The sequence below is a fragment of the Drosophila erecta genome, unplaced genomic scaffold (genome assembly GCF_003286155.1).
Source record: "Drosophila erecta strain 14021-0224.00,06,07 unplaced genomic scaffold, DereRS2 tig00000126-arrow-pilon, whole genome shotgun sequence".
Taxonomy (NCBI): Eukaryota; Metazoa; Arthropoda; class Insecta; order Diptera; family Drosophilidae; genus Drosophila; species Drosophila erecta.
Window position 1 is genome coordinate 814060 of NW_020825209.1, and position 539896 is coordinate 1353955.

Sequence of the window (539896 nt, forward strand, 5' to 3'; positions counted from 1 at the left end):
CTTTTTCATTAATATTTATTTAATAGTTTACAAATTTAAGCAATGTTAGTTGTTACAAACTGTTTTTTTTTTTAAATGCACACAAATTTAAACTTATATTTTTTTAAATAATTTATAGGTAATGATCGGCTCGAGTCCACGCTAAGCCTAGCAAAGTTTCTGACCCGAGAGCGACAGCTGTGCTGCCTACATCAAGTTTCCTACCTAAAATGCGACCGCACTACCGAAGATCCAAACCACCAGCATGCCGTGTAAAATAATGTAAAATATGATCAGATGTTAGTTCTTAACGTTGACCGCTTTAATCAAAGTAAATAAAGTGGCTGATTTGCAGATTCTGAACACCAGGCGAACAGAACTTTCAGTAGGGATCGAGCTGTCGCTCTCTGCCAGCTGACTGGAGAGATGCATAGGGCAGCCATCATGAAAATCAACAGCTGTTCTTGCTAACTTCTGAGCTAAACTAACGGTTTCCCTCCATCAACTGGCTTCCTATTGGTCAAATGATGACGAAACGCGTAGGAGGGCGGCCATGTTGAAAACTGTCAGCTGTTTTGATCTTCTTTCAGTTACCAGCTGACGCCTACTATGTTTTCTGTTCGCCTGGTGTCAGAGATCCGAAAACCATCGATTTTGACTGACAAAATGGCATGACGGCGGCCGAAAAAGTTGGGAAAACGGGTTTATTTTCCGATGTGAAATACTAGGCGACCAGAATTCCTAGTAAGTGGCAAGCTTATAAATTTTTGATTCACCCAAAGATGGGCGCGTGCAGGTGTTTCTTGTCACGCGCCAAGCAAATACATAGGGCGTTCATAGTAAGTTCGTGCCTCGCGTGACAAATTCGTGACACAGCCAAAGAATCAAATGGTTTCCCCATCCTTAGATTGATCTTGGCACAGTCTAACGGTTGTTTTGCGCTTACTTTGCTTTGCTTACTTCTGATTGGTCAATCGGGGAATGGGGAAATATCAGCTGTTTGATATACTTTCAGTTACCAGCTGACGCCTACTATGTCTTCTGTTCGCCTGGTATCGCAGATCGAAAAATCGTTGGATTTGGCTCGGATTTTGTGGCTGCACTTGGAGCTGCGCACAAGGGTATGCAATGCGAAACATGAGCAGGTTCGTGATGCCTCGCGGCTGAGATATAATTCAGGGTATACTTTTAGGCTTAGTTGTCAGCTAACCAAGAAACTACGAAGATTTGCCAGGCAAATTTGAAGGAGCAATGGAGTAATTATGTTCGATAATTTATTACGATTGATTTCTTAGGGCTATGAAAAAAATTCACTTACGAGTTAGACACTAATGGCTAGCTAGGACTTCTACAACTAGAGATGATTCCATTGATAGTTAACTGGTGAGATTGCGAGATGCACTTACAGCTAATACATTTTCCAAATATAACGTATACTCCAAGGACTTAAAGTACTTAAATGCGAGTGTGTAAAAAAAAGAAAGTTGAGCCCCCTAAACTATTCACAGATAAGCTGACCCAAAAAACAGGACATACGATTCGGATCCTCGCGTTCAACGCATCAAGAGAGGAGTGGACCTTTAGGCGGTGGTTACTTTGGCGGAGGTGAAGGCGGCCAGCTGGGCCTTGAGGGCGTCAATCTGGCACAAGAGCTCGATGTTCTGGCGCTCCAGATAAGCGGCCCGGATGGCGATCTCATCCTCCTTGATGCGGCGGCGGTCGCGGGACTTCTTGGCGGCGGCGTTGTTCTTGCGACGCCTCTCGTAGTAGGCGGCATCCTTGACCTGGCTGCCCGAGCTGATTCCCGCATTTGCTGCAGTAGCGTTGGCCAAGTTGCTGGAGCTGCTGGTGGCGGACTTGCCCTCGAAGTTGCCCGCCTGCGAATCGCAGTCGCTGGACTCCTCGGCGGCAGCGCGATCCTCGCTTTCGCTGTTGTTGTTTGAGGAGCTGCCTTCGTTGACGGATCCACTTCTCGAGTTCGTCCTCCGCATCTTGGGGTTGGTTACGGTGCGCGATCCTCCATTGGAGCTGCGGATTTGCTCAAGCACCCGCTTCCGGTATTCCGTGTAGCGCTCCACTCGCGGATTGTCCAGAAGGACGTCTGTGGCTGCGAAATTGGCAGCGATTACCAAGGGATCCCGGGGAAAGGCCTTGAAGGGGCGTGTGTTCTTTCCCGCCTCGCCGCTGCTGGAGGTGGTGGGCGTGGTGGCCTCAACAGCCGGGGACTGCGGATTGTCCAGGACATCTATCTGCATGGTGCTGGCGTTGCTGGCGGGCCTTGGTGAGTTGGTCGAGGAGGCGGCAGCAGCAGCGGCGGCCGCAGCAGAGGCGGCAGCGAAGGTTTGCAGAAGGTTGGCGGTTGGTGTGACCTTGGGCGGAGCAGCAGTGGGCGTGGCTTGCTCCTGCTTGATGTTACTGTAGTAAAAAGCGGGATACAGGGAGGCCAATTGTTGGTGCTGCTGCTGCTGGTGTTGCTGCTGCTGCTGCTGCATCTGGGCGGCATACAGCAGATTGCTGGTGGGCGAGGCTGAGGGGGAACCACTGCCATAGCTGTAGCTCGTTTGATAGGGCGAGGGAGTCTTCCTGGGCGTCTCCACGCTGTCGCATCGACGGGAAAGGTCCAGCACCTCAGCAGAGGAGCTCTGCTGCTGCTGCTGCAACTGCTGATGTTGCTGCTGCTGCTGCTGCTGCTGCTGACTGAGGGCAGCTCCCAGCAACTGCTGCTGGTAGGCGTAGGCCGTGTACAGATCCATCTTGGGCAGGCCCAAGGATCCCTGAACCGGCAATTGGCTGTGCGGCAAGTGATGCAGTGGTTGCTGCTGGTGGTGCTGGTACTGGTGGTGGTGCATCAGGGGCTTGCGATCTGCGCAGATGGAAAGAGAGAGAGAGAGAGAGGGGGTATTCGTTAGTTTGCGGATCGAGGAGCGTGTAGGAGCGAGGGGCGTGGCCACTTACCAGTCTTGAGATCGAAGAACTGCCCGGCCATGAGTTTCTCGTGCATTAGCATGGTGTGCGGAGTGTGGTCGGTCGATGGGTTTAATCCAACTGATGGGCGCTATGTAGACTATATAGACTGGTGATCTGGCTGAGCTGTTGCTATGTCTTCACGCTGACGATGTCGAACGCAAACTGATTTCCTCTCGTCGGAACCCCCTGCATTTATACCCAAAATGCGGAGGCTGCGCCGACGCCTCATTCACGTCGAAATGGCGGACACGAGCGGCCAGCCGAGGCGGTACGAAGCAGGTAGGCGGTACAGAGGCCAAAGTCCAAAGGGCAAAGGGGTGATTCTGGCTCTGTCCCGTTCTCGCTGTTGCCCTCTCTGTCTCGCCGCCTTCGAAAGGGTTTTACAAGGGTGCGGCTGCCCTTTCCCTCATTTGGTTTTCGCAGTTTTCGCAAAAATCATAGTTCTTTGTGCTATTGTTACTTCGCCATTTAGCGTAATTTAAAAAAGAAGTATAAAGAGTTTTCGAACTTTACGTTTCATCAGTTTCCGCGAAAGGATATGGTTTTTTCTGGGTTTTAATGTTCAATGAGAAAAAACAGGGAAATTCGTAGCACTTCTGCAGTGCCTTACATTTCGTTTTCAAAGAATTGCTTAAAAATATGTATAATTTATTGGAGTTCTAGAACTCGGCTTTGTTTTCATGGGCGGCGTTTTATAAGTCTAAGCTTACTTAAATCCCATTTCTACATAAACCAGCATTGTGCAATTGTATCTAACTTACTTGCTTTGAAAACCAAGCGACAAAAAATCATTAAACTGCGGCGTAGTTACAAAAAACCAATTTCAAACATTTAGTGGGTTCTGATTTAAGTAACTACAGGATAACTTCAAGTATACAGAATAAATCCCATGTTACCATTGTATGCTCTTCTTTTCAGCATTCAAGTATAAACCCACTTCTGAATCTTCCAGAACAGTTCGCAAATCAAAGCCCCATGCCTGTAGTCCATTATGATTAGGGCCAAATCATACTTTCTGGCCAGAAAGAGAGGCATCTGGCCAACGAAAGAGATAGAACCTGGTTTGTTGATTATGGATGCATAACGTCCAAGGGTTGTGATGGCTAAATCCGTTTGTTTTGCGCTTTTGTCCCGAAATCCTTTTGCTGACCAGCCCATCCAGAATCTTTGTATCTATGCGATGGCGAATTCGTTGGATTGTGCGTGACAAATTATGGAAATTAGGGCGAGTTCTGGCTTTCTTGCTGTTTTCAGCCCTTTTCGGCTGGCGTAATTCGCATCCTTTTCCTATTTCGGCAATGCAAACTCGGCTGCTTCCCGGAATCCCGGCAAGGACACTCGCCAGTCTGCCCATTTGATTCATGACGCCGCCACCTCGAGGATCGGGCATCGAGCGTCGAGAATCGAGAGTCCAGGATCATTGCGACAAGTGTCCGTCATGTTGACTGCTCGTGTTTGCCCTCCTCCTTAAACATCCTTGATGCTACGTCCTTTATCCCTTGGGCTTCCGCTGCGGCAGGGGTTGTGGGATCCTCGACAAGTTGTTTCACTTTGCTAACTGTTTGTCCTAACGGTCGCCTCGGCGGCCAACGGAAGTGGGTAGCGGTACAAAGTTGGCCGTCATCCATGGGAAGAAACCCGCTCGATACTACTGCAGCTACTTTCGGCACATACTTAGTCCATACTCGCAGTTTGATACCAAATCCTATCAGTACCTATCAGTAAGTTTCATTCATTCTCTTTTTACAACTGCCCATTCAGTGGGTCAGTGGAAGATTGCAAATAAAAAGAGGGATCGATATGGTAATCAGTAAAAAACCGCGAACTTATCCACTAATCCGTGCGCTAATCCAACCGTAAAAATGGTGGATTAACTAAAACTCGGACCGCCACGTCGCCGTCATTGAGTCGATCCTTTACCTGCGATCCGCGATCCGCGAGCTCGAGCCCGAGCAGATCCTGGCCATATAACCCAACCCAATCGATCCCGAGCAGATGCCATAAAAAGTCGCGGCCGAAGTCGAAGCCAAAGAGTTGCCAAGTTCGCCGTAAAAACCAGATTCAGCGAAAAAAGAAGAAAAACTTAAAAAACAGAAGGCCATAAAACCATATATTCCCTTGCGCGGACTGCTGTTGCTTCGCCATAATGAGCTCCGCACCAAAGATGCAATATTTGTGCAATCCTTTGAGTGGCGACCTTGGGCGCGTTTTTTACGGAATCACCTACCTGATGCCCGAACGGGTTGCTGCCGCCCACTGGATGTGCACTTATGCACCTAAGTTGTTATGCTGTTGCCTAAAAAACATGCAGAGTTTTATTGCATAATGGACGCTTCGTGCGAAAGGCCTCATTCCGGGGACCCTAAACCGCTGCTGTTTTTTAGCAGCTATAAACTGACATTTCGGACGTCGGCGGTCCTGAGAAGAAAAGGGTTCTGCCTCGCCCATTGTGGCTGCGATTTTTACGTTGGTCCGCTGCTAGGTGACAAAGAAAATCAGCGACTAATTGACTGAAAGGGGTTTGCCTCTATGACCCTTCTACGTCCAAAAAAGGGTGAGCAGTGGCTTGGACTTGGATTCGCGGAATTGCCGTTAACTCCTTTCGCGGCCCTTTGTCCTAATGGGCCAACAGTCGCATATTGGCATCCATAACTTCGAATGCCCTGTCGTAAACGCAAGTTGGCAGCAACTTATCGCATGTCAGTACGGCCATTTTGTTTCTGGGAAACTGCATGCCGCTTGTTGCCCCTAAAAAACCCTAGTTTGGGATTGGGTGGTATATCATCTTTTTGATATCATCAGTTGTTGCCATACTCGAGTGGTGCCGCGCTATTCTGCCAACTTCCTCCGCAGAAACCCCTTGAAGGGCCCTTCCTCAGCACAATTGATGAAATGAGATTACTTCAGATGCATGATTAGTTTGGCCGTCATTCAGTTGATTCTCGGCTGGCCACGCTGGCCACGCTGGCCGCCTAAGCCCATCAGCAAAGGCACTTGGGCCCGTCTATATCCCAATATCCTGCGATGCTAATGAGGAAGTAAGTAGTCGGGCGGCGAGGAAGTGAGCGGGATTACACGTGCTCCTCGGGCGCACAAAGGCCCTCTTCTCCCGCTGCCGAGTGTTTGGTGTTTGGGCTAAGCGAAAAAGACCAACCAGGATCGGGGATCGGGGATCGAGGAACAAGGATCCTTATTTGTTTTCCTTGGCATATGCAAAGTGCACACTTGCAAGGGATAATGGGAACAGGTATTGCTCGGCTCGACGTGTCCGGGGATTTGCCTCAGCCACTTCCGCAAACGGAAGTGCACAGCTCGGCAAAAAGAAGCCCGACTAAAAAAGACACAAGTTAAGTACTGGAAAGGAACCACAATGGCCGTAGCTTCCGTCGTCAAATCCTTTGGCTAATTGTTATCCTATGGCTCCTAATCCCACGTCCAGCGCAGGCTGCTCAATTATGGCATCTCTGTAATTGAGAGACGTCGAGCCGCTCCAAATAGAGCCCTCATTCATTTCCATTCATTGACCAGCCGAGCGAAAAGATCTCGAGCAGATCTCCAGTCCGGCATGCGGAATCCGCATCCCGAATCCTGGATGCCACGGCAGTATTGCATTACTATGCCAATTAGTGCGGTTTTGATTACCCAAATGACATTTGCCCCGCAGACCCCGATTGCTTTTGAGTCCCATATCCCCTTATCTGCTCCAGCCGCATCTTCCGAGTGGAGGCGACAGCGCGTCTACTATCTGTCTTACTATCTGAAGTTTGCGCCGGCCAAACAAGCCAGCAACTCAGTGAACTTTCCACGCTCGCATGCCCAATATTGAAACTGTGTGTGGGTTCAAGGTCCTGACCCCAGATTGGGCGATCGGTCGATCGATCACAGATCCATCCAGGGGGAGACCCCACACGGGAAGAGCCATTTGATGCTCGTCAAATTGCCGCACAAAGAGCTCGGTGTTGCGAGTGCCATTTGAATGGGCAAAACTAACTTGCTACTTCCTTACGCCACCATTGTGGCTGTTGTCCTGCTGTCAGGAGCCCAGGAAGATGGCCAGGACACAGAAACGGGGGATCGAGGGGTGTGTCCGGGTCCACGCCCATCGCCATCGCCATCGTCATAGGAAAATGAGAATGCTCGGGTTGGGAAAACACTCGCACACACCAGACGAGCGAAGAAAGAAGCCCAAGGAAAGCAACATTTCACGCATGATCGAGGCACTGCAGCTACACTGCGAAGATTTAGGAGGCACATAGTATTGTCCAGAAGTCGGTAGGGCCGATGGAACGACCGAGGAGCAAGTCTGGCAAGACCGCAGTTTCCAGTGCACTGTGCGCAGCGATTGCAGGGTATTCGCCACCGATGGCACATTCATTTTGCACGCATCATCCGCCTTGATGAACTGTCAACGCTCGGCCATTGTTCCAGTCCCGGAATCCCAGCTCTGGGATCGGTATCTGTTTGGGTGGGAACCGCTCGCGGTACAGTTATGTGCGGCACAGTTAAGTGTGAAACGATTCTAATAGCCTAATAGCCGGCGCACAGACCCTTATTCCCATAATGCCCTTTCACATCTCGCTTAATTTTATGCATTTTACTGTTGATTAGCTGCCATCAGACAGCAGCCATCAGCCATCAGCCACGACGCCCATTGTCAGTGGCCGAGCACCGTTAGGGGTTTTCCGGAGTTTTCCGGAGTTAATCAAGCCGCCAGGCGAAGAGCCCACATAAAAAGAGTTGCGCCCCGACCATCGGCGGTTCGGGCCCACTCCATCTATCAAGGCCCTTGAAATTTTCACACCTTTTTGCGGGAGTGTCTGTCCTTCTGCTGCACTCCTTTTGGTCCCTTTGTTCGGCTGCTGGGCAAAGCCGCCTACGAAACCCCGTTAGAAAGGCTACTGTTAGCCCCCATCCTCTCCAGATTCAGAATTTGGATTCCAAATTGCAGATCCGAGATCTCTGTGCGCATTGTTGGCCAGGACAATTGCTGTCAAAATGGCATTGCAGCGGTTTGCGGATTTGGCCGTCCTGGTAATTGTGTCAATTGTCAGTTCGCACCATCTAACTGCCATCCTGACTGCCATCAGCATATAAAGCCTATCCAGCCAACACGATCTCCAGCGGAACGGATGCTGCCCAGATACAATCGGGTCGGCAGATCGGGGAAATCCTGGAACAGAGAACGGAACTGCACTGGGCTGCACGGAACGGAACTAAATGGTCCTAAGCCTCATTCCGCATAACTCTTTCATAGAGTGACTCCTGGCCAGCTCGTAATATGAGCATTTGACCCTGTGAAGTCTCGACCCGGCCACACCCATTGTATCCGAGTTCCGTTCCGTTCAGTTCTGTTTGGTTCTGATCGGTTCCCATCTCCTTCGAGAGCCACAATTGCCTTTTGCCTCGACTTTTTTCACATGAAACTAAAAACGACTGAAATCCAAGAGATTAAACGGTCTTTAAGCGGTTTAAGCCCTTTGTGCACGCAGTTTTGTAGGTGGCAAAATGTGCCATTGTCCCGAGTTCTGCCAAAAATATGAACTAGCATATCATTTCATAATTTCCAGATTCCTCGTTATTCGTGCATTTTTTGCTTCTCGGAAGGAGAGGACAAATATTTTTGGGAAGCTCAGTGGGCCGACGTGATCCGACGTCCGGGTGATCCGACAGGTGACCAGGTACAGCTTCTCTCGATCCTCCATGCTAATCCTGACTATCTGGCTGCCTCAAGTTAATCTCGCATAATATTGCGTGTTCCGAACCGCGTAATCCCCCGAAGACAAGTGTCCAGATCCGCCAGATCCTCACTTTTAAGCCGGCAATGGATTCCCGATGACTTGACTAACTGTCGAGCCAAGCTCAACGCACAGATTTGTCTAAGCCCGAGTCCACACAGTAAAGCATTTGACGCAACGCAGCGGAATCAAAAAGCAGATACATTGTTGCCTAAACTTGCAGATAGGGAGTTAAGTAGGTGGGTAAGTACTCTGGCTGCAGCACTTTCGCAAAACAAGGTTCCCATCCTCATAAAACCAAATCAAATGCATGAAAAGAAGCTGCTGCATCTCGAACTTTCCCCACTGGTTTCCGAGCAAGAACGTGCCTCCAGTTGCTCGCGGCCCAATTACATAATCCCAAGTTCGAACCTGGGCCCAGTTGCATCGCCATGTCACGTTACATCCTCCATTGCCGGGATTGCGCCATTTTGGCGCTGTTAATCGAGGTCCTGCTACGAAATCGAAGACTGCAATAAAGCAGAGCTGGCAGGGCTCAGCCAATCAGAGGCACAAACCACAGCTGGAGGGGATTTCGAAGAAAAACCACCACCGCAGCGACTTCATTTTGTCCGTCTGGTGGGAAACGGGTTCTCTGGGCAATGAATCCCCGCAACTTCATTAGAGCCAGGAGATATCCGATGGAATGGAGATGCTGGGGGTGGAGATGGCGGTGGAGGTGGAGGTGGAGGTGGAGATGGACGTGCGGGAGTGGGTGACGAGGCCAGAGATCCAGGGCTTAGGGAAAATGCGACAGCTGTGCCAGCTGACCCAGTCCATTGTCCGATGTCCATTGTGTCCATCCGGAGGCGAGGGAGTCTCCTGCATTTAATAAATAAATAGCAGACGACAGACAGACAGCATCGGGGGCATTTTCATTAACGCAAATGAAAGGGTTTTGGTTCGGTGCGGTTCGGTTCGGCTTGGAAAAGCCTTTTCCGACTTTCCCGGGCGGTTGCTTAATGATAACAAAGCGGATGGCGCTGGGTTGATTACAAGTGGTTGCTCGCTGGCAATTTTGCGGGCAATTCTTGCCCGGACTGCTGACCGCCGCTGTGGTCACTTTTGGCAATTTCCCACAACTGTTGGCTCAACCCTGTTCTGTTCCAGTTTTTTCTGGGGCGCAGCAGGGTGGACTTGGATGTCACCCCATCAATTTGACACATTTGTGGGGAGTCTGCGGAGTTGGCTTCTGGCTCGAAATTAGGTTTTACGCCCCCACTCCTGGCTGAATCGATGTGGTGACCACCTGCCCCTCGCCGTGGCTGGAAACCCTGTCATTGATACCAAAACTGTTTTGTCAATACAATCGGGGGAAACTCGAGAAGAGTTTGGCGAGGAGCAGCAACATTATAAGATTATCTGGCCGGGCAACCTCAAATTTGTGGCCAGACAAGTGGAAACGATGCGAAGAAAGCAGATCACTTCCTGTCTTACCCTTCGCCGATTATCTTTTTGTCGTGATCGAGGTCCTGGTCTGTTTGCCAAACAGACAAATAGTGGGATCAGCGGAGCGTGCAGAAGAGTTCCTCTCCCTGGGAACTGACCCCGGAATCCTTTCCTCGACCAGACCATATATAAATATATATCGCGCTTATTGTCTCGACTGTCAGCGGAGACCATTAGCCAGGGTTTCCCAACCGTTCGCCGGACACAAAGGAGGCTCTCTCACATATGCCACGCCATCTTGGCACTCTGGACTCCTAATGATCTACGGTTCCGGTCGGCCCTTGGATGCCCCTGCATACAATTTGCCACAAGTTGCCGTGATTAATTAACTTGCATGGCAATGGCAATGGCATTTGCATTTCCATTTCCAATACCATCACCATTACCAAGTCTCATGTTGCGTTCTTGCTCGGATTGCAGGAGTAATTTGAGGCGCTCAATTTTTCGACGCATAATTAGGAGCGGACTGGGCACTGAGGACCGCTGGCTGCGGAATTGTTTCGGTGCACGAGCCACACGACTTTCTTCACTAATTGTTCGCTGGAACGCTTCAAAGGAACTGCGGGAAAGAAAGTTCCTCGACAGCCTCCTGCCTCCTGCCGCCTGCCGCCTGCCTGACTTGATCCTTTCCCTCGGAGTGTGGCAATCGAATCGATTCAGGATGTGCTCTAGCAATAGCTAGGGAGCTAGCTAGGGATCATGGGCTCCATTCGGAGTGATGCAGCTGCAGCTCCAGCTGCCCACTCGTGGGTGGAGCTTCGAGCGGCTTGAATGGGAGCTCGAATAGAACTCGAGCCTCACTGCTTCTGGCTGCGAAAGGAACGCTGTTCAGCTGGCTGCTGGCCACATCCCGAAGGAAATGCTGCCAGAATCCGAGCACTGAAGGGCCACACGAGCCAAGCGACTGGACCTCAGTTTGCCTCCCATTGTTGGTTAATTTATGAAAGACGCAAAAAGAGCCAACTCACGCTTAAGTGGAAGGCTGCCTAATGAGCGGTGTTTGGTGCCCAATGCTCAATGACCAAAGTCCAATGTCCAATGTCCGATGTACAGTGCCCAGTGTGGTCAGCAGCTGGAAAACGAACACATGTGGCTCATGCCCCTGGCCAGTGAAAGGATTCGACTTCGGGCGCTGGATGCTGACGACTCTGCATTCTGCATTCTGGATTGTGGATTGCGGATTGCGGACTGAAAACGTAGCGGAGTAAACACACGACGCACATCCTCATTAATCTCGAGGGGGCGTAGCCCGAATGGAATCGGAGTTCGGACTGCGGCCAGAGGATCGCAATTGCTCCGGCTCTAATCCCGCACACAACATATTGCAACTTTATGTCGGGGAAACGCGACTCGAAATCCATTCCGATGGCTTGACTTGCGCGCCTTGTTTTTCCAGCGTCAATGGCCAGTCAGTTGACCTTACAGCCCCGGACTGGAATCCAACGAAAATATAATAAGTGGGCACGTGTTTCTCGCCTGGCTGGTCCACAGGGCATACAAACGATTTGTTTTTCCACGGCCAACAGGCCCCTGGGCCCTCGTCTGGGGTTTGTTTTTACGCATAAATATTTGTTTTCATTTGCCCAAGCACCGGGTTTGCGTCCTCTTCGAGGGAACGCTCGCACAGCACAGGAGGCGCAGGATCCCTGCCCAGGCGCCAATCGAGGACTCTTAAGCCTTTCCAGCTGCCCAACGGAAGTGAGGCCGCAGTTACTCAAAGTAGCCTCACGTTCGCCGAGGTCACTTGGGCATATCACTCTTTTGGTTGAAAAAAAACATTCGGGAAGTCTATTCTTAGTTCTCCTGGGCACTGGCACTAGATACATAAGTAAGCCTGGTGAATTATGGACTGATTTCGCCCCTTCCTGCAACTCGGAACCCCTTAGCTGCAGTCGCATAAAAGTGTGTGGCTAAGTTTGGCTCACTCGTTACGAGTTGCATAAGGCCCATAATTGGTTGGTAAACGGCCGACGAGCTGGTGGAACTGGTTGCCCATAGAGCAGGCTCCTCGCTCTGGATTAGAGCGATTTTTAAAGGGAATTGCAGTGCGCTCGGTTCACACATAGCGGATCTGCCCTGATCGGCTCCGAATTGCACGACGTTAGACTCTGGCTGGGAACTCTGAGCCGTGGGCGTGTGCGGGCCATGGATTTCACACACCGATCGCAGGAGGATCCTGGAACAGTCCCTTGCAGCATGACGAAAGGTAAATTTGTAAACAATTGTGCTAATTAAGCCAGCCCAATAAAAATCGGCTCACGGAGGCTTGAGAGGCTTGAGAGGCCTGTGTAGCCTGAGTGTCCCGAGTGTCCTGAGTGGCCTGAGGTCTCCCGGGGAGATCCAGGCGAGCACTTGAACTAAATCCGGTAGCTTAAACGAGTTAAAGGAACTTGAACGGAACTTAATCCCATAAATTTGGGAAAAATACAATTTTAATCAGGTTAATTCGTGTGTAGCGCGACTGTTGCATGGCTTCGGGATCTGGGCTCTGGGCTCTGGGATCTGGGCCACGGGATCAGTCGGCCAGGTAGTCGCTCGAGCGAAAGGATTAGGCCTCTGGATCTCGGGGATTTAGCGCAAACAGAGGTGAGTCCTGCACAGGCCCACCTCCGCCGCCCGTCGCCCGCCGTCGCTCCTGCCTTCCTGCGACATTTTAATTTAATCTGAGATTACGAGCGAGCGAGGAGATCAGAGATCGCGGACCGCGGATCGCGGATCGGCATCGGGATCAGTCCACAGTGCACCAGATTAGGCCACTCCGCTCGTATATTGCCAAATAATGGTCGAGTTCCAGGGGCCAGTTCGATTGCAAAAGTTTCACGTAAATCCATAAGATTAGATGCCTAGATCCCCAGATTTTCAGATTTCGTAGCGCGCCTAGCCCAATTGTTAGGTCAATTGCCAAATCACTTGAGCGGGGAGTGGAAAACTGGGTCATCGCGAGCTAATCCTAGTCGCACTAGATCTAGGTAGATCCTTGAAAGCCACTGGTCATGCCCACTAAAGCTAGCAGTGCCTCCGTGATCTCATTCCCCTGATCCCCACAGAAGTCCAAACTGGTCTGTGGTCTGTGGTCTGCTGGACTAGATGCGTTGACTTTCGAACCCCTGGGAATACTGGTACTCCAGCTACAAGCAATAATACCGCAAAACTTGTGGCTGAAAGCTGCAGTTAATTACATTTTCAGAAACCTTCGTAGTTTGGAGAAACAAACGTCCAGATTCTGCGGATGCGCATTGTACAGCAAGAGTGTGAAGGAATAAATCAGAGATCAAAATCAACTGTCGTTTCTGTTTCTTCCCGACCAAATTCAACAGAAAAAGTGCGAAAACTATTTGCCTGAATAATAAATAAATCAGCTAACGATCCTAGTCGCCACGTGCCGATCGTGCGTCGGCCGCAAAGGATTGCCATTCGATCGTGACGCCCCAAAGGGAAGGGAAGGGATTTGGGCCATGAGTAAACACATTTTGATCGCCAGGATCTCTTCGAATGTCAACGCAGATCGAATAGGAGTCGTGGGCTGCGATCGTGGCGAATCAGATGCGATTTGCGATTTGGGATCGCTTGGGGTTGAAATGCAGCAATCACGAGGGGATCGCGAGTCCTGATTGACACTTGGCCGCTCACCTGGCGGCCAAAGTGTGTCCCTTTTCTCGCCTGTGATTGGAGTGATTGGAGTGTGCTCTGCACGTGGCCAAAGGACACACATTCCTGGATCGCAGCGGAGCGAGATCGACGATCGTCCTTTGTGTGGTTTGGCCCGCCCGTCGTTTGTTGCTGTTTCTTCATCTTTTTTCTGGTTTTCCGTTTTCTGTTTTCCCGTTTTTTGCCAGTTCTGATCCTTTTGAGGAAGATGTGTTCGGTGCTCGCCTCCTTCTGCAATCGATTACAGGAAAATGATGATGTTTCCGAAGGATAATCTCGTTGCAACATCTAGAAACGGGTCTGGACGGGCGTTATGCATCATTATTTGACTCGCACTTGACATTTCGATTGTGGCCAAAGAAAGGGAACAAGGGCCAAGACAACAGGACAACAAGATGCCAATTAGGGACCTCATTCTTGTGCGATCGAAAGAAGATCAGAGCAGAAGTTAAGCATCACAGGTCCCCGCGGAATGCGGCTTAGCCGAAACCATAGTTATTGCGAATCGAGCACGGATTCTGGCCGGGATTCAGCCATTTGGCAGCGCCATTTTGGATGCGGAGTTGCGAGACTCGCATCACGCAAGGGTTGCACAAGGGTTGAACATTTGGGAGTCATCTTCTCGGGGTGATCCCACCACCATCCACCGTCAACCCCTGGCCACCCAACCCCCTATAGGTCGCACAACACGTGTCCATGATTAAATAAAATGTTTGGCAATTCGCACAGTCAAACTCCAGTGACTCTGCCACCCTTTCTCCACTGCTTTCCCATTTCGTGTCTGCGGCAAAGAGTGAAGCTAAACGGGCAAGTGACAGCATCGATTGGTTGTGGGTGTGCAAGCCCATCTGATGCCGCAAAAGATGATTAGAAGGGGTGCAGGCGCAATTAAAGCCACAACTAAGGCCACAGAGCAGACCAGAAGCTCACAGATGAGCAAAAATACATGCTGCGAATACATGAAAATCAATAATTTACGCCTGATATTGTGGTAAGCATAGAACAATGAAACAAAGGCAATAACTCAGGGTCAGTTCGAATTAAAATGTGTTGTCTATGTGATCATTCTAGATATACGACCAGATCAAGATGTAGGCCGTGTTCCTTAAGTTTCGCACACTCAATCATTCCCCGAAAAATTGCGATTCGAGTCGCACAATTCGTTTGAGATAAAAACTTTTGAATGTCCTTTTTCCCAGATGTTTTGCCAATTCATTCTGGCCAAGCCACAGACGTGTGAACGCCTCGATGATTGGCCAGTAATGCCCGAGTCCGAGTTCGAATCCGAGTCCGGGAGTCATTTTTCATTTGGCAAATTTTACAGTTAACACGATGGACAAAGAGAAAGAGCTGAGGAAAAAGCAGCTAATATCCTTCGGCGATTACACGGAAGCAGGACTCGTATGTGTTTTTTCTTCCCTAACGCTGGACAATGGCGTTTTTATTGATAAAAATTATGCACGCCGGCAAACAAAGGCGGGTCCCAAAAATGTTGGACAACTTGACTCAGCAGAAAGGCAGAAGAAGCGGCGAAGACGAACGATCCTGCGACAAAGGACCTGCTGTCATAATGGCTCAATCAGGCAGCAGGACTAAGGACTTTCGGCCGGGACTAACGGTACACCCATGGCTCTGTCTTTCTGACTGTCTGTCTTCCTGGTTTTCTGGCCCTCTGTTGACACAATGTCTGGAGGACAGAGGAAACGGCATTGCTGCGGTCACCGAAATGTCATCCATCCGAGGATGTGGACACAAAGACGTCCCCACGGCGACAGCTTCGACGTCGGCTTACTTGAAAGGATCTTCGCATGTATTTGCTTAACTGTCTCTACTTGCGGATGGGTTAACGGTGAATCCTGCCCAGGACACTCCCGAAACGACTTTGATTCGGACCGACAATCGGATTGAGGTATGTCACAAAGGACCCAGTTTTATTACAGCGAAATTAGATAGTTTGCAGTCAAAGACAGTTCATTTGCGTCCTATTTAAACCCATCCTCTTAAACGAATGGGCAATTTTGGCAGCCAATCCCTAACTACCAAGCTCGTAGTTGATCAATCTGTGTTAAAATTCCGGCTGAAGTGATTGTAATAATCCAGGAATCACAGATGCTTCCCCTTGTCGAAAGACTCAATTTCCTTGGCTAATTTTCGGCAGTCACCCAGCAGGATTCCCAAAAAGCAACCAACTACTGCATCGATTTTCTATTGAACTTCCTAACTGTGAAGAGTGGGCGTATGGGAGTGACGCCCATTTCAGCTAACGATTATGTGGCAGAAAATTTGCAATTCTGTTAAAAAGCAAACAGGATTCATGCAAAAGGATTTGCCAGCTAAAGCGTAAAATGCCGTTTAAGACCATTTTCCCCTGAGAGCCTGAGAGTTCTGCCTGGGTATTCATAGGTAAGGATGATGCGACAGCCTATTGACTTAAGATTACGAGAATGCAGCCAGACAACCGGAGGGTCGCTGGACGTAAGGAGATCCTGAGCCCGTTCACTTGTCACTACTTACTCACTTACCTCTTAATCCGACTGAGCTGCATAATTTTCCGTAAAAAACAAACAATAATAAGAACGAGGCATCTTTATCCGTCTGTTGATTGTAGAGTTATGCATTTGAACAACGTGGTAAAGCAAGCGGTTGGTTAATAACTATTGGCTCTTCTTGATGACGTGCGCCAAGTCGTAGACGCCACGCACAGCCTTCAGCTTCACGCCGGGCACATCCTGCAGACGCCCCACGCGGCACAGTACGATGTTGTGCTCCTGCAGGTTGTGCCCGATGCCGGGTATGTAGGCCACCATCTCCTTGCCGGTGGAGAGGCGCACCAGCACGCACTTTCGGTTGGCCGAGTTCGGCTTCTTGGGCTTCTTGATCAGCGTCTTCAGGACGACGCCCTTGGCGAAGGGCTTTCCATCCAGCGGCTGGCGCGGCGGGCGCGTCTTTACGTGCGGTCCGCTGCGGTGCATCTGCTGCAGCGATGCCATTCCGCGGATGGCGGTCTCATAGCTGCTCTGGATGGCTGGCAAAAGAAAGGGCAGAGTTAGATATGTGCAACAAAATGAACTTTTGGGGGCATCTCCGAAGGGGTTTCACTTTAAACTACTTTTCACTACGCCACAGTCAAACTAGTGGGTTCCTAGTTGAAGCCCCTTGATAATGGGAAAGTGAGAATGGCCATTCTAAGATATGAACACAGGGGTGAGGATGCAATGATGGGAGCGAAAGAAACCGATTGCAATCAATAAAGCACGACTGTACCCGGCTTCAGAATGCGGACAAAGGGTCACTTCCACGGACAGTTGGTCAGTGATTGACAATGCCCGCTGGTTCTGTGCTGGCTGGCTCCTTTGTCATGCGGCTGGCTAATCTCTGTGGAAATCGAACATTGTGGAATGGAGTTGGCGGCTGGGCGACAATAATTGCAGCCAAATGACGCGCAAGCATGGGAGCATTCGCTCCGAATCCTGTCAAGCCTTTTGGCCAGAAACAAAGCGACGCAGCAGTTGAGCCAGCGTTTTCAATTATAAATATGCCAAAATGCCACACACACACACGCGCACAAGCGGCAGGTAATAATTTCCATATGCAGGATTGCCGGACAAACAAATCCGGCACCTTTTGTCCTCCAAACTGCGACCTTTTTTTGCGGTTGAACATTGCCATTGTTTCCGCGCTTTTCCTTCTTTTTTCGGGCTGACAGGTTTTCAATTATTTTTGCTATCTAAAGCGGGGGAGCTGCGGAATGTGCATAAGCATGTGCATGAGAAACTGGCAATGAAAATATTCGCAGGCGAAAAGTGAGCCCGCCACGCGCTCATCAAAAAGAGTTGGGAAAACTAGGGAAATGCATGAAAGTCTAGGGGAAAACAAACACTAATGCGCTCCCGGTTTATTTGATGTTCGCTTTCCAGCGGAAGGGTTGCAAAATGCGCCAAGTCACGCACTCCTGAGCGGCAGTGCCTGCGTAGGAGCAGCTCATGCCCACAAAATCAGTTGAAACCTAAAACTCTCGTTTTTAACTTTAAAAGTTTGGTTGAACTTACCTTGGGAAGCCAACTGTTTCGTAATGCCAAAGGATTGCCGCAGAAAATTCATGTTTCGGAGTTCCACTCAGCCTCTTTGTGTTGCCAGATGTGCCTCGAGTTGGGGGTGCTTGTTCGGAAGCTAGTTAGTCGATCTTTTGTGTTATAAAAGCGATAAAATAATTCATAATCTAATTCCAATTCAATTCTAATGTGACAATCAGCTGTTGGCTGTCTTAGAGGTGGCACCGGGTTCGATAGTCAAGTAAGGTAGCCCTCGCTAGATATGGTGGGTGCACTCGCTAATGACAAGGCTGCCAGACTATCAATTTTAAAACAGCAATCAAAGCAAGATAGAATGCTATAGAATTTATAAATTTAAATGCAGATTTTTAGAGAATTGTGCCAGAAACATTTAGAGGTATGCCACTTAAAATCCGCTTAAAATAAGTTGAGTTATGGAGTGACAAAACTATTTTTTGCACATCGATAGAAATTTACAAGACTAATAAGAAAATGAGAAAATATCCAAACATTGAGTCGGCTATTTATCCTGATCAAGAATATATGGTCGGAAACGATTCCTTCTGCCTGTTACATACTCGTAATCTAGTATACATAATCTAGTATACAATAGTATTCTACGAGTAACGGGTATAATTAGCAAAATCACATTATTTTTAATAGCAGCATTTAAGATTCCAATTATGAAAAGACAAAAACGTTGACATGTTTAAATTGAAGATTCACTTTTTTATTTCAAGACTCGCATATCCGTTTAAAACTGCCGCCTACGAACTTAAATCTAGTTTAGGATGCTTTTCATTTGGGTTTTGTGTATTAGTCACATCTTGAAATGTATTGCCCTTATGCTAGATAGTTGGTTTGCCTTAAACGTAAATTAGTTCCTAATTGAACTAATCAATTCGAGTTGCTGGCGCTTACAATGCAATAAATAAATAACGCTATGCTACAGGGCTTAGTCGAGTTGAAATTTGGCCCCCAGTGGGATGCGCAAACCGAAATAGTAAAAAAAAAACTTAACATTAGTAATTCTACTGACTATCTGGCCGGCAGCAACGAGAAAAGTGTTACATTACCAATTACTTATACTACAGTTTGTAAATTTTTAAGAATCAATCTCTACCTAAAACAAAATCAAGCAGCATTAGCGTTTAACGACTTAGCTGCTTAGGTGTTTATTTTTTGTTTAATTATGAATTCAGACCAATTTAAACGTTCTTCTTAAACGAAATACATTTAAATGAGCTCAAAAGAACAACTTCACTAGATTTTTTCTCGTTTGCAAAGTTATATTGAGTATATTGAACTGTAGAAACCTCATTTAATGGCAAATATCCTAGTTTTAAGCTTAATGATTGGCCAAATTGATTGGTTTTTGGAAAACTAAACAGTACCGGGTGCCTGGTGCCTTAAAGCTAATATTCGAGGGTTTCAAACTGCTCTGCCGGCCTGTTCTACGTTTACCTCAATAATACACATCTAGTTTCGGATCCTTAAGTCTACATGAAACTGTCTGCTTTTTTGGGGAACTACTTTCGCTTGCGGCTTAGGTATATTTCTCCTCGTTGTGCTGCTCCGCCCGGTCGTTCTGCTGCTCCTCTGCGAGCCATCACACCTCAATACTGTTCAGACTGCCCGATGAGATGTTGTCCGTGTGGCTGCCCAGTCGCGTCCTTTTGATCATCGCCCTGCTCGGCATCGGCGATCTCTGGACTCTGGGACTGCCGGGCACAATGGGTATGCCCACCAGGCCACCCGGATGGCCGGGATGGTGATGCAGATGCTGGTGGTGCGGCGGCAGGTTGTTATTGTTGTTGTGGTGGTGACTCAGGCTAATATTGAGATTGCTGTGGCTATTGTGCACCTGCTGGTTGCCCGAGGTGCGGCGCTGTCGCCGCAGTGATGGGATCCTGGTTGGCGTGGGTGTGCCCTCTTCGAGATGGTAGCCTCCTGGCTGCTGGTGACCCCTGACGCTGCGCTCCATCATCGGCGAGGGTTGGTGAGTGGGTGCCTGCTGGTAGTAGGCCGAGTGTGGCGGCACCGGCGGCGGTTGCTGGTGGTAGTCCAGTCGCTTGTGCATTAAGGTGGGAGTGCCAGGCGGATGGTACGGCTGTGCATGGTGAAGGCCATTCTGATGCAGGCCAGTGTTGTTCTGTGGAGCATTATGAAACAACAATTAGCAGGATAGGGAACTGAGGCAATCGTTTCTTCATGAGTGAATGAATGACAATGTTGACAAAACAATATCGGCTGGGGGTTGGCTACTCCTGGTTGCGGAGGAGGAAAAGCAATAGCACATGGGCGGTATATGCACAAACTAACAGCAAGGTGATGACTTTAACTGGCATACAGTATTGGTGCTGGTATTGGTATTAGTATTGCTATACCCGTGTGCTATTGTTTTCGATCTCAATTGCAGGCTTACTTGGCCAGCGCCGTTTGCTGGTTTCTTTGGCAGCGGCGGTAGCGGCTTGCTGGGCGCCTCCAGCACAGCATTTTGAGCATCCTGCTGCTCCTGGTCAGGTTTCTGGTGGAGATTCAGTTTAATTGCAGCGTCGCAGGCCTCCAACGTTTCGCACGAGGACGAGGCAACCACCGGAAGCCCCCTATCGCCTTCGTTTCCATCCTCATCCTGCTGCTCTTCCGCATTCGGACGCTCCAGGGCTAGATCCCTGGCAATGCAGTTGCCATTTCCATTTCCGTTCGCCAGCGGCGGCAGGAAACGCAGCTCCATCACGTTGCGGTTCTGGAACATTGGACGCTCAATTGGCGGGCGAATCTCGACGAGATTTTGGCAGAGTAACCAAGCGAAAGAGACAGAGACAGCGAGAGAGAGGGCAAGCGAGACAGAGATACCACGTTTGAAGGGGTGTTTACAATTTGAATTTGAATTTGAATTTTGACCAACCAACCAGCGAAAAGTTTTGGATGAAGCTGTGTGAAAATTGGGCTCGAGTTTAGACCCAGAAGTACGTGGTTTACCTTATCGGACGCCGTTTCCTGGGCCAACGGATTGGGCGTAATGTTCATCCTCGGAATCACTCCGTTGAGGCGCCTCACATCGCCACTCTTGTGGTGACCACCAACTCCCAGGACGGCGGAGGTAACAAAGTCCGCTTGGATGTGCTCCAATTGCGGTTTGTTCTCATCTGTGGGTGCAGAGAATTAATTAGATAAGTACGTTGATATCAGAAGTTGCAGATCCCGCTCTTTTTAGCTCAACTTACCCTCCGGTTGAGAGTTTTCCCGCCTTTTTAGGCAAAGACAGACTACCAACGACGCAATGAGGAGTAGTATGCCTCCGCCGGCAGCTCCTGCAATCACTGGATATACGGAGTTCTGATGCTGATCCACTGTCTTATTGGCTGGCCCTGGTGTGGACGAAGATGAAGCAGGTTGCTCATGGGCTTCTAAAAATAGACACACAAGTTAAAACAGATTTTTTATGGCCATCATAGCATACCTAGGATGAACTCACTTCCGGTACTTGCTTGACGAATAGCACTAAATTCAGAGGCTGCGTTGGAGTTAAACGATTGCAATTTGAACTCATAGCGCGTTCCTGGACGAAGGAGGTCTATTTTGAAGCTCCTGCTGTTTCCGCCATCCACCGTGGCCTTCAAATATTCCGCTGCTGAGTCCGCTGGCCTATAGTAGACATAGTACCCGTCTATTTCCTCATTTTGAGTCGAGGATATCAGGGACCAATGAAGCACCATGGCGGACTCGCGGAGGATCTCCACCACGCGCAGTTCCGGCACTGGCAGATTCGACTTGGCGGTTCCATTCTGCAGGAAGAACTTGAGAGAGGTGTTGCCCTCCTTGTTGTCGTTATTGGAGTACACCGCCACGATCCGGAAGCGGTAGTACTTGCCGGCAGTCAGTCCCGTAACGGAGGAGGTGAAATTCTTGGGCGGATTGCCCATCTCATACTCCCTGTCCCTATTCCGCGCCCGCCAGTGGCTGTTTCCCTGGCCAGGACCGGATCCGTGGGCGTTTCCGTACGGAATATTCTCGCTGGTCGTCTGCCAGTTTTCTCGCCGATTTTTCCCATCGCCCAACTTGCGATACTGCACCTTAAAGAAGGTGATCTGGAGTCCAGAGTTTTGTGGCACACTCCAGCGCAGCATTACGGACTCGTCCGACAGCCGGGTGACATTGGGTCGCGATGGAGGCACCATGCTCGCTATAAGAAGCATTTTTATTACGTTAAAATAAACGTAATTAAATAAACTTAATTATGTTGCTGATGTTTCTATTTACAATTCTTAACATTTGAATCTCTGGCGTTGCCAGATCAACTACCATCGATGTACATTTTTATACGAAATCGATGGTAAGGAAAAAAATCGGATAATTTCCTTTCAGAACGCTCATAAAAACTAAAATATTGATGGAACGAACAATAAATTGTAGCTTATTTAGAAACTAATTGTAAATTGTTAACTAATACGGAAGTTAACTTGTTAAAGCGAAATATAGATGGGAAGACAAAAATAATCGATAATTAATACTGAACAGTATTTTCAGCAAACGCGATAGCGATTACTATTGAAACTAAGGTATCGATACCGATTCTCGAAAATCGATAGCATCGTGAGTGCTTACCCCAGCTCTAACATTCGAGTGAAAATGTGTGCGTGTAAGAGATTTATTTATTGAGCGGCGACTCTCGGGCGTCCCGTTAATCGGACAAACTATATAATTTATTTAAGTTAACAAACGCGAGCCGAATCAAGTGCAATATAGAATTAGCGGCTATATGTCAAGTGCAAAGAATACCATGATGGCAATCAAAAAGACTCACACTGACGCACACTAACACACGGGCGCGCGCGCTGCTGCGTCTGTGTGTGTATGTGAGCCTGCGACTACTGTGTGTGTATAAGTGTATACAGCGAAGAAGAAGCAAGAACTCAAACTCAAGTGAAAAACTCAAAACAAACTCAAATGTCGGCGCAGGGAGAAGGGGGCGGTGCTGGCGGAAGCGGTGGCGGTGGTGCTGGTTCGGATGGCGGCGGCAATGCTGGGCAAAGTTCCACTGGGAGTGGCACAGTGGTTGTCACCAACGGAGGCAACTCGTCCGCCAAAAACCAGCTGCCTCTCACGCCGCGCTTCACCGCCGAGGAAAAGGAGGTCCTGTACTCCCTGTTCCATCTACACGAGGAGGTCATCGACATAAAGCATCGCAAGAAGCAGCGCAACAAGTACTCCGTCCGAGAAACATGGGATAAGATCGTCAAGGACTTCAACTCGCACTCGCAAGTGAGCGCACTGCGAAACATCAAGCAGATCCAGAAATTTTGGCTGAACTCCAGGTGCGGAACGGTGATTATGTGGGACACCAATTTGGCCGGAACATGTTGCTAGAGTGGTCTCCCTTCCAATCGATCGGCTGACACTCAAATTCCACATCTCCAGCTCTACTCTTCCAAGCTATTAACTCCCTATCTCGTGTTATTTTTTTAGACTCCGCAAACAGTATCCGTACAGAGATGGCAGCTCCTCAAATCTCAGCTCTGGTAGCGCCAAGATCAGCTCTGTATCCGTGTCCGTCGCATCGGCGGTGCCCCAACAGCAGCAGCAACAGCATCACCAGCAGCACGACAGCGTGAAAGTGGAACCCGAGTACCAGATTAGTCCCGATGCCTCCGAGCACAATCCCCAGGCGGACACATTCGACGAGATCGAGATGGATGCCAACGATGTGAGCGAGATCGACGAGGACCCAATGGAGCAGCAGCAGCAGCAGCAGCAGGAGGCTCAAGCCCAAGCCCAAGCCCAAGCCCAGGCTCAAGTGCAATCCGCCGCCGCCGAGATGCAGAAGATGCAACAGGTGAACGCGGTGGCAGTGGCTGCGGCGGCGGCGGCCAACGCCACCATGATCAACACCCACCAGATAAACGTGGACCAGATCAGTGCTGAGAAACTGACTCTGAATGATCTACTGCACTTTAAGACAGCTCGCCCGCGCGAGGATATTATATTGCAGATTAAACACCCATCAGAAGCTACCGGTGAGATTGGACACCTTTTTTTCAACTTCATAAACTAAATTGTTCCTTTCCGTTCAGCCACCCAGATCCACACCATACCCACACAGGCGCAGCAGCATCCAATGGCCACAATCACCGCCGGCGGCTACAATCAGCAGATCATTAGCGAGATCAAGCCGCAGCAGATCACCTTGGCCCAGTACCAGGCTCAGCAGCAACAGCAGGCTCAAGCGCAGGCTCAGGCGCAAGCTCAGGCACAGGCTCAAGCGCAGGCTCAGGCGCAAGCTCAGGCACAGGCCCAGGCCCAGGTGCAGGCCCAACAGCTTGCCCAGCAGCAACTTGCTGCCGCTCAACATCAGCAACTGGCAGCCGCCGTCCAAGTGCATCACCAGCAGCAGCAGCAACAACAGGCGGCCGTTGTCGTCCAGCAGCAACAACAGGCAGCAGCGGCGGCGGCGGTTAAGATGCAACTAACCGCCGCCACGCCCACGTTCACCTTCAGCGCCCTGCCCACAGTTACGGCTGCCGCGACGGTGCCCACGGCGGTGCCAGTGCCCGTGGCCACTGCACCATCGACTTCTGGGAACTCAGGGGCGGTCAACACATCAACAGCCTCCTCCGTGAGTATCAACAACACCAGCCTGGGCGGAGGAGGGGGCAACGGAGCCACCAGTTTGTCTGCTGCCGCTGCGGAGAGCTTCGAAGAGCGAATGAACTACTTCAAAATCCGCGAGGCCGAATTGCGCTGCAAAGAGCAGCAGCTGTCCACGGAGGCCAAGCGCATTGAGCTCAACAAGGCGCAGGATGAACTTAAATACATGAGGGAGGTGCATCGACTTCGAGTCGAGGAGCTCAAGATGAAGATACGCATCCTGCAGAAAGAGGAGGAACAGCTGCGGAAGTGCTCCAATTCATGAGGTCTGGAGGACATCAGCGACGCCGACGGTGACGACGATGAGGAGGACGCCGATGCCTACTTGGATCGCTTCAACCCTGGGGGCTTTTAGTTCTATAGTCTTAGGTCTACAACTAGCATCCACTCCTATCCCAAATCCCCAATTCCCCTTTCCACATACATTTTTTGTTAAGATTTTTTTTCTAGTTGTCGCAGGGCGGGGGACAACGGTGCGACTTTAGTCCATCGCTGGCCAGGATTACCGACTAAGCCATCACTAATTGTAAATCGCAATCAATCAATTATACAGACACGCAAAATACAGTGGGCGTGGCCAGCTAATCCACGATGTAAACTTAGGCAAGTGAAAAGTTACTAAAACAATGCCTTTTTTTTTCTTATGAAAGCCGAAACGAATCGAAAACTGATTTACGAATATTTTCAACTGATTCGAATGCATTTTACACTTTAAACCATATTTCTACTGTTTAGGTAGTTTCTATAAAATTTGTGGAATGCTATCCAGACTTGCACTCACCTTTAAACTTTCGCCTGCCGCCCTTGTTTTTGGAGCCACCAGATGGAGTTGACGAGGACCCCATTCCACTGTTCGATTCATAGACTGACCACACGGGAACTCCTCCGAGTGGTTCCTCATCCTCGCCAGTGATATCCAGGGGATTCACTCGCAGTATGTTTCCCTGGCTTGTCTGCAGAGGGTCAGGAAAGTGGATTAGATCTGCCTATCTATTACTCCACAACCACTAGCTTACCTCTCCCAAAATGTTCTTTGCGAAGCACTGAACCACGCCAGCATGACGCTTTTGAACTCGCTTCAGCTGCAGACTCCGATTATCCACCACGGCCTCCGGATCTTTGGTGGCATCCTCCCCGTTTATGAGCCAGTAAATATCGGGTTGGGGATTTCCCGAGGCGGAGCAGTCCAGTAACAAAGCATTGCTCTCGTTCGTCAGAGTGGCGGCAGGTCCTCTTAAGATTGTGGGGCGCTGCAGAACACTTAACTTGATGGTGTGATCGATGGGTGGTGCAATGCCATTGTCCAGCATGCAGATATAGGAACCCTGATCCTCGGGCCTCACATCGGTGATCTGCAAACCGTAGGGCAGGATGTTGCTTCTGTTATTGTAGATCCCAACCACGTTGGGACTGCTCCAAATGACTCTGGGTCGTGGGGATCCCACGCCGGGACACTCCAGCACCACTGTTTCCCCGGGACGAGCTGAGTATTCGGTGGGTGGACGTTGTAGAAAGTACGGCGGTGTCCTGTCCGTGTAGTCCACTCTTAATTCAATGGTTTGGGGGAGCCAAAGCTCATCGCCCGTTATGGAATTCGTCGCAACGCATGAGTAGTTACCCGCATCTTTGGCGGTGACCGTATCCAAAACCAGAGCCCCCGCAGCGCCGGGAAGCAATTCCGATTGTGGTAGCTTCTTTCCGTTCCTGTAGAAGCTCCAAATAGCCGGCGGATTGGATATTACGCTGCCGCAACGAATGAGCAGGCAGTTTTTGGGCGCCACACTCCAGCGGATGGAACTTATGGCTGCCAAGGATCCCTGGCCGCCGTCCAAAGCAATCGAGACCAAGGCCAAGCGGGCTGGCGTAGAAGCCAGTGCTCCTGGGCCATACCAAGCCACACACTGGTAGTCTCCTGCCGTTTGGGCACTCACATAGATGCGCAGTCTCCAAGCAAGGCCATCGCTACCGCTGGTCACGTTGTAGCCAGCCGAGGGTCTCAGGTATCGATAGGGTTCCGAGGAATCACTGTGTCTGAATCGCCACTCCAGGCGATCAGGTTTGAGATTCAGTTCGCACTCGAAGACCACCTCATCTCCTTTGGGGGCTACCGCTGATTCGGGTGCCCTCTCAAACAAAACGCCTAAGGTGGTTCCCGCGGACGAATTAGTGTCGCTGGCTTGCAGTGTGCAGATGCAGGTGGTCAGGATAACCAAAACTAGCCTGATTCCAGCCATTGCAAAGCAGATCCCACTCTGGAATAGACAGACAAGTGTTTCGAAGCGTTAGAAAGATAGTTTCGTAACAAATACGTTTTGGATGGAGTAACCAACGCAGTAAGATACATCTATTACTCCATTCCCAATCCCAATCCCATTTTGAATCCCATTCCCATATAAACTCTTGAGAGATCTCTAACCATTTGACAGGCGAGGAATGCGACGAAGTGTGTCTTGAGCCCTACTGTACCATTCAACCTGCTCCTTTCTCTGCCTCTACTGCTGCTGCTGGTGCTGCGTCTGCTACTGCCCCAACTGCCACAAAAGGGGGCGTGGCAACGGAAGCAGTCGGGCCAGGCAATGTGCCATTTAAACTGGAGCTCCAACTCCGCGCACCCAAGGACTCGTCGTCCCGGACCCAGATTGTTAATGGCGTGTCATTATTATGAGCTGCCCTGCCCTGTTTCTCTGAACGGGTAGCAAAGGAGGAGGACGGATGGGGATCCAGAACGGGTTGGTCGAGCGTCTGGCCTGCGACAGTTTGGGGGCCCTCGATTTGAAATTTAAACGATGCCACAACACAAAAGCGCGCGCGGAATTCCAGGAAAACGGCCGCCCTGTCGTTAGGCATCCACCTCGGTCCTGCCCCCGGCTACTCCCCCAGCTGCCCCCTGCATCCTCGATCCTGTACAGATAAAAAAAATGCAATTTTAATGTAGCATTAGCATTGACCACATTACTCGAATCTGCGTTTACAGAATGACTTGACGATTTAGAGCCTTTTTGTTTGACTTGGGGAATAGTTAAAAAGAGCCATAATGTCGTAGGAAAATCTATTAAATTGGTGTCCACACCACATGGAATTTGTTCCCTGTGTAGCGGAGTCCCTGCAGGGAAACTCCTGATGCACATAAATCGCAAAGCGGCTCCCATTTGATAGTCATTATTGGTCCGAAGGCGCGTGCAGCTGCCGATGTTGCTGTTGTGCTCCTGATGTTGCTGTTGCTGTTGCTGTGCCTGTTGCAGATGTTGCTGCTGGTGGTGGCCACTTGTTAACCCAAGGAGCAAACCGGACTGCCTACACACGAGCAATCCAACAGCAACACGGAGTCGCAAACCAGCTCGCCCCGCTGATTTAAAACATCTGACAACAAAAGTAAAGCGCGAAATTGACGCAGGTTTCTGTGCCTGCCCCTTCAGCAATCCGCATCCACTTGTTGCCGCTGCTCGCTGGTTGCGTGTGTTGGAAATTAATGCGCATTCCTGGGCCAAGAGCAACACAGGCTAAGGAAAAAAAACCCCACCAAGACTGAAAACTGAAGCAAAGGAAATGAATGGGGAGCGCTGCAGGAATCCATAAAAAAGTTGAAAAAGAGTCAACAAACCACCAGCAGAACGAAGAAGTCTGGAACAGATGCGCTGCATTGGGCCACACAGAAAGAAAAATGCATTTCGTATGTTGTCCAATGGTTTCCATCCCATGCGAAAGTGGAAAAATAGATTATTTGAGCACATTTGTATTACTCACTATATAACTACTTATTGTTTATCCAGCCAGCGTGTCTGCATAATAGACGCCACTGTTAACTGCCCAACTTTTGTGGCTAAAATGGCTTAGGCATTTTACTTATGTTGCTAGTTTCTAACATGACGTCTATTGTTGTTCGTCTGGCAACATGCCGCTGCCGTGTATTACCAACTATTACCCACTGCAATCAAACATTGATTGCCTCCATTGACAACATGCAATTTGTGTTGGCCACAGAGCTGCAACTAGCTGCAACTAGCAATAAACACCTATTAGTTGGCTCTTAATGGGCAACATGTTGCTGCTGTGAAAATTGCAAGTCAAATCACATGTGGCTAACAATTAAGCGATTGTTTCTGGTCACAAAGAACACTGTGTTCGAACTTCAAACTGCGATGAGTAGTGGGATTATGAAACGGCAGCAACATGCTGCTGGCTGCTACTTGCAACGGGCAACAGTTGCTAGACGATAGTTGCCGCAAGCAGATGTTGCTGCCGTGCATTATTCACCAGCCAACCAAATATGGCCAATGATCTTGGATCGCTGTTTATGGTTGTTGCTGCTGCTGCTGTTGCAGCTGTTGGCAGCACAATTAATTGGTTGTTTGTTTTCGGGCCAGAAGTTAATTTGATTAGCCGCGGACAACGACAGCCTCCTTTTGTTGACTCATTCGGCGGTCTATTCACGGACATCATAAGGCGCGACTAAGAAGGGTTATAAATCAAAGCGGTATGCCAAATTAAAAGGCATTAATTAATGGCAAATAAATATGTTGATCGACGTCATCTTCATCATGAGAGCGGCCACCAGCGATACACTGTGCAAAAGGAAGTATACGCTCCCTTGGCAATATGATTTATGGTTTGGGATAATCACTCCTAGAAAGGCCAAGTTGTTCCCCTTCTCTAATGGCCCAAAGTATTTTGCTATACTTAAATTAAATGACAAACACTTTAGACAGTGCGAGTGTTTGTATGTATGTATATACATACTCGTATTAATCTAAAGCTGATCTCTTCTGAATCAGCAAGGCTGATTAAGTCGTTCGCCTGCTTGCCTCCAGTTTTGTAATATGGGATGATTATGAATTCCATTGGACCTATTTTTCAATGTGTACTATCTTAGTGACTGTCTGTTTGTTTGCCTGTCAGAAATTAGCATAAAACTGTTAGAAAACCCAAACCCATTCAGAGATGGCCTGGGCGTGGCGCCCGGGGTTTGAGACAATTGAATTGAGAAGCGGAAGAGTGGAGGGTCTTCACATCTGGGGAGGGTCTCAAGTCTTAAGTCTCAGGTCTCGGTTCTCAGATCTCAGATCTCGGGCCTAAGACCGTGTTTAAGTTCATTAAATAAGTGCGAGGCGTAACGAAGGAACATCAACGATGGTGGTTTAATTTATCCATATGAGTGCTGTTGTCATAAGAGATACCCCTTTCCCTTTCCCGAGTCCCATTCCCCTGATCCCCTGCTGCACTTGGCCATTAGCTGCGGCAGTTAACAGCTTGTAAAACACTAACACCTGCTACAAGTTGTCGTTGTTTTGTGGTCGCTGCTACACCGGGTTCAATAAAACCTGAGAGCCAGTTCATCATCATCATTGCGATCATCAGAAACAGTTGCTGGCAGAAAAGGAGCAATAGAAAAATCACGAACTACGAAATCCCCAATCACAGTGGCAGATGATTAAGGCAAACCCATAAAACCATCAAGGGGGTTATTAAATTCCGCAAGAGAAAATTATGGTCTACTTATTGGAACAGTAGTTTTCGCATTGTCACCCTTTAAAGTCATCTTCACGTTGGTGAGCTTAACAAATCATTAACGTTGAATTATCTTGGGTGAATTTTAAACTCCACTTTGCTGAAGAAAAGCCGATCATATTATTATTAAGGCTTATTAAAATCACATGTCATGACATTAATTCAATTTGCAGCCTGGCCATTATGTGACCGTAATTTTCTCCAGAACTCCACTGTCCACTGTGTACGGTCTCCACTGTACCCTCTCTCACGCACACAAGCACACACAGGGGAAAGATATCGGCGAAAATTCTTTAGCAATGGAACCTGTTTTGCCAGCCGGAGAAGAAGCAGCAGCTGAAATCTTTTTTTAAGCGCGACCGGAACCGGAGCCCAAAAACAAGATGCCAAGCCACACACACACACACCAGTATCCATCAAGACCAATACACACGCACACGGAGAGAGAGAGACAACAGGAGCGCTGTGGCGCCCAAAGTGGGGCCTTTAAGTCAGGCTCATGGGTGCAGAAGTGGCGCCCAACGGGGACCTAACGATAAGGAGTTCGAGCGCATTGTATGCATTTTTGTGCACATTGGAGCCGATTATATTTCCAGAAATGATTGCAATAGTTAAATTGTAAATATTGTAAATTTTCTCTCAGTGCGTAGCCTTTTTCCAGGGCACGGTAAGCGCCAGGGCGGTGGCGTAGAAGGTGAAGAAACTCGCATGTAAACGAGTTCGAAATCTGCATTCCACCGACAGCCAACAGGATTTTCTACTGCGGCTAAAACGAGGATGATCACCACATCATGATGGTCTTCGAGGTCATAATGATCCCGATGAAGAAGCTGGATGGGCTTGCCCCACCTGTTGCTGTTGCAATTCTGGCTTGAAATGAAAAGGAATGGTGTGGTATAGAATGGAATGAGTTGGGATGGAATGGAATGGGATGGGATGAGTTGGTATAGGATGGGGGACAACCCCACAACCCCTTTTCATCTGATGGGTCTCATATATATTTTTCACAAGGTGCGTGGGCTCCCAAAACGAATTGTATGGGCTATGAGCCAGAACCGAGAGTCAGTCTGAAGTTCAGTACTGGAGTGCGGGTTATGGGTTTATGGGTGCGGAATCGAAGCTGCACGCCCACTAACTAAAGTTTCGAGGACCTGGAGAAAATGGGGATGCGATCATATTTTGTATTCTTCTCTCTAATTGCGTGGGCGCCGCGGTCAGGATTGAGATTAGCAGTAAGTTACCTTTTGTACCCTTTGTCACTTGCTTATCCCTTCGTCTCTTTTTACTGCTGTCTCGCTGTCTCTTTCCAGGCGTAGTTGCTGCTTCAGAGCTGCATTCTGCAAATAAGAGGAAAAGGTAGAATCAAAACACACATAAATATTGAAAATAGACGACACTTTTAATGAATTTCAAAATAATTGAGGCCTAAAGTGGCACAAAAATGCTTGGCGACAGGCAAATAAATGCGAAGCCTATAAATAACCACAAAACTGGGAGAGTGAATGGGTATATAAAGAGCTGACACGTGCGTGTGAAGAACACTAGAAGATGTTGGGGTTACTCAGCAACTTTTGCATACATATACTTTTTAAAGAAATCATATGAACTAAAAAATGCAAGTGAAGTAAAGTTAGTAGGACCAAGAAAGTAGCTTGGTTGAGTCAATAAAACTCGCAGATACTAGTAGTTTAAACTAGCACATAATACTTTTATAGATCCTAGGATACAAAAATGTCTCGAACGATGTAATCGCACTCCATAAGACTAATTCCCGCTGCTGAATACCCATCGTACCTGGGGCTAAATAGAAAACTCCCCTTTGGTGTTTGCCTGTCCATTTAAAAAGACATAAAACTAAGACAACGACTGAGAACCGAAAATTCCTAAACGAACAAATGTCATAAATATCCCGGGAATACAAATTTCCAAGCGAGTGAGTGGCTAAAAATTATGCCAAAAAGCACATAAATAATAACGAAAGGGGCACGAGAGAGGAGGTGAAGTCTTTCGATATCCATCCAATACTCTTAATAAATTTATGCGATTCTCTCACTTTTCTCTGGAACTTCGCCCACCCACCCACACACACAGTTGTTGGGCCATAATTTTTCTAGAATTTTTGAAAAGTCGCCAAGTCGAACAGGGCCCCAAAAACAAAATATAAAAAACAAAAAAGTTAACAAACGTACAAAAGAAAAACGTGAAAGAGAACAATAAAAATAAAACGAGCGCCACCCCAAAAGCGTCTCTTGCATTTGTATTGGTGTTTTTGGTGTATTGGTGTGTGACAGTTGTCATTTTTCATAAATATTTTCCAATTTCCCCAAAGCCAAGTGAGAAATTAACGACGAAAACAGACACAAAACAGAGAAATAAACATGGAATGTCATTTGCAGATCCGTAGAATTGGGGAATAGTACGGCAGGTCTTCAGGTGGTGATCTCCAGATTTCTTCATAAATAATTTCATAACTTTTATGGCGCTTGTCAGTCATCATGAGGCGATAATGGCAGCAAATAGAATCGAGTTTGAGTCGTGATAAATAAATTTGGAATTTTATGTGTGCCGACTTAAGTGAATTCCATGAAATGACTGCTTTTAATTTAATAACTTTATCGCTCAATATTTCAAATAAGAACTCAATAAAGGCCACTTAATTTGAATATTCGCACAAGCACGCGTCGCAACTGAATTTCAAATCGATATTCTATGCCGGAACAATAGAATCCGCCCCCAATTCATTAGTGGCCACAATAAACAGGGGCTTTTCACTGGCGGTTCACTGTGTTTTATACTCTCGACGTACAGACGCAAATATCATGTTTCGCAGAGGGCTTTTTGCAGAATTGGCGGCACTTCGGCAAGACAGCAACATGTTGTTGTGGGGCCGGCGCATGTTGCATGTTGCTGATGTTGCCGATGTTGCCGATGTTGCCGATGTCGCTGATGGCGCTGCTGTCGCTGCAGCTGATGACTCACTTTCGGCTTTTTGTCGGTCAGCGAATTAGAAATCGGCGCAACCCAATCGGTGCAACCGAATAAGTGACAGCGAAGCTTTTTTACTCGACACCGGCGTTTCGAGTATCTCGCAGATGTGCCACTGCCGCAGTGCCTCTGCCTCTTACTTTAGCCATAATTATTGTGCAGTTTCCTCGGGCTGCCTTGTCCCTCTCCCTTTTCCACATCTCTTGTTATTATTATTATTATTATTGGCCACTATTAGTCGCCCTGCAGCGAACGACATTTGAGCCAATTTTCCCGCTGCTCGCATTCCGCGGGTGAAAGCCATCGACATCGACATCGACATCCACATTCCCATTTAAATTTACGTCCACATGCACATTCACATTTCACATTTCACAGCAATACGCGCCATTCTGCCAAATGCAAAATGCAGAAAAAGAGACTCATATAAAAATAAGAAACGACAGTCTGAGAGGAAGAGGGCTACGTTTGGGTGGCGAAGAGGCGAATACCCTGCGAGCATTAATAAATACCAAGTCATACCATTATTTGCAGTTTTCTCGCCCCTTGGCACACTAAAGTGGGCCAAAAACCGTGATTCCCATGCCCATTCTAGGTTTGAAAGCAACTATGGATTGGTTACTTGCACCAGCTATTCTCTAACAGGGTACTAGTATTCCGAGCATGCTTGCAAAGCATGCTTCAAAGTGTATGCGTTGCCTGATTTGAGGGGTATGTTCAGGGGAATTGGGATTGGGATCTGGGATGGGGAACTGGGGCTTCAGATGGCTCGAATGGGTGGCTCGAGTCCAGTTTTGAATATCGTTCAATTTGCGATCCCTCCCTCTCGTTCTCCCTCTCCCTCTCGCACTTGCTCTCTCCGTCTTGCTCCGTGCGGTCGCATTCCTGGTTTTCCATTCCTGCTTTTTGGCTCATGGCAAGTCTTATCCATTTTCGATTGCCCCCAAAAGTCCCGCGGTGTCCCTCATTTGCATGCCTATTATAAATTTTTCAAATACTTGTCTTGGGCTGCCCTCGTTGTTGTTTTTTATTTGTTTTTATTTTTTTTATGGCCCACCATGTTTAGTGATTGCTATCTTTGTCATTGTTGCTTTTGGATTCGTTTTTGCTGGTGGGGCCGGGCTTTTCGCTGCAATTTATTTGATTTTCATTGCATTAAATTTTGCGCCGTCTCACTCTTTGCTTTTGTTTCCTGGCGGTGCGTTGCCATAATTTGTTGTCTCTTTTTTGCCTTGCCTCGATTCTGATCTTGGAATTTCAATTTGCGTTTCGTTTCTTGGCTTTTGCGCAATTCTGCTGTCTGCATTGTGGTCTTCAGGTCTTTTGGGCTCTTGGTCTTCTGGTTTTTCACCTAACAAGCTTGTCGAGCCATTTATCATAAACATTCGTCAGCTGTCCCACGCCCCTTGGGGAAATTCCTGCCCCGTCATTAAGATATTTTTGTTTTTGGGCTTTCCATCTCTATTTTCATGTCGCCCTGCAGCTAGTCTAAAATGCTGGCCTCTGAGGTTACCAGCCAAACGATCTCCTCTAGTATTCCCCTTTACACGTACAGTGTGAGGAAAGTCTCCCCCAAAAGCATCTTAACCTCGCATGTTATGTGTTTTTTATTAAATACCAAGAAGCTTGCATATGAGCTATCGTTTTTTGTCAGTGCATCGCCGTCAGTTTAATATTTCAAGCTTCTGCGACCGCTTTCCAAGCGCTTTTCATCGGAGTTGAGTACATGTGGGCGCCCTAATGGTCAAAGATTAGATTTCCCCGCTTTTCCACCGCTTTCCCAGCCTGCTCGCCCCGCCCCACCTCCTCCCATTCGACTAATGGGTCTCTTAAGCCACTTAGGCCTCTCTGCCCACACAAAAAAAAAGTCTGGCAAATTGCGCAAATTAATATGAAATTCATCAACGGCAAAATATCAACTAATTTGGCAGCAAACAGGAAATGCAAGTCTCTCAACTCGCATGTGGGGCAGACGAATAAAAAATTATCTATTTTTTCGCACGACAAGAACGCCCAGGCGCATGAAAAGAAAAATGAAAAAAATAAAAAAATAAGGCAGCAGCAAGCAGCACACCTAAAGCTTCCCCTCCTCACTCATGGTAATTTTTGATCATACAGCCGCCGCGTTTCGCCTTCACTTCCCATTTTCATTTTGCCACTAGCCGGGTGGCATCCAAATTGCCCCACTTTCTGCTGCCTTTTGGATTTGGCTTTTTCTGTCGCTTGTTGCTCGGTTTCCCGGGCACAGTGATCGCCAGCGAAAAGGATTGATGGGGGGTCAAGCCATAGTGATATTAAGTAGGCTTGCACAAATTTATGAAATTATTGTTATATTTTCTGTTAAAACTGAACAAGAATAGGGGTTAAGCACATAATTTATACACCGGGTTGGGCCAACTCAACTCCATTCGTCAGTTGTGGACGCCTCAATTTGCGTCACAATTTTCGACTCACTTTTTTGTAGCCCTGTTCCTCGTTTTTGTTCGGGGTAATTCAAAACGCGCGCCAAGTTCTTCGATTACCTGCGGGTTAGACAATGGTCACCATTTCCCATTGTTGGTCTTCCCCGCGCCTTGTTGCTCTTGACCCCTCAACATGTGAAGCTCCCTTAATACGTTCATTAATTTTAATTATGCATAAATAGTCGGTGTCAAAAGAACAAGGAAACAACAATGAAAATCGAGAATAAAATTACCAAAAATGTTGAGAAAAAAGCATGGCGCATAAAACTTGATACGAGCAATATTGAAATATATTGGGAGTGGCAGGTTTGGGGTCCGCTGTAAGGCACGCGATTCAGCCAGAGGCGAAAATGGCCGGGGAAAGAAGCCGGCCAAGTGTCAGAGGCACTAGACGACTATCAGATACCCTCTACTTTTCACGGCACCAAACTATTGGACGATGATGAAAGCAATGTGCTATCGATAATTCTAAGTACCGATCTACACACCCCACATATTTCATATGGGAAACCCGCCATGGCGGGCCTGCAACCCAATTACCCGAATCATACCCCTTAAAACTGAAACTGCAACTGAAGTCTGAATCTGCCCACTCACTCACTTGGAAAAAAGGAACGTGCGGCGGTGTCGGCTTACAATTCCATTCCGTAAATTCGCGAGGCTCGAGGCTTTTTGCCCACTTTTCCCTTGGGCAGACGTCGCAATATAGTGGGTATATATTGGCGAGTGAAATCTGAACTTAAGGCTCCTCGGGCGGCGATTTCGTCATCGATGGCCAGTCGAAAATATATGCTGGCAAAATAAACTCGGAGATCACAACAACTCAATTGGACTGGCCACAAATAAACAAAACGTGCAATCAACAAAAAGAGATGCAAATTAATTATGCAATTAAGCACGCGTCATTACTGCTTTTGCTTTGCTGCTTTTGCTTTGCTCTTGCTTTTGCTTTGCTGCTTTTTGTCGCATTAATGACCATTTCCAAAAAGTCTTACATTAAATTGAAGGGGTAATTGGTTAAGTGGTATTTTGTGGTGTTATTTTAGAAATAATAAAACCTTACTTAATTTGAGACTATGATGTTATATGGAAAATCGCAAAGTGATCAGAAAGTTTCCGCCTTCCAGATGGTATGGCATACATGTATCACCAAAAGATGGTTCATCGTAATGCGCGCGATGCAATGGCAATAAGAAGTGAAGATTTCCTTTCTGTCTCGAGTTGGTTTCCCATGAAAAATGCAATTGATGCAGAAATTCAGACACGTAGGCGCAATGGGGCGTGGCAGACAGAAATAACACAAGCAGAAAGTGGGGGAGAGGAAGGAGGAGAACAAAGCGGAACGGAAGAAGAGCAGGGTTACGAAATCGGTGGGGAGCAAGCAAATAGTTTCAGATTCTACAATGTTCAATCTACATCACATGTGATACATTTGATACATTTGAGACCGCCCATCTATGGACCACCGCCCGCCCCGCCCCCTTCCACCTGAGGCGGCTCCGCCTTTGTATCGCTCTTTTTTATTGTTGTGCGACCGACCGACCGCTCTTTCAGTTTTATTAGATCATATTATCTATTTTCGGGTACGACAAATTTGTAATTTAGATCAACCGGCAGTGGCGTCGCTCGAGTGGGGACTGTACGCTCGGCGGTCTGCCTACCGTTATGGGCTTTTAATTAATTGGCATTTTGGCATTTAATTGAAGGCAAACGCAGCTTAGCGGTGCGTTAAAGGGGTACGAGTGCTAGAAAGGCGTTTCCTCGGCGTTTAATGGGCGGGCTGGCCCACATTTGTGGCCTAACTGCTTGATTGAATGATGGAATGATTGAACATTGTTGGGCGCTTTTGATTTGACGCACAAGTTTGTACTGTACTGTACTGTACTGTGTGGATCGTTTTCGGTTTAGTTTTCAGCTTCTTCTGTTTGGTTTGCCTTTCACATGAAATGCAATAAACCCAATTTAATTTTCGTTTTTATTTGTTTCGCCTATTTACTCAAACGGACGGACGGATGTGTGTGTGCGTGTGTGTGTGTGTGTCCCCACTCCCCCAAGTAAGCCGCAGGGTCCAAGGGATTTCTTATCAGGCCCCGGAATCAATGGACAACAATGTTTTTATCACGTAACAACGAGAAGTCAAAACAAAAAATAACTAAGCGTACGGGTGGAAGTATAATTTTAAAGTACAAACAGAAATTCTCACTTTTTGGGGTTGAATGCTCTCGATTTCTTTCATCAGCTTCATTCGTCCATTCCTACTCCCCCATCCCCCATTCCGTTTTGGGGACAGTACAATGGGGTCCTTTGAACGATGTTGCTACCCTTTTAGTGTGGTTTATCATTCATTCAATACTGTGATATTATTTATAACTGCCAAACACTTCTGGCACTTGGAACACGGCTTTGAGCTCCGCAACTCCTGTCTGTGCTCACCAATTAAATATTTATTCAGCTCAGCGTAAGCTATGTTAAGTTATGTTTCTTGGGATGGTGTGTGTGTGCGACTTCTATTAATTGGCCAAATTCGCTTTGAACTGCTCATGTCCGGAAATGGGTTTTTATTTAGCGCAAAGGAGTCCATTCGCAAACCAGTTCGACAGAATGTTTCCCCTGCCTGAAACGAGGTGATGGCAATGGCAGAAAATGGCCAAAAGTCGGAAACAATTAGCTGGGCGAGGAGGGGAGTTCGGGGAAGTGGGGGCATTGGGAACTTCTGATGCCCAATGATCGCGGTAAGCGATGCCTTGGAATGCAGTTCGGATTTCCAGTGAAACGAGACGGGAGGAAAGAACGCGGTGGGGGGAGGCAGGGGATTCAAACAGAGACACAATCGATGAAAAGGTTACCCTGGGTCTGGACCCCTTCCTACTCCTCCTCCTCCTTCTCCTTCTTCTTCTTCGTTGGTATGCGCTTCAAGGTGAACCGAACCGAAGACCAGGGACAAACTACTAAGTTCGAAAGAGGGGGGCTAAAAATGACAAACGTGACCGTGGGTCGCCTCTCTATCTGTATCTCTGCCTCTCGCTCTGTCTGGCCCTTATGCAAATGCGGATGCAGCAGCCACTGTTTGGAGCCCCTTTTCATCTCCGCCTGAACGCCTACCTTTCTTCTCCTCATCCACGGTTGAACCTGGATACGGTGAACTGTTTCTCGTCAGCGCCCAGTTGCTTATTCTTGATTTTGAATCCATTGCCAAGACCTCTTGTTGATCGAGAAAGTCGATTGGGATCTGACTCCTGTGTGTGCTACATAAATCCCAGTGGAGTCCGAGTTTCTTAGTCAATGCTCACTGTGTTACATTGTTTGTAATGAAGCAGTTAAGAATGCAGCCTCTATTTCGGCCTCTTCCTTTTACCTCTTGTTGCCAGGTAGCTAGTTCAAGACACCACCTCTCCCCCCTTCTGGTTTTCCAACGTGGGCGACGGATACCCCTTTACCCATTCCCCACTGCCGGGTTTTGAACTTTGTGCGGCGTCTGTTTTGTTTATGAATGAAATCCGTTTGAGCCTCATCCAAAAGTCTGCTACCATTTTCCCGATTTCCATGAATGAACGTGCCAGTGTTGCCCTGCGCTTTGTGCAGATTGGAGCAGCTGGCGGGAATCGCCGTAGTTCAGGGTTCACGGTTCAATGCACATTGCAGATGCCAAATTTGCTCACTCCCCACCACACCACCACCACACCAACCCACAACTTCACCCATTTCGTTTCGATTGAGTGAGCAAATTGATCCTCCAATTAGGGAAAATGGGGAGCAGAGGAATAGACTTCGGGCGAACGACATTATTAGCTCGGGGGCTCCCCTTTGGAGCGTGTTGGTACTTCTCCACTCGAAATGGGTGCAAAAGGTTAAGCTGGCGGGTTAAATGTGTATCGGTACCGTTACGGAGTTACTGTTACAGATTTTGCCAACACATTCGCTCTTTGGCTAATCACTTCTCTAAACCGGTGCAAGACTTTCAAAAAATCAAATGAAAGAAAACCGAGAGAAAGACAAGAAAATACCAGGCTGGCGCAGTCTCCCTCCTCTCCGTCCTCAAAAAGCTTGCTTTCTACTCACGCAGCAGCAAATGTAGTACCCTGTTAGTTTGATCGGCTGAAGGGTATGCCAAACATACCTTCCATTTGATCGAAGGTCTCGAGGCTTAACATAACTTACTTCCTTTTGGTGCCTAAGCTCTATGTTTCACCCTCTATAAGAAGCTGACTTCCCGCAAGGTCTCTGGTGTGACTTCAATCAACTCATTTTTGGGCAAGGTCGGCCCTACAGTTTTAATGGCAAAACATGGAGTAGAGTCGAAGATTAGTGAGCATTACTGGGTGTAAGCAAGGTTATGAGCCTGCCCAAACCTTTCAATACGACTACAAGCCTCATAAATTACCAATTTTCGAACTATCGAACTATTTAACAAGTATCCCCAAGTATCTATTATCCTAAACACCCGAGGTGGAGGTAGCTATGCCCTCGTAGGTATCACATAGTTCGCATATGGCGTCTTCGAGAGCCTTAACTTATTTCCACATCTGGCTTATCATGAACGCTGATCTATGACTCGAGCTGGCCTGCGAATGGAGCTCCGCTCCGTCGTTGGATCTCGAGACTCGGATCTCGGATCTCGGATCTTGGAATGGAACGCTAACGTTCGCTGTCTTGGCTTCGAACTCATTTTCTAATTGCCCCACGGTGGCCGAGGAATGTCTGTCTATTCATTCGCGGTCTCATACTCTTCATCTTACTGCTCACTCTGGTATGTTTATTTCGTTTCGTTTTCCTGTTTCCACGCAGGTTTAATTACCACATGGCAGGGAGCTGTGCGAGACGTGCAAAGTTCGAATCGGCAATGGAATCTCGGTTTCCAGCATTTGCATGGATCCCCCGAGATCGAAAACCGAATAATCGGAGGTTGGGGGGAGGGGGGCTAGCGGCTGAAATACCGATCGTCTGCTATTTTAATTGAGTTCACAAATGCTCTGAACCGAACCCCATTCACAGCTGGCGATCGCCCCTTTCTATCCCCACCTAATGCCGACAACTACATGCTGAGCCATGGCCCCTCTGACCCCCCCCCCCCCCCTGGCCACCCTGTACCCCCCGTACCCCTGACCCTGAGAATAGAGGTGCTTTGATGGCTAGTTAGTCGGAAACCGAAGCAGTTCGATTACTCAATATTTTCACAGTGCTGGTGGGAAATTAATACATCATCGTGGCCCCAGGCCTCCCATCCGCGGACTCCCTCCCCAAAAGCCCCTCACGTTTGCTCCCCCCCCTCGACAGAGGGCTCTAATTAAAAACTGCTCGAAGCAGGTGTGCGCAGGAAAAAAGGGGAAAGCGTTGCTCTAATCCATCAAACAGTTTTGGCTTCACAGAGTTCATTGATCAACCGAAAGCGTTATGTGATAGCGAGCCATTCGCACGGTTTTGTAATGTACATAAATGTACATACCTAATAATGTCTATTCAGCAGACGAGAAATGTTAGAAGCGCGCATTTAGTCGACAATTACAGTTTGGACCAAAAAGTGTCAGTTTGGCCCAAATTGCTGCATGACTCTCAGGCCATCTCTATCTGCAATTCATTCACAACATTCCCTAATCCGATATTCCTAGATTTTCATTGTCAGTCCCCTGGCGATCTGAAGTGAAGCGTTTAAAATCGGTTTTATAGGCCAGACGACGACTCATTCCAGCCGATCACCGGCGAAGATATCAACATCCGCACATCCCTCGCACGTTTTTTCTCGGAGCACACTTGCCGGAGTTCCTGAATCACACTGGGCACCGTGAGCGAAGGCAGGGTAAAGAAGTGTGAGGGGAGGCAGGGGTGGCTACCTGGGCATTGTTACTGCGATTCTCCTCTACCTGTGTCAATGTCAGACTTCAGCGCTAAATTGTCGCTTATTAAATGCCTCTCGTCCCGCCGACGAGCCACTTTATCAAAACTCCTGAGGGCGGAGATACATGAGATACATGAGATAAAGGAGGAAATGGCGGAGGTAGCCGAATTCCACGTAACCGTAGTGTCGTCTGCGGCCCATTGTCGAAAATTATGACTTGTTTTGGGATTGGAGTGCAAATAGCCCACTTCCTGTCTGTCTCAGTCTGTCTCACTCTCCCGTCTGCTGTCTCCGTCCTTCTTCCCAGACCATCTCCCCCTGCCCACTGCCGCCGCTCCAACGTGGCGGTTGTCATTGTCACGGACCGTCGATGTCGCCGCTGATAAGAAGTGCTCCGGTTGGAGGGGAAAACATTTGTTTATGCACTACCGTCTTTGTCTCTGTTCAAACTACTGCGGTTAGTTTGGGATTGCTGGTGATACTAGTCGCCACAAGCTCGTTGGATGCAAGCTCGTTCGATCGTCACTGTTCTAGCCGTTTTGCCGTCCAGAACTCCAACTTGCATTAGGTAGGACCTTTCACTCAAGCGTTTGGTAGCAGACCAGGTAGAATACACATTCCTTTAAAACCGCATAAGCAGAGCAGTTGATGTGAGGTCAATCCCAATCTCAATCCCAATCCCGATGTATTTAGTGCGATAAGCTGAAGATCTACGTGAACTCACTGCACCGCCATTAAAGACAGCATTTCGGAATCTGTGGGAGTGGCACCACTCACAAGAACATACATATGTGATCACATTACGTTGGCGGCTTGTAATGCGCTTCCGTTTTGTGCTCCCCGCATCACCGTGCTTCACTGGTACCCACTGGTACTCTTTGTTGCCCTCATTTGTCTTCTTGAGGGCTAATTTACCCAGTGGATGCAAAGGCGCCGCATAAAAAGAGCCAAGATGGGCTAAGATGACTCCCAATCCGAATCGGAATCCCGGCCAAATCAGCCTGCAATTACACTTCCGCTGGTGAGGAGGAAGGGGAGGGGGAGCGAAGATCACAAAAAAGACAGGGGCAGAAACATAGCCCCTTCGCCCGAAACGAATATCGTCTACCCATTCATGCCGTCGCCGCGTCTCAGGCTCATTCACAAGATTCAAAGTCGAGACGAGTGTTCGACCATTCATTCATTCATTCACGTTGATTGCCACCTTTCCCGATCTTTTTTCTCCTGCCCCACGGCAGCCTCTTGTGCTCCAATGATTAGTCTGTGCTAATGAACAGGCGGCGGCTACCTAGCAAAAAAAAAAAAAAACTACAACAAAATAACAATGGTGGTGAGGGGGGAAGGTATCCATGAAGGTATTCAACACCAAAAAACCCAAAGACACAAAAACACCGAAAAAAGAGCGAGAAAAAGCGAGACAAAGCTGCAAGAAAGCGGCAAACAAACAGAAATCAAATCCAATTTATGTTTTCAGCATTAATCATAATTTCTTGGGGGCCCATTTCGGTGTGGCGTGAAATAATTTTTATGCGCCGTTTTTACGGAACCCAAAATCCGTTTCGGCATCCCCCCAATCGAAATCGAAATCGGAATCGAAATCCCAAAGGGGAAAAGGTGTCAATGTCTAATTTTGTGGCGAATGCACTCCCCGAGCATTCTGTTTTCCTCATTATAGCCCGAATGTGTGGGCTGGTTGGAAACTGGATCAGTGGATCAGTACTAATGGGGTGTGAGAACCGATCGCGATCGTTTTGGCCATGAAATTCGAGCGCAGGGAATGCGAAATAGTGCCCGAGATCGTTGGAAATGCGTACGAGTGATGAGTAAAAACTCTTCATTTGCGGAATGTACGAGTATAGTATGAACCTCTGAGTCGCATGCCTGGGTGGGCTGTTTGATGGGACTTGGATGCTTGCAAGACCAAGACCTTTTACTGTCCAATCCAATTATCCCGTTTTATGCTAAGCCATTTCCTATTGATTCATTACAGCCCGTTCATTCCCCCGTGCAAAAGGACCTGGCTAGACCTGGCTAGATTTGGCTAGACCTGGCCAGGTCTCGGATCGGTAGCTGGGCAGACTGGTCTGTTGGAGTGGACCCCACATCGTTTGGCTGGGCCACTTGAAAAGCAATTTTTTCGAAATTTATTTTCCATTTATCGCTTTATTTATTTTCTACCTTCTTTCAGTGTGGCCCTGTCGCTCTGCGCCCCTTGCCATCAGTTCACCTGGTCTATCTGCTTATGCGATTAGAGTTGCAGCAAAGGAGCCCAGGAAGATGACGACGTGGATGGTATAAGATTGGGATTGCGACTGGGACTGGGACTGAAACTGGGAATGGGAATGGGAACGATGACGGCGATGATGGTGATGGTGATGATGCTGCTCGGTGTGTTTATTTTTGTTTGGACCGAGAGACCTTTTTGTTTGTCTGCATTTTCGACGACGAACAAGACGGAGCAAAGGAACTGTGTCTCAATGGGCCACAATCGAAAGTAATAATGAAATCCCATCAACAACAAGACAAAGGCTCTCTGACCATTCCCATTCCTATTCCCTTGCCCCTTCTCTGCCCTGTCCTGCCCTTCCCTTCCCTTGCCCTACCATCCCTTTTTTGGCCTGCAGAATGAGACGACGACACTTGGCTTGATTTTTATTGTTGGACTTTTCCCCCAGCCCTTTGATTTATTGTTAGCGGGAACGGGCTGGAAAATGGGAATGCTCTCCGGTTTCAGGTTTGGCATTGGTATTGGTTTTTGGTTTTGGCCAAGTGTCCGGTTCCCTGAATGCATCTATGTATCTCTCTTCTCCCAGATGATCTTGTTCTGCGACCAGCTGCCTGTTGCATTCCGCTCGCTCACCTCTTGCCAATGGCAACAGAAATGTGCGTGCTCAAGCTACAGGTGGGCTTGGCTAAGACGCACTGTGAAGGAGGTGCTCATTCTTAGCAAAACATTACTCTAAACAGAATCTGATGGCTACGCAGTGTACATTCAACCAGTAAGCTCCTTATATTTAAGAACAGTTAAGAGGACAATAGTTAGATAGATGTTAGAATGGTTAGGTAATTTTCCAAATTTTGACCGACGAATTGCAACGTTACAGAGGGCCCACTGTAGTTGTGCAACCTCTAGCGATCCCCCATCCCCGCCCTGCCTAACTTGGGGTTCTATTCTGGTGCACGGCACATAGACAGTTCATTAATGTTATCAACGAGCAAAAAGGGGAATGAAGGATGGTCTTGGGACCCCTGCCCACCTCAGATGACAGGTTTGGTTGTGCACTTTTCTGGTTTATGTGTACGCGCTGGATTTGATGTGCAACACTTGTTGTTATTTTGTTACTTTGTTGGGGGGGCCCGCTGACACATAAGAGTAACGGCAATTGGCAATTGGCCATTGGCCATCGCCTGTTGGCCAAAAAAGGACATGGCCGCATGGCCATCGCGAAAAACTTGTCAACTGGAATCGATCGATATGGCAGTGGTAATTCCGCGGGGAAGGGGGTTTTTGTCTGATTTACCGACATTTACGGACTGCACTGACCAGATGAACTACTTTCGAGTCACTGGCCATTGGCCATTTACCGTTGAAAAACTCACCTGTTTTGCTGATGAACCGCGAAGGGCAGCTAAATCCTCTATCCAAATCCACAAATCTCCACCACTTGTCGCACGCTAAACGAACGGTAAATATTTTGATTAGATTTTGATCACTGGTCGCGGCATTCTTGCGATTTTCCCATTCACACACGGAAGAAGCATGCAGTAAAAGAACAATAAGAGCCGAGAGGAAAGGCAGTCCAAATAACAGAAACCCATTAAAATGTTATGGCATTTTCAAAGCCTTTCGAACGCACACATACACACTCAAGAATATGGCGATTGGCATCGGCTTAAATTGAATTTCGTGGCTCTTATGTAGGACACTCGATATCTGGGGATATGGAGATCACTACTCGACGGACATTCGAAAAAAGTATTGATGTTCCGCCACAGCATAATTTATAGTTATTAGGTGTTTCCTACGCGACGCCGCTGCCTTTTTAGCCGGTTGCCGTTATAAAAATAAAAACAAACTTGGCACACGCACTTTTCTTGCTCTCGCTCTTTCTCTCTCCTTCTTTCTTTGCACTTCCTAATTTGAATGCACTTGGAAGGGCGGCCAAACGGCACTCACAGGGATTTAAAACAGCAAAAAAAATAAAGGTAAACAAATAACAGTTATTAGCACGACGCGGGCGCCGGGAGCTCAAATATATATCTCTGTTATATTTTCACGCAGCCTCAGCACTCTCCGCACACACGTCTGTCTTGCTCGGCGGCGCGAAGCGAAGTGAGCTGAATCGCTGAGGCGAAGGCGAAGACAAGGCGAGATAACTCAGCTGAGCGGGGATGCAGAGAGAGTGAGAGTAGGAGACCGAGAGAACGAGAGCACGGGAGCACGGAAGAGCGGGAGAGGGCCACTCTTCAACTCGAAATCAGGTGCCAAATAAATGCAAGTTTGATAAAACAAATTAATTATGGCAAGAAATATAACTAATGTTAGAACTTATGATTATTTTGGGAATACTTTCTCAGTGTATATAATAAGTACAAGTAAAAGTAATATATAACATATATGTATATAAAATACCTTTCTCCTGGAGACTCCTCAGTTGAGATGAAGATGATTTATGGAAATGATGATCTATGTACATATGTATGTATGTATGTATGAACTGTACTTGAATGAAGAACTCCTCCCCGCAATTAAACACCATCCAAACTGTTGTTGATTTCATTTTAATATATCTTCTGCAATTGCTTTTATCCACTCAACGGTTTTCGCCCGTTCACAATAGTTGCATTCTTAGTAATTCATTTATCATTATATGCATGTTTATTATCAATTGGGTTTTTAATCAATAACGTGGTCTTGTGTGTGTGTGTAGGGCCAATTTTCGATCTCCAACTTTTTACACTGGGTTGGCAAAAAAAGAGTCGTAGTCATAGGTCATAAGCTAGAGACTAAAATTATATTTAAAATGCCTTCACTATTGTGTTTTTTTTTGTGGTTGCAGTTGGCTAGTATGCGTTGTTGTTGCTCGAGTTAGTTAGTAAGTTCTTAGGGTTCTAGGCTTTAACTGTATCTGTATTTTCTGTATTATTTGCATAAATTGCATTATTGTATCTGTTTCATTTCACTTCTTGCATGGCGTTTTTGTTAAATAAATGTTTGTGATATTCGCGTTTTTCCTTGCTACAATCTTTAACTTGGACTTAAGGATCGAAGAAGCAATTGTAGTTGAAGTGATCGTTTCTCTTTTCTTTTTTTTTTTTGCTTTTATATTATGTGTAAGTGATATAATATTCAATTTTTTGTGGATTTTCTTGGGCTTATTCATATGTTGTATATATAAAAATTGTTGTTCGTTTTGTTTCATTTGTTAATGTTTAATTAAAAAGCTAGTTTCGGTTGTTGGTTGTGTCCTCAGACGACTGGCGGTTCGGTTCCTCCCAGTGGATCATCGTCACTAATCAAATAAAATGAAGAAACGAAAGAAATTATAAATAAATTAGGAAAATAAAAACTCTTAATTAAAAGTTCGAAATATTAACCAAAAGAAATATGAAACATACGAAAACGGAAAATAAAAACTCTTAATTAAAAGTTCGAAATAGCAACCAAAACAAATATGAAACACATGAAATAAAATTTGTGAGCTCTAACTTCAATAAATATATTACTTATATTTAAAATTTAATACAAGCCTCGCCAAACTCAATTTTCAGACTTTGCCTCAATGCGAAGAAGAACTTTGGTTTTCTTCGTACTCCATGTCAATAGATATTTTAATATAACTTCTTTCATGACATTTATATAATAATAATTGGGCAACTACGCATCTCAGAACTATTCATCTTTATAAGAACACCTAGCTAATAAACTTGGATAATACACAGCTACATTAAATAATAACGTAGTCAGCTTTTTGAGATCTGGTAAAATAAAATGTAATTATATTGTATCATATAGTATATTGGGGGAGTCTCCCTCTGCCAAACTGAAACAAACTGTTCCTTTAATCTTATTGGTAACAATAATAATAGAGTTTATAGATATGGTCACAAAGCAGAATACGTTTCGAGTACATTGAGAGCTACCGTATTTCAGGATAGATTGCACAGATATTTGTTTTAAGGGTTTTTCCTATAGGATATGTTTACGTTGAACTACCTATCTATGCAAGAGTTTTCTACCTATAGATAACTGGGGTTTAGATGTGATCAAATATATATGTATGTAGCTTTAGAGTTGTGTGACCTGAGCTTGGCTTCGAAACGAGTACCATTCAGGTAGAATTGGCTAATACGAGATAGGATCTGTAACAATAACATATGTGTGAATTCCGCATATGTCTGATTCGGTGCTAACTATTTGACTAGGAAAAAAAAACGCCTATGTATTTAATATCCTTTATGATAGCTTAATATATAGTCGATTATCTATTTTCCTTTATCCGGCTGCCGTTCCAATATACTTTGTATAATATAACATGATATTCTGCAATGATATGGCACGATAATTCCAATGGTAACACTTTCGAATGTATTGACTATATTGTAAATTGATTAGGATATGCAGCTATGACACTTGTTCTATATTTTCAAAAAGAAAAAACTTACAAAATGTAAGAGATATTCGAACGGTTTTAAATATTGTACTGCTTGTTTTTAAACACTTTCAATAAGCAGATACATTTCTACAAAGATTTAATTGAAATTTAAAACATTATAAGTTAAATTCCATTTTATTCTTAAAAATAGGCGGTAAAAGCCTTTTTTTGGGCTTTAAATAATCTAGCTAAAACAGCTCAAATATTATATTGCCACATGGACTTGAGAATTGTCATAGCCGCCCTTCTTATGGGTTAACAAAAATGGAACAAAATTCCTTCTATGTTTAAGTAAGGGATACAGTTGCCACAGGCAACTGATGGCGACTAACGATTTCGCCTCATTATTCGATGTCGTTTCCGTTACAACCCTGGCAAGACTAGCTTAGCTGGGAGCGGGCAATAGACACAGGGATATCACCGATAACCGACAACTCAGGAGAAGTATCGATAAGACCAGTGATAGCGGTAGTACCACTCGAGGGGCCTTGTTGGTGGGAGAATCGTTGATTTTGGGACGCGGATATAGGATATGCACCGGTGGTGGTTGATCCAGCTCGTCGAAGAAACTGAGATCCCTGCCAGTCACGTGGCTGTCCATAACTACATCATTGCCGATCTCCTGGTGCACAAGGCTAGAAGGACTCCACAGACTAATCGCAGATATAGGATGGATAAGTGGCGAAACCTAGGATTTTTTTTTCTGAGACTTAACTTAGATTTAGGTTTACTTACGCGGGACAGACGTTGGCATTCACTCCGTTAACGGCAGCGGAACTAAGATTAATTTGGCCCACAGTTTCGCCCTCGACGACCACTATGCAGCCGTTCAAATTGTGCTTGTATCGGAAACCCGTAAACACCTCGATGTCAGCAGCGCCACCTGAAAAATGAATGAAGGGAAGTGATTAACCCTGAAATGCTATGCTTCAAATGTAGGGACACCTACCGACAAAAACATTGCCCGGCAGCTTCATCGCCTTTTTGCTGGTAGGTCGGGTTTCACCCGAATGCAGCATGCGATCGACCTCTAAAATGGCGGTGTTTTCGTCCCTCTTAGCGATCACAATGTGTCGCTCCCCGTTGTCCACGCGAATATCACTGTTCCGGATCACCGCCTCCTCGCCATCGAGTCTCATGGAGTACTCTACATAGCCATCAACCACTGCGGCAGCTATGAAGTCCTGTCCGGTATATTCCTCTCCAGCCTCTTGGCCCCACCAGAACAGCAGACCGTTCGGCTTGTTGGTGGTGAAGACGATGCCCATAGAGGTGTAGGATTGCTCCAAAGCGGGTTGGAAGTAGCTTCGATTTAGCTCGACGTACCCATCGCCCCGGAACGAGGCATTGAAGCCCAATTGGAGGTCTGCAATTAGATTGAGATGACGTTTAGATGGCCTTGTCTGCCTCCCCATTTGTATTTGACTTACGCTCCTGGCATTGCTTGCCACTGAATCCGAAAGGACAGGAGCATACGGCCATGCCCTGCTGTTCGCTGCAGCTTCCTCCGTTTTCACATGGATCGCTTGCACACGGTGCCATCGCATATGGTTGAAGTTCGTTCTCGTGAACATCTGGCGTTGGAGGCGGAACTGGCGGCTCGTTGTCGGTATCCTCGTCGCCTTCAATCATATTTGTCTCCCCACAACTCTGGATATTTGCCGCATCCTTGATGTCCGCTAGGAGATTAACAGGTTTTTGGAAGTTGTATAGCCTGGAGATGCAGCCATCGAAGCCCTTGGTGATGTTCACGTCCCGGTTGACCTTGACCGTGGAGCGATCGTAGCCGCCCACATAGAGATGGGTTTTAAGGGACAAAATTCGATCGGAGCCTGGAGCCTTGGCCTTTCGCTCTGGTCCGTCGCCCACCCGTAGGATTCCTTCGCCCAGGCGACGTCTGATCTCAATTCTTGTCCAGCGGTTCAGGGGCAGTGGCTCCGCAGATCGCACCACCACAGGGTCCAAACGCGCCGCCGTATTTATTAAGAGCTCCGCGTGGCCACCACGTAGTACCAGTGCCAGGTAATCGCCGCTGGGCAAAGTAGATTCTGCCGTATACAAAATCACGGAGTCCTCCAAGCTTGACGGACGTACGAAGAGCGTGATGTTGACTTTGGTGACTTTGGGAGTTCTGCGGAAAGAAGACATGGTCAGTATTTAATTAAGATATTATTTTACTCTTGAGGTGATGATAACTCACCCATAGGCAGCAAAGCTGTTGTCCTTAAAGTTGAGACTTTGTTCATTTAAAATCTCATTGTATTGGCATCGATCTCCGGATCGGTTCAGTGGGCACAGGCACTCCATGTCGTTATCCGTATTCTCGCAGCGTCCGGCGCCACAGACTCCGGGCGTACACTGGGTGCCCTCAATGGCACAGTCCCTACCAGTCCATCCCGGCTGGCAAATGCAGGTGTAGGCCTGCTCGGTCTGGCTCTCCAAACAGACTCCCTTATTTTGGCATGGTCCTTGCGAACATGGCCGGCAGTCGGTGATGCCCTCTTTGTACTTGGCCTCCCGGATCAGTTCCACGGTGCGTCCTTGCAGGGTTAAGCGACTGATGCAGCCGACAAAGCCAACCTGCTGGCTAACAGCATCGGCGGGCAGGAGCTCCCAGTTGGGCACTCCGCCAATATACAGATCTTCGATCAAATCAAGTTGGGGTATCTGCTGCAGGGTGGGGAAGGCCACCGGATGTTGTTCGTCCACCTGGATGTATCCATCCCTCTTGAAGCGACTAACGCGTACCGTGTGCCACTCATTCAGCGCCAGTGGTTCCTCAGCTCGCACCAGCATCGGCTTGCCACCAAAATCAAATCGGAACTCCGCATAGCGATCCTTGAGCGATAGTGCGATATAGTCACCACTTCCGCGGGTTTGTCCGTTGAACAGCAGGAGACCGTCGCTGTTTTCCGGCCGGAAGGTCAGCTCGAAGTTGAACTTAAACGATGAGTTTGGCAGCGTGGGGAAGCTCATGTAGCTGCGGGGTTCTTGCCGGAACTGGGGAATCGCCCCGGTCACAACCAGGATGTTGGGGAAGTCCACCGTCTCGCCATCGCCATATGCGGCGGTGCAGATGTACGTACCGGCATCGTTTGCCTGCACACTGTTCAGGGACAGTTTCTCCTGAAATGGACAAAATGTTAATCAAGGATTGTATTTTCTCTTTCCTTACATGTAGGACTTACGTTCAGGAGATCGCGTCCCGCTTGAAGTTGGCCGTATTGGCGGGACCATCGGTAGGTGGGTCGTCGACCTTCATCGGCTCCACACTGCAAATCGGCATTGCCGCCCACCTTGGCGTAGACAATCTTGGAACTCTTGAGTTCATGGGGCTGATCCTCGACCTCAAGCTTGTAGCTGGTGGTGTACAGATCTCCTTCGTCCGTCTTGCACTTGCACACATAGCTGCCGGCATCGCTTGGCGCCACATTACTGATCACCAGGCGATTTCCCACTTGCTGCAGTTCAAAAAAATTATAAAGTCAGCAAATGATGCAAGTTGAAGTACCGAAATAGAAGGCAGTGGTAGGGACAGGAAAGCTAAGAGATACTCACCCGGACGTTATTGCTCAGTGGAGTGCCGTCAGATCGCTCCCACACCACGTCGGTGTAGGTGTCATCGTAGGAGTAGCACTCGACATTGGTGGAGTCACCAGCGCGCAGGTTCGAGGACTGCTCATCCAGTTTGAGGCTGTAGTCGCGGCTCTTTCCTGGCAACTGCGGCGGCGGGAGGTAGATGGGGCTGTTGGGTGGCGGGGTAGCCGCTGATACCGCCAACCGTCAACAGGACACCAGTTACACACGCACATTGAAAGAAGGCGACAAGTGGAGGACAAGGATGGTCGGCGGAACGATCACAATTCAGCGACAATTCACAAGTGCATGGGTGCATGTGTGTTCGTGTGTGTTTATGTGTGTATTTGTGTGGGTGGTTTATCCGTGTTTGTGTGGTAGTGAGCGATGGAAATGGGAGTAAGATAGTAAAAAATACACAGAGAGAGAAAACAGTTAGCAAAATTACACGTCTAAATAGGTCGTTCAAACAGAAGGAGAGCGATATTCATCGAACGATACTTTCTTGTTTCTCCAGCATTGATATATAAAACGTACTTGACACGGAACGGATTTCAATCCAACTAAAGAATTATCATTCGAATTCTATCGCTCTCGTCGTTGTTTTAGTTGTTTCGGTTTTGGAATTTGGTTTCCTAGTTAGACAATACATAGATATACGATATACATTTAGAGAGGCGACAGAGAGGGACTTTGTGGATTGGTGAGGTGAACTACATTTTATGGAGCTACTATTACTCAATACTGCTACGGATCGAATCACACAAAATACGAATACATGGGGTGTTACATATGGGATCTTTTAGGTGGTTTTGGTTGGTTTGTACTGTTTCTTTTTTTTTTTCATCTTGAGCTTTGAATTCTACAGATCTAATTTGGACTCGGGTTACCACTAAAATCACAGATGATTGATTTCGTTTGTTTGAGTGACAAATATACACATAAGGTAGATACAGTTAAAGGTACACTTTACAAAATTTCAGGTACTTAGCTATCGTTTATCATGTGGCTTAGAGTGCTGCGCGCTCATATGTGTAGCTGTGTTGTAGGCAGTGTTTTGTATTATTTACACAAACTGTATCGTTCTTAAGTCTAGATTGGGTTATAAAGTTAGTAACTCAGTAGCCGCAGCTTGCCGCATGCAAATTCACAAACATCCAAGGTTAGAACCTGTTAAATTGCCAACCCGCTCAGCGCTGTAAGAGTATCGATCGATTGGCTATCGCTTATCGTTATTTGTTACATGTTAACCCCTCTAGGTGCGTGTGCGGCGACCTTTCTCCATTTTTGCTTCTCGTTTTAAGTCTTTTGGTGCAGTTGGTCGTTCATCGATGGACGTTGTCGGCTGTCGATAATCGCCTCCATCGCCTCCATTGCAGTGCCCATTGCAATTGTTTCAACTCTACGATTTTGTGCGCCCAGGAGCATTACGGAAGTGGACAGCAAAAGGAGTAAGAAGAGATAGTGGGGGGTGGGGATAGTAGTATATAGGGTGGTATGGGATGGGATAGAGTTGGAGCTGGGGGCCTAAAAGGTCTGGGACACAAATAGGTACAGTTCAGTATTAGACAGCGATACCAGGGTAGAAAGTGAGAGAAAGCTTTTGCAGGTGAGGAGAATGAGAAAACTTTGGGACCAACCGAAGCTGCGCTTCCTCAGCTTCCGATCCTCAAGGGCCTTCATCAGGCTCCTGCTTCTTGGCTCTGGACTCTTCTTCCAGCGCTTAAAGTTCACCGATCCCGAGTTGGATCCCGATTTGCCGCTTCCCTTGCCGGCGATGCAGTTGAATTCGTCCGAGTGATCCGTGCAGTCGTATATCCCATCGCACACCATGTTGGCTCTGACGCAAGTGTGCGGATGCGAAACGCACTTGAAGTCGTTGGGTTGGCAGATGTACGAGATAGCTGGAGGTCGAGTCGTGGCTGGTCCGGAAATGATGGGCTTCGTGGGGGAGAGTTTGCTGCTCTTGAAGTCTGTGGCGTTTTTGTTTTGTTTTTTGAATTTGCGGTAATTTTGCGGTTCAAAATTTTCGGTACATTTAAAAAAATTTTTTTTTTTTTTCGTTTGAAAGGGCACAAAGTAAAATATTAGCAAGAGTTTACAGCCTCCGCAGCACCAAAACCCTTGGTTAGTATTGGTCCCTAAACCCTATGTATAGAACTGAAAACCCGGGGGTCTTATGCATGTGACTAAGGTCTTATGTATGCTATACTTTAGACAAGGTAGTGTTACTAATAGTTTGTGTATCCACACATGCTGGAACGGTTGCGATGGTGCTCTACTAATCGAAGCGAAACTTGTGGGACTATGTGCATTAGTGGGCGTATTGGGCTGGGGGAGGGGTTTCATTAAAGCAACTTCTTACAGGTTTTTGGTATTATGTTTGATTCATTTTTTTATAAAACTTATTTTGATCTAGGGTTAGGCAGTACATAATACAGATATAAAGATCATTAGAATAATAATACAAAACAAATGCAAAATAAACGAAAACGAAAGGGTCAAAACAAAAAAAATCAAGGGAATTCAATAAAATTACAAAAAATATAAAAATCGTATAATGGAGGATCGCTGCGATTAGATTTGGTTAGGCGGCAGTGGCTGTAACACACCTGCACAAATATACAGAACCATGCAGGGCGTGTCCTTCAGGGAGACACCGCCCTTGAACCGATTGTAAGGATACTGGGCAGTAACTCCTGGGCAGTTGTAGTCGCGTCGCGTCGTTCGATTCGATCGATCATTGATTGATTGCAGTTGCATGCCATACCATTAAATTTGTTTGTGTTTTGTGTGTGTGTGTTTTTTTTTTGCAGTTTTACGTTTTTTTTTTTTTTTTTGTTTCGACATGGGAACAGCAAAAGCGCACACAGTGTACCATATCATATCATATATCATATTATAGCATTTGCCAATTAAACAGTTTAAGTCAAGTCAAATCAAAGGGTAATTAAAAATATTTCAACAAGCGCACATGTAAGAAAGTGGGAGAGAGAGAGAGAAGAGCGTGAGAGAGGAAGAAATAAATATCAAAAAATATCAAATTAATTAATGTGTTCCATTTGCATAAAAAAGTAGGTGGAACTGTAAAACCTACAACTCAGCGGATTCTTTAAACTGATTCATTTGTATCTGACTGTTTGACTGATTTTAACTGATTCAGGACCAAAGCTAAGTTTATTATTTACAATTTAATTGGTGCTGGATTCCTTTGTAATAGTTTTTCCTGTGCTTACGGTGCGAATTCAGTGAAGTTGTAGAAACTCCAGAATGGAGTGGTGGCAGAATGGCAGTGGATTGTGTGCAGTGCTTAAATTATAGATAATTAGCTTGTCGTTGATTTACACATATTAATTCACAAAAAAACACAAACAAACAGTTGACAACCAATAACCACGATAATAAATTCAATATTATAATATAGTTAACTTAACATCTAATGGGCCTGATATAGACGAACACCAAGGGTCAGTAGCGATAAAGAAGGAGAGGAGCCGACACCACAATGGTTTCATATCGTATGTTAATAAAAACGTAACGGAAAATGGCCAGAATCGGTCAACCGATGCTCTGAATACCCGTGCAGATCCACAAGTGGTAATGCCATCTTATTTTCACATTGATTTCGGAATTCATAATATTTGAGTTTTTAATTTGTTATAAAATGTATAGAGATTGCTCTTCTACTCTCGGACAAAGGATATAAAATAATAAATATACAATTTTTATAATCGACAAATGGACTCTGCAGGAGTTTGGAATGTAAATAAAAAGAATATGTTACAATTTGCTTTACACATTGCGCTGTGCAAGTTTTTAATGTTAATAATATGTTTATTTCTCACTTTAAGTGGGGTTTGCTTAAATGTATCGTATTAGAAATGTTTTTGGCAGCCATTTAGGTAAGCTTAAGATTTATCAAGTTTTAAGAATGTTCGTTTATATATATATATACATATATATAAGTGTGCGTGTGGTGTATAATTTCGATTTTTCAGAGCTTAGATTGCTAGAATTTCAATTGGTTAACAAAATAATGGAACAACATTCGGAAAATCTTGGATTCGGACTTCGTTTGCATGCAATGGACTTTTACTAAAAATTACTACATGATTGGTAATTGTCCCTTTCGTTTGTCACTCCACCACCAAAGTTCGTTCAATGATTTCGATATCTTTTGCTGGTCATTTGTTATATACAGAGTGTGTTCGTAATAACCCTGGAACCGCCTATGGCCAATAGTGCTAGACATATATATACATAGAGATATTGCTCGTTTTTAGTTGTTGGGGACTGACAATTTCCGTTTGCGTATATACAGGGTGTTTATCTGGCATCGACTTCGTGCCATTTTGTGTTTAGGCTAACAGATACGAGTACATTGATGTGTTTATATATGTATATAGGAGTATTATATATATAGGTATAATATATATATCATTCAATTGAGTGGGGAATTAGTAAAATCAGCGAACGATCAAACCTGCTTAACAAAGCCTAATCCTTGAAAATTCTTCCTTTTCTTATACATTTATGCATTATTAATCTTTTCGCAGTTTCTTTCTTAATTATTTGGTTTGGTTTTCGGGCTGGCCTAACAAGCTTTTGTTCAAAATTGATTTCTCTTGAGTAAACCCATTTTTTTTTTTTGGGTGGGGTCACTTATGCGTTTTCTTTTCAGGGGCGAAATGGAAGTAAGGTTGCTTGTCGGACACGACATCTTTGGACTGCGGACCGGCGGACTCCACCGACTCCACCTCTGAGCCGGAGTCGGAGATTCCGCAGGGGTCTCACAAAACCTAACGCGTAGCGATTACTCACTTAGTACTTGCAAGTCGATGGAGACTTCGGACAGTTGCTGCCTTCGGTCCACGTCGTACGAGTCGCAGATGTATCGGCCCGCATCCTCGGGTCGCAAATTGGACAGCACCAGCACCTGGCTATCCGGACGGGCGTTGTTCGGCAGGACACTTCCGTCGTAGCGGTACCACTTGAACTGTAACGAACATAAAATCATTGGTGGTCATTGGTGATTTTGCCTGGGAGGTAGTCAAGGGACGCTCACCTGAACATTGCCGCCGTACTGAGTGGTCAAACTGCATTGCAGTTTGATGCTTTCACCTTCGCGCTGCTGTTGCACCTGCGACTGCGGAACCAGCTGGAAGCCGGTGGGCTTCTTTACCACCACCCTTGCGATCTCCGATCGGTTTCCATATTTATTGAAGGCGGAGCAGCGGTATTCACCGGCAGCCGCCGGTGTGATGGACACGAAGCGCAGGACGCTGCCCTCGATGCGAACCGAACTGGAGTGAAGTCAGATGGGGGGCAAGAGGTTAGTTAGGTCACATGTTTACTGTTTACACTTTCCCTCCTATGTGTAAGCATTTTCCTACCTGGGCAGTGGTCGATTGTTGTCGGTACTCCAATAGACGTCCTCCGGACGCACGTTCTCCACCTGGCAGTGCACGTCCAAGTTCTGGCCCGCGTCCACGGTCAGCGGTATATTCGGGTAGAACCTGATTCTGGGCAGGGGCAGAAGGACCAGCTCCCTAACCACATAGGACTCAGGCTTGCCATCGCGACCGATTCCAATGCAGCGGTACTGACCCAAATTCTGCTGTTCTATGTGCACAATTTCCAGCCTGTTTTTAAACGCGTAGGCATTGTGTGGCAGTGGTGACCCGTCGACGCGTTCCCACTTTGTGTTCACGTTTTGGTATATGTCGCAGGTCAGGGTCACATTTTCACCAAAGTCGGTGGGCAGGAGTTGGTTGCTCGGCTGATCGATGCCAGGGAGTCGGGGTGGTTCCGGATCGTAGTGTACGGGTTCCAGGTCGGTATCATCATCAACTGTAAAATGCATATAAGCTAGGCGTTAATGTCCATTCTTGCTTGAATTAACAACAATGGGAATAAATTTCTATTTAAGAGTGCTAGCTAAGAAAGCTAAATTCCGTTGTCTTCAGCATTTTTCAATTACATGCCAACATACCTTCTCCGATATCTCCGCGCCTTGCATGGACATCCACGCGAATGTGAACTTCATCGGTGCCGGCTTCGTTGCTTCCACGGCAAGTGTATATGCCTGCATCCTTCAGGGAAACTCGGTAGATGTTGAGGACTGCTGTATTGCTCGGGCGGTTGACTTTGAGAGCATTCCGATTCGATCCCGATTCATAAAGCCAATAGACTTCCGGGTTAGGAACGCCGCTGCCCACGCAAGTCACTGAGAGTTCATCGCCCTCCGTGAGCTTGATGTCCCGGTTGTTGGGCATTAAATGGACATTAGTTGGCTCCTGGACGTTAATAGTGGCCACGCCGGACGCCTCGCCGACAATGTTCCTTGCGCGACACTCGTAGTCGCCGCTGTCTTCGATCTGAATATCGTCGATCCTGCAGAGAATTATTAAATTGATATAAATTGATTGAAGCCTCAGACACTGGGAGTTCCACTACTTACACCATGTAGCCGGGTGCCTGGATCTTGTGACGCGGCGACAGCGGTTGACCGTCCACACGAACCCACTCGATGGTCGGATCGGGAATGCCCTCTACCGTGCAGTAGAGGGAAGCCTGTGCGCTAACCGAAAATGTTTGCAGCGGCGCCGATGCAATCTTTACACTCGGCCGCTCCCGGGCTGCAAGCAAGTAAACCACAGTGGTGGCACCAATTAGTATTAGGATCAGAGTGTGCGGACCTGTCTTATTACCAACTCCACTCTTGTGCACTTGCATGGCAAAGTTATGGGTTTTAGTTAGATCAAGGATCGGATTGGATGTGGCAAAGGGTTATACAAATTAAAATTTAAAAGAAAGGGGGCAGGTAATCAGTGTTTGTGTTGGAAGAGAGACAACAGTATGAAATAGAGCAAAGGCATCGTTAGTGGGGTAACTTTTTTCGTATTCTTTGTTGTGTTTCAAAAGAGTTGCGAGAAGATGTGGTCTTCATCACAAGCCTAAGCTCGCCCGCTCTTAGACCGCAACTTATGTAGGTTATATACTCGTACAGGGTCATGGACTCCTGAAAACTTACGTTCAATGTCGATACTTGTGCTGGACAAATCGGATCCGTGGACATTTTCGGCAACGCAGGAGTAGACACCACGATTGTCGAATCGTGCGCCATAGATGGTCAGCACGTTGCCACTAATGTGGACGTTTTCGGGCATAAGATCGTGCACCTTGGCCCACTTGATCGAGGGATATGGCGATCCACTGGCCTTGCAAGTGATGCTGTAGTCCTCGCCCTGGATGATCAGGATATTCTGCTCCAAGCTCTCGATGATCGGTTTGTTGCTGTGACACATAAATGAATTGCTCCATCAAGATCATCATTCCCTCAAACACTATGAACTTTGTACTCACCCAAGTGGTAGTTCCTCACGTTGCTCGATGTTAACACGGGCGATCTCGGTGAAGTTGCGGCGGGTGCGGACGTCATAGGCTATACAGGTGTAGATGCCGGAGTCGCGTTCGCTGGCATCGCGAACTTCCAGGACATTGCCTCGGATCTGAACATTTCGGGCGGGCGAAGAGGATAAGGAGCGCCCTTCGTGGGTCCAATCGTAGCGCAGTGAGGCAACACTTGTGAATTGACAGTTCAACTGGAAGGAATCGCCGGCCAGGGTATTAATCTCCTCCGGTGTGATGTACAAGCGATCCTGCGGCGGCGGAGGCTGTGGTGCATTGCTCTCAACATAGACGATCACGTACTGCTCATCCCGGTTCTGTTCATTTTCCGCCTGGCAGCGATAGCGACCTTCGTCCGATTTCCTTGGCGAATCGAAGATCAAGCGATTGTCGTATGTCCGGGTACTTTGCGCATCCGCATGGCCGTCCACTCGCGCCCAGGTGACTCTGGGTGCTGGGTTGCCACGCACCTCGCAGACGATCTCATTGGTAACGTACTCCTCAAATGTAACGTGGCTCGGCAAATTCACAATCTCAGCCGGTGAAAGCTGGTCTTTCTCTGCGGGGTACATTTTGGGTTAAAGCAAAGGATACTGTGCGTCAATATGGGTTTACATAGATTATGCATAGATGTGCTTTATGTGGAAAAATCGTAATACAAATTCATATAATTTGTTTAAAAATGTTAAATACCGTAGCGTGCCAGCATTTCCTGGGCATATCCTTTGATAAATGCCGCAATTTGTATAAGGTTAAGCGATTGGTTAGCGATATAGGTATTGGCAAACATTTGCGGACAGATATAGGCATTACTTACTGGATATGGTAATGGATACAGAGTCCGTATACACTCTGGCCGTTTCGTTGTTGACGGCCTGGCAGATGTAGATTCCAGAATCGCTGATCTGTAGGTCGTACAGATACAGATTACCGCCTTGGACTTCAACATTCTCGGGCAGGCGACTGTTCTCCTTGTACCAGTTCACAATGACTGGACTCTGGACGATACAAAATGCAATAGGTTAACAATCACATAATAATTGATCAAGTTTGCTTTGATAATATTCAGGAATCACCTATTCCTGGACAAAATATACATTACGAAGCTAATCAAATCCCTGTCAACTCACATTGTTCCATCGCATTCGACCGCTACAGCTGAGGGTCATAGAACCGCCGACTGGCACAATGGTGATCTCTGGCTTCTGAATGGACACGATTATCTGGGAGAGCACGGGATCGGCAGTACCGGTGTGCGTTGGATCGTTGGTGTCTAGGGTGGCGAGGAACATCGATTAGACAAATACCTTAATTACCCTGGTGGTTTCCCACAAACTGAGTTTCTTGCGGTGTGAGTAAGGCCCTCTTTAAACGAGACGGTACCTCATTTGAGTTCTTAACATTGCTTTCGCTTTCACAATATTTGGATCAAAATCATTGTACATTTTTATATAAGAAACTCGTATGAGAACGCAAATCATCTAAAGTGGTCCTTAGAGTGTGTTAGTGACATGTGGTTGCGGCTTAATGACTCCTAGTTGGGCACGAAGTCAGGTGGTTGAATTAGGGGTTTAATTTTGGTTTCTTAAAGTATGCATCCTCTAAATTGGGATGACTCCAGCTAACCTATAGATTCGAGGGTTAGGTGACAGATTGGTTAACAAACACGAATATAGTGCCTTGCAAGATTATCGAAGTTATTTTTAATGGTTAGTTTTAATGTTTGAAGTAACGTAACCACTACTTTATGGCTTAGTTTTTATAATGCTAATAATAGATACTCATAATCCATCCTAGCAGTATGTTGGGAATCCGTTCCTCAATAGTTTAGTCAGTAAGTTTGAATCAGTCATTAAGTCACCTAATTGTTAGTCATTATTCTATCGATATCACCTGATTCATGTCCCGAATTCAGAAGTCAGTTTTAAACTTAGGGTTAGTGGCTATGAGTATCTATGGCAAAGTCTTAAGCTACTTCAACGCGTTTCGGGGCCAATATTTGTTGGCTTTGTGGTCGCTGACGTTATAGACTATGGTAGCTAAGATACACATTATATATATGAAACACACAGAGACAGAGACAAGAGCGTTATGGTTGGGCTTGTCGAAGGAGGTTCGAAAGGTTCGAAGGAGCAGAGGCACTAGGCTGGCATCTGTACATAGAGAACAAAAACTACTTTTGGGGTAAGACAAGTACTAAGACACATAGACTAGCTAAGTGGTTTTTAAGTCACCGAAAGGTCAGATACAGAGTCGGAGAAAGAGAGGCGGAGAGGCGGTATACAGGAGCTAACTCAATTACAAGAGCTTGGGAGACTTCCCACTTGGACTACTTGGGTTTTAGGTCACAGATATACGAGTTAGTTTCGCTCTACACACAGATCTACAGATCTTTACACATATCTAAGCTGGGAAGATTCTTTATATAGGGTGTAGAGTGGAGGGTTTTTAGGAGTGCCGGTGTGAGATATAAAGGAACGAGTATTAGGAATGCAACAGTTGTGGTGTTTTGTAGACGCCTGAGTGGTTTTCAGTGGTTCAATTCGGTGGATCGGAGAGTTTGGAGCGAACCTCGCGATGGACAGCCGTAGCGCAGCTTGGTCATATTTCCTATGATTCTGTTGCCCTTATATATCTGAAGGGTGTCATTGAACGAGATTGTCTCATTCGGTGCGATATCGAACTGAAAGCCGCTGCAACAGAATCCCCTGCTTAAATCACATATCTGGGGCGGTTCTTCGATAATGGGCGATGTGTCTAGAATGTGGATGGATGGGATTTTGTTGGTTTTGATGATTGCAAAATTGAAATTTGGTATTTTTTTTTTTTTTTTTTTTTTTTTTTAATATTGGCATTGAAATTCGATTGGGTTCAGATTTGATGACGAAGCAAGAATGGAAAACAAGGTCCGAGAGAAAGGAGAAATTGAATCAAACAGATAAGATTTCATTAATCGGGTATCCGATCGTGTAATACCTACAACTTAGATTACGCAACTTCCAAAGGTCGAAAAATGTTTAAGGGTTACACAAAATCGTATTGCTTTAAAACGTACTATATAGTCTTATCGGGGTTCTGGCACTAGTTTTTAAAGTTACGAAGCTCTATTTTATAAACGGACAGCTCTACTTTCGACCTAGTGTTCCTTTGACATAATCTAAGAGGGTACTTAAAATTCATAAAGACTACAAATGGAAGTGGCTTTCTTCTGCTAGAACATTTACGCGAATAACGCGGTACAACCTAGAACTTGAATTGGACACGGGCCTAAAGCACGAGCATATTGTATGAGAGTATTTCATGTAGTTTGGTATGCAGAAGATTGGCTAAAAGGCCAGTGATTTATAAATAGGAAGAGCGGCAAAAGGACAAATGTCATTTGATGAGTAACGATACATTAAATTCATCACTCACCGATCTCGCGACACCGATCGCCCTTCCAACGTGCCTTGCAACGACATTCAACGTATCCGCCACTGACCAGGTCACAGAACTCCGTGTTGGAAGCCTCGCAAGGACACAGGCTGCAGGATCCGCTGGCATCGCGGTAGTAGAGAGGTGCGCAGGATTCACAGGAAGTGCCCGTGTATCCGGTGGGGCACTGGCACAACTCGATGTCGGAAGCATGCGTAGCTCCCGGCATCCTTGTGGTCACCGCACTCTCCAGAATGACATTGCCGATCGAAGTGCTCTGTGTGGGCACCTTGGGTGTGGCTCGGATTAGGATGTGCTGTAGATCCGACAGCACAGTCATGAAATCGGAACGAGAAGCCGGTTGTGCTGATTCACGATCCTGGCGGGTCCATTGCTCGTCCTCGTGCAGTCGAACATTGTACTCCTCCTGATCCTCAGTTCCTTCGGGTCGAGACCAGATGAGCTTCAATCCATTGCCAATGAGCACCACATCATGGCCACGCTCATAGTTGCCATAGGACTGCACTATTAGACTGTACGACAGGCGGCCGCCGTACGAGTATAGCTGGTTGCCCAGCACGCTTCCCCTAAGACTCCAGTATTTGGGTAGGTAGGAGATATACTCGTAGGTAAACATATTCCTAGATATGTCGGGAATCAGGTTCTCTGTGTCCTGGACAACTCCGTTTTCGTCCGTAATCAACGGTGCGTTAAGAATAAAGTCCACCGGTATTAGCTGGCGGTACAGAGGCGCCGACCGACATTGGCTGGCCAATCCAGAGCAGTAGCACTCTTTGCAGCCGTCCTGATTTTGAGCAGACAGTCCATAGGTTCCGGGGCGGCACTGATCGCATCGATCACCAATCACATTCCTCTTGCACTGACACTCGTTGCCGCGGCATTCATAGGTGCCCTCAGTCGAGCAATAGGATGTGCATTTAAAAGTTTGGTTGTCGTATGGCGGAGGTCCGGAGTCATCGGGTTGGCAGTCGTAAATTGTTCCACGGGTGGCATCACCCACATATCCAGGAGCGCATCGCTCACAGCTTGGTCCTTCGGTGTTGTCAGAACATTCCTGGAAATATGATAAAGTAATGGTTAGTTGCCGTCATCGTCTTGGTACTCTTAGTGGTGGGTACTCACTTCGCAGTCGCCGGTATCGCTGTTGCAATATTTGGAATGTCCATTGCACTCACAAGGCTTGCAGATTCCCAGATAAATGCCGGCCTCCGGTTCGCGGGCATAGCCAGGAGCGCACTGCTCACAAGATAGACCCAAGTAGCCCTCGGGACAGCGGCACTGTTCAACTTCGACGGCACGGGCAGTGCCCAGATTCGTGGGAGTGGCCACATCCAGAGACACCTGTCGCAGCGCGACCTCCTTGGTGCTAGTGGTATACGTGGCCTTTATGTAGATGGCCTTAATATCGCTAAGGGCCATCAGAACGTGCTCACGGTTGGCCACAACTTCGTCGTCGCGCTGCCAGGCACTTTCCTTGATTTCCACGGAATAGGTGTTGGCCACACCGGGTACAAACTGTGATTTCCTATAATGGATGAGCCTTACATCCTCGCCACTCTTGATTACCACATCTGGGGCACTGTTCCGGGACATAATTCCGTTGGGCGGGGGACTGTAGCTTAAGGTGTATGTCAGCTTGCCTCCATATGCAGAAAGCTTGTTTCCCAAAAAGGCGGCTGGCAGACTCCAGTAGAGCGTATTTCCAGCATGGCTAGCCGATCCTACAAACCTCAACTCCTTGAGATCTGTGGAAATAGATACAGGTATGGTGCTTGGAATAAATTCCATATAGTTTGTAACCAAAGCGAATCCATGATCGGCGAGCGATCGTCCAAATGTGCTTGTCACTTGATCGCGATACCACGTGCTACTATCGCAGTCCGTGGCCACTCCGCTGCAGAAGCACTCAATGCAACCGGTGTAGGTAAACGAGTTGAGGTGGAAGCTCGATGGCTTGCAAGTGTCGCACTGTTCGCCAATTACGCTATCCTTGCACTGGCAGGTTCCATTGCTATAGGTGGAATAGGTGCCATACGCGTTGCAGGAAGTTTCGGGTATTCTGCGGCAAACTCCTCCCGCAGCCATTGGATTACCCTGGTATCCAGCGGCGCACTGTTCGCACCGCCTGCCCGTGTAGCCCTCATTACATCGGCAAGTTACTTCGCCATCCGGACCTTGTTGACAGCCGCTGGCAAAGTTATTGATGCCGGTTAGCGGACAAGGACACTCCTTGCAGGGCACACCACGACGGGGATCTCCAAAGGTGCCGGATGGACAAGGTTCAGGGATGAACGGCACACAGTGACCCAACCAAGGTCCACCGGGCTGCCTCACATAGCCGGAGGCGCACGACTCACACGAATCACCAACATAACCAGTTGGGCACGTGCACTTCTCCACGAGAGAGGCACTGCCCAGTCCCTTGTCGGCAGTGCCTGCCGAGTCCAGGGCAATATTTATAAGATCTACTTCGCGAGCGGTGCTATCCAGGTATCCGAGTCGAATCAGGATATTGTCCACATTGGCCAGAATCATCATGATCTCCTCACGCGAGGCCTTGCGACCATCGGGCTTTTGCCATCCACCAGGCACAAATGGAATGCTCACCCTGTTGTTTTGACCCGGCTGAGTGCGAACTCGATAAGTTAGCGTAAAGCGATTGCCAGTGATTATTACATCTGGGCCGTTGACGGGCCTTCCACTGCCGCTGTAGTTAACCTCGTAGCGCAAGTTTCCACCATACGACTTCAACTGGTTGCCCATGTACTCCGTGGGCAAGGCCAAATAGGGCGTCTCCCGGCCACTGAATTGAACATTGGTGGCCCTGAACTGAACGCCATGGAGCAGTGTAAGCAGATCCTGACCTGGGGCTGCCTCATTGATCACAATCTGGCGAATTGGACTCAGTTCAACACTGACAACGCGGTGCGACATGATCGGCGGATGGATGGCATACGTAAATAGGTTGGCGCTGTCGCAGGCTCTAGCCACACCGAAACAGAAGCACTTGACGCACTCCTCCGATTTGCGGGCTAACATATTGAAGAATCCAGCTTCGCATACATCTGTACGCACGGGGGTCACGGTAACAATGGTGTCCGGGTTCACAAAGTGGGTGCCGCGTGTGTTAATAATTTCGCACGAGTAAGCTCCACTGTCCTGCGGCCTCATGTCCGGACAACGGAGTGTTCCAGTTCCACCGTAGCTCTTTGATACGCACTTATCGGGCACATGACCCCAGTTCAAACGCCACACGATTGTGGGAGTTGGTGTTCCGGTTGCCACGCAAGTAAGCTCGAGCTTCTCTCCCTCCAACAGGGCCACAGATTGCGGTGGAGGACGGATTGGCAGGGGTGCCACTGCGAGTAAGAGAGAGAGATTGGCATATATAGTAACCATAAATCTGAAGGAACATTTTGGGGAAATGTTGGCATTGCAATCGACTGATCAGCCTCTATCTAACCCACGAATACTTACTGCAACCAACTTCATCGGTACCATCCATGCAATCAGGAACATAGTCGCACTGGAAGCTCTTGGGTATACAATGACCACTGCGGCACTGGAATTCACTGTATCGGCACGGAGCGCCATTTGGCTCCGGATCGCAGGAGGCCTCATCGGAATTATCTCCGCAGTCATTCTCTCCATCGCATCGCCAGGTGCGATCCACACACTTGGAATTTGAGCACATGAACTGGTTGGGCTGGCACTTGAGACCCAAACTGCAGCTTTGCTCATCGGAGCCGTCCGTGCAGTCCGGATTTCCATCGCAGATGGACGTCTTGTCAATACATTCGCCGTTCATGCAGGTGGCCTGATACTCCGTACACGCTGATTCCGGACGGAATGCAGCATCGTTATCTGGTAGGAGCAGAGTTGGGGATGCGAAAAAATGTTATTTTTTTTGAGAACTCTGACGAGGTTTAATGGCTGGCCCAGCTTACCAATAACAAAGCCAAGCGGCAATAGGGGAATAAAAGAGTTATTTAAGATTCTTGCAAAATTCGATTCGGTCGGGAAAGTAACCAACACTTATGCTATATTGAGTGTTTTCTTCAAGGTTCGGTTTTTGAAGTGCTGGTTACCTCGTGGAGGCCCGAGCCAACTTTCAATGACAAATACTGGTATAACCCTACCTAGTCCGAAGAACTCTAGATCGATGTGCGGCACGGTTCCATATCGTATGCGATTAGAACGTAGCTCCTCGTACTTGTTTTCGCCCCAGGCTGCATTCACGGATGGAACAATATCTATTACCCTTAGCAAACCCAAGCCCAGCTCTCAGTCAAATTCGGCCTTCATACTCACAGCGTTCGACGTTGAGGTTTACGGTGACCTGCTGGCCGGGAATATAGCTGGCATAGCCCACAGCCTCGCAAACATAAATGCCGGCATCCTCGACCTGATAACGAGTATGAGTATGTTATACAACGTGATTTAAGCCAACGTGCAACGTGATTGAGTCTGATTAGAAAGAGACTTACCCTAATGTTGGGAATCTCCAGGCGGCCGTTGCGATCGGTGAAACCAGGTGGCAGAGGTCGTCCGCCGGGGCGGGTCCACCTGACCCTGGCGCGAGCGGGTCCTTCGTCGCGGCAACGGAAGGTGACCTCACGACCTGTGGTGCACAAGGGCTAATTAATTGGGTTCAAGTATGCATCGAACAGCAAAGACAAGCAAATAAAAAAGGAATACCAGGTTTGCGGAGGGCTAAATGCAGTATGCTTACGAGACTCAAAAGTTGATCGTAGTGGGATTTACGAATATGAAACTAGTGTACATTAAAGCAATTACTTTTAACTGATAACTGATATATCATATAGAGGGCCGTTGAAGGCGCTTATAGAACAATAAAAATAAAGAGAGGTATCAAATTTTGACAAGAACAAACTTTTCATACAGAAATTCCCACTCGTATCACACTGAAAAAGAATAATATTCATCTTAACAATAATCATTGCTATAAAGGGGTTGTCTAAGGAGATTGTGTTTGGAAAATTTCGACTCAATGTACAACTCCACTTGTGGCCAAATTGTTTTTCGTGCAATTTCGTAGTGCTGGTAGTGCTGGGATCCATGTGCTCATCGACATGTCTACTACATATGCATACAGTGATTGTAGTTAGGCCAACTTACCCTCCCTAATATATCCTGAGGTTTTTATATATTATTTGGTTTATAGAATTGGATTGGGTTAAGCATTAACGAGAACAGAGAACGGCAATTAGGGTTTTCCAAACGATTTTAGGTATCAGAATAACGAGATATAAGATTAAACAACGTCTCCCGGAACATTTAACAGACTCTCTTTTTTTTTGTTTTTTGTTAAATATTTGCAATAATAGGAGAAACAATGTGGCTGGTAATACTTACTCTCCTTGATGATCTGGCTGTCGGGATAGGTCTTGAGATTCAGTTGGTTCGATTTACGTCCATTGCTGCTCTCGACGGCTGTTTTGAAAGGATTGAAGATTGGTCAAAGTTAATCCGGTATAAAGTAGTTTATTTTATTGGTAATGACAGGGGTGCTCGGGGGATAAATAGTTTGAGAGACAGATGTGTGGTAGCCTAAGCCCTTGATCGCAGTTAGTAGCTACTTTGGGGAAAGTCAGATAGTTAATCATAAAACTTTGGTTCAGTGCCATCTTGGTGGGGTCAGTGGGTCACCCACTTACGATCAATATCGTTGCTAATTTGACCACAATCCGCCTCATCGCTACCATCATATGGACAATCAACGCGTCCATTGCATTGGAGAGCCAGCAAAATGCAGGGACCATTTTCGCATTTAAATGAGGTTGGCGGGCAGATGATTCTCAGCGGTGTCATGGCAGTGGTGCTAGTCGAGGAGGTGGTGAAAACTCCAGTCGTTCCCAGGCCTTGACTGACCTCTACATGGCGATGACCTTTTGGCATATACATATAAGCGAGCAAATGAAGCAGTGTTCGGCGGTGATGATGATGCTGGTTTCGTTGTCTATCATTTGGCGACCATCTAATGCTCCTACTTACCGCAATTTTGCTCATCGGAGCTATCCTGGCAATCGGTACGTCCATTGCATCGCACTGAGGAGCTCACACACTGGCCACTATTGCAGCGGAATTGGTTGGGCAGACACTCATGGTTTGCACCACAGTTGAGCTCATCGGAATGGTCACTACACTCGGGATAGCCGTTGCACGGAGCTGTATCCGCAACGCAGTCACCATTATTGCAACGGAATTGGTTTGCGTAGCAGCCTGTGGGTTAAGGTGAAAATACAGGTCAAGTTCATGGCACTCGCATCATTTTTGCTACTTCTGAAAGGTTAAGATCTATATCGGATTTTAAGAAACTTAAAGTATCAAAAATAGTGCGGAGCATGCAGTCGGACTTACAGCAAACTTAAATACCTATGTACTAACAATTATATTGGAAATCAACAATCTATTGTACTAGTACTTCTAAAAAAAATGTCTACAAAATAATAATGCTGAATAAATCCAATTATGATAATTGTTTATAGCTGTACAACTGCTTGGGCAAACTTAAAAAATATAATTAAATCAACTCGATGTTGTGTTCTTTATTAACCAATGCAGTTCTGCTCATCGGAAAAATCACGGCAGTCGTAGTAGCCATCACATTGCTGCGTTGCATTTATGCAAAACTGACGATCGAAGCAGAGGAACTCGTTATCCTTGCACAAGATGGCAGTACCTGTATAGGATATTTGGTTGGTGGTGTGGAGTTTTGGTGTTTGGTGTGATATTGTAATATTGGTATAGGTGTTGGTGCAGTTCAGTTCAGTGAAAGTGGAATATATAATACACGCAAAATCAAGAATATATAGTCACACGATCAAAAGCAGAGTGGAGAAAGCGTGAGAGATAGAGAAACGAGGTGAGAGACGAATAATAGAGAAAGAGAGAGAGAGATATTAGCAACTGAAAAAGCACACAAGTTATATGGATGCAATATTGGATACAATGTTTTTTGGGGTGCAACAAATGTACCCCTTGCAAAATCCTTATACTTAAAGTCAATTCAAAATGAAATCGGGAACATGTTAGCTCATATTCCGTACTCTGGCCAAAGCCCAAGACTGGATTCGTACAAAACACAATGACTGAACTCTGCATCTAACAAATCAAACTTCGATATATGCACGTTCTTGCAAAATGGCAACAGTGCTAATATTTACTGACATTGGTGCTGCTCAAAAATAGGCGCTGTGCTTATATGTATGTACGGATACAAAGATAAGGTGCTTAGAAAATGAAGAGACCTATAAACATATTGACTGCGGTCTGAAGATGAGGATTAACCAATTATTATCTCTTGCAGATCTCCACGGATCTGAGCCCACTACAATTTTGAAATTTTACGATCGCAAGCCCTGATCTCCAAATCAAAGGATCATCAAAGGAGGTGGGCGGTTTTGAAGGCGGAGACTTACAGTTGGCCTCATCGGAGCCGTCCTCGCAGTGCCTGTGGCGGTCGCATCGTTCACTTTCCGAATAACACCTGCCACTGGGGCACTGGTGTTGCGGACATGGCAGTGACTTCATGGAACACCCCACCTCATCACTGCCATCAGAGCATTCGGCGTGGTCATTGCATCGAACGGAGCGATTGTAGCACGACTCATCGCAGTAGAACTGATCCGGACTGCAGTCGCTGGGCTTAAGTCGGGTGGTGGCTATATGTTTAGATGGCATCGGATCGGAAACATCATGCAGGGTGCGTTTTTTGTGTGGTTTAATGGATGTGTGGATGGCGCGGCAAGAAAGAGAGACAAGAAAGCGTTGTGATTAAGCTCATGTCTTAGCTTGGCCAGCTAAGTCTAAGTCTAAGTCTAAGTCTATGGGCACATACAAACCTGATTCCGTTTGGAGAGACTTACGTTACTAGGGATATATCGCTGTTGCCGAGTGGTCAACTTGATCTCATTTTAATGCTTACGGATTATGATATTTTTAAGGAGTTAAGAAATGAGTGAGCTCGAAAACAAGACAAAAGGTGAAATAAATCGCCAGTATATCTTGTTTATGCAATGTGTAACCTAAAGAAAGAGGGTCAGTGGAAGACTTGTCTCGTTTACCAGTGCCAAAGCAAACGCTGAGGTCCTCATCGGATCCATCGGAGCAATCCTTATAGTTATTGCAATGCAACCTGTGATCGATGCACTCGAGATTCGCACATTGCCATTCATGGGGGCGGCAGGATTTTGGTATGGGATTGGGGCCCAATTTTGGTCGAATAACATTCACATTTTGTGTGGGATAATGGTTGTTGGTCTCTGTGGTGTTGAATGGTGTGTGTCGTGGATGTTTGGCGGTGATGTTGGTGTGTGGGTTAGCGAAAAGAATGGAACGACAAAACAAGACAAAACAATAAACGAATGCTAGAATGCTGCGTTGCAGGCCAAGTATAGCTTAAGATGTGGATAAGGCATTGATAGTTAAAAGAAAAGCAGTTAAATTGTAGCAATAGAAATTTGAAATTTGAAATTTGGATATTTTACTAATTTAAAGGGGAACGCCTCATTTAAGAAATGAAGCCAGAAGAGGCAAAGTCTCAGGCTTTAGTCTCAAGGAAGCACAGTCAAAGAGGAGTAAACTGGGAGGATAACAGGCTACAGGTTGGATTCTTTACCGGCGCAGTACATCTCGTCATAGCCATCGAGGCAATCGCGCTTGCCATCACACTTTATTCTCCGACTGACGCAAGTGCCGTTGCAGGCCAGTTTGTTAGGTGGACAATGTATCCTTGCTTGAATTTGGAAAGATAATTTCACCATGAGAACTCACATTCAAAGGACCAATACGGGTTTCTACTCGAGTCGAAGCCAATCGAATAAAAGTACAATCTTAGACCAAATCAAGCGTACCAAAAGCGAAGCGGAGTACTAACTATCTACATTCTTGGGTGGTGGTGGTGCATTCGGGTATTTGGGACTAGGTTCGAATCAGTGATTCCGGTGGCCCAGTTTGATGGACTTCTTACCGCAGTGACGCTCGTCGCTGCCGTCGCCACAATCGGCGATGCCGTTGCATCTCTGATTATCGGCCACACACTCGCCGGTGTTGCAACTTGAAGACGATGGGCGGGCGTTGAGTTTCGGTTAGCGATGTTCGACGATGAGTGATGGTCATGTAGTTCGAGTAGTATAGTGGATGATGTGGTTTATGTGTTGTGTCGTGTGTTGTAGAAGGAGCCATGAGACATGAAAAAGCAAAGAAATGATTATGATATGGAAGGAGAAGAACGGAGTGGATAGGGAGGGATGCGTAGGACCTATATATCATCGATATATCATCAATATTCTTTGATCAATTTTGACCTCGGTTTCGTAAGTATCAAATAAAAATTAATAGGGGCAAACTGTTTTCGCGACACAAGATACTAAGATACATTTACGTCGATTAATATACTTTCGGTTATTTCAAACTTGGTAATCGAATGGTATGTGTATGTGTATATGAATGGGAAGCTTTGGGTAGATGGGTAGTTTGTGGTCTTACAGGTAGGCGTCTTCCCGGCAGAAGGTGCAGTTGCGCTCGTCGCTGCCATCTTGGCAATTGGGAATTCCGTTGCACAACTGATCGAGGGGCAGGCAGTAGCTATCGCATTCGAACTCAGACTCTAGACAATGGTCTGCGAATGATGAGGTGAATGTGAGTTTGGGCGGGGTAATGGGTGTATGATATTGAGAGCAAGTGGGTGATTGGTTGATTGGTTGGTTAGATGGTTAGACTTAGCGGAAATAGCACCTGGAGCCATTTGGTTAGCCCCGATTCGGGGGACTTTACCTGTGTTAGGCTGACATTCGAACTCGTCGCTCATGTCATCACAGTCTGCATAGCCATCGCACTTCTTCTCTATCGGCAAACACTGACTGTCTTCACATTCAAACTCAAGGATATCACATGAATTCAATGGATTGTTGCCCGGTTCGGTGTCTGATTTTTTTTGTTTACATGTGAATGTGTTTTTTTTTTGTATATATGAAAAGTTGGAAAGATAAAAGATAAATGATAAAGATAAATGATCACTGGTGGGTCGCGCAGACAAGTCGATAGATTCGTAGTCAGGCGGATAGATGCAATTGCGACTAAAATTGTAGCACTTTGGGTTCTTGAAAAATGCCATTAAAGTATTACATCTTAAAGCAATAACACAGGTTTTATCTTTATGTAGACAGTAATTTTTCGTTGACATTTTTCGGGTTTCCCGGCCATTTTAGCCGCAACTGCAGATAGCTTTGGATGGTGAGTAGATGGAAGGAAGGATCAATGGATCTATGGGCTACCGTAGGTGTCAACGTAGATGCAGTTGTATTCGTCGGAGGCATCGGCGCAATCGTGGATGCCATTGCAGTATTTGTAGCCGGAGATGCAGCTTCCATCGCCACATTGAAACTGGCTCTCCAGGCACTGGACCCCCAAACGAGGCTTATTCAATCCTCCATTTGCTGGAGATCGGAGTTTTCAGAGGCGGGCGCGGTGTGTGGTGCGATAGCGGGGATAGCAGAGTATTACGTTTCAGGGTGTCAAAGTACGGGATAGATTTTTACACAGGATATTTTTTGTTTCGAACGAAGAGAGAACAAAAGAAAAAGTACAGTTAGCAACAAAAGTCGATACGTGGAGGGCGAGTTGTGAAATGGAGTAAGTACGGCGGGCTTGGCACTAGCAGTTAGCATTTAAGCCAATTGGAATTGCTTTCTAATCTATGTTAGCTTCGAACTCAGTCGTAATCATCTAGAGTGATATATGTATTAATTGAACCAAAAGCTTGTTAGAGGGCAGGAGAACTTAACGAGGATCGATGATGAGGAAGATAGCGATGAAAACAAATGGCGGGGCTCATGCTTTTAATAACTATTAATTTAAAATATACCCAATTGAAGTTATATGAAGTGAACTTTTTTTTTTTACGAGCCCTGAGTGATAAAGAATGCGATAGAGATGGTACTTACAACATGCACTCTCATCGCTGCGGTCGCGGCATTGAGGTTTGCCATCGCACACCTGGGATTTCGGAATGCAGCCTCCGCCGCGCTGGCATTTGTACTGAAGAAATCATGAGAATGGGTGTGTATTTCTACTGGCTTCAGAGATGGGTCGTTGTTTCTCGATCCCACCTGTGACAGCTGAGTATGTGTGGGGATGTGGGAGGTAGTGTTTATATCTACAAAGTGCTTATTTTGCTATCTTTCATAGTACTTAATTTGCTCAATTTAATGTCAAAGTATCAAATCGTTTTTAATTTGTTGAATAAAACCGCTTTCATTGAATCTTTTGGATCACATCAACTGTTCGCCTAACAAGCACTAAGTATATATATATTTTACAAGGGGCATGTGTGGTGGGTAGCTTGTATGAGCGGCCGGTGGGTGGTTGGCTCACCTTGTCGCCGCTGCACTTGCACAGAGCGTCGTCCTCGTCTTCATTGCTTACACAGTCGCTGGTGCCATCGCAGACGCTCTCAATCGAAATGCAATCGCGATTTTGGCACGCGAATTCGATGTTTTCGAGGCATGTCTGGGGTAGTTTGTCTATATGTGCGGCATTGTTTTTTTTTTTTTTGTTGGTTGGGGGTGTTGATGATGGGTGACACACAACAGGGCATATGTATAATCCCAATGATAATAAAACAAGGCATAACGAGAATGGAAAGAAAGAGAGGAAGCGTGAGCGTATGCATGGTTATGTACAGGTATGAGCTATATGAGGCATATCAATTAAAAGAGTTTATAACTTAAATGCTTAACTAACTAAATTGTAATTTGTGTGTGTGTGTGTGTGCGTGTGTGGTGCGCCTGGGATGGTTATAGCTAAAGTAGGTTTCTATGTTTCAAACGTGGCATGCTCTTTTACTTAACCCAACGCTTCCTAAACCATCAACGTGACTTAGATTTTTTAGGGTAATGTTACCAATTATCCTATACCAGTTATTAATCCATTTATGCGCGGTATATTATTGCAACAAAAGGTGGGGAAACGAAATTTTTTTTGGGGAATGTAATGGGCTTCTCTTTTTTTTCATTACTTATTTCTGTTACTCCCCAAGTATTTTGTTTCAACCAGTTTTTGTTGCAAAAGAATTTTCTCCAACCGTTACCCACTTAAGTATGCTACACTTTTCAACGATTTTTCAAGGACACCTACTCGCTACGCCAACTGTTGTTATTGGGTTAGAAGTCGTGGTCGTGGTGGTTGTCTGTTTCGTTGCCCATGGCCATCGCGTTGCTTCGGTGGCTCTGGTGGTATTTCGACGCTCCAGAAGATCTGGGCCCTGGGTGGTGAATATGGTGGAGATTGTGGCCAAGGTCAAAGGGCGTCGGGTGGTGGGGTGCCGCTGATACTGCTCGCAGGACTGCTCGTCGCTCATATCATTGCAGTGATAGAAACCATCGCACCGCAAATGCAACGGGATGCAAACATTTGAGGTGGTGCAGCGGAATTGGTTGCTAGCACACGGATTTTGTGAATTGGCCTTCTCATAGACATTACTTGGCTGGTACACATGGTACTCGTTGGTGTCCATTTCGTGCAGCCAGTCTTCGTGCTTGGGCGGTGGCCTCCGCGGTTGGTGGCCAATGGGTATGCCCACACTATCCTCCTCTTCGCCTTCGGCTGTTATCGTCCGGTTATTAATTTTGGATGGAGGTTTTACGATTTACGATACACGGCACATGAGACAACCGCATGCAGACCACGGATTTTGGGTTAGGGGTAGTATTGATAACACATGCATTTATGAAGTTTTGAAAAAGTCGTTGAGCCAATTCGTAGATCGTCGCATTTGCGGGTATTTTTCCAGAGTGGGTTGACGTGCAGTTAATCGATTAATTTTTGGGTATTCGGTAACCAAAACCAGGGGTTTCAATACACATTTTATCGTTTGGGAGGGGGAAAAGAAAAATAAAATGTTTAGAGTTAAAATCAAAATCAAACAAATATTGATTGACACAGACACTTCGATAAATGACTATCGCACAGATAGCGATAAAAGCGATATCAACGGAAGGGGCACACAGAAGACAGCTGACAAGAAGATGGTAAGTTGGAGATAGATACACAGAGAGAGAGAGAGAGAGAGAGAGAGAGCGAGGGAGAGAGAGACCAACACCAGTAATCGATTTTAGTTACCCACGAAGAGGCATAAAAGCAAAGCAGAACAGTAGTAAAATTTTCGATAACACGAAACGCTTACCGCAGTTAACCTCATCGGAATAATCGTTGCAATCGTAGATGTTATCGCACACCTGTCGCATTGGTATGCACTCCCCAGTCCCGCAACGGAACTCATCAAACCGACATTCCTCGCTATCATAGCCACCTGGCGACGACGATCGATATTTATCGATAGCACGCATTTGTTAGTGTTCGTTTTGAATTGTGAATGTGTTCGTTTCGGTGAGATGATGATGTGCGGTGGATAGGGATAGGGAAAAGGATAAACTTACCGCTTCTCCGCGGAGAATTCTTATAAACCAGAAGTAACGCTTTGTATTTTACTCACCCTCGCAGTAGCGCTCATCGGAAATGTCCTCGGGACAATCGATGTTGCCATTGCAAAGCAGTTCCTTAGTTATGCAGGTGCCATCGTCACACTGCCACTTGTCGTACAGACAGGCTGCATTCCCATAAGAGAAGCGAAACAGGGTAAAAAAACAACAAAGATACATCGATATTTATCGTGGATAATTTGTCCATTTAACCGAACACCTACGACAGCCCTCCTCGTCCGATCGATCGTTCGGACAGTCGGCCCGACCATCGCAGCGATGGACAATCGATATGCAGCTCAAGTCCCGGCACGTAAATTTGCCCTTGGGGCAGGTGTATCGCAGCTTGGGCACAACTGTACCGCGGGAGCATTAAAGGGAGATTCAAATGGAAATTGAAAGTGATGAGCAAATGGAGAGATGGTGAGGAAAAACGATGTGTTGTGTATGAGGAGTTGCCTTCCCGTTTGGGATTACTTAAGCCATTTCTACCGGCAACACTTCATAAAAACAGAAATATTAGGTGGTGGTGGTTGGATAGATGGTGTGCAGATGGGTGACTGATGGGCGAGTAACTCACTTCCGTCGCAATGCTCCTCGTCGTCGCCGTCGCTGCAATCGGAGTGACCGTCGCATTGCTGACTCACACTGATGCAGCGTGTGCCGTCGCGACATTGGTACTCCATTCCGCTGCAGGCGGCGGCTGTTAGTAGGTTGGGTTAGTGGTAGCGGTTAGCATGTTGTTGGGGTTAAAGGAGAAAAGAGAGATGGGGTTAGTAGAGCTCTTGGCTGGCGGACGGTTTTTGAGGGGTATCTTATTCTAAGTCTTAGACACTTTATACTTAGGTACTACAAATAGTTCTAGTTATCAAAGCGAAAGTTAATCTAAAGAGCGGGGTAGACAAAGAGAGAGAGCGCATCGCTCTAACTCAATTTGTTTAGATACTATAAGCTTAGGTACTTCAATTAGGTAACGGAGAATGTCCGAGGAATTGTTTGTTCTACATCTTAGACACTATAATGGCACAGTTAACTGATAGTTACGGGTTGAGGTGTATTACAGGTTACACCCATAAGTTTCTTGATTAGCACTTAGTACTTACGGCATTCCTCGTTCTCGTCCTCGCCTTCGCTACAATCTGAAACGTTGTCGCAACGCTTTCTGGCATCGATGCAATCTCCGTTATTGCATCTAAACTCGTTGGATTGGCACTCTGAAAAATTCATAAAAAAAAGTGGTGGAATTTTATATTTAGGAACGCCAGATGGATTTGACAGCCTGCAATTAGATGACAACCGGATGCAGTTTAACAAGGACTTCCGCCGGCCGATGGAAATACTTCTGCTTCTCTGACACCCCCGTCATCAACTTGAAAGCAAAAGTTTGTTAGGTGTTTGTTGTGTGACAGGACTGAAATCCCCGCCCTCGTTAGCCACAGTTTCCTGTGCATGTCTGTTGGCCTTTTGAACCCTTTTTTCCGCCGGACTCCGCTTAATATTTCATACAGGAGAATCAGCAGAAGAAGACTCTTAAGCAATTTCACAAATATTTTTGGATAATTTTTTTTTTCAGCCCCATTCAAAGTGACACAACGCGGATTTGATTACAAGCAGCCGGAAAATTCGCGTAGAGGGGGTATAGATAACAAAGAGAGCTGGGGCAAAAAGCAGAAGAGCCGCGAGCAGCGGCTAATTAAAAGTAAAGAAAAGTTAAGTGAACATTTAAGGGAGTGGGTGTCGTAATCAGAGGAGCTTAAAGTAAAGGCCAATTCAGGAGCAAACAATAAGCGATGATTTCACTTTGTGCTGCACAATGTTTAGCCATTTAGCTGAATGGTAACGACTTAATTTAAACAAATTCTTATAGTCATTAAAAGCCCGCGAAATAATTATTTATATGGTATGTCATACATATGCATTTATAAACAACATTTAAACCGGGATTTAGTTTTGTATTTTTTTGGGACTGGGGTTATTGGCCACCGCAAGTCAACAATTTGTCATCGCAAATGTGGCAGTTAATGTGGAACTGCAGTGGCGAAAACTTAAGCAACTTTTGGGCCGCACACAAATCGCCAAAGTTTTCCATTCGGCAATTTTCAACACGAAGGCGAGCAAAATTCCGGGCAACAATTTGACAATTTCATTGCGGACAGGCAGACAGGCAGACAGAAAGAAAGACAGGCGAAAAAGTGAGGAAAAGGCGCCTCAAGTCAATTTGCAAAGGGAGGCAAATATGATTTTTCGCTGATGTTTCTTGGCCTCTGTTTGTTTTTATTTGCCAACTGCCGCTTATTGACATTAAAGATTCAAATAGTGGGGCACACAAAACAGAAGGGGGCACACAAAGGATTTTGGCTGCCAAAGGTTGTTGGGCTCCAATTATTTGGCCAGACGTGTGATCCTAATCCTTTTGACGGCCCCATACAAGCAACAAATTATAATCCGCAGTCGAAAAACAAGTTTTTCTTGCCATCTTTCCTGCACTTTCTTGATAAAGGTGAATTTTGAATGGAATGGGTTTATGGTCCAGCTGGGGATTTTCGCCTTTCACTTTTTTCTTCTTTTTTCCAGTCGTTGTTATTTCCATAATTTAAAGGTATTATACCCGTTACTCGTAGAGTAAAAGGGTAAGCTAGATTCGTTGAAGAGTATGTAACAGGCAGAAGAAAACGTTTCCGACCATATAAAGTATATATGTATATTCTTGATCAAGATCAATAGCGGAGTCGATCTGGCCATGTCCGTCTAGAGGTAATGCAAATTTTCGCTTTTGTATTACAGCAACTCATTAGGCACCGATTTTGAAGTGGAATACCTCTAAATGTTTCTGGCGCAATTCTCTATAAATCTGCATTCAAATTTAGAAATTTATTTTTTTTCAACTTTTTTTGTAATTTTTATGGGGTATGATGATGTAGAAATTCAAAAAAAATTAAAAAATGTCCCAAGGCTGAAGTTCTAAACTCCATAACTCAACTTATCTTAATCGGATTTTGAAGTGGCATACCTCTAAATGTTTCTGGCGCAATTCTCTATAAATCTGCATTCAAATTTAGAAATTTATTTTTTTTCAACTTTTTTTGTAATTTTTATGGGGTATGATGATGTAGAAATTCAAAAAAATTAAAAAATGTCCTATGGCTGAAGTTCTAAACTCCATAACTCAACTTATCTTCATCGGATTTTGAAGTGGCATACCTCTAAATGTTTCTGGCGCAATTCTCTATAAATCTGCATTCAAATTTAGAAATTTATTTTTTTTCAATTTTTTTTTTAATTTTTTTGGTGTGATGATGTAGAAATTTAAAAAAAATGAAGAAATGTCCCAAGGCATTCGCTTTGTGCCAAATTGGCTTCTCTAAATATTGGTTATATCAATTACTTCCTCCAATATTCTCCGTGCCCATAAATTTGTCCCTAATGACTGTTACCTGCCACTCATTCCCGGATTGCACCATTTTGCAGCTCCATTGGCTTCACTCAGCGTCACTGTTGCATTGCGTCCTCCTCGCTGAGTGTCAAATAGATTTTCTCAACCGAAGGAAAGCTTTTACATTCTTTTCTTTTCTCCCTTGAAATGGGATCAGTTTGGATGGCTGACTGTGTTTTTCTTTTATTTTTTTTTGTTGCCTTTTCCCAGCTGGCTTGCACTTGAACTTAAAGCGGCGCCAGAAAGTATGCAACATACATATACAAATGGGGCAGAAAAAATAGCACTGTGTGATTTTTGCACTCTCATTTGCATGCAAAGGATGCAATAGTTAATAGTCAATATGCTGGTGTATTGATTGCTCGATTTGGCCTTTGGATTACGATATATTGTTGAAATCTCAATGGTATTGAGAAGCGCTATTATTCCATCCGCAGCTGTGCGTATCTCCGAACGAAAAAATGGTCGTGAATGCGGTGGGGAAAAGCCGGGAAAAGCTGGGAAAAGGAGGGCTAAATTCGAGTCGATAATTGATACGCGCGGGCGCATGGAAAACTCAAAAGAGCGCCAACAGGCCAAAAGCCGCAAACAAACAAGTTAAGAGGTGTGTGTGTTCGGGTTTTCGATGGGGACCAAGATAGTCTTCCCCTCCTCCTCCCCCACCGCCCCTTGTAATGTGGGGTTAAGCAAACAAAAAAAAAAAGAAAATAATAAAAATTGTTCACTCTGCTGCCACGAAAATTGTATAAAAATTCAGATGAGATTGAGCGCGAGGAAAAGCTGTTTAGCAGCAATTTGTAAAAAGTATTTTTGATTTGATTATTGCTCGTTAGCGCTTAGCGTTCCATCGAATCATTAACTCGCTTTTATGAACAGCCAAAGTGCTTTGGCGGGGGTCGGAAAAACAGCATTAGAGTTGGCTTTAAAGCTGCGACAGCAGTGGTAAAAAGTGCGAGCAAACATCCACGGAAATTGGTGAAGCGTCTGGTCTGGCATGCAAAAGTGTTATTACCTTAACCCTTAACCTTGCAACCTTAGCCACCCCCGCCCCCCAACCCCAAACAGAAACCTCTCTTAATTACGGTCCCAAAAAAAAACTATCAGCGATAAACATTCATTTCGGTTTTAGGCGGATGACTAATCGATTTCCGTTTTGGCTTTTCGATGTGCTAGACGGAAGTTAGCCAAGCAGGAAGAGAGGGCCATGTCCTGATGCAAATCTGGCATATGTGGCGTATGTGTGATGCCTCATAATATTAATGGCCAATTGTGAGGTGGCAAGGGGTGACTGAGGATGGGAAATGGCCCAGACAGCATTGTCGGTTCGTTTAATTATGGTTTTCCTTTTTGGAAATTAAACTATCTTGATTGTGACTACTCTGGAACTTTTGGTAAGTAACAAGTTCCGTATTTCATTCGAAAATTGGAGAGATATCTCAGCATATCTAGTGTATTATTGCTTGTAATGTATAAACAGAGCTTATGTTTTGTGATCCAATGATTCATTTGCGATTTATGATCTAAGCGGCTCAGTCGAATCCATCTCCGTCAATCAAAACACTCAAATGCCGCCTGGCCCCATCATTTATGATCGTATTCATTCAGCAATTTGGGCAATTTTGCGCAAGCCAAAACCGCAATATCCTTAACCCCCTGCTGCCGGCAGGGGCTGGAATGCATGTCAAGTGGCAGCAGGGCGACGCACTCGAATGACACAGAGACAGGGACACACTCTGATTGATGGCTTGATTCATATTCATATTCATATACTCAAACTGCTGTGTGCACTCGCTGTTCTTCGCTTGGCTTTTTCGGCCATGTAAACACTGCCAACAGTCGACGTCAAAATGGCAGCTTAACACGAAGCTCATGAATATGCACACATCCCTCATCCTGCTCCTCTCCCCCCCACCACGGGCCTTAACCCATTGGTGCAGCGCGTTATTTAATGAGTCATTAGCTGGGGGCTGAGGGCTAAGGGTTAGCGGCTCAGGGGGTCAGGGGTTTCGGAGGTCGTAAAGGTTGCCCCCGAGTGTTTAGCTTTTGGTTGCAGTTAGCTTAACCAAGGAGAGGGAATCCGTGTCAAAAACCAGTGACAGTTGTCAGTGCAGCGATGCACTGGCAGAAACACTTTCTACTCTTGAAAAATTTCATTGCCTGCACAGAACCTTAGGCAAACAAATCTAAGAGTTATACGATTATAAATACCAAAAACAAAAAAAGGGAAGTGTTTTCGAATGCGTGGTTTATGGGAGAAGACAACTGGAGGCTGAAACGGGGGGGCGAAAGGGGGCGGGTTCTCCATGCAGCAGCTGCCGAGGGGGGCGACAATTATGTGGCGTCTGCAGTTTTAAGTGCGCCTTTGCATGTGACTCTGTTTGTTCAGGCCCAAGCAGCGGTTCCTTCTCCCATCGCCCATCGCCCACCTCGTGACCCCCCAACCCCAAACCCACTTTCCACTTGCCTCTCGCCTCTTGCCACTTGCCACCCCATTCAAGCGCCCGTCCACGCGGGCGCTTCTTCAATCTATTGCACATTTCACTTATTCATTTCGGAACCGTAAACACACAATGAAAATGTCGCATAAATAAGCTCAAAACAAAAACAAGAATCCAGCGGAAAACGAGCGGCGGCAACAACTTGTTGGCCCAAACTCCAGCGTTTTGTTTTTTTCTTCTTTTTTTCTTTGTTTTTGTGAAAAGAACTGGTAAATCGATGAGATTGTTTGACGTTGGCATGTGTGCCTGCCACGCCCCCTCCTCGTTCCGAAAAAAATACCTGTCTGCGGGTTAAAGTTTAGCCACTGATTTGTCGCATTCCATGCGCAATGTGACAAACGTTAATTTTTGTGGCTTGTTTTGCATAAACTTTTGCTGTAAGACATGCTCCTCAGGGGTGGAGCGGGGGGTTGGGGAGCGGCTTCGGCGGTAGTGGGTTAAGGGTTAAGGGTTCAGAGTTCGGGGGTTGCGTTGTCATTGCGTGCGTCGTCTTAGTTACTCTGCCAATTTATGGCAAATTAAATAAATTTATCATTTGCGGCCACAGTTGCAGCCGCAACCCTACAAAGCGCCTGTATATTCACGACCTACACTTTGCAACAAAACTCAAAAGTAGATAAACCACTTTTTGTGTTGGCAAAAATATTATTTTCATGTGTAAGCTTAAGAAAAAACATTTCCACACAGGAAACTATACTCCTAATCAGCACAAAAGTATGCAATGATAGTATTAGAAGAAAAAAAATGTTGCAATTATATTCAAATGGTATTAGAAGAAATTATATAGTTGATGACTTGGAGCCACTGAAGTCACTGATTTAAGGCAAAATAGGACAAGAAATTATAGCCGGCGACTGAAGGATTATGTCAAACTGGATCCCAGATGACATCAGGCTAGAACTTGATCAATGTGAACTGAGTTGTTGCCGTACGGCTGCCGGTCGCATGCTCATGCCTCCCGGTTGCAAGTTGCTGGTTGCTGGTTGCCGGTTGCCAGTTGCTGGTTGCCGCCCTGCGAGGTCCGTGGACAAAGTAAAAGTGTCAGCGCGTGCCAGGCACCAGCGACAAAGGGAAACGGAAGGCGGCGAACAGCAAACGGAAACCGAAAACCGTGGGAGGAGTTTTCCAACTCCAACGAGGAGTTTTCCAAGGTGCAGGAGCAGGAGCATCTGGATGGCAAAGAAACCCAACCTGAGAGTGGGAGACAAACCCAAAAACGAATCGTGAGTTTTTTTTGTTTTTTTGTTTTTACCCATTTCTTTGCGTTTGTTTGCAAGTTTTTAAATACTTTTGTGGCGGGCAAGAGTGGGGAAGGGGGAAGAGCGGAAAGTCAAACGGATAAAACCGCAACATGAGCCACAAAACGGCGGTGGCAACAAAACCAAACAAAAGTCATCGGGCAGCAATTAATGTCGTTAGGCTGGGAAACTGGTCAAACAGCCACACCAATACGGTTACTTTAAAACTTAAGCATAAGTTAGGCATATGCAAAAACCTAATAAGTTGGTCCTTGGCAACGCACTTTTCGGTTGGCCTACAGAAAATTGATAATAAATTTCAGGTTGGCGCCTATCATCCCAATTATGAATTGAAAAAATGCATCTTTACACCCATTAGAACTGCACTTCAAATTCAAGCACCCGGAAATTTGCCCCTTCTATTTGCCATAATTTGCACCGCAACTGTCTGGAAAATATCCATTTGTTTGCACAACATGTCGTATGCGTGATTTGGCTGGCCTCTCTCGCTGCCTTTTGTTTTTGGTTTGAGTTGACTTTGGACTGCATTCGTGGAACGGCGGCATAAAATGCAATGCAAATATGTATATATATATATGCACATATGCATCAGCAGCAAGTGGATATGTAAATATTTTATACAATTTATTTATTTAATTTTCAAGTCTTGAGAGGGGACAGGAGTGCCCGCTTTCGCTATCTTCTGATATATCGCTGAGCAATTAAATGCTATCGGCCAGAGAGACGTCAAAAACATATACATACATACATATATACGGACATGGGTCTGTTCAGATGCATACGGATATACGAGTATATATGCGATATATATAAATATATGTGCGTTTGGGGAAAGGAGCAGGCTATAAGTAGGGAAATTGGAGAGACACGTTCAATCCAGCGATTGTCATTAATCATTGCGGGCAGGCAGACATAACCATAATAACCATTTTGTGGCCAAATATTTGTTGGCCGCGGCCAGCGGAAACAATTTCTATGATTGTGCCACGACACGCTTCAGTTTCAGTTTCAGTTTGGGCTTGGGCTTGGGGCCTCCCCTTAAATTTGCCCTTAATTCCCCAAATACCCCGCTCAATCATTGAAGTTCATTGCCAAATGCAGTCCAACATGGATATGCAAATTCAGAATGTGCAACTGATCGATGGCCGTGGAACAACAAATGACGCAAATGGTAGGGAGTCACGAAGTTAGAGATGCGGATATTCCCCAGATAGATAGAAAATGTTGGGGAACATACGTGCATGATGATAAGTCACATTTCAAGAGATATCAGCAAAAGCTTGAAAACATCTGGTAACATCTAAATATGATTTAAATTAAATTCGTTAATATGATTAATATGATTTCGACGGGCTTTTGAAGCTCATATACAGTTTTGGCTAGGGTCATTTTCCGATATTATCTATTCACCCACTCCGTCATCGATTGGGTAATGATTCATTCAGTGAATAACTTGTGAAATTAGCTCGTGGCATATTCATATTCCTTGACAATCATTCGATTGGAATGCACTTTGCCCATAGAAGAAATAGAAGAATCGTATCGTATGCGATCTCTATATATTGTGGATTCCCCAGCCCAATATTAATGGTGCAACATTTTTGTACGCTATTCATTCGGAGTTCTTTCGGTGCGGCGGCGCTTTGTGAGTTTCTATCTCTTTCTGCACCACTCCGCACCGCCTGTCTCGCTCTTCTAATGGTGCTCGATCTCTTTCTAAACATCATCATCGTATTGCCGCAGCTTCAGCTGTCGGCCGATGATGTCAAGCTGCCTGTAATAGCAATTACAAATCGTTCAAATGCATTTATGTATGTTTTCATGCCTGCATTCTTACACTCAACAAAAAAAACCTACAAATGGTGGTACATAGTTATTGAATACTTTTTTTCTTTAAGAAAATACTACATAGAATGGAAAAAGGCTTCAATATGCTTCTCAAATGCAAGTGACAGAGTGCTTTTTATTTATTTTCAGTGTACCAGCAATCGTGAGTGTGATCTATACTGCCACCCCCCGCTTCGCCACTCAATATTTCTAATTTTTGCTATTTTCACTGACGTTTCGCCGACATCGTTTATCTTTTGGGATGCTCGATTAAAATTCTTTACGTCATTTCGATAACGAGCACTCTAGGCCATTATATTGCTGTTTTGCAGCTTTTCGCCTTGCTGATAAAATATTAAAAAAAAATAAACACAAACGCAGGCGCTCATGCCCAGTAACCCAGTAAAAATCCCCCCCTCGTGGCGCCATTCCCTCGCCATGAATTCCGCATCTTCGAGTCAAGTGGGTGCAGCCACAATTGAAGTACATTATTATCGACGATTTTAATACCCCGCAAATTGCCAAGAATTGCAGCTGAGCTCATTAGGCAGGTGTGATCGCGCACTCATGAATTATTCATACGATTTTGTGCGTGTATGAAGTGCAAGGATTGAGTCAAAGTCATTGAAATGGATTATTATGGGGCTTACATTTGCCAAGGCCTGCCATTATCATTATCTCTCATGCCAAAAATATGTGTGGAAATCATTTCTGCGGAGCACAATTTCATTTTTCCAATACTTCCTAAAGCCATAACTTATTCTGTTGGGGCTGCAGTTTCAGTTTCAGTTTCAGTTTCAGTTCCATATCCGAATCTTGCAGTTTGCCCCTTGGTTTCCCCTTTTTCGTTTTGCAAATTGATTTCCTTTTCGCAATTCAAATGCCGCCGCAGTTTCCCTTTTCGATAGATGAATCTGAGGGCCTATCGCTGGGAAATCACGGAATGTATCTGCTAGATGCATTATGCGGTATCTGACCGCATCTGCAGTGCGCTCGTAAATTCACTTTTGCTGTCCCGTTGTCGGTCGTTCGTTGTTCGCCGTTCGCCGAACAACAGTTCGCTGTTCCAGTTGTCATGCAAGTCTGTCAGCATTTCTGCCATTTGCATAGAGTTGGACAAATAAACTACATAAATAAAAATAAAATAGTCTAAAAGTCTGGCAAGCGATGCTGGGAACACAAATTAATAAATAAGCTACATTTGTGCAGTGCACGTGCCAAACACTTCAGCTGTCTTAGTTACGAACTGAAATGCATTGGCAATTAATAGCATGCATTAGATGCACTACACTGAGAAAATAAGGCGAAATAAGGCAAGTGCGAAGCCTATTACTAATCCATTGACTAAAATGCTTTAATGCTTTAATCACTGTAGCATATTCTCCAAGAAATTAGGGAGTATTTGGTCGAACTTAAATACAACAACATAAACTTGCACCTGTTCTCCCCAAATTCTTCTAATTGTATTTCAATACTGCACCCTTGTCTCATAGCTTTGGCATAATTCGATATCAAGATGCAGAAAAGCTGCATTTCAGCAGTGCATATGAAGGAGGGGGTAATGTATCGAATCGCAGGAATTAAGATCTTCGGATATTCAATATCTGAATGGCGAGCGAGGCCAAGTTGAGTTGCAGTCGTCATTCGCCTGTCAATTGAACCAATCAAATGTTAATTCTAATTGCATTGCCACTGCATAAATTTTGAATAAATCAAGTATCTTTAAGATACGGCGAATTAAGTCACGTATTTAATCAGCTAAACAGATTTTCCTCTTTTCCGCATACGCAACAATGTCTGGCCATTTCCCATTTTCTCGCCCCTCTTCTAACAATCCAGATCCCATTTCGATTTCGTCTCGAGTTTTCAGTTCAGTTCAGTGTTAGTCCCGGGTTCAGGCGCAAATATCAAATCTCATTGCGAAAAACTTTTCTTTTCGTATAATCTGCAAGGCGACTTTTCTCTAGGTTCTCTTGACATTTCGCACGCGCCTTCAACAAGCAAATTACGTGCCTGGAAAACGCTGGTGGGTGGGTGGAAAACTGTGAAAAGCTTGTGTATATAGTCATATGCCCAATGGCATTTAGACGTTTTGACATTTTTGTTAATGGCATAAGCATCAAATTACATACAAGTCATACAAGCAAAGAATCAGTGAAGGGTTTTCCACACACACACAAGCACACACACACACACTAGCATATAACAACAATGGAGGAAAATCTCGGTAAGCATGAACAACTTTAATCCAGAAGGCAACAAGGCAAACAATTCTGGCCAAGCGGTAAACAAGCGTTAAGTTAACCCTGAAATAAAATAGAATTAAACAGAATAAACACACTGCAAATGGGAAATGCACTCCGAAGCGTTTTCTAATTGTTCTCGCAGAAGGCGCTTACATCAGCGCATGAGCATTCAGCTCGACGCCATCCTATTCTTCAGTTGTGCACATATCTATATATCCGCCCCCCTTCCTTTTATTTATTCAAGAGCCTCTGCAGATCTCATTTCATTTACTCGGGCTTTCAGGAAGCGCTCTAAGCCGGCGACCAGAAAAGAAAACTTGCTACAAATGGATGGAGCCAGAGGGTTAAGAGGGTTGAGGTGGGGGTGGGGGTGGGGGGTTTAAACAGCAGCCAGTGTGTGTGGCACATTGTACTAAAAATAAACATCTTTCAATTCATTCTTCCAGCAATTGCAAGCAGCGAAGTAAATAAGAGTCCCGAATTGAAAAGTTGATTTCAGGACACGAGAAAAGGAGTCAACAGCGAAGTCTGAATACTCTGTATTCTCTCGGGATAGTTTGGATGTGCATACCCTGCTTTATGCCCTCGTTCTACTACTCACTGCTCCAAATTCCTGGTGCGTACAAATATTTAGCAAATGCCTCAGACCCAAAGCATTTGAGTGGACAATATTCTTGCTCTCTAGCTGCATAGCTTTATGTGCTCGTGATCTTAATCGGTATCTGTATCTGTATCTTTATCTCCATCTGCATCTGAATCTTTATCTGTGCCTTAGTCAGGCGATGACTTCAGAGTGCAATTCAGCAGTGCAAAATAATAGTTTCGCTTTATCTTGAGGGCTTGGCTTCGTTTATTTGTTGGCTAGCTGGTATACTGGTTTACTGGTTTGATGCCTGCTTACTTGTTTATTTGTTTGTTGGTTGGTTGGTTGGTTCGTTTGTTTGTTTGTTTGTTAGCTGTTTGCTTGCTGTTTGCTAGCTGCTCCCGCTGAGGTTTTAACTTCAATGCGATCGGGTTACGGTTAATGAAGTCAAGGATGACATTGTTGTAATGGCCGCAGTTGCAGTTTAGATTCAGCTTAGATGCAGTTAACCGTTTTTAATTTCTCTCTGACGACCGACGGTTCCTGGAGTATCCGATGACCATTCTGTTTGTCTCTAATGCCTCAAGCCTCAAATCTCAAATCTTTCTCCCACTGACCGTGACCAAAGGCCTAGAAAACAGTTAGCGATCTTACAAAGGCGCCCAAGTCACTAAAGGCCACACAATGCCAATGAAAGGTGGCTACTCTTGTTACCGCGTGCCACCATGCCACCTAAACTGCATCTCTAAGTGGCAAGTTTTTCCCTCAGAAAGTTCCTAATTCAAATCACAGTACACAATTAGTCAGCCCAGCTAATCACGGTTTCATTCGCAAAACTATTACTATAAATGAATTGATTAGCCATTCCGCTAAATAATTCACTTTGTTTTTCTTATCGCATGAATAATGCACTGAGTAATGCTCCCAAGCAAGTAACCTTGCTTGCCTACTGCACAAAATCCATTAGGTCATCCATGGAAAAGAGAAAACTACCTTTGTGAGTCACCTGACATGTGATCTCTTGATAAGTACCCCTTTATCCTGGCCTTTGGGCCTTGTAACACTGCTTTTCTGCGCCTATTGCGGTGGGGGAAATTCTTTGGGGCTTATCAAGATAATTATTCTATTCTTAGACCCCGGGCAGCTTAGCTTATCAAGTGTTGCCAGTTGTCGAGTGCGCTCTCTTTGCGGCTTCCTAAATTAAGATGTTTGTGCAAATTAATTGGTCGCTGGCATCATTATTACAACAGCGACAAACAATTAGCCTAGATTTGCGCAATGCTATGCAGCGCAACTTGACTCAACTCGATTCAACTTAACTCAACTCAACTCAACTCAAATCAACCCAACGCAACGCAACGCAACCCAAACTCATCCAAATGAACTGGCACTTCCAATCTCTGCATCATCGCCAACTGCAGCTGCATTCCTCAATTCCTCAATTCGATATCAAGACGGGCAATTGTTGTCACTTGAGGGGCAATTAAATGGGGATGGGTATGGGGATGGGGCCGATTGAAATGAATTGCCATCGAGTGGCAGGGCACAGCCACATCCATATATCCATTCATATATCCCTGGCCCACCAGCGAGGGCCGTTCGATTGTTTCTGCGGCACACACAGATCACTTAACAGCCTCAAACCATTTAATTCTGCCCAGGTGGTCGCAGTAGTATATGACATATTAAAGCTGTAGATATAGCTAAGTAATATAGCTATTGCATGTGCTGCATGCAACATTCTTAAGCTGTTGCTAATCCAAATTCGCAGTCTTGTGAACTTACCGCCGTAGCTGAGATAGGTGCCGCGAGCTACGCTTTTTTGGGGCTTTTCGATGACGATCAGGACTGCCAGCAGCCAAAAAGCCGCCCTCAGGCGCCGTCCCATCGCGGATGCGAGTTGCGGATGCGGATGTGGATGCGGATGCGGAAGCGCGAGCTAGGGAAAATACTATAAAGAAAAGGGCACGAATGGCGTTGTTTTTTCTTTTTATTTTTTAAGCTCAATCTTGGCTTTGACTTGTTTTCTCTGCTTTTATTCTCGAGCAGCCGCTCTTTGGAATGTGCGAAAATTTCTGTTTCTGTTTTGGCGCATAAAAATCACAGCATGGGGTCAGAGGTCAGATAAGGGGGAGGGGAGGGGAGGCGTGACCGCACCCGGCGAGCGGCGACACTTCCGGTGGCAAACTGAACGCATTAACAACAACAACAACAAAACGAAGGATACTTTAACAAACACTTCCGTTACAAATGAAAGCAATGAAGGACCCAAACAACCCGCCCACTGGTGACCCACTGGTGACCCACACACTGCCACCCAATGCAAACCCACACACCCACTTGCCAAGTCCACTCCGGACTTCCGCCTTTGTCTATGCAGCCAAAAGCGGAGAAGTGCTGGCCTACACTCAAAACAATGATTTGCAATCACTTTTGCCATCTTTTGCCATGTCCACCATTTCTCTCTATATCTTATGTGCGATAATAACATCAAGTTTTTCGAGTTTCCCAAGAAAGTTGAGTTTCTCCCGACTTGAGATGCAAATATTCTCGCGGTGCAAGTTGAAAAGAGCAAATGCGAACCTAGTGCCAAGTGCCATTAAGTGTTTGCTTAATTTTAAATAAAGCAACGCCCGGCGAATCCTTATTGAAGGATGTAGGTCCCCCGCCAGGAGCAGGCCTCATCAGCATTCAATTGTCTGGCCTTCATATCTCAGATATATATACATATATATATATTTCCATGCATTAAAGGGATGCGTTTCCCATTTCTTTTTGTGTGCGCCCCTGGCAGGGATGTTAAATGAAAATTGAAGCAGAAATTACAATAATAAACCTTTTATATCAGCTAGCTGGAAAATATATTGTAGCGCTCGCGTTTTGCAAAGTAGAAAAATGTATGCGTATGACAAACAACCCAGTAACCTTTCGAGAGATTCAAACGATATTTAATATAAATATCATTTTATATATTCCTTATAAGAATTTTATAATTTTCAACACTTGTTTCGATCATTCCAACACGAATTTCCCTTGAATTACGTAATCGCCATAGCGCTTTTCAATGTACATATCGATTTCGATCTGAAATTGAATCACTGCATACACATGGTGAATTATTACGTAGCAAACATAGCCAATAGCAAACGTGACCAATTAATGCCCATCTAGCCACTATATCCACTATATAATCCACTTCCCGAGGAATCAGCGATTTCTTGGCCGCCCCGCTGTGCAAATTTTCGCAAAATAGGCGCGGGGGGAAATGAAAATTTCGCGAATAAATTACAACAAATTGCTTGCGTTTTTGTTGCCTGTTTTCCCTAATGAACTTGAACTTGAGTTGTCTTATATGTGTGTGTGCGTGCCATATATTTATATATAAAGCATATATATAATATATAGAGCAAACCGGCGGACATATGACATCTGAGTGCAAAGTCGAGTGGCGATTGTGAAAGGTTTTCATTTCGTTTCAGTTACAGTTTCTTTGGTTTTTCCTTTTTTTTTGTTTTAGGGGGCAGATAAACGTATCTGTGAGATACGCGCCTAAAAGCTTTGTTGTTTATGCGGTTTTGGCAAGATGCCTGCATTTTTCAATTATTATATCGCAAAAAGTTGCTCGCCAGCGGCCCGGAGAGTATGTTTCAATTAACCGAGCATTAAAGGAATGCTTTTAGTTTGTCCAAACGGTAAGTGGTCTTCAGCCTCCAGCCGGCAGCGTTTTGGCCAAGTTTCAAGTTACCCAACATGTTACGCATAATAAATTGGCGAATTGCACCGCCACCAACACACCGCACACAATGAAGGCTTTTCGTTAATGAGATGCTCCGGCAGATTCCATTCACCCAAGATGCATTCATCCCAAAATCCACGAGTCCATGCAACCCACGCCTCGATTTCCACGACTCTAAGAGTCCACGGGAGTACGGGAGTAGATTACCAGGAGCCGCGAGATGTTAATGATGAGTTTTTGGAGTCATTAGAAACTCAAATTGCGGCCAAGTTTTTAGCCAAACTCCCGCATCGCCTTCATATTAACAGTCATTAAAATTAATGACGCATGTGCTTTATCTAATGTCCGTTTAAGACCGCCAAGCGGTGAGTGCATTCATGGCGAAAAGCTGCCTTAAATCAAAGTGCTTATCCTTTGAATTAGAGGGGATTTCTTTGAGGATGCCCAACCTTCAATGAATCATCATTGCTCCACGAATCTGATTATTTAGAATGATCTTTGGGATCATTTTGGGAAAATACTTTCAAAGAATCATGTTCTAAATGTTATTTAAACGCTCCCTTTCGAAACTGCCAACGATTTATATAATATTTCGATTCACATATCGCAAAACCGTAGAATACCATTTAATGTTGAGACAAGGCTCTCAAATAAATTCTCTGAAAGTCGAAAATCCTTCTCGAAAGTCAAGTTTTTCAGAAACAACAAATACTTCTCTCTAACAACAAATAATGGTCGAATTGCCACTGGAAAAAGTGCATACTTTGCATAAGCTTTGCACACTTCTTTTCCCATAAGCACAGCAAGACGATCCGCGTCGATCCTGACATTATAATATTGGAATTAGCATTGTGCCGAGCTAAGCAAAATGCATTTGACAGACAGAAAAACAGACAAACAGGCAGACAGTGAACAGGGCTGAAGAGCCGAACCGAAGAATTCAGATTCAGATTTAAAAATTCGAAAAAAAAAAATCGGATCGCATTCCGAAAATAGCTTTGCTTCATCCATATTTGGGCGCTTATTTTTGTCAGTCGCCGTCGGAAAATTTGTCAGCGCCCTGCTCCCGCATTTTCTCGATTTTCCCAGCTATTTTTGGGGGCATGGCTAATCGAAGTTGTGGAGTTTCGGGGGTGGGCGGTGGGCGGTGGGCGGTGCTATCCGTCGAGCAATCAGTGTCAGAAATATTTAACATTTTTCCCTCGACTGTTTGTTTTTTGTATCCACCGAACGAGATTTATTTGCCCAATCTCCACTCTCGGCTCCTTCGAACTTCTTTGATTGAGATTTACGACCTGGCAACAGGCGACGGCAATGTGCAATCGCATCACAATCACAATCACAACATTGATGGCATTAATGGCATTAATAGCAGTCACCTCAAATGCAACCGCAAGAGCAACAATAACATGGGGAACCACAAGATGTCAGCTCGCTAAATTAATAACCGAACCGAACCGAACCGATGGCAAATATTTGCTTTCATTCATTCACAATGAGTGAGCTGAGCAAACATTGTTTGGTATAAATGAGCAGTTAGTTCGATTTTAACTGATCTTGTTCGATGGTCTGATTTGTTGGCTTCAACGAATTTCGGGGACCATGAAGTTTTGGGGATACACCAGAATGTAAACTACTTCTTAGTTAATAAAAGTAAAGAAAAGAAATCTAGAACTATAGAAGTAAGAGCTATAGATTTGTTGCTTTCACAAGATACACTTTTTTTCTATTGTACCAAAAAGCCTTTTTGGAAAATGCTAATTTACAGGAACTCAGCCAGAGTTTGCAGGCTATCAAAACTATACGAAAAGGTAATCGGTAATCTGTTTAAAGGAAATCGAGGCAGGCGCCCAAGAAAAGGATCAGCTAATAATATATAATAATCACTGGAGAGAGATAACTTCTCACAAAGCTGAGATCACACGCACCGAACAGAATTTTCAGAGGATTTCGCACACCAAAGGCTGTTTTTTTTTTTTTTTTTTTTTTTTTTTTGGTTTCTCTCATAGAAACACAACACAATTGAAAAAAAAATAGTAACAAAAAATGAGATTACACGTTTATTCGAATTACAACTGGGCCGACTTCTGGGAGAATTGAGTCGAGAGGAAAGGATGCTTCTGATACTATTGAGCTGGAGCCAAAGACGCGCCAACGTAACGCACACGCAAACGCTTCACGTTGAACTGAACTAACTGAAAATGCAAAAGCCTCGCAAGCGTTCGTTGAGCAGGCGTAGCGGAATGTTGCCGAGCTGCGCCGACAATGTTGCCCGTGTTGCCAAGCATCTCAATGGAACAGCAAACACAACTGACAACTTTGGAAGATGGGCAAGGGATGTTGCGAAATATGCATACTGAGTATTTGATAACATGTAGTCAAAGAGGATAAAGCACGCTGCCTGTACATTTACATTTACATTTACATTACACTAAGCTATCTGTTAATTATTGTTTAAGCACTTCTTATACCTTATATTTTATACAGCTGCCTAATTAAGTATGCTTAACATTTTCGAAAAATAACACCTAATTCAGTGGGCAAATGTGCTATATTGGCAACATTGATGCGGCCGTAAATGTTGATGGGCGCACAGCGAACACGAATACAAAAGCCGAAGGCCGAAGATGACGACATCGGGCGCAAACACGTATAAAACCCGAACAGAGCGAAGACCGAGCATTTGCCAAGCAGCCAACCAGGTGAAAGCAACATGTTGCCGAAGGTTCGCCTTTCGCTGGCCGCAGCATGTTGCTGCCGTTTGGAAATTCTTGAAAATGCTGCGCTTGCGCCAAAGATTTAAATGAATTCTTATTTTATACATTCGAAGCCAATTTCACACATTTGGCTTGATACATTTTAATTAGCTTTATTTCTGGCACTCTATGTTGTTCATGGAAGCGAGCATGCAGTGCCAAAGAAAGCAACATCGGCGCGCCAAGCTTTTCACTTTTCCTTCGCAACACAATTAACGTTTATACGCATGCCTTGAACTCGAACAAAATAAACTCGAATAAAATGTTTCGCTGGCTAATACATTGCCGTATAGCTCATACAAATAGGTTTGCACCTTTTTAGTTCAACAATGCAAAAACAAAAGTAAGCTACATTTTGAAAATAATAGAAATGGAGTACGAGGTATTGCAAACAGCAGACGTGTAAACGCAACCAAGGGCACACACTCAAGCAAAGCTCATCAGACATGCACGACTCCCCGAGGGGCGGGGGCGTGGCAGGGGGAGTGGCATTGTTTGCTGTTATGCTTTTTTATGATTTCAGCACATTTTCCGCAGCTCTTTGATTCGCTGGGTAGCTGCACACTACAGTGGCTCTTGCCACTTGCCACTGCCACTTCCTTGTACATTGAAAGGTGGCTAATTTCAAACTTGAAAACGCAAACATATGTACCTATTTCACTGATTACGCAACGTACGAAGAACAGTTTGTTAGTAAACTTGGCTTTGTGTATGTATTTTATATATTTTTTTGTAGGGTATTCCCTTGGTATTTGATATATTTGTACAGGGTATCACTGAGTCCGCTTTCTGTTTTCCTATACCAAGCATTCTATATATTTTGTCTGTCCCCCCTTGGTTTAGCTGTTTGCTGGTTTTGTGTACTTCTTTCTTGGCTTAATTTTCGCCCTTTTTGGCGCTCGGAGAGAAAAGAAAAGCGTTGGCTGGCAAATTCAATTTGCATATGTGTGGCCACCTAGATGTTGCCCACTTTCCTTGTCCATTTGAGCATTGTGCATTGTTGTTTTGCACTGATTTTTTTGCATTTTCTGCCACTCGTGTGTGGTTGCTGGGCGAGCACATTGAAATCTGCAGCCATTTAACACAGTTCAGGCAACTGAAGCCGCTAATTGAGTAGCGCGCAAAAAATATAAAAAAAAAAAAAACGGGGGGGGAAAAGTGCAAGTTGTCTTTGGCCAAATTTAATCAACAACAAAGCCAATGCAGCCGCAAAAGCGTACAACAAATATATGTGCTACATAAATTCAACTTTGAATACCAAATTACAACATTTTCTGGGCGAGAAGAGGACGAAGGGCGGTAATTACCCAACTACATGCATATTGTATATACATATATATGTACGTTGCACAATCATAAAAGCGAAGGCAACCAGCACACAATTCAAGCTTCAAGTGCAAGCTGTGCACAGCTTCCATTGACGCACTTTCGAAACCATCCGAAAATCCCGAGATGTTTCGGATTTCAGAACAGAGACAACAAAAAAATGACTTAAATGTGGAAAGTGTAGAAATACGTAAGTTATTTCTGCATTCAAATCAACGAATATTGCCTTCATTAACCCAAAAGCCAAAGGGGAGCCTCATGAGAAAGAGTCAAATTCAAGGGTTCTTGGCGGATATCCAAGAAATGAGTTATGTATAAATACAGCAGTGTAGGAATCAAATATCAAACATCATATGTGTGTGAGTGCGTATCTGTGTGGCTTGTTAGTACATTTAATAATTACTAAAAAGATGTATGTGCGCGTATCTATGTGTCCTATTAGTAATTATTAAATGCATTTTGATAATTTTCTCAATTGCCAAAAGCGAACTTCAAAGAAGTCACGCTGGACGACATCCGAAAAACAATCCCAACTAATTCCAGCGTATCCCATTTCCCACCCATTTTGCAGCTACAGCTTCTTTCCCCTTTTCCCTTTGGATGCCACCGAAGTGGAGTGTTGAAAATTCATTAAATTTCCAAGGACACAACTTTTTTCGCCGTTCTTTTTGGGTGCGTGTGTGCCATTTGGTGTTTGGTGTTTGGCGTTTGGCCTTTGGTTTTTGGTGGGTGGCGACCTCCGGCATTGCATTTAATCTCGTTGACAGCACTTAACACGCCCCCAAAAAGTAGTAAAAGCGAGCTGGGAATCTGCGAGCTGGATGTAAGGATGTAAGGAGTCAGGATTTGGGATTTGGGACCTCGGGGGTGGTTCTCGCTGTACTTGCACTGCAAGAGGTTTATTTAAGTTTATAATACGCTTAGGGGTAATTTTAATCTGTTGCAAATTGTTTTTGCTGTTAGCTGTCGACCTCACCGCAGTGCAGCGGTACCCCCACCAAAAATGAAAATATTAGAAAACAAAAAAAGAAAACACTCACACACACACACACACACACACACTCTCCACGGACACACACTGCCTGTCAGACCTCAAATCACCATCTATATAACATATTTTTTCTCCCGACTTTTGTGGCATATTTCATGGATATTGTAATCTGGTTTTTTGGCTTGCTACAATTGCGTTTCGTGCTGGGCGGTTGGTGGGTGGTGGCGGGCGAAGTTGGTTTGTAATTTCACTTTTTGGTAGAACGCTTGTTTCGCCTTGTTTTTGTCTCCGCTGCTATTTACATTTATGTATGTTGGGTTTTGTGCACAGCATGAGTTTGTTTGGAGGGCCAAGGAAGCGGTATGGAGTTGGTAAGCTGGATACAAAGTGTTCAGGGTCAAAGGTTCAAGTAGCAGAGAGGTTTCTAGAAGTGAAACCTCGTCCACATAAAATGTTTGACTTATGGCAGAGATGAGTAAATGCACAATTCCAGGAATCCGTTCCCGCTTATAGCAAATTATCCAAATTTGCAGCAACTTTTTTGACCCAAATGCCTTTGCATTGACTGGATTGGAACGTATTCGATTACGTGCCAAAAGACGCCGCCTTTAAAGGGGACCAATAAATTCCGATGCATTGGAAATCCATTAGAAAACAGCAAATATTTAACCCAATTGACTGCCAGCGAAAAGGAACTTTATTCAAGTTGAAAGAACACAACAATGAGCAAACGAGTCCATAAATAAAATACAAAAGATATTACAAAGAACGAAATGAACTGGCCATGGCATGAGTGGCACTCGGTGGAAATATTTGCTTATCGGGCCAATTAATAAGCGGAATTTATTTGGCCATTACAGCGAGCATAGTTCTGGTTGCGAACTAATGAACGATCGCCGAACGCGGATCTTTGGCCAATGAGATCACCCAAAGTAGGCGAATGTGAACGAACAGAGATGCCAGCAGACACACTTAAAGGATAACCAAAGAAAACTATGGCATAATACGTAAATTCCCGTATTATATCTAACCTAATCTGACAGTTTTCAACCCAAACCCAAAGTGGGGCTCTTAAGGTACAAAAATAAAATCACATACAAAATAATCGATAAAAATTATGCAAAATAATCGATAAAACTTACCATTATTTTCCGGTACTGGGAGTTCAGCTTCTTGATCAGGCTCCGGTTCCGGCTCTGGTTCAGGTTCAGGTTCAGGTTCAGGTTCCGGCTCTGGTTCAGGTTCAGGTTCGGGCTGCGGTTCAGGTTGTGATTCTACATAAACACAGCCAGCCTCGTCGGTCTGATCCAGACAATCGACATGTTTATCACAGTGCTTTTCGAGGGGCAGACACTTCTCGTCGCACTTAAACTGATCTTCAGTGCAAACTGAGGCGCGTCAAATTAAAATGAGATACGAAACAAAATCAAAATGTAATAAATAAAAGCAATGCAAAAAAGCCAAATCAAATGTAAATGAACGATCACTAAATACTAGAGTGAAAATTCTCATACTTTTGAATAGGTTAGATGGGTTGAAGAGCTCATACTTTTGAATAGGTTAGATGGGTTATAGAGCTGCAAAGCATCAACGACATGAATTTATCTCGATTCTACGGAAAACCAGGTATCCCTAAACCAAGATTTTCCAAATATATATTTAGAAGAATCATCGAAATTGTATCAACTGTTTTGCAGCTCTATTGACGATGTGAAGAATTAGAAGAAATATTCGACTATTTGATGAGGCCACTTTGGAATAGTTTTTAGTATGGATGGAGGTGTGGCGATCTGACAATGCCAAACGATCGGTGATGAGTTAAAGAGATCTCGATATGATCTGTTATTAAGCTGCCGCGACATTTACCAATTGGATAGTTGCAGTACTCTTCGTCCTCGCCGTCGGGACATTGGATCTCCCTATCGCATCGCATTTCATCGCAAATGAGTTTTCCGCTCCGGTGACAGGTGAAGGTGGCGTCTCCGCGACAGCTGAAGGGATCGCTACCAGAGCCCTCTACCTCGTCCGTGGGCAATGTAACATCGATTACCTCATCATCGAAATCTGTGAGGTCACAAAGTGGATTAGCTATGGGACATTGAAGTTCTGGGTAGTTTCCCAATGACATAAATACAGGATTTCAGACAGAGATCACAGAAATGGATATAGAGTGGAGCGGATGGCATGAAGCGGCACAACTTTTGATTATGAGGGACGTTCACGGAGGTCGAGAGGTCACAAGAGGTCACACAAACACATACAGGTCATCATCCAAAAGCACAATTACATACAGGTCCACTCCGGATATCATTTCAATTCTCATATTAACTAAATTATTAAAATTGTTCACACTTTTGCTAGATATACTACATATACTCGCAGATGAGAATCCTACAATATATAAGAATCTAAAACGTTGTTCTTCAGGCATGTAAGCCAATTACAGTATTTACTGCGAACAAAAACCAGAGCAGACCCACACTCGTGTTAGCAATATAAGATCTATTTTCGCGCTGCGAGGTTTGCCGGGTTAATCAAACATGTGGCAATCTCGTAATTTTCGAATTATTGGTATCCGTCGGTGGGGTGGACAAACCTTGGACTTCGTCGTTTAATGTTGGCGGATAAACTGATTTAATTGGCGGTATAATGAAAATGTTAGGCGTCGTTTCCTCCAAGCCCGGATCGCCACGTTGAAATGCTTCTTCATTCACTTTTGGGTTTGAACATTGGTTGATTTTCAAGGGTTTTCGGGTAGAGAAAGAGTTTGGGTATCATGATTTGGATAAAGGGCGAGGGATGCAAACCGATAAAAGAATCATGCTTATACGAGTATATAAGGTTGATTCTCCCATACCCAAAGTGGGTTTTACCAGTTTGCATCCGCTGCTCGGGAATTTAAAAGTTAAGATTGCTACAAGCTGCGTCTTACACCAAACCTACGTGGAAAGTCGCAGAGAAATATAGCAATGGATTCATAGGAACTTACCACTGGATTCTGTGAAGGAGAAGACGCCATCTGTGACGGCACCCAAGTGATCGATACGATTGTATTTAATCAGTTGCTGCTGCAATTTACTTCCGAAGTCGGTGGTAGAAGTGGGCAGCTCTATTCTGAGTTGTACGCGAATTTTGAAGTGATCTTTGGTGGGTCTGGATCAGGTAAGTGATTTGATCAGAATAAGCAAAACGAACGAGATTCTAAGAAATGTGTTTGCACTCACTCAACGCGCTCCAGGGTGCTGCGAATTTCCAGCTCCTCGTCATCGTTACCTTCGTAGTTGCTGTGGAAAAAGCTGCGCAAATCATCGTCCAGTAGTTTTTGCAGGTTCTGGAACTGTTCGCTTTCGCGATCTCTGTATTCGTTGGTATAGGGTTCGTTGACGACGAAGAAGGTACGATCTAATTGGAACAGGATAAACGCACAGTTTTCATGAATAGGCTTAAACTTTGAGCATTACATGATTAAGCTTACAGATGGTGGTTTCCTCCTCATGATAGCCGGATGCCTCGTTCTCGTCGTAAAGGTCCGATGCCCGCTTGCGAGGATTGGTGGCGCTGTTGAAGGCAACATGATTGGCCCGTCTGGCCAGGCGCTGTTTCTCCAGCTGGTGCTCCTTTCGCATTTGCTTCATTTGGTTCTGGTTCTCCTTTTGTTTGCGGCGCAATTCTTTTTGCCGATTAATCGCATCGCGATTCCTTTGTGCCCGTTCACGTTGTCGTCGTTGTTCCAGTTCCCGTTCTCGTCGTTGTTCCAGTTCCCGTTCTCGTTCCCTTTCCCGTTCCCGTTCCCGCTCCTGATCGTCATTGTTACCAAAGAAACGATTTATGGAACGGCGAACGCGATGAACACTCTGGCTGAACCAGTTGCCAGTGGGCAAGTCCTTCTCCTCGAACTTGTCCTCCATGGGCTTCAGTGCCTCATAGAAGTCGTCCAGAGGGACGTCGTCAACACTTGGGGCCTGCCACTCGGAATCGTTGATGCCCTGAAGCGACGCATCATCCGCCAGCATAAAATCTTGGTCATCGCTAAGTTGTGAAACTTGCTAAAAGAGCAGAAATCATTTAAGCATATTAGTACAGATATTAGGAAATACCAACAAGATCGTCAGTCGTAAAAAGGCGACAAATCACAACATGTAGATGTTATCACCCAGCACAAGCTTATTTTTAAATGCGAATCCCTGCACTTATTTCTAATCAAGGGTGCATAGTTTTCCCATTTTCCCCACTTCCGCTTTTGGAGCAGCTTTTGTTGATTATTTTCCAGATAATGCAAGGGAACTTTTCCTTGGGTTGTTGTCCACGCTAAGCAATGCAAGTGACGACTAAAGTTTGAGAGCAATTGTGTCTCGGCTAAGGTTTCACCACAGTTACTGTTATAGCAGCACTGTTAGCCTAACATTCATGTGAGCTCGAAAACTGTTATTTTATCGCTAGTTATTATTTTATCTAAATTGAAAACTTTTTGGGCTTCAAAATAAAATCAAAACGTTTGTTGTCAGCGCTTACATGTCCAGCAAACGCATCAAGCTTAAGACTTTCAGCCGGTGAGCTCTCCATTAATTTGTTCACTTTTAAAACCCTTTTTAAGGCAACACATGCCCTTTCCCCCCTGATTTTTTCACCCACTTCCGATCTATTTTCGTCGACTTTTTAATTGAGCATTGATTTCAAGTGTCAATTCCTCTTCATTCCCACTTCGGTAATCGGTGCTGGCTCTATTTTCGTGCTGCCTCCATCCAGACTCTAATGTTCAACTCCCCCACTCCTATATTGTATTCCTCTGTTGAGTGGAAGTGTCAGGGAAAACGCGTGCTACGTCATATTTATTGTTGCCTTCGCTGATAAAAAGCACTTGCCCTGCATGTTCAGCATGTTGAACACACACACACACACAATACTGCCCCGCCCCTGATCACACCACCTCCGCCCACCAAGAGAAAGATCATATCTGGCCACGAAATCGATGTTCGATGCTTTTTCATGCTCCAGGAAAACTTTTGTACCTATTCTTTTTTGCAGTGTGATACTGGGAATGTGGGCCAAATGTGCATGGCCCGTGCACCTCCTATCCTCTTATCGAAATACTTCGATAAACTAAAAAGATAATGGAAAGACATGGGAATGGCAGATAGCATTTATGGATGGGAAAGTAGGAGTTGAAAACATACATATGAAAGGGTGTACTTTCGTTTTAACTTGTCAGCACACAATACCGGGAAATCGTTAAAAGTAACTCAATTATGCACATTAGGTATCAATTTATAGTACTCATACAGAAGTAGTAGTAATGTTTCATTAAAACCTTGAACCTTAGCTCACTGAAAATTAGATTTCATAAATCGAGCAGCAAATTTGTGAAAACCTACTAAGCGGCACTTGCTTAAAATCAAAGTTGAATCAACTTCCAGTGACAAATCACGTCGGATTGTTTTGGTTTCATTGTTGTTTTCAGTTTTAAGTGTTGTCTGCGCTGTGTCTGCTTTTCTGGTTTTCGGTGGTCTGGATGGCTGAGGGTGAAAACTGTGTTGCTTTGTGTTTTTTTTTTTTTGCGGCCAAACGGCTGCCTTATGAAGCTGCATAGTCACGTGCCACGACTTTGGAGTTGGCCATGTTTTTTCCGGCAAGTTTGGGCTTGCTTGGTGTGTGTTACACATAATAATGCTGCTGAAATCAGGTCTAAGCTATCGACTCACGATAAAGAGCGCCTCCCATCGATTTGCTGGCTCATAAATTAACTTGAATGATTAGCTTAATTGCCCGATTCCCACCAACGCAGAAAACTACTCTCAGCTTTAAGTCAGCTTTACAATTTGATGGCCCTACTATTCCGATCGCGATTCCCAAACGATTCCTGCCACATTTGTGGGATGAGGTGGCATCTGCTGCTCGTTTATAGCCCCTATTTTCAGTTCAGGGCGGACGGCCAGTCGTCCGCATGCTTGACACAGATTCCTGGCGTTTATTGTGATTACTCGAGCTGTTCGCTAATGCAAAAACCAGCATGGCCTGATCACTACAGTGGCTACCAAACTGTGCGGCCCACCAAATGACCATCAAATGAACAGTGAAGCCTGAATATTCCACATTGAGCTGTAATCAGCATAGATATTCTTTGCTAAATCTATTTAATACAACTATTGCGTTTCTTGGAATACTTTTGTTAGCTTAATGTGATACCCTCAATCGCAAGGCTTCAGCTTTAATTGTTTCGGCACAGAATATAGTTATAAATGCAACATTCAGTGATTGCTGCCACCACTGTAAATGACATATGCAATCCCAAATGAGTGTCGAAATGAATTATTACGCATACGCAACGTGCGAACGGCGAACATAAATAAATACGCTGGCGTGGAAACAATGAGAAATGTTATTTATGTGCCCGCCCAATTAGATGACAACGCAGTGTCCTTGAACCCATTTTCGCGAAATGTATCTGCATCTGCAACTGCAACTGCATCTAGATTTATGCAAGTGAGAAGAAAAGCAGAGGAGAAAAATAAGCAGACAGAATGCCTGGCTACTGTCAATTGTCTCAACTTGTTGCTATCGCGAGTGTGTTTGTGGGCAGCCACCAGCAACCAAGTGGGTCAGTTTTGGGGCGGAAGGTCGCGATTTGCACCACCCACAACCCGCAACCGACAAACCCCCATCCCACACCCACCATGAAATCAGTGTGCGTGCATTGAACCCTCAAATGGACAAGGCATTTTGAACCTTTTTTTGTTTTCTGTTTTTTGGTTTTTTTAGTTTTGCCTGCCGGGCCTCATTTCCTGCAAGACAAATTACACATCGAGACTATGGCCACTCCCCCTTTTTGGCCAGTCATAAATTTGGCGCACATATGTGTGCCGGCAATTTATTTTCATCATGCTCAAAAATCGCAGCAGACAACCAGCCAATTCTCGTTAAATCGATCGCACCACACATCGAGAAATATTTCCCTCCGCCTTCGGCAAAAGACGAAAGAAAAAGTTATTGACTAACTGACTGACTGACTGACTGACTGCGCACATTTTGTGGCCAAAAGGCACGCCAGCCGATGGGCGGTTGTCCTGAGGGCGTGGCAGGCAATAGACCCCAAAAATGAAAAACAAACAGGATGGATGCGCTGCAGGCCATTCTCCTTCTGTAAGCCCTTAAAACCTGTTCAAGTGGTTCTGAAAGTGTCAAGCTCCTAGTTCGAGCATTAAAAACAAATATAAAAAGCAAAAAACATATCATTTAGTAGCCAGAAATAGTATTATTGCATAATACTACCAATAGTAGACATAATTCGGCCGCAAAGAGTATCTCAAATTAGACAGAATGAGACACTGTCTGCTAGGAACACATGTGTGCCAGAAGCCAGAAGCCAGAACTTTGTGTTTTTGGCCACAATTATCGCAGAAAAGCGAGGCGGAGTGGAAAGCGGTGAGTCGAAAAAAGGAAAAGCAGGGGCAATGGAAATGGAACTGGAACTCGAATAGGGGGGGAAGGTGGGGAAGGAAATTGGGGGTAGAAACATGTGAAAATTTGATTAAAAACTAGCGTCAAGGTAATTGCCCGGCGAACACAGGCAGACTTTCCTGTCCTGTTCCTTCCTCCAAGAAGTAACCAGTAAATTGCGCATACGCCGTGTGTGGTTGCAGCGAAATGGAAGTGGCTATGGATATGGAAGTGAAGGCTGTGACTGTGGCTGTGACTGTGGCTGTGGAGGTGGAAAGTGCATCGAGTGACATCAAGCCAAAGAATCTAGGTATGTGGAGCAAGTGCAAAGCAATTGACGCCGTAATCCTCCGCGTAGAGAAGATTGCGCCGTCAATCATCATTCCAAGATTGCCAGCCAGAGATTCCGCTGGGAATCCGCGACCTGGTTGCCCCCGGGACTTGGGTACCCACATTTATATGCAGCTAAAGATTCCGATTCCGATCCCGAGTTGCCCGAGTTGCCCGAGTTGCTCAGCAGGAAATATTTAGCGCTGCGCTCTTGTGTCTCATGTGCTTAATTAAACTGTACGCTGCAGCAATTGCTTTGATTTAATTAGTTTTTCCCCATATCTTTCGTTCTCCGTGGGCGTCAATGGAACTCGGGCGATGGATGATCGTCATCATCATCATCATTGTCATCAGCCACATAATCTCAAATCACATCAAAGTCTGATTTAAATGCAAGCTGCAGATCCCACAGTCTTTCCTTAGCGCTCTTATTAATGGAAAAGTATAAATATCTCATCAGTTTAAACTAGGTTCTATTTGTGGCCTTTATGTTTAAGCCTTTTGGGAAACGGAGGGTAAAGCTGTGCAGATTTCCCGGACCCACTGACTTGCTCTTTCTGCTAATTCTCCCATGGAAAGCCTTTCATTTTGCTGACATAAACAAATAATTCAATTCAGCTGCCGCCGCGCTGATTGCCACTAGGAACTGACCCGTTGTTTTATTCCTATTGTTGTTATTTACTCTGGGCAAAGATCTCGGACTGAACCCATGACACCACCTGCTCGTCCAGAGATTCATGTGGAATGCACTCGCAACAATGGGGAGGAAATGAAATGTCGCAAAACAATGGGTATGTGCGAGGATTATGGAAGTCGGGGAATATCGAATGCTGTCGCATAACAGGTACTATTCAGGTGCTGAGCATACCCATTGCAGGGTATCTGCAGAGCTGCTGCACTGACACCTGCTCGAGCTTTGATTTGTGGCCCGAGGTGGCAAAAAGCAGGCTAAAGTTCAGCGCAGCTCGACGATGTTGTTGACGACGCTAATATTTATGTTTTGTTTTCCATTTTATTATGTTGCACAAACTCATTTAAATGTTGAAGCCACTCCAAGGTTGTCACGTCGCTCGGCCACAAAAAAAAAGTAAGTAAGGCAAAGAAAAACACAGAGGAGCATAAAGCAAAAAAAGAAAAAACATCGACGAGCACGCCTGGCGACTGTTGATCCTGGGCGCTTTGATGTCTCTGTGGCTCGGTGTGATTCCGCCCATCCTCGCCAGAAAGGGCCAACCGACTCTGGGATGCCGCTCACGTTTTGGCAATTTCTCATAAAACAAACGACCATTAACGCCTTTAAGTTGTCGGCAGCATTTCGCCAGCATTTCTCCCCCTCCGCGCCACTATCATTCCCCTAGATTTTTTTTTCTTTTTTGACATCAGGCTTGAGAGTTGAGGCTTCTTGGCCGGCTTGGTTGACTTGGTTCGTGCCTCATATTAAGTTGTCAGCCAGCTTGAGCCACTCCCCCTACCCCTTCCCTTCCCTTCCCCACCCACTGACGATATATATGTATATGTATATATCGCTCAGGAAGTGCACTTACTTTGTTGCTGCTGGTCCTAAGCCCCGTTTAATGGGCGAATTTGGTGCTTTCCTCAGCGCTGCATACACGCAGAGAAACGATTTGAACTGCTTGCTACATCGGAGTACTATGAGTATATTATACACTAACTAATAAACACTTTTTTTACACTAATTCGGAGTGGAATTCTCATTACAAGCTGTACAAGCTGTTTCTTTGCGGTGCGTGAAACGCACTCATTATTTCTCCCTGTTGATTGCAGGGAAACTATCGATGCTGCAGCGCCTCCCAACCACCCAACCACCACCCCAACTAGCCAAAAACCACCCAACCACCCACAGAGCAACCACCCAGTCCGCCACCGAACCGCTGACACAACAAAGCCAATTTGCGTGCGTAATTTGCGGCACTTAGAAGCTACGTGACAATGATGCGAACGCCTCTTCGGATGTCCTCATCCTGCCACATTCAGGTGCCTTTGGCTGTCATTTGTCTGCATTAGTGGGCGCCAAAACACGAAAAAAATAACCAAAAACCAGAAAACAGTTCAACGAGGGTGTGTAGCAGTCCATCAATTTGCATTAGTTGCATTACCCACCTGAACTCTGAACCCACGCCGACAATTGCGCCTAATTAATGTGTCTAATTAGGTTACAAATTTGTTAGAAAACGTGTAATAAAGAAGGCCAGCGAAATGCAAACAATATGCCAATATCAAGCCAATATTGCAGGCATTAATTGCGATCATTACGAAATTGTTTACCAAATTGGGCAGTAGCGTAAAATATTAATTAAATATTCAATGTATTTTCAAATGATTTCGAATAATATATTGCTGCTTTTGTACTCCTCGATTTTCAGTTCAGCTCTCACGGAAGAAAAGACTTCGGGTATTTTGTACGCATTTTGATGGCTGTTACGATTGTTGCCAACTTTTATGAGCCATGTTCTTGGCACTTTCGTGGTGCCTTACACTTTGTTCTTGATTTGTTTTTATTTCAATGCTTTTTTTTTATAGCCCCCCCTTGTTTTGCCATTCGCGCATATATTTTGTAATAATCTGAAACTGAGCCATAACCCCTTGTGGTATTTCAGCATTTTATGGTGCCACGTGTGTTGTGCGGCACTCTTATCCAACACAATTATAGTGATCTATTCAGCTAAATGTGTTGCATGTTCATTAAATTCATTTTATTTGACAGCCCCAATGGCTATAGCTTATACACATATGTATATTTTCCACATCTTGTGCTTCCAATTTGCTTACATGTGTTCTTCATCTATTTTCAGCTGGCTTCCTTTGGTGACCCCGCACCAAAAAAAAAGATCCAAATAATTTGTCAGATCGTTTGTTGTGTTGCCTTTTGATTGCCAGTTATTTATTCAAATAAAATGGAATTTCTTTATTGGCGGCCAGGCACACTCGTCGAAAAACTTCTTATCTTTTAGTTTAAAGTCCCAATGGCCTCAATTTCACGCTTGTATGTTTTGGTTAATACACTTCTGGCTGATTATGAAAGCCAAAGACGACTTGCACATAACATATAGCGTCATATATATTTTTACAAAAATGCGAGCGCCTGCTCTGTGTGTGTGTGTGTGAATTGTGGCTCGGTCGCATTCGATTTGAGGAAGTGAATTTGAATTTCAATGACTTGAACTTCTATAAAAAGCATTTACGCAATTTACTCTTCAGCTGTTCAGCCCGGGCTGCTGGCTGAATCAATTTGTTGTTGGGCCGCTCGGTGTGTTTTATTACACACATTTTGTTTGCCTTATTTATAGGCGCACGTTAGCTGATAACAAGCACTTGGCCCACAGCGATAATACGAGTCCAAAAGTGGCAGTAAAAGGCACACAGCCTCTGATTATTGATTGCGCTTTATTGAATGAATATTAATTAATGGCAATAAATGGGGAATGCCTGGGACACTGGCAAAAAACAAAAGCAATTATAAAGAGATTAAACTCAATTCAAAATGAAAACTTAACTGAAAAAAAAAACAAAACTTTCACCGTACTTTTGGTAATAGATTTGCATTTAGGTATCCCATATTTTTGGACAGTTTGGAGGTGTCATCATTTCCACAAGTGCAGTGGATATCTTGGGCGGGCTAATGAGGCCTAGGCCAAAAAATGCCGCCCTGTTTAACCCTTTTTGGCCACTGCTCGAGCTTCTCTGCATTGCACGGCGCTTGCCGGCTGAAACCCGAGCTCAATTAGAAGAGGAAAGTTCAGAGACTAGATGCTATACCCATCACCATATCTCCAGCTCCATCTCCATCAGCACTTCCATACCCACTCCCATTACCAAGCCGTTTTCTAGCCCGAATTTGCCGGGGTACAATACTCTGGCTTCCTTTTCCTGTTTTTGGTTGTTGGAGTGCTTCTGCTACAATTTCATTTGACCGACAACAAAAACATCGGGCGGAACAGACAACAGGCAACAGACAACAAACGGTGAGTGAGTATCAGTTAAAGTTTTGTGTTGGCAGAAACATTTCTGTGGCCACGTGTGTATTCAGTTTTAATTTATCTAAACTTTTGCAAGTTTTAACTGACTGGCGTCTCCGCCAGCCGCTTGCCGCTTGCCGCCATTCAACCCCTCAACCGCAATTTGCAATCTGACCTTTTAACCCCTTGGCACACGGACCTCGCCGGAAAAACCGGGAAAACCAGACGGAGCGACCTTGTAACCACAGCAACAGCATGGATCAGTAAAGACGGGGAATCCCTGCAAGAAAAACAAAAAAAAAACCAAAAACGGGATGCCGAATTTGCAATTCAGAGATTGCAGCTTATCATCCGTGGATTTGATGGCTTTTAAATGTCACTATACACGTTGGATTACTGTAATGATAATGTTTACCAGTAGTAAACATTTATTTCGGTAATTTTAAAGTTAATTGCGAGAGTTGGGAGAAACCCGATGAATGCAACAGGTGTTTAAGGCAGCAACCTACATAGGTAAACATAGGGTAAGCTAAGGTAACTAAAGACATTCCCCTAGGTAATTGCAAATGCAGACGAATATTAAAGTGCAATGGAAGTTGTGTTATTCATCTTTACTTTTGAGGCAGGACCCTGCATTCTGTAAATATTGGCTTGTATATAACGTTCGCCCAGTTGCCAAAGATAAGAAAATATACATATAACATATAACATTTATTATTCATCACGAAGACAGCCCAAGGAGTTGAGTTGTCCATTATTCTCGGTAGCTTATCTGCGCAAAAGGTGACTGCACGACTGCCAGTATGGCTGCACTGTACTTGGCCACATTTCACGATAACAATAATACACATCAGCGATCACATCGGAGATTGATTTATGCAAACTGCAGGCGACCGATTCGCGAATCTGTGTCATTGGCATGCCACCCAGTTAAAAGAAAGAAAAGCTGTGTGAAAAGGGTGTAACCGACTGTGTATCGTCTATAAAGTAATTTTCCAATTTCAAGCCAAAATACCGCGCGAATTCAAACAGCACCGCATCGAGCCAGTCATAAGTGCCAAAAATATCTAAAAAAATAAAAAAAAAATCTAAAAGGCAAAAACCGCAGAGTTCCCAATCGGATGATGTCATAGGCTCGCGGAGCAGAATGATTTGGCGTTCCGCTTAACTATTTGCCACATAAATCAGATTGCCAGTGGCGCAAAGTGCACTGTGCAGCAACCATTATCATCGGGCCTCGACTTCCAAAGACTCCCCCCCGAGGCCATTAATCAAAGTTCGGCCATCAAGATGTTAACATCGAAATTACAGAGTCATAAAACCGAAGAGTCGAACAAGCGGCCACTTTTTATACCCGTTAATCGTAGACTAAAATGGTATTCTAGATTCGTTGAAGAGTATGTAACAGGCAGAAGGAGCGTTTCCAACCATATAAAGTATATATATTCTTAATCAGGATCAACAGGCGAGTCGATCTGGCCATGTCCGTCCGTCCGTCCGTCTGTCCGTATGCAAACCTCGATCTCAGGAACTGCCCAGAACTGACACCCACACTTTGAAAACGGTGGTATTTTTTCACTTTTTTATATATCTTGTAAATTTCTATAGATTGGCAAAATTTTTGTCACGCCCACACTTTTAAAACATTTTAAAGTTGTTCTTCATTTTATTATTTTTTGCCTAATTTCTACCGATCTTCCAGAAAAGGTTGAAATTTCTCGTGTGCACTTCTACTAGCTGAGTAACGGGTATCTGATAGTCGGGGAACTCGACTATAGCATTCTATCATGATTTTTTTTTTTTTTTTTGGGCTTTTTGGAGAGCGGCTGAGCCACCAAAATCATCATCATCCAGCATCTTGGTGGGCGATGCAAATCGCAAATGGTGGAGCCGCCGGCATGATGATGTAGTATACAGATGAACCACCAGCTAAACCACCAGCGAATTCTGCACCACCGAGTGGGGCAAGATTCAGTTGGCATGGAGCGTGTTTAATTGCGTGCAATTTGTTTTCAACACTACGCGGCTACCTAAGCCACACACTTGCCACAGTGGGCACTCGCATGTATTGAACTCGCATGCACAAAATGTGGACCCACGTTAGGAAACAATCAATTATGCTGCAGCATAATATATGGGGGTCCCACTGTGGCCGGCGATCTGTGTCTATGTGGGCCAGGCTATATGTTACAGCCACTCACAATGGGCAGACGGTCGGATGAAAATTTTCGGTTTTGCATTACAGCAACTCATTAGGCACGCACAGACGCCAAGAGACGAGTGACGAACGACAAAAGGGGCGGCGCTGGTGACGAAGGCGCCTCGTTGTAGGTCAGCTCGGCGACGACTGAGCTGCACTGCACAGAGCAAAAAACGGATGACTTGGTGCATTTCGCATCAAAGGCGATTGCGAACAAAGTTACGTATGAATTTAAAATTGATATTGACCCTTTTTTCTTTCCGTGTTCCTTGCAATTGCGACGCCGGGAGTGCTTCACAGTTCAGTCGCTTTTTGCCGGTTTTTCAACTTGATTTCCTTTTATTTTTGTTTGGGTTTTCAGCTTTTTTAGCTGAATGCTTTTTGTGCCTCAACTTTAAACTTAATTACCTGAGTGAGTGTGTGCAAATAAATGTATATGAAGGCGGTCGGCACTACGCATAGTCCGCAGATTGTTTAATAGCCACATCACTCTTTACTTTATTATATTGCAATTTCAATTTCGTGTTGCCAACTTCCTTATGGGCCGAGTCGCCAGCACGTGTACCATAAGTGCTCAAGTAAGCATATTTATGGTGACTCAAATGTTGGGGAACCTAACTCGGTTTCGGGAAACGAGATATGGAATTAGCTTCCAAGAATCCTGACGCACAACTAACTTGAAATCGCAAAATAGAAAAGTACATAAAAAGCAGAAGTGAATAGCTTTAAATTGTAATTGTAGCTAGAGCCTAACTAGCAACTATTCAATCTTCTTGTTACGCATTTGAATACTAGATCAAGTTGTTAGTGATGCAAAAGAGTCAACATTTTTTTTCGGTGCAGAGAAAAGCTTTAAAGGAGTTTGGACCACGATGCCAGGGCCATATCTATAAATTAAATATTGACGTAGCCGGCAGTTAACTTATCGTGCCGGCGGACTTATCGTCTTATAACCGCTGACGATACCGACCTCGGATTGGGCTTATCAAAATACCCAGATATTACCTCATCACCGTCTTATCGTAAAAAACCAGGCGAAAAATCAATCAAATGGCCCAAACAAAAAAAAAGAAACATTTTTACGGCCAACCATTTTTCTACAAATTGTCCTGCCACTCCAGGCTCTGTTTTTCGATATATTTTTTTTTCATACCTATATTTATATATATCATACTCTTTTTCATCAGTTACGTATGCCGTATGCAAAAGACGTCGCCGAATGAGCAGAGGAACTGTCTTGGAAGCGGCATAAATTATCCGGCTTAGGCCACTCCAATCTAAGTTTGAAGACTGTCTGCCGGTTGCTTTTTATGCTTAATTTTTTCGTTTATTTATTTCTTATTTCTTTTTTTTTAGGTTTTTTAGCTTTTTGTCTGGGCTCAGCGATTGCGACGTGTTTGGCGCACCAAGTGGGCGCGGCCATATGCAAAGCACGTTTCCCGATCCAATCTGATCCGATTCCCGCCGATGGGCCTATATGCTCCTGCTCCCGATGCCCAAAAACAGGGGATTCACTCTGCATTTGGGGGGGAGGTGGGATCATGGATCATAATGACACTAATGTGGATCAGATTTGGAGTGATTGTTATGCTTTGCATGACTTAAATATACCTCACAGAGCTTTTGGCCAGGGTATAGTCTGGTATGCCATCGATACAATCATTCTGGCTCGCATGCCAGCTTTTTTAGTTTTAAAGATTCTCCACAATGTCGCAGTGCGTAAACCCTCGACTGTTGTTGTTGTTGTTGTTTTGACGGTGCTAACCAAACTAGCCAAAGCAACCAAACTAACCTCAAAAAGGCCAAAAAGAATCTCGGGAGTGGAGAATGGGTGGCATTGTGTGGAGGTGGGTATAACTGGGAGACTAGATGGAGGTGACCTCAAGTGCGGCACCCAGAACAAAGCCCGCCAGCTGCAACAAAGGTAGCCTCCTTCTGCAACCCACATGCTCTCCCGCTCGCACCGTGCACTGCCATCTCGCTTGCTCCTGCCTGGCTGCTGCAGTTGTTGTCAAGTGCAACGTCATCCTGCTTATTAAAGGTATTACAATGCGAGAGGGAAGAATACAAAATAAAGAGTGCAACCTCAGACAAGTAAACGTAATTACAGACTCTGTTACTTTTACTGCCTGAAAATCTGCTAAGATTTACACTTGCAGAAACTGTGGCTATCCAGCTGAGCGTTCTCAACTTCTTTTCTAGCAAATCAAAAAGTAAGGGGGGGAATTGTATATCAACTTTCTGTCAATCAGGTTGTTGCCCTGGGAAAATGGCTCTCACTTTTTCCCTGTTCGATGACCCCCTAATTTCTCCCAGTGCTCCTTGTCGGCTGTAGACCTCCTTCTCATTGTCACACACACACACACACACACCCACAAGAAGATATAGTAGTGTGGCGGCGGGGTCTTGAGAGGGGACAACCTCTTGACTTGCGGCTTGTTGATTTCTTCTCTTCTCGGCGGGGGAGATGAAGGGGCACTATTTCGAGGAGGGGAGGGCGTGCGGGATGGGTGACTGTGTGCGGACTCGACGCGCATTGCTGCACATTTTCCGCGGCAGCAAAACAGAAAAGTTATTTCTTCTATGATTCCAACACTTGAACTGCATTAGCGTAAGCTGCACCTACATGGGCATAGCCCCCAAAGACATCTATCCATCATAACTGGGTCTCCGTCTCCGTCTCAGTCTCAGGCTGAACAACAGCCTCAGTCCTCGGACGACGGCCTCCCAAGCTCCACGGCTCCCCAGCTCCCAATCTCCCCAGCTGATAACACATCAATGGCTGTCAAACTGTCGATGGAGGTCCAAGGCGGTGCGGCTTTTACACAACTTGAGAGCCCTGCCCTGTCACACAATGTAATGTACCAACCTAGAGCATTAACATTAGCCATTTGGCAGGTTCTATGAGCCAGAGAAAAACAATTTGCCAGTCTTTAAAAGCAGCAAGTTATGGCCAAATACATAGTACGTAATATAATCTCTGCTTTTTATGCACATTTCTGAGAAAATGTTCGGTTGTAATGAGGTAGTTGCTCTAAACATCTGGAATTGACTGTAACTTGAGGTTAGATGTCACCAACCGACTGGTGATTAGTCTTACTTTTTACTGAGCTTTTGTTAATACATCTACACGGTCCACCCGTCTATTCTACTAGTTCAGCAAGTGTCTACAGTTCGTTTGGCCATCTTGCAGTTGGCCAACCTAACCACAAGCTGCCCATTTTGGTGCCCCTAAATTGTGACCAATGTTTGTGGGATGGCAGCTTGGAACTTCAAGGTCAAGTTGCTGCTGTTTCACGCCAACAAAAAAAAAGGAAAAATAGAAATACTTGTTTTTTGTTTTCTTTGCAGCTATTTCTATGTTTTCTATCTTTTTTGTCCACTTTTGGCGGCACGTTTCATTTCAATAAGAGCAACACGCACACACAGAAACAGGAAATAAATCAAGTTTGGCTTTTGGTCAAGAGTCAACGTTGTTGCTGTGCCCCGGTGACAGCGACAAATATTTGTCTTTTGACAGCTAATGGGTCTCATTTAGAGATCGCCAGAAAACGCTGGATCGATTCGGGGTATACGTATAGGGGTTTTAAGGGGCGGCTCCCCAGCGTCAAGCTGTCTGTTGTTTGAGTCGTCGCTTAAAGATCTCGAACCGAATCGAACCGAATCGATTCGATTCGAATCGAATGGAAATTGATTTCGGCTTTGCGAAATTCGTCGAAATCTTCACATACTCGACATACCTGTAAAAGAGACAGCGAAGGCGGTTTCTTAATTGAATTATTAATGCATAAATCAATAATAGCGGATAATCGCGGTAAAGATGCCGCTTACGGAACTCGTTTTGGCTTTGAAACAAAAGGGTTAGCTGCTGCACCAAAGTGGTGTGTCATAAAGACGAATATGTGCTAAAATGTAATCCAATCTAAAGTGTATACGCTAGTTCTTTTTTCTAGCAGTGATATCATTCATTCACAAGCAACTTGAGTTCCGATCCCTCATTATCAGTTGCCCGAATTCGGGCGAACTTGGTGGCCAGCAGATTGCTGAAATCTGATTTGTGTCGCCTGGGAAAAGGGTAAGTATAGCAGCAGATCACCTAGACATTCAACACGCTTCACAGAAGCTAATGAACTTGCGCTTATGAAAACGCTGATCGGGCCAAAAAACATTCCTCAACATGGGACGGCTTTTTGCTGGGCACGGAAAAACCGAATTGGCTGGTAATGGAATCGGATCGGCTGATAGAAAAATGCGCATATGTGTTCGATAAACAGGTGAAACAGTACAACTCCGAATATTTGTGGTATTAGTCAGACATAATGTTTCGATGTTGGAGCCGAAAAAAAAGGTCTTGCTAATGGCATTGATAAGGCAACTAGTTCTGGCCACAAATAAAATAATCATAAACTGTGGCAGCTTCTGAGGACACAGCCAGCGAGCAAACCGAAAGAAAAAATACAACAAAAAAACACCGAAAAACCAGTTTGCTTATAGTGACGATCTCACACGAATTTGGTCATGCAAATGTCAGCCGTATATGCATTAAATTAAGATTCATCAGCGCACGAGTGCCGGCAGTTTGACAGCCACTACAGATACAGCATTTATGGCTGTATATACAGTCCCAGTCTGGGATGTATTGCCATGTATTCCATGCCCGGCCCGATCCCGTACGATCCGATCCCTTAACCTGCTCCCGCTATCAGTCAGTTGACACCTTATCAACTTGGCTAGAACCTGAGCATCGAAAACTATGCCACATATGTACGGGTATGTACATATGTATGTATGAGGGCCTCTATATCTTATCTGGCCGGTCTGGGGTTTCTTCCAGATACTCTGTGTAAGCCGTACACAGCCGACTTTGTGTGGGTAACATTTTCTTTAATTGACTGCTCCATTCGCCCCTTTTGGCGGCAATTAGCTGAATACCCCCGCGCGCCTTTGTTCTCCAATGGAGTATCAATAGAGGAGCTGCCAGGTCGAAATATATAAATATTTTATGTGGCCCAGTAGTTGGCACCTCGAAGTGCGAACACGCTTTAATTGCTTATGGTGTGGTGTGCTGATCAAATGAGTTTGCTATCGAAACAGCTCAGCCAGCATTCTGCTAGCCAAAACTATCTTTGAATTCGATTTCATTCATCTGCTATCTATTAGGCTAAAGACTGGTCCTCTAGATTGTTATTAGGCTTGTTTAAATTATTAACGTGTTTTTCCATCGATCTGTTTTAATTTGATGATTTAATCTATAATTTGGTTAATTACCGTAATGTACTTTATTTAATTGCTGTCTGCGAATGATTAATCAATGCTGGCTTCGTATTATATTTATTTATGTCAAATCTGTTATTAATTAGGTAGCTTATTGCTGATATTGAATTATTTTGTTTGCCCAAGTCTAAGTCGAACCTCTGATAGTCACAAAAAGCTGCTCATACTCGTCGCAGAAACCATGAAAAACGTATCCAAAACGACAGAGATTCAAATGGATCCCAAAATCGAACCGCATCGAGTTGAAAAATCAAAGTGTTTGCGGGCTTATTAAAGCATAAATATATGCAAGTCGCGTAAGGCAATAGCAAATTAACGAATTTGCATAATTATGCATCATTTTTTGGCTTGTTTGATTGCTGCTCTTATGCTTTGTTTACTAATTAATTGGTGTGGCGCGGACTTCGGCGCAGTTTGGCAGCCACTGGGCAGTTCGTTTGGCAGCCACGATACCGAATTGATTTTTTAATTTATTTCGCCATTTGGGCCTGAGCAGCAGCAATTAATACGAATTGAAATGATGTGGATTTCCATTGAAATGGGAGCCTTCTTTTTAATTTATCTTCGTTTTCCCTCGACTTCGTCATGCTCCGAATCAAGTCGACGATGATGCAACTTCGTTCTTAATGCATCAAAATTGGGGAGACGCCTCATGGATATCTCGACCGCGATCTGCGCCAATGCTGTGAGGCATTTTTTAATTTCCCCCGAAATAAAAAAGCGTTTAAGATTAATGGAGCCGATTGCTGAACAGTAGCTGATGTCACCCGCATCGTCAATATATTCATGTTTTAATATTTTTATTTTCCACAGACCATAGCAATTTCCGCGCGCACTGATTGTGATTAACGATTAGGACGCAAAGAAGTCGCCTCTCAATCGATCTGTAATTGGCACTCAATTCAGTCAATTGAAAAATCGCCCCCTTAGCTTTTCGGCCGATTAAACTCATCCATCGTTTGACTTTGAATTCAAAAAAGTTTCACCCATTAGGTTTCACCCTTTGGTTTAAACCCGTTTTGTACCATCTTCGAAAATGTGTATATAGTTTTGACTATCAATCAGAGACTTTCAAATGGCATAAGATTACTACAACATAAAGATCGATTTTTAGAGTTGTACGGGGAGTTTCAAAACATTTGACAATTTGCAAAAGATGCGTGATGCGTTCTGAAAGTATAAATATATATAGGCTGTGCAAAATAAAATGGAATTTTAACTCGATCAGTTTATTTCAATCTCTTTCCTGCATTTGCAACATCAAAGTCGAACAATCTAAGAATATCTATGACTTAAATCACCTTTATCGATGGGCCCATCGATGCCTTGAATTTGGAATGAGACCTACCCAAAAAAAATTGAAGTCGATTGGCTTGCATACTAAGTTTTGCGATGGGATCATCATCTTCGATTCTTGGCGACAATATTGTAAGCCATATAATCGCTTTTCGCTTAAATGGAACATTTAAATGCAGTTTTCAAACACATTTTATGGCGTGATTTGCGTGAACAATGTTTCATTACTCTTTTTGTATGTCTTGTGTTCAGTGGGATCGGGATGATGACACGATATATAAATCTACATATTTATGTATGCATATACATATGTATGTCCACCCACACGGCCTCCTGCATTTTGCAATAACTCAGAAGGCAAATTGCGACAGTTTAGGAATTTCCCCCATTTGTTAATGGGTGTTGGGTGAATTTTTTTGTATTTTCTTGCTGCTTTTTTTCTATTTTCAAAATTTACGCAATGCAATAGTCAAACAATAATTGCTCATATGCCGGGGAACTCATATATGTACGATATGTATATGTAGCCAAATATATACATACGTGTATGTATATATATATAATACTTGTGTCCCACAGACGCGCCATGCAAATATTAAATTACAATAGTTGGTTGGGGACTGCGAAGTGAGAAATGAATAGTCAGGCTGAGAAATTGGTTTACCCTACACTTTGGAGTTGTTTTACAATGTTTAGTCTATGGAGCAAATACCTCAATGGATCCCTGTTCACATTTTTTGTGGCCCGCAATATAGCGAAATATTCGAGGGTGGAATGAACTCTAGAGAACACGTGTACCAGGTGTAGCAGAAAATGGTTTTGATTTTGAGTTATTAATCATCAACGTACTTTAGTTGCAAATATGCAATGAAACACACTCGAATTGCATGCCTTGATGATCAAAATTCGCATAATCCACATTTCGTTGCATCCATTTTGTCGCGTTGCAGTCTTGCAGGGTATTAACCGATTTAGCCACTCCGGATCTCCCAACTTTAATGCTCAGCCGCGAATCGAAAACTTTCGTCTCTGGTATCTTGCTGCCATCTATTTTTAAATGCTTGCCTCATAGCCAGCAGCTACCCATTGACTCCAACAGATTCCGCCAGTTCTTTCCTTACAGAAATGCATACGTCAGCCAGGGAAAATAGATTCCGGAACCGCATTAAATGAATCGCCGGCATCTGAAGCTGGGCATCTAAGAATCCCGACCAGGTCAAATGCGGCTGCCCCCGGTGACTAATGGTAATGGAAGCCCAGCCCTCTGGCAATGCCAATTTGACAAAGCTAACACACGGCGATATCGCCAATCAGTATTTCAGATACAGTAACACCACACAAATAGGAAACTGAAAAGCGAGCCAGACACTTCACTTGCACCTCGCACCTAGCACCTCGCACATCTCGTATACACAGTTTTAAGTGTGCCAGTTGTCCCTGCCGGCGACCCCGCCCCCTTATCGAGTCGCCGCCCCTTGGTCAATGTCTGAACTTGAGCTCAAGTGGTGGTTGGGGAAGGGAAAGGGGTGGGAAAAGGGGCAGAATGCGTTAGGCAGCCCCAGTGTATTATTTAAACAAATGCGCGCATGACTCTTCCCATGAAACTGCATGTGATCGCTATGCGAATGTTTTCGGTACACAGGAATAGTGGGTGGGGTGTATAGAAATGTTACATATCTTCCACGGAAAACCATTTAATATGGCAAATGGAACTTAATTGAAATTATTAGTTCATATTCAAATCGAGTGATCGCACCATTTTTCACCTAAAAGCCAATTTCGCAGTGATTCAATAGGGCAGATTCCAGCTTGGCAGATACACAAGCAAGCAGCCGGTCACATGTGTGATCGGGGGTACAACATCTTGTGTCCACATGTTGCACAAACAAACAATCGAAACAGAAACAGAAACCGTGAAGCCACGAAAACAAGAAAGCCAGAAAGCAAGAAAACCAGAAAACTGAATACAAGGAGAACGAACTGAACCGAAGGGAATGTGCCAACGAACGCATCTTCAGACCAATGAAAAAACGAAAAGAAAAACAAAAAAACATTAAAAAAAAAACACAAAGAAAACATAATCCCAAAAGCTGAAAGAGAAACCAAAACGATGCGGCCAAGTCAAAAAAGCTGCGAAATGATATTTTCTCATCTGTTGGCTGCCGTTTTGGTCGGATCTTGGATGCTTTAATTTTTTCATCTTATTTGCTTCGCAGTTGTTGTTGATGATGCAAATATTTTGACAGTTTGTTTGACAGATATCGGGGCACACATCGGCGCGAAGTGTTGAGCGATACAAGCCAACGGGCCACGGAAGGGGGATCGGGTACCCTTGTAAAGCCGGAAAAGGGCCATCTTATGGGGGACCCATCTGTCGATGCAAACACAAGAGCTCAATTCGGTTGCCAGGCGAATATCATTTTAAGCAGATTCCATATGGCATGGAAGGAATTGTGACGAGTTGCACATTTGCCAAAAGTTAGCCATTTATAGACTTAATGGTTGCAATTGTGACGAGTTGCACATTTGCAAAGAAATGAGCCATTTAAAGGCTTAAAATGGCCCACAGAATGATGACATAACGTATGGACTGCAAAATTTGTATTGATAAGTGATATTTGTGCTTCCCTCAAGTTCAGCTATCAATGTGAAACGGATAAAACCCATGATAAACGAGACCGGTGCCACCTGATCGTATGCGCAATGTCCGATGACCGGCAATACGCATACGCCGGATGGGCAAAAGCGCAGGATGGAGCTATCGAGCTGCAGCAGTGACCTCGTTTGCAGTCCGATTTGCAGTGGTTCCTTCTTCAGACTGCGGCTCCCATTCCCACTTTCATTTCCACTTCCATTCCCATCCCAGTCCCAGTCCACCGATAAGCCCTGAGCAGGCGACATAGACGTATGTATGTGTACATGTGTTCAAATTTGGCCTCATTTACGCAACTTCCGATGTGATAAAAAGTGTGCGCGCTGCAGCAAAACAATTCGAAGGCAAACGACAGTCGATGAAATGGAGCACCAGAGCACCAAAGCACCAGGGCACCAGAGCACCAGAAATGTCCAGCAGGTACTGTTGTCCACAAAGCCACCGAGATCGGAAATGGGACCTCTTGATTCACAAGCAAACGTTCAGCGATTTGAAATGTTAATTAAAGAAATTATTTCATTGCAAACAAACGTCTGTGGGCAACATGTCATTAACACGCTGATAACGCGTTATCATCGCCGCTCATTATGTTGGAAAATACACACACAGAAACACGCACACACACGGACCCCTCCTCCATAGACAAAGATAGAATTTGGAACTGGAACAATCGACTTCTCATAATAATTGGCAAAGACGTCCGAACACAATCGCATCATTCAAAAGTCGCAGCTGAACTCGATCCGAATTTGGAAAAAGAAATTAATACAGCGTCTGTTTTTCAAGAGAATGATAACCCCCGTTGATGACCCCGGCCCAATGGACTTGATGATCTATTTTTTTGGCCTCAGCTCAACTCAAAATCCGGTCCTTAACATTGTCTTAACAGAGGGGCTCAAAGGCGGTTCACTTCCTAATTTAATGGCGGATGGAGGAAAACTAATTTCAAAACCACTTAATATAAATACCCTCGGGGGAATCTATATGAACATTTTTATGCTAATCACTGGGCGCTCGAAAACAATATGTGTGTCATGCTAAATAGTTCAAGTTCGTCGCTGGACCGAGTTGGGTCATTGGAAATAAGAGATCATTGGGTTACCCAAATCCCAAATTGATTGTGGATGAGCTGCTGGCAATGGTAATGGTCATGTGAATGGGATAATGTCACCCAATAATACCAATTACGTTCACCGCATTCCTGGGCCTCAATTAGTATAATATAATGAAATGCAAGAGGATCGAATGAACTCACCTTGGCACTTGTCAGCGGCGCGTGGCAGGCGGCAAGGACGAAGGACACGGCAAGGAGGCGCAGGAGCAGCGACCCCGCTTGACCTCTCCGTCCGCTTTTGATTCCGACCGAGGTCGCGATCGCGGACGCTTGGGATCCCGGCGATCCCATCATCTCTTTTCCGGGGAAACGGCGGTTTTGGTTCCTTTTGGCAGCTATTTAAGTTTGGTTTAGGTACTTTGTGAAGGCAGTTTCGGTTCGTTTTTTTTTTTGGTTTGGCTTTAAACGGTCGGCAGGTTGTGGTTACGGCTATGGCACTGCACGGAGAAAAAAAGCCCCGACATTAATTCGCAATTAAGCAACAATTTGCCGTGAGACAGAGACAGGGAGACAGAGAGCATCCTGATATTAGGTTTCTGGGGATTTTTTTCTCAGCGCACGGAAAAAGGGGAAACAAATCGGTGAACACATCAGCAAAAAAGTGTTGGCTTTTGGTGAAACCAAATCCAAAAAAAAACACCCGAAACCGTTATGTTTCAGAAGTTTCCTCGAAAAATCCGAACGATCCCCTTTGATCATCTATTCACTCCTGGCCGAGCCGTTTTGTTTGTTTCCCCTCTTTCTGTTCGCTTTTCCGCCTCTTCGCTTTGTTTTATTCATTTTCTTGTTTCTTTCTTTAGTTTCGTTTCACACGCGAGGGACAGGACACAATTTATTGCGAGTGTGGGTTCCTTTTTGGGATCACACTAGTTAATTCAAGGAAAAAAAAAAGGAGCGCAGGGCTTGGGTTTTTGTTTAAACGTTGAACGGATATCACCAGGATATCTTCTCGGGGATTTTCAAAATTTTCGGCACTTCGAGGATGTGAGAGCACTCAAAAAAAAAAAAGGCAAACGCTCCACAAGAGAGTCAGAGTCACACAGAAAACAAAGGGACAGCACACCGTGGAATGTGCGACCGCCTGGGACGATGGCGCGCAACCTAATGTCTAAGAACCGTTGCTGCGATTCCCATCGCTGCCTCTGCTCTGCCGGCGTCGCCCGAAGACGCACGAAGGCCGAATGCGCGACGAAGCCGAAGCGATTTGCGTGCTCTTGTTATTGTTTAACGGCACTTAATGGCCAGGCCATTGCAAGCCTGTTGCGCCGATACACGCTCTTTCACTCTCTCTCCCTCTCAATCTCCCACTGTCCCTCTCGCTCACATGCGTGGGTGTCCGCTTACGCAGAGTTAGCCGCGCCTGCTCTCTCTCTCTCCCCTCCCCCCTCTCTCCCTTCGCTCTGATCATCCTTATGCGCGGAGCGTAGTCTCAATTTAAAGATAAAAGTGAGTAACTATCACACTACTGGAATAGTAAACCCCCCAAATTTGCACTCAGCATCCGCCCCTGGGCCTCTCGCACTCTGGGTCAACTGATAAGCAAGTGAAAACCGTTGCTCCTTGCTCTCTTTTCATCTTCCATTGTAGTTGCATCAGCCGGTTTGCAAATTATCCCATTCCACTCACTCCCACGAAAAGCAGCGCTCTGCTCGCACTTTTTCCTGGAAGTTCTTTGAATTTGGCACTCGAAGAAAAGAGAGTAAAATGAAATGAGTTTTGCGGAATTTCAAAACGAACACTTTAAAAACACATGTGATTAATCCTGAATACCAAGTAAGAAAATATAACAGAAATTACAGACTTTATAGCTTCTACTTTCTGTTTATCAGAATACTTTTTTTACGAGCAATTCTTGGTGCATTATTCAGCGCATATGAGCAAATCATCTGAATGGGCATATTTGGGCTAAAATTGAACAAAGCACTATTTTGATATTCAACGCAATGAAAGTCGGTTAAGTCGGTTGTGAACTGGCCATAGGTCATGGCCTGCACCTGTCACAATCCGTGACCTTCAGCCCACATCTCCCCCCACCGCCACCCCCAAAAAAGCCGGCTTCCCATTGGCGCCTGACCCAATGACATCCGAAAATGACGCATGCGTAAGAATAATTTACCGGACTTGGATGCCGACGCCCCACATGGAGGACCAATGGACACGTTGCGATTTTGTACGGCCCCATCTCCCGGAATAATTGGCCCATTCCCTCCTCCCCACCAGGTTCGTTTCCCCATTTAGCCCCTCTTTTTGCCTTGGCTAATTCTTAATGTAAATTATTAAAATAGTGTACCCTTGCAAATGTCACCAGCTTCCGTTCGCAGATAAGAAAAGGAACTAAAAATACAAGCACAATATTTTTGAATACACCGTTCAGTATAATGGCAATGGTCTGGATACACTTGAAGAATTTAGCTGCATTGGCACATAAATATGCGCAAAATAAAGACCTTTGTTTACGTTTACAATTTATGGATTACGTCCAAAGATATGAGAATATTACACAATTGATTAAGAAAGTGCACGAGTTTTATTTTAATTTCTTTAAACACATGGATATTCTTCAATTTAAATATAATGGTTTCTGTACGACTTTCGTAACACTTGTTTTTTCGAGTGCTGCCAATCATTTAATGTTTAGACATGTGTGGCTTTTTGGAGCATTTCATACAATTTTGGGAGTCAAATGTTATCACATCGAAATTGGAACAAGTGCTGAAACAATTTGAATTATCAAATTAAGTCCGTAACCTATAAAGGTTATCAACGGTGAGAAAAAAAAACTAAAAAAAAAATATTTTTAACTTAGCGAACACACCACAGTCGAGTGGTGAGTACACAATTCTGTTAGCCACATTTCGAATCGAAAGCTAGCTACAGTTTGAGAATCATTGCACGGAAGCTTTTAGCCAAGTCAACAAAGGTCGTTTTTAAAAGCTTTCATAAAGCGTTGGCCACCAAAAGTATACGATTTCTAAATAATATACGAATAGTCACAAAACTGAATCTGAAATGCGATTAGAAAACAGCAAGCCGTCCTTATTTAATCACAGATAAAGTGGCGACTCTAATATCCGAAAGGAAATAATGAAATAGTTGTCTTCCAGGATCTCAACAACTTGTTGCATTGGTTGTTAGTACTCAAAAAAAAAAAAAAAAAAAAAAAAAAGAGATATGGCCATAAGGAAAAATCATTGCTTTTGAAGAGCTTAATAATGAACTGAAGGGTCAGTTTGCATTTATCCCTTTGCAAAGGATGATGATTTCTCAGTCCCATTTACATTCCGCCCTCGTTTTTGCACTCACTTTTCCATTTTCCAAGCACATTTTTGGTTTCCGTTACCGACTTTTACGCTAAATACTCGCCTTCCCCATTTTCCGGCCCAGTCACGTGTTTCGCAATGGCAACTTGTTGGCTTTTGCATACGCAAATGGGTGGCTAAAATGTGGCAGTGAATTACACTAGGACGACATTTTGTAATTGAAAACTAATTGTTGTCGTGAATACTTTCAAGCCACAGCGCTGCTTTCTATTCTTATGCCGGGTAAAAATAGCCACCACGGCTGTTTAATTATTTTCTATGATAGAAGGGAAGCAAACCAAACATCAATGAAACAGTAAAAGCGCAAATAACTATGGAAATAGCCTATTGGGCAGCAAACTAAGAGTAATGTTTGCAAATATAACTCATACGCCCAGTGTGGCTGGTGATGTATCATCGCGTATATGCGATATTCCAAGGATTTCTTTGTTCACATAGAGAACGCTGTCATTCAGTAACATTAAACATCTAGTGACTGGCGAATGATTGCCAGTAAAAACTATGTAACCATAGGTGTGCATAGTTTATTTGCTGTGTTCTTCTGGCCAGTGGGAGCACCTGCAACTGACATACAGCCGAAGTTCGAGAGCATTGTGAAGCTATCTTTTCCATTCAACAAGCTAACCCCACCCACTCGCCAAATCGACAGACGTAGATGCGTTTAAGCCAATTTCAAGGAAAGTCGGTTACGCGAAAACCCCACGAACAGTTTCCACCACCCCACCGCACCGGAAAGCCCAACAAGTGGCAGGTAACAACAGTTGAAAACTGCAGCTTGCATAAGAAGGAGCCAACCTTCGGTGTTAGACTGGGGAACTGGGCATAAAAGGCAGCTGGCACACACAGCCCCCATAATGTGAACCCGATTGTTGTGTAATTGTCGGGTAGACGGTGTGTGTTCTGCTGCAGAAAGGGTCTCACATCTCGTCAGCTGTGTTACCAAGGAGGCATTTGTTGCTAATTGTTTGGCCGGCTTTCACAAAGTTTTTGGCAATACCTTTGACTGGAGCTTTTAGCTTAATTGCGCCAGGCGCTTATCAATACGCATGCGAAGATACTTTTTGTGGCACTGAAATGTAATTTCGTTTCAATCCGCCTTACGCATTTCACATTAATTAAATTGACCTCCTTCTGTGCGACTTTTCAGGGGGGAGGGGGGCGGTAAAGGCGCAAGGCTGCCAAAAGGACGGCGGCGAAAGTTAAAAGCCCAGGGAGGATTTGCAGATAACACAAAGAGTCTATTCTGTGAGGGGCACGGTCTATTCAGCAATTAAACGTCGTCTGGAAATGATTTGGCTCCTTCAGGCCTTCAGGTGGTAATAATCCCGATCCCTGATCCGCTGAGCACCGTTCACCTGGCCAGCTCGTCGTGGTCCCGATCTATTAATAAACCATAAACCAAACGTCGGATTTGCCATCAAAGGCGTTCACCAGTTGGTAGCACAACTTTAATGATTAATTTATCAGCCCGGCTTGTATTTTTTATTTTGAGGGGCTTTTGGAATTTAGCAGCAAACATTCCAGCTGCCAACTGGCGACTTTCGATTTACAAAGGCATTGCCAATGAATTGGATTCAATTAGTGTCCCAACTTCGCAGCGATTTTCAAAGATAAAAGATGGAAAAGATAAAAAGATAGAAAACGAGAAAAACAAAGACAAGGCAGGCTGTTGCTCATTTTTTTTCCCGATTGCTGGTCTAGAGTTTAATCATTAATATTTTTGGGTCTGTTTTCGTTTCGTTTTATATGCATGTGCTCTTCGCCATCTAAATACGGATCTTCCATTTTTCGCCAAACGCCATTGTTTATGTTTATTTGCTGCTCAGTAATTAAAAGGCAATCAAAAGGCAAATAGATTCCTTCACTGGGCACCTGGGCCACGCCCACAGCCCATCTTCTGAATTGTTCCATCCACTGAAAACATTTGGAGTTACCTAGCACACTAAATCATATTTCCAAATCATGTTATTATTGCTGCTTTTAAGCACTGAGATATTTTCTATTTCACAACATTCTTGATATTTAATCAACATTTTTTCGTTGAAATTTCCGGTATTAGACACCGATTTTTTTCTGTGTGCAAACTGCGGCACTTGTCAACTTAGCTTGAGCCAACCAGCAGTAATAAAACGCTGAGAAAAAAGCGCTGCTTTTGCTGCCTGCTAATAAATCTGAAGAAAAATCTAAACAAAACCAGCGCAGCGGCCAACTGAAGCAACAGGGCAATAAAAAATTGATTTTTCTCCCTGTCGGCGCTTCGTTTATACAAATTTTGTTGCCAAACGCGGCACAACTGACAGTCATAAAAAAAAATATATATGGCCTGCAAGTCTGAACGGCAAAGACTTTCACGCTAAATCGAAGCACTTTGCATACCCCTTAGATGTCATTCGCAAAGTTGCTTGGACCCACAATCGATATTTACAAAAATAAGTTTTCAATAAAGTGCCAAGATAACCTAAGAATGCATCAATATCAAACTGAAACTGTCCAGCAAATCAAGTGGAGAAGTCCAGATACCCCTTCAAAAAAGCCCAAATGATGGGTACCTCAAAGAACTGAGCCACTCGTTAAGCATAAAAATTGCGAAAAATGCCCTGGAACTGCGAAATGGAAAAGGTGCTGAGAAAGTTCCGCATGAATGTTCCGTTGAATAAGATACAATTTTCGGAAACTAAAATGCCCAGATGGCCCTGACAGATGTAAGAACACACAAAGATGAAATGAAATGAAATTTTTTTTGGCCGATGTCAAATAGGTAAATATTCGCGATGGCCGAGACAATAAAGTAATTGCATTCAGCGCATTCGAGTTCATGGGCAGTCGGCGTGTTTCGATCAATTAGAGACGTCAATGGCAATGCTGTGCAGCAACCTACTTGTATTTTGTTGCAGGACGAATTTTCCCATTTTCCTCGCCTCGCCTTCAGTACTCCAGTCAATTTAACGCTTCATTTGCACAAGTTTTTCTCCGTATTTTCGTTATTCCTTCCTTTTATTCTCCTTTCAAATGGACAAAAAGGGAAGCATTCAAGGCAAACAAAACGTGGAATAGGGCCATTCTGCCACCTGCGGCACTCCTGCCCGGAAAATCCCCCCTGCACCCCCCCACCACACCTGAAAATTCCACTCGTCCAGGTGACGACGAGTGGCACTTAAAATTTAAAATCAGCATAAAGCTGTGCGAAAAACGGTCGAAATAAAAAAGAGCGCAACAAAATAATGCCATCTTGAACTTGCATAAGTTGCAAGAGTATATATTTGCAAAGAAATCTGCGACATCTGCTGAAATCTATTAGATATACATGCACATATTGAGTATATATATTGAGAGTGTAACATAGCAATTAATTTCTGCCAGTGTGCGATGAAGATGATAGCTGCGTTGACAGGCCAGAGGAAGAAGACAAGAGATTCTGATTATTATAATGCACGCAAGCGTTTTGCTCCATTCAAAATAACAACAACGTTACTTTAGTTTTCCAGTCGACTGGTGGGGGGGGGTATTTTGGGTGGGGGGCGGATGTCATCAGCTGCGCTTTTGCCTTTTGTTTTTCCACCCAGCACCACCCACCTCACCGTACTTGCATTTCCTTCGTCTTGGCGGCGAAATCCATCATCAAGATTGCGAAAATTAAATGTCAAATCAAGTCGCCCTCAATTTTTTTTGTCCTCCAATACACTTTTTACCAAATCAAGATCACGGATTTATTACAATCTTGCTGATCTTCAAAGTGAAACGCGGTACTAGGTATTTTCCACTTCTAGGGTATTTTCCAGTTCTGTTTTCCATCGCGTAGAGAGATCGCGGCAATTTTCCTTTTCCTTTGACATTTTCGCATTTCTCCTCATGCTGATTTAATTTTTACGTTTCGCTCTTCGCATTGCCTTAATTTATGCCTCCGCATACTGCGAAATTCCGTGGAACACAAGTTGCAGTGGCAATTCTGCTTTATTCCCCCCTAGGTACATATACCTAGTATATATATATATATATATATATATATATGCTCGCATATTCTATAATTTGATACAGTGTTGTTGCGGTGGCTTTGTGTCGGTTTATATACATACAAGTACATTTTGTTGCGGCTTTTGTTTTCGCTTCGAATTGGTTGCTCATAAAACCAATGGCAGTTGTCGTTACTTTCGCCGTTGCAAGTGGTTTAACATTTTTGCCGTTGTGGCGGCCCTTTGTGCCTGTACTTGCCACCTGTTGCAAGTCGGAGGCCCCTGCCACATGCTCCAATTAGTTGCATCCCTAACTATTGCCGTTAATGGTGCTCTTCCTGGTGCTGGCATTCCTATTCTACCGGCTACTCTTGTGCCACTTAGGCGCTAGGAGGCATCATATGCCTCAATTTGTGGCAGAATGGGGAGGGGCTTTCTCCAGGTGTTGCTGCCGCACATTTAAATTTATATTGCACTCGCAGGTGTGGCCGCTGTGTTTTAAATTCCGCATTTGTTGCATCTTTTGTGCTCATTAGCATTGTTCACCCCTCTCCTTCCCTTTCACTGGCTTGCCCCACCGCCTGGCCCCTCTACATCTTGCCACCTGTTTTCTGTTGTTGTGCATTTCCTTATGATCCCCACCTTTGAAAGCCGCTTTAGCCGCTCATTATGAGACTGCATGTACGGAGCAAAGAGCCTATAGCTCATTTAATATAGTAAGTAAATAGCTGCGGCTGATACTCGAGACAAGTTGCAGTTCCGATTTCGCCCCCAGTCGCCGGTCGCCTGTCAACGCCGCTTGATCGTCGGACGTGCCAAGTTCAAATCCCAGTCCGCAAATCCCATTCCGTAAGATTACAGAGTTTGGCGGGCAAGCGGGAAACAGATTAGACGCCTAATCGGAATTATAGGTGCCGAAGTTCAGGGACAGTTGTGCGCCAGTAATTGTAGTCTAGTAATACTCGCCACGATTTCGCCTTCTAAAACTGGCTGCCCAAAACATTTAATTGCATTTAACAAGTGCTGCCTCAGACTCGTACATATGTATATCGATTTGCCATACTTTGTCCCATTTACGATCTCGCAGAATAAACTTCATCTGAGCTGGGTAAACATCTGCTGGCCCTTCGAGTGCTTTTGCCTGATTTATGAATTCTGCACACTTTTTGTTTGGCCCAAACAAACACCAGTGTCCATATGCGAGTGTCTGTGTGGGGCGGCATTTGATTTATGAACGTTGCATTTGACCGCATTACATGCGAAGTGGGTTAGCCAGTCAGTCAGTCAGTCAGCCAGTCAGTCAGTCAGTCAGTCAGTCAGTCAGTCAGTCAGCCAGTCGGTCAGTGAGCTAGTCAGTAGTCATTCATCCCGCTAGTCAGTGACTATAATTAAACACAGCCGGCCGATGCTGGCACAGTATTGCCACAATTTTTCTCCAGCTTTTTTGTGCATCTTTCGTTTGTCGAGTGCAAATTGAAAAGCAAGTACTAGGGCTGCAACTGCAGCGACAAGGAGTCGCAGCCAGATTACCCTGTACACAACAGAATACCATTCGTATGAATACTTTGGCGGTCCGGTGAACACAAGGCAACTCATGCCAAATGAAGCGAAACCAAAGGAGCAAAAATATAAACGAATGCGAAAGCAAATCAAAACGTGACTAGGCCAAAGTTGTCGACGTCTTTGCTGCTGCTGTTGTTGCTGCTGTGCAGCCAAATGTTGCTGCGTGCCTGCAACAGTTGCTGCCGCGGTGCGTCAACGTGGGCGAATCGCATTTCTTTTTGCTGTTGCCAGCGATTCGGGGCGCACATATGTCTATATATAGCCGCATTCATATGGGCCGCTTTTGCCGACCTGGTCACGTGCTTCGCCAGCAGTTGCATCAGTTGCACCGGTGCATCATGCAGCAAGCAGCATGCTGCATGTAGCAGTTGCAGCTGCAGCCACAGTCGGCGCCACACCAGTCCCCTGAATGAAGCGGCTCAAGTTCTTGGTCAAACTGCATGTCGAGTATTTTGATGGGCAACGCACTTGGTGCCACTATTTTGAGCGCCGCTGTATGCCGGCGCCAAGTGTTGCCTACTTCTCAGCGCCACAGGCATGAGTGGCCTACACTGTGGCGCCTAATAAATCCGTTCGGCTGGCGTGTCACGACGCGTGTCAGTGCCATAAATCCCTTTCAGAGCATCCATCATTCGGTGTCACACTCTCCTCTCAACTCGTTTGCCACGTCAATCATCATTACGTTGGAGATTGTCATGGGAATTCGAAATTCAGACAACCTGGCCAAAACGGTTGGAAATCCGCGACAACTGCGACTAAAGTGCTTATTGCTCTTAAAAGATTTTACATAATTAGGTAACGCCTAGCAATGTGCTGCTAACTTTTTTTAGGATTTGGGAATGCGTGTTGCAGAAGCGGAAGTGTCGCTTTCTTCGGTTTGTTGTCTTATTTGGTGTAAATAGCTGTTACTTTGGGCGTGTTTCTTGCCGCCAGCGGAGATTTAGTTTCACTCTTTTTTCACGGCCAGGCAAAGCGGAAAAAGCGGGAAAGGCGGCAAAAGCGGGAAAAGCGACAGAGGCAGCAGTAACAGTAAACAGTAAACAAACCGAAACAGAAACAGGCAAACAAACAACAGTGAAACTTGCAGTGCAAAAAGAGAGGAGGAAAGAGCGAAAGATTTTCCCGATTTTCCCTGCACTTGCACACACTGAGAAAAAGTGACCGAAAGCCGAAGCCGAGTGGCGTTCGGGCATTGGCTTTTCCGCTCGGCATTTTCCGCTTTTCCGTTAAGGATAAGTTGCTCGGCTGCTAGCCAGATTCTGTCATAACGGCTTCGGCACTCGTGGCGTTCGTTTCGCTTTTCCAGCAAAAAATTAGCAGAGGCAATTTCCCAATTAATTTCAATCCGCTTTCGAAAACGTTTTTCAAGTTCATACTCCCACATATTTTTTTTGCTGTGCTTTCAACGCGTGTTTGAAAATCAATAAATAATACAAAAAATTAAAACAACACAACACAATGTTTAAGCGCTAAAAACACTCGAAAACTGCAAGAAAATACAACACACATTTGAATCGAGTCCGGAACCCAAAAATAATACCAACAGCAGTAGCAGCAGCGAAACCGGCGGGTGAGTGTTAATTGGTTAACAAACAAGCTTTCAACTTTCAGCGGGTTAAATGCCATTTGATGATAAAAAAAAAACACTTCTATTTGTGCGCTGGTTGCCGGCCTTTTTTATATTCATTCATTATTTGGCCGGATTGTTTGCTTTAATCTTGGCCGAAACGGCTTCATTACGAACTCATAAAGCCCAATGATATAATTGTGGAAAATTATCATATCAGTTGGCGGTGTGAGATCCTATTATTTACTTAATTATTACCAATATTTGCAGAGTCTATATATTCAAAAGTAAATGCGAATTATAAACAAAACACTTTGTCACTATATTTAGGTCCAAATGAAAAGCAGTAACCTTACAATGTTACATACTCAAATTTTGCAAGCTCAGCGATATTTTGTGCAAAACTGAAAATAACTCTTGCTTTAATTAGCTCTATTCTTTTCGCAAGCATTTGTTGAAGAGTTAAAGTGCCATTCACTTGATCTCAAACTGTAAAGTTTATTAGGTTGAATTATGTGATGAAGCATATATAGAGCTCAAATGAACCCAATTATATTCCCACATATTCGGATATTTTCGAGCTTGTTGCGCATTCTGCAAATGGGTTGCGCAAATGGAAGCTGTGCACCTGCCACAATCTGGGATAAATATTTATGAACCCAAGCGGAACAGATCCCACTACTCCTACTGACATATCTATCTATCTATATCAAATCGCACGCGGTCGAAGTGTTTACACTTGTCATATCTTTGAAATAACTTCGTTATTGTGTGCTAAACAAGCTGTCCGCCACTCCATTTTCACGTTTTCTCCGAAACTTGGCGATGCATTCTCTGCATCTCCGCATCTTTGCATCTTTGCATCTTTGTATCTTGCACATGAACCGAAGCAAACTACATTTAGTATTTATATTTGAAGAGTGTGCACTGCTACATATACGAGTATAGTACTCGTATATAGGACCCACAGCATGTACATCTATATGAGGACGAGAGGTGGGAGCTCGTTAGCATTGTCCAAAGTGCCGCGTGAAGTGTTTTTGTGTGCCGTGGAGGAGACTTTAAATGTCCTTGACTCGCTCTCTAATGAACTGGTAAAACTGAGGTGGGAGGTAGAGATTGGGCTTGGGGGTTGGGGGTTGGGTTGTTGGGGATTCCCGACGGGAGCACCTGTCCGTGTGCAACCTCATGCCCACCTCATTATCGGTACCGGCATCCTGTGGCCAACTTAAACGTTCTTGTAATCAAATTGTGCCACTTGCGGCACAGCCAACCCATCTCGACCACATCTGTCCACTTCACCAGTTTGTTGCACTACGAGAAAGGCGGGGCCGAAAGTTACCAAATTGTTGAGTCAATTAAATTGCAAGTTTGCAAGGCCTTCAGACTGCTTCCAACTTATAAGCCGCAGGTAAAGTTTTGTGGTGCACCTTGAGCGCACGGCGAAATTAAATCGCTAATGCAACTATTTTTGAAAGTTTAAATAAGTTTTGAGCGAATAAGAAGATTACGTTATGTAATTTTCATTTCATTACCTTGCAGTTCGGAATCATGACAAACCCCAGTCTTAAGCACAGCAATCAGTTGAACGCTTAAATGACGCGATTTATTGTGAGAAGATGGACTTTTCCAGGAATTTTCGCAGTGCTACAACCCTTTTCCTCGACTGTCAAGTGCTTCGCCCATTTCCCATTTCCCGCCGCCATTTTCGCATGACAATAGTTCCTTCTTTCCCTGGAACTGTGTCAATTGTTTGTCTTTTTTTTTTGTATTCGGGAGACAAGTGCGGAATGTGTCGAGGCACAGTGAAATGTTTGAACGCGGATGCGAAGGCGATTTTCGGTGGGATTTGTGTTTTTGGGCTATGGAGCTCGGATGCGCTCGGTGTCGTATGCGTAATGTGCAAATAGTGGCAGCGTCGAAAATTTGTTTATCAGCTGCGAGTTTGCCAGCGCAAGTGTCTAAACAAAAGAGGCAAGCGTAAACAAATGGGTCTATTTCGGCTAGCGATTCCCGACCGCCGTCCACGGGCGGTACAGTAATACCCCAGCGGGGTGGACGATGGCCCAGAAAAGCGGTAAAGGGCGGCACTATGCTAAGCGCTCTTCATCTAATTTTAAGTCCTTGCCTTGGTACCCTAGCCCATAAGCCACTTACACGCCAACGTTCAATATAATCGCAGAGCGAGGAGAGATTGGGTCATTAACAAAACAATTCCTGTATTTTCTGCCCATCTTTGCGGTCATAGATAACACTGGAAAAAATACTATTTTTAGTAAGAAAAAAAACCTATTATAATTGATATTCAGATCAGATAACAAAAAGTCTGAGACTTATTTATTTAGTATTAATTTATTTAGATATATTTCCATGATCACCATAGTGCAATTTAATTTCTTGCTCAAATCATTTTGAAATACGTATTTCTTCACTTTGCATTTACTATGACTACGGAAATCGAACATACCGTAGTGTAGTATTTCACTGAACTCGACTGAAGCAGCGTGTTGAAATTATATTGAAGAAGCCACGAGATTTTGGAAAAGGAGTTGAGAGCTGAGCAGTTCAAAGGTATCAATTAGCCTTTCAGGGCCTGCAAGATTGATTGAATAAGTCCGCTTCAAGTGGCAAGTTTTCGTAGAATCACAGCTTTCTGGAGCAGATACTTTCACACTTTCACTTTTGCGCACTTGTCACAATGCCAACCAAACCAGTCAGTTTCCGAGTCATAATTGTCGCGTGTGTCAATTGTCAATTGTTACATAAATGCAAGTGAATCCGTTTCCAGGCCAACTAATTAATCACTCTTGGCTTCGCGTTTAGCTCAGCTGAGCTTTCTGATGTTACGGGCTTATGGGGCGCCAAGTGAAAAAAATGGGGGGGCTGGGGGCGTGGCAGATTGTGGAAAATTCCACGCTTTGTTGGCGAAAAAAAAATGTGATTGAAATGTAACCCTGAAAAACAGGGGGAAACCAATTAATATCTGCCCTTCATTGCATTGCAGGAACAAAAAGCGATGCATCTAAAAATGCACATTTATTAATTACTTTATTGTGTAATTCTTATTTATGTGCACCCCTTATTTTCCCCTGACCTTCAATTAAAATCAAATTGTATTCGCTTTTGCACCATGTGAAAATCGTGAAAATTTGAGGCTCTCGGCGTTCAGAAAGCGAACCAAATACCGTCTCGAAATCATACAACACATTCAAATTTTCAAATTAGCTACATTCATTTCGATTTTTATAATAATAGATGTAAACATAGGCTGCTTTTATAGTTGCACTCATGCATTTAGATTAATCAGGCAATTTCACTTTGGGGAAAAGAATTACCATTTTCGAATATTTTGAAACAGAGTAGTAAAAGATTACTATCACCAATAAGCCCATGAAAATCGTGTTTCGGCCGTTGATCCCAAGGAAAAACAAGTGGTTTTCCCTTCTTGCGTGCATTTAACGCTGAATTGAATACATGTGAAAAACAATTTATTGGCATCAGCGAACGAAATCGCATAAAAACAGCCGGCGGGGAATTACGGGGCACATAAGGGATGTTGCTGAAACAATAAATCAATTATATAGTTTGTTTTTGGCATTTTTTATACAAAAAAAAAAAAAGAAAACAAAAAAAAACTTTGAAAGTAAGTGTGCACCGAGACCGACCCATGCAAAGTTTATTTATAATCAGCCGAAAGTGAAGGGAATCCACCGATTGACGTCAGTGGGGAAATGTTTCAAATGTTTGACGACCATGCAGTCTGATAATCGGCAAGCGGCATGAAAAACGCTTTACAAAAATGTACAAAAAAAAACTGTGGAACCGGAAGTGATTTTCCAACGGAAGCCTCTAGCCATAAAATATTAACTAGACATCTACCTTGGACATTTCGCTGTGACAGTCGTGGAAGTCAATAACAAAAACATGTTTAATTAAAGGTATAAAATCGAAATAAATCAACGAATCTGTGTACGCTTTAAAATGATGTAAGACGGCTGAAGAAGAATGGCATCTATTTGTGTGTGCTTTAAAGTTTATTTATGTTCAAAACGTAATAAATCAATATTATGCAGAAGCTCAAAGGTTACACAATTGTTTATTCTTGGGCTACTCGGCGTCTGCAAAACACTTAAATATGTGTTTATGAGCATGCCTTTCCAATTGATTTACTTGCATGTTTGGGCATCGCTGAAATATGTGAAAATAAAAAAATAAAATTTGGCCATGCTTGCGCGAATAGTTTGGGAGCTTAGCTGCCACTAAAAGCATTTGCTGGAATGATGTCCTTCGGATTAAGGACCTTGTGTGCGGAGATCGCACGACAAAACGCGACTTCGTCCTGCCGAAATCCCGAAATCCTTCAAGTGCGAATTGTAAGAGTTAACCGTCAATGGGCTGTAAACCATACACCCATACAGCTAAATCGGCTTAGTGGAAGGCACACAGACACAGCGATGATAAAGTGGGCGTGGCAATGGAGCATCACCTCTTAAATTTATTTGCGCATTTGAGCGCATTTAAAACGGAATTCAACGCCCTAGGCAATTGTGTGTGGGACTGAGTGCACGAGTATGTGTGTGATCCTTGCACCTACGACTAGTCTACGTGACTTTTATAATCCTTGCACTTGCACTTGCACTGAGAACATCACACAGCCGAATAAACAATACTTAAAGCAACTAGAGCACATTTATCACACAAAACAGCTGCAATTGTTGTATTTTACTTTATCTACATCCAGTTTTGTTCCACCAATTTCAAAATAATAACCATTGATTTAAGAGTTTGAATGGCAACCACAACTCTTGGTGTAACGAAATGCATGTCCGTCCGACCGCAAACCGCAAATGCTTTTCATTAGCAATATCAATTTCTGTCACTGCCAATTAGGGCAGCATGCCTTATACACCTAATCAAAGTGCAATTAGATGAAGGAATCACATGTCATTTGGAGTAAGGTTTACACATTTCGGCCAGTGCATGCCAAACTGTGATAGAGTCTCTCACGTTACGCGCCATTTTAGCCCCCTTTCGAAGATTTTGCTATTGATTTTCGCCCACGTACATCCACACGACATGTAACACATTATTATGGCATACTTTTTTCAATTCATTTTTTTTTTTTTGGGCCAGCAACTGCATTTGCCTTAGGCCAACAATGAGAGGAAGAAGCAGAGCAAGATGCAGTGAAAACAGAAGAAGAAGGAAAAAGCCAAGGGACCGCTTCTTCTTCCTCATGTGACATTACATTGCTTGGCTTTGTGTACGCCTGTGGGCATATAAATACAGTCAACATTGGTGTGGCTGCACAGCGAGAAGTTGCGGGTAATGGCGCAGTGTGACCATGCTCACGATAACGTGTCGAAAAGTGGGGCAATCCAATTGCATTGTAACTTAGGAACTTAAGTAATGTAAATACGCATTTTCTGTCTGTGTACTCTAATTTGGTTAAAACAAAGCCAAGTCAGGATTAAGGGAACCTGAAAACCGATCGAACAGAAATGTAATCAAGCAACTAACACAGTCCGGACTGTTGCCGTATGTGTGTGTCTAACAGCTCCAGCGTTGACTTGTTGTCAATTTCATTTGGCTGCCATGGCAATTATACCCCGAGACTTTCTAATTGAATCGACGCCATTAGAGCAGCGACTGTCCCCCACTTTCACCCACTTACAACCCCATTTGTGATCCTTAATTTATGCACATCTCAGTTGGCCTTGCCCATGTCAGGCAGCACATAATTGGCAAATTGCAATTCCCAGGACCGCAAAGACGGCGACCGAGTAATGTCAAATGAAAGTTGCTGCCACTACCACTAGTCCTGCACCGGGTGCAAAACATCCATCCCTCCTTATGCTTTTCCCAGAAATTTCACTCTGTAAAATTAGCTAAGAAGGCAATTAGTCTTGCAATGCATTGACAGCAAAATTGAAAGAGTTTCAGATTCTAGAAATCAACAATTTACGAACCCCGCGAACACATAGGACAATCCCGACTGCTACACAGGAAAAATAATGATAAAGGAAAAACAATTACACACGGATTTGAATGAAGATTGTGAGCAAATTCCGGGTGGAATTTGAGAGCTTTTGGCCCACAAAACAGACGTGGAAGGACATAACTTCTGGGCGGCCCAAGCCGCTAATTTCACTTAACTCGGTGCAAATTTGCATACGGCAGGTGCCGCATGAAACACTCCCGTAACTGTAAGGCACTTTAGCCCACTCATAACCAATTCCCTTTGGGCCACAACTATAAGCTGACTCTTCAACTTAATTTGGCAACATATTTAAGGGCCAAAGCCAGCAGAGCCAGAGCCAACGGCAGAATGCCAAAAATTTGCTATTTAGCAGGATTTTTGTGGAGTTCAACTTATGTACTCAACACTCTTGTAAGCCACTTGACCTTCTCTTACTTTGAGCTCAAAATTAAACAAAAGTTGCAACAATTGCTTAGGAAATGGAGCCCACAAATCGTTTGTAATTTTTCATAACTTCTTTACAACTTATGTTACGAAAACGATTTCTGTGGTCGCGCCAAGGGTTCAACGAACTAAAGAATAACTAATGCTGAAATCAGAAAAATAATAATCAGAAAATATTATAAAATTGTGAATGGACAGTCCTTAAAAATTGCATCTTCCCATTCATTCACACATAATTGTGATGGGAGGTAAAGAGCTTGCAAAGAATTATCCTTAATTTATTCTTACATTATACGGGATGTACTCTGTAAATATACATAGCCTGGAATAAGGGGATAGGCGGAAAAGGGGGGAGAAATCTCCGCAAACCGAGAAAGTTAATTAAATGCCAAAAGGCGAATGGCTTAAAGGACACACACACCATTACATGACGCGGTCAGCTGTCTTTGTGCGTCCACATCTGGGTGAGCAGGCAGCATTTATAGTTTTTTTGCTTTTACCAAACAAGTGGCAAGGTCAGCCGTGAATTTTGATGGCAGGCCTAGTCGTCGTCGTCTGTTGCAAAATGAGAGGAGATGGCCTCAAAAGGGGTGAAATAGAAAAATAGGAGAGGAAAAAAAAGCCAAAATCATAGCAAGGACAACAAGGAAACTCGGCCAGCGCCATTGGTCATTTTGGCGGCCATTTCGCCGGCGTTGGAAAAAATACAAACAATAATTAAAAACTTTCCTAGAGAAAAATAGAGGAAAATATCTCAGAATAGCTCCTAAGAGAATGCCCCTTTTAGAGTTCAGCTCGCCAAACTTTCCCCACTTCTGGCAAACTTTTGAATTGGTCGAGATTCACAGCTGAATTCCCATCGATGCCCAAGTGTACTTGGAAATAAGGTATATTTGAAAATAAATGGCAAAGTAATAGGATCCAATAAAAGCGATTCAATTATTGGCAACGATTTCAGACTAACCACGAAAAGAGAAAAGGTAGTGGAAAGATAGAAATGGCAACGGGCAAACCGAATGCAAATAACTAGGAATCTGCAGAATGCAATTATTAGTCAGATTACATTTTTTTCAAAGCCATACTTAAGGCTATTTACTTAACCTTTAAATGCTGGAAAATGGAAAAATTGATAAATTCATTTCCTTTGTAAGGAAAAAAGATGCCACATCAAGATCAAGGTCACACTGCTTCTTGCCACACTCAAACGCACACATGGCCACACTCAAACACATATGCTACATTTTTTGCAACAACTCATTTATAAGTAGAACAAGTGATGCATGGCAGTCGCCGCAGCTTTATATGCAAATCCTTGCTAGCCCCACCATCCCTACCACCCTCCTCCCTTAGCCGCCCATCTCTTTACCGGGGCAAGTGGAACATTTTAAGCATGTGCAAACACACACAAACCCATCGTATCGTGTTTGAGCCCATCTGCCCCCGCTTTCTGTCCTGCTCTGTTGATTAACATAAATGGCAGGCCCAACTGCGGGGACAAAACTCAAAACTAGGGGAAAAATCACAGTGAATCGTAATCAATTAAAGTATATTTCAATGTTTAGCGAGTAAATGTAAATCCCTTTTACTTAAGCCAAAGTATTTGTGGACTTTTATTTCTTGCATTCTGTAACATTTAAGCTATTAATTTGTTTAATAATTTACTACTGATTTGACAATCTCAATCAAAATTTGTATGCATTCAAAGGATATTTTTTGTCGTAATGTTTCAAGTACCAAGTCTACACTCGTTTCTGAACTTGGTATTGCTCCAAAGCATTTCAAAGTTCTAATGTGGTTTTTTCATCCACTGTTGCGCAAGAAGACTTGAGATATTGCGATTACAGTGGTCTCTGGGTATAACATTTCATTGCCGCATTGTCTTGCCTCTCTCCTGCCACGCCCAATCCGCCCCTTTTGCCGCCGGCTCGCGAACTGTGGGCAGTAAAAAAACGTGGCATGTGCCCCAGCTTTTGTTTTGCGTTTTGTGTGTGTATATTTTTCCCTTTTTCTCGCAGCGTGTTTTGTGTGGATTGCGTAGCCGGAACAATGCAACAGTTTTCGGCCTGGCCAACCGAGTCTGGCAAACAAAGCCAGCCATAATAAAAATAACAACAATAATACACATAATACATAATAAGAAGAAAGCCTCCGTTCTCCCACCGCCCGCCAGGCACATAGAACAACCTCTTAGCGTTGTCTGATATTTCGGGCTCTTTTGTCTTTTGTCTTTTGCGAAAGTATGTAGAATGTAGAATGTGCAAAGTGCAGAGCGCAGCAGAAAACTAAAGATTTAAGCATTCAACCTCCTCGTGGGCGGGGCCACGCCCAGTGCGAAGAAAGTTCGTTGATTTTGGTGATTAGCGAAGGAAAAGTCAATCGACAGCTCAGCTCGATGGAGGGACACAAATTAGGACTGGAAATTAGGAAAATTTTGTGTAAACTTATTTACGCTGATAAATATGGTGACTTGGCTGTATGCTGAGCTTTATTCGCTTGAAGCAAGGCCGAATAAAAAGTGATACACGAAAATGGGTATAAATTTACAAACATCAGAGAGCAATTCCACAAAGTTAACCATGTAGAAACTAAAGTGAAATAAATTGAATACCAGAAAAACATCCCAAACAAATCAAAATTAAGGGTCAGTCATGCAATCAATAAACACGTAGCATTACGCAATTGAAATCAATTAACCGAAAAAGAGGCGAAAATCTAGTTTAATAGGAGCAGAGCAGAGCACCGATTTCCCATCGAAGATATTCGAAATTCGTTCGTAATTGATAATCTAATTGCTGAAAGCGATATGGCATCTCATTTGGGTCCTTTTTCAATGACAACGTAGAGCGATATAAATTATTTGATTAACTGATATGTTATTCCGGCTTATATAATTGTTTTTCATTTGATTTCATGCATGTGTATGTGTGTGTGCGTGTGTATGCGTGTGTGTTCGAGAGCAATCGATTGGTTGTGGCACCCGCATTGTTTTGCGGTCGCCGTTGCGTATGCGTAATGAATTTTACGACCCAAATTAATCATACGCCATGTGTACGGGCGTTTTGACGTTGTAGTTTTTGTTCTTGTTGCTGTCACTGCTCACTAACTGCAGTCGATTCAATTAGTATGCGAAATTAATGGAAGCGCGAATTACTGGACTCCAGCCAAGTCCAATTAGCCGGCGAGTCCGACAATTCGTCATCCCAATCCCAATCCCAATCGCAATCCCAATCCCTTTGACATTCTTGCCAACGAACGGGCTTATTATCTAATACGTGCAGCGAGTTTTGCTGTCCCAGTTTTCAGGGACATCCTTGCCAGCATTTATCGCCCTGGTAACCGCGCTTTCCAAGGACTTCCGGCAAAGTCCGTTTAGGATTCTGCTTAACACTACGGATTCTTCTCAAATAATTGCACAATTAAGAAAACATGAAGCAAACGAGGGGCCATTTTTGGGAATTCATAGCCTAACTTGCGCGATAGCGATTTAAATACCATTTAATTGATTTAATTATACACAGAGAGAGCTATTATGATCCCATGAAATTATCACCGCTGATGATGCAATGAGCCAAGCTACCAGAGTTCTGCACTTTAATCCGGGGATATTTTTCTTGCACCGTTTTACCATATTTTCGGTAAAAAAAAAAAAAAAAGTAAAGAAAAAAAAAACAGTGTTTCCATCTTGTCTGTGGTTTTGGCAAAATCCAACCAGCTCCAAAGTTATGCTAATCCAAAGTACACTTGGAAAAATAATCTTGTAAAATACCCTTGTGCAGATTAGTTTTGCATTGCTTGAAAATGAAGAGGCACATTTTCGTGCCATTTCACAACCAATGTCCGTGCTATTTCTATAAAAACAAGGCCAACGAAAACTTTTGAGGGCTTTTTTTTTAAGTGTGAAACACAGAAAGCGTGGGGCGAAAAACTGGGCATCCAAACGGAAACGCAGGACCCCGAAAAACAGAACGCAGGAAACACAACTGCACAGCGCAGCAAAGTACGCTACATAATTTTTTGCAGCAGGATACGCTGGATATATGGCGTAAATGGTGAATGCGGGGCATCTAGTGGATCTAGTGGGGCAGTAAGCTGCTTGGCCGACTCACAGCTCACAAAGGGAATGCCCAAGAAGGCGATGGCGGTTAAGTGAGGGCGTAGCCACTTAGTGAATGCCACATGTATATATGTGAATGGTGAAATGCGAAATGCAAAATGCAGAATGGAAAATGCGAAACATGAGCGCAAAAATGTTGGCAAAAAAAAAAAAAAAACGCCTTCGGTAAGTGGGCGGGCAATTAGCCAACCGCAGTCAGCTGTTAGCGGATGACACTTGACCTTGATGCCTCATCAACGACCCTCAATTAAGAGCCAGCCAGCCTGGACACTCCACTCGATGGGCTTAGTACCCACCTGACAGCAAAGTCGAGTCTTTTTGATCCGTTATAAGTAATCCGGATTCCGGATTTCGTATTCCAGATTCCATTACAATTTCACATGGTAATCCTGGGCGGCAGTGAATGGGTTAACCTCGCTGCGCACTTTGACAGCGGCTGTCAGTGGGTTAAGTCCACCGAAAAAGTTAAACAATATCCAGCTCTCGACTGTGAGTTGGCCTTCACTTCCTGCCTTGCTCGCTCGGCTTTCTCCTTTCGCCTCTTCCGGTTATTGACGGCAGCTCAGCTCTGACTTGGCCATTAACATTCAGCTGCAGTTATTTCGTATGCCATCTGCACTGATTGAATTCGAACCGTCCACGGGAATCACTGGAGAAAAACGGCAGTTGTTACGGAGCTAACTCACTACCCTCAATCAATGTTGACCCAGTTCAGGTGTTTCAGCCAGCACCTCAGCCATCGCAGGTTTCAAAGGTTTTCAGAGAAGAACTGAACCCGTTCATACCTACATTTATTATAAAAAAAAAAAAAAAAAAACCTATTATTCGAAATGTTTTCTATTTGAACAGCCTGTTATTAACGGCAAAAAAAACGGCGCGCAGCTTTGTATGCTTATTGGAATTAAAAAGCATGTGGTTCACAATGAATATCCACTTTAAAACGAAAAGCACAGGCAGCTGCAGCATTGTGGTTACGCAAAAAAAAAAATGAATTTCCAATGCATGCGGTTTTTGCTCAAGGATAGCCTTTCCAAAAACACATCTCGAAATCACTTCACTCACCTAAAACCATTACCGCAAAAGTCTGCAGGAATTTGATGAACATTTCCGCCTGCCTTCGTTGCACCAAAATGGGAAAATATCGTACGAATCCGAAGAAAAGAAATGAGAACGTGTGGTGATGTAAGGGAAAATGGAACATTTCCTCACACATTATTTCACGGGCTTTACATCTGCGAGCCATCCCATTCAGCACATAACAAATCGAAGCCCTTGAAGCCGCCATCCCCCTTTTATTTCTGGACACCGATAGATGAAAATGCCACGGCCATCTAACGACATTCAATGACAATCAGGGGGACAAAATTTTGGATTGGTTTGGTGGGAGCAACAGCGACATAATTATGCGTAATTGTATTGCGAACAATTATCGAGGGGGAGCGGCGAATCATTATTTTCATGACATTCGAAACGCAAATCAAAGCCGCCGAGGCAGATAAACGAGCCGAGAGAACGGTAAAGATACATCTGCGGACGCCGCAAGTATATAGATTCAGATTCGCGGATAGTCGGCGGGCGCAGGAAAGCCAAAAAAAAAGGAGGAGCAGGAAAACGGCGACCACAACAATCAGCCAACGAACCAAAACGAGAGTTACGCGAATTATTCTGGCAGTCTGCCAAATATATAAAAATACAACAAAGCGGCACTGTAAACAAAACAACTAATAGGGGGAATAAACCTTCGGCAATTGAAATAATCAGAGGCAGTAATTTGGAGTAAGAAACACTGTTTCGTTCGGTGCTCGCGGGTAATCAAGGGCTCATTAAATGTGAATACTGAGCCCAGACCAGCCCCCAATTTCTCCGAGTGTGCATACCTATGTGTGTGTGTGTGTGTGTGTGGCTGTGGGTGGGCAGAAAAGCGCCAGAGCAGCGCAGATCCTGTTGCCTCGTTGTCAAGGTCTGGCTGCGACTTGTGCCGGGCTAACGAGTAAAGAATTTCCTTGGTGGCCAAAGCTTACAGTGGTGATTCGACCGGGAGTGGGTGGTTTAGTGGGTCGGTGGGTCGGTGGGTCGCTGGTTCGGTGGGGGGGTGGTGGGATGGCAGGCAGCCAATTTGGGGCCACTGCCAGTACCCTGGGCCACAAAACGCCGAGGTGAGCGAGAGCAAACAAGCAACGAACCTTGGTCGCCCTACGAACCTACACTCATCCAAATATACGAGTGTATATTTACCTAATTCGGGTTGCGTTTGTAACCAAATGACTGGGCGACACAGCCAATTGTGTTCATAGTCTAGGCAAATTTCTGTGAGTGTACGATGGGGACTGGCGTGTTTTCAGTAGGGATGCTGGCGTTCTGGGGTCGGCGCATCAACAGGTGCCCGTTAAAGCCCTGCAAATTTGAATAAACATTATGTAACTGACTTATTACGAGTATTGTGCAACGGTGTAACGAATATTTTGCGCTCGTGTTTTATGCAAACTGTTTGCGTAAGTCCCACACCGAATTAGGTTGGTCACTGAACTCCTGCGGATGCTGAAAAACATGATAATGTGACGGAAGATGTGGGTGGTATTGGTTAGCTAGTTCCCATTTCAGAGTTCCCATTTCAGTTTGTTCAAAACCAATCTTGGATTTCTAACAACACTTAGAGCGATGCGATTGGGCAAGACAACTGGGCGAAAAATGGGTTGGATAGCGATTTCGAAACGCACAATTAAAATGACCCCCATACAATTTGATGGAATTCATTTGGTGCGTAAAAGACGTTCGTGGACCGACAGCCACTTAAATTCAATTGACATTTAATAGTATTACGACGAAACACAATCGAAACAAAATGGAGCAGCGATTAAACAAAGCAGTAAACTCTTTTGTGGCCTCGATGAAAAGCCTCTGCAAAATTGCAACGCACGGCTGCCCGTTTTGAAGACAGTAATCCATTGAGAATATTTAATTCATTGATAGCCATTCAAGCGTTTTTATCTCTGACAATATGCCTGTGGCGTCTCGCCGTGTTGCATTGACACTGAACCTGACGCCGGACGTCACAGTGAACACTCTGGCCCGGTGCGGGCAGTCACTGTCCTGGCTCCACTGTGGTCTATTATTGCGACTGTAACTGGCAATGCCAATAAACAGCAGTAAGTGCTACTAGGCCAGCACGTTCTGGCCCGATGATATTGATTTATAGAGTGTCAATCTGGCAAATTGCACAGCAATAGCGTAATCAGTAATGCAACAGTTGCACACACTCATCCATCCCCCGCACACTTTGCAATATTTCAGAATTTTCCACAGGCGGGGAAAATCGGTGGAAAGCTCTGTGGCATTCAATATGAGATGCATGAGGCATGGGGCATGGAGCTCACAAAACAACTTGACGAGCTGTCAAAATCTGTTCGCTCTGTCAAACGGATTTCAATACAAAATATCAACATGGAAATCGGCGGCGCGTAATCGTGAGGCCCATTCATTAGAATTTCGCCCCCAGAATTTTAACCCTCTTCGGTGGGTTTTCTTCGCTTATTCAATTACAAGCTCGAGACCAAGACACTTCCATCGATCCAAGATGCGAAGCGTAATAAAACTGTGGAGAACAAAAACTGCTCCAGCAGCCAGGTGCACTGAGCAAAATGGGTGTGCATGGAACTAACGAACGATTGGGTTTCGTTGTGGCATGCCTCTTAAGTATTTCCATTCAGCGATTTGAACATAGGGCAGAACACTTCGCCAAATTGTGTGGAGTTGATGCTGCAAGCAGCCAGCTATTTTCTGCCAGTGTAGCCAACTGCAAACAGTGGCTGTTTCAATGCCAAATTATATAAGCAGCTGCAGTGGCTCAGCCAAGCGGCAAATGTCCTGCGGTGACAAAAGCAAAGCACCACCCACTCGGGTTAGCAAGTATGCCACAAGATTGTGGCCAAAAGGTGATGTAACAGTGGGACCCGCCCCCGCCTCGCACCTGCCACCGCCCACATCCCGATACACCGGCCCTTTTTTCTGCCCCAGAATAGGCTTTTAATGTGGCCACTTGTCTGGCCTCAATCTTCCTGGGAAATCCCTAAAATTTAAGATTCATTTGGCTGCTGCTTAAACATTTGCCCATACTCTCAATTGGAAAACCCTTTGTTGCGACTTAATTGGCCCGGATCCACCAACTACAGTGCGTTTCGCAAACGAAAGGATGCAAATAAAGCCCACGCTGCCAGATAAGTAATTCAGATTGGTTGCACTTGCAATTAGAAAATCCTTTGTGGCACTTTAATTGACACAAACAAATGCAAGCCAACATTAATGAGCTGCCGACGCGAAGTATGACGAAAATATGTAGGTTAAGGTGCACACTTTATCTGAGTGTAGTATTACTTACAAAAACACTTACTTTTTAATAAGTGACCACCATTGCAAGCAAGGGCTTAATGATTTAAACAATTTCAGTTCATAATTGGCAAGGAGTAATTGAAATAGGCTTGTGGAAAGCACTTTAAGGGACTGGAAGTTGCTTTCGTTACAATTAAAACTTAATTAAGTCTAATTTAATTAGGCTTACACTCCTGAAACGCACTGTACTTGCTATGGCAACTCTGGGCTAAAGAAACCCCGCAGTGAAAAGTCTTTTGGCTTGTCAAATAGCGCGAAAACTTTTCAAATAGCGTCGCTAGCCGCCAGTTTTTCGTGCACTTCCACCCGTTTTCCGCCCGCTTTCCACCCGCTTTCCACACGCTCTTCCGCCCCCACTTCACCACCTTTTCCACTAGCCTTTTGTTAGCGAGCATTGGCCCATTCAATGCATTTCGTCTCTCTGAATGGAGGCTCTTGAGATTCATTTTCTTTCATTTTCCCCATAATTATGGCAAAGAAATATACGAAAAACACGCCCCAACGCCTGCAGATGAGTTTCTTCGCGTTCCTAGGGATTTTACCCGGCCTACCGAAAAGAAAAACACCAAGTCTTGGAACATGAAAACAAAAAAAAACTTCGACTGCACTTTGGGCAATGAAAATGTTAAAACAATCGATCGGCGAAAGGGCACGCCCATTATTAAGGGCTAAATCAACCCAATTTTCAAGTCGGACGATGTCAGGTGAAATTACTTTATAATCTTGTTGATTGCTGATTGCACTTTTAAAGCTCCGTCGAATAACGAATTTAAATCCCCATAAATCCTGATTGCTTGTCACTATCCAATGGAATTGACAACCTATTTGGGGCATTGCAATGCGTGTTAAATAATTGAATTGCTGAGTGTTCAATAAGAAAGTTGTTTAATTATTCAAACGGCCCAACATGTTGGGTTCTCGAAATTGTAAACAATCGTATCTAGCACGGGCTGAAAGTGCATTGCTTGAGGAAAAAACAAGATGGAATGCTATAGTCGAGTTCCCCGACTATCAGATACCCGTTTTTCAGCTAGTGGAAGTGCAAACGAAAAATTTCAACATTTTGTGGAATATCGGTAAGATGAGTTGAGTTATGGACTTTAGAACTTCAGTCTTGGGACAGTTTTGAGGTTCTACATCAGAGGTTCTACAATTACAAAAAAAATATACAAAAAAAAATTTTAAAAATTAAATTTTAAATTTGAGTGCAGATTTTTAGAGAATTGCGCCAGAAATATTAAGAGGTATACCACTTCAAAATCCGATTACTACAAGTTGAGATATGAAGCTTTGAACTTTCGCCTTAGGACGTTTCTTAATTTTTGAATTTCTACAACATCATCACATCAAAAAAATTACAAAAAAATTAAAAAAAAAAAATTTCTAAATTTGAATGCAGATTTTTAGAGGATTTCACCAGAAACATTTAGAGGTATGCCACTTCAAAATCCGATTAATACAAGTTGAGTTATGGACTTTAGAACTTCAGTCATGGGACAGTTTTGAGGTTCTACAGCATCATCACATCAGAAAAATTACAAAAAAAAATACAAAAAAAATTTTAAAAAATTAAATTTTAAATTTGAATGCAGATTTTTAGAGAATTGCGCCAGAAACATTTAGAGGTATGCCACTTCAAAATCCGATTAATACAAGTTGAGATATGAAGCTTTGAACTTTCGCCTTAGGACGTTTCTTAATTTTTGAATTTCTACAACATCATCACATCAAAAAAATTACAAAAAAATTAAAAAAAAAAAATTTCTAAATTTGAATGCAGATTTTTAGAGAATTGCGCCAGAAACATTTAGAGGTATGCCACTTCAAAATCCGATTAATACAAGTTGAGATATGAAGCTTTGAACTTTCGCCTTAGGACGTTTCTTAATTTTTGAATTTCTACAACATCATCACATCAAAAAAATTACAAAAAAATTAAAAAAAAAAAAAATTTCTAAATTTGAATGCAGATTTTTAGAGGATTTCACCAGAAACATTTAGAGGTATGCCACTTCAAAATCCGATTAATACAAGTTGAGTTATGGACTTTAGAACTTCAGTCATGGGACAGTTTTGAGGTTCTACAGCATCATCACATCAGAAAAATTACAAAAAAAAATACAAAAAAAATTTTAAAAAATTAAATTTTAAATTTGAATGCAGATTTTTAGAGAATTGCGCCAGAAACATTTAGAGGTATGCCACTTCAAAATCCGATTAATACAAGTTGAGATATGAAGCTTTGAACTTTCGCCTTAGGACGTTTCTTAATTTTTGAATTTCTACAACATCATCACATCAAAAAAATTACAAAAAAATTTAAAAAAAAAAATTTCTAAATTTGAATGCAGATTTTTAGAGGATTTCACCACAAACATTTAGAGGTATGCCACTTCAAAATCCGATTAATACAAGTTGAGTTATGGACTTTAGAACTTCAGTCATGGGACAGTTTTGAGGTTCTACAGCATCATCACATCAGAAAAATTACAAACAAAAATACAAAAAAAAATACAAAAAAAATTTTTAAAAATTAAATTTTAAATTTGAATGCAGATTTTTAGATAATTGCGCCAGAAGCATTTAGAGGTATGCCACTTTAAAATCCGATTAAGATAAGTTGAGTTATGGAGTTTACGACTTCAGCCTTGGGACTATTTTTTGAATTTTTTTTCAGACGGACATGGCCAGATCGACTCGGCTATTGATCCTGATCAAGAATATATACTTTATATAGTCGGAAACGCTTCCTTCTACCTGTTACATACTTTTCAACGAATATAGTATACCCTTTTACTCTACGAGTAATGGGTATAAATATGCCAAGGGCGTAATATAAAGATGTGTTTATTTGATGCAAGAACGTTTTGATTACCAACTCTATTGATTTCGGCGCAATAATGTTTGTGAGCTCTACGCTGCTACACACTGCAAACTGAAACTTGGGAAGCCACTTTCCTGACTGTAATTAAATTTGAGTTACTTTCTGAGGCGCTTCGGACTGATGCTAACTTTAAATTGCACAAGTATTTAATCAGGTCCCTGAGGCCCTAGCCCTTAACCCCTAACCCCTAACCCCTAACCCCTTAACCCCTGGCCACCGCATTTTAACCCGCACGCTGCAACTGCTGCCAAGTGACCCAAATCAGGGTCTGCCATCTGCAGTGCTCCTCTGCTTGGAGACGCAGAGGAGCGGGATCCAGCATCCAGCATCCAGCCATCAGCCAGTTGGTTATCCAATCCACTTCAAACCCAAACCAAACCAAACCCATCCAATCCAAAACCAAACCATTCCCAATCCTTTGCTCCTCCACCGGCTTCTCAGTCGACTTTTGGAGGGGCTTTTGCGCTTAGTTAGCTTAATTACGAGCGCGAGCTGAGAATCGCATCGCTGCGGCGATAAGCATCGATTGGGATCGCCAAAACGAGTACTTTGCAAATAAGCAGTGAATTCAAGGCCCTCAAATGGGCCACAATAGTGTGTCTGCAGTCTGAAATATCTTAATTACTTGATAATATATTCCACATATATATATCTATCGTTGGTTTTTTTGCGCTTTGCAACTGCTTAGTCGCAAACTTTTCGCTTATGGGGCACTTTGTCTGAAGCTGGCGCTTATGCAACCAAAATATTGAGCAGTACCAAGCCAAAGGAATGCCCCTAGGGATGAAGAAATGCAGAGATGGATAGCTGGGAAGTGTGGGCTGAAGTACATCCTGCATGCATATGTGTGCAGCGACTACTGGCGAAATTGAAATTCTTATGAAATTATATAAAATGCACTCAAAGGCATTTTTGGGGCAGCTTAGCAACACAAGCAACATGAACAACATGAGCTACATGAGCAACTTTTGGGACACTTTTGGGGGTTTGCGGGCTTGTTTACGCAATTCCGGAACGGGGAAAAATAAAACTTGTGAAAAAATAGCGAATGACAACATGGAATGCGCCATTTGCAATGCAACCAAGACAGGAAGAAATCATAATTTGTGGTGTCATTGTCATTGAAGTAATTTACATTCCGTTTGGCCTTGGCGACAAATGGCGCAGAAGGAAAAGCTGTGATTCCGCCATTAAAATATGCAGCTCTAGTTTTGGCCGGAAAGCTTGTTTTCCACGAAACGCGCCACTAATTATTATTATTTTTTTTTTTTTGGGAATTACTCCATCGCTCCATGTGCCATAAGAAAAGCAAAATCGTGGTCCATTCATGAGTACTCAGCAGAACCCTTAGTCTTTCATAAAAGGTGTTAGCTGCGCACTTTTAATCTCTTCCTTGTGCAGAGATTACAATTCTCCGAAAGGAACCGACACGTAAATTGGAAAAGGGCCAGTGCAACTCTGGGAATTGGAATTCATCACACTACCCGTAATTCCGCTTACACAAGAAGAAAAGGTGTGCCAGCCACTTCAATGCGTTATTGAAATCATGGGGCGGTGCAAATCGACAGTATTTGAAATATGGTAACAAATCACTGTTCTCTTTTTCTGCGTGTATGTGGTGCTCCTGGCCATTTTGCCATTTCGCCAGACATAATCCCGACAATCGGTGCGATGTACGAGTGCGATTGCGAATGTGAATGTGAATGCGAATGCGAGTACAAATACGAATGCGAATGCGAATGCCAATGATGATGTGTGTACATATGGCGGCATAGAGCACTGCAAGTGCAGCGTGTGGGCGTGATGTTTGCACTCCGGTGCAGCGGGGCTATAAATAAGCCGGGTATTTATTAGGGGCAATCATAAACTGCGTTAACGAAGGCCACTCTGCCAACGTGAATAAGATCCGGTAAACAAAGGAGCCACTCGATATGTCTTATTGTGCGATAAGCTTTCAATTAAATCTGACCCGGATAACGGGGCGTATGGGTGCTGGAAATCGGAAACGGAAACGGAAACGCAAACGTAAACGGAAGCGGAAATGCAAATGGAAAGGGATCAATTTCTAATTGCAGCCAGGGCAACCATATCCATGGCTCCAATGCTAATATCCGAAGACAAAGCTCCGTGTGCCCTTGCAAACCAATTTGTTGTGTATTAGAAGTAAGACGAGAAAGGTTAATCTGGTTGGGTCTTTAAAAACGTTAATACTGAATAAATCTTTCGATTGCAGCACATTTACTATGTGGTCGATGGCAAAATGACCCTCCTGTCGAACATTCTCGACTGCGGAGGCTGTATTTCCGCCCAGCGCTTCACCCGTCTGCTGCGCCAGTCCGGCTCATCGGTACCATCCCCATCTGCACCGGCGCCCGGAACATTTGAATCCATATCCATGCTGGAGCCGACATCCTTGCACAGTTTGCCGACCGGACGAGTGCCGCTGCTGCACGATTTCGATGCCTCGACAACGGAATCGCCGGGAACCTATGTCCTCGATGGGGTCGCCCGGGTGGCCCAATTGGCCCTGGAGCCCACCGTCATGGACGGCCTGCCGGATCCGGACACGGAACAAGTACTCAGTAATCTCAACAGCAGCGCGCCCTGGAATCTAACGCTTTCATCGGCGGCGGCCACCAATTTTGAGAACTGCTCGGCTCTTTTTGTCAATTATACCCTACCACAAACAGGTACATAATCTTACGAAAATCAAAAAAAATATATCATATATCAAATTTGTAATGCCCGGACAGGACTCTACTGCAATTGGACCTGGGATACATTGCTCTGCTGGCCACCCACTCCGGCCGGAGTCCTGGCACGGATGAATTGTCCGGGCGGCTTTCATGGCGTTGATACGCGCAGTAAGTAATTGCAAAGCAGTGTTAGGGAATCACTATTTGGCACCCAAAATGCTCGAGTGGGATTTGACATAATTCATTTTCCAAGGTATTTTGAAACTGTTTAGCTGGCAGCCACACAGAAGCGATTATCTGTTTGCCAGATTTATGACTTTTGCGGGCTTATTAAGATGGTTAGCACCATCCACATAACATCTCTGGCGGTCACAATCATACGGATCATTAGCTGGGAATCAGTTCAAGTGCTGCACAGCAAACAATTACTTGATTCCGTATTCATCGAAAGGATGTCAATATTTACATGCATGACTGGGGCGTCCATTCAACCGCACGCCCATTCGGCGTCGCCTTACCCCAACCTCCTTGCACCAGATAACCTATATATCCCCACGAGGTCACTACGAAACTGGGCCGAAAGTGGGCGTGGACATCGCCAACGGCTGACCAGGTGTTTCATATTCACCCGAGCTTCGTCATTTTAATAGGGTTTAAAACACCAGCCAATCGATGGCTTAATTACGATCCTAAATGGTTGCGACCCCTTCGATAAATTAAACGTTCTGCAAAAGGGAATTGCTATTTAATAACCATGGGCGAAATGCACTGAGGAAATAGATTTTGAGTAGCTGATTTACCACTAAAATGTTCTGGACTTTAAATGCTTTTCCTTCAGCACTACTGAATATATTCCTAGCCTTTGTAGTGTAAAATATGGGTATATCAAAACATATATTTGGAAAACTGTCAAAGACATGTAGAGATGAACGGATTCTTCCAGTGCATTATTGCAATGGCCTCATTTCTCCGGGCCGTGTCTAGATTTTTAGCCCCGAGGTCGCCCATTCGATTGGCATAATTGCACTTGTCAGCCAGAGTATCATAGCTCGATTGCTGTCATTAATCCGAGCTCAACCCCTCTTTTTTGATTTCGCAGAATTCGCCATCCGAAAGTGCGAGCTGGATGGCCGATGGGGCAGCAGGCCAAATGCCACGGAGGTGAGTCCGCCGGGATGGACGGACTACGGACCGTGTTACAAGCCGGAGATTATCCGCCTCATGCAGCAGATGGGCAGCAAGGACTTCGATGTGAGTTGAATTCCAACCAAACTACATATTGCAGGAATCATAACCGCTGTGCCTGTTGTAGTTAAAAGTATTGTATAAATCCCAAAAGTTGTTTGCCAAACGAAACACAAATATCAACCGCAGGCTTTTGAAATGACCTACTTAGTATGTTAAAGATATAATTCACAGCACACTTTTAGGCACTGTTAAAGGTGATTTCAAATGCCCGGTTACTTTAGTGTATATGTAATCATTGATGATTTTAATTCCACTTCTATCAATTGGTTAGGCATACATAGACATAGCCAGGAGGACTAGGACCCTGGAGATCGTGGGCCTCTGCATCTCCCTGTTCGCCCTGATAGTTTCACTGCTGATCTTCTGCACATTTCGCTCCCTGCGAAACAATCGCACCAAGATCCACAAGAACCTCTTCGTCGCCATGGTGCTGCAGGTGATCATCCGCCTGACCCTGTATCTCGATCAGTTCCGGCGGGGAAACAAGGAGGCGGCGACCAACACCAGTCTCTCCGCCATTGAGAACACGGTAGGCTTAACACGAGTGTAGACTTAACCTATATATAGACACTTTGCAAGGAGATTCCCAAACAGAGTACTCAAGTTTGATATTGTGTGTTCTACAGCCGTATTTGTGCGAGGCATCCTATGTACTTCTGGAGTACGCTCGTACCGCCATGTTCATGTGGATGTTCATCGAGGGCCTTTATCTGCACAACATGGTCACGGTAGCCGTGTTCCAGGGCAGCTTTCCCCTCAAGTTCTTCTCGCGACTTGGCTGGTGTGTGCCCATTCTGATGACCACCGTGTGGGCGAGATGCACGGTTATGTATATGGACACCTCGCTGGGCGAATGCTTGTGGAACTATAATCTCACGCCCTACTACTGGATCCTCGAGGGACCACGACTAGCGGTTATACTGGTGGGTATTATCAACTGCCTAATCGACTTAATTGGCTCAATCCCTTATTCACCCAACTAAAACCATTCACATGCAGCTTAACTTCTGTTTCCTGGTGAACATTATCCGAGTGCTGGTGATGAAGCTACGTCAATCGCAGGCCAGCGACATTGAACAGACTCGCAAAGCCGTTAGAGCGGCTATAGTCCTACTACCACTTTTGGGTATAACCAATATCCTGCACCAGCTGGCTCCTCTGAAAACGGCCACGAATTTCGCTGTGTGGTCGTATGGCACCCACTTTCTCACCTCGTTTCAGGGATTTTTTATAGCGCTAATTTACTGCTTTCTAAATGGCGAGGTAAGTCAATCTATATCCGCGTAATCAATTACGCTTTAATATCCCTAAAACCCTCACTTTGGAATCCTGTAACTCCAAATATTGCATATATATATTTGTAAGGTTCGTGCCGTGCTCCTCAAGAGTCTGGCCACCCAGCTGTCGGTGCGAGGCCATCCGGAGTGGGCGCCAAAAAGGGCATCTATGTACTCGGGGGCTTATAACACGGCGCCGGATACGGATGCAGTGCAGCCTGCTGGAGATCCATCGGCCACTGGGAAGCGGTAAGCATTTCGGCTTCGTGGACAAACCAATTTGGAACCTTTTAAATCATTTGCAAAAACACCCAGAATATCACCGCCGAACAAGAGGCTGAATGGAAGGAAGCCGAGCAGCGCCAGCATTGTGATGATCCACGAGCCTCAACAGCGCCAGCGACTGATGCCCCGGCTCCAAAACAAGGCGCGGGAAAAGGGCAAGGAGCGGGTGGAGAAGACGGATAAGGAAGCGGAGCCAGAGCCGGATCCGGCCATCTCTCGAATTCACAGCAAGGAAGCGGACAGAGCGAGATCGCGGACTCGCGGCTCCAAGTGGATAATGGGCATCTGCTTCCGGGGTCAAAAGGTACTGAGAGTACCGTCAGCGTCATCCGTGCCACCCGAGTCAGTTGTATTTGAGTTGTCAGAGCAGTAGACCAAAAACCTAGCCTAAACTAGTAGATGTAGCCAATAGCCATAGCCGTAGCCAAAATAGCCGTAGAAGTAGCCAACGCCATGTAGCCACCACCACAGTAGCCAGCAAGCACCAACCTTACATCGGACTGGAAATGCCCCCCAAAAAAGATAACCCAAAACCCGATTAATCCTGCATCTCCCATCGACTCACAAAGAAAGCAAGCTGGAGACAGCGCATACATATGTACATATATGTAAATTTCCCCCAACAAAATATTGCAGATATCTAATTCCTAAGATCATTTCGAACCGAAAGTAAGCTCATGGTTTTATTTCAATAGTTATTTTCGCTTTTCTTCCTTGCTCCCCAGTAATTATGTACATAAACGTTATGCCTCCTACAAGCCAGTTCCAATCCATCCAAACACTATAAACCACCTGTCCTATTGAAATTGGCGAATGCTGCGTAAATTCAAATTTCCTTACCAGTTTAACAAAATACTTTTGATGACAATAAATTTCCACTAGCGTCACCTTCTGTTCTGGACACGCAAATACACTCAAAAAAACACTCGCACACGGTTATTACTCGATGAATTTTCCAGCAAAACTTCAGCGGCATGTTCTTTCTACTTCTATTCATATTTAAATATTAGATTGAAATATTCAAGTGAATTAACACAAACTTGCGGTAACTGTGCAGTGTGGCCAGACATGATGGCCCATTCAAACTTATTGTTTATATTTATATTTTGCCCAATTTGACATTGTATAAAGAAACTCACCTTTGATCAACTGTTGAATTTGCCGTCTTTCTCATTGGCTTATGTATTCCCTTATTTAGTTTTAAGCTTGGTTAACGGCTTTCCTAATGGTTTTAACCATATTTATTACATTGTTTATTATTACTCCTCCTCCTGTTTACACTTCTGTTTACACTTTCTGTTTCGCAGCTGGTCACACTGCCAGTTGCGATCGAACACGTGCATTGCCATGCCTTGAATTTTGCTAGCTGCGCTTTGTTTTGCAACGAAAACTTTGCCACGATCAATATTAAACTAATGGGGTCCGCAATCGGAGACACATAAATGCAATAAATATCTTTTCGGCTATTCTCTCGTCCTCGTTTCCCACACAAATGCGGCACTTTTGGCGGACTTTCGATTTCCTCTTTCTCGCCTTTCGTTTGCAGGACAAATGTGTGATGCCGGGCTCGCAAAAGACGCAGCAAATATTCATGACGTCACAAATGCCGCCGACATCGACGCTGGCAGTGGTAGCAACGACAATGGCCACAACAGCGACCACAACAACAAGTGCAGCGGCAGCCAAAACAACAATAGCATCCATTGCAACCATCGCCACAATAACAAAGTCGAAGGCAAAAGCTAAAGCGATTTCAAAGAGCCATTAAATGTTAATGCCGAAAGCAGGATAGTGCATCTCGCTCTCTTTCCCGCAGACACACACCGAAACACAAATCACAAAACACACGGCCATCCGCAGGCGTAACTGTTCTTAAACTAACTAAAATGCTGCGCAGTACGCTCTCCGTTTTGCAAGCCGCGGCGTTCACTGCACGGCGATAGGTTCGATAAATCGATATCGATCGACATGCATACACACACATATGTATATCCTATATTTTTGTATATTCACCAACAACAAACAGTTGGGTCACCGTTTTTTTTTGCACATGTGTAAGGAGTGTGCTGATGAATGTAAGTGTTAATCGTTTTTTTTGTCTAAATAAGCTCAATATACATACATAAATGTAACGGTATTTACAAGAGCATAGATAAAGCATACATATTTACATACCTGTTATTTACACGGACGCAAGCAGAGGAGAAATGTCGGAGTAGTTCGTATATACACATACATATATATGTATATATGAATATACATATGCACATAAGTACATAGTACGTGCGCATGCATGTACATTATGCACACACATAACGAGAGTACAAAGCACTTGGAATGGTAACGAGGAACAAACAGAAACAAACGGAAATTTAAATTGAAATTTAACGTATCACGATGTCAGATCATCTGATCTGCGATCAGTGGGAATGTTGCATATTCACCCTAGCTTTAAGCTTACCGTGCATTTTGATGTGGTATATCTTGTGTGGAATCGTGTTATTGTCTTTTTTTTTAGAAATTACATAGTTTTTGGTTTCCTACTCGCTTTACGCAATTTTCGAAACTAAGAATTCAAGCCGAATTTAAGAGAGAGTGTACCTAAGGAACTAGTACACCCCAATGGTCAATGGCAAACTATTATGTGTATAAGGCTAGATGGAAAATGAATAAACATGATTTTATATGCATACATCTAAACTACAATCGGTTGTCTACTTTCTTAATCTGGATCCCAAGATCTGAATACGAGATCCATTAGATTTGCCGTTTCGGACAGGCATGTGCCGCTCGTGAATCCCCCAATTGGGATGGCTAAATTGGCAATTTCAGCCCATAAGTAGCTCAATCCGATGCTTTGATGGACCATCAAATGAATACTATGGCGCAGATAGTGTGGCTATGTATTCAAGACACGAAGATTGGAATACCCTACATTTGGTTCGCCGTTCTCAATCGGATGTGATGTCCTCTAATTGCTATCCGACTGGCATATTGACAGTCTACTTACAACCTATTGAATACTTTATACTTGTACCGTATACTTGATATTTCTGCGTGACTTTCTGCGTATACTCGATTTCACACAAACACAACAGTTGACTGACTGACAATAGAAACCACAAGCATAGCGTTCACAAAGGTTACGATTACGGATTGTATTTCCAAGAACGACAAGTGGTACAACATCCGGATCACAACGAACGACAACAATAACGAGAGGTGATCTTTTCGAGGGAAGTGAGGTAGCAAAGTTGAGTGATGGGCGGTGATTGGTATTAGGTGGATGCAGTGGGTACAGTGGGATTGGGAGTGGGAGTGGCGTCTAGAAGAGCAGATCCTCGTCGCCGTCCTCGTCGAGGATATTCTGCACCTCCTTCGTTTCGGCCACTTGGCCCAGGCGACGCTGCTCCTCCCGAATCTTATCGGATGCCTTGCGAGCCTCGCGCTTCTTGTCCTGAATCTTCTTCAGTCGATAGAACTCCTCGCGCTCCAACTCGTCCAGCTCGCTGATGATGTACTCAATGGTGCGATTGATGCGGGGTATGATCACTGGAGAGCAGGGAAGCATTGGTATCATATCAGTGATGTATCGTTTAAGGGACCATTTTGAAACCCACCATGCTCGATGGCGTTGACCCGCCGATTGGTGACCTTGATGACATCGTCGAGGGTCACAAAGGAGGTCTGCAATGAGGCCAATTCGACGAGCAGACGGACGGCGCTCTGGTAGTTCTTCTTGAGCTTGGCCAACTGCTGGCCACCACGGGCCAGGCCGGCCAACTCATAGGTATCCACGCCATCCGTGTACGGTTCGAATACGGGCAGCGTAACCCCGGCCACATTGTCCTTCTTGGTGCGTATCTTGATCTGGGCCTTGGTCACGTTCTGCAGCACAATCTGGTTGATGTCGCCGGTGGTGAACTTGACCTCGGCCAAGGAGAAGGCGGCCTCCTTCATCACCTGACCCATGAGGGTTTTGGTCTGGAAAATGCGTAAGGTAGCAGGCAGGATCTTTGCTCCACATGGTTGCACGCTCACTCACCTCGATGATCTTGCCCAGAATCAGACGGAAGCGCATCTGCAGGGCGTCTGCCTTCTTCTTCAGCAGGCCATGCCCCTTGGTGGCGCCCGCCAAACGCGACTTCATCAGCGTTTGGGCACTACAATGGATGATTCAAAAGGAATGGCTTTTGGGATTTCAGGATTTCCGGATTTCAGGATCAACTACTCACCCGCGCGATGGGAATATGGGCAGGCGATCTTTGGCTGCCATTTGAATCAAACAAAAAATATGCCACCCAAAAAATAACAAGAGTACAACACGCACCACGCCAACCAAGTCCGAACTATAAATAACAACAACAAAATATTTACTAAATATACGCGACGACACTACGAAAATAAAATAGACGACAAAAAGCGCTGCTACAGCGGACAGAACAGCACGACAACCAACTGGGCCAGCGAATGAAGACTCATCGGGCGACCTGGCGAGAGAACAGCGATCTTGGGATGGCATCGCATCGGATCGGATCGGATCGGATTGGCTGGGGTGTGGGGACAATTTTGGGGGCTCGGGACTCGACTCGGGCCCCACTCAGCTGTTCAGTTCCGGAACAGCTGACGTTGATGAGCGATGATGAGAGGTATGTCCGCACCGCAAACACCTGTAACTCGGTGGTTCGTGGGTTTCGGGATATGAAACTTGGTATGTGCTCTGTAGACATTAAAATATAATGAAATATATCACAATACATGAAGAGTATCACAAATATAATGGCAATGAGTATGTACTGGTCGAAGGGGTTGAGCAACAATTGAAAACTGTCAGTAGTAACAATTAGTTAAGGCATTACGTGAACGAATTAATTAATTGGCATTCATAAAAGAATATTAAAGAACAATGAAAAGCAATAGTACCGAAAATATGCTGTTTGCATGGCTGGGCGAAATGATCGTTTTCAATTCCCAACATGTCACTGATTTGTCGGGCACTTGGTAAACTTTTCAAATCAAATTGCGCTCCCCATTATTACGAGTTTTCATACAATCCATACCTACCAAGTTTGCACCAACACCAAAATGGATTTGAAGAGCTGAACTCAACCCCATCCTGAAACGACAGGAATTTCGTCGTAGAACCACAGGGAATCCCAACTTCAAGGCCAGTTAGTGATGCCTTCTCACTTCGATAGTCACTCGATATTGACCGTTGGGGCACATTGCCTTCAATTGAGTCTGATTGCCGTCAATGGCGGCCAAGTAAAAGTAATAGCTGCCACACGCAGCTAAACGCACCGCGTCACTGCCACTGAAATACCTTTGTACTCCGGCAACGTCTCCGGGTCTCCAAGCTACGTACGTCCATCCGGAGCGGAGTCCCACTACTTGAATATGAGTCTTGTGCGGCTCATGCGGCTCGATTTCAATGTACACACGTCGTCTTTGCAGTGAAAGAAAAATCAAGAACGAGCAACTGCTAACTAGACTACTTTATGTCAGTTAGGAAATGAAGAGATACATATTCAGATAGAGATACGTACATAGTGAGCCCATGAGGCATGACAGCAGCGGAAAGATTTATTTCCAGTGCACTCCACCCAATTGGGCGGCAATACGTGTCCGCCCCAATTTGGCGCATCCATTAACCTTTTGCATATGCCCATCAGGGAGCAAAGTCAAAGTGTGTGGCCCTCTTGGTCAAAGCAACAGTTGTGCGGTGGGCGTGGTGCAGCCCCCGCTACTTAGATCCAAAATTCGACCTTATATCGTTTGCAAACTAGATAGTAGCTAAGTTATATCCAATACATGTGTCAATGGAAGACATTTCCCATCGCTTTTGAGTGCTTTTATGTCGATAGCGACACGAACTTTTCATCCTGCCTCCCATATATTGCGCGCCATAAAGCCGTTTGCATATGAGGAGGATTACACAGGATTTGCCACGTACTTAATGTGCCCACGTCCTGGTCGTTGAAAGTCAAAATCTGTGTATGTAGCGCGGGTGCGTCGGAGGTCGAGTCGAATCAACAGTTGGCACGTACATGCATACATATTTTCCGGGGCATCTGGGGCGGGGAAAACTCTCGATTTTGCTTCTGCTCCGGCCGGAGTCACGACCAGGCAATCGCTCCTGTTGCTCCAGTGTGTGTATGTTGCGTATACGCATGGCTGTCACTCGAAGGATGCCCCCGCCCCGCCTCCGACGCCACTTTCATCCCATCCCAGAGGACCACATTTTTCTCATGCTTCGGCAATGAGGCAAACACGAGGGCGTACACAGCGCCAAATGCGCGAGTAACTTTTGAATAACCATGGATACTGAGGAGAAGCGCTAGATTTTCAAGCACACTGACGTGTGTGTGTTTCAATTGGTTTTCGTACAAGGGGTGCAGCGCATTTTCTCGCAGTGCACCAACGGGATGCTGTCGCTGGCGCTTCGCTTGGTCGGCTGCTCCAGCTGCTCCAGTCGCAATTCGCATCCGAAAGCGCCCGCAAGTAGGTTACACATTTTTTTCGCAGCCTAGCCAACGCACCGCGGAACACAAACAACACCCGTCGTCCAGTTCATCCGATCCCAGTGGCCACAAAGGAACCGAGTAAGTGCAACCTAACTGCCAAATCCAACACGAAAACGGCTTAGCAGAGGTGACGCCGCCTGGGCTTCGGTGTCCAGCTGCAGTGGAGCTCCTGCTCCTCCTCCGCGCGGGTGGAGGGGATTGGGGCGGCTGTCGATGGGGGTGTGTCACTGGGGCATCGCCGTAAAAAACGAGTGAAAGTGCCGTGGGTGCGAGCGAGAGACAAGAGGTCGGGAGTTGAAAGGGCAGCCGGAGAGTGGCGACTAATTGAGTTATGGGGGCAAATTCGAGTACCAGCTACATACATATATGCGTGTACATAGACTTTGGCCAACGAAAATTGTACAAAATAGTGCTTAAATTTAGAGTGCTACCATACGGCATCTATATACGAATTAAGTTAATATCAGATCATTTAAATGGGCTCTTCCTTCAGAACTTCGTTACCATCCGCAGATCGAGCGATTCCAGCGGCTGTGCGAGCATGGAGTACAAAATGATTGGACCGGAACACTGTGACCAGGTGCTGGAGCACCTGCGTCGCAACTTCTTCGCCGACGAGCCGCTGAACAAGGCCGCCGGCCTGTGCCAAAACGGAAGCAGCTGCCCCGCCCTGGAGGCCCACTGCGCGGAGGCCATCATGGACCGGATGAGCGTGATGGCTGTGGATGCCAGAGATGCGAAGGAGAAGGGCAGCTGCAAAATAGTCGGCGTGGTCCTCAACGGCATCTTGAAGCCGGGCGACACGGCCAAAGCGCTGAGCAAACTGGATACCAATGGCGATGCCGATTTCCGCAAGATCTTCGACTTGCTGCACCGGCACAATCTCCAGCACAATCTCTTCGAGCACTTCGACGTGGAGTGCATGTTCGATGTGCGCATCCTGTCGGTGGACTCGTCTTACCGTGGCCAGGGCATTGCCAACGAGCTGGTCAAGCGATCAGTGGCGGTGGCCAGAAAGAATGGCTTCCGCCTGCTGAAGGCCGATGCCACCGGCATCTTTTCCCAGAAGATTTTCCGTTCCCATGGCTTCGTCGTCTTCTCGGAGCAACCCTATAGCAAGTACACCGATGGCGATGGCCAGGTGATCTTGCCCGTTGAGGCGCCACACATCAAGATGCAACAGCTCTACAAGGCGATCTGCGGCACGGACCAGGAGGAGAAGGAGCAGGCTCGTTAGGGCGACGACGGCGGCTGCCTGAGAACAATAATTTTGGAACAATAATCTTATTTATTTTCTACATGCATGCATCAACTTATTGGAATGTATTCGTACTACACAAATATGGAAATTGCTTTGGGGCGCGCCAAACGGAAAGTAAGCTAGGCATACAATTGTTATTGTTCTGCGTAAGCATAACTAAGATACATAAGTTTACTTTCCCTTGACAGTTTGTTTTTTTTTTCTGGAGCGCCAATGGATCGCCCCTATAAAGCAGACGCTGCCTGGCAAGTTTACATAGACGTGTGTAATTGTTTTTGGTTTTTTTTATGGGGACCAACTGCTAACAATACCTAAATAAAGTACACTGTTGTGCCAAAGTTAACCAAGCAGCGTTGTCATTTTACCACCCACACGCTCTCCTCCTAAAGACCTAATATCACAAGCGCAGATTGCAATCATGCCTTCTCATCACCTGGCAACCTGGCGACGGCAGGTACTCCAGTTCCTGTTCCTCTGGTTAATCCTCTGGTTGATCCTCTGGTCAATCCCCCATCTACTCGCTAGTTGCCTTCTGCTCGTATATGAAAATGATGTCCTCGTCGGTGCCGTAAGCGCGACGGGCTGTGTCCATGGACTCGATGAGGCAGCGACAAATGTCTGTGGAACGCAGCCAAGAACAAAAATCAATGAAATTTCCACGCCACAAGGGTGGGCCAATACTTACGGCCATCGTGAACTTCGGGATTGTGATAGAAGAGCTTCTGGGCGGCCATGTCGTAGCCGCAGAGCACCACATAGTGTCCGGCATACCTTTTGGATCCACGAAGGCGTGTATTTTGTACAATGCAGGGTATGTGAAAACAGCTTTTCAATGTGGCATCGGCAGGGGAATGGGTATGGGGATTTAGGGTGATTTTCGGGGTCACCCGTGGGTGCAAGAGCAACTCACCCGAACTTCTCCAGGACATTGCGTTTGCACACCTCGCACGTGAGCAGTGAGGCGTTGGTCAGCAGGATGACGGGTCCGTGGCGGGCCAAATGTCGCAGTATGACCTCCATGTCCACGGTGCGCTGCTCCACGCGCAGTCCGTGCGCCCGTGCGTCCTTGAACTTGCGCGTCACCCGCCGTTCGTCCTTGTCAATGATCTTGGAGTAGTACGTGTGCTGTGCGTAGTTGGGATCGATGCCGAGTGTTTGGGTGAAGTACTCGTGGCGCACCTGCTCGCCATGCAAATGCGAGTGTCGAAAAAAAAGAAATGAGCATATGCACATTTACATCGCGATATCCACGCTACCCACCTGGTAGCGCATCAGCAGATAGCACAGGTCGATGGTCCAGGTGCTGGAGCCGAATCCCTCCTCGCCGCACACGGCCTCGAAGTTCCCAAGGAGCTGTTCCCGCTGCTGCGCCGACAGGATCATGATGATGCAGGACAGTCCGCAGTCCCAATTGTAGCGCTGCTGGTAGTGCGTCAAGTTGTAGTGCTTGCTCGGCGGCAGTCCGTTCATCCTGGCCAGCAGCTGCTTGGGTCCTCGTGGCTTCTAGTGCTCCTTGGGTCCTTGGCTCCGTGTGCTCCGTATGCTTCGTGTGCCCGGGGCTGTGCTCCTTTGATCCTGGCGTCCAACTGGAAACTGAGTGGGGAATGTTTTGGTTGGACAGCCAATTGTAACGCTGAGCAGTGTGGCCAGGTGCAGCGTAGCGCGAAATTCCAACTGTAAGGCCCGTCCAAATGGAAACCACTCCAACTGGAGTTTTTAAACGAGTGCCGGTTATTTTGGAATTATAGTATTATATATTTTGTATATAAAGTGTAGATTGTAGATACTCTATTGCTGAAAACGATTCCGGGCTTAAAATCGCAAAGGCGTATTTAATGTGCCAAAAATATGCAAATACAAATTAAACCGTTCACAGTTGCAAGTTCAAATACAATTACCTCCAACGGGTCTCAAAATAGCTAACTAGCGCAAGAAATACATGTCAAATTATTTAAATTTGAAAACAACTGTACGCAAAACTCCGTAGTTGACTCAACGATCTGGCAACGTCGAACGAGCTGCTTGCAATTTGGCACTGATGTGCCGACGCACTTTCCTTGCATTGTTTCAGCGGTAAACTAAAAGCACCAGTCCAAAATCATCCCCCAATTTCAAAGACCGTGGTAATCTCCCTAAAAAGTGTTTAGAAACCAATAAACACGTTCCACCACCGCTGTGGCAATCCGTTGCTTGTGCGCAACGGGCACACTGACGCTGCTGACTTTGTATTTATTAGTGTGACCGTAATCATTATTATTTTCACGTGTGACAGGCAAACGAGTCAAAAGAACCAAGCGGCTACTTAAATAAACAAATCGCACGCCACAGCAGAGAGCACCCGGTGACCACCGGGAACGGGAGAAGCTGCAGATAATTCGACAGCCCCACCAAACTCACCCGCTAATTGGCAGCGTTCCCTTAGCCGGAACAACAAGAAGAAGAAGCACGTGTGCGGCGTGCCGCAAAAAAAAAAAAATAAAGAAAAGGAAAGGAAAATAAACAAAAAGGAGACCAGACCTAGGAGAATAAGCAGAAACCGCATCCGGAGGACATGGTGCCCATCGGAGCCGTGCACGGCGGCCATCCCGGCGTAGTGCATCCACCACCGCAACCCCTGCCGACGGCGCCCAGTGGCCCAAATTCGCTGCAACCGAACTCGGTGGGCCAGCCCGGTGCCACCACGTCCTCGAACAGCAGCGCGTCCAACAAGAGCTCGCTCTCCGTCAAGCCCAATTACACGCTCAAGTTCACCCTGGCCGGACACACCAAGGCGGTATCGGCGGTCAAGTTCAGTCCGAACGGCGAGTGGCTGGCTAGCTCATGTAAGTACATCCTTGGCAACGCGTCCGGTGCGAGCAATGTCCAAGAATCTCTGGCTTGAAGAGAAGGCTGTAATACATACGTATCGCATTGCCACTGGACAGCTGCTTGCTCAGTTAATGGGAATTGTGTTGTATATGCTTAAGTGAGCTGGCTGGAAGAAAGGGTCTTTCATTTATTTAGCTTTGTTGTCCATATAGCGCACATGACTATTCAATTTCCACTTGCTTCCCACAGCCGCTGATAAACTCATCAAAATCTGGGGAGCCTACGATGGCAAGTTCGAGAAGACCATTTCGGGCCACAAGTTGGGCATCAGCGATGTGGCCTGGAGCTCAGATTCGCGACTCCTTGTGAGCGGCAGCGATGACAAGACCCTCAAGGTCTGGGAACTGAGCACCGGGAAGAGTTTGAAAACTTTGAAGGGCCACAGCAACTATGTGTTCTGCTGCAACTTCAATCCGCAGTCCAATCTGATCGTCTCCGGCAGCTTCGATGAGAGCGTTCGCATTTGGGATGTGCGCACTGGCAAGTGTCTGAAGACGCTACCAGCCCATTCCGATCCCGTATCGGCGGTCCATTTCAATCGAGATGGCTCGCTGATTGTGAGCAGCAGTTACGATGGTCTCTGCCGCATTTGGGACACGGCCAGTGGGCAGTGCTTGAAGACCCTGATCGATGACGACAATCCGCCCGTCAGCTTTGTCAAATTCTCGCCCAACGGCAAGTACATCTTGGCCGCCACGCTGGACAATACACTAAAGTTGTGGGACTACTCAAAGGGCAAGTGCCTGAAGACGTATACGGGTCACAAGAATGAGAAGTACTGCATATTCGCCAACTTCTCGGTGACGGGAGGCAAGGTGAGTTCATATTTATCCAGTGACTATATGCCATTTTAGTGCTATATCGCAAAGTTCATCATGAATGTGTAATCACAAACGTTCTGTGTTCCATTGCAGTGGATCGTGAGTGGCAGCGAGGACAACATGGTCTACATATGGAATCTGCAGAGCAAGGAGGTGGTGCAAAAGCTGCAGGGACACACCGACACCGTTCTGTGCACCGCCTGCCATCCCACGGAGAACATCATTGCGTCAGCGGCGCTCGAGAACGATAAGACCATCAAGCTGTGGAAGTCGGACACATAGAGTGGCTGGTATCCAGCTGGAGGACGGGCGATCGGAGGGCGCAGCAGCTTGGGCTGCCAACACCACACATACATTTCTTGGATAAATATTATTTTCTGAAGCGATCCGCCTAATCGTAATTGTAACACCCCCTCCCTCCACACACTTTTTTTTTTGTACGCATAATTTAAGAAAAAAAATTCAAAAATTCTACGTTTAAATCACACTTCAAACCGCACATTCTACGGCAAAACGGAAAAATCACAAACAAAAAAAAAGAGAAAACGAAAAAATTTAATGTATAAATATTTATTAGCCTATTTGTATTGGCCACTATGCAAGCGAGAAAATTCCCCCCAAAAAATGTTTGTAACCTTTGACACAGCCACACAAACCCACAAAAACTTATGATGATCTTTCGGTGACGAGAAAACTAAATTTAAGCAAACAAAAACATACAGGTGCCTGGGCCAAAATCCCAGCGCCAGAAAGAATATATATAAAATACGAAATGTAAATTTTGAATAAAAGAAAACACGTACTCAGCGGCGCCCAAGTGTCCTTTCAACTTGAGCGCTTTTCGAGGCGAGTCACTTAATTGTAATAATTGCTTTTTCTTTGTTTACTATTTGTACTTTTTGGTAGTATTGAATCAGTGGACATGGGAATAAACTTAATGTAGGAGTTGTCCTAAAATGATTTGCTTTCAAATTCTTGCGCCCATTGGAGTGTGACCCTGCGTTAAGTTAGCCTGAAGACGGTCACACTGGCTGTTCAGTTTGACCGTTTGCCACGGGATTTCGACAGCGGCGAGAGACGGTCACTTCGCAAAACGAAAATCGAAAAAAAACCGACGAATCGAAAATCGGAGATCGCGGATTCGATTCACTTGATTCAGAACCAAACCGAATCCGAGTCCTCTGCGATGCGCGCGCCAATACGCTGAACAGTCGCCCAGTGAAGTTTGCAATTAATTTGCAAATCAATTTCGCTCCGCCGCCGTCGCGCACATACACACATACACAACACACAAACACCCGCACCGCGCACACATGCACACACACACACCGCGACACGCATAGTGACAAAAAAAAAATAAAAAGTGGCAATAAAACAAAAAGAAAAGAAAATAAAACGCCGTGCCCGTGGGAAAATCGATTTTCCTTTAAACAAATCGCTGCTACTTTTGGGCTTTTCCAAGCGCCTTTGCTGCAATTACTTGTTTTTTTTTTTGCTGTGCACAGTACGCCGAGAGAGCGGCGTGAACCGGTGCAGAGAGAGCGAGAGAGTGAGAAGGAAAGGAAGAGGAAGAGGGGGCGAGGTGTTTCATTGGCAGAAAATTAGCAAGGCAACAAAAACGTTTATAAATATATATATACATATATTCCAATATAAATATCGCAAATATTAATGACGAGCCAACAGCGCCAGCAGCAACTGCAACAACAGAAACCCAGCAACCAGAGGTTCTAATACGAAAATAACCCAAACAAATCGCCGCGGCAGCAACAACAAAGAGAGTGCAAAAGAGAGGCGCCAAATAAAAAAAAAGGGAATAAAAAGTGTATCATTTTGCGGCACACCCAAGAACGCGGAAAACTCCCGCCACCCTTGCCACGCCCCTCGCCACCCTGCCGCACCAATAGCCAATACCAATAACAGCCATAACAATAACAACAACAGGCTGCAGGCGCAGAGAATCGAAGAAACGCGGAGGAAAAGGCAGAAAAGAAACCCAAACATTCGGACACTCGCTCTTCTTCTTATTCTACCCAATCCGTTTTGGCATGGAAAACATGGTGAGTAAAGAAAAGCAAGTTAACTTTGCAGGGGCGTAGCATGATGTACAATGTACATGTGTATGTAAATCGGCAGGGGGATTCTCCTAGTATCGAGCATCGAATAAATGCACGCTTCACAAACTAGTGAAATGAACCTAACTACCCAATTATTAAACCCATTAAACTGCGCCCTTGATGGGCCGCCCCACCTCCACCGCGCCCCTTTTCGCCGCCCCTGGACCGCCCATTAGCACATTTCGGTAGGTCGTCGCTGTCGCCGTGCGGTGTGTATGTGCACAGCGGCGGGCAAGACATTAGGATTACATGCAGAAATTGGGAGTAATTACACAGTCGTCGCTACAGTGTCATAACTATGCATGTCCCCATATCCCCACTTAATTGCACTTACGATGGGCATTTCCACTAAATCAGGCATCTAGATACGCTCTGGGTTGGCAAGAGAAAGTCCTAGTATTTGCAGCACAGTTGTGTCTGTTTGCGCAGAGCTCGCGTGTTTTTGTGTAATTTCGTTCCCATGTGGCAATGTGACCTGTTAACGTGGAAAGTTACTCGGCATCTCGTGACTCCCGTCTGCATCCAATATTCCAATGTTCATAGCCAGCGGGAGCATGTCCTTGAGCACGGGCTTGCCCATCCCCATACCCAACCCCCACTTTTAACCCACCGACGGGCGCAGCAGGGTGTGCACCCAACCCTTATGCCAGCAATCCCTCGACGTACAGTCATCACAGCCAGCTAAAGAACGGCAAGTTATTGTTACAGTGCAGAATGTTTACATATGGTGCATGCATTTGGTTGCACAAACATGCATAGCGTACACATATGTCCAATGAATGGTGTTTTTTTGTAGCAGAATTGACGACACGGCGATGTACAAGCAATGTTAGTTTTGTATTTCGAGCGGAAGAACTGTTTCCGATTCGGTGTTGCAGATCCAAAAGGAGGCACATAATAGCGCGGTTTTGGCCAATTCACTTGCCACTAAAGCTACATACTTCTTCCCTAGTTAGTTGATACTTTCGGTACACAAGTAAGGAGCAACGACCATATAATTTCCTCCTAAGTCATCGTTTGCAGTAACCTGATCCGCTGCACTTTCTGTGCAGATAAGGGGAAATGTAGGCTTTAGATTGTAAACAACTTGCAGTATAGCGTATCACACCTTTCCAATGCAGGTGCATTCCGTTTAAATTGGGTTACTATTTATCATTGCTCATCATTGTGGCTCACTGTTCAGTTGCTGTAAACGCCAACCTTGGACCTAAAGGCATGGACCCACATGCAGTGTGAGTGGCGGCGACTTGCACCCGAAGAAGGCCGCCTGCTGCTCGCTCAATTCAATTGTGGCCACAATTAACGAGTGCTGATTGTGTGCTCTGCCGGCGCTTATCTACGCACAGATACAGACGCATGTTTGTGGCTGTTTGCTCAGTCCACGGTGATAAGCGATTTCGCTCTCTGTCTCTTGGTCTCTTGTTACCCAGCCCTCGATTTGTGGCCCCGAAAACTGGCAGTGCCTGCTACCGTCCAGTGGGCGCTCCTCCTGGCTGCCATCCTGCCACACTCCCTGATCTCAGCATGATGTCATGTCGGCGGAAGCACCTGCCTGCTGCCGACCTACTGCTAATGTGCCCTCATCGTTTTCGACATGCAATTATCCTATCCATCCATCTGCGCCCGTTCCAGTGACGCCAATGAACTGGGCCTACAGCAAATTGCCATCTGATATGGAGTCCATTTGCATGTCCATGCACACTTGCCCGACCCCAAATGATGTCATATCGGGGCAAAAGCTAATGCTCCACCATCCCAAATTCACTGGATATTATAGTCTGCGAAAGCTAATCAACTCAATAGATGCCCTTGGCCTGGCATTGTCCGTTTGAGTTCTCCAAATGTCCTCATCTGCTTATCTACTCATAGTACTTGGGTGCATTTCAAATGTATGCGTCTTTCGGAATTCCCATTTTGACTGGCCCATGACGACATTTTTGACAGACCTGTTTCCCTAGCGAAACCGAGTGCAAATGCTCTGGAATTAGTCACCCACTGTGCAGACACTCATCGCACCCATTATCTGAACTAGTTGGGTGATTCAAATGATTCAATGGGTTGGTGGACGACAAGCGGCCCAAACGAGTGCTACACATGGAGAAATCGGTACTTCCTCAAAGGTAATAAATATGCAATAAATATGCTTGTCTGCAGGAAGTGGGACATACGTGATTTATGTAGGTCACAATTGTTTGCGAAGTGTGCAAATCGTTAAATAGATATGAGCACGCCCCTGATAGCTCACCATGGCAAACATTAAGATCAATTTGTACCTAAACAAATCGGGCTAAAAGCGGCTAGTGTGAATCATGAATACACGGGAATCACCGAAACGGCGTCCAATGCACCAACGATGAGTTCGCTCAGATCAGCGCATATAGCTTTTGGCCAAAAGCCGAGGAAGCCGAGTGATCCCAGTGAGTGCTGGTGGCGATTCTTCTATGTGTACCAACCAAGTACATACCGCCAACATTGGTTAGCGGTGCTCTGCCCTCCGCTGATTGTGTTCTGCGCTTGATAACGTATTTAATTTATTATTATGACTGCGCACACACCTCAGCCATTCTCATGTGCCGTATGCCGTATGCCGTATGCCGTTTGCCGTTTGGCGTATGGCGTATGGCGTATGAGCAGGTGTACCTGACCGATTTCCATGGAGCTTAGTGTACCGGCGACCGTCTGCGGAGCTCCAAGCGCGAAGCACGAGAGGAATAGTCAGAATAGTCAGTAATCGCGCGTACAATACGAATCGCATCGTATTTCCGAGTCGGAAACGTGCAGCGAATCAAACGACAAAACTACGAACTATAGTCACATAGGAAACCAAACCGACATCGAAATCGGAATATACAGATATACAAATATATAGAATACGACAACGCGCGATTATGGACTGGTGAGCGGGGCGGTTCAGATGGGAGGTGGTGGCGGGGGTGGTTGGTGGTTGGTGGGTGGTGACCTGTAATTCATGGCACCTGGAACGATCCCCTGCGAACCGGGGATTTCCCATTCATGGAGCACGCCGATGGACTTTGACATTGACTGCAGTGCGGTGCACAGGGAGAAATGTTGCCAGTGACGGCAAATCGATATTAAGCTACCGATTTGGATAACCACAGCGTATTGTCAATTATCTGAAACATCGATTTGTGGCCCCCAAAAAGGAGGCAGTGCAAAGGGCGAGGTTATATAAGGTAGTTGGATAATGCAAGGTTTTGTGCGAGTGCCTGGCGTAGTTAGAGCCGTTTAATTGACTTCTGGGCCGGTCGAGAGAGACGTGCTAATTCATGGGCCTCGGCGCCAGGAGGGTCGCGGGGATGGAGTAGGAGGGGCTGTGGAAAGTAGCTGGAAGGTGAACTATTAACTTGGCTAATGGCAAAGCCACTCGAGTGCCGCCAAGTGCCGAGTGCCAAGTGCCAAGTGCGACGATGTGACTCAGGGCAGGTGCTCACGATTAGATTTCCCTCAACTGGCTAGCTCCAAGTGGGAGCTGCTCGTCGCCACTTTCAATTGGAACTGTGGCCGGGAACAATGTGCCGCGGCAATTAACCAGTATATCAGCAATGGCATCGCGCACTACAGTGGTTATCGCTTTGTTCGTAAATAAATGTTATGCATTAGGTTAGACAATCTATTGCCACTTACAGAGATAAACCGATAACATGGCCCAGAACATGGCCCATAGCATGTACATCATCTTGGAAACTGCATATACGGTGATCACTTAAGTTCACCCTACTGCTGATGTTGATGTTAAACGCCTTGCACTTTCGATTTTTCACCTCAACCCATACATATGTGCCCACTGTATGCGATTTTGTGCACTGCCCTGCAATCGTTGGAGCGTTGCATTCATTTTCGTTTTCTCGCAGTTAGTTGCGAAAAACGAAAACAAACAAAGCCCGCAAATGAGAGGCACCCATATAGTATTATACTATTGTTGAAATTATTGCACCCAGCCAGTCGGACAGTCAGACAGCCAGTTAGACAGTGTGATTTTGTTGTTTATATAAGTGCAGACCGGTTATCGCGAGCGATCCAAGTTCATTACGCCCCCAACAACAATGGGTCCGGTCCAGGTTATCTGAGGCTGGGTCTCTCCGTAGCTGCTTCTCCGGCCGAATGATTCATGCGGAATCTCGATGATAAGCGCACTGGAGTCATTGGCATCGGCTTGGTTTCGGAATCGCAATCGGAATTGGATTTGGATTTGGATTTGGTTGTGGTTCTCCCTCATTTGGGCGGCGGCAAGCAATTCCGCAAGCAATCGGATTTCGCAATTGTCGAAGGCCGTCGCTTATCGTCAACGGATTGTAAACTGTGTACTCGTACGTGGATCCAAGTGCCAGCGGCAAAAGAGTTTCTTATCAGCGTGTCACCATAGCCGGCCAAGTACGGTGGTAACCGCTTAAGGTGGAAAGTAAGCAAAGATACCATAATCAGAGAGCAAAGTGATACCTTAGGTACGCAATAATACGCAAATATGATGCCTTACAACAATTTCTGCGAACCAGATCACAAAAGCTTGAATTTCAAGTGCCATACAAAAGGGTTTCACTGATAAGCACTGTTTAAAAAAAAAACTGAAATTGCTCTTCCACTTCAAATCGGGGCACTGTTCAATTTTAGAACAGCTCACATGAGCCTTTTCGCGAAGCAGAAATCAAGAAGAACTGGGCGGAATCATAAAGATTGGATTGTTATAGCCAGCCCTCGATATTGTGTTATCACAGCCAAACCGCTGAACCGGCCAACTTTGCAAGTTTGTGGGTTCTTGTGCTCCTGGGTGGTGCCTCCAATGAAAGCGCTGCGAGTGGATAAATCGATATGGGGCGTGTGTAATCTTTATGTGCCCATCCTAGCATTGGAAAACGCCGCAGACTGGAGTTTTACACTCCCGTAAAACTCGTAAAATCGATGGAAAATTTCACTGGCACTTGGTCAACTGTTTTCTTTCGTTTTTCCTTGGTCTCCGTCGCTCGCAATCCCAACTGCATGAATCACCCGCCCATCATTATCGTATCAAATGTGTTCCGACTTATTGTGACTTGCCTTTTGTTCAACTTCCTTTTTTCCATTCATTATTATGGGGCGTTGATTGCGGTACCTCTATACGAAGTGTATTCCCTATGCGAGATTTTGGGAATTAATATTTTCCTAATTGCCAGTGAAAGTCAGCCAGTAGAATCCTATATGGATTCACAAGTATTTAGATTCGATTATGATTAAATTCATTTCAATTGGAGTTAATTGGACCCACATGAGATTGTCCAGTTCATAAATTGTCGTTAATTGCTGCTATAGCTTGTAGATGCGATAATTTCATTAGCTGTTTCTGTTTAAAAAAAGCTGTTTCAAAATATAAAAAAAGGGCCTGTGGCAGAAAATCAAGTCCACGAATGTATAACTATGGAACTATTTATTGATAAATGATCGATGATTAGTGGAAACGAGTGTTCTTATCGCTGTCCATTCGATTTTGCAGCTTTCCCAAATTCACGCGATAGTGCCAATAAAATGCTGCTTTAATCTTAGCACTTCCTGGTTTCCCCCAAGTTGAAAAACATACATACTTATTGCTCATATGCTCGTGGGCCACATTTTCTTTTTTTAAATACTTCTAATCACATCGCGCTTAGTCACTACGATATAAACAAGCAGGCAGCGACAAATGGAAACATTTGCAAATACAATATATAATTCGGATATCGATGGGCCTCCTATGCTACACACACTTATGGTGATATAAATACAGATGGTCAGACGTTATCCGCATGGCAGCCCGAATTCCAAGGCAACAACGTTGAACATTCGAAGTGTGAGCCAATTGTAATCAAATCGTTGGCATTTGAACTCGCTCAATTGGTGCCCAAGTTATGCGGGCTTAATGGAGAATAAAATATGGAGAAGCTGCCTCTGGCTGCTGGTTATGTGATCAATAGTTAGTTGGTTGGTTGGTGATTAACAAGTTTCCATGTCGGTGGCAGGGAACGCCCATGCACTCGGTACTAATTCAATAAAAATAAAAATACGAGTATAGCAACGAAAAAAAATGCGGCCGATGTGAAAGGTTAAAAAAATTAAGTATACTAACTGCTGGGCTGGCACTAATTCACTTTTAAATGCCAGATTACGAGTCACAGCAGCGAGAGTTTGGCATAATTTATGTGATTTAAGGGCTACCAAAATTGCATCGATGCGCTTTTAGATTTTAACCCATTTTCCCCAACACACCAAAGCTAATGAAAATCTCTTGTTTCTTGCTTCCATTCCCCAAATCGCAGAAATGTCTGACCAGGAAACAGAGCTGAGAGTCTCAAATGCAAGCAAGCCCACGCCAGCGGCAGCATCCAAGTCCAAGTTCACCAACAGCTGAAGAGGAAGCGGCGGTTACGAGTTAGCGGATACGAGACGCGCACAGCCGGCAGCTGATAGAGGATACGGAGCACCACTTATTGACTTGGGGGGTGCCTGGACCAACTTCCGTTCCGCTCGGCACGAATCGCTGAGCTTCAGGCACAAACAACTTACAACACATCTTTAGTCATTTTAATGCGGCGAGTCGCTGATTCATGCACATTCATTTGAGTCAGGATCGAACAAACAAGGCAGAGATAAGGATTACGAATCACGGAATTGTCAGAGCACAAGTCTACTTAAGGCTGGAGGACGATAGCCACTTAAGATACTTTACAACACACAATAACTAAAACAAAAAAAAAGAAAAAGAAAAAGAAAAAAAAAGACACAATCCGCAACCCGCAAATCAAGATGAACTCCACCACAAAGCATCTGCTGCACTGCACACTGCTCATCACTGTGATAGTTACCTTCGAAGTATTCTCCGGCGGTATTAAGATTGACGAGAACTCGTTCACGCTCGTGGATCCATGGACTGAATACGGCCAATTGGCCACGGTTCTGCTGTACTTACTGCGCTTTCTTACGCTGCTCACGCTGCCCCAGGTGCTGTTCAACTTTTGCGGCCTGGTATTTTACAATGCCTTCCCCGAGAAGGTTGTCCTCAAGGGCAGTCCCCTGCTGGCGCCCTTCATCTGCATCCGCGTGGTCACGCGCGGCGACTTCCCGGACCTGGTGAAGACGAATGTGCTGCGCAATATGAACACCTGCCTGGACACCGGACTGGAGAACTTCCTCATCGAGGTGGTCACGGATAAGGCGGTGAATCTATCGCAGCATCGTCGCATCCGGGAGATTGTGGTGCCCAAGGAGTACAAGACGAGAACCGGTGCGCTCTTCAAGTCCCGGGCACTGCAGTATTGCCTGGAGGACAATGTCAATGTGCTGAACGACAGCGATTGGATCGTCCATCTGGATGAGGAGACGCTGCTAACGGAGAATTCAGTGCGTGGCATCATTAACTTTGTGCTGGATGGCAAGCATCCGTTCGGCCAGGGCCTGATCACGTATGCCAACGAGAACGTGGTCAATTGGCTGACCACCTTGGCGGACAGCTTTCGGGTCTCCGATGACATGGGCAAGCTGCGTCTGCAGTTCAAGCTCTTCCACAAGCCGCTGTTCAGCTGGAAGGGCAGCTATGTGGTCACCCAGGTGGGTAATTCCCTTCATTCGAATCGAATGGGCAATCGATTTGTGGGCTAATGAGTGTGCTTTTCGGGAATTCCACGAACTTCCCCAAAAGGTCTTTTATCAACTGTGACAGCTCAGTAAGCTCTAAACAAAAAGCAATCTAATTCTTGCGCTTACGGTATGAATGAGAAATCGTAGGCATTTCAAAGGGGCTAGCTACTACCTTAGCCTCCTTGATATTTCTCCATTTGTTTGTTCTTGTAGCACAAGTATGAAATCACATTTGCAATTACCTATACAAGGTCACAAGGTTTCTTTTAACAACAGCCCATGCCCACAAATCGACCTACATTTTTTATATGCATACTAATTATCCTTCATTTTGCTAGGTGAGTGCGGAGCGTTCAGTGTCCTTTGACAACGGAATCGATGGCTCGGTGGCCGAGGATTGCTTCTTTGCGATGCGTGCCTTCAGCCAGGGATACACGTTCAACTTCATCGAGGGCGAGATGTACGAGAAGTCGCCGTTCACGCTGCTGGACTTCTTGCAGCAGAGGAAACGTTGGCTGCAGGGCATCCTGCTGGTGGTGCACTCCAAGATGATCCCGTTCAAGCACAAGCTGCTGCTGGGCATCAGTGTCTATTCGTGGGTCACCATGCCACTGTCCACGTCGAACATCATCTTTGCGGCACTGTATCCCATACCCTGCCCAAATCTCGTCGATTTCGTGTGCGCCTTCATCGCGGCCATTAATATCTATATGTACGTCTTTGGCGTAATCAAGTCCTTTTCGCTATACCGCTTCGGATTGCTGAGATTCCTGGCCTGTGTGCTGGGAGCGGTGTGCACGATACCCGTGAATGTGGTCATCGAGAATGTGGCCGTCATTTGGGGCCTGGTTGGCAAGAAGCACAAGTTCTATGTGGTGCAGAAGGATGTGCGCGTACTGGAGACTGTCTAGGATATTATGGAACTGGAGGAGTTGGGAGGAGGAGTCATCAAGTGCAGCCATGGTCATCATATCGCCCCCCTCCCAAAAAATGAAAACCAAAAAACCAAATTAAGCAAGGCAAAAACAAACGAAATTTCGCACAATTTGGCCAGGCTCATTGCGTTGTCCTGGCACTATCTGATTGATTTACTTTATTTGTACATTTTCCTTTAAGCATAAGTCACTCAACCACAAGACACAGCCACATACAACACCTGCACAAGACACACACGCATATAATTGTTGTTTCGTTCTAATGTCATGGTCATTCACAATTTTGCCAAAAAGAAACGAAATCAGATCATCATAGAAATCGGCTCAGCACAAGAGAATACATGGGTATCAAATGACCCAAAGACAACAATTGGGGCAATAGGAATGCAGTAGAGCACACACGAAAACTCTCCATTAAGTGTAATTTCATTATATATATATATATGGTTTTTTTTGTATAGTCTGTAGTGAAGAGTGCGCTATATTTATATAAACATAAATATTGTATGTACATTGTAGATTTATTATTACAAATACGATAATTTAAAAATGTGTACATTGAAGTATTGTAAATTGATTATCTGTTAAATATCATTCACACCGAAAACCAAGGTTAAAAAAGCAAAGTAAACTTGAATGTTTAGACTTATGTACTTACGCAAATTTGAATGTACTTTGAGAACTGTTTGGCCTGTCTAAATGTGTCATTCACTCCAGCACGAATGCCCCGAGAGCCCAGAGGATCAGGATCCACCATTTTCCGCATTCTCTGGAAGATCTTCAGTCCAGAGAACGCTTGGTGTGAATGATATGATCGTGATTTGCGAAGAGGAGAGCCCCTTCGAATTTCTTTGTTCTTTCGTTTTTTTTTTTGAGTACTCTGTTTTAGTCACATTTTCCTTGTTTGCCTTTGTCTTTCTGTTAATCTGTTATCGGTGCTTTGAAACCCACGCCCAAATCACACCGCTCGAAAGAAAAAAAAAAATGGAACACGTGAGTTGCAGTCACCTCGTAAATCCCAAAAATAAAGCGAAAAAGGATGTCGCGTCCACTCACATACACACACCCAACACACACAAAAAACTGTTATGAAAAAAGAACCAAATACAAAAACAATAATAAAATGTCAAAATATAAATGCATGTATTTCGAAATTCGGGGCTTGGTTGAAAATACGAAACTTATTTGAAAAACGCCAGAATCAATGTGGGTTGACCTCTTTTTCTGCCCATCCTCTGTAGTCGAAACATACATGGCAAGGTGTTAGTTTCACTCCTTTCCGATAAAGTCTCTAGTCCTTGGAAAATAAATGCTTACGAATGTAAGAAATCCTGGCCCTTAGAATATTCCCATCTCTCTCGTAATCATGCATTTGGGCCATGTACTTTAAATCTGATAAAAAGCAAATAAATAGGTCTGGGCTATTGCCTGTCAAAGGCACTGGATTCTGTAGTTGATCGAATTTAAAATTAGTTTGGATGACCTAGAGGCGAATTAGTGCAGATCATCCGATGCTACATTGGTGCATTCTAAAACATGGATGGGTAAAACAGTCTTGGTTGATATGAGTTCCCTAACGAAAATTTCCTAAAAGAATTTAACAAACATATTATTAAAACGAGCCTAACCAATCTAGCCATCTAGCCCAAGTCTAGTCTAATCGTGCTGACAGGTATCTGGAGAACTCGCTCCTGCTCCACTTCTGCTCTCATTTTGCTCCGCTTCTGCTCCTCCTCTACTGCTGCTCCGTTCTCCACATGTATGAGGTCCGCTCCAACGTTAAAAGAATTTGCGCTTGGGCGTGTCAAACGCCAGTCCCGACATTCTGCGAATAGAAAACGAAGTCTTGCATTGCGAACAAATATAATTCAGAATTCGTGCCCACTTAGCCAACTTGGGTCCATTGATATCTTCCGCACTGGATGTATTGCTCAGCGGTGTGGCTACGGCCTTTGGTGGTTCCCGCAGTGTACGCTTTGGTGATTGCTCCACTTTGCCGGGCGCTTCTGGAGCGACGAACTTATCCATGTTCTCCTTGGTCTGCGGCTCCTCGTCGCCGGTCTCGGACGTGATGTCCTCCTTGATGTCTTCGGCAGTGTAACCATCGCCCGCCCCGCAATGCGGAGACGGACTATGGCCATTCATTGGGTTGTGGCAATTCGTCTTGCAAACGCAGATCTCGGAGCATGCATGGTTGGCCACAAGGCAACCGCATCGCTTGGTGTTGCACTTCGTTCGACACTTGCAACCTTTGCAGCGTTTGCCGTCCTCTGTGGCGGTTGTGGAATTCAGCGATTGGATGGATGCATTGTCCAATGACGTCACGTTGGCATCCGGCTTCTGTAAAGGAGTTGATCCCGAAATCTGCGGCTTCACATTGCGGCTAACATCGGCCTGACCCCTCTGCGGCGAAGTCAAGAAAATTGTTGAACTGTTAGTTTCAAGAGGTCAAGAGAAAACCTATACTTGTCTGGTCAAGCCAAACAAGCACAATGCAAACTCACCTTGAATTTCGATGTGGCGGGCACCCAGTCGGGATCGTCGCTGACATCGCTTAGCTCTACTGTTTCGTTAAAATCCACTATCTGGACACTATCATCTAAATTCTGAGAAGTAGCCGGAACTGGCTTGGCTTTTGACTTGGTCTTGGCTTTTAGTTCGTCCAGCTCATGCTGCAGTGCCTCTCGGCTGCTGAGCAGTTCTTCGAGGATTTCATTGTGATGCTTCAGCTCCTCCGCCGGTGACTGTACTTCAGTCGATCGCTGGTTGGCAGTCCTGATCAAAATGGCGACCTTTTCCTCGTAGGCGCGCTGTTGGGCCAGCATTTGTTCTTCATGCTCGGATTGGAGCAGACGGATGCGTTTGCTCAAAGTCTCCTCTTGCTGCTGAGCATCCAGGAGCTGTGCGCGCTGCTCATCCAACGCTGTGCGCTGCTCATTCATGCTGGCCGCCTGTATACGCCGCTGCTGCACCAAAGTCTTCAAGAGTTGCTTACTTACAGCCCTGGATTCGCCAAGACTTTGGACGCCCTCCGCCAAGGAGTGAATGCGGCTACCCAGATCGGCGGGGCAGACTTTCTGCTGAATATCAGAGATCTGCGCATTGCGCATTTCCAGCTCCTCCTCGAGATTCGCCAGAATGGCGGCCTGCTCCTTGGCTTCGGCAAGATCATCGATCTTCTGTTTCTTGAGCAGATTATAGTGATTGTTGATTACCGCCCGGTCCTCCATCAGTTGCTCCAAACTGTGCTCGGCATCTATAAGCGAGAGTATGATCTCCAATTCACGATCCACCCAGGAATCTGTCTTTGCGGAGCCTGAGCCAGAGCCGCCGTGTTCCTTGGCGTACTTCTGACGCTGGGCCTGCGCATGTGCCTGGCGCTCGAGGGCATCCTTCAGCCTCTTGTTGGCAGCCACAGCCTCCTCGCACTTGCGCTTTAAGACCTGCCGCTGCTTGGTGTGCAGCATCTGCTGGCGCACAATCTCCGACTGCATTTTGCGGTCCTTGCTCCTAAGTTGGGTGAGCTCCTTTTCGCGAACCGTCATCCAATGGCGGAACTTCTCGGATTCACTACGCATTGCCCGGATGAGCTTCACCTTGGACTCCTTCATGGTGCCTATTTCGCTAGATAGATTTTTAATCTTTTCACGCTCCTTCTCTCGCATTTTTAGCATGTTGGCCTGGGTGATCAGCTTGCGGCGCAGTTCGGAGATCTCATGCTCCAAAACCTGCAGGCGTTTGCGTCGCTCCTCCGCCAACTTGGCAGAAGTATCCTTGCTTTTAATACTGCGCAGCTGATCCATCAGGTCTCGTCGCTCCGCCTCGAGGTCATCGATCTTTTGGTTGCACTGACGCAACTTGTCATCCTCGTTACCCGCCTCCAACTTGTCCAAGTTGCGAATAATACGACTTTGCAGCTCCTCTTTGAGATCCAGCTGGCGATTGATGTTGCGCAGTTCGCCCGCGAAGTTCAATTGCTTGTTAGTGAACTCCTCCGAGTGGGAATCCAGCTGGTCGTGGGCTTCATCGATGCTCTTTTCCATCCCATCTGATTGCGAACAAGTGCTGAGCAGCTGGCGTGTCTCATTGCTCTGGATCTCCAGCTCATTCTGAGTGTGTTGCAATTCCTTGTTCACTAGATCCACTAGCAATGAGATTTCGCGCAGTTCTGGGTCCATAAGACCATTTTCGGAGTTCACCTTTTCCTTTTGATCCAGTTTGCATTTTATCTCAATCATATAACCTCGGAGTTTATCACGGCCCTGATCAGTAATATGGGAACGCATTTCTTTCTCGGCCAGTTCGGTCAACGACTGTTGAAGCTCTTGCTGTAGTTTTTTAATCCTGTCCTGCAGGGTGCGCACTTCTTCCTTGTGGCGCTTATACTCGGCTTCATTGGCTACTGAACCAGCTAGTGAATCCCCACAGGGAATCTCACCCAAGCCAGCTATTTCAACAGCTCTACTTATAGAGCTGGTCATCTTGCCGGTGGCCAGCAGCTCTACACGCAGTTTTTGGATGATGTCCCTCAGCATATTTATCTCCGCCGCATGCGGATCGAGATTGACCACTGGCTTGTTTTTGATTTGCAGGGCCCGATCCGCGTAGCGTAGGGTGCTCAATGTCTCTGCCACATTGTAGTCAGCGGGGCTGACGCAAGCAATCATCAACGTAATGGAGTTACCGCCTAGGGAGTCCTGCAGCAGACGCGTCAGCTTGGACTGCCGGTAGGGTATATAGGCAGTGGATTGGTGAGCTGCAATGTTTGTGGAATAAACCAATTTACAATCAAGTGGCTAAATGGCAAATACTCACATCCCAGGGCATTAATCACGCTGCCCAGGGCAAGAAGGCCCTTATTGATGTTCACGCCCTCTTTAAAGCGATCGCCGCTGGCCATAGTCTTTGAGCAGCGTTCAGAGCCAGCCAGATCAACCAGGTTAAACTTCGATGTTGTGGCGGTTTTACTGACGGGTTTTGAGGGAAAAAAGTGATTAAGAGTGCTAAACGAAGAGATGGCACCACATACTTGCCGTCCAGTTTGGTGGCTACCAGCGTCAACGTAAATATCGCATGGGATCTTGAGGAGGTTTCATTCATGGCCGTGGCGCCCACAGCCCGTCCGGCGGAGCCGCGTATCAGATGATCGGTCACTTCCTGGGCGGAATTGACAACTATCTCAGTGAGGCCCGGCATAACCACACGGTTCTGCACTTCCCTGATGTCTATGGTGGCTCTTTCCCGTTTTTCCGAAAAGAGGTCATATAACTGCTCCTGGTAGAGCTCCACATAAGAGCATGTGACAGAGAAACGGAATTCCTCCCGCAATTCTAAAATGGCTTTGAATATCTCATGAACGGCTCGTGGTATAACACCAGCATGATCATCGAGCACTCCATCGAAGGCTGTGCCCATAGTGTAGGTCTTGCCAGAACCTGTTTGGCCATATGCCAAGATCGTGACATTATAGCCGCGCAACAGCTTCGACATTTTGCCCTGCACACAGGTCTCGAAGACATCCTTTTGCGTGTCGTCAATGTCAAAGACGTAATTGTACGTATAAGACTCATTCCTGTTGACTGTGACCTGTGGAACTCCTTCCGCAGAGCGTTCCACGGCAATACGGCAGCCGCGATCCAACTCGGACTGCACCAATGGGCGCACGCGCAAGGCGACAGTCACCGAGCTGGAATCCTCGCTGGACATCTAAGAGTTTCGAAGGGACAATCATCATATACTACTTTACCGCCGGCCGTCTCCACCAACCACTTACCTTGAGCAGGGCAGCAGATCCGAATCGAGATGCAGAAGACCCCGGGAAAACTGAACAATCGGGTCACAGCAACAGCAACTTACAATTTTGATTTGGTCTAGGTCACGGTGTAACGTGGGTTCTTCACGGGCAACCCCGTACACTCAAGAAATTCGATTTTCCGATCCTTGCCTAAGCTAATTCAATACGACGCTAAAATACGAACACATTTCTGCCAGTACTTTCAAAAATGGCGTTGTTATCGGTGCACACCGCGGTTCTCGATAAGTGGGGCCAGCAGAGGTGCCGTTGTAGGCAGATGTCGATTGTATTCGTGTGTGATACTGAAAAGAAATCTCCTAGATATCAAATGTATGACTGATCTGAAGACTTGAAGTTATTGGACAGGCAGACTTGATAGAAAATCGCATTTAAGAAAATACAATCTACCTATGTGTATAGATTTATAACGATTTTCGCTGCTTCCAATGAAAAATGTCCAACTACAAGAATGTAGCGGTTTTTTAGCCGATTCGCCGATATCCGCACATATGTATCGATTTAGCTATGTAGCTATCGATTTTTTGAACAATCGGTAGCATCAACATTGAATTGAAGAAACCAGTTGGATTGCATTTCGCAATAAATTGGCAAAGGAGGATCTGGTCAGACAGCAGGACATGGAGGGAGTGACGCCGCGGTTAAAAGTGGTGAAAGAGGCGTTGCACGCCAATGGGAACAGTTGCACCAACGTGGAGGCCACCAATTCGGCCATTTTAAAAGTGCTGACGCGCGTGAATCGCTTTCAATTGCGCGTCCGCAAGCACATCGATGACAATTACACGGAGTTTATGCCCAACCACACGTCGCCGGACATTTTCCTGGAGGAGTCGGCGTCCTTAAATCGAGAGATTCAGGAACTCCTCAAGACGGTGGACTCTGAGGGCTTGGGCGCCTTGAACGACGCGAATGCCAAGTTGGCGGATAGCGGCAGGCAGCTGCGAGAGATCCTTTTGGGTCTCGGTGTCAGCGAGCATGTCCTTAGGATCGACGATCTGTTCCAGTGCGTGGAGGATGCTAAGGCGAACAAGGATTATTCGGTTATTCTAGATCTTGTTGGCCGTTTGCGGGCATTCATCTATGGCGATGATTCCGTTAACGAGAACGCACAGGTGGCCACGCCAGAGGTTCGACGCATCTTTCAGACCCTCGAGTGCTACGAGACCATCAAGGTGAAGTACCATGTGCAGGCACATCTGCTGCAGCAGAGCCTTCAGGAGCGCTTCGATCGACTGGTGCAACTGCAGTGTAAATCCTTTCCCACATCGCGATGCGTCACCTTGCAGGTGAGCCGGGATCAATCGCAGCTGCAGGATATTGTGCAGGCCCTCTTCCATGAACCCTACAATCCGGTACGCCTCTGCGAATTCCTGCTGGACAACTGCATCGAACCGCTGATCATGCGGCCAGTGATGACCGAGTATAGCGAAGAAGCCAATGATGGCACCTACATCCGATTGTCGCTTTCGTACGCCACCAAGGAGTCAAGCTCATCGCAACTCCGTCCGAATTACAAGCAAGTTTTGGAGAACCTGAAGCTGCTGTGGCAGACGCTGGCTGGGATCAACTGTAGTGTATTCAGCGAGCAACATGTTTTTGCCATTATTGGCGATCATGTGAAGGATAAAATGCTGCAATTACTGGTGGATGAGTGCCTGATGCCAGCTGTACCCGAAACCATGGAGGAGTATCAGGCTTCTACGCTGTGTGAGGATGCTATGCAGCTGGAGCAGCTGCTGGTAGACTCATTCATCATCAATCCAGAGCACGATCGAGCTCTAAGTCAGTTTGTCGAGCAGTATGAGACCTCCTACCGCAATCGGCTGTTTTGTCGGGTTCTGGAAACGGCGCGCGAGATCATCCAGCGAGATTTGCAGGACATGGTGCTGGTCGCGCCCAACAATAACCCTGCCGAAGTGACAAACGATCCTTTCCTCTTCCCACGCTGCATGATCTCAAAAAGTGTTCAGGTAAGTCGCTTCCTAAAACAAACCGGTTGATTTAACTACAGCATTCATTGTAACTGACAGGATTATGTCAAACTGATGGACCGCATTCTCCGGCAGCCCACGGACAAGTCGGGCGATAAAGAAGTCGAACCCACAGCCGGCATCATTCCTGTCATGCTACACACGTACATCGATGAGGTGCCCAAGGTGCACCGCAAACTGCTCGAGAGCATACCACAGCAGGCCGTGCTGTTCCACAACAATTGCATCTTCCTCACGCACTGGGTGGCTCAGCATGCCAACAAGGGCATCGAAAGTTTGGCGGCGCTATCCAAGACACTGCAGGCCACCGGTCAGCAGCAATTCCGTGTACAGGTTGACTACCAATCCTCAATCTTAAAGGGCATCATGCAGGACTTTGAGTTCGAGAGTCCGCACACATTGGGCTCTGGCCCACTGAAGCTGGTGCGCCAGTGCCTTCGCCAGCTGGAGCTGCTAAAGCACGTGTGGTTGAACGTGCTCCCTGAGACTGTGTATAATGCAACCTTCTGCGAGCTGATCAACACATTTGTCACCCATCTAATCCGACGAGTGCTCACGCTGCGCGACATTTCCGCACCGATGGCCAGTGAGCTGAGCGACCTCATTGACGTGGTGCTGCAGCGGGCGCCCACGCTCTTCCGCGAGCCAAACGAGGTGGCCCAAGTTCACTCTTGGCTTAAGCTGCAGCAGCTGAAGGCGATGATGAACGCGTCGCTCATGGAGGTCACAGAGCTGTGGGGCAACGGCGTCGGCCCGCTGACCGCCAGCTACAAGTCAGAGGAGATAAAGCATCTAATCCGAGCGTTGTTCCAGGATACCGATTGGCGAGCTAAGGCCATTACGCAGATTGTATAGGCTCCATACCAGGTTGTATGCGGGTTTTTTCGAACTGCGAATTCGAGAATTATGGTGGCTATGCTTATATTTCGGTTAGAAAACGGAGTCTGAATTTGAAGATTACCATGATGTGTCCTTACTGAGTAATATTTGAATTATTGTTTGAAAAATTTACTACAAATGCCAAAAGAAATACATTTGGATAATCTTTAATTCTCCGAATGGTTTCTATTGTAATTAGAGAAGTAATAATATCAGATTTACTACTTCACTTTCCTATCCACAAAAAGTCGGTCCATTATTTCCGCTACGCAACACATTGTTTAACTTTAGACTTACATATTTAAATAAATAAAAACAACTGAATTCGATTAATGTGCCTGTTGCCGCGCTTGGAGAATGAGGAGGTACAGCTGCTCAGTGAGCAGTCTGTGATCCCGGCCGTGGGTGACGGTTAGGATGCGTTGGGCCTCCTCCAAATGGTGCAGTGCCTCCTTGCACTGGCCCGTGTAGAGCTGGATCTTGCCCAGCTTCATGTGGACCAGGCCCAACAGCGGATTCCACGGGCCGTGGTATTTTCGGAAGCCTGGCAACAAGCGTTGGCCATAATCCAGGGCGTCGCTCCACTTGCCCACTTCGATGGCCGCTTCAAAGGCCGCATCGAGCGTCTTGACGTACCACACGTTCAGGGGATGGAATACGCCAGTCTGTTTGTCCAGGCACACCTTGCACACATCGAGATCTGCGAGGAAATCAAAAAGCTGCTATAGTGAGGCGCAAGCACAAGGAATTTTTGGCGCGGCTACTCACAGGCCACGTCCTTCATGTTCTCCAGGTTGTGGAGGGTCAGAGCCATCGCGTCGTTGAAGGCATTTCTCAACTTGGGACTGATGCCTGCGTCGCAGCGCGGGCAGTTAGTTCGGTCCACACTGATGCCCACGCCACAGTTGCGATTGGGACACAGAGCCGCCAGCATTTCCTTCGACTCCTTGGCATCCGTGCACTTGCTGCACACACAGAGGAAGTAGTAGTGCTCCTTGAGGTCCAGACGCCTCTGCTCTGGCGTATTGAGCAGATCGATGTAGCTGATGAAGATTTTCGACCAGTCCAGGCATTCCATGTCCTCAATCGCATGGACATGCAGCTCGTTGCCCTCGAAGGTGGCCACCGCATTCGGCTGGCAACTGTGGTCCGTAATCGATACGCCCAAATAAATGGCCGTGGCAATCGAGTTCATGTCGGTGTCCAAGACATTGAAGCCGTTGGTGATGAGCTGCAAGAGCAGAGGAGAAAGAGCATGAGCTCTCTCGTATCTTTTGCGCCGGGGAATGTGAACCGAAGCCCTTCCTAGATCATCAATCGACTGGCAGAGCGCCAGGCATACATCATTGATTGCTATCTAATTTGGGCGACCAGGAGCGGCTGCAGAGCCAAGCGTCTTGCTTTCTATCATTTTAGCATCAGCGTGCCAAGTCTTCCAATCCGCACCTGCTTACGCGCACAGGTGCCTGCACACTTACACGACCGTAGATGCTCATCAGTTCCGTCTTGTTTGGCACCGTGCTGGGACTGTCGGCCATCATATCGGTGAGGACGGCGTGCAGCGAGTCCAAGTGCTCCAGCCGCATGGGATCGTTCTTGATTTCAGCGTAGTCTGGAGTGGGGTTAACTGGGATTAGCAAGGATTTTCCGGACTATGCCGGACATACTCACGGGACATGAGATCGCGAAACTTGCGGGAACCATGCTCGGTGTAATAGCCACGGATCAGGTCTCCACCATGCTCCAGGCGCAGGATCAGTCGGCAGAGCATTCTGGCAGCATCGGGCACTACTCTGGGATGCACCTTCTTGAGGAAAGGACACTCGTGCTTGTGCTGCGCCCAAGCTTGCATTTGGCAGGCGCGATTGCAGTAGGACACATACCGGCAGTTGGAGCACTTCAGCACCTTGGTCCTGCAACAGCGAATCCGAATCAGAGAGTACACACCTTTGCGGCGTCACATGGCAAAACTTACGCCTCCAGGCAGTTATCGCAGCGCTCCAGGCGGTACTGGGACTTCAAGACGAAGGCGAAGGGCTTCTCCGTGAGAATTCGCTGGCCCCTTTTGATTTGCGGCGTCGAATGCTTTGCGTTCTTGGATTTGGAAAGGTGTGCGGATGTGGATGTGGGTGCGGATGCGCATCTGGATGAACTAACGGTGGTGGTGGCCATTTCGCGCGAACGGAGCAACAACAAAGACTTTCGCCTGGGGGCCCGTCTCACTGACGACTGAAAATGAGCGCACACCTGAAGATTAAAAATATTGTTTCGAATGCTTTTTGAATATTTTGCGGCATCGGATTTCTATTTTTGGCCACAAAAACAAACACAATTTACGCAAATCGCTGGCAAACACAGAAACAACAACATCGAGGTGTTTTTTCGTATGCAGACGATGGCGTTGCCAGATCGCCTGGAATCCCATGCTCTTTACAGTGCGCACCGCGTATAGTTAACGAAGCATGGTAACTGCATTTTCATAAGAAATACACTTAACAAATAATGTTCAAATTTGTTAAGTAAGAAATACAAAATATTTTCTTTATTTGTTTTTCCTAGCATTTACGTTTTGTGGACAAGGAGGCAATCTTTGGAAACGAGAGAGAAAGCTATATGGAGCCGAATTCGAAAGCATTTGTGGGTGGACCGCAAAAGGGCGTGTAAAGCTATACCCAAGATTACGAAATATAGAATATATACGATTCCAGACACCAATGCCTCCTTGCAGTGCACAGCGATGTGGTTTCCGGTGCCCCTGGGGGCTGTTTTAAGATTTATTTGTAGCAAACTTAGCATAGCATAGGGACAAATTGTGTGATCGACTCGAACGAACTCCTATGAGCAGTAAACGCGGGTAGTGGGAACGGGACTAACTAATTGTTCTGGGGCTTGGACCATTCCACGCTGAGGATCAAGTGGTCGTAGCCGTGTCCATTGAGGATCTCGATGGCGGCGGCCGCATCCTTGCGCTGCTTGAAATGCACGTATGCGAATCCCTTGCAGAGTCCGGTGTTCTTGTCACGCGCCAAATACATCTTGCTCTGCGGCCCAATCTTCTTCACCAGCTCCTCGAGATCCGCCTCGGTCATTGATTCCGACAGATTCGATATCCTGATGGCGGCCGTATCGTCGCGTCCGCGCATACCCAGCGCACCTTTTTGGCTGTCCTTCAGGAAGGGGGGCACATACTTGCCGGACTTGGGTGCATCCACGGCAGCAGCGGCGGCGGCCGAGGCCTTCTTCTCCATCAGGTTGGTGTCCATCGCTGTGCCCTTGTACGGGCAGTTGACCGACCAATGCTCGCCGTTGCAGATGCGGCACTTGGCAATGTTCTTGGTGGGGTCCAGCAGCGGATCGTTGGCCTTCTCGTCCTCCTTGGAGTTGAGGAACTGCATGATGATCTCCTCGGACACCATGGTTGTCTGCGAGTTGGGGCCCGGCTTGTCGTTCTTCGACTCGCCGAATTTCGTCCAGGTGCGTCGCTTGGCCACCGTCTTGGGCACCACCTGTTTGGATATCTTGTACGTCCGCACCACCTTCGTCTTCTTGTCGTCCTTGTTGTACTTGTACTCGGTCACGTACTTGTGCCCATTCTCCACCGTCTCCGTCGTCGGAGGAAGTCCACCATAGTCGAGCTCCACCTCGTCGGCCCAGGAGGATTTGATCGTTTCAACGCCCGGCATCTGAAAGGGATTGAAGGCGCAGTGAGTGGGGGTGCACTGGCTGGTTGCTTGGGGGCACTCACTCTGTTTTCCAACACGATTTGTCTGCGAAATGGTAAATGCAAATTTCGCCACGAGTTAAGCGGATTTTTAATCAGCAACAAAAGAGTGTTACCCTTCCGCGGTCACAAAAACATACCGTGAGTCCGGAAAATGTACCTTTATATACCATTTTGCTTCTTGTAAATATACCATACAAATTACGTTAGTTTCGATATTTTATTAAAATTGAAATTAATACGTTGCGGCGAAATGTAAACTTTAATACCTTAAATGGCAAAATACAAAATAAAATACCGAAAGAACTTATTTGCAGTTTTGATTTGACTACGCTGCTTATATACAAATTCTGCCCCAAATATACCAAAAGGTATGTAAAATACCAACCAAATACCAACCGCGTGTTTTTAAATTGTATCATTCACTTTAATTGTAGACTTTGTTGAATGAAGTTTTATTTCTTGAATTACTTTGTGTTTTATTTTCATAGATCTACAGTACTAGGGCTCTAGATTAATAATACATTCAGAAATTGTTTGATTAATAGATATACAAGATTTGTGCGTCTTGTTGGTTGCTCTTCCCTACAAATAACGTACATATAAATAAATGCATCGAGATTTTTAGCAACTAATGCACTAGCTAAACATAATGTACATATGGCGGTGTGAGATGGGAAAAATTATTTGCTTTGAGATGAGTTTACAAATCTATGTACGAGTATATACAGCCAGTCAGTGGATTGCAACAAAAGTGGAAGAAAGGAAAATAATACTTTGGGTTCAAAAATAAAGCTTCCGCAAAATATTGGAAGAATATAGGCAATGAAGCACTTAAATCGTGTCCTAGGCTTTTAAAAAAGGGACTCAAAAAGAAGTATTGCACCGTGAAAAATGCTTCAGTAAGTCTTACGGGTTTTTGTATCTCAGTCAAATAGGGGGAATGGGAAAAAATAAGTCTCACACTTACATTAAGACTATCATATAACTATTCGAGCTTACGTCTACATATTTATAATATTCTGCTTACTACTGGGTTTAAGTTCCATTACGTTCTCTGACTTTTCATTTCTACCAGCCCGTCCGCTCCGTCCGAGTGACGTGCAAACCGAGGGATTCTGAGTGTGTGGTTGCGGTTCAGGTGTGGTTGTAGGGCCCGTAGAACTCGGGCTGTCCCGGATCTCACGCCAGCCAACGCGACTTTTGCAGCTCGATTTGTCCCTCCAGCGTCTTGGCCAAGTAGATGACCAGCAGTTGGATGAGAGCGATGCCCAGTGCGTTGCCGGCAATTACGTACAGATTGTGCTCGGCCCAAACTCTAACGATCTCTATGCAGCCGCTGGTCCAAATGCGTTTCCTGGCCTCCGGAACCGGCGCCTCTTGGACGCTGTAGCCGCACATGATGTTCACCAGGCCGGAGGATATATCGGTGGCATTGATGCAGCAACTGTAGGGCACTCCACACTTCTCCACGGACGGCGAGCTGCAGTTGAAGTACTCGTTTTTGCCTGCAATGAGGAGGCTTGTTAATACGAATTTCTGTATGAATTCCACTCAAGTTCCGGGAGGCCTTGGATGAGATCTAGGATTTACAACCAGTTCATGTTTTTTTTCTGATAAAAATGTAACGATTGGTACTCCCTGCTTCAAGATATGCCTGCTGCATGAGTTTACACACAATAGTGCACACGACTTGTTACATTTTTATGAGGGATCGTGTATTAACTCACTCCAGTCCTGGTAGCCCGAATTACTGAGGCCACAGCACTTGAACTCCTGTTGGGCAAAGTCAATGAAGTTCTGCAAGTCGGGATCGTCGCGGTACGAGTGGATAATCTTGTCCGTGAACTGCTTTTCCAGGAAGGTGTTCATGTACTGCGGGCAAACGAAGCAGATGATGGCTGTTTGGCAGATGGAGATATGGAGGGAGAAAGTTGATGGCATTACTGTAGCGTATGACAAGTTAAGCAGTGACTCACCGATGGCCATCTCCAGCAAGAAGAAGAGCAGCAGGCACATGGAGTAGAACTTCAGCAGGAAGGTGTTCTCACGCAAGGCGCCCAAGCAGCCAGAGAAGCTGACCAGAAAGATGACCATGCCGGCCAGTATCATTACCAGTGAGATGTTGAGGATTACATCGTAGAAATTCTCCAGCCGCACCGACCCATTGGCCTCCTCCCACTTGTCCTTGAAGGCGTAGACACCAATGCCCAGGAGGAGACCGCCAAATAGCCAGAACACGAAGTTCAGCAGGAAGATCATGTACTTGACGCACTGGCTCACGTATGTGAAGTGGTGCGGATGCATCACCTCGTGCACCTCGATGCCGCTGTAGCCACGCCCACCGGCAACGCCAACGCCCCCGATGCCACCACCCTGATAACGGTAGTTGCTCATCCTTGGCCTCTATCTGTATCTGTATCTTCAGCTGCACTCTATGTGCAATTGATTTCACTTGATTTCACCCGAGTCTCCTTCTCCCCCTCTCGCTTATCCAATCCCCAGTGGCAGTGGCAATGGCAATGGCTGTGCTAATGGCAGTTCGCCTTAATAATCTCACGGTATTTAACTAATATGCGTTTAATCCTACGCTAATGCTAATACTGCAAAGTGTACAAACAATGAACGCAATCGGATGGATTTGTATCGGTCGTGTTTATCGATAGACGATAGCGGCGCACAGCGGTTCGATAAGTGCACCCGCTACACTGAGCAGCAAAACTGCGCAACAAGTTGACCAAAGTTTCTGCAACTGACAGTGGCTCACAACAGCAGATTGCTCTCTGCCCAAATCGAAGACTGGCGTCGCTGTGTTGGCCAGTGTGGTTGGCACTCTATCACTATCACTTCCCCGCAAACGAAACCTTAAAATTGGAAACAAAATCGTTTCGGCACTGACCTTTGAGCCGGTACAACGTCTGGGATCGTCGTGGATGGATGGATCACAGCCATTGCGCCATATATGAATCAGTCGATAGAGCCCATGCAAATCTCGGGGAGAGTGGTGACCACTATCGGCATTTGGAAATTGGGAATCGTGGAGAATCGTGGAGAATCGGAAATCGCGGGCCATCGGGAAACGATAAGCAATCGCTGCTGATAGCACCGAATACAAAATACTTGGCCTGGCTAATTTCAGTCCCAGTTGCAGCTAGTGCTCCACTGCCGCCATGAACATCCTGCTGCGCTTCATCGTCTTCTGCCTGGATCCACTGGGTCTGGGCCGTCGCTTTCTCATCCGGCCGGTCGTGAATCTGACCTGGAATGTCTACGATCGCGTCCGCAGCAAGGCGGACGAGAAGGTGGGCACGGTGCGGGAGCTGGTACTCCGACTGGGCCTGATCGCCTTCGCCGTGGTGCTCATCATCTGGCTGGCGGTCTTCATGTACGCCGCCTTCTACTATATGTACATGCCGGCCATGTCGCACACCCGACCCGTCCACATGCAGTTCAAGTGAGTTGCAAAGACTACAGATATATCCTGTTACTGCCCATCGGCAGTAACCACTGGCTATCTAAATGGTGGCCGCTAAGTCCATAAATACACACCTAATCTGCCCATTTGGTGCGATTGGTGGCTATTGCAGCGTAGTACATTTGTTATCGCGCCGTTGTCAAGTTGTTTGATTCATAGTTAGCCGCTGTAGACTTAGTACCCACTGCCATAAAGGTGAATTGATGCACATATGTCGCTGAATTCCCACAGAACCTGCTTGGAGACCAGCACGCCCTGCACGTTTCCGCACGCCCACGTCTCGCTGACGAAGAAGCAACAGCTCCTGATGGTTGGCCAGGCGTACAAGGTGATCGTGAACATCGATATGCCGGAATCGCCGCAGAATCTGGAGCTGGGCATGTTCATGGTGTGCGCCGAGATGAGGGACTACGATTCGATGCTGAGGGGCCACTCCTGTCGATCGGCCATGATGCGCTATCGCTCGCCCCTGATCCGCATGATCTCCACATGGGCATTGAGTCCGCTCTATGTGCTCGGCTGGAAGGAGGAGTTCCAGCAGGTGCCGGTTGAGATATTCTCGCGCTACCTGGAGGAGCGACAGCATCCCATTACCGATGTCTATGTGGAGATACACTCGCAGAAGATTCAGTTCTACACGGTGACGCTGCACATAGTCGCCGATTTTACCGGTCTGCGGTACATCATGTTCAACTGGCCAGTGCTGTCGGCCATAGTGGGTATGTTGGCGCTTGAGCTTCCCGAATCGCCCACAGCGAACCCCCGCTAATCCTATTTCTTTCCATTTCCTTTCCAGCCATTAGCACCAATCTGTTCTTTATACTGGTCGTCTTTCTGCTCAGCTGGTACCACTGGTCCGACGCCAAGTGGCTGCACAGCATGCAAATCAAGTACGCCCGTCTCACGAAGTCGCTCGAACCCGGCGTAATCCTCACCAAAGCGAGCAGCCTACGGGATGACGACGATCTGGTCGCCTACAGTGATAAGTCCGACATTGCGGACGTGGGCGGAGACACACTGAGCGATGTGGAAGCCGATGATTTGGTGTTGGTCAAAAAGTCCGCCAGTGGCAAGCGGGAATCGCCCGATGCACTGCGCAAGCGTCCTTCAAAGAAGACCACCGCGGACCATTGAAAAGCGAGCGGGATGAGATGAGATGCGATGCGATGCGATGACACGAAAAAGGGACCACCATTTACCACCGAAGGCTAGACCACCGCCCATGCGACGCTTGAGCCAAAGACTAAATAGATTTAGACTAAGTTAGTGAACACAGCTGCCAGCTGAAGTATTCCGGCGGATTAGCCCACAGAGCTCTGCTTGTGCTTCAAGCAGCCCAACTAGTTCGACATTAGTTTACTTAAGTGGTGGATGTATAGGTATTATTGCCCCAGTTATACTTTAATTGTGTAAAGCTTTGTACATTGATGAACTTGCCAGCCTTGAGCCGATGCAGTTGCTCATTCCCTGTAACTTATGCAATCCACTGAACCATGTTAGCATTGCATTATGCTAAGACACAGGAAGCTAATTAAGCTTGAAAAGAGTGCATTCCATTTGTGATGAGATTTTGTATATGAAATTTATTTGACCAGCGAAGCGAGTCAAAGCCAATGAATTTTCAAACGAACCTTAATTAAACTGCAACAGTTGAGATCTTACAAGCAACACAATCATCTCTAGGCTTCGGCTTCATCCTGGCGCTTATTCTTCGATGGCGAACTGCCTGGGTCTGCACCTGGCGCTTCCGGCTGTGCCCGCTGTCCCTGCCATCCATCAGCGTCGTCGTCGAAGAGGATCATGCGGAGCAAGGTGAGCTGGGCGCTGAGGACATTGCCCACGTTGACTATCTTCTCACCGCGATCCGTGTACGCCAGCAGGGCGTCCTGGGCCGATTCTTGGCCAGCTACTTGGTAGTAGCCCTGCCGCTGCCTCTGCCTCATCGAGCGCTTCCTGTCCATGGAATCCAGTTCCCAGCTCACATTCTCCGCCACCGTACGCCCCTTACGGTCGTAACTCCTGTGAAAGCAGGGCAACTTGTGGAAAGAGCCACACCAGCCCGATAACTCAACTCGCAGAAACTCAAAGAAACTGATCCCATTCTCTTGTTCAGAGTCCCTAATGGTCTTGGCCACGGCGAAGTAGTCGTTGATCAGGGACACAAAGACGTTTATCAGGAGCACAATGATGACGAAGGCCAGCACGCCGTACAGCAGAATGCCCAGCCACTTGCCGCCATGGAACAGCTCCGATGGCTTCACCTGGGCACTGAAGCCGAAGGAGAAGCACATGCACATCACCATGCTCTTGACAAAGTTGTTGAAATTGCTGCTGTTGTTCCCATTGATGGTGACCACGGCAAAGCAGAAGCCAATGAGGAATATAACGATGGCTATCGCGGTGCTGGCCACCGCAGACCAGGCCAAATAGAGCGTCCGGGTGAACAGCTTGAAGACACTGGAGAACTGCAGGACACGCCACAAACGCAGCGTGGTTATGCAAATCAATATGCCGATCGTGACCGTGGTGAACTGATGCAGGCGCGACGGACGCCGGAAATCGATGAACTCCATCTTGCTGGCGCCCTCGACCTTCTTCATCATGCTGGCCACCATGGACTCGCGGATCACCACCAGCACCATCACCATCACGTTCACCAGAAAGATGAACAGGTCCAGCTTGTTCCAAATGCTCTTCAGCAGATGCGGCTCGTACCACAACTTGACCGCCAAGGTCTGCGAGAACTGAATGAAGACCAGCACGTAGATGAGCAGGGCCGCCAGCCCCGTGTAGGGCATCTGGTCGACGTTCTCCAGCAGCTTGGCGCTGTCCACCTGCACGTCGGGCACTATGCCGCCAAAGGGGGTCTTCTCCACGCGCAGCGTGCAAACGCTGAACAGATTCACGTCCGCGTTGTACAGCGTAAAGTCGATGAACACCGCCGAGGTGTTCAGGGTCAGCCAGTGGTACTCGATGAGGTAGTCTATGACCTGGCGGAAATATACCACATACCACATTAATATGCCAATGGATGAGCTGGTTAGCTGAGCGTAACTGACCTTCTGGCTATTCGCCGCGCTCCTGGCCAGCAGGCTGACGTAGCCCGCCAGCTCCGGATAGCTGTTGAGGGAGCCCACGTGGTCGAAGTTCATGAGCACGGCGTCCAGGAACTCTAGGCTCAGCCTGACGGGTATCCAGGGCTCGTAGATGCGCCAGTACTTGTCGGAGTAGTGGAGCTTCCGGTAGGGCAGCTGCCAGTCGGGCATGTAGTGCATTTCGGTGAACTTTGGTGCGTCCAGGCCGATTTCCGGATTGCTGACGCGCAGCTGGCGCAGCCGGATCACGCCCAGGAGCACCGACTGCTCGGCATGCACCCAGCCGGGTGCGCTGCCATCGGTGGCATTCGAGTTGAAGGCAATCACCAGGGTGGACTCGATGAAGTCGAAGAGCTGGTTGAGGAAGTACACCTCCTGCAGGCCCGTGTAGTCCGTGTGGTTGAACATGAACAGCTCCGTGATGCTGCGCGTGTTGTGGTACAGAGTTTGATCCCGCGTCACCAGCACCAAACACATCAGGCAGAGGAAGTACTTGCCGTAGGTGAACACATCCAGGGCGATCATCTTGTACTGCTCGTTGAGCGCGTAGTTCCGGTAGCGCGAGGATAGCACCAGATTGGAGCGCTGGCTGCGCAGGCGCTGCCTCAGGAAATCCATGCGGTACTGCTTCTCATCCGTCTCCTCGCCCACATCCTTGTCATTTCGCGGTGGTATGTAGATGCGCGGCGGCCATAGTGCCCGGTCAAGCGAGAGGATGACGAACTTGATTGGGTCAGCGATCAGGTACTGGAAGATCAGCACTATCACCATGCTGACCAGCATGGTCTTGAACTTGACGTCCTCGTGCTTGAATCCGGCGAACACCGTGATGGCGATCATGCAGCATATTATGATGGCCACCGTAATCGCGAACATGGCCCAGTGGGCCTTTTTCACTTTCATTTTCAAGCGCTTTGCCCCTTAGCCCTTAGATATATTCAAACTGGCGTGAGATAAAAGGATTGCTTTTGGATGAAAAACTTTTCGAATGTGTAACGTACTTTGGTGTGCGCAGGGGTTAATTTGAAATTTTGCAACACCACAGGGGTTAAAGGGCTCATTTTCGCGCTTTTCGCAGCGCACGCCACATTTGCTGGCAAGCGCGCGCCGGTCACACTGGCAAAAGTAAAATAAAAAATAGTTTTATTTAATTTCTTGCGAGCGAGCCACGATTATGACGAACGCCTAGCGCGATTGCCCCAGACGACCGAGCAACTGAACCAAAACGAATCAAAGCGAAACGCAACGAACGAACGCACGGAGGAGCAGGTGGCCGCCAGTTAGAGCAGCACCGAGCAGCGGCAACGGAAGCGGGCGCCATGACGATGACCGCCTCGGATAAATACACCTACCAGCGCACCGTGCTCTGCCTGGCCCGCGTTCTGGCGGGGATTCAGCCCACTCCCTGGGATAAGGTACATGTCCGCGCGGCCACACAGCCTCGCAATGCCCCACACTGCCAGCCAGCAGTGTGCGCCCCCCTGGCAATCGACTTTTCGCACTGACCTTGAGCGGCGGCCATAAAACAGACATGCGTGGGCGCTCAGGGGGTGGTGTGATGGTGGGTTGCTGGGGCAGCTTTGCCACTCGCAGGAGCCCCACTTAAGCCAACTTCGCGAAAGTGCCACTCGAATGTCGAAACAGTAGCGCCGCAGACATATCAACAGTGCAGCATATCTCCAGCTGTTGCTCACATGAGAGCCATGACGATTCGGACAGTCATGAGAGGAGTGCTGTAAGATCTAGACATCTGCTAGTCGCCAGTGACCAACTCTCAGTTGAGCAGAACCTATTAGTTAGCAACTGCTGGAGCAGGAGTACATATACACATAAGCTCTAAGATGATTAAGTGTAGGACACCGAGACATTTGATACTCCTGACTAATCTATGGCTTCTTCTTGCTAACCGCCCGCAGGTGCAGACCCTGTTCCGGTATTGTCCGCAGGAGAACGCCGCCGGAGTGTTTTGCCTGGACACACGGGCCCAGGATGCCGTAATTGCGCTGGGCATCTACTTTCTGGAGGGCGGCTGCCAGCACGAGGGCCAGATTGTGCCCTATCTACTGCGCCTGGCCAAGTGCCTGCCCAAGGCCGTCTGGATTGACGATGCCCGGAGCAACAAAGTCGAACGTAAGTCCTTGCTAGCCACGCTTGCTAGTCACCTGAGTGCCACACAGATGGGTAATGCTGGTTTTCCCATCGCCGTTCTTGCAGGCCTTCGCATACCGTCGGCGGAGAAGTTTAGCTTCTGCTTGAACACCCTGCTGTCGGACATAGCGGCCAAATGTCCGGAGTCCCGCGAGGAGATCATCCTCAACCAGGTGGAAACGCTGAGCGCGCTGGCCAACATAGTCAAGTCCAGCAGGGACAGTAGCTCGGCGCCGCCGCCCATTATCCTGTGCAAGGCCACGGTGCCGCTGTTGTTCGGCCTGGCCCGATCGATGGGTCGCTATGCCAGCAACGATCCTCCCCTGCTGTGCCGCATTTTCCCGCCCGAGCTGCTGCCCATCCAGAAGAGCGGTGGCCGCGACGGCACCGGCTCGAGCAGCAGTGCCAGCGGCACCTGCGGCGGCTCCTTCAGCAGCAGCGAGCGGCTGGCTGCCACCCATCACTTCCGACCCATCATACCGCGCTCCATGTCCGGCAGTCTGGCGCAGGCCCAGAACGCCAGCTACGACGATGGACGGCAGCGGACCGCGGGCGGCAAGCCCAGCAAGCCCTTGCTGCATAGCTACTTTTCGGTGCCGTACGATCCACGGACGCACTTCTTCACGCGTTACGGCTCCAGCTTCAACCAATTCCCCAACATGCGCGTCTGCGAATCGCCGACGAAAGGCGGCCCACGACCCCTGTATCGAGTGCCTCCGTTTCCCATCCAGCATCTGCAGACCATATTCGCGGTGTCCAAGAAGCTGCTAACCAAGGACACGCTGGAACATCTCGACGAACAGGCTAGCGATATATTTTCGCTGCACCAAATCAAGGGCTATTGCTACAAGAGCTTCTCGGAAACGCTGAACCTGGTACTGGTTACCTTGCTCAGGGAGTTGCTGCAGCATCAGGTGGATCTGCCCACCCCGTTCACCAAGGACGTGCAGGAGTTTGTGAAACGGCTCTTCCTCAACGGACAGACGGAGCTGCAGAACAAGCAGCAGGATCAGGAGCGGGAGCGACGCGAGGAGAACGGCATCGCTGTGGTCAACAAGTACAAGGTCAATGTGATGGCCAATGCGGCGTGTGTCGACCTGCTGGTTTGGGCCATACGCGACGAAACGGGTAAGCGCACATCCTCTCCGTGGAGCAAACCGATCTTCAATTTCCAGCTCAACGCTACGGCATTAAAGCAAATGCAAATGCAAATGCAATTGGCAATCTAAGCAGTAACTCATTGGCAAAACAGATCGAAAGAGAGAGGGAGGGAAGTAGCTTGAATGCCAGAATAGACGGAGAAAGTTAGACGCCCAAGTGCCATGCTTCATAGCTCACCATTCCGATCATAGCGATCATTCCATTCACTCCAGCCATCCACTGAGATGCACATCGTTCTGTTGCAAATGAGACTATTTACGAGGGTACAGGAGCAGGAGCAACTTGCTCCTGGCGTTGAACATCCATTTTATTGTCCATCGAATGTATTTGTTGTTTTGGCCATTTTGGGTTGGGCATTTATGTTTGACATGCTATTGTTTCTCGGTGCAGATTCGGCCCCTCTCTCTCTTTCCTCAGTAAGTTTTAGTTATTTGCCTTAATTTCTTTTAGTTTCTTATAGTTTTTTTGTATTAATTTTGATTTTTGGTGGCCGGAACCCGGAATATGGTTCAGTTGACGTCGACTATAATGTGCCATCCCTGCAGAATGGCTTGCAATTTTTATTGAAGAAAGGTCAAGAGCAGTGTAATCCCCAATAGTTTCGATTCTTGCACCCACAAAACTGATCGTTAAGGGGGGAAACCATTCGAAAGAGCTTGATACTAATACTCCAATTGAGAACAACACTTTCGTTTCGGTACAATTTGATTAATTGGCTTTTGTTATCGTGGCTTCCCTCTTAACTGGACTACTACTCAATACGTCGGTTTTGTGGTTTATTGTTAATTGCCTGGCCAACGTTCGCTGCATGCTGCAACAGATCCACCACCACTTTCTCCCGATCCTCTTTCTGTTCCTCGTTCCCTCGTTCCCTTGTTTGCAAACTGCCAAACGCTGCCATCGCTGTGTAGTAATTCAAACTTGCAACTGATCCCAAACAGAGGCGGACAAGCTGTGCGGTCGACTGTCGCAGAAGCTGAACCTGGAGCTCAGCCACAAGATCGTGATGGACCACATGCCGCTGCTGATGGTTTGCCTGGAGGGTCTGGGCAAGCTGGCCCACAAGTTTCCCAACATTGCTGGCACCTCGATCTCGTATCTGCGCGACTTCCTTGTGGCGCCCAGTCCCATTCTGGGCAAGCTTCACGACCACGCCATGCAATCGCTGGCCCAGCAGAAGAAGGAGAAGGAACTGACGCCCTTCAAGATCGCCGTCCAGCACTCGGACTCGCGGACGGCGGTCGTCATCTACGGGGATAATCAAAAGCTGCCGGGCAGCGGCACCGGGCGAAGTGGTCACGCTGCATTCGAGTCACTACGCGATGCGGCCATCGAGAATCTGTCGATCGCCCTGAGGGCTGCCCACACCCTGGACCAGTTCTGTGTGCCCGCCCTGGTGGCCAACGTGTCCAATCGGCTCTTCACGGCCGAAAAGTCCGGCAGGTGGGTGCGAATGCATATCCAGCATAATATATGTATATACATCGAAGTAATTGATTCATCCGCTGTCTATTTCAGTGAATCCCAAGGCGAGTGCCACAAATCCAATCTGGTCAGCCTGAACATCATTGTGATGCTGGGCCACGTGGCCGTCGCGCTCAAGGACACTTCGAAGACCACACAGAACATCCTACAGTTCTTCATCCAGCGCTTCTGCAAGGTGCCGTCGGAGCAGAATGCCCTCATAGTGGATCAGCTGGGCTGCATGATCATTTCGCAGTGCGAAACGCATGTCTTCGACGAGATCATGAAGATGTTCTCGCGCGTCACAGTGCAATCGGCCTCGTTGGCGTACACCTCGGATCCGGAGCATAGGAAGCAATTCCATCACGTTTCGGATGCGGTGGTCAATGCGCTGGGCAATATTGCGGCCAATATCCAAGGGGATGCGGAGATGCTGGAGCTGCTGGGCAAGCTGCTGGAGCTGTTCGTCCAGATCGGCTTGGATGGCGAGCGCAGCTACGACAATACACCGGGCGCCCAGAAGGCCAGCTCACGTGCTGGTAATCTGGGCATGCTGATACCGGTGATTGCGGTACTGGTGCGCCGCCTGCCGCCGATCAAGAATCCCCGCCAGCGTCTGCACAAGCTATTCAAGGACTTCTGGGCCTACTGCGTCGTAATGGGCTTCACCAACGCCCGCCTTTGGCCAGCGGATTGGTACCAGGGTGTGCAGCAGATAGCGGCCAAGTCGCCGCTGCTCATCTCGCAGACCGCCCACAAGTCCGACATGCGGGAGCTCAACTACACGCTGGCCATCAAGAGTGACTCGGTGAACGAGCTGCGCAGTCAGATTCTGGTGCTTCTGGAGCACTCGTCCGACAATGTGGCCACCGCCATCAATAAGCTCTCCTTTGCGCAGTGCACGTACCTGCTAAGTGTTTACTGGCTGGAGATGCTGCGCGTGGAGAATGCGGATGAGCCGAGCCTGGAGCCGATCATGAGCTACCTCTGTGACACGGCTCTTCAGCGGGACAAGACGGGCATCTGGCAGTGCGTCAAGTGGTAGGCTTGCTGCGTTTAATGCTGCAGTGTGTGCGTGTGTCTAACTATGCCTTTATTACAGCGTTGCCGACCAGGTCTTCGAGAAGTTCCGTAATGTGCTGTACGCCCACGACGAGATCCGTGAGAAGGTGCTGGAGTCGCAGGCCACCCTGCTGCTGGTCTACTTCAACCACATCCACAAGCCCATTCAGGTGGTGGCCGATCAGTACCTATCCTTTCTGGTTGATCGTTTCCCGCATTTGCTGTGGAATCGCCGGGTGCTGTGGTGCATGCTGGACATCCTCCAATTGCTGGCGTACTCTCTGAGCCTGGATCCCAACGAGGAGACGCCCACCTTGCGTGTGGTCTCCACGCCCTACACACTGCAGTTGATGGACTCGCTGCCGGCGCGAGAGCTGCGCCTCAAGGACTTCGCCGATCGCTGCCAGGGCATTGTGAATGAAGCCATGAAGTGGGCGCCGCGATCCACGCGGTCGCACCTACAGGAGTATCCCAACCAGATACCCACGCCCGTGCTGGCTCACCACAGTGGACTGGCGCTGGCATTCGATTCGGTGGTCAGCAGCAGCGCCCTGCTCACGGGAAACATGAGCAAGCGGCCGAGCTGCGTGAACTCCGACACGCCGAGATTCGTATCGGTCCTGTGCCTGCGAAGCAAATACGCCGGCGAGATCAGTGGCTTGTTATCCGTACTCAGTGAGAAGGACAAGGCCGGCTTGGCCGACCGGCTGGTCAGCGATGTGTGGGAGGCGTGTGCCGAGAAGAGCGATGCTCGTCATCGCGGCGCCCTTTGGCGGGCCACTGCCTACCTGATCATATGCTCGGAGATAAGCAGAAAGCTGCTGCATGCGGTGGCCAGTTCGCAGCTGGAGCTGTTCACCGAATCGGCGATGGAGACCGCCGTGGAGTGCTGGCAATGGGTACTGACCGCCCGCCAGGATCTGGAGCTGTGCTTCATCCAGGAGATGGTCAGCGCCTGGCAGACGACATTCGAGAAGCGCATGGGCTTGTTTGCGTGGGAAACGGAGGTCACCAATCCACTGGCCGCCTATGAGGGCTGCAAGCTGGTCAGCAAGCCCATACTGATCGCTCCGCATCTGATTTGGCTGCAGTTGCTCTCCGAAATGGTGGACACAGCCAAGTATTGCAACAGGGACAAGGTGGAGATGTTCTGTCTTCTGCTGCACCGATGTCTTCCCATTCTCAAAAATAGCAAACAGAATCGCCAGGTGTCCACCGTTGGCTGTCGCTTCAAGCTGCTGCAGTGTGGCTTATCGCTGCTGCAGGGCAATACCATTCCCAAATCCCTCTCCCGAAATATTCTCCGCGAGCGGATATACACGAACGCACTGGACTACTTCTGCGGACCACCCACATGTCCGAATCAAAGCAGGGAGCAGCTGCTGGAGGACATAATGATATTGTTGAAGTTTTGGCAGACGATGCGCAGCGAGAAGAAGCATCTGGTGACCTCCGAAGTGGGTGACTACGATTTGACAAATGCCTCGGTGAGCTCCACCCAAATGCTGGCCGTGCGAAATAATCCGGAAACGGCTTCCTTGATCAGTGGCAGTGGCCTGGTCAACGACTACACGCGCTCCATGAGTGCCAGTGGCAATGCGGTGGGCATGGGTGCTGCAGGCGGTGGGAGCAGCAGTGGCTGGTACAACACCATTCCGCACTCCACGTCCACCCTGTCGAAGCGATCGAATCGCTCCAAACGGCTGCAGTATCAGAAGGATTCGTACGACAAGGACTACATGAAGAAGCGCAGCCTGATCCTTGAGCTGCTGGCCGTCGAGCTCGAGTTCCTTATTACCTGGTACAATCCCAACAGTCTGCCGGATCTTACAGTGCCAGGTGAGTTGGGTTTGCTGCCACCTCTAGTCCACATCCTAATCGCTTGCCCCATTCCCTTTCCAGGCGAGGAACAGATCACAGAATGGCGCAATCGGCCGTACAAGCCGAACGTTTGGCGCGACTATGCCCGTCTCGCCTGGTGCTACAACCCGGCGCTGGCTGTCTTCCTACCGCAGCGGATCAAGAACGCGGAGATCATTGATGAGGAGGTGTCGCGGCTGGTCTGCTCCGATCCCATAGCGGTGTGCCACATACCCGAGGCGCTCAAGTACCTGTGCACCACCAAGAACCTGCTGCTGGAGAGCCCGGATCTGGTGTACATACTGTCCTGGTCGCCAGTGACGCCCATCCAAGCGCTCGCCTACTTCTCGCGCCAATACCCATCGCATCCACTCACAGCTCAGTACGCTGTAAAGACACTTTCCTCGTATCCGGCGGAATCGGTGCTGCCGTACATCCCGCAACTGGTCCAAGCACTGCGCCACGACACCATGGGCTATGTGGTGGAGTTCATCAAGAATATCTCGCGACGATCGCAGATTGTGGCACACCAGCTGATCTGGAACATGCAGACGAACATGTACATGGACGAGGATCAGCAGCACAGGGATCCCAATCTGTACGAGGCACTGGATCAGCTGTCGCAAAGTATTATCGCATCGTTCTCGGGCGCCGCCAAGAGATTCTACGAGCGCGAATTCGACTTCTTTGGCAAGATAACGGCCGTCTCTGGTGAGATTCGCTCGTTTGCCAAGGGCATTGAGCGGAAGAACGCATGCCTGGCGGCGCTCAGCAGGATCAAGGTGCAGAGCGGCTGCTACCTGCCCTCCAATCCGGAGGCTATGGTGCTGGACATCGACTACAGCAGCGGCACGCCCATGCAAAGTGCGGCCAAGGCGCCGTATTTGGCCAGATTCCGGGTGTATCGTTGCGGCATCACCGAGTTGGAGACGCGCGCCATGGAGGTGTCCAATAATCCGGTACGGCTGATCCTTCCCAAATGCCTTCAACACCATTCTTAGGCTTCTTTCGGTTTGGTTACAGAACTCGCAGGAGGATGCCAAGATGACGCTGGGCGTGGAGTCCTGGCAGGCAGCCATTTTCAAGGTGGGCGACGATGTGCGCCAGGACATGCTGGCCCTCCAGGTGATCACCATCTTCAAGAACATCTTCCAGCAGGTGGGACTCGACCTCTTCCTGTTCCCCTACCGCGTTGTGGCCACCGCTCCAGGGGTAAGTCCTCCACACTACCCATGACCGGATCCCTAATCCTTTTTGCCCGATTCCAGTGTGGCGTAATCGAGTGCGTGCCGAATGCCAAGTCGCGGGATCAGCTCGGCCGGCAGACCGACAGTGGACTGTCCGAGTATTTCCAGCATCAGTACGGCGACGAGAGCTCCAAGGAGTTCCAGGCGGCGCGCGCCAACTTTGTCAAGTCCATGGCGGCCTACTCGCTGATCGGCTATCTGCTCCAGATCAAGGATCGCCACAACGGCAACATCATGATCGACAAGGATGGCCACATCATACACATAGGTGAGCCGCACGCGAGCTGGCATATTTAAGGCCTAACATCGATTCACTTGCAGATTTCGGCTTTATGTTCGAGTCCTCGCCAGGTGGTAACATCGGCTTCGAGCCGGACATGAAGCTCACCGACGAAATGGTCATGATCATGGGCGGCAAGATGGACTCGCCGGCCTTCAAATGGTTCTGCGAGCTGTGCGTGCAGGCCTTCCTCGCCGTTCGTCCGTACCAGAACGCGATCGTGTCGCTGGTATCCCTGATGCTGGACACTGGACTGCCGTGCTTCCGCGGCCAGACGATCAATCTGCTGCGGCAGCGATTCGTGGCCACCAAGAACAACAAGGAGGCAGCCGCCCACATGCTGGCTGTCATCCGAAACTCGTATCAGAACTTCCGCACGCGTACCTACGACATGATTCAGTACTACCAGAATCAGATACCCTATTAAACCACAATTGCAGGCGCCTTGTGTTCGTTGTTGTTGGCCAAAAGACACTTAAAAAGATACACTCCCAATAACAGAAAGTAAACCATAATCCTATCCTTTTATCCGTATTAGAAATGTCTCGATACCGCACCCGTTTTCGTTTTGGTATTCGTATTCGTAATCCTTAAGCCGTATTTTCCGAGTGTGTGTTTTTTTTTAATTTCGCGTACTTATAAGATGTTGAACTTTTTCCAAGATTTTACGACGCATATATACGTTATACAATATTTATAAATATTAAATGAATTATAGGGCAATATGTTATATAATGGTAAAACAAAAAAAAACCTATTATTAAAGGGAAGTGGATGTCGTTTTTGCTGGTTCCAATAAAAGAAAAAGGTTTTCCTCGAAAAAATTTGTATTGAAATTGATACGGTTTTTCTATTTTATTTCGGTTTTAAATGGAAATTATGTGTATGCATTTTAATGAAATTTTAAGAAGATAAATATTAAATGTTATATCACATTTGGATATAAAATACAATACATGCTTTGCAATTAAACAAAATTCAATCTTTAGTGATACTGAAACCATTTTCAACGGTCGAAACACTTGCATTCGATTACACTCGATAACAGCGTGGTAGATTTCAGTATTAAATGGCATTTCTGGTATTTGTGACCGTATTGCGCTTGTCTCTTGTTGGTAGTTTTTTGCGATTCCTCCGCACGGTAACACTTTACAGTCGGACTAAAAAAATATACAGATCTTTTGTTGTAAGTAAAAAACTCGAAAAGTAAAATAGAAGCCATTTGGCGAAACTCGCAGCTACTAAATAGTGCCAAAAATTAACAAACAAGTGACCCAGCGCATACGGGAGTTCTCCCACTATTCGCCCCACACTTTTTTTTGTGCGAAGCGAGTGTGAAAGGTACATATATATATATACATATATACGGAAGCAAGGTGTAGCAAAAGACGAAAAAAAGCAGCAGAGCGTGTTTGTGTGTGTGTTGAGTAAAAGAAAGCAGTCGAAAAATGAAACGCATGAAAATGTCACGAAAAGCGAGGAAGCCAAGAGAAACGTATACATGAAAGCGCAAAAACACAAAAGGCGAACATAATATTAATAATTTTTCGAAATAAGTGCTCATGAGCACCGCTCTCTCGACGTGTGCCTGCGTTGAATGTGACTGTGTGTGTGTGTATGTATGTGAGCGTGCGTTCCGTTCCTATTTTTTTTCACCCCATGCGTGTTCTTTTTTTTTGTTGTGTGTGCGTTTGATTTGCTGAGGAAATGGTGGAAATTCTAGAGAAATGAATACTGGAAAATTGCGATTTATTTTTTGTAGTACATTGCACACACGCACACACCGAAAGGCAAGGAAATTGCGTTACACAAGCACACCCGCTGCCGTCGCTGCTAGCGTCTCTGCCCAGAACCTCCGCTGTGGTGAACAAGTGTACGTGTGTGTGTGTGTGTGTCGCGTGTCTCTCTCTGCGCGGGTATGTGTGTGCCTGTGTGGGTGTGCGTGCTTCAATAATCTAATAAATTTTTTTTCGAGTGTTGCAAGCCAGCGAATTGAATTGATACAAAATAACAAATGAAACCAAAGTAACAAGAAAGTAAATAAAGAAATTGTTGCAGAAAGCAAACAAACACACACGCGAAAAACGAATCGAAACGAAAACGAATCGAAACTGCAGCCGAACTGCGCCTCTACGCCTGCGTCGACGTCGACTGCGCAGCCGGCGCACAGTGGAACTGAATTGCAAGTAAGTAGACAACAAGTACATCCATCTCCATTCCATTCTAACATAGTTTCGTTTCAAAAAACATAAAAACTCAGTAGTACTAGTGCTTTGCCATTCGCTTATAAATATAACCACAAAGCCATGATCCCTAAACAGTAGATAGTTCAACTTCAAATTACCCACTACATATGTATATTTTAGACTTATGCTTAGACTGTTGGGTCTGCAATATTAGATTAGCTAGCTTAGAGTACATATGTTTCATTACTAAGTCAAGTGATAAGTGATAAGGGTAGCTATGCACTGCGAGATATCGGTGCACTTAGTGCGTCAATTGGTTTTTCCGATCGGTGTTACATTACTCATGCGGATGATAATTGATTGAGCAGTGACAGATATGCACGTAACAGCTCGCTACATTTGCCACATCTCCAGGTAACCCATGCTCCACACTACTGAAATATTCTATCTGTAATCCTGCCACTGACAGTCGACGCATTACGCAGTGCATCTGAAGGTGTCCCCACTGTGTTTACTTCTGACGCACTGTGCCAGAGAGTTGCGGCGTCTATGGCGACGTTTCCATGAAATTAGCAACAGCAGTCTGCCCTGCCTGCCGGTCAAAGGAATTTAAATTAAATAAGACGAAATTGGTGCAAAAACCTCTTTGTGTTGCTGTTTGCTGTTTCTGTTGTTGTTGTGAGCTCGCTGCTGCTTGTATCATCGGATCGTATATCATTAATTTGACTGCAAAGTGCAACGTTTGCACTGAAAGTGACATTGAAAATGACGACAGCAAATAAACATTTAAAAAAAAAAAAAAAAAAAACATGCGTGTGATCGGGTACTTGTGGCTGTTCTGGCCTGTTGTTCGTTCTATTTTATTTTCAGTGTGCAAGCGTGGCTAAGTCGCCTGAGTTGGCAACAAAGACCGATAGTCAACACTTTGCAGTTCAAAACAAGTGTAGAATATCAATGAATTCTTTGCTGCTGGTATCATTTACATTGTGGATTGCCAATTTTAATACAAAAACTAAACTGTCATAACCATCCTCAATAGTGAGGACTGTTTTTATTTTTCAGTTTCTGGTTGCGCAGTGTTTTTGAGGTTTCCCCCTCTTGGGGGAAAATGCTTTCGCAATAAATGTCAGCCTGCACGGTGCAAGGGTGGGCCTAGAAAGAGAGAGTGAGAGATACAGAGAGAGAGAGTGGAAGACAGTGAGTAGGAGAGCGAGGGCGAGAGACGCTGCACGCTGTGCGAGGGCAGAAGATCCGCCCACCCGCACCCCACACCGCCCCTCTTGCGTGACCAGGCACATGCACACCAACGCCCACGAACCCTGCAGAAGGGGCACGCTCACATGTGCAATTCCATGCCAGAGTTGTCAACTTCCTGTGCACGTGCCGCAACACGCTCACCTGGCAACTGAACTCCTCCCACGTGAGCGAATCCAGATTGCGGAAAAATTGCAGGGCCGATATAAACACACGGAGCGACAAATGAAGGACTTTTCAAGTAGCACATTTCTGGCCCAGCTGTTTCCCTGTCACACACACTTGCGCGTGGTCTTGTGTTGCGGTGGCAACACTTGTGCAGTGTGTGTTTGCGTGTACGTGACGATGTCCTTCGCCTGCGCGTGACATTCCGATACTTTGTACACAGCATGCACGCGGCCAACGTCTTATCGATTATTCGTTATTCGTCATCGTTTTTTTGTTCCTTTTTTTTTTCTGCAGAGTTATAAAGACGTCGCATTTGTAGGATCGGCACTTAAGATGTGAGCACTATTAAGATTCGCTTTCCATTTGAAATGATCGCTTTTGATTAGAATGTCAGAATTGGCCGCGAAACGGCGAGCTGAATAATAAGTTCATGTGCATATAAACCTGTATTTGGTGTTGGCTTTGCGGTCATTTAGCCAACTGCTTGCCAAGAAGCCTAGTTCGTTACAGGATAAGTATGGACCGTATCTGCTGCTTAGCCAACTTAGTTGATTTCGGCTATAGTTGGCCACTGAGCTTTTTGGCGCGAAGGTGGAAGGGCTGACATCATTTTGCAGTCGGCTATCGATTGCAGTGGCAGTTTTTGGCTTTGACAAGCAGTGTTGCAAAGCGGTGGGGGAGCAGCACTAGTTGCGTAGCGTCTCAGTCGCTGCGCCGTCGACGGCGACGTCCTTGCTGCGCTCCTGTAACTGCTCTCTCTCCGTCTCTCGCTCTCTCTGAAACTCTATCACGCTCTCTTTTCGCCAGTTTCTGGGCATTTTCCCCGGACTCTCTCTCTCTCAGTTTTCCTCTGCTTTTCTCGTTTGGTTCGTCAGTCGAATTCTGCCAGCAGCGGGCTCAAAATCAATGCAAATTTTCGCGCCGCCGTTTTCCACGCTTTTCACAATTATGCTCGCTTCTCAGTCGAGCGGTTTGACTTACTTTATTTTCAAATACCTATTTTAGTTGCAGAAACTGGTTTATAGTGGTAAAAATCAGCTGATTAGCATTACGTAATTGTGTGTGTGTGTCACGTGCGTTGCTCTCCCAAGCGTGTGTGTGTGCGTGGGTGCTGCATTTTCTTCTTTTCATTGAGCCGGCAGCCGAATACCTGGAAACCACTTCCAATCTGAAAACCCCCCACTTTTTTTTTTTTTTTTGAGTGCGTTATAATTTTCCTACTACGTCATAGAAAATGTCACTTAACAACCGAAAGAAAGTAAGTTGGGTAGCGGAATATTTACTCTATTAGAAGGACTTTCCAAAAGCCCTTTCAGTTCATTTGTTTATATATAGGTGGTAAAGGCGTAGAGCTACAACTAATGGAGCCCTAATGAAAAATCGCCTTCAAAGTAATCTATAAACAATTTTCGCTATCTGCTGATACCATCGAAGTGGAAATGCCTCAGTGTTCTTGTTATTGTTTTCAAATTATTTCGAAACAATGGAATAAAGTAAAAAAAACCAAAAAGATTTTAAACTCCCCATACAAACACATCACATACTAGGGCGTTGAAACGATAAGATTGTGATTGGGTTCTTTGTTGCTTGAATCTATATGAAAGTACAATGTGTATATCATTATTTGATATTGTTACTGGGTTCGTCCATTGATACTGGCTAAAGAGAGGCAATATATAGAAATGACTGCGAAATAATTGAGCCGACAGGTATTACAAATGCGAATAGGTAGATCCGTCCATCAGTAGATAGACGTACCAGAAATACTCTTTAACAACTATGTATGTTTGAAGTGGTCAGTTCTCAAAGTGAACAAACATTTCCTAACACAAGTTTCTTAAAGCAAGTATGTTTATAGTTTAGAAGTGCTCAAAAACAAGTGCTTATCACACAAACCTAGCAATATTCATCAAAATTTTCCCTCAAAGGCTTGAGAGCATATTATTTTAGCTTGAACTACTGTTTCGAACTAAATAAGTAAAATAAAATCGATTTTGCGTGTTCCGAAAATGGGGCTTTCCCCTTGAACTGAAAAACAATAACTTAACCTGTATTCGGGTGGCTAAAAAATGTGACAAAACCAACTGAGGAAAATAGAAAGAAGCCGCCAACCAATGGCAGTTTATACGCTCAATTCGAACGTTTCTTTGGTTGTGTGTGGCGCGTGTATCAATAAATAAAATCAACTAAAAATACGTGTGAAAAGCACGCGAAAATAGCCGGCAATCAGCAAATGAAAATGAAAAGGAAAAGGCGGAGAAAAGCGGTAGGCAGTGGGAAAATTATGACGCGTTCGCGACTTTTGTGCGAAGGCGGCGTTTGGACCCAGCGAATCCCGCCCCTTTTGCCAAAAATAATCACCATCGGCGACACTTTCTGCGAAACTCACGAATGCAGGCGAAAATCAATCACACAGCATTTGCGAAAGGGTAAGAAAAAGTCGTCTACACGGCAGAGCTTCATTTTAAATTCAATTAAGGGACATCAAGGCAGTTATTGAACTGCCAACAGTTAAACGGCTTTGGTAAATCGAATCCGGCCGAAAAACATCAAATGTCTGAGAAAAGCACTGTCAGAAAAAGTGTGCACAATTTGTGGCAATTTTATATCATCAGCGCTGTACAATATTAATTTGATGTTCTGACTCAGTTTCCAGCTTGGCATGAGAAAAGTAAAAAAATTCGAAGAGGTGGCCTTCGTCACCAGCTCGTTCCGCCCCCGCTTTCCCCCCTTTGCCGCTCGTCTTCTGGTGCTGCCAAAATGTTTGCCTTGACGCTTTTAACCTTGATGGATTCGCTTTTGTAGGCGGTGGGTGGGTGTGTGTGTGGGTGTGTGGTGCAGAAGTGTTTGCTGCTAGAATGCCATAGCATACTTTCTAGAGTGCGGCCACACACACACACAGGCACACACACCCGCAAACATCACACCCCTTGGGTGTGCATTGATTTTTCTGTTCTCCTTACTTTCCTTATATTTCCTTGATTTTGTTTGTGTATTTAGTCATCTTTTTTGGGTTGCCAGGCAGCCGCAATGCTCACAAAAGGGTCCTCTTCTGCCCTCTGACCCCTCGGATCGATAATTTATAAAGGCCCCTCGCCCCTCTCCCCCCCTTGGCATCATTGTGTCAAATACAGATGGCGATGACGCTGTGTAGTTGCTTTGATATTTATGTACATGCCCCACAGTCACTAGTTTGTTGCATCTATGCGATCAGCTGAGCAATTTGTGTTCGTTTTATTGGGCTTATTAAATATATGATTGTCCACTTTGAGCCCTTTTCATTATTGTCCATTGAAGTTCTGGTTCTTGGTCCTTGGTCCAACATCAATTACGCGAATTGCGATGGCTGGCGCGAATTTACTTTGGCCGAACACGCAATTCGCAGGGGACAGGTCCAGTGACCTTCGCCCCTCTGTGGCGCGACTAAATAAAGTTTTTGGTACGATTTTGGCCAAGTAAGTCGAGCGAGCTAATTGAATGAATGGAAATGAGATGGCGACTTACCACAAATGTGGAAAACCTGGGGAGGTGGGAAATTGGAAAACCTCTTCGACGCTGCGGCGTTTGGTTTTGTGGGTCAAATGGCGCGGCAGTCGCATGACGACAGCCACGAAAATGAAACCTACGAAGCGTCCTCGTTGTCATCGTCGGTGTGTCGCCACTAATTCCCTCTCTCTTCCTCGTCTCATTCTCTCTCTCTCGCTCTCTCATACACTCTGCGCTGCCCTTTGACCCCTTTCCATAGCCACAACCCCGCACTGCAATTTGGCTCTTTCTATTTACACTCTGCGCCTATTATTTATGCCCTTTTGCAGCGGGCCACTTGCATTTTTAACAACGACCTTTGCGGCCCATACTCTATTTTCTACTCTATTGTCTATTTCCAATGGAAATCGTTTGGAAAATTCATTTTCATCCTTACACAGAAGAATCCCTCCTTTGGCTGCCCCGAAGTCTACTTACTCGCTTGTCCTTTGTTGTATGTACTTGAATTTGTTGTACTTGAATTTATTGCATGCAGCTTGGACGCTCGCGTGGCGGAAAGTCATAAATTGGTGGCTCCAACCACCCCCCTCCCCCTCCGCCACGCCCTTTCTCGCCGCCCCTCGCCGGCGCCCTTGCCGTTGATCTATTTCAAATTAAATGGTGTCATTGTCAGGCGGGCAGTCTCACTCTCTCGCTCTCTCTCCCTCGTTCTCTCGCTTTCTCCCTCGTTCTCTTTTGTCCAGCTGCAGGACACTTTGTCGAAGGTCTCGAGGGAGAGGAGGAGGAGGGTGGTGGAGGGGTGGTAATGGATTTGTGCCGCTCAGACCTGCAGCTATACCATGCCATACTATTGTGGCTTATTTGTGCGACAGGATTACATTAGGGATGCCCATCTGGGAAATGCCGGAAAAAGGGTTTTCCACTTGTTGGTGCAGAGTTTTCAATCAGATCAGTTGCCGTGTGTGTGGTACGGATATTGGTCACTGCAAGTGGGTCACTGCAACCCACGGGTTGGCCACGCCCTAACCTTTGCCCACCAGGCTGACCACCCCAGTTTGTTTGGCTTTCAGAGGTTTTCTCGGTTCTCTTGGCTGAAACGGACTTTTGACCAGCCGGCTGTTGCAGCTTTGATTAACATCTGTTTGCAAATTGCGGGGCAATTTATTTGGTTGACACCGTGGGTTAGGTGGGTGGGGGTGCAGAAAGGGGAGGGGGAAGGGGGCCATTTGTTAGCCCATTTACTTGTAATTTACAACACAACTAACTGCCAATTTCTCTTTCTCCCTCTTGTTTCAGACTGCAGTTGCGGCCGTCTCTTTCGCACCTCTCTGAAGAGCTGCCAATGGGAAAAGGAGCCGATTTTTCAAGTGGACTGAGAACTTTGTGTATTTAAAAACATACAAAATAAACTCGAGCAAATAAACAAAAGAACAAAAGCCGTTGTGCAACTATGAAAAAGTCTAACAAAATTAAACAAAAAACCGCGAATTCGAACAAAATGCATGTGTGTGTGTGTGAATGAATCGGTAAAATACACTAACAATTCCCCACAAAAAACATTCGAAAACAAAACGGAAAACGCAAAAGCAACGTTTTTAATATAAAGATAAAGATTAGGATAATTAAGCCATTAACCCATACAAATAAATTGAGATTTTAAATTCCTGGCAATAAGTTTTTGTTGTGTGATTTTTTTGTTTTTTTTTCGTTGGTTATTCTGATGCATTGTAAAATACCTTGCTAATTAAATAATAATTTGAATAATTGCAGCCAATGAACAGTTACAATTACAATTGTTAAGCCCTTGAGGAGTTTGTGCGATTGGATAGAAAACCGGAAATAAAGAACTAAAGTTGATTTCTCGCAAAAAATACTCAAACAACACTGCTGCATGCCAATGGCCTTGCAGTGTAGTAAAAAAACGCAGCAGCCGATGAAGAAGCTGTAAACGTGATTTTTTTGACATTCTCGTTTTTTTGTAGTGGCAATAATAAAACAAAAAAACAAATAACATAAAACTGAAATACCGAAATCGCAGCAATATCGGCAACCACGCCAATCGAAGCCAGCCAGCTGACAATTAATTAGTTGACATTATCAATTCAGCATCAAGCACAAGCCAGGCCAAAGGAAAGGGTTAAGTGCAAACGAGGAGCACCTGAAGCAAAGCACCAGCAGCAGAGGCATCACAGTCGTTACGATGAGCGGTCGTCCGAGAACTTCCTCCTTCGCCGAGGGCAACAAACAGTCGCCAAGTATGGTGCTGGGCGGCGTCAAAACATGCAGTAAGTATAAAGTCCCCCTTTAACGAACCGCCAAGGATCCCAATTCCTGGTATGTCCATCCAATCTGGCAGATGAAGCGTTTCGGGTACCAAAATTAGATGTAACTACTGTGTAGGACTAGCGCTTGTACCGCTTGGCAATTATAAGTGCAGACAACAGTATAACAGTGGCACATTGATACTGCTACACTATTATCACTGCCCAAGCGCATTTGGGGTTCAATTTGAGAGATATATATATAAACTATTAAATCGATCAGCTTATGATTCACTAATGTAGATGTTTTTATCCTTTTTTTAATTTCGTTCTGGTTAGAAAGTACTTCTTGTGCTGCTGTTTCAGAAAACAGAGCAACATGTTTATTTCAGCAAATTAATTAGCCGTGCAGTAAGTGTAAAGTGAAATGAAAGCTTAATTGAGTTGCTTTATTTGTTAGATTTTGTGTTCTTGGGTAATTGAATTTTATTACTCAGCTGTTTTGGGCACACGGCTGTTTTTAGCCCTCGATACGCGAAAAATGCCATCGTATTATCAGTGCTTACCCCGCCCGCCGCCCCTTCACCGCTCTCACTACCACCTGTGTTAAATGTTAAAAGCTTAATTCTTAACAGCGGCTGCTTAGCAGAATCTCATTCTCTCTCTGGTTCCATTTGCTCGCGCTTGCACTACTCATTTACTCTGCCGCTCTCTTGTGCTCTTCTTCTTCGTCAGTCAATCGATAAATACATATGTCCAAGTATTCGCTGTCACCGTATTAACTTCGCCGCTCTCTCTCTTGCTCTCTCTCTCGCTCGCTGCCTTTGCCTCTTTTTCGCCGCATTTGCTGCGCTCAACTTTTGCGCTGGTCTGCGTGTCTGCTGTTTTCTGTTTAATTCTCCTTTTTTTTGCTCGGATTCCGCAGCGAAAATGGCAAATTTTTAGTAGCACGAAATTCGTGGCGAGAAGAACGCTGAAGTCGAAAAAACGCGCGCCACAATTTAAAGTTAAAAGTTTAAAACATTAAGAAGTAAAACCTTTGAATTTGCCGCTCTCTCGCTGTCGCCGCGCTGCCTGCGTCGCTGCCCCCCGCTGCGCTGACGCTGCTGCGAATTTAGTTTCAATCGAGATTCACTCGCTGCGAGTTCGAGTTCTCTGCTCTGCTCATCGCTTCGCATTTGATACCCGAGTTTGCACTAAATAAAGCAGGAAAAAGCGCTGAAAAAACACACGTAAAACGCGGAGAAAGAAGCAGATGTAAAGCAACTCGAAAACACCGCAGAAAACGCGAAAAGGCGACGAAACTAAGCTAAGAAAGCAAAAACAGAATCAAACGAAACGTCACTTTAATTTTGTTCTGTGCCCCCGTGTGTTTGTGCGCGCACGAGTGTGTGTATGTGTGTCAGTGCCCGTGCGTGTGTGTATCGGTAGCTGCTGCGCTGCAGTCGACAGCGCGGCGACGGCTACGCCGATAGCGCTGCAGAAGTTTTCGCCAGCAGAAAACAGAAATAACAAAAGGAAGTGGCTGCGGAAAAGAAGGTCAACAGTTGAGAACTTCAATCCAAAATCCACCGACCGACCTACCGACCACCACCCAGCCACCCACACTCTCTTCGCTGCTCTCGGCGAGCGCGGCAGCGATAGCGGCGTCGACGTCGACGTCCAGCGCTTTTCGCTTCTCACGTTGTTTGCCTCGCATCGCATCGCATCGCTTTTCTTTTCTTCACCTCGATTCAACAGCGCTTTTCCGCTCGCCAACCTCATCGAGCATGTTGATCAACCGCGGCTCCCTACTCGAAGGTAAATACCCGAAAATAATAATAATAACAACAACAGCAGCAGTAGCAGCAGCAGCAGCAGAAATAACACGTAAAATAAACAACAAATTGTGCGGAAAATATAGAACAAAATCGGGGGAAATCAAACATTTTTACGGTGCACTTTGACCCTAATTACCTTAGCAATCTCCCAATTTGCCAGAAGTTTGTGTAGAAAACTAAGCTAACAGATTAAAAATCCAATAGCATCCAATGGTTCGCTGTTTGTGATGATTGAACCAAATCGCAATGGTTGGGCTTTCAAAGGTGAATCATATTTTACGAATTAATCAAGGTGAAAGCCATCATCTCATCAGCGCTTGGCATTGCAATTTGCAAACGAAGTGAAATGATTGCGCGCTATTCCGAATCCGTATTTCCATTTCCACACCGCTTTTCCGACTACTTGGGATGCATTTCCAGCTGTTTCGCGTCACTCCGCATCACCCAACCACCCACTCTACCACCCACTCATCCACTCAATTAATTTTGATTCATAATTCGATTCAGCATTTTCGTGCACCTGCAGCTGCACCTGCCCCTAAGTTTATGCGGCCTATCACGTTTATGCGGCGGGCAGTTCGCGTATTTTGGCATTCAGCAAGCTATTCAAACTGCAATCCTTGCCCTTGCCGCACAAAAGGAGTAGCCCTTCTCCCGATTCGTTTTTCATTTCGATTTGTGCGTCGAAAACGCAGCAGTAGTCGCCGCTCATCGTGTCAGCGCTGCGTCATCGACGTCACTCCACGTAACGTAAACAAGATAATGACCTACATAGGGGGTGGTGTGGGTTTGAGGTGCGGGTGGTTGTGTTTGTGTTTGTGGGGGTGGTGCACCCTGCATACCAAGCGCCAACGCAGCGATCTGTGTTGCTGTTCGTGTTCGCTCATAAATATTTATGCCTTTCCGAAGGAACTGCAATTTTAGCCACCATCTCTTTTTGAAATTTGTATTTTCTTCAATTTGTTAATTTCAATTTTTCTTTGTTTTCGATTGTGCTTGTGTCCTGCGATCGGCGACCCCCAAAATGCGTTTTTCTGTTTGTATATTGCGTGCACTTGGCGCTGCTCCAAATCCGCCATCCATAATTTATCAATGTTGTTTATAATTGCAGAAAGCGAATTAAATTTACAGACTTTAAAATTCGGGTACGGAATAAAAATAAAATAAAAAATCTAACAAGGGCACAGAACACTTGAGAATGAAGGAAACTTGTGCGATACTTTTAGCATGGTCTCAATTAGCTGCTTTTTGCTAAGGTGGTTGTGGATCTGCATTTATTGTCAAAATTTTGTTCTGCTTTAAATGCCAAAATTTTGATCAAAATCTTTCGTCAAATATTCGAATAAACCAACTTCAAAGACGAACACTCCACCAACTTAATTGGCATTAAATGACTTTTGCGCGACTTTTGCGAAACAATCGAGATTTGTTAGGTGGGCAAATCCGCTTTGACTTGCAGGCAAGTCGGTAGAATCAGTAACCATATCGGCCAACAAGAAGGCAGCTAAGCAGGAGCCAACCCGTGATGTAAAACTGAAGAGTGCCGCCTTCGAGGCTCCCTCCATGGCCCCGCCCCAGCATCTCGAGCGCCAGCTTGTCCAGTCAGTGAATAGTTAGTGTTTCGCCCGTGTGGGTCGCTTCAGCTAGATGAAGTGAAGTTATTGCCATGTAGTTAGGCGAACGCCACTTCATATCCGTACTAATATCATATTTTCTCTTCAATTTTCTTTCCAGGTAAGTTGACTATCATTTTACCAATCCTTTTAGACGGGTACAAACGGGTAAGCAAAAGTCTGTTTTCCCCATTGAAGTCTATATATCTATGTTGTAATAGCTGCTACGAAGCAAACTTACAATATCTACACATAGTTCTATACTTACTTTAGTTAATATATACATAAGTATCTAGAATAAAACCAAAAAAAAAAAGTCAAAATATGAACTAGTCTAATTTCGCTTATTTATGCAGAATTTTTATTCGGTTGATGACCGACTATCTATGAAATACAGCGTTTAAGATGCGGATTTTGGCGAGCATTGAAGGCAGTGACCTTGGAACTTGCATACTTTTGGGCGGCGCTGATTAAAATTAAACGGCTGCATTTTTTGGTGCTTCGCAATTAGCGGTGCTTAAACACCACCTCCCACATACCCCACCCACAGCATTTTCCACTCTTTCACTCTTCTCCGCTTTGTTTTGTTGAATCATCGGCACGCGCGCTCTCATTTCTGCCTCTTTCTTTATCTCTTTCTCGGTTACCTAATTTTTGCATAAGTCGCCGACACACGAGAAATTCCGGCGCAGCGCACTAACACACACACACATGCAGCTAGCATACTTACGCACCGCATGCAAATTAGCTGTCCACTGACTAGAAATTCTTACGCGCGCGCGCTCTCTTTACCGCCTCTCTCCTCTGTGTCGCTCATTCCTCAACTTCCCCCACACACACTCTCCCCCGCTCCCTCCGCGTTTCGTGCGCCGTGGATCACCGCCATGTGACGATCCATTTCAGCGCACATTGGGCCAAGTATGTGGAGCATCGGATGAGAAAAGTATAAATACTTGTTTTATGTACTTGCTTTCCGTTCGAGAAGCGAAGCACAGTTTTTGGCCCACTGTGCAGCGTTCAATGCTCCGGTACAGCAGCGGTCAGTCAGTTAGAATCGTTTTCAAAATCTGAAATACAAGCTATTTCAAAAAAGTACTATCATGGACTTCTGAATATTCCTTGAAAGAGGGCAAAAATGATGTGGAGGTGCTTTAGTAATATCAAAACATTTAAAAACTAGTTTGACATCAATTTATTGGTATTTTTGGTTTGTAAGATTACCACGTAGTCATAGAAAAATGGGGTAAGTGTAGTGGTTCCACCGTTGCGAACGCTGCTGTGCTGGTGGACGCCGGCGTAGACGCTGCTGCGCTGCCGGCGGCGCTGTCGGTTGATGTGAATGTGATGTAGATGCCCATGCTTCGACTCGCTCACTCGCGTTGAATCCATCGAGCAGGCGCGTCGTTCTCTCCTCTCGTTCCGCCGCGTTCCATTCAGCCATTCCGCGACTCTATTTGCTTGTATGCTGTTGTTTTTGTAGCTTTATCAGTGACAAAAAAACCAAACGAAACGAAACGAAACGAAACCAACATAAATATAAATACAAATAACAACGGCGAAACAAAAAGTGAAGCAAATTCGTGACGCGCCCGATTACTTCTTTATTTTTTGTGTCAACAGTGTGTGCAGTGTAATGTGTCCCAAAGAAAACAAAAAAAAATACAAAAAACTAGAATTCAATATGCATTGAAATCTAATTAGTTGCCGCATTGTTGTTTTTGCTGCCTGACACCATTAAAAAATCACGCAAAGAGCCGTCGACATAGTGGCCCAAAGTGGCCAATGAATTGGAGTTTGTTTCACGGCATTGTGAAATATGCTCCAACTTTAACTTTAACCCAAAAAACACGCACACACTCACTGTCAATGTAGCTATGTTTCTTATTTATACTGTGGGGGGCAGATATATTTTTAGTGTGCCGAATGTTCTAGAAAGCTCTTTAAAGTACCTCATTTGGTGTGCTAACGAATCTAATGCTTCTCACACTAATTTTGTCTATGGAAATGTTGAAATACACATATATCCGCGATTTTGGTGCAGCTTCACTACCAATTCGAAGAAGAGGTGCCTAAAAATTCATCAATGGAAAAGTTTTTGCAATCCCTCTGTCCCGCTCACTTGCTGGCCCCCTCCATTGCCGCTCTCTTTCCCACGCAAGGCGCACAACAAGTGGCAAAACGAAGCGGCGTCGTCTTCAAACCAGTTTCACTCTATCGTTGTTGCTGTTATTGTTCCAGCGTACACCGGAAAAATAATGCAATCAATAGATCTTTCATAGATCCGCAACTTTTGGGCACCATTTCATATAGTTTAATAACATAACACATTTTGTGAGTTGGGGAATAAATGGAGAATATGAAACAGAAATCTGTGTTCCCCATGAGCGTTTTATGTGGTGGCAAGTGTATTCCCTGACTAATGGTTGCTTTAATTATCAGCATAGCATAATTGTTCTCTGTGTAGTTCAGCGGCTGCTGCGTCTCAGCGATAATTGGTGCGGTGGCTGGCTCCCTCTTCCCCTCAAAACTCCCATCTACCATCTACCGTTCCGTCGATCAGTATTTGCTTTTATGGGCACAAGTTCTTCATTGAGTGGTCATAGCATTTGGATCGTCGGTGGTGGCGGGGGGTGAGACGCTGCGCGGTACGTGCATGCAATTCCTTATGGGCGACAATGTTGAAATGTGCGCCCGTTTGAAGGAAAACACCGGTGATCAAACTGTTAGCTTTCAAATACTGATTGGCTATTTTATTGATATACTCAATGTTATGTAGAATTTCATGCGACCAGAGTTTCTGGCCACATTCTTATGGGATTTCTAAGTGCGTGGTGCTGAAAGTTCCATTGTTTCTCGGATAGTGAAACGGTGAATAGGGAAATCCTCATCAATGGTCTTCCAGACCATTTTCCAGCGCAGTGGAAAAGTATAGATAGTACGTGCCTATTGGTGTGACCGCTGGTGTTCATGGTGGCTTGGGCCAAAAGTGAATTATTCATGTTGTTGCTGCTGTCGCTCTGCCAGTGGAAAATTCCCAAAAAAAATTCGCATGAACTGCGCCGGCTGCTCCTCCACCCCTCCACTGCCCCTTCGCTCCTCCTCCTCCTGCCACTCGTTCTTCTTCTTTGAGTGCCCCCCAAAGGCAAAAAGTCGGAGTCGAAGTTACTTGGTGTGTGTGTGTGTGTTAGTTGTTGTTGCTGCGTTTTGCACACTCATTCGCCTCGGGTTTTTTATTTTCTTTTCATTTATTTTCTTTTCTTTATCATGTCTTTAGCATTTTTTCTTTTTATAAAAATAGCACAGACGAAGAAATATTTGCACACACACACCACGCACACACACGTGTGTTGTAGCATTTGCTAATTTTCTTCGTTTGTTTCGCTTGGCGTTTTTTGTTTGTTGATTCGACTATTGCTTCCCCACCACCACCCCCCTCCAAACCCCTACCGTGTTCACCCCACTCTACTAATTTTGTGATATTTAAAGCCAGCAATTTGTATCTTTAGTTGATCACTTTTCTCTGTTAAACCCGACTTTCTCACCCTCTTTTTGGAAGCTCTTTCTCCTCCCCCCAAACCCCCTAGCCCCACCCCCTCGCCTTAAATGTGTCAATGGTTCAAGGCGGACGAATGAATAATCAAAGAAGAATTAACACGGAGCTTTTCACATTGAAAAGCTTCTGAATTGGAGCTTTGCTTTCGTCAGACTTTTTTCGGGGGCCAAAACTGCATGACGTGCCGCCGCAAAATCAACAAACATATTATTGTATCGCACTTTGTGTATAAATACTTCCACACTTGTTTCCATTCACATACCTTTTTTTTTTGAACAATTTGGCTTGCCAAATCTTAGAAAATGGTTTTTCTAACGAATTTCGTACGTCAAAGGGGGCTTGTTTGTATCCAAATTCTTGGCCGATTCTGTCGTATCCACTTTCAGTCCAATTTCACTGAGCTTCTTCTGAACTCGATCTTTATGGTCTGCATCTTAGAAACCGAATCGATCTCGTTTAATGTGGCTGGCAGTGCCCCTAACTTGATACTTTGATTTCCCCCCATATGTATCTGTATCTCAGATATCTCACTTGATGTGCAGGCAGTTGACTTTGTTTTTACTGCAGCCACGCGTTCCTCGTCGAACTGATCCTCTTATAAATATTTGCACGTCTCGATTAACATTTCAGCTTGTTGTTTTTGTATTTATGGCATATTGACGCTTACGATGACGCGCTTAAAACGAGCAAAAGTCGAAATTATATGGCTTGGCCCCCCCGCCGATTTCCCACGCCCATTTTTGGAGGTGTATCGTTGGTGCTTTGGCATTTTTGGTAACCAGAAATGTTGTCGCCACTGCAAATACGAACAAAATATACATAATAAAAGGCGTAAACCGGTGCAACCTTACTGAAAAGTTGTAAAGGCGAATAGATTGCGTTTCATACAGCACTTCCGGTCATAAAATATGCATTTCCACATGTAATGAACTAAGCTATTGCTTCATAAATTTAAAGCATGACATACTTTGATTGTAAGTTTCGTTTTTAAACAAGAACATTGTTTCCTTTTCTGTTCTTAGACGAATTAATTGTAATTAATCAAATGTTTTTAATGCTATGCGCACTGAAATTTGTTAATAAATACGCATACATGGGCAAAAACGAACCTACTGACGTTGTCGCATTCTTGTTATCGATCAATTAACATTTTTCACGTCGATTTGCAATAAAGTAATTCGTACAATAATAATGATAAGGCAGGACAGTATCGGTAAGGGGAAGGAATTTGAGTAAAAATAAACTTAACGATGATATGCCAGTAAACAATGTGGGTTGTTCAAGAAGCCACACTCAATGCGACAAACTTGGGTTATAAAAAAAGTTCGTCAACAGTTTTTACAGCACGCGCTGTTCCATTCCGGTTTGTTCCATTCGAAAATTGCCTATACGCTCAATTAATTAACTTATTTTTTATTGCACACAATTCCATTAAATAAGTGCTTCTCCGTTGATTGGATTGTTGGGATTGTGTGTGGAGCATACAAATATATTTGGGCATGTGGCCACCATCATGTTGGTACTAAAATTTTACCTAATAGCTGGGAATATGTTCATTGTTTTTTATATCTTCAGGACTTTCTCTTCCTGTATGACGCGTCGGTTGATCAGTCAGAACTGTCATCAGGTTTAGATAGTTTCGATGGAATTGATTGACGGCAAGTGACAAGTGGAAACTAATCTTTAAATTGAGTTCTAAGTGGAAAAATTGTCAATTAAGGGGAGGGGTTTGCTTTGCTTTATTGTGCCCGTTTTTGCGGAAACTCGGATAGCGGCAGCACGAAAAGTGCAATTAATTTATGCGAGAATGTGGAAATGGCGGAAAAGCATTCGCCTTTGTGACGCACCCGCTCCTCCTCACATTTATTTGTTTGGCGCAGGTGAATGGAAAACGGTCTATACTTATACGGCTATGACTTCAGTTCAGTGTAGATATATTGTGTAGTGTACTTTTATCGCCTCGAATGCGCTTTTAACCTTTGCGGTTTTGATTTGGCTTTGGCCATTTGCTGTTCTTTTGTTGGTGGGCCTTTTGTGGCGAGGCCAGTAAACCACATTGAAACCAGTTGTGTGGTGTTTGCAACTATGCCGCCCACCTGCCTCTTTCCCATCGTTCCCGCCCCTACAATTGGCAAGGCCGACTATCGACCGCTGGCCGAAGGCTGCTAAGAAAAAGCAAACAACGAACCGTTTAGAAAGTGACCAACAGTTAAAGTTAAAGCCTTAATTGATCTGATTTGTTGCGTTTATTTCTCGTTTCATTCAGCTGTTTCAGGTTAACGGTCGTGTCTGGCCTTGGCCGCGTTCTATTCCGTTGTGCTAACGCTACGATTGGAATTTTTCTAAAAACTGGACATTTGCCAACAGTTACGATTTAGATTTGTATTTTGTTGAACTTAATTGGTTTCGTTGTGGTTATCACCTCTGTGTTCCATTTTACCGTTTCAGTCTAGAGCCCACTTGGCCTTGACTCTTCGTGCTCCATTCCATTCCCAATTCGTTTCGCTTGTTCCACTTAACACATTGCCAGGCGTCAATTAATTGATCAACAGAGGTAACGTTTCGCATCCAAAAATAGACACCAAATATTATCACTTGCCTTTTGTCTATTTTTAATGCAAATTTTGTGGGCAGATAAAATGAGGAGGTAGGTTGGGAATGGGGAGAAAAGGACGTTTAATCAGCGGCGCGTGGCGTCTAACGAAATTATCGCATGACCAACTAAATCGGCTATCCACCAGCCCCACCAATACCCTCCTTGTCCACCGATTACACTGAGATTTTTCGCCGCTCGCCAAAACTTTCCAGTCTGCTGCACAACAATGTGAAACGGAACACGAAACGTTCCTCTTCTTGATTCACATATATGTCCATATATCTATATACATATTAACAGTGACATACATATCTACATATTTTCTGCGTTTCGTTGCGAATCTTTTGGCGCAATTAGCGTGCACAATTAGCACATCTCTAGTACTCATAGCGCCGTCCTTTTCCAGCTCGCTTGCGTGCAAATTTAATTAGCGGTCCATGCCGGACCAGAAAGAGATGGCAAGAAGGGAAGTACTGGATGAATTATTGGATGGAAATTTAATGGCTTCGAGGTGAAGTCTTTTGTCCACAACTTCCAATTATCGATTAAAAAGAAAGACACACAAATTTTCCACTGTATCGATCTCTGCAATTAGCACTTTGTTATTTATGCGCCGAATTCATTTTCCGCCTTGCAAAATAAACATACAGTATTGAAACGAGCACTTAGCGTGGATCTATCAATAATCCGCTTATCGCTTATCACGTGCTTCCCCAAACGCCCCCGAGTGTCTATTTGAGATGGCGTTTGTAATTCGCAGTAGATTTCGACCGGACTTTTGTCGGCCCACCGGTGGCGTCTGGTCTGAACCGAATCTTCGGATCTTCCGGTGCACTAGTACTTGTACGAAAAGTGGGTCTTGCTGTTGGACTGTCTGTCTGGGGGGAAATCTTATCGCACGCATGTGGAGTTGGTCTCGCCTGCCGTCTGGTATCATCGAGTGTTGTCTGCGCCAGATGCAGATACAATGTAACCCATACAGAACACACATACATGGGTTACAAATTACTTGAGTTGAATCTTGGTAAAGTATATCTACACCCAAAATAGTTTTAATGTTCTTCTCTAGCCTATTACTGCGTTTAAGAGATGCACTTTTCACGCACTTTCTTCAATGAAAAGTACCAATTCCTGTCGAATTGTGATCTTTTTCTTACTATCAGGCATTTCTGGCAGCTGAGACCAACGAACAGAGTACCTTGCATAGGAAAGGGGCCCAATTGGAGTTCACACTTTTAGGAAATCATGAAACCTTACGGCATAAACGTACATAGTTTATGAAGGCGGTGTGTCGGCGAACTTAGTAAGGGGTTATGTGGCTAGCTTCTGTGCTTTCGATTTTAAACAAAATTGCGGGGAAGTACAATGAAAATGAAACATAAAGAGAAACAGAAACAAAGGCGAAAACAACAACAACACAAAGGCGTTTCAAGTAACAGGGGAAACAGCGAGAAAGAAGCAGAAACTTCAACATACGCCTGACGTAAATGCTGCCACGCATTGCGTCATTGTGGGACTCAAGTGGGAGTGAGAGGGGCGAGACTGTGCGAGTGAGATGGCTGCATGCCTGAGAGAGAGAGAGAGCAGCTCTCATGCGAGCATTTGTCGGCTTTTTCTGCTCATTAATGATTCGATTTTTGTTTTATATTTTGTGGCTTTGTGTGTGCGCCTTTGTTGATGACACATGGTTCATTTATTCAACGAGGGGGGGGAGGTTAGCTAAAAAAAATAAAAACAATAAAGAGAAGAGAGGTTGTCTATAAATAAGCCAACATTTTGGTAAACTTTACGTGGTGCAAGCGCTTTTCTCTGTGATAAATTGTGCGTAATTTTTGTGGTGAAAATTTAGGAAAAATATAAATTTCGTAATGACCTGAATTTTCGAGTTCACTATCTTTAACGATTGTTTATTAAATTGGCTGATGCAATTCATTGATGGCTTGCGTACAACTTTGCCATTCTGTTGTTTTGTGATTTTAACACAAAAAAGTTATTTTAAAAGTTATGTTATTTTTTGTTGTGGGTTTTACTTGATTAATAGCTAAGGGTTTTTAAAAATCTGGGTTGAAGGCAGTTCGCTGGCTTACTTTTGTACATATTTTTTCTTCTTTGTTTTGTTTCTCAGATTTCTTGGCTCGAGTTTTTTTTTGCATTTGGGGGACAACCCAGGTACTTGGAACTCCGCATTTAGTCAGCGCTCGATTAAATTGTCTTGGTTTTTTCCTTGGTTTTGAATGGGTAAAAATGGTTTGTGACTAAGCCAATGCCAATTTAAGTGGCTTTAACCCATTGGGGCCGTTTGAAGTAGAGCTTTTTTTGTCACAGTGTTAAGAGTGAGTCGACTCACTGTGTTTTTGTTTATATGCAAAATGTGTTGCGTTTTATTTTTACAAGCGCAGTCGTCGTGACTTTCCCATAAATTCCAAAAAAATAAACAAAAATATTTTGTAATTTCTTATCAATGTGGAAAATGCTTCTGCGTTGCCTTGTTGTTTATTTGTTTACATTAAGCAACCGAACGTTGTTGTTGTTTGTCATGTAATTATGATAATCAAGTGCAGTAAAAACGAAAACAAAGGACTTGGCAACACGAAGGGGTTTTTCGAGGGGGTTTTGGGGATTCATACATATATGTTGTGAGGTTTTTAGAGTGGATTGTCGCTTATCATCGCAAGTTAATCTCCTCTCCCAGTTCGTATACACAATCCATGTACTTATATATGTTCTATATGCATACTTAAATGCGACGGAGCCATATAGATAGGCGATACACGATCCGAGGTGCTTCAATATAACCCCCACTCTCTCTTCCCCGTTCCCAACTAACAGGGAAAAGTACTTAGCACACACACACACATGGCCAAAGTTCACATTCGGCTAAGCGTTTTATATTATTTTTGATTAATTAGGCAATTTGCTAGAACCGTTGTTGTTGTTACTTTTTATTTGCTGATAAGATTGGGCCATGAATTGCGACTTGCACGTGCGGTTTTGGCACAAGTTGAGTCCGTCGTCCCTCCTGTTGCCTCTCACCAGCAGCAAATCCACTCCAGAATCGCTTCTTTGCTTTGGCGACAACTTGACATTCAGTCCGCTGGTTTTTTGTTGGTCGTATTGAGTGCACGGTCTTCAGGACTGAAAGTGAATTTCAAGTAGCAGTGGGATCTTAAGTTGGAGGAGTGACACGGATTGCGTTATTATTCGATTGGTCATACATACATAGTTTCATGGAATGGTGGCTCGCTGGAACTGGTTGGCAGTTCAGCAACATAATATTCTTAGAACTTGTATACACATACTATATACCCAGTAAGCGATACTATATTATAGCTCTTTATAGGTTCTTTGTAAGTAGTGCTCTCGTTTGTGTTTTCTCGCCTTGGGTTATATTTGTGTTTCCATTGTTTGGCCCTTATCTCTTGCTGCAACTATTGATTTTCAGCTGAAATAACTAAACAATTGATAATGCGTTTGCTTTTAATGTATAGCATACATATATTTAATGTCAGCGCTTTGAACTCGGAGCGAATAACGTTGTTCTGCAAGTTTCTTCGTTACCACGTTATCACTTTGTTGTCATATAAGTGGGTTAAATAATTATCATATAATTGCCGTTCTAATGATACGAGCAAACGCATACGCCGATGCCTAATCAACCAATATTGATTGTTTTCATTATACATGCATTTATTTACATATAAAGTGGATGATTTCTGAATATATATTATATATATATTTACATGTTTTCTATTATTACCACAAATTATCGCATTTCGAGACGGCAGTTTGGACGTTGAGCTCGCCTGTTGTTTCGGTTTCTACCAGTTTTTGGTTGTTCTTGCTGCCATTTGTACTAGATGGGTAAGGTGTGGGTGGTAATTGGTAATTGGGTGGCGGTTGCCTCCAGTGTTTGGACATTCACTAATCGCGTGTTGGCTTTGCCACCTCTTCCCCTCCTCCTCGTATTCGTATTTCTCCCCATCACCTCTCCTTTGTGCTGTTCACTTCCTTTTCCTTCAATTTTCCAGAGCTTGCTCTACTCGACTTTTTGTCTTTGGCTTTTTACCATTTCGTTGACGGCTTTGTGTTTTGGTGGCTTTGTGCGCCATAATTTTCCTTGTGCATGAAATGACCCATTGTCTTTTCTTTGTCGTTTTTCCCATGCAAACAGCTAGTATCAATTTATAAGGGTTTTCTCTAGAAGCATAATAAAGTAATTTTTTTGGCCTGAAATTTGTACCAATATGATGGAAGAAGATTTGTAATTTTGGGAAAAAATGGTGAACTCAATTTCCGCTTGCAACCAGTTTAAGTTTGTTTATCGTTATCGCTGTAATCGGCGTTCGTCGCCATTGCTATCGAAGTCATATGCCTTTAAGATGTTAATCGACGGTCGGTGTGATGCGATGTGCAGTAGTCTGTCATGGGTTAATTGCCTGGTCAGCTCTAATTATTGATTGCCGACTCGGTCATTAGCAGCTGGCGAAGGAAGTCAACGATAGCGATAGCCATGTCCAAGCTTTTTACCATACATATACATATGTATATATGTATACGCACATATGTGCGTATGTATGAATATTTTCGTATTTTTGCGTAGGGCGGGCTTTTGTTTATCAGCCTCCCACTTTCAGTTAGTTGGTTCTTTGTTGACTGTTGGTATTCCTCGAGTCTTTGGCAAATATGTAGATGCGCAGAATTTCCCGTGGCGCTTTGCTCTTCAATTCGCCTTATTTAATGATATTCTCGACTTATTTCTCACCCAAATGAAATGCAAATGTTTTGCTGTTTGCTATTTTCTTTTCACCCATTTCATCGTTTGTTCTATTTTATGCTGTTCTATGCGCTCGTTGTTGAAACTTTCACTTTCGCGCGGTTGTCGAGGTGGCCAACAGATGGCGCTGCCGTGCAAGCAACAGGCGTTGATGAAACAGTGGAATTGGAACGCATTCGATGTATTTTTGGGTTTCCTTTTTTTTTTTTTTTCCTTTTTGCTAATTATTTGTTGCTTATTTGTATTTCACTTTCGATTTCGAATGCCGCGTCTATAGTTATTTTTAGATTTTTTCGATTCAGTTTGATAGCCTAGACCTCAAAAAAGGGGCACGGTACGCGAATGGTAAAACATGTTTGGCTTTGACATTTTTCCTGCATTCGGAATCAATATTTTTACCAGCCGGTATAAATAGCCTGTACGAGCATGTCTTGGGGCAATTACCACTGTTAATAATACCAACCACGTCAAATGCCAGAGCGCACTATCGACATGCAAGTTCAAGACCAAGTAAACAAGAACCACCACAGCCGCTTGGCTCACAGGCCTCTCAGCCTTTCTCTGTGAAAACCCCACTACTTAAGGCCCGAGCCAACTCATTTGCTATTTAAATGGAAGTTGACTCGAAGCTGGAACCCACCGGCACGTGTCTAATATCGATTGAAATGGGAAATAAGCAGTATTGTCCTGTGGTGCATTTTAAACGTGGTACTCGGAAGTCAGTTCTAATTTGTTGCATTTTTCTCGAAAGCCGATTTCAATCTATTAATATATCCCTTTCATAAAAACTATACTGCCTACAGCGGAAACTTGTTTGTACGTAACGTGACGTACAATTAACATAATAATTCCCAGGTGTCCCATAGAAAAACTATCAATTTGTTGTTATTTATTACACTGAATTATATCCAGAATGGCTAATAAGTGAATGTCCCTATACGGCCTAATAAGCCACCTTCACCTTCTGCTCAATCCCACAAGTGGTCATTCGATGGTGTACAGCAAGTAATAACTTGTATACATTATGTTTTTAAGGTTTGGGATTGGGGCTCTGCGACTTTTCTAAGCTCCAATGTCAAGTCAATAACATTAAAGCAAATGACGCAGTGGCAACCAGAATCGGTTGCTGTTAGTAGGGGTTGTTTCGTCTACGGGCGAAAGTGCAAGAGGTGAATGGGTTGACGGAAGAAAGTTCGTGAACGTGTGTGGCCTAACTAAGAGTATAGTCTGAATTATATGATATTTAACAAAGTTGAAATCGTTATTGCAATCAAGTTTTTTAAAGTTGAAGCTTCGAGCTCTTTTCTTGCATTAGACACAGGTTTTGAAACGAATCATAACCCAGGCGACATGATCCATTCAACACCCTGTACGAAGTAGATCACCCTGTAGGTAGCTTTATTCATCCCCCAAACTGCATCACCCCGTATGTAGCTTTGTTCATCCCCCAACTAGCAGGGTTTCGTGTTTCTGTTTCTTTATTATTATTTCCCCGTTTCTTGTTGTTTTTTGTGTGCCATGGCATGACCTAACCATTTAAGCCAACAAACTGACCTAAGCACCCTTCACTACTTCCCATACTGCCCACTTCCCCTTATTCTTCCCCCGGCTCCCGCCTATTGTTAGACACTTGCCATCGTCTGCAAAACCGCTTTCAACCTGAAACCAACCCGTTCGCCGTTTAGGGGGAATTGGATCTACGGACGGAGAATCCTGCAATAATTGTGTTGCCTCCTTGATGGGGCTTGTCTTTGGTCTATTGCGCACTGTGTGTTGACCATTGCTGATTTTTTTTTGTTTTATGTTTACATTCTATACACCTTGTGTAGTAGTATTCTTTGCAAACGAGTCAATCTCATTTAAATACGACTTGCGGACTCTCCCCTTATCCGCAGTAATGCGGCGATGTTCCTTATCCTCGAAACACCTTTAACTTTATTGAACTATTATTCAGAGTCCACATCTATAGATGGAATGATACGACACCAATTGTCATGTATACATTTTTTTCCCTCAATTTTCTATAAATTCTTCGCATTCAACTAAAATACATTCTAAAATTTCCGTCTTTAATAATGTTGTTTGTTGCAGTGCGGTTTTTAGCTCATATTTGCAGATGCCGTTAAGCTGTTGCTTAATTTATAATTCATTCTTGTTTGATTTAACACCTCCGCACTTTAGGTCTCTTGATAAGTATGTGCAGTCGTAAATTAATGGGCCCGGCAACAAAAACAAAAACCTACCCACCCATAGGCACGTTAATATACATATAAGTAAATAAAAAAAATAAACGCTGTTTTATTGTTGTTGTTTCTTTTTTGGGCTTTTAGTGTAGTATTTTGAATGCTGATAAATGGCGGTTTAAAGTAGTGATAAGATAAAGGCTTTACGGCGGCAAGAGGAATAAAGGAAGAAGAAGCTTGATGCCAGAAGCTTATCATTTTCGTTTGGTGCCATCTCTTACACGCCCCCAGAGATGCATCTGTGTTCCATTCCACAGCGTTCCGCACCTCTGCAGGTGTTTCGCTGTCAAACGTTGTATATTTGAGCGATGAAAGTTTGCTCGCCATCTCGCTCTGAATCTGAATTCGTTGCCCCGCTCATTGTTCTGTCCTCTCCCCCTTTCTCTTTCTCTCGGTGCGTTGTGTTCCATTGCCACTCGTTCCGCCTTCCATCACATACATAGATATGTGTATGTGTGTTGGCGTGCGTCAGCGATAATAATTTGGAATTTGAGTTGTCGTTTACGCTCTGTTTCGCTCTTTCTCTTTCTCTCTGCGTTTCTGTTTCTCGGTTTCGTTTGAGCTTCTCGAGTTCTCAGTTCATTCGCGACCTTAAAGGCGGCCGCACATGTTGCACGCTAAGAAAAACGGATCAGACCAGACCAGAACAAATAAATAAATATAACCCAAATAGACAGTAAAATATTGAAAATCACAAAGATCTCCCATTGCTGTTCATTTTTTTTTTGTTTGGTATTTTTGTTTTTCGTGTGAGTGTGTTTAAATTTGAATGCTTTTTGTTTGGCTTTCCTCCTATAGTTTTTACGGTTTTAACAAATCGCACTGCTGGTCTAAATTTAGTCAGAAAGTTAAAATAGAACAAATTGGTTTTTGAAAATGCAGCAAAAACAGCAACAGTTCGTGTAACGAAATCGAAAACAACCACTAATTTGTTTAACCGATTTGAAAAATATTAGGCAATGTGACTGTGAAGCGCCAACAAAAATATAAGAAACTAAACTAAAATCAACGAGTGATTTAAAGTATCCATACAAATCCTGAAAAACTGTGCCGCTTAAGACGCTTGATAAGTTTTTTAAAACCGAAAAGGAAATACTCTAAACGCCTAGAGTATTTAACAGACCATTAAAAACCTGATGGCAACAACAACAACCACGCAGGCAGCAGGAGCTGCACCAGCTCTCAATTTATTGCCCGCCAGCAATAATAACACAAATAATACACTGAACAACAATAATAATCATAACCACAATAATAATAACACTAGTAACAGTAATAATAACAACAACGTGATAAGCCAGCCGATTAAAATACCGCTGACCGAGCGCTTCTCATCGCAAACATCGACGGGTTCGGCGGACAGCGGTGTAATTGTTTCCAGTGCATCGCAGCAGCAACTGCAATTGCCGCCACCACGCAGTAGCAGTGGCTCACTGAGCCTGCCCCAGGCGCCACCTGGCGGCAAGCGGCGGCAGAAGCAGCAGCGCCAGCAATTGCTGCTCAGCCAGGACAGCGGCATTGAAAATAATGGTGTCACCACCACCCGTCAATCGAAAGCCAAAGCCAAGGACATCCAGGGCGTGGGAAAAGCCAGTCACAATGCCACAAGCTCCAAGGAGTGCGGCGCCCAGTCGAACAGCAGCAGCGAGAGCCTGGGCAGCAACTGCTCCGAGGCCCAGGAACAGCAGAGAGTAAGGGCCTCCTCCGCCCTGGAGCTGAGCAGCAGCGTGGACACACCCGTGATTGTGGGCGGCGCGGTGGGCAGTGGGCAGGGCAACAGCATCTTGCGCAGCCGCATTAAGTACAAGAGTACGAACAGCACCGGAACCCAGGGATTCGATGTCGAGGATCGCATCGATGAGGTGGATATCTGTGATGATGACGTCGACTGCGATGATCGTGGATCGGAGATCGAGGAGGGGGAGGAGGAGGACGAGGAGGACGACGGCGTCAATGTGGACGACGATGTCGAGGAGGCCGACAACCAGTCGGACAATCAGTCGGGTATTATAATCAACCTCAAGAGCAAGACCGAACAAGCGGAGGAGGCGGCCAACGACGACGTGATGGATGCCAAGCCGAAAAATCGACTTCTGCCACCGGATCAGGCGGAACTGACAGTGGCGGCGGCCATTGCCCGTCGACGGGATGCCAAGAGCCTGGCCACCGACGGTCACATATATTTCCCGCTGCTCAAGATCAGCGAGGATCCGCACATTGATTCGAAGCTGATCAATCGCAAGGATGGCCTCCAGGACACCATGTATTATTTGGACGAGTTCGGCAGTCCCAAATTGCGGGAGAAGTTCGCCCGCAAGCAGAAGCAACTGCTAGCCAAGCAGCAGAAGCAGTTGATGAAACGGGAGAGAAGGAGCGAGGAGCAGCGCAAGAAGCGAAACACCACCGTGGCATCCAATTTGGCGGCCAGCGGAGCAATGGTGGACGACACCAAAGATGATTACAAACAACAAGCACACTGTGATACTAGCTCTAGGAGCAAACATAACTCGGTACCCCCCAATCCCTCCAATCCATCCAATCCCCCCAGCCACCACCAACAGAATCACAACCACCATCCCGTTGTGGATGTGGAAGAGGATGTCCATGTGGCTGCCACCAGCGATGTGGACAGTGGTGCCGTCAAGATGCGCCGCCACAGCCACGACAACCACTACGACCGAATCCCCCGGAGCAATGCTACCACCATCACCACCCGCCCTGAAATCGATCATCAGACGCAGAACATCGAGGATGTGGAGCAAGGAGCCGAGCCCCGAATCGATGGCGAAGCGGATGTGGATCTGGATGCGGATGCTGATGCGGACAGCGATGGGAGTGGCGAGAATGTTAAGACTGCCAAATTGGCCAGAACACAGTCCTGCGTCAGTTGGACCAAAGTGGTGCAAAAGTTCAAGAATATACTAGGTAAAATATGCCTTAAACTTAAACATAAACTTCAACTTTAACTTCAACTTTAACTTAAACTAAAACTTAGACTTAAAATCAAACTCAAACTCGAAGTTAGACTTAAGATTTGACTTAAACTTAGACTTGGATCTAAACTTAAACTGAAGTGGAAGCTAAGTAAGATAGTCATTAGTATAGACTATGGGTTATAGACTTCAAAGCTCCGCAGACTTTGTTCTTTGATAATAGAGATTTTCCTCAACGGATAGAGATACTTTTTCGGAGCTCTCTAGCGGGCTTTTCCCGTACAAGCAAATATCAAAAAGGGGAGAGGCCGTCTTATCAATTGTTTTAAACTGTGATTTCTAAAATCTTTCATTTCCTTTCTTCTATTTGTAGGTAAGTGTTGATTGAATGGAAACACAAATTCCCCATAACTCCTGAGGGTTATCGTATCGGGTGAGATTGTTCTATGTACACACACATATATGCACACATAGATAAGTATTTTTATATGGAGATACGTTTATGGGTACGGAAAATTTTTCGTAGATTTAATGTAAAGTGATAAAGTTCTGGGCTGCTATTCTCTTTAGTCAATGCATGAAATGATGCATAATAATACTAAATCGTTTCATGACACATATTTTTCTTGTGAACTTTTGTGGCATTTTTTTCCGCTAGGGAAGTTGGGTCAATAACCCAGTGAGTACATTTCTCCATTTTTCCAGTTTTCCGATAGCTTTGTCAAGCCCTTTGCTCTGCTGAGATAAACGAGGGGATATACGCCTATATGGATTCTCATTCTGCCCTTTATTGCCATGCATACATTCTTCATATATAATATGTAAAATGTGATCTTGGCTTTATTGTGGAAAGCAGTCGACAGGCGGCCGATAAGCCGCCGAAGCGGAATATTCTCGCCCAGTTCTACAACAGGCCATTTCTCAGTTGTTGCATTTGTCGTTGATAAGAAAATCCGACGATGGGCGGCTGGGCGAGGAGGAGGCACAAGGACGGGGACGGGGTGAGTGGCGTCAGCTCTGATTTACGCCAGCTGATGTTGATTTCTTCGCCTACTCACTTACACAGTATACTTTATGACTGGCAAACTTCGGATTAAGTGTATATTATATACTATTATCCCGTGCTCTACAATAGTAGAAAAACTGTATAAGTGCGCACAAAGTGACCGACAAGTTTTCGGCATGGATTATGGATAATATAACTTTTCCAACGAATTTCCAGCGCGATCCAGTTAGCACCTTGTGCCATTCGATAGGATACCATTTACCATTTACAGCTCGTTGTTTCAAGCTCCCACTGCCAAGTGGCCCATTTGGGTATGCGATAAACTGGTTGTCAGTTGCATCATTCTGTGGAATCTTGGCCCGTGCGCTTAGCGATGCGTTAACACTGCGGTGCGAAAAGTGGCAATCCCTTTGCTGCGATTGCATCGTTTGGCATGGAAGGCACTGTGTCACAGCGTGCTCGTATCGTCATCAGCTCGGTATCATCACCATATCATCAACGGTCACCAAGTCGTCGTCTCGTTTCCCATCCGGCAAGTCGTGGAAGTGATTTGCAGCTTTCGCAGATGCTGACTGATAAGAGGAAGGTTGACAGACCTCATTGGCCATGGTGGATGTGGTGGATATGGTGGATATGGTGGGTACACAGGCAGAAATTCCCCAGCAGTGCTGGCTGTACTTGCAGAGGTTAGAGGTTAGTTAAGCTAAGGCAGCCTGTGCATGATGATCGGAGATCAGCAGTAAAGAGATCAAGAAGCACGCGGCTATATTGCTTACAGCGCTGATTATATATAGCGCATATGTATGTATATATATGCACATATATACCCCGGTATACCCTGGTAGGATGGAAAGATGCTAGGAATTGGGAATTCGGGAGCAGAGATTACGGCGCGTTAGCTGTTGATGGTTTTTTTCTTTTTGTTAGCGCTCGACAATCACGCGCTCGTTTCATAAAACGGATGACAGAGCAAAAAAACTTTTCCAAAAATATCAAAGCCCAACAACATGCATATATTTTGAGCAGCTTGTGAAATGTATTTATACTTATATGCCAGCTAAGACGACGAGTATGTACAAGTTTGAATACATTTCGTATTTTGGTGAACCAAATCTGTGACCAAACGGAGGCGTGTCTCTCTGTATTTTCTGTTTCTGTTTTAAATTTTTTTATTTGTTCGTATTTTGCATAGCCGCCGCCGCCCTCTCACCTCATTTCCTTTCTACCCTGCCCTGCCTCACTTTCGATTTGGACTTTTGAATGGAAAAATATGTTGTTGTTACTCAGTAGTAGCAGGCTAGTACTATTTGCTACTCAGATTATGATTATTGATTGGGTTGGAAGTAGAAGGCATCCGTGCAACCTGTTGCTGAGCTCATGAGCTTTTCATATTTTCAGGGAATGCGACTCAAGTTCTGGTTGTTTTTAAGCTAGGGAGTTCTGCATAGATGCAGATGCAGATGCAGTTTCGTTGTTCGTTCCATATTGAAACTGATTAGGAATGGACAATACTGCAATTTGTGTATTTGTACTGAGGGCGATGCCAACAACTGATTAGTGTTGCTATTTTCGTCAGTTACAGCGATGGAAATGTTTCATTTAGCATTTGCCCAGCTGTTTTCCATTGCCGCCGATTCGCGCCTGCTTTTATTTTAATTTGCTTTTATTTTATTTTATGTTATGTCAACTCGAATTCAATACTTGTTTGATCAGCTGCAAAAAGAGCATGCTCAATAGGTTCTAGATACCAGATACCCTACCCAGATACTAGATACTAGATACAAGATACTAGTAGTTCTCTTTAGAATGCACCACACGACTTATTGATTTCTCTTCGTCCAAATGGCTTCTTCTCCCGCCACCGACTTTGTATATTTGCATTTTTCTGGGCACTTTGAGGTCTTCTAACGATTGGTTAGTTGATGGGCGGTATTTGGGCTTCACATGGATGGATACGAATGCGAAGAGTGGTGCCCGATTTTATTTGTGGCATTCAAAAGTATGCAATGGAAAGTTCTACTTATGCAGCAGAGGCGATGCGATTAAAAGAGACCCGTTGGGGATAATGATGCAGGTGACAGTAGGTGGTGGTTTCATTTCTATAAGTTTGCCAAATGCTGCAGATTGTTGGGGCATCTCGTGATCTCCGCCCGCGTGGTGTCGTCATCTGGCCATCCCTCTTCCTCCGCCACTCTCATCGATCTCCCCTCTCTGTTGCCCAAAAACCGTGATCGACAGATTGCTTTCCCAGCCAATAGAATAAAATAAAATCAATTCAATTAAATGAAGTCTATATGCAAACTACTATATACTGCATATGCATTAGCGCACAGCAAAAATGGCACTGATAGGGTATATTTTTTAATTGTCAGCAAAAGGCAAGGTGAAGATTGCGAATCACACATAGAAAACTACTCTAAAAACTGAGGTGTGGCTATACATACATTTACCCTTCAGACGTTCCAGGCTTGGCTGATCTGAAAAGGGCTCCATTATCCCTTAAAGTATGTGGGGAAATCCAAAGAACTAACGCTCCACAACCTTTAAATAACACAGGTTTCCATTGAATCCAAACGTTCAAGGGACGAGTATATAACTCAGTGGGCGTTTCTACTGGATAGGGGTGCCCAAATCGTGGGCGTGGTTCAACTAAACCTGAAGTTGAATTCGTTTTTGGCACGGAACCGTCGTGTTCAACTGTGGCGATGACTCCACACAGATACCTAATGATGGTGGGGTTGCAAAATGCGAGTTTTCGGGGTGTAGATCCCGATTATAGTTTGGTGAGCCCTTTCCATTTTCCATTTATTGCTCGCCCCACTTGCTACACCCTTTCCTCCCCCTCCCCTCTTCTACACACCAGCAACTTGCTACTGCGTCATGGCATTTTGCATGCCACCTCGCCGCCCACAACCGCCCACGCCCCCTTTTGCGGGTGAGTGGTGCCAAATGCTTGTATATCGATTAGTTTCCGTCGACGGTGGCGGCACAACAAATTGCCTTGCCACTCGAACAGCTCCAACTGTTCCACCATTTCGATATAGGTTTTCAATGTTTGCCTAGGCGAAGGTGTGTGTCTTTGTGTGTTCTTGCCTATTGATAATTTGATTGATTTGGTCGCGCAGGTCGCAGTCCTGTGGAAACTCAATTGATTAATGTGGGAATGGCGGCGGAGGAACTAAACAGCAGCGATTGACAATTGATGAATCGATCAAATCGATAAATGCACATGGTATATATATGTTCAATGCCGAAATCTATTCGACTAAATGATATAGCTCTTCATGTTTTTATGGATCCTTTCAATGCTTTCGAAGGCCATTTATTTCAATATCGATTGACCAAGCTTATGGCCCAATCAGGCAAATTGGTTTACAAGCAAGCACGCAAATATTTTTGTATTATCAATTGCCAAATTGCTGGTGTAGTGCAGCATTACTAAAGCTTTCTAACTTTGAACACATTTCGCATATGATCTTATCTCTCCTCTGTTGCAGATGCATTGAGAAACAATGTCAATGTTATTTGGGGGCTTTCATTTTCGTCGCATTTGTGATTCTAATTGATTCATTAAAATGAAATAAATTTGATTTGCACTTGCACTTGCACTTGCATGTGCTGCGTGTATCCTTTGATTGGTCTTCTCCGTCGTATACTCTTCGAATTCTTCTGGCGAATATTCGTTCTCCGCACTGCCTCTTTCTTCTCCGTCGCATTGAACTGTCAGTTGTCTGTCGTCGGAAGGGGCAGGGGCTATAAGGGGCGTGGCTGTCGCATGCTTGACCACGCTTGGCTGCCACTGTCTTTCTTCTGTCGACTGTCGTTCTGTCTTCTGGGTCTTCTGGGTCTTCTTCTTTGGCCTTATCGCAATTTTCCCTCAATTAAAATTTTCCCCCCAAAAACCGTAGCAAATTGTACGCGATAATTATGGGGAAAGATTAGTGTAGGCTTTTATGTTTTCAAGCGCGTTTTAAGCGATCGAAGAATTCGGTGGACCGCATTCGTGTGGATCGCATGTGGAACCAACCGATCGCCCTTCGTGTGCCATTAGAGTGGCAATCTCCTCTTCGGTCTCTGCGTCTCTCACAGCCGCCGTTCGTCGTGTTGTCCTCTGCCTGCTTCCACTTTTTGTCGCCAATTGTGCAGCGGTAGCTCGAGCGATCGGATCGTTGGATCGAAAGCGGAACGGAACGGATCGATCGGATCGGATAGTATCGGATCGGATAGTATCGGATCGGAGCAGCACTCCCCTATCTCCTTGTATTGCTCCTTAACGAAATAAGAAAAGAACATCCGAAAAATCGAAGATCGTACTATTTCGGTTTGCAATTTATTTATTTTTTCTTATTTTTTTTACTGTGATATTCGACTTTGTTGTTGTTGTTGTTTCGGTGGTGCCGCGTGTTTGCATTTTTGCTATTTGAAGATCGATCGATCGATCGATTGATCTGCACACAAAAGCGAACGAAACGTCAAGTGACCGAAAATAAAACTAGGCCAAAGCCTGCCACACCGCCGTACACAGAGAGAAATTGCATTTTCAGTTTGTATGGAGCGAAGCAATATTTGGCATCGATTTAAAGCCTATTTTTGCACTCGAAACTGGAAAGTTGGACACGTTAGGTTATCCATTTCAAAAGATACATTTTGTATCTGTGAAACAGTGCTCTTAAGTGTGAGCTTGCGTAATAAGTAGGAATTAAAGCAATTGCTTACTTATGTATATACACTTTGTATATTCTCCAAGATACACTGTAATAAATCAATCGGCCTGCTTCGAGAATTTTGTTGCATTGATATCGGTCTTGTTTATGCTTTCTGTGGCCAAAATAAGATTCACTTGTAAAAATTATATTCTGACCAAGAATGAGTTTCGAGAATAGGCTCTAATTTAGCTGACATTCCGCGCAAGCTTTGATTATATATATATTTGTTTTTTTTTTTTGCTGTGTAAGGCATCAGTGGTTCAGTAAACCAGCGGTGCCCAGTACTCCCCCGCTCAAGGTGGATAAGTCACAGGTGGTGCCCGTGGCGGTGCCGCGTGGTGTCCGCAAGGTGGTGCGAGTAGTTCGCAAGAAGAAGCTGCCACCAGGCAGTGGGTCAGTGAACGAGGCCAGTGAATCGGATGGTGCTGGCTCTGGCACCACCACCTCCGGCAGGCAGAACTCCATTGACGCCAGCAAACCGCCCGCCGCCAAGGTCGTCAAGAATAAAAGGGGCTCCATTGGCGGTGGTGGTGGTGGTGCAGCACCACCCATCCCATTGGCGAGCAAAAAAAAGAACAAGCGTCGATCCTCCAGCGAGGAAGAGGAGGAGGAGGCGAGCACCTGCAACGAAAGCCCCACCGAATCGGAGCCCGAATCATCCGGTTCGGGCAGCTCCTCCAGTGCTGGCAGCGAATCTGAGTCGGACAGCGAAACCACCAGCAGCAGTTCCTCCACCTCCGAGTCCTCCAATGCAGATCGCAAGTCGAAGGCCAATGGCAAGCACAAACCCCTTTCGGCAGCGGCCAAGGCGGCCCAATCCGCCTGCTCATCGTCCTTGGTAGTGGCCGCCGCTCTGAAGAAAAGCAAACCACCGAACCGGAGCGGCAGTGGTGCCAGCATCGCCAGTGCCGGCGGCGGAGGAGGAGGAAAGCAGTACAAGGACCCAAGTACAGAGAATAGGACCCAGACGAACATCCCCATATCCCCACATCCCCACAATGTGATCCACGCACAGAGACAACACACGAGTGGCATCCTTTGCCGATGGATTCAATGTAGATAGAAAGATATACATACATATATAGGTAGATAGTATTTCCAAGCCAGCAAGTACGAACCTCTAAAGTTGTGTGACCACCAAAATCGACAGTGATGCGAGGGGCAGTAGCAGCTGCCCCATCATCATCATCACCGTCGTCGTCGTGATCGTCATGATCGTCATGAGCATGGCATCGGCATCTTTGGCGCCAATGCCAAAATTAATTAGCAACGAAAATGCAAAAGGGTTCGCTCGCATATTGCAGGGAAAATCAGACTCAGCAGAACCATTATAGTTCTGTTCTTACGCACTTATTTTAGTCTATAATGCTTAATGTTTTCACAAACGATAGTAGAGATGAGATACAGGTGTGACATTATGAATTCAGACTTTCCATTTTCAAAAGAAATACACTGTCCACATCTATTTACCTCCGTTTCTTGAACTCCTAACTGCCAAATACTGCCTGCCCTGCCCCATCAATCCAAACTCTTCTACCTGTAGTTCCAAATCGCGCCTAGCGATACTTATCCTGATACTTATCTTTTCCGCTGTTTTGTGTTTCGAGATGATACCTGATCAGAGATGATGATTGATCCGATATCATCCTGACCGTATCGTATATTATCTTGTGTGATTCGTGTCTGATTTGTGTGCAGGCATGAAACAACTGATCGGCAAGCTGAACGACCTGTGGCCCGAGCACAGTGTTGCACTGTCCATTCCAAAGGAGGTCGATAGGAGCAAGGAGAAGCTGGAGGGCGCCTGGGAGACGACAGGTGTATAAACCATCTATATTTACTACATATATTGTGTATATATATATTGTGTGTGTGTGTGTGCCTAGGATAAGTTGGAATGCATACGATGAGGGAACCTCCGCCGCACACCCAAATACATTCATCTAACGAAATACATTTGCTTCTGCCCTGCCACCCCACAGGTCGCGATGGTTCTAAAATCACAACAGTTGTTGCAACACCCGGCCAAGGCACCGATCGCGTACAAGAGGTCTCCTATACAGACACAAAGGTCATCGGCAATGGCAGCTTCGGCGTCGTGTTCCAGGCAAAGCTGTGCGATACCGGCGAACTGGTGGCAATCAAAAAAGTTTTACAAGACAGACGATTTAAGGTGGGTGCGCATCAATTCTATGTGTTGGATCCAGACTAACGATGACATTGTTTCTTTCCACAGAATCGCGAATTGCAAATTATGCGCAAACTGGAGCATTGTAATATTGTGAAGCTTTTGTACTTTTTCTATTCGAGTGGTGAAAAGGTAAGAGAACTACGTGCCAAAGGTCACTATTGATCAAGTAGCACCCTTTTTTTTGGGGCGAGTTGGACTGCTGCAGTTGCCAGCATTGGTAATTACTTAGTACGTTTTCAGTTGCGAATCTACTATCAACCAAGTGGATATAAGATGAAGTGTGTGTATAAATAAGAGTTGCGCTTAGTTTTGAGCTAATTTATTGATGGTTAAACCGTACTAAGTATTTATTTTCAGCTGATCTGAGCTTGCGCTTAGCATTTACAGCTTTATGAGTTGCACAAATACCGAATTGAAACGAATCTCTTTCACTTGCATATTGAAACTGAAACTAAAACTGATACTGGTACTGAAACCGAACCCGAATCCGAATCCGAAAACGAAATCGAAATCGGTCACTAGCTGGCCGAGTTCCCCATCGATTTGGGCATATTCGCGAGTGTGCTGAAGCCCCAGGTATCCCAGATCTCAAAGTTATCAGTTCTCCAGCTCAGATCATTCAGCGACTTGCTCTCACTCGATCTTGATCTTTCTCTATCTCTCATAAACGAATCCGATACCAATCCTTGCTATGTATTAGAGAAACGTACAAAAGTGCAATACAACGTACAGAAGATCACACCGCATGGTACAAACTCCCGTGAACCAAATCCCGCTGCTATGCTAGTTTGCTAGATTCAGTTAAATGTCGCCGCTCCGACCGTACAACCCCGATCAAAATAAAACGCATGTTGACTGCTCGCAACTGCATCGGTCAGCTCCCCTCAAAACCCAGACTTCCATACGCATCCACATGGATCATAATACACCTGAACCTGAACCTGAAACTGAACCGCTCTGATATCGTTAACTAATCGTTTTTCGTTTGTTTTTCCCGCAAATTCGCAGCGTGATGAAGTATTTTTGAATTTAGTCCTCGAATATATACCAGAAACTGTATACAAAGTGGCTCGCCAATATGCCAAAACCAAGCAAACGATACCAATCAACTTTATTCGGGTGAGTCTGCTCCACGCCACGACTGCGAGCTCAGAACTAACTTCTCCTCTCCTTGGACAGCTCTACATGTATCAACTGTTCAGAAGTTTGGCCTACATCCACTCGCTGGGCATTTGCCATCGTGATATCAAGCCGCAGAACCTTCTGCTCGATCCGGAGACTGCTGTGCTGAAGCTCTGTGACTTTGGCAGCGCCAAACAACTGCTGCACGGCGAACCGAATGTGTCGTATATCTGCTCCCGGTATTACCGCGCCCCCGAGCTCATCTTTGGCGCCATCAATTATACAACAAAGATCGGTGAGTAACACTGTGCGCAATGGGAAATGCAATGCTAAATGTAATGAAATCGCCGCTGCATTTTTAGATGTGTGGAGTGCCGGTTGCGTTTTGGCCGAACTACTGCTGGGCCAGCCCATCTTCCCTGGGGACTCCGGTGTGGATCAGCTTGTCGAGGTCATCAAGGTCCTGGGCACACCGACAAGAGAACAGATACGCGAAATGAATCCAAACTACACGGAATTCAAGTTCCCCCAGATTAAGAGTCATCCATGGCAGAAAGTAAGTGGCTAGGTTTACCAGGACCCCGTTTAGATCGGTTATGATTTTCAATTTCCCTCGCGCTTTTCGCTCATGTGACCCCACTCCGCCCCTCTGCACTCTTCGCGGGGGAGTTCCCCTAGAACAGCATCAAAAAAAAAAAAAAAAAAAAAAAAAAAACACCTTGTTACTTTGCCACAAGTGTTTCTAACCGAAAATTGTGTGTACATACAAACTCGTTGCAGTCACTACTCGAACGCACCCAATTTCCAAACGCCCTAAACCAGAAACAACGATTGAGAGTAAGCCAAGAAACGAATTGAACACGTCGAAAACGGAAAACGAAAAATGTTAAGCAAAAGACCAAATTAAATATGCACAATGCCAATTGCAGCCACATTTGCTCCACAAATCATGCAGGGGATTAAATGCATTGAAATCTAGGTCATGTCATGACTACTCAAGTGATTGTGGGGCTTCCAAATATCCATTCTTGCCATACTTGAACTCCCAACTGATGAACTTGGTTTATCCAAAAGCTTTCTGGGTTTTCTAAGCTATTAACTGCAGTACCTTTCAATCAATACGCATTTCATGCTCAACTGCACAGGGATGGGTACAATTATATTCAGATTCCGCTTGAGAGGCAGTTCCATGGCTTTAAGTTTCATGCTCAGCTTTTCGCCAGCTCTCCCAGCTGTACAAAGAAGTTATACATACATTGGCTTAAGTGATTGATTTATTGGATTTGATTGGAGTTGAATTTAATTGATTGTTTTTGGTTTCTTGCCCTGCCTACTGCCGACGTTTGTTTGAAGAATGGTCGTTTTTGTTTCGCTTTTCATATGACTCAAGTCTACCAAGATGCAGTGTGATGTGAAATCCGAAACAGGACGATCAAGTCTGTAAATACGAACGCGCTTCCTCTGTGTTCTCGTTTGTGTCCTGTCCATTTCTACGATGATTGCCTCACCGCCCGCCCCTGTTGCTGAACTCCTTCCCAATCCCCCAAAGATGTCTGGTGATGAACACGCAATTTAACCCAATTTGATCTACTCCCGCTCACAGGTTTTCCGTATACGCACTCCTACAGAAGCTATCAACTTGGTGTCCCTGCTGCTCGAGTACACGCCCAGTGCCCGGATCACACCGCTCAAGGCCTGTGCACATCCGTTCTTCGATGAGCTGCGCATGGAGGGCAATCACACCTTGCCCAACGGTCGCGAGATGCCGCCGCTGTTCAACTTCACAGAGCATGGTGAGTGACCAGATCGGTTATCGGTTATGGGTTATCGGTTAGCCAACCAGTATGCACTCGCTAACACTTGCCTTCCACTCGCAGAGCTCTCAATACAGCCCAGCCTAGTGCCGCAGTTGTTGCCCAAGCATCTGCAGAACGCATCCGGACCTGGCGGCAATCGATCCTCGGCCGGCGGAGCAGCCTCCGCTGCGGCCAGCGGCTCCACCAGCGTCTCGTCAACGGGCAGTGGTGCATCGGCGGAAGGATCCGCCCAGTCACAGTCGCAGGGCACAGCAGCAGCCGCGGGATCCGGTTCGGGTGGAGCAACAGCTGGAACCGGCGGAGCGAGTGCCGGTGGACCCGGATCTGGCAACAATAGCAGCAGCGGCGGAGCATCCGGAGCGCCGTCCGCCGTGGCTTCCGGCGCCAATGTCGCCGTCGCTGGCGGTGGTGGTGGCGGAGCAGGTGCGGCGTCCGCAGCTGCCACAGCAGCTGGCGCTATAGGCGCGACTAACGCCGGCGGCGCCAATGTAACAGGTGAGTAAGCGGTTGGCCAAGCAGCTTCTCCCGCCTCTCGCCTCCTGCTCCTTTTCACCTCCAATCAATCCCCCAATCCCCACTTCCTCCACCGCTACTCATAGCATCAGTATCGTATCGTAACTTATTGTATTGTATCTTCAGTTCCTAACACGTGTGCCATATGACAGCTTCCGCTTTTTCGAATCAAAATCGATTTGAAAAGCAGTTGCCATATTTTACAATTACGATACGATACTGTGATCTTGGCAACCTGCTTGCTGTACACAATCCCTTCATACTACATTCATCGCCCGATCCTTAGATCTTGTCCACCTCCTGCTGAGCCCGCATTGCAAGTTGCCGTTGTTAGGGAAGCCCTTCCTGCGCAATGTGGCCAACATATGAAAAAGCCCCGCACCGTTCCTTGATCCATCCATCCATTCATCCATTCATCCATCAAGCACTTTCTAAACCCAAGCAAACCCGGGGAAAGATACGCATAGATCCAGTGACCCGTAGAAGAAAGCGTTCGATTTGTGGGTAAACAGTGGCAATCAAGAATCAAGAATTGAAACAAAAAAAATATCTGAAGGCTTCTAGAATCATCCCGCAGACTAGAGCGAAACAGACGTTCTCAAAAAAAAAAAAATTGTTATAGTTATCTTTTCAGTTAAATATAAATTAGTTATTTCCAAGTTACAACCAAATCGTTACTCAATTGAAAGTTTCAATGGGGTTTTGTGAATGCTTTTCCAAGTCGAAGCTCTCAAGTTAGAAAATCGGTCGTTGGTCAAAAGAAGTTGGTTTAAAGGAGTGGAGAACACGAGGTCGCACTAAAAATGTCTTTCCAAGGTTTGCTTACTATATCCATGCCCAGAAAATCCATTCCTGCATTGATATTACTTGCCCTATTTCGAATAAATCGGGATATATGTAATGATCGTGTCCGTGCTATCTATCGCTATGAACCGCTCGATTAACATTGGATTTCATTCGATTTCATTCGATTTCATTGGATTTCATTCGATTTCATTGGATTTCATTGGATTTCATTCGATTTCATTGGATTTCATTGCATTTTAATCAATTTCATTTGCTTTCGTTTGATTTCATTAAGCCATGTTTGTTTTGGTTTTGGTCATTAGACGGCTAAAGAGTTTTGATTTTAATTTGGTTTTCGTTTTCCTTTGTTTTATTTACAGATTCATAGGGGCAATAGTAACATACATACACACACTAATATATATATCCAAGCATATATATAGTAATAATTATATATATAACACCTACACCCACAACAACAAGAACAGCAATTATATATAATAGCTATAAACATGAACGGAGAAAGCAAATCCAGCAGCAGCAGCAAGCATAGAAACCACAGCAACCTATATACATATACACAACAATAATTAAATTAATTAATGCAATTGATGAAAAAAGCTGTAGCAGCAGCAGTAGCAGCAAACACAATATTAAAAACTACAAGAAACGAGAAAACAACAAGCAAAGGCAGAAAATATAACAAAAGAAACATTTTACTTAGGTAAAACACTAAATTTATTTTAAATCTAAAATAAACTTATAAGCATAATAATATAATACATGATAATGGTAAATAAACACACAATAATTATAATAGTAGAGCGAGCGCTGATCGATTGTCATTTTATCGCTGCCGGCGCGTGGCGATATATCTTTTAATTAATACTTTAAGTGTACCCCCTTCCTACCCCTCCGCCCACCCACTCTCTTCGTTAATTATTGTACCACCCAACCCCAAACCCCACCCCCACCCCCCTCTAATTTTTTGACGCCTGAAGATGAACGATGTATATGTATATTGAACAGAGTCACTGCATATTTTTTTTACACCACCTTGATTTAGTACGTTTAACTTATGATAACTGATGATAATCCAATGGAGGGCGAGTTTTGTGTTGCTAGAGCTTAGAACTAACTAACTAAGAGCTAACTAATAGCGAAATTAGACATTTCGCTCAGTTGAGTTTGCGTAGGTTAATCATGGCATGGTCTTGCAACGTGCAGCATGCAACACACTCACACACACACAACCTTAAAGAAAGCTGAAGAGAGCAGAAGAAAGCTGCGGAAGGCAGCAGAAGAGCTGAAGAGCAGAAGAGGAGAAGAGGAGGCGAAGATGAAGTTAAGTGAAGGAGAATGAGAATGAGAAACAAAGCAAAGCCCCGAGAGCATAATGTTAATGTTATGTTAAAACCTTAATTTAATGGAAATTATTAATGCAGAAGTGAACGATAGAGAAAACAAGAAAAGCAAAAAAACAAAGCAAAAATGCAAAAAATGCGAAACTGTTTAAACTATACCTATATAATATATATAATCATTATGACTATAAACTATATATTTTTTTTTTGTCAACACGCATTATGTATACATACATACTGAATAAATAAATTATTTTTATTTTTATTAAATAACACTATCATTATTGCGCAACAAACGAGAAACCCGATTGACAAGCAGCGAAAGCTGAAGAAAGCTAAAGAAAGCAGATCGTGCAAGCTAAGAAGCCCCTTATCGTATATATTTTTTTTCGCACTAAAATATATATGTACAGATACCATTATTTAGCCAGTAGATGAGTTATTGACCAGATACAAGGTACCAGGTACGAGATACCAATTACCAGATACGGACACATACAGATCGGAGGAGGATGAGAGCTGGCGCCTGAGAACCGACGGCTTAGTTGCAATATGTAGATAAGGTCCAATTTCCGGGTTGGGTTGCCGCCACCGTAGAGCTCCATTATGATTGTTCGCATACATAGTCAGTGTCGCCCTGCCCCGCCCCAAAATCTCCTCCCCCACCCCCCGCTCGCTGCCCCTCTTTCCGCCCCGCACAGCACAGAGCTGCCACTGAATATTATTAACAATTTCTTGGTCAGAGTGGCAGGATGAGAAGAAGAAACGAAGCGAATTGCATAAGTGAAATGAGGAAGAATGAGCAAACCACTTATATTTATTTCTATAGCTTATTATAATCGACCTTAAACTAATTATTATGCTAATTATAAACGATTAATGAATACACACACACACACGCATACATTTTCCTAGTAACTTAGGCACACGCGAGTATGAAAGAGAACAACTGGAAAATCTTGAAAAAAAATACAAAAAAATAACGAAAAATGAAAAACGTTAGCTTATTTTTAGATTCGCTAAATGCACAACAAAATAACACACACACACACACTATACACAGACACGTGCATACACTGACAATTGTATATGTAATGCTGTAATAATCATGATAATATTTAGATTCGTTGATAATAATGAGCAAAGAAGCCGTAATGATAATGATAATGATAATAAATGAATACAACAAATCCAACAAATAAAAAGAGAAACAAATACAATATTTAAACAAAGTAAAACCTTTTGTTGTTGCCTTTCCTTTTACCGCCATCACCATCATCTACACATCTTTTCGTTCAGTGTACGCGTTCGTACATCATCATTTCCCTTCTGGAGCTCCCCGAAGTTATTTGGGCTCGGGATGCCTGGGACTTAACCGATTATATCATATTCCATGCCACATACATGTATGTAGGTTTAAGTGTAATTATTTGCCATTTCAGGTTGACATGAGTTTTTCAATTCAAATCATTTGTTTGTTTTCCTTAGATATCATTTCAATATTATTTCTGTTTGCTAATATGGGCAGTGCATTGTAATGGCGCTCCTGGGAAATTGCTTCAGTACTGGCGTCCTGTTTTGGAGCCCCCCTCAAGTGAATCTCCCCCAAACATAAAGCTAATATGCATACGAATAGCAATCCAAACCACATTTGTACATCTTTCTCCTTCTCTGGATGACGTTTTGTAGGTTCGCAGTCGAACAGCGCCCTGAACAGCAGCGGCAGTGGCGGCAGCGGTAACGGAGAGGCAGCCGGCTCGGGCTCCGGATCCGGATCGGGATCGGGATCGGGATTGGGATCAGGCGGCGGGAATGGCGGAGATAACGACGCTGGCGACAGTGGAGCAGCCGCATCTGGAGGAGGAGCACCAGAAACCGAGGCAGCGGCGTCGGGTTAGCGTGCGCAAGCTGCTCTTTAAATGTAATGTTATTAGCAGGTTTTCCGCTCAGTGGCCAGTTAACCCATTTCGGCCAAGAGCGGGATGACCACACCACACAGACACACACAGACACGCAGCTACACTCGAAAAATGATAGGAGATGTCGGATGTCCCAGCAGAAGCTATGCGTAAATGAATGGCAAAGGAATTCACTTCACAGAACGCCCACAACAAAAACCCCCATCCTCTCACACACACCAACCCAAACACACACACACACACACACCCAAACACACACATGTATGTATGTATATCTAGCTATATGCATTGGGCGCAAGCAAATATTTAGCATAAAATCGAAAGTAAACCGAAAATCCACTTTAAACTATGCATAAATAATTAAAAATAATTATCTGTACTATTAAAAAAAAACAAAGAGAAATCCCGAATGTAATGTTGAGAAATAATTGGAATACCCCTCGCCCGCGTCCCAATCTTCAGTATAGTAAATAACATTTAACAAACAGCTCGCGGAACGTAATAAACCTTAAGTAAAAATAATAATAATAACAAAATGCAGAAGAAAATTGAAAGAATACTTAGTGAAATAAATCAAAATTTTTGCCCATTTAACGTTTATATATATGCGGTTATACAAATATATAACGATCACAGCAGTTAGCAATCCATAGTAAAAGTAAACAATTAAAGGAGGCGGCAAAGAAAGAAGAACTAGCAAAAGGGTGGATACAACATAAACTAAACTCGCGCAAGTGCATCTATATAAATACGATATAGATATTATATAAACATAGATATATATACGAGATATTAACAAGAGTAGTAATCCTAGTAGAAACCTCCAACCACTCACCCCCCAAACCCCTAATCCTGGACCGGAAACTCCCCAAGTAAAAAAAAAAACAAAGAGGAAAAAAAACACTCCACGAATAGCAACATTTTCCGTGGCCTGTTCTTCAGTAACGTATTGCAACTACGATAATCTAAGGAAGCGATCGTCAAAATGCAGTACACACTAAAAACACTATACATAAATACAAGAAATATAACAAATTGAGCAACAAGTAAGTGAATGTATGAATGAGTAAAACGCTTTTAGCGCGCGACGCCACCCATTAACTTAAATAAACAATGAAAATAATGAGGTAATGAGATAGTGGAGCCACAATCTTGATATATGATATATGTAAAAGTAATCGACAAAGGACATTTAGCTGCAATTGAAAATTTAAACTAATTTAATACAAATTGAAGTAAAATACAATGAAACCGATGATGTTTTTAGTATGTAAGGGCCTTAGATCAACCGGAAACTCCTGCGCAACTATAGTATTGGTTCGTATCTATCTATATACCATATACCTATGACAACCACCCAGTTAAACTGCTTAGCTCTCGTTTCGGAAATTATGTCTGCGATTATGTCCCAGCACTTTACCTTACCCCATTAAAAAACAACTAAGTAAACAAAGGAAAAAAAGACAAAAAAAAAAACAAAAAAACTAAGAGGCAAAAGAAAAACCAAGTCTATTTGTATGTATTTCCATAGAACTCCTTATATATTGTACGAGAACATATTTTTTTTTACTAACTAAATGATACATTTATACAATTAATGAACGTTGAGTTTTGTGGCATCAAAACTAATTAAATTTAACTATATACATATATGTACACACACATACACAAGAACACATTCGAGCATTCAGACATACTCACACGCACATACGTCTTTAATTTCAAATAAATTAGAAAGAAAAAACCGAAGATTTTCAAACTAAACCCCAAACATTTTAGAAATAATCTAAGTAAACAGCAGACAAGTTATATAAATCTTTAAACACACCCACACCCACACACACACTTTTTATTTGTAATTAAATTAATTAAAATTGTCAACAGACGGAAAATGACAGCCCAAATAAATATATATTCAAACATATATATGCATAGAAAAACAAACTTATATATGATGAACAACTTCAGCGTTTCGCTTTAATTATGAGGCAACAACCTCATGAGAAATCCAAACCAAATAAACTTAATTAACAAATAAACCCAAAACTAAACTAAACAATAACAACAGGAAACCCCAATTTCAAAGTGGAAATGAAAATGACACACGAGACAAATGCGTAAAGAAAACATTAATTTAAAAACAATAAAAATTAAAAACAAAAAATATACACAAATGCGTTTTTCTTCATTCTTGGGTGGAAACTTTTCGCTGTAACTTGCCAAAAAAGGTGGCACGGCTTAAAATGAATAAACAAAGCTATCTATCCTTATCTTTTTCGGATTTTCGAAAAAAGAAAATTTCAAAATGTAAATAAATATAATTTTTTGTTTGAAAACAGGTTGATAGGGAATTTTGTTACGAATTCAACGAGGTATGACATTCTAGTTTTGGACAACTACTTTGATTGCTATCGACAAAATACTGTTTATTTTTTACCTAAAATTTTTTTAGAAATTTTCGCATTTTCTATAAGGGGTACCATCATCAAAATTTGCGAAAAAAATATAATTTTTTGTTTTAATACAGGTCGATAGGGAATTTTGTTACGAATTCAACGAGGTATGACATTCTAGTTTTGGACAACTACTTTGATTGCTATCGACAAAATACTGTTTATTTTTTACCTAAAATTTTTTTAGAAATTTTCGCATTTTCTATAAGGGGTACCATCATCAAAATTTGCGAAAATTGGCAAAAAATTATAGTTTTTTTGTTTAGATACAGATCGATAGGGAATTTCGCTACGAATTCAACGAGGTATGACATTCTAGTCTTGGACAAATATTTTTAATGCTATCGACAAAATACTGATTATTTCGTACCAAAAAACACGAAATAGAAATTTCCATTTTTCCATTTTCCATCATCAAAATTTGCGAAAAAAGGCAAAAAAAATATAATTTTTTGTTTTAATACAGGTCGATAGGGAATTTTGTTACGAATTCAACGAGGTATGACATTCTAGTTTTGGACAACTATTTTGATTGCTATCGACAAAATACTGTTTATTTTTTACCTAAAATTTTTTTTAGAAATTTTCGCATTTTCTATAAGGGGTAAATCAAAATTTGCGAAAAAAGGCAAAAAAAATATAATTTTTTGTTTTAATACAGGTCGATAGGGAATTCTGTTACGAATTCAACGAGGTATGACATTCTAGTTTTGGACAACTACTTTGATTGCTATCGACAAAATACTGTTTATTTTTTACCTAAAATTTTTTTAGAAATTTTCGCATTTTCGATAAGGGGTACCATCATCAAAATTTGCGAAAAAAGGCAAAAAAAAAATAATTTTTTGTTTTAATACAGGTCGATAGGGAATTTTGTTACGAATTCAACGAGGTATGACATTCTAGTTTTGGACAACTACTTTGATTGCTATCGACAAAATACTGTTTATTTTTACCTAAAATTTTTTTTTAGAAATTTTCGCATTTTCGATAAGGGGTACCATCATCAAAATTTGCGAAAAAAGGCAAAAAAAATATAATTTTTTGTTTTAATACAGGTCGATAGGGAATTTTGTTACGAATTCAACGAGGTATGACATTCTAGTTTTGGACAACTACTTTGATTGCTATCGACAAAATACTGTTTATTTTTTACCTAAAATTTTTTTAGAAATTTTCGCATTTTCTATAAGGGGTACCATCATCAAAATTTGCGAAAATTGGCAAAAAATTATAGTTTTTTTTGTTTAGATACAGATCGATAGGGAATTTCGCTACGAATTCAACGAGGTATGACATTCTAGTCTTGGACAAATATTTTTAATGCTATCGACAAAATACTGATTATTTCGTACCAAAAAACACGAAATAGAAATTTGCATTTTTCCATTTTCCATCATCAAAATTTGCGAAAAAAGGCAAAAAAAATATAATTTTTTGTTTTAATACAGGTCGATAGGGAATTTTGTTACGAATTCAACGAGGTATGACATTCTAGTTTTGGACAACTATTTTGATTGCTATCGACAAAATACTGTTTATTTTTTACCTAAAATTTTTTTTAGAAATTTTCGCATTTTCTATAAGGGGTAAATCAAAATTTGCGAAAAAAGGCAAAAAAAATATAATTTTTTGTTTTAATACAGGTCGATAGGGAATTCTGTTACGAATTCAACGAGGTATGACATTCTAGTTTTGGACAACTACTTTGATTGCTATCGACAAAATACTGTTTATTTTTTACCTAAAATTTTTTTAGAAATTTTCGCATTTTCGATAAGGGGTACCATCATCAAAATTTGCGAAAAAAGGCAAAAAAAAAATAATTTTTTGTTTTAATACAGGTCGATAGGGAATTTTGTTACGAATTCAACGAGGTATGACATTCTAGTTTTGGACAACTACTTTGATTGCTATCGACAAAATACTGTTTATTTTTACCTAAAATTTTTTTTTAGAAATTTTCGCATTTTCGATAAGGGGTACCATCATCAAAATTTGCGAAAAAAGGCAAAAAAAATATAATTTTTTGTTTTAATACAGGTCGATAGGGAATTTTGTTACGAATTCAACGAGGTATGACATTCTAGTTTTGGACAACTACTTTGATTGCTATCGACAAAATACTGTTTATTTTTTACCTAAAATTTTTTTAGAAATTTTCGCATTTTCTATAAGGGGTACCATCATCAAAATTTGCGAAAATTGGCAAAAAATTATAGTTTTTTTTGTTTAGATACAGATCGATAGGGAATTTCGCTACGAATTCAACGAGGTATGACATTCTAGTCTTGGACAAATATTTTTAATGCTATCGACAAAATACTGATTATTTCGTACCAAAAAACACGAAATAGAAATTTCCATTTTTCCATTTTCCATCATCAAAATTTGCGAAAAAAGGCAAAAAAAATATAATTTTTTGTTTTAATACAGGTCGATAGGGAATTTTGTTACGAATTCAACGAGGTATGACAACATCGTTTTGGACAACTATTTTGATTGCTATCGACAAAATACTGTTTATTTTTTACCTAAAATTTTTTTTAGAAATTTTCGCATTTTCTATAAGGGGTAAATCAAAATTTGCGAAAAAAGGCAAAAAAAATATAATTTTTTGTTTTAATACAGGTCGATAGGGAATTTTGTTACGAATTCAACGAGGTATGACATTCTAGTTTTGGACAACTACTTTGATTGCTATCGACAAAATACTGTTTAAAAAAAAAATTAAAATTTTTTTTAGAAATTTTCGCATTTTCGATAAGGGGTACCATCATCAAAATTTGCGAAAAAAGGCAAAAAAAATATAATTTTTTGTTTTAATACAGGTCGATAGGGAATTTTGTTACGAATTCAACGAGGTATGACATTCTAGTTTTGGACAACTACTTTGATTGCTATCGACAAAATACTGTTTATTTTTTACCTAAAATTTTTTTAGAAATTTTCGCATTTTCTATAAGGGGTACCATCATCAAAATTTGCGAAAATTGGCAAAAAATTATAGTTTTTTTGTTTAGATACAGATCGATAGGGAATTTCGCTGCGAATTCAACGAGGTATGACATTCTAGTCTTGGACAAATATTTTTAATGCTATCGACAAAATACTGATTATTTCGTACCAAAAAACACGAAATAGAAATTTCCATTTTTCCATTTTTCATCATCAAAATTTGCGAAAAAAGGCAAAAATAATATAATTTTTTGTTTTAATACAGGTCGATAGGGAATTTTGTTACGAATTCAACGAGGTATGACATTCTAGTTTTGGACAACTACTTTGATTGCTATCGACAAAATACTGTTTATTTTTTACCTAAAATTTTTTTAGAAATTTTCGCATTTTCTATAAGGGGTACCATCATCAAAATTTGCGAAAAAAGGCAAAAAAAATATAATTTTTTGTTTTAATACAGGTCGATAGGGAATTTTGTTACGAATTCAACGAGGTATGACATTCTAGTTTTGGACAACTACTTTGATTGCTATCGACAAAATACTGTTTATTTTTACCTAAAATTTTTTTTAGAAATTTTCGCATTTTCGATAAGGGGTACCATCATCAAAATTTGCGAAAATTGGCAAAAAATTATAGTTTTTTTGTTTAGATACAGATCGATAGGGAATTTCGCTACGAATTCAACGAGGTATGACATTCTAGTTTTGGACAATTATTTTTAATGCCATCGACAAAATACTAATTATTTCTTATCAAAAGAACACAAAATAGAAAAATTCCATTTTCGATCCATCATCAAAATTTCAAAAAAAGTTGCAAATAAAACAAAACAGGAAAGCCTTCTGGAGTTCCTGTTCGCCTGGTAATTCAATCCGAAAAATTTCCAATTTAGCTTACAAAATTTACATTTTTATGGCAAATTGTACATTTTTCGACTTGAATTACCAGGCGATCATAATCAGGAGCAGGTTGCTACCGAAAACCTTCTGGAGTTCCTGTTCGCCTGGTAATTCAAACCGAAAAATCTCACAATTTTGCCTACAAAATGTAAATTTTTATGGCAAATTGTAGATTTTTCGGCTTGAATTACCAGGCGATCATAATAAGTAGCAGGCTGCTACTATTCAATTCAAACCGAAAAATCTCACAATTTTGCCTACAAAATTTACATTTTTATGGCAAAATTGTGAGATTTTTCGGTTTGAATTACCAGGCGATCATAATCAGTAGCAGGTTGCTACCGAAAACCAAAAGATCATTGGTCACCTTCTGGAGTTCCGGTTCGCCTGGTAATTCAAATCGAAAAATCTCGCAATTTTGCCTACAAAATGTAAATTTTTATGGCAAATTGTAGATTTTTCGGCTTGAATTACCAGGCGATCATAATCAGTAGCAGGTTGCTACCGAAAACCAAAAGATCATTGGTCACCTTCTGGAGTTCCTGTTCGCCTGGTAATTCAAACCGAAAAATCTCACAATTTTGGCTACAAAATTTACATTTTTATGGCAAAATTGTGAGATTTTTCGGTTTGAATTACCAGGCGATCATAATCAGTAGCAGGTTGCTTCCGAAAACCAAAAGATCATTGGTCACCTTCTGGAGTTCCTGTTCGCCTGGTAATACAAACCGAAAAATCTCACAATTTTGCCTACAAAATTTACATTTTTATGGCAAAATTGTGAGATTTTTCGGTTTGAATTACCAGGCGATCATAATCAGTAGCAGGTTGCTACCGAAAACCAAAAGATCATTGGTCACCTTCTGGAGTTCCTGTTCGCCTGGTAATTCAAACCGAAAAATCTCACAATTTTGGCTACAGAATTTACATTTTTATGGCAAAATTGTGAGATTTTTCGGTTTGAATTACCAGGCGATCATAATCAGTAGCAGGTTGCTACCGAAAACCAAAAGATCATTGGTCACCTTCTGGAGTTCCGGTTCGCCTGGTAATTCAAATCGAAAAATCTCGCAATTTTGCCTACAAAATGTAAATTTTTATGGCAAATTGTAGATTTTTCGGCTTGAATTACCAGGCGATCATAATCAGTAGCAGGTTGCTACCGAAAACCAAAAGATCATTGGTCACCTTCTGGAGTTCCTGTTCGCCTGGTAATTCAAACCGAAAAATCTCACAATTTTGGCTACAAAATTTACATTTTTATGGCAAAATTGTGAGATTTTTCGGCTTGAATTACCAGGCGATCATAATCAGTAGCAGGTTGCTACCGAAAACCAAAAGATCATTGGTCACCTTCTGGAGTTCCTGTTCGCCTGGTAATACAAACCGAAAAATCTCACAATTTTGCCTACAAAATTTACATTTTTATGGCAAAATTGTGAGATTTTTCGGTTTGAATTACCAGGCGATCATAATCAGTAGCAGGTTGCTACCGAAAACCAAAAGATCATTGGTCACCTTCTGGAGTTCCTGTTCGCCTGGTAATACAAACCGAAAAATCTCACAATTTTGCCTACAAAATTTACATTTTTATGGCAAAATTGTGAGATTTTTCGGTTTGAATTACCAGGCGATCATAATCAGTAGCAGGTTGCTACCGAAAACCAAAAGATCATTGTTCACCTTCTGGAGTTCCTGTTCGCCTGGTAATTCAAACCGAAAAATCTCACAATTTTGCCTACAAAATTTACATTTTTATGGCAAAATTGTGAGATTTTTCGGTTTGAATTACCAGGCGATCATAATCAGTAGCAGGTTGCTACCGAAAACCAAAAGATCATTGGTCACCTTCTGGAGTTCCTGTTCGCCTGGTAATTCAAACCGAAAAATCTCACAATTTTGGCTACAGAATTTACATTTTTATGGCAAAATTGTGAGATTTTTCGGTTTGAATTACCAGGCGATCATAATCAGTAGCAGGTTGCTACCGAAAACCAAAAGATCATTGGTCACCTTCTGGAGTTCCGGTTCGCCTGGTAATTCAAATCGAAAAATCTCGCAATTTTGCCTACAAAATGTAAATTTTTATGGCAAATTGTAGATTTTTCGGCTTGAATTACCAGGCGATCATAATCAGTAGCAGGTTGCTACCGAAAACCAAAAGATCATTGGTCACCTTCTGGAGTTCCTGTTCGCCTGGTAATTCAAACCGAAAAATCTCACAATTTTGGCTACAGAATTTACATTTTTATGGCAAAATTGTGAGATTTTTCGGTTTGAATTACCAGGCGATCATAATCAGTAGCAGGTTGCTACCGAAAACCAAAAGATCATTGGTCACCTTCTGGAGTTCCGGTTCGCCTGGTAATTCAAATCGAAAAATCTCGCAATTTTGCCTACAAAATGTAAATTTTTATGGCAAATTGTAGATTTTTCGGCTTGAATTACCAGGCGATCATAATCAGTAGCAGGTTGCTACCGAAAACCAAAAGATCATTGGTCACCTTCTGGAGTTCCTGTTCGCCTGGTAATTCAAACCGAAAAATCTCACAATTTTGGCTACAAAATTTACATTTTTATGGCAAAATTGTGAGATTTTTCGGTTTGAATTACCAGGCGATCATAATCAGTAGCAGGTTGCTTCCGAAAACCAAAAGATCATTGGTCACCTTCTGGAGTTCCTGTTCGCCTGGTAATACAAACCGAAAAATCTCACAATTTTGCCTACAAAATTTACATTTTTATGGCAAAATTGTGAGATTTTTCGGTTTGAATTACCAGGCGATCATAATCAGTAGCAGGTTGCTACCGAAAACCAAAAGATCATTGGTCACCTTCTGGAGTTCCTGTTCGCCTGGTAATTCAAACCGAAAAATCTCACAATTTTGGCTACAAAATTTACATTTTTATGGCAAAATTGTGAGATTTTTCGGTTTGAATTACCAGGCGATCATAATCAGTAGCAGGTTGCTACCGAAAACCAAAAGATCATTGGTCACCTTCTGGAGTTCCGGTTCGCCTGGTAATTCAAATCGAAAAATCTCGCAATTTTGCCTACAAAATGTAAATTTTTATGGCAAATTGTAGATTTTTCGGCTTGAATTACCAGGCGATCATAATCAGTAGCAGGTTGCTACCGAAAACCAAAAGATCATTGGTCACCTTCTGGAGTTCCTGTTCGCCTGGTAATTCAAATCGAAAAATCTCACAATTTTGCCTACAAAATGTAAATTTTTATGGCAAATTGTAGATTTTTCGGCTTGAATTACCAGGCGATCATAATCAGTAGCAGGTTGCTACCGAAAACCAAAAGATCATTGGTCACCTTCTGGAGTTCCGGTTCGCCTGGTAATTCAAATCGAAAAATCTCGCAATTTTGCCTACAAAATGTAAATTTTTATGGCAAATTGTAGATTTTTCGGCTTGAATTACCAGGCGATCATAATCAGTAGCAGGTTGCTACCGAAAACCAAAAGATCATTGGTCACCTTCTGGAGTTCCTGTTCGCCTGGTAATTCAAATCGAAAAATCTCACAATTTTGCCTACAAAATGTAAATTTTTATGGCAAATTGTAGATTTTTCGGCTTGAATTACCAGGCGATCATAATCAGTAGCAGGTTGCTACCGAAAACCAAAAGATCATTGGTCACCTTCTGGAGTTCCTGTTCGCCTGGTAATTCAAACCGAAAAATCTAACAATTTTGGCTACAAAATTTACATTTTTATGGCAAAATTGTGAGATTTTTCGGCTTGAATTACCAGGCGATCATATTCAGTAGCAGGTTGCTACCGAAAACCAAAAGATCATTGGTCACCTTCTGGAGTTCCTGTTCGCCTGGTAATACAAACCGAAAAATCTCACAATTTTGCCTACAAAATTTACATTTTTATGGCAAAATTGTGAGATTTTTCGGTTTGAATTACCAGGCGATCATATTCAGTAGCAGGTTGCTACCGAAAACCAAAAGATCATTGGTCACCTTCTGGAGTTCCTGTTCGCCTGGTAATTCAAACCGAAAAATCTAACAATTTTGGCTACAAAATTTACATTTTTATGGCAAAATTGTGAGATTTTTCGGCTTGAATTACCAGGCGATCATATTCAGTAGCAGGTTGCTACCGAAAACCAAAAGATCATTGGTCACCTTCTGGAGTTCCTGTTCGCCTGGTAATACAAACCGAAAAATCTCACAATTTTGCCTACAAAATTTACATTTTTATGGCAAAATTGTGAGATTTTTCGGTTTGAATTACCAGGCGATCATATTCAGTAGCAGGTTGCTACCGAAAACCAAAAGATCATTGGTCACCTTCTGGAGTTCCTGTTCGCCTGGTAATTCAAACCGAAAAATCTCACAATTTTGGCTACAAAATTTACATTTTTATGGCAAAATTGTGAGATTTTTCGGTTTGAATTACCAGGCGATCATAATCAGTAGCAGGTTGCTACCGAAAACCAAAAGATCATTGGTCACATTCTGGAGTTCCTGTTCTCCTGGTAATTAATTTTTTGGTTGAACACAGGATGATAGGGAATTTTGTTACGAATTCAACAAGGTATGACATTCTAGTTTTGGACAACTATTTTGATTGCTATCGACAAAATACTGTTTTTTTTTTACCTAAAATTTTTTTTAGAAGTTTTCGCATTTTCTATAAGGGGTACCATCATCAAAATTTGCGAAAAAAGGCAAAAAAAATATAATTTTTTGTTTTAAAACAGGTCGATAGGGAATTTTGTTACGAATTCAACGAGGTATGACATTCTAGTTTTGGACAACTACTTTGATTGCTATCGACAAAATACTGTTTATTTTTTACCTAAAATTTTTTTTAGAATTTTTCGCGTTTTCTATAAGGGGTACCATCATCAAAATTTGCGAAAAAAGGCAAAAAAAATATAATTTTTTGTTTGAATACAGGTCGATAGGGAATTTTGTTACGAATTCAACGAGGCATGGCATTCTAGTTTTGGACAATTATTTTTAATGCTATCGACAAAATACTGATTATTTCGTACCAAAAAACACGAAATAGAAATTTCCATTTTTCCATTTTCCATCTTCAAAATTTGCGAAAATTGGCAAAAAATTTTAAATTTTTTGTTTGAATACAGGTCGATAGGGAATTTTGTTACGAATTCAACGAGGTATGACATTCTAGTTTTGGACAACTACTTTTATTGCTATCGACAAAATACTGATTTTTTTTTTCATAAAACAAAACATTTTTCGATTTTTGGTTCATATGGTTCGGAACATATCGCTCATATCCTAGAGTAACGATTTATATTATTGCTGATTTCAATCGATTTGAAATTTGATTACGAGAATATTGAGCTATAGGATGACTTTTGGAAAACAAGAGTAACTATAACTAGTAATTCCGAATTTGAAATTTGCTTTATTAACTTGCTAATTTATTGGTAGATTAAAAAAAAAAGATTTGGCAAAGCCAGTATCAACTCTTTCGAATATTCCATCTCGCAGATTATTTTTTCTACGTCCTGCGGCGTTTACCCAGACTGAGATCGGTGGCCCCACCTTCCGGCTTGAGGCGTCGCTTGCTGCTCCGCCCGCTGGCCGACTTTACGCCGGATGCGGTGCCGCTGATCCGAGTCTCCGCCATGGACAGCGGAGCAGTGGCCAGCTGCAGGGGTGGCCCGGTCAGCGGATGTCCAAGTGGCAGTGGTGACTCCAGAAGGAGCTCGCTTTTGACAATGGCTCCCGGCGCAATCATAAGCAGGTCGTTGCCCGTGTTCCCGTTTCCGTGTCCGTGTCCGTGACCGTGTCCATTCCGCTGCATCTGGCCGTCGGTGCGTTCACACTTGATGTGCCGCACAGGCGGCACATCTGGGTTGTCCAGCTCCACGTCCGCCGCATGACCGTTGGCCATTCTATTGTCGTTGTTGTTCGGCTCCAGTTGAGCCCTGATCGAATGCGAGGGCGCCTGTCGCTGCTGCCACTCGAGGATGCCCGTCAGCAGCTTGATATACTTAATGGCCGAGCGCAGGATCTCGTTCTTGGACAGCTTCTTGTCCGGCGGATGCGTGGGCACCAGCTTGCGAAGCTCCGCAAAGGCGCCGGACACGTTTTGCTGCCGCCATCGCTCCCTTGTGTTGGTAAACACCTTGCGCACGCCGCCAGTGGCTCCACCGCCACTGGATGCATTGCCGCCGGAGCCAGTGCCTCCACCACCGCCGCTTCCGCCGACTGAGCTTCCCGAGCTGGCCGGCGCCGTCAGCAGTCCGTTGCGGGAGTGACTGCGCGGCGAACTGGACAGTGAGCGATTTCCTGCGGGCGGCACCAGGTTTTTAAGATGGAGTATTAGTCGAAAAATAAGTTATAATTAATATATATATTACTATGAACTACGGGATGTACATGCGAGTAAAACTGGTGTGGTGTAAGAGATACATATTTGTATGAATAAAGACTTTCGCAATATGCTGGATATCTAGAGCTCTAGAGGCTAAATTCTCACCATCCGCCTGGTTGCCATTCAGAACGATGTAGTCGCGAAGGTCCTCCTCGTCCTCCTCCGTGTCGTTCAACGAGAAGTCGGAGAGCTCCGCGTCGCCGTCTCCGTCGGAGACGGACTCCGTCTTGGGCTGCAAGTGGGGCGTGGCATGTCGGAGCAGGGCGGGCGGATGCCTGCCGCCGGCGGAGTCACGTATGCCTCCGTTACCATTCAGGTGCCCGGAGCGCGGTGACTCACTGGGCTGACTATGGCCAGAGGATCCGCTCGAGGCCGTGCTCCGTTCGTCCGCGTTGTCCGCTCCGTTCGAGCTGCTCGGTAGCCAGGCCATCTCTCCGATTCTCCGGAGCAGAGGATACGTGCGTTCTGTTGCGTCTGAAGCGCCGCAGCAAAGTGAGCAGTCGACTGGGCAACTGCAAGTGTGTGTGCCTGGGCATCAACCCCCTTTGGACAGAGGGCGGGGCCAATCATCCAGCAGCATCCACCCCCGGACGAGGCATACACACAAAATGGGCGTACTCCACCTGGGCTTGTACATATGTACGAGTTTTGGTTGCCTATTTCAGATGTAAGCCAACACATAATTGAGTCAGCTTAAAGTGTGAAAGTAAATACGCATATTTATAAACTAAAAGGTATGCGCATTAGCAGCTGATTCAAACATACTTTAATTTGAAATTCATAACTTATATGGGCAGACCAAAACACATCAAATTCCAATCAAACAACTGCACACATTTTCGCATGCCATTGCAGGCAACTTGCTCGGTTGTTCCTCCAACATTGTCCAATAGTTGTGCTACCGATTGCCGATGGGCGGCTGGGGCATGCCCACACTTAGGCGGTTCTTGAGCTGCTTGGCCGGCGGCTGCGGAGGTCGCGCCACATCGCCCACCTGCTCCCGGTCGCGGTCCTGTTCTTTGCGCTCACCCGGAATCTCCGGGCCGGGAAGCTCCATCGCGGACTGGTTGAGCTCCCTGGCCCTGGGCGAACCACCTGGCACGAGAACGGGCGCCAGACTGTGTCGCATCGAGGGCGTGGGATTCACGAATATCATCTTGTCGAGCATCTCCTCGCAGATGCCGGCGTGACCCTCGTGCACCACCCGCGGCCGGAAGATGTACGAGGTGGCGGACATGCGGGCATCCGTGTACTGCACCTGCACCTCCACCGGAAAGTCGGTGCCCAGCACCTCACCGATCTCGAACGGAGCGCTGTCCGCCACGTGGAGTCGCAGCGGCAGACGCGGCGACATCTTGAAGGTGACGCGCCGCACGAAGCGCGACAGGTCGCCGCCATCCCGGCCGGAGCGCAGATAGACGCCCCACGTCGGCTCCAGCATGTAGGGCATGTCCGGGTCGCACTGCTCCATCCGGCAGCCGATCACGATGTCCAGGCTGATGACGCAGCGGCCGGTTAGCGTGGCCGTTGGACTGCGATTGCAGCTCACTCGCTGGCAGTCGTCCACCACATTCTGCTGGCGCAGGAGGTTTGTGTAGCTCATCGCGATTCGAATAACTAAACCCAATTTGTGCACTACTGAAAATTTTCTACGACCAGATCCCTTGGAGCATCACAAAAATCGGAAGCGAACTAACGTGTTCGGTTGGTGTGGCTTTCAAATCGAGTGCGACGGGAAAGGCTAGTGTCCACTAGATTCGCTTTTCACCGAACTTATAGCTCACATGTATAGTTTTCAGTGTTCGCTGTGCATTTTTGTAGATTTTATCACACTCCTCCATTTCTTTGCCAAGTGCAAATCACCGTAGAATGTCTGCTACCTCGTTTTTTTCACTCCGAAGATGTTAAACCCAACTTGGGATTAAGGTCCGTCAAAGTTTCGCGAAAGGCGTTGAAATTTCCACGCCTCCGTCGTCTTGCACTGGACTGCTCGCCTTTTTCACGCCTTGAACTGTGATTTTTCTTATTAATTAACGCGGAATCCGCTGGTGAACCCGGGAGGGGCTTCCGGAGCTGGAGGCACGCAGTGCGCAGACGCCGGAGGGCGGAGTTAAGTCAAGGGAACTGGGGGTTGGACTTCCTGGCATCTAATGTGCACTTTTCGGGGATACGGGTGGAGCAGGTAACGCCGCACATGGACGATTCAGTAGGTTTTCCAAGACCATGGAACTTCGTTTGGGGTTCTGGCCGGGATGTGGTACTCGAGCTGTGGCACTGTGCATCCGCAGCTTGAGGGGAAACTTTCGCTTGCCAGGAGGCTGGAAAGTATGCCACTATACTATTACGCACATGGATCATCCATTATGGTTACAATTTGGTCGGTAAGTGTACTGCTGGGGCGGAGCTGAGGTGCCAGTAGTGCCACCTGACATGGTCCGTACTCTGATCGCAGTTATATTCATGGGCAGGTCCTCGTGCTCGTCACTTGGGCGCTCGAAGGGTGGGCCTTGGGAACCCGGCTCTAATCCCGCTCACAGTCCGACCGACACTCACCCAAAACCACCACCCGGAATCCGATTAGCGGCAATCAAATGAAATCACATCACATCACCTCAAAGGGCGGAGTGAGCGAGTGGCCCAGTGAGGAAAGTCAACAGTCGCAGCATCAAAATCAAATTAGCAGCAGTTTGGTGGCTAATTCGAACGCGCTTTATCATTTTCGGGCAGGCGTCTGTGACTTTGTGGCACGTGTGTGGCCGCCAAAGATAAGAGCGAGTGCCCAGCAAACCCGGCAAGCACCCACACGTGGCCACAAAGAAGCGTCGTGTGGAGTGGGCCGGGTAGAATGGGTTTTCACACCCACTCGACGTCGCCAAAGCCGCCAATTAATAGATTTCAATTATTCCAAGCCACCGCAGGCCGATGCGCCGGCTGATAAGGCATAAGGACGTCCTTCGACACTTCGATGCGATTAGGATAATAAAAAGTGCTCAATCTGCCAGATATTGAGGGTCCGCAATAATATTAATGCTCTTAAGGGGGTAGCTAAAAGCATTTTTATTTGACCCTTTCATTACTCAGTTGCAAAAGGCAAAATCTTGCGCAGTAATTGCAAACAACAATAATATGTAACTACTTAGTAGTAGTATCAATACCAGCAAGCCACTATGTTGCCAAGCCAAATTCAGCGCGCAGTAATTGTAAATAGCAATAACATGTAAATACTTAGTAATAGTATCAATACCGCTCGGAGTTCAGCCAATCCCCTGCTTGCAGGCATGTGTGCCGCCACCTGTGGGCCATTGCGTGTAACAGCCAGCTAAGCGGAAGCGGAAGCGGAAAAGCGAGGGAAAATCAGCTGTCCCTGGCACACGACTCCGTACGTGCCACGGCGCACGCCGGTGTGCACCTGACCAGCCAAAGCTTCCAGCTTCCAGGTGGCGAACGGTTTGGGTTGGGCTGGGAGCCCCCTAAAGCTTGGCGCCACTTTCAGCTGCCTCCGTGCGAAAGCCACTCTGTTGCACCGCTGGCGGCACTTGGACCCCAGCCAGTGGGTGAGTAATGCCGTTGCGAAATGCGAGTGCGAGTAATCCGTAGCCACCGCTCACGTGGCGAACTGCGTGACTAGGCCCGCAAATACGTCGCCCAGCCGGCTAGCCGGAAAACACCCTTCGAAAAACGTGCTGACAGCTGCCAGGTGCCCCAAAAAGCCAAGGGATTCCACCACAGCTTTCCTTAACCCTTAGTTGGTGCGTGGGGCTTGGTTTGGAACGTGCCGGAAACACCGCGGCAAATATAAACAAACAGAACGCGGTGTTCAATAAAATAATAATATACATCTACTGCTATAATTGGGGCTTCTTGCAATTGAAAGTTAAGTACTGGCAAGCTAAATATGTGTGTATTGTTTGAATGGCAAGAACACATCTCGGCATTCTCTCGAAAACATGGGTTAAACACTGCCATTTGGCGTGCTTAGCTGGAACTGCACGCAAAAGCTCGGCCCAAGGGTTAATGTTTGGGTCCGGAACACCGAGTTCCTCGGCCGAGCAGCGATTTCCCGAGCGAATGCGACTACGATTTTCCGATTCTCAGCGTTGGCAGAGAGCAGCGAGTGAGTGTGAGTGTGAGAAAATGCTGGAAATGCCCGTGCACGGGGCTTATAGAACTGAGCTTGCGGCGCGAGCACTAGTGTTTGTGCGAATTTTGAGCCATAAGGTCGACAACGCGGTCGTTGCACCGTTGAAAGTAGCGCCGTATCCCGAGATATATCAAAACAGCGAGCTGTCGAGCCGCGCAGACACATTTTTTTAAATTTTTTGTTGATCACAATCCAAACTTTATTGGTGGTGCCAGTGCCAGTGTCAGTGTTGTAAAGGAGTGACAGAAGTGAGATTCATAGCCCGAAACAGAAGAGCACGATCCACACCGGAGAGCGGAGAGCAAGAGCTCGACGAGCGAGAGAGTAAGTGCAATTGTCACGTTGTTGCAATAAAGCTGCAGTGAAAAATCGCAAGAACGAAACGGCAACGGCAACGGCAACAGCCGCGCGCGAGAGTGAGAGAGTGATAGAGTGAGAGCTACATTATCATATTGCCAATACAAAACAACGCGTCGAGCGTTACTTACATAAACAACGCGGTTCATAACATCCAACGGCGCACACACACACAGGCTGTTTATTAATAAGTGCCGACTGCGCAGCGCACGTTGCACAAAGCAAAGCGTAAACAAAAGCCCAAAACACATACATACATATCCACATGTACCTGACCCTACTGAACGGCGCTCTGAGATTGTCCTCCACTGTTTTCCAATAAAAGCAGCCTCTGACTGCAGTAATACGCATACGCAGTGTGGCACGCACTCAACTGGCGTGCCACTGCCGCCCGCTTGCCCTCCGCTCAGCTGGAGTGCAGTGCGCACTGCCCCACACTGCGTCACTGAAGTGAACGCATCCAGCCGGTCGAGTCGCGCAGCCAAACTGGGTCAGGGCACATTGCGCATACGCGGCGTGGTACCAGTGGACCCAAGAGCCAGTTGAGATGTCCATTGAGAAGTCAACCGAGTTGGGAGCTGCAGAGGCATTACACAAGCTAAACCTGGTTATGCGACTGTTATCCATGTCAGCGGCGCTTCCCGGCCTGCATTACCTAACATCCGCCAAGTGACGCACGACCAATGGTATCCAGCTATCCCAGTAATCCCGGCAATCCCAGCATCCGGGCGGATTCCATTCGAAACGTTGGCCTTTTCCGCTGCTGGCATTTCGCGAATCTCCGTCAAAGTGGACCCACTTACTCGGTGGTAAGCCACCGAGTTACACAAGCCTTGGTGGCGTTGGGCTTCCGTTGCTCTTTAAATGCTCACCGAGCACAGGCTATCAAAGGTGATATCCATTTGGTTATCTTGGTTTCTGAAAGCACCCTAAAGAGCGCGGAATCGGGAACTAGGGAACCAGGTCCACCCTAATGTCTGTGTGTCTGTAGTAGTTTTGGGTCTGACTGAATTTGCTGAATCGCCGAGGATGAAGCTGGGTCTTATGCAATCGCTGAAACCCAACTCCATCACGATTATATGAACGATTACGACATAGTGGAAAATGTGAAATTCTTCGACGGGTTCTTGTGCAATTGCATTTTCCACCAAGTCAGCGAAAGAATGTTTCTCCCACTGGGGTACAGGTTACATTCTGCGCTGCCCGTTGTCCACCAGAAACGTATCTGTGGCTCTTCCTAGGTATCTCGTATCTGCGTATCTGTGTATCTGAAGCTGCGCTGCACTGCGAGTGCATAACGACATCCGCTGGCGGAGCGGCGGGAGAACCTAGGCACATCGCGCCGCACGTGAATGCAGCTCAGTGCCATCTCGCTCCCGCTGCGCTAGTAATTACCACAGTGAAGCCTCGTTGCAGGCAACCCCCCGTGCGCCGAGCTTGTGTTCGTGGTGCTAAGTGATTCTAAATCCGGCCACAGAGTAGCCAGGAATCAGGTGCAAGTCAAGGTGACGATTTCATAACCAAGCTCTGGCCAATTGGGAGTAAGAACAAACCGAAAGGCAGTCGGAACACGTGCAACTGCTGGCTGCCTTCCATTCGTTAGGATGGGTGGGGTGGAGTGGACAATGCCACTGGCGAACAACGTGAAGAAGGGAACTAGCCAGCCATTGGGAATTTAGAGTGCTTGCTTGGATTGGAATATGGGGAATATGGGGAATCTGGGGAATCGGGATTCATTTCATAACCCGGCCGAAGTGAAACTACTCACAACGCAATCGGCTCACGTTGATGCAACAGCTTTGCGCTGAATGAAAGTGCAAATAGAATCCACTACGTAGTGGGACGTTGATGCAGCAGGTACTCAGTACTCAGGACACAAGTTCTTTATAAAACAGAAATCAGTTTGGTTACCTTTCAATAGTGAGTACAAAGTGGCAAGATGGTTAGGAGCAATGAGTACTGGAAAGCTCTCACACAATTGATTATAACTATTCGAGTTCCTCTTAAGGATAAGTCAAGATGCTAATGGTGTATCTGCGATTTTCCAGAATCTCGCTACACTTGAACCCGGCAGGCTGGAGAACCTAAGCACCATGGAGGGCGGCGAGTCCACGGAGTCCACACACAACACCAAGGTGTCCGATTCGGCCTACTCGAACAGCTGCAGCAACAGCCAGTCGCAGCGCAGGTGAGTCCACTCCAGCAATCGTTGGAGCGCTGTGTGCACCATCCTGCGTGGCAGTGACTAAGAGATCCCCTTCCCATCCGCTTCCAGTGGCAGCTCCAAGTCCCGGCTCAGCGGCAGCCACTCCTCCGGCAGCAGTGGCTATGGGGGCAAGCCCTCGACGCAGGCCAGCAGCAGCGACATGATCATCAAGCGCAACAAGGACAAGTCGCGCAAGAAGAAGAAGAACAAGGGCGCGGGCCAGGGGGCGGGGCAGGCGCAGTCCCTGATCTCGGCGACGACGGGCCTGGAGGGAGCCGAGGAGAAGCCCCGGCCCAGTGGCAGTGGGAGCGCAGAGCAGCAGAGCTGCAGAGAGCTGCAGGATCAGCAGCGCGGCGAGGATCACAGCGAGCCGCAGGCCACGGAACAGCTGCAGCAGGAGGAGGAGGAGGACCGGACCGGGTCCGAGTCGGAGCGGGACCGAGTCGAGGGCGTGGCCAAGTCGGAGGCGGCACAGACCTTTCCCATACCCTCGCCTCTATCCGTGACCATAGTGCCGTCCTCGATGGACGCCTGCGGCGCAGTGGGTCACGCCGCCGGGCTGGATAGCGGCGTGCCCAAATTGGACAAGACCCATGAGGCAGGTGCGGGCAAACTGGAGCCCGCGACGGGGGTGAGTGCAACAGCGGCGGGCACAGCGCAGCGCGCGGAGCGCTTGAAGGAGGAAAGCTTCTGCTGCGTCATCTCCATGCACGACGGCATCGTGCTGTACACCACGCCCAGCATCACCGACGTCTTGGGCTATCCGCGCGACATGTGGCTGGGCAGGTCCTTCATCGACTTTGTGCACCTCAAGGATCGCGCCACCTTCGCCAGCCAGATCACCACGGGCATCCCCATCGCGGAGTCCAGGGGCAGCGCGCCCAAGGACACCAAGAGCACCTTCTGCGTGATGCTGCGTCGCTACCGCGGACTCAAGTCCGGCGGCTTCGGCGTCATCGGCCGACCCGTGAGCTACGAACCCTTCCGCCTGGGACTCACCTTCAAGGAGGCACCGGAGGAGGCGCGGCCCGTCAACTACATGGTCTCCAATGGCACCAACATGCTGCTCGTCATCTGCGCCACTCCGATCAAGAGCAGCTACAAGAGTGAGTTCCTGGGCCTGGGCCTGCTTACTTCTGTCCATACTGTTATCTAACCATCGACCCGTTTTCCCCTCCCCAGTTCCCAACGAGATTCTCTCGCAGAAGAGCCCCAAGTTCGCCATTCGCCACACGGCCACTGGTATCATATCGCACGTGGACAGCGCGGCGGTCAGTGCACTGGGCTATCTGCCGCAGGACCTGATTGGGCGCAGTATCTTGGAGTTCTACCACCAGGAGGACCTGTGCGCCATGAGGGAAACCTACGAACTGGTGATGAAAAAGGGCCAGACGGCGGGCGCCTCCTTCTGCAGCAAGCCGTACCGCTTTCTCATCCAAAACGGCTGCTACGTCCTCCTGGAGACCGAGTGGACCAGCTTCGTCAACCCATGGTCCCGCAAACTGGAATTCGTGGTCGGACACCATCGTGTCTTTCAGGGTGAGTTCGCCGGCCGACTCCATTCCCCCAGTGAACATCTAAACAGGTCGTTTGGCCTTCCAGGACCCAAGTCGTTCAACGTTTTCGAGGCGGCGCTCACGGGTAAACACAAGATATCCGAGGAGGCACACAGCCGGAACACGCGGATTAAGGAGGATATCCTGCGGCGCCTGTCGGAAACGGTGTCCCGGCCGTCGGACACGGTCAAGCAGGAGGTCTCACGCCGCTGCCAGGCGCTGGCCAACTTCATGGAGACCCTCATGGACGAGGTGTCGCGGTCGGATCTCAAGCTAGAGCTGCCGCACGAGAACGAGCTGACCGTCTCGGAGCGTGACAGCGTGATGCTCGGCGAGATTTCGCCGCACCACGACTACTATGACAGTAAGAGTTCCACCGAGACGCCGCCCAGCTACAACCAGCTAAACTATAACGAGAACCTGCTGCGTTTTTTCAACAGCAAGCCGGTCACGGCGCCGCCAGAGCTCGATCCGCCCAAAACGGAGCCGCCGGAGACTCGTGGCACCTGTGTCAGTGGCGCTAGCGGTCCGATGAGTCCCGTTCACGGGGGCAGCGGCGGCAGTGGCTCCTCGGGCAACTTCACCACCGCCAGTAACATACACATGAGCAGTGTGACGAATACGAGCATTGCGGGCACGGGTGGCACGGGTGGCACGGGAACGGGCACTGGGACAGGAACTGGGACAGGAACAGGAACGGGCACAGGCACTGACACTGGCACGGGAACCGGCACTCGCAATGGTACCAATTCGGGCACCAATTCGGGCACCAGAACCGGCACAGCCAGCTCCTACAGAGGCGGAGGAGGAGGCGCAGGCGGAGGCGGAGGCGTCACCATACAGCACCTCACGCTGACCGAATCCCTGCTCAATAAGCACAACGATGAGATGGAGAAGTTCATGCTGAAGAAGCACCGCGAGTCGCGCGGGCGGATGGGGGAGAAGAGCAAAAAGTCCGCCACGGACACACTTAAAATGTTGGAATACAGTGGTCCGGGCCACGGGATAAAGCGAGGCGGATCCCACTCCTGGGAGGGGGAGGGCAACAAGCCGAAGCAGCAGCTGACCCTGGGCATGGATGCGATCAAGGGAGCGGCTTGCGCTGGTGGAGGAGTGGCGGGCATGGTCGGATTGGGGCCGGGAGGTGCCGGTATGGCGGTCGGAGGTGGAATCGGAACAGGCCTAGCGGGCGCACAGGAAGGCAGAGCCGCCATGATCCTAGGAGGAGGACCAGGAGGGGCAGCGGCGGCGGGCGTGATCTCCGCGGTTGGCAGATCCAGGCCAGGACCCTCCTCCTATCCCAGCTGCACGCAGAACATAAACCTCTGGCCACCGTTCTCGGTGGGCATCACACCGCCCGCTCACTCCACGCAAACGGCCATGACCCAGAGCAGCTTCTCCTCCGCCAGCCTGTTTCCGACCTTCTACTACATTCCCGCCTCCTTGACGCCCAGCAGTCCCACGCGCTCCCCCCGCATGCACAGGCATCCGCACAAGGGTGGCCCCGAAATGCCCACCACCTCGCAGCAGGCGGCTGCGGCGGCCGCGGCCGCCCAGGCCATGCCGCTGCAGTACATGGCCGGCGTAATGTATCCGCATCCCTCGCTCTTCTACACGCACCCGGCGGCGGCCGCTGCCACGGCCATGATGTACCAGCCGATGCCCTTCACCGGTATGACCAACGCGCTCCAGATTCCAGAGCGTCAACTGAGCACGCCAACGGCGTTCAACAAGACGATGTACACGGTAAGTCAGTGGCCAGGGCCGTACCGAAGTGTCCTAACCCAAGCGAATCCCCACAATCGCACACAGACCACGCCGGCGTCCATGACGAGGAAGATGCCGGGCGCATTCCACTCGGTCAGCACTCCCTCCCACATGCAGCGGTTCTCCTCGCAGTTCCTCAATGCGGAGCCGAGCCCCAGTGCTCCAGCGGTAGCCGATCACTGCAAGACTGAAGCCTCGGACTACGTGATGGGCGAGTACAACTCCGACCTGCCCTGCAGCAGCAGCAATCTCGCGGACAACAAGGTAGGGTATACGAAACAGGTGCACTGGTCATGGTCGGTGTGAACAGCATGTGATCATCCACAGAAATACACGGACAGCAATGGCAACAGCGACGACATGGATGGCTCCAGTTTCTCGTCGTTCTACTCGTCCTTCATCAAGACCACGGACGAATCGGAGAGTCCGCCGGAAATCGAAAAGGATCCCAAGCGCCGAAAGCTGAAGGTATGTCCACCATGCGATTCAATGGCACGGCACCAAGCAAACCATTTCTGTTCTACGCAGAGCCCCTCTGCCGGCAAGGTCGTGGAGCACGCGGAGGGGGATCAGACACAGCACGGAGATGACTAGTGGCCGCACCCGCAGTTGCTGCTGGCCAACGTACACCAGCGAGTGCACCGTGTCGATCCCTAGGACGCTCCGAGCAGCATGCACCAAGGAGCAGCCGGGTCCTGGAAACGAGTGAGTAGTTGCCTCGTCCGATCGTCTGGCACCCGCCAGTCCTGTTTGCCCATTCCTAATCCGCTGTTCCGTTCCCATTCAAGTTCTCCGCTTCACCACGAACGCATCCACGTAGATGGGATGGCACGACGACTGACGCGGGAGACGCCCTTGGAGAATCCCCAGAACCCCTGTAAACAAAGGATGTAGATCTCAAGCCGAACAAAGCGTCTTGGTGATGACTGCTCTACGTTTTATCAGAATATTAAGTGTTGCAAATAGAATCTGTTTAATTTATTGTACATTAAATGTAAAAACCAACGCCCACACCTGGCTCAGTGTGGTTTCCATCGGGAAGAGAATTTAGCTGCGGATAACTACGTAGTATAACTGGAGAGGCAAGGTTGCAATGTGCATGTTTCACGCTTATTCCGCTTCGAAGAACTCGTCGTAGGGTATGTTGGCCCACAGACCCTGCAGGATGCTCTTGAAGGCCTTGCAGCAGGCATCGTTGACCCTCGGCTGGACATCGAGGGCGAGGGTGTCCCACTCCTGATTCAGCACCTTCAGGGTGCTATCCCTCAGCTCCTTGTTGTCGCTGAACAGGTTCGATAGGTCAAACTGGCCACTGAAATGGGGAGTTGTGAGTTTCATTTGCTTTCAGGACTTGCAGGCGGCCGGCCATGCTCACCGCTTGATCTTGGAAAGCGCCTTGCAGTCGGTGACGTTGAGGTAGGTGTGGCCATCGGAGCGCTTCACTGGCTCCGCGGTGATCCGCGTCTTTACCTGCACGTCCTTCAGCCGAATGGTCAGGTCGCCCTTGCTGACGATGGGCAGGATGAGCAGCTTGCCGTCCACATCGTACTTGGCATGCACCTCCACTTCCGGGTTTTCCATGAGCAGGGTCAGCTTGAGTGGCTTGGTTAGGTCCTTGGTGAATCCCTTCAGGCCCTTGACTATCGCCGTTGTGGACAGATTGTGGAGCTTGGCATCGCTTATGAGCAGCTTGAACTGCAGCGAATCCGAGTGTCCGCCGCTCTCGATGCGGATCCTGTCCAATTCAATGGGCTCCAGCGAGCCCACGTGCCGCTCCGGAATGCCGTTTTTGAAGGCCTTGAAAAAGGTCTGCGCCTGCGCCACCAAGCAGGTCTCATCCTCGAGCTTGCAGCGCTTCAGCGGCGATGCTGCCATTCGAAAGTGTGGAGTAAGCGGTTTAGAAACATAAGGAGTCGCTTCAAGATGGTTATATATGTACATAGGTTACTTTTCACCAGCTTAAACTAGTTAGGAAACCTATGCGAAAACTGTGGCACATGTTGGCTGCACGATTGGAAACTCACGAAATCCTTCGGAGGCATCGACTCCCTGGGACACCCAGCAGAGTAGACCCATCCACACAAGGCACATAGAGGCACCGGTTAGCTGCATTTCTCCGTGTTTCGCTGTCCGTAGTCCGTAATCACTGTACGCCGATTTAGCCGAGCGAGCACTGACGGAATCCAGCCAAAAGCCGGGCCTATTTATCCTCTGGTGGGAGCCAGTTCAAGTGCAATTTTACGACCAGATTGAATTAATTGCGCCCAAGTGCGGCGTACCGGCATGAAACTTTACTTTAATGTGTACTGGGAAAACTGGAAAAATATCACTTTTGATCGCAGCGATCATACTACTTCCATTAAATGTACGTTTGAACTCATGCGAGTCGAGTGGAAGGCAGTTTCCTTCCTACATAAATCATCACCTATACCTAAATCTGCTAAGTTACCTACTTACCTGATCGAATTCGGCATAACCGAATAACCGAATTCGGTGGGATGTGAGCGAAAGCCGAATGAGATTCTCAACTGGGTTGCAATGGAGAACTGGTTTCTCTTCTCCATCTCCCATCGATTCTCCTGTGGAGAATGCTGCCACACGCATACAGTAGCTCTGATCCCCCAAAGAGGCCGCTCGGTGCCAACTTTAGAGCAAGTCAAGTGAAGTAGAGTTCAATGTTGCGCTCCTCTCAGACTGACGGACGTCGCCTGCCATGTGGTGACCATCGAACCGGCCACTGAGCAAGTGACAGAGCGTGTCAGGTTCTAGGTCGGCGTGGACGAGTCAACAGCTGGTCAACAGTTTGTGACTAGCTCGCCAGCAAACTCGAAATTAATGCAATCCTTAGGATGTGCATATGTACATTGAAATAAAATACTAGTTCTTCTAAAAACCTTTTATATATTGCTTCGGATCAACAAAAAATACATAACAATTTGTGTGCCGCTCGCTGGCGAGGGCATTCATTACTGGCGTTGCAGTGTACTGTCCGTTAGGTTGATAAGATTCGCCTTGCCCGCAAAAACGCGGCTTATTAGCGGGTTATTACATAATGAACACGGATCGGAGTCATGTAAAAAGGTGAACAACTTTATTTACATTCAACGCCCATGAGCCAGGGGCGGGCGAAAAGGTGAGCGACTAGGCGGAGTACGTGGCGAATGAAGAGTATGGCTACGACGCTTTGGGATCTCAGGCTTTTGTGGGGTCCGTGTCGGTGCCCAGGTTCTTCAGTGACTGCTCAAACTCCACGCTCTCCACTTGCCGCTTGCCCAGATCGTAAGGCGGGGGTCCAATCAGCTGCACCACCTGGTCGTAGTCCAGGGTTTCCTTCTCCAGCAGCGCTTCAGCCAGCTGAAATATACAAGCGATTGGTGAGTTCAATTGCACATTTATCAACGCAAGTATAATAAATTTGAATGACAATTTCTGGAACAACCCGTTTCATTAAGTACTGATTTATCAATCATATTCACAATCATCTATAATTAACGCTGCGAGAAATGTTAAGTAAATTATCTTTATAGTTGAACGTTCTCCAATCACGTGTATCAAATGAATCAATTTTCAAGGTCAATGCATTTCAAAAACAAATCTATTGATCTCAAAGGCCAATTCTTGGGGCAAACAAGTTGATCAGAAAAACAGATAAAGGAGTGCCCACAAACCTTCTCGAGCTTATCGCGATGCGTAGTGAGTATGCCCTCGGTGGTTTGGTAGGCGCTAGCCACCACATGTCGCGCCTCGTTGTCGATCATGCTCTCCATGGCCCGCGAGAAGGGCTTCTTGCCACCGCTGCCCATCGCACCGCCGCCCTCCGTCTCATCCGCGTCGCGTACGTAGATGGGACCCAGGGTGTCGTTCATGCCGAACTTCTTGATCTGCGAGTACGCAATCTTCGTCACCTTCTCCAGGTCGTTCTGGGCGCCCGTCGTTATGCGGTTGAAGACTAGATTCTCGGCGGCTCGGCCGCCGAGCGCCATGCACATCTTGTCGAACAGCTCCTCCTTGCTGTACAAATGCTGTTCGCTTGGCGTATACTGGGCAAAGCCCAGCGCCAGACTGGTGCGCGGCACAATGGTCACCTTCAGCAGAATGTCCGAGTTGGGCAACATCCAGCCAACCAGGGCGTGTCCCGATTCATGGTAGGCAATCACCTTGCGCTCCGCCAGCGACAGGGCATGCGAACGCTTCTCAGTGCCGCCTTGACAAAGTTAGCAGTTAAATACTTAAATCATCTTGTTGTGCGAATCTTGAGAGCAGCTTACCAACTAGGCGCTCTACGGCGTACTCAAGGTTCTTGCTGCTGACCTCCTTCTGTGTGTTGCGCGCCGCATGCAGGGCGGCCTCATTGCACACGTTCGCGATGTCTGCACCCGAAAAACCCGGTGTTAGGCGTGCCAAGCGTTGCGAGAAGTTCGTGGGCGGCGACTCCAGTTTGACCGAAGACAGGTGCTTCTCAAAGATCTCCTTGCGCTCCGCCAGCGTGGGCAAATCGATGAGAATGTGGCGATCAAAGCGACCGGGTCGCAGCAGGGCCTTAAAAATGGGAAAAGGATCGTTGGTATGGTAATATCAAACGATTTGATTGAGCTGTACCTTGTCTAGGATGTCAGCTCGATTCGTACTGGCCAACATCAGCACGCCCTCCTTGGTGGCCATGCCGTCCATCTCGACCAGCAGCTGGTTGAGCGTCTGCTCCGATTCACCAGAGCTGCCCTGTCCCATGCTTTCAGTTCCCGAACGTTGGCGACCGATGGCGTCTATCTCATCGATGTAAATGATGCATGGCGCCCGCTTCTTGCCTTCCTTAAACAGGTCACGCACTCGTGCGGCTCCCAGGCCGCCAATCATCTCGATGAACTCGGAGCCGTTCATGCTGAGGAACGGAACCTGGGCCTCGGTGGCGACCGCCTTGGCCAGCAGCGTCTTGCCGCATCCCGGTGGGCCCAGGAGCAGGGCTCCTCGCGGCACCTTGGCGCCCAGCCGCTGGTACTTCTCCGGCGACTTGAGGTAATCCACAAATTCCCTCACCTCCTGTTTCGCCTCGCTGAGACCGGCCACGTCCCGGAAAAGCACACCGCGACCGCCATCAAAGGGATCAACCAGCGTAAACTTGGCTCGGCCCATTTGGTTCTGAAACAAATGAGCTGCTTGAGATGCGCGGATTTTCAGTCTAAACACCACTACTCACAAATGAATCCATGCTCAGCGGACTCTTCATACTCTTCATACGTGTGGCAATGGACATAAGCAGGGCGCAGACGAGCAGCAGCATGAGAATGCGACCGGTGGTGTCCGTCTGCCGGTCGTAGGTCACCGGCACACCATCCTTGATGCCCAAACGCTTTTCCACATCACGCAGCTTCTCCTCGAACTTGTTGGCATCGGCCACTGCCATGTGAAAGATGGAGGAAGACACCTTCCGACCCTTGATGACGGCTCCTTCGTGCAGAATGATGGTCACCATCTCCATGTCGGGTCTTATGATCAGCTCCTTGACCTCGCCCACGGCCAGCATGTGGTGCACGAACTCGTTCCACGACACATAGCGCGTGGAACCCTGGGCAATGGGAAAGATTAATTAACTGACTAGCTTCTGCAAACTTTTGGCTTACCTCTGGTCTCTCGGAACGCGGTGTAATTAGCAGGGAAAAGAAGGCCACAAACATGTAGATGGTAAAAAGCCACAGTACGGCCTTAGTCAGTACAGAACGCATCTTTTCATCATTTTCGTTGCTGTTCTTGCTGGGATCGTCGCCGGGCTCACCCACGGAACTGCTAGGACTAGGATTAGTGGCGGCACTGGCGGTCTCCTCCCCTGGCGCCCTGCTGCTCTTATCGCCACTTTCCGCCGCGGCAACTGGCTTTTTCTCCTTGGACGAATCATCTTTAGCCTTGGCACTCTTCTTTTCCGCCTGTCCAGGCTTTTCCGTCTTGCCGTTCGTGGCAGTAGGAGGTTTTGCGTCGCTGCTCAGGCTGCGCAGGTGCATCAATCGCACCTCCTTGGGGGTCAGCTGCAGGGAGCGAGCTATTAGGCCCACAATCGCCTTGTACTCCGCCTGCAGCTGCATCACCTACAAGGGAGAAACAGCCTACGTAAGTTTCTGGAGGATTGGGGTAGCCCTCTCATCATACCTGCCGCCGGCTAAGTTGAAGGAGCGACAGCTCCCGCCCAATCCTTGGGGGCTGGCTTGTGGCACTGCGGATCTGGCCCAACTGGGAGCCACCGCGATGCAGCGCATTCCGCACATGCCGCAGGCCCTTCAACATTATTTCCCAATCCCGGACCGGCTGCGACTACGTAACTGCACCGAATCCGAACACAAAGGACTATTTCGTTGACAGGTCACGACTAAGTCGACAGTCCCTACGAATACTGATTTATAACCGAAGAACTCCCTAATATCTGGGCCACACTCTTGGCCAGCCCCAAATAATGATGATTTAACTGAAATAAAAACACACGAAATTTGTCGATAGGCTCCGATAGGTAACATAAATACCGCCTTCTGATATCGATGTATGAAGGCTCCGATAGCCTCAGGCGATTAGTCGATTAATCAAAATCGATATATCTTGTTTTTGTAATCTTCAATGCAGTTTTATAAATAATACATTTACTTTTTGGGAGTTGTTGGTCAATTCAGGTGTGATTTCTAAAAAGCCAGCACATCATAAATTTGATTGTTCTAAAGCTTAAACTTATGCGTTACGCAAGGCTTTAAATATTGGTAAATTTTGTTTCGATAAACTTTTATTTTTGGTTTGGCGGGTTCTTTGCGACCAGCTGATCCCCTGACCCAACCGATCGAAGAGAACTAAAGCAAGATAGTTCTGATGATATATAAGTCAGTTACTGTCAATCATATTAAGCATGATATTTTAGATGCTTCAGTTTAAATACAACAGTTTGAGAATAAGCGGATATAAACACATTTATCCATGGAGAGGGCGCATCCTTCACACTTAGCGCGTTCACTCACCGCTCCTATCGCACTATCGATGGTATCGACCAAACAGCTAATTCTTGTATTCATCGCGCCATTCAAAGTACCAAGAATTTTGTATTGTTTGCAACGCTTTTCAAGGACCCACCGGCGACCATGAAGCGATCCAAGGACGAGGACAAGGAGGAGTCGCCGGTCCAACCAACGACCCACAATACCAGCACAAGCAGCAACGGCCACGACGCCAAATCTCCAGTGGCCACCACTGCACCGGCGGCCACTTTATCCGCAGCGGTTTCGGATACTTCGGGTGCCGGAGCTTCCGTTCGCACCACTGGACGCGTCAAGGTGACTGTTGCCCGCATTCCTGCGCCCTACAATTCTCTAGTCCTGATCATGAATCCCTCTGCTGCAGAAACCCAAACAGGTATACGATCCATCGGACAACTATGTGTCCCGGGCCAGCAGCAACCGCAATTCCCTTGGCGGAACTGCCGTGTCTTCAGCTCCGGCCACCTCCAATATCCAGTCACCACCAGCCAAAGAGGCCAGCGATTCGCAGGACTCCACACCCAGTCCGGCCGTTTCTGAGCAACAGCAGCAGCAAGCGGCGCAGCATCGCAACTTCGACACGTGCCAGAAGTGTGCCAAAAGCGAGCCCAAACGGGGATCTGGCCATAAGAGCAACTTCCTCACTTGCAAGGGCTGCATGCAAAAATGTAAATATCCCCCATTATCCCCACCTCTTTTCTTACTTCGCCACATTATCACATTCGCATTGGTTGCGGAAATCTTGGCAAGACCATTGCAAAACGTATGGTTTTATTGTTGGTCAATGCTATCTTTTCAAAATTTGCACTTTATCAAAAATGCAAACATGCACAGAAAACAGAACTGGTTTTAAACATCCTTGTAATCTTTCCGATTCTCATGGGTGTCGCGTTTAACTCAGAAAAAGAAAGTTTTACACTGCAAATTTGCTGCCTGTGCATATATGTATGTGGTACTTAAAAAGAGAGCTTGTTATCTTTCATGCTTATTTACGTGATATGCCACTTGGCAGGTACTAATTCATCGTGTAGTTGCATCCCCATCATTTTTCTTTCTTTCAGTGATGTAAGATTGCCATCAGTTTGCACAGACTGATAAAGAGATAATACTAGATACAAGAGGGCCACGATAGACACGATATAACAATAGATAGATACCTCTGGCAAATCGCATAGTGGAATCCTTCAATAATACCCACATTTTGTCCGATCTTTTCAGGGCACTTTCCATGTTTGCCGATCACGTTTCACAATCAGAGCACGGCGCGCAAGAAGTTCAAGTGCGACAAGTGTCGCTACTGCCAGGTGTGCAACGTGAGGGGGCGAGATCTGACCATTTGCAGCTCTTGCGTGGAGGCCTATCACCCGGACTGCAATGATCCCACCCTCAAGCAGAGCAAAACCGTCGATACCAATCCAAAGTGGAAGTGCTTCCGCTGCGAGGCAAGTAATAACGGCAACAACACGAGTCCACCCAGCGAGGAGCAAGTGGCGGGCAGAAAATCCACTGCGGGCCGCGAGGACCAGCCAGTGGCGTCTAGGAAGTCGAATGCGGGTCGCAAAAAGCGTGTCCAGTCCGAGCCCACTGGGCAGGAGAAGCCAGCGAAGATTGAGAAGATAGCGAAACGTAGTCCGCCCATGAAATCGGACGAGAAGAGTGTGAAAAAGGAAGAGAAGAAAGAGTACAAAAAGGAGGAGGAGCCGGAGGAAATACAAGTCAAGGTGGAGAAGGTCGAACTGGTGGAGATAGAGCCTATGCAGATTGAAGATCAAGATCAAGATCAAGATGAGAATCAGCTTGAGCCGAAACAGGAGATTCCGCCCTCACGTTTAACGCCAACCGCAGATGTTGATAGCTCAGCGGAGATACAGGGCCAGCCTGTATCCACCTGGTCCGTGGAACAGGTCGTCCACTTTGTTGCCAAGCACTATCCAAAGGAGGCGAACGTGTTCCGCTACCAGGACATTGACGGCGCCTCCCTGCTGCTGCTCACCCGCCAGGATGTGATGAACGGCTTCGGTCTGAAGCTGGGACCGGCGCTGCGCGTCTTCGAACTCGTGATGTCCCTGCAGAGTCGATCCGATGACGTGAGACTCGCCTGGTTAGAGTAGCGTCCCCACCTCCTTAGCACCTAAGATCATGTACCACACTGTATCTTTAATCAATACTCTCATTTGGAGCCATTGCACATCCGTTCGTAACCACTAAAGCTTATATTAAGCCTACTGGCGGATGGCTTTGCGCTTAAGTTTTTAAGATGTTCTGTAATCCCACACTTGCAAAGGCACATACTTTGTAAATGATATCTGCGGAATTTGCAACAAACTATGATTTTTATTAGAATTTGTATTTTTTTTTGTAAGGGTTAAAAGCGAAGGTTTCCTCTTTTTTAGATGGAAAGTAATCAAAAAAAGAGGTGAGCCAAGGCTCGTGGTCTTAACATCATTAAAAACCATTTGGGACCGTCGCACTTAAAAGTTACTGGCATTTTAGTGCGATGAACTTAAATTCTTTAAGAGGAAATACTTAAGCACATAGGCCTTTTTTTTTCCAATAAAGCAACAAACAAATAACACCTTTGTTTTATTTCTATTGTTCTGGCTTGACAATAACCGACTTTCAAATAAAAACCCCTTTTATTTGTATAATATTTATTCAAACAAAATGAAACATATTGAGAGCGGCGCTGACTCGATTTGGAATCACTCATAAAACGCTGTGCGAGTAATGCGACTTTACTACAAATATAAATATAAAAGTGGGGTTGCTTCTCTTAAAATTTCTCCAAAGAAGAAGTAGTTGGCAATGAATGAACGCACATTCAAGTAAAAATATGTATATGAACTTCTTGAGTAATTCGAACAAAAGTGGTTTTGGCTGTGAATCGCCCAAACATCAACTGTAACTTGAAACCCTATAAATCGTTATAAATTCTTAGTCTAATCTGGAGTGCAAGTGGATATTTACAAAAGGTATACAATAGGTACGGGAATTCGGTCCAGTAAATACTGTTGGCATTCCTTAGCATTTACAAAGTAACAATCAAAATGATCAATGAAACGTGCATTCAAGCTTTATCATTTCAACATCTATACTTTAGTTTTGCTAGTGAATACCCTAAATATATTTAAATTACATAAATAATTAAGTATTATTATCGTTTCCTTTACATTACAAATATCGTCTCAACAGAAAGTGCTACGAATTGTCCAGACGTTAATATCCACCCTAACATATATACACACAAAACGTGGGGAATATCAAGTGCACCAGATGCAGTTACCGAACGGCCTCCGGGTTACGGACAAATACTGTTGGCAAATCCGGATTCCTCCAGAGCTAGACGCGTGGCAGCAGCTTCTCCTCATCGCCACCAGGACCCTGCATAGTTGGCTTCGGCGCCGACCTGGCAGGATCGTAGCCGTAGAGAAAGATCGAGGCGATGACCAGGCCAGCGCCAAAGCTAAACTGCAGCGTGAGATTGAAATCGAAGATGTATATGGAGGCCACGCACGAGATGATGATGGCCAGCGAGGTGGCGAAGCCCTTGAGAATGTTATCCGCATACTTGACCACCACGGCCACAATCAATCCACCGCCGGCCTGCAGCAGGACCAGATAGCACACAAACAGATCGTAGCCCTTGAAGAATCCCTGATCGAAGATCCTACTGCCGTCGTTGATGAAGCAGGTGAGCAGGCCGAAGGGAATGCTGAGCAGGCTCAACTGCACATTCCTCATCCACACGGAGATCTCGGCGCCCTTGAGGATCTTCTCGAAGTATATGCCCGCAAATCCGGATAGGAAGCAGGCTCCCAATGCGGCCCACAGTCCAAGCATCTTGTTCTGCTCAGGTGCTCCTCCAGACAAATCAGTCGTGGCTGCTGCTGCAGCTCCACCGGCTGAACCACTCGCCGGACCCTCCGTTTGGGCCAACTGCACCAGGACGATACCCATCACGAGGAGCAGCAGTGCTCCCCACTGGGTGTTTAGCAGCTTGCGACGCAGGATGACAACCGCGAACATGGCTGTGGTGAGAATCTTCAGCTGGTACGTCACCTGGTAGGTGGCCGCATCCAAATGGGAGGCCGAGACGTACAGCAGGTTGTTCTGAACGATATAGACCAGCGAGGGGACGCACACCTTCAGCGTGTCCATGGGATTCGCAATGATGGTCTTGTGCAGCGAGCGGACAAACTTCTGGGCATCCTTGCCCTCCTCGTTGAAGACCAGAAACAGGCACGTGATCAGTTTGGCAAACTCTGCCATGAGTACGGCTGCAAACGAAGGCGATAAAGACAATCAATCAAATACATATGTATATCTAATACAAGTATCAAGTATCGTTGTTCGGGTTTTCAAATAAGTTGGTCAAACTTATAACAGAGTCACCATAGAAGTCCTAAGATCTAAAACATTTATTACAAAATAATAAATCCCACATCCAGAATCCATTTTAATGGCAGAGCAAGAACCCAAACATAATCCAAAATTTCAACCAAACCCACTTGAGCAATCGCACTAGAAGTCCAACCCATAACACTTTTATCAAACTATTAGGAGCCATACGTGGAAGTGGTTGCTTATCAGCTTCTTTGGCAGCTTCACATCTACCCGAATGGCTATTCCCCGCCTTCCGCTGCTTCCGCCACCACCACCATCACCACAACCACCACCACCTCCACCTCTCGTTTGCTTTCACTGCTGATGTTGCTGCTTGCGTGGACAAACCCACGTTGAGGTTTCGTGGAAGTACCTCTTGGACGACAAGGTGGCCCTGCTAAGCTGGCGAACCGGCTTGACCTAATGAGCCCGACGACCTGTTGGCTTGCTGGCCTGTTGGATAAGCACTCACCCGTGGAGCTGAGGAAGATGTCGCCTGGTCGGGTGCGGGCATAGCGCATGCTGAGTCCCAGGATGGCATTCTGTAGGGTCAGCGTCAGCAGGCTGACGTACTTCAGCGTATTGGCGTTCACTGGACGACGGGAATAAGAATATGTGACGGGGGCGGGCAGGAGCGCCATATCAGTAACGCTGGAGCAACGCCGCCATACTAAAGGCCAAATACTCACTGTGTATGCTGTTCATGTTGCTGCTATGCCTTTAGCTCTCTTTTGTTTTCTCAACTCCAAAGCCAAATAGAAACCGAAGGCAAACAAACGCCGGGGTTCGGTACACAAAGTGCGTTTGGGGGGTCTTGTAAGCTCAAGACTACGTTTCTGGCCAAGATCAGTTGGCGGCGGACCGTTCCGTTCGGCAGTTCGTTCCGTTCAAATTGGCCAGAAAAGCAGAAGAGCACAAGTGAAGACGACTCCACCGGACCGGGCGACACGTAAACAACAATCAGAGCCCGAAGCTTCTGCCAGCGGCGATTTTTTTATCGCCGCCAATGTGGTTGTTGTTGCTGTGGCCATGGGCGTGGCCAGGGTTTTGGCACGGGGGCCATGAAGGCAAACCTGCTTTACCTTCTCAATTGAATGCAATCGAAGTTCAAAGGCGCATGGAGTGTTTCACTAAAATACCTACACCTTAAATATGCGCTTGGGGGAAAATCCCCTTTCTATACCATGCACGCCCATGGCCCGCAACTTTTGTTGCTGCTTTTGCGGCAGAAGCCGACATTTCGATAGCCACAGTGATGCCATTGTGGCGGGAGTCGCGAAAAAAGCTAGAGTTGCATGCAAAAAAAAAAAAAAGCTAAAAGTGCATTAAGCGGGAAGTGCTGTAGCTTAAAAAATAATTTGTATTATAATTCTTTATTACTATTAAAAGTTTAAGGCGTTCCAACAATGGAGAACGAACTTGTTCAAGGTGTATGAACATGCATGTTTGTTCTATGCATTTGTATGATAAATGTTTTTGCTTTAGCTCAGCGGAACTTATTTATATCGCACTAAGTTGGCTATTTATTCAGCTGCCGCTGAACATATGTACATACGTCACAAAAAGTAGTAGATGTTGACAATTGACATAAGCGTTAGAAAACAAATCAAGCCAGTGAATGGTAGACAACCTGTTTTACCGATTTCCGGCAACCGGAAAATGGTTGTGTTAATTTTACGTTGGTATCAATAAAAACATAAACATTTAGTTGTTAATTTTAAATCGATAGGCTATTCGAGTTCATCACTAGCATGTGCTTTTGCTCGCCCGTTTATCGATAACACAGTTCGGTGTGGCGATTTCGTAAATAGTTTTCTAATTTAATAACAGTAACAGTTGGCCACATTCGTGATATTTGCAAAACCCGGAGAAGCCAGGACACGATGAAGGAGCAGCCACTCAAAGAGATTACCCAGCTGATCCACGCCATCAAAGTGGGGTAAGTCACCGGTTGACAGGCACTGCTATTCAGTTGGTTGTTACAGTGGAACATTTCCTGCAGGTTGGTTGAGGGATCCTACAACATAACCAACAAGACGCTGGACATCTTCAAGTACATCATCATGAGCAAGAGCTGGCAGAACGCCGAGTGAGTTGCAACGGATCGCCCGCGAGGACACAACACTTTAACTGATAAACATTCCTTCCCCCCAATCGGTAGTGCTCTCATGCAGATTGTTCGCGACCAGTGTAAAATCCTGCAGGCAGCTCTGCCCCAGGAGACGGTTACCTCGAACATCGCCCGGAGGATCCTCAAGCTGACTCGCGAGGAGTTCGATCTGCTGCACGCCAAGGTGCAGCACTTCGCGGACGACTCACAGGCCTCGCTGTCGCTCCACAAACTAGTTACTCAGACCAGCGAGAGCAACGTCAGCGTAGATTACTCAGTGCCGCAGCAGGGATTGCGGGAGGCGCTGCTCGATCACCTGCAGGAAGTGGAAACGGAGCTGGAGACCAGCTCGGAGAACATCTGCGTCCAGGCCGAGGAGCACATTCACTCGTCGGAGATCATTTTGACACTGAGCCACTCGCGCAGCGTCGAGAACTTCCTCAAAAGGGCAATCAAGAAGCGTCAGTTTCTCACCATCATCGTGGCCGAGTGTGCGCCAGCCTGCCGGGTGAGTTGATAGTCTTTATGGGACGCCATTATTATAATAGTGATTCTATGCATCGAACACGGTTTTTGGCATGTATAGACCTGGTGAAATGTTGCTTAATTGCTTATGCCCATTTGCAGGGTCACAATTTGGCTGCCAGCTTGGCCAGCGAAAAGAATGTGGAGATTGTGGTGATCCCGGATGCGGCCATCTTCGCAATGATGTCGCGCGTCAATAAGGTGATAATCGGCACGCACAGTGTGCTGGCCAATGGCGGACTTAGAGCGGCATGTGGAGCCTACACAGTGGCCCTGGCCGCCAAGCATTACTCCGTGCCGGTCATTGTACTAGCGCCCATGTACAAACTCTCCCCACTGCATCTGTGCGAGCAGGACGCCTTCAACATGGTCGGCTGTGCAGAGGATGTGATACCCTACGATTCGATTCCAGCACGCGAGGCCAAGATCTACAATCCCATGTTCGATTATGTGCCTCCAGAACTGGTCACCCTCTTCATATCCAACACGTAAGTAGTGCGTTTATCCGCCTTGCCATTCTTTTATTTGAATCCTTGTTTCACTTAGCGGTGGCCACGCCCCCTCGTATGTGTACCGCCTACTTACGGAACTGTATCATCCGGAAGATCTGGAGATTTGAAATCGTGTTTGTCTCGTTATTTTACAAATTCAACTAATAAAGTCTGACCCTCAAATGTACAGTACGATTCCATTTTGTACGGATTAATTGAAATTCATCGATTTCCTAGTAAACATTTATAAACTTTACAGATCAACAATGGCTACAAATAGGTATATTGAATAAGCAATAACAAAACATACATATAACACTGCGGTGGATCGGTTTTCGTTTTAGGAACACACTACTTTTTCTCGAGTTAGATGATTTCAGGTAGCACGTTGCTCGTAAAGTCCCTTCGACACGCGATCCCTAACCTATTTTTGAATATTTTCAAGCAGCTGCGTGAAGTCCGCCAAGCTATCGGCATAGTAGTCCGGCTGGGCTTCCACCGGGGCGTTCAGCATGTCCTCCTTGGTCAGGCAGCCGCTAAGTACCAGCAGGGATTGGAAGCCGCAGGCCTTGCCGAACTGCACATCCTGCACCAGGGTGTCCCCAATGAAGATGCAGCGCTTGCAATCCCCAATCTCGAACATTTCGCCAAACATCTCGCCCAAAATGGGCGACGGCTTGCCCAGGAACGTGGGCTCGCGTTGGGTGTAGCGTTTCACGTGCTCCAGGAAGTCAAAGAACCCGGCCACATTGAGATTCTCCGCCAGCGGCATGATGACATCGCTGCCGCCGGCTATCAACTGGCAGTCGTCGTTCTCCTGCAGGTGCCTGATGGCCTTCGCCAACTCCACGTACGAGAGGTCCAGATGGATGTCGAACAGCACTGCGCCCACGGGCTTCTCAATGGCCAGGTGATCCACCAGGGATGCGGCCGTCAGGTGCTCCTTGACTTGCTGGAAGAAAAGGCAATGAAATACAAATGGTCACACGGAAGCACTTGAACTAAATGTATACGAGTAAATGTAATAACGAGTAAATTTTTCCTCACCAGCGACTCAAATTCAATGTTGTGCTTACGCAACGTTTCGTTGGCTTCCAGGGACATGAGGGAGAAAACTCGCTCTCCCGGCTTGTGCTTCTTCAGGTACCTGACAATGGTCTTCACCGGATGGACGATGTCATCCTCGTGGACATTCTTGGCGCCGATGAGCCGAAACTTCTCCATGTAACCCTCCTCGGAGCGGAAGCTGTTGTTCGACACGAACTTGATTTGCTTGCCGGCCGCTTTCAAGGCATTGACGGCGGCTCCGGTATTGGGAATCCAGCCCACCAGGAGCCAGACGACGCCATCACAGTCGCTGATCACCAGATCGAAGGAATCTATGAACTGCCGCTGCTCCTCGAGGCTGAGTTTCAAAATGTGGCGTGGCGGCGACATGGGTATAGGCCGCTAATTGTTGGCTTATAGGAACGGATGCTGGTTGCGCGCGCACCGAAATTCCACAGCCGACTGACTGCCTCTGCCGGCATTTAACCTTCAATGTCAACGCATTGACATTGTTCCCCCGACACCCCGGACGCTATAGTATATGCGTACGTACATACGTATGTGCATGTTGAGTATCTTTATTACGCGATTTAGCTTACTGACCTGAGTGGCTCGTCCGATAAGATTCCGTATGTAAATATAAGATCTTCTGTGTGGAACGCGGCATGAAATACTCGTGCATTGTCTATGTCACCTTTCCATCTTCACAACAAATATCTCCTGTGCTTCCTAGTTTGCGGATTTATCTTAAAGCATACCTTATAAAATTAGCGCTGTGTTTCTTTGTTTTAATAGTGAGTTTGCTATCTTCGACAAATGGGCTTTTATGGGCTGTCGTGTTTCAAAATTGTAATTTCGCTTAAATTTAACGTATTTATTTTTAAGAATCTTATATACTATCGAACTAGTTCACTGCAAAATTAAAAAGATTGCATTTTTGAAGCCTTGAATGATAATTTGACATTATCTTCCACAACAATCATTCAGTAATTTACAAGAACAAGAAATTGACAACCTAAAATGGCTCTAAAAAGTTAATTTAACTTTTAAGGTTTGGCATGGTATAAATATTATATCCTTTCGATTCACATGCCTCCTTTTCTTCATTTCAATTGAATTTCTTTTAAAAACCCCACGACACACGTGATTGAAGGCGATTGACAGAAGTATTGATCGTTGCATCGGCCCTTTGTTTACACCGCAGTTGTTGTTGTGCTCTCAAGCTTATAACTATTGCAAGCCTAGCAGGTACAGTGAATACTCGAGAGGCTGAGACTCTGTCACCTGATTACTGAGGAAACATGTTTGAGGGTGCATGCCTTGGTACAGTTGTTGCATGGCAAAACTAAGCCTATCTAATGTATGATGATCTTTCAACAGTGAAAAGAGCAAAATGCCTGTCGCCCTACGGAAGTCCCACTGTGCTGAGCCGTAGACCCTGGCTGCCCGTCAACACCTTGACATTGATTGCTGGCCAACGAAAGGGGCAATGGAAAATGAGGAATGGAAAAGCCGCCGGAACGGAGGAAACCACAAATGGCCAATAATTCAAATTCAAATGCAACATTTCAATTGGCGGTGTCCGGAAGACACTCGTGGCCGCGGCGGAGAAGGCAAAAGAACGGGCCAACTGGGCGTATGCTTGATGTGTGTGCATGTGAGTCGTGTCGTTTTGGGGTTCGGCTGGGTTTTTGGTTTTGGCTGCGGCTGCGGTTGCGGCTTTTTGGTATATCGCATCGCAAGTCCAAATCGATTGCCGGGCCAGCTAGTTTAGTTAGGCGTCTCCCTGATAAGATACGAAAGTACGAGTTGCGGCCGCTTGCGGAGAATTCCGCCAGAAGAAAAGCACATTCAGGCCCCTGAGCTTGGAGCAACTGTTCCCGGCGGTTATACAACTAGTCAAACACATTGTGGAAAATGTCCGCCCTGGCCAATGGAGGAAAGGAGGAGGATCTGAAAATTCTGGCCCAGCTGAAGAGCATCGAGCAGATCAACGAGCAGCGCCGGATATTCCTCAACAGCACGATCAACGAGGAGCTGCCGGAGGGCGCAAACGGATCGACGATACGGGAGAAGGAGCTGGAGCAGAATCTGAAAGTCTTGGACGAACCCGAGTCCCAGAAGAGTCCAGAGGAGGTGGCGAAGAAAACACCAGATGAGGCCGCAGCACAGGAGCAGCCAGAGGCACCCGCAAAGTTGGAGCCAGCCAAGCTTCTGCCCCCCAATACGCTCACCCTGAACGTGAAATACGCCACGCTGCCAAGTCCCAATGTGGTGACCCTGCGATCCCCACTCTCGCCGCCACCCAAGCCACCCATGCTGAGCCGCACCCGAAGTACCGGTTCCGGCGACGGCAAGAGTCCCGCAAGCAATGGAACTCTCTCGCCCGACAGCTCCCTAATCCGCCAGAGCTTTCCCGAAGGCGTGATCGTGCAAACGCCCAGCCAGACGGCAAAGAGCCCGGCCACGCCCAGCGAGGATGCCCCGGCCCCGGCCCCGGCCGCGGCCACCGTCTCCGCCCGCCACTACGAGGGACTCATCGAGGAGCTGAGATGTCCCGGCTGTGCCGGCGCCATGAAGGCGCCCATTCTGCTCTGCAAGAGTGGCCACAGTGTCTGCGAACAGTGCACCCGCATTCTGCTCATGTGCCCACTCTGCAAGGTAAAAATTGACATTGACGTCAGCCCCTCTAAAGGTGTTCGGTTATCAATATCGCATTGCCCCAATGTGCCTCTTATCTAGTGACGTGCAAATATACATTGGTATAAACTATGGAGAAGTTGGTCGCAGATTGCCATCATCGACAGGCGCAGGGCAGAATGATCTCCAGTGGAGATTACTTTTATTACCCTGCCGAGGGTGTCTAATCAATTTTCAAGTGCAGCCCACTATCTGCACTACAACTCACCATAAATAGACCTTGTCTTGCTCCAGATACATATACGTATACTTGTGCTCCTATAGGGCAAATTAACTCTTGTTACCTTCTAGCGATTCGGGAAATATGTATTTAGCACTTTAAAACTTTAGCACTGTGTCCTACCGAAATGTCAAGAGGAAATCGTTATAAACTTTCGCATTAGATAAACTTGTGTGCTCTTCAGCCAATAGACAACATAAGCACATCGAAAACCTCGTGTCATAGTATCGCTGATAAGTATGATAAAGTATACTTTTCATCAATGCCAGAAGTGCATGATATGGTTATACAATGTACATGTTATCCGAAATTACAGACTAATTATATGCGAATGCAAATACCTTTGTGCTGCAGGAACCCTTCACCAACTCGCGATCGCTGACCGTGGAGGCGCTGTGCGCCAAGGCGCACTTCCGGTGCGGACACGCTTCCGGCGGCTGCCAGGTGCGGATGCCGGTAGTCCTGCTGCCCTGGCACGAACAGCAGTGCATGTACAAGCCGATGAAGTGCTTCATGGGCCGCGTGTGGGGCGACTGCCGCTGGCAGGGCCGCGAGGTGCAGTGGAAGGAGCATCTGGAGGAGCAGCACGACGACCGCCTGTTCCGCTCGAGCAGCGCCGATCTGGAGTGGAATCTGGCTACGCGACGGAAACCGCTCACCGGCTACTACGTCTTTCAGGCGCACGACGAAATGTTCAACTTCTATGAGATTCACGACCGCCAGCGCATTCTGTTCACCATGACCTGCACCTCGAACAGGCGAGACAGCAAGTACAACTACGCCTACGAGGTGACGGTGCTGCAGCCGGATAACGAGGCGCTGTCCATGACCCAGAAGTTTCCCGTGCACAGCGAGTACGACAAGGACATCCTCATGGAGGGCACCTGTGTCAGCATTCCGCTGACGGAGCTTAATCGCTTTCTGGACCAGGACAAGGTGAGTTCCCAGTACCAAATGCCCTGAAATGGCAGGATTTACTAATTCGATGTTCACCCTGGCAGGTTCTTCACTACCGCGTGAGTGTGCTGGCGGTCAAGTCACCGCGTCGCGCAAAACCACCTCGGCAAAGTCTGCCGCAGCCGGTGGACCTAGAACAGACAGCGAATGGTGGCGTCAACGGGAAGAGCGTGCCGACCAACATGATTATTACGCGCACCTATAAGGAGGCCATCGGCGAGGTGGCCAAAGCGGAGGTGACCCAAGCGGAGGTGGCCACTGCGAACAAGGAAGAGGAAGCAGCTGCCGCCGACAGCGCTGGGTCCGATGGAGCCGTTGCTGTGGAACTGGAGCGCAAGTGGGGCACACCGCAGCTGCACTTTAACCGGAAATATCTGCGGAACACGCTGAACGATGCCACGCCCGTGGAGGACGAACTGCGGCCGCTTGCCGCCGATCTGCGCAATGGACATGGCGACGACAAGCTCTCCCAGTGCAGCAACAGTACGAGTTACACGAAAAAAGTATCGGATTCGCTGCGAAGAAGCTTCCGGGCACTCAAGGCGGACATCGTGGACTTGCGCCCGTTCAGCAAGAAGGCAGTCCGGGCTGGATCTTCCTCTCCGGTCCAAACCAATGGCAAATAGTGATTCGATGCGATGTGTGTGCTTTTCTATTTCGTCGTAATTATACTGCAATCGTAACAGTGCAGTTGCAAGCATGTAAATATAGCAATGTTTTAATCTATTGAATATGTACTAAAACCGAAAGAAAATAATAAATTATACTCTATATGTTTGGTATTTGAGTAGGAACAAAACCAAAACAAAAAAGTCACATTCCATAGGAAGCTACCAATGAAACGAGTTTGGTATTTGGTTTAGATGACTCGTTTTATCTAGGACTTAGACTACTCAATGTACACGACTCCATTCGAGTGCTACAGCAAGCCCTGCATTTCGTTCATGAACTGCAGATAGGCGTCATCCTTGGTGGGCGGCTTGCTGTGTGCCTCGGAGGGAGCGTGGTGGCCATCGTTGGCCGCGTGCCTGGGCCTCGCCGCACGGCGCTGATCCTCGCGCTTCACCCGCAACGTGGACGGCACGAAGCGGGTGACATCCGCACTCAGATTCCTGTTAAGTAAGGTATATATTTAGCATTTGGCAGATGTTCTAGTGCCCCGAAGAGCTATCGCAACCCACCTGATTTGTGGCTTGGCTGTAATGGTGGTCACGCCCTTGGCGGACTCCTTCGGTGGACCTGCCCCGCCTCCCTGCTTATTGTGATGTGCGAGGCGAGGAGGCAGGCCTGGTGGCGGTCCGGGTGGCATCCTGATGCCCATGCGGGGCATTGGTCCCAGGACATGCGGTGGCCTGGGTCCTGGCGGCGGTCCAGGTGGCATGCGAATGCCGAATGCGGCACCCGGGTGAGGAGGTCGCATAGGTGGAGGTCGGTACATTATGCCCGGTGGCCCGAGATTGTGAATTGGCGGCAGTTGTGGTAGTTGTGGCGGCGCAGGCACCGACGACGCTGGTGGCAACGGAATAGTCGGTAATGTTGGCGCGGTCGGAGGAGCCGGCGTTGCCGTCGCTATGGATGATTTTACTGACGGTGGCTTGGTCGGACCTTCGGACATCTCTTCATCCTCACCGTGGTCATCGTCGTCCTCACTGTCGGTACTGGTGACGGATTTCCCATCGGAGCTAGATGCTCGTTCCTGGCGCTTATCTGAATCTTCTCCTTCGTCCTCCTCCCGCTGTTTGTCGGTCTCGTCCTCTTTGGCCGCCAGCTTTCGGTGCTTACGTTTGTGCACATGCTCCATTTCCTTCATGAAGTCGTCGATATTTTGATTATTTGGCTCGGCGGCCTCATTGTCCTTGTCCTTGCCCTTCTTCAACGACCCTAGCTCTTCCTCCTCGCCTTCACCATCGTAGTCAGTATTGCCCTCGGCATCGGAATCCAGTTCGGAAAAGGCAAACAGATCTGGCGGTGGTCCCGGCGGTACGCCCAGCCAATCCTTTTCCTCGTCCTCCTTGGATTTCTCCACTTGCGCCTCACTGGCAGCTGCATCGCTATTTTTGGCCACGCCTGGCGGAGCGCCTGGCGCATAAGGCGGCAAGGCCATTGTCATGGGCGGTGGGGGAAGGCGTATGCCACCGGTTCCTACAAATCCGCCAGCCACCGAACCGCCAGCCGATCCGGCAGGTCCGCCTGGCACGGCAGACACCGGAGCGGGCAGCGGAATTTCATCAATCTGGACGCTCTGGGCGTGTTTAACGCTTTCGTAGTACTGCTGCTTCTTTAGACGCTTCTTCTCGTACTCCACCTCCTTGCGCTTGAGGTCCGCCCAGTGCTCCGGCTCGTCATTGTGCTGGAAGAAGGATATTTCAGTTATAGGCTGGACTAGCTGTCTGGCAGCCGAGTCTGTCTTACATAGAGTCGCATTACGCGGTCGAAGGTCTCCTTAAGCTTTTTCCGCTTGTCGCGCAGCACCTTCTCGTTCAGCGGCGATGGTTGCAGAACGTTGTACTCTGCAAATGAAGGGCACTGCATCAGTGGTTGGAACGAATCCGTGCGTGCTCTATACGGTACTCACCCATCTCGTCGATCTTCTCCATTTCCTCGAGTATCTGTGAGGGATCCTTGTTCTTTAAGACGGCGGCCCGCACCATTTGGCGCTGTTTCTTGTTCTTTTTGAGCTCCTTCTTGCGGGCCTCCTTGCCTGAAAGGTTCGGCTAGGTGGGCTCAACAAATCGAATGGAAAGGTTCGTACTTACGCGCCTGGTCCGTGGGATTCATGTACTTCCCACTCTTGGTGGTGTTAATGGAGCGGCGCCCCATCTTGCTGGCGATTTGCTGTGGCTGCGACTAAAACAAAGAACTACACCTAACCGGCGGCACTTCAATACTGTTACCAGCGTTTCCTCCTGCCCTACGTTCTAATTTTCTTTAATAATATCACTTATATTTATTTATTTATTTTGCCGCAGCACGATAGACCGATACACGCGCCTGCTGATTACGATAAATAGCGATAGCTTCAGGCGACAGTAAACACTAGTGTTGGAAGTGTGACACGAACAGCTACCATAAAATCTGACGGGAAAAAAGCTAACAACAAATACTTCAAAACTTGAAGCACGTTAGCCGAAAATTAAGTTTATCCCTGATGTTTTCCAGCACTGCCCGTTGGCCAGTATTAGAACAACGATAGCCGCGATTTTTGACGGCATTAGTTGATACATTTACAGACGCGAAATAGCCAGTACAATGGCATTCGAGACTTTTGCATATCAGCTTAAGATTCTGGGCGAAGGGCTGAACAAACTATTGGACGATAATGGCGCACAAGTAGGCTGCTGGGTCACAGTTTAGACAGGGCAGTCAATCCTAATCCCATTTGGTTCATTTCATGTAACTCCATGTAACACTCAAACAGAAGCCGTCTGACACGACAAGCGACATTTGGATTTCAGAGGACTCTCTTGCCTCCTCGCAGGACGGGGCCCAAGGAGTCATTGCTACCGAAGAGAGAGCAGACTTCGAGAACCCCTACAGGCGCAAACTACGGGCAAGAGGTAATAAAAATAGTGCTTGGTTGACACATGTATTTCTATTCCGATTGCTGCAGGCCCTGGCTCCATTAAAGGCGAATTCATGACCCCCAAGTTGGCCAAAAAGCGGAGCTTCCCGAAATGCAATGGCGACCAGCCGGATGCCAAAAAAGGTAAGTGGTTGGCTGGGCAAATTAGCCTAGCCAAGTTTATATTCGACAACCCAAGCTTAATTTAAGCAGGCAATGATTCTTGTGATTTAACTCAATCAAAGAATAGGCCTTAAATTTTCCCGCTATCTGTCAACATGGCCGTTTACAGTTTCTTTTTCCGCTGCTTTCCAGCACTGCTCTTTGAGCGATTTGTATCGATATACGAAAGAGAAATAAAATCGACGCCTGAAATCGCAAGTAGTCAAAGCCGCAAACAAAATTACCAAAACAATATCGCATCCGAGATGTCCGCAGGAGCGAGCGCAAATCCGGAGGACAGCCTGGTCAAGTTGATTAACGACTGCAACCTGGAGGACAATGGCGACGCACAGGTAAGCTGTCACCCATCGGTCAGCCCGGCCAATCAAACTGAATTCCAACTGGTTCATTTCATGTTACCGTGCAAGACGCCCCAATCCCAGGCCCAAGTGGAGCCCAATCACAGTGCTTCATTTGCGAGCGGCGACATCAGCGGCGGAAGCAATATACTGTCCGATGATTCCCGTGCTTCGCCGTGCAGCTTCCTCCACTCGTCCGAGATTTGTAACTCCTCTGAATTCGAGGATCTGGCCAAGGAGTTCGTCAAGGACTCGTCATACTTCGAACTCTCCCTTGATTCAGACAACCGCAGTGAGTGCCGAACAATGAGTAATAATAATATTAATTATAACACTCCGACCGCAATAATAGCTCCTCGTTCCGAGAGTAGCGACATGGAGACGCCGAGGTCAGCCGTGAAGCGTCACCCGCCGGTGACCAACGGCGATGGGTTGGCCAAAAGGAAATGTAAGTGAGGGTAGCCTGACAAGAATTGCGTAGTCGAAATGCTCTGTAACGTAAACTATTTTCGAAATCTTGACTACGCAGCTTACCGAAATCTGAACGACATGCCCACGCCCTCGAATCCGCCCGTGGTGACGCGCAGTGGTCGTGTTGTAGTTTCGCGGACAAACCAGCAGTTTGTCTACTCATCCTCCCAGTCGAAGGACGATGACGAGGAGAACTCCGATGATTTGTCGCTGGATGCCGACGACGAGGAGTATGAGGGAGATGATTTCGAGCAGCCCAAGTGGACGGGTCGCAAACGACGTAGCTTAAGAAACAGCAGCAGCAGTGCCTGCAGCACCGATGGCAGCCACTCGTCGCCGGAGACGGTGCCTCCGCTGGTCTATCTCGAACTGGGCGGTAAGGTCGTGATCGTTAGGGATGCGCCACAGCCCAACATCGTACTGGAAGACGATGAGGAACTCAAAACGAAGATGCACAAGTTTTTGGGTCTGATTGCGTCACGTCGCAAGCTTTACAATCCTGAGGAGGATTGTAATTTGGATCCGGAGAATAATAATGAGAACAATGAGAAGGAAGTCAACCTATCGATTACTCGTATGGCCTATTCATCGCCCACGTCTGAACCAAGTCCACTTACTCCATCACCCACTTGGTCAAAGCTGAATTTATCGCATATTCACACGCCGACAATGGAGGAGCGCCAGGCTAAAATCAGGGATGACTTTGTGCTAAATGCCATTGTCCACTCCTTTGAGGAGGACACTCCGAACTCGGTCAAGGAGCCCATTGATCTAAGCGATCTTCCAAACAAGAAGGAGATAGCCACCAACTGCCGCCGCCACAAGAGCAGTGTCGCCTGCCTGGAGCGACATCCACATTTCTACGGATTCGTTCAGTCGCTCAGTCCGGCGATCTCGATCAACATGTGCCATCCACTGGCGCTCAAATACCGACAGACCGATTTCATCCAATGCAAAGTGCCATTGGCCAAGGCGCTGTTCAACATGTTCAACCACGCGATCTTCCACTGCGGCCTGCAGGTGCCAATTGTTTGGAAGCACTCCATGAACACGCGCTGGAAATGCGAGCTGACCATCGATGCCTCCGGCAAGCGCACCGCAGAGATTCTCCTACTGCGCAGCTTGGATACGGCGGCCGAGCTCATCCAGCCCCTGCTGCATGAGATGTGCCATGTGGCGGCTTTTGTGTTCAACCGGGAGCTAGGTCACGGCGACAATTGCCGCAGATGGTAAGATTCTTGGTCATGACCCCACTTTTAAGAGACATACTGAATTATTGGCGGGGAACCTACATAAATGGTTTTGCTCTTGCCGATGGTATTTAATGTGTGTCTCCACTTCCTTTCCTCAGGGCCTACCAGGCGAAGATGGCGTTCCCGGAGATACCCACCATCGACGACTGCATTGGTAGCTTCAAGTATACGTGCACCATGTGCACTCGCTGCTCCTACGGCGTGGCTGACTGGAAATCGCACAAACTGCGCTGCTACTACTGCCAGTTCGAGGTGACCGTGAAGCCCTTTTGCAAGAAAAACATGTACGACGGCGTCCGGTCGGATACGACGATGACACCGTTCAAGTGCTTCATACGGGACAAGTATTTGAAGCTGGGCGAGGAGGGGGGCGCCAATCACTCCTCGAAGATGGCGCTGCTCAACGCGGAGTTCGTGAAGATGAACGCAACGAGGGATTAGAATGCAGCTGCCTAGCTGCTGACACTTCTGACAATTTGCAGAATATATTTTATAAGTACTATACGAACAACCATTTTGGGCACCACATGAATGCAGGAGCCCACTGTAAACGCGCTGTGACCTACTTAACTTATACATTTAATACAAACCCTTACAACCTGTACAATGGCACTGGCCCGGATTACAACGAGTTCGGCAGCTTGTCTATACTGTGTATAGACAGGTATATATCTTTATGTTAACTGACTAATTACATGTGAATACTAACCTTAGTACCACGGGAACGCTGGTGGCCTTATGAGAAATACGCTGTGCTATGCATATCGCTATTTTCAATGGAAATCAAAAGAGAAATCAAAGCTATTTTAATATGAGCAACAATCATTGTTACATGTTCGAATGAAAGTCGTTTTTTTGCGTTTGATGTTTGTTTTTGTACGCCCACTTGTTATCGGCGCCCCAAAATAAAAACATCAACGATACAAGTACACCAATTCGAAATGTATTTACTTCCCTCCAAGTGGGCTGGCTCCTTGGGCCGCAACTAACCCATCATTCCCTTGCTGCGCTTGAAGGCCGCACCCGCTTTGCGATTGTGATTGGCACGGGACGACTTATGGGCCTCCTTTTGCCCACGACTGCGTTGGGTCTGCTGGGACTGGCCCTGGCCCTTGGGTGCGCCCACCACAGCGGGACTAGCTCCTTGTCCACCGCTCTTCTGGCCGTACTTGGCCATCTGCCGCTGCTGGTAGCGGGCACGTACAACCTCTGGATTTTCGCAAAAGTCTCTGTTGTTGCGCTTCGACGGCTCCGCATCCGAGCCGCCGTCGGAGCTCTCCTCCTCGTCATCGTCCACCTCGTCCTGTGCCTCGTAGGCGGCATGGGAAGCAGCACCCTGGAGTCTCGCGCGCTGCAGGCTCACTGGCGGCGCTTGACCATCGTTTAGGGCCTCATAGCTGTCGTCGTACTCGTCGTCATACTCGCCACTCTCGAGCGCCGTCTCCTCCACCATGGCGTAGTGCTGGTAGCGCTCCTTCAGCTGCTTCAGATCACGCTTGTCGTCCAGTAGCTGTTCCGCATTGCGCGGCGCGCCGGGCAATCCCTTGCCCTGCTTAATAATGCACTCGGGCTGGTCCCGCGTCAGCACATCGTAGCGATCGCCATCGTGGACATTGAAGTGCCGCAGCCCCGTTTGGCGTTGCATCTTGTCCTGCGGATCGGGCGGAATATACACCTCCTGTCGATCCATTTGCGCCAGATCCGGCGGCAGATTGTCGTCCAGAATGGCGGCAATGGCCTGTTCGCTGTTCTCGTAGCGGGTGAGCAGACGCCTTATAAAGCCTCTGCCCAGATCGGGCAGCACATCCAGCACGGCGGTGACCTCCAGGTCGATATCCCTGGCGGTGGCTCCGTTGGCCGCCGGTGATGGCTGTGTCGACGTTCGCGAGGAATCCTCGTCCTCGAATTCCCCGTCCTCCTCCTCGGTGTCCACGTTACTGACCATATCGTCGGCCATTATGCCGTTGGGACAGCTGCTCAGTGCCTTCTGGTAACCGGCCACCACAAAATCCACCTTGTAGTTCTTGCTGGCGATGCAGAGATTGCGAATAACATTGAGTAGCTCACAGTACAGCAGACAACTCACATGTTTGGGCAACGCTTGACCAGCATCGCCATGTCGTGCTCCAAGGGATACTGCCGCTGGTAGTCCACAACGAAGGCCTGGGCGGACAGGCACTCCTGCATCACTTCCACCAACTGCTGGCCCCGTCCCGCCTCCATCTGCAGGCAAATCACTCGACGGATGACGACGAGAAACTGCTGACGCGTCTCGTTTAGCCAGCGCAGCGACTGTGCCCCCGGGTTGACCATGTAGATGTTCTTGTACAACATGGGCACTGTCATATCGTAGAAATTGGCGATGCTGCGAATACGAAAGGGAAGGCAATAGAATCACACAGGCCACCGATCACTGCTGCCCATTAGAAACGCGGCGCACCTTTGAGCCAAACGAAGTTGTTCGATGGTTTCCAATAGCTCGGGACAGAGGAGCAGCAGCAGGCGCAGCGTGTAGGCAGAATCCATGGCGTAGAGCACCACATCGTCGTAGGGCGTCTCCAAGTCCGCGTCCAGAGGCGCACCGCCGCCAGCCCCCTCGCAGCCCTCGTTCTCCACCTGGATCTGCATGCTGAGGAAGGCGCTCTCGTAGAAGATCAGCGCCTCCTTCAGATCCTTTCGGTACTCCGGCTGCAAATTCAGCACCTTGTGGAAGATCTGGCGCAGCAGCTCCACATTTGTCGGCTCTGCATCGCCAACGCAGATGAGCAGATCAAAGAGCATTGGCACAGAGATCAGGTAGTTGCTGTACAGCAGGCTGCTGTGCTGCTGCGGGCTAATCCACTCCGAGTCGGATTCCTCGCCGGTGCACAGTCGCATTATCAGACGGACGACGAGATCTAGTAGCTGTCCGTACAGCCGGTTGGCCTGTTCCAACTCCTTGTCCGGGCTGGCATCCGGCTGTCTGTAGTAGGGATTGGCACGCTGCAGGAATGTGACAACGGCCGCCATGGCCGACTCCTCGTAGACCATGTAGGACCAGAATCTGGCGAGGATGTGGTAATGTGGTAATGTCTTTGACATAACGAGCCGTACACGATGTTACTTACTCGTGCTGCGTCAGGCTGAGCAGGAACTCCATGTCCTGGCGGCAATTGTTGGCCGCAAAGGTCCACTCCTCCAGAGCAGCTCCGGATTTGAGGCGGCCGTAGGAGCTCATCATGCAGACGTAGCTGGCGAAGGGCTTCTCGCGTCGCACCCAGTGCTCGTCCTACCGATGCATGCACATATGGATATTGTTATCTCGCCGAAAGCGGCATCGTGTCCACTTACCAGTGCCGGAACGTTACGGCGCACCCCATCCTGGCCAGAAATCGCGAACTTCAGGTCGCCCAGCGGCAGTTTCTGTGGGTTGCAGTTATTGTTGTTGCTGGTGTCGTTGTCCAGCATCTCGCCGACTTGACCGCACTCGAATTTACCTAGGGAATTTACCTAGCTAATCAAAAATACAACTTAAGGCGAATTTCGTGCAGCGCAAGGTGGCAGCACTTTGGCAAGGTGGCGCACGAAAGCTCAGCTTGTGACGTCACAGCCTGCGTACAAGAGTTGCCAGACGGTCGGAGCGGTTCGATTGTTGGTATGGACACGAGTAATCGAACTTGAAACGGCGACGTCAAAAAAATTCAGTTGGTTCAAAATTTCCAAGGCATTAGGAGTTTTGTGCCAGCCATTAAAAGCCATTAAAAGGGCCATAAAACCCGGGATTTGTTTACATTCCAATGCGCATGCTGTGACATTCTCGCCGTATTTCGACACTCGAAAGTGACGCCTCGTTGTGTAGCCGCCGCACCATGAAGCCAATTGGAGATCACCAAGTGCCCAGCTTCAAGGTGGAGTCCCGGGGAACCTGCATCACCTACGCCAGCCCGAGATCCGGAGCAGCTGCCCACGACTTCTTGGCGCACACCCTGCAAGAAGGAGACGCCCACAAATGTAGAACCATTTTGATATGTCAGCAGAATTGCGAGGCCGAGCGTCTGAAATCGGAGCTCGCCGAACGGGATGTGAAATCGATTCTCCTGCTAACGCACGATCCAATGGCCCGCCAAGTGCTGCTCCTCTGGTCCAAGGGGGTGAGTTTGAGTTTGAGTGTAGAGTGAAGAGTTTGAAGGCTCTAGAAGAACGGGCGCTAAAGTCCACACTTCATCCTCTTTTCCAGTACATTCACCAGGCTCTGATTCTATGCGATGACATGCTCGAGTATCTCGGGGGCGTCGAGGCGAACCTGGTCATCCATACAACGCTGCCGGAGCTGAACACGTTCGAGGAACGCATGAAGTGGCTGAGCGGGTTGAAGGTGAAAGCCGAGATGATGGTCATCACTCCGCGCCACGAGGAGGATAATAAGAAAGAAGGCAAGGATGAGGTCGAGCTGCCCCTGAAAGACATCAAGCCAGTGGTCAAAGTAGCTCCTCCAAATTCCAAGAAGACACATGAAACAAAGGAAACTATGCCAAATTCTACAACTGCGACAATTTCAAAAAACGATGAAGAGCATCGGATGTCATTAAGCGTAAGGGATACTATGGAAAAGCGCCTAGAGTCTACAAATCCAGAAACCTCCAATTCCCTGGAGAAACTGCAGCTCGACCAACTCTCTCTTGAGGTGAAAAACACAGATTTGGCGATGGACGAATCCTCTCTAGCTGCTGGCAAGCCCAACGCTCCTGGAGACGCTCATCTCAATGCTGAACATCCAACGGGGGCTTCGGAAGCCGAGTTCCAAAAGTTAAAGGCATGGAAGCTGCGAAACGCATCTAAAGACATGGCCTTACCGCCTCCTCCTTCTCTTCCCATTGAAAAACCGCCCGGCCTGGAGCTGCCTGATACCACCACATCTGATCTTGGCGTCGTTGACGACACCACTTCGCTGGATTCCATTACAACTGTGCAGGATTATCCTGCCTCTCCCGCAGTGGAACCCTCTTCTGCAGCGGGACAACTTTTCTATAACTATGGCGTGCTCACCTGGAGTCGCCACTTGGTTGTGCCGTGCTACGATTTGGGCGGAGCGCCGGAAATTAGCACCGCCATCAGGCAGGCCATGTTTCAGCTGGGCGTGGCCAAGTTTCGTGCGCGGGCGGTCCAGAGATTCGCCTGGCCACATGTATCGTCGGGCAAATCCGCGATAGTTGTGGGCAACATGCAGATCGGGAAGACGTGGTCCTACCTGCCCACTGTGTGCCAGAGCAGCCACAAGGAACTGCAGTGCCGTCCAGCTGATGGCCACGGACCCAGCTGCATCTTTGTGTGTCCCAACCAGTCGCAGGGCAAGCCGATCGGCCGCTGGATGGCCACGATGTTCCGTTCGCTGGGCAGTGAGGTGGCATTCGAGGATGTGGTCACCCTCTGGGACAAGAGCCATGTGGCGGATATCGTTTGCCGTCTAAGTCGGCCCGTTGGCATCCTGCTGACCAGCGTGGACTCGCTGTTGGAACTGCTGGGCCACCACACGAGGAACTCGCCCATTTTCGATGCCCAGGCGGTGAAGTGCATAGCCTTGGATAATCTGAATGACATGATTCGTTTGTTGCCGGACGCTACGATGAAGCTGCTTAAGCGATTGCCCGAAATGATCAAGCTCACCCAAGGCCAAACTAAGTGCAATGTCTTCGTCTCCGGCCGCATCTGGCACACCGATCTGATGGTGCAGCGCATCCTGCCTCTGATGCCGCCCGACGTTCTCATTCTCTTCGAAGACGCCTTGGAGGCGAGTGTCTATGGCGGCGTCCAGCTGGACATAAAGGTGGTGGAGGGAGAGGTGAAGATCGAGCACTTGATGCGGCTGATCGAACGCAGGAACAGGTTCGTCGAGGAGCGTGCCGTTGTGGTCTGTTCCAGCTCGACAGAGGTACGTCATCTCCGCCGTAAGCTGAACGCGATGGGAGGAGTGAATGTGCAGACCATCGTCTCTTCGGCGTGCTACTCCAAGTGGTCCACGGCCGGGCTGCTGCTGATCACGGACGAAGTGGTGCCGAAACTGAGATGCGGAAAGATCACGCTGCTCATCCACTACAGCTTGGATACCAGTTGGATGCGATTCAAGCACCGCTTCGTCCTGTTCTACGAGAACCTCAGATTGCAAGCGCCGCGTTCGGTCGGCCAGTCCGTGATCTTCGTCAAGAGCACTGATGTGGACAGCATCTGGATGCTCTCCGACTTCCTTCTCAAGCACGAGCTGCCCAGGCCCATCCATTTGCTGGATATCATTTCGCAGCGACGCCTGACCGAGCCCCAACAACCGCGGGGACAACTGAAGCTCTGCCGCCAGCTGACCGCTTTCGGGGATTGCCTGAGGCACACCTGCAGCTACCGCCATGTGCTGTGGCAACATGAGGTGCTGCCACCGAAGCACTATCCCACCGCGGGACAGATTCGTTTCTCGGTCCTGACTGTGAGTATTCTCGATATGATAACTTAAAAGGCCGTCCATCCAGTGACATCTTCAACTTTGTCAGTGCAACAGCCCCGCTACCTTGTCGGTGCGTCTGAGCGACCAGTTCCCCACAGTGGTCAATTTCCTCAACGTTCCGATGACCCAGCTCGGCAAGGACGTGCAGCGTCACTACGAAGTGGAGGAGAACCGGCGCAGGCATCCCAATCCCGTGCCCGGCGAGCGAGCGGTGGTCAAGAATCTCAACCGCTACGAGCGGGCGGACATTGTGAATGTGGAAAACAATGGCAAGGTTGCGGTGCAACTGCTGGACACGTCCACCGAAGTGGTTTCCTCCAATGCCAGCCAGGTGTACATCTGCGATGAGCTCTTCAAGGTATGGATAGATTGCCATTAGATTGCCACTTAGAGGCACAACCTGTAGACTGATGCCGCTTCACAGGAACAACCCAGAGAGGCGATGGAGGTCAGGATCACTGGCCTGGAGCCCCAGAGCCTGGATCGCCTCTGGCCGGAGGACGTGCGCAATATGGTGCGTAAGCAGTTCTTCAATCGCAGGCAGAACAATCGCAGCAGGCAATTCCATGCCGTCATACAGGCCACCATCCAGCAGACGATCTTCGTTCGCGACGTGCACGACGAGGAGGGCAATGACCTGAGCAGCTTTGTCACGAATCGCTTTCGCGCGCACCACGAGCAGCGTTGTCTGGACAAGCTTACGGCGATGGTCCAGAGCGCCAGGGAGTTCCCACCAAGCTCCTAGTTATATACAATCTTGCTTGCCCAAGCAATTGTTTATGGCAGGTTCGCCATGGAATGGTTCTATTGCGAACCTGGTTTCCACACAAAACCAAATCAATTTTTTTTTATTTCATACCTGTACATTTTCCAACGATGCTTTGATCATTCCAAACCTATGAGTAATCAAACATTGCGCCTTCCTCGCTCGACGTTCACGTTCGCACTCAACGTAGCTGAAGAGCTTGCTCCTTATATATGCTCCTTCCTATGCTCGAAATGATTCCTAACGTCAAATAAGTTGCATGTACCTAAGCGCACAAGTTTGGTGCCCAAACAAATAAATGAACGTGGTAAATGAACGTTCGCACTCAACGTAGCTGAAGAGCTTGCTCCTTATATAGTTGTTCCTATGCTCGAAATGATTCCTAACGTCAAATAAGTTGCATGTACCTAAGCGCACAAGTTTAGTGCCCAAACAAATAAATGAACGTGGTAAATGAACGTTCGCACTCAACGTAGCTGAAGAGCTTGCTCCTTATATAGTTGTTCCTATGCTCGAAATGATTCCTAACGTCAAATAAGTTGCATGTACCTAAGCGCGCAAGTTTAGTGCCCAAACAAATAAATGAACGTGGTACCTATAATTAACCCATTGCACCGAACAATCGATATAAATGAGACTGGCTAGTCCAGATGAGGTTGCCTGCCATATCTAACTGAAGAACCGTTTCATTTTCGTGTGAAGGTGTACGTCCATGTGTTGAATTCGCAACTCGCGCGTTTGATGTCGTTTTCCAATGTCCTAATCATGCGACAGCCCGATGAGGTAGGCACCAAACGCATCCAAGTTTCCAATTCTGCCAGTGCCAATTCTACCTTGCTTTCCAGGGCAAGTGCCACATTTGTAAGCGGATCTTTTGTTGCGGCAAATGCCGCCAGATGCACCAGTTCAAAGCCCACGCCATTGCTGTGCGCGAGCCATTGGGATTGAGAGCGGCGGGCGGCGGCATAGCCGAGCACCGCCATCAAATGGAGTCCGGGGCGGTCACCATCTATGTGTTCTGTCCGATCTGCGAGCGGCGACCGCTGCTGCTTCGCGAGGAGATGCACGGCGAGCTGCTGGCCCACATCGAGACCTGTCACCTGCCGTTGAGATGCCGCAAGTGCCAGCGCAACTACACGCGCGTCGACGATCTGCGCGAGTTTAGCAAGTGTGTGGATCAGCAGCAGAGCTGCGCGGCGGCCAGCTGCACTGATGCCACCGGCGTCACAGAGACATCGAAGGCGACGCTGAAGAAGGCGGCCAATAGCACAGCCATTTCCACGCAAACATCGCCGGCCGTGACGCCCATTTCGCTGATCAACATGCGCTGGAAGGCCAAGAGCCGCGTCACCCACGAGGAGTTCATCAGCGACAGCGTCTCCTCCATACGCAACCTGTCGTCGTTCAGCAACAGCTCCGTTCGTCGCTCTATCGGCCACCTGGGCGTGAATGCATCGGAAGCTGTGGAGAAGGGCAAGGTGATACGATCAACGTCGACGCCGCTGCAGGTGGAGTCTGTTTTCGCCAAGCCCAAGGAGCCGATTACCTTCAATGCCTCCACTGGCGGTCATGTGTCAAGTATCTATCACGAGGAGCCCAGTCCGGCACCCGAGACCAATCCCGTCCAGCAGCAGCAGCAGCAACAGCATCAGCAGCAGCAGCAGTCGTTGCAGCAGCGCGCCTGGAAGATGGGCGCCCGCAACAAGATGAGCGCCGCAACGCCGCTGCGCCAGGTCATGTCGAAGAGCATTCAGAAGGCATTCGTGGAGCACGGCGGCATGATGGTCCACCAGCCCCCTTCCGGAGTAGTCCAGCGTCGAGTGCGCCTCGATCTCAGCGAGCACAGTTCCTTCGAGGCAGCCGGTTCGTCCGCTCTGGACCTGCGACTCTCGCCAGCTGTGCGGCGCACACAGAGCGAGTCCAGCGCCTCGGAGGTCAGTGGCAGTGGGGGCTCGAGCTCCAGTTCCTCACGAAATCCCAATCAATGCAAGCGGCAATTCTTGCTGTCCGCCCAGAAACTAACCACCGAGTCGATCATCATCACCCGAACGAACTCCAGTTCGCAGGAGAGCTCCTCCACGGTGTACAACTCCTGCGAGAGCGTTGAGATCATACGCTCCACCTCGGAATCGGCGGAAGTGTGCCATGTGCCGGCCATCACGCCCATTCGTGTCACCGGTGCCGGCATCAACAAGAAACAGATCAAGTTTGAGACGCCGCCCAAGAGCAACCAGCAGATGCGACCAAATGGCGAGGGTGACGAGACCAAGGATCAGTTTTTCACGCCGGAACCGGGTACGCCGGAGCTGCCAGAGCGGCGTCGCCAGGCGATTGTCCCGCGCCAGCTGAGCGGCGAGTTTTCGCCTAAGAAGGATAAGTGCAGGGATAAGGGGCTGGCGGTCCTGGCCCTGATCTCACCGCCATTACAGTGTCCCAGGGCGCGTCCTCCGTTGCGGGAATGTCGCCAGCAGAGGGTCTATAGCGGTGTGCAGGATGTGGGCGAGCCAGAGGACGCGGATGCGGACGCAGAGGAGGAGGACGAGGTGTTCCGGCCCACGAACGCCTCCACGCGCAACGACAAGAAGCTGGATGCGCCCAACTCCGGTCGCCTGTGGTCGCTGATGACCTCCATGATGCGGCTGCCGGCCAGCTTGCGCGGCGAACGGGAAAAGGATATGGATAGGGATACGGATAAGGATAAGGAGAATAAGGAGAATTCGGGTTCACTGATCCGTCGCTGCGCCTCCATCGCTGGCTCCTTGGTGCGGCCCAGTGCAAGGGACTCCGCCGTGGAGGACCACCAGAGCCTGAAGAGGAAGCGCACCCAGACGCTGGACAACCAGTACTGCCCGATGTCGCCGTCCAGCTCCTCGAAGCGCTACCGCATCCGGCCCAGAGAGCCCATCGAGCGCATGCGTCGCCAGTAGGATATACGTTTTAACCCGAGCAACTGTGTTCTAATTGTGCATTTCTTGTTTTTTCTCTTAATAAATAAATGTTTTGTCCAGCATGAACCGTTATGCGCAGCAGCAGTTGGCAGGTTCGCAGAGCGGACGTCTGCTTCAGAGCTGCCAACTCGTTGCATCGATCCTGTTAATAACTTCAATCGAATTTATGTTGTGCATGTTCAGTTGAATTCGCCAACGGAACGCCACATGTCGCGATCAGAAGCAAGTGAGGCGGTGGAGCCGAACGCGCGCAAGCTGTGGATCCACTGCAACAGCTGCTGCGTCCTGTTCTGCGACAAGCAGCACGCCTTCTTCCTGCTCGCCTGCCACCACGTATTCTGCGAGCGGTGCATCAAGGTCTCCGCCGGCCGGACGCCCAGCGACGCGCCCATCTTCGAGTGCCCCACCTGCCGGCGGAGCGTCCGTGGCCGCCAGGTGAACAACTCAATGCCCAACCACTTTAAGCAGCTATTCCATCCGGAACCCTTCACCGTAGGCAACGACTTTGTTGAGACTTTCCAGCGAGGCAACCACCGCCACTTCGACAAGTACAAGGAGAGAAAGGTTCGATTAGGCGATCGCTTGGTTTCAAACAGCATTTATGTGTGTATTCCTTCGTCGGCAGGAAATGGAGATGGAAAAGCTGTGCAAGGACATCGAGGTGGCCAAGTCCGTGTGCCAGAAACGCTTCCTGGAGGCGCAGATGCTGCGCGTGGAGCGCAAGAAGCTGATGCAGCGGTCGCGGTACATAAAAGCGGAAGTGGCCAATCGGAAGGCGGAAATGCATAGGTTGTATAGTTGGATTCCATTGCCCAAATTCCCATTAATGCATTTTTTGTATTGTTTTGATACCCGCCCTAGGATTGCTCAGGCCTCTCGGAATCGCTCGTTGACTTCCCAGGCCCCATCATCCGTCCAAAGTTCGGTCCGTGGACGTTCTCGTGGCCGTGGAACCTCGCACTCATCCACTCAACGCCGATTGAAGGATTCAAGGGATTCGTTCCGGAGTTCATCAGCCAAACGCAAGCAGATCACCAGCTTCATTCACCCGCCCAATCACTCGTTCGATCTGTAAGCTAGTGTGGATTTTAAATCCAATGTTCGAGTGCTTTCAATTTCCCCTAAATATTATGTTGTTGTAAATAATTGTTTGAAAACATTTAAGTAGTGCTGTAGGCTTTCAAATAATAAACTGCTAAGTTTACCGTAACCGTTAAGTTTCAATTAACAGCCGTCGTTTAACAGAGATGTTAGAACTAAACTCGATTAACCGTTCGAGAGAACCGCGTAAGCAATCGATGCCTGCTGCACCGATAGTATCGCATAAACATCTGCCAAAAAACGCATAAAACTTCAATTAAAAAAAAAGAAGCCAAACGTCATAAAAGCGGCAACGACAGCGATCCCAGGCAAGAACGGTGGACAGCGAACACCATACAGCATTCAGCATTCAGCGGACAGTGGACAGTGGGCAGTGGACAGTGGCCAACGGACAGCGGATACGCACAGGATGATGAGTGGCAAGGCGGCCGGGGTGGTGGTCCTCAACTGCCGGACGTGCACGCGTGCCTGCAAGCAGCACAAGCCGCTGCAGGAGGAGATCGAGCTGGGCCCGGAGGGCAGCACCACGCTGGCCAGCATGCTCCACTATTGCGCGGGACTGTCGTTCGAGCCGCAGGACGGCGCCGCCATGCCGCAGCACATCTGCCTCAACTGCCTGCAGCTGCTGGAGCAGGCGTTCAACTTCAAACGCATGGTCATCGACTCGGACGAGCTGCTGCGCCTGGGCCTGGACGAGGCGCACGGGACCAGCCACCACCACCAGAACCAGAACCACAGTCACGGTCACGGTCACAACCAGAGCCAGAATCACAGCCAGAGCCAGCAGCACGACCAGCAACTGCAGGCGGGCGACCACAGCGAGGAGTACGTCATGATCGAGATGCTCAACGAGGAACAGGAGAACGGCACTGTAAGTGATACTCTCGTTCTTGCGATTCCGTCGAGGGTCAGCGATTACTTGCAGCGCGCACCAGGCACTCTTGTAGGCAGACTTGTATTCCTATTGTATTTCCTTGCCAGACATATGATGAAATTGGTATTGAGATTATAGGTATTTGTGATAAAGTAGGGTAGTGCAACTTACCTGCATACCAGGAGAAGCTTCGTTGAGGCTAAACTTTAAGGAACTAACTATAACTTCTATAACCGACAGTTGGATGAACAAGGGGCGGAGGAGGAACGTCACATGCACTCGAGCCCCGAGGAGGAGGAGGAGTTCGTCATCGAGGAAGTGGGCGATCAGGATGACGAGCTGACTGAAGAGGAGCACCAGCAGGCACAGTCGGGCAACCAGGAGGAGCACATCACCATGGAGAGCGTGCACGAGTTTCAGCCGGCCGAAGTCGAGTATGTGACCATCAAGAATGAGTTCGAAACGATCGTCACGGAGGAAGATGAGATCGAGGTGATGGACGATTCCGGCGGTCACGACGAGATACTGGATGGCCAGATGATTGTGATACCCGCAGAAGGAGCCATAGACGAGGTCATCGGCGAGGAGACTCTCGAAATGGAGGAGGATGAGCGCGAAGAGCATCTGGTAAGTGGTCAAGTTATAGTGCATAAGGTGCTATCCTTTCTCATCCTCAATTCCCGCACAACACAGCTGGCCGAGGCGGAGGAGGTCTGCGAGGAGGAGGACTTCCTGGAGGAGTCGCTGGACTCCACGCCGCCAACCGCTGGCGAGGCCCTGCCGCACGTGTGCACCGTGTGCCAGAAGGCGTTCCGCCAGCAGTGCCGACTCAACCAGCACATGCGCTCCCACGTGGACGAGAAGCACTACGAGTGCGAGGAGTGTGGCAAGCGGCTGAAGCATCTACGCAACTACAAGGAGCACATGCTGACCCACACCAATGTCAAGCCGCATCCGTGTAATATCTGCGGACGGTTCTATCGCACCACCTCGAGCTTGGCGGCGCACAAGAGAACTCATGCGGAGGAGAAACCCTACAATTGCGATCAGTGCGGCCGTGGATACACGGCGTACGATCATCTGAGGCGCCACAAGCTCACCCACACGGGGGAGCGGCCCTACGCCTGCGATCTGTGCGACAAGGCGTACTACGATTCGTCCTCGCTGCGCCAGCACAAGATTAGTCACACCGGCGAGAAGGCCTTCACCTGCGAGATCTGCGGCGTGGGACTGTCGCAGAAGTCGGGCTACAAGAAGCATCTGCTGGTCCACACCGGCGCCAAGCCGCACAAGTGTCCCATCTGCGGGCGCGCCTTCACGTTCACCAGTAACCTGAATGCCCACGTACGCCTGCATTCCGGCGAAAAGCCGTTCAAGTGCGAGGTCTGCATGAAGGCCTTCCCCACAAAGAAGCGACTGAATAGCCATTTGCGCGTCCACAACAAGGAGACGCCGGTGATGGCCACTGCCGGTGGCCAGTCAATCGACCACCGTCGACGGGCGGCGGCAGGAGGTGCGGACGGCGGATCAGCATCCAATCTCCACCTGACCGATGTACCTGAGCAGCCGGTGTCCACCTCCAAAGTGGTGGTGGTGCTGTAAGCACCAAGTTGGCACCAAGTTGTGGGTGCGGCTCTACGATGTAAGACCAGCCTAAGACTTGTACATTTAAAATTCGCTAAAACTGTTAGGAAGTATACATAATAAATATAATTTTACACTTATTTTTTACCCATATAAGCAAATTAGTATTTTATGTGCTACACGATAACCACTGATATCCAGGCACCTTGATAAGATAACGCATAGCACCATTGCGTTGAATGCAGCAAGGTGTCCTCCACTTGCGTAATGATAGACATGGGCGTTTTGTTTTTGGTTTCGCGGTTAAGTCGTCTGTTTATAATAATATTATGATTACATTGCCAAACAACAAAAACAAGCAAGTTTAGTTATTTAATAAAACAAAAACATGCGCCTCATCTTCGCCCAAAGGAGCAAATGAAGGAGCGTGCCTTCCCATCCTGCTGCCTACTCCTAACGCTTAGTCGACAAAAAATATGGCCAGTGTGCTGCTGCAGGTTGTTTGTTGCTTGTCCCGATCTCTGAGTGTGCTCCGGGGCAAGGCGGAAGGTTAAGGTATGATTATGGAACGGGGTGTGCGTGGTGGCCAGCCTCCTAACGCCCCAGAATGCTGCGCGACCACTGCTTGACCATGGGCTTGGTCTTCGACTGCTCGATGCGTTCCGCCTCCAGCATTTGTTCAGCCAACTTGCGCTGGTTTTCCCGGAACTGATTGATGGGATCGTCGAACTGGCGATAGTAGTGCAGCACCTCACGCACATCGTCCACGTTGTTCTGCGCAATAACTGTAGGGAGTGCACGGCGCAATGTTTACCCATTAAACTGTAACCAAGTCTCTTGGCGACGAAACTCACTCTTTAGGAAGGCGATGAGGTCCAGCAATTGGCCATCATCGTCATTGCCATGCCAGCGGGGCAAGCCGAATGTGTTGTCCGGATGCATCTTGGTGGCATTCGCATCCCAGTCAACAACTATTACCTAAAATACTCAATTTTCTAGGTGATTGCTAAGCAAATGCGATTCATTGACTTGCCTTCTTCAGGTCGCGATTGAGGTTGTCCAAGTTCTTGACATGATGTCCGTCCACAAAGTGCGTGGCATCCCTGACCAGGCGGTACATAATGTACCCGTTGGGATCAAGGGCGTCCAAAATTGGGAACACGGTCATGCCCTGTTCGGCAGTGAAGACAACAATTTCAAAGTCCTTGGCGCACTCGGCGAGAAAATGATCGACGCCGGGACGCTTCTTGAAGCGCCAGCCAGTCTGGTATGTCCAGTCCGGGTGCACCAGCACGTCCTTCATCTCCAGGACAAGCGTATAGCGCGGCTGCACATACGGCGGCTTGAGCGGATCGGGCAGCAGCTTGGCCCGCGACGGCTCCTGTATCATGCGCTGATAGTAGTGAATGCTCTTCCACATGCGCTGCAGATACTGCTGCACCAGCGGCTTGTGTGTGAACTCGTCCTCGATCGTCTGCCCGTTGGGATCCAGCTCGGGCTTTCCAAACTCGTACACGGCCCACAGTCCGGCAGCAACGCCGCCGCCTCCAAAGATTGCGAAACTGCAGCAAGAGCAGCGTTATACGATTGGTATTCTCACGCATTGTGCTGCAAGAGAGCTTACCCCAGCTTCATGCGCTTCCAGGCGCGCTCGTTCTCCTTAGCCTCCTCCTCCTCGCGCTTCTGGCGCTCCTGCTCGGCGTTGGTGTCCACCTCTGGCGAGGTCTGGGGAAAGAGCTTGGCCAGCAGCGGGGCATTCGAGACGGGAGACGGGGCCGCCGCGGTGGCACCAGTGGCTCCTTCAGCTGCTTCCTGCTCTGCAAAACGGATTGGATTGTATTGGATGGGATTAGGACTCCTGCGCGAATTACTTACTGGCAGTGCTGCTGTGGCGGCGCGCAGTGTGCAGGATGGGGCAGAGGGCCGGTGGAGCTGCCGACGGCAGCGGTGTGCCAGTGGACAGTCGGTGGTGTTGGCTGTGGTGGTGGTTGTGGTGGTTATGGTGATTACCCAATGCGCGGTGCTGGTGGAATCGGGTGAGAACGCGCGGCGTGGTCAGGCCGCGCAACAACTGGAGGACGGTGGCCGGTGCCATGCTCATGCTCATGTTTCCCTTCCCTTCCCGAATGTGAGTTATAGCGCCGTTCACGAGTACTGCTCGGCTAGCAGCGATTTTTTTCCTATAACAAAATTTTCAACAAAAATTTCAACTTCGCACCGGCACTGCGCTGGCGTTAGGGATTTTGCTTTAGCCACTGCCAGTCGACACCAGGCGTTAGCACATTTAGCACGTGGCTCTCGGCAGCTGTGGATCAGCTGTTTTCAAGTCAGATCTGTCGGGATTTTGCAGATGTACCTCCCCATGTTGCGCCTGTCCACTAGCTATGCACGCTTTTAGGTTTATCTTAAATTAAAAAAGAAACCGAAATAAGAGCCTCTAGTCGCGCACCCCTATTTAGTGACGCACAACACTGGGGCAATTTTCAAGCTTCTGTGTCTGGCTAGCTGTTGTCAGTGCCATCACTAACGGCTCAGCTGGCCCTTCGCATCACTGTCGAGGACGCTAGAATTAGTTATTTACAAAAGTTTGTTATTTATCGGAAAGGCCAACGCAGGACCAGCATGTCGCCGCCGGACGCTTTGTGCCGCGTCTGCCACACTGCCTCGGCCCGCTGCCTGCCGCTGTTCCAGCCGCTCAGCAACCCTGTTGCCGGAAAACTAGCGACTTTGGCCAACATTCTGAGCTACTGCAGCGGCCTGGAGATCATCGAGTCGGAGCTCTTCCTGCCCCACCACATCTGCCCGGGCTGCGTGGCCAAGCTGCGGCTCTCGCTGGAGTTCAAGCGCAGTGTCCACCGCATGGACAGAATTCTGCGGCAGAGTCATGCGGACTTTTGCCGCAGCAAGAGGATCAATGCGTTGAATACTCGGCACAGGCTGTCGCCTGAGATTCCGGAGGACTTTGTACTTGTGCTGGACGACCGGCAAGCGGCTGAATATGCTGAGGATCAGCTGGTCGTGGAGTCGGATGAGGAGGAGATGAGGAGCCGGCTGGAGGGGCCCAGTGTGCAGAAGGAGAGACCAGCCCATGAACTGGAACGGCAGGAAGAGTTGCCAGAGGAGCAGCATAGTCGCGCAATTGAAGAGATCTACTTGGATGCCAAGGCAGGTGAGGATCTGTACGAGGTGGTCGACGATCCGGAGCAACGTCTAGTGGAAGCCGCACAGCAAAGCGAACCTTTGGCCACTAAGAGCAGGCCAAGGAAATCCAAACCAGCGCTGCAATGTCCCGTGAGTTGTCTCACTGAGTTATGAGTAATGTAATCCCAAAATAGCATACCATATTCGGCAGATTTGCGGCAAAGAACTGAGCAGCAAAAGGACCTTTCAGTGCCATATGACGCAACATGGCCAGCACCACATTCGCGGAGAAGACCAAGTCCACAGCACGGAGGAATCGCTTCAAATTGAGCCCGTTCTGCAGGCCAAGGCTGGCGAGGATCTGTACGAGATTGTGGAGAATGCAGAGCAACCAGGCGCCAACCAGGCGCCAAAACCTTTGGCCCGCCGGATCCGACACTGGAAACCTCTCAATCCCTCCCTGCAGTGTCAAGTAAGCTGTTCCTCCATCGCGCAAACGATGCCAATGCGAAGATCTCAAACCCTGTGTTCCCTAGATCTGCGGCAAGCAACTGAGCACCAGCAACTCGTTCAAGTACCACATGCAGCTACATGGCACGGCCACGCCTTACGTTTGCAAGATCTGCGGGGAGTCGTTTAAGACCCGAAACGCCCACGACGGTCATGTCACGCTGCACGATCTAAACAATCCGAATAGGTGCCCCACCTGCTTCAAGGTGTACCGGCAGGCGTCCTCGCTGCGCACACACCTGCTAATCCACAGCGGCATCAAGCCATTCGAGTGCAGCATCTGCGGCAAGCGGCTGACCCAAAAGTCGGGCTACAAGAAGCACATGCTCACGCACACGGGCGAGAAGCCGCATGGCTGCGACGTCTGCGGCCGCAGCTTTCGCTACTCGAGCAACCTGATCGCCCACAAGCGGTGCCACAGCCAGGAGAAGCCACACCACTGCCAGGTGTGCCAGAAGCGCAGCTTCGGCAGCAGGTCCGAGCTCAACCGCCACATGCTCGTCCACAGCAGCGAGCGGCCGTTCGGCTGTGCGCAGTGCGGCAAGTCCTTCAAGCGCCAGATCTCCCTCGGCATCCACCTGCAGACGCACCAGGCGGGCAGGCAGCGCAAGAGGAGCGACCCCAAAGCGGATGTCCTGCTAGAGCGGCGGGACCAGCAGGAAGAGGCCTGAGTGTGGATCTCCAGCCCAAGCTGCTATCGGTTACATTAATCACAGGAGCACAGGAGTTGGCTTAGTTTTAGTTTACTTTTGCTTTTATTTTCGGTACGTTCCTTTGCATGATAACAAGTTCTAAGTGTTACTATTGTTACATACGCCCTAGGATAAAATTTGTTGTTTTCCCACCCCAAAATATATGGTCAACAAACATTTCGACGCTTTTGACGGGTTCTTTTGATTTAATGTGAGCTTTAGTTTATCAGGTGGAGAATCTCTATACATATGGAAGTTTCGCTTGGGATTCTTTGTTTTTTGTTGCTTTTTGGGGGAGCGAATCGAACTTAGGCGCTAGAAACCAATTAGAGTAGTGCGGAACGAGTGTGCGAGCGGGTAACAAACAAAGGGGCTGAGAATTAAAAATGTGGGAGTTTCGCGTTCGGCCGCGTGATACATAGAGTTAATGTATAAATAAATATATATATATATATGTTCAGACAATGTGAGTGCTTGCTAATACTTGGCATACATAAAATGAGTATAGATCACAAAAAAGTCGCGTAAAAACATAAATGTTAGTGGGTAGAACGTGCGGTATGAATAATATCATTGAGATATGAGGCTTGGAGGCACACGTGGCTTTCCGCCTGAACAATCCGCATCCATCATCCTTTGCGCTCTTCTCCTCAGGCTACGGATTCGGGTACAAAAACATGGAGGCCACTGCTAATCCTTCTCCTGCTGCTGCAGCAGAGCGGCGATTTCCTGGAACTTGTGCCGAAAGTCCACGCTGCTCTCGCTGATCACCGACATGCTCGACGACGGGTCCTACGGATGGTTGGATGTTGCAAGTGAATGCCACGAATGCGGAGGATGTATGAGGCGGGCTTACCAGTATATCCCTGGTGGCATCTATCTCATCCAGATGCCCCAGCAGCGATGTCAACGAGAAATCATTGATATTGTCCTCCAGCCAGCGTGCATTGGATGTGGAGTCCCTGAGCAAGTGCATCGGACTTACGCTGCCATGGAAGAAGTTTTGAGCTGCCAGGGAAAAGGGAAATTAGTTTTATGAGAACCGCAAACGGACTGTGGAGGTTCTTACATGTACTCTCGTCTTGGACCGCCTCGGTCAGGGAACTGCTGACGCCAGTCGTGCTGGTGGCCACACAAATGTCCAGATTGGGCATGTCCCGCGCGCTGACCTGCGTGGCTTCGTCGTTGAGGAACTCCAACGCCCGCTGATCCTCTGGCCGTTGATCCTGCGAAGCCACCGTCGCACTCATTCTGGAATCTGGCTTGGATCCGGAGGAGCTGATGCCACTGGAACTGGTGCCATCCAGGCGATCGATCGGTTCGAAAAGGCCGCTGTGCAGTTGGCGCACACTCAACAGATCGTACGGACGACCGCCAATGGATGTGGGGGGCAGGAGACGGCGCTGCACGAGCACCTGGCGGCTGATCTTTTGCCGTGTGAGCTGAAACACGAAATGCATTCACTTGGAATCGAAGCTACGCCCATGACAAAGACCACTTACCGCTGAGAGCTGCCGCACAGGATCGATGTTGGATATGGGCCGCCTCACCGGCAGCATGGGCGTGCGAAAGTTGCCCTCCACCACGGTTGCCGTCGCCTCGGCCAGCTGCTGCGCCTTGGTCATCAGGTCCCGCTTGCGATCGCATGTGTGGCCGCAGTTGCACTGGCGCTTGCGCACGCGCTCGCTGAGATTGGCCACGAGCAACAGGTGCTTCAGCTTGTTGCTCACCGACGCTGTGGTGACGGCCTTGACGCGTTCCACGCTATCACAGTCGTTGGGATTGTAGGGCAGCGAAGTGCTCGCATTGCTGTTGGAAGCGCAGCTGGAAGATGCGCTTGTTTGGTTGGCGTTGATGGAAGAAGTGCCGGTTTGGGTGGCCACCGACGATGAGCTTGGCGCTACAGTGTTGATCGATAGTATGCTGGGTGCCACCATGGCACTTGAACCGTCCACCTCACACCAATAATACTCCAGCTCCAGCTTGGAGTCCTGGCCAAAGACCACGTACAAATCGCCGATGGTTATATCCGCTGCATTTGCCTGCGTCCAGCCCTTGCGGATTCGCTTGAGGATATCGTCGCTGAGCAGGGGCTTAAAGTTTCGAGCCTGTGCCGCGGCCGCCGCTTCCTTAGCTTCTTTGCGTTTGGAGCGGGCAACCGGAGGAGCTGCCGACGAACCAGATATGGGAGTGGAAGGAGCAGGAGCGGCAGCACAGGAGGTTTGTAGCAGAGATGCCATCGCCATTGGGTGCGATAGATCAGCGGTGGCTGGATCGGCCTGTAGTATAGGATCAGCGGAAGATTCAAGCGCAACAGCAACAATTGTAGTATCACCAGGGGTCGGAAGAGCTGGCACAGTGGCATCTTGCGGATGCGGCGTCGCCTCCAGTATGTCGCCCAGAAACTCATGAATCTCATCGCCCAGCTCGTCACCGCTGCTATTCTCCATCTTCATCAGGTTACCCTCCAACAGGGGTCCATCGTCCAAGCTCTTTTCCAGCGGCGGACTGGCATCCGATTTGGGTTTCTTGGTCTCCGGCGAACGCTTCTCGGAGCCGCTTTCCGTGCGCGGTCTCTTGCTGGCCGCCACCGACATGCCGGCCATGTTGGCCAAGGTCTCGCTGCGCACTTTGAAGCCCATGCGCTCCTCGTATGCCGTCAGGCATATGTTAATGCTGCTTAAGTAGGCGGTGATACTGAGCAAAGGTCGGTGGATGGCCACTCCGGGCCGCGGCTGGAAGCACATGGAGGGATCTAGCGACGACACTGCCGGCTGCAATGGTTCCGTTTCATTGTTATTGTTGTTGTTGTTGGATGTAGTGGATGCCAGGCTGCTGGGAAAGTAGGCATTCTTCTCCTCGTGCAAACGCTGATTGGCGCTGCGCCATTTGTACTCGAACGTCTTGATGAAACTGATGAGTTTCTTATGCAACGGCACTATAATCCTGCCGCGTGGATTCTGGGCCAGGGACTGCACCCGACCAAATGCCTCCATATTGGCGGGAGTCACCACCACCTCCACCTTGCTGGGCAGCCGGATATCCTCCAGGGAGTCTGTCAGTGTGGGTCAAGCATTATTTTGGCACGCATGCTGCATGAATGGAAACTCACCATCCAATTGATTTAGCCGCCGGAGCGCTTTGCATGATGGCGTCTTGATGCGGATGTTCTTGCCCTTGCAGCGCACGGTGATCTGGCCCTGGTACACCAGTTGCTTCAGCTTCATGAAGTGCTTCTCCGTGAGGAACTGCAGCTTGCGCCGCATCTCGCCGTAGTTAATCAGCGTGTACAACTCCTGGGCGGGCTTTTTCAGCTCTAAAACGATTGATTGACATTATAAGTACTCATCTAGAATTTCAAACTGTACAAACTCAAGGCCATAGGCTAGTTGAATTCTAGGAATCAGCGATTCACAGAAATTCAATGCAAGCACAACATTTTTGGCGCTCAAATGAAACCAAAAACAGCTATCTGTGGCAGACTAGTGGCCCTATTTATGCGATTTTTCTTCTTACCATCCGAGAAGCGCACATATTTGCAGATCTTGTGATAGGTCTGGTAGTAGTGCTGGCGTACTTGGTCCTTGGTCTTGAAACTATAGTCGCTGTTGGCATTGCGTCGCTTCAGTTTGGCGTTGATGCAATTGGCCACCGCCTCGAAGTCCTTGCCAAACTCGTTGAGGGCGTCGAAGAAGCAGTTGCGCTCGACATTCGTCCAGGTGGTCTTCCCGCTGCCCGTTTTCAACTGGCTGGGCGTCTTTTGGGCGGCCTTCTCGTCCTTTTTGTTCAGTTCCCTTTCGTTGGGTGGCGGGGTCATTGGTCGCGTTTGGTCCTGCTTCATCTTCTGGATGACGCGGGCACTGGCCCGTGTACCCGGACAATTGTGCATGGTCACCGAGCCGAGGAGCTCCTCCTCGGGCAGCTTAGCTATTAAGTGCACAACTGCTGCTCCTCCTCCCTTGCCATTTGCTAGCGGCGGCTCCTCGCTGGACACGGATGACGGTGGAGGCGGCGGCGGCGGCGGTGGCTGCTTGCACAGTTCCTCCATGTTGGCCAATCCACATCCGCTTGTCTCCTGGACGGGATTAACAATGACAATAACAATTAAACTGCGTAGTCTTCCGGGAAAAGTGGGGAAAAATGGCGCCGGACTGTCGAATTGCTTGTTGTTGTCGCCGAGCCGCGAGCCCTGGGTGCTCAACTACCGGCCAGAAGTAATCGCAGAGCCTTTTCGCAGCTCCGACATGCACTCACCTAAAAATCAGACATGGAATATCGGTGCTAAACGACTATATAAAAAAATTATTAACGAGACGCCAGGGATGTTGATGTTGGCCAACAGTGTGCTATCAACAGTGGAATGTGTGCTGTTAGGCGCAAAGTGGTTGCTGTTAAGTTGTTTTGTTTACCCACAGTGATGCCCGCCAGGCTGTTTTCCAGCCGGCAATGGCTAGTTCTACCTGCAGCTTTCGTTTCTTGGCTGTTTTCCAGCTAAATGAGTACGTTTTGTACTGGCCGTTTTTTAAATTACATTCTGTAAATTTAATAAAAACTCCAAATATAAGTAGGCTAAAATAACCACATGAAACAGCCAACTAATAATTTATAAAGTGTATTGGTAGTAAAGTTTTTGATAGCGCATGAGCACATTCCTTGATTTCGCTTACCTGTTGATCAATTGCAAACTCTTGTGGTTTTAAAGTTTATTTTGCTTAAATGTAAATCTTAAAAATATTCCAAAAAAAAAAAGTGTTGCACGTGCATCACAAATAAATACCAACAAGGAGTAATACTAACAAAACGGCAGCAAGTATCGCAATGAGCATTATCTTTTTCTGCAAATAGAGGGAAAAATCGCTTAGAACCGAATTCTTTCCGGGATTCGCTGGAAATTCTGCCCACCTTGCGCGCCTTCTTTTGGTGCTGCTCCGCCTGGTCCAGCTCGTCGGCACCCTTGTCCACGTAGAGCGTGGCCTGCTGCGCGTGGAACTCCACCCGCTGGATCACCTCGCTCTGCTCCATCACCAAGGTCTGGATGCGCATGAACAGGGCGTGGACCTCTTCGATGGACTTCTCCAGGCGGCGCAGCTCGTTGAATCGCTCCATCATTTCGCGCAGTGTCTGCCGCTCCTTCTCCGTCTCTTGCAGAAACTAAAAATCCAAAATTATTCATTAGCTCATATTAATGGGAATCCTATGCAATAATAAACTTTTAATATTTATATTGCACTCGCAATAACAACACTTTTGATCTGTTTTTGAAATAGCAACATTATGTTTAATCGACAGAGAATGTTAAAATGCAGCGAGTAAAAGTTCATCTAACATTGATTTTCCGTTAGTCCTTGATCGTTTTCTCTGCATGTCTTCCTCTTCCAGTTTTCGCCGCGAGCATCGTGCACGTGTTTTTTAATTGCGCGCCGCGAAACGAAGTTGCTTGTATTTAGTATTGCGTAGATCGTTAAAAGGGTTATTAATTGGATAAAAGTGATTACCGGCATTGAGATACGAAGCGTTTGGACGTTTTCCTTCCTAAATTCGCGTTAATTTTGCATTTTTATTCGCGCGCGAAATATGTTTGTATGTATGGAATCTGCATGCTAACATTCATATTTACATATGCTTGTATGTTAGTGTGTGTGCTACTCCAAATTATCTTCAACTTGATATTTTTTTATGGTGAAATATGTTTGAAAATACACATATTCTATATATGTAGCCTTGTATGTATAGCATACCTATACACATAATTTAATTTTAATCAATGTAATAATCTGTATTACAGAAAATAATGCTTTTAATTACATTCCTCATGAATTAACAGAGGATGTTAAGCCAACAGCGGGTAACAGAGAGTGCATATATATGTATGTATGTAAGCTTTACCGTTAGTCCTTGATCGTTCTCTGTTCCAGCTTCCTCTTTTCCCTCTTTTTCGCGATCATCGATAAACGCACGTGTTTTTAAACTGCGCGGCGCAAAATTAAGTTTGTTGAATTTAGCATTGTTTAAAAAGTGAAAAGTGTTACTAATTCGCTAAAAGTGTTTACCGGCATTGTGAAGCGAAGCGTTCAGCAGTTTCTCTCCCAAATTTTTTTTTTTTTTTCTGTTATGTGTTCACATCCCTCAATTTGTTTTAATACTTTTTTTTCTGTGTAAAGTTATGCTAAAATAAATATGAAAATAATCCTCTCGCAAATCGAAGACGTGATTAAGTCAACCTAATGTACACATATAAACCCGAGGTGAGTTGCGATCTGCTAAGTTATTTGTATAATATGTATTTAATTGGTAAGCCTCTTAATATCATTTAAATGACATACGTATTAAAAATTTATGTACATATATGCGTATTCACATTTACATCGTACGTATGTATGAATGTATGAAACCTCTATATTATCGGCAGGATTCTCAATACGGGCATTTCAATATTCCCATTGATAAGGAATAATACCACACAAAAGACTTCATTGTTTGTATCAATATTATATACTCACATTATCCACAAAGAGTTTGGTTGTCTTGTTCTCGATGAGTAACTCGATTTCTTGTTCGCTGGCTTCAGAATTAACTGAAAAGTAAATGGTAATGAAATTCTTGAAGAAATTAATTAAATAGTTGAGAAGTATTTCATCAGACTTGTCCAATTATTTTTTTTATCGCACTTACTGATTTTTGTATGCAGTCTCAGATTTTTTTTGACCTTGGTCTCGTAGTTCTGCAGGAATAGCTCGTTTTTGTGCCAGAGGTTGATGAATGTCTGGTGGAGTCCATAGAAAAGGGTTCTTTTCATCCTTGCCTCCAAACTGTAATCGTTTTCCGCCGGCAGATTCGCCTTGAAGTCGTTGAATCGCGTCATTAGCTGATTGCCCAGCCTCAGGTTTTTGTTGTGCAGCTCATCCATCTCGTTCTCTGCAAATTTTGGATTAGACCGTGCTGCAGTCGAAGTATTCACAACTGTAGGTTCAATTTCTCACCGTTGAAAGTTCGCAGATTGATGGTTTGGGCAATGCGGTTCATCGCCTCCAAATTGGCGGCTATGTGTGCGAGTTGTTGGCGAATCTCCGTGTACTAAAAAGGATACCGTACAATATCTATTAAAATTGTATATTTCACTTTCATTGCATACTACAAAAAATCTTAGAAGGCAGCAGTGCTTGATTTGCTTTTTGTAAGAGTTTCTCAGGTTGTTTACATTGAGACTACTTCCCTTCTCTTCAGCGCTCTCTTAAACAAAAACGTACTTGAAAAACGTACTTAATGAGAAAAGGTTTTTTTTGTGGACTTATCACGAGTTTTCAGGCTACGCCGGCAGCGATTGAGTAATACAGCTGATTCATAAGTGCACACATGCATAGGTGTACCTTAAAAAAATATGGGTTTCCTCTCTCCGGCTCTCTGATCGCTCATTTCCATTGAGGGAAAACGTTTAACTATTGTTTGCTAATTGTAAGCAGATTTTTGTACGTTCTTGCACCGCCAAGTATCTATAACTTTCAAGATATCTAAAAATGTCACTCCTATTCGACATTCAACAAATGCCACTTCTAGCACTATAAAGGTTCTATAAATTACTTATTATTTTCGACATTTAAAAATAGTAAGTATCCTCAAAAAACACATATTTCGATTCTTGAACTCACCGGATTGAGTATGTCGTCCACATTCGATCCATACTGCGACATCTTCGAGCTGGATCGATCCTTGGGTTCGCTGCTGTTGTTATTGTTGCTACTGTGGGAGTTTTGGCTGACGACACTGTAGCTATTATTGTTACCGCCGGTGTTGCTGATGATGAACTCCGTGGTTCCACTGTACACGTTTAAAAGCAGTGAACCGTTCGACGACGAGTTCGACGAGTTCGTGCTCAATGAGCGCTGGAATTAACACAACAAAAATGAACAAAAAACAAAAAAAAATCAAAATAGGTCCATGCGATCCTAACGAGCTGCAGCGAAAAACTGAGAAAAAAACCCAATAGAAACTACCAACTTTGGTTGAGTTTATTTACGTTTGTGTGTTCACAATCTGTCGCGGTGTAAATGAACAATAAAAATTGACTTCAGTACTGAAATTCACTTAGTGCTAAAAGTTTGGTCGGTGGGAATCGCGGGGTTGCCCCGTAAGTGTGATGTGTGGCCACATTTTCGTCGTTATCTCTGGCCGATCTGATAAATGCCATAGAGAACCACCACACCCACTACACCCGCCAAACCCCTTGGCCTCCCAAGTACATATAGTGCCAAAAGCGGGCACAGAAATGTGAGAGATTGGGCCAATTGTAAGGAAGGTGGCAGCAGCACCTTGGTCAGAAAGTGTTGAGACTGGCGGCAAAAAAGTTTGATTACCAGAAGAGTCGATTCATTTTCTTAGCAAATTACCAACAAATGCATTTCAACTTTTGCGGTATATTGTCTTACTTACTTATTCTTATTACAGTTTCAGTGCTGCCAAACCACTGTGCTTCAAACTAATTAGCAGTTACCTCATCCCAACCTCCCAACCACCCACGTTTCCAATATTTTCTTACCTGCAAAAGCTCGGGCAGTCGATCTCTTCCCATTTCTGCAACTTTGACTGCCTTTGCTTCGGATTATTTTGTACCAGTTACTCGACTTTAATTGATTTCCGCGACTCCAAAATGTTCAATTTGTATCCTTTTCAGCGGTTGTCGAGCTTTGTGCTGAGCTTGTTGTTGCCGTTGCCTCCAACAGCTGTTCGCGAATGTGGAAATTAGTTTGAGAGCGCAGAAGAGAGCGAAGTTTGCTATCAACGCTTATCAGCGCGCAAGTTTTTGATAAGAGCCGCCTAAATATTTACCGCCTACCGAAAGGGCGAGGTGGAAATTCAGCAAAAGAGAGACAGAGAGAGATTATCACCTATCACATATACTTATATTATTTGCCATTTGTATGCGGCTCTTTTCTCACTTCCTCGCTCTTTTGTTGCACACACACAGAAAAAAAATGGATTATTGGGCAAACCGCCTTGCAGTGTTTTTATTTCAAAATGTAACATGTATTTTTCCACTACATTTCATTCGATTGAAAATTGAAAATCAATTCCTTTGTCTTCACCGCACCGCATACGTTTTCGAACTAAAAAATCGACGCCGGCACAAAAACGCAGAGCCTCCCAGTGGCGTCGAGATTTCTTTCAATTCAAAAAGATTAAAGACGGCAAACACTCTGGCTACAGTCAGGGCCAAAATAATAGGTTTTTTGAGCAATTATAAGGTCGGCTAATTTCAAGTTCAAATTGGTTACGAAAGTTAGTTATTCAAAAATGTTAAGTTTGTGCAGCAATAGGATTTCGATTTATAGGTATTTACAGGTATTTTATTTCATGAACGCAAGTGTATCTGATACGTTTATGTGCTTTAGCTGGAGAGCGATAAAGATGGAGACTCGTACTACATTATGTGTAGTTAGTAGCGATCTACATTTTTTGTTGTCTCCGAATAAAATGAATAAATCGTCTTTGGCTGGCCACCGAAATGAAAACTGGTTAGGCGGCGGAGAAAAATGTGTTAATTGTTTTTATTATTATTATTACTACTCTGTTGTATGGTAAATACATTTCTACATTGCTCAGCCGTTTTTGTGCCGTTGTTGCGGCACTTTTCACGCTCCATGTCGCTGTTCAATTGAAATAAAAGACCGAGTAAGAGAAATAAACCTGCGACGAGAACGTTCAAAAGTCACTTGCGCTAATTAGTTGAACTTTTTTTTCTACTGCTGGCTTTGTACTGTGCCTCCATGTGCATTTACAGGGTATCAGCGGGTCGGACTTATGTAGGTCAAGGGTAGAACAATGAGTAGATTTTTTATATTTCCCATCTTTTTCCAATTCAGTGTTTAGTTTCTGGTGCGAAGTACTAAGGTACGTAATTTTACTATTTGTTCCCTCAAAAACAAATCACACTTTCCTTTTCATCATCATGTCTAAATAAATGTAGAGTTCCACCTTAAAAATGTTAGCTTGTTTATTTCGTCGATTGCTTCGTATTTATTGCACATATCAATTTGATTGCTATTTTACTGGGTAGTTATGTGGTGTACCCACTTATTTGAGCAATTCCTGCGGTTGCAAAACGAAGCTTATGAACTGCCCTCAACTACGTCAACAACAATAACAAGAAAAATAAAACCATCAACACCAGACACTTGCGAATTTCCATTTCTCATTTGGTTCGCAATTCTTCTCAAGTCATGCCATTTAGAGAGACGGCAAAAAAATGAATAGTGTCGCGAATTCTTCGCTCTCTAATGATTCTACAAAATGAGTACGTATACGTGATACTGATACTTTGAATTGAACTGCATGTAGCGCCATAAGGTTAAAACATTCGAATCAATCTGGCAATGCAATGTGATGTGAATTCGTGAATACCCTTCAACCCTCCAACAATGCATGCTTGTTATTTTAAAATAAACAAACAATTGAGATGATATAAGCTGAGGTTTCTGAGCTATATATTACATATTGAACTTTTTATATTATTTTTGGCTCTCAATATGAGACATTAATATTTGAAATAAGTGTATTTTATGACCTCTGACCAATCGCTTATCAGGTACATTCGGAATGTTCTGGGAATTCCAAGCGTCATTTATCGTTTTTCCCATCTGATTAATCGACGACTTCTGGCTAACACGTTATTAAAAGGCATCCAATTGCTCGAAAGTCGTGTATCCGCTTTTATGTACAGATATACGTATACAACTCTGACTCAATGGAGATATTGTGCACTTTTGTACTGTAAAGTTAAAAAAAAAACCAGTTTAACAAAGCGAAACTCAATTTAGGTGGAGTGGCTATACAAAGCAGTTTATTTTTATCAATCCATGGGATTCATTGAGTTTAGGTAATGAGAATACAAATAAGATGAAATTCTCGTTTTTTTTATTTAATCATTTGCATTGTGAACTTCGGAACTTAAAATGTATTCCTGCTTATAATATGGTTATGGCGTTTATCTACTCATTAATTTTAATGGTGCAATTTGTTGGCAAAACAGCAACCTATTCCCTGGGTTCAACATCCGTTTTCCATCTATCTCCATAGCTTTCCCATAAACAAGGAGGTCTGGAACGAGGAGATATTGCCATAGGCATTCAAGTTTATCGTCCCGGTTTTTGTTAGTTTTCTCCGAATCTTTCGCGCTCTTCTTTGTTTACAATTTATTTTGTCATGTGTCGAAAATTGCAAATTTATGAGTTTTTGATGAGTCTTTTTGTGCGTTGTCCTGTACCCACCTTAGTTACCACTTCTGTTGTTATTTTTGTTTGTTTTTATTTGGGTCAGAGGCTCACGCACAAAACGAGCAATGAAAACTCCGTGGAAAGCGCTGGCGGAGCTGGGGAAAAGCGATAGCTTTGGGAAAATCAACCGGCGTGGTGGGGGGTCCGGCAAGTGTGTGCGCTTTTTGACTTTTGATTAAATTCGCACTCGTCAACACAAAAAAGAAAATGGGACAAAAGCTACAAAAAATATGATAAATAATTGAACCCTTGCAAAAAGACTTAGACCTGCCGATATCCTGTAATTCTCAGTCCATATTTGTACCTTTCTTTTCCTACCCACTAAACAAAATGTTAGACGCGAAGGTTTCACAGGCTTCATTATTAACAAAACGTATTTATTATGCATTAATAGTTTAAACTCGGATTGGTATACCTTTCGATATACCCGCGGTGCGTGGTTCGCATACCCAAATTGGCAGAGGAAAATATCCAAATATTTCACGTGCCAAAAACAACTGTAGACAAATTGCTTTTAAAGCCTTTAAGGCTTGCAGCTGCAAGTGCAGGGCGATGGAGAAAAGGATGAGAAGGTTGATCCGCACCAATTTAAATACGCGCCCAAAACTATGCAACGAAATTTCATATTTCTCTTCCATTTGCATAAAAGTCACACCAACTCAACCAAAAACCAGAAACCAAACAAAATCAGAAAAAGAAAAACGTCCCCTTTCCCCATTTCCATGGCGGTTCTTGTTCGCTTTTTTTCCAATGCAAATTTTTGACTAGTTGCGGTCAGGATAAGTGTTTGGTTTCGATGGTTCACAGAGAAGGGTCCTTTACGTGGGGCGTGCGCCACATCGTAATGTGAATTATTCATTTGTTTATGCTCTTAGTTTGTGTTTTAATTAAACTTGTTGGATGTCAGGGGCGTGTTTGGTTTATATTCATACATAGGTGGGTGGCTGGAATTCTCTCGAGACCCACGGGGCGTATGAGTGATGCACTCTTCGATGGTCACTTTTTTTGTCTTTATTTCCAAGTCGCTATTTTGCAATGGATTGTCTTTCGTACAATTGTATATTAAATAACTAATTATTGTGGTGGCGTGCTAGGAGTGCCATGTTCAGTAATATTTTATCAGCTTCAAACTTTAAGGACGGGTCTCCAATAAAGGCATAAAACCCAGAAAGGGCAATGAAAATTGCCAAGTCGCATTATTTATCGTATACGCATCGGGGAGTATGCGAGCACACACAAATGCACTTAAATGCACACACACACACATTGACATAGACACACACACACCCACACATTGACATAGACAGACAGACACACACACATTGACACACACACACACACACACATACACACATGCAGAGATAGAGCGGAAGGAGGCAAAACAAAATGGCGCTGCATTCATAATGGCGGTTGGTGGTTCGGTCGCTTCCTGTCGTCGTTCCGTCGACGCTCCGGCTCTTCTTGTCGCAGCGGATGCTTGGCATTTATTGCAGGCGACAATATTTTGCTTTGCCCTGCATCCTCTCAGCGCCTTGGCAACGCCCACCGCCCCGCCCCTCTCTCATACACTGAAAACAATGGGCTACAGCATTCAATTGCAAGGCTAGACAACATCATTCAATAATAGAAACAAACAATTATGCACACACTGTAAAGCAACCGCCCCCTATTTCCGAATTTGATAGATTCTTATGTTAGTGAATACCGCACTGTGTCTGCATCTCGTAAAGGAGTGTTGAAGTTTTTGAGATTTTGTACACAACACAGTAGCATGTGTTTCTGCCACTGCAGCCTTCTTGTGTGCATCCTGCTTTTTGCCCTGTCATTGTCAGCAGGCGATAGAAGCTCGCTGAGAGCCAAGGAAATTTTTACTCCTATTTGTTTATAATAAAGTCACAAAAGGACAACAAAGCACTCGGCACTCGGCGATAGGATGCGAGAAGGTGATGAACGGGGACAGGAAGTGACACGTTCCACAAAGCCGATGGATGAAGATTGCGTTATGGGCAGCAAGGATACCAAAAATAAATTAAAGGTGCGTTAAATCAGAAGCATTTTGGGGGCTTATTTCTGAAGAATGAAGTCTTATTTAAATAAATCAACAAAGACAAATTAATTCATAAGCTCTAGCTTATACAAAGAAAGCTAGAAAATACTGGAAAAAATGTCTTTTCTTTGAGCAACGATTCAATTTCATGCAGCACAACTAGGTGTCTCTAATCTCCTTCGTTCGTTTTCTATTACAGTTTATTTATTCGTTTACAAGGCTATATTCACGGTATCCTCGAGCCAAGTTGATTGTATAAAGCAAAACTATAGCCGAGGATACAGCAAAGTAAACAACTTACTTTGTAATCAGAGCCCAGGATTGGGTGCTGCAGGAACATGTTGTCCTGATGCTGCCACACTTAACCCCCACTAAAAAGGACCTTTTGGCCAACACGTCTTTCCACTCAATGCCCTCTCCAGCATCATCCCTTGATTCTTCTTCCTTTTGCCGGGTGGACCAGCAATTGTCCTGTCCGAAGACAAATTTCATTCTTAGTCCTTGCCGCAGCCAAAGGATTTGTCAAAGCATATGAAGAGACTAAAACTTGTTAAGTGAAATCTCTTTTATTTTGCCTTATTCGCCGGAGAAAATCACTCGCATATGGAGAGGAAAATGCTGGAAAATGCATTTACGGATATGGGGGCCAAAAGGAGGCGAAGCGTTTCACTTGCCTGCCGGCTTAAAATTTGAAGAGCATCCGACGGATTTGCCGCAGAGTTTCACAACTAAGGTATCGCTGCTTAACTTGGATAGGTTACCTCCGAAATGGTATATAAAATGAACTAATTTATGCAATGTTACTTTAACTAACGTGACGTACAACATAAAACCTTCGTAGCGAACTGTCCACTATTCCCTGTAACCCAACTCTTTGATGATTACCACCTTGTATCACTAGGACAACTGCTGAGCGGGCAAAATCAAATTGTAGCGCTATTCACTTGACGGCCCTTCACCACCCCAAAAAGTCCTTTGCGAACCTTCAGTAGGCCATGGCCTACACAGTAGAAATACTTGGATATTTGTAATTATTTCAACTCAAAAGCAATTTGAATTCGATGAGTCAGCGAAACCTTTGTTTCTTATAGAACTGTAGGAATAGTTGACTACTTAATATGTGCTGCTTTTTCATCCAGTATTTGTTTCAGTGCACTCTGTAAGACAACTCCTGTTGCCACACAACGTGCGTTTGGGCGACATTGATTGTGGGATTCGATTTGGCCAAACGCAGGCAATTACATCAATTATTTCGATAATTATCAATTGCAACGGGCCCGAAAATTAATTGTGGCCAGCTCTTCTATCATTTCTCCTGTGTCCGCAGTGGAATGGTACCCTTGAAGTCAAGCGAATCTCTAGAATTTACCGCCAAGCTGAGGAGCAACAAAAAGCGGTGCCTACTTTTGGGGTGGGTATTTTAGGGTGGACCTCGTAGTAGCCTCGTAGATTGAGTGTAAACCTATTAGAGAAATTGCCGACTAAATGGACCCCTAAGCACAAACACAAGAACAAAAAACACACATACACACCCAAGCACCTGATCTGGGTCAATTCAATTACTGTGAAATGCGAGGGCAGATCAAAAACATTTCGCGATGTTATGATACTTGTAACGCTGATCATAAGAGAACTGCCAACTTTTAGCCAAAACCTTTGGAGATTCTTGAAATGTAAAATGCATTTGGCAGCTCATTAAAGAATTCCCCTGACAGATTTTTAGGGAATTTTTAAAGGCGGTGAAACCAGTGTGGCCACCCGTGTTCGCTATGATTTCGCTGCAGTGTAATTTAAGACATATCCCCCTCTTTGTGGCTGTAAATATTTAATATATTTGCAGGGCCGTTCCCGTAAAGCTTTCACCTTAGCATCTAACCTTTCTGCGGGGGCAAAGTCCCCACGTTCCAATGGCAATTGGCATAAAAATAAAGCGAAGTCCTCGAATTTCCTGGACTAGCATTATTATTGTTATTAAATTTTACTGCCTTTAACTGTTGCTGTTGGGTGCCAGACAAATTAGGGGAAGCCGGCGGATACGTGTGGGTGTGGTAAGGTCCTGTTTCGCAGGACGAGGACCTCGACCGCTCTACGCACAGTGTTTTAATGTTGTGTTTGTGTGCTCATCAATATTTATTGCGGTTCGACTACGTGAGCCGCACACAATCAGCGCAGCTCCACCTTTCAACCTCAACATTTGTGCAAATATTTTTATTAAGCCCGATACCTGTTTCTAAAAAATAAACGTATTTCAAATGTACCCAGGATTTTATTATCATTCATTATATAATATATAGCAGAAGCATATTTTGTCCAGTAATTACTTGAGATGTTTGTCTATTCGCATTGGATTCCTCTACTCCTTTCATATTCGTACCATATTTTACTTTTACTTAAAAAAAACATTTTTCTACAGTATTTTGTTCGTCGAGTACACGGCTTCTTAAGCACTTAAATTTACTTACTTTATGTTTTGTTATCGCTGCGGGACGTTGGGTCAAGTAAGCCAGCCGAGTCTGAGCCCTGAAATATTGCCGAGGCGTGGGCGAAAAACAATGAGCCATTGGGGGCGGTTAATTGCGGTGGAAGGGGCGTGGTACCTGCTAAACAAGGCTATTATTTACTATTCAAAAAACTTCAATTACCGCAAAGTAGTCGCAAGAGTTGTTGCCAGCTATTATGCTGATTTAACGCATTATTTGCGAATAAATACAACAAAAGATTATTGGTTATTAAGTCATTTCCCTCGCTTTTCATATTTCCACGTCCACATTTTCCTTTTCACGATAACGATTTAGAAGCACGCAGCCCAAAATCAGCCAAGTGCGGTTGGCCCTCAACGATATTGGTTGGCAATTGCTTAATGAGATATCGGCATAATATGTTGGACAATTAGTTAAAGCTGATTAGGAGGGTGAGAGAAGGTATCAATTGATACGAGTATTGGTACCGTTTATGAGGTACGTTGCCTAAATCTGAGGCTACGTGGCTACTGGCCAGACTCATTCCTCATCAGTTGATCCGCGGATCCGTGGACTGAGTCCTTAACATTATTCGCATCCATCTTTCCATCGAGTTGGCCACGCGAACAGACACAAACAAATGTGGCGCATTAAATGCAAATGGCTCTTGTCCCACCTGAGGCAACCCGTGTCCATCGAGGTCCGTGGGGCTCCCCTGCTCCACTGCACTCCTGTTTCCAATACCCAAGCACCCAACAAACTCCTCGACTCTACAATTTCCCTCCAGCAGGGGATTTTGCTAATTAAACTCAAATCGCTATAGTTCACAGCGTGTTAGGCCGAGCAAATTGATTTGAACAACATGAACAGGGGTTCCGGTTGCCAGAGGGAATTGTCCACTGAACACTGGAAATCGGTTTAAAAATTATGTTTCATTCTATGGCCTTAAGTCCAAGTTTTAGTTATTGTCTTGCCACTTGTAAAAATGTAAATTTAAAGGCAGATACTGTGAATCAACGAAAGTGTCATCTAAAACTGTGTATTATCAGCAGTTCATATAGAAATATTTGAGATATAAGGTGAATTATATTTCAAATTCTGGACCCATTTGAACTTCCAAGAAAGGGTTCCATATATTTTGCGGAAGTGTATCACTCGCATTACAGCTAATTAATTCGCTGGCCGCTTGGTTAATTAAAGGCGAGGGACCATGGAAACCAAAGTGGATTGCACAGCTGATGAGGAGGTGGCTTCCCTTGGAGGACCTTGCCACGCCTCCTTCGGCTGCACTTCTCCTCAGCCTGTCCATTAACCGTTGCATTTGTAATTCAATAAACGCAATTAATGCAATTTGTCAAGGAAGTTTTCTGCAGGCCTGAAAGCCAACAAGGCATTTAAAAATAAAAGGTGCACTTTGCGTGCAATTGATAAGTAAATCAAATCAAAAACTTGATTTCCTACATAGTTGGAAAGATTGTGTGCTTTAAAAATAAAGCTAACCCCAGTGTGATTTCGTACTTGCTTGCCATTGTTAGTTTCCGTATATTTTCAAAGTGTATTTCAACGACAGTCAGGTGGAAAGGGGGCTGCGGAATGGACTGTTCCACTGGCTTTGTTCATTTGCAGTCGGTGGTCATAAATCGCCGGGCAACGCGGCGTATGAGTTACGGAACCTGGTCGTCCGAGAAGCGGAGAGCTGAGAACTGAGAGCCAATGGCCAGGGAGCGCATTCTTCAAGGATCCCGCCGTCGCGTCAGCAATTTTTCATGCATTTAACAATGGGAGGAGGTAGGTCACCGCCAAGATGCAGATGCAGTTGAGAGCGGACTTGGCATTGACACCTCCTGCCGCATCCTGTCCGCTGCCATTCACTCGCTCATCCACTCAGTCACTCAGTCACCCATTCAGTTGCTCATCCAGTCAGTCAGCTGGCCATTCATCCATTGCCTGGCCTGATTGATGGTCTAATACCCTGTGAAGGGGGCTTAAACTGCAGCTAAACTGGCTATTCATCGCTTGGCATAATTGAAAAGGCTATTTAATAACATAATTGTTTTACATACATAATTATGTATATTTAACAATATGCACGGACTAAAAAAGATAAGGTGGTCTGTTCCGACTTTTCTTGCCATATTGCTATCCACTTAGTTGCTCTTGATTTTCGCCCTTTGTTATTTATGCAATGGCTTGACAAAAGTGTGGAATAGCTGCGGCCATAATGGCTTAATTAAGTTTTGCTATACTAATTGAAACTTGCCCTTGCCTTGACACCTTGACTGTCGTCTTTTCTCCGTTTTTCATTTGTTTCTCACACATTTTTCACCCATTGCCCCAGCTACCCTAGGATCCTCCATCAGTGACTCAACCACATTCACGTGCCTCGGCAGTTTATCTTCCCACATTTGTCCTTTGTTCCTTCATTTTGTTTGGCCGGGCCAAAGGACACGCCGCCTCGGTGGCCTTGTCACCGTCTCTTTGGCTCCCTCTCTCCCTCCCTCTCTATCCCGCTCTGTCCCTCTCTCTGTCTGTTGTTTCCCTTTTGTTGGCTTTTTGATTGGAACAAATGCTTTTCTAATCTCAGCTGGAACATTGCCTTCTTCGAGCATTTCTTCATCTCGCTTTGCTCCTCCTTCGATATTTCTCATTTCGTTTTGTCGCCTATTTGTCATTGCATTTTCCTTGCACATTTTCCCACAGGCAACACCCCAGAAATCCCCTTTCCCCACTCCGTACTCCCCGCCACATACACTCACACACGGACATGGAAGGACATAGATGTCAACACCCACATCTGCTGCAGGCCATCTTCAATAGCTTTTCTCCTTGCCTAGTATAGATGCACTCTGAAAAACCAATAGCTACTTGTGTTTCCTAAAAACATTTGGCGTTGCATTTCGCGACATCTGATATTGTTTTAATTTGCTTACAAAATAATTAAGTAATCAAGTAGGTAATCAAGTAAGTAATCAAGTAAGCAGACGAGTATATATTTCAGTATTTCCTAGAGTAAAGTTTAAAACTTGTTTCTCTCTGCAGATATGAAGATATGACTGGGGAGCTGGTGAAGCTATGTGGACCATTGCATTTAATGGCCAGCTGTGTCCAGGAAATTTTTTTTGGTGGTCAAGGGGCGGAGGGGGACTGTCTATGTATCCGGAAACAAGTTGGGAAGTTGGAAAGTTTCTCCGAAAAATGTTCGATTCCAAAACGGAAGTTTTGCGTCTTTTTAGCTACAAACACATGTCCTTGCCACAATTCAAAAGGATTTAAGTGCCTATCGCGAGTGTAGAGAATCGGTCTATTGATAATTTGCAGCATTGCGTTAATATAATTTTCCACAAACTTCAGTTGCTCAGGGCTGGTGTAAATCAATGCTTATGATTTATCACAGGCTAGCCAAATTATTTTTTAAGTGGAATGCTCAATAAGGAATTTAATTCTGCCAAAATAATAATTTGCTAATGCTGATTGATTATATAAACGATACAGAGCACAAGTTCAATTTAAATTAATCCATGTTTGTGTAATGCATACAATGTGTGTCATACATTTTATATAATTTATTAGTCCGTGTGCAGTTTATTCATTCTAAACCACAATTTACTTTGAATTGCCAGCCCGATCGATACACAGCTAACTGATTATTAAATCAAATAGTATGCAATAACAAGTAATTAATGGGAAAACTACTTCAAATGAATGAACAAGTTAACCAATTTAAATGAAATTCCTAGTTCAATTTTATAATTGAAAATACTCTAATGTAATTTCTACCAAAATGTTCGCGAATTATCCATATTTATCTGTATGAGCACTTTACATACAATAGACCAATTGCCCTTGTCTTTGATAATTTTCAAATTGACATAATCACCTTTCACCGGCACTCGTTTATCAATCGATTTTATTGGCCGATAGGTGAAAGTATGTTATAGCTTCTGGCCGCACACTAAAAATCAATGTCTGATGGTTCTGCAGGCATTTGCAAGCATTTTGCACTTAATTCTCAGGCAACTTTAAACTGAAGGCTAAAGCCGAGTACATCAAGCTCTAGGAACAAAGATTTTAGGACAGGCATTCGACTCTGGCTTTTCCGACTACCGCCTTCATCTTTCCATTCCGTTCCCTCGCAAAATGCCTCTTTGGCTTTCTACCTAAACTTTTTCCTTTTGCTAAAATTCCGAAATCATATCCCCCCACACACACACACACACACACACAAACCCTGAGATGTGCACACATATCCAAGCCATTTGGACATTTGGTAGTCTCTGTAGGTCGCATTGCATTTTAGTCACGTACCGTCGGAAAAGTTATCGAAGATTTAAACGCACGAACATGGGGGCCAAAGAAAATTCAGACAGTGCGTTTCAGTAAATTCATAATTCCCTGGAAAATCATACCGAACGATGAGGTTCTTAGCCAGCCTGTAACAAACAGACTGAGATAATAGTTGGGTTTAAAAGCGGCTATTTTGCTTTCTGAAGGACTGCAATGAAGGAAAGTAATTAGTACTCGTACTCGTTTTATGTTTTACCTTGTACATTTTAGGAAACTGTTGAAGTTCGTGTTATTTTTGTACTTATTATTCCGGAACGCACCTTACGGGGATGCAGAGAGATAGGAAGTACCAGGAGCCGTCATCAAATGCCGTGAGTTATTGTAAAACGTCGAGTTCTTCAATTGCGACTCCAATGCGGACGGGAATATATTCGCGATGGGAGGGAGGGGAGGAGGAAATGCGAGGAAATGCGGTGGAAAACGAAGAACGGGAAACGGAAAACGGGAAACGGGAAAACTCCTCGGACTCCCCAAACGATTTGCACGTAGCCGAAGAAAGAGAAAAAGTGCCAACTGTTTTGCTTGTCAAATTGAAATTAAAAGCCAAAATGTCTCAACTTGGCTGATCCCAATTCACCCATCCGCCTATGTGCATATACATACATATATATTTAGATACGAGTATACACCGCCTGATCTCAACCAGCGTTCCCAGTTGGAGTCATAGATATAACCATTTTATAAAATCAATAAAACCAGATAAAATATGTAGTGAAGTATCCGCAGTCGAGCGGCTTAGGCGCACTTAACGAATGCAATGAGTATCATGTTCGCAAATCAAATAAAGTTGATAAATAAAAGTATTTAAAGTTAATTCAAGCAAAGCAGTATTCTGTGCTACCATCTATCTGTGAATTTAATTGATTTTAATCCTTTACATGATGCACTACCAAACGCACGCAGTTGCCAAGTAGTTTTGTGTATTTCTGCCAGTGCACAATGTGGCACGTAGTCAGTTGTGGATTCCTTTTCCTTGGGACAGGGGCAAGTCCCCGGAGGCAGACGCAGGACGAGACCGAGCCAGACGCGTTGCTGCGGTCAGCTTTGGTTGTATTGTGATACTTTTGCGGTCGCGTGACCTTTGCCCTCCGCCAGAAACTGGCAGCAAATGCGAAAGAATGTGGCAGCTTTACGTTAACGAGGGGATTTTCGTGTCTGGGTCAGTAGTTGGCGGGTGGTCCACTTGATCACAGGCTCGTCCGCCTTAAATATTTCAATTGCAATACCCTGTTTTCTCTGGGTATTTTGAGAAATCTAAAAACACGCGTTGTGTGCATTTGATGTTGATTAGCTTTCATGTAGTTTCTTTTCCATCAATTTGATAACGAAACGAAGAACTGTGGATGGGTTTTATTGAAGTTTTCTTGCCACTTGTGTATGTTCCCCACGTTAATTTGCTCCGTGATGCTCGCGCATTTGGCCAATTGCCCTTTGCGGCTCCTCATTTCATTGGCCCCTCGTTCCCGCCGTTCCCGCCGTTCCCGCCATTCACTCGTTCATATATTGATGATTTAAGTGCCGTTTCGACTTTCGGCAATCCTGTGGGATCCTGCAGCCCCTGGAGCCCCCGTAGTCCTCGGATCCCCAGTAAAATGCAGCTAGCGGCCTGCGAAGCCGGCTTGGCAATTATTCATGCAGCCTAAACACAAAACAGAAGCTGCCTATACATGTTCCATGTGCGTGTGTCCCTGTGTCAGTGTATGTGTGGAGCTGAAATAGCCTGTGTGTGTGTGCGAGAGAGGGAGTCCATGTGGGTGCAATTAAACGAAACTGTCTGTCTGTGTGTCTGTCCATCTGGCAACCTCATCTCATCTGCGCTTTCGCCATTCAACACTGTCCAAAAATGTCCCTTCCTGCTTGGAAATTTCGGAGATAGAATATTACATAGAATATTTAATAGAACATATCGCACTTGGCATTCTGAAATGGTTGAGCATAGCTTTGTTTAAGCATTTTAAAGTGCTAAGCTGATTATTTGCGTGAGCCAATGAAGACATTTTTCGCAGTGCACCTTGTGTCGTCTTGCGTTTCGGTTGTTTAGCTGCGTTCGCGCAATTTTCCCATTTCCCGCTCGCTTATTAATGAATTTTCCAATAATTTCTGTTGCTAAAGGGAAGGAGCGGGCTGTGGTGATCGGGATTCGTGGAACGAAAGGGGGTCGAGGACTCCGCGCCCATGTGCTGCTGGCATTTTGGTCGCACCAGGAGTTATTGTTCGGCCATTGGCCACTAAATCATTTTATTTCGACGGCAGACAGATGGCAGATGGTGAATACCGACGAATCTATTATTGTATTGCGCATCACGAAGCAACTTCCGTGCTGCCTTTTGATTTTGGATTATTACTACAGGATGGGTTATTCCAAAGAGCAGAAGAATTTGTTGTTGCCAATGGGTTAACTATTAAGTGAAATAATTCGTTGCGTAAAACGATTTCAATAGAAGTTTGCATGAAATGCATGTGTATTAGCTCATTTGTCATCTGTGGCAGAGGGGCCTGTACCCCCATTATCCTTCACTCAGCGTAGTCGGAGCTGAAACTCAATCAGCGACCAACAACAGCCCAAGGCACTGTATGCTTTTCTTTTTTCACGCTTTCCCGACCACGTTTTTCCACATTTTCCAACTCCGCCAGGCGCTGCTCGGCAACTTTCGTTCGTTTGGGGAATTCGAAGTGAACGTTTTCTGCCATTAGTTAAGCTTGAGTTCGATTGCTGGCTTGAAAAAGCGGCACACGCGGAAAAACAAAATGTATGAATAAACACTTATGTACATCTGCTAATTCCGATGCAAATATGCCGAGATGCTCTGCGGTATTTAATAAGAATTTAGCTCAGTCAGTTTTGTGGCTTGAATTAAATATTGAACATGTATGTATACATTTAGATTATTTGCTGTGTAAGCGATATCAGGAAAGAGGTGCGGAAAGTGTCGGAAAGGCGGAGGGAAATCCCCACTTGAGTTTCCGGTTGTGTGTTAACGTTAATGCTGTTAAGTGTTAACTCTGGGTCGGTAATGTATGTTTGATAAGTTAATTTTCGCCGATAGGAAGGGGGGTTGGAGGTAAATCGAAGGGATAGCCGGTAAAACTGGCAGCTTATCATTAAAGGCATTGGAAACGATTCCTTGGCTGGCACACACAGCCAAAAGGACTCCCACGGCAACAAAGGCATTAAAGAGCTTTGTGTGGGTGGCTCGGGCGGTGGGTGGAGGGTGGAGGGGCATTCAAAGTTACAAAGACGCAACCTTCGCCCCTCTGACCTCCGAAAATAACCCTCATTCAGTCACTCATCGTCATTGATCCAATCATTCATTTTCTGCAAGGGGTCGAAAGGGCAGGCCATTTTGATTGCCCAGTTAGTGGGTTGGATGGGAAACGGGACACGAATGGTAAAGTCACCAGGCAGACAAAGGCTGACAGTCAGCCATCTACATCTACATACATAATACAGTGGGCTCAATTATATTTTGCAGGTTTTCCAGCATAACTTATTTCATCACGGAATATGTATTATTGAAAACCAATAATTGCATTATAATGGGAATTATGAGTATGTGCAGCCAAATAAATTGAATTCATACTCACCGATGTGTATCATTATTAAAATTGTGACCTACATTTAGAGCATTACAGTCATCATGGTTTAATACTTACTTAACACATTGGAAAAGGAATTAATGCACTTGCAAGTTTGCGTCTTTATGAACAATCTTATGTCAATGTGCGAGTATCTATTGAACACGATGGATGATTTGTTTTATTTTTATTTGATGTACTTAAGAAATCGAACGCTTTACGATTTTGATTTGAGCTCGTTGTGTTTGCTTATGAAAGTGCTACTTACAGTGCAACAATGGCTGCCACATCGGCATCCCCAACCAAGCCGGAGTAACCACAGTTCTGGAGCCTTCTCCAATATGCCAATGTCAGGACGAAAATCGGAATGAGGGTGGCAGGAAGGACCAGGACTACGACCACGACCACGGACCATCACCAGCACCAGGACCAATAACCATTCTCCAGCGAAATCCCAAGTGGCTGGTGTCGTTGCTCGGTTCGCTTCTGTTTGGGTTCGGTTTGGTTATGGCTTGGCTTTTGGCTGATTACACTGTGCGGAAAAGGGGCTTCCTTTCAAATAAATGATGAGGGATGATGAGTTTTTGAAACAACTTAATTATTACCTAATTACAATTGTTGGGCAACACACCGAACTGAAAACTTCAGTCATTTCTTTTTTTTGTTGTCTAAATATCTTCATAACTCATTTATCTGGAGATAATTTAAGTTTGGAAATAAGATCGACTCTGGATTCAAATGCAAACTTAAGTTAGCAGTGCAAAACTTTAGCTCGGTAGCTGGCTTGGCTTGTTATCCTTTCTGCGCGAGGACTCGCTGGTAATCAATGAAATTACTTTTTAGTTCAAGGCGAGCCAATAGTGTTGCAAAATGAAATTATTGAGAGTAGGACGGAGGAGGGGGTGGGGGGTGGCGGCGCTGGAGGACGCGGGTGTGGATGACTAGGAGAAGGAGGTCCTGGCGCTTTTTTTCCGCCGCTTGCTAATGAAGTGCTGCCAAGATTGGTGGGCGGAATGGGGCGTGAGATATTGGCGGGACATGCCAGCTCACATTTTTCAGTTATTTCAGTTCAGTTCAGTTCCAGCTCCTCTTTTTTTCCGGTTGGCTTGGGTGTTGCATACATTTGCGCTTAATGGCTTTGGGGAATTCCGATGACGTTTATAGTCGACGGCAGCCGGAGCTGCTTGCTCCTTGGATCCTCGGGGAAATTTGCTTTTGAAAGTTTCCCCCCAATCACCAGCCCCCCCCCTCACTTGCTGCCAGCCAGCTTCAAAAACACTTAAAGCCCGGCTCAGAATAAATGGCAAAGAAATGGCCTGGACATAAAGCAAGGCACAATCTCTGCCCGGACAATAACTCCTTGATGGTCAATGATTTGCTGATGGATGATCTTCATTTTAGCCCGGCCTGAATGCCACAAAACCGGACCGGGAGATTATCAACTTGTCGAGCTGGCTGCAAGACAGCAGGCAAAAACGATACTTTTATTTAGTCTCTTTAAACGACAAAATAATGTTGATATATCGCAAACTGTATACAACTCGACTATAACGTTATACAACTTTTATACCTCAATCTATCTAGCGCTTCACTGTGCGATCGACGGGTATTTAATAGTCGCGACACTCGAATTGTTTCGAATTTCAGTTAACCAATTAGTTGTTGTTAGTTGTATCGACAAATGTCAAATGCCTTCTTTCTAGTCTAGATTACCATTTTCTAAAGATAAAATATGCATTTTGCATATCACACAGACGTTCGGTGGTCCCTGGACATAATTAGTGCGCTTCTTCGATGATTCACTGTACTGAAAACCAACCGTAGCTGCCTGTCCGGATGATTGACTCCGGCCGCGGGGATTTCCGTCGAGGGATGGCGGAAGGATGCCTGCCAGGCAGGCGGCGGGGGAGACAGGATGCCTGACAGGAGGGTGGAGGGGGAGGCAGGGAGCGAGGGAGCGAGGGAGGTTCGGAAGGCAGAGGAGTTGACGGCGGAGGCGGGCAGTCAAGGGTTAAGCGGGTCACAGCCGGTTGACAGTTGCAATTAATGCGGCAATTGCAGTTGAGTTTTTGTGCCAAAGATGATGCTGCAACATCAGGAGATGGATGGACTGGGACGGGGACGGGAACGGGGACGGTCATGGGGCCAGGGCACTGGTTATACCCAGTTTACAGCTCCTCCTGCTAATTGGCATGCATCAATGCATCGATGACGTTTATTAGCAGTGCTCAGACACACTCGACGTCGGTGGGATGGCACTCTCTGATGACGTTATTGTGTGCGCAGTGCGGCAAATTAACTTAATTTGATTTAATGGGCAACGCGAGCCGCGCGCTGACGGATAATAATACTAGCGATCCGGATCCACGTGGTTGCGAGTGGAGTGGGTAAGTGGTGCCACTTCGAGGGCCCAATGCCAAACAGCCAACAATGCAGCCCATTTAAAACGCGCGTCCTAATTGCCAGCGACTTCTGCGAGTATACGAGAAGCAATCTCTCCACTGACTCTTCACATGGCGTATTGCATACATTTTTGCGCTTTGAATTCAATTGCATCCAATGCATTTATCGTCCACCAACTAGCTGGTCTAGTTGCTTATGACGCACACTTATGATACTTTGGCATAGCCATCATCTCTCTTGTTCTTAAATTCCATCAACTCACGATCGCCTGTGCATGCGGAGTACGGGGAATCATTAGGCCGCGAGATGTAAGCACTGGCACTGGTTTCTCCCACCTACAAAAGCGCCTCTTTCGAGCTTACATATGTAGATGTGTTCTTTGGGCACTGATTTAGTTCCAGTCGCATCTTGTTCCACTCGTTGTCGTCAGCGGGTCGAGTGGCAGTATTTAATGAGGTGCAAATGAGCTTGTCCCGGCATCAGTATCATCACACCGTGTAGCCCAAGGAGCCAGAGTCGCGCCCTTTAAAAAGAAATTAGCTGCCAGGAGTAGGCCAAGTGGCAGAGGACCCAAAGAGCAACCGGCTCAAGGGTGCACAGCGAGAAAAGGTTGAGCAAATCTCGCGGGCACGTAACATTCGTAGCTCCGAATATGCATTTATTTTGTATAATTCCTAATAAATATACTTGATATGTGTTCTATGCAGTTGTTTCAGCAAAGTTGTTGTTCCCATCAAAGTCATGGAAATTTGTCTTAGTGCACTTGGAATCGAGATGAGTGGCAAATGTTGTTGCTAATTTCCCCACTTGCGCTGTTCTTGTTTTTTTTTGTTTTTCTTTAACTGTCTGTCTGTCTGTGCGTCTCGAGAATTTTACATATTTTCTATGAAAATTACCATAGACACATGGCGGTCGTCCTTCTGCCTTCTTCTTCTTGGAGCGGTGGAGGAAGAGGAGCAGGATGAGGATGAGGAGTCGGGAAGACGGCGTGGGGTTACTTCGCCCCCGGCCCCGGCCCCGCCCCCTTGCTCACATGCCGGGCACGTAGTCGTGGGTGCACTTAACATGATAAGCGACAAGACACCTAACATGTTCAACACGACACCTTCACGACAGCGACGACGGAGCAGCCGAGATCCTTCAGGGTATGGCGATGGGGTTGGAGGTGGGGATGGTGATGGGGCTAGGGGCGGTTAGGGGGATGGCGTTTTCGGGGTGCTGGCCCCATGGGGGCATGGCGCTGCAGGAGATGTGGGTACTGAGTACTCAGCTCGTTTATGGCCAAGACTTTGATTTGATGGGTGACATTTATCACGTTCATAGGTAAACAGAAATAATCAAAGCACTGCCAAGCTTGTTAAAAGTTGTCATCAAAGGATATAAACTGGCACTTATTGTGTACAAATATTAAACGATTTGAATATCGTAGATAGTTATTTTTTCAGAAATGAGTTTTGGCAATGGTATTCCAGGACTTTAAATATTTGCAGCTATGTGTATGTAAAGTGTAATCAATTGGCGGCATTTGAAATGCAATTTGTAAGTGACAGCTACCTGAATACTCTTTATGTGAGCAAAATCCGGGCCATATCAGCGGGAAACTTTGGATTGCTGGCGAGGAACAACGAGATGTGAAGATACCACTTGCGTGGTTTTGTAGCGATTTGCGGGTGGTGTGCTTACCTCTAACTCGTCCTTTTCTCTTGATTCTGGGGGCTCCTGCTGCTGCTGATGCTGCTGCTGCTGCTGCTGCTGCTGACTTGCGGCTTCTCTGTCTGCGGCAGGACTTCTGCGGAATACACCCGCCCAAATGTCAAACGTATTAAGCCAGTGTCCTAGAGAACGTGTGTGGCATAAGTTGCCACAGCGTTTACACTCGACGCCCACCGAATGCCAACGAAACAGCGTCCGACTTCTCGCCGCAGCTGCAATTATCTATTTGCGACAAACATTTGCAAACAAATTTAGCCTTTGACTAATTAGCGGGTTTGCCGTTTTTCCCATTGCTTGCTTTTAGGCGCAAATTAAATACGCCTCCAATGAATGAATCGTGTCATAAAAAGAGTATGTTCAAAAGCGTAGTAATTAAAAGCGCAAATGTCAGAATTTTCCAAAGAGGGGGCCACTTTAAACTTCGGGGTGCGGGAATTCCTAATTATTAGTTGGGCAGAACCCAACCAGCATATCTTATTTACAAAACTAACCGAGGAAATGGAAAACAACTCAATTATTGCGATTGAAATATTACACATACGGTCCGTTGCCGCACTTGTGCCAAATAAACACTTTTCCACATACATACATCAGCCATCTGTGCGCTTTAATGGACGAACACTGCCTGTAAGACGACTTTCTAATTATTTTGGGAAATGGAAATTCCCCTCGACCCTTTGCCCCCCAACACATGCAATTAATTTTTTTTTTGGGCTGTTGCGAAATGTATGGACAGCTCCATAAATTGTCAAACCACAATGTGGGCGGTGCAGTGGATAGCGCAAACCAAACCACAAAACGATTGAATGCAACCACGTAACGTTTTGCCACTTTTTACACTTGTCTACAGTATTTTAAATATACTTTTGCGGTCGGCAGGGAAAGGGGCGCAAACAAAGCCAATAAATTTATACAAAAATCTGCGTAAAAACGTCGAAAATTGCTACCCATTGTGGAAATGATGTTTAAGGGAAAACATGTTAAAGGGAAAGTGTTCAAAAAAAAAGGGAAGCTCGAGAAATATATGTGTGTTTTAGAATTTTTTTTTTATCTTGATTAAGTTGTATTATTTCTTATTTGGGTTTAGATATAGAGCCCTGCATCTTATACTTGTTTAAATTCCATCAAGTCTGAAGACCCTTGATATCCTGTGTTTCATACAAAGCATAACCCTCGTGATATGTACACTTCAAAACGCATAAAAACCAGGCTACCTCCATTTATTTACCTCACTTTTTTCGCCGCTGGTGACTTTTCACGTTATTTTTTCCTCCTTTATTGTGATTTTTTTTTTTTGCTTTAGGCTACACAAATTGCATAAGGTCGGCGAGAATTTGGGGGGAAAACGGGTGGGGAAGCTGACGAGTCAATGACTCGGAATGAACACCTTTAAGCCGCTTAGAAAATTGCAATGCCCAAAAATCACATCACAGCGGAGCGGAGCGGAGTGGGCAGCAACAACAATGGTTAGACATTTTTCCGGCCATGCCTAGTAATGCACTGAAAAAAATAGCTCTTTTCACTAAATCTATATACCGGAATCAGTAAAATATAAATGTATACTAAAGTGACAAGTAGCGGTAGTAAAAACGTGTATTCAAAGCTCAAAGAAATGTAATATTTTAGTAAAATATGCAAAATATGCATACAATCATGAGAGCATTGTTTTCGATTATACATTTACAAAATTTGCATTTTCAATTTTTGGGACCGGAAGAGAAGTTTTCCGGCGTTCTTCTGATGCACTTGCTCAGTACATCACAGACCAGCAACTCCATTTCTGCGACTCCTTTTCCCTGTTGCACTCTGTCCAAAAGGATTTCCAAATCAATTTGATTTGCCGGGGGTTAGAGTGTGTGTGTGTGTGTATGTATGTGTGTGTGTTGCGTGTGGCAGGGGGAAAACTGAGGGGAAAATGGTGGAAAAGGGGTAGTTTCAGGTCTGCTGCCGTTCGCAATCAATATGCAATACTGTTGCCCATTGTCTCTTGCTTTTTGATTTCGTTTGCTTTTGTCAATTTCCACGGGCGGCCTCTTGGTTTCGTTTTTTTTTTTGATCCCACTGGTCCGGACTCCTTGTTTCTTCTTTTTTTGTATTCTTGTTGCTTTTGTTTGCTGCAGAGATTTCATTGCTTGGTTCTGCTTTGTTTGCCTCAGCGCCACTCCCATTCCAATTTCCATTCGCCCAGCGAAATCACTTTTGACTTGGCATTTTAATGACGTTGACAGGCGCGGAATTCCAGTCGTAACAAGCTAAATTAACAATGCTTTTTTCGAATGTACGCAATATTCCGAAATATTTTAGGTATTTTCATCATTAACTATTAGCATCAACACAGGTGTGTGAAGAACTAAGCTTCAATGAGCGCCAGATAAAGAGAAAAGCTCCATTTGGAGGTATATTTTATCAACGTAACAACCTGCAAATTCGCTGTAAACCAATTTATTTTCCAGCTGCTCCTTTCTACGGCCAAATTTCCACAAATTATTCGATAATAGAAAATCAAATTGCAACAAATTCGCACACAATTGCAACACACCAAATGGGAAAAGAAAAAAAAGAAGGAGAAGATAGAACGATGTGAGATCGAAAATAAAGTGAATGCCATCAGCAAGACGCCATTGCGTCAGTTCGATTCTCCCCATTTTCACTTGAGGCGGCGGGCAAATCTAGGGGAAAGTCTGTCTTACTTCAAAAGGGCAACAATGTTGTCGCATTTCGTAACTGTCTTGCACCGGTCGCACCCTCAGGCACCCTCAGGCCCCCCGGAAAATCCTCGGAAAGGCGGAAAAGGGGTTTCCCCGAGCACATGCAGCGAGTTAAAGAATTCCAATCAGCAGGACCATTGTTCTTGAGACATTCGCCCGACAAAATTGAAGATAATTGAAGTGTAAAACGTTGCAAGCGGAAGTGCAGCAGTCAGCAAGGGGTTTCCCTGGAAAATCCACCCCTTACCCCCCCACTTCCCCCAAGAGGGGGGCCCTCTTCATTTTCCCACACTTCCGCACTTGTGTTTGTGCTGATGTCAAGGCATATTATGCAATACAATTTTGGCAACAGCAGAGTTCCCTCCTCAAACATTTTTGAGTCACGTCGACTGTCGAATGCGGAAATGATGAGACAAAAGGAGATGAGGCGGAAAGAAAGAGAGGGCCTTATGCGGCAAGAAAGAGATAGCCGCTCAAGGGCGAGAGAGAGAAGGGCTTATGGGAAAGAAAGGAGACCACAGCGTAAATGGGGGCCAGCAATAAAACTGTTTGCTGCTGCATGGACGGCAACAACAATAACAGTGCAAATACACTGGAAAAGAACTTCAATTAAAATGAGTAACAAATCAATATGATGTTACGAATGTATTCAAATGTATGCAACAATCTATAAGTAAGTGCAACGATGCTCATCTCCCTCCGTTAAAAATGGCGTGGACTCGAAGGAACCCAAAATGTTTGCAGTGTTTGAAGTAAAACAAGAATCCGAACAATGGCAGCAATATGAAGTCGAGGAATAGGAACAAGAAGCACAATAACAAAACAACGATATGCAAATCGCTGACAACGAAGTGAGCAAACAATCCCTGCACCGACCGAATCCTTTTGTCCTGCCAATGCAATTGCCAAATTGCCAACGTAATAAGAAACAAGAAAAGGATTCTTGGGGACAGCAAAAAATGGAGACTGCGAACACCGCTATATGTACATATGTATGTATGTACATAGCTAAACAAAAACTTTGACTATTCTCATAGGCAATTTTCAAGTGGATATTACACGCGAGTCGGGTTTTTATAGCAGAGCATTTTGTTTTGCACACGAAGAGCAGGGACATTTCGCTTTCAAAGGTGGAATGAGTGAAAATCGCATCTAAACCATTTAAATGTCATAGCATGTTTTGTATATGCGGGGTTTCATAAATAATATATTGCAATAATTTGATGAAGAAACAACCAGTTTTAATCGTGATTTAGTTTTCAAACGGCAGACTCATCTGAATATGCAACAAAAATATGCGGAAAATGGAATGTAAACGAAAACTGAAAGTAAATCAAAACAAGAAACGACAAAAATCGCGCAACGACATGCGCTAAAAAATTGCTTTGCTTTTGTGATTGAAGCGAGCCCCGGGGGTGAGGGGGTGATGCGGCTGATGGGGCTGATGGGCGGGGCCAAATGGAAAAAAGGGGGACCATTTTGCCTTAGGCGGAAATGTCATTGGCAACGCGACTCAGATTGGCAACAGTTGTATAAACGATTGGTGTGTTTACTTCATAACACGTATAGGGGGCCCACAACCCCCCTTTTCTGCGAGTGTAGGCAGCATCGGAAAATCGAAGGTATAAAAACAAAAACATTGCCGCAGTGCCCAAAAATCAGGGCTGAAGCAAAAGGTAAGGAAATCTCTTGTCTTTTTCATGAGTGTAATAATATTTTCAAAGAAATATTTACTAATTTTTGTTGTTCACAAAAATTTTAATTAGTTTACATCTTATATGCATGGCATTACATTTTTTGTAATCTGTGCACAAGCATTTTAAATAGGTGCAGCCCTAGGAAGCGTACAAAATAGGGAAATCCCAGGGTAGAATTTTCCAAAAGGGGTCTGGGCAAATTGGCATCCATCACCTGGAGCGCATTACCAGCGGTAAAAACGAAAACGAATAAATGAAATTCCGAATGCATGTGAAATTGCATTTGTGCATGCAGATGAGCGGGGAGAATGGACAAAAAGGAGGTGGAAAATCGCTGGAAAACTGGGCAGCGAACAAGACTTTTAAGTTGGACAGGCGATGGGCTTAGAAAAGTGGGAGTGGCGGTAGCCCTATTCGAAATTTTTCAAAATGCTGTGCTGTATCCCTTTGAATGAAAACCCTTTTTGCAAAATAATAAATTAAAAGTATTGAATTATGTTACCCGAAAATCAAGTTTTTTTAAACCTGGTTGGTTTTGTTAGAAAAATTCATGAAAATTATGCACTCTCCTATCAATTGTATACTTCATTTAAATCCTTAAATTTAAGTGTTCCGTGTAAAACTCTCTGTTTCTTGGTATTTTGTCTCATTTTTGGTGAAACCTTTTCCGCATTTTCTGTGTTTTCCTTTAGCCGCCGGCAAATACCTCCAACATCTGTCACTCTCGATTGTCCCCCCCTAACCATCTCACCTAAAATTGTGTCGACCGTGTTATCCACTTTTGGGCGCCCGGCTCCTCCTCTTCTCCTTTTTCCGAACCCTTCCTGCATTCCTGGCTTCCGGAACCCTACCACCCACTCCGTCATTCTTTTTTTCCTGACCATTTAAAGTCAACGATGCGTTGATGCTGCAAAGGATTCCCGCTGCACACAGGCTGCTGTCAGCAGGTGACTGCCCAAAGGGGCGTGGCACGTGGGGAGGGACTCGTTGAACAGACAATTCGCTGACTGGTAGCCAAAAACAAAAACAATAAAAAAGAACAAAGAAAGGTAAAGAACAAAAAAAAAAAAAAAAAAAAAAGAACAAAAGGTACAGAAAACAATGAAATAAGCGTACTGTTTTCACTTTTTCCACCTCACTCCACACATATACAGTTTGGTTTGCATTTTTAGTTCGCAAAACGTAGCAATACAATAAATAATATATAACGAAAACATTATATGACTTTGTTTGTCAGTAAATACGTGTATGGACAATAAACTTTGGTTTTAATTTATTTTTAATTATGTTAATACTGCTATTATCTTAAACTCATATGTATTTCTGTTTGGTACGTATGCAGACGTAGAAATAGTTTTATATACACTTGATTGTTTTCGCTGCTTTTGATCAGTTTTTGAACCACTGCTGTTTGTGGCAACAAAGCGGAAATGCGATTTAAATTATTTGATTTCCGTGTTTGTGGCCGAGCTATTTATTTTAATCCGCAGTGTTTTGAACTGCATATGTATGTACATATATATAGTATTTTTGGCGACATTTTCCCCACACACAAAACGATACACACATGAATATGAGCATTCAAAGCTGGCTTTCTATTATTTTCAATGGTTTTGCTTTGCGTTCGCGCAATTGTTTGATAAGTTTTTTAATCTCTTGAATCTTTAATTGTAAACAAATTCTTGAAAGCTAAGCATCTCGATTGTAGCGTATTCCATATTTTGCACAACTTTTTCACTGTTTGTGCCCTTTACTTTGCTGCTTGCTGCTTTCGTTTCCCTTTTTTCGTTGCCTCTATCCTGATGATGGCCACTTCAGTGTTTCCGCTTGCCAGCGGTGGAAAGCGCAACGGCAATGGGGAAAGCCAAGAGGAAAGCCATCGGCATTGGCAGCATCAGGGGGCGGTGGCCGGGGGGCTGGACTGGCGTGAATGTAGCTCGTAAATTTGTTAGTTTATTAGCGCAATTTCCGTTGCTAATTAATTTTCAGGCCACACACACACACAAATACGGCAAGGAAACCGAGCACACACTACAAAAAATGGAGTTCACTTAAAAACCAGGTTTAAGTTGTTTTCGAACAAGCGGGTTGTTGGATTTATTTTACCCAAAATTAAAATAAAAATGCAAACAAATTTTTTTCCTAAATGCGTAAAATAATAGGGATCTTTAGTATTGGTAATTAGCTGCTCAAAACAGTTAGTCTTTCATCTTTATGATCGTTTTTACCGAAGTTATGATGAAAATTCACATCGAAAATATCGAATATTTGCGAAAAGTCGTTTTTTCGATAATCCGACATAAAATAATCAGTTTTTTGGCCACAACTTTTAAATAAATTGTCTGAATATAGAATGTCATACCTCGTTGAGCTCGTATTTAAATTTCCAATCGAACTGTATCCAAAATTGGAAATTGTATTTTTTAGCCATTTTTTGCAAATTTTGATGATGTTACCCCTTACAAAAAAAGTTAAAAAATCACAAAAAAATTATTTTTCCCAAATCCGTCAAAAAGTGATGGGGATGGTTAGAGTTCGTAATTAGCTGCTCGAAACTGTTATTATTTCATCTTTTCGATCATTTTTATGGAAGTTATGATATAAATTCCCAACGAAAGTATCGAATATTTGCCAAAAGTCTTTTTTCCGATTTTCCGACATAAAATAATCAGTTTTTTGGCCACAACTTTAAAAAAAATTGTCTGAATATAGAATGTCATACCTCGTTGAGCTCGTATTTAAATTTCCAATCGAACTGTGTTAAAAAATGGGAATTCAATTTTTTTCCGATTTTTTGCAAATTTTGATGATGCGAATATATGCGAAAAGTCGTTTTTTCGATTTTCCGACATAAAATAATCCGTTTTTTGGCCACAACTTTTAAAATAATTGCCTGAATATGGAATGCAACACCTCGCTGAGCTCGTAATTAAATTTCCAATCAAACTGTATCCAAAATTGGAAATTGTATTTTTTAGCCATTTTTTGCAAATTTTGATGATGTTACCCCTTACAAAAAAAGTTAAAAAATCACAAAAAAATTATTTTTCCCAAATCCGTCAAAAAGTGATGGGGATGGTTAGAGTTCGTAATTAGCTGCTCGAAACTGTTATTATTTCATCTTTTCGATCATTTTTATGGAAGTTATGATATAAATTCCCAACGAAAGTATCGAATATTTGCCAAAAGTCTTTTTTCCGATTTTCCGACATAAAATAATCAGTTTTTTGGCCACAACTTTAAAATAAATTGTCTGAATATAGAATGTCATACCTCGTTGAGCTCGAATTTAAATTTCCAATCGAACTGTGTTAAAAAATGGGAATTCAATTTTTTTCCGATTTTTTGCAAATTTTGATGATGCGAATATTTGCGAAAAGTCGTTTTTTCGATTTTCCGACATAAAATAATCAGTTTTTTGGCCACAACTTTAAAATAAATTGTCTGAATATAGAATGTCATACCTCGTTGAGCTCGTATTTAAATTTCCAATCGAACTGTGTTAAAAAATGGGAATTCAATTTTTTTCCGATTTTTTGCAAATTTTGATGATGCGAATATATGCGAAAAGTCGTTTTTTCGATTTTCCGACATAAAATAATCCGTTTTTTGGCCACAACTTTTAAAATAATTGCCTGAATATGGAATGCAACACCTCGCTGAGCTCGTAATTAAATTTCCAATCAAACTGTATCCAAAATTGGAAATTGTATTTTTTAGCCATTTTTTGCAAATTTTGATGATGTTACCCCTTACAAAAAAAGTTAAAAAATCACAAAAAAATTATTTTTCCCAAATCCGTCAAAAAGTGATGGGGATGGTTAGAGTTCGTAATTAGCTGCTCGAAACTGTTATTATTTCATCTTTTCGATCATTTTTATGGAAGTTATGATATAAATTCCCAACGAAAGTATCGAATATTTGCCAAAAGTCTTTTTTCCGATTTTCCGACATAAAATAATCAGTTTTTTGGCCACAACTTTAAAATAAATTGTCTGAATATAGAATGTCATACCTCGTTGAGCTCGTATTTAAATTTCCAATCGAACTGTGTTAAAAAATGGGAATTCAATTTTTTTCCGATTTTTTGCAAATTTTGATGATGCGAATATTTGCGAAAAGTCGTTTTTTTCGATTTTCCGACATAAAATAATCCGTTTTTTGGCCACAACTTTTAAAATAATTGCCTGAATATGGAATGCAACACCTCGCTGAGCTCGTAATTAAATTTCCAATCAAACTGTATCCAAAATTGGAAATTGTATTTTTTAGCCATTTTTTGCAAATTTTGATGATGTTACCCCTTACAAAAAAAGTTAAAAAATCACAAAAAAATTATTTTTCCCAAATCCGTCAAAAAGTGATGGGGATGGTTAGAGTTCGTAATTAGCTGCTCGAAACTGTTATTATTTCATCTTTTCGATCATTTTTATGGAAGTTATGATATAAATTCCCAACGAAAGTATCGAATATTTGCCAAAAGTCTTTTTTCCGATTTTCCGACATAAAATAATCAGTTTTTTGGCCACAACTTTAAAATAAATTGTCTGAATATAGAATGTCATACCTCGTTGAGCTCGTATTTAAATTTCCAATCGAACTGTGTTAAAAAATGGGAATTCAATTTTTTTCCGATTTTTTGCAAATTTTGATGATGCGAATATTTGCGAAAAGTCGTTTTTTCGATTTTCCGACATAAAATAATCCGTTTTTTGGCCACAACTTTTAAAATAATTGCCTGAATATGGAATGCAACACCTCGTTGAGCTCGTAATTAAATTCCCAATCGAACTGTATCCAAAATTGGAAATTGTATTTTTTAGCCATTTTTTGCAAATTTTGATGATGTTACCCCTTACAAAAAAAGTTAAAAAATCGCAAAAAAATTATTTTTCCCAAATCCGTCAAAAAGTGATGGGGATGGTTAGAGTTCGTAATTAGCTGCTCGAAACTGTTATTATTTCATCTTTTCGATCATTTTTATGGAAGTTATGATATAAATTCCCAACGAAAGTATCGAATATTTGCCAAAAGTCTTTTTTCCGATTTTCCGACATAAAATAATCAGTTTTTTGGCCACAACTTTAAAATAAATTGTCTGAATATAGAATGTCATACCTCGTTGAGCTCGTATTTAAATTTCCAATCGAACTGTGTTAAAAAATGGGAATTCAATTTTTTTCCGATTTTTTGCAAATTTTGATGATGCGAATATATGCGAAAAGTCGTTTTTTCGATTTTCCGACATAAAATAATCCGTTTTTTGGCCACAACTTTTAAAATAATTGCCTGAATATGGAATGCAACACCTCGTTGAGCTCGTAATTAAATTTCCAATCAAACTGTATCCAAAATTGGAAATTGTATTTTTTAGCGATTTTTTGCAAATTTTGATGATGTTACCCCTTGCAAAAAATACGAAAATGATCAAAAATTTAATTTCACAAAATCCGTACAAAACTGATAGGGCTCGCTAGCAGTGGTAATAGGCTTCTCAAAACAGTTATTCTTTTACTTATATAACCATTTTTGGCCAAGCTATGAAAAAAATACATTCCCAAATATGTAATTTTTGTCCAAATTGGTTTTCCTGATTTTTCGGTCATAAGCTCCTAATTGCTTTATGATTGAGTTATTTCTGTGAGTGTATTTTACGTCGTCTCGCTCTAACGTTGGTAGAGTTATTAGTGACATGCAGCCTGCAGTTTTTAAAATGCCGGAAAGTGGTGAAAAGTGAGAGGGGGGCAAGGGGGAAAGGAAGGACGCTTCAAGGATGCTGCGGTTTTGTTCTTGTGCCAGGCAATCTGCTGAGCTGCATATTTCTAATTAATTAACCTGCATGCTAGAGTGTATATATGTACATAAAATAAATCCATGTAAATATACTGGCACACACACACAAATAGCGAGCACCTATGCAAATTTTCAATTTCCGGCCATGTCTTAAGTAGAAGAATTGCTAACTGGCACTAGGTAGCACTTCAATGCTCTACAACAGCGGTTTAAAATTACAAGTGACTTGAAATACAGCAACGAAAGATACGACATTTCACTTATTTGAACGCGGTGCAAATTGAATTAGTTTTTTGTGTGCTCCAACTTGTGTGGCTAAAGCTCATTTCCTGTGCATTTATTACTTTTTTGTTAGAGTATTGTGCCCCATAAAAATAAAAGCCGACTGAAAGCGGCTACAAAGGAGGCCAGCGACAAGCTATAAATTATAATTTCCAAGACATGTTTTCGGCACATGGCGCGGGGGGATGGTGGCAGGCGGGGTCAGGGGCTTAGGGGTGCAGGGGGTCAGGGGTCGGTGTGTGACTTTGACAAGTTTTGATGATGTGTGCCCCGGCATATCGCCCGCTTCATAGCCAAACCCCAAAACCCAATCCCACTCCCTCGTGTAGGCAACATTTTTCAATTAACAAACGAACGAAAAATGTATGACATGCCACACATAGATACTCACTAATACTACCATGGTAGCCACTCGACATGAGAAACGGTGCCAGGCACCTCCCAATCTCCCCCAGCCACCCCCTGCTACCCCCTGCTACCCCCTCTTCCAACCTGATACACATCATTTTTCATAGGCTTTCAGGCTTTCCCTTGCACTTCCCTCCACCGCAGCGCTTCGAATCAAAGCGCCAAAAACGTCCTGTCAAAAGAGGAAAAGGGTGGTAAAAAAAAAGTGTTGTAGGGGGATCTGCGGATCAGAGGGTAACTAACTAACTAACTAACTAACAACCAGCGGACGAAGACGAAGCGAAACACTCACATCGAATGGCAAACACCCTGCAAATACGGCTAGGCTTACTTCAAAAACACAAAGGAAACTCGTAATGAAATTCAAAGAGACTTAAAGTATTCTAATGAGTTTAGACAACATTACAAACATTGAGGGTTCAGTTTCAAAAGTGTTTAATAACATATTTAATAAAGGGTATCGTACAGCTGGCTATTTGTACAGATAGAACCCTATGTATATATACATTTATATACATATATATATATATTAGAGAGGATTAGTCTGGGCGTCTGTGTGATGTACTTGTGTCATTCGTTTGCGCCTTGGCAAAATGACAAGCGGAATGTTTGCTGCCACAAAATTTCATTTACAAAAAGGGTTATTAATATTATAAAATTTGACGCTGGGCGGCCATCACATAGAGCTCCTCTCGCCCGCCTCCAGCTCGTCCTTAGTCTGCATTCGAGCCGTGTCCTGGGTTGTCCTTTTTGGGCGTTTTGTGGCGCGCTAAACACCTGCTATTTTATGATTTTATTAGGCACTCAACACGCCACACGAAAAGGGGTTTCTCCACCAAGTGTGGCGACTCCAGGGGGCTTGATGGTCTAACTTGACGTGTGGAAAGCGAACTTCACTTGATGAAATGATTCGTGTCCACGGCGAATGGGAAAAATACTGAAGGCTGGCAGAAAATATATTGATAAGATTAAATTGTAACGATATAAATATTAACCCTTCATATATTCTTTTATTTAAATATAAGGAACTATTACATTAGATCAAAGTTCATATGTGCAAGCACACAAAATAACTTTTCTGTTCACGAAATTCTGACGTGTCATTTAGCCGCTGCTTCTTCGACAAGTTTACCATTGAAATCACTTGCCAAATTGTGACAGGAAAAGCAAGGGTCAAGTGTTTTAAAGGCCAAATGTGTCACTATACCCATGGTCCCTTTGTGTAGCATTTCCTGGGGCGGATGCCGTGTCGAAAGGGGCGTGGCTCTGCCACTGTCCAGCGGTTGTATAAACGTTTTCCCATAAATAAACTGCCAAACATAAAATATGCATATGAATGCTGGCCTCACTCACTCACACAAAAAGGGGAGCACTCACACACGGACATGAATTTAAATTGATTCAACCTACACAGACACGGTGTACTGGGCGAAAGCAAAAGAGCGGTCCTTGAAAAGGTCTGGTCTAATATTGGTTGAATTGTTTAACTTCAGTGGTACTTAAACAGATAGATAATTTGATATAATTAATTCGTTTCCTTTGATATATTGGTTCACCTGTTGTAATAAGTTGTCATTAGTACCACTCTATGTATACCCTTTATTTAATGGGTAGAATTTTACTGGACGTACTCTTGTGTTACGTATAATTTCGCTTTGCTTAATTCAGCAAACACAAAAGTTGTTAAAAAACAACATCGCAATCAGAACAAAAGGATCCTATATTCAGCGACGCGGAATAAGTGTTCTCCTCCTGCTTTTCCTTTCACCTAATTAATTTCCAACTTTTCCAACAAATTTCGCTGGAAATTATAATGATTTTAGCTAGTGAAAATTTCCGGGCCATAAAATGTGAGCATATTCAAAACAAAGCCAATAAAAAAACTAAGTGGCCCAAAAAACCCAGCGATGATTTCCTAGGAGACAAATTAGAAAAAGCAGTTGACACACGCAGCACACACCGCAAATGCCTTTTCGGGGTTTTTCTTCAGGATCCTTTGGTCAAACATTAATAAACTTGCCAACGCTGGAAGTTTTCCTCTGGCATTTTTCCCATCTCCCAAAAAGTTCAGGTCAAAATGTTGCCACTGGCAATTTGGCATTTGTCTTTATTAAAGTGTCCATGCGAGTGCGTTTGTGTGGGAAAATCTTTTATTTTCACCGGAAGTAGTGGAATGTCCGCAGTCCGGGGTTTTCCGGGTAACATTGGCCGGGCAACTGGGGTCGTCACAATTTTTCTCCTAGAAATGGTTTGGAAAATTTGATCAAATTTCGTAAGTGATTATCTTTACGTCAAGTTACATTAATACCATACGCTTCTTATTTAGAATCATTTTTATAACACGCCCATAAATTCGTATACGCTTGGAATACCCTAAGTTTCTCTAAAAACTCTCTGTTTCTGACTTTTCTTGAGGGGTTTTTATTATGCAGCTCGGTAAATTAGCGATAATTCGCCTTTTGTGGCACAGATGCGTAACTAATTTGGTTTGGTTAAAAACTAACCAGAGAAACTCTAAGTATGTGCACAAAAAATTTGGTGCAAAAAGTATGTAAGAACCGGAATCCATGTATATGAATGAGTTGGCTCAAGGGCGTGGGTTGGGGTGAATGGGGAATGGGAGGGGGAGGGGGTAGCAGGGGACAGGGGAACCTAACAGGTGGAAGACGATTTAATGCATACAAAATGATTTACACGCCGCTGGCCAAAGATAATACGAGAGCTGGTGGGGCGAAGAGGTGAGGATGATGTGGGTGATGCGGATGGGGATGGGCGATGCACGCATGTGTGCCACCTCTGCCCCCCCTCACTCCGCCCATGCCACTGGTCTTCTGTTATCTGCTGGGGGCCCAGTTTTTGTGCTTGGCTAGCAGATGCATTCTCGCTCCCCTGCGATCCTCCGCACGCCCCGCGACCGCCCCTCAACTGCACCACATTCTTCCACACTTGCTGCAACACCCTCGGCACTCACCCGCCCCTGCCACCGCCACCGCCCCCTCCCCAACCCCTTTCAGTAGTGCCCGCCAGGGAGGCTGTGCTTCATATAATCAGGCAGCGCTGAAAAGTATGCTACGCTCTTTGCCCCCATTGACTGCACTCGCAAAAATGCTCTCTTATTGATTTTTTGAGGCGTATTTTTATAAACTACCAATGCCAATGATTCCTACTCTGGCAGTCAAAGAGATCGGTTGTGTCGCGCGCATGCAAAAGTGATTTATTTTTTGCTTATCGGTGCATTCCCTTTTGTGCTCAAAATAGCACAAATCATTTATTTGGGCGCTGCTTTGAGCGGTGTCGGCAGTTTGACAAAAACAAAAAGTGCATCAGGTGAAGTGCATTCAAACGGTGCTTTCTGCCCTTCGGGCAAGTCATCTACCTCACCCCGCGCAGAACTGCACAAGAGGTAAACAAACTTTGCTTATCAGTAAAACCGAACTGTTTATGCTCTGTTCCGGACATTTGGGCCCGCAAATTATTTGCTGAATATTAAGACAATATAAAAACAATGAATGAAAACAGTTTCGATGACTCTCAGCTTATAAAGAAGCAGATTGATCATGAAAAAATGTTCTCAATAGCTGGAAAATTACCTAGTAAGATTAGAGACGAGTGCCGATCAGAAATTCAACGCATTACATGCAATAAGTCTCAAAGCAGTCCCACCACAACAACAGTGACATTTTCTAGTGCCAGTAGCAGCACCATATACACAATGGCAAATCCCACAATGAGCAGCATCTGTTCTGGTTCAAGTGTAGCAAACCAAGAATGTTCCCAATTGACCAGCCCCGACATTGCAGCAAAAAATCTAAGCGGTGCTGCCAGAAGATTACTGGATGATCAAAATCGGAAAGCAGGCAAGAGAAAAAATGCAAAGCCACTGTCCCCCATCCTTAAACCGAAAAGAGTGAGCAGTACCCAGGGCCCGCACTTGGTCCCCACAATTAACCAGAAGGCAAGCTCTAGTAACAGGTTTGCTATTCTCGACACGGACATCATTACTAATGAAGAAAACGGGGAAGACATGATGTCTGAGGATGCCGATGATGCTAGTGCCCGCATGGACGAATTTCAATCTGCAGAAAACAATACTGCCAATAAATCCCAGGAAACATCTAACGCCAACAATCAACTCAAAGATTTTAAAAAACCACCCCAAATTGTTGTTAATATTAGCAACTTAAATGACCTATTTGAGCTCATACAAGAAAAGGCAAGTCTAGATAACGTCGTAGTCAAAGCTAACCAAGGGGAAACAGTCAGAATATTTCCCAAAGACAGTGACACTTACAGAAAAATTGTTAGCTATATGGATGAAATTGGTATGCAGTTTCACACTTACCAAATGCTGACAGAAAAAGCACACAGAATTGTAGTAAGGGACTTACATCACAGCACACAAAACAAAGATATAACGGCCGATCTGAAATGTTTAGGCTATGAAGTACTTCACATTCACAACCCTAGTTCAAGGGTTAATAAAGATGAAAAACTCAATATTTTTTTCATTAACATTAAGCCCTGCCCTAATATTAATGAAATTTATCACGTGAAGACCCTTTGCCGACAGAAAATACGGATCGAAAGGATGCGAAAGTCTAGTGAAATTGCACAATGTCGACGTTGCCAGGAGTATGGCCATACAGCTAAATACTGCCGCAGACATCCAAATTGTGCCAGGTGTGGTGAAAATCACCAAACCACACAATGTACACGTCCTGTAGATGCTCTGCCCACATGCTATCACTGTTCTCACGATCACATGGCTAGTTATAAAGGTTGCCATAAGTACCAGGAGCTTCTCCGCAGATCTATGGGGCCTGCGAAGAAGGCGAATCACTTAAATAGGCAGAATCATGGGTTCAACCATAGAGATCAGCAACAGTTTCCTTCCGTGCAGATTAATCGCCGTAAGAGTACTAACCAGTCAACTGAAGATCAGCAACCAACACAACAACACCAAAATATGGTACAGCATCAACCATCTATAGGCCCTGGGGTAAATACAAAAGTATCCTATGCCACAGTAGCAAAAGAATACTCTAATACAACTCCCTCCAAGGATGGACCAGCTCAGCGACGTTTATATAACTTACAAACGCAACAGTTATCGCAGCAACAACGACTGAACACTCAGCAAAATAATTCACTTGACGTCCAAGCATTGTTACAACAGCAACAACAACAGTTCCAAGAATGGCAGCAGCAAATGCAACAACAACAACAACATCAGTTTCTTATGTGGTTGCAACAGCAGCAACAAGATCAGCAACATCACAGAAATCAAACCAATCAACGACTTGAAAAGCTCGAAAGAATGGTATTTGAAATAACCACCATGTTAAAGCAAGGAGCTGGGAATGAACATACCTACCAGCTTTCTAACAACGCTCCACACCCACAATGAATCCACTAAAGATTCTTATTTGGAATGCCAACGGCATTTCAAGAAAAGCTAAAGATATTGAGCTTTACGCGCACAATAATAGCGTGGACATTCTTCTTGTGACGGAACTTAGAATTAAAAGAGGGGATACTGTTAAGATATATGGTTATGCTTTCTATCCAGCATTTAGGCCATCGCAAAATAATAATAGCGTTGGTGGAGCAGCCGTGTTCGTTAGGACAACTCTTCGCCATTTCCCGCAAAGGGTCATAGAGACACGCAGCATACAAATGTCTACAGTAAAAGTAGCTACAGGACTGGGTGACGTGCAGTTCGGCGCCATTTACTGTCCTCCCAGTGTTAGTATCGACGAAAGACAATTTACTGACACAATACGCTCTTGCGGCCAACGGTATATGATTGGTGGCGACTGGAACGCCCGACACTGGCTTTGGGGCGACACCTACAATTCACCCCGGGGGCGTGAGCTAGCGGAAGCCATCTCTATCACTGGAGCTAAGATACTTGCAACTGGTTCGCCAACCAGGTATCCTTATGTACCCAGTCATACGCCTTCCTGCATTGACTTCGCGGTGCATCATGGTATACCAGATTCCCTAACAAGTATAACACAAAGTTGGGATCTGGACTCCGATCACTTGCCTTTGATCATCAGTATTGTGACAGATAGTACCCATGTGAATCCAAGTCCACGATTAGTCAACAAGCACACTGACCCGCTCGCTTTTAGTCAACAACTGGAGAGCATGATCCCGTTGAACATCACGCTAAATTCTGGTGAAGAAATTGAAATGGCTGTTGATCACCTTACGCAAAGTATTCACAGGGCTGCGACTGCATCTACGCCTTCTGTTCCTCGGACAGGCACCCCCTATGGAATATCCCTAACAAGAGAGGCTAGAGAGCTCCTGACACAGAAAAGGAGACTCAGAAGGCGAGCAATCCGATCTCAAGATCCCTGGGACCGCATCTTATGGAACCGTGCTGCAAAACAACTACGAAATGTGGTAAGAGACCTTCGAAGTATCTTTTTTGAGCAGAAGCTGGCTTCTATGGACTATACGGTGGATGCTGGGTATTCACTCTGGAAGTCCACCAAATCCCTCAAAAGACAACCGTTCAGACAGGTACCCATTAGATGCCCGGGAGGTGAACTTGCTAAAAACGAGGAGGAACAGGCCAATTCCTTTGCAAATCATTTGGAGACTAGGTTCACCCATTACCAATTCGCTACAATGGAGCAGAATCGAGAGACGCTTGACAGCCTAGAGATACCCCTACAAATGTCGCTACCAATTAAACCAATCAGGGTTGAGGAAATTGCCGAAGTCATTAAATCAATGCCAATAAAGAAGACTCCTGGCATCGACAATGTCTGTAATGCCACGTTAAAAGCGCTACCTCTCCGAGCCATCCTATACATGGCGAAAATATTTAATGCTATATTTAGGGTGCAGTCCTTCCCAAAGCAGTGGAAAATGGCAGCAATTCTCATGATACATAAGCCTGGGAAACCTGAAGAGGATCCGGAATCGTATCGGCCCATAAGTCTGCTGTCTTCGCTATCCAAGATATGGGAAAGGCTGATTGCCAACAGACTAGGTGACTTTATTAAGGAGCGCCGTATCCTCCCAGATCACCAGTTTGGATTTCGACAGGGACACAGCACTGTGGAGCAGGTTCACAGACTGGTTAAGCACATTATTCAGGCGTTTGACGACTTGGAATACTGCAATGCTGTATTTATTGACATGCAGCAAGCATTTGACAGAGTCTGGCATATCGGCCTACTCTGCAAAATAAAAAAGCTGCTTCCAGCACCATACTATGGAGTCCTGAAATCTTACCTGGAAGATAGGAAGTTCATGGTCAGGGTCAGAAGCACCTACTCAACCCCTTGCTACATGAGAGCTGGAGTTCCGCAGGGCAGCGTCCTCGGCCCGCTGCTCTACTCAATATTTACCGCGGATTTGCCTTGCCCAAATATGCACCATATGGAAGCTCCCAGGAAGGCCCTACTCGCCACTTACGCTGACGATATCGCACTGTTATACAGCTCCAGTTCTTGCACTGAGGCAGCACGTGGCCTCCAAGAGTATCTCAATACTTTGGCTGCATGGTGCAAAAGATGGAACTTAAAGGTAAATCCACATAAGACCATCAATCCTTGTTTCACCTTGAAGACTCTCATTAGGCGCACACCACCCATACAATTTGATGGCGTAACCCTAGAACAACCTCTGCAGGCTAAATACCTTGGGATCACCCTTGACAAACGGTTGACCTTTGGCCCACACTTAAAAGCTGCGGCACGGAGATGCGGTCAGAGAATGCAACAACTGCGATGGTTGATCAACAGAAGAAGCACCATGACACTTAGAGCCAAAAGGGCAGTATACGCCCACTGTATAGCCCCGATCTGGCTATATGGAGTGCAGATCTGGGGTATTGCTGCAAAATCGAACTATAAACGCATTGAGGTCTTGCAAAATCGTGCAATGCGTGCCATCACCAACTGCCCATACTATGTACGTAGCTCAACCCTTCATCGGGACCTTAATCTGCATACAGTGGAAGAACAGATCTCAAGGCACACAAGCAGATACAGTGATAGGCTTAAAAGACACCACAGCATGCTAGCAAGACGCCTACTCCCTGCCAGGCCTCTAAGAAGGCTTAAAAGAAAGGGCTTTGCCAAAACAATTGGACAGCTTTAAAGACCCCCTCGACGTTTGAGACTCTGTTGTTAGTCTTCCCACGATAAGTGAGAAGTTTGGTTATATTATTTATATGTTTAATTGCAATGTTATGGTACTAGTACTGCATGTACGGATTCGTCGCTTTATAATAATAAACATTTAAAAAAAAAAAAACCAATGCCAATATGTGGGTACCAAATGCAGAGCAGTAGTAGTCAGGTTCAAGAATAAAAGTTAAGTCAGTAAGTCCCAGATTGTGGACCCTATTGTTTGGACTATTGTTTCGCAAAGGTGTAAAAAACTATTATGTTCAATTTTTGTAGTGCACAAATAGCTTTCTCTCGCTCCTTTACGCTCTGCCAGCTAGCATTTCAAAGCCAGGAGCCTGACAGGCCATCAAGCTGAAATCTCTGATGATACGAAATCAGCATAAGCAACAACAACAACAACAACAGCAGCAGCAGCAAGAGGAGGGGCAGAAGCGGCGTGGTGGCTAGAAGGGTAAAAAAAAAAAGAAAGGGGTGAGGAAGACTGCGTTTATGGCACAAAAGCAACTGCAAATAGGGTTAACAGCCAGTGCAATTTTCATATTACCAGGCTTTCGAAAAACTGCAGGCGATTTTAACCAAGCCCGGCCACGCCCCTTTGCCCGCCCCTTAACCCTATCGTTGCCACAGAGAGTTCGTTGAACGCATTTTGAGCGGAAAAAATGTTTTAAAGAGTCCCTATCGAACGCTGCACATTGAAAAGGGGGAATGTTCTTAGTACGATTTGGTTTTAGATTATGGGAAGCACACAACAAAGCATTTGGTCTGTTTGCAGACTTGAAGAATACTTTCGTGGTTTCCAAAGAATTTTCAAGGAAATCACATCATTTTGAATGCATTTCCTATGGCCAGTCAGTGTCGAGCAGCTAGTAATCACAACATAGTCAAAAATGTACAATGAATAAGTTGACAACTCTGGTTTTTAGCTGAAAATATGTTTTTGGACACCTGATACTAATTATTACAACAAAATTATGAGCCACTCGCAAGGAAAGGGTATTAATAGAACACGGAAATGCGAAATGGACTCGAGTGATTTGACCAGAGTTGAATGCATCTCAAATCCCCTGAACCATGCCCCGCCCACTCTGGCGCCCAACTTGATCCACAAACTCGGAGGATGCGAATGCAAAATTGACAAATCCAAAATGCTTTGTATAAGCACACATTGTTTAGACCCATTTGCGTTGAAAAGGAAGCAGAAGTCAAGTAAGATGTTCACAGCCAACTGATAGAGAATGAAAATGATGGACAGAGAGAGATGGTTGTTCACAGTGGGTGTGAGAGAGAGAGAGAGAGAAAGAGAGAGGGAGTGGGAGAGAAATAGCGAAGGAGTGGGACAGAATGTGCCATTAAATCTCTTTAGAACTCAATTCTTATTCCCAACGCAATTTATACAACAAAATTCCAGACACAGACGCACACAGATGCACTCCACTCCACACATATGCAACTAACACACACAAACACATACACTCAGCGACCAAAAACGCTACAAATAAAGATTTATGAATGTACGAAATGAAATACTCTAACTGCTACAATAATCTTTTTTTGTAATTCAGCGCAAACATTGAATTATTTAATTATTTTGAAACGGAGAATGTACTTCCGTGTCTCATACATCGAAATAAAATTGACTTTAGATATAAAAAATAACACATTGTATAGATGAATTTATAAAAGTGAAATTCCACACAAATTCTTAAAAATGTTACTAATTTGATTTTATGCGTTCATATTTTTTAAAGAGTATATTTATAAAGGCAAACAGAAAATGGGGGGAAAAAAAGAAGCGAAGGCAGTAAAAAGCAGAAGAAAGAAGTGAACACGAAAAATTGAAACGATGCACAACAAAAGCACAGCCGCTTCTGCATTTCTCTGCGCTTTCTCTTCGCTTTCTCTTTGCTTTCTCCCCGCTTTCTACATGTCTATGCATGTGTACATGTGTACATGTGTACATGTGTGAGTGTGACATATGGAGCGGAATAGAAAATAAGCGCACGTCAACTGCATGACACAAACAGAGAAAACACACGACGCGATAAAGCCGAAAAAGTATACAAGAACGAAAGGAAGTGAGGTGCAAAGGATTTGGCGGAGAAAAAGGAAGCGAGTCCTGCAGGAGAGTGCATGAAAATGGCGTAAAGCCGTGGAACATATTTATATTTCAGGCGTGCACGAAAAGAAAAGGCTATTTTAGTCACTTCATGCAAACCCGAAATACACGAATGGAAAACATGAATCATTAACAGGCACTGCGCCTGCTAAAAGGATTAATTTTTAATTGTGTTTACCCGCAAATACACTAGATTCCCTGAACGCATAAAGTGCATCGTTCTCAGATTAGCTGTCTCTATGAAAGCTGATAAAATTGTGATCGAGCGTAGTAAAAACTAGTATCAACGCTGTGTGTTATGCACGCTTACATGTAAATTACTCATACGCACTGTGCAGGCAAACAGATTAGAGAACTTGAGTTTAATAAACTGGGTTTTCCAGCAGCGTATGCATATATTCACTGGCCATTTCCTTTGCCTTCTATTTGCCAACTTGTTTCGTTCATTATTTTGCTTGCCCAGTTATTATCACTTGTGCGAGAGGCGGTGCTGTCACCTGAACAAGGATATGGGGAATGCCTGGTACTTGGAGTGGCTTTTCACTACACCTACCCGCTCCTCCCCTCGTGTTCCCCGTCCATCAAACGCCATTTCAGGAAAATGCGGGCCAGTGTGTGTGTGTGTGTGTGTGTGTGTGATCCCAGTTGTTGCTTCTGTTTGCCGTCGTTTTGTTTTTGTTTTCATTTTGCTTGGCTGGTTTTGTTTGTTTGCTTTGCCGCCTGCCCTCGTTGGCTCGTTGAATCTGCCACAGCCCCCCCTGCATCCACGCCCTTTTTAGACTACATTTTCCGCCCCCTTGGCGACCATGTCAGAACTTTGCCAACATTGCGTACTTCAAGGGCCAGTCGAAATGGCTATACTGCATTCCACAGGACATGGAGATCCCTGGTCAATGGGCCACGCATCACTTTCCGCTTGAAATCGAACAGAAAAGGCTACAGCGCTAGTGTTTTGACATGCATTTTTAAGATATTATTATAAATAAATTAATACGATCTATGTTTCATTGCAAGTGCCTCATGCTGCATCTATGTATATTTCAACACTAGTCATCATACTACAAGTATGTACATTCCTATGACGAAACACAAATGAAAACCAAACGCTCAGGAGCCAACTTTAAACGTGTGCGATAAAGTTCTCCAAAATACATGTTTCAGTTTGCCCTTAGCTGGGCTTTAAGTTCGCTGAAAGGGCCGGGATTGCCGCGCGGCAGGGAATTAATTTTTGTGCATATATCTCAAGGCTTTAACGCATTTATCACCAAATCTTGTTAGTTGTGCTGAGCCTCATTGGATTGGGGGCGGACCCAAATGAGGGGGCGTGGCGAACAGTGGTGCGTCAACATGATTAACGCTTTATTATGAGAATGTGTGCGAGTCTGCTGTCTGTGTATGCACTATATATGTATGTATATGTGTAAATCCTGGCACATCCTTGCGCCAGCCGCTGTTTTTTCTGTTTGTTTTTCTTCGCTTTCAGTCCCATGGCGCTGGAATAAATGTGAATACTTTTTTATAATTAATTGACACATGTGTGCAGTGGCTCCTTTATCCTTTATCCTCGGGTTAAACTGCACAAATAATTAAACTAAAGGCGCCTGCTCAGCAACGGAAATCGCTGTCAATTCATTTTGCCGCATTTTAAATGCTCGAAAGTAATTTAAAACAAAAAACCGAAAGCGAAAGAAAAAGGTAAAGAAAAAGCGCCGAAAATAACGAAATGTATACAAGGATCGAAAGGATATCGATGGGATGCCTGGCTGTATGGCTGTATGGCTGTATGGCTGGATGGTTGGAAATTTATTGTTTTTGCCATTAGCGTTGCGCAAATGCGTGGAAAGTCGGAAAAGCGATGGTGGAAAGGTGGCACGGAAGGGTCTTTTGCCAGAATTGATGTCGATGAGTTTTCGTTAATGTGCGAATATTTATTAAAAGGAATTGGCGTCGTGCAAAAAACCCCACTGAATGGCCGCAAAAGCGATCGTTGTGGGTTAATTGAAATACGCATGGAAAGGGTTGCAAAATCTAAGCTTAATTAAAAGTACACCTTTAAATCAATTAAAGTTCATATGCATTTAAGTTCATTAAATAGATATAAAATCAAAACCAAACACCTTTTGCCTTGCTGAATATTGAAACGTTTTTTTTTATCACGGAGACGATTATACTTTTCCCCGTTGATTTTTGCGCCCAGTTTTTAGTCTTTGCCGGCAGATACGTTTTTTTTTTTATTTTGGTTTTTATATTTGTGTATAAATTTGTTCGGCCAACTCTTTGGCGTCTGCTCATTAGCCGCTTGTCCAGTTTGCTCATTTGCCTGGCCATTAACCGGCTTCAACTTCAACTGCAGTTGCTAGCCCACTCCCTTCGAAACCCTTAACCCTGTAACGCCCCTAGCTGACCCGAAAACTTTTGCCACTTGCCGCCCATTGTTGTCGTTTTAAAAATCCAGCAGGAGTGCGAAGAGCGCGGAGAATGGCGGGAAATATCGAGGGAAACTACGGCAATTAAATACTGGGCGTGCGAAAACTTTAAGGCGGTATGAAGGGCGTGGTTACACTGAATGAAAAAGCTGTGCGTACTCTTCCCTTTTTTTCATTCTATGTTATTTTCAAATATTTTAAAAACTCCCTTAAAACGCCTCAGCCGAACGATCGTTGAGATTGCTACTCTTAACTTAAAGATATACTTCTTAAGCACTTACTTCGGTTTGCGAACATGCATTCTCCAGTGCATTTGGCTTCAGTTTGAGTTGAGGTGAGTTGACCAACAACCGTCGAAGTTCGTTGGCGACGACAATCAATTTACCTGGCGCCACTGAAGAGGTGGGTGGTGGGAGGTTGTGGGCCAAAGGTAACATCTCTGGTCCCTCCATCGCCTGATAAATGAGAAAAGTTTTTAACGCCGTCCGCTCAGGTCGGCTCATTGGCATTTTTACGATGTCCCTGTGAAGGGAAACGGTGGTGGGAGAGGGCAGGGGGCGGGGCCATGGGCTGGGAAATGCTGGGAAAAACGCAGGGAAAGCCAAGGGAGCCATGGACAAATAGGCAACAAATGAGACGAGCCTGGGATGCTTAATAGAAAAACTGAAGCGTATGGGACTGGCTATGGAGGAAGGGTGAGGGGAGGGGGCATTGTTCGGTGGAAAAGGTGGAAAAGGGGGGAAAATTGGTTGGAAAAATCGGGTGGAAAAGCGGCTGGCTGGCTGGTTGGCTGGTTGGCTGGTTGGCTGGCCGGCTGGCGGTGGGTGGTGACTGGTAGTGGCTGGTCGAGCGGGGCACTTAAAACTTTTTAGCATGCAACCGCGAAACGTTGCAGCTGGCAAACTTTTTTTTTTGGTGCACCCCTCCTACAGAAAAAAAAATACACATCCCAAAAATGTGGCTGTGTGTGTGTGTGATGGGGCGTTGTAATGGTTGGTCTCCAGCGGGTTGTCCCTGGTCATGACCAAAGCCTGTCAGCAATTAAAAGTACAGAGCCAACGTGTCGCCCTCTAGCGGCGACATTAAAAGCACACTGCCGTGAAGAATATTCATTATATGGTTGTGTAAACATCATTTCAAATCTTATAATAATACTTATAATATTGTAAAAGTCCTGGGAATCATGAAAACTTTCAAATTTTTGCAAGTTTATTTCAAATTGGTATAGTGCACTGACAATCTACGAAAGAAGCCACAGACTTCTAACAACCTAAAAATAAGTGAAAAACTGAACTGACCGGGTAAAATGAGAGGGTGAGTGGAAAGCGTCTGACTTTTGACCGCGGGCAGCAGCAGCGTGACAAAAAGTGTGACCCGAACTCTATTTTCCTCCTTTTTTTTTATTTTTTTTTATAAGAACTGAGTAGGAGTACATAGTTCATAGTGGCGCAGAGGAGTTGCGGTCTTTTGTGGCGGGTTTTGTGTCTGCTAACAAATTTCAATAAATTACAGTTACATTTGCCAAAGTCACAGTGCTGGGTGGCCTTGAGTGGGTGGCAAGGACCCCCTCCCACCCGAAACTCCGTGCTAATGTCTATCTCTCTCACTCGCTGAACCCTTTCAACCCCTTCCCCACATTTTGCCTTTGTGTCTGCGACTGGCGACTGCATAATTCAATTTGCGTGAAAGTTTTGCGAGTGCGTTGTGGAGCATTTTTTGGCTACCTATCCGTCCTATCCCATACCACACCCCGCTCATTACACCACACTATTTCGCCAGAGAGGAGCAACTAATGCGGCACATAATTCAAACCAAAGCTAAAAATTTGTGGTCTTGTTTGGGGCTGTGGGCGAATGACCAGACTCTCTGTGGGTTTCAGGGGTGAAGGGTCACGTGGGCTTACACACACAGACGCAAACCGTGATTAATAATTGCAATGCCAACCAGTGACTTTAATTCAACGAAATGTATGGATAAAGGTTAGAGTCCGTAGTGTCCATAGGTATTGAGCTATTTCAACTTGAATGTACATACTTGTATGAACATGAAATTTATTTTACTCCCAATTCAAGCCCAACCTTAACCTAACCTTTCAGAACCCCCTTCCCCCATGCGAAGATTTCTCTCGATCCTTTATAGACTCTTGTATCTCGGTGCATTGATCTGATTTTCAATTGTTGCCGGCGGGCCAGAGGCGAGGAAACGCTGCAAACATTTTGTTGGCAACCGAAAATCGTGTGTCGGCTATAAATCAGGCTCAGACTGGGGCGGTGGGCAAAGAGGTAAGAGGGGGCTTAGGGGCGGAAAGGCGACTGATTACGTGGTTCAGATCCGGGCCGGGCCAAAACGAAACTAACGATTTTACGCTACATTTGCTGCTCGAAGGAAGTGAAAGAAGGTGGGAGAGGGTGGGAGGGAGTGGTGGGGCGGTGTCTGGGGGAGACAATTTCTGACCATGGACATTCCTAGCCCCCCCCTCCCTATCCCACCAACCACCTTACAGCCGAATTCCCGCTACCCTTTTGTTGTTGGCCATATTACATAGTTGAGTGCATTTATTTATTTGCTGGTATGTCAACCTGTTTGTCTCCTTTTCAATTTTCCCGTGGTGAAGGAAGGGAGGAACTGAAGGGTCAGAAACTGACCCCATTGATCCTGGCCAAGTTCCTTGATTAACTTATTATGCTCATTTGATTGCTCGATTTAATTTGCCATTTCTTTCATCTCTTTCCATTTTTCTCTTCTTTTGGGCGGCAGAACTTTTGGGCTCTTTGCAAAATTGAATTTTCTTTTGATGACTTTTTCAGGTTTTTTCCCCATTGTTGCGCTCTTCTGCTTAAATTCATTTCCATTGTTGGCGAAATTTAATTTCAAAAATTAATTTCATTTTTTATTCTGTTCGATTGTTAATAGCCGCATATGCATGCGTTTATAGTCATATTTCAAACAGACACAAAATTGCCTTTGCCTCTATTTTATAATTATTTTATTGTGCTCGTTTGATTTGATTTGAAATTTCAATTTCATGTTTTTGTTTGACAACCTCCTTTGTTACCAGTTCAATTTGTATATGATTGGCATTCAAGTGCTGACTGCTGTCTTCCTTAGAAATTTGTGTGTTAATATTATTTTATCACAACATGACTGATTAATATTACTGTCTAAAGGGAGGTAGAGGCAAGCATTTTTGTGAAATACCATCAGCATGATGTTTATAATTCGCAAATACCTTTTCCAATGCCCCCTCTCCGTTTCGCTTTTTATGCGCCGTGCGATGCGTAAATCAAACGCTGATTAAGTGCGATTTTTCGCGCATAAATTAAGTCAGAATTATTGGCCGAAAGCGGACTGTCAGCACCCCCCCGCGCGTCCTGTGGCTTGGGCCACATTGCGCATAGCTATCAGCCAACGCGGATCGACTCGTCGTCATGGCAGCCAAAGGACCACAGTCGTTGTGAAAACTCAGCACTGAGCACCTAGAGCAATTTCTATACTGTACTACTATAAATATAACTTTCATAACCATTTATGCAGCAAATAAAGCTTATACACTTTTTAGTTTACCTAAACTAGGGGCATGTTTCACAATGGAGATGTATTTAAAGCACCATTTTCCGCACAATTGGTATTATCAATGTTCCGCCTCTGACCACCACATTTTTCCACCACATTGGGCATTATTATACCCGTTACACGTAGAGTAAGAGGGTATACTAGATTCGTTAAAAAGTATGTAACAGGCAGAAGGAAGTCTTTCCGACCGCATAAAGTATATATATTCTTGATCAGGATCAATAGCCGAGTCGATCTGGCCATGCCCGTCTGTTCGTCCATCAGGAACTACAAAAGCCCCAAAAGCTGAAATTCTAAACTCCATAACTCAACTTATCTTAATCGGATTTTGAAGTGGCATACCTCTAAATGTTTCTGGCGCGATTCTCTAAAAAACTGCATTTAAATTTAGAAATTTATTTTTTTTTAATTTTTTTTTAATTTTTTGATGTTATGATGTTGAAGAAATTCAAAAAAATGAAGAAATGTCCCCAGGCTGAAGTTCAAAACTCCATAACTCAGCTTATCTTAATCGGAATTTGAAGTGGCATACCTTTAAATGTTTCTGGAGAAATTCTCTAAAAAGCTGCATTCAAATTTAAAATTTTATTTTTTTTAAATTTTTTTGTAATTTTCTGATGTTATGATATTGTAGAAATTCAAAAATGCCCCAAAACTGAAGTTCAAAAGTCCATAACTCAGCTTATCTTAATCGGAATTTGAAGTGGCATACCTCTAAATGTTTCTGGAGTAATTATCTAAAAGTCTGCATTCAAATTTAGAATTTTATTTTTTTTAAATTTTTTTTTAATTTTTCTGATGGGATGATGTAGAAATTCAAAAATGACCCAAGACTGAAGTTCAAAAGTCCATAACTCAGCTTAGCCTAATCGGAATTTGAAGTGGCATACCTTTAAATGTTTCTGGAGCAATTCTCTAAAAATCTGCATTTAAATATAGAAATTATCTGATATTAATGTGATAATTATCTGGGTATCTGATAGTCGGGGAACTCGATAAAGCATTCTACCTTGTTTTTCTTTTTGTTTGGTTTTCGATCGGGCACTGCGTGATTTTCAATCGGTGGCGGTGCAACATGGCGTATGCTTATCAAATTAACGAATTACCCGCCTTTACAATGGGCCCCACGTTCGACATTTTCCGCTTTCCGCGAGCGCATGCGGTTGCAATAAATGATAATCGCGCGGGGTGAAGGGGGGCGGTAGGCTTGGCCGGGATTTCCCCTTAACCCACCGTCGGCCCACTCTTTAACCCTTGTCGCTTCCTTTTTGATGGTCGCTGCGGCTGCGTTGACCAAAAGTCGTAAATTCCGTTGTTGCCATTTGCCGCAGAAAAACAGTGGATGAGATGGAGATGGCTGGCTACGGTGGGTTGGCAACAACAATGCAAACAGTGCCACAAATGCACAAAATACGAACAGAAAGCACCATCAACCACCAACCAACACCCACCGAATCCACCGAACCCCCACCGCTCAACGTTCGACATAATTAAAAGCGCGCGCCGTTTACGCAATTAATGAACTCTCGCCAAATTAGGCTGCGGCAGAGCGCAGACAAGCAAAATGGCCAGGATCCCGGAATCCTGGATCCCGGTACTCACTGCACGGGCCTACATACACTGCGCGAAAACGGGCCCTGCCCTTGCCAGCAATCGCAGCAGTTTTCAGAAGCCCAGAAGGCTTTATCACTTTATCACTTTACGGAGATAATGACCAGACGGTATTTTCTCACGGTGTAGGAGCGCACGGCACACAGAGACACTGGGCTTGCGGTATTCGCGGTCGAGGCGGGCGATGGCAAAATGGAGCTGCAAAAACCGCGCCGCTTTTTGCCGCATTGCAGGAGGCGAACCTTTGTTGCACCAAATGTGAGGGGTGGGGAGGGGGAGGGGAAGGGGCAAGAGGGAGATTCGGAAAAGCCAGGGGATCCCGCTTTCCGGCCGGGCAAAGCTCGGGAGATGGCCAACAGGGAGCCGCATTAATGGTCGCCAGTAAAACAAGGCGACATTACCTAAGCCTTGTCACCACGTCGCCTGCCACTTTTTGGAGTCATTTGCAACGCAGGGAAACCGCTCAAATTCTACATTTCGTTACATATACTGCTGATGAATATTTAAGAATTTTGATAATCTATAATTGTGATTATTATAGAAAAAACCCTTTTTACTTTATATGACTTGTAGATCGATTCACAAAAAACACATAATATGCATATTATTAACCATTTGTTCATTTATTTGTCTTTTTTAGCTTCCATTTCAATCTTAGTCTAAACATAAAAAATAAACAAAAACGGGTCACTTCAATTCCATTTAATAATTCATCTTCTCACTTTTCATACTTACAATTAGGCGAAAAAAAATGTGTACTATGACTATATATTGTTGTTGTTTTTTTCTTTTTGCTTATATAGTGTGTTTTGCTTCAAATGTACATCAGTTTTACATTATGTGTATGAAATGAGGTGGAAAAAAACAATTCAAAGTCGTTTTGGTGGCTGGGTAGAGAGGGGGAGAGGAACAAAACCAAGGGAAAATTTAATAAATAGGAAAAAAAATCGTAAAAACAGTAAATATATGTTTAATTGAAATGCCAGGCTAATCAGAACCAGAACCAGAACCAGAGCCACTGATTCATTCAAGTATCCTTCTTCTCGGCGGGCGTTTGCGTCGCAGTCGCAATGGAAGTAGTCGCAGGATTGGTAGCAGTTGGCGAAAGTTTCGACGAGCCACTCGAGAGGTCCAAATCACTGGCGCTATTCTGCAATTAGGTACGAGCAACATACGATCGTATGTATTCAGTTATTCAAAATAGTCATCTCGGGGACAAGGGGTTAATGTGCCAGCGCCACCTTCCCAGCAGCTGCACAATTAGCATTTTAATATATTCTATTACGTGGCTGTTTTATTTGCCGTTGCAATTATAAAAAAAATATGTGCATTTGTTTACGGCCAACAAGCTGAACAAGATCCATCAAACGTGCATCAAACTCAAAAGAATAGCGTAAAGAAATAAATGATTGCAACCATATACTCGTATGTAACCTAACCCAACCAAATATTGGAGCCTTGTAAGAACACAACAGTTTAATTATCCAATATAACATATGTGTGAGAGACTCAAGTTTCTACAGTCTTAAACCGATTTCCTAGTCCATCCCATGTTTGACGACAAAACAAAAATATTTTTGAAGAGATCTTTTCGAGTAATCCACTTTCCTAGAAAGGGGCTAACTCAAGAGGGAATGTCACAATCGCCGCCACTCAGTGTGCTTACCTTCATCTCCTTGCGCAGCTTCATCGACTTGCCCATGCTCTGGAGGCGGTACCGCTCCTTGGCCCGTTCGCGTATCTTCTCGGGCACCACCCACAATGTGGTGGCCATGTTGCCCACGAACAGCAGCAGGAAGAGACCGGACATCACGGACACATGCCACGGCGCATCCGGCGGACTGTAGGCCAACTTGTAGAGTGTCCAGGCGTTATACGCCTGGTAACCGTAGCCGATGAACAGGAAGGGCAACAGGAAGCTCAATCCGCGCCACATCCACGAGTGGAAGCCCTCGATGGTGATGTCCATGTTGTGTCGCTCGCCGAGGGCCTTCAGTCGGTAGAGCAGGCCCTTCTGGTAGCCAAACTGCAAGTACTGGACTATGCCTGAAATGGAGAGAATGGGGAGCGGAACGCGATTACACATTCGAACGAACTCAATTCATACAAAAGTATGTATTCAGAGCTAAAAACAATATATGCTTGCAGTGGTACAACTGCATTGAACAACTCACTGATGTAGACGTTGAAGTACATGAACTGCATCCGGAAGATCTGCCAGTGCTCGCCCTGTGGCCAAACCAATAGAACTCCGGCGGCCACCGTGGATATGAAGTGGTGAGCCCGCCACCAGCCCTTAATCCTCGAACCGTTCACCTTCAGGATGGACTCGCGAATGGTCAGGGTGCAGTAGTACCAGACCAGCAGGAATATGAAGGCCAACTCCAGGGCCCTGGAAAGCATAAGTAGGGAGGATGAATGTCATGGGAGTGCTACTCACCGGTATGGCTACTCACCTGTAGTTGAATATCAAATTGAAGAAGGCCATTATCAGTCCAATTACGTTGAGTATTAATTTAAACTTTTCATAGTCATCTTTATAGCGAACTTTGTCGTTTCTGTTGAGAATCGAGACATTTACATCGCCCAGGATTATCTGCAATGGAATGTCGAGAGCGGAGGTCGCAAGTGAGTTTTCAGTGGGTCAACTTCAAGTCAAGTTGAGTTGATTCAACTCGAGTGGAGTGCAGTCCCATTGAAATACCAGGAACATGGCCAAAAGCCAACGTTCAAGTCTGAACTCCATAGCCTCCATGGCCATGGAGTCCATCACAAGACGCGAAAATTGTCGCGCAGGAAAGAACTTTTTGCCCCACTTATTTCCCGTATCCACTTGGAGGCAAAGTTCTCGGTTTTATGGCGTGGGCGCACTTTTATATCAGGGACTTTGGACCTGGACCTCGGACTCCGAACTTCGAAGTGGGGACTCACCTGCAAATAGCGGCCGGATTTCGCTGGCAAGGATTGCTCGATTTCGTGCAGTTGCGCTTTGCGCTTCAAGGTCATCTTGTGCAGGTCATCAACCTTCTCCTTGTCCTCCGTCGGAACGGGGCCTTTGAACCTGACAAAATATCGATGATATCAGGGGTCAACATTTAGATACATTATCCAACAGGCAGGCTACAAAGATTAGATTACTTTCTCATAAATTTAGTGTAATGTCGTAGATAAAGACGTTACCTTGTAAATAAATGTAAAATACCCGTTTAAGTAAGTCCTAAATTTAATTATCTTCGTATTTTAAAGTGGTAAATAATAGCACTTTGCGTTGTGTAATTTACAAAAGAACATATAAAATAAAAACAATCTATACAAGGCTTGAATGGGCTACTGTCGGCAAAAAATGCGATTAGATTATGTGTAGAAGGTATGTACTTAAAGTATTTGCTTTTACTTCTTTTTGTTTCGTTATATTCCCATAAATTAACATAAAATCATTTTCGGACTTTGTTCGAATGTACGTTTATTGTTTTATTGATTGACAAACGCTTCACTTTAAGCCATATTTTTGTAATTTATACGCTTATATGTAGTTATTTATTTGGTTTATTGCGGCACAATGGGAACCGTGGGGCACAAAGAACAATTTCGGCGTCAAAGTTCAATTTAGATGCGCATAATTGATGGCCAAAGTGGGCGGGGTTTATTCGGTCAATTAACAGTTACCATAAACGTACATATGTATGTTCCACCTTCAGTGCACACCTATGTATGTACATACACATGTATATGGCTCGTCAAAGGTAGATTTATAGTTGTTTTATTTCTGAACACCTCTAATACCCCGTTGAAGCCGATGGACAGATAACGTTTGCCGAGCCATGGCGATACGGCAAAATGGAGGTGGCCAACAAAGTGGTGCGATTATATTAGTTTTCGCTCCATTTGCTTATGGGAACACACAACCCTCTACTTGCCACCAATATCGTCTGGGATGATGACTTGCCAATCTGTTTCCGATTATTTCGTACCAGATAATGGGAAATTTCCATAGAAAGAAGCTCGAAAATACTATAATAGAACCTCTTAATGATTTAACGATTCCTTGGGAATTCATATAGTCTAATTGTGAACTTCTAATTGTGAAATTTTTACTAATTGCAACTACTAATTAGCCCAAAGCGCATTAAAATGTCTCGCATAACTGGTAGACAAAAGGGCGGGTCTCAAAAGTATTCGAGGAATTCTCTTACAAAATCATGGGACCACAAAAAACACTTTAATGTGCAAACAAATTAAGAGCTTCTTTATGTACACACACACACAACTCTGCAATTACAATTAACTGAGATATCTGGCCAACAAAATGGTTACAAAACGAGCTCACCCAAACTCTATTTGATCATTAGTGAATAAACAATATTTGAGTGTTCGCTGGAGCTCGACAGCAATGATGCTAAATGCATTTGCATTGTTTGCCATTGTTTGCATTCGAACACTTTCTACGGCAAGCAAAGAACAGGAGCGAATTCCGTAACTTCGGCACCCAATTTGTATGCCCCAATTAAAATTCATTTGGCTTGCAAAACAAAAATACGACGGAAAGCCAGCGAATCAGCGACAAAAACAGCGCGAGTGTAACAGGTTTTCTTTGCTAACACTTGGAGAATAAGAGTCAAAGTTCGCAAAGATGTATAATCTCAGAAAAAGGTTTCTGCTATAAGCTGTGTGTAATATAATATATTAATAAGATTTCATCAAAAAACGTTTCTTATAATAGAGGTTTTAACTAAAACTTAGGACCATAGCTGGATATGGATGGAATACTTATATTGAGATTTTATCGCAGTGTAGGACCTGTCGGGTCAAGATGGTAATCAGTTGATTTTAGCTATTACTCCGCGACTTGCATAATTTATGTGACCAACTAAATGCGTTCGCGGGGTCGCGGTTTTTTTTTTAGCAAACTGTTGCAACGTGACGCTAAACACGCGACACACGGAAAAACTTTAGAATAAATAAGGAAATAAAAGCTTGCGATTAGCCGAACAATCACAAACAGAAATAAAACAAATGGAAGGCACTCAATAAGAGTGTTAAGAATCTGGTGTTTCATCATCGCGCAGCCTACTATTTGTGTACCCCACATTTGCGAGCGTTCAAAAGCGTTCAAAAGCGCGCCAATGCAAGCGATTTCTCTTCCCTTTCACTCTTCCGCTCGCGGCGAAACAGCGCTCAAAACAAATATATAAAGTATAGAGTATAAAAGCGAAAAGCGAAAAGCCTTGGCCGCACAGTGGGTCAAAGTTGAGCCGGTGTTTTGCATGCGAAGTAAAGCAATTCGCCACCCTGCGGCCCTTCGACACGTGAACAAAGAAATGTAATTATTATTTAAATCGAAAGCAGCGAAAAGCGTACAGCGCAATTAAATCGCTTCGATTAATATCTACCATATATTTAATTTGGATTTTCAACAGTGATTTAATTTGCCCTTTTATTTGGGGATGTATTTTTCACAAATTGGCGCATATTGTCCCACTGTGTCTGCATTTGTGTTTGCGATTGTGTTTGCTGGGATTGCGTGTTGCGCAGGTGAGTGTGTCTAGCGTGTCTGTGCGATTACGACGGAGGGTCAAGGGCAGCTGGTCAGCTGGTCAGTTTTCGGTTTTCGGTTTTCGGCTTAATTTGCAGTCTGCAGTCCGGCAGTCCGGCAGTCCACTCCCCCTTTTTATGTACATATGTATGTACCCAATTTGTTTTTTTTTTTTTCGTCGAGCGTATCGCGGACAACAGTTATTTTTATTTTTATGAGTCGACCATAAAACGGAACCGAACCGAATAGTCGTAGTCTTGGGTGGACTCCGTGAGCAAAGTCTAGGGGCTCTGGGACTCTGGTTTATCAGAAGTTTTATCACGGCCAACAAGCAACAAACAAAATAAACAGTTGTAAAAACACTGTTTCCGAGCGAGCCAACAAACTGTTGCCAGTTCAACTGTTAAGTTCAGTTGCTCACTTGCTCGATAAGAACTGATATCAGCCTGACTAATTGCCGCAAGACCTGTGTTCCCTACTCTGCCCACTTATCAAGCCAAGTGCTCGCTCGAGTGCTGAAATGTGTGTGTTCGCGTTCGCCTGATTAGACGACTTTAATTGATTGAAGTCAAATTCCAATCGTGCAAACATACAGCTCAAAACCCCGCGAAAACGTCGCCAACCGGGGGTGGGGAAAATGCCACCGGTTTTCAAGGTGGCCAAAGCGATTGGGCAAAGATCGCACAGCTAATGATTACCACAGTAAAATAAATAACTGCCTTCTATCGCATTAAACTTCCATTGAAGAAAATCGAAATGGAAATAGCGCCAAATACGATTCAGGAATACTTAAAAATAAATACAGCAGTCCATTACTACATCTGCTCACATGCTACGATGGGAGCCCCCCGCCTCGGAGGTTCTTCCAAATAATCCCGGGTTGATGACCCCCAATACTCACTGTCGCAGAGATGTCGTTATCTGGTTCATGCGGTACCGCTGATGCTTGATCTCATTGAAGCACATTTGCTGATGGCTGTGCAGCTGCTCCAGCAGCTCGATGTACCGCCGGTTGCAGCTCTGTGATCGTTGGGAAAAAGAAAGGGTTGGAAGGAAATAAGCAAGACCATTGAGAACACGGAAAAGGGTGGCGACTTCGGCATCCGAAGTGTGCATACCCTTGCCGAGCAGCTTAGCTTCAAATTTTGTGTTTACCTGGTTTCAAAGTTCAATGGTTCTAAAACATTTTAAGCGATTTTAAGGTGGCCAAACATATATCTTTCCATGACCGTAATAAACATTCATTATGGCAACTTTGAGTTCAATAATCTTTGAAAACAGGCGATCAAGGCATTCGATACTTTTACTGCTATCATATATGGTGGCCTAATTTGACCACTTCGTATAGATAATACAGCTGTAAACTCATTGCGATAATGGAACTGTTTATACCTATCAGCAGTTTTTTTTAATTTTTATTTTTAAATCTTCTGCTAAAAGAAAAACACGTAATAAATGATGCAACTTGTAGTGGAGTTTAACATTATCTGGTCTTAAAAATTTACTTCTTAGTGGATTTCATTTAGCTCTTTTGGCAAGGGTATTTATAAGAAAAAGCAGCTGTTTTTTTTCCAAGGTGAAAGCGACACAGACACACGTGTGGGTGTTTGTGCGCGTGCCGCTTGTTTTCGGATTTTTGTATTGATATCTATATAGTCTTTGGGAATTACTACTCGAATCTACATGAATATATATTATATATATGTACATATATACAAAATTTACCTCCAGTTCGGCATACTCCTTATTGAGTTCCTCCCACTCGTTTTTCAGCGAATCGATATTCATGCTTCTAGTTTTTTGCGGCTTTTTTCGCCGTTTTTCCTATATTAGGCTGCAATTATTTCTGTGTTTTGTTTTTGTTTCCCTATTTGTTGTTGTTATTTGTTGTATGCAACAGCTGGCATCGAAGAAGAAGAAGATGATGATAAAGATGTTGCGTTTGAGGTTAGGAAATAAACCGGTGAAAAATCAATTAAATATTTTTTCTGCGATTTCCGAACAAACAAACACGCACGCACTCTTTCACACACACACCAAAGCACACCCACACAATCACGTTGCCACGTTGGAAAAGCAAAGAAGCAAAAACAACATTACAAAAAAAAACCGCAATTTGCCTTTGCAATTGGAAAATTAACAAACAAAACGCAAGAAAACAAAACTTATGCCGCGTTCTCTTTGCTTTTCGCGTTTATTCTTTTTATAAAAATAAATTCGTACTCGCGATGAGCACGAAAACAACCGGACCGCTACCGTCGACTAATATTTTGTTATTAACAATTTCCGCTGCACTTTTGTTTTAAATACTTCAGCCAAACACACAAAATACAACACATAAAGCGCAAAACAACAAAAAACACACTGCCCCACGCACGCGAAGAGAGCGAGAGAGCGAGCCAAAGAGCGATAGATAAGCAGAAGCAGAGAGAGAGAGCGCGAACTAGTTCTCTCGAAGTACAAGCACACTCAACATGAAATGAAAATATAATTTTTATTATTATAAATAGTAGTAAATATAAACAACACTAATATGTTTATTTTTTTTCAGATGCATGCACACAAGGAACAAACACTGGATACCTACAGGTAAAATTGTAACGCTAATCATTCTGAATATAATCATAAGAGTATACATTAAAAAGCAATTAAATTCAATATTGCTGATTGGGAATTATTTATTGTTTTCAACACAAATGAACTGGGTCAAAAAAATAATAATACTTACAAATTTAATAACTATTTACTTGGCGACGAAATGAACCAGTTGGAACTATTTGAGCAAACCGAATCGTACGGAACTAATGAACATCGCTCCAAGGTCGTCGAACAAAAGATGAACGCAGTGTGGTGAGAGCGGGCGGGCGAAGGCGAAAGAGCACGTACGAAACGTGGTGTGGTGGAGGTGGAGGTGAGAATTGGCACCACAGAGCGCGCGCGATTTGAAAACTTCGTAAATAAAATTTTCTGTTGCTATAGCGATGAACAAGTTTTTGATCTGAGCTACGTCGGAATGGATGATAAATCCAAAGACTACTTCTGGCACTTCAACTTCTCTTTCAAAGAATTTCAAATACACAATCGAGTGGGAATGATATAGTATAGTAGTACTTGTATTATATAGGACATATCTCGTTTTTATTGACACACATATAATTACATTGTTTTTTGAGGGGGCAATGAACAGTAAACATGATGGTAAAAATGGTACAAAAAAAAAAACAAGCAGTTATTTGGGAGCTACATATGAAGCTAGTACGTATGACCATATGTCGGCTACTCCTTGCGCCTGGCGCGAAGTCTTAGAGCCAGATATGCGAGTACCCGGAAACTAACGATGAGAATGGCCAGACCCACGTAGTCCAGCGGCAGATCGGCGGCGGAGAAGTTGAGCGTCTCCAGGATGACCTTGCCCGAACTGGGGCACGTGGTGTTCGACGAGGTGCAGCTAATTTCGCCCGGCTCCACGTCCGCCCATTGGTTTATCAGCAGACCCTCGTTGGCGTACCGGAACCATGAGAGATACGACAGCCATTTGAGGTACACCGGCACCGAGCCCGAGTTCAAAAAGAAGCCGCCAAACAGCAGAAAGGGTATGATAACCGGCGGACCCACGGACAACGCCATCGAGGTCGAGGAGCTGGCGCAGGATATCAGATAGCCGAAGGACGTGGACACATTGGCCACCAGAGTGACCAGCGCCAGGCAGTTGAAGAAGTGCATCACTCCGGCCCGCAGGCCGATCATCGGATAGGCAATCGCCGTGAAGACCAGTGGCACTGTGAGAAACAGCGGCAGTTCGGCAATCGTTTTGCCCAGAAAGTAAGTGTCACATCGATAAAGTCGACTCCGAGCCTCCCTCATAAACACTGGCAGCTCTGAGGTGAACACCTTGATGGAATGATTCAGAAGAAGCTTAGCCAAAGTTAGGTCAAATGTATTCAAAGAGACTCACATTAATCGTGGCAAAGACATTTTGGAAGGTCATGTTGGTCAGGAAGAGGAAGATGGCTCCGTTGATATTCATTACACCGACTTGCGTAAGTTGTTGGCCCAAAAAGATGAGGCCAATCAAGATCGCAACCATCTGGAAGTTAAATGATTACTTGCATCTCATTAATTCATATTCAACATTTTCGCGAGTTTATTTTATTTATCTTCTGCCAAACTCTTACAGCTCTTTGAAACAAAAACTAAAAATGGAGTGGGAACTAGCCAGTTCTATCTAAAATCTAGCGAAATACAGGCATATACATTTTACTTGTCCGGTTTGTCATTTGTTTTCACTGGAGCCACTCACCGTTGTCTGAATTAGTCGCACTTTTACGAGGAGCGGTTCCTTGAGCACCGACAGCCAGGATCGCCACAGAACCGCTCGGAACTGCATGAACCAGGTGGCCTTGTAGGTGTATCCATTCTCCGGCTGCTCCAGTGGCTTGTCCAGATTTTTGGTGGCCAACAATTGCTCCATATCCCGGGCTACTTTGCTAATGGCAAAATTATCGCATATCTTGGCGATTCGATCCCGGGACTCCATCTCCCGTCCGGGCACAACGGCCAACACCTGTACGTAAAAGTCCGCCGGATTGTAGTTGGTGGGACACTGGGCTCCCACGCTGGAAAAAGAGTTGAAGATATATTGCCAAATACCCCTATGCAGGAAAAACGCACTGCACTCACTAGGAGAAGAAGTCGACGGCTTCGCTGGGAGTGCCCAGGAAAGCTACCCTGCCCTCGGCCATCAGCAGGATCTTGTCGAAGAGCTCAAACAGCTCGGAGGACGGCTGGTGGATGGTCAGGATGACGGTCTTGCCCTTCTGCGAGAGCTTCTTCAGCACCTGGACGACGCTGTGGGCGGTGAAGGAGTCCAGTCCCGAGGTGGGCTCATCGCAGATGAGAAGCGGCGGATCGGTTAGAGCCTCAGAGGCGAATGCCAGTCGCTTTCTTTCACCACCAGAAAGACCTTTCACCCTTCCGGGAACTCCGATGATCGTGTGCTGACATTTGCTGAGCGACAGCTCCTGAATCACCTGGTCCACACGGGCCACGCGCTGCCGATAGGTCAGGTGTCGTGGCATTCGCACCATGGCCTGGAATATCAGGTGTTCCCTGGCCGTCAGGGAGCCGATGAAGAGGTCATCCTGCTGGACATAGGCGCACCTGGCCTGCATCTCCTTGGCGTCCACAGGTTGGCCATTGAGCAGTCGCATCCCGGACGGCGACACTTGGATGCCCTGCGGCGATCGAAAGGCAAGGGCATTCAGCAGGGTCGTCTTACCGGCACCGGAACTGCCCATCACGGCCAAAAGTTCACCCGGATAGGCGACGCCGCAAACTGGGGCTAAATTAGTATAGGATCCCTTAAGATTGTGAATACGAACTCACCGTTCTTGAGCAGATGCTTCCTGGGCGCCGGTATGTGTCGCTCGTTGCAGAAGAGCCCGCGTGTCCGGTTGACCAGCTGCCGCCATCCGGAACCCGGCTGATTGACCGCTCCGAAGATGTCCATGTTGTGCCAGGCATAGGTGAGGTTCTCGGCCAGCTGGCCACTCGCCGAACCGGCGTCCTCCGGCGGAGTGGGCGGTCGGAGTGTGCCGTAGTTTTTGGCCTGGCCAAAACCCTGGCTAATGCAGCTCTGCGAAGCCGCTCCGCTGTCACCCTGCAAGAAAATGGAGCTTTCACTAATGCTCTCAAATATAAACCGAAATTGTCTTGCTGCTCGTCTTACCGCGAACAAAACGTTGTACCCAATATTTTTTTGAGTGCATCTAGAAAGGTTGCACAAGCTGAAAACTTTTCAATTTCACGGCGCTCGTCCATAAAAACGAAGGCGTCTGTGCATAAATCTAGCCCAGCCTGGCTAATCCCTGTCCAAGCCACCTCCCCCTTTCCCCTTTCCGGACACAAACCCCCCCTGGGCTTTGTAAAGCAGCCCATCTGTTTAATAAAAAAAAAGAAAAAATATGCCCAAGACCCGAGTTTTCCAAGTTTCCCAAAAAAGAGATGGCGAGGCCTATTTAAAATGTGCAAATTAGGGCTGGCACTTGGTGGACGGCCTTGAAAGTGGGCGGTGGACGCAGCCGGGGTCACAGGTCGTTGGGCAACGGGCAATGGGTGGTTGGTTGTGGGTGGTGAGAGCGGCAAGATGCCACCATGTTGCCACTTCATAAGACCATTGCGAGTGTAAATCGTCGGCATCTTTGGCTTTCGTTTGGCGACTTTGGGCGCCCGCCGCCAGTTTTGTTTTTATTAAATATAAAACTTTAAGGATACTTGGCTATATACATAAATGGTACTTTTTTCAGTTGGGGGAAAACTCAATCGCTGTAGATGAGTGCAATGAGTATGTGAGAACATCGATGTATGCCATTAAAGGAAAGGTACATCTAATGGTGCTCAAACTACTACTGCTACTCGTATAGAATTTGCATTGAATTTAACCTTATAAAGGCCAAAAATACAAATTGGGCTTTAGACTAAATGTGGCCAACATTATTTATTTACGGGTAAAGTGATTTCCAAACCCGCTGAGCTGTCAGTTTTCGCCCAGGTGGGGCTTCCCTTTCGAAAAGGCGGTAACCGAAGACGTTTGCGGTATGGTCAAATCAAACCAACCTCCACGTACTCCGCCCCCAACTTTCCGCCCCACACCACTTCCGCTCGCGCATATTTTCATTTTCATAAACAATTTTCCGTTTTCCATTTTCCATTTGTGGGGTTTCTTGCCATCGCAGAGCGGCCTGCGGCAAAGCATAAATAACAGGGATCCACTAATTGGCGTCCAGGCAAAAATAAAATGGAAAAACAAGACAAAATGATGGCCACAATATGGAAAGCATTTTATCCACCGCTGCTCTCATAATAATTTGTATAAATAATCATAAAAAATTAAGCAAAAAAATGCAAGCAAATGAGAAAGGCAAAATCCGTAGAAGGAGGGCCAAATAAAAAGCTGACATTCAATAAAAGCAAGAAAAAAAAGTACTAAAAAAAAAATACTGTCCACCTTGCACTCAGCGCCTGACGATCCTTGCTACAGTGAACCCTGCCTTGAACTTTACCTTTTGCAATTATTTAAAATTTTATTAAATTAATTAAAATCAAATTCCATTAGATTTCTTGTATTACATAGGTACAACAATAGGTATCAAATATATAATACTTTAAAATTATAAATCGTATCCTTTCTATTCAAGTTTTCACTTTAATATTTTATCATGTACGCCAACGACTAAAAACGGTTGCATTTCCTGTAAGTGTGGTTTTCTGAAAACCTTCTAAACGAGCCTTCACTGTCCATCTTCTGCTGCGATGCTTTGACAGCTTATTCTTCTAGGCACTCAGTGTCCAGTTTTTGGCCTGACTGTTACGAAAAAAAAAAAAAACCAAAAAAAAAACGAATTGGTGACGTTGCGAGAGGTAGACGCGAAAAAATGTAATATCCGTTTTCAGGCACTTCTCGAGCAGAGCGAGATAGCAATATGGTGGGGAAAAGAGATAGCCAGACCTGACAAAATTGTTTTCACAACAAATGAGGCCGAAAAATGTTATTAAAAAGTTTTCTTTTCTTTCTGTTATCGCCGTCCGTCCCTTTCCCACGAGGTTTTCTTATCTCCCTGTCTCTGGTTTGCTCATCCACCTTTTTCCTATTTTCGTATTTTGTTGAAATAAGTAGCGAAAGATGCTACATTTCATATTTATTTAATTTTTTGGCTTACTTTTTACTTTGCGTGCTATTTTTTGAATTACTTAGGAAATAAGAAGGAAACTCTAGGAGTGGGTGGATAGAGGATTTTTCCTCTCAACAGATGGCGCTGCGCAGGAAAGAGAAGGAGTATCGAATTTTTTTTTTTTTGATGAACTTGACAAATTGAAATGACTGAATAAAGAAGCGACTCAATTTGTTGTCCCTCCCGTTTGGTCGATTGTGCGAGTGGCTAATGAGTGCACTCAAAAGTCATTCACTTTGATGAGAACGAAACACTGAAGGAGGCGCAATTATTCAGCGGAAAAGCTCACGAGCACTCGATAATATTAGGGAAATATCAGAGCGTAACAGGCCAAAGTATACATGTACATACATATATTTAAAGCTGGTTTTAAAGCATACCTATTTTACCATTTACAATATTTTGTTACCTTTCATTTCGTCTTTCCCAAAAGAATTCAAGAACTCTTATCTCTTGTATAACTTTTTAAGACTTTTCGAAATTGTCTTAAAGAGCCCAGGGGTAAATATGTACATATATCCTACCCACTTATTTATTCTGTTATACAAGGTGCTAAGAATTTGAAGCTAGATACGTACGCAGATACCAAGATATCAGATGCCGAGTCTGAAGCATTCGTCTAGCCAAATAATGACCCAGATAAGACTAGATTGTACATTCTTCGACGTGCGAGACGGGCAAACGACGAGGTAATAAGATCATGTAGGAGAGCAGATGCAAGTACACAACCAGAAATGGATACGGATACAGTATCTAGTATCTGGTACCTGTACCCCCAGAGCTATAGACACCCAACAAAGTTGTTGGCCAACTTAAGCCGATAAGCCCCCCAACACGCCCCTCCACTGGTTATGCGTCCCTAATTACGATCTACTACTACCAACTATTTGGGGTCGATTAGTGTAGCATGAAGCATGAATATTAAGGAATGACCGAAGGAAAAATCAAGATAATACAGTTGTGCTCAAAACAATTGTTTGTTATACAAAATATTCGTCCTAAAAAATCAGGTTGCTTTCTTTATTTATGAAAAAGATACCTGCATAATCTAGTCTTAACCAAAATCAATGCTATGACATGATTTGATGATGATATGAACGTAATAATAGTGTTGCACAGCAGCACAACTATCAGAATAATGTGTTTTATGTCATTAGTTGTTTGTGCAATTGCGGTTTGGATTTTTGTGGGTCGCAGTTCTCACGCTGCAAACCATTTGATGCTGTAATCACAGTTCCTACTTGATCTACTGATCTTGAGATGTGTGCACAAATGCTACTCACATTGTTCAGATGCTCGGCGGATGGGTGCTTGCTGCCTCCGCGAATTAACAGCTCCTGATCCTCTTGGCCCATTGCCGGGATTTTCCAGACCTTCCCCTGCTTTCCCACCCAAAATCAATCACTTAAAAAACAAAAAGTAAGAAGCGAGTAGCGTCTTGGCACCGCAATTCGTGTTTAATTAATGGAGGGAGTAAACCGCTTGGAGCTTCGTCACGAAACCGCTGACAAAATGCAACTGAAGGCGGACATTGACGCTAGGTAACGCTACAACGGTGACGAAAGAGACAGCAGACGCGGCGGCGAAAGAGACGGCGATATGTCTGTGGACAGAGAAGGAGGCAAACAGCGCTGACTTTGAGTGGAATGACATTTTGAGTGAGAGGTAATCCAAAGAACCTGGTACTCCAAATACCCTTGGCTCTTTTGAATCGCAGTAAGTATATAACTGATCAGATTAATCGGACGATGTCTAGTGCATTAAAATCCCTTACAAAGGGTTCAAAGTATTTGTGAAATGGCATTTACTCACATACTAAAGACTTCATATATGTTTCAGCTAATGTGTTCTCTTCAAAGTAATCAACCATTTGACCACCTTTCTACAAATATTATTATACCCCACCTGGGGAGAACTCATAAGCTGAGTGCCTCTATTTGAATGCTGATTAGGGAGAGTGGGAAGCGTCTTCTTATCGTGAATAGGAGAGGCCTTGTTAATCCGCCTGTTGTCGTCCCGTTTCGGGGGTTTGCACTGTACTTTGCATGCATGATTTATCAAACGGCGGCCGTTGATGATGCGCACTCCCGCACCCGTTTTCCGTGCTCCGGACACCACGGACACTCGTTGTCGTCATCGTTAGCACCTCATCTCAGGCCCCGGAATCATGGACTCCCGCCATCAGCTGTCCATCAGCATTATCAATCTTCATCATCGGGCCAGTTTGCCCAGGATATGTGAATCCGGATCCGGACAGGGAAGGCTTTTCCGGGGGTAGGGAAGGGGGGTTGGCTATCAATACCATTTTCACGGACGATGGAGGTAACAGGTTAGCAGTTGCAGTTGCCGAATTTCCTGAAATTAATTTGCTAACGACGATTAAGTGGACTGCAAATGAATATGGTTTTGATTGGCAGTTGAGCGATAAAAAAGCAGTCTCAAATATTGATTTAGAATATTGTTATAAAAACCTTTTTAATGTGTGTAAGTTTGATTCGCATTGTGAGTTAGGTATGCATGTGATGTTGCAGAAAGTAAATATTGTAGCAAGAAACTAGTACAATTTTTTCGTGTGCCAGTTTTCATAGTGACTGCAAATCATTATTGTTAGCATATTTTTGTATGCCACAAGTTACTCGATTGCTTCGAAATAATCTTTTTTCTATGTTACTGTAGATCTTTTGCTGAATCAAAGAAAACTGTATGCTCGATGCGTAAGAGACTTCCTTTGTGGGGCGATCAAGAGTCAGACAACAAAGAAACGGCAATGTCCCACTCATTTTCGCCTACTAACTCAGTTTTTCGCTCAGTGACACTTTAGGGGCTTCTTCGATGTGGTCTGAGTGGAGCTCGAAGCGGGTTTAGACCGTCTTGAAGTTCGTGTTCGTGTGTGTTTGCCATCACTTATTCACTCAAATGTTGTAAACTTTTTGCACTTAACAATTTATTGTCACTCGCCTGTCGCAGCAGCGAAAGAGCTGAAAAATGGTATTACAAAATAGAAGCGCTTAAAACCGATTATGAAATGCTCTAAGCGAAATCTGTAATTAATTAATTTGCCCTTTTTATTCGAGTGGATACAAAGTTAATAAAGTTAATTGCACACATAAGTATGGAGTTTGTTTTTGTAGATTGGCTTTGACTCGATTTTCCTATTAGCTTTGCCAATGAAAACGTTCAACAACGATTTAATCACATTTGCTAAAACTCATTAAATATGGTCTTTTTGTTTCCCACCTATGAATTCATCAAATGGCTTTACCCTTCCACAATGCAATGCCATACAATCTAAGAGCGAAAAAGCGAAAAAGGAAGTAACCTGAACTGAAGCGTAGAAAGTTTTTTCAAACACTCTTTAATACTCTCTCCCGCACTCACATTCATGCAGGCAAAGGTAAATCCGCAGCCATTGTCACAGGAAGTGGGGTCTGAGGGGTGGGGTTGGGGCTGGGGGGACTGGGTTGACTTAACCCCCAGATTTTCTTGCCTCTGTACGTTTAACCCATGCAAATTATTGACGCGGACAACGGGCTCAATAAATCTGTGTGTGTGTGTGAGTGGAGAAACTTTTGCTAGCTGCACGCTAATCAGACAGCTTTCTAGTTCATTGCTTTGGTCCCCCTTACCCAAAGGCCACGCCCCCATCCCCCCATCCCCCATTTCCCCATCCTCCACCACTTTCATCTAAGGCACTCAGTTGGCTGTAATTGCAAAGTAAATCAGCGCTGCCATTTGCCATGCCCAAAAAGTACGATCCATGGAAAAAGTGGCAAATGTGGAGGGAGGGCAGGAGGGAGACTGGATTTTCGATGTGGCCAAAGGAGTTTTCCGGGGGCCAAGGATAATGTAAGAGGGCTGCTGCCAAAGTTTGGGCAACTTTTAAAGAGAGGAATGTGTTATGGGTTCGGGTCACATAGTTAGTTAGTCCCACAACTTCAAACCAAATGACGTCGAAGCCATGGAGTTAAACGTTTGTCAGCCATCGAGGTGGAGATTTATGTGAAAGTGCCAAGAAAGATGTGAGGTAAAAGTTTACAAGATTTTCCTAGGGTTTCGTTCGATTTAAATTAGCCAAGATCTGCGAAAAGTTGCACACAATTCGAATTTGTAAAGAAAATAAGTGTTTTATTCAGCCAGATGTGCATGCCTTAAACATATACTTTATTAAATGTACATTCAAAAGCGTGTGCTTCTGTTCAAATAAACCCTTTTACTCCGGTATTCCATTTATTGGTAAATAAAATTCGATGGTCTTTGGTCCTTTGACCATTTTTTTCTCCCAACCTCACTTTATTTTGCTCTTACTTCGCTTTTATGTGTCATCAATTCGAGTTTCTTTTGGCAATTTGTTTATGCAAAGAACCGACTTCTCCGTCCGCACCAGTCGGAACCAATTTCGACTTCATGACAATCACTTCAATCTTCGCCTAGTTGGTCGCCCTGCAATAAATGCGAAAGACAGTCGGGGTAAATATTTAGATACATGCATATATTCTCAGCTCTACGCTCTAACTGTGGGTATTTTGAATTCGATGCATATTTCGATACCCCTGAGAGCCGCAACTTAAATCGAGCGCACACAAGAATCCATCAATGCGAAACGTATTCGTGTATGATCTTCTTGCTACCAAAAACTTTCGTGGCAATATGGCAATGCTTATGGGAAACTTTAGGGTATCTGGGTATCTAAAACAGTTTTTCTTGTTCTTGTGCTCGAATTGTGTGTGCCGTTTTCTATTAGAGAACATCAAGCAAATGCTCAGCAGTGCGATAAGGCGGTGTCAGTGTATGCGGATGTCAAAAGCAGGGGGCGGCTGGTGGAAGGAGGCGTGGCCGGGAGTTATAGACGAGGCCTAAGGCAAGCGGAAGTCGCCGTTCGCTTACAGCACGCGCGCGTCTCATAAAAACGTATCAAAACATCCGCTGGGAGTCATAAAAATTTTGCACTCTGACTTCGCTTTCCGTCGCCGCTTTTCCGCTCTCTCTCTCTCCCCCCCCCCCCCCCCATTCCCTCTTAGCTTGCCCCACATTTTGCCGCTTACCGATTTTCCCAGCGATGCAGTTGCTTTCTTCGTCTCCATGTGGGACTACCCGGCGTATGTGTAATCTAATAAAATTTGCTGTTTATGTGGCAACAGGCTCTGCTGTTCCTCTCTCCAGCTAACTAGCTACCTCCAAGTGGCTTTTCCCCAAGTTTTCCTTGTTTCCTTTTTGCGTTTTATTCTCGTCTGTGCAACAGTTGCGCTGCTTTATGGCACAATGGCTGAGGAGTCGGGAATGCCAGTTAACTGCCTGTTATTTGTTGCAGTGTATGTGTGCGACCAATAAGGATGGGAAAGTTGCAGTGGGGCAAAAGTTTTACTCTGCGAAAATTCCCACATTGTTCTTAGGCTGTTGCTAATATTTTTAGTGCATATATACTCACGTTATAGGTTTAATATTGCTAATACTTTCGCAACTTCTTCACTAAACTCGATCAAAGCAGTTTTATAAAGTTCAAACATAGAATTTCTGTAATTCGCGTGGTTTTTGCAGTTCAAGCTTTGCATATAATTCAAAATTGGTTTCATTATTTAAGAATTTTGTATTTCTTGTTCGTAAAATGTTTACATTAAAGCATCTCGAAACGAATTTAACCGAATTTCTGCGCTTTAGCGTTTCAATATTTATTTGAAAAAGAAACGAGATAGCAAATATGTTTTTAAGCGGCTTGTGCCTTAAATGCAATTATCGCATAACAAGCACACAGCAAACAAAAAAAAAAAAAATAATAAAATAAAATCGGGAATCGGTTATGGGAGCACACACATAAATACATAAATATGCATATTTGTCCATGGTTTGGGCTTATCGCGAAAATAATTTCCAGGCCATGCTTATAGGCGGATATTTAATGGATGGCCAAATCCCGCGAAATGATGATAAATCTGTCTCTAGAAAATTTCTTTTCTGCCAATGCTATTCCAAAAAAAAAATGAAAATTTTGTTGAATGTAAGAGGATAGAGGCGATTTACATTTTAATTGCACATTTCGAAAACTTGTACGCAAAAGTAAGCATTTTGAGTAATTTTGAAAATTATTAGTTGGAAACGGTTGGCACTGGAAAACCCAAACCACTCACATCGTTTCAGGCATTATTTCTCAGTCACATCATCCATTAATCATGACAATTCGGAAGACAACGACAACAATGACAAACAGCAGGCAGTGACATTTGCCGCCTTTTGCTATTTAATTAGATTAAAAATGCATATAATTTATCAAAATGTTAAGGAGAGCAGGCAGGAAAAGGTCAGAGGTCGGGGTATATGGCACATGTCACAAGACATGGGCTTTGTCTCGCTGTCTCTGACGCAAACATATAGTAAAATAATTAAATTGCATTAAAAGAATGAACAGGGCACACGAAGGCGAACAACAACATATGCAAATACTCAGCGGAATGAGTAAATATGCATGTGAATGGAGTTTTTAACGACAATGAAAATGCGTAGCTAATTAGCAAACTGACAGCACAAAGGCAGCGGAAAATATTTATAGATACGTTTGCCTGTCTGTATGTGGGTGTGTGGGGGGGGATGGAAAAGCTCAAGGGAAAGTGGGGATAACGCATACGCACCGTTAGACAGGCCAATGAATTATGCAAAAATATATAGAGCCAAGGGAGCGAGATCCTTTTGTTATTTAATTTTCATCCTCATTTCCCTTTCTTTTTGTGGGATCTCTCTTTTTCGCACGGCTTTCTTTTTTTTTTTGGTGCCACAACATTTGACATTATGTCCGGGCTTAAAAAAAAAAGAAATATTACAAAGGCGGTAAAGCCACGTACTAATATGCCATCTAATTTGTTATTCATGTGATTTAAGCGCGTCAAAGAAGATTAATGGCTAAAAAAGCGCCTGGCACCAAACTGAAAAGTGGCAAAAAGTCAAAGCGAAGCTCATAATACCAAAAGCCAAGACCGTGAGGGAGGCAGGGGGGTAGGGGTAGTGCGATTGCGGTGTCTAAGGGATAATTTAATAATGCCCCAGATTGGTTAACCCACCCACCCGGTGCCACGCCCACTGGGGCGCTTTAATGCGACATGAAATTCAATTAGAGCACTTTGCGATTAACCCAAGGCGCGTTTTAAACGTAGACAGCGTCTGAGTGTCGGTATTAATATTCCGAAAGGCATGGTATCAGCCTCACAATTACAAACTCTAGCTGCCTAGAAGTATGCAGCATTGCTTTCCCGATCCCTAGCGGAAAATTGACGCTGCATATACCTTTGAAATTCTAGAAAAATCAGCTAATTCCCAGCGAAGCTTATTCAATTTGCATAATACACCGGTTAAGTTTGCTTTCGTATGCCTTAGCGCACCCCCTAAACCGCACTCTTCTAGGCCAAAATTCTTAATTGAGTCGGATGGAAATCTGTAAAATACTTGAAGAACAATGGGGAGAACAAAAAATATTAGTTGAAAACCGGAATTAGTTGAGAGTAGGAAGTGCAAGTTTCAGTGTTGGTTGTTGGTGAAAGTTTTTCGTGCCGCAGCTATTAGCTTTTGTCTGTTTACAAATGGCCCTCGCAGTGGCTCTTTGATGCGGTCACTCGGGTTTTCCAGTTCCTAAGGTTGGAGAAAAACTTTGCGAGTTCTGCTGTTCACCGCAAATTAAAGTGCACAAAATTCTAAAGTTCTTCACTGAAATATTTGCGAGACAGCGACGCAGAGTTCCACAGAAAAATAGCTTTGTTTCGATGGAAAGGGTAAACAGGGGAGGCGCAGGAAAACTGGCCGAGGGATTTTCTTCTGTGGTTTAACCCACCCCCCCCATCCCCCAACCCCTTTCAAGAGCAACAGTTCGAAAAATTGCAGCCGCCTGCAGTGGGAAACCCCCTCGAACGGAACGCCGCCATGGCAAGTCTTGAGAAAATGTGCGGTTTCTGAGGTTCCCACTTGAGAAATCTAATTAAACAAATAGCAAAAGCTAAGCTTGGCTGTAAAATCCACACTGCAGCACACTAAAGGATATTAATAATAAGTTTCGGTTGACTGTACACGCAAAACTTGCCAACCAACCAACCAGCCAACCAGCCAACCAACCGGCAAGGAAGCCAAAATAATTCCAATCTATGAAACTTTCGGCATGCGGTCAATAACTTTTGCCAATGGAACTGTACGGTTTTCGGCATTATCATAATATTGAGTTTATATGGAACACCGCAACAGATGGCAATGTGGTTTTGTAACACTTCTTAAAAAGCTGTACAGTATTGGAAATTGACGCTGGATTCATTGAGTGTTAAATTAACTCGGCGACGCAAATGAAAGATCCCGATTCCATTGGCAAAAGTTATAATAATTAATACCCAGAGAACTTGTCGTTAGCTATGAAATGAATTTAACCGTCATTTCTATACACTCACGTATATATTCTTTATCTTTAATATCTGTGCTGCTTAAATGTTAGTTTTCACAGGCCATGCTTATGGTCTACCTGCACTTATCACTTCAATTCGGCAACAAGATCGCTAACTTGTCGTAAAAAACAGGACAGATATGTGTATAATACAACTGGTCTGGGTTACATCAGTGTGCGTGCGACACATGTCGCCGCGGGTGTGGGGAAAATTCCTGTGTTGCGGGTGGGGGCGGGCTTTTGGAAAAGCCGAAACTCGGGGCGCGGGGGAGCTGGTGACAAAGCCAACTGTTGCTGCCGTACCTTTGCCACTTTTCTGCTTTTCCCGCTTGTGCCCGCTTTTCTCCGATTTTCCCCGCTTGCCCCGCTTTTCCCCGGTTTCCACCGCTTTTCCTCGACTTCCCGCGTCGGCCGGAAATGGCGTCAATGTCAACGTCGACGCCAAAATGCTCCTGTCATATAGATGTCCCCGTGTGGGCGTGCGTGTGTGGGTGTGCCGTCATGTGCGTGTGCGGTTGACAGCAGCACGTTTATGTCTATGGAATGTCCTTGGCACCAAGTTCGGCTCCCCCGCTCCCCCGCTCCCCCGCTCCCCCGCTCCACCAGCAACCCCTCCCCCTCCCCCGCCACCTTCACGGGCGCGTTCACAGTCATTTATCATAAAAATATTTTTGCACTCTCATTTTTATAAACTGTATTGTTTCACACCAACCACCCAAAAACTCAGTGGCACTGAGCGAGTCGACATTTTTATGAAGCTAATTTGATGTTGTCATTCTTCATTTCTCATTTTTGTAGCGCCGTTTTCATTTTTACAGGCACATGTGTGTGTGCGTGCGTGTGTGTGTTGCTCTCGCTGCGAGTAATAAGTCAAGTTGCAGGCAACCGGCAACTGGAACAGTACACTGTGCGAAAATTCAAACCTTCAAAGTTAGACACGATTTTAGACGCAGATAGGATATATATTTTTCCAGCTGCGCATGCAGTAAAGTCAATATATATGCGTTTATTTTTAAGGAAATTAGCAAGCTCTTCATTGGAAAATACTGTAATAAGTATATTTTAGAAAAGGAATATACAATATATCTCTTATATCTTATATTTCTTGCAATGCATGAGGAACATATGGAAAACGCTGTAATGTGCCCCATAAAGCGCCACCTAACGGCCGTGCAGTGAAAGTTAACAAGGAACGAAACTCAAGTTTTAACTGTTTTGCACTCTCAATATAGTTGGGAAATGGGCCCGGAAAATGAGAGGGAAAATACGAAATTATAATCAAAGCACGTGGAATGAAACGGAGATAAAGCTGCAGATTGTACACGACTTTGTAATGCACAGGGTTCCCATAAAAAACAGATATATTCGTTAGTCGTTGAGTAAAGAGGTGTAAGGAGCTACATACGTTAAAAAGTGAGTAACAGGTAAGAAGGTGAATACCGCATAGTGGAAAATGAACGAGAAATCCGGCAGAGGTATCCTGATTGCTTTTAATTAATCGATTAAGTGCTTGGGAAATGGCTCACAATTTCCGAGATCTGCCGAGCAATGCAAAGGTGGGGGTGGGTTAGATAGATGCTATATCAAAAGGACAAAGGCGGTTTGGTAAGCCGTCGCTTTTCCGGCCACACCCCCCCATTTGCGTCGACTTCTCCTTTATGAGGGCATGTCAAAAGGAGCAGCAGCCGATGTGGAATGAGATTAAGGACGACGACGGTGGGGAATGCGAGTATAAAAAGGACTTCCTCTTAGACGACGCTTTTAGCTAAATTGCGACAAAAATGGCTGGATGATTTGGGGCGGGTAAGAGGGTATGGAGGTCGGGACGAGGACTAAAATAATAAAAGAACAATGTCGAAAAGAAGTTGGGCACATAAATAAGCTCTCAGTGTCCCGTGTGTGTCTGTCTGTCTGTGTGTGTGTGTGTGTGTGCGATTAGGATAAATGTCCTGTGGCTGTGTGCCTGTGTGCCTGTGTTTGTGGGTGAGAGTTGGCTGGTTGGTTGGTTGGTTGGTGGGCACCGGAAGCGGATATGCGCTGCAATTGTCATCCAAAAAGCTGGGCCAAAATGCGTGCCTAGGTGGGCGCCATCATAATCATTATCCGTCCACAGCTGTCCTTCAAGATCCCGCTTGTCCACCCACCTGCCACTTTTACGCACCCACCCACCCAGCTCGATTTATTTGCGCATTTGTTTGCCTTTGCCGGCGCACTCATTCATATCACAAACTCATATGCCCATGCCCCCCATTCGGAGCAAAGCGAAGGGAAAACTTCCACATATGCTCCAATTTTTCCATTTTATTTATTAATAAAACCAGGGCAGCAGCACATACAGTAGATAGAACAAGTTCCCTGGTCACAAATCAAATATGAATCATTTATTCACTTGGCTTCATTCACTTTGCTTTTTGATTCGCTCACAAACGAGTTTTGTGGGCCTAAATGTTGAGTTAATTTTGTGGAATTACCTTTTGGATAGCTAAGCCAATTAGTAAATGTTTTTCATTATATTCATTTAAATTTCATATTTATATTGTATTTCATATTTCCTTTCAAGAGAATATTTATTTTTATATTTATTATTTCACCTTGACGCTGTCCTTAGAAAATGCTGCGTGTGGATGCGGCTTTCCTTCGATTTTCCTCGCTTTGGTAGCAACATTTTCCACCCACACGCGCACCAGCCGCTTTTCCAGCTGTCATTCAGTGTATTTCCGCCTGTTCACAGTTAATTGCGGCTCAGCAGTTAATCGTCATTACGGACACATGTGGGACGCCCACGCCCCTGGGGAGTTTTCCACACCACCCAGGAAAATCCCCCTTGGCCACCGGCAGAGACCACCACCCTTAACCCCCCAATGAATGCTCCCCATCCCCCTCACCCCCTCACCCACTCGCCCCAACCGCCCACATATCACTTACAGGCTGCTCTGAGATGCCGTTTGTCTGTTTGCGGTTTTGATTGTCACTTGATGTGTTGTGATTATGATGTGTGCTCCTATCTGCCGCGCCCACTGCGCCCACAGCACCCACTAATGTGGTGATTTGTGTAAATTTGCTTGTCGAATGCCCGTCGATTATGTTTGCTCATGTTCGACAGGCTTGTACTTTTTTTGTTTTTTTTTTTGGTTCTAGCTAACATCAAAAAGAGCTCCCCCACAAAAAAAAAAATAAAAACGAGAAAGCAGAACTTTTTTGGGGGGCAACAAATTTATGCTCTCACCTGCTGCCAAACTCATAAAACTGAGCCAAAGGTAAGGAGGAAATCATAATTTCGCGCTTTTTACTTCTTTGTTTTTAAGCCAAAGTCAAAAGCGAAGGACAAGTGTAGCAGGTGCGTTCAATGCTCTCGACAACTTTAACACTTGCCCCCCCCCCCCCCCACTCCCCCATCCCCCTTCCCAGCAAGCTCACGAAAGTGGGTTAATATCACAAAAGGTTTATGTGCCCCACTCAAATGTCCACGGATTTCTTTCGCATGTTTAATTTGGTATTTTACAAATTGAAGGCAGCTTTACTTTACTTCAAATAGCAAGAGGTGTTTTTCGAAGAGATTAGTGTGGAATTGAGTTATATTTTAATTGTGAGCCATTGAAATGGCATTGATCGATGGGAAATCTACGTGAAAATGGGAAATCGAGTGGTTATATAGAGGCACTGCAATAAGCGACTTTTTGTTGCCTGTCAAACAATAGCAGTGTACTTGAGGAACTATTTTTTTGTTTTTTTTTTTTTTGATCGTTCTACAGTTCGTGTTTGCTATCTGTGTCATACACTCGCCCCTTTCCACTCACTCCCGCATGCTGTCCCTGTCTGACATCTTGCCTGTGCATATTTGAATACCCAACATGGCTCATATTCAACTAATTAGGCGAGTTTTGCAAATACATTTTCATTATTGTAATTCTGCACCGTACGAAGGGAATCAGCAAGAAATGAGTGAAAAAAAAACAGAAAAAAAAACAACTGCAGTAGGCAACATGCTGGCAAAAGTTTCCCATATGCTAGACAGCAGGGGAGGGGGGAGGGGGGAATGGGGAGTGGGTAGGGTGTGTGTGGTAAAAGGCTTGTGGGAGGGGGGGAGGTTGGTTTGTGGGGTAACAGACACCGACACATGTAGGCCGAGGCATTTGCATATGCATACGGAACGAAAAATTCCTGGAGGTAAAATGCAAAAAGCTGCAACTGCACAGCAACAAAAAAAAAGAAAAAAAATGTACTGAAAAAAACAGAAAAAACAAAAAAACTAGCAGAAAAATCCAACTCAAAATAGCAAAAGAGCTCACGTCACAGACAGAGACAGAGGCGGAGTCGAAAAAAGGGAAAAATAGAGGGGCTGGCAAGTTGGTTCGAGGGTCTAGTGGTTGGGTTTTCGGGTTTTGCGGGGCAGACTGCGGTGGTTTCACACTGAAATTGGGCCCAGACTGGAAAATTGTGAGGCGAGAAGCGGGGGAAGAACTGACAAAAAAAAGAAATGCCGAGATCCGGAGAAAAAAGAAGACGGAACGGAGAAAAGCTCTAAAAAAAAAAGGGGAAGTAAGACTTACACGCAACCAGAGTTGATTGTCATAAAGGAAGACCACAAATTAGCACAATAAAAAATGCAAGGCAAAAGGAAATAAACACAAAAGTGCCAGCTAGCTGTCATTTCAATTTGAAATGAAAAAGTTTCCCTTTGGCCGCAGTAAACAAAGGAATTTATGGCAAATAAATTGTTTGAGTGTAAGAAACCAATTGAAGTGTGATCCTGCAAGCTAAGAACAAAAGGTAATGTGACCTTGCGCCCAACAAATTAGACATATTCAAGCCTATAAATATATAAAATGTATACGCGACTGTAAATGCCACCCACTCCCGCCACACCTTTTCGTATGATATCTAATCTGCTTGGACTGCATATTTTCCAGATGTCCATTCTGCGTCCGTCGGCCGTCGGCCGTCGGTCGTCGTCCTTCCACTTCCCTTCCATAGCCGCTAAGCCCGAAACCATTAACACTTGTTTCTGTCATTTTACATGAAAAGCAGAAGCGCTTTGTTTCTGTGCAACAAACAAGTTTCCTTGCCTCGCCGCCAACTGGCACCTCGCAACTGGCAACCGGCAACTGGCAACTGGCAACTGGCAACTGCCCCTGGCCTAGTCACATTTGCCGCCCACTTTCCCTGCGTCTTTTCTTTTATTTCCTTTGACACGGGTATCCGTATCCTAGATTCGTTTCGCAACCAGCCTGTGTCCGCCGCCATTTATGGCACGGAAATTCGCCCAGCACTTGAGCCACTGAATCTCGCCTCGTGCGAATCAAATAGTATCTAGTAGCTACCGAGTTGGATTTAAGCTATGGTATCGTGTGCACTAATTAGCAGGCATAATATGGTGCTTCCCAATAGTTATCTGTACTTTCTTATGCATATAAAATCCTTGCATTTCATTAGGGTTTGTTTTTCTTTTTTTTCTACCGCTGAGCACTGCTGGCAGCACTGCAAAGGGTTAAGGGCTTGGCATGTCAGTCAGCTGGACGAGGGTTCCGGCCACCGGAGCACCTCCCTCGCCTTTCACCCATGGGTATGTAGTACGTACGTATAGCTACGTACTACCCATGACACTACTCATGGGCGCAAACTTTCTGCACAGCCTGTCAACGTCAAGGAGTGGCCAAACTGGCCTCCATGGCGGTGACTGTACTGCGCTGCGCCCCCGGCCCAAAGGTGTTCGAGGAAAAGTTCTTGAGCCTCGTAGACTTGATGTTGGCTCCTCACCAGCTGATGCCACCGTGATGGATGGATGGGTCTCATGGCATTTCGAATTTTCTAGGATTTCGGATTTTTCACACTCATAGCCACTCGGCTTAAATTATTTGCATGATGTTCACTTTTTTTCTTATTTTTTACACGCCGTTTTAATAACATCAACGCCACATGATTTGTTTCAAAGTTTGCCCCTTTGCTCTAGCTCCATAAATTACGCCCCTTTGTATATATTCATAGCCTGCAAATACATCCATCTGCTTATAAGATTCTATTAAACTGGCTCTTCCCATCCTGGGCAATTATTTATGTCTTATTTTTTAATTTGTGTAATTCGTAATCGGCCATTTTTGGCAGTGTCTCTTTCGCCTTATGGCCAAAAAAGGAAAAAATCATTGAAATCGAAGGGGATTTCTGATGGTCAGCTCGTCGAAGATGAGGAGGTGTTGGATACTTGAGATGGGTAGGTGGAGATGGCCTGAATAGCGATGCTGATGTGGCGGTGGACAAGGATATGGATGTGGATGCCGATGATGATGATAATGATGATGATGACTGAGCTTGCATAAACGAGTTTGCCCTTAAGTGTATGCGCATGCTGAAGGATGGGGCGGCGGAGGATCCAAAGGAACTGGCTGAGGGAGACTCCAAAATGAGGTGGGGTTCAAGGTGGTTGAGGGGGGGTGAATGGGGGTCGCAAGGACGACAAGCAGAGCGAGGAGAATTTGTGCGTGAGCAGCATATTCGATGTGCCACACATACAGCCAAGTTATTTATGCAGACTCACATACAAAGCATGCAAAGATTTTGCATTACCCTTCCATCAGGCAACCACCAGCCTTCCATTAACTCACCACCCACTATCCGCTACCCACTATCCACTACCCACTATCCACTACCCAGTATCAGCCATCCACCCACTGAATGGGCTCTGTGCCAGCATCAAAAGTAGCATCTGCCCGGGAGGTCCGCATACAATTAGCTGCAACTGTAATTAAAGCAATTGTATAATAAATCTTTTGCCAAATGGGAAAAGATCCAACTCACTGCCGCTCCTTTTAACCCCAGCAGGTATATATGTACATACATTCATATAATCGGGATGGGTGGGAAGGGGGCTTAGCCAGCGGGTGCCAAGCGAAATGCTGGCCAAGGAAAAACTACGAAATTAATATAAATTTAATAGTTTGGCCCCTGGCATTTATGGAGGGCATAAAGCGAAGGCGGGTCGTTAAATGCATTCAAATGTATCAGCTAGACAAAAAATAAAAACAGACGAATAGAGTGCCCTGCAAAGTATGCTACAGTTCGTTTATACTTGCCAGAGTTTTTGAAATGAGCTTAAAAACTTGAAAAGGTCACCGTATCTCATCGCTCCAGTTGTCACAATTACATTTTGTTCAATCCACTCCCGACAGCCACCAAAAATTGCTCAAATTTAAATGTCCGACCAGCGATCGCGACACTTTCGTCGTCCGGCAGCGGAAATAGTCCGTGAATTGCGGAATCTTCGATCCTCGCCCCTGCGAATCGACGACGAGAACGAGGCATGGATGGATGGCTACGAGAAGCCTCCACCGCCAGATCTCCCAGTGACCAGTCGCGATCAATTGGAGCAGCTACAACTGAGCCGCCATCGAATCGGCCTGCTACTGGTCCGCCCGTCCTTCGAACAGGCCGTCACTGGGTGCTTTGTGCGGGTGAACATCAATGGGCAGGAGGAGTTGCCTGATCATCGGATCGCCGAGGTGCTGGGCACCTGCGAACTGGACTTTGGCTACAAGGTGGAGCAGATACCCACCAATGTGGCGCTGAGACTGCGCTACGAGGACCTGGAGGTGCAGCACGAGATCAACGATGTATCCAACTTGGCCTTCACCCAGGAAGAGTTTGAGCTGTGGCGCGATAATTGCGTTAATCAGGCCATCAGTCCACCCACCACCCACACGATGACGCGCAAGAAGGTCGAGCTATACAATGCCCTGCAGTCCGAGGCCAAGCCATTGGCCCTGATCCAAAGGACCTTCGCCTTCGCGTTGAGGCCTCCGCAGAAGAGCGGCATCATGGAGCGGCATGGCGCCGTTTATCCTTGGCGCTTGAAGCATCCCCTCCGGTTCGCTCCCGAACCACCGACCACATCGCCGCCCGAAAATCCGCCCAGCGGTCCCACCTAAACCAAATTAATTGACGATTTTTGATTTTTAAAACATTTATTCAGCAAAGATAATGGCAATTGGCAGAACTTTTAATGGCTTATTATCATTAATAATTATAGTAACAATTGATGTGCGAATAATTGGGCTTGAACAAATGAAAATAGCCAACATTAAAATGTTTTCAACGGTAATCCTTGCAAGGATTTATTTTATAAATTAGCATGTTTTTATATGTTTTTGTTTACCTACGTAAGCTTTAAAAAAAAGGCAATGCTAGCATTTTAAAAATGGCACAAGTTCAAGTATAAGTTGAACTTACACTTTTACAGCCCCTATAAATTCGAGAAATAAAATGTTTAAAATTAAATGATACAATGTAGGAGCAGGGGGAGAAATTGCGGGAGGGGGGCACTAAAAAGCTGTGCAATTAGCAGTGAGTGAGCAAAGAGATTGAGATGGCAAGGTGGCCAGCAATTCGACCCCTTTTTGAACGGCTTTTGTCCCCGGTGTGGCGCCACCTAGCGGCCAGACCCCGCAGTTTTTGGTAGCAACTTTGGCACGCTAATGAACAACAAACTTGGAGCAACGTAACGCGAAATGGCAACGAAATATCGTCAATAGGGCAAAAGGAATTACGGAAATTAAATGAAATGCAATTAACCAGCTAAATGAGCTAGACCCCCGCGAAGGAAGGCGTTTTCCAGGGGGAGTGGGAGGTGGGAGGTGGGAGGCGTGGTTAACAATCAAGCGACTGATGAGCAATTAGGAAATGTAAAATTAGCAAGTGAACTTGGCCAAAAAGAAGACGCGAAGACAACAAGGCAATTAATTAATATTTAATTGATTGCGAAAATTCCGAGGGAAATTCGGTGGATAACATTTTCCACAAGCTTCTTGGATTTGCACACACTTATTTTTCGTTTTCGTTTTCGTTTTCGTTTTCTTGTTTTTGTTTTTTAATTTCCCATTGCCTAATTACGTTTGTCCAGCAAATGTTTTTCCCCTGTTTATGTCGTTTTATTATTACATTTTTCTGTTGGTTTGCTTTATGATTATGCCTGGTTTTTTTTGTTCTGCTTTTCCCCGGCTACTTTATTTTACATACACAAAAATGTCACTTAATAAATTTTACGACTGTTTTATGTTGTCGCTTTGGCCCTAAAAACGGCAACGAAATAGAAGGTGGGGATGGCCATAACACGCCCACTACAACACGTAGTATCCATAAATATAAAAAAAGCAGGGGGCCGGGACACGCCCACACATGTGGAGGAGGCTGGCGCTGCTTAACCCTTGTGTTTGCATGTGCCTCTTCCACTCCACTCCTCTCTACTCCACTCCATTCCAGCCCATTCCCGTCCATTCCATTCTATTCTATTATTCGGCTCTTCCCCCTTTCTCTTTCCCTGTCCCCTTTCGTCACGCACATGCCCTTTTTGTTCCTCTTTTTTGTGTTTTTTTGTTGCTTTGTTTTTGGAGCCTACTCCTGTTGATTCCCCATGATTTGGCTAAATTAATTTCGGGCCATTCTGATGTTGCAGGGGCCTGGGCGCACGTAATTAAAAGCCCAATGCAAAAAGGAGCAAAGTAAAAAAAGATTTAGGGCCAAGGAGGGGCCCAAAACATCATGAGTTATGAGCGAGAGATGCTTTCAAGTGGCTTTACGGGGGAAACCTCGTAAATTTGCCATGAAGAAAAGGGCAAATAGCTCACCCGGCCTGAAATGTCCTGAAAACTTTTGAACATTTTAATTTGCCCTTGCATTCGTTTCGTTCGGTCGTTTTTTTTTTGTTTGTTTTTTTTCTTGTTTTTCACCAGTTTCCCTGTCGGCGAAAGTCATTTTCATTGTTTAGAGGCGGCACATGTTTGGTATTAACCCCTCGACTTTCGAGTCCTTGACTCGACTCACTTTTTGCTCTGTGTTCTGAAACAGTTTGGCTGTTGATGTTAGGACTTTTGGTTGGATTAAATGCGCACCTCCACCTGGTGACATATCCTTTGGCTCCTGTTACTTGAGCTTGTTCTTCTTTCAAAAATAAATGCACTTGAAAAACGCCTCGTTGCCCAAACACAATGTTTTTTCAGCTATCGGTAATTTGATCCTAAATAAATTCTTATTTTGCTTTCTATGGCGGAAGGGTTTATTAATCTAGTATGGATAGCAGACAAGTTGCGGGTTTTTCTTTCAGTGCTTATAAAAATGAATGAGAATGAGTGGTTCGGCAAGATGGTCGGCAATCAGCGAGCATCAGAAACCAACGTTGAACTTTTGGCCAAGAAATCATGGAGGGCGGTGTGGGGAGGGGGTCGCTTGTCATGGCATCAGTCAAAAACTTTGCCAGCAACTGAATTATGTCATTTGCTTGACATGGTCCCACATCGCTCCTCATGGGATAATATATATGGTTCGGGGCATCAGGGGCGTCATCTGCAAGGGGTAAATAGCAGCACACGTATAGCATAGAAGTTGAAAAAAGGTAAAAAACAAAAACACAACCTTACGGGGCAGGTACAAAAGCAAAATAAACTTGCGGAAACCGAATTGGAATGAAGACGATGAAAATGCCAGCAGCAGCAATCAAGCACACTGAATCGAAAATAGAAAATAACATGCTCGTTTAAAATGAAATGATGCAGGTTTTGAAATTTCACATGGTTTCACCATGGAAAACTGTATAAATAATGCCACTTTTATGCAATTTTCATTTGTAGTATTTATTACTTAAGTTGTCGTGGATTTTGGTGGCACTGTGCGTGTGACATGGCCGCTATTACATTGCCGCATATTTTGCGTTTTCACATTTTCCGCTTTTCATTTCGCCATCGTCCGCCGCTGTCGTCCGCTGCTTCTGCGGAACTGCCTTGAATATTTTTCTTCAATTTTATTAAAATTATGGAAATGAATGAAATATCTGCTGCATCCGATGCCGTCCAATTCCGCCCCCATTCCATGCCATACCAATCCACTCCACTCCACTCCACTCCACTCGACTCCACTCGACTCCATACCGCCCTTTCCCATTTACCCGGCGCATCTTTTGAGCAAAGAATTTATCGAAAATTGCAGCAGCTGCAAAATTGTCTTCCACTTCTTTCCCAGCCGCTTTTCCCCCAGTGGCTTTGCCTAGTGGCTCTGCTGCTCCGGTACACACCTGGCCAGTGGCAAGTTTAATAATCCGTTTCGCATTTTGCGTTGATGCGAAATCAATCGATGTGCATCGAAAATTCCCGGAAGGAGCAGCAAGATGGAGCTGCCTGGTGGGGGCAACTGGGATGCATAAATCCAACTCATTTGCATGGCCAAGGAATCAAGGATGAGCCGCCGGCAATGCCATCCACTCGAAGGATAGTCCTGTGCAGGTGACCCCCTTCCCCTACTGACTGCCACCTACCCCACAGCACTGAAGCAAAATATACTTTAAGCAATCAAAATATTACTATTAACTCAAATTTAAAAACTTGAAAACTTTACCTATTAATGTTGTTAAAGTTACACCTTAAACCTACTCTTACCTACTTAAAACTTGATGGATAATCTGTTGCTAGTCCTTATTTTTTGCTGGAGAACCCACTCTAATATTAAATATTCATTTTGATGCATATTTGGCTAGAAGACTAACTATTTTTGCATAGTGCACCTTGTAATTTTGCATTTGCTAATTACCGAACAGAAGCGTGATTCGTGATTCTAAGTTTACAAATCGGATTCATTCCCCTTTGGGCGGAAAATCCCTTTCCGCATTTTCCGCGTACTTTTTCATTTTCTCGACCAACTTTTTAGCATTTCCCCTTCCTCAAGGGCTTCGCTCATTTAGCTAGTTAATTGCATTTCATTTAATTTGTGCAATTTCTGTAATTTCTTTTGGCTTATTGACGATATTTTGTTGCCATTTCTCGTTACGTTTTTCCACCCGGAAAATCCTTAAGTTTGTTGTTCATTAGCTGCTCCAGGGCTTCAAGGGCTGGCCGGCAGGTGGCGCCACTAAAGGGAACAAAGTTCGTATAAAACGAAAAAAAAAACGCTGCTTTTTCTCAACTGAAAAGGGAGGATTTTGTCTTCCGTTTCCTGTGCTGACTGCTTCCACCCGCTGACTGCTAATTGCTTTGCATTTCAGTGGGAAACCCCTTCTCGTCCGTTTCATTGGAATGCGTTGACAATTGGATTTTTGGCAATATTTTTCGCATTTCCACACTCTGGAGGGAGTTTTTTGCAATCAATCACAGGAGTTCTACGTCTATTGCATATGTTACGGCAATTCTATTTCGCTCATATGTGCACACATTTTTACAGTATTTCTCCCCGTTGGCTGCGCCTTTTGTATCAAAATATATTTTCCATCCTTCATTCGGCCAATGGCCAATGGTAACATGTGTCTGTTTAATTTTCATATTAATGTATTTAAATATTTTGTTGCATTGCCTTCATGTTGAATATAAATCAATATCTACTTGTTTGATTTGCCCGTTAAGGTAACAAATTAGGTTGACTTTCCACTACTTTGCAATGGGTTTTTCTTGATTTTCCTACCGAATTTTGGGCGCCTGAGGCTTATGGATGACAATTAGTATCTCTGCTGGTGGCTGCGGCTGCTGCGGCTGCTGCTGCTGCTGATGATGATGATATCCTGGCCATGTCCAGTTCCTGGGACCAGTTGCAGTTGACAGCTTAGAAAAATCACCGCAGGAGCCTCAAGTGTTTTCCTGCGGAACTTTGATGAAGTATTTGTTGGCTAGACAAATGTGACATATCTGTGGGTGCCTCAAACACCTACCCGTCGTGCACTGCACTGCAAAAAAAATGGTCTGCAATAGGTAAATAAGTGCAAAAATAACCAAGAACTAGTTAATTGATATGCAGCTCCTGCACACCAAACTCTTGTAATAGTAACCATTATTGTTTTTATTTAATATTCATTGTGCAAGAGTAAACCGCACTTTGAGAACAACTTTTTTTTGATCCGCTTTTTTCAGTGCAACACCACGATGGCTGGACAATCTGTCATTAGTCATCTTCAAGTGGCGTTGAATGGAATTATGTAAAGAGCTCTCTGCCTTCTGTCGTCCCACACTGAAATTAATCTTATTTAATTTGAATTTTTTATTCAAATAATGAAAACGCGTCGCCGAGAAAGTTTTGTTCCTGGCGAATTTCTCCTTTTTTTCTGGTCCGGCCCTTCTTTATTATTACTTATTATTAAATGGCCGCGGACAGTTCAGGGGCGTTGGCAGAGAAGGGGGGAGGGAGGCGTGGCACGTGCTTCTTGTGGAACACTTTCCAATTTGTTGGAACCCCGGCAAGCTCGAAAACAATTTGTGACCCCGAGAACTGCAAACAAGCCCAACAATGAGAGCAAACAAAGTTCTTGGGTATATATATATGAAGGCAGCGGGCGATGGAAGGGGGGGGCGGAGGCGGAATCATATGCCACCTGCGGCGGGGGGGTGGAGGGGGTTGGGGGGTGCTGTGTGCTGGGCCAGAGGGGGTGGCAAGCTGGACGGCAGTCGTGTGTCATTCTGCGGCAGTGCGCGGCACGAAAATGATTTATGAGTGAGCTGGGCCAATGGTCTCCTTTTTGCAACGGCGGGCTAGGGGGGTGGGGGGCTCAGGAGGCGGTTTGGTGACCCCAGAGCAGCTTTAAATAAATGACAGGGTCAAGGGGATGGCGGTTCACAGGTCACTCGTACTCTCATCACATTCGCCCCATGAACGGACTATTTAAAGGGCAGAAACGCCATTTGGCTTATGCATTATAATTACATAATTACTCAATAATGGCAAACTAATTGATTGAATTGCAAAAGGTAGTTACTTCTTTGTCAGTCTGGCGAATAGGAGGCAGCTATTTGACCCAATGTCTTGCCACAACACATCAAATCGAGCTGCAGTAATATGGAAGCCCAGTTTCAAACTGCAGCAATTTAAATCCAACTGCATTTGCACTCTTTAAGTTTCGAAATTCGAACACAGCGCGAGTCTCTGGATCCATTGTTTCCCTGCTGAGGATGCTGCGAAATTGAAAGCATTTTTAATTTAATTTTTTTTTGCTCTCGTCCGAAGATTCATTGTCCTGGCAACCTATTATTTCATATTCGGGTATCCTGTCGCCTTGGGCCGACTTTTTAATTGCATTAACACGCTAATGTAAGTCGCATAATGCCGACAGCTTTCCCTCCCTCGACTTTGGCTTAGAAAGCCTCGCTTATTACATATTTATGTTTATACTTTCCCTTCATTTTTTTTTTTTTTGTTGCAGGGGAGAAACGTTGAATAAATTTTAATTGTCTTTGGGTGTCCTCTGGTGTTCCCAGCGCCTCCGGGCGGGACATTAAAAAATATTGCTTTGGAACATATGGATTGCGTCGGTTCAGTCCCGCCCCCCATGGCTGCGAAATAGTAAAAGCTGGGCGAAATTAGCAGGCGGCCAAGGGGACAATGAACATTTCCTTCTTACCTGTTGGCCATAAAATAAATTCCATTATACGAGCCTTTGTTGTTTGTCGGCCAGTGTTTTTCGACTGGAGCTTTTTTCACCGGTGCTCGATTCTCGGTAATAATCATAAAAGCCCAAATGACAAGCATGAACAAAATGGGGAGTGTTTTCGCCATGCGATTCGATGCGACAGGAGTCGAACAAGATGGAATGACAACCAGATTATGGCGAAGAAATACAATAAACACGAATGCCTCGTATTTTTGATTTAAAAGCTGCACATTTGGATTGCTTAGAATTCGTGGGAGTAGTTACTATGGGCCCAAACTTTTTGGGTTTCTGGGATTGGGGTAAATTGCCAAAACAACAAGTCCCCAATGGATATACATTTTTAAACAGCATGGAAAAAAAACAGGCCCAATGGAATTTAATATATCTGGCACCCAACCAAAAAATGTGAGACCCCAGTGGGCTGAAAAAGTGAAAGCTCGAGCATAGAGTCACTGGAATTTCTCAAAGGGGCGACCAACACTTTTCTTTCCACAAAAAAAGGCCATTTTGCGTACATATAATTTTATCTGCGTCCAGGGCGAAACAAGTTACACGTGAATATAGCACCATTCCCATAGTTTTGGTTCGCTCCTCCTTTAGAAACCGTATAAGATTTACGCAGCTCACTGGACAATCATAAAATTTCTCGGACTTTTGCCAACATCTTGATATTTACAAATAGGTTTTCCTCCATTAAATAGCTAACAATGTTCATATATTTTAAAGGTCATATATAAAAAAGGTCACAAAACTAAAAGAATAACCGTTATACAAAGCTTTTTATCAATACTATTATCATTACCATTATTTTTAATGTTATATCCAAAAATCTGATTATTTTTTGACGGAAAATCGGGAAAACGATTTTTTTCAAAAATTCGAACTTTACTAGTGGTTATATTGTCATAACTTGGCTAAAAAAGGTCACAAAACTAAAAGAATAACCGTTTTACAAAGCTTTTTATCAATACTAACGATCCCTATCACTTTTCGGCCGACTAAGCGAAATTCATTTTTGGGCCAATTTTCGCATTTTTGGCAAGGGGTAACATCATCAAAATTTACAAAAAATGGCAAAATTTTAGGATTTCAAACTTTGAACGCCAAAAGTTTGTAAATTTAATTACGAGCTCATCGAGGTATAGCATTCCATATTTGGACCATTATTTTTTATGTTATGTCCAAAAATCTGATTATTTTTTGACGGAAAATCGGGAAAACGACTTTTTTCAAAAATTCGAAATTTACTAATGGTTATATTGTCATAACTTGGCTAAAAAAGGTCACAAAACTAAAAGAATAACCGTTTTACAAAGCTTTTTATCAATACTAACGATCCCTATCACTTTTCGGCCGACTAAGCGAAATTCATTTTTGGGCCAATTTTCGCATTTTTGGCAAGGGGTAACATCATCAAAATTTACAAAAAATGGCAAAATTTTAAGATTTCAAACTTTGAACGCCAAAAGTTTGTAAATTTAATTACGAGCTCATCGAGGTATAGCATTCCATATTTGGACCATTATTTTTTATGTTATGTCAAAAAATCTGATTATTTTTTGACGGAAAATCGGGAAAACGACTTTTTTCAAAAATTCGAAATTTACTAATGGTTATATTGTCATAACTTGGCTATAAAAGGTCACAAAACTAAAAGAATAACCGTTTTACAAAGCTTTTTATCAATACTAACGATCCCTATCACTTTTCGGCCGACTAAGCGAAATTCATTTTTGGGCCAATTTTCGCATTTTTGGCAAGGGGTAACATCATCAAAATTTAAAAAAAATGGCAAAATTGTAAGATTTTAAACTTTGAACGCCAAAAGTTTGTAAATTTAATTACGAGCTCATCGAGGTATAGTATTCCATATTTGGACCATTATTTTTTATGTTATGTCCAAAAATTTGATTATTTTTTGACGGAAAATCGGGAAAACGACTTTTTTCAAAAATTCGAAATTTACTAATGGTTATATTGTCATAACTTGGCTAAAAAAGGTCACAAAACTAAAAGAATAACCGTTTTACAAAGCTTTTCATCAATACTAACGATCCCTATCACTTTTCGGCCGACTAAGCGAAATTCATTTTTGGGCCAATTTTCGCATTTTTGGCAAGGGGTAACATCATCAAAATTTACAAAAAATGGCAAAATTTTAAGATTTCAAACTTTGAACGCCAAAAGTTTGTAAATTTAATTACGAGCTCATCGAGGTATAGCATTCCATATTTGGACCATTATTTTTTATGTTATGTCCAAAAATCGGATTATTTTTTGACGGAAAATCGGGAAAACGACTTTTTTCAAAAATTCGAAATTTACTAATGGTTATATTGTCATAACTTGGCTAAAAAAGGTCACAAAACTAAAAGATTAACCGTTTTACAAAGCTTTTTATCAATACTAACGATCCCTATCACTTTTCGGCCGACTAAGCGAAATTCATTTTTGGGCCAATTTTCGCATTTTTGGCAAGGGGTAACATCATCAAAATTTACAAAAAATGGCAAAATTTTAAGATTTCAAACTTTGAACGCCAAAAGTTTGTAAATTTAATTACGAGCTCATCGAGGTATAGCATTCCATATTTGGACCATTATTTTTTATGTTATGTCAAAAAATCTGATTATTTTTTGACGGAAAATCGGGAAAACGACTTTTTTCAAAAATTCGAAATTTACTAATGGTTATATTGTCATAACTTGGCTAAAAAAGGTCACAAAACTAAAAGAATAACCGTTTTACAAAGCTTTTTATCAATACTAACGATCCCTATCACTTTTCGGCCGACTAAGCGAAATTCATTTTTGGGCCAATTTTCGCATTTTTGGCAAGGGGTAACATCATCAAAATTGACAAAAAATGGCAAAATTTTAAGATTTCAAACTTTGAACGCCAAAAGTTTGTAAATTTAATTACGAGCTCATCGAGGTAAAGCATTCCATATTTGGACTAATATTTTTAAAGTTATGTCCAAAAATCGGATTATTTTTTGACGGAAAATCGGGAAAACGACTTTTGTCAATAATTCGAAATTTACTAAGGCTTATATTATCATAACTTGGCTAAAAAAGGTCGTAAAACTAAAAGAATAACCGTTTTACAAAGCTTTTTATTAACACTAACGATCCCTATCACTTTTTGGCCGGCTCAGCGAAATTCATTTTTGGCCCAATTTTCGCATTTTTGGCAAGGGGTAACATCATCAAAATTTACAAAAAATGGCAAAATTTTAAGATTTCAAACTTTGAACGCCAAAAGTTTGTAAATTTAATTACGAGCTCATCGAGATATAGCATTCCATATTTGGACTAATATTTTTAAAGTTATGTCCAAAAATCGGATTATTTTTTGACGGAAAATCGGGAAAACGACTTTTGTCAAAAATTCGAAATTTACTAAGGGTTATATTGTCATAACTTGGCTAAAAAAGGTCACAAAACTAAAAGAATAACCGTTTTACAAAGCTTTTTATCAATACTAACGATCCCTATCACTTTTCGGCCGACTAAGCGAAATTCATTTTTGGGCCAATTTTCGCATTTTTGGCAAGGGGTAACATCATCAAAATTTACAAAAAATGGCAAAATTTTAAGATTTCAAACTTTGAACGCCAAAAGTTTGTAAATTTAATTACGAGCTCATCGAGGTATAGCATTCCATATTTGGACCATTATTTTTTATGTTATGTCCAAAAATCTGATTATTTTTTGACGGAAAATCGGGAAAACGACTTTTTTCCAAAATTCGAAATTTACTAATGGTTATATTGTCATAACTTGGCTAAAAAAGGTCACAAAACTAAAAGAATAACCGTTTTACAAAGCTTTTTATCAATACTAACGATCCCTATCACTTTTCGGCCGACTAAGCGAAATTCATTTTTGGGCCAATTTTCGCATTTTTGGCAAGGGGTAACATCATCAAAATTTACAAAAAATGGCAAAATTTTAAGATTTCAAACTTTGAACGCCAAAAGTTTGTAAATTTAATTACGAGCTCATCGAGGTATAGCATTCCATATTTGGACCATTATTTTTTATGTTATGTCCAAAAATCTGATTATTTTTTGACGGAAAATCGGGAAAACGACTTTTTTCCAAAATTCGAAATTTACTAATGGTTATATTGTCATAACTTGGCTAAAAAAGGTCACAAATCTAAAAGAATAACCGTTTTACAAAGCTTTTCATCAATACTAACGATCCCTATCACTTTTCGGCCGACTAAGCGAAATTCATTTTTGGGCCAATTTTCACATTTTTGGCAAGGGGTAACATCATCAAAATTTACAAAAAATGGCAAAATTTTAAGATTTCAAACTTTGAACGCCAAAAGTTTGTAAATTTAATTACGAGCTCATCGAGGTATAGCATTCCATATTTGGACCATTATTTTTTATGTTATGTCAAAAAATCTGATTATTTTTTGACGGAAAATCGGGAAAACGACTTTTTTCAAAAATTCGAAATTTACTAATGGTTATATTGTCATAACTTGGCTAAAAAAGGTCACAAAACTAAAAGAATAACCGTTTTACAAAGCTTTTTATCAATACTAACGATCCCTATCACTTTTCGGCCGACTAAGCGAAATTCATTTTTGGGCCAATTTTCGCATTTTTGGCAAGGGGTAACATCATCAAAATTTACAAAAAATGGCAAAATTTTAAGATTTCAAACTTTGAACGCCAAAAGTTTGTAAATTTAATTACGAGCTCATCGAGGTATAGCATTCCATATTTGGACCATTATTTTTTATGTTATGTCTAAAAATCTGATTATTTTTTGACGGAAAATCGGGAAAACGACTTTTTTCAAAAATTCGACATTTACTAATGGTTATATTGTCATAACTTGGCTAAAAAAGGTCACAAAACTAAAAGAATAACCGTTTTACAAAGCTTTTTATCAATACTAACGATCCCTATCACTTTTCGGCCGACTAAGCGAAATTCATTTTTGGGCCAATTTTCGCATTTTTGGCAAGGGGTAACATCATCAAAATTTACAAAAAATGGCAAAATTTTAAGATTTCAAACGTTGAACGCCAAAAGTTTGTAAATTTAATTACGAGCTCATCGAGGTATAGCATTCCATATTTGGACCATTATTTTTTATGTTATGTCCAAAAATCGGATTATTTTTTGACGGAAAATCGGGAAAACGACTTTTTTCAAAAATTCGAAATTTACTAATGGTTATATTGTCATAACTTGGCTAAAAAAGGTCACAAAACTAAAAGATTAACCGTTTTACAAAGCTTTTTATCAATACTAACGATCCCTATCACTTTTCGGCCGACTAAGCGAAATTCATTTTTGGGCCAATTTTCGCATTTTTGGCAAGGGGTAACATCATCAAAATTTACAAAAAATGGCAAAATTTTAAGATTTCAATCTTTGAACGCCAAAAGTTTGTAAATTTAATTACGAGCTCATCGAGGTATAGCATTCCATATTTGGACCATTATTTTTTATGTTATGTCCAAAAATCGGATTATTTTTTGACGGAAAATCGGGAAAACGACTTTTTTCAAAAATTCGAAATTTACTAAAGTCATTACTATTGTCATAACTTGGCTAAAAAAAGGTCACAAGACTAAAATAACCGTTTTACAAAGCTTTTTATCAATACTATATACTATAACTTTTGGAAATAAACTGATTACTGATGTGTTGTAGTAAACTGATTACTATGCACTCGGACTTCAATGTTTTTGGCTAATTTGCGAATTCCATTTGCTGAGAGTCAGGTGCTCACATCCAATGATGAAAGTACTTAGCATTTTGTATTTAATTTTCATTTCTGCATTTGCATTTCAACTTTTCACTCGCACCACACAAAAACACATAGGAAAAGCTTTGGGGCGTTCTAAGCACGTAAGCATGTACAGTTGCGTTCAGGAGATTAGTGTGCTTAATTAATTTGTAATATCAAATAGAAAGTGAAATTCACGGAACTAGATGTTGTAAATGATAATAGATATTGTATTTTGGTTTTAGTGCTATGCATATTCCAAACATTAAACTATCGCCACTTGAAAAGAGCATATGAATTAATTTTGGCAGGGAATTGGTTCCATTAATTTAACCATGGGTGTGAGGACGGCAGGGCGATGGGATCAGTTGATGTGTCATAAAAACTATTTTCCATTGAAATTTTGTTACACGAGACAAGAGCAGAGTCAAAGTAATCAGGCCCCCCGGTGGACAGGTGGGGGGTTAAGGGCTCCAACGACAGTTTCCCGGACAAATTGTTTGGCCCGGAGTATGGGTTAAGTGCGGGAGTGTCGAGTGTTCAGGTTGGCGAAACTTTTTACGGCCGAACATGTGCGGGCATGCAAAACATTTGAAAATGTTAATTAAATTTCTCCATGCACTTCGTCTTCTAATTGGGCGGGAAATTGGCATCGGTTCGGATGTGTGTGTGTGTGTGGGGGAAAACACGTTTTCCCAGTCCCACAATTATATTTTCGGGCCACTAATCAGGTTGAGTTGTCCTTCTGCGATTAATTAATGCGCACAATTCGTTGCCACAATTGTTTATGCCAAAAAATACACACCTATTGCGATCTGTACATACATACCTGCATACTCGTACATATGTACGCCACGGTATATTATTTAAATTTCGGCCATTGTTACTGCCATTATGGCCGAACGTAATTTAGCCAGAAATCGAAAATGTTCTGTGCATAAATTAAATGCAATTTATGTCAAAAGTTCAAAATAATCAATGGAGAAACGGCGCTAGTAAATCGCACACAACTGATTTCAATTTCCACCTTGCTGATACAAATAGTTAACAATTTAATCGGGAAATCTAAGCCTTGCCAGTTATTTAATATTTATCAAATGTTTGCGGTTAGAAATTCCTTACGAGTTGTTTAAATTATTTTAATAGTTTTTGCAAGCTAGCTTAAAAAAATAGCAATTTGTAGTCATATCGCTGTGGAATCTCTTTGTGGTTTAAGCTAATTATTTTAACGATCGGAAGTTTCGTTGACTGCAATTAGAAAAAGTGGCCAGGAGGCCAAGCTGATATTTTGTTCCTACCACATCGGGCACAAAGTTGCAAAGGACGTGGGAAATCCATTTTGCACCATGTTGTAGCGAGCAACGTTCGGTCAAAGGATTTTATTAGTTTTTCGTTTATACGCCGACTGCGTTAACTTTTCCGCTCAGCTCGGCTCCATTCTGGCCCGTGTAATTTCTTTATATTTGTGGCTTTTATTGCCGGCCACACAGGAGCAAGTCCGAGTCGGAGTCGGAGTCCGAGTTCGAGTCCGAGTCTGAGTCCTTGCCTGTTTGCCTTTCGCTGCCTCGTTGTTGGTTTTGCTAATTTTTATTTATGTTCTTAAATGCTCCTTGCCGTGCCAACGGGCCACGCATTTTTATTAATTTTATTTCAGCGTGATTATTGTGATTAGTTAGCTTGCCCTCTTCCTTTGCCCGTTTTATTTATTTGTGCGACGACTTGACTTTGTCGAAGTAATTTTCATAAATATTCGCCTCCCTTTTCCTGAGGGAGTCGCCACATTTTGTTGGCCAACGCTTTTATTACGATTAATTAAGAGAAATCCGTTTTGGGTATCGAAGGAAATTTGGCATAATAAATTAAATTACCATATACGTTTATACCATGTCCTCTTTGAACTGCGGAACAAAGTTCCTTGTAATTAAAAATTGCAATTGGGAAATAAAAAAAACGCTGCATGCACGAATCAGTGTTGCTTAGCGAGTGAATATTTGAAGTTTTGAAAACCAATGTTACTAAATGTAGGTGTTGGGAAAGTAAAACGTTGAAAGTGTAAAGTTGAAAGTGCATTAAACCTGCGATGAAGCCTATGTGGCAAACGGCAAAATCGCCTCAATTTCCACCTTTCAACATGTCTCGACATGTCCGCGTTCCCCGTCTTTCTCCTGCCCCTGTGTGTGTGGGTGTGCCAGGACATGTGTGTGTGCGTGCTGAGTAGGCTCTTGAGCCGCACAACACTTCCGGTTGCCACTTGTGAGCGAAAAGCTTTTCAGCCTTTGAGTGTTTTTTGTGGCAGGAACAAGGAGACATTTCAGACATCCCGTCCTTTTTTGCTTCCTCCTTTCCACCCAGCGCTTGTGTGTGTGTGTGTTGTCGCACAATAACTTAACTAAACGGAGAAACTAAAGGCCATTTGTCGACTAATAGATACCCTGTAAATGCATATCATAACCTACACAAACAACAACAGCAGATGGATAAGTGTATTTTTTCCATTAAACAAGATGGATTAAGAACCTTTTTATTTTTATCTGGCTTCCTTTACTCGAAATAAGTGCTTCTATGAGCAATTTGACGAATAACTGCTGCCGGAATGGGTTAAAGCGGAAATTCTCTGGTTCGTGGAATATTGGTAGTTCGAAGCCACCGATTTTTGCCTAATTTATTCGCTCGCATCGCTCATAAATAAACCAAAATTGGTTCAAAGGAAACGCAGACGAAGTTGACTTATTGAATTTGCCTAAACGGGGCGGGGAAAATAAAAGAACGCCGCCGAGGCCGCCAATAAAAACATAAGAGCAACGCGTAATCATCAAGGGGAAAACGCCTGAGGCTGAAGGTCGTCGGTGTGTGTGTGTGGGTGTGTGGGAGTGTGGGAGTGTGGGAAGGAGGGAGGGGGCGTGGTCGGTCCTAGGAAACGCCTTAATGCCCCGTCTAATGGTGCAAATAAATTTCAACTAAGGAATTTTTATAGAGAGAGTCATAAAACCAAATGGCTGCCAATGTTTTGCTTTCCTCCCCCCTCCGCCGTCGTAGTAACGTTAATAGCCTTAATTGAGCGTCTGCCACGCCCACTTATTTGTTTATTAGTGCGCCCATGCCCAAAAACAACAACCACGGTTAGATGTGCGGGGAAAAGCATCATGTTGGAATTTTCATTTGCCGTTGACAATAAAAAGACGTGGCCAAATAGCAAGGTGCACTAAGGGAAAACATATTTTACTGATGGATAAAAATGCCTTCTTCTGGGGCATAAAAAATATTTGAAGTACCACAAATAGTGTTTTAATGATAAAAAGATTGTCTAATGATGGAGTAGAATGAACTTGTTCATGAAATGCAACTATTTTTTGCTCACTGCACTTCAGTCTTATTTTCTTACAACTTTCCAGCATTCGCAGATTCCTGCTGCTTTTTCGTCAGTCGAATAATTTTCCACCTGGAATTCGCAGGGATATTTTTAAGGGTGCTTGGCACGCCCACCGCCCATAATTATCAGTGTGTGCAACTGCTCGTGTTTGTGTGTGTGCGTTAAATCTTCTGCTGCGGGTCAAGTTTAAAGATTCAATTTCCGAGGCAGTGGGAAAAAATCCATTAAAATTGTTAAATGCACCGTTGGCAGTTTTCCACATCCTGTCTTCTTCTTCTTCGCCATTTCCTTTGCACTAATTTGCGTGTGTGGGTGTGTGCGCGCGTGTGTATGTGTGCCCTGGTCGGTGAGGTGTAACGATGTCGCCTGAAGTATGGCGCTGCAATTTGCTCCGAGAGTCAAATGGATTTGACCTTAGCCACATGGGCTGGCGAGTGGAGGAGGCGGTCGGGTGGTCGGGTGGTTGGGTGGTGCAGTATGCTGGACCAGCACTAATGCTTAAGCTGATTTTAACAGACACACACACACACACACACTCACACAGTGGCAAACACCATCATACACCACGAAACACACAAACACACACTCACGTCGCGGGCAGACTTCATTTGCAGACAGAGCGCAAAAATTTCTGAAACACACTGTCACAGTGGGTGAACCACAAAATAAAAGTGATTCAAAATCAAACCAAAACATAATTACTGACTTATATACGTACGTACCAGGCCAAATGCGGTTGTTTTATTGGAAAACAAAAACGAAAATAATAATCAACTAGATTTTCTTAATTTCTGCACTACGAAATGGCCTTGCAAATGGTTGCAAAGGCACGTGGTTGGTAAAAGGCCATTGCAGTGCACAGTGTGTTTCCGAAGACCGGGGACAGTGGGCAAGTATCACGTAGTGCAGCGCGGAAAGAGCATTAACACATTTACACGACACACACATACACACACACACACGTGCAGGTGAACAAAGAAAAAAGGAGAAGAATTCTTTTGAAAAAAAGGAAACACGCGACACGCTTAAAAAATCTTTGCAACTTTCTTTCTGCGCCAAAAGCTGCAAATTTCATTTCACACCCAAAAGACCCCAGACATGCCAAACGAATGAAAGAGACGGAAGGACGGGGGACGGAGAGACAGAGAGAGAGAGAGAGAGAGAGAGCGAAAAGGTGGGCAGAAGCGCGCCAGAGGGAGAGAGGAAGCAGGCGGAGAAAAGTGCATGGCCACGAATTAAAAAGGTCATTTGGTCGCACTTTAGACAGTTTTTCTCCCCTTTACTTTTTAGTGTATTTTTTTTTCGCACAAGCGCCGAACAGTGGATAAATAGGGGAGCTCTTCGGGGTGGTTTAGGGATACAAGGATATAAGGATACTCGTATACCTTTCGGTTTGGGGACTTGTAAAATAACTTTGGCGCCTGTCCAAATGAGCAGCCCAGCGGCGCGTGGCGGGCGAATCCGAAAGGGAAAGGCAAAGGGAAAGGGAGCAGCGGTTCGGTTCAGAGGTGGAAAATTTGGGGTAACAAATTGGGGAACAAGGCATGGAAAAGCACGGAAAGCTGTTCGCTTCAGAATGGTGCGAAAATCGCAATACCTGAGCGGCTTAAATCTTCACCAAATAGGTTCATTTGAATCGCTTGAACAGCATCTTGCAGCTACTGCTGCGCGGTCAATTAGCAGCAAAACTACCAAAAAGTACCTTAAACATAGTCAACGTGCTGGCTAATAGTCATCAGATAATTAAATAGTTGTTTAACACAAAAATGTATATACCTATTTTTGGCTTGATGCTTTAAGGCAAAGGTATTTAATTTCACGTTCAACTGTTGCCCTGAAGCAAATCTCACAGTATCCTTGTTGCCAGGATGCTACGCAAAAGGACCACGGATCGTGGGAACTTTGATGCCGCTTTAAAGTGCATCAAGAATTAACAAAAAGGAAAACGGGAACGGGAACGGGAACGGAAACAGAAATGGAAACAGAAGACGTCCCAGTAAAAATGGAAAACAGCAACAGCGTGGTTTGGGGCATTGAAAAGTGGCGGGAAAAAGCGGAAGCGGTGGAGCCGTTACTGGCGGAAGGATAAACAGGACTTAGTTGACCAGGTTGGCTGCAGGGCGAGATAAGAAAATTGCAATTTAATTAAACTAATTGAAAGACGATAGGCGGCGAAAGGTGTCTCCTTCGGGCTTCTCAACGGCTTCTTTGCCCCGACTTTTCCCGTTCAACTTCAAGTCCTGGCTTTATCCTTATCGCCGCCGCCACACACCAAACAAAAACAACAATGGGTGTGCTGTACACTGCTCAAAACGCACAGTGGTTATCGATCTTGTAAAACATGAGCATTTAAGCGATCTTTACCTTTACTTATCAAATAACTTGAGCTTATATTATGTCTTAAATAATAGTTGCATAAAAAGAGCGCACTGCCATGCGCTTTTTCGCCAGTGTATTTGGTGAAAAGAATTAAGTGAAGCCATGCAAATTGCTTCTCATCTTGCCATTTGCCTTCGTCTGGACATTTGCATTCAAAACCAATGCGTCGTTGACTTTTGCTTGAGAATGCCAAGGAAAGAGATGGCTATATGTCGGCGAGTGCGAGGGCGAGGGCATGCTGCCAAATGAAAAGCAAACAGTCTGCGAGCGGAAGAGCGAGAGAGCTAAACAGCGGGGCTGAATGGGCCGAAAAGGAGGTGCATTCAGGCATACAAATGAGCCCAGGGATTGGAAGTGGACGTAGATGTCGGAGTGGAAGTGGGATTGGGAGTGGAAGTGGGAGTCTGAGGGCATAGGCATGGGATGGGTAATAGGCCAGGCAAACTGCACATGGACTAGTGCCAATGACAGGGACGTGCCGGCCAAGAAAATTAACACATCGCCCTTAGGAGCCCTGTCCTTTTTCCTTTTCCTTTTTTTTACTCCGACTTCAGCCATCGAGTGCTGGTGCCGTGGTTTCCAGGTTTCATCTTCATCGGTAATGAGTTTCTTTCTGCAAATCAATTTCTAAGCAGGAAAACCAAAGCCACTTCCATCAAATGTCATCCGCCTGCACGGAAAGAAACCTATTTCAAATTTATTAAGTTCAAAATGATTCTACTTTAGCTACATACTATCTATACTTTTCTTGATACTAGCCATTTGAATAATGAAACATACCAAATAGTAAAAACGGATTTTCCAGCCCTTGAAAAGAGTACAAACTGCCGCATTATCGTTGATTGGTAGCAGATAATTTCGCCCATCATAATCTCGTTCTGCTCTATTACCAAAAAATGTGGCTAAAAAAAACGAAAGATGGGGAAAATGGCCGCACTTAATGCGCTTATCTCAGTTTGCAGTTTTGAGCTCTGTGTGCGATGGAATATTGCAATTAAGTGAAGAGGCAGCTTAGGCAGTCTATCCATCTATCTTACCCCCGAATTTTCCCTTTGGCGAGACACCCAGACCAACTGTGCTCTTCACATTCCTTGGCAGCGAAATCATTTTTGTTGCCATTTCGTTGGGTTTTTAGTGGGTTTTTTGTACATGTTTTTTGGCCCACTGCTTAACTTTGTTGCTGTCGTCTCAAGCGTTGCCATAAATATGCCGTTACGCATTTGCTCCTCCCTCCCCTGCACTGCTCTTCGTACACAGCAAACAATTTGTTACAAGTAGCTCTTGATTTGAGCATTGCATGTGTACTTTATACTTTATGCTCTCGGGGTGCATTATTTCTTATAATATAAGCTCGGTTTCGTGATAAGCGTGTTTACCCCCTCATAAGCGCATTAAAGAATCAAAAGATGTCGTTTACAGTGTACCCAGCGCTGGCTGTCCCTTTCGCTCCCGTTCACACGCATAGTTGGTTCATGCCAAATTGAACTGCCGTTGAGCCAAAGTCAACGTTCTCAGGCTTTGAAACACTTTATAGTTTTCCTTTGCGTTTCTTCTCATGAGGTTTTCCTTTTTATCCCCCCCTTTTTTTTGGCCAAGTGTTTGCCTTTGCCGCTTGTTGACTCACACACACACTCATTTAAATTATGATGTGCGTGTGTGTGTGTGTGCGGGCTAAGCAAAAGTGTTAAGTTGGAAACACGAAAAATGTGCGCGCCGCAAAACTTTGGTTTCCTTCGAAAAATGTAAAAAAAAGACGAAAAATTGTAGTAAAAGCTACCACACACACACGCACTTGAGAGCAAGGCAACAAATTTTCTCAAACGCACATTGTTTCGCTTTCCATGGACAATTGAAACGGAAATTGTTTCGGAAACAACTATTAAATAGGAATATGCTTGTGCAATATTCATTTTACTTTTGTTAGGAGCTCTTTGTAAAACAAGGTATTTTACCACCAATAATGTGGTTCCCTTAAGTCGGTATTCGTCCCACTGTGCGACCACTGGCTGCTTCCTCTGAGGCAGTTCTGTTGGCATAAGTGGATTACCGTATTAAGTTTTTATTATTAGTCTAAATGGGAAAGTCCTCGTTGACTTTCCGGGTCTTGGCGATGCTGGCGAAAAGTGCGAAGTGTGCGGTTAGGCGAGCCCTTGAGTGCTGGGCTGAAAATTAAGTGTAAAATAAGAAAATTAGCTTAAAATAAATTCTGTTGCGGTTTCGTCGTCCTTCAATATTCATTTGGCTTTTCCAGCGCCAGTGTGCGGATTAATAATTAGAGACGACAGTGTACACATGTGGTTGCCTAACCACCGAGTCACCCGATAAAGCCACCCAAAAAACCAGCCAACGGAAGGAGGAAGAATCGCTTTTTGGCTCGCACAATTCTCAGAGCGTTCATTTGCTTGGCCAAAGACGGCATAACTTTCATTTATGACAGGCCCAGTTCGCATATTATGCGGTATTCCCTTCACTTGCCAGTTGTTACACTTGCGAAAAATACTGCAAATTAGCCAGAAATATGAATAAATATCAGTATTATAAAATTATTTTTCAATATTTCTTGGCTGCTTTCTTTTGTTTTTTACTCATAAATTATCTATTTTTAAAAGGATGGTCCTGCAGTAGTGGACTTTTCGGCCAGTGTACACCCTCTCCCTCGCTCCCTTGGCCATCAGTGCATATGCATAAAGTTTATGAGGCACTGGCGATTGCAAAACTTTTACCAACAATGGCGACAGAAAGTTTCCTTTCCTGTTTTCCGTTCTTCTGCCATCTCTGTCTTTCGCTCCCTCTCCCTTCCTCACTCTATCTATCTATCTGCCTCTTTCTGCTGTACCTGACGTTAAAGACGACAGCAACATAAGGCAAAATAATGCAGCAGCAAGCGTGAAATCAAATCAATGTGTAGGCAACTATGAATCGAAGTCGAGCAAAAATCCAAAGTACAGCCTTAAATTATATACATTAAATTATATACAGCCTCAAATTATATTTGTAGGACTGAAATGGTTGTGCTAGTGTTATGCAATAATGTATGCAGATGGCTGGAGATTGGCCCTCCGATTTAAATGGCCTCTCATTTATGTGCTCTTAAATGGAATGCCTCGTCTAATTGTAAAGTTAACTTTAAAGCTCATCAACTTCAAGTGTGATTTGTTTTGTAGCTTCTCGAGTTGAAAATAAAAGCACTCTTGAGCAAAAAGCCAGGGATCAACATTCTCAGCTGCGAAAGCCGACTTTATTTACTCAACTGCAAATCCATGGACATTCTATTATCTCGAATTTAAGTTGGCGATTAAAGTTATCCTTCGGTCTACTTCACACCAACCGAAATGCGTTGAGAATCTCAGGCAAAGTCCTTTTCGCCGAGGAAAAGATTTAGAATCAAATTAAATGCTTGTTGACATGTCATCCACACATACACCCGAAACCGGAAAAAGGATTCAAGTTACTTGTGGGGGGTGGGGGCTAAGTGGCGATGGTAACGAGGGGGGGAGGGGGGTGGGGGGCTGTGGAGTGTGGCGATAAGGGTTAGAGGTTGGGTGTTGGGGCTAAGCTGCTGCATCAAGTGTCATGCAATAAATATCACTCAAAAGTTTCCTCTTTTCGGGGCATGTGTAGCGATAAAATGTATCTAATTTAAGATGTTTTTGCCGCCCGAGCAAACTGCAATCCAAGCCACTCCAAGCCGAACTCTTTGCCGAAACTGTGAGGAGCAGTAAACATTTTTAATTTGACAAAACTTTTTACCTTTGACCGCAGGTGGCTCCAGTGGGTGGCTGCAGTGGTTTTTGGGTGGGCTCAATCCATTTTCCTGCAGCAACGTGAGGTCAATGCGGCAGGTTAAAGTCTGACATTTGTGAGACGCCAGAGAATTTTCAAAATTGCACCACTGCGTTCTGGTGCAGTGCAAAATCTCAGCTCGGACATCAGTGCTGCCAATGTGGCTAGTACTTCCAATGCATTTAACTCAGATGCAAAAGTTTGTGGTTAACAAGATTTATATTCTAGTTAATTCCAGTTAATGGGATAATTTAACTTTATAAGTTCCCCTTATATTAAATCGTTCCCCGATTCATCTCAACTTTATTCATTTACTTCGGCCGTCAATTGCATCTCTCAAATACACACACACATGCACGATGGAATATATATGCATGCATATTCCATCTCTGTCGCCACGTCAAGTATGAAATTGTTGTGTTCACACTAAACTTAAGTAACTGAATTAAAATGCGGCTAATAGAGAGTAGTTGCAAACACATGGAGATTAAATGGGGGCGAGGCGGCCATCGGGGTGCCGGGGGGTGCCGAGGGGCGCCGAGGGGCGCGGAGGGGCGTGTGACGGAGTAAGATGACCAGATTAACTGACTAGTTTATGGCAATCCCTGAAACCGAAGGACCAGCCCAGTGTGTGGGCGTGGGCGAGTTTCTGTCACTTGGCTTCCTCTACTTTTCCTCTATTTTGGTATTCGTCCTTTGCCTCTGCTGACAGTTTCTACAGGTGGAAGACAGATGGCAGATGAGTGGTGGATGGTCTGCATGTCCTTGATGGACAGACTAACGTATTTCTGCTTCTGATGGGTTGCATACTGCCTTCTTTCTCGTGTATTTCAACAATTAGTGCAAATGGCAAAGGAATATATCAGTGTACAAAAATTTCTCAGTTGTTGAGCAATGTTGAATTCAACGTGATCGCATTCTAAGTACATTATGCGCTTGAAAGATTTATGGAAAGACAACCCAACAAATATCTGAAGCTATTTGCTTTAAGTTTTGGCTACCAAATCCTTTTAGCTCTGTTTCTGTTTTTTAAGCGATTTTCAGCGTTGTGGGCTGTCAGTCAAGTGCAGGAGTTTTTAACTGCAATTGCGAAGCCGAAATAAGCGAAAAACAGCGAAACTAAAAGGAAAAGTGCGGAAAAGCTCACCAAGATGCCTGGCTGTCCAATATAATGAAATAAAAGTGAGAGCAAATCTGCGCGAAGAATGCAAATTAAAGTGCAAATTGAAATCGAAATGACGGATCCCGGCCAGCCTACCCCAGAGTCCTTCTGCTCCTCCTGCTCCTCCTGCTCCTTCAGCTGCTGTGCGTCATCGGCATCCTTATCGTCATCAAGCTGAGATACTCTGAGCGTCAGTTGCTCAAGTGGGAGGGTGCCCCATTCGGCAGGCTCCCCTTTTCCTAAGAGAAAACAATGCATGTGCATTGTCAGCGGAAAACTTGCGAGGGGAGCTGCTGGCAGACCTGCGAGACAGATGCACTATAAAAATGAAGAAATTATATAGCATACTTATGGGCGATGCAGCACGTGCACCTCAAGAGCGTGCCACACTGAAGGGTGGATTTCAAAGATTCAGCGAAAGCCTGAAATACGCGCAACGGCTTTTGCGATACTCTGCCCAAATGGTTAGCAATCAATTAATTTTTTTTTAAATATATGTAATTGCATGTGAAAAAATAGACATTCTGATAGACAGATATTACGCTCTTACATAAATAAAATTAGTCAAGTTTGCTAATGAAATCGTTATTTTTAAACATATAATCTTGGATAGTTTTTTTTTTGTGGCATTTATCAGAGAATTGAAATGAAAGAAACTCTGGCAGAGCTTTTGAAATTCCAATAAATTCACCTAAAACATCAAAAATAGCTCGTAAAAGTTGCGAATAGTTCCGAAAGGAATTTCAAATGAAATTTGTTCACTTTATTTTGGTATATCTCCTTAGTTTTATTGCGTATGCATACGCAGTGCTGGCAGCTGAGGCGTATACGTAATCTTGCACAATGTGAATAATCTCTGCTGGCCATTAGGGCAGCCAACAAGTTTTGCTTCTGGCCTTGCCGCACACGTACACATGCACATCCATGCAAACATACATATCTGCGCAGGTGTAACTGTGTGTGGGAAAGAGAAAGTTAAATTAAAAAATGTCAAATTGCATACATTTAGGAGCTAATGAAATAAGTTAAGCGACAACAACAACTGAAAGCGTTGCCGAGTGCTGAGTACTGCGTTAAGTACCTCTGTATGGGTATGTGCGGCTGTGTGTGTGTGTGTGTGTGCTGTGCATGTGGGTGTATGTGTGTGCATTGCAATTTGAATTAATTTGACTTTTTTATGAACTTTAAGTATGCCAACAGCAGCCCAAAGCTAAGCTATGCTCCTGTTTTCCAGGTCCTTGTTGTTGTAGGTCTTGTAGTTGTAGTTGCACCAACTCTTGTTGTTGTTGCCACTGCAGCTGTTTGGCTGCTGTGCGCTTGTGGCCTGTGCCTCACTGTATATGTACGTATGTACGTGTTTGTTGGCCACGTCGAGCGTTGATGAGATGCCAGTTGAGTTAATCAGGAAAACATGGTGAGCCAAAGGCGCCGACAGAGATAGATATATGTATAGTGGTGCGCCCAGAGTGAGGGGGTGACAGAGAGAGAGGGAGAGAGTGACAGAGTGGGGAGGAATGGAAAAATGGTATCCTTGAAGGCAGAGCTCTCAAGGCTCCTTTCGTTGGCCACTTAAAAAATCATAATCATAACCAATTATGATTACGCCAAGCAACCGAGTCATAAGCCAGATGAGCCGTACTACCAGCTTTGGACCGGATTACTAGACGATTTTCATGAGAAAGTGGGGAAAATGTGCAGCATAAGAGATATTAGAGCATTTTGATTTAAAGGTGAAGAGTTTGGTAAGCTTCAGTAGGCTATCTTAGATAGCTTGACACATATTCGTAGCTGATGGCATAAAAATACTATTTTCTCGACATCCAAAAGTAAGCGTGACAGGTGCGATTACACGCTTCTATCGAACTGAAATCGATTTCGTAGGGCCCCATGATATCTTCTTCGCCATCATTCGATTCTGATTCTGGCCAACTGTCCATCAACTATCTATCAAAGTATCTATTTATCTTTTGTATCTTTCTATCTGCTTAACTGCGTCATCATCATCGCCATGATGGCCTTGCATGTGTGTGTGTGGGTATATGTGGGAGTATCTATGCCATTCTCCCGCTGCCACTTCCTCTTCACTTCCCCTTCCCCTTCCACTTCCATTTCCACTTCCGTTCGTTGTCTTGAGCTTCCTGCGATTGCTGCTTGTTGTTGTGGATGGCGTTGATTGCTGTTGACTTTGATTTTTGCAATCTGCTTTCGATTTATTTTATATTTCTTCCAGGTCACTGACATTTGTGTGTGCAATGTCCAGTCCTCCTTTCTAGCTCCATTCACATTCTGCTCTTTCTCCTGCTCTTTCTCCTGCTCCTTCTCATTCTCATTCTCCCTCTCATTCTCACTCTCCCTCTCATTCTCCCTCTCATTCACCCACACATGTCCATCATCGTCATTTTTTCACCAGATCCTGCAGCTTCATATTGCTTTTGATTTCTAATTTGGTTCATTGGCTTTGGGCATGTCTGTCTAGTCCTGTATCTTTATCACTCCTCTTCGCACCCCTCCTCTAACCAGTTTTTTCCCTGGTGTTCCCCTGATTTGGCACACACCCCACCCCACCCACACCATCCCCCACTCCCCCCAGCCAGCACACATCCCATTGTTGTTTCTGCATGAAATTTGAGTAAATAGCTAAAGCAAAGCGAAATATGTCGACACATGCGGGCAGCTTTCCATTGTGGCTAAGTGTTGGTGTGTATTTGCTGGCATGTGTGTTTGTGTGTGTGTGTGTGTGGATGTGTGCGAATGTGGTGTGCGTGTGTTTGTGTGATTGGGGCTGGAAATGCACATTTCGGCGCCCGCATTTTTCAGCACCAAGTGTTTCGATTTGGCCTGGCTAATTTCCCAGCCATTTTCATTTCTAAACCAGATACTCAATTGCCTTATTCCTTATTGGTTCTGGTGATAGCTCTTAAAGCAGAGAGCCCAACAACTAACTAATTATACGAGTCTTACTTACACAGCCCTTAAAATTAATTCGCATTATTCACAAAATTTGCATAATAACCTTTTTTTTTGAAGCATTGAAGTGTGTTGTAAACAATAAGCATTTTTTTTCGAAAGTTGTGAATTTATATCCCTGATTACTATCAATTAATAGAAATGTTGCGCACAATTTCTTGATATTTACAATAAATTTGCTCACTGTTTTCGCCACCAATCAATCAAGTCTACTGGGCATTCAAAATTCGCTTAAACAAAAAATGAAAATGTCAGAGTTTTTAGCCTGGTGTTCGGGGTCGGTATTCTTTTTCTGGTTCAGCTTGGGTGTAGAACTCGTTATTGTTTCGTCTGATGGATGCCATGACAAGGTTTTCATAACTTTTTACAGCATGCAAAAGCGATGCAAAATATTCTCTTGCCCTGGCCCTGGGATTTTTCCAATTGTTCCCCCCATCGACCGTTTGGAAAACTCTTTTATTTTGGCTGCCAATCAGCAGAGAACTAAAAATGTGACCACGAAAAATATGCGGGGCTGGTTGGGGAATGTGATGTGTGTTTTTGGCATTAATATAAAAGGCAATCAAAATCAAATCAAATGAAAATCGTTCCAGTTGTTTTTGTGTGTGTGTTGACAAGTTCATTATGTTTGCATTGCGTTTCGGTTAGAGTTGGAGTTTCCCCCCTTTGTTTGTCCACCGATATGACCAATAATCAATGGCTAATACACACACACACACACACACACACACACACAAGAGGCTGAGACGCACACAAACAAATGCTTGGGCGCACATTAAAAGCGACTTGGGCTAGCCGCAAATTGAACTAATTTGATGTGTGAACAACGGCTAAAATGGAGCGGGGGTGTCCTACCACTGATGAGCAAAGCCAGATGGATAGCATTCTCGGATACAAACAGTTGGAGTCAAGAAAATACAAGTATATTTCAACTCTGGAAGCCGTATATCGTATATCCAATACACTTTAACCTACACACTATTTTGTACTATATCTGAGAAGCCAACATTGCCAATCTAGTTGTATATTGATAAATAAACCATCTATGTATATATATTTATATTCTTAACACGATATTCACTACTAATTTGCCTTCATGTGTGCACCTGTATGTGTCTATTGATGGACAGCCAAAGAAATTGTGCTCTTGGGGTTGGCAAGGGAAAACGCAGACAGGACGGAGTGTCCAGATCCAAATCCTTGTGTTATGATTTTGTGATAGATATATATATATAACTATATATATAACGCATTAATTCAATTTGATGTGGCGCTCTTGCTGGCAGAATTTCGCCTGAATTTCGATAAACAGGCCGGCCAGCTTCTGCTACTTAATATGGATTCCATCTGTCTACGAATTAGTTAGAGCGACTTGGGCAGCTAACGAAGCTGGTCGGTTTTAATAACAAATACAATTTGTTTATCAAAAGTCTCGAAGCATCTGACTGCATTGAAAGTCCCCAAGCCAAGAGTACATACGTACATGCACAGCTGCGAGAATCAAATTTGAAGGAGTCTTTAAGGCAAGTGTCGTTCGTACTGGTAAATTGTGGGATTAGCCTGGGACTTGTTCACAATGTTTCGGCGCTGAGGCCTTGAATTATCAGTAAATGTGTGAACTAATGCTATTTTGGTACAGATTTGAGCTGCCTGAAGAACTGCAGGCTGTATTGCATAGTAGCTTTATTGAAGGTGAGCAGCCATAGGAGTATCTTGAGAATTTCCTATGTGACTTATACACTCTTTTAAGGATTCTTTGTAATGCAATAACTCAAGTTATGATTACGTATATGCTTTCCGCTTTCGGATCAACTCGCAAAGTAGTCTGAAATGAAAACAAGTAGCTGTGCATTTGGGACCGAGGCGAAATGAATTCATCATTTCGAACAAACGTCGAGTTATTTGCAATTATTCCTGCTGGCTTCCAATAAAATTAGCATACAATCAATCGAATACATTTACCATTCGTACGCCAAGTGTGTGTGGGTGTATGCTGGCTCGATCGAATGCCCATCGTTCAGATATACAGCTATATATATATAAGTTGATGTCCATCGCACAGATGGCGCACATATAGACATTATTGTATATATAAATATACGGCATCACAATGAGTTATCCTTACGCTCATTACATTTGGATTAACATGCTAATAATGCCAATGGGCAGCAGCATCCACTACTCGACGTCTTTGGTGGCCTTTGTGGGTAGTGGTATGTAAATGCGGGCCATCGTACTCCACTTGGGATAAGTCCTGCTCATCCTGACTACTGGTATCCTACGCACTTGACTGAATAATTTAACAAATGCATAGAGCTGCAATCAGAGTGGGATGGCAAATCGATGTTTGGCATTGATAGTTGGAGTGTTATAATTGTATGTTTGACAATCTTCATAACTGTCAATTAGATTGCCATATTGCCGATGCCGATGCTGATGCTGATGCGATGCCGTAGATGTGATGCTGGTGCCAAGTTGGCAAGTTGGGCCATCGGCAGCCCCTGCTGCTCGCTTATCCCCTGCTAATGTAATTGTTTAACACACTGTGCTGGGCATTATTATAAACAAATGCCTGTCTGGACGGGCGGACAACGCAGATGGATGGACGTACAATAGCAATAAGATTGCCTTGATTTTATTGACTGCACTGCGATTGTGGTGCACATACTCGTACTCTTACTCAGCTTATTTGCATATGTGGCAGGTTTTCCTTCCCATCCGATCTCACTCCGTGCCATCGCATCACATCACATCGCATTCCATCCATCCATCCATCCCATCCATTCCATCCATCCCAATGGGCTGCCTATTTTGATTTATGGCAGCAAATTGTGCTTTGGCCTTTTTGAGTGGCTCAAGTGGTGCAGTGGATCTGTATCTGTGCCAAATTCCGAATATCTCTTGAGAGAGCCGTATTAGCATTTAATTGAAGGATTGCCAGGCCGTTGAGGGGAATTAGTACCGATAATCGAACATTGCTGCCGAGCTGCATGGTAAATAATTTAATTCCGAGTTAGTTGGAAGTGGAAATTAGACACAATTAATTAGCAAAATGTTAAATTAGGACGTTGTATTTTTATGTACAAATGATCTGATGATTCTGCATTAGCTGTACGCTTTAAAAATGCCAGTATTTGTATTTATATACGTATATACTGAGGATAAGTTTCGTTTATTTAACTGGGCTTTCGTTTCTATTCCACTTCACTCTGCGCATTTTTCCCTTTTCCCGTACTGAGATCCCTAGACAGGTGACTGAATAACGCAGTTGTTTGTCCGCCTCAAAGTTGCTTTGAATTTTGTTTTTCGGCCAGGACAATGCGACCAGATGTCGCAGTCGTCCTTTGGCCGCCTGTCAATGTCGCTCCTTGATGGCCGGCAATGCAATTTGGCTAAGGAAAATGGCCAAAAGGACGTCGAGCACTGAATACGCAAGAATACGGAAAATGCAAAATGCTGGCCTCTCACACAATCGGACCCATAATGCATAATTATACAATGGCCCAGACGCCAAGGACGGTTCCAGATGAAGCGAGCTTCAGGGTCCTTATCAGGACATCCGCTCTCAGCGATTTTTAATTGCTATTGTTCGAGTTTATTGTTTTATTATAAAGGGCAAGTGAATGAATAGACAGAGATGGGGTAGGCAAAAAAAAAAAGGAAAAACTCAAAGACAGAAAAAGTGGTCACGAAAATTTTCATTTAATTTCTTTTGTCGCTTCTGTCGGTCTTTTTGTTTCCTTTTTTCGTACCGCTTTCCATTTCTTTTTTCGAAATAAATATGGCAACAATTAGCTGGCCGAGGATAAGAAACTTTCGCCAACCATAATTGCAATAAGTCGCAAATTAATTATGTAATGCCAGCAAGTGCTGCTACACTCGGCTTGCATTCAATTTGTAGTAATTTGCATTTAAAGAAAAATCTGTTTAAGGACTTAATAACAACGAACTCTAAGCTATGAAAACAAGGCAACAGATTTGTTGAAATAACAACGAAAACTAATTGTGAAAGGCTTTAGGAAAATACAAAAGGGCTTTAAGTAACGACACCTGCAAAATTCGAAATAATAATCGTGCAATTTGAATAGTTTCCCAAAACATGCACCCCCCATTTAATGTAACAATGCCTTCGACCAGCACGTCCTTCAGATGACAAGAACATCAAATTAATATGCACTTTTCCAGCACTTGATCCTGGCAAGTGGGTATGTGGAGTGGCCGGCGTGGAGCCGGACACACTGCCAGCTGGGCTGCGGGAGTATCCTTAATGGGGAGTAGAAGGACTTGGCGGCCAGAGTGCGCAAAAAAGGAGCAAGGGGGTGTCAAGGGGGGGCAAAAGGAATTTGTATACAAATATGGCAAACAAATATATAGTCGGACTGAAACAGGAGAGTGCACTTGAAGGGCACTGGAGAGAAGGAGGGTCCAAAAACACGGGCATAAGTGCCAGGTCCTGGAACAAGGACGATGGAGCCACAACGAGGACGACGACGCCACTACAATAATCATAAAAGCGCAAAGCAACAGCCACCTCACCGCACCACACACATGTGCTCCGCGGGAATAATGTATTAATCCTGTTGAGGCCATATTTTTTATTGGCATTCCGTTCCCCTTGCCGGCGTGCCACCATGCGTATACGTAATTTGCATTAGCAATCGTTGTCAGCACAGCGCCACGCCCCCTCTCGCCTCTCGGCCAGGTGATAAACCGCATTCTTATTATAACACCGCAAAGAACCAAAACGCACGTGCTATATATAATATACACTGCAAAATACCGCAACTATTGGTGAAATAATAGGAAGGAAATCCTCTTAGATACAGTTTTCATAGTAGCGCCCGGATATCCGATCGGTGCAAAGATGCTTTCACCTTAGAAGGCGCACTATTATTTCAATTCATTGAATGTACAATTCAAGCGGTTCATTTTATCAAAATGAAATGCTTGACGAGCAAGCGCATTCCTTATTCTAGCATTTCTCTTTGTGTCGATTTAAATGTGTTTAAATATATGTACATGTATATATATGTTGTACAAACGACAAGGACAATTTAAGCCCTTTCATAAATATTACTGCTTCGGCGGCGGCAACGCGTCGCGTAATTATTATTACGCATACGCCCCGTTACCCGACGACCCGAAGCGTAATTCACCGTTAAGCACGGTGGTCAACGGATGACAGGAACTGCGAACGGAAATAATTGTTATGCAATTTAAATTATTCCCTATTTAAATTTGCGCCCATTATTAACGCACATGGAACATTTTTGCAATTACATTTGCCATAGCCGTATTTATTTCGATTTTAAATTTACACACTTGGCGTTGAGCTCAATTGAAGGCACACAGAATATTGAAATAGAGTAAATAACTGATTTTAATAAATAAGATTTATGCATTCTGTTCCTATTATGTGTGCCACTTGAAGGGAAATGTTTCGATTTATTTCATTCGTGTTTTCAGTAAATACATAGGGAATTTTTGCAATTTTTGCATTTTCAAAGTAAAGTAACTGTTGGCCCACTGTTGACCATGGTTGACCAAGAGCAGGTCCTGCGGGGATTTGTGGAGGGGGTTGGCGAATGGGGGGGTGTACAAGGTCGCTGGAGGCGGGGGAAGGGTGGGTATGTACATGACGCTGGCTGGCGACAATTATGCGCATGTTGGCGGCTTAAGCAGCCATTATTCCTGCTGCCTCACTTAGCCATTCTCTTTGCCAACCCCATTCCCATACCCGCCACCCACCATTTCCCTACCCCCGCGCCCACTCGCCCCCTCGCCGTTTTCCCCTAATTTCCCGCCGTCTTTTACAGGACTTGCACTTCCATTGTTACCGCTTGCTTTTTCATAAATTTAAATACAAAACATATTAAGTTTTATAGCCCGGGAGGGTTAAGTTGTTCGCTGTCCCCTGTGCTGTGCTGAACCCCCCTCCCCCCGCCGCGCCCACCCCATTCCTGTCGCCCAAAAGTCTGCATATGTTTGAAATCCAGCTGAGAATTTACTAACTCCGGCATGTGTGTGGAACCGAACTGCATTAGAGGAGCAGGAAACAAGGAAGTGGGGGCGAAGAAGCAAAAAAGATGGAACGGCGACCAAAAGCAATTGCCGGGTAACGTTAAGCACTTGAAAAGCTTGCGAGGAAAACGCTTAGCAAACAATTTGAGCAGCAGATCCTGAAAATGAATGAAAATTGGAACGGAAAATGGGAAAATGCAGTGTCGTGGGACGGGGCTGGCTGGCAAATTCAGAGCGATGCCGACAATGCCGTTAAATGAGTGGAATGAAATCATATTAATATCCGCATGAGTTACTATTATGGCCGGGATCGCAGGCCTGTTCAAGTTCACACAGTTCATCATGGGTTAAGTCCGGGAATCTGATTTAAAATACTTCCATTTGTGCAAACATAATAATTGCATTTTATTTCCTTTTTTTTTTTTTTTTTTTTTTTTGTAAATAATTTCCATTTGTACGCGATGGAGAATGGAACCGTACTGGTCTTGTGTTACTTTAAATTTTATATTAAATTAAAATGGTACTCTCTCTCCCGTCGGTATTTGTTTGATTTTATTTCTTTTCTTTTTTTCGCACACTGCGACTAGATTCCAGCTATTTTCTTTGAGACGGAAATGGTTTTCCTCGATGGCTGAATGATATCGAAATAAATGCACAACCCGAGATGCATTTAAAGACGACTTAACCCCCACCTTAACCCCTCATTGCCATTCCTCTGGCTGATTCTTATGAAAATTTCGTTGGGTTTTCCTTTCACACGCAAACGGAACCAGAAATTTCAAGTGGAATTGCATTGCATTTCCCTCGTGTGTGTGTCTGTGTGTGTGTGCATGCGCTTGTGAGTGTGTGTGTGCCTGGCATAAATACAGTTTACTAAAATTGAATTCATTATGCTGAAAATACAAAAACAGACAGACCGAAAGACACAGCATTCGCCCCACATAAACCATATAGGATAAATATATACATATATATATATATTATATATCAATATCTATATCTATCGATGAACCTCCATGGCTATGCGAATATAATATATAATGGAGTCAAAAGCAAAATATTACCATGCATAAATAACGGATAGAAAAACCAATCCATATATATGTACACTAAAATGGGAGTATAAGTGTGTCACAAACAAGTTTATCCGTTTCTATATCTATTTGTTTATCTTATTGTGGGGCCTCGAAATATCTATACATATACGCACACAGAAAGAAAAAAGTCTGCAAATCTGTATACAATCGCAACAGCTCTTTAGCTTTCTGCTATAAAATAAGAATTACAGTTGCGCAGGCGGTAATTGTTTCCAGTGCAGTATACGTATAAATACGTATAATGCACCAAATATGTGTATACAAAAATAAAATAAAAACATGGAACACGCAGAGTGAACCAAGAGCAGGAATAAAAGGAGACTGCCATTGCAATGGCCCCATTTTGAATGCTACTCCATTTTCATTCGGCTTTCGGTGCCCACTGTCATTGATTTACTTGCCAAGCATTTCCCCTTTTCCACCGCCACCGATTTGCAGTTGCGAAACTGCAGTTCCTCCATCGCCCAAGCTGGCCATTAACTAAATTGATTTGTTTTCCAATAAAAATACACATAACCGACACACAAAAAACGGTCAACCCGATGCATTCGAAATGGAACGCTATCGACAGGCCAATGCAATTCCCCTTAGATAAGAACTTCCCTGAATGCGTTCGTAAAAACTAACAATATGCAGATACCAGTACTCTTATTTTTTTTGTACTAAAAAGGTTTTTAAATTTGCATAATTTCGAAACGGATTTGCATGGATCCAATAACTTTCAAAGTCAGGGGAAGCCTATTTTCATATAACAACAACTAATTAAATACTTTAAATTATAGTTGAGGTATATATTCATCACTGATGTTTCGTAGAACAAGTTCATTTTTTGTGGCAACTTGTCGACATGGCCACATTGAGAAATCACTTATCACTTGGCTTCCCCCAATTTTTTTGGCACGTCTTCTTGTCGCATTTCATTAATTTAACTGCATAAATGTAGTGCACTCCCTCTAGTTTTTCCCTTGCTTCCCCCACTAGTTTTCCCTAATTTCCCCCCTCGCTGTCCCGCTTTTCACCAGCTTCCTTGTAAACACTTTACTAAAGAGTTCATTTCCGTTTGCCGTTTCGCAAGCCAACACAAAAAAAAAAAGAAGAAAAATCCGAGTAAAATCCGAGGAATAAAGAATGAAAAGTGAAGACAGAAGTGTGTGGCGCAAAAAAAGGGGTGTAAGTATGTGTGTGTGTCTGTGGCAGCGTGGGCGAGTGGGCGAGGGGGCGTGGCAAGCTTAGTTAGCTTCGACCCCTTGACCACGAAGCCCCAGCGTCCTGCAGCCTCGATCCTGCAGCCTGCATCCTGCATCCTGCATCCTGCATCCTGGTCATCAGCCCGTCTCCGCTTCGTTGAGGGCATGAGATATTTAAAAATTCTTTTGTCCTCTCTCCTTGGTCTTAGTGGCTGCCGCATTTTCATTTAGTTTGCATTATGTTTTAAATTGTCGCACTTGGCGCAGAACGGCAGTGCCTGTGCCATGCACTGAAACAAAATGTAATCATATACATATATTATATGTACGTATATGTAAGAGGAGAAGCAGTGATACCCTGAGTACAAACACAAAACTAGGAACTTAAATTCTCTCAGTTTTGCCAAATAATGGTATTATTATTTTATTTAGACTATAACTTTGTGGGCTACCTGCTTTTTCTTCAGTGGACTCAAAGACACATACTTAATGAGCTACAGCAGAACGTGTTGCACTTCTTTCTCTTATCTGTATGGCTGTGTGTTTGTGTGTTTGCATGGGTGCGGTTAAGGGGCAGACAACACCTCTTGACCCCTCTGACCCCCTTTTCACCCCTTCTCCCCCTTCTCCTTCCCTTCCGTTCCCCCTCCCCTTTCACTTGACACCACCACTTTGGAGGCAATGCAGACATCATGACCAAACAACTTTCATTTGCTTACAAAGGATTTTGCACGAGAATCCTTGTCGGGTTGACAAAAGAGTCTTCCTCGGTTTTTGCCTTCTTTCATTCTATATTTATTTTGGCTTTTCTTCGCTGGAAATCAGTTGTGGCTTTCCCCAGCAGTCAGCTAGTGAATGTGTGGCTTTTGAGCTGTTACAAAAATTAATTGCACTCGTCGATTGCCAAAAAGAACCGATCAACAAAAATACCTACCGAAAATGTCAATTTTACATAAAATGCTTTACATCAACGATATAGTTCCAAGTTCTCTAGGAAACTTTGTTCTAAGTAACCACATTTTCCACACCTAAAAATATAGCAAAAAATTATCTAAACACTTACACCATTTTCAGGTGTTCCAAACAGAAGTGAAATCTGTGACTCAGCGAATCAAGGAATGTGGAAGAAAAAGAAAGTGCATGGGCATGGGGGCTTTGGGCGTTGGGCGTTGGGAAAACTCTTGACGAGAAATTGCGGGAAATAAGGGGGAAACTGGCAGGCAAATTCGAGGGCTCCCGCACCTGCAGCTCCACTTCAGCAGCCTCTAGTTGGGCTATATGTGTCATGAGCCATTTAAGCTCATTACGGGCATCAATTTGGGCGGGTGGAAAAGCGCTGGCTGGCAGAGTTGGCGGGAAAAAGCCCCCGGGAAAACTGAAAAAAAAAGTAAAATAAAAAAAATGATGCCTCGAAACCCTAAGTGCTTTCCACTTGCTGCTGCTGAGCCATCTGAGGAAGTGGTAAATTGTTAATTTTAAGCCACCTGCTCCCTCTTTTTTTTATTTCTTTGCGAATTCAGCAAGTTTTGCGTTTCGAGGTTTTTTTATGGGTCGCCTTTTTTTTTAAGCAGCCCAGTTGACACGGATTTCTCTGCTTTTCGAGCAATTAAATTCAATTGGCCCAGCTAATTTGAAAATATTTGCTGTGGGGTAATGATTATTGTGAATATTAGTTTTGTTGATAATTGAGATCACTCAAATTCCACTACTATTTTGAATCTGCTTGTACATGTTTATGTGGGGCAGATATGTGGGAATATATTTTCGGTCATGTAAGAGGGACTGCGAAATTGAAATCCATAAAGCGCAGCAGCCATAACAATACAGAAAAAAAAGAAAATCATAAAGGACGAAGGAAAACTGAGGAGGTGGAAAGAAAAACGCGAAATGAATTTCACTTGAAATGTGAAAACATAAAAATTGTTTATGACTTCCGCTACGCTGCCTGCATCTGTCTGTCTTTGTCTGTGGCTTGTAAAAGGGTGGAAAAGCGGGCAAAAGCGGGGAAAACCGGGGAAATGCGAGGTGGGTTGAGGCAGCGGAGGGGGTGGCAGGCTGCCTTATCAATTGGCGGCACTATCGAAAAAAGTTTTTCGGCTAAAGTCTGCAGGTTGCATCCAAAGGTAAGGAGATCCTTTCGCTACCCGAGAACAACTGAAGATGGGCAAAGAAGCACGAAGGGGGTTAACCTGAATTTTCGGCATAAAAATGAATGTAATAAATATTTAAAAACGTTGTTTGTTGCCGTGAAAAGCTGAAACATGCAGTTTTAAATATTTGCAAAGCTGATTTTATGCATGTCAATAGATGCAGTTTGTTACAATAACATCGGGGCTCTTTAATGCTTTTTCATGGCTCTGTATTTTGTATTACCACTTCATTGAAAACCTTTTGGCGCCTTGTAATCAACGCAGGCGATAGAATACACCGCCTTTGCACGCTTTAAAGGGCCAAAGAGGCATTCGCACACACTCACCTGTCCGCCAGGCAGGATGCATTCCATTCTGGCGGGGATTCCGCGCTCACCTGGCTCTGTCCATTCCATCGAGTCGCTCTCTCCGCGTCTTCCGGCTTATTGCAATTTGGAACGTTGAACGTTTCATTTAAGGCTCACACGGCGGTTGGTTTCCGGCACGGAAAAAATTGTGATTATTGGTAATCATTGGTGAAAGAGACTTTCATGTGTGGGTTACATAATGCTAAAGAAGTGGATTACTTAAAAAAACTTGGCAAATATTTTAAAAAATACGATCAGCACACGTAATCGCATCAAATTTGAAAGCATTGAATAACCAACATTAAAGATCAGATTCGAATATCCGGTTGAATAATCCGGTTGATAAATTATCACATTTTTTTCCCGTGCACATATATGACGCTTTGCGGGGGTGGGTGGCGCTGCTTTTGGGTGGTGCTACTTTTGGGTGGTGCTGCGTTGCCTGACGACGCGACAATGCCACGTCCCTTGCCACTCGCTTTCAACCAAAAATAGCCGCATGCAATTGATTACAGCAAACGAATGAATGGCGGAGCAAACGGCGAGCCGGAAACAGTGAAAAAGCTGGGGAAAATGCGGAAAACGGTGAAAATGGATGCGAATCGGGGGAAAATAGGGATAGAGGGCGGGAATGTGGGCACATCCAGCCAATGTATTCGGTATTTGAATGGAGGATGCTGCGAATTAAAATCAAAATAATGCACAGCAGCTCATTCCTTTGCTCTATAAAAGAAGGCTGCCTACAGAAACTTCCCAGGTAGCTATGTAAATAGTACATGTTCTCTACACTTCACAAATAAATAATAATTTCGGATTGTATCAAACAGTATTCTAGTGGTACAAGTGTTTAATGGAATTTGGAAGCCAACTCGTTGAACATTTGTTGTGCTCCTCGAGTTAATTAAATCCTTAAAGCACCGAATAAGTGGATTTATCGAAATAAAAAATATGGAATATTCTGGAAACGCCAATCTGAATTAATCAATGTTGCCTTTTTGCAACAAATTGTTATTAATTCGCTGAGCCATAATTAAAATGCGCATGGCTGGTTGTGTGGTGGCAATGACTGCATGTGTGAATAAGTGCTATTTAAAGCGATTGCAATTCAAAGCAATTCAATTCAAACCAATTCGGAGCCATAAAAAGCGCCCCAAGACGACGAAGATTGCATAACACTTTAATCGCTCACCGGAAGCGGAAGTCGTGCTGCGTCTGTGTGTGTGTGTGTGTGTGTGTATGAGTGTAGGTGGTGTGAGTGGTGTGAGTCGCACACTTAACCCATGACAGCCAGGGCGGCATACAAATGTAATTAAGATCGATTATACGCCTTCCTGGAGTCGCAATTTAAATCATTTAGAGCGCTAAACCATTTGGAAATAAAGAGAAACATTATTCACACGCCATCACGAATTCGTTTTATAGAAATTTCACTTGGCTGTGAAAGTGTTCCAGTCGCATTCATTTAGTTAACTTTTGTTCGAACAATTTGCTGCTCTTTCCATTAAAATGACGTTTTTAAATTCTCGCAGTGAAAATCTTATTTCTAGTTTTAACATTTCTTTTGTTATGCGAATAAAACAATTGGTGGCCTCGCCAGCGATGAGCCGGATTGCTGCGTCTGCTTCTCCGGTTGTTGAGGGGTGGCGGTGGAACGCTTGGCATCGTAACGACCATCATTTGTTGCAAAATGATGTATAATTTAATACCCGCAAAGCCAACTCCCCAATGGCGAACTCCCACACCAGGGTGACCTTCCCAAAACAACCCAGACCCGGTCGAAGTCAACAGTGTACTTCACTTCACTTCACTTCACTTGGCTTCCATTTCATCTTCTCGCCGTCTTCTACATGCTCCTCATCCGCTGCCTTATCCCCATCCCCCATCCCCCATCCCTATCCCCGTCATTCCCATACCCATTCCCATCCACAGTCATATCCTCGTCCTCATCCACATCCGGGACCCGGCCACGGACCACTAACGCGTCCCCAATGGGCAGCCAACAAAAACCGAGCACATGTGTGTATAAAAAATACAACCCCACGAATCGCGGAGTGGGAAAAGCAACTCGGAGTACTCGTGCATTTAGTGGCCACACTGAGCGAAACGGAAAATCACCTGTAGCTTAGCTGGTGAGCGTGAACAGCCGCCCGCTGATTTGTACCGCATTTTTTGGGCCTACAAGAAGTATATTTATTTATTTAGTTCCCTTTCGGTTTAAATGAAGCACAGCTGCTGGCTTGTTTTGTGAACTTTGAGAGCCAGCGAAAGAAAAGCTGCTTGTCAAGGGGCAGCAGTATTTTGCGCAGTGCAGGCGGCGCTGCTTTTTGTGTTCGCCTGTCGCCGGAGGACCCAAAAGCTATAGCGCGGGCCTGTGGAAATGCGGAAATGTGGGGAGCTATAGGTATCGGGGCTACAGGGGCCACGCCCGGCGGTTGTTTAACTCGAGTGCTGCACATAATTCATGTGTCCACTTGCAATTTTTCGTTTGCTGCGACATTGTTATGCTGGCCATGTTGTAAAAACGCCAAAAACAAAAGAGAGCCATTCGCCAAAAAAAGAAGAGGAAAAAATGGTAAAGGAAAACAAGGAAACACCCTCCCCCCTCCACCCACCACCCACCCTCTCCGCCGTAAAAAGGCACAATGTGATGTGGGGAAAAAGAAACCCTACATCCAACATCCAACATCCAGCATCCAGCAGCCAAAGAGACGTGTGCGAGCGACTTTATATGCCATTATTAGTGTGTTAGAGACACACACTTTTTTTGGCAGGCCGTGGGTGTGGGTGGTTCGGTGGTTGGGTGGTTGGGTGGTTGGGTGGTTCGGTGGGTGGGTTGACTGACTGGCTGACTGCGCGTGCGAGTCTCGCACACAAAATAGATTACTCAGTGTCGCAGCACTCTATCACGGCGCCAGATCGACTGGGGGCGAGGGAGGGCTGCGGGGGAGGTGACAGCGGGGGAAAGCGGGTGAAAGGGGGGAGGGGTGGGGGTTGACGGCCATAGGTGTCGCACGGACAATGCCGCGCTGATGTGAATGCCAAGTAAATCTATTTTTTCCCAGAGGCCAGCAGATCGCAGCAAATGAAATGTGCAGAAAGTGGGTCGCCAGTTGATCTCATTTATGTGCGGAAGGGTCAGGGGTCAGGGGTCAGGGCTGCACAGAAATGATGATGGTTTTGATGATGTGCCAGTTGCTGCTGCAGCAACTGTGGCGCGCTGTTACAAAAGTTTTTAATTTCCCCTCTAAATAAATGGTGATCCAATGAAGTGATGGCTCAGACTGTTTTAAGCCCTTCAATTCCCAGCGAATCCCAGTTGATACCGCCAGTTGGCCATCAAACATTCAAGTGGCAGTAAAGTGCATTTTCACACATGTCACCCGTTGGCCAAAAAGCCGCACTTTCCCTGCCGTTAACCCATGCTGACCACCCTTAGCCGCATAATTTATGGCCCGACATTTATGGCTTTATGGCCTGCGTTTGTCACAAGCGCCCCGCCGAACATCACTCTGCGTTTTTTTTCTTTTTTTCATCAGTTTTTAAACCTATTTCCCTCAGCTCTTCACTAATAGGAAATAGCATAAAAAGGGAAGCTTGAAAACAGGAAAAGGGCTAAACACTGATTAGGCCTACAGGATCATTAGTAACTGTTGCAGTGCGTCCTTCCTTCGCTTATCTTTCACTTTGCTGGCAATTATCTAGTCAATCAATTGATAAATGGAACTTTTACTCAGTCCTGTCCCCAATGACTGACTAAACGAGTCCCTGGGAAAACTTGGGGCAAGAAAAGTGAAGCAAGCGGTTGGACAGAAAAAGAATTCAAGGAGAAAGCATTGTCAGTGCCGAAGCGACTACAAGCTACCCTACTTCCAACTAAATAGCAAATATTTATTAGTTATGCCTTAACATGTATAAAAATCTATCTAATTCATTTCTTATTTTCAGGTGGGTCTGCAGTGCATCATTGAATTGTTATATACACGTATTGAACACATAAAACATGGCATTCATAACCAGCAAATGTGCGGACGTTCAAACCAACTGAATGTTCAATATTCCCCTAAATTCGCCCTAGAGGAAGAAAAAAGGGTCCCCAGTGAAGTCGACTCGTCACTAGACAACGACATTAGGCGACACCCTTCAATGCCTTTGAAGACGGTCTTCACCCTTTTTAAGTGCCAAATTATCCAGATTCCTCCACTGTTGCATCGTTCGCCTGATTAATTGCCGCGATACACGAGTCTTTATGTAGGGGAATATATATGTATATGTGTATAGTATTTACAGTCAGGTCGCTGCATAGATTTCGCAAATTAATGTTGACATGCACAATAAATTTTGCAGCACTCGAAATCGAGCATTAGCATTAAATGTGATGTCACTCGATGGCTGTCAAACGTATGCGAAAATTGAAAATCCCCCATCGGATTCCTGGCGGGTCCGTCAAGCCGATCCGCCTGTCATTTTGGGCTGGGAGCTCATCGAACTGGAAAATTATTTGGTCATTATGTCAATTTAGTGAAAGTGGACGATGTGGACGGACACCCCTGAAAATGCAAAAACCCTAAACGGAACTTCGTCCATGGAAAACAAGTGGCGAAAACAAGGCAAAACACAGCAGAACTCAGTGGAAGTGGGTACAAATAAATGCGACCGCCATCAGTGTATTATAAAATTAATTAAATTTGCAATTTCGATGGCGCTTCATGTTGTTTCTTTGCGGTTTCATCGCACTCTTTAACACAAAGAACGACTCACAAAATGATCAGTGGAGAATTTAGCACTATCAATTCATAACTGATTCATAATTGCATCTCATTTAATTAAATATGTATCATATTGCTGTGAGTGCACTAAGTAGTCTATCTTCTCTCACCGATTTTCAGTTCGGGTTGTGTTTGATTTGAATAGTGTTTAATTAATAATCAGCATTATGCACGTTTCAAGCAAAATCAACAGCTGCCACGGCAAAAGGATTTCCAACTGGCATCCGTTGGGGTATGGAATTAACCAAATATTAAAAGGTTAGTGCCGAATTTCAAGCTCGATATTAAATATAAAAATGAAGCCTGAAGTACGTCTTAATTAAGTCTTTGGGTGAGTCCTTAAAGTGGTCGAAAACGCGTTAAACTCCCTATCGTTTCACGAGTGTTACTGGGTATTTCCGAACGTCACTTTGCACTAATTAATTTATCGATTTCACATCAGGTGACGAACGCCGCGTTCTTGGACAACGCACACATCCATTCAATCGGGCGGCCCCGAATCGGGTTTGAGTATTTGAGTATTCGGTTATTGGGAAGCGGTATCGGGCCGTCAGAAGTCATAAAAGTAAATATGTCTGGGCATATGTTAAAATATGTTTACTGTTTCAATTTCGCTGTGTGCACAAGCACATAAAGCAAATATCAATTACAGTTCTCTTTGTTTCGTCTTTTGCTGCCTTTTATTCCTCTGGTTTTTCCCACCGGAATTTCAATCCGGCCTTTTTTTCACTTACTCCATTTTTACTCTTTTTTTTTTTTTTGTCTGCACGGCGGCATTAAGCCAATTTATGGGCGTGGCATAGGCCAGGCATATCGATTGTATCGCTCATCGCGATATCTGAAGAGTAGGGTTTGAACATTTACCCTGGAAATCGATTTTGGCATAATTTGAACACTGAAACACTGAACTATATATTCTGAAAACGTTCTTTAACATTTCGAAAATAGAAGCATTTTCGTTTTTATTTTTTTTTGTGCAAAATGCAAGAGAACAGCTTTCGGTCAAAGATTAAATGATGCACAAAATGAAGGTGTAGAGCATTTTGTAATTTATAATTTGCGTTGAACATAAATTCGAATTTGTTTTTGCTTCGGCCGGTCAGCCATTATTTGTTAAATTAATTAAAATTCAATAATAAAAATGTTGAATGCACACTCTTGGATTAAAGCTGCCGTGGGGCGGGAAAATGGGTTGGGGGGGCGTGGCGGATCGTAGTGCAAATTGCAAAAGTGGAAAATGGAAAATGTTTATTGGCATAAATAAATAATTGCTCACAAATGGTGCGCAATGGCAATTTGTTTACAAATATGATTAATAAACATTTATTAAGCGCTGTCTAAGCGAAGTCAAGCAATAATTGCATTAACATAAATGCGAGCTAATATATACATACATATACATATGTATATCTATATATACATATGTGCACATTTTATATATTTGCGCTTCCTCTGAATATTTGTTGATTCATTTATTTTAACACTTGATTTGTGGCTAATTAATGGTAATTCGGAAAACTTTTTATTGTGAATTGGCAAAAATATTAAAAACTTTGAAAATTTCAAAATAAATTGAACACAATTTCATTTGAAGTACTTAATCAACTGCCGCTGAGCGTCATGAAGTCGAATCTAAAATGTGAGATATTCAATCAAAAATTGAAATGGCCTACAGATTTGGGCAAATTGTGATTGGAAAATTGTTTGGCCGCCTATTTAGGGCGTGGTCAAGTGCTAGTGTGTGCGTGTATGTTGCATTCGTTGTTTGTGTGCTTTTGGCAAATAAACTGTAATTGTAAATAAACATAAATTTTAAAATTATTACCAATACGCTTCGCTTTATTTGCAACTTATTTATATGAGTTTTCTTTTTTTTTTTTTTTTTTTGTTTTATTTTATTTTTTTTCTCTGGAGTGGGAAAGAGAAGCACGGATAGATACAACGCAGCATAATGGATACCGACACGCGATATAAATATTATTCGCTTTCAATATTTTTTATGCACTCTGCAAACAGAATTGGCATATGAGTGCGAACCAATGTCGGGTATGCACGAATCGATGAGTACTGCGTTCTCAAATATGTTAACATTCGATTATTTTGTTGTTAAGTGGTATTCAAAGAATATAACTATGTGTCACATACCAATAGGTATAATCGAATGTTTATTGGGTTTTCTTATTTAAAAATCTGCATATATTAAGATGCTGTATTGTGTTTATGTAAACATTTAAATACCGGGCTTTGCATTCCGATTTATGTGTTCTTCAGCGCATTTGTAATTCGCAATTAGCTGATGAAATTTGCGCATCTTCAACGCCATGCACTTGTTTTTATTTTTTGCTGTCAACGTTGCCCGTTGCCACGCCCATCGCCCCCTACTTCCCAGTCTGGTATATTCAATATTTTGTTGTTTCTGTTTTTATTCTTGTCGATTTTTATTTATGTACTTTTTTTTGTGCCTTTGCCACTTTTGCGGATATCATAAATTGGTTCGGCGCGCGACATTTCCCATGTGGAAAATTGAAATGTGCTTTTTTTCGGAGTTGGCCTAGAAGCCGTGGCCACGCCCACCGGATGGTGTGGGCGTTGGTTGACGGACTCAAGATGACAGCTGCGGGCAAAATTTACGGGACTCCCAGAACAGACGACGCCTATGAACTTGTTGATACTTCAAGTGCTCTTAAATGAGGCTTCTTTAAAGACCAGCAATACTCCAGATATAAAACTGAAAGCCAACGAAATTATAGTATATACTATAGTAGTTAATATAAAATTAACATTTTGTTCTATTAAACAATGAGTGACATCTTCCCTGGTTTATAAAATAGACTCTGGTAGTGAACTGAAGTGAAGTTTTGGAGTGGGATATTAAATCAATTAGCCCATTTGTATTTTTTTGAGTGTGCATATTACTGAGCACGACTGAATGAGCCAGGCAAATGATGGGTGGCAATTGGAGGAGCGTGAAGAGCCCGGGAAGTGGCAACCACCCGCAGCCCCATGGCCATCCAGCGCTGCCCACGCTTTCCGCGCATTTTCTCACACGCTCTAATTAGTTAAGCGAAGCGTGGGGGCATGGTCATGGACGGCGTGCAAAAGGGGGTGCGGTTTCAGCTTACCAGCGGTTGCATCTTTTGTTAGAATGCGAACGCTTTTCTCGTTGCCAACGCAACAAAAGCCCCAAAGGTGCGCCGAGGTTTAACCCCTTGCTACCGCTTAGTATTGCATTTTCTAACTTTATTTCCCAAAAAAAAAAAAAAAAAAAAAAAAAACAAAAAAACGAACGAAAATTAAATGTTTTATAAAAATTCGAAAGTTTTGTTCAATCATTACTAGCCATCCACCCAGAGATTCACTTCGTACGCAAATGAAAGGGTTAAGTGAAAAGGGTGCTTGTTCAGGGCAGGGGGATCCAAGGGAAAGTGGGGAGGGGGCGCTAAGAGGTGGTAGTAAAATTTTTATGCGTTTTCCTTTTTATTTTCGCAATAATCGCAACTGCAACAGCGGCAAGAAAGCACTCGATTGCGCCAAAAGCGGCGACAGCGAGGAGGATTAAAACCCGGTGGGGGGAGAGAGCGAGATGGCGTATCCGGCAATATGCAACTATATGCCAAAAACTATGGTTGCAGAGGCAGCAGTCCATCTGGAAAACCTGCAGATCCCATCCCTATTAACCCGCCCCTGGAGCGGTAATTAAATTGCAGCTGGCTTTCATTGTTGGGTCTTTTGAGAGTCGAGTGCACAGATGCCTAAAAGCACGTCCCCCCCCTTCCCCCCACACCACACCACCCACCAAAAAAAAAATAAATTTTAAGCCCAACTAAATCAGTTTGCAGACAGCCATAGAAATGGTCGAAAAAATTGGGCAAGCTTGCTCATTAAATTCGGTCAATAGTTGAAGTTATTTAATTTATCGAATAAATGGAAATATTTAGATGGGACATGCTCGATTAGATATATATATACATGTGTAATTTGAAGAGCGCTCATCTAGTTCAATCCGTAACACTGGTAGGTACTTTATTAGTAATCTCCTTCATATACCGACGCACTTCAGCCAGCTTGTCAACATTTTAAAGCTCTTGTCAGTGCATCGGGTGGAAGCAATTTGCTGGCGAGAAAGCCGAATGCATTCAGCATTTCAGCTTGCCAAGATGTTTATTTAAGCGAAGCTCGAGTTTCCCACCGTTTACATGGAAATTATTGCCCGTCCATTTGTCCGCTTGTGGCAGATTTTCCGGACAGACGTCAGTCAGTCAGTCGGTCGGTCGGTCGGTCGGTCGGTCGGTTGGTTGGTGGTTGGTCTATCCGCACTCCTTGAATTAGTTGAGCGCATCAGTCAGCTCGATTGCTTCTGCCAGGGGAAGAGCTTCTGTGTCAGAGTTTCAATGCGTCATCAGCACTATAATTATTGGCATTAGTTGACTGAAGAACAGTGTGTCCTTGCTAGCACCAACTGAATTCTGGACTATCATTTGTATTGCATAAATATGCACCCATTTCGAACTGAACAGCAGTAGTTGCAGTACATCCACAGAAATGCATGAAGTTGCGAATGGCTGCAAACCCACTGTGCGGCTAAGCTGGCAACAATGGGCTCGGCAACAAAGAGCGTCTGTCTTGGCCAACATTTGACCAAATTCGGACCTAAGGCACCGGCAGCGACCAAAAGGACTCGAAACTGAGGACTTGCGAGCTCGGCGCTCAAGGAGAGTGCTCTTACGATCTGGAAAATGCATTCGGTAGGCATTGGGTCCACCGCAGCTGCTTAGTATGGCCGCAAGTTGTCCAGCAGCATACTTCTCATCCTTGCAGCTGCAGTTGCCGTTGCAGTTGCTGTTGCAGTTGCAGTTGCAGTCGGAGATGCACATAGAGATACAATTGTATCTGCTGCGGCAGGCAACACAATGGAATAGCTGGCCAACCGAGTGAGTTGATCGTGTTGGCTGCCCGAACTAGTGTTAAGCATTTTAATTGCCGGCATTAATTTAGACATGGAGTATTTACTCATCACCCAAACCACGCCACGCCCACACCACACACACACACACACACGTAATCAAAAGTGCCCTGGCATAATAAATAAATGCATTCGAATCGCTCGTAGCCTTGGTGAGGACAAAATATATGCACACTTACTTGGCTGCCCTGCAAATGCCATTTAATTAAAACACTTTGCCATTCATTTTTGTAAGTCTCGAATAATTTGTGGCCATGCTCAGTCGAGCCGAATCGTTGGCCATAATGCATTTTGCCACAGGTCAAAATATTGTAAGTTCAGATTAAAGTACAATTCCCTGGGGGCAATTCCAATTGCACAATTTTTGATCAATCCACATTAGCGAAAATCGCCATGCACGTAGAATAGAATAGAATTATTATTATTAACACATGCATCATTATTCTAATGAAAATGAATTGTCAATGGTTATATTTCCTTTTTCGGATTTAGAATGGATAGCATATAATCAATTCCCCGGCTTAAATTTTAATTATCTTTAGTGAAACGTAAAAAAAAAACAAAAAAAGACGTTGACAGCCCAATCCACTGTGCGTGCCATTTCAGTTTTGCCCTGGATTCATTAATTTGCCTTTGCTGAATTTTGCTGGTTTGTTGCTGCCTATTACTGCTGCTGCTGCTGCTGCTGCCGCTGCTGCTGCTACTGCAGTTGCTGATGCTGCGGGCAGTAAAACTGCAGCAGTCATCATATTAAAATGCAATTATACAATTGCTTTTGTATTGCCACCTGCCGCCAAACCCCCAGCAAATCGCCCATTTTTGTCGCACTCGTGCATAAATTACACTGATTTATACATATGTGCCCGGTGGGTCTGTGTTTTGGCATTTCGTAAATGGATACACCGAGATGCATCGCAATTTAAATTGCCATCCGACGACAGGGCGAGCTCGAAAATGTAAGCTGCATGATTTTAGAAAGCCGCCCAAATGAAAGGAGCCTTGTTTCGCAATCAATGCTAGTCTGCCATCAGAATTTGTTAAATTTTTGGCTGTTAATTGCGCTGTCTATTACATTTTGCTGTTTTCTTTAACGAGGCCTTACTGTGCTAGCCCAAGTTTCCCATGAATGCCACAAGATGGCGCCAGACGACCAAGAAACCTCGGCCGAAAACTAGGCAATGGGTTTTGGCCAACGAGCAAAAGAGCTAGAAAGAAGGCCAACGAAGAAATTACGAGGGGAAAGCGGCACAAGATACTGCAAGCAAAAGAGAAAAACAGGGAAAGTGCAGTGAAGTTGTCGGCACAAAGGCCGTGGGTCAAGGGGATGGGGGAAGAGAGGGGTGCCGTTTTCCCCGGAGTTAGGACCAACTTTGGCACTTGGACCGCCCCTTTATCCTTGGCTTTCTCTGATCTTTTTTTCTTATTATTATTATTTTTTATTTTTTTTTTTGGGCATTTTAAGCGTGCAAATGTTAAGTTGGTATCCCCCCGTTTTGCCCCTTGCTTTTGCCTTTTTATAGAGAAAAACTTGGAGTTGGCGTCGTCGCCGCCCTTTTGTGCCAACTTGACAAACTAAAAATGAAAAAAGTTTCCCCGAGCGGCGCCTTTTTCAATATCCTTTCCCCACAAGTAGGGGCTGGGCGGGGCGTGGTTCGGCTCGGCTCGGCTCGGGGTCAAAGGTGAAGTAACATGTAAGACGGCAGAAGCCATGACGATGACTCGACGTATTGATTTTGATTTCGTTTTTGGCCCGCCACTCGAGACCCGAGACCCTCCTGTTGAAATCCAAAATCCAAAACCCGAAATCCGAAATCCGAAATCCGAGGGCAACGAGATGGGGATGCCCAGAAGAATGGAATTTGCCGCATTAATTGGCAATTAGGTGGGTGTATTTCCTTACCAACCAATCTAAGATGTCGCATCGCAGCACTTGCGTACGTCTGCAATTAGAGCTTTGCTCTATGCTTATTAACCGGTATCACTTTCTCTGCTGAGCAATGAACATACAAACGATTATGTCTTGAAATATTGCCTTCATTGCTTACTATTTGTTAATACGTATGTCTACGATTTTGTCATTGGATTCATTATTTAGCGCAGAACAAAGCCATGTTTAGATGGTATCGCATGTTTGTTGTATCTTCTACAGCTTTCTTTGACCTCCCTGACCTCACAGCTCTTCCTATCTAGATACGAAACCATTTGCCTTAAATCATTCAGCCGAGCAAAGATCTTGTCTTGCTTTGATGGAGTTGATCTTGTCTGACCTCTAACCCAAGCCAATTAATCGATGGAAACCGGTTAGCAGTCCCCACCAATCTCCACGATCTGCAGATAAATTTCACAGAACCTGACAGCGCCAAGAGTTCAATATTCCCCTCAAGACAGCTGCTTCTCTCCGCTATTTATGCGTAATTTGCCAATTTGCACAAATTTTTGGGTATTGAAAAAATAAACAGAGATGACGGGAGAAAGCGGAGAAATGAACAGGCGGCGTACACTGAAAAATGGTTGAGGCATAACTAAGGCTTGTTTGCATATTAAAAAGTCAAAAATGTTCTCTTTCATTTTCCTGGAAATTACGTTTGTGTTGGGGCGCAAAGGCTTACAAATACTTTCATGGAAATCTGGTTGTCAATTATGAAACGATGTTCTAATACAATTCATAATCTGGTACCTTTTTTTCTGTGCACGTGTCACAGTCCTTTGAGTCGGTTTTCGGGTCCGGTTCACGGCTTGTTTTCATGGTATATGGGCGGGTGAGATATCCTTGAACTTGCCACAGTCGGCGGCAGGATATCATGTTCCCATATTTCGTCTGGTCCCTGGTGCCCTTTTCTTATTTATATAAAATTGTGCGGGGCAAGTCGTTGACTTGGCCAAATCCAAACCTTTTGCCCTTGCTTATCAATTGTTCGCAAGAAAAAAATAAAAAAAAACTGTAGAAAGGGGGAAAGGATTTTCCAGGTCGCACCATTTTGCTTTACGTGCCACGCGAAAAGTTTCAGGGTCAAACGTTTATATAAAATACCTGCACAAATGTACGCACATACATATATACATGGGCAAGTTAGCCTTTTGTTCTTGCCCAATTTGTCGTAAAATATGGCAAAATGAAATTTTAAACCACTTCAAGATATTCCATTATGTGTCAGCACACCTTTGTTCTTTGCTTTTCAAGCGAAGAGTTGCGCAAAAATGCCGCTGAACTTTAAATTTAAGAAATGGAAATGAATTAGGCCTGAAGGTTTTACAATGTTGTTTAAATTGGGAAATAAACAACAACTTAAAGTAAATCTTAGTTTATTTATTTATATTCTTGTCAAAGTTTTCTTCTGGTATAATTTCCATGCTCATTGCTGAATTTGATTGGGCTTTAAATTGCTGCCATGTTTCTTTTTGCACTTAAAAAAATAGAAAAAAAAATGGATGTATTGCTACAATTTGTGGCAATTATTTGACGATTTGGAAGCGTCGCCAGATGCGCTGCAGTCGAGAATCGGAGCTGGACTGACCACCACCAGCTTGGGATTGGGATTGGGATTGGGGTTGGCTTCGATCGTTGTGATAGGGCTCGATGAAGCTGACCGCGGATTCCGTGTTGCGTTGCTGGTTCGCCGACTGCTTTTGGTTCAGCTTCCTCTTTTGAACACTCTTCTTTTTCTGGGGATGCTTGTGGACCCGTCGATGGGTCTTCTTCACCAAGTTCTTTTTCCTGTTTAACTGTGCGCGCTTCAGATTGAACTTCTTTGTCCATTGCAATGGCTTTTCCGGCTGCTTGTGTGTTGCCACTTCCTGGGACTCCTTCGCGCCAGCCGGCAGATCCAGTCGATCCTCGATAGCCCTGCTAGTCATTGTGGTCACTGGAGCTTCCTGGGTCTCATCATCGTCTTTCTGCAGGGAACGACCCGTGGTGTTGGCCGCGGGTACGGTTGTAGTCGTTGTTGTGGTGGTCGTCGTGGGCGTGGTCGTGTACGTTAGGCTCGATGGTTCCGTGATAACGATCACATTGTCACTGGGCGGCTGCTGGAAGAGTCCCCGCATCAGCATGAACTTCTTCATAAAATCCCGCCCAGAGCCCACGTCCTGAGGCGAAGGACTGCCGGAGGCACTGCGTCCCTGGACTTTTGGCAAGCGATAAGCTGGTTCGCACGAATATGAGTAAATCGATAACTAGCATTTAAACGGTTGTGATCAAATTGGATGCTTACCGCTTCGCCGCGACTCGCAGCTGGCCAAAATCGCCAGCAGGACGAGGAGAGGTGCGAGTAAGTTGTGAAGGATCTGCATGGTGGCGGGGTTCCTCGGGCAATGCTGGGATTTGGATGGAAGACCTTCGTTCTTATAGCACCGCCCAGCACTCGGTGCAATTAAAAATTTCACCCATCGTTCTCAGAACGATGGGAGTGACACAACTTGCGTGATGCCCCGATGACATGCAATTATTGGGCGGCTTAGAACGGGAAGTCGATGTTGTTTCATGATGGGGAAAGTCTGCGGGGCAAGACTGAGTCGGTCTCTCCGACCGCCGGACAGTAAATCAAATCTAATAAACTCGACAATAAACATGCGTTCGCATAAATCTGCACTGGCCAAAGGGGAAAAACTCGAAGGCACAGATATTCCAGGCTGTATAAATAAATAAACGAACTCATGTATGCCGGCATTTTTGCGGCAAAAATACAGATTCGTTCAAAACAGCAAGGAAATCTCCCGGTAAACCTGTGCCAATATGTTTGGTAATAATTTTGAGAACAGTATTTTCGATTGATTACAATTTGATTACATATGCTAAGCATATTGCAGTGCAAGCACTTAATTAGATATAAGTTGCAGTGCAATGCTTTTTCTGCAATTTATTTATTTCCCATTGAGTAGGTAGGGTTCCTTTGGATTTGTTGTCAGAAATATAAATAATACGACTTTGTGGATCACTATTTTTTCGAGCTCGGTTGTACGGAATTTATTTGCTTGCACATACATATGTATGTATATTACACGACCAGTATCTGTGGCATAATGTGGCTTTCTCGGAGGAGGATAGTGTCGAGTGCGTGAGCCGCACCAGCAGGCAAATAACTTTGGCATAATTCACTTAAATCTTTTTGTTTTAATCTTGAAAAGTGTTTCCCACAAAACTCTCGCCAGCACGCACACGCAGAGCCTTCTGACAGGAGAAAGATACGGAGTACAGCAAGCAAGATACAAAACACAAGATACCAGATACAATATACAATATACAAAGCACAACATACAAAGATACTTGTCTACGTGAGTCGGTCGGTGCTATTTCCTCAACCCTCAGCTTTAACACTCGTCTGGCAAAATGTTTTCGCCGTAATCATCCGGAGTGTTGTGTCAATAGCTCGACGTTCCATCTAACTTTGTATCTACTATTATCGTTATTATTTCTACTGTAACACTTGTGTTGGTCAAGTGGAAGTTCGAGTTCAAAAATGTAGTAAATCGTCGGACAGCTTCAAATTCAGGTTTCATAGCTCATATTCGTGCCACAACATTGTATTGCACATTTTATCCCTTAAATGTGCGGAAAAAACCTTGACAGACCCATAGAGCGTAAAGATATAATTTAAAAGATTAATTTATGTGTGGACGGAAAAACAGCTTATAGTAACCAATTAAATCCCTTGCATTTATATTGGGAATATGTAAAATATGTGTCCTGTAAAATAATTGGAGAAGCTATATTTATACATTATTCCGCAATGCTGATGGGAAAAATTTAAAATCTACGATTCAATCATAATTTGCAATGCGTTTTCCTTTGTTTTATTTATTTTTTGTTTGTTTCGTTACCTTTTGCTTTGCTTAAATTTCATTTATTTTGCCTGGCCAATCAATAATTTAAATTGGGGCTCGTGTTTTTGAGCGTTTTATATTCTAAGGGAATTCCATTGGTGGTTATTATTTTGCTTGCATTTCTGATTAAATATATTCAAGGGTCTGAGTCCTGAGGTCTGAGTTCTGAGTTCTGAGTTCTGGAGGCCCTCAGAAGTGGAAGCCAGACGCTGCTCGGCATAAAATTCAATTATAGAATTTTCTATTAACTTAAAAGCTCCTTATATTTATTTAATTTGTTATTGTGTCTCAGTCAGGTTTCAGGCTGTGCGAAATGTGGGAGGGCAGCTCTACGTCTATCTGTTGTTATTATTGAGTTTCTTGACAGTTGAGAGCCCAGAATGTTGCCATCAATTAGACACACATACAAAATTTGGGCGGAGTGGGTGTGGAAAAACGTCTACTATTTGCCATTTTGCCATTTGGGATTTTCTACATTTCCATCGCAAACATTTGTCAGATAATTTGGCATAACCCTCTCTTTCCTTGCTACACATAAATGACCATATTTCTAACTGATTGAATTGCCTTTGCAGCAAATTAAAATCGATCTATTTAGCGCATCTATTTCATGGGGCTTTCCCCCTATTGAAAAACTTTCTCCTTTTGAGCTCATGTAAAATGCTTATGGGTAATAAGTGAAGCTTTGCTGGAAAATTGAAAAGTTTTTCCTCTGGCCAATGGAAAAACTTATCAACTTAATGTTATTGGGCCAACGCGGCGATGGGTGCAGTTTCGCGAAAAGATGTTTGCATTTTTGCACTTCTTCTATGCACACAGATGGGCTCACATAAATTGTTGTGGTCCTACAAACTATCATATACCTCTAGATAAAAACGGAATTATACAAAACTGAAAGCTATCGCATTGAAAGTAAGACAAGTAGTTCAAATATTCATTATTGATTTATTTTTCATTTTTAGCCCTGCTGTAATATAAATAAGATTTAGATTTACATTTGACAAGTTCGGTGTTTAGATTGCCAGTGCAATTGATTCCAATTAAAGTTTGTCAATCAGCTGCGTTTAGATTTCATGAAACCTTTAATCACTTACATTTCATTTTATTTGCGCTGTGTAAAAAAAAAAAAAAATGTTAAATTCTAATGCTCATTGTGGTCATGTTGATCTGGTAATTCCTGCTATCTGGCCATTACTGCGTGAGGTACTGCACCCGGCGAATATTCTGGGCCAGTGTCTGCAGTGGTCGCCTCCTGGCCAAAGGACGGGGTCTCAGCCGCTGGCCAAGAATACCAAAGCCCGATGAATCGACGACCGAGTGGCCGGAACTTGCCACCTCTTGGCCGCCATTGGCCTCATTGGGACTCTCGTTCAGTATTTCCAGGTCGGCGCCCATGGCCAAGGCGGATATATCGTCGTCCTCCAGCTGATCATCCTGCTCCCTGATGGCCGGCAGTGTAGCGGGAGCAAGAGAGGGGGCATCACCGACAAACTGCCGGTACATCCGGAGATTCAGTGGGACATAGCGCACCTCGTTGCCAACGGTGATTGGCACCAAGGGCACTCCCGGCAGACTGTAGCCCCCATTGGGGCCGCCACTCAAACCCAAATCGTCGCCGTAGAAAGACGCCGCGTTCCAGCCGAAGAGCTCCGGATAGGATAGCGATGATCCGTCATCCTGCCGCTTCCGGAAGTATTGCATGGCCGGGTAAGCAATTGGCGCCCGGATAAACTCCGAGGTTCGAGTGCCCGTTGTGGTTGTGGCTGGGGCTGCAGCTGCAGCTGGGCTTACAAACGTGCTGTTGTTAGTGTTGCTAACGTCGCCGGATCCACCGGTGACCACCACCACGGTGGAGCCGCCGCGCCCAAAGAACCTGCCCTCATTGTTCCGGCCCTGGCTACGCTGGACAATCTGGGCGGGAATCAGTCCACTGGTGAGCCATAGAACCTGCTGCAGATCATCCTCCGCCTGTGCACTGTCTCCACTCGCATCCTCCACGCTCACAGAGAGCGCACGCGGCTGTGGAATTTTGAACTGGGATTGCTCCTGCTGTTCTGGGAAGCCGAAGGTCCCAACTACATTGTTCCAGGGCAACGGAAGGACGTAGGTATTAGACTGCAGCGGCGCGCTCCTGGCCAGGCTAACGCACAAAAGGACAGCCCAGAGAGGCGGGCAGGAATAGGACTGCGTTGGAGGCTGCATTTTGCTTTGGCTTGCGGTGAGTGGTGACTGTGAATGGTGAGCAGCAGTTTTTTGGCTTTTATAGAGGCTCCAGCGCGGTCATTGGGCGCGGTCCTAATGAGGCACCATTTATTCGCGAGCTTATCACTGATTTTTCGCGATTAAATCCATTAATCTCACTTCGTTTCGACTTGTTCTCGACTCGCATACCGTATCTTTTCTTGGCCCTCTGCTCTTGTTAGTTCTTTTTAGTTTTGGCTATGAGCTGATGTTAATTACACGTACCCCGGGATAAGGCAAATTAATGGGGCACATAGAGTGTTTTGTGTAACGCGCAGAGTATTCAATAAATTTGTTGGCTAAATAAAATATTCAAGTTGTAGTTGAAAGGTGAATGTGGCAAGCAATTTCATGGCGCCATACTAAGTTGGAAAAACTGCATTTTATTTGCTAATAGATTTATTAGAATTTAATTGCTTTGCCTAAGTGAAGAAATAAAATATGTATGCATTTATCTGTCTGTTTGGATATCAATTGAACGGCTGGTGCTTTCATTGGATAGGTTTAATAAATGCATTAAATGCTCCACGTTTTCACTGCTTTGACAGGCGGCAATATGCATTTTAGAGTACATTTCTCCATAAGTTCTTTATGTCCACTCGCATTTTGCTTAATGCAACACAAATAAATATTCTGCTGCACTTATTTTCGGGCATTTTCATGCTTGCAGTAACTTGCCACCTCGTCCGTCTCTTTCCCTCAGCCGCTGGCCGTCTCTTTCTTAAAGTTGTTTGTCTATCTCTTTCCAACAACTGTGTGTTTGTTTGGCCCAATGTGTCAAAGTCAACTTGGTAAAAAGTTAGCTTTTTATTATTTTGTTGGCACTTTTTTAACGCCGCTTTTTGGCTGCATCCTCTTATATATTCCTATTTTCCTTTCCCCCTTGTTTTCTCTTCTAGCCTCCTTTAATTCTTCTTCTTGTTTTTGCTCTACTTCCTGGTCAGATGCTCTAGTTATTTTAAGGGCCGAGCGAAATATTATACTCGTAGTGTTACAAAAAATATAAAATAAATGTATATATAGAGTGCACACTTGAAACAGTAAACTATTGAATATAGAACGTTTCTTTCAGCGAATCGTTCATAATTTACCCACATAGTGTAGTGTTCTCTTTTGGGAGAAATCACTGTATAGACTAAGAAATGGGAAATGTGGGTTGAGAACCTTGGACGTTGGTGGGTTAAAAATGTAGGGCCATAAGGCGATTTTAGCGAATTTACTTTTGCCTGATGGTTTTTCCGGCAATAAAAATTTAAGTCGATTTTATGTAGCTGGTTTTTTTTTTCGAGGGGTGGGAAGCTTTTTAAGCGGGCTTAAGAGGGAAGATTTTTGGCCTAGGAACTCTTTGCAAAGTTGCAGTTGCCTTTTGTATTTTTCAAATTTTTTATTTGTCAAAATTACACACAAAGTTTCATTTCTCTGGCGATTTTGTTGTGTAGGGTCTGCGAGTCACACGAAAGAGATAGCGAAAGTCAGATGGAGAGGGACGGCCATAAAAAGGAGCAAAAGAGACGGGGAGACCAAACTGCTCAGAGTTAATGGCATCGTCAAAAAATTGGAAAGGTTTATTTAAATTTCAACTTGTTTCGAAAACGTTTAAAAAGTTTTGCGCTACTAACTGACTGCAGATAACACAAAAGTCCCCTTCCCCCCACCACCCTTTTCCGCCCTGTTTCCAACCCCATCATCCACTTATTTTCCGACTTCTTTGGCGGCAAAGAAAGCTCCACCCCTCTTTTCTGTCCCGAGGCCAAGTTAAAACAACTGACAAAAAGTTGTTGCCTCCGCGAATGGCAACGAATCAAAGGGGAAATCGGGTAATGGAAAAGCTGGACGGGGGAGCGGAACGAGAAAACGAGTGCGGGGAAAACCGAAAAAGGAAGGCCGTGACAAAATTAGCACAAAATATTTTATTTCTTAGCCAGACAAGTTGGCCCTGTAAAATGGAAGGATCCAGCCGAGATGGTTAACACGACGGTCTAGTGGATTTCGGACCACTTTTCGAGTGTCTGTACCAAATGTATGTGTCGATGTGGCGTTAGCGAGTCAGTTCCTTAATTAGAATATTTAATATGAGAACTCAAAAAGTGTTCATAAAACTAAATGGGCTATTGCGATAGCATCGCTGCCCTTCTGGCGGTTTCTCTCTGCCTCACATTTTCAATCCCGACTTAAGGTATTTGCCCTTGGTTTATTCTACTTTTCCGCCCATTGCTTCATATATTTTTTGCTCGGTCCGCCAATGAATCTGTCAGTTTTTCAAATACCCCAATGCCATTGTGCAAAGTTTCGAGTGGCAGCCACTAATATTGACAGCGCACAAATGTAGAACAAGGGGGGCGGCGACGCTGGAGGGAGGTGCTGCAGGTGGGTGGTGATGGGTGGTGCTGGGTGGCGCTGGGTGGTGGCGATGTGGAAACGTGCCTGAGCACGTCTTCTACTTAACTTTGTTAAACACAAATCCTTTGGGCAAAGAGTTGCTCCGTCCCTCTCTTTTGGGCCACGCACACGCATTAGTGGGCCAGTGGGTGGTGGGCCAGTGGGTGGTGGGGGTGTTGGGTGGGGGGTGGTGGATAGACCAGCAGACATAATCGCATAAAGATAAAACAGTTTAACGGTCGCATTGTAGAAAAGCAAGTAATGGTTTCTTTGGCCGGGACAAGAGTACAAAACCATTCAATTGACCTCCTGCTGATGATTCCAAGGGCGGCAAGGGGGTGTAGTGTTGGTTTTGTTACCGAAAAAAAATAAAAATAAAAAACTCTGGCTACACAAACAAAGATGGCCAACGGCGCTCGTCGCAGAATAATCTGTCAATTATTTAAATCGCCTGGCAAAAATCTTTGCCTGCTTTTTAGATCAGCAGGCGAAAAAGCCCTCGGGTTGTAACCAAAATGGATATTTATGCTACTTTGTTCCTAATGAAGGGGCACTGAAGGAAACGAGTAGACTGTGCCAATTGTTAAATGCGAATCCGCCATTTCACCTTCAAGTTAGCATAAACAATTTTTTGCACGTGTACTTATCGGCAACCAAGACGTGCCAGAAATATCCTGTGTCTGCTGGTAATGAAAATTAAATAAGTACTTTCCCCCGGACTGTGCGACCTGTTCTCAGGCGTTTTGTGGGTGTATAGAAAACCCTGGCTTAGGGTTGTCAGGTTGTCAGGAGCTCTGACAGGGTCAAAGTGCCTCCTAGTGCCGCAATCGAAATCGAAACTCAAAGAGCCGCAACGCGAAATGCGAAATGTGAAATGTGGAATACGAAATGGGCGCAAATTAAAATAATAAATCCGGCAAATTAAACACGGAACTCGTTAAGGCCGGGGTGTCCGCGGCATGTCGGGAAGGACCTTTTGTATCCTGCTGATGGCGGCTTCTTTTGACGTCGTCATTAGCAGCATTTACACGTCGCTCAGGGATAATAAGTAACCGGGCCAAGTGCGAAAATAAAGAAAACGGCAGACGCACAAGCAGACGCAGACGCAGACGCCGGCAAAGACTGACACAAATTAAACTGAAATTAGTTGCAACTCACTGCGAGGCACTGCGGATGGGGGTCAACTCTGGATTCTGGCTGCTTCTTTTGGCCATTCTCGAGCACCGAAAAATAAAAGTGTGCCGAAAGCACCCGCAGCCAATGGCTGGGCTAATGAGAAATGTGTGTTGGGTAACTCTTGCAAAGGAGTGCAAAGAAAACGTATACCGATGGCAGCCCTGACATGTAGAGTTGCCAACGTCGTAATAATAGAACCCAATTGAACTGCAAGATTTGCCACTGAATTGATTTGATCAATTCATTTGAATTGATGCTGCTTTAGCATTTCCCAAGTGCTTGACAACCAACTGCCTTGATTGACTCGAAAGGCGCGCCACATCCGCCTGATCAATGTTAATTGACCGAAAATTGTTTTTGCCATTGACCGCGACGTTGTGGGGCTTAAATGCCTGCTGCATTCGCCGCTTATGACTTGGCCATTGTCCTCGGCAACCGCAAAAGCCTGCATCTCCCTCACATACAGCTTGGCACCGCCCCGCCCTTAAAAATGCCGCCCGGCATTCTGCGGCTGCTTGGAGCTGCTGTTGATTTTGCTGCTGCTACGGCAGCGATGGCAGCGATGGCAGCGACGGCAGCGGCGGCAGTAACTGCAGTTGGAGCTGCAGCTGCGGTTCGCTCGCCCAACTGCCACAGTCAGCGATAAAGCCACAAAACAGCAACAGCCATAAGGACACTGTGGGCGGGACACGAGGCTGGGCTGTCGGGCATGGATGGGGGCGTGGCTGGGGGAGCTTGTCGGGGGGGAAGACAGGGGCGTGCAAGAACAATGAGGTGATAAACTTGCAGGCTCAACGCATGACAGCGATACCCACCAGCAAGAGCAACAACAACGGCGGCGACAACGTCACATTTTGATGGCTCCTTGGAGAGATGGCAACCCATCTGCTGGAAGGCGGCTGCACTGGCAAAAATTTCATGAACTCGGGAGGGAACCAGCGAACCGGCAGCATCGGCCTATGGGAAATGTGTGTGTGGATCATCAGGCATCACAACGCTTCCAAAAGCAAGGCTGTAAATGGTACATTTGAGTTGTTCTTTTGTATAGCAGCACAGTTTTTCTCCAAGTGTAAGTGCGCAAGTCGGCAAGTGCAGCCATCCTTTCGCCGCTCGTTGTGTGCATGCAAACAACAAAGGAAAATCAGCAACAGCAGTTGGTTGGGGGCGATGTCATAGTCCGCTCCCTAACCGCCCCCGCCCCCGCCTCCGACCCCCTCCCTCTGGCCACCTTAGTCCTTAAACCTCGACTCCCCCCCCATTGCATCGTTTTGTGCACTGGATTTTTTTCACTGCTGCTCTTTAACGTGTTTCAAAAGAAAGTTGGTTGACTTTTGAATGACTTTCTTGCCGCGCTTGGCTCGCAGCACTCTCGTTCCCCACACCTGCCACGCCTCCCGCCCCCCACACCCCTTATGCCGCCCACAGCTCCACGCCCTCCGCCCACCGCCACCGTGCTGTTGTTTGTTTTATGTGTTAAGCGCGCTGGGCCCAAGCGCGCAAATTTCTTGGTGTAACTGATGCTGACGTTGACATCGCAGCCCCAAGCGACCCCTTCATTTTTACCCTCCGAAAAACCCCAGAATTATATATATAGATATATATACAACCCCTACATATACATCTGAATGTAGGGGAGTGCAGGGGGTCGAAAATCTAGTTACAATTAAAGTGACAAGCTGGCAACGCCGAACACAAAGTCGCTCCCCAAATTCAAACAAATTGCAGTCGCTTTGATCGTGCTCATGCGAGAGTGATTAAAAAAATAAGAAAACAGTGGGGGACTTTGGTAGATTTCCAACTTATGAAATTAACTCTTAGCACCAATCTTTTGCGCATGCAATTCCAGCTAGAAAGCAGTTTATATTATGGGTTTTTGAGCACATATTACATTGCTGTTGAAGCTGCTGTTAAAAAGTGTATTTTTAAACCGAAAATCGGAACGAACAAAATATTTCTGTGTACTGCTATAAACAAAAAAATACTGTTCTCATCACTTCGATGCTGATATGCCAAAATAAATTGTTTGCCCGTTTTTTCCCCATTTTTTTATCAGTAGTGTTTGCAATATGGATGAAATTGAAACTTTTATGGGCTTAATTATCGAAAGATTGGAGATTCTATACCGAACCCTCCGCAACATAACATTCGATACTTCGCTAACCAGTTTCCATTGTTGTCGGAAAAAATACTGATAATTTCCTGATGAAAATATATAAAAAGCGTATTTTCTAAGAAAAAATGTAACTGCTGTTGGTTAAAGTAATCTTCCCTTTATGCCGCCCACGCCTCGGCTCCAATGGAATCATCTATTTTGATTCCAGTGAATTAAAGTTATTCTCGGACTTAAGCTGCCCGCCGCCCCGCCCCCTCCACCTAACCGCCCGCCATGAGGAGGAGTTCTCAGCGTGGAGTGCACTTGTTTTAATTACTGCCCCGTGTTGATTTCCCAGGACCAAAAAGACCAACTCAAAGTGAATTTTCCATTTGGGGCTTTCGTTTGTATGTTGCTTTCGTTTGTTCATGCTGATGTTGTTGTTCTTGTTCTTGTTGCTGTTGTTGCTTTATTCGGGCAGTTTGTGTTCAGAGGTCGTAGGTCGTAGGTCGTAGATGGTGGGCCGCGGGCAGCTTTAGTCCATTTCTTAACCCGTTCAGTTGTTGCCGTCGTGAAGGCGACGCCGCTGCTGCTGCTGCTGTCGATTGATATTTCTGTTGGGGCGGCGACGGCGTAGCTGCTGTTGTTGTTGCTGCTGGCGGCGTTGTGGCTGCTGTCGCTGATTGTTGTTGCTGTTGAGGCGTCGCCTGTTGTTGTTGTTGTTGCCGGGGCGACGACGTCGCTGCTGCTGGCGATTCATGTTGTTGTTGTTGTTGCGGTTACGACGACGACGCAAGTTGCCGTTGCCGTTGCCGTTGCGTCGCTGCTGCAACTTCTGTTGCTGCCGTCGCCGACGGCGTTGCTGTTGCAACCTTTGCTGCTGCTGCTGCTGCTGCGGACGCCGGCGACGTCGACGATTGTTCTGCTGACCCCGAGGATTGTTCGGCTGCACGGACTGCTGTTGGTCCTGATCCTGATCCTGATCCTGACCATCAGCTGCGTCCTGCTGCTGCTGCGCCTGCTGCATCTGCTGCGATTGCTGTTCGCCATCGGCCTGATTTTTCTCAGTGGTCGCCTCGGCGACGGGATCCTCCTTCAGGGGCTTGACCTCGCCGACGCGCACATTCTTGACCTGGTCACAGGGCACATCGCTGTAGATCACCACGTTGCCATAGTTGCACACAATCTGATCCTGACCCGCCTGGCGACCCTCGACGGAGCCAATGGTGCCAATGGAGCCCCGCTTGTCCTCGATCTCGTAGATGTTGCCCGACTTGGTGATGAAGCCGGTGACCTGCAGCGGCTTGCTGCCATTGCTTTTCGGAGCTTCCGGGAGTTGCACTTTCTTTGGCGGTGCATTCACAATCATGGGCTTCGTGGGCTTGGCCTCCATTTTGGGCGGGGCACTCGTGGAGCTCGTCAGCGGCGCCACCGTTTGACCTTTGGCATCACGGAAACAATGAACATAAAAAAAAAACAAACAATGCGGAGACACATTCATATATTACATTCAAGTTACTAGCAAAACAGGGCAAAAAAATTTACCGCTCACCAGCGTGAGGTCGCTGGAAAGGGCCGTGGCCCAAAACAGGACCAGGATCATCCCGAATCCCTTGCCGCACATCATTATCTTAGCTCTTGTTCGCTTCTCGATCGACTGAATCGCCTTTCAAGCTGGGATCCCGGCTTATATTAACTCACTGGCTAACGGCATTTCGGCCAGAATCATTTCTCGGCCTCTTTCGCTTGGGATTTTTGCATAATTAAGTCTGCGAGTTCAAAGCGTGTCAGGCGGAGAATGGCTAGGAGCGACCCATTTTGGCAGGGCAAACACTGCCCAAAAAACCATGGCCAAATCACGGCCAGTTTGTTGAGAAAACTCTATTCTATGCATTCAACCTGACTTGCGTGAAATAGAAGAAGTACGTTTATCAGTTTGGATACGCTGAGCATGTGGGCTATAATACTATGGTTTCTTTCAGTGATCCATTGGTAATTCCTACACTTTCCGACACTTTCCCCTCACCGCCCATCGAGCAGAGTTCAATGGCTCAAACTAATTAGCATTCATATTTCTTCTTCGATTTTCGCCGCTGTCCAAAAAATTCTCGTCTCTTTGCGCTTGGTTTCTCATACATATACGTGGATTATGCAAATTGCTTTCTTGGTCCGCAGCCCGCATTTTCAAATTGACCTCAAGCCAAAACTGGCCAACAGCAATAAAGGTTCAACTATGCAGAAAAGCAAAAAACAAAGAAAAATATACTGAAACGTGTTTGTTCGAAGATCTATGCTAGTCGAATTAAATATAAACATAACCTATTTGGCTGGAAAGTTATGTTTTGTGTTTATATTATTTCCTCCCATCGAACTGCCCTTGTAAAAATCGCTGTTACAGCGTTAAACTTGTGGGTCTGGTTTTTATTTAGATACTGCTCGGGCTTGGCGGATGTGTTTTCGAAATAATAACTAATCTCAAAATACTTGTTTGCCAAGGTAAGAGGTTAGTCGTGAGCTGCGTAGATTTAACAAATAAATTGGCTTCATCAGGAAAACGAATAAGCGTATATAGCTTAAATATTGATGCTACAAAAAATGGACTTTCTCCTTCCGCAAAATGTGTATAAAAAAGTGTTCCCGTTTTGAACGATTTATTTTGACGTATGCAGTGCTAATGTACAAGCAAATAAAGCTAAAATCGATTACAAATCAAATTTGTTTGTACTTTCTACTAGTTTTGCTTTATTTGCGGCAATAAAAACGATAAAAAGGGAAAGAAAAATCGAAACAAATTTGATTAGATTTATTCGATTTTATTCAGAAAGCTGCAGGTCTTTCACGTGCTCATCCCATGCTCAAATCCATATTCAAAAATCTACACAAAAATGGATACCCTACTATCTGCGAACAGTTTTGTTGGATTTATACAACGTGTGTTTTTTAATTTCCTTAATTTTCGGCTAGTATCACCTCTGATAAGGAAAATTATATTGTAGAAGTTTTGAAGGACATCACAAGTGAAGTGAGGACATGTGTTCTCTTTTTTAAAGATCCATTTTATTGGCATACTTTTTGATAAGTAATATAAAGTACACTAAAAACAATAAAAAAAAAAGGTTTAAAAAAAATATACATATTTATTGTCACAACATTAGTTCTTCTGTTTTTGGTTGTAGTTTTTCAAGGCATCAGCCAGTTCGGACAACGCTGATTTCTGGGCCTTCTCCTGCTTGCGCTCCTGCTGCTTCTTCAACTGCTTGCACAGTTTCTTCAACTGCTTGCGCTCTTTCTTCGCCGATTTCTTCTCGCCACTGTCGTCCTCTTCGGACGAGGAGGATCCACCTCGCTTCTTCCTGCGGCTCAGCTCGGCACACTGCTGCAGCAGCTTGGCGGCCTCATCATCATCGGGCTTCGGCGTGGTGGTCGTAGTAGTGGTTGTGGTGGTGCTGGGAGTGGTGCTGGGAGTGGTGCTGGGGGTGGTGCTGGGGGTGGTGCTGGGAGTGGTGCTGGGAGTGGTGCTTGTGGTGGTGGTACTGGCAGTTGTGGACTCCGATTTGGGCTTTTCCGTGGTCGTGGTCGTGGTCGTAGTCGTTGTGGTTGTGGTTGTAGTCGACTCTTCAGGCTTCGGAGTCGTAGTGGTGGTGGTGGTGGTGGTGGTGCTGGGAGTAGTGCTCTCCTGCGGCCTGGCCAGAATCGAGGAGCAGCTGGCCACCAGCAGCAGGCCGAATAACAATGTGGATGCGCGCATTATCGTCTGATTTGGTTTCCCTCGACTAGACAACTAAATGGAGATCAACGCTTGGCGTTTGTTTATATAGACGGCACTTAGCGTGTCTCGAACCCAAGACTACTGCCCCACCCCCGCGGCCCCCGCCCCCTGCATTGGATGGGCGTAGACGATCCGACTGGTTTTTTGGGCTGGCCGATAGACTATAACGTCTATAAATTGTCATTATACATTGAAATTTTTTCAAGCAATTCTGTAGTTTTCGGGGGTTTTTTTCTGATGATACCCAACTGCTATCGGGTCCATGAACATTCTTCAAAATTTGTTTGATATATTATGTTATTTAACACATATTAATAATTATTAATGTGCTAATAGTTATACTTTAAATGAATAAGCGTACATATAGTTAGTTGTAAAATACCATATAATATTTGAATGATCCTATCTGGTTTGCTTATTCATCCCAATCTTCAGCTTCGTTGACATAAGGCCAATTGTTTAAAGGGTATACAACTGGTATATACATATGTATACACATATATGCATATGCTTATGTACCGACACACTGTCCAAAAGTAATGCTAATATATCATATTTTTTCGTGTAGTTTGGTCATTAGCGCTTTCTGAGAATTGGCTGGGTTTTATAAACAAATTATTCTCGCCTTATCAAGCATTTATTATACTTATTTGCACCACATGGGCCTCACAACCTATCCACAACAATGCAATACCCTTACTCACGCTTATCGCTTATTTGGATAATCATACTTTGAATATTTTCACGTTTGTTCTTAAACAGGTTTTTGGTTTGGCCTAGGGCGTTTAACGATATTCTATGGTATTAATGGAATTACTTGATTACTGTTTTGGTAGATTTTTTCAGAGTACACTTCGTTGCGAACTTGTTTTCTTGGATTGAGCACCGAGTTTCCTTTGTTTATACGGCTTGCACATGTGGGTATACCTTCATCACCATTGCGGCTGGCTCATAATGCCGCTAATTGTTTATCAATTACACTTGTTAATTGTTTAATGCGACTGCAAAGTGACGCCTGAAGTTGTCGGTCGAACGGGGGAGGGGGTGTGGGAGTGGGAGTGTAGACGGGGTCAGAGGTCGGGGGCTATCATACAAATTGCAACATTTATTCGCGCACCTGATGACCCAACGTAGCCGATTACTTGCTCATTTTTTTTGCTTGCCATTTTTATTTTTGTCCGTTTGCAATTTGTACAAGTAATTGAATAAAAAAACGCACTGTGAAAAACAAGTAATTAATAAAGGAGCGCGAGAAGGCATTGATGGGCAGTGGGCAGTGGGTGGTGGGTGGTGGTTTGGACATGAGTGGCCTTGGGCGGCCTTCGATGGGTGGGGTCAGCGACCACAGCGTAATCAGTGTTGCCAGCCTTTCTCAAGGTGCACGGTTGCGATTGCACGCGGTTGCAAAATAGCGGAAAACGCCAAGTTTTACGCACTTTGAATTCTGAAACGAACAGGTTTGACGGGAAATGCGCTGAATGGACAACAGTGCGCGTAATCCATATGCAGCAATTTAAATGCAACAGAGAGAATATGTTAATTGCGTGTGAAAACCGCTGCGCGGAGTCTCGTTGCCAACTGGCATATATTCCTTTATTTATTACTTATTATAATTATAATTTATTTTACGCTTTTTGTATTATTTTGATTTTTGATCGACTCCATTACCTTTTCTGCCTATTTGTCTTTCATTAGCTGAGTTTATATTTATTCGGCTTGCTTAAGCACAATAAACAGAGTACTGCAAATATAATCAAGGCCATATATATGCCTAATTTAGTTAAATTTGAACATTAGCTAGAGGTTTGAACACCAGGCTTATGGCACTTGGAATCAAGCCTATAATTTTGCCCACGTTACAATCTCTGAATCTCAGCTGCTGCCCGTCATTAGGGAACTTGCTAGTTTGGATATCTGATTTCATCTCCCCCCCACAGATAGAAATTCCAGCAACTCGAAAGTTCCATAACCATTCAAGCACTAGACAATAGCCCAGTTTAACTTTGACTGGCGAGTCAGTCATTCCGGAAACTTGGAGTAGCTGGCTTCTTCAACTTGTTGAGGCGCCCATTCCAGAAATCGTGTCTTACCATGCTGCCTGCCAGGCCGAACTATGTGCAGATGGAGACCCATCTGGTGGCCAGAAATTATCATCATAAGCGACGACGTAATGAGGAAGTTGACCCAACGAAGTCTCCAAGTCAAGTGCATTTGCAACTCAAACGTGCAAAAGCCCTCCACTCGATCCTACCTTTTGCTCTATGCTAATTTTGGCCTTTCTCGTCTTTTGCCCATGCTAAATATTGGGGCAAGCATTGCGCATACGCCCTGTGCAACTGCTCCTGTGCGCTGCGAATCGCTGAATGCGACGAGTCCCAAAAAACCGAGACCCAGTTGGTGGGTCACGTCCCAAAAGTGGGTTCTAAATATTTTTAGAACAACCCGACGAAGGGAAAACCGAGTGGAAAATCCGAAAGACCATTGGCAGGACAAGCGCAGGCGCCGACGCCGGCAGAGGCAGCGACGTCGACAGAGTGCGACTTAACAGCCGAGTTTACAGAGTGGGAACAGTTTTGCCACACAGCCCGCAAAGAAAATGAAGGGGTGTTGCATCCTTGTGTTTTTATTTTTACTTTTATTTTGCCAATGCGTGTGGCATGTTCAACGGTCCTTGGTGTTGCCACAAAAAAAAAACAAAAAAAAAACGATAAATATTTTGGAAAATAGGGAAGCACTGCATCCTCAGGTGCAGATTTTTTTTATCCCACATTCAAGTACTCTTCCCGCAAAATGCCAAATGCATTTCAATTGCTTGCAGTTCTCGTTGCACTTCATTAAACTCACTGTCGAAATTCGACAGGCTACGAAAGGGTGGTGCTGGTGGTTCTCTTTGGCTGGGTGGTGTGCAGTACGACCACGTGACCTTCACACAACTACATGAACGCGGGGATTGGGGCTAGAGTCATCACGTAGTTTCAACTAAGCCCCACATACATAAAGTACCAGAAATTCACTTCACATACTTCAGATTTTTTCGGATTTTTTGTGAAATATGTCCATTATATCTAATGCCATGAGTATACACAGATTATTTTTGACGGAAAATCAGATATACAGAGAAAAATTGTTTTTTTTTTATTTTTTGACGGAAAATCGGGAAAACGACTTTTGCCAAAAATTCGAAATTTACTAAGGCTTATATAGTCATAACTTGGCTAAAAAAGGTCACAAAACTAAAAGAATAACCGCTTTACAAAGCTTTTTATTAATACTAACGATCCCTATCACTTTTTGGCCGACTAAGCGAAATTCACTTTTGGGCCAATTTTCGCATTTTTGGCAAGGGGTAACATCATCAAAATTTACAAAAAATGGCAAAATTTTAAGATTTCAAACTTTGAACGCCAAAAGTTTGTAAATTTAATTACGAGCTCATCGAGGTATAGCATTCCATATTTGGACTAATATTTTTAAAGTTATGTCCAAAAATCGGATTATTTTTTGACGGAAAATCGGGAAAACGACTTTTGCCAAAAATTCGAAATTTACTAAGGGTTATATTGTCATAACTTGGCTAAAAAAGGTCGCAAAACTAAAAGAATAACCGTTTTACAAAGCTTTTTATTAATACTAACGATCCCTATCACTTTTTGGCCGACTAAGCGAAATTCACTTTTGGGCCAATTTTCGCATTTTTGGCAAGGGGTAACATCATCAAAATTTACAAAAAATGGCAAAATTTTAAGATTTCAAACTTTGAACGCCAAAAGTTTGTAAATTTAATTACGAGCTCATCGAGGTATAGCATTCCATATTTGGACTAATATTTTTAAAGTTATGTCCAAAAATCGGATTATTTTTTGACGGAAAATCGGGAAAACGACTTTTGCCAAAAATTCGAAATTTACTAAGGGTTATATTGTCATAACTTGACTAAAAAAGGTCGCAAAACTAAAAGAATAACCGTTTTAAAAAGCTTTTTATTAATACTAACGATCCCTATCACTTTTTGGCCGACTAAGCGAAATTCACTTTTGGGCCAATTTTCGCATTTTTGGCAAGGGGTAACATCATCAAAATTTACAAAAAGTGGCAAAATTTTAAGATTTCAAACTTTGAACGCCAAAAGTTTGTAAATTTAATTACGAGCTCATCGAGGTATGGCATTCCATATTTGGACTAATATTTTTAAAGTTATGTCCAAAAATGTGATTATTTTTTGACGGAAAATCGGGAAAACGACTTTTCCAAAAATTGGAAATTTACTAATGGGATTATTGTCATAACTTGACTAAAAAAGGTCGCAAAACTAAAAGAATAACCGTTTTACAAAGCTTTTTATTAATACTAACGATCCCTATCACTTTTTGGCCGACTAAGCGAAATTCACTTTTGGGCCAATTTTCGCATTTTTGGCAAGGGGTAACATCATCAAAATTTACAAAAAATGGCAAAATTTTAAGATTTCAAACTTTGAACGCCAAAAGTTTGTAAATTTAATTACGAGCTCATCGAGTTATAGCATTCCATATTTGGACTAATATTTTTAAAGTTATGTCCAAAAATCGGATTATTTTTTGACGGAAAATCGGGAAAACGACTTTTGCCAAAAATTCGAAATTTACTAAGGGTTATATTGTCATAACTTGACTAAAAAAGGTCGCAAAACTAAAAGAATAACCGTTTTAAAAAGCTTTTTATTAATACTAACGATCCCTATCACTTTTTGGCCGACTAAGCGAAATTCACTTTTGGGCCAATTTTCGCATTTTTGGCAAGGGGTAACATCATCAAAATTTACAAAAAATGGCAAAATTTTAAGATTTCAAACTTTGAACGCCAAAAGTTTGTAAATTTAATTACGAGCTCATCGAGTTATAGCATTCCATATTTGGACTAATATTTTTAAAGTTATGTCCAAAAATCGGATTATTTTTTGACGGAAAATCGGGAAAACGACTTTTGCCAAAAATTCGAAATTTACTAAGGGTTATATTGTCATAACTTGGCTAAAAAAGGTCGCAAAACTAAAAGAATAACCGTTTTACAAAGCTTTTTATTAATACTAACGATCCCTATCACTTTTTGGCCGACTAAGCGAAATTCACTTTTGGGCCAATTTTCGCATTTTTGGCAAGGGGTAACATCATCAAAATTTACAAAAAATGGCAAAATTTTAAGATTTCAAACTTTGAACGCCAAAAGTTTGTAAATTTAATTACGAGCTCATCGAGGTATGGCATTCCATATTTGGACTAATATTTTTAAAGTTATGTCCAAAAATGTGATTATTTTTTGACGGAAAATCGGGAAAACGACTTTTCCAAAAATTGGAAATTTACTAATGGGATTATTGTCATAACTTGGCTAAAAAAGGTCGTAAAACTAAAAGAATAACCGTTTTACAAAGCTTTTTATTAATACTAACGATCCCTATCACTTTTTGGCCGACTAAGCGAAATTCACTTTTGGGCCAATTTTCGCATTTTTGGCAAGGGGTAACATCATCAAAATTTACAAAAAATGGCAACATTTTAAGATTTCAAACTTTGAACGCCAAAAGTTTGTAAATTTAATTACGAGCTCATCGAGTTATAGCATTCCATATTTGGACTAATATTTTTAAAGTTATGTCCAAAAATCGGATTATTTTTTGACGGAAAATCGGGAAAACGACTTTTGCCAAAAATTCGAAATTTACTAAGGGTTATATTGTCATAACTTGACTAAAAAAGGTCGCAAAACTAAAAGAATAACCGTTTTAAAAAGCTTTTTATTAATACTAACGATCCCTATCACTTTTTGGCCGACTAAGCGAAATTCACTTTTGGGCCAATTTTCGCATTTTTGGCAAGGGGTAACATCATCAAAATTTACAAAAAATGGCAAAATTTTAAGATTTCAAACTTTGAACGCCAAAAGTTTGTAAATTTAATTACGAGCTCATCGAGTTATAGCATTCCATATTTGGACTAATATTTTTAAAGTTATGTCCAAAAATCGGATTATTTTTTGACGGAAAATCGGGAAAACGACTTTTGCCAAAAATTCGAAATTTACTAAGGGTTATATTGTCATAACTTGGCTAAAAAAGGTCGCAAAACTAAAAGAATAACCGTTTTACAAAGCTTTTTATTAATACTAACGATCCCTATCACTTTTTGGCCGACTAAGCGAAATTCACTTTTGGGCCAATTTTCGCATTTTTGGCAAGGGGTAACATCATCAAAATTTACAAAAAATGGCAAAATTTTAAGATTTCAAACTTTGAACGCCAAAAGTTTGTAAATTTAATTACGAGCTCATCGAGGTATAGCATTCCATATTTGGACCATTATTTTTTATGTTATGACCAAAAATCGGATTATTTTTTGACGGAAAACCGGGAAAACGACTTTACTTGGCTAAAAAGGTCACAAAACTAAACAAATAACAAAGCTTGTTATCAATGATGTGGTCAAAATTCTGCAATATTGCCTCGTTTATTGATCATTTGCAACCCAATATAATAAGATTATGTAATGACCCAAATTTCTCCGCCCCCATTTCGCTTTAGCTCTCTGAGAGCATTTGCCAAGTCCATTGGTTTGTCGCATCAACGGTAAATGACAGGAGGAATATCTGGCTCACCTGTTCGGGCCAGAAGAATTTTGCAAGCCAAACACGCCTACTGCATTTTCAGGCTTTTCTCCCTCTCATTTTGGTGCATACTTTGAGGCATTTGACAAAAACTCCGATGAGCTGGGACCAATTCCATGGATGCCGTTGCCTTGATGAGCCCCAATCCGGGCCACTTAAGTGGGATGGAAAAAGCGATGGTGGGGCGGAGAGGCGGGGGAAAACCTATTGGAAAAGCAGAGCATGGTAGGCTTAGTTTGAGTAGTAATCGAATGCTATAATTTCCATTAAACTGATTTCCCACGAGCAGCTGCAAGTCAAGCCAGCAAATGTTGCAATGTTGATGACCGCCTTTGGTTTTTCCGGGAATGGGTTGGAAAACTGGGGGCTGGAGTCGACGGTTAATGGCCACATGCATAAAAACCTGCAGCCAACGGAAACCCAAAGAGGACACTGCTCAAAGGGAAAACCGGAGAGTGGGCTTGATAAATTCATGATGGGGGCGGCAGGCAAATCGAAGAGGTCGGGAAAATGCATCCAGTGCTTCTCCCCCGAGATCTCTGGCCAAAAGTCACGAGTCTCAAGCGCCGAAATGAAAAGTGAATTAAATTTAACTACCAACAATGCCGAATTCTATGCTGCGGGCATTCATTTCAAGAAACCAGTCGGCATAAATAATAACAAAATAACTTATTTAGACATCAATAACAACGACATTTGATTAAATTCACTAGAAAAATAAGTATGCATTTTCTGATTTAGATTGTACATATGTATGTACCTATACTAAGTAGAATGTTAACACGGTTATCTTGAATATCAACGTTTTGCTTCGACTTTGTGACTTTGTGTTGTTGAACATCAAAATTTATTATTGCTCAAAGAGCTGCTGAAAATAAAAGCCCCATAAATATAAAATACCGAAATCGCTTGTCGAACGGGCTAAAAAATACCCGACATAAAACATGCATTGAATCAATCATCATGATGGCAAATGGTCAAAATCCGCTTAGGTTTTCGGTTTTTTTTTCGCCACCGCCACCGCCGGCGATCGCCACGCCCCACCGCCCTCCGCCCACCGCTCCTCCAACCACAGAACGGCGCAACTCCCCCATTGGAGACATAAACAAAATAAACCAAAATTGCCCCACTCAAGTGTCTTGTGTCTTGTGTTTATTACGAAGGTCTGAGGAGAGTCGGAATCTGGGCGGCCAGTCTTATCACCGCCGGTCAGTCGTCGCCCGTGGTGGACTGCAAGCGGACTCCAAGGGGAATCCAAGTCGAAGGACCCTCTCCTGATCCCACATCTGGTTGCTGTTCCCTGTCCTGTTCCCACCGCTCGCCCATCTAAGCCGCTTTGTGCATGCATGGTAAGAGGCAAATCGGACTAAGCCACAGCTGCTGCTTTAAATTCTTTGGGCCGTCTGGGCTGGCACACTGAGCGAAAGAAAGTCTGATCCGCAGATTGCACCTTATGTGTAAAATGCACTCAGCTGAATGGGATTGCTCGCTGTAATCTAGAAACCGATCTCGCAGTGTGCGACTTTTGTGAAGGGTGGGGCGGTGCGGGGCTGGGCGGAAAATGAAACCATGGCTGGGAAAATACAGCGACGACTGTCACCTGCGACTTATGCAAATCAGCCAAACGACCAAACAGCTGAAAATAATTTTCCACATTTCCGTAACAAATAAAAACCAATTCACTTTGCTAATATGGCCACACAGGCAAAGAGTCATCCGGAATAGAAATGCCCGCTTTTCCGAGGGAATGCAAAAGCGTGGAAAAGCATGGAAAAGCGTTGGGCAAAACTAACTGCGTTCCGCATATGCAGGCCCTGCAGAAAGTTTATGCACGCAACGCAATAATTTTGTTGCACAGTGTATGCCCTTCAATTAGTGGGGTTGTTTGACTTTCCATTTAAGCCTAAAAATTATTTAAAATATATTATCGAAATAAGAGCATGCATTTTCGTTATTACACAGTTACCATAAAGTAGATAACCCGATTGAAGAGTAGTTCAGTGAATAAACGATCACCATGCTGGAATGTATCAAAATTAGTGTAGCACAATTCAGATAGTAATATAACATGTAGTGATTTGGAAAGAGTATATCCCTCAACGAGCTGGGCCCTTCGGTCTTGGGATATTTCCATAAGCTGCCGCTTACCAACCCGCTAGATGTTTCTTTTTCGCATTTGTTGGATGTCAGTTAGTCAGTTTGTCAGTCAGTCGAGTAGTCAAGTGGCAGGAGCGGGAGCGGGAGCAGGAGCAGTGCCATTTGCAAGTCCTTAAATGCCTTTGCAGCTCGTCATTGTCGTTGGCATTGTGGCTGCACTTGCCCTGCCCTGCCCCGCCCCCCTCTGGGGCGCCCCTGCCTGCGCCGCCCTTAAGCCGAACCCCCTTTTGGCCATGTTCCGTGTCGCTGGCATTGTCAATGCTTTCGACTTCCTTCCGCTGTGGCCAACAAATTCGAGCCGCGCATGCAGGCCGCGCAAACATAATCATCATTATTGCTGCAATCAGCATATTTGGCAGGCTTAAAGGCAGCCGCTGTCCTGCGGGAAAAACACGGAAGCATTGTGCATTTTCCCCGCACATACGAACATATACTGTGCACCCCACACTCCCCACGCCCCACGCCCCACCAATTTCCCGCAGTGTACCCCCTTTTGCTCTCCGTTTAGTTGTGTGGTTATGCTTAATATGCGTCATTAAAATGGTTGTTGTTTTTACCGCACCACAGCGGCTAAACTGCAAACAAAACTTTGGTAACAACAAGAAAATGCTAGAAAAAAGAGTTATCTGAAGTTGTTAGATATTCTTGGAGTTGAGTGTCTTAAATAACTTGGCCATAAAATAGCATCCCGCCCGCGGATAGATTTATTTTTGGTACATACCCATATAAAAGAATAGTTTTCAGTGTATCAGCCTGGGGGCGAATGCAAGTGCGTGGGCTGGCCTTAGGCCCATCACCTGAACTCACCTAAAAAAAAAACGCTCAGCCAGCCAACACACACACATGCATTATGCAAATATCAAATATATTGGCCAGTGCATGCGATAAGAATCCATTGCGCAAAAATTAATTAGTCAATTTGCATGAAATTTATGTACAAAGCGCGAACAAACGAAACCAAAACGAGCCAACAGGCGGCATTTCAAGGAGTTGGGGGCGTGGATTTGGGCCTAAACATAATATCTGACTCGAATCGGCTGAAGTCTTGGATGGTCAACACTGGGCAACAACAATGTTTGCATAGTTTCTTCAATTTAAAAGCACGTGCTTGCGCAATTGCTTTTCCAACACTGTCATGCTTATCGTTATCGTAAACAAAAGTATTTTTTTAGTCACATCTCAGTCGCCTTTGTGTAAATAGTTATTGAAGTGTTTTTTTTACTCTTTGAACATACATATTCAGCATATTCAACATTGCACGTGCTAGTCTCGGCGCATGTTTATCACAAAAAAAAACAACTCTGATAAAACAGGAATCGTATTCGAAAGTATTTTTTTGAGTCATTTTACACTGGCCAGTGTTCCATTTTACTTTTAACATAAAGTATGTAAGTAGTGTCGACTTATGTTTATCGTCATCGTAATCGGAAGAATTCTGTTTAGTCACATCACAGTCGCCGGCGCCTGAATAACTTTTGAAGTCTTCCATTTTTACATTCAACATATTATTCAACAATGAGAATATACTGTCTATTTGATTCTGTAAGTGAATGGTTATATGTGAGCGATACCTATGTATAGATATGAATTTGGTTGAATTCCGGCAGGATAACCCATCGACGACCCTTGGCGGCCACGACGCTCAAGTGTCGGCCCACATGGATGTGCACTGCGATGGCTGCGGCAACAGCAGGCTGGTCCACTATCGCTACAAGTGCCTGCGGTGCCACGACTATGACCTTTGCTCCACCTGCAAGGAGAATGGTGTCTCAAACGGGCTGCACGATCTCACCCATCCGCTCCAGTGCCTAATGGATCGTGCCGCCCTTGAGCTGCACTTCGCCGGGGAGCCGATTCCGACCTTGTGCGCCGATAGCTTCACGTGCCCCGTGTGCGGCGAAATGGGTCTGTCTGTCGAAGACCTGAAGGAGCACTGTAAGGAACAGCATCGCTTGTCGCGCACTGTTGTTATTTGCCCGGTGTGCGCAGCTGTGCCATTATCGCATCCGATTCGCATCGCTCATATTGCCAGTCACTTGATCTTCTTGCATTCGTCCAACGGTCAGCATGATCCGGAGGCCGCTGCCAGTGGTGGTGGCTTCGATTGGTCCCAGGACTTGGCCATGGGCTCTCAGGACTTTGCCATGGGCTCTCAGGACTTGGCCATGGGCTTTGCCACTGGAGAAGCCACTGGAGATGGCACTGGCATTGGTATAGTCACCCAACACACTTTTCCCACCGCCCAAGCTCCTCAGGTGCGCTTCCTTCTGCCCAGAAACACGGCCCCATTTGCCGAATCCGAGGATCTCAGCGATAGTGAGAGCTTGGACCTATAAATCCGATGGCATCAGAACGAAGATCAGAAGCGCTCTACATTTTGTGTAGGCAGCTTTTGGCCACACACTCGCACGCACACTCACACACCAACACCATACACCCACACACCACACAGCCCCACCACACACCCACACCACACAGAAGAAAAAAAAAAGGGGCACATGTATCGTCACGAAATTTTCTTATTTTCATAATGAATGACGAATATTGAGAAAAAAACTACACATTCCATTTACACAAATGTATTTACCAAATGTATTGCAGCGCTTCTGACCAAATATATAAGTTCGTTCGATTCAAGATTCAATTCCTCATAGCTGCTGCAGCCCCAATTAATTAGAAATGCTCTCTGTGGCCCCATTTCTCCTCCCTGACGCCTCAGGGCGTGGTGGGCACTACTTGCTCCTCGAGTCTAAAGCTCGAAGTGCTTCTGTTGCGTTTGCTGTTGCTGTAATCCGCTTAGAGGTGGAAACCTTTTGTCATTATAAAAGGATTTCAGGCCTGACAGCATTCCCATTTGTTGCGATTCGTCGCTGTGCAGCATGTGCTCGGTTAACTTTTGCTGCCCTCACAGAAATTAAGATTCAAAAACCGATATGCTGCCTCTCCAATTATAAAGGTAAGCACAGACAAAGGGTTTCCAGATAAATTGCCAATCGAACTAGATAAAATGAGCCAAGTGTAAATAGTGGAAAGGCGCAGATAGGCCCACGTCTCCAGTTCCCAAATGCACGGTGAGAAATTTCCGTCAGCTTGTTGATTCTGCATGATAAGCTGCGTTTAAAGCACATGCTTGGCTTTGCCAACGGCATTTTCTCAGTGTACTGGGTAGTGGGAATGGCACGGCAACGTCCAGCCGAAAACCAAACAGAGGAACCAGAACATCAGCTTTTGGCTCCTTCCTCCTTTGATCCTGGCGCTGCATGCGTGGCTGATGGCTGACAATAGATAGACATGGACATCGACACAGCCGGCATGTCCTGCGTCCCGTCTCCTGTATCCCCACCATCTCCCTCCACCCGGATATTCAATCCCCCTGCGGAGCGGTCGTTATGGCTAATGAGTATTTTGAGGCAGAAGCACTGCAAGCTATCGGCCGGCCGTTAGGAAAGGGTTAAGGTCTCAAGCGATTCGCCGCGTGCGTGAATCACGAGGGTGGGTCTTGAAGTTGCTACTTCTAGCTTAGCCAACAGCAGCTTGGAACATTATGTAAACATGAAGATCAAATGTATAAGTACATGCGAGATCTGGAAACCCCATATAAACGTACTAGTTTTCATCTTTTCAATACTACTTGCCACTGCTGCATCATGTATGTGTCTTCATTTGGCTGATAATGAAAATCACTTAAAATATCATGTATTTTATTGTTCCAATTGCGTAATTTTAGGTGCACTTTGGCTGCGCCCTCGGCGCCTTCGCCTGTGGCTTCCTCACGCTGCCATCTCAAGTGGCAGGCTTAGCGCGCCTAAACCCCCCTTGGCTACTAGCCCGATTCGGGCGCCGTCCCTGCTTCCTTTTCACACAGCACGCATACAAATGACAATAAAAGCGAACGACTTTGGTTTTTGGATTTTGCGACCCGCCTGAGCCTCTCGCTGCGTTTTTCTGTGTGCGCTGGTCATGGGCTTTGGGGCTTTGGAGCCTCCTAATCAACCCCTTCCACAGCAATCACCCATCGACCCGGCCCCCTTGAAGAGCTGCCACAGTTTTGCGACTGAAAGTTGAACCGCAATCGACGTCGCCGATGTGGCCGCCACACGCTTGCACAATTTTTAATCATTGCTCCGGCATTCAGAGCTGCTCCTTCAAGCCCTTCCTCCCCTTTTTGCCGCCGTCCATGTCGAACCCCTTTATCGCCGTCTCTCTCCGATCCAGAGGCATTGTTGTGAGAAGGACGAGAGCACATAAACATGCATGGCAGCAGGCGGAGAACATGCACTGCACCAAACTTTTCACCGACATTTGTGTCTTGAAAGTAATTAGGGAATTAGGGAGCGTAAAATCGCAAGAGCGTAAAATCGCAATCCATTAGTCGCTTCGATATTATAGCGACAAATGGCATGCACATAAGAAAGCTGTGCCCAAAAAGTTACAGGTGCATTTGTTTCGGTGTAACAAGGAGCAGGAACAGGGTTTGGGCCCTGGATCCTGAAACGTGGGTTCCCAAGGAACGGGAATGGGCACTGCGACCCCGGATAGCCCAGATACTGGGCTTATTGTCCGGGCTTTGGGTCCTTTATCTTGTTTCTAACTCATTGGATCGCAAAAACGGTCTCGTGTTCACCTTAATTGGGGTAAACATAAGTTCTGATTGCCCCGGCAGGGTTGCAGCAACACAAGAAAAAAGGAGTTGCCAGCGACATTTTTCTTTCCCCTTCCTTCACCATCCTTGGGTTATCCTCGAAAGGAATTTGCCCGTTCTGTCTGGCCAGGAAAGCCAGAGTCAAGTCAAAAGCCAAAGTCAAAGACGAACGTCGAACGTCGAACATATCCAATTAGAAGGCCGCAAAGGGCGGGCGGCAAAAGAAGAGGTTCGGAGCGAGGGTGGCAACCCTACTGGCCGTGGCCATTGTTGAAAGCAGATCACAGCGCCCAGATAGAAATTGTTGAACGTGTAATTTTTATTTATTGCATACAATTCTGTTAGAACAAATGATAACAAAATTGGGACGGGTGTTCTCCCATGGACCGTACACCCCAGCGCATAATAATAAGAAAAGTTCATGTTTCTCCAGAACGAATTTTTATGTTTCCTAATCCAATTAAATATAATTATCAATATATATTTATTTTATACAAGCAATTATATTGTGAGCAAAGCAAGTAATAAAGCATTTGTTATTCAATTATATAAGTAATCAATACTTTGTTAGCAAATGATATAAGTAAATATATTGAATAAGGTTTTAAATGCGGTTATCTCGTTTTATTATCGTAGATAAGTTCCTACTATAAACGCACTTTTTGTTTGCCTCTTGAAAAGCAAGCAATAAATGCTATTGTCTTGCACACAGCTGTGAGTATTTAAAATAAATGTTCAACTTTGGCCGCACACAAAAAGGTTGCCGCCATGCAAAAAATGTTGGGCAACTTTTGAATTGAAAAAGCGTTTAGACATTGTTCGCCCTTCTGTGTGTGGGCAACTAAATGATGGGGAAACTATAAAAATTTCCATAACAATAATAAAAGCAAACGAAAAAGGCACCGCGGCGTTTCAGACCCGAAAAGACATTTATTCATTTCGGTTTTGGAAATTAGCATAAAAGTAAAGGCTCACATAAGGGATGATGTCTGTGTTTTGGGATAAAAGCTGGGGGCGGGGGGCGTTCTAAACTTCTTCCTTCTCAGCCTGTGGGGAGGATGATGCAGGATACTGAATACAGGATACTGAATACAGGAGAGCGATGAGCTACAATCACGGCATGCGAGCGTTTGATAAGCGTGAAAAACGTGATAATTTTAATAAAACCAAATGAGCCGCAAAATCATACAACCAAATATAAAAAAAAGAACAGGCAAGAACAACAATAAAGAGCTGAGAAAATCGGGCTTGACATCACAGATTTTGGCAAGGTGGGTAATGAAGCACCCAAATTATGCCACAGTTTCTGTTTGCTAATGCGGAAACTTTGTCATTGCGAACAATCTGCTCGGGAAGAAGTTCTTTGCAGGCGGGGAAATTGTATGATTTAATTCTTATTGCAGCACTAAGGTTAGAAAAAAAAATGGCTTTAAAATATAAATTGCCAAGAAGACAAATCATGTTTTCAATTAAATTAGTTTAAAAAAAAAGCTATACAAGTCGAAAATGCTTATACTTTTAGCCAAAAATACTCATGACAGGTTTGTAGTATAATGATAAACAATTTGGAGGAGCTATGGGTTGCATAAATTATACCTCTTTGATGACCACTTCAAACGGATCTGATCCAACACTATTGCTAATCTTGTTAGCCAACCAAATTGACCCGAAAGTATGCCATGAAATCTGTTATTTGCCAAATGAGGGAATTTAAGTCCTGAACTATTTATTGCTCAACAAACAAACATGCCAGGCTTGGCCGCAAAAAAACGGACCAAATCGGACCAGAAACCCCAAGCTAAACACCCTTGTGTATCTGTCATACCTTTGAAAAATGTTGCTTTTTTGGCAACTTGGGGGCTTAGAGGCAATAACTAAACAAAGGCGAAATGACCAACACATTTTGCGCCCCAATAAAACTGTCAACATTATAAAGCGCCACTTAAGAAATGAACAAAAGACGGGCCCAAAAGGTGGGCGCGTCAGTGGGGAAAAAACAATAATCATAAAATTAAAGCCAAGCCAAAAAGGCGAAAATTAAATAAATAACAAAAAAAAAACAATAATGCTAAAGCCAAAGTAGAGAAAAAAAAAAAACAGAAAAGCTAGAAAAAAGTTATCAGGTGAAGGGGTTGGCTTACATGTTTAGCATGAGGCACACACACGCCAGCACACTGGAAAAAAAAATAGCAACGCACCCACCAACAAACCAAGAAGCGTTGACATCGTTGCTGAAAACTGCCACTAAATGTCAGCAAATGAGGGTCAGCACACACATGTGCCACACCTCTGAGCCAACTAAATATTGTAATAAAACGCAGAAAAAAACACACACAGGATGTTGCATTGAATGCCAAGTGATGGAGTCTAAGGATTCCCTGTACTTTGCCAATTTCAATTCGATTTATTCACCAAAAATTTCTACTACCAATAATGGATTCTAGTGATGTTAAGTTCTCTGGTTCACAATGGTTACAACTTATTGAACATTGTCGTTGTCTAAATGCTAGCAAGTCCTGGCATCATTTTGCATACCCTTTATGCATAGAGGCTATAATGAGGAGAGAAAACATAGAAAAAGTGAAAAAAAAAAACTCGTTTGGCCCGTTCCATTGTTTTTTGCTTTATTTTCTTTTTTAATGAATTGACCGTAAAATGAACTTGTTGATGAGCCTTATGAGCTGACCAAAGTGCCACGCCCCCGACCACGGCGCCTCCTTGGCGTGGTCATTTGCAATAAAAAAGGATTATGAGCTGAAGGACAGTGCCACACACTCGCACAAGCACGAGGCACACAAGTATAAATATTTATAAGTGTGTGCGTGGTGTGGGGGTCAAGTGTCAGTGCCATTTAGCAACTTGCCACACACACAGAAACACACACACTCGCTGTGTAAAAAAAGGTGCGGCGCTCCCATTAGCCTCGTCGTTTGGCCTTGAACCCCAAAGAACACAAACCCGAAAACGCTGAGAGGCAGCAGAGAGACATAAATATGGCCAACAAATCAACGAACAACAAGACGAAATACCAAACAATAATCGCATGCAAATATATTGTAAAGATATATTGCTGTTTAAATGATATATGAGGACTATATTTGATCACATGTATAATATATATAATATACATGTAAACATAACAAAGTGGTATTAAAATCCACACAATTGGGATCTTTAAAAGTTCGCATTTCTGATTGAACAACCCAAGGCAAACTTTGATTGTAAAGAATACAGTTTATTATAAGGGGCGCCAACTTTTTGGCAATTTAAGCAATTTAAGTCCCTGACTAACTGACTGTGCGTGCTTAAACATTTTGCGGGGCCTTTTGTCGAACTTACCGACTGCAATCCCGACTCGTACATCACCGCAACGTTGTAAACTGCTGTTGAGTATTTTTCTATTATTGAGGAACGCGGCGCACGATCAGCAGGTTTTTGTGTTTAATTTCATGAAAGTGCCTGCCAACGTCAGCGGCATTTTCCTCGTTTTTCCTGCCGGATGTTTAGTGCAAACTTTAGTTTTTCCACACTTTCCTGAAACCACCACACCCCCCACCCCTTTGAACCTTTAGCCGTTCGGGCTTCAACTTCAACTTTTTCTGTCGGCTTCTGTCGTGTTTCCTTCTGTTTTCCCCCTTATATTTTCCTTTTTCCTGCGCCTGTGAAAATTTGTTACGCCTAATGGCCAGACAAAAAGGGAATGGGTGCCACTATTTAAATACAATGAGTTGTATGGTTTTTCACCAATTTTCGTTGGCTGCCCAACTCGAGCATGAGTGGCTCCAAAATGCAAATCAATTTAAAATTTTGTAAAAGAATTGCTAACTTATATACTAATATTAATGGGTTAAGCAGAAGAAAACCAAGTCTCTTGAAATGAAAGCAAATATCACAGGGATACAGGAGTTGTATTATATATTATAAATTAATATTTAAGCCATTCAGATGTTGTTAAATTTTAATGTCTGGACCTAAACGATGACGCCAGTGCTTTAATGATTCTAATTTCATTTGAAGCAAAAACCCGAAGAGGGCATCACACTTTTAATTGGAGTCTATGAAGGCATTCCACATTCCTGCGTTTCGCTCGACTCAATGTTCAATCTGGCCAGGTTGTGTTTTGTCCCCCTCCCCGATTTTCCGTTCCACAAAATTTTCACTTTACTGGATTTCGCTTTTCCTTCCTCGTCCTTTATGCCCATATCCTCGGCTCCTTTAGTTTTTGGGGGCAAGAGATTCGTTTCGTGAGACACGCAAGTTTGGGGGCCGAAAAATCCAAAAATGAGTGGCAAAAATGCATACAGTGCCTGTCATTATTTTTGTGCAGTTTGCAATTGCAAGGGAGTTTGCTTCGCAAAAGGTTAAAGGGCGTGATTGAAATTTCCGTTTGCTTAGCCAGGTGAATGGGGCGTACGAGTACATTTACTTTTCGCATTTCAACAGGGTCCCAGTGTATTAATTACAGGGAAAGCAGGAAGGAAATGGAACGAATGGAATGCTTACCAACCAAATCATTAATGTCATCAACTTCTTGCGGAATCAAAGTTTTTGGCTTTTGGGGTTTTGTAATTATATAAACACGAAGCTGTCACCATCAATGTCCAGCATTCATTTGTTTGCCATTGGCTAGCTGATGACACCCAGCTGTCTCAGATCGCTCCCCTGACCTCTTGCTGCCGACCCTCCTCGCGACCGCTGACCCTTCGGGTTGATTAATGAATGTGGCGACAGTCAGCGATGACATCGATTCCTGGCACTCTTCGCCGAATCCACCAGCGGTTTTTACGTAATGCGAGTGTAGCCGGAAGCGGAAAAGCGAGACCAGACGGCATTAAAAGTCAACAAACACAACGACATCTGCCGCAACGCCTTTGGCTGCACTGTAAACAAATGGGCCGTCTAATGCGAAATTAATGAGCACATAATCTATATGTATTTAGTTGATTTTTCAGTTGATTCTCCGTTTGAAATAGGTGAATAGAGCTACATAGTTCCCGTTCCCATAAGAAAATTCAAGAACTAATCGCATTTTCGGGCAGTGTGGACCTGCTCTTGTGCAACTTAATGCCCGGCCACTTGACTCCGCTCCTGCTACTGCCTTTGGGTACTGCCCACGCCGCTTCTGTCTGGACGTGGACATTCATTTCGTCTGGCAATTATTTGCAACACTTGCAGCAAAACAAAGACCAGGATGGAATAGGATGGAGTGCAGCAAGTGGATGCGGATGTGGCAAGTGGATGTGGCAAGTGGAGTGCACTGGATCCGAGTGGAGCGACCACATTGCGCAACAAATCTTTTTGCGGCCGGGCACGTGACGAGGGCCGGATCACGTGGCGTATGCGTAATGCTATTTTGGGCCAAGGGAGCACGAAGATACTGGCCCCCCGAAAACCGATCTGAATGATAAATTGTTTCAAGTTTGCACCCCTGATTGCCATTCAATTTCAAATTTTAAGTTTTCTCTCTCTCTCTCTCTCTCTCTCTTTCTCTTTTTCTTATTATTTTTTTTTTTTACGAAAATTTGCGACACATTTTCGGTGGACCACAAACTTTGGCCAACTTCTTGGCTGTCCAAAAACGAGAGAAATGCCCCGAGCCAAAGAAAATTAATTTCGGGTTAAATCATTAGAAAGAAGTTTGCTTTTAGCCGTCAGGCATTAGAAAATTAGTGTTTTGGCTTTGAAGACTTGCATAATTTGCTTATGACAACAATACTTATTTTGTGTCTTTTCCTAAGATGTGCATAACCTGTTGCTTAATTTGCAATATGCATATCGATGGCAGAGTAACCTGTGCTTTCAGTTGATTTTCTATTTATAAACCATCTGATTCAGAACGATTTCAGTTGTATAATTTTCCTCGTTCGCTGTCTTCACAGATCGCTCTCAGATTTCATTCGTTTACTTGCTAAGGAGTTTCATTAAATTCCCCCTTGACTTTTATCTCATGGCTAATTATTCTTCTTGTTCTTACTCCTTGCGCTGCAAATGAACTTCGGCTAGAAAGAGAGAGAGAGAGCGTTAGAAAGGGAAAGACAGAGACAGAGAGAGAGAGAGAGAGAGAAAGTGATATAGAGAGGGGGTGGGGCTAAATGAGCAGAAAGAGCCAGAGAAATACGACGAATCTTGGCATCTCCTCTCATCTGTCTCATTTCGCTTTGTTTTCAGTCTATTTTGTTTGGTTCCCTCATAAAACTCAAGTTGAAGAATCCTGACAGGCTTGGCGGCTTCTGATGGGGAGGGGGGTGTGTGAGGAGGAGGAGGAGGGGGTTTCAGGACCACCAAAACACGGTGGGTGAGCGTTGTTCTTTGAGTGTCTACTTCGATATTTACGACATGACTGAGATTTTAACTTGCGGAAAAGTTCGCTTCAAAAACTTCGTTGCCTTCAATTGTATTTGCAGGTGGTTGTTGTAGCTGGTTGTTGTTGCTGTTGTAGTTCTTCTTAAAGCCATTGTTGCAACTGTTGTTGTCGCCTTCTGCTGCAGTCGTTGGTGTACAAGTTGTTGTTGAAAGCGTTGGTGTAATTGTTGGTGTTCTTCCTCTTGTTGGTTTTGTTGTGCAACAAGAATGTTGTTGCTGCCAGTTGAATTGTTGTTATTGCCGCTGCTGCTTCTGCTCCTGTTGTTGTTGTTGCCGTTGTTGTTGTGACTACAAAGTAAATGATAGCTCCAGCTGCAATGAAGCTGCCAAGCCGCAACTTGTCGCTTGTTCTCTCCCTCAGCCGTCGCTTTTAATTGTCACACATGCTTAGTACATACATATGTACATACATACGCACGTTCATATGTCTGCATACACACATGCATATGTGCATACATAAGGCGTTTGTATGTACATATAATGCATACGCCAACGCATAAATCATTCCCTGGCCACGCCTACACACATGTAATGCTACCCGCCCACTTGTTTACCGCTCGCTGGCATTTTGTTCGCCCAGCCGTTTTTCCCCCTCACCCGCCTCCCTCCGCCTCGCTCAGCCTGATTTTCATCCAGAAATAAGTAGTGGGCGTGCCATGCCCCCACCAAGAATCTCAGTGTCTCAGCATGTGTATTTGCACTTGGCAACTTAGCGCTGAGGTTTCGTTTTAATAAGTTTAACAAGTTTCTTGGCATAATTTGCGGTGCGTACCGCCGCCCCCGCCCACGCCCCCGCCCCGCCCACGCATCTCTTGCACATTTCCCGGGCAGCGTTCTTGCCACCACCCACTCCATCGACATCCATTTGCAACCCTGAACTGCATTTTCCTGGCCCGCTAGCCGCGGGCTGCGAACTGTCGGAGGATTCTGCAACAGGTCCCAGCTCGAAAACCCAGTCTCGAGTTTCTCACGTAGCCAAACACGCCTGAAATGCAAGACCAGACTGGCAAGAAAACAAAAATGAGAAAGGGACGACTTGACTGTGGGTCGAAATGAATGCTGGAAGGAATTAATGCTCAAGAATAATGCAATTTGCGATTATAATTGGGGAAAATCGATGCTTTTAGCGAGTAGCTGAAAATGGCTAATCAGCAGTGACAGAAAAGGGATGTGACCACCAATCATGCACATGTTTCTCTCTCAAAGTCCAGAAACTTGGCTTTAAACTCGCCTCTGGCCACACTGTGTCGGTGTTTTATAATTTGAAAGACGCAACCACCACACCATCCTTGGCTGCTTCTCCCCGCTTCCTGCCTCCCTTTGCTCCTCGTCTAACGAAGGGAAATTCCATGCGGCGAGCATACTTTTGTTCTTATCAGACTGCCGGGCTGCTTTGAAGTCGCCTCCGCCGCCATAATTCAATTAAAATGGCAGCCGAGGTCCAAGGCAGCCACATCCTGTTTCGTACGACTCTCGCCTACCCACTCCTAATGTAATCCCTACCTACTCGGCGATGCCGACATTGTTGTCGGCGATTGGCTTTAAGTCTTTAAAGGAATTGCAGACTGTTGGGTTGGGAGTTTTGTTTTTTTTTGTTTTTTGGGTGTGTGGTGGTGGTGGTGGGCGGGGAAAAGTCCAGTCGCACATAGGCTGCTCGGCATTTGCATGCAAACAATGACATGCATAAACAAGTGGCAGAAACAAGGACCAACGATGATGGGACGCCGACATCCTCATAACGTAGGAGCCACGCTCGGACACGCCGAACGGTACATGGTAAATGGAAAATGGGAAATGGGAAAAATAGGGCCACTGTGATAGGCAAGGAGAAAGCCGGTCGGAAAATGGGGGAAAAGCGTCTGCATCGCATTTTGCCCATTGTCCTTGACCAGACGGTCGGCCGGTGTGGGTGTGGGTATGTGTCCAATTGCTGCCATCGCGCCTATCGAAATTTCTCAGTACTGACTGAAAATCACAGTGACTAACAGAGATAATGTTATTGGTAATTAATATCAGCATACGTGCTACCATGTTAATATACACAAAAGGCTTTGCACACTAGACAGGCAATAGTGTGAATTACGGGTATGTTTGTATGCATAGTATTCGCAGAATAGAATCCTTTTGTTTAATGTGCCCTTCGGTTGGCATCACTATTGGGCATATCAGCGTTATAGAATCACAGCGGGCCTATCGCATTCCGCCCATCGTCCTTTCAAAGTTCTGGATACGAGATTAGTTGGATGAATGATGGCATCGCAGATGGACACCTTTGATTCAGGTGATTGGGGGATAATGATAATGACGGCGTGACATGGTTGGAATTTGATTTCAAATTTTGTGCTGCTCTTGATTTCGGCCGGCGAAATATCAGCACCAGCCGCCAAATAAGAATAATGGGAAAACTAACTGTATTATTTTACACAATTTGGTGAAGCCCCATATCATATGTGGGTAAATCTACCTCACCATAGCCAGTCATCATTAATGACACCAACGTTTCGTTATTCCAATCATTGCACTTGTGCTAAAACCCTAAACTTTCAATTCCCGTGCGAAACTTGAAGAACTTCAATATAAAATCCCTGGACTTGCATGAAATTCAATCAGCACATCGGGGGGTGGGGGGATGGTTCAATGAGTTTTGCTGCCTCCCCAAATTTCTGAGCCAAGCGCAACGCGCCAAAGTCGAGAGCTTAGCGAGAATTTAAATATGCGAGCTGCATACTTTTAGGGGCAGGCAAACAGTGCGTGCGAGAAAGCACTGGCCATGGCACGGGGGGTGGGGGGTTGGTGGTTGGGAGTTGGGGGCGTGCCAGGTGGGGAGGCAGGTTCGGCGCAATGTATTAGAAGGCCACGTGGCCGCTGTGATTGTTGTTGTTGCGATTTCCAAATCAATTGGCAAACAGAACAACAAAAGCGCAAACACAAGCACGGAATTTACTGTGCGCTTGTGTGAGTGTGTCTGGCTGAGTGAATACGGTGTGTCTGTGTGCGTAGGCACTGCGAAAAAATATACAAATTATCAAATATATACGCGAATTGGGAAAATTATGCTAACGATCCTTATCACTTTTTGACCGACTTATCGAAATTCATTTTCGCCAATTTCGCCAATTTTCGCATTTTTGGCAAGGGGTAACATCATCAAAATTTACAAAAAATGGCAAAATTTTAAGATTTCAAACTTTGAACGCCAAAAGTTTGTAAATTTAATTACGAGCTCATCGATGTATTGCATTCCATATTTGGATTAATATTTTTAAAGTTATGTCTAAAAATGTGATTATTTTTTGACGGAAAATCGGGAAAACGACTTTTGCCAAAAATTCGAAATTTACTAATGGTTATATTGTCATAACTTGGCTAAAAAAGGTCACAAAACTAAAAGAATAACCGTTTTACAAAGCTTTTTATCAATACTAACGATCCTTATCACTTTTTGGCCTACTAAGCGAAATTCATTTTTGGGCCAATTTTCGCATTTTTGGCAAGGGGTAACATCATCAAAATTTACAAAAAATGGCAAAATTTTAAGATTTCAAACTTTGAACGCCAAAAGTTTATAAATTTAAATACGAGCTCATCGAGGTATGGCATTCCATATTTGGACCATTATTTTTAAAGTTATGTCCAAAAATGTGATTATTTTCTGACAAAAAATTGAAGAAAACGACTTTTGTGCAAAATTTGATAGTTACTTAAGTTTTTTTCATACTACTTTAGTACGAAAGTTCGGAAAACTACAAGACCGCTTTGTCCCGTTTTCTCTCAGTGCCGCGTGAGTTGTGCTTTGGCGGCATTTACTCGGTGCAGTACCATAAATTACCACAGGCGGCGACCGCAGTGGATTCCCCTCCGCTGACCCACACGACATAATAAACGGGACAGGTCGCGACCGCTGAAGAGGGCGTCAGTGGGCGGCGGTGGGCAGGGGCGTGGTTGGTGGGGGGCGGTAGCGGTGGGAAGGGAGGACCGCAGACGAGCCACTGCAACGTTTTGCGGCTTGCAAATTATTTACTTAATTGCCAACGAAATGTGTCTAATGAGCCAAATGGCGAAATGCAATGAATGCCAATGCGAGGTCCTGGAAATGGCACAAAGGATTACCGATGCGAATGAGCATGGCCATAAAAGTGGGCAGAGAGTTGCATTAATATCGAAATTTGATGGAGGATAAGTGGGCCTCGATTTAAAGAATTTTTATGGCAATGCTGCGTTCGCTTCGATATATGTATGTATGTATGTATATGCCTCTAGGCAATTAAGTGCATCATTTCAAGTTCATTTTTTCCAAAGGGCATTCAAAGTTCGTTACTTGGCTCAGCTCCGGTTTTATTCTTTGCTTAGCTGCAAAATAATTTCCGGTAGACAATGAACAATCGAGAATCGAATCGAATCGAATTTTTCGGAACGTCACCGTCAAGGACGAAATAAAGGAGTGACCAGGGGGGGAGGGAGGCAGGGGCATCCGAGCAGGACGACGTTCGAAATGGTCATGTTTGCATATGTCGCTTGTGTTCCATTCCTGCCGCCCGGGGGCGGAAAAATGCTGGTGGCCGAGGGCGTGGCCATATCGAACATTAGCTAAAACTCAAGTGAGCCGCAACGAATTGAAACGAATCGAAATTCTGGCCGGGAACGATGCAAGGAATGTGGGGCACACCAAAAGAAGCCCCCTACCGCCTGCCCCCCACCCCCTTCCTCACGAAAGCCCATCGTGTGCGCTTGTACACTGAAAGAGAATTTTAGTGTCTATGCTTACTGAGGCTACATGCAGTATTTAAAGTTGGCTACATAGGTAGCCAGCCAGGGCTAAAACAAGCCAAAAGTCGAACATTGATGGCCCGAGCGTGTTTGATGAAAACGCCAAATTTCTCGCAGTGCATTGGTGGGACGCAGCATTTTGCGGCGTGTTTGTGCAGTGACAGCAACAGCGACAAAGTTGATTTATCAGTTTGCTGGCCATTAATCATCGCAGCGACAAGTTGGACAGCCAGCGGACCAGCTGGGGTCAAAGGCGCCCCCCTTGCACCTCCTTGCAACCCCTGGAACCCCTGGAACCCCCACCCATGGCAGTGCTCGGGCCTGACGGTCAACAATGTCGCTAACGCTTCAGCGCTTTGCCATTTTCTCACTCGTCTCGTCTCGATTTTTTTTTTTGTTTTACCAATTTTTATTTCTTGGTTTCTTTTTTTGTTTTAGGAGATAATAAAACAAGCGCTGGGAGATAGATCGATTGGGGGTTTTCGAACGTGGCGGTGGTGGGGGCACATCCTAATAACCCAGGAGGACACTGGCTTAGCAGGTGAGACACCAGCGGTGCCGCCCACTTTGCCACTTTGCCACTTCCGCCCTTTTGGGTGGGATTTTGCATTAGAGCATTTTCTTGGCTGCATTTCAATTCACAGCACATAAATCGACAAATCGCCGCTGGCTGCGAAACTTTGTGGCAGTCATGGCAGTTTCCTTTGCCCCTAAAATATTCTAGTCCCTCTTTACCCTAAAAAAAACAAAAACTATTAACCCACTGAGTAGCGGAAGGGCGAATCTCTACATTACATTGAATATACCAACTTTTCAACTTTTCAAGCGGCAAAGATAATCTCACATTAATTGTGTTGATTTTTAATTGAATTTAATGCCAATTCATAATTATTTAATAAAATAATGATAAGGTTTGATACTTTTCCATTCGTTTGTCCAATTATAAAATGAGCGTAAATCAATATGGGCATTTTGTCCGTGTTTTCCTCGAGTGGGTTAAGTGTACTCAGTGTCGTATCCTAGTTCTTGGCCATTTATCTGGGCTGCACAGGTGACACGCAGTGGAAAATGTGCAAAATTGCTGGACATATATATTGATCTGCTACTGCTGCCGCTGCTGCTGCTGCTGCTGCCTCTTCCCCTCCTTACCCCTTAACCCCCGTTAACCCACATCGCCCCAACCCGAGGCGATAGATGTTAAACGGCCAAATTCATGGCAACACATGCGAGCCAAAGGCAATAGAGAATTCGCTGCCATGGGAGTCGATTCCTTGGCTTGGCTTTCGCCGGTATCCTGCTGCTTTCGAACCCTCTCCTCGTCCCATCTCCATGGCCATTCCATAGCCACTCCATATCCATTTCCATCCACCCCCACTTCCGACGCCCACGCCGACGCCGACGCCGCCCCTGGCCCATCCCCAGCCATTTCCCCCGCCGGCAGCAATTAAAGCGCCGCCAGTTAAAGCCGACAAAGCGAATGCAAACAAGGAAATCAGCCAACGATCTTGGCTAAAACGGAGTCGGGATGCTCTATTATTAACGTCGTAACGCAGTTGGTAAGCAATATGGGAGTACGAATGATTTTCAGATCTAATTAGCACGAAAAGCTAATAGTTCTTGTCCATGTGTGTTTATGTAAAGCCTTAAATTTCGTTTGCCCTTACATAATATACATATAGCATGAAAAATGTATTTATTTATACGTACGTTGTAGACAAACGGCTTTCAGCCGGAATATGACAAATACTTCAGCTATTTACTATTGAATTGATGGTAATTCACGATGAAATGAATCCCATATTATTTACAACTTTATACCTCTAACAAATTAAGCTGGGATTTTTGATTCATTCAAGGTAGGTACTCATAAAACGTTAGGTTAGCTCAGGGAAAAGGTTAGTGACCACTGCTCCTAGGGAAGGCCCTCTCTATAGAGCATATGCTAAAACCAAGCTCATAAACCATTTGTTATTCGCTGCCTGAAAAAATGTGGACTCCGAGTAAGTTATTTGCCGCCCAGCGAGGGTCTCTGGTTTTAGTCAGTTAGTCTGGTGTTTGTGCTGTGTGCCAGGCATAAATAGCACATGGCCATATAGCCATAGCCATGGTCATATAGAGTCGACAGGCATGGCTATCCTACACTATCTCTCGCTGTGTGGATATTGCGTATGTTTGCACAGGGCCACAACCACCGAAAAGGCAGGGCGAGTGGTGCAAATGCGAGTGGTGCGATTGGCAGTGGGTTAGTGGAGTCACAGTCACAGTCACAGTCACAGTCACAGTCACAGTCACAGTGAGCACTAGCTGCGTGGAGATGTATCGTTTGTGTGCTTAGTGTAATTTCAACTAATTGCTTAATCAATAAATACATAGTTCAATTACTTTTATGACGGCCCACAAAGAGGATGAGTAGTACATCTATCCTGGGGATTCCACCCGGCATGACTTATATTTCAAACTGTTTATGTTGGAGGAAATTGACTTTTTAGCGGATAGATTTTTTCGCTTCTGCTCAGGAAATTTCGCACCAGTTTTGGTTATAAAAGGTTTATATATTTACACTGGCAATATATAAACAGTTTCACGAAACCTGACATTGCTGAACACTTCACAAAACTGTCAAAAATTTGAAGCTGAGCCTGCCTAATTTTTGCCCCAAGCGTGTTGCCTTTAATTTGGCCATCGTTTCTAGTTTTTTGTTCTTTTTTTCGCGAGGGCTGAACAAGGGGTTTTGACCGTGTTGTGGGGTGTGAGGAAGTTTTTGGTCAAGCTAAGCGGCTTAAAATTTCGAGCACACCAGTTGGCGACGTCAAATGGCTGCCATCAACGGGGATTTTCGGGCCCGCGGACTTACCAATTCAATGAACCCCCCCCTCCCCTCCCCTTTTTAGGGGTCCACCAACGAACCTGAATTTCCCGGCCCACGGAAAACTCCCTAACGCCCATAACACAAGCCTTAGCCAAATGCGATCACACAAAAACCCAATTAAAAAGTTTGCATTTTTATGCCTTAGCCCCCGGAGAAAAAAAAAAGAACCGAAGATGGTTGCCCCAAAAGGGAAAAGCGAGGAAATGATGGGGAAAGCAGCAAGCGTCGAGGAAAACGCGTGCGGAAAACTGTTTGTCAAATAATTTTTCACAGGCCAATCGAGAGCTTACGAGAGAGCTGGGGATGTGGTATGCTGATAAGGCGGTACAATGATAGAGAGACAGGAAAAGTGCCACAGAAGCGGAAAATGGGCCGCCCATTCGGTGGGCGGGCCAGTCGAAGAAAATATAAATACGAAAAATAAATGGAATTGTGACATTTACGCGTTTTGTGAGCTTAGAGTGAGTTAATACTTTGGCACGTAGCGTGGAAAGGCGCGAAAACTGCGTGGAAAATGAAAAGCAGCTGTCACCGATACAGCCGGAAAAGCGGGAAACATCTCCAACTTGCTTTTCCCAATTTTAATTATTTTTCTTCTCGTTTTCATTTTCGTTTTCGTTTTTGTTTTTTTTGTTTCCTTTTTATTTCGCATCTTGTTGTATTTTCATTATTTTCTTGCAGTGTTGTTTTTGCCTCGCACTGCTTGTGTATTTTATTTTTACATTTTTAATTAAAACGCAATTTGCACTTACTTAGAAAATCATTTCGGCTTTTTTGTGTCTGTCATTGTTTATTTATCTTAACTTGGCTCACTTTGTCGCCGATAGCTTTCATTTCCTTATTCATTATTTCGCTGCGGACTACATTTTCCATTTCCATTTCCCTGAAAGTATCAAGAATCCCTTCGAAGCGCCAAAACAAAAAAAAAAAGAATGTAGGAAAATGCGAAATAAGTTAATAAAAATAAAGATTACTTTGTTAAATAAAACTCGCAAACGCACTGGGAAAATAATTATACCTCCTTAGATGGCTTTTCCATTCTATTCGGTCATTATTTCCGTGCTCATTGGACGAATTTGGGCGTTCGCACTGGTGGGCGTGGCGGGGCTATCGGAAAACTGGCAAATGCAATCGATGGAATTTCTAGCTGTTTATTACACTGCCGCGGCCATCAAATAATCACAAAAGCCAACAAATTTAATAGCAGACCCCCACTCTCCATTCGCGAAAATGTGGGCCTTTTAATTGTTCGTTTGCCAAAAGTGGCAAAATGTTTGAATAGTGCGAATTTAGCACTGAATGCGAGTGCATAATTAATAACGAGTGTTCGCGCGGCAATCGCGAATACGGAGCTGCGGACCTATCATAATTCTTCTAATATTTGGGAATGGGTCGTTGGGTCCATTGAAATTGGCGGTGGCGCCCCTTTGTTTTGCTGTGTACATAATAAAATATATTTTATCTCATTGATCTTAGCATGGCCACACGCCGAAAAAATATTTCTAGTTTTGAAATAGTCGTAATAATATGTTGGTCATTTTGTGTAATTAATTGAAATGGCATTACGTAGATTATCCCTCCTAGTATTGCAAAATGTTGCCAACAAATTTCAAGATTATATAAATAGCTCTGTAGTGTACTTACTCTGAAATTTATAGAATTCTCTGCACGTGTACTTTTAAACAATGGAACGTACTAGAGGTGGAGTCCGTTTGAAAAGGTGCCGCTTTGCCGTTGAAAATGTCCAGGATATCTGGAAAATACGGAAAGGGAGAGAACGGGCTAAGTACGGATAGCATGATAACAATGGCGCGGACTGTACATAAGGGCACAATGGCTGGATAAACAGGCAGTTGAAAATGCAGAGTGAAAATGCAGATGAAAGCGCAAAACATAAATTAAAATGTAAGTCAAAAAAATATACTAAAGCGGGGAAACTCCAAAAATATAGATATACGAGTATCTCGCCCTAAAAGTCAATTAGTTTGTGTCCATTAAATACAATTTCCTCTCAAACAGTCAGGTGATGTGCTTTGCCTAAGCCAACCCAACTTAAATTTAGATTCGTGCTATGGCCAACTTCAATCCAAGCCATCAACTTTCCAGCCCAGCAGTAGGGTCGCTTAATCTACTATAACTTATTTTTATCAGCGCCCTGCTTACGGCCGTATTCAAAAATAAATCCCTCTCATAAAGTGCTGATGATTTTCGTGCATCGTTTGCGAGGCGGTTCAAGTCGGCGGCACACAATTTAATTAAAATATGTCAGTGAGCCAACCGAGGCACCCCCAAAAACACCCAAAACCCCCAAAAACAAGACAAGGCAAGACAAAACAACAATTGTCGCTGGGATAAAATGGCAAATTGAAACATTTTGCAGCCGTGGCAGAAACGGGTGACAATTTTGCGACTGGACAGGACGAAGGCCTCCTTTTGGTGTTGCCATAAAACTTTGCAGCCACTTGCTCCACATTTTGTTGAGGGTTGAGCCAAGCCCCTCGCCCTCCTCACCTGCAACGAGAAAGCACCACCCCCCCCACCCTTTGTTTTTGCGTTTTTAATTTTGCTTTGTGACAATCTCTCTGTGTTACTTCTCGGGATCCTGCTCCTCATCCTGCTCCTCATCCCTGCTACTTCTTTATTTTTTCGCAATTGTCAACTGCCTGTCGGAAACGCCCCGCCTTCATCCGCCCGCCCCTTCTGGACTACACCCTTGTGTTGTCTTCATTTGTGCAATTCTTTCTTTTTACTTCGCGTCGCCATTTGATAAGTTTGACAGCGGCTACTTCTCAGCCTCCCCTCGCTGCCAATGTAGATGCAGTGCCAGAAAAATTTGAGCCCGAGCCTATGGTTGCGATTTCAAAATGAAGTAGTTGCCCAAGTTGAAACGATCTATGCATTTGCTAAATGGAGGGCTAAACGGTCTGTGGCTGTTGAGTTCAAATTTCAAAGTATATTCAAGGTATATTTGTCTTAGCAATTTTTTCCAGTGCACTCTTCACTTTACCCCCCTCCATTTCGGCACTCTTTCTGCTGTGTATTGTTGTGCAAATAAGCAGCGCTCAGGCGTCAAACTGAAAATAAATGAGCCAAAAGTGGTGAGCGGCTAAGGGCCAAAGAAAGTGGCAGAGAAAGCGGCCAAAAGGGTGGTGAAAGCGGGGCGAAAGTGTGCTGAAAGAGATGGCCGGGGCAGCCAGGGGAGCCAGGGGAGCCAGGGGATTGTGGATGATATTCTTGTTGCTGAAGTGAAAACAAATTAACTATCTCACGCTGGGTTTTTGTTACCAGTCGGAGAATAAGGGAGCAGGACGTGGCGAGGACTTGCCAGGATGCGGAGACAAAGACGCAATCGCTAGGCTCAGGCAAACACTCGCCGAAATGGCTCCGAGGATTGTCCAAGTTGACAGCTCTGTTTGTTCAGCATTACGCTCGGAAAAATATTCTTAGGGGGAGGGAACGGCCAACACAGTACACGTCACTATTAAAATATGTGGATTATATTTGCGGGACATAGGGATGCCTGTCAATGTCTCAAAGGATAGCTATAGACACTTTGGGTAATCCACACGGTGTTTACTTGTCGAGTTTGATCTCTTCTGCTAGAGAATGCACACATTATCTATAACTCCGCAAAGTAAAACTATAAAATGAAGCTAATTAATGCGTTTCTACTGAACAAGTTCGTTCTGCATAACTACAGGCCTTGTTTTTAAAACTCTATTGCGCTCAGGATGTGTATTCCCGAAAAGCTCAGTGTATACTTAGCATCCTGGACATGGCGTTCTGTGCTCGCTCTATCACTTTCATTTCGTTTGTCTTTGCCACTTTGCCTCATTGCTTTCAGCTGTCCGATGTCCGATGTCCGATACTCTATCCCATCTGGAGTCGCTGCGAAACTAGGCATGGCATGTGGCAGAACGAAGTCTTTAGCCTATTTTTTGTTTACATTATTTTACGTATTTCTATAAACGGGCTTCTATGTTAAGCCAACTAGACAGAGATCCATTGGAATGTACCCGAAATATTTTCTTTTATTTTCATTTGCAGAGCATTTCCATTTGTCCATTGCGACTTTTTATTCTCTGCTGTTCTCCTTTTGTTGTTTGCTGTCCAATTTCGCTGTTCGCGATTTGGTTTCATTTTGTGCTTTTTAGGGACTGCACCTGTTGATGAGCTGCAAATGAGATTTGGCAAACACTGAGGATGATGAAGCAACTCCCCAGGAACAAGATGATGAGCAAGTGGAAGTGCCAGCTGAAGTGGCGTTTTATGTGCACAATTTTATGCTAATGCCTTGGCATGGAATTAGCAAACAAATCCACGCACAACTTTAAGCCAGTTTACACACACAAACACATTCGTTGTGGGGGAAAGCGGGAGATATAGAGTTTTCCAAAAGACACAAAATGGAAAATATGAAGTCTGCACTGGGGGAAATTGGACAATAGTCAAGAATATGGTTGCTTACTAGCAGCCAATTTGTGATCTAATTGTTTCCAGGAATCTCAGTGGTAGCTTTAAAGTAAGCACGCATATTTTGCTTAAAGCAGCTAGTTTGCAGCACTCACCAGTAATTTCTCACCATGTACGACACACACTTTCAACAGGAGGAGTAGTACCGACTACGCAAAGGGGATTCTGGGCACGAGGGTTCTGACATGAAGTGGTGGGCTAAAAGCTCGGTGGTGGTTAGTAGATGGTGTCACCCGACGAGCAAAAGACGAAGTCGAGTCGCTAAGCCAGTTGGCACCAGTAACAATAACTTAACAGCCAGCAAACAAGGAAAATCTGCTGACGAGCCACCCACACAGCAGCCCCACCCCTCTGAGCCCCTCTGAGCCCCTCTGGCCCCTTTGACCGCCCACGAATGTAACATTTCAATTGAAAGGATTTACATTCTGTTGTTATGCTTTTCAACATTTTTGTTTTACATCTAAGGTCGGCCAGAGACAAGTCATAATTGTGTGGTCTGCAGTTTCTGTTGCCGTTTCTGTTTCTGGATTTCGATCGGGATTTGGGGAGATGTCTTTAGCCACCAAGACAACCCCTAAATGGAGGGTTTGTCATCGAGTTGTCTTCGCTGGCGTCGCTCTGTGGCTGCGAATATCCAAAAGTAATTGGGCAGTTGAGTGATGTTTTAAGGGCGAATAAGTTGAAATGTGTACGCCGCTGAAGCTTAATAGACAGCTTAAGACTGGGAATTATATATTTTGTGTTGTTTTTTTTTTTTGTGTGCAATTGCATAAACAAAACACACTGCAAGTGCAATACCCAGTGCGTCGCCATTCGCACTTAATTTTCGAGCGATTCAGCGATGATTTAAATCGGTTTCCGACAGCTTCCACGCTCCGTTGGCCATTAATTTGGATGAGCTCGGTGCGGTTCAGTTTGCCGGATTCATCGGAACTCGACTCGAAAATTTAGCCCCGGGCCGCTCGACTGATTCACTCATTTATGCAGTTGCTTGTCTAATGGCATTTTAATTGTCTCATGCGAGTTTGCCAGTTTGCCAGTTTGCCAGTTCGCCATTGCCATCATTGGCGTGCGCCACCTAGCGGTGGCAGCCCGCACCAGTGCCCGCAAAAGTTCCGCCCACAAGTTCGCAACCAGAAGTTTTTATTTCGAAAATAAACTCATTTTAAATACTTTTGCCAACAATTTGCCATAATTTGGCTCATTTCCTACAACACACGACGCTGCCAGCTTTGTCACCAGTGGTGGGGCTTCAGTGGGTTAAAGCGCGGGTATGGAGTGGGATGGGGGCCAAAGCGGTGACTACTGCAAACTTTTGCGTGTGCTGTGCCAGGGGGCGTGGCCGTTCCTCCCCCGCCTCCTATTGTTGCTTGCACATTTTGGCATTGTGTGTTAAGTTCTTAAGCGCTGCCAAAAACTTGAGCCCGTGCAGGCAACCCTAAGGCGGCAACCCCACAAGTGCCACGCCCCCCACCGACTCCCGCCCGCCGTCGCACAGAAAATAGTTAAAATGCGACAGTTGCTCGTGAAACCGAATCGACCCCGAAGACACCCTGTGGCGAACTGGAAAAAAATTGTAACTACTCCATAAATGTTACCATTGGAAGATATCAAATATGGAAACTAATACTGACTTTTATTTTTTGAATATTAGATCTAGTATTATTATCGTGCAGACATCGCTAGAGTTCTATTAGTGACCATATTTATGAGGTACTTTTGCAGCCAGGCGAACCTGCGCAAACATACGCAAATTTATTGCGACGTATTCCAGGGTATCGGGCACAAAAAGTGCCGCCTATGCAGTTATAACAAGGTGGGTGGGTGGTTTTCGGGTGCAGTTGCCTGCTACTTTATTACAGGGCAAAAACCGAGTCCGGCGGAAGGAGATGGAAGAGACATCTCATTCTTGTCTAAGGCCCCGTCGTTTTTTGGCCTGTTTGCATAATTCCCAAAGAGAAGCAACAATTGGGGGTTGGAGGGGGTTAAGCAGGAGCACGGGCTGTTAACACACAGTGAGAAAATTGGCCCAACTAAATCAGAACTGCATGACATTTTTGTCCAGCCGGAAAATTCTAGCTTCCACAACCACAATTCTTTTAAATAAATATACTTATGCAATGGACTTGTGAATAAGTAAACTATAAGTAAACGTGAAAATATTGTTTTCACTGCAGTTGACTGTGTGGCTTACATATATATATGTATTGAACCATCTATCCGGCAGACACAAGCGTTCACTTCGGAAGAAGTTAGGAGCGCAAGTTGAAAGGAAAAGGGAACAAAAAGGAGCAGGAAACAAAACGCAGAAAAATGGGAAAGGGGTGCCACACAATGGACTCCCTTATGTCTTCAAAAATTACATTTTAAGTTTTGAAATTACAATACAAAATTGAAATATCTTATTTCAGCGCTGCAGTTGGAGGCAATTTTTCATGCGTATTAAAAGGGGAAGGGCCAGGACGAAAACGAAGACCAAGACCAAGGATGAAGGACGCAGGACGCAGGACGCAAGACGGAAAGCTAACGAGCCGCATGGCAGACAAAACTTTGCTGAATTTATCAACGAGTGTGTGTTTCTGTATCTTTTGCATTTATGAAAATGTAATAATAACAAAAGACGCAATGCAGACGCGGCAGCAGAAAACTGAAAGCAAACACAGGACGTTCAGGACGAAAACGAAGGGCGGCAACCAGGATGTGCGGCATATGTGTGCGTGGCAACTCTAGACAAACATATGGCTCACCGAATGCACAATGTATCTGCATCCGCAAGTGCTACTGTATCTCTGTCTGCGTCTGCATCTCGCTTCTACAAACTTCTGCTAACGAAATTTGCAACTTAAAAAATTTGTCAAAACAAATTATCATAAAATGCTCATCAGTTAACGGAAAGAAGAAAGTATCGTGTGAAAAGCATACAAAAAAAGCAATGCCTTGTGTACTTCAGATAAAAACTTTCTTTAAAAATATCAATTACTTGATTAATTCAAATTGGTGGGCCTGCAAATATTTACTTCAATCAATTCTACTCAAAATATATGTATGTACGGATAGTCACTTTGGGGCAATAGCATAACAGGTAGTTTGCAGTTTAACAAAGTTCATTTCATCTTGGCATTCAATTGTTTTTAAATCTATATTTGCTGACTTCCTTAAACCAAACTTAAGAAAGCCGACAAACTAGATGTCTGTGCATGCTGTCAGGTTCAGCTTTGCTTAGAAACTCTAGTTTAGGACATTAGTTGGAAATGTTATTAAATCGAACTTGCCCCGAAAGCGAAAGCACTTACAGGCGGCACATAAGTGAATTCAAATAAGCCCGTGTGTGTGGCGTTTACCTCTGCTCGCTGCACCTTCCGTTTCACCCCTCTTCCCCCACATGTGTGTGTGTGCTCCCACTTGAAAGCAAATAAAACTCCAATTAGCAGCACAAATCAAAGTCAGACAGTTGCGTTCGAAGGACAAGTGGCGTCAAGAACATCGGGAAATGGAAGCCGTAACCAGAAACCAGAGACCAAACCAAACCAAACCAAAAATAAAACATATATAAAAAAAAAAAAAAGTTACAAAAAGTTAAAGCCGCGTGTCCAGAAAAGTTGTGGGCATTAAATTGATAGAAAACGAGGGGTAAACAAGGAGGGGGCAGCAAAAACAAAAACAAAATAATTGGAACGGGTACTTTTCGGAAGGGAGGGGGGTTGAGAGTTTGCTGCGATATTTTGCCTTTGATAGAAAAACAATTTTTCTACTCCATTTCACGCGTTCAAGGCAGGAGCCATAAAAGCTGGCCAGAAAGAGAGGGGCACTCAGTCAGAAAGAGAGGGGGCTAGATGTGGGAATCGTCAGCGTAAAGATGCCGCCAGACCGATAAACGCTAGAAATGAAATAACAATAAAACCCAATTTTTTATATCGAACACCGAACTGAAGTTTAGTCCTCTCTCGCTTTCGCCCACTCGCCCACTCGCATACTCGCCTTTTCTCTTTCTATCCGGGGAAAGTTGCATGTGTGTGTGTGCCTGTGAGCGCTGACCCAATTTACTATGACCTCGTCGTTGTTACCGTTCGCTGGTTTCTTGCAGTGTAATTTCGATTTGCAAACAAAATATCAGACAGAAAATATACGGCACATATTTAGCCGCAGTCTATACTGTACATATTTTAGTTTCAGCTTCAAAAAACTGAAATTGTAGTTCCAGCTAATTGAAGTCTTTAAAACTTTTCGAAAGTGATGATGACTACTGATTCATTGTTATAAAAATATAACCATGTACAAAGTGTAAATCCCAACGACTTGTTTGTCATTAGCAACGCAATTATTCATAAAGTGAAGAGGAACGCCCGAAACACATCTAAGTATCTATAAGTTCATTAGTAGGAACCTGCTGGCTCAAATTTATTCCACACACTCGCACACGTTGTTCTTAGGACGGGTTTTTTTCTAGCCCCTTCTACCCGAAAACTCGCTAAAAACTTTTGTCAATAAAAGAAATCATCAACAAATAAAAAAAGAGTTACGAGATAAGACGAGTTTTTGTCGATGCCTCCATTTGTTTGCCTGTTTGCTGACCGCATGAAGAGGCTGCTGTATTTTTGTATTTCTGTATTTCTGTATTTTCGGGAGGGGGGCTTTGGGGGCACACAAGTGGTCAAAACGGGGGTGGCAGATGTTCGAAAAAGGGGTACGAGGTACAAATTGACCTAGAGCGCGTTCATTTGAAGTTCAAAACCTGACCATGAAGTCGCAGATGCTCAGCGGAAATCAAAACCGAAACTATGCGCATTCATATGAATCCCCACACTTTTGCTAAGGTCGTTGATGGGATTTACCCAGAAAAATTGAGAGTCATTCAGAGACTTAATACGTTTTTATTGTTTGATGTTTGACTGAGATTTGTACAAACACGCCAGGAGGAATAACACTTGTTGTAAGCCCTTTCTTTTTACATATTTTCTAAGTTAGACACAAATTTAATTGGAAACCAAAATAAATAACTATTATGCAAAGCAGTATTATAGTTTATGTTAAAATGTCCATCTAGATAACACGAAGGGTGTTTCAGAAATTTTTAAAACATGTTTTAGCCTTTGCTTATGAAAATATGTTTATGTCTTTATGCTATTTAGCCTAATGGACTGGCTTATCTCTTCTTTTGATCAAATTTTACTGCTTGGCTTTCTCTATTCTGCTGAATAGAGAATACATTTAGGGATTAATATATATGCCTGGATAATCAGTAAGCCTTTCTCCGCCTGCCAAAAATCCCCCACAAAAGAGAAAACCTCTAATGATGCGGGAACCCTTTTCAAATTATAGCCCATTCGAACTTGTGATCGAACGAGGAAAAAACCAACATCGAAAAGTGATCAGTGTTTGTTTATTGTTCCCCCTCCCCCCCTCCAAACGAGTTAAACGTGAATTTGGTTTTGTTTTTTTCACTTCATTTCGGGGGTATGTCCCATCGAACAATAGGCGTATTGACGATTGGGCGTCAAGCCGGGCGTTAATTACTGATTAGTTTAAAGCCCGATTAACAAACCGGCAACGGGCTTAGAACGAAACGAAACGCCCGACGTACAACAACTTCCAACGCGCTCTCCAAAAACGCGTTAAAAAAAAAAACAACTAAAAAATCTTAGAGGTACACGGAAAGAAAGTTTACTACAAACGTCATTATACAAGTGAAGAATGTGAAAATGTGTACGCGGTTTTCGAACTTAATATAAAATGAAATGCTGCCACGGCTTCCATGAATTGAAGTAGTATCTTCTTACCGACTAAGGTATCAACGTTTTTTCAGTTTTTTTTCCAGTGCATTAAGAGAAGAGCTCAGTAGCTGAGAAGAGCTGAGGAGGCGGTACAGCAAACTGAACAGCGACACCGCAAAAAACACGCCGGAGAGACAATAAAAGTCGACCAGCCGCCAAAAAGGCGCTCATTGCGTGCGCTGTTTTCGCAACGGCAACGGAAAATTAGCCACCGGGTTGCGGTGCGAGCGAGATAGCGAGTGTACGGCAACGGAATACGGATTTTCGGTGTGCGGTAAAGTACGGAAAGTACGGGAAAGTACGGAAAACACGAGAACCGGAGGCAGGTGCACAGAGAACGGCGAACGGCGTAGGGACACAGGGAGCCAGGATGCGACACGCATTTGTTGGATTAATTGTGTGCTGGCTGGCAGTTTGTCAACCGCAAGGTAAATATTTTTGGAATACGCCATGGCGACGGGAATCGGGCATAGACAGGATAATGACAGGATATATACCCCGTGCACACACGCACACACGCACACAGGCACACAAGCACACATACTCGGTGCCTTTTGTTATTACAGCAATAATTGCAAAATTATCGCTGGATTTTGCGCCTACGTGCGTTGCATTGTCAACAGAAACAGGAACAGAAAAACAGGGGAATGTGTTCGTTCACAAACGGAGAAAGAGGATGGTAATATGGGTTCGAAAGAGATGGATGGTTGGATGGATGGATGGATGGATGGTTGGATGGTTGGAGTGGTTAGGGGGGGTTTAAAGGCTTATTCATGTTATAACTGCCTTTTAAGTCGTATTATTGGGAATCAGCGGATTGCCCATACATATTCACATAAGCACATGAAAGTAGATTTTCTCGACTGAAATTCTCAAGTTTGCCTATAGATCGATGTTCTAAATGGGAAACACAAAAGAACCTGATCAGCATTTCATTGACTTTGACTATTCCAAACATTTGCTGAACAAGACAGAGCAGCCAGATGTTCCCTTCACTATACCTGTTGCTGTTTACTTTTGACATAAACAATAAGGTTGAGATAAACACTAAAAGAAACCAGTTGGAGATCATCCCCACTTTCATCTCTTTTTGGCAACCAGCCATCTCCTTCGTTTCTGTGCAATCTAACAAATAAAAAAAGTGAGCAATAGTCGAAAAGTAGAATAAAATAAAATGTGTGGAACAAGTTTGGCGAGAAGATTATAAATGCATGGCATTGGGGGAATTGTGTTTACTTCTGACTGCTGTCAGGGCAACTTGTGTAACTTTCTACTGATGTTGGTTACCACTTTTTTACGCTCGCTTTAGTCGCAAGCAAAACGTTGAAATGTCAGACAATCGCATGATACCCAAAACCGTGCGACAACACGGCGTATGAACAATAAATATTACGTATACGCACTGTGATACAAAGAAATTCTATTGGGCAAGCTTGAGGCATTATCCTACGTCTTTATTTCTACGATTGCTGACGAACATGTTGTTCCCTATAAATAAATACCATTAAACTCTACTCACCAACTTGTTTTTAGCTGAGGCACAGTTCGGCGGCTTTGGATTCCAGCCACAGCTGCAACAGGTATTCCGCCAACCTCAGTTTCAACCGCAGGTGTTTCGCCAACCACAACCTTATTACCAACAGCCCCAGCAGTTCCGCCAGCGGCAGGGATCCGTTTCCAAGGCGAACACGAATGCCTACGAGCGTCAGGTGGACTTTGGAAACAATGTCGAGTACACCCAGGGTCTGTCCAATTCACGAGCGGTTACCAGGCAGAATGGCCAGCGGGTGGTGACCAACAGCCAGGCCCAGACGAGGGATGTGGAGCTGGGCGGTCTGCAGCTGGGCAACACCCTGACCAAGACCAGGACGAATGCCAATGGCCAGGTGTCGCAGGGCATTGCCGATCAGTTCCGCATCGGAAACGTGGGACTCGGCGCCTCACTGTCGCCCTCGAATCTGCAGAATGGTTTCGGACTGCAGCGCGGTGCCGACGGCGATCTTCGCCTGGGCTTGGGTCTGCTCAACCTGGACCTCGACCGCAACGTGGCCAACTCGAACACCCTGTCGCAGGCGCAGGTTAATGCCAAGGGCAAGGGCGCAAGGGCTGGATCGAACAGCAACTCCCAGTCGAATACCCAGCAGTTTGGCGGCATCACCGTCACCGACACGCGCGCCAATTCGAATGCCTTTGGCAAGACGCGAAGGGGACAGACATCGGCCATCACCGGTGGCTTCGGCGGCAATGCGGCCACCAATGCCCAGAGCTTCGGTGGTCCCTTCCAGCGAGTGGTGCGCCAGAATGGGCGGCCCAAGCGGAAGGCCCAGTTCGTACCGTTCGGTTATCCTGGCGGTGGATTCGGACCTGGCCCCGCTGGCTTGGGCTTCTTGGAAAGGTCGAGAAGGCAGTTTGGCCGGCCGGGCTTCGGTGGTCCAGGATTTGGAGGAGGTGAGTTTCTCAACCCGAGTCCACATTGTCGAAATCATAATGTAACCGTAACCTATATATTCCTAGAATTCGGGGGAGGTCCTGGGTTTGGACGACCTGGTTTTGGCGGCCCTGGCTACGAGCAGGAGTTCTTCGAGCCCGAACGGCAGCAGCACAAGAACAAGGGCAACAGGAACCAGGCGCATGGCAATGCGAATGCCCAAGGTGGCCCCGGCTTCCAGCAACAGGCCTCGTCCAATAACCATGTCAGTCCCGGCAACACGGGCAGCAGCTCCATCAGCTCCAATTTGGCCGAGGACGGCACCAGTGGCCAGGTGAGCTCGGCCAACACAAACACCCATCAGGGCCAAACGGCGAACGGTGGCTACCAGAGTGACCAGAACTCGCAAAGCCAGGCGCTCAACTTCCGGCCGGGCCAGCAGCAGGCCTCCAGCGCGAATGCGAACACCCAGCACACCCAGCAGGGCAACAGCGATACCTATTCCTCGAACAGCGGCTCCACCTCCACGAACAACAACCAGTTTGGCTCCGCAACGAACACGGCCAACACGAACACGCAGGTGGTGCGCGATGGCAATCGCCAGGATGCGACCAGCGATGCGAACAGCCAGAGCATCTTCCAGGGCAACAGTGGCCGCGGAGACGCCTCCGCCCAGACGAATGCGCAGACCAGCAGCCAGCGGGGTCCCGGAGGATACATCACAAACTCGGCATCCAGCAGCGCCACCGCCACCGCCCAGAATGGACAGTCGGCCAATGCGAATGCGAACGCGAATGCGGGCGGAGGAGCAGGTGGTGCGGGTGCAGGAGCCAATGCTGGCGGATTCGGAGGCGCTGCTGGCGCCAATTCTGGTGCCAATAACCGTGGCGGCAGTGCTGGAGCGAATGCCGGTGCCAATGGTGGCTTCGGTGGCTTCGGTGGCTTCGGCGGCGGCGGCGGTGCCAATGCGAACAGCAATGCCTTTGGTGGCTACGACGGTTTCGGATTCTACGGCCGTTAGTTTTAGATTTTATTATTCCAAATCCTCACCCAAACCTTTTTTTTGTCACCCCACAAAAAGCACAACAAATAAAAATGCATTTTGTTAATTTAAATCCCACAATTAAGCACTGTTTAGCACATCCCAAATGACGATCACTTTCACGCTGTAAATGTGTAGCTCTTCTTACTGCGCCTGGCATTTTATACTAGCACATCGATATTGTAGGTATAGAGACTGGCACAAATGGTCTGTCCAACTGACGAATATTTGCCTTTGTCTATTCAAATCTTCAGTTCGCCAACGTGCCCAGCAAAAGATTCGCTTGCAGCGCTGGCAGCCACGCCCGTCCAACGGAACTTCAACCAGGAGCACCTCGACGAACGAGAACTTTGAGTATGTGTACTTCAATAGCTCCTCGTCCCGCCTCGAAGATCTGCAGCCAGAAAATGCCGATAGCTCTGGCCGGGCTGTGGATGTGGCTAGGCCACCGCTGAATACATCGGTGGACGAGTTCGGACCGTACGACAGCACACAGCGTCAGGGACGCACTTTCAGCTTGATCAGCGACTGGATCAGCGGACTCTTCAACTCCTGCGTCTCACCCTGCACCTTGGAGGCCTTCCAGAAGCAGTCCTGCTGCGAGACGTACGTGGTGGACCCCTCGTACCCGGCACCACCGCCTCCACCACCGCCACCACCTCCTGCACCACTACCACCACAGACTTGCTGTGTCCCGGTAAGACCACCATACCCCCCGCCAGCGCGACCCCTGCCCCGTCCACCGCCACCACCACCGCCACCGCCGCCGGCACCACCCGTGCCCTACCCCTACCCGCCGATCTATCCCAACAAGAAGACGCCCGTGGTGGTGGTGGCCACGCCCATCAACTGCTGCACAGTGTGCACCTTTACGTACTACGGACCACCGCCCTGTGGGCGGCTTTATAACAACAGCAGCGGCGGCAGCGGCAGCGGCAGCGACGGCAAAAAGGTCACCATCTACGTGCCACCACCCTACTATGGTCGGTAAGCAGACGAAACCTGCTCATCGCACGAAACTTTTATTCCTAAGTATTTTTTTTCGACAATAAAACATGCTTTCATACACAAAAGGAAGCCCACGAAGCCCGAAATTAAATTTAGCGAGAATTTTCCTATCCTAATTTACATTTGGAGATTATTTAAGTTTAACATTGATATGAATTGCAAAAGCCCCGAAAGTATGCTCGAGTAATCAAAAGAAAACATTTATTTCTGTGCAGCTGTAGGGATTTGAGGTAATGGGATTAATTGCTTATATGGGCAGTGGCACATTCTTGGAAATAGCCATTTAAATATCGATGAAATGAAGATTGCACGCTAAACTTCTTTAAGGGAAAGCAGAAAAGTGCCCATCCAAAGTTTAAAGCGGAAGGCCTTTTGAGTGTGGCAATATTTTTAGCGTATGTCTGGCCCATAAGGGCTCTTTGTTTTGTTTGTTTTTCGCCTGGCTAATTCGGAAAGCGCTTGCATAATCTCCGTGGGATGGGGCTTTGTTGCTTGGGGGAATCCTGTCAAAAATGCGGCAAATAAGACACACGACAGGGCGAACGGGAGGTGGGTGCGGGGTGCGGGGTGTATAGGTAAATGCACTCCCAAAGAAATAAAGTTTTCATACCCTGCCACATCTGAAAGTTCTCATTTTTCCAGTTGTTTCTTGTTTCTTATGAAACTGAACTGTGGCTGGTTCCTATGGTTCTTATTGGCTTTCACATTTTTAAAAGCCAAACTTTGGTGGTATTAGTATTAGGTAGATTTTGTTCCAGTTTCCCATTTTTCGGCAGCTTTATTTTCGGGATTGATTGTGTGGGCATGTGCTTAAGGACATCCTCTATTCGTGGTACCACATTAGAATGGCAGGTTAACGTGTCCCATCTTTGTGGCGCTTTTGTTGTGCGGCGGCTGCCTTTCTTTGGGCCTCTTGTGCCGTTGACTTTTGCGCCTAAGCAAAATTTGTGCCATGTGTTTTGTGGCTGCTTTGTTTGTTGGCTCAAAATTGCTGGCAGGCTGCCACACGAGGACTCTTTGGGACTGCGATTTGGACTGGGATCGGGACACCGAAACTGAAACTGAGACTGAAACCAAGGATGAGGATGAGGACGAGGACGAGGCCGAGAACGAAACGAGACACAGACAGGACTTGTCACGTCAGCGGCACAAAGCCCGAGCACAAAGGCCTGATAACTGCAGTCGCCTGATAAGCAGCGCCCTGCCACCCACTCGAGTACACTCGAAAAAGGAATGTTTAAATGATTATGAGGCTAAAACTGGGCTGAATTTTACCCCTTTAGCTTACAATCAAGTGAGGTGTTCTTTTGCAGAACAACACACCGCAACTTGCCGCCACTTTGCGCCTCCGATTTCTCCAAGTGTGTCCCTTTTTCCCTTAGGCCCGCCCACTGGGAGAGACCCTTCGCCACCCGGAAGCACAAGTCGCTCCTTTTGTCATTTCGCTCATAACGTTAATTTATATTCAGTTCAGTCTAAAAAAAAAAAGGTAGAATAGCCAGTGGTAGTGTGTAAGTACACCTAGTACAGTGAAGCCCGTGTGACAGCCATCGAGAGGAGGAATGTGGAAGTTGCATAGGTTGCGGGTTTACATGAATAGATCCTAGTTGTAGAACTGCTGGCGACGGCGCTGAGCCGGAGCGGCGGCCACAAAGCGGCGGCCCGAGATTCCGGCGGAGTGGCCAGCGGAGGAGACGCCCTCGTTGGCGGAGTACAGAAGCAGGGGGATCTCCTCCACGCTGGTCTGCTGCTGCTGGACAGAGTTGCGCACGCCGGAGCGGAGCAGCTCGTCGGCGGAGAGGCGGCGCAGGGCGGCGGGAGCGGCGGCCACAGGGGCGGCAACTGAATCGGCTCCGTCTAACAGCTGATCCTCATCGTTCTCTGCCTGCTCCAGCACCACATCCTCGGGCTGGGCCACGGCAATGCTGTTGCCCACGGGGGCCTCGCCCTCATTGTCGGCAGCCGAAATGGAGCTGCTCTGGAGCAGAGCCTCGATGTTCTCCAGGTTGGACAGGCCGTTGATCTGCAGCTGGTCGTGCAGTTCGGCGGGAATGGCGATGGCCTGGACATCCTTGTGGCCGGAGATTCCATTGGGCGTCGGAATGAACTGGACGTTCTCGGGTATCTGATCGGTGGGATAGACGGGCACCAGCTCGGCCTCGTTCTCGTTGCTGGACTTGAGCAGGATGAGCGAGATGGGCACGATCTTCTTGAACTTCAGCAGGACCAGCTTCTTGATGGCCACGGCGCCCGGGAAGACTCGTCCCTGGGGACCACTGTGTGGCTTCGCAATGAGGGCCCGCTGCTCAAAATGCTGCCTGCGATGATGTCCACTCACATGGCGGGCTAAGGGGATACAAAGACAGGGGGGGTTAGGAAATAAGCACACATGCTTCTCATTCACACTGACGAATTTAGCTCTCAAGAGTTTAACCTTTAATTGCATCGTATCATATTAAGTATCTTAAAAGTGAACTCAAACAAAAAAAAGACCATGTAATTCAGCAAAAAGTCTGTCTGTCAAAGAACTATCAAAATGGGTTTTTTCCGAAAAAATATAACAACTACTTATCAATTCATAATCGCCACTTAATTATGATTCCAAAGAGAATGTGTGACAATGATGGGTATTGGAAAAGCGAACATAGTTCATCAAAAATTCTTTTCGTCTCTTAAATCACGAACTCACCTTCGCACGCGGCAAAGATTGCCAGTCCGACGGCCAAAAGGGCTACAAACTTAATTGCCATAATGATGGTATATGCGATCTTCTTGTGGACTTGGATTGGATGTGGACTTGGGCTTGGACTTGGACTTGTGTCTGTCGCTGGACGAGGGCCTCTATTAAATGGTCCATCAAGTGCCCGGCAAAGACATTTTATACAGGGGAGGAACGTTCACCTGGCCGGCGAAAAGCAGGCAAAACAGCGGAGACACATAAAAATCACACGAAAAACAAAAGAAATTAGGTGGCCAGGCAGCAGAACAACGTAAAAAGTAGCGAAATTGGAGGGGTCTTGGACGATTGGCAAATTATTAAACTATGCAAATGTCCGTCCACTGATTTATGCACAAAAAACCAGAAATAGAAAACCGAAAAACCAAAAAACCGAAAAACAGAGAACCAAAAACCCTACCATCCCAGAGATCGCAGAACGTTGACTTTTATATGGCAAACATTTCCATTTCCAGTTGCAGTTGACTCTAACCGAAATCGAGAAATTTGCATTTTGGGTCGCCTCGAGAAATACGGAAAAGTACAAAACCGTCTGGCGAATTCTTGAGCCAATTTTGGGGTCAAAAGTGAGATTTTCAATAAGTCAAACCGCTTCCATTTGTCACTGTCCGTTTTGGGCGAGGTCTCACTGTTCTTCCCCGCAGATGTCAGAGTTCGAGGCTTATTTGGGCCACATTCATTTGCCGCACATACAAAGATACTTTTTGGCCAGCATGTGTTCCCCATTCGGATCGAACAACGGGCATTTAAATCAATCAAGTGGATCGAGTCCATAGTGCAAAATGTATTCTTTTCTCCGCCATTCTTTCGCATTAAAAGCTGGCTCAACTTAGTGTCAGAGATTAAGTGGCTAACCTATCGAACTATAAGCGGTTAGCTGTGTTGGGATTACGATTTTATGCGATTTATGGGAGTCTGCTCTGTTTCTGGTATTCTTATATTGTTGGCCAATTTAAATCAATAAACATCTCTTTGTTTGGGTCCAATGCAAATCAATGCCTTAAAATAGCTTTTAAAAATGCGCCTAAAAATTGGCTTTAAAACTGCTTGAAATCATGTGAGCATAGTTCATTTAGAAGTCAGCCTGACAAATACTGAAAGATCATAAACAACTGACTGTATCAGAATTACTTGTATAAAATATCAAAATATATTGCAAATATACTTACATATATAAAATATTTTTTAATGAGCCAGATTTTCAGTGGAGCGGGTAAACCGAGCTACTCCCGATGCTAAATATCAATTGAATGCCTTCAATAATGGCTGGCATCGGAGACCAATCGATTTCCTCAGCCCTAACTAACTCCGAAATTCGGGCCACTGACCACGGGTGGTATGATTAATTTATATGCTGTATTCCTTTCGAGCTGCATGTTTTTTTGCCAGCATCTGGGATGGTTTATCTAATTTATGTTATTGCCGCGGCAATTATTTAAATTTCGCACAGCTACCGTTGGCAGGTTCTTTCTAATGACGCGGACGGTCTGGGGAAAAGGAAAACATATTTGCCGCCCATAATGGGCGACATAAACAAATGTTTTAATAAGCAAATTATGCGAAATAGAACGCAATGTATTCATAAGCTTGAAGGGCTGGCCGAGCAAAAGGGATCCCAGCCAAGTTATTTGATGCTAATGGAAATGCATAAAAAAATCGTAAATACTCATTAGCGAACTGTGGTTTATGGCGAAGAAAGTTGGCCCCACGGCTGGGTCAAATCATCTCACCCAATCATTTGCGGGGTCAACATATTTGGAAAGTTACTGTGTTAGGGAAAGTTCTATTTTTGTGCCGCGTCTGAGAAAGATACCCAAAATTAGCACACTAATCCACATTCGCTGAAAAGAAATCGCTGTGCGGAAATTACTAGTCAATTCAAGGAATTTACTTCACAGCGATCAATCAAAATCTCCAATACTAATTACTTATTCAGGAAATCCGATCCATTAATCAAGCTAATTGTTTTACTGCAGTACAAGAAAATGGCTTTTTTTATTGCACTCCATTTGGAGAAATCTTCTTATCTTATCATCTTATTATTAAGCTTTGCAGTTGTGGAAACATTTTTTTTCCTAATAAAGCAGTTCCTTAAAATTGCTTATAACCTTTAAATTTCTTCGTATTTCACATTTTGAAGAGTATTTTATGTCTTGTCAGGTGAGTCAAACGAAAGTTTCGTCGAGGCGAGGTCGTTTAAACTATAATATTTACGGCCCTAAACTGGAACTAGTTTTCAGAAAATATTTCGAACCGTTTAGCATCGCGACCTGCGATCCGGTCTCCTTTGGCCAACGGTCAACAAACCGCAAACTGATTTACAGCCCCCTGTGGCAAAAACAAAAAGAGAGAGCTTTGCCAAACCGAATGACTCCGAATGACTCTCTCTCGCTCCGGATCGGTCGCTCTTTTTGGCATAACATGGGCTTTTGGCCAAAATCGTTTGTAGACGGCACATAAAAAGCTCGGGTCGCGTTGCTCCCCCAACAGTTCGGCAAACGAAACCTCTGTCTGTGGACCCCCAGAAATCGGGAGCTTGATTAAGAACCAGAGCGCAACAAGTCGAGAATCCCAGTGCGTGCGTGATAGTAGATACCCGAAGAAAATCCCCGAAAAACCATGACCAAGTTCGTGGTGGTGGGCATGTGCCTGCTGCTGATGGCCTCTGGCCAAATGGCATCCGTTTCCGCCGTGACCGAGGCTCCGGAGGTGGAGCAGTCAACGGAGTCGCCCATCGCCGACATGGCGCTGATTGGTAGGCCCACGGATCCAATGTCTACCCCTAACCCCTAGAATTTCCATTAATCTCTGCCTGTGTTTCTCTCCTCTTCTTTTTTTTCATGTGCCGTGTGTTTTGTTTATTTGTGCATTTTTTTTTTGTTGTTGTTGTTTCTGTGATTTGTGTGCGGGTGGCGTAGAGGGTGCGCCAACGGCTCCCAAAACGCCCACGGAGAAGCCGCCCGTTGTCCAGGAAGCGCCAATGGCGGTGGAGGCTCAGGAGAAGTCCGCTCAGGTGGCCCCACAACCCCACACGGTGGCTGACTTTATCATCCACCCGCTGATCGCCTTCAAGCCACGCCAGGCCTCCCTAGAGGAGATCCAGGGCAAACAGGCACCGGTCACACCGGGCTCCAGTGCTCCGGCGTCGCCGGGAACCTGGCTATTCGGCATGAATCCCGCACAGCAGCTTGGCTCCTCATTCTCGACGCTTGCCGGCTCCGTTTCCGGTTGGTTCAATGATCGCCTGGCGGCTGCCGGACAGCAGCTGCCCGGCTTGGTGGAAACGCCGGTGAGGGAGTCTACCACGACCACCAGCAGCACCACCTCCACGACCACCCAGCGGCCAGACATCGTAGTGCGAGTGCAGCAGCGTCCCCAGAGGAATGGCATTCGCAATGGAAACCGAAATGGCAACGGAAACCTGAACAACAACAGGCGTCGCCAGCGTCCTAACCGCTTCAACAACCGTCTGGACTCGTTCGAGGACGACTATTACGAGGACGATTACTTCCAGGGCAATCGGTTCGATGAGGAGTTCGACGACGATGAGGATGAGCAAAGCCTGGAGCAATTTGAGGATGACGATTCCTTTGAGCTGCGTCCTCAGCAGAAGCCCAAGCGCAAACAGACCCAGGTGCAGGGCCAAAATCAGCGCAGGAAGTTCCAGCAGGAGGAGCAGGTGGTCAGCCAGAAGCGCCGCCAGTCGCTGAGCCAGAACAAGAAGCCCAAGGTTCAGAAGAAGCCAGTTCAGCCGGTGGTTGAGGAGCCGCAGGATGAGGAGGAGTTGGACGATGACGAGAACGAGAACGACGATGACGAGGAGGAAGAGCAGGTACAGGAGGACGATAGCCAGGAGCAGGACTTCCAGCCCGAACCGATCTTCGGTTCCAGCTCCTCGTCGACTAGACGCAGCCAGAATCAGCCCAACTTCATCCAGCGCGGCCAGCAGAGCATCATCAGTCAGATCAGGCAGTTCACCCGGGGTCAAACGCCCGGAGAACTGGCCACCACGCTGCGCAGGGGTCCCTCCGCATCATCCTCGGGCTCCACCAAGACCCGTCGGCCCCAGCAGACGACGCTCCTGGTGAACCGCAATGGCCAGACCGTTTACGTGGCCCCCGAGCTGCTGAGCCTGAACTCGCCCTATCCCTACGCCTATGTCCAGGGTCAGGCGAAGAAACAGAGGATTCCCATCAACGGTGCATACCCACAGCCGCCACTGACGGTGCCGGTGAGGCGTCAAGGTCGTCCCACCCAGTACATCACCATTCCCTGGAGCCAGCTGGGCCTCTCACCACCCGACCAGCAATCAGTCGTCTCTCTGGCCGAAGGCATCCAGGCACAGCCCCTCATTCTCAATATTCCACAGAGCGCCATTAGCCCAGTGAGGGGTGGTGTCAGCTCGGGAGGCCAGAAGAAGAAGCGTCCCCAGCTGACCGCATCGGCGGTTCCCCTTTTGGCCGACGCCTCCCTCATGGACATCTTCCAGCCACCCCAGATCCCGCCCTCCAGAACCGGATCACCCTCTTCCGGATCCACCATCAAGCCCATCTCCGCCCAACCCGTCCTGATTGCCGCTAAGCCCGTGAAGGCTGGTGGTGTGGGAACCACTGGACTGCTGCCCACTCGCATTCGTCCAGGAACGATTGTGGAGAAGGCCCCGGCTATGGAGGCGATTGAGAAGCCCATGGAGGTCACCGAGATCAAGCAGGAGCAGGAGATGATGGCCACGCAGCCAGCTGCTTCTACACCACAAATGGCAGCCAGCGGATCAGAGCAGCAGGAGTTCATCTTGGTTGGCGATGATGATGAGCCGGGAGTCTCCCGACATGTTCAGCCAGCTTTTGGGGATGCCCGATATGTGTCCTACGGCGATTTCCATCCCTACTTCGATCTGCTGACCCAAAATAGGCGATTCGCGCTTAGGAAGAGCGGCAGGTCTCTGGATATTCCCGAGGAGCAAGTGGCCCCCAAGGGAGATTTGCAGATGGAGGAGCTCCCCAAGGAGGAGATGCAGAAGGAGGAACTTCCAAAGAAGGAAGTCCAGCTAGAGGAGATGACGAAGGAGGAGCCCCAGAAGGAAGAGATCCAGAAGGAGGAGATCCAGAAGGAGGAGACCCAGAAGGAGGAGATCCAGAAGGAGGAGATCCAGAAGGAGGAGATCCAGAAGGAGGAGATCCAGAAGGAGAATCCCAAAGTGGAAAACCCACAGCCTCTGGAGCAGTGAAAACTGCCAGCATAATTTTGTAAACGAACAACACTCCAAAAATCGAACCCAAACGAGCTCGAATTGAAATAATGAAGATAACGAAAAAATATGACAAGCAAAACCAAAACCAAAACGATTTTCAATCCTCGTGAAAACCACAAAGAAATAAATTTTTTTTACATTTTTTTTTTTTGCGTGTGTTAATGCCTGACCAAAAAGTTAAAGTTTCGCCGGCTTAAAAGAGAGAAAACTATTAGCAAACCTAAACATACGATTTTTTGAGCGTTTCTTCGGCTTCAGTTGAAAGTTCAAATCTGTAAGATCATTGACCCTCGAAAGACCAGAAACCTGATCTGGAGCCCCAAAAGCGATGGCTCGTTATTGAGACCCGTGCGGTTGACCGATTTAAATATGTATCCAACATCTTTGAACGCCTCTTTTTTGCCTTGCCTTAATTAATATTCCACCAGCGTTAAAAGAAATTCGCTGTTGGGGTCAAGCATAATGAACTGACCGATTAATTCCCAAAACTGGTCAACCGATTAACGGTATTTGGCGTAGATACAGTTGCCAGTTGATCGTAAAATCAATCGAAGGCAACACTGCGTATGAGTTTTATAGCACTCAGCTTTTCAAGGTATTTAAGGAAGTCTTGCAAGTTCGAAGAAGATCTTAAGCTTTAAGCTTAAGCCAGGATGCAAGCAAGTTGTTCAAAATCAGATAGATCTCAGAAGACTCTCATCGCTAAGCTCAAGTAAGGATAGTGATAAACTTAAATAGACTCAGACGCAACTAGAATTTTTGAAGAAGCTTTAAGCCCAATATCACCATACAAAAAACGCGGAAAAAAGCATTAAAGGCATAACAAACGATATACATGGCTAGGTTATAATCGAAAAGTTTCATCTAACACTGAATTGAATTTGAACTTATTTGCTCAATTTCCTGTAAACTTATTAGTTTGGAGAACAGTTCTGGCCTAGATAAAACTTCATAGTCATAATTTACTGTTTAATTTAAAACTTAAGGTCGAAGAAATCATAAAGGTTTTGCATAAAATAATCGCATTGATAAACTTGAGTTTCTCGCCGGCACACTCGACTTTTGGTTAAGGCAAAGAACAAAAATAAACACACCAATTATTTTCCAGCTTGAAGACCCCGGGCAACGTTTAGCGAGTCAAGCGGAGCCGAAGCCAACGATCCATCCCAGAAAGTTGGGATGAGAAGCTGCCAACACTCTTGGCTCGATTTTGGGCCCTAAGCCATAAGGCGCAAATTTGCATAATCATCCCGAAAAAAGAGCGGACATTTTTTAGGCCAGCATGCGAGCACTTCAGCTGGCCAGTTGACAACATTATTCCAGCATTATTCAGGCGATCGTTAATTGTTTCCAGCGACAATAGGCCGGGCCGGGGTTAACGCTCAGGCAAGTGGCCAAAAAGCTGGCCAAAGAAACTGGACGTCAAGCAGAAAAGCCCGAAGAAAGAGTTTTGAATTCGTATTCACCAATTCAGATGTGTGTGCAGATACTCGTATATGGTAAAAAATTCCCCCGGCAAAAGGTCAGCACCTGCCGAATCGCATTTGACCATATAATTATAGACGTAGATGAACGAAAGAACGGGCAATGAACTTTCAACTCGATTGGGCCCAGCCCATAATTCGGACATAGGGCAATTTATTAGCCAGCTGCCGGATTTAGCGAAAAAAAAAACGGAAAACCATAACTTGAGAGCAGCTTTCTTTGTGCCGTTGTCTTTTTCGAATACGAATTTTTGAGGCCTGACCCCGTTGAACTCCTCCTGCGTCACATTCTTATGGAAATTAAGTTCGCGTTTCTTTTATTTTAGAAATTTTTCGCAGTTTCCACGGCCTGTTGCCAAGCGGATTTCACTGTGACTTCTTGAATGTCTTGAATAAAATAAGCTTGCATATAAAATTGACCCAAGTGCTGGTGGATTTCTTTTTTTGGGGGGAAAATCGATTTTAAATTAGCGGATTTATGAAATATATCTTCTTGACCGTTAGCGAATTTCTTTCAAACATATATGCAAATTTTTTGTCGGCCCAATTTCGCCTAACAGTTTATCACAGTTAAAAGTTGAAGCACATAAAAGAACGAAATTAATTTATGCGTTTCCGCAAATTTAGAAAACAATTTTCAGATCTAGATTAAAAAACAGTTATTCAAACTCTGTACTTTCCGAACTTTGAAGTTGAAAGTCTTTCCCTAATAACTTTGCAAGCATTACAAAAAACGCAAACATTTTGAAATTTTCTATTGCAATATGAATATTTATGGAATTAGATAATATAGGAATATATTAAGGGCACACTTCCTAAATTGCTGGAGGCAAAAAACTATTTTATTTTCTATAAATACTTCTTTGATCTTTCTAATTTTTTGCCGAAGAATTTCAACTGGATACAAATGAGCAAAAAAGCGAAATGAATAAAAATTAGAGAATATATTCCAGTTTCAGGCTAGGTATCAAAAATTGATAAAGCTGAAACAATCAAGTTTAAACACTCATATTTTTTCAAACAGTTTACATTCAATTATTTGCCTAAATTAGTCAGTATTGCCATGACTGCAATATCACATATCACATATCTGAAATCTGTGAGCCTAACAAACGCTACTCTGAAAATGAGTCAACGCGAGATCGGAACCACGGAAAAGTTGGTGTTCTATGAGTTTGCCTGGCCACTCTTGGGCGCCGTTTTCGGGGTGAACCTGTACAGGATCATCCTGGAGCTTTTGGCCCACATCCTGCTGATCGTAGTAGCCGTGGTGGTGGCCATAAAGGCCTCGGGAATGGATGACCATCGCAGCGGCCAGCACGCCCTGTACGCCGTCTTGGGACTGTTTCTGTGCATGGGTGAATCTCTGCTGGTGTGCCACTCCTGGTGGCTGGGCGACTTCATCTCCAGAAAGCGGCTCAATCTGCTACACATGGTGCTGGGAATTGTGGGACTTTGGCTGGGATCGGTGGGGATTTTCCTGAAGAGCATATTCAAGAGCAAGACACGCGAGCCGCACTTTAGTTCCAAACATGGTTTGTGTGGCCTCTTGGGCCTCCTGCTCTTCGGTGGGACCCTGGCCAGTGGGTTCGCCCTGATGTACTTCACCCACCTGGCTCTGCACGTTCCCCACCGACTGATGGGTCTGTGCGGCTTCCTGCTCCTCTCGTTCAGCCAGTGGTTCGCCCTTAATTTGGGATTCGCCCGTCGGGAGTGGAGTGGCCAAAGCATTAAGTGGCTCAAGATCGCCACCCTGGGCGCCACCATTTCAGTGGTTGGCTACGAGCTCCTCTGCCTCTGTGGCGACATTGTCCATTTGCTGCCCAATATCTGGTTCAAAGCAATGGGACTAAAGATTGATGGCCTTGATAATTAGATTTTGGAGTGATCTGCTGTATTTTTCTATATTTAATCATCTTTGCTGATTTGGAATTGTTGAAAGTAATAGCGAAAAGTTTGCATCTTTATGTAAATGAAATGCATATCAATAATTTTTTGATTTATAAGAATGCTATTAAGCATAAATGCAAATATCTTGATAGATCAGGTCTCCGTAAGAAACATTAGCATACTTTTTGACTTTCAACTGTGAAAGCCCTTAGCATCTTGAAAACTGTGCTTGTAAAATGCTCATATTGCAATGTGTCCAAGATTTGAAACCAGTTGGAATGTTCTTTAATCAAGAAGCAATAAATTCCGTGTCCATAATAAAAGATTCATTGGAAGACTAAAGAAAGGAGTAAAATTACAGAGGGCTCGCAAGTGAATTATTGGCCAACCAACCTTTCAGTCTTTTCACCTGTAGAATTGGCCATTTCCCCGGACAAGAAACCACTTGGCTGGCATTATTAATCACGGGACAAAGCCATAATTCTATCCCAACGAGGCTCTATCAATCAGCGATGCCGACATACACGGGCATACCCCCTATACCATACACCGCCGTGCCATCCGAGATCCACATTGTACATTGGGTATATGACCGGTGGCCGGGGATGGGATACGACCACTTCGCATGCGTCGCTGAATCCGAGAGCAGGTCCATCATAAGTTCGGATCGGCCCTTGACTTCTCGGGTTTCTTGGTGTCTTATGGGATGGGATGGCGAGTTTTGTGCGTGTCTCTGATTGTTTTGTCATTAGCATGACCGCCGCGCTTTTTTTTTTTGGGCCTTTGGTGATCTTCGACTTTTTGATTCGATGGCTGCTGATTTATACAGCGCTCTTTCTTTTGTCCCGCCGGCGGGTCACTGACTTTCGTTTCTAATTCTATTTCTATTTTTCAGTATTTTCTACATTTCTTTCACATAATTTCGCCACTTGAAATTATGCCGACATCGACCGCAATTATGTCCAATGTTCTTTTGGCCTGAGTGGGCTCTCTCTTCTCGGTTTCTGTGGGTTCTAGATTACGAATGCTGGATTTTTGGCCAGAACTTTTTCGCATAAAAACCTAATGCCGCCGCCGCAGATCGTACAGTTCTGTTTGGGCCTTGCTTACAATTAGGATCCGGTCGGCAGTAAATCTCTAATTTCTGTGCACTTTACGTCGAGAAATCTGTGAAACAAGATGTCCAAGTTGGGAGCTATCTTGGTGGTGGGCTTGTGCCTGCTTGTGGCCGTGGCCTTGGCCGAGCCACGCCTCCAGCAAGTACAGGGGCGGAATCAGGTGCAGGGTCAAAGGGCGCAGCAGCACCCCTACCTTTTCCTGTCTATTCCCAAGGGTCGGGCCAATGCCGGCGCCGTCGTCCAGGGCTTCGAGATTGTCGAGGAGGAGGATGACGAGGGCGATCTACAGGATGAGGATCAGGATCAGCACGATGACGAGTTGGAGGATGACGAGGAGCTGGAACACCAGCTGGGCCTGAACTTTGCCCGCAGCGGTCTGGCTTACAGGCAGAGCCACGATGACGACGAACAGGACGATGATCAGGATCAGGATCAGGATCAGGTTCAGAATGAGCTGCCCAAGAAGCAGATGATGGTTAACCGGGACCAGGCTGGCGCCATTATGGTGCCCGATGGCATTATCGAGATCGAGGGTCAGAGTGTCCTGGACGAGAAGACCGGCAAGGCGGCTCTCCTGGTGCCTCGTGCCGCCCTGGACGCCATTCCCGATGGCGCGGTGGTGGCTCTTATGGAGCGATCCGCCTCCACCGCCGATGAAGTCGAGGAGGAGCGTGCCAATCGCGTCGTGGTTCGACGCCGCAAGAACAACGGACGCAGGAACATTCGCCGCCGGGGCATCAACAACAATATCCGACAACGCCGCCGCCGCCCCTCCCCCCAAAGGCGTCGCCAAGTGGGCGGCAACCGCAGGCGCAACGTTCGCGTCATCCGCCCCCAGGGCGGCAACCGGAGGCGTGGCAACCAGAGGCGCCGCGGCCAGGTCGTCCTCCAGGGTTGAGACGCGAAACGGAGATCGTCCCACACCCATTTCTATATAGTATTATAGTTAAGATCCACTACCGATCAGGACAAGAATTTTGACACACTTGATAACGATGCGACAAATAAAATGTGATATGAAAATTATAAATATTTTTTTGGTATTTTTTATGGGTGGTGTATAATGTGAAAATAGCCGACATGCTAAGATTATTGTCTTGCATCTTTAAGTTGTTAATTATTTGAAGAGCGTTGCCGTCAATGCTGTTATACCAAAATCTCGCATATTATCCTTATGCAAAAGGTAAATATTCACCTGTATAATTTTATTATTAATTTATTATACATTGTACGTCATTTTCTAGCAGTGATATAGCTAAGATATCTATGATTCAAAATAGAAGGAATACGCATTCCTACTTTCAAACCACTGGTTACCCCAATTGGTAGAAAATGCTGCATTTATCATTGGGCTTATTCGTATCTTTGATGTCTTCATTTGAGTTAATTCTTTAACTATATAGATTTAGATCTATAACTATAAGATCCATTATAAGTCTCTTAATGCCAATACGATGTGATGATATATATTATGATGATAATATATTATGATATTAGAATTAATAACTCACAATTTTGTAAGATTAACGATCTGAAAATAAAATGTATATTTTGAAGTTTATAATAAAGCTAAACAAGATGGACTTATGAACTCAAAGATGTTCGCACACTTATTTTGTTACACAATTGAGAGCTTCGCAATAAACAATTTTGGTAATCGTTCGATCAACAAAATAGTAATCAAAAGTAACCTTTCGGAAATTAAGAGTGACGATATAATTGAATTGTTTGGTGGATTCACAGATAATTTTGGTCAAAAGAGCCCAGTCCAAATAAATATAATAATGAGATTGAACTTCTAGGAAGTAACAATTAGATTTATATAAATACAATATGATATATAGCAAATATAGGAATAATTTTTTATATGTTGTTTATTTTAGGGTAATTGTGAAGCAAAGATGTTGTCTCCAAACTAAGCAATAAATCACAAGCCCTGTATAAATGAATAATACCGAGTTTTGATCAAATTTCGATATTATTCGAAACCAATTTTAAGACTTCAGTTAAGTATTCCATTCTTTGGGGTGGAAATGCCGAGCACCGACTGCGGTAAAACCAACCGAGAAGTGACAGAACTCGCAGAACATCTGTGTAAGCCAGATTCAGGGGGTCAATCTCGACTTGACGTCAATCAATCATTGGCTGCTCGGCGATGGATAGAAGAATGGTTTTCACCGAAAGAGATGAGAAATTAGCATAAAATTCGTACGCCTCTGACCCGCGACCCGGTTCACTTTGACCCCGGGCGAACTTTTGCTAATAGAGCTGGCCAAGAAGTGGGAACTAAAAGGAAATGGGGATGCGGGGAATATGTCGGCAATCGATCAGCTGTATGGCCTCCAAATGGGTATAAAATCCCGGGTCGGTCCATCAGTTGTCAGTCAGTTGTGAGTGAAAACTCAAAGACAACAAGTGAGTTAGGCACCCTCGATCCCCAGTCAAGGAAACCGATCGATAATCCCGTCAAGGAGAATCCATCTGCAGAATGCATTGTCTGCTACAACTGAGTCTGGCTGTGGCCCTTTGCGCCCTCTTAGCCCCATCCGCTACCTTGGGTGAGTCCTCAAAAATCTCGTCACTCTTTAGTACCAAAAAGTCAGTACTTGACATCTGTTCCATCACCATAATACATACTGCAAGTTTAGGGGTCAAGCAACTAATTCCTATAGCATATACGTCCCTTAAATATTTAATACCATTTGCAAATATTCGATATCAGCCGAACGTCGCAATGTGTACCGCCTGGGTGGACGCTCCTCGGACGCTCAGATGGAAGCCCGCTTCACATCGTCGATTGCCAACATGCTGACCTCGTTGAAGGGCAGCACCACAACGACCACGGTCGGCCCCACTACCTCCACCGTGCCCACCACCTCTACGGAGACTACCTCGCCAACCGCTCCAACATCATCCACTGGCACCTCGACGAGCACCACCACGCCCACTACCAGCTCGACGGCCACCAACAGCCGTGCCTTCCCCGCAATTCAGGGCGATGGTGAGGAGGACGATGAGGAGACGCCCAGGGCCTATGAAGATGAAGAGGACGACGGCGACGACAGCCTGGAGGACGAGGACGAAGGCGATGACGGCGATGAGGAGAATTACTATGTGGCCGCACCGTCTGCCGGAGGCAACGGCAATGCCGTGCAGCAGTCCTCGGAGTCCAGCTCATTGGTCCGCCCATCGGAAATGCAGTGGCGCCAATTCCAGCAGGAACAGCGCAATCGTCGCCGAATCCAGCGCATCCAGCGGGAGCACAACCAGCGGATCAGGGCCCTCCTTCGCCGTCAAAGGGAAGCCGAGAAGCGCAGCCAGCAACGATTGCGCCGCCAGCGCCAACAGAGCCGCAGGCGCGTCTCGCAGCGCCAGCGCCGCAACAAGAACCGCTCCAAGGCTCAGCGCCAGCGCCAGAGGAAGAACAACATGAACCGTCGCCGCCGCCAGCAGCTGCAGCGCCAGCGCCGATATCGCCAGCAGCAGCGTCGCCGGCTCATCCGCCTTCTGCGCCGTCGTCGTCGTGGCGGACGTCGCAACTAAGGAGTTGATCCCGGTCAGATCAGATCCCCAACCGATCCCAGAACCCCCGAAATAAACCGAACTTGTATGCAAAAACAAAACCATTTTTTTTTTCATTATTACGCACACGAATGGCGAAGGGCAAACATTCATTGCAGCACTGAGATATTCCTCAGTGAGAACTGGCACTGTGGATACCTAGAGATTTGACTGCAAGCTTCAAAGAATTACGAAATTGTATGATCATTGGAGATATATACATATATAGAGAGATATATATACACCAGGACCTCATGCTAAATGGATATTCTGCGCTAAGGGAAAAATTGTGGTTTGGGTTACCAAAGATGTTAGATTGAAGAACCAATTATCTGCGCACTAGGCATAGTCTTGTAATATCCACGACTCTTTCGTTGCCAAACGAGCGAATGTCTTTCCCCGCGGAATTCTCGGGGGGTCACTGCCTATGCGGTTCATTGACACCTCACCTCCACTTTCGCCCTTTGGTGGTAGAGCCGCAGTCTAAAGACAGAGTATCCGAAATCAGAGCCGAATATGAATATGCAAATGTTGTCGATTCGCGAGCTATATGCAAATGATTAGCGGGGATCGATCGCATGGCTGAGGTTACGGGTCAGAATGCGATTATTTATGGCATTATGCAAAACGCTTACATGGCCAATGAGCCTTTCTTGGCCCTTTCTTCGTAGGCCTGAAAACAAACTAGCTCCCTCTCATTTGCTCGGCTGACACATATCTTTTTTGGTTTTTTGCATAAGCTCCTCTCTTTAACAGGTCCATTTGTTGTAACCTCTAGGGAAGAAGGGCGATGTAGGGCCCATACTTAGATATAAAAATGCCGGAGCTCGACCCAAGAAGTCAGTCACAGCAGCTCAGCCATCCAAGAGATACTCAGTTCCAGCCAAGCTAAAGGATAATTAACTCAAAATGCATTTGATGAAGGGTCTTTTACTCGTGGTGTGCCTGGCTGCCTTTGCCAACGGTGGGTGATCTTACCAACAGGGGTATTGTTTCAAAACTGATCAGCAATGGACCGCATTATCATCTAACCCACAGCCAAGCCCCAAAACTTTCAGATCTTCGGCCGCCAGCGGGATGAGCCCGCCGCCCAAGGACGCCTAAGCCCCTCCCAGCTGAGCAGTCTGCTGGACAGGCTCGCGGGCAGCCTCACCTCGACTACAATTGCTCCCACAACCACCGTGTTGCCCACCACCACCACGATAACGACTGCACCAACTGGACCCACCACCTCAACCGGCACCTCCACCACCAGCACCACACCCACCACCACGCCTACAACCACAGCCCCAGCCTCTCGCCAATCGGAACCGCTCGATGATGAGGAGGACGACGAAGAGGAGGAGCAGCAGTTGGGCAACCATCAGCCCTTCCAGCTGGAGGATCAGTACGACGACGAGGAGGAGCACAACCAGGTGACCCGCTCGCAGGCCAATCGCCGTCGCCAGGTGAACGCCCGCCGTCAGCGACAGCGTCTGCAGCAGCAGTTACGCCGCCGCCAGCAGCGCCGCCGTCGCCAGCAGCAGCAGCAGAAGCGCCGCCAGCAGCAGAGGCGTCGCCAGCAGCAGCGCCGTAGGAAGCAGCAGATCCAGAAGCGCCGCCAGCGTCGCAACCATCGCAACAACATGCGCCTGGTCAACCGCTTCCGGCAGAGCACCCCCAACCGGAACCGCGTCATCCGCGTCGTCGCCTAAGGCGGGAATTTCCCGGCAACCGATTTCAAACGACACTGAATAAATTGCAATGATATAATAGTTTTTGCGGCTATCTTTGGGAAATGGGAGTCGAGTGCCACTTGAACCGTCTATGCCATAAATATCGATCTTAAAATACTATCTTCGATGAAGAAGGTATAAGTAATATTTTCAAAATACCAACATCGATATGAAATCGATCTTCAACTCCTTTCTATATTCTGGGTGCATAGCTGCAATCCCCTCCACCAAATATCGAAGTCCACAATTAACCCGAATAAAATGAATAAATACAATAGGGTTTGCGACTTTTAAATCAAATTAAGCAAGGTGATTTAAGATTTTCTTTGAGAATTTATAAGGACAATGTGAGGTCACCACTCTGAACTAGCACCTTAAAAGTGAAGGTACTCTCTTTTTAAGATAATAGATTACAACACCTTATTCAATGTGCTATCTTCATTGGTCATTTCTCAAAGTCATTGTGTGCCATAATTTAAAAAGAATTAATAATAATTAATTAAATCCAATAAGGGAAATAAATAGTAAAACACAAATATTTAATGTTCCTTAGTAACAGAAACCCTTTGAGTAAATATTCCATATATAGGAATATTCCTTTTCGGAAACAAAAAGTTGCGCAAAAAGTCGAGTAGTGGGGAAGCCTTGTAAAGGAAAAGAAATCTTTTCTATTATGCACTAACAGAACGTCATTGCTTTGTTAAGCAAACACTAAGTAACTTATTGCAGATATTTTAGAATCTGTGTTTGTCAATCAGATAGACGGCAACTATAGCGAACTTTTGCTAATAAATGTCACATGGGTCAAACTAGTTCAACGATCGGCAAGCGGTCACCAAAATTTATGCAAAAACTTTGGCGAGTGTGCCAATTTGCGAAAAAAGAAATGATAATGAGAATTATGGTTGTCGATTCTGGGTTGGATTGTTGTTGTTAGATCCGCAACTGGACCGTGGGGTATATAACCCCGACTGGCCGCTGGCAATATCACAGTCCACCGACGATCTTCCTCCAGGCACAGTCCCGGCCCACCAATCCAATTCATTTCCAAGGCCTAGATCAGTTCCGCAGGAAGTCCCAAGAAAAAAGCACAGGATGAAGTTCTTCTACGGAGCTATGCTGGTGCTGGGCACAGCAATTATTGCCCAGGCGGGTGGTGAGTTTAGTCTGCTTTTAGGTCTGTTTTTAGTAAACAGATTTGTAGATTCAAGCAGGCTGCCAAAGACATAAGAGACCGCCCATTAACTTACATAAGCTACATTAATTACTTCACCAATCACCAGTTGCCCGCTCCAACGATGAGTCCGACCAGGAGACCGCCCAGCAGACCAAGTACCGCCTGTTCAAGCAGCCAGTGCAGATCGAGGCACGCAACTTGCAGCAGCTCTTGTCCCTGAAGCAGCCCGCCTGCCCGCCGGCACCACCTGTCACCACCACTAGCTATGTGCCCACCACCACCATAGTGAGCTCACCCACTGCACCCACAACATCGACCGGAACGAGCACAACAAGCACCACACCCACTACTGCTTCCACCTCCCGTCGTTCATTCAACCAGAACAACCTGGGCGAGGACGACGACGAGGAGTTCGATCAGGATGAGGAGGAGGAAAAGTATCTGAAGGACGAGGATGACGAGCAGGGGGACGACCAGGAGGATGACGATAACGACGTGGACGGCAGCTACCAGCTTGTGGCTCCCAATGCCTCCTCTTCCTCATCCTCTGGCTTGCGCCGTCGCGCCAGCAACTCATACGAATCGTCCGGCAACAAAAACCTGTCCAACAGCGAACTGATGCGCGAAATCGAACTGCGCCGCCAGAAGGAGCTCAACGAGGAGCTGCGCAAGCAGCTGGCCAGCGCCAAACGCCGTGCCACCCAGAACCGCCGTCGTGCCATTAACAATCGCCGTCGTGTCCGTCAGCGCCAGCAGCAAAAGCGCCGCCAGCTCTCCCGCCGTAGCCAGCAGAGGCAACGCGCCCAGAACCGCCGCCACCGCAACGCCCGCCGCCGCATGCGCCTCAACAACCGACTGAGCCGCCTGCGCCAGCGCCGTCGCGCCAACCGCCGCCGCAACTGAGCAATCCATCGGCTAGCCATTGGCTATGACCTCTGAACCACCATGTACGATTTCAATAAAGCGAATATATAATACAAAAATAAAAAAATCCCTTGTCTTATCACTATTCTCGAATACTGTTTGACATTTATCAAAGAATATTCCAACTATCATATCATATCAATTAAATCCGTAATATCTAACATGTTTGGTGTAGCTAGTATATTCGTTATATTCCACATATATGTAGTTTCCATTACTCCTAACACCAACATGATAATCCTAGGAATAAGTGGATAGTAGCAGTTTAGTTTATATGAAGTTATGTATATACGTATACTCTATATAATAATAATCATCAAACGCATTTATTTCAGACACCTGAAAAACGAAAAGAAGTTCGTTAGGCACACGTTTATGGCCCTTTGTGGGTCACTTTCGCAGGCTTTGGGCCACCTTCGACCCAACGGCTTCAATTAGAAATGGATTTGAATAGATTTTCACTTTTTTTCAGCCCACTCTATCAAAAGCCCAAGGCGCTGCAGAAACCTAAAGACCAAAACCCCAATTTCAATACCAACTCGAAAATCCAACCGAAAAACCCAAAGGCGTTCCGCACGGCCGAAAAACCAATGGGATGACCGGCAGAATGATGATGACGGAGAATTTGAAGAATATACATTATAGCTGGCAGCGATTTGACTATTTGAGCCACCACCACGGATCAATTGAATTTCAATTGTGTACACAGATTTACCGTTTGGCACTTACGATTTGCATTCCACAGCGTATTTTACGGGACTATAAAAAGCCTCATTGCTGGACGATAAAGTATCAAAGCCTGATTGTCCAGCCATCGGCAAGCAACAGAAATCGCTGCGATTTTGGTCTACCCGAAAAGTTCTCTCCTTACCCAGAGTCCAGAGTAGTTTCCCGTAGACACAAAAGTCTATACATTTATCCGAAATGAAGTTGTACGCCATCGTGATCCTTTTCGCTTGCTGTCTTCTGGCGGCACAGGCGGCGCCCGACAAGAAGACGGCCCAGAAGTCGCGTCAAGCGGACCAGGATGCCAAGGTGGGCCAGGCGGCCGCTTCCAGCGCTGGTGCATCGACCTCTGCCAAGGATCCCTCCAGTGGCAGGCTGTTCCTTAAAAAGTTCCTGACTTTCAAGAACCTGTTCAGCAGCAACAACCAGCCGGTGATCCCAATCATTATCACCGGCGCCGGAACCGGAACCGGTACCGCTTCCACAGGAACCGCATCGCCCACGGTGACGGTGACATCGACGGGAACCATTCCCTCGGCTACTGGCACCATCACAACTTCGCCCACAACACCCACCACGGCCTCCACGCCCACGACAAGCTCGGTCCCTCGGCAAACTATTATCAAGGGTGCCCGATATGGCAGCAACGATGACGACCAGGAACAGAATCAGGACCAGGACCAGGACCAGGATCAGGAGCAGGACCAGGACCAGGAGCTGGCCCAGCCCGCCCAGGCCTACCCCGCCGAGTTGATGGACGAGCAGGCACTACAGGCCGCCCTGGCCGCTGGCGCCCAAGAATACGAGGTGGTCACCGAGCAGGATGTCCAGGGAACTGGCGGAGCCACCGGCGAGGGAGGCAAGGCCACCCAAAGCAATAACCACATCAGCCTGCGACGCAAGGGCGCCCGCCGCGGCCAGGTGATCAGCGTGCGCATCCCGCCCCGTTACCGTCGCTACTTCAAGAACGGACAGAAGGTGATGCTCAACACCGGTAGTCGTCCCGTCTCCAAGCGCCGTGTGGTCCGCAAGCGTGTGCCTGCCAAGAACAAAATCAACAAGAACAACAACCGGCGGCGCAACGGCAACAAGAAGAACCGTCGCAATCGCAACAAGAATCGTCGCAATCGCATCATCGCCGTCTAAGGACCATGGATTCAAATTCAGCTTCCAACGATCCGACAAACTCCGGCAAGAACATTTTTTTTTTCTAATTTATTGTAGCTTAACTTGCTACTGCCGCACTTCCTGCGACAGGATAAAACATAAATAAAGCCATTCAAGAGTACTTAAACTGCTTCCTTACTTTATCTTTGTGTGGGCGATTGGGAAAAACAGATTGCAAAGGCACACACTTTAAGTCAATCAAAAAATTAATAGACAATGAATAAAATTACTTCCATTATTAAAAGAAATGATCACGAAATATCCCTCTGCCTGCTCAACATTACATTTCTAATGAAAATTAATAAGAATGTATGTGTACATAAATACCGAAAAATGAGTAGAGTACAAGCTGAGTTCATATGAATTATACAAAGTACACATACTTACTTAATTTACCAACAATTTAAGCCGATTTAAATCATATTTATATTTGCTTATACCATTTTTAAGAAACCATCCCTTTAAAGATCTAAGGTCACAGCGATCAAGTACCAAAGATCAATGATCGTTGATCACCAGAAGCAAGAAAGGCAAAAACAATTGTTGGTAAAATCTCCTTTATGGGCATAGAATAAAAAAACCAAATATAGTCTGTGAAAAGTACGCACTTGACCCACATTTCTGGGCCGAGATCACCAACGAGATCACATCGTGACGAATGATGGGGCAATTTTTGGGTATTTAAGCGGCTGTTTAGCCCGAGGCTGGGTACAAACATGGCTGGACAGCGATTTCTGATCGTACTGATCGTGGTTGCGATCTTAGTACCATCGATTCCGGAGATTTCTGCCAAAACCTGTGGATCGAGACACCAGCTACGGACCCACAATGAACCCGTGGTAGACCTCAGCCTGCTGAGCGCGAAGCAGCTGAAACAGCTAGTTCAGCAGTTGGCCAAATTGCAGACACAGAAGGATGAGGATGGTGGACATGCGGTGGAGCAAGATGAGGAAGCGGAGGAAGAGGAGGACCCGAATCAGGACCAAGAGCTGGAGGATCCCGAGGACGATCACCGCGGCGGAAGTCGTCCATGGAACAGGTTGCAGCGTATAATCCGGCGGCAGCTGGTTAAAATACCCAAGAGATATCTCAAGAAGCTGCTCAGGCAGTTTGGATTGGCCCGGAGTGCTGGGTATGGCGGTGTTCGGAGCGCGAACTGGGGTCCCCAGCTGGAGGAGTATTACCTAATACCACTGGAGTGAAATAATTGAAGGGAATAAACACACACAGACACTTTTCCGGAACACAACATTTTTTCTTGCACTCTTTTGGGCGCCGGGCTAAAAATAATTGGGGAATATATTGAAGTACTGTTGCCCATCAAATAGGCTTCCTTGCAATAAAAGTGAATGAACAAAATTAATTGTCAGCACTATAAACTGGTTATTCTGCACTAGCAATCGGAATATAATACTAATGAGTCCCACTACTTTTATCAATCGGTATATAGTACTAATGAATCCCACTACTTTTATCAATCGGTATATAGCACTAAGGAACCTCCATCTCGTTACCATCATTACGTAGGCGTATTTTTCAAGTGAGCCCAAAACTATGTGGCCGCAAACAAACAACAAATTATTATACAAAACACTAATGACTTTGAAGCGCTTTCATGATCTTTGGACTTGTCAATTTTGTTTTCTTCTTATGTACTTATGGTTCCACCAAAAAGCTCTCTGAAAACGATCGTGTGGAATAGAGCTTTCCACCACTTATGTTTAATTTGCTCACAGCTAATCAGCTTTGGAACAGCTGTTGGCCGGCGATAACTTTTAGCGTAGATAACTTATATAGTTGTCGCACGACGTTTGAGAGGAAAACAAGTGAAAACTGCTGTTTAATAAGTCTTATTCGGAGCCATGTCAGTGGGAGTGTTAGCTGGAAAAGTGGCCCTGGTAACAGGTGTGTATTCTCTTTGTTCCCCTTGATATTTAGACTTTGTTTGTGACTCTGATCTCCGTTTCTCAGGAGCCGGTTCGGGTATTGGTCGTGCCACCTGTCGCCTTTTGGCCAGAGATGGTGCCAAAGTGATCGCTGCCGACCGCAATCTAAAGGCGGCCCAGGAAACCGTCCAGGAATTGGGCTCTGAGCGATCTGCCGCCCTGGAGGTGGACGTTTCCTCTGCCCAGAGTGTCCAGTCCTCGGTGGCCGAGGCTCTAAAGAAGTTCCAGCAGGCACCCACTATTGTGGTCAATTCGGCTGGAATAACCCGAGATGGTTATCTGCTCAAGATGCCCGAACGGGACTACGATGACGTGTACGGTGTCAATCTGAAGGGCACCTTTCTGGTGACCCAGGCCTATGCCAAGGCCATGATCGAGCAGAAGCTGGAGAACGGCACCATTGTAAACCTCTCAAGCATCGTGGCCAAGATGAATAATGTGGGCCAGGCCAACTATGCGGCCTCCAAGGCGGGAGTGATCTCCTTTACGGAGGTCGCCTCCAAGGAGTTCGGCAAGTTTGGCATCCGGGTGAACTGCATCCTGCCGGGCTACATAGACACGCCCATGGTCGCTGTGGTGCCCGATTCCGTGAAGCAGCAGGTGGTGCAGCGCTGTCCCTTGGGCAGAATGGGTCAGCCGGAGGAGATAGCCGAGGTGATTGCCTTCTTGGCCTCCCCGCAGTCGTCCTACGTCAATGGGGCCGCCATCGAGGTCACTGGTGGCCTCAAATAATCGGGATATATATGCGAATCCAACTTTCCAGTTAACAAAGCTGGATTACATATATCTATTACAAGTGTGGGACCAGATTACTGCATTTACTTGTCCAGCTATTCGTTAAAGTTTTTTTTTTCTAAATATATAAATCCACATTAACAACATATGTTTCCTAACAGCTGTATTGTATTCATTTTCTCAGAAAAAGCAGGTATTAACCTGCTAGACTAGAAAGGCTAAAAAATATACTATTACATATTATTACAAGTCTTCAAAACGAATGCTTTTAATTTAATAACAGTGAGTTATGGAGCTGAGTTATGGACTTTTGAACTTCAGTCTTGGGGCATTTTTGAATTTCTACAATATCATAACATCAGAAAATTACAAAAAAATTAAAAAAAAATAAAATTTTAAATTTGAATGCAGCTTTTTAGAGAATTGCTCCAGAAACATTTAAAGGTATGCCACTTCAAAATCCGATTAAGATAAGCTGAGTTATGGACTTTTGAACTTCAGTCTTGGGGCATTTTTGAATTTCTACAATATCATAACAGAAAATTACAAAAAAATTAAAAAAAAATAAAATTTTAAATTTGAATGCAGCTTTTTAGAGAATTGCTCCAGAAACATTTAAAGGTATGCCACTTCAAAATCCGATTAAGATAAGCTGAGTTATGGACTTTTGAACTTCAGTCTTGGGGCATTTTTGAATTTCTACAATATCATAACATCAGAAAATTACAAAAAAATTAAAAAAAAATAAAATTTTAAATTTGAATGCAGCTTTTTAGAGAATTGCTCCAGAAACATTTAAAGGTATGCCACTTCAAAATCCGATTAAGATAAGCTGAGTTATGGACTTTTAAACTTCAGTCTTGGGGCATTTTTGAGTTTCTACAATATCATAACATCAGAAAATTACAAAAAAATTAAAAAAAAATAAAATTTTAAATTTGAATGCAGCTTTTTAGAGAATTGCTCCAGAAACATTTAAAGGTATGCCACTTCAAAATCCGATTAAGATAAGCTGAGTTATGGACTTTTGAACTTCAGTCTTGGAGCATTTTTGAATTTCTACAATATCATAACATCAGAAAATTACAAAAAAATTAAAAAAAAATAAAATTTTAAATTTGAATGCAGCTTTTTAGAGAATTGCTCCAGAAACATTTAAAGGTATGCCACTTCAAATTCCGATTAAGATAAGCTGAGTTATGGACTTTTAAACTTCAGTCTTGGGGCATTTTTGAATTTCTACAATATCATAACATCAGAAAATTACAAAAAAATTTTAAAAAAATAAAATTTTAAATTTTAATGCAGCTTTTTAGAGAATTGCTCCAGAAACATTTAAAGGTATGCCACTTCAAAATCCGATTAAGATAAGCTGAGTTATGGACTTTTGAACTTCAGTCTTGGGGCATTTTTGAGTTTCTACAATATCATAACATCAGAAAATTACAAAAAAATTAAAAAAAAATAAAATTTTTAATTTGAATGCAGCTTTTTAGAGAATTGCTCCAGAAACATTTAAAGGTATGCCACTTCAAAATCCGATTAAGATAAGCTGAGTTATGGACTTTTAAACTTCAGTCTTGGGGCATTTTTGAATTTCTACAATATCATAACATCAGAAAATTACAAAAAAATTAAAAAAAAATAAAATTTTAAATTTGAATGCAGATTTTTAGAGAATTGCTCCAGAAACATTTAAAGGTATGCCACTTCAAATTCCGATTAAGATAAGCTGAGTTATGGACTTTTAAACTTCAGTCTTGGGGCATTTTTGAATTTCTACAATATCATAACATCAGAAAATTAAAAAAAAAATAAAAAAAAAATAAAATTTTAAATTTTAATGCAGCTTTTTAGAGAATTGCTCCAGAAACATTTAAAGGTATGCCACTTCAAAATCCGATTAAGATAAGCTGAGTTATGGACTTTTGAACTTCAGTCTTGGGGCATTTTTGAATTTCTACAATATCATAACATCAGAAAATTACAAAAAAATTAAAAAAAAATAAAATTTTAAATTTGAATGCAGCTTTTTAGAGAATTGCTCCAGAAACATTTAAAGGTATGCCACTTCAAAATCCGATTAAGATAAGCTGAGTTATGGACTTTTGAACTTCAGTCTTGGGGCATTTTTGAATTTCTACAATATCATAACAGAAAATTACAAAAAAATTAAAAAAAAATAAAATTTTAAATTTGAATGCAGCTTTTTAGAGAATTGCTCCAGAAACATTTAAAGGTATGCCACTTCAAAATCCGATTAAGATAAGCTGAGTTATGGACTTTTGAACTTCAGTCTTGGGGCATTTTTGAATTTCTACAATATCATAACATCAGAAAATTACAAAAAAATTAAAAAAAAATAAAATTTTAAATTTGAATGCAGCTTTTTAGAGAATTGCTCCAGAAACATTTAAAGGTATGCCACTTCAAAATCCGATTAAGATAAGCTGAGTTATGGACTTTTAAACTTCAGTCTTGGGGCATTTTTGAGTTTCTACAATATCATAACATCAGAAAATTACAAAAAAATTAAAAAAAAATAAAATTTTAAATTTGAATGCAGCTTTTTAGAGAATTGCTCCAGAAACATTTAAAGGTATGCCACTTCAAAATCCGATTAAGATAAGCTGAGTTATGGACTTTTGAACTTCAGTCTTGGGGCATTTTTGAATTTCTACAATATCATAACATCAGAAAATTACAAAAAAATTAAAAAAAAATAAAATTTTAAATTTGAATGCAGCTTTTTAGAGAATTGCTCCAGAAACATTTAAAGGTATGCCACTTCAAATTCCGATTAAGATAAGCTGAGTTATGGACTTTTAAACTTCAGTCTTGGGGCATTTTTGAATTTCTACAATATCATAACATCAGAAAATTACAAAAAAATTTTAAAAAAATAAAATTTTAAATTTTAATGCAGCTTTTTAGAGAATTGCTCCAGAAACATTTAAAGGTATGCCACTTCAAAATCCGATTAAGATAAGCTGAGTTATGGACTTTTGAACTTCAGTCTTGGGGCATTTTTGAGTTTCTACAATATCATAACATCAGAAAATTACAAAAAAATTAAAAAAAAATAAAATTTTTAATTTGAATGCAGCTTTTTAGAGAATTGCTCCAGAAACATTTAAAGGTATGCCACTTCAAAATCCGATTAAGATAAGCTGAGTTATGGACTTTTAAACTTCAGTCTTGGGGCATTTTTGAATTTCTACAATATCATAACATCAGAAAATTACAAAAAAATTAAAAAAAAATAAAATTTTAAATTTGAATGCAGATTTTTAGAGAATTGCTCCAGAAACATTTAAAGGTATGCCACTTCAAATTCCGATTAAGATAAGCTGAGTTATGGACTTTTAAACTTCAGTCTTGGGGCATTTTTGAATTTCTACAATATCATAACATCAGAAAATTAAAAAAAAAATGAAAAAAAAATAAAATTTTAAATTTTAATGCAGCTTTTTAGAGAATTGCTCCAGAAACATTTAAAGGTATGCCACTTCAAAATCCGATTAAGATAAGCTGAGTTATGGACTTTTGAACTTCAGTCTTGGGGCATTTTTGAATTTCTACAATATCATAACATCAGAAAATTACAAAAAAATTAAAAAAAAATAAAATTTTAAATTTGAATGCAGCTTTTTAGAGAATTGCTCCAGAAACATTTAAAGGTATGCCACTTCAAAATCCGATTAAGATAAGCTGAGTTATGGACTTTTAAACTTCAGTCTTGGGGCATTTTTGAATTTCTGCAATATCATAACATCAGAAAATTACAAAAAAAATTAAAAAAAATAAAATTTTAAATTTGAATGCAGATTTTTAGAGAATTGCTCCAGAAACATTTAAAGGTATGCCACTTCAAAATCCGATTAAGATAAGCTGAGTTATGGACTTTTGAACTTCAGTCTTGGGGCATTTTTGAATTTCTACAATATCATAACATCAGAAAATTAAAAAAAAAATGAAAAAAAAATAAAATTTTAAATTTGAATGCAGCTTTTTAGAGAATTGCTCCAGAAACATTTAAAGGTATGCCACTTCAAAATCCGATTAAGATAAGCTGAGTTATGGACTTTTGAACTTCAGTCTTGGGGCATTTTTGAATTTCTACAATATCATAACATCAGAAAATTACAAAAAAATTAAAAAAAAATAAAATTTTAAATTTGAATGCAGCTTTTTAGAGAATTGCTCCAGAAACATTTAAAGGTATGCCACTTCAAAATCCGATTAAGATAAGCTGAGTTAAGGACTTTTGAACTTCAGTCTTGGGGCATTTTTGAATTTCTGCAATATCATAACATCAGAAAAATTACAACAAAATTAAAAAAAAATACAATTCTAAATTTGAATGCAGATTTGTAGTTACTCTACGAGTAACGGGTATAAACATGTTGTTCAATCAGCACTTTGACCTCACACCTGTTGCTGTTGTCTTACAATTCAGACAACGCCATCTATGGGTGCTCTTTATATAGCAGAGCTCTTCAGCTTATCGATACCATCGGTTGAAAACGCAACTTGGCAATGCAATGTATGGCATACTTTTGGGAGAATTTTTGTAGCACCTTTTCATATGCCCATAAGGCTGCCATCGATCAGTAGGTTTGATCAAATATCTATGCTCTAGCAAGTGAAAACAACCGCAACCACAACTTCCACTACCACTTCAAAATCCGATTAAGATAAGCTGAGTTATGGACTTTTGAATTTCAGTCTTGGGGCATTTTTGAATTTCTACAACATCATCCCATCAGAAAATTACAAAAAAATTTAAAAAAAATAAAATTTTAAATTTGAATGCAGCTTTTTAGAGAATTGCTCCAGAAACATTTAAAGGTATGCCACTTCAAATTCCGATTAGGCTAAGCTGAGTTATGGACTTTTGAACTTCAGTCTTGGGGCATTTTTGAATTTTACAATATCATAACATCAGAAAATTACAAAAAAATTTAAAAAAAATAAAATTTTTAATTTGAATGCAGCTTTTTAGAGAATTGCTCCAGAAACATTTAAAGGTATGCCACTTCAAAATCCGATTAAGATAAGCTGAGTTATGGACTTTTGAACTTCAGTCTTGGGGCATTTTTGAATTTCTACAATATCATAACATCAGAAAATTACAAAAAAATTAAAAAAAAATAAAATTCTAAATTTGAATGCAGCTTTTTAGATCATTACTCCAGAAACATTTAAAGGTATGCCACTTCAAAATCCGATTAAGATAAGCTGAGTTATTGAGTTTCTACAATATCATAACATCAGAAAAATTACAACAAAATTAAAAAAAAATACAATTCTAAATTTGAATGCAGATTTGTAGTTACTCTACGAGTAACGGGTATAAACATGTTGTTCAATCAGCACTTTGACCTCACACCTGTTGCTGTTGTCTTACAATTCAAACAACGCCATCTATGGGTGATCTTTATATAGCAGAGCTCTTCAGCTTATCGATACCATCGGTTGAAAACGCAACTTGGCTATGCAATGTATGGCATACTTTTGGGAGAATTTTTGTAGCACCTTTTCATATGCCCAGAAGGCTGCCATCGATCAGTAGGTTTGATCAAATATCTATGCTCTAGCAAGTGAAAACAACCGCAACCACAACTTCCGGATACCATTGCAATGGCTTGCTATTGACCACAGGAGCGTTGAAGTGGGAACGGGAATGTGCCACACGGCTTGTTGTGGTTTATTGGCAGGGCTCGGGTGGCTATACGTTATTTGGACCCACCGAAATGTACAATATTAATATATTTCACAATTCCCCAGCTGCTAATTAACTCAGTCGCTTACACACACACAATCGCACTGGGAGATACATATATGCACGTCAGTCAGGCGACACACACATATGTTTGAGTGGTGGTTGGTTGGTTGGTTGGTTGGTTGGGTTGTTTGGGGGTCCGGGTTTTCTGCCTCTGTGGTCGTGCGTGCAATTTAAATAATGAAGACATTTTATTAATTCAAGAAATTCAACTCTCCCCCACACTGGCCACGCACACAGGGACACTGGAACACCCACCCACACACACCTAACACGAGGGAAACTCGCATAGAACAGCAATTACAGTGGCCACCCAACATTAAGCAACCTCCCACCACCGTGCTGTCGGCCGCATAAAGGCTAACACAAAACTTGCCAGCCATTTTGGGGTTAGAGTTGAGGGGCAGGAAACCACCCAAAAATGCCGCCCACCATCCACAAAACCATCTAACCACCTAACCACCCAACCAACAGCTGGTAGCTGGTGCGTTTCCCATTTCCTTTGGTTTTTAGTGCATAGTGAAAAACAAAACATTTGCTAATCATATGAAGCGACCCAGAGTTGCCGCACTTTTTGCTCTCTTCGTGCACTGAAACAAATAGAGGAAGCAAACATAACTACAGACAAAATAAACATTGTAGTTCTGGAAGAACACACCCACACCACGCAGTAAGAGCAAGCTTTGAAGTGCAATATCATATTATTTATTTGCTAGATCAAAGTAGGTCGCTGATTTTTCCGAGTGCCTACCATCCAACCTGTCTCGGTCGCTCCTTCGACCACTCTCTCTTTGTGGCAATTAACAACGCAGTGCGACACAAGCGGCGACGACAAGCCAACACTTGAGCCATAAACCAGCCCAACACGACCCCCGCCCGGATCGACCCCAAACAACCCAACAACCCAACAACCGAACCACAAACCGAACCCAACCCTGTGCCCAAAAAACAAAAAACCCACGGCTTCGGAGCGACCAGCGCTTTGGCACTTGCCATATCTCATGTTAATGAAATCGTAACTCTTCGGGCGCCTCGTGTCCGTTTTTTTTCTTTTTGTACCAAACTCCAGTCCCGTGCCCGCCGTGCCCCTTGAAAACCGTAATCCAAAAAGAAGCCGAGGGAACCGGGAAACCCGTAAGGCTGTTTGTTGGATATTGCAGAGTGATTAACGCGCCGTAGAAACTCCGCACGACTTCACGGACAATGCGAATTGCAGTTGCTGAAGAAGCTTTCACGGAACTTTGCCCAATTGTCAACGAGTTGGGATTGGGGGGAAACGGAAAGCAATTTTCCCAAATAAATTAAAATTCTGTAAGCATACACATGTGAGGAAAAACATATTCAATATTTATATCCAGGCTTCCATTGTGTATATATGTATGTAAAAGGGTTCAAGGCTCCATACATGATTGGATATATTAGAAAATTACTTTAGTAGAGTAGCATTAGTAGTGTAGCAAAGAAAATTAACATTAAATTGGATTAAAGAAATTGAAGGGAAGCTGATGCATTTACAGAAAGGCTTCTGAATGGGATACCAACTAATGTCAGTTTCTGTGGCTTTACTTTCGCCAGTCTCTTGACATTTGCCAACTCACGTTAGTTTCAGTTTTCGAGAGTTTCCCCCTTTTGCTTTCCAAATGCAAAAAAAAAAAATACAAAAAAAAAACGCTAATTAACACAGGCAACCGCAATTGCAACTTCCTTCTGGCTAAGTGCACGTATGTTCGAGTCACCCAGCTCCAAGCACCACACCCACCGCCTCCAAACAAACCTAACCCCACCGCCCCCAGCGAGCCACGTGTGACAGCGAGGGTCGTTCGGTGACAAAGGGCAACTAATTTAGTTTAATGGGCGTCGTGCGCGACTTTGTTGCCCATAGCCGCAGAATTTCTTGCGGCCAACACTTGCCTCAAGGGGCGGCGAAAAGGGGTCCTGCAAATAGCGGCCAGAAGGGAGGGGGGTAAGGCTCAGAGGAAGGGGTCAGGAGCCAGCGGATGGACTGGTGGGTGGTTCACCGGTTGGGCCACCCTTACGCACTCTCATTAAGCATTTTTAGTCGAGCTTAGCGAGCCGTTTGTTTGCATTGTCAACTTCACAACTCTGGTCAACCACACTGAGCGAAAACAACAGTGGCCACAGGACGCGAACGATATATTGTACGAGTAAACGTTTGTTTTAGTACTTACCCAGATTATGTGCACTATTTTGCCTGAAATGTAGAAAGTAAAACGAGATCAATAACATAAAA

General features: G+C 44.9%; 60 protein-coding genes across 90 annotated transcripts; 31 read left to right on the top strand and 29 right to left on the bottom strand.

Annotated features, from left to right (window-relative positions):
- Positions 1-1266: 1266 nt before the first annotated feature.
- LOC6555603 (protein giant) lies at positions 1267-3406 on the bottom strand. The gene is made up of 2 exons (XM_001982619.3): positions 2935-3406; positions 1267-2842 (listed from the first exon to the last, which is right to left on the bottom strand). Exons 1-2 carry the CDS (start codon positions 2984-2986, stop codon positions 1560-1562), a joined length of 1335 nt encoding a protein of 444 aa, XP_001982655.1. The 5' UTR covers positions 2987-3406; the 3' UTR covers positions 1267-1559.
- Positions 3407-16403: 12997 nt separating this feature from the next.
- LOC6555605 (40S ribosomal protein S12, mitochondrial) lies at positions 16404-18111 on the bottom strand. The gene is made up of 2 exons (XM_001982621.3): positions 17867-18111; positions 16404-16842 (listed from the first exon to the last, which is right to left on the bottom strand). Exons 1-2 carry the CDS (start codon positions 17916-17918, stop codon positions 16472-16474), a joined length of 423 nt encoding a protein of 140 aa, XP_001982657.1. The 5' UTR covers positions 17919-18111; the 3' UTR covers positions 16404-16471.
- A 466-nt stretch (positions 18112-18577) lies between these two features.
- On the bottom strand, positions 18578-45689 carry LOC6555606 (interference hedgehog). Of its 4 annotated transcripts, none has more exons than XM_001982622.3 (10): positions 45393-45689; positions 44903-44977; positions 31264-31359; positions 25534-26769; positions 25299-25470; positions 21348-22055; positions 21097-21279; positions 20852-21018; positions 20295-20615; positions 18578-20021 (listed from the first exon to the last, which is right to left on the bottom strand). In XM_001982622.3, exons 4-10 carry the CDS (start codon positions 26749-26751, stop codon positions 19479-19481), a joined length of 3312 nt encoding a protein of 1103 aa, XP_001982658.1. In that variant the 5' UTR covers positions 26752-26769; positions 31264-31359; positions 44903-44977; positions 45393-45689; the 3' UTR covers positions 18578-19478. The 4 variants fall into 4 exon arrangements, with proteins under 4 accessions (XP_001982658.1, XP_026837470.1, XP_015008719.1 ...); XM_026981669.1 differs by having other exon boundaries at positions 21333-22055; positions 45393-45686; XM_015153233.2 differs by lacking the exon at positions 20295-20615 and having other exon boundaries at positions 45393-45685.
- On the top strand, positions 22248-25141 carry LOC6555607 (regulatory protein zeste). Of its 2 annotated transcripts, XM_026981671.1 has the most exons (4): positions 22434-23187; positions 23339-23886; positions 23944-24089; positions 24126-25141. In XM_026981671.1, exons 1-4 carry the CDS (start codon positions 22820-22822, stop codon positions 24780-24782), a joined length of 1719 nt encoding a protein of 572 aa, XP_026837472.1. In that variant the 5' UTR covers positions 22434-22819; the 3' UTR covers positions 24783-25141. The 2 variants fall into 2 exon arrangements, with proteins under 2 accessions (XP_001982659.3, XP_026837472.1); XM_001982623.3 differs by having other exon boundaries at positions 22248-23187; positions 23944-25141.
- Positions 45690-46070: 381 nt separating the features above from the next.
- On the bottom strand, positions 46071-122007 carry LOC6555753 (basement membrane-specific heparan sulfate proteoglycan core protein). Of its 5 annotated transcripts, XM_026982027.1 has the most exons (46): positions 121878-122007; positions 120956-121251; positions 100012-100582; positions 99761-99938; positions 99526-99689; positions 98403-98600; positions 97679-97924; positions 76985-77095; positions 76462-76584; positions 75587-75712; positions 74539-75006; positions 73777-73925; positions 73347-73440; positions 72678-72839; positions 72178-72327; positions 71890-72022; positions 71372-71457; positions 71021-71137; positions 70467-70664; positions 69822-70064; positions 68395-68622; positions 68058-68288; positions 67756-67833; positions 67519-67533; positions 66867-67000; positions 66691-66784; positions 65857-66243; positions 63502-65738; positions 62359-63433; positions 60075-60217; positions 59762-59942; positions 58900-59503; positions 58568-58830; positions 57995-58172; positions 57527-57927; positions 56928-57384; positions 56600-56837; positions 56356-56530; positions 54147-54233; positions 51517-51725; positions 51147-51419; positions 50159-51084; positions 49389-50089; positions 48908-49324; positions 48694-48841; positions 46071-46815 (listed from the first exon to the last, which is right to left on the bottom strand). In XM_026982027.1, exons 2-46 carry the CDS (start codon positions 121106-121108, stop codon positions 46773-46775), a joined length of 13593 nt encoding a protein of 4530 aa, XP_026837828.1. In that variant the 5' UTR covers positions 121109-121251; positions 121878-122007; the 3' UTR covers positions 46071-46772. The 5 variants fall into 5 exon arrangements, with proteins under 5 accessions (XP_026837828.1, XP_026837830.1, XP_026837829.1 ...); XM_026982029.1 differs by lacking the exons at positions 54147-54233; positions 67519-67533; positions 69822-70064; ... (9 more) ...; positions 75587-75712; positions 76462-76584 and having other exon boundaries at positions 121878-122001; XM_026982028.1 differs by lacking the exons at positions 54147-54233; positions 67519-67533; positions 68058-68288; ... (9 more) ...; positions 75587-75712; positions 76462-76584 and having other exon boundaries at positions 121878-122001.
- Positions 122008-131082: 9075 nt separating this feature from the next.
- On the top strand, positions 131083-156311 carry LOC6555756 (PDF receptor). 2 transcript variants are annotated; one of them, XM_026982295.1, is made up of 10 exons: positions 131083-131217; positions 151256-151712; positions 151776-151886; positions 152818-152969; positions 153238-153495; positions 153593-153889; positions 153966-154229; positions 154332-154492; positions 154559-154832; positions 156075-156311. In XM_026982295.1, the coding sequence occupies exons 2-10, from the start codon at positions 151283-151285 to the stop codon at positions 156294-156296; spliced, it is 2169 nt and encodes a 722-aa protein (XP_026838096.1). In that variant the 5' UTR covers positions 131083-131217; positions 151256-151282; the 3' UTR covers positions 156297-156311. The 2 variants fall into 2 exon arrangements, with proteins under 2 accessions (XP_026838096.1, XP_026838097.1); XM_026982296.1 differs by having other exon boundaries at positions 154559-154870; positions 156075-156111.
- A 1354-nt stretch (positions 156312-157665) lies between these two features.
- Positions 157666-159133, bottom strand: LOC6555757 (probable V-type proton ATPase subunit D 2). Of its 3 annotated transcripts, none has more exons than XM_026981879.1 (5): positions 159019-159036; positions 158764-158877; positions 158574-158691; positions 158149-158512; positions 157666-158080 (listed from the first exon to the last, which is right to left on the bottom strand). In XM_026981879.1, exons 2-5 carry the CDS (start codon positions 158802-158804, stop codon positions 157854-157856), a joined length of 750 nt encoding a protein of 249 aa, XP_026837680.1. In that variant the 5' UTR covers positions 158805-158877; positions 159019-159036; the 3' UTR covers positions 157666-157853. The 3 variants fall into 3 exon arrangements, with proteins under 3 accessions (XP_026837680.1, XP_026837681.1, XP_001982663.2); XM_026981880.1 differs by lacking the exon at positions 159019-159036 and adding an exon at positions 158984-159000; XM_001982627.3 differs by having other exon boundaries at positions 158764-159133.
- Positions 159134-161540: 2407 nt separating this feature from the next.
- On the top strand, positions 161541-162327 carry LOC6555758 (dopamine N-acetyltransferase). Its single transcript, XM_001982628.3, has one exon. The coding sequence runs from the start codon at positions 161594-161596 to the stop codon at positions 162287-162289; it is 696 nt and encodes a 231-aa protein (XP_001982664.1). The 5' UTR covers positions 161541-161593; the 3' UTR covers positions 162290-162327.
- Positions 162328-162332: 5 nt separating this feature from the next.
- Positions 162333-164010, bottom strand: LOC6555759 (protein GUCD1). Of its 2 annotated transcripts, none has more exons than XM_026982022.1 (4): positions 163574-164010; positions 163224-163492; positions 162999-163138; positions 162333-162931 (listed from the first exon to the last, which is right to left on the bottom strand). In XM_026982022.1, the coding sequence occupies exons 1-4, from the start codon at positions 163781-163783 to the stop codon at positions 162828-162830; spliced, it is 723 nt and encodes a 240-aa protein (XP_026837823.1). In that variant the 5' UTR covers positions 163784-164010; the 3' UTR covers positions 162333-162827. The 2 variants fall into 2 exon arrangements, with proteins under 2 accessions (XP_026837823.1, XP_001982665.1); XM_001982629.3 differs by having other exon boundaries at positions 162334-162931; positions 162999-163084; positions 163574-164008.
- A 456-nt stretch (positions 164011-164466) lies between these two features.
- LOC6555760 (protein will die slowly) lies at positions 164467-166813 on the top strand. Its single transcript, XM_001982630.3, has 3 exons — positions 164467-165135; positions 165371-165996; positions 166096-166813. The coding sequence occupies exons 1-3, from the start codon at positions 164865-164867 to the stop codon at positions 166282-166284; spliced, it is 1086 nt and encodes a 361-aa protein (XP_001982666.1). The 5' UTR covers positions 164467-164864; the 3' UTR covers positions 166285-166813.
- A 195-nt stretch (positions 166814-167008) lies between these two features.
- Positions 167009-177305, top strand: LOC6555761 (beta-1,4-mannosyltransferase egh). 4 transcript variants are annotated; one of them, XM_001982631.3, is made up of 3 exons: positions 167009-168062; positions 174404-175691; positions 176060-177305. In XM_001982631.3, exons 2-3 carry the CDS (start codon positions 174891-174893, stop codon positions 176630-176632), a joined length of 1374 nt encoding a protein of 457 aa, XP_001982667.1. In that variant the 5' UTR covers positions 167009-168062; positions 174404-174890; the 3' UTR covers positions 176633-177305. The 4 variants fall into 4 exon arrangements, with proteins under 4 accessions (XP_001982667.1, XP_026838041.1, XP_026838042.1 ...); XM_026982240.1 differs by lacking the exon at positions 167009-168062 and adding an exon at positions 170751-171015; XM_026982241.1 differs by lacking the exon at positions 167009-168062 and adding an exon at positions 174050-174124.
- Positions 177306-177775: 470 nt separating this feature from the next.
- LOC6555762 (chromosome-associated kinesin KIF4) lies at positions 177776-182717 on the bottom strand. Its single transcript, XM_001982632.3, has 6 exons — positions 182430-182717; positions 181686-182362; positions 181472-181623; positions 179161-181412; positions 178542-179059; positions 177776-178481 (listed from the first exon to the last, which is right to left on the bottom strand). The coding sequence occupies exons 2-6, from the start codon at positions 182360-182362 to the stop codon at positions 178436-178438; spliced, it is 3645 nt and encodes a 1214-aa protein (XP_001982668.1). The 5' UTR covers positions 182430-182717; the 3' UTR covers positions 177776-178435.
- A 230-nt stretch (positions 182718-182947) lies between these two features.
- Positions 182948-185597, top strand: LOC6555763 (centromere/kinetochore protein zw10). The gene is made up of 2 exons (XM_001982633.3): positions 182948-184438; positions 184499-185597. Exons 1-2 carry the CDS (start codon positions 183089-183091, stop codon positions 185312-185314), a joined length of 2166 nt encoding a protein of 721 aa, XP_001982669.1. The 5' UTR covers positions 182948-183088; the 3' UTR covers positions 185315-185597.
- Positions 185598-185651: 54 nt separating this feature from the next.
- LOC6555512 (histone-lysine N-methyltransferase SMYD3) lies at positions 185652-187806 on the bottom strand. The gene is made up of 5 exons (XM_001982634.3): positions 187314-187806; positions 187010-187251; positions 186817-186950; positions 186107-186569; positions 185652-186038 (listed from the first exon to the last, which is right to left on the bottom strand). The coding sequence occupies exons 1-5, from the start codon at positions 187508-187510 to the stop codon at positions 185668-185670; spliced, it is 1407 nt and encodes a 468-aa protein (XP_001982670.1). The 5' UTR covers positions 187511-187806; the 3' UTR covers positions 185652-185667.
- A 272-nt stretch (positions 187807-188078) lies between these two features.
- Positions 188079-189232, bottom strand: LOC6555513 (eukaryotic translation initiation factor 3 subunit G-1). The gene is made up of 2 exons (XM_001982635.3): positions 189084-189232; positions 188079-189021 (listed from the first exon to the last, which is right to left on the bottom strand). Exon 2 carries the CDS (start codon positions 189019-189021, stop codon positions 188212-188214), a length of 810 nt encoding a protein of 269 aa, XP_001982671.1. The 5' UTR covers positions 189084-189232; the 3' UTR covers positions 188079-188211.
- Positions 189233-189517: 285 nt separating this feature from the next.
- Positions 189518-192100, bottom strand: LOC6555514 (tetraspanin-33). Its single transcript, XM_026982601.1, has 3 exons — positions 191039-192100; positions 190790-190960; positions 189518-190567 (listed from the first exon to the last, which is right to left on the bottom strand). The coding sequence occupies exons 1-3, from the start codon at positions 191454-191456 to the stop codon at positions 190242-190244; spliced, it is 915 nt and encodes a 304-aa protein (XP_026838402.1). The 5' UTR covers positions 191457-192100; the 3' UTR covers positions 189518-190241.
- A 129-nt stretch (positions 192101-192229) lies between these two features.
- Positions 192230-194195, top strand: LOC6555515 (seipin). The gene is made up of 3 exons (XM_001982637.3): positions 192230-192513; positions 192766-193253; positions 193331-194195. The coding sequence occupies exons 1-3, from the start codon at positions 192230-192232 to the stop codon at positions 193666-193668; spliced, it is 1110 nt and encodes a 369-aa protein (XP_001982673.1). The 3' UTR covers positions 193669-194195.
- LOC6555516 (polycystin-2) lies at positions 194194-196728 on the bottom strand. Of its 2 annotated transcripts, XM_026982600.1 has the most exons (3): positions 195594-196728; positions 194445-195524; positions 194194-194351 (listed from the first exon to the last, which is right to left on the bottom strand). In XM_026982600.1, exons 1-3 carry the CDS (start codon positions 196530-196532, stop codon positions 194214-194216), a joined length of 2157 nt encoding a protein of 718 aa, XP_026838401.1. In that variant the 5' UTR covers positions 196533-196728; the 3' UTR covers positions 194194-194213. The 2 variants fall into 2 exon arrangements, with proteins under 2 accessions (XP_026838401.1, XP_001982674.1); XM_001982638.3 differs by having other exon boundaries at positions 194194-195524.
- Positions 196690-205670, top strand: LOC6555517 (phosphatidylinositol 4-kinase alpha). 2 transcript variants are annotated; one of them, XM_015153336.2, is made up of 11 exons: positions 196690-197044; positions 197546-197759; positions 197844-198905; positions 199452-199511; positions 199880-200381; positions 200457-201443; positions 201505-203303; positions 203367-204283; positions 204348-204536; positions 204593-204839; positions 204893-205670. In XM_015153336.2, the coding sequence occupies exons 1-11, from the start codon at positions 196949-196951 to the stop codon at positions 205276-205278; spliced, it is 6459 nt and encodes a 2152-aa protein (XP_015008822.1). In that variant the 5' UTR covers positions 196690-196948; the 3' UTR covers positions 205279-205670. The 2 variants fall into 2 exon arrangements, with proteins under 2 accessions (XP_015008822.1, XP_001982675.1); XM_001982639.3 differs by lacking the exon at positions 199452-199511.
- A 264-nt stretch (positions 205671-205934) lies between these two features.
- LOC6555519 (protein kinase shaggy) lies at positions 205935-251222 on the top strand. Of its 11 annotated transcripts, XM_026982166.1 has the most exons (12): positions 205960-206037; positions 206910-207037; positions 213242-213471; positions 213716-214230; positions 241433-241623; positions 241687-241770; positions 242650-242760; positions 242821-243058; positions 243126-243319; positions 244367-244556; positions 244641-245075; positions 248933-251221. In XM_026982166.1, exons 4-12 carry the CDS (start codon positions 214146-214148, stop codon positions 249139-249141), a joined length of 1737 nt encoding a protein of 578 aa, XP_026837967.1. In that variant the 5' UTR covers positions 205960-206037; positions 206910-207037; positions 213242-213471; positions 213716-214145; the 3' UTR covers positions 249142-251221. The 11 variants fall into 11 exon arrangements, 10 of the variants coding, with proteins under 10 accessions (XP_026837965.1, XP_026837963.1, XP_026837967.1 ...); XM_026982164.1 differs by lacking the exons at positions 206910-207037; positions 213242-213471 and having other exon boundaries at positions 205938-206037; XM_026982162.1 differs by lacking the exons at positions 206910-207037; positions 213242-213471 and having other exon boundaries at positions 205945-206192.
- Positions 251223-260978: 9756 nt separating this feature from the next.
- Positions 260979-262361, bottom strand: LOC6549991 (class E basic helix-loop-helix protein 22). The gene is made up of 2 exons (XM_001976697.3): positions 261963-262361; positions 260979-261772 (listed from the first exon to the last, which is right to left on the bottom strand). The coding sequence occupies exons 1-2, from the start codon at positions 262285-262287 to the stop codon at positions 260979-260981; spliced, it is 1119 nt and encodes a 372-aa protein (XP_001976733.1). The 5' UTR covers positions 262288-262361.
- A 251-nt stretch (positions 262362-262612) lies between these two features.
- LOC6550756 (protein AF-9 homolog) lies at positions 262613-263601 on the bottom strand. Its single transcript, XM_001976698.3, has one exon. It carries the CDS (start codon positions 263458-263460, stop codon positions 262756-262758), a length of 705 nt encoding a protein of 234 aa, XP_001976734.1. The 5' UTR covers positions 263461-263601; the 3' UTR covers positions 262613-262755.
- A 2364-nt stretch (positions 263602-265965) lies between these two features.
- On the top strand, positions 265966-272795 carry LOC6550757 (period circadian protein). 2 transcript variants are annotated; one of them, XM_001976699.3, is made up of 9 exons: positions 265966-266322; positions 268404-268543; positions 268631-269667; positions 269744-270100; positions 270164-271863; positions 271930-272148; positions 272212-272352; positions 272413-272589; positions 272673-272795. In XM_001976699.3, exons 2-8 carry the CDS (start codon positions 268449-268451, stop codon positions 272476-272478), a joined length of 3615 nt encoding a protein of 1204 aa, XP_001976735.2. In that variant the 5' UTR covers positions 265966-266322; positions 268404-268448; the 3' UTR covers positions 272479-272589; positions 272673-272795. The 2 variants fall into 2 exon arrangements, with proteins under 2 accessions (XP_001976735.2, XP_026837642.1); XM_026981841.1 differs by lacking the exon at positions 265966-266322 and adding an exon at positions 266724-267164.
- Positions 272796-272833: 38 nt separating this feature from the next.
- On the bottom strand, positions 272834-274368 carry LOC6550575 (circadian clock-controlled protein). Its single transcript, XM_001976700.3, has 3 exons — positions 273909-274368; positions 273260-273752; positions 272834-273196 (listed from the first exon to the last, which is right to left on the bottom strand). The coding sequence occupies exons 1-3, from the start codon at positions 273994-273996 to the stop codon at positions 272995-272997; spliced, it is 783 nt and encodes a 260-aa protein (XP_001976736.1). The 5' UTR covers positions 273997-274368; the 3' UTR covers positions 272834-272994.
- Positions 274369-274768: 400 nt separating this feature from the next.
- Positions 274769-278418, bottom strand: LOC6551235 (paraplegin). Its single transcript, XM_001976701.3, has 7 exons — positions 278023-278418; positions 277503-277961; positions 277079-277447; positions 276484-277020; positions 276153-276423; positions 275553-276088; positions 274769-275238 (listed from the first exon to the last, which is right to left on the bottom strand). The coding sequence occupies exons 1-7, from the start codon at positions 278155-278157 to the stop codon at positions 275077-275079; spliced, it is 2469 nt and encodes an 822-aa protein (XP_001976737.1). The 5' UTR covers positions 278158-278418; the 3' UTR covers positions 274769-275076.
- Positions 278419-278624: 206 nt separating this feature from the next.
- On the top strand, positions 278625-281450 carry LOC6551236. The gene is made up of 3 exons (XM_001976702.3): positions 278625-279182; positions 279250-279553; positions 280104-281450. The coding sequence occupies exons 1-3, from the start codon at positions 278991-278993 to the stop codon at positions 280994-280996; spliced, it is 1389 nt and encodes a 462-aa protein (XP_001976738.1). The 5' UTR covers positions 278625-278990; the 3' UTR covers positions 280997-281450.
- A 7-nt stretch (positions 281451-281457) lies between these two features.
- Positions 281458-284541, bottom strand: LOC6551223 (UDP-N-acetylglucosamine transporter). Of its 2 annotated transcripts, XM_001976703.3 has the most exons (3): positions 283958-284540; positions 283741-283860; positions 281458-283162 (listed from the first exon to the last, which is right to left on the bottom strand). In XM_001976703.3, the coding sequence occupies exons 1-3, from the start codon at positions 283971-283973 to the stop codon at positions 282225-282227; spliced, it is 1074 nt and encodes a 357-aa protein (XP_001976739.1). In that variant the 5' UTR covers positions 283974-284540; the 3' UTR covers positions 281458-282224. The 2 variants fall into 2 exon arrangements, with proteins under 2 accessions (XP_001976739.1, XP_015010956.1); XM_015155470.2 differs by having other exon boundaries at positions 283741-284541.
- A 475-nt stretch (positions 284542-285016) lies between these two features.
- Positions 285017-286581, top strand: LOC6551224 (translation initiation factor eIF-2B subunit beta). The gene is made up of 5 exons (XM_001976704.3): positions 285017-285207; positions 285271-285357; positions 285430-285886; positions 286006-286391; positions 286450-286581. The coding sequence occupies exons 1-5, from the start codon at positions 285152-285154 to the stop codon at positions 286520-286522; spliced, it is 1059 nt and encodes a 352-aa protein (XP_001976740.1). The 5' UTR covers positions 285017-285151; the 3' UTR covers positions 286523-286581.
- Positions 286582-286623: 42 nt separating this feature from the next.
- Positions 286624-287934, bottom strand: LOC6551225 (phosphoglycolate phosphatase 2). The gene is made up of 2 exons (XM_001976705.3): positions 287442-287934; positions 286624-287346 (listed from the first exon to the last, which is right to left on the bottom strand). Exons 1-2 carry the CDS (start codon positions 287829-287831, stop codon positions 286819-286821), a joined length of 918 nt encoding a protein of 305 aa, XP_001976741.1. The 5' UTR covers positions 287832-287934; the 3' UTR covers positions 286624-286818.
- Positions 287935-289051: 1117 nt separating this feature from the next.
- On the top strand, positions 289052-292091 carry LOC6550584. The gene is made up of 3 exons (XM_001976706.3): positions 289052-290102; positions 290716-291297; positions 291363-292091. Exons 1-3 carry the CDS (start codon positions 289359-289361, stop codon positions 291942-291944), a joined length of 1908 nt encoding a protein of 635 aa, XP_001976742.1. The 5' UTR covers positions 289052-289358; the 3' UTR covers positions 291945-292091.
- On the bottom strand, positions 291953-294365 carry LOC6550585 (WW domain-binding protein 11). The gene is made up of 5 exons (XM_001976707.3): positions 294075-294365; positions 293894-294019; positions 293731-293828; positions 292500-293668; positions 291953-292430 (listed from the first exon to the last, which is right to left on the bottom strand). Exons 1-5 carry the CDS (start codon positions 294136-294138, stop codon positions 292238-292240), a joined length of 1650 nt encoding a protein of 549 aa, XP_001976743.1. The 5' UTR covers positions 294139-294365; the 3' UTR covers positions 291953-292237.
- Positions 294366-294819: 454 nt separating this feature from the next.
- On the top strand, positions 294820-298060 carry LOC6550586. Of its 2 annotated transcripts, XM_026981651.1 has the most exons (7): positions 294820-294875; positions 294929-295024; positions 295196-295395; positions 295471-295693; positions 295754-295849; positions 295931-297101; positions 297224-298060. In XM_026981651.1, exons 2-7 carry the CDS (start codon positions 294955-294957, stop codon positions 297564-297566), a joined length of 2103 nt encoding a protein of 700 aa, XP_026837452.1. In that variant the 5' UTR covers positions 294820-294875; positions 294929-294954; the 3' UTR covers positions 297567-298060. The 2 variants fall into 2 exon arrangements, with proteins under 2 accessions (XP_026837452.1, XP_026837451.1); XM_026981650.1 differs by having other exon boundaries at positions 295196-295693.
- On the bottom strand, positions 298049-300711 carry LOC6550587 (activating signal cointegrator 1 complex subunit 2). The gene is made up of 5 exons (XM_001976709.3): positions 300456-300711; positions 300233-300393; positions 299566-300168; positions 299212-299490; positions 298049-299152 (listed from the first exon to the last, which is right to left on the bottom strand). The coding sequence occupies exons 1-5, from the start codon at positions 300570-300572 to the stop codon at positions 298111-298113; spliced, it is 2202 nt and encodes a 733-aa protein (XP_001976745.1). The 5' UTR covers positions 300573-300711; the 3' UTR covers positions 298049-298110.
- Positions 300712-300973: 262 nt separating this feature from the next.
- Positions 300974-304339, top strand: LOC6550588 (putative ATP-dependent RNA helicase SoYb). Its single transcript, XM_001976710.1, has 4 exons — positions 300974-301255; positions 301342-303576; positions 303641-303952; positions 304019-304339. Exons 1-4 carry the CDS (start codon positions 300974-300976, stop codon positions 304337-304339), a joined length of 3150 nt encoding a protein of 1049 aa, XP_001976746.1.
- A 568-nt stretch (positions 304340-304907) lies between these two features.
- On the top strand, positions 304908-307370 carry LOC6550589 (mitosis initiation protein fs(1)Ya). Its single transcript, XM_001976711.3, has 2 exons — positions 304908-305143; positions 305206-307370. The coding sequence occupies exons 1-2, from the start codon at positions 305102-305104 to the stop codon at positions 307285-307287; spliced, it is 2124 nt and encodes a 707-aa protein (XP_001976747.1). The 5' UTR covers positions 304908-305101; the 3' UTR covers positions 307288-307370.
- An 85-nt stretch (positions 307371-307455) lies between these two features.
- LOC6550590 (RING finger protein vilya) lies at positions 307456-308383 on the top strand. The gene is made up of 3 exons (XM_001976712.2): positions 307456-307872; positions 307934-308097; positions 308170-308383. Exons 1-3 carry the CDS (start codon positions 307516-307518, stop codon positions 308381-308383), a joined length of 735 nt encoding a protein of 244 aa, XP_001976748.1. The 5' UTR covers positions 307456-307515.
- Positions 308384-308566: 183 nt separating this feature from the next.
- On the top strand, positions 308567-311007 carry LOC6550591 (zinc finger protein 436). The gene is made up of 3 exons (XM_001976713.3): positions 308567-309280; positions 309524-309910; positions 309977-311007. Exons 1-3 carry the CDS (start codon positions 308819-308821, stop codon positions 310883-310885), a joined length of 1758 nt encoding a protein of 585 aa, XP_001976749.1. The 5' UTR covers positions 308567-308818; the 3' UTR covers positions 310886-311007.
- Positions 311008-311257: 250 nt separating this feature from the next.
- LOC6550768 (mitochondrial import inner membrane translocase subunit TIM50-C) lies at positions 311258-313165 on the bottom strand. The gene is made up of 5 exons (XM_001976714.3): positions 312743-313165; positions 312492-312684; positions 311901-312429; positions 311722-311845; positions 311258-311652 (listed from the first exon to the last, which is right to left on the bottom strand). Exons 1-5 carry the CDS (start codon positions 312972-312974, stop codon positions 311462-311464), a joined length of 1269 nt encoding a protein of 422 aa, XP_001976750.1. The 5' UTR covers positions 312975-313165; the 3' UTR covers positions 311258-311461.
- LOC6550769 (zinc finger protein 568) lies at positions 312973-315387 on the top strand. Its single transcript, XM_026981901.1, has 5 exons — positions 312973-312995; positions 313120-313219; positions 313373-314158; positions 314220-314480; positions 314545-315387. The coding sequence occupies exons 1-5, from the start codon at positions 312973-312975 to the stop codon at positions 315187-315189; spliced, it is 1815 nt and encodes a 604-aa protein (XP_026837702.1). The 3' UTR covers positions 315190-315387.
- Positions 315388-315401: 14 nt separating this feature from the next.
- LOC6550770 (protein cramped) lies at positions 315402-319627 on the bottom strand. Its single transcript, XM_001976716.3, has 7 exons — positions 319465-319627; positions 318727-319285; positions 318323-318526; positions 316713-318265; positions 316280-316652; positions 316067-316218; positions 315402-316002 (listed from the first exon to the last, which is right to left on the bottom strand). The coding sequence occupies exons 2-7, from the start codon at positions 319256-319258 to the stop codon at positions 315901-315903; spliced, it is 2916 nt and encodes a 971-aa protein (XP_001976752.1). The 5' UTR covers positions 319259-319285; positions 319465-319627; the 3' UTR covers positions 315402-315900.
- Positions 319628-319969: 342 nt separating this feature from the next.
- Positions 319970-324403, bottom strand: LOC6550771 (syntaxin-4). The gene is made up of 8 exons (XM_001976717.3): positions 324247-324403; positions 323744-323927; positions 322857-323090; positions 322191-322284; positions 321883-322125; positions 321711-321784; positions 320113-320361; positions 319970-320045 (listed from the first exon to the last, which is right to left on the bottom strand). The coding sequence occupies exons 2-8, from the start codon at positions 323774-323776 to the stop codon at positions 319974-319976; spliced, it is 999 nt and encodes a 332-aa protein (XP_001976753.1). The 5' UTR covers positions 323777-323927; positions 324247-324403; the 3' UTR covers positions 319970-319973.
- A 47984-nt stretch (positions 324404-372387) lies between these two features.
- On the bottom strand, positions 372388-379673 carry LOC6550772 (transmembrane protein 120 homolog). Its single transcript, XM_026982492.1, has 8 exons — positions 379579-379673; positions 379048-379222; positions 378224-378342; positions 374721-374850; positions 374246-374385; positions 373964-374181; positions 373456-373835; positions 372388-372939 (listed from the first exon to the last, which is right to left on the bottom strand). Exons 2-8 carry the CDS (start codon positions 379108-379110, stop codon positions 372817-372819), a joined length of 1173 nt encoding a protein of 390 aa, XP_026838293.1. The 5' UTR covers positions 379111-379222; positions 379579-379673; the 3' UTR covers positions 372388-372816.
- A 765-nt stretch (positions 379674-380438) lies between these two features.
- On the bottom strand, positions 380439-386567 carry LOC6550773 (protein white). Its single transcript, XM_001976719.3, has 6 exons — positions 386336-386567; positions 382708-382981; positions 382003-382657; positions 381623-381938; positions 381278-381409; positions 380439-381213 (listed from the first exon to the last, which is right to left on the bottom strand). Exons 1-6 carry the CDS (start codon positions 386405-386407, stop codon positions 380599-380601), a joined length of 2064 nt encoding a protein of 687 aa, XP_001976755.1. The 5' UTR covers positions 386408-386567; the 3' UTR covers positions 380439-380598.
- Positions 386568-400610: 14043 nt separating this feature from the next.
- On the top strand, positions 400611-401375 carry LOC6550774 (RNA polymerase-associated protein RTF1 homolog). Its single transcript, XM_001976720.2, has one exon. It carries the CDS (start codon positions 400644-400646, stop codon positions 401373-401375), a length of 732 nt encoding a protein of 243 aa, XP_001976756.1. The 5' UTR covers positions 400611-400643.
- A 49871-nt stretch (positions 401376-451246) lies between these two features.
- Positions 451247-452103, bottom strand: LOC6550679 (myotubularin-related protein DDB_G0290005). Its single transcript, XM_001976721.2, has 2 exons — positions 452005-452103; positions 451247-451935 (listed from the first exon to the last, which is right to left on the bottom strand). Exons 1-2 carry the CDS (start codon positions 452081-452083, stop codon positions 451247-451249), a joined length of 768 nt encoding a protein of 255 aa, XP_001976757.1. The 5' UTR covers positions 452084-452103.
- A 2701-nt stretch (positions 452104-454804) lies between these two features.
- Positions 454805-455818, bottom strand: LOC6550680. The gene has a single exon (XM_001976722.2). It carries the CDS (start codon positions 455813-455815, stop codon positions 454805-454807), a length of 1011 nt encoding a protein of 336 aa, XP_001976758.1. The 5' UTR covers positions 455816-455818.
- Positions 455819-461709: 5891 nt separating this feature from the next.
- LOC6550681 (putative uncharacterized protein DDB_G0271606) lies at positions 461710-463163 on the bottom strand. Its single transcript, XM_001976723.3, has 2 exons — positions 463047-463163; positions 461710-462941 (listed from the first exon to the last, which is right to left on the bottom strand). Exons 1-2 carry the CDS (start codon positions 463126-463128, stop codon positions 462058-462060), a joined length of 966 nt encoding a protein of 321 aa, XP_001976759.1. The 5' UTR covers positions 463129-463163; the 3' UTR covers positions 461710-462057.
- A 1386-nt stretch (positions 463164-464549) lies between these two features.
- On the bottom strand, positions 464550-465321 carry LOC6550682 (integumentary mucin C.1). The gene has a single exon (XM_001976724.3). It carries the CDS (start codon positions 465247-465249, stop codon positions 464653-464655), a length of 597 nt encoding a protein of 198 aa, XP_001976760.1. The 5' UTR covers positions 465250-465321; the 3' UTR covers positions 464550-464652.
- Positions 465322-475527: 10206 nt separating this feature from the next.
- LOC6550683 (E3 ubiquitin-protein ligase KCMF1) lies at positions 475528-476489 on the top strand. The gene is made up of 2 exons (XM_001976725.3): positions 475528-475608; positions 475674-476489. Exons 1-2 carry the CDS (start codon positions 475582-475584, stop codon positions 476400-476402), a joined length of 756 nt encoding a protein of 251 aa, XP_001976761.3. The 5' UTR covers positions 475528-475581; the 3' UTR covers positions 476403-476489.
- A 26168-nt stretch (positions 476490-502657) lies between these two features.
- LOC6550684 (uncharacterized transmembrane protein DDB_G0289901) lies at positions 502658-507412 on the top strand. Its single transcript, XM_001976726.3, has 4 exons — positions 502658-503379; positions 504485-505399; positions 505466-506395; positions 506676-507412. The coding sequence occupies exons 1-4, from the start codon at positions 503322-503324 to the stop codon at positions 507410-507412; spliced, it is 2640 nt and encodes an 879-aa protein (XP_001976762.1). The 5' UTR covers positions 502658-503321.
- Positions 507413-508865: 1453 nt separating this feature from the next.
- On the bottom strand, positions 508866-510274 carry LOC6550685. Its single transcript, XM_001976727.3, has 2 exons — positions 510119-510274; positions 508866-509775 (listed from the first exon to the last, which is right to left on the bottom strand). Exons 1-2 carry the CDS (start codon positions 510177-510179, stop codon positions 509033-509035), a joined length of 804 nt encoding a protein of 267 aa, XP_001976763.1. The 5' UTR covers positions 510180-510274; the 3' UTR covers positions 508866-509032.
- Positions 510275-512617: 2343 nt separating this feature from the next.
- LOC6550686 (histone-lysine N-methyltransferase 2D) lies at positions 512618-515482 on the top strand. The gene is made up of 2 exons (XM_001976728.3): positions 512618-512921; positions 513085-515482. The coding sequence occupies exons 1-2, from the start codon at positions 512786-512788 to the stop codon at positions 515391-515393; spliced, it is 2445 nt and encodes an 814-aa protein (XP_001976764.3). The 5' UTR covers positions 512618-512785; the 3' UTR covers positions 515394-515482.
- A 2545-nt stretch (positions 515483-518027) lies between these two features.
- LOC6550687 (cytochrome b561 domain-containing protein 2) lies at positions 518028-518777 on the top strand. Its single transcript, XM_001976729.3, has one exon. The coding sequence runs from the start codon at positions 518028-518030 to the stop codon at positions 518775-518777; it is 750 nt and encodes a 249-aa protein (XP_001976765.3).
- A 1103-nt stretch (positions 518778-519880) lies between these two features.
- Positions 519881-520928, top strand: LOC6550688. Its single transcript, XM_001976730.3, has one exon. The coding sequence runs from the start codon at positions 519971-519973 to the stop codon at positions 520805-520807; it is 837 nt and encodes a 278-aa protein (XP_001976766.1). The 5' UTR covers positions 519881-519970; the 3' UTR covers positions 520808-520928.
- An 856-nt stretch (positions 520929-521784) lies between these two features.
- Positions 521785-523522, top strand: LOC6550319 (mitogen-activated protein kinase kinase kinase kinase 4). Its single transcript, XM_001976731.2, has 2 exons — positions 521785-522467; positions 522632-523522. The coding sequence occupies exons 1-2, from the start codon at positions 522398-522400 to the stop codon at positions 523450-523452; spliced, it is 891 nt and encodes a 296-aa protein (XP_001976767.1). The 5' UTR covers positions 521785-522397; the 3' UTR covers positions 523453-523522.
- Positions 523523-524271: 749 nt separating this feature from the next.
- LOC6550320 (putative uncharacterized protein DDB_G0288537) lies at positions 524272-525224 on the top strand. Its single transcript, XM_001976732.3, has 2 exons — positions 524272-524434; positions 524509-525224. The coding sequence occupies exons 1-2, from the start codon at positions 524380-524382 to the stop codon at positions 525162-525164; spliced, it is 711 nt and encodes a 236-aa protein (XP_001976768.1). The 5' UTR covers positions 524272-524379; the 3' UTR covers positions 525165-525224.
- A 1047-nt stretch (positions 525225-526271) lies between these two features.
- LOC6550321 (protein suppressor of white apricot) lies at positions 526272-527265 on the top strand. Its single transcript, XM_001976733.2, has 2 exons — positions 526272-526341; positions 526469-527265. The coding sequence occupies exons 1-2, from the start codon at positions 526281-526283 to the stop codon at positions 527263-527265; spliced, it is 858 nt and encodes a 285-aa protein (XP_001976769.1). The 5' UTR covers positions 526272-526280.
- Positions 527266-528081: 816 nt separating this feature from the next.
- Positions 528082-529291, top strand: LOC6550322 (ras guanine nucleotide exchange factor B). The gene has a single exon (XM_001976734.3). It carries the CDS (start codon positions 528211-528213, stop codon positions 529156-529158), a length of 948 nt encoding a protein of 315 aa, XP_001976770.1. The 5' UTR covers positions 528082-528210; the 3' UTR covers positions 529159-529291.
- Positions 529292-529883: 592 nt separating this feature from the next.
- On the top strand, positions 529884-530428 carry LOC6550323. Its single transcript, XM_001976735.2, has one exon. The coding sequence runs from the start codon at positions 529896-529898 to the stop codon at positions 530379-530381; it is 486 nt and encodes a 161-aa protein (XP_001976771.1). The 5' UTR covers positions 529884-529895; the 3' UTR covers positions 530382-530428.
- A 502-nt stretch (positions 530429-530930) lies between these two features.
- Positions 530931-532109, top strand: LOC6550324 (estradiol 17-beta-dehydrogenase 8). The gene is made up of 2 exons (XM_001976736.3): positions 530931-531084; positions 531151-532109. The coding sequence occupies exons 1-2, from the start codon at positions 531042-531044 to the stop codon at positions 531855-531857; spliced, it is 750 nt and encodes a 249-aa protein (XP_001976772.1). The 5' UTR covers positions 530931-531041; the 3' UTR covers positions 531858-532109.
- The last annotated feature ends 7787 nt before the right edge of the window (positions 532110-539896 follow it).

What these genes read in the sequence shown, in the direction of transcription:
- LOC6555603 (XM_001982619.3), bottom strand. Translation starts at nt 2,986, where the DNA reads ATGCTAATGCACGAGAAACTCATGGCCGGGCAGTTCTTCGATCTCAAG. An exon ending in GTTCTTCGATCTCAAGACTG is followed by an intron (nt 2,843 to 2,934) that starts GTAAGTGGCCAC and finishes CCATCTGCGCAG; the next exon opens with ATCGCAAGCCCCTGATGCAC.
- LOC6555605 (XM_001982621.3), bottom strand. Translation starts at nt 17,918, where the DNA reads ATGAATTTTCTGCGGCAATCCTTTGGCATTACGAAACAGTTGGCTTCC. An exon ending in GAAACAGTTGGCTTCCCAAG is followed by an intron (nt 16,843 to 17,866) that starts GTAAGTTCAACC and finishes TTCTTTTGCCAG; the next exon opens with CCATCCAGAGCAGCTATGAG.
- LOC6555607 (XM_001982623.3), top strand. Translation starts at nt 22,820, where the DNA reads ATGTCGGCGCAGGGAGAAGGGGGCGGTGCTGGCGGAAGCGGTGGCGGT. An exon ending in AAATTTTGGCTGAACTCCAG is followed by an intron (nt 23,188 to 23,338) that starts GTGCGGAACGGT and finishes TTATTTTTTTAG; the next exon opens with ACTCCGCAAACAGTATCCGT. An exon ending in ACACCCATCAGAAGCTACCG is followed by an intron (nt 23,887 to 23,943) that starts GTGAGATTGGAC and finishes CTTTCCGTTCAG; the next exon opens with CCACCCAGATCCACACCATA.
- LOC6555606 (XM_026981669.1), bottom strand. Translation starts at nt 26,751, where the DNA reads ATGGCTGGAATCAGGCTAGTTTTGGTTATCCTGACCACCTGCATCTGC. An exon ending in GGAAAACTCTCAACCGGAGG is followed by an intron (nt 21,019 to 21,096) that starts GTAAGTTGAGCT and finishes CTGCACCCACAG; the next exon opens with ATGAGAACAAACCGCAATTG. An exon ending in AGGAAACGGCGTCCGATAAG is followed by an intron (nt 20,616 to 20,851) that starts GTAAACCACGTA and finishes CCAATGTTCCAG; the next exon opens with AACCGCAACGTGATGGAGCT.
- LOC6555753 (XM_026982027.1), bottom strand. Translation starts at nt 121,108, where the DNA reads ATGATGGGATCGCCGGGATCCCAAGCGTCCGCGATCGCGACCTCGGTC. An exon ending in CAGCGTTTGCTTTGGCACTG is followed by an intron (nt 70,065 to 70,466) that starts GTAAACGAGACA and finishes CTAAACATATAG; the next exon opens with CCACCACCCGACTTAAGCCC. An exon ending in GCGATACCGGCGACTGCGAA is followed by an intron (nt 63,434 to 63,501) that starts GTGAGTACCCAC and finishes TCATATTTCCAG; the next exon opens with GAATGTTCTGACAACACCGA.
- LOC6555756 (XM_026982295.1), top strand. Translation starts at nt 151,283, where the DNA reads ATGACCCTCCTGTCGAACATTCTCGACTGCGGAGGCTGTATTTCCGCC. An exon ending in TTATACCCTACCACAAACAG is followed by an intron (nt 151,713 to 151,775) that starts GTACATAATCTT and finishes ATGCCCGGACAG; the next exon opens with GACTCTACTGCAATTGGACC. An exon ending in ACTGCTTTCTAAATGGCGAG is followed by an intron (nt 154,230 to 154,331) that starts GTAAGTCAATCT and finishes TATATTTGTAAG; the next exon opens with GTTCGTGCCGTGCTCCTCAA.
- LOC6555757 (XM_001982627.3), bottom strand. Translation starts at nt 159,050, where the DNA reads ATGCCATCCCAAGATCGCTGTTCTCTCGCCAGGTCGCCCGATGAGTCT. An exon ending in CCCATATTCCCATCGCGCGG is followed by an intron (nt 158,692 to 158,763) that starts GTGAGTAGTTGA and finishes CATCCATTGTAG; the next exon opens with TGCCCAAACGCTGATGAAGT. An exon ending in TTCTGGGCAAGATCATCGAG is followed by an intron (nt 158,513 to 158,573) that starts GTGAGTGAGCGT and finishes CGCATTTTCCAG; the next exon opens with ACCAAAACCCTCATGGGTCA.
- LOC6555758 (XM_001982628.3), top strand. Translation starts at nt 161,594, where the DNA reads ATGGAGTACAAAATGATTGGACCGGAACACTGTGACCAGGTGCTGGAG.
- LOC6555759 (XM_026982022.1), bottom strand. Translation starts at nt 163,783, where the DNA reads ATGAACGGACTGCCGCCGAGCAAGCACTACAACTTGACGCACTACCAG. An exon ending in ATCTGCTGATGCGCTACCAG is followed by an intron (nt 163,493 to 163,573) that starts GTGGGTAGCGTG and finishes CATGGCGAGCAG; the next exon opens with GTGCGCCACGAGTACTTCAC. An exon ending in TCCCGAAGTTCACGATGGCC is followed by an intron (nt 162,932 to 162,998) that starts GTAAGTATTGGC and finishes TGCGTTCCACAG; the next exon opens with ACATTTGTCGCTGCCTCATC.
- LOC6555760 (XM_001982630.3), top strand. Translation starts at nt 164,865, where the DNA reads ATGGTGCCCATCGGAGCCGTGCACGGCGGCCATCCCGGCGTAGTGCAT. An exon ending in CGAGTGGCTGGCTAGCTCAT is followed by an intron (nt 165,136 to 165,370) that starts GTAAGTACATCC and finishes TGCTTCCCACAG; the next exon opens with CCGCTGATAAACTCATCAAA. An exon ending in TCTCGGTGACGGGAGGCAAG is followed by an intron (nt 165,997 to 166,095) that starts GTGAGTTCATAT and finishes GTTCCATTGCAG; the next exon opens with TGGATCGTGAGTGGCAGCGA.
- LOC6555761 (XM_001982631.3), top strand. Translation starts at nt 174,891, where the DNA reads ATGAACTCCACCACAAAGCATCTGCTGCACTGCACACTGCTCATCACT. An exon ending in GCAGCTATGTGGTCACCCAG is followed by an intron (nt 175,692 to 176,059) that starts GTGGGTAATTCC and finishes TCATTTTGCTAG; the next exon opens with GTGAGTGCGGAGCGTTCAGT.
- LOC6555762 (XM_001982632.3), bottom strand. Translation starts at nt 182,362, where the DNA reads ATGTCCAGCGAGGATTCCAGCTCGGTGACTGTCGCCTTGCGCGTGCGC. An exon ending in GCCACCAAACTGGACGGCAA is followed by an intron (nt 181,624 to 181,685) that starts GTATGTGGTGCC and finishes AAAACCCGTCAG; the next exon opens with TAAAACCGCCACAACATCGA. An exon ending in CGTGATTAATGCCCTGGGAT is followed by an intron (nt 181,413 to 181,471) that starts GTGAGTATTTGC and finishes CAAACATTGCAG; the next exon opens with CTCACCAATCCACTGCCTAT.
- LOC6555763 (XM_001982633.3), top strand. Translation starts at nt 183,089, where the DNA reads ATGGAGGGAGTGACGCCGCGGTTAAAAGTGGTGAAAGAGGCGTTGCAC. An exon ending in TGATCTCAAAAAGTGTTCAG is followed by an intron (nt 184,439 to 184,498) that starts GTAAGTCGCTTC and finishes TGTAACTGACAG; the next exon opens with GATTATGTCAAACTGATGGA.
- LOC6555512 (XM_001982634.3), bottom strand. Translation starts at nt 187,510, where the DNA reads ATGGCCACCACCACCGTTAGTTCATCCAGATGCGCATCCGCACCCACA. An exon ending in TGCGATAACTGCCTGGAGGC is followed by an intron (nt 187,252 to 187,313) that starts GTAAGTTTTGCC and finishes TCGCTGTTGCAG; the next exon opens with GACCAAGGTGCTGAAGTGCT. An exon ending in GTTTCGCGATCTCATGTCCC is followed by an intron (nt 186,951 to 187,009) that starts GTGAGTATGTCC and finishes ACCCCACTCCAG; the next exon opens with ACTACGCTGAAATCAAGAAC.
- LOC6555513 (XM_001982635.3), bottom strand. Translation starts at nt 189,021, where the DNA reads ATGCCGGGCGTTGAAACGATCAAATCCTCCTGGGCCGACGAGGTGGAG.
- LOC6555514 (XM_026982601.1), bottom strand. Translation starts at nt 191,456, where the DNA reads ATGAGCAACTACCGTTATCAGGGTGGTGGCATCGGGGGCGTTGGCGTT. An exon ending in CTTGCTGGAGATGGCCATCG is followed by an intron (nt 190,961 to 191,038) that starts GTGAGTCACTGC and finishes TCTGCCAAACAG; the next exon opens with CCATCATCTGCTTCGTTTGC. An exon ending in TTCGGGCTACCAGGACTGGA is followed by an intron (nt 190,568 to 190,789) that starts GTGAGTTAATAC and finishes TCCTCATTGCAG; the next exon opens with GCAAAAACGAGTACTTCAAC.
- LOC6555515 (XM_001982637.3), top strand. Translation starts at nt 192,230, where the DNA reads ATGAACATCCTGCTGCGCTTCATCGTCTTCTGCCTGGATCCACTGGGT. An exon ending in CCCGTCCACATGCAGTTCAA is followed by an intron (nt 192,514 to 192,765) that starts GTGAGTTGCAAA and finishes GAATTCCCACAG; the next exon opens with AACCTGCTTGGAGACCAGCA. An exon ending in AGTGCTGTCGGCCATAGTGG is followed by an intron (nt 193,254 to 193,330) that starts GTATGTTGGCGC and finishes TTTCCTTTCCAG; the next exon opens with CCATTAGCACCAATCTGTTC.
- LOC6555516 (XM_001982638.3), bottom strand. Translation starts at nt 196,532, where the DNA reads ATGAAAGTGAAAAAGGCCCACTGGGCCATGTTCGCGATTACGGTGGCC. An exon ending in GCGCGGCGAATAGCCAGAAG is followed by an intron (nt 195,525 to 195,593) that starts GTCAGTTACGCT and finishes TATTTCCGCCAG; the next exon opens with GTCATAGACTACCTCATCGA.
- LOC6555517 (XM_015153336.2), top strand. Translation starts at nt 196,949, where the DNA reads ATGACGATGACCGCCTCGGATAAATACACCTACCAGCGCACCGTGCTC. An exon ending in ATCTGGCAGTGCGTCAAGTG is followed by an intron (nt 201,444 to 201,504) that starts GTAGGCTTGCTG and finishes CCTTTATTACAG; the next exon opens with CGTTGCCGACCAGGTCTTCG. An exon ending in GCCGGATCTTACAGTGCCAG is followed by an intron (nt 203,304 to 203,366) that starts GTGAGTTGGGTT and finishes TTCCCTTTCCAG; the next exon opens with GCGAGGAACAGATCACAGAA.
- LOC6555519 (XM_026982161.1), top strand. Translation starts at nt 231,942, where the DNA reads ATGGCAACAACAACAACCACGCAGGCAGCAGGAGCTGCACCAGCTCTC. An exon ending in TCTATTCGAGTGGTGAAAAG is followed by an intron (nt 241,771 to 242,649) that starts GTAAGAGAACTA and finishes GCAAATTCGCAG; the next exon opens with CGTGATGAAGTATTTTTGAA. An exon ending in GTTCAACTTCACAGAGCATG is followed by an intron (nt 244,557 to 244,640) that starts GTGAGTGACCAG and finishes TTCCACTCGCAG; the next exon opens with AGCTCTCAATACAGCCCAGC.
- LOC6549991 (XM_001976697.3), bottom strand. Translation starts at nt 262,287, where the DNA reads ATGGCCTGGCTACCGAGCAGCTCGAACGGAGCGGACAACGCGGACGAA. An exon ending in GAATGGCAACCAGGCGGATG is followed by an intron (nt 261,773 to 261,962) that starts GTGAGAATTTAG and finishes TGCCGCCCGCAG; the next exon opens with GAAATCGCTCACTGTCCAGT.
- LOC6550756 (XM_001976698.3), bottom strand. Translation starts at nt 263,460, where the DNA reads ATGAGCTACACAAACCTCCTGCGCCAGCAGAATGTGGTGGACGACTGC.
- LOC6550757 (XM_026981841.1), top strand. Translation starts at nt 267,039, where the DNA reads ATGGTATCCAGCTATCCCAGTAATCCCGGCAATCCCAGCATCCGGGCG. An exon ending in TCAACAAGACGATGTACACG is followed by an intron (nt 271,864 to 271,929) that starts GTAAGTCAGTGG and finishes AATCGCACACAG; the next exon opens with ACCACGCCGGCGTCCATGAC. An exon ending in CCAAGCGCCGAAAGCTGAAG is followed by an intron (nt 272,353 to 272,412) that starts GTATGTCCACCA and finishes TGTTCTACGCAG; the next exon opens with AGCCCCTCTGCCGGCAAGGT.
- LOC6550575 (XM_001976700.3), bottom strand. Translation starts at nt 273,996, where the DNA reads ATGCAGCTAACCGGTGCCTCTATGTGCCTTGTGTGGATGGGTCTACTC. An exon ending in CGATGCCTCCGAAGGATTTC is followed by an intron (nt 273,753 to 273,908) that starts GTGAGTTTCCAA and finishes TTCGAATGGCAG; the next exon opens with CATCGCCGCTGAAGCGCTGC. An exon ending in GCGCTTTCCAAGATCAAGCG is followed by an intron (nt 273,197 to 273,259) that starts GTGAGCATGGCC and finishes TCCCCATTTCAG; the next exon opens with TGGCCAGTTTGACCTATCGA.
- LOC6551235 (XM_001976701.3), bottom strand. Translation starts at nt 278,157, where the DNA reads ATGTTGAAGGGCCTGCGGCATGTGCGGAATGCGCTGCATCGCGGTGGC. An exon ending in CGCCGTAGAGCGCCTAGTTG is followed by an intron (nt 276,089 to 276,152) that starts GTAAGCTGCTCT and finishes AACTTTGTCAAG; the next exon opens with GCGGCACTGAGAAGCGTTCG. An exon ending in ATCGCGATAAGCTCGAGAAG is followed by an intron (nt 275,239 to 275,552) that starts GTTTGTGGGCAC and finishes TGTATATTTCAG; the next exon opens with CTGGCTGAAGCGCTGCTGGA.
- LOC6551236 (XM_001976702.3), top strand. Translation starts at nt 278,991, where the DNA reads ATGAAGCGATCCAAGGACGAGGACAAGGAGGAGTCGCCGGTCCAACCA. An exon ending in GCACCACTGGACGCGTCAAG is followed by an intron (nt 279,183 to 279,249) that starts GTGACTGTTGCC and finishes CCTCTGCTGCAG; the next exon opens with AAACCCAAACAGGTATACGA. An exon ending in CAAGGGCTGCATGCAAAAAT is followed by an intron (nt 279,554 to 280,103) that starts GTAAATATCCCC and finishes CGATCTTTTCAG; the next exon opens with GGCACTTTCCATGTTTGCCG.
- LOC6551223 (XM_015155470.2), bottom strand. Translation starts at nt 283,909, where the DNA reads ATGGCGCTCCTGCCCGCCCCCGTCACATATTCTTATTCCCGTCGTCCA. An exon ending in CATCTTCCTCAGCTCCACGG is followed by an intron (nt 283,163 to 283,740) that starts GTGAGTGCTTAT and finishes CTTCGTTTGCAG; the next exon opens with CCGTACTCATGGCAGAGTTT.
- LOC6551224 (XM_001976704.3), top strand. Translation starts at nt 285,152, where the DNA reads ATGAAGGAGCAGCCACTCAAAGAGATTACCCAGCTGATCCACGCCATC. An exon ending in ATCCACGCCATCAAAGTGGG is followed by an intron (nt 285,208 to 285,270) that starts GTAAGTCACCGG and finishes CATTTCCTGCAG; the next exon opens with GTTGGTTGAGGGATCCTACA. An exon ending in AAGAGCTGGCAGAACGCCGA is followed by an intron (nt 285,358 to 285,429) that starts GTGAGTTGCAAC and finishes CCCAATCGGTAG; the next exon opens with TGCTCTCATGCAGATTGTTC.
- LOC6551225 (XM_001976705.3), bottom strand. Translation starts at nt 287,831, where the DNA reads ATGTCGCCGCCACGCCACATTTTGAAACTCAGCCTCGAGGAGCAGCGG. An exon ending in ACATTGAATTTGAGTCGCTG is followed by an intron (nt 287,347 to 287,441) that starts GTGAGGAAAAAT and finishes CTTTTCTTCCAG; the next exon opens with CAAGTCAAGGAGCACCTGAC.
- LOC6550584 (XM_001976706.3), top strand. Translation starts at nt 289,359, where the DNA reads ATGTCCGCCCTGGCCAATGGAGGAAAGGAGGAGGATCTGAAAATTCTG. An exon ending in TCATGTGCCCACTCTGCAAG is followed by an intron (nt 290,103 to 290,715) that starts GTAAAAATTGAC and finishes TTTGTGCTGCAG; the next exon opens with GAACCCTTCACCAACTCGCG. An exon ending in GCTTTCTGGACCAGGACAAG is followed by an intron (nt 291,298 to 291,362) that starts GTGAGTTCCCAG and finishes TCACCCTGGCAG; the next exon opens with GTTCTTCACTACCGCGTGAG.
- LOC6550585 (XM_001976707.3), bottom strand. Translation starts at nt 294,138, where the DNA reads ATGGGGCGCCGCTCCATTAACACCACCAAGAGTGGGAAGTACATGAAT. An exon ending in ACCGCGTAATGCGACTCTAT is followed by an intron (nt 293,669 to 293,730) that starts GTAAGACAGACT and finishes TCCTTCTTCCAG; the next exon opens with CACAATGACGAGCCGGAGCA. An exon ending in ACAGCCAAGCCACAAATCAG is followed by an intron (nt 292,431 to 292,499) that starts GTGGGTTGCGAT and finishes CTTACTTAACAG; the next exon opens with GAATCTGAGTGCGGATGTCA.
- LOC6550586 (XM_026981650.1), top strand. Translation starts at nt 294,955, where the DNA reads ATGACCCCCAAGTTGGCCAAAAAGCGGAGCTTCCCGAAATGCAATGGC. An exon ending in CCAGCCGGATGCCAAAAAAG is followed by an intron (nt 295,025 to 295,195) that starts GTAAGTGGTTGG and finishes GCTGCTTTCCAG; the next exon opens with CACTGCTCTTTGAGCGATTT. An exon ending in GGCGACAATTGCCGCAGATG is followed by an intron (nt 297,102 to 297,223) that starts GTAAGATTCTTG and finishes TCCTTTCCTCAG; the next exon opens with GGCCTACCAGGCGAAGATGG.
- LOC6550587 (XM_001976709.3), bottom strand. Translation starts at nt 300,572, where the DNA reads ATGCTGGACAACGACACCAGCAACAACAATAACTGCAACCCACAGAAA. An exon ending in GCCGTAACGTTCCGGCACTG is followed by an intron (nt 300,394 to 300,455) that starts GTAAGTGGACAC and finishes ATGCATCGGTAG; the next exon opens with GACGAGCACTGGGTGCGACG. An exon ending in CTCAGCCTGACGCAGCACGA is followed by an intron (nt 300,169 to 300,232) that starts GTAAGTAACATC and finishes CATCCTCGCCAG; the next exon opens with ATTCTGGTCCTACATGGTCT.
- LOC6550588 (XM_001976710.1), top strand. Translation starts at nt 300,974, where the DNA reads ATGAAGCCAATTGGAGATCACCAAGTGCCCAGCTTCAAGGTGGAGTCC. An exon ending in TGCTCCTCTGGTCCAAGGGG is followed by an intron (nt 301,256 to 301,341) that starts GTGAGTTTGAGT and finishes CCTCTTTTCCAG; the next exon opens with TACATTCACCAGGCTCTGAT. An exon ending in TCTGCGATGAGCTCTTCAAG is followed by an intron (nt 303,953 to 304,018) that starts GTATGGATAGAT and finishes GCCGCTTCACAG; the next exon opens with GAACAACCCAGAGAGGCGAT.
- LOC6550589 (XM_001976711.3), top strand. Translation starts at nt 305,102, where the DNA reads ATGTCGTTTTCCAATGTCCTAATCATGCGACAGCCCGATGAG. An exon ending in TCATGCGACAGCCCGATGAG is followed by an intron (nt 305,144 to 305,205) that starts GTAGGCACCAAA and finishes CTTGCTTTCCAG; the next exon opens with GGCAAGTGCCACATTTGTAA.
- LOC6550590 (XM_001976712.2), top strand. Translation starts at nt 307,516, where the DNA reads ATGTCGCGATCAGAAGCAAGTGAGGCGGTGGAGCCGAACGCGCGCAAG. An exon ending in ACAAGTACAAGGAGAGAAAG is followed by an intron (nt 307,873 to 307,933) that starts GTTCGATTAGGC and finishes CTTCGTCGGCAG; the next exon opens with GAAATGGAGATGGAAAAGCT. An exon ending in CGGAAGGCGGAAATGCATAG is followed by an intron (nt 308,098 to 308,169) that starts GTTGTATAGTTG and finishes TACCCGCCCTAG; the next exon opens with GATTGCTCAGGCCTCTCGGA.
- LOC6550591 (XM_001976713.3), top strand. Translation starts at nt 308,819, where the DNA reads ATGATGAGTGGCAAGGCGGCCGGGGTGGTGGTCCTCAACTGCCGGACG. An exon ending in AGGAACAGGAGAACGGCACT is followed by an intron (nt 309,281 to 309,523) that starts GTAAGTGATACT and finishes TATAACCGACAG; the next exon opens with TTGGATGAACAAGGGGCGGA. An exon ending in ATGAGCGCGAAGAGCATCTG is followed by an intron (nt 309,911 to 309,976) that starts GTAAGTGGTCAA and finishes CGCACAACACAG; the next exon opens with CTGGCCGAGGCGGAGGAGGT.
- LOC6550769 (XM_026981901.1), top strand. Translation starts at nt 312,973, where the DNA reads ATGTTTCCCTTCCCTTCCCGAAT. An exon ending in TCTGTCGGGATTTTGCAGAT is followed by an intron (nt 313,220 to 313,372) that starts GTACCTCCCCAT and finishes GTGTCTGGCTAG; the next exon opens with CTGTTGTCAGTGCCATCACT. An exon ending in AACCAGCGCTGCAATGTCCC is followed by an intron (nt 314,159 to 314,219) that starts GTGAGTTGTCTC and finishes CATATTCGGCAG; the next exon opens with ATTTGCGGCAAAGAACTGAG.
- LOC6550768 (XM_001976714.3), bottom strand. Translation starts at nt 312,974, where the DNA reads ATGAGCATGAGCATGGCACCGGCCACCGTCCTCCAGTTGTTGCGCGGC. An exon ending in TGGAAGCGCATGAAGCTGGG is followed by an intron (nt 312,430 to 312,491) that starts GTAAGCTCTCTT and finishes CTCTTGCTGCAG; the next exon opens with TTTCGCAATCTTTGGAGGCG. An exon ending in CCTCATCGCCTTCCTAAAGA is followed by an intron (nt 311,653 to 311,721) that starts GTGAGTTTCGTC and finishes CACTCCCTACAG; the next exon opens with TTATTGCGCAGAACAACGTG.
- LOC6550770 (XM_001976716.3), bottom strand. Translation starts at nt 319,258, where the DNA reads ATGGAGGAACTGTGCAAGCAGCCACCGCCGCCGCCGCCGCCTCCACCG. An exon ending in ATATGTGCGCTTCTCGGATG is followed by an intron (nt 318,527 to 318,726) that starts GTAAGAAGAAAA and finishes CAATCGTTTTAG; the next exon opens with AGCTGAAAAAGCCCGCCCAG. An exon ending in CTGTGCGGCAGCTCTCAGCG is followed by an intron (nt 316,653 to 316,712) that starts GTAAGTGGTCTT and finishes TTCGTGTTTCAG; the next exon opens with CTCACACGGCAAAAGATCAG.
- LOC6550771 (XM_001976717.3), bottom strand. Translation starts at nt 323,776, where the DNA reads ATGGGAAGAGATCGACTGCCCGAGCTTTTGCAG. An exon ending in GACTGCCCGAGCTTTTGCAG is followed by an intron (nt 323,091 to 323,743) that starts GTAAGAAAATAT and finishes TGTTAATTCCAG; the next exon opens with CGCTCATTGAGCACGAACTC. An exon ending in CCAAACTCTTTGTGGATAAT is followed by an intron (nt 320,362 to 321,710) that starts GTGAGTATATAA and finishes TTGGATTTTTAG; the next exon opens with TTTCTGCAAGAGACGGAGAA.
- LOC6550772 (XM_026982492.1), bottom strand. Translation starts at nt 379,110, where the DNA reads ATGAATATCGATTCGCTGAAAAACGAGTGGGAGGAACTCAATAAGGAG. An exon ending in AGGAGTATGCCGAACTGGAG is followed by an intron (nt 378,343 to 379,047) that starts GTAAATTTTGTA and finishes CAACGATCACAG; the next exon opens with AGCTGCAACCGGCGGTACAT. An exon ending in AGCTGCGCAAGGAGATGAAG is followed by an intron (nt 372,940 to 373,455) that starts GTAAGCACACTG and finishes ACCTAATTGCAG; the next exon opens with AATAGCGCCAGTGATTTGGA.
- LOC6550773 (XM_001976719.3), bottom strand. Translation starts at nt 386,407, where the DNA reads ATGGGCCAAGAGGATCAGGAGCTGTTAATTCGCGGAGGCAGCAAGCAC. An exon ending in GAAGCATCTGCTCAAGAACG is followed by an intron (nt 382,658 to 382,707) that starts GTGAGTTCGTAT and finishes ATTTAGCCCCAG; the next exon opens with TTTGCGGCGTCGCCTATCCG. An exon ending in TGCGACTAATTCAGACAACG is followed by an intron (nt 381,410 to 381,622) that starts GTGAGTGGCTCC and finishes TTTAACTTCCAG; the next exon opens with ATGGTTGCGATCTTGATTGG.
- LOC6550774 (XM_001976720.2), top strand. Translation starts at nt 400,644, where the DNA reads ATGTCCGACCAGCGATCGCGACACTTTCGTCGTCCGGCAGCGGAAATA.
- LOC6550679 (XM_001976721.2), bottom strand. Translation starts at nt 452,083, where the DNA reads ATGCAGATCCTTCACAACTTACTCGCACCTCTCCTCGTCCTGCTGGCG. An exon ending in CTGCGAGTCGCGGCGAAGCG is followed by an intron (nt 451,936 to 452,004) that starts GTAAGCATCCAA and finishes CGTGCGAACCAG; the next exon opens with CTTATCGCTTGCCAAAAGTC.
- LOC6550680 (XM_001976722.2), bottom strand. Translation starts at nt 455,815, where the DNA reads ATGCAGCCTCCAACGCAGTCCTATTCCTGCCCGCCTCTCTGGGCTGTC.
- LOC6550681 (XM_001976723.3), bottom strand. Translation starts at nt 463,128, where the DNA reads ATGATGTGCGGCAAGGGATTCGGGATGATCCTGGTCCTGTTTTGGGCC. An exon ending in CGACCTCACGCTGGTGAGCG is followed by an intron (nt 462,942 to 463,046) that starts GTAAATTTTTTT and finishes GTGATGCCAAAG; the next exon opens with GTCAAACGGTGGCGCCGCTG.
- LOC6550682 (XM_001976724.3), bottom strand. Translation starts at nt 465,249, where the DNA reads ATGCGCGCATCCACATTGTTATTCGGCCTGCTGCTGGTGGCCAGCTGC.
- LOC6550683 (XM_001976725.3), top strand. Translation starts at nt 475,582, where the DNA reads ATGAGAATATACTGTCTATTTGATTCT. An exon ending in TATACTGTCTATTTGATTCT is followed by an intron (nt 475,609 to 475,673) that starts GTAAGTGAATGG and finishes GAATTCCGGCAG; the next exon opens with GATAACCCATCGACGACCCT.
- LOC6550684 (XM_001976726.3), top strand. Translation starts at nt 503,322, where the DNA reads ATGCGACACGCATTTGTTGGATTAATTGTGTGCTGGCTGGCAGTTTGT. An exon ending in GGCAGTTTGTCAACCGCAAG is followed by an intron (nt 503,380 to 504,484) that starts GTAAATATTTTT and finishes ACTTGTTTTTAG; the next exon opens with CTGAGGCACAGTTCGGCGGC. An exon ending in CGGTTTCGGATTCTACGGCC is followed by an intron (nt 506,396 to 506,675) that starts GTTAGTTTTAGA and finishes TCAAATCTTCAG; the next exon opens with TTCGCCAACGTGCCCAGCAA.
- LOC6550685 (XM_001976727.3), bottom strand. Translation starts at nt 510,179, where the DNA reads ATGGCAATTAAGTTTGTAGCCCTTTTGGCCGTCGGACTGGCAATCTTT. An exon ending in AATCTTTGCCGCGTGCGAAG is followed by an intron (nt 509,776 to 510,118) that starts GTGAGTTCGTGA and finishes GTATCCCCTTAG; the next exon opens with CCCGCCATGTGAGTGGACAT.
- LOC6550686 (XM_001976728.3), top strand. Translation starts at nt 512,786, where the DNA reads ATGACCAAGTTCGTGGTGGTGGGCATGTGCCTGCTGCTGATGGCCTCT. An exon ending in CGCCGACATGGCGCTGATTG is followed by an intron (nt 512,922 to 513,084) that starts GTAGGCCCACGG and finishes CGGGTGGCGTAG; the next exon opens with AGGGTGCGCCAACGGCTCCC.
- LOC6550687 (XM_001976729.3), top strand. Translation starts at nt 518,028, where the DNA reads ATGAGTCAACGCGAGATCGGAACCACGGAAAAGTTGGTGTTCTATGAG.
- LOC6550688 (XM_001976730.3), top strand. Translation starts at nt 519,971, where the DNA reads ATGTCCAAGTTGGGAGCTATCTTGGTGGTGGGCTTGTGCCTGCTTGTG.
- LOC6550319 (XM_001976731.2), top strand. Translation starts at nt 522,398, where the DNA reads ATGCATTGTCTGCTACAACTGAGTCTGGCTGTGGCCCTTTGCGCCCTC. An exon ending in AGCCCCATCCGCTACCTTGG is followed by an intron (nt 522,468 to 522,631) that starts GTGAGTCCTCAA and finishes ATTCGATATCAG; the next exon opens with CCGAACGTCGCAATGTGTAC.
- LOC6550320 (XM_001976732.3), top strand. Translation starts at nt 524,380, where the DNA reads ATGCATTTGATGAAGGGTCTTTTACTCGTGGTGTGCCTGGCTGCCTTT. An exon ending in CCTGGCTGCCTTTGCCAACG is followed by an intron (nt 524,435 to 524,508) that starts GTGGGTGATCTT and finishes TCTAACCCACAG; the next exon opens with CCAAGCCCCAAAACTTTCAG.
- LOC6550321 (XM_001976733.2), top strand. Translation starts at nt 526,281, where the DNA reads ATGAAGTTCTTCTACGGAGCTATGCTGGTGCTGGGCACAGCAATTATT. An exon ending in AATTATTGCCCAGGCGGGTG is followed by an intron (nt 526,342 to 526,468) that starts GTGAGTTTAGTC and finishes ACCAATCACCAG; the next exon opens with TTGCCCGCTCCAACGATGAG.
- LOC6550322 (XM_001976734.3), top strand. Translation starts at nt 528,211, where the DNA reads ATGAAGTTGTACGCCATCGTGATCCTTTTCGCTTGCTGTCTTCTGGCG.
- LOC6550323 (XM_001976735.2), top strand. Translation starts at nt 529,896, where the DNA reads ATGGCTGGACAGCGATTTCTGATCGTACTGATCGTGGTTGCGATCTTA.
- LOC6550324 (XM_001976736.3), top strand. Translation starts at nt 531,042, where the DNA reads ATGTCAGTGGGAGTGTTAGCTGGAAAAGTGGCCCTGGTAACAG. An exon ending in AAAAGTGGCCCTGGTAACAG is followed by an intron (nt 531,085 to 531,150) that starts GTGTGTATTCTC and finishes TCCGTTTCTCAG; the next exon opens with GAGCCGGTTCGGGTATTGGT.